Genomic DNA, 576,716 nt, shown 5'->3' on the forward strand with positions numbered 1-576,716 from the left:
TATACATGAAAACAAAATAACCACTGTAGGGCAAACTTCAAACTATATCATGAAATTTCAACATTCCAGCTGCAATGCTAGTTGAGAAAAAATTATTGTGCATTACTTTCCGATCCTCTCTTGTACGATATTTCCAGTCTCAAAAGCTTTTTCTGCATTTTATGCTACATCGCTTGTTATTAACGGCACACACATTTTTTTCCTTTCCTGTTTCCAGAAGACTTTAACTGCAAGAAATGGAAGAAAACTTCATCCAGCGCAACATAGTTGAGTCAACCTCACACACATAGCACTCACATTAAGAGAAATTAAACCTATAATCTCTGTTTGTACGAAATACCTGCTGCATTAAATGTGTGGCTTTTATGTGATTCATGTATTCAACACATAAATTGCTTATAAGAGGAGCAGTAACAACTATTGCCTCTGATGTGCTAAAATGTGTTTCATTACTATCACAAATAATACTGGAAAAACAGGACAATGATCAGCAGACAGTGTTCTTCAGTTTCTGCTTATTTAGGACCAGGGAGCCAAAACACAAAAAAGCCTATAGAAAGTATTCGAACTTATGCAGTTAACATCCAGTAGTCAGACGAAAGGTATTTATTTTAACGGAACCATGTTCTACTAGTCTGGAAAAAATAAGGTTTCCTTGGACTCCCTTGTTCACGAGTATAAATGACTAGTAATAAATAAAAAGCACCAGTTTGCTTTTGTTCTACAGTATTACTTTTATTGCTAACCAGTTTTTGGCTTACAAGACCATCTTCAGGTCTGAAGATGGCCTTGTAAGCCAAAAACCGGTTAGCAATAAAAGTAATATTGTAGAACAAAAGCAAACTGGTGCTTTTCATTTATTATTATAATGTTGTTCTACCAAGAACCGACGGAAAATCCTGTTAATACGATAAATGACTACATTCAAATGTTTTTAAATTTTAAGCCTGTGCATGCAAATTACTGTGACAGAGGTTTACAGTTAGACATTTAATTTTTCTTTGTTGTTAATTGTTGAATAACTAAGGTCTAAGACAAAAATAGTCTGCTTAATCCTATCTGTGACTCAGCATCTCCGCTATACGGTCAGTAGCTACTTTCATTTTCATAATTTTGTAACTGTAAATATTGTTTTACAACACTGCTGCTGAATTTCCATCATTTTCTGCAACTGTAAGTCAAAGAAAAAAATATGATACAAATACTCCACATCTCATCCAAAATATACTTGAGCTGCTAACAGGAAGCAATAAACACAGCTACTGAAACAAACACACACGAACATCAATATATTTGCATTATTAGAATACAAAAGAAAAATACTTTGCTCACTACAAAGACTGTGACAAATTATAGGAAAATAATGTAACAATACAAATATCACAACAAAAAGTACAGCACATAACCAAACTGTAATATGAGATTATTTACAGAAGGAACAATGAGGGTTACTAATTTGTCATTTGCAAGGAACAAAAGAGTCAGTACTCTTATGGATACAATGCTCAGTAACAGAAAATTTTTCTCTTTTTTTTAATATGGTGCACAAGAAACATAGTAGATCTACTGCCAAACACAAGAGAATAAACAAGCATTTAAGACGAGATGTAAAACTACTAAGGCTAACAGTACTCTCTTACATCTCACTGTTTTAAGCAAATATTAATTTTGTGAATTATAAACTGCCGTGGAGCTGCATAAAATAACGTAACAAGGCACTCATAGGATTTCAGAAGATTGAATAGATGAATATCTGTAAAACAGCAACACCTATATCATTCAATGCTTATTTACATCTGACTTAACAGTTGTTTTTACAAGACTATTATACAAGTCCCCACACAACAAATTGGGACTCAACAAATAATAAAATGAGAATTCATTTTAGACACTGATAAACAGATATGCTCTGAAATAAGCATGTACATTAACATATCCTTCAAAAATGAGTTTCTATATGACGATGTGTATTGTGTACTGTTTTTACACACTTTAAAATGGTCAATGACCACAGCAATTTGCCACTGCAAAATCTACAAATCTTTGCTCAACTGGACAGACCAGCCAAGTATCAGTCGATCAAATCCACATGAAAAGAAATTGCATGGCACACTTGTGTTTTCATCAGCCCATGCTACAGAGCATACCATCCGTCTATGTCCCTGGAAGAAAAATAATTAATTAGAGTCAGTATTTACGCTGTTTCAGGTTATATGATGATATAACATGACATATACTAACAACGGACTCTGCTCTCTATGCTGTACACATGATTTATTTTAAAGTTCTATCAGAAGTTAGTCTAATTTACATGCAATGAGAGGTGTTTGGTTATGGTGGCCATTAACATTTAGAAGTAATGAATATATCTGCAATATCACAGAACACAGAAAAAAAATTACTGGTATAAGAAAACTACGTATAAAGCTAAATGGCAAACAAGGAGAATTTAACTATTTGTAATGAACCACATAACAAAATTCACATTACAACATGTACAACACCCTGAGCTACATGTTGTTACAAGACTGAAAAAATTTTGCTGATTTTTTATAAGATATACTTTCATTCAAAAGTGAATAAGGATACAGGCTATAAAGCAATAACATGACCAAAAAGCCTCAGAACCTCTGAGGACAAATACCCCCACACGTCAAAAAAAACATATTAATACCATTTCCAAAGGAGATACGAGTGCTGATGTGTGAATTTTATCCCATTATCCGTTTGGTAAGTTATGCCTGCAAAACACTGACATGAATGATTTACAGATGAATCGAAAAACAGGTAGAACTGGACCTCAAGGGAATGTCTATTTGGGTTCCAGAAAAATTTGGGAAACACTAATGTCAATACTGATCCTATGATTTATCTAAGCAGACAGACTAAAGAAAGGCAGACCTACATCTATTGTATTTGTAGATCTGCAGAAAGCTCTTGAAAATGTTGAATGAAATAGATTCTCTGAGATTGTAAAGGTGGTGTGGATAAGAAACAGGGAGTAAATTTTTATGTACAACTTGTACCTGTGAAGGAAGCAAGGCAGGACTAATGTAATTTCCATAAAAACAATTTTGAAAAAATTACAGTTATTAGAAGAATGATAATATTAAATCATTATTCTAATTAATGCGGGCAAATGTTAAAGGCAAAGAAAGTAAGAAAAAAATGGTAAATTAAAAGAAGCAGAAGTGTTCAGTCACCCAAAAACTTTGCTAGCTTTTGGAAGAGAGCCTATCATATCGAAAATATGATACCAACATTCCTCATGCCCATGGCGTAGTCACTACTGAACACTAGTCACGCCAAAATCCTTCCAACTCCAAACCCATTGCCTCTCTCCTTGTACACCTTACTAACTATAATAATTACTTCTCCTTGAGAGGAAGGTATATAAACTAATCTGTGGCATAGCCATGGGCACTCACATGGAACTGTTGTTTGCCAACTTATCTGTAAGCCATCTACGGGAAACCTTCCTAGCCTCCAAAAACCTTAGCCCCTTTGCTTAGTTCAGATTCTTTGTTGATATCTTCATGACCTGGACCCAGGGCCAGGACGCTTTATCCTCATTCCTCCACAAACTCAAAACCAGCCTTTCCGTCTATTTCACCTGGTCCTCCTCAACCCAACATGGCACCTTACTGGATGCTGACCTCTTCTTCTCTGATGGCTCCAGCCACACCCTTGTCCATGTGTATACCACAATCTGCATTTCAAAAGCTGACACCCCTTCCACACAAAAAAGAATCAGTCCCATACAGCCTGGCCACCAGCGATTGGTGAGCCTGCAGTGACAAGAATTGTTTTGCCCAGTATGCTGAGGATTGCTCAAAGGCCTTTGCAGGAAGACACTACACCCCAAACGTATGCACGAAACAGGTTTCCCATGTCTTATCCTGTCACTCCCTGATCCTGCCCCCCCCCCCCCCAATCCCCAGTAATTAGTTGCAAATGAACATCCCCCTTGTCACCAAATATCATCCCAGACTGGAGCAGCTGAACCATATCATTCACCAGAACTTTGATGAGTATTATCAAGTCTGAAAATGAGAGACATCTTAGCCAAGATCTGTATCATACTCCCAAAATTGCATTCTGTCACCCACCAAATTTAGACAACACCCTAGTCCATCTCTATGCCACTTCCACTCTTAACCCTTTATCACAGGGACCACATTATTCCTGTGGAAGACCCAGGTGCAAGACCTTCCCAATTCACCCACTCAGCACATCCTACCCCAGTCCTGCCATAGGCTTATACTATATTATCAGAAGTAGGGCCACCTGTGAAAGAAGCCATGTTTGTACCAGCTCTGCCGTAATTACTACACAGCATTTTATGTGGGCATAATCACTAACTAGCTGTGTATCAGAATATAAGGCCACTGCCAACTACATAAGAATGCATCCTATTTCCAAAAGAATCACCTCAGAACTTTCTGTGGCAAATGAGAATAAATTACTAGCTTGAGCAACAATAAACACCTCAAATCTAACAAGCTTATTATTAAGACAGCAACAACTTCTTTCCTGCTGCAAAACCTTTTATATCTTTTGCAACAAACTCTGTAAATTAATAAGACAACTGCAATATATTAACTTTAATTTACACCCAATTTACATCTCAGTTGTGAGCAGGAATGTTTCAACTACTTGAAGCCAACAAATAAGTGATTGTATTCTGTCTCATCCTAATCAACATCAGTGCAGCCACTGTTTGAGCTAGCGAAACACCTGACCATAATTCCTAGGCCCTTTTTTGGCAAGTGGCTCCACCACATACAAAATTCAGTGCATTTTGTCCAGCAGGTTCAGGCTTCTGCTAGGCCGGGAGCAGTGGCCGTACTCTCTGGACTCATTCTCACATCAAACTCCTTCTGGTTTAATGGATGTCACTATGAATAGACCAACAGACTAGTGATGAGCTGTACTATCAGCAATGGTAGCCAGCGTGTTCTTGGAGGCATCTGATAAAGGTCGAGTCAGCAGCCCACAAAGCTTCATGTTTTCTCTGATACTTATATGACACATTCATAACCTAGCTAGGTGGGCAAGAGCATCTACAAGGCTTTCTGCAACATCTGAATTTGCTGCACCAAAACATCATATTTACAATAAAGAAAATCAGCTTCCCTTCCCAGACATTCTGGTCAAACAGAGATCACGACACACTAGGACACGATGTTTAGTACAAGCCAAAGCGTGATTCCATCCGTCATGCCTCTTCACAAGAAGACATCCTCAGCACACTACAGGACAGGGCTCGTGAAATCATCCAACAGAGCTTTGCAGCAGAGTTGCAGCACCTACAGACAGTTTTCCAGAAGGACAGTTACATCAGATCAAGCACACCATAAAACTGAAGGAGTCAAGGTCACAACTTGCAAGGGAACCTGTTGCGAAGGCATTTATCCTGTATGTCAGAACACATATTCAAAAATTGGAAGACTACTCCATAAAGAAAGTCAAGAATGTATTTTGTCCACCACCATAAATGCACCTTGTTGGGAATGATCTAGGATTCCAAAAACCAGGAGTCTACTGCATCCCGTATCCCAGAGGGGAAAATGTATAGCGGTCACACCACCTGGATGGTGCAGGAAATATGTATGGTGCAGAAATGTCTGGGAGATAAGGAACAACCAACCATATCAGCTGTGGCAGAGCACTCTCTCTTTAAAGGACATAGCATGAAACATGATGGTCCAAACTGCTGAAACAGGACAACACATTACAGAATTGCATTTTTAAGGAACTTTTAGAGATGCACTACATGATGAGCTGATAAATAAAGACAGTGGTTTCCCAGTAAGTAAAGCTTGATACCAAGTCTCGAGAGTGCACAAAGCACAATAATGGTCTGTGGTAATATCCACTATGGTCATGCTAAATGGAGAGCTGGGGATCACACCACATAAAAGCATTTCCTTTGCACTAGTGGCCTCCAGACCCACCCCCCCCCCCTCCCCCCCAGTGGCAGCAGAGAGAAAGAAGACCCCAACTCATGTCCTGGCAACTCCCTGGTACAGCGAGCCCAAGCTCAGCAGTGGGAGGGAGGGGGTAGTTAAGGTGGCACACAGCAGAAGACTAATCAGTAATCACGACTGCCTGAAGATGGTGACAAGTCAGCTTGCCATAATATCATATCAACTGGACAATGCTGACAGGCTGAATACCCAAGAACGTTTTAAGAAAAGTCAGAAGAAAGCTTCCAAGTACAAAGTGGCTGATCTTACACTGATAAAATGAACACAAATTGAATCGGAAGTAAAGATGAGGGTGAAGAATCTTTATCTCTACCAAGTTCAAAAGTTAAAACAAAGGTTAAACATGACGTGTGCTGAGAAGGTGGTAATCACGAGGGTCCCATGACTACAACAAGCACCAAAACATATGCAAGCCTGTCCAAGTAACTATTCATCATTCGAGTTGGATTATTGTTGGGATGGCCAAACATGGGATTTGGATGGGTAATTTGAAGTTTTTCCTACCAACAAGACAAGTGGGGCATTAGAGGAGCTATGTGATGCACAGCAATTTTATATGTCCATGGGGAAACTATGTTCACAAAGAAGGAATGATTTCCATTGGACTGTTGTTTGGTTTTGTTGATCATTAGAGTTTGTATCTTTGTGAGTAATAAGTAGGTAATGTGCAAATCTTAACAGTTATACATTGTATCTACAAAACAAAAAGAGTGGAGAACATCTTGCCAGCATGTGACATTGTTCAAGGCACATATACTGGAATGACATCTTCAAATTTCTCGCCCCATACTCCCATTCCATACAATCTCATAAGAAGTATAACCTTTAGATTTGGATTCTTTCCACCAAACCAAGGAGAATACAGATTACTCCTGTCTCAAAATCACACTAATTCAGCTTTAGTGAAAAACCACAATGTTACTGCAATTAAACAGTTTTGGTAATAAAGGTGTGCAGTACTATTTTCCTGAGCTCCAAATGTTCAAATGGTTCAAATGGCTCTGAGCACTATGGGACTTAACATCTGAGGTCATCAGTCCCCTAGAACTTAGAACTACTTAAACCTAACTAACGTAAGGACATCACACACATCCATGCCCAAGGCAGGATTCGAACCTGCGACCGTAGCGGTCACGCAGTTCCAGACTGAAGCACCTAGAACCACACGGCCACACCGACCGGCGGGCTCCAAATGTGAAAACTCCTCATTCATCTGCATATAACACACATGAAACTTACTGGAATGACAGGAACAACTGTGCATATGTAAGAGTAGTATATTATCCTCCTAATGTTGAAAACCAGGAACTTTGATAAAGGCTCATATTGAGCCAGTTTAACTTAACATGAGCATGAAATAACAACACCAACCAGAACAATAACAAAACATGGCATTATATGATTCATTGTTCATATACTGCCAAAAATTATTAGTCACAAAATAAAATATGATGAGAGGTACTGATTTCCAATTATGTGGCAAAAATAACCTCACTAAACCAATTTTTAAAAAATTAGTATTTTCAACTTCACCTTTCCTGAAATGGAATTTTGTAATGTCCATTACAGAAAAACAAGCTGCAGCTGAAAGGAAACACTGAATAACATTAACTCTGTCACCACTAATACACTTTCCTAATTGAAATATTAAATGCAATATAAAATAGGTAATTCTCATTCATCTTACCTTGTGACTCGTGCGTGGTAACCTAGCAACTCGCTGACCATTCAAGTCGAATAAACGTACTTGTCGGTTGTCATGTGGTATTGCAACAACACCTCCAGCAGATACTGCCAAACGATTTACAGCTGAATCAGCACGTACAGTTGCAAGGGGTGATCGCATATTTCTTAAGTCCCATACTTTTACACTCCTGTCATCTGAACCAGAAACAACTTTGTCCTCACGTGTAAATACTGCAGAAGTAACAGTCCTGTAGAAAAAGAAAGATCAATATTATATAATCTAGTCGTAATAATTCTACATCAACAATATTCACTCAGTTAAGGGAAGGTACTGGTGAAATTTAAACCCGGTAGTAAAACAATCACAGTGTGCTGAAAATTTATCTCATACCATATCTTGGCATGCTGAATTCAGTGGGTAAACCCAATTTGGTAAACAAAATTTGTTTCATCACTTTTTCTTTTTTTTCTTTTTTGCAGACCTGCAGATTTATGTTCAAGTGAACTCAGTTGTGAACTGGAAAGCAAATATCTATTAAGGTTTCTAATCCAGGATGGATGGCGGCAGGATGTGAGGCTCTTACGTCAAGCAGGACCAACATTTGAACACTATTCAGTTACTTTAGATAACTTTAATCACACACACACACACACACACACACACACAATCTCTCTCTCTCTCTCTCTCTCTCTCTCTCTCTCTCTCTCTAGCGTTAAGGTGATAAATTGTTCAGCAAATTGGTTATACACCCTGAATTCAGCATGCAAAGATATGTTATGAAATAAATTTTCAGCCGCCTGCGATTTTTTGGTGACTAGGATGGAATTTTAACCAACTTTGATTCCATCAGGAACCATGATGCACAGCAACTGTAGAATATAAGGAAGGGGAAGCACGAAGCAGTCAGCTGCAATCCCTTTAGTTTTTATTATTATTATTATTATTATTATTATTATTAATAGGGCATTTCAATTGACTGCTGTGTGCCTCTCCTTCCTTGGGATGAAATTTTATCGATACCTCCCCTTAATCATCTGCACAACTTTTATCCAGAGAAATTGTTTCCACCGGCTTTCTCTGGTGAAACAAATCATAAATATCTGAATGTACATCATCTTTCCCTGTTATTGAGTGATGCAGAGGTATTTGTAGTCATGGATTATATGATACTTAAGAAACACACAAAAGCTGGCGAGTTCCAAAAAGACGGATCAGCTAAATTATTTAGTTTTAATCCATTCCTTTTTCTGTGTTTATAAATTAGTCGCTCAACACACCTAGTATCAATGATGTAATGTATAGAAGAGGTAGTCAAGCAATTTTGGAATAGATGTACGTTACACAGTATAGACAAAATCAAATAATGGAAAATCCAGGATGGAATAATGACAATATCACACAAATGATAGATTGCTACTCACCATATAGTGGAAATATTCAGCCACAGACAGGCATAGCAGAAAGACTGCTACACAAGTAAGCTTTTGGCCGAAAAACCACCTCCTGATTTAGACAACACACACACACACACACACACACACACACACACACAAGACCATGGTCTCTAGCTAGCCAGACTGCAAGAAACTGCACATGATGGGAGAAGCAATCTGAGTGGTGGGGTTAAGGAGGAGGCTGGGAGGGGAGGGATAGTAGCAGTGTAGGGGTGGGGGACAGTAAAGTGCTGCTTGTGAGAACACACACTGATGATTCGGAGAGAGGGTAGGGCGGCTAGGTGCATTTGGGAGGTTAGACATAGGGTGGGGGCAGGAGGAGGGCGAGGGGGGGCAGAAAAGGGAAAAGGAGAGAAGTAAAAAGACTGTGTGTGCGTTGGTGGAATGCGAACAGCGAAAGGGGTAGGTGTTTCATTGTCATTATACTGCATAGAGGTTTATCATGAACAAACTAATATAGCAATCAACTTTATAAGCCTAACAGCAGCAATTACAACAAAGAGTTAGTTTAATTCATTGGCAAAATCCCACTTAAATGTCCTCTTTCGTAGTAAGACATAATCAGAGGTGGAACATCAGTAGCATATGAGGATGCACAGGAAGAAAAGCTCACACATTAGTGACCAACTAGCATGATTTGATTACACCCTGCTTGCAGCACTATTCTATAAAATGTATTAAGTACTGTACTGTACTGTACTGTACTGTACTACCCTATTCATTAATTCCAAAGGGTCCACCTCTGCAAAGGCAGGGACTCCTTCCATCATATCATAATTATTATGTCCATTAGTCAATTTTACCTATCCCAAATATGGCAGTACTCTGAAAAATACAGAGGGGTCCAAAACAATGAAACCACTGTTTAAAAGTCCATAACTGGCAAACTAATTGATGGAGTTGTCTCATTTTTGGTGAAAGTGTAGGTTAAAGTCCAACTTAAAGATATCACTGTAGGTGTTCGAAATGGTCACCATTAACATCCACACACAAACGATGCCGCCAAACTGCAGCACGAACAACTGACTGCAACGTGTTCAGCTGGATATTTGCGCATGAATGTATGGTGGATTCTCAAAGTTCATCCAATGTGCATGATTTTTGTTGATAAACGACGTCCTTTGGTGTCCCCCACAGGTAAAAGTCCAGAGGATTTAGGTCTGCGGAACGTGGTGGATAGTCCACAGCACCTCTATGGCCTATCCATCTTCCACAGGCACGGTTACCGGTGACGTGTACCTTCAGAAGCTTCAGACATCCATTTTACCTGCTATCCGAGACTTGTAATGGAGACGGAAGAGTTTACTTTAAACAACATGGTGCCCCAGCCCACTACCAAAATCGTGTTAGGGCGTATCTCAACGAAAATCTACCAGGAAGATGGACAGGCCATAGAGGTGCTGTGGAGTATCCACTACGTTCCCCAGACCTTGCTCCTCTGGACTTCGAGAATCCATCACACATTCATGAGCAAATATCCAACTGAACACGTTGCAGTCAGTAGTTCGTGCTGCAGTTCGGCGGCATCGTTTGTGTGTGGATGTTAATGGTGACCATTTCGAACACCTAAAGTGATATCTTCAAGTTGGACTTAAGCTACACTTTCACCAAAAATGAGACAACCCCGTCAAATAGTTTGCAAGTTATGGACTTTTGAACAGTGGATACATTTTTTTGGACCCCTCTGTATTACTTACTTCCTAACTATCTATTTGGGGATAAGGTCAGTCCTGGGTATTCCAGACTTTGTTGCTACAGATCCATTAATGCCTGAACTGGTTTCACTGATCATTAGTGAAGCACTACTTTTGAAGTGCTTGTTTCTGTGGCTTCCACTTTTGGTTTGCATGACTGACATGGAGGCAGAAGAAGAATGAGAAGGAGTGATTGATTGCTAAATATGAGACCACTGAGTAGCAAATGCTGTAGGGGAAGGGGGAGCCTGTTATTAGACAAAAGACTTACAGTAAGATAAAACAAGATAAGTTCAAATAATGTTCCTTTTTTAAATTTATTGGTGGCCATATACCATAATACAACATTTGGAGCAGGTAGTTATAAGAAATAAGTAAACCCAATCATTCTTTACCAGGCAAGGCCTTTTTGGTGGCGGCATGACCTTTACTTCCTTCAATTTGGAAACAGTCTTACACAATATCAATACAGGGAACTCTAAAAACAAAACCAGAACCTTGGCACAACTTAGCCTTCTTTTTACACGCCACACATTGTCAAAAAGCAAGTCATATGTAACACCAAAGGCAATATTAAGAAGGAAGTAAAGGATGATGATAAAAAAAAAATGGGGGCACAAAGTTGGGACACAGAGAAAAAGATGATGGGAAACAATGCAAAATACAGCAATTAGTACATGATTTCCAAATCAACCATAAATAGACACTGAAGGGATCAGAAACCAAGAAGATAAACCAGACAGGTTGAAACAAAAAAGTATAATAAATGTAAAAGCAGTAAACAGCTTGCTAGCAGAATCAATGCACATATTCCATAGGTTCAAGTGTGATAGTGCTCTCCTCAGAATTTTATGTAGCATAGTCTGAAGTCTTGGAAACACTGACTTCATATTTCATATAACTCATTATGACACATGAGTCCTGCTTTGCAAATAGATGTGCCATTTACGATTTCATAAAAACACTAAAATTCGTTCCACATTTAACACACTTTTCTTTAGCAAAGAACTAAAATTTTATGAAAAGTTCAAAAATACTGCATTACCTATTGAAGGTATCTGTGATGAGTACTGTCACATTCCGTGCGTGTGTGTGTGTGTATGTCTAAAAACAAAAGATGTGACTTACCAAACGAAAGCGCTGGCATGTTGATAGACACACAAACAAACACAAACATACACACAAAATTCAAGCTTTTGCAACCAACGGTTGCTTCATCAGGAAAGAGGGAAGGAGAGGGAAAGACAAAAGGATGTGGGTTTTAAGGGAGAGGGTAAGGAGCCATTCCAATCCCGGGAGCGGAAAGACTTACCTTAGGAGGGAAAATAGAACAGGTACACACTCACTCACTCACTCACTCTCACACACACACACACACACACACACACACACACACACACACTCACACACACACCCATCCGCACATACACAAGCAGACATTTGTAAAGGCAAAGAGTTTGGGCAGATATGTCAGTTGAGGCGGAAGTACAGAGGCAAAGAAGTTGTTGAATGACAGGTGAGGTATGAGCAGCGGAAACTTGAAATTAGCGGAGGTTGAGGCCTGGTGGGTAACGAGAAGAGAGGATATACTGAAGGGCAAGTTCCCATCTCCGGAGTTCTGACAGGTTGGTGTTAGTGGGAAGTATCCAGATAACCCAGACGGTGTAACACTGTGCCAAGAGAAGCTGGCCGTGCACCAAGGCATGTTTAGCCACAGGGTGATCCTCATTACCAACAAACACTGTCTGCCTGTGTCCATTCATGTGAATGGACAGTTTGTTGCTGGTCATTCCCACATAGGTAGCTTCACAGTGTAGGCAGGTCAGTTGGTAAATCACGTGGCTGCTTTCACACGTGGCTCTGCCTTTGATCGTGTACACCTTCCGGGTTACAGGACTGGAGTAGGTGGTGGTGGGAGGGTGCATGGGACAGGTTTTACACCAGAGGCGGTTACAAGGGTAGGAGCCAGAGGGTAGGGAAGGTGGTTTGGGGATTTCATAGGGATGAACCAAGAGGTTACGAAGGTTAGGTGGATGGCGGAAAGACTCTCTTGGTGGAGTGGGAAGGATTTCATGAAGGATGGATCACATTTCAGGGCAGGATTTGAGTAAGTCGTATCCCTGCTGGAGAGCCACATTCAGAGTCTGATCCAGTCCTGGAAAGTATTCTGTCACAAATGGGGCACTTTTGGGGTTCTTCTGTGGGAGGTTCTGGGTTTGAGGGGATGAGGAAGTGGCTCTGGTAATTTGCCTCTGTACTAGGTCAGGAGGGTAGTTGTGGGATGCGAAAGCTGTTTTCAGTTTGTTGGTGTAATGGTTCAGGGATTCCGGACTGGAGCAGATTCGTTTGCCACGAAGACTTAGGCTGTAGGGAAGGGACCGTTTGATGTGGAATGGGTGGCAGCTGTCATAATGGAGGTACTGTTGCTTGTTGGTGGGTTTGATGTGTATGGTCGTTGAAGCTGGCCATTGGACAGATGGAGGTCAGCATCAAGGAAAGTGGCATGGGATTTGGAGTAGGACCAGGTGAATCTGATGGAACCAAAGGAGTTGAGGTTGGAGAGGAAATTCTGAAGTTGTTCTTCACTGTGAGTCCAGTTCATGAAGATGTCATCAATAAATCTGTACCAAACTTGGGGTTGGCAGGCCTGGGTAACCAAGAAGGCTTCCTCTAAGCGACCCATAAATAGGTTGGCGTACCAGGGGGCCATCCTGGTACCCATGGCTGTTCCCTTTAATTGTTGGTATGTCTGGCCTTCGAAAGTGAAGAAGTTGTGAGTCAGGATGAAGCTGGCTATGGTAATGAGGAAAGAGGTTTTAGGTAGGGTGGCAGGTGATTGACGTGAAAGGATGTGCTCCATCGCAGCGAGGACGTGCGGAATATTTGTGTATACAGGGCCTCGCTGCGAGGGAGCACTTCCTTTCACGCCAATCACCTGCCACCCTACCTAAAACCTCTTTCCACCTCATCCCCTCAAACCCAGAACCTCCCACAGAAGAACCCCAAAAGTGCCCCATTTGTGACAGAATACTTTCCAGGACTGGATCAGACTCTGAATGTGGCTCTCCAGCAGGGATACGACTTACTCAAATCCTGCCCTGAAATGTGATCCATCCTTCATGAAATCCTTCCCACTCCACCAAGAGAGTCTTTCCGCCATCCACCTAACCTTCGTAACCTCTTGGTTCATCCCTATGAAATCCCCAAATCACCTACCCTTGTAACCGCCCCCGGTGTAAAACCTGTCCCATGCACCCTCCCACCACCACCTACTCCAGTCCTGTAACCCGGAAGGTGTACACGATCAAAGGCAGAGCCACGTGTGAAAGCAGCCACGTGATTTACCAACTGACCTGCCTACACTGTGAAGCTACTTATGTGGGAATGACCAGCAACAAACTGTCCATTCACATGAATGGACACAGGCAGACAGTGTTTGTTGGTAATGAGGATCACCCTGTGGCTAAACATGCCTTGGTGCACGGCCAGCTTCTCTTGGCACAGTGTTACACCGTCCGGGTTATCTGGATACTTCCCACTAACACCAACCTGTCAGAACTCCGGAGATGGGAACTTGCCCTTCAGTATATCCTCTCTTCTCGTTACCCACCAGGCCTCAACCTCCGCTAATTTCAAGTTTCCGCTGCTCATACCTCGCCTGTCATTCAACAACTTCTTTGCCTCTGTACTTCCGCCTCAACTGACATATCTGCCCAAACTCTTTGCCTTTTGTGTATGTGCGGATGGGTGTGTGTGTGTGTGTGTGTGTGTGTGTGTGTGTGTGTGTGTGTGTGTGTGTGTGTGTGTGTGTGAGAGTGAGAGAGAGAGAGAGAGAGAGAGAGAGAGAGAGAGAGAGAGAGAGAGAGAGTGAGTGAGTGAGTGAGTGAGTGAGTGAGTGAGCGCGTGCGAGTGTATACCTGTTCTTTTTTTCCCCCCTAAGGTAAGTCTTCCCGCTCCCGGGATTGGAATGACTCCTTACCCTCTCCCTTAAAACCCACATCCTTTCGTCTTTCCCTCTCCTTCCCTCTTTCCTGATGAAGCAACTGTGGGTTGCGAAAGCTTGAATTTTGTGTGTGTGTGTGTGTGTGTGTGTGTGTGTGTGTGTGTGTGTGTGTGTGTGTGTGTTTTAGTGTCTCTATCAACATACCAACTCTTTCGTTTTGTAAGTTACAGAATCTTTGTACAACAACCATGAAATACGAGAGGGCGCTTATGGTAACTCTAACCTATTTTGGGCATAGGGCACAAGTCTGCAACTTCTCTCGACAACATTAGGTCCCCGGAATACCCACTTCAGATGGCATGCACTACTTGAGTATTAAGGCAGTCACAATACCAATTTCCATCATGACTTATTTGCAGACAAAGAAGAAGAATTTTACAAGTATCGCTTACTCTGTGTGTCCTTGAAAAACAGAGACTGAATGAATTGGTTCTCTGAAATCCCACAGTCGAAATGTTGTGTCCCTTGATGATGTGACAACAAGACGATTGGAGTGATGTGATGAAGTATGTGTTAACTCTTGGTCATGACCTAAAATTGAGACAAGGTTACTTAGTACATAACAAACAAAAATTGCTGTAAGCATTAAGTACATAAAGAATTCAAGCTATGCATTTACAAAATTACAAGCAACAACAACAGTGAAGATTCTTCATGAATTTTCAATGGCTGTATATTATACACACAAACAATCAGTTCTACAATCACATACATTATAATAAAAAGAGACAGTTTACTCTACGCAGCAACAGTAAGAAACAAGTAGAAAATCCAAACAGAACAACCTACAAAGGACACATAAAACTGAATTTTAAAATAAAAAATCCAAGTAAAAACTTTAAGATGTGAATGCCAGACACCATTTTAAAGAAGACAATTCTAGGCTTGGTGGTAAAAAACAGGGTTCAGAAAGCAGGATTTGAAAAACGTGGAGTATAAAAAAAAGTTAGAAATGGAAATGTCAGAAATGAGACTAAAGGTGCAGGAAGTGGTGAGGAAGTGCTAACACTTTGAGAAGATAAAAATGATTATGAACCCATAAAATTAAATTATGTATGTAAGGGGAAATAGGAGATGTAAGAGGCAAGTGATCAGAACACAATCCCTTGAAGAAAATAGGGAATAACTGACTAAGCACAAAAGCACAGCGGTTGGAGGGATGCAGGCAGGGGGGGGGGGGGGGGGGGGGGGGCTGTTATTAACTAGTGAATGAAAACCAAAAGTTCTAAAGCGTTGTGTTCTCTTAGTAAATGTGAGAGAGCTGTTTAAAACATATGGAATTCTGACACACGAGAAACAATATTAATACACACAATACTACCTTTTTTGTAGCCATTCTGCACCAGGATAACACAGTTTGTTACTACAGGTTATCTGTCTATACAAATCAGCTTTCTAGTCAACATACCACGTCAGGTTTCCCTATCGTATATTCCCACACAAATACAAGTTGTGTTAAAAATAACTACCACACTCTGAAGAGCAATAAAAATGAAACGAAGAGAGACACCTTTATTTACATCAAGCAACTTACATTCTTCCACCCAATTGTCTGAGCCACATACAATTGTGTGGCACATCACAATACCGATACAAGAACATGCTTGACGCAATATATTCTTCGTCATCAATGTTCTGGTCCTATATGCCAAATCTTGCTGCTGTAAGTCACAATTGTAAATGTAAACAGACTCAACTACACAGTTATTGCTCACTCTCATCTCATGACGTCCGAAGATGTAGGTATGAGCTGCCTTTTTCCTCCTCCTCTCTTTTCGACAGTAACAAAACCATCGTATGTTTTGTACTAGGTACATATATGGGTAACCAGTCAACTAAAATTCAACTGTCGAAAATAGAATAAGGAAAATATGCAACAGTTAAAATCACAACCAGCTGTATGTATTTGGTATCATATGTTCAGAGATAGATATTTTGTCACCTATGGCAGCATCAGGTACGAAGTATGGATTAGGTGATGCCTCGAGGAGAATATCAACAACAAGACTCCCACCCTCCCACCTCCGCCCCCTAGGTTGACCCTCTAAGCTGTCATATAAGTGTTGTCTTTAAACTCTGTAAAATCACCTCTTCATATAAAGCATAGCCCTTGGCTTATAATTTTTTCATTATCCATTAGAATCTCTGACAGGTGGTGTCCTAGGTCCATCCTGGGTGTATATAAGGACAAAATAATAATAAAAAAATCCCCCAGACTTTCCCGGATTTTTGGTTAAAAATACATTTTCCCCAAGTGAAAATGCACTACACTCTGGGTGAAAATACGAGGGCTGTTCAAAAAGTAAGGTGACTTTTCAAACTGCGCAAGGTTACATACATTCGATTATTGATTTTTTTTATGTTGGTACACATGTCCTGAAGATATGTTCGCAGTTTCAAGTGTACAGCACACTTCTTTTGTTTTTGACAGATAGAAAGGTTAGACGTGTTTTAGTGTGCTCGACGATTTTTGATTATTAAAAAAACAGAGCAAAGAATTTGCATCAAATTTTATGTGAAAAATGGAATCAAGTGCTCTAAAACACTTAAAATGTTGGAAGTGGCATATGATGAGTCTACTCTAAGTAAAAAAAATTTTTACAAGTGTTATAAGCTCTTCCAAGATGGCCGAGAAGATGCCAATGACGAACCTTGCTCTGAATGCCCCAGCACATCAACAACAGATGATAACATCAAAGCTGTGAAGAAAATTGCTTTGGAAAATCATCTAATTACTGTAAGAGAAGTTGCTGAGGATGGTCGGCTCGTGTCATGCAATTTTTTCAGATTTTCTGGGCATGAGACACGTGTCAGCGAAGTTTGTTCCAAAACTTCTCAATTGTGATCAGAAGAACCGTCACATGAGCATTGCTCAGGAGCTCTTTAACGATGTCAGTGATAATCCTGATTAGCTCAGAAAGGTCATAAATGGTAACGAAACATGGGTTTATGGTTAAGACATCGAAACTAAAGCCTAATCGTTCCAATGGAGGCACCCCAGAGAACCAAGACCGAAAAAAACATGCCAAGTTCGATCAAATGTCATAGTTTCGCTCACAGTTTTTTTTTTTCTTTTTTTCTTCAATTACCATGGTCTGGTGGATCATGAATTTTTGCCTCAAGGTCATACGGACAATAAGGAGTATTACCTTGACGTTATGCATTGTTTGCAAGAACCAATATGTAAAAAAGTCCGGAATTGTGGAAAAACAATCCATGGCTTTTGCATAATGACAATGCACCTGCTCATTCATTGTTGCTTGCGAGGGATTTTTTGGCCAAACACAACATGAAAATCATGCCTCAGCCACCATATTCACTGGATTTGGCCCACTGCGACTTTTTCCTGTTCCCAAAACTGAAGAGATCTATTAAAGGACGAATATTTTCAATGACTGAAGAAATAAAAACTGCATCAGTGGAAGTACTCAAGGCTGCACCAAAAACTGCTTATGAGAAGTGCTTCGAGGATTGGAAGAAGCGTTGGCACAAGTGTATTTGTATCTGAGGGGGATTACTTTGAAGGGAACAACATGAATACTGATGAATAAATAAATTTTTTTTCATAAAAATATAAAGTCACCTTACTTTCTGAACACACCTCATTAATTTTTTTCTGTGTACAGAGATAATGTACTTTCTCATGGAGCTGAAAAACTTATCAATCCTTTGAATGGTAAAAGTTTTATACACTGGCATAGAACTTCCTGGCACTTTAGGAAATGAAACCTAGTATAAAGCAATGCGTTTTGAAGGACCTTTGATGTGTGGCAATGTGTACATTGGATATTTTCGTATTATGAAAGTGAAAATACAAAAACCAACAAATGCAGCATGGTAGCTTCCAAAGCACTTAAATCAAGATTGCACTGCACTTTTGTCAGCCAAGCATAGCTCATGTTATGTGATCTCGTCAGCCAATGACAGCAGATATTCTGAGCATAGAACACATGATGTAGTCAACTAATAGCAAGATCACTATTAAGTAGTGTGAACACACAAACAAGAAAAGTTAATGGTTTAAATTAATACACATACAGTATAGCTACAAGAAAAGCTAAGCTTTCCATATAATATCGACCTTAAAAATGTTACTGCGTGGGCGGTCTTTTTTTTTTCTCATTCATCTTGCATAGAAGGAAATTTACTTTGAAAGTACCACTTTTCAAACCATCATTCACAATGATTTCCTGCAACCTGCTAGAACTATAAGGCATTTGTGATTAATACACTTATGACATGAGCAAGATGAATATGTGAGCCATAGCACCTCAGACACGAAATGCAACACTTGGAAAGTTTTCTGGGGAGCAACGGGTACTCTATAAGCTATATTAGTAGTACAACAGGACCAAACACTCGACAAAGTGACAAATCAGAAAAAGAAATGTTGGGTATTGCCTTCCTGTCATACATTCTCAGAGTGGTGGACAGAACTGACCATATATTGTACAAACAAGCGTAAAGATATTTACAAACCAACAAAGATGATCAACATGCGGAAAAGCTGGAATGACTGGACAATCAATCAACAACAGGATCACAGAACATAAGTGACATTGCAAGTTGGGGCAGATGGACAAATCGGTCGTGGCAGAGCACGCGCTGTGAAAGACCGCCCACGCAGTAACATTTGCTGACACTGAAGTTCTCGCTGTAGAGAAGAGCTATCAGACCCATCTGTTCAGAGAAGCTATATAAATACACAAACGCAAAAATAGCTGCAACAAGAAAGAAGAAAGCCTCAAGGTAAATCGATAAATGGATCCTGGGTTCCCGTGCTACAGCAAATGACCGTCGCAGGTAGCAAGAGAATTGCAATGGAAATGACCACAGAGAAGCCCTTAGACGTTGGCACTCCAGGTATATACAGTCTGCGGCTGCAAGATTGGCTCCAGTCCACCACTGGCAAAGGAGGGTGAAATTTTACAATGCCAGCCACTCGTGCTGGCGAAACGTCACATAAAAACATCAGACGAACATTGGCTGAAGAACTCCAGACAGAAGCCAACAGGCAGTTTGACAAAGAGAGAGTTGTTTTTTCATGCAGGAAGTCTCGAGTTGTTGTGTATATGGTAACAATGTAAAATCAAACAATGGAAAACCCAGGATGGAATAATGACAATATTATGAAAAGGATAGATTGGTACTCGTCATACATTGGAGACACTGAGTCGCACAAAGCTATTTGGGTGGTGGCATAAGAAGGAGGCTGGGGTGTAGAGGGGAAGGTACAGCAGGGTAGGGGTGGAGAACAGCAAAGGTCTGTTTGTGGAAGCATGAAGAGACGAGGTGGAGAGAGGGTGTAGGGCAGCTAGGTGTAGTCTGGAGGTTATACAGAGAGCAGTTGGCAGGGGGGGGGGGGAGTGAGGAGTGAGGGGGGGGGGGGAGGTGAGGGGGGGGGGGGAGGGAGGGGAGAGGCCGTGGACAAGGAGAGAAGTAAAAAGACTGTGTGCACATTCGTGGAAAGAGGGCTGTGTAGTGCTGGAGTGGGAGCAGTGAAGGGGGTAGGTGGGAGTAGGTCAATGACTAACAACGGGTGACACAGGGAGGGTTAAGGGAACGTAGAATATACTGAAGGAAGTTTCCATTGGCACAATTCAGAAAAGCTGATGTTGGTACGAAGGATCCAGATGGCACAGGCTGCGAAGCAGTCATTGAAGTTAAGCACACTGTGTTGGGCAGCATGTTCAGCAACTGGGTGGTCCAGCTGTTTATGGCCACAGTTTGTCAGTGGCCAGTCATGCGGACAGACAGCTTATTGGTTGTGATGCCCACGTAGAACGCAGCACAGTAGCTGCAGCTTAGCTTGTAGATCACCTGACTGGTTTCACCGGTAGCCCTGCCTTTGACGAGATAGGCGATGTTTGTGACCGGACTGGAGTATGTGGTGGTGGGAGGAAGATGTATGGGACAGGTCTATTACAGGGATATGAGCCGTGAGACAACAGGTTGGTAGAAGAGGTTGTGTAGGGATGGACGAGGATATTGTGTAGGTTCGGTGGGCGGCAGAATACTGTAGTGATGAGCTCTTCCTCTTGAAATATACCAAGGATCTCAATCATGCCGTCACAGACCTTAATTACTCTCCCTGCCTTGTATAGAAAAAGAGCTGAGTCTTACCTCTCAAGCCCTCCAGCCTACCCCCCCCCCCCCACTTCCCAAAGTTCCAACATCCAGCAAGAGGAGAATTTCACTCGTGACTCTGTACCATCCAGGACTGGGGCAACTGAACCACAGACTGTCAGGATTTCAACTACCTCTCATCGTGTTCTGAAATGAGAAATATTCTATCCATTATCATTCCCACCCCTCCCACAATGATACTCTGTCACCCACCGAACCTACACGATATCCTCAGCCATCCCTAGACAACCCCTTCTCCTAATCCACTGCCTCATGGTTCACGTCCCTGTAATATTGTAGTAGAGGCAAGACCTGTCCCAAACATCCTCCCACCACCACCACCACCACCACCACCACCACTGCCTACTCCAGTTCAGCCACAAGCACCACCTATCCCATCAGAGGCAGGGTTACCTGTGAAACCAGTCACGTGATCTACAAGCTAAGCTGTAACCACTGTACTGCATACTGTGTCTGTCTGCACGAATGGTCACTGACAAACTGTGGCCAAGAAACAGCTGAATCACCCACTTGCTGAGCATGTTGCCCAACACAATGTTCTTCAGTTTAATGACTGCTTCACAGCCTGTGCCACATGGATCCTTCCTGCCAACACCAGCTTTTCTGAACCGCGTAGGTGGGAACTCTCCCTGGAGTACATCATATGTCCCCTTAACCCTCGTGGCCTCAATCTTCATCAGTCACTGTCCTACTTGCCCATCCCTTTCCCTGTTCCAACTCTAAAACTACACAGCCCTCTTTCCACCAACACACCCACAGTCTTTGTAACTCCTCTCCTTTTCCACTGCCGCCATTCCCCCCGATCTTTCCCTCCATCTAACTTCCCACCTGCACCTAGCTGCCCTACCCTCTCTCCACCTTGTTCTTGTATGCTCCCGTACGAAGCACTTTACCATCCCCCACTGTAATCCTGCTATCCCTCCCCTGCCCCACCCCAGCCTCCTCCTTACCACCACAATCCAGACTGCTTCTTCCATTATGTGCTGTTGCTCGCAGTCTGGTCTTGGCAGCCAGTGACTATGGGTGCGCACGCATGCATGCGTGTATTATTACAAAGAAATCCTAGAAAATCGTACTGGTCTCCTCTTTCCTGTAACTGCGTTTTGAGGAACAGTTCTGTGTAAGGATGAGCAGACCACATTCTACAAAACTGTAGGACACGTGATTTAGATACAGATTTTTGTGTTTTCTGTATAGCAGTCTGCAGTTGACATTCTGCTGTACAGGACGATATGGAACTATAATATTAACAAAGATCAACAATTGCAAAAAGTTTGGCACTTAAAACGGATCTTTGTGGGGCTCCATTTTCCTGTATGTGTTGGTTACTGCGGGTCAAACCAGCCCTGACTCCAAGAGATAAAGATGCGAGACCACCGCATTGTATTGTGCACCTTGCAGAAATAAAAAAAAAAAAAAAAGACTGTGACCATGTGTAGTGGTACACAAAGGATTCTCAAATCACAAACTCCAATCATATGAAATGATCTGTGGTAGTTCGAGATATTCAGAATATACACTGGAATCAAGAAAGGAGATTTCTAGATTTTAAACAATAAACAAAGTTTCTAACGATTTTTCCAAATTACCTGTTAGGTTGATCAGTCTTTTAGTTATTTGTTTGTCTTGTCCTGCTTTTGGTATATGTGCTGTGATACCCTCTCACTCCATCGTAAGGGAAATTCTCTGTCTTGTCATGTCTTATCAAAAATTTGAAGCCCTGAGAACCGTAAGGACCTAAAGCACAGACTCACAGTTTTGAGAGAGAGAGATGTTTGTGAAAATCAAATCTGTAAACAAAACACCAGTCTCATAGGTCTGAATCACTTCTTAACCATGTCTCAACATCCTGTATTTCCTGTGGAAAAATAATGTACCCACTTTATGTTATAAAATATTAATATTTCAGATTATATTTATTACTAATGTTAATCCATAAAATTTGCATATACCGGTACAGGTTAGTGACAGTAGTGTCCTTTGACAAATGTAAAAGTTTTAATTAATGGGAACTAAAATTAGAAAACACAGAACATATGATAAATGCACCGCACCCACAATTATGACCTATTTCAATACTTCGCGGTCCTCATTATCATTTTCATTAAGAACATTCTGTGACTTAAGGTTCACATAAAACTGCTGATATACCTTCAACTAAGAATTGCTACTACTATGTACATGATGTAGATACTAAAAACCCACCGGTAACAATTGAGTAGTGCAGAGCAATAAATTTATGCTTTGTGTTTTGGGTCCATATGGAAATGGAGAGCCAAGAAATTGGTGACACAGCTTTTCACAAATGTCCACATGTACAGTGTGAACCTAAAGACGTAGATCAAGCTGGTTCAGCATGAGATCATCAGATGTCCGGAGCATGCATATATGCTATATCTCAATATCTATGATGGTGTGTTTTAGGCCCTTATGGTTCTCAGTACCTCATCATTTGTAGAATAGAGTTTTTACTATTTTCAACAGGATGTTGAAGTATTTGATTATGGATTTTGTCTGGCCTTGGGGACTGATCTCTGTATTGTCTTAAAACATTATTTAGTTCACAGGTTGCAAAAAGGAGCACTGTAGATTGACAGATCCATTTACGTAAAATATATGGTATTATGCTCTGTTAAAAATCTATGGTGAGTGGATTTAGGATGGTAATTCTTGGATGCCAACATTTCTACATAATGTATTGCTGAAAGTTCAGAAATGTCAGAGGAACTGGTGTTAATTTCTCCTTCATCAATGATTCCCTTGATTAGTGTCATGGCATCAACTAATCCACCATGATTTGGACCACACTTATGGAACTGGGGAATGTGCTGTCATAAATGAAACAGATTATTCCCAACATTCATTCTTCTTTTGTTTCATGAAGTAACGTGTTTATGCCCTTGATCTTTTAAACAAAATTAAATTTCCAGTATAGGGATGTCGTCTATGTCATCACAGAACCCTTCGATATTCTCCAACTGCATCACAATCTCTTTGCACCAACATGGAGAACACATGTTAGGTACTGGCAGAAATATAACCCAGCTGCTGTGGGAAGGTGAGGGAAGAAAAATACATACCAGGTTTTGTAGATACAGGCTGTGTTGCAGAGCAGGGCACATCAGAAGTACCGCTACTACAAATCTACTATTTACTCCTAAATTAGATTCAGTGTATAGTGCTTTAGATTAAAAGGATTGGTAGCAAATAAAACATTGCTGGTGCTGATTTGTAGCATACTATTTGCACAATACCTAGATGCAATATGGTGATATATCAGATGTGCAACTCAGTCATGTCAGAGAATTTTGGGGAGTGTTACACTGTCCACATAGTCTATAACCTCTCAAGCAGCATCAAGACAGTTATCAACACTAATATCTACATTTTACTGTGGTTCAAACGAAGTGTGAAATGTCCAAATCTGATGAGAGAATACAGAGAGATTTGAGACTGAAACATAGATACTGGTACACAGTCAAGTGATCAGAAACTACACATCACTACTTTCTGGTCAATATCCTGGTGGCGAAAATTTCATCAGAACACTGCTGAGTACCATTGCACGACCATGTGTCAATAGCTTCAGGATCAGAGGCAGTTTGCTGAACACCTTATAAGGACTAAAATCTGTCTCATCAATACACAAAAACTGCAAGGGGAACTTTGCTTTGAACTTCCTTTGTTACATGTTCAGCTAACAATGTTTTCCACTGATACATCTCTAAGCTTCTAGAGTTAATTCTTCTTATATTTTAACTAGAAATTTCTGAAGCAATGGTAAATTTCTTTGTGAAAACTCACTACACTTTTTTTCCCACTAGATATCATACCCAGCTCAACAAGTCTTTCCCCACTGCCAAATGTGTAATTTAATAAGCAGTCAGTGTCCATGTTGAACAAAAAGTCATCCTTTTTGGGGAGAATGCAGCCACATAGCTCCAGGTTGGCAAAGAATTTAAAATGTCTCTCTTCTAGGTATACATGCAACTGTCTACCCTGAGCTAATAGTCATAGTTCCTCCAGATGTGTCCCAAACCCATTCATATTCCACTGAAGTATGGAAACTATCTTAACAGTGAGGTTTCATCTGTCTTTCCTCCATGGTGGGGAGACTGCAGCCGAAAGGGGGGGGGGGGGAGGGGGTATGTACTTGAGGGACACACTGGTTCCCCTGCTATCCTTTCTGACATTACTTTTGACAACCACCAGTATTTCAGTGGTAGGAAGGCTTGGCTATGGTATCACTGGTGCAGGCTTGCAACTGCATTTACAAGTGTATGTTTATGTGCTCTGCTCAGCTGTCAAAGTCTGGGTGCCACCACTAGTCTTTGTACATGCCACTTCAATACTGAGGCAAGCAATTTCACAAAAGTGGACAGCTGTGTGTATTCTTTGCATCAGAATAGGAGATTCAGTTGGTGACCTTAATCACCTGTATTTTCTTCTCTTCCACGAAGGCAGGACATTCCTTGCTCCGAACCAGGTCGGCTTGGAAGCAACTGACACATGAATACCTGGTTTGTGGGCAGTGGAGCTGCACTTTCCACACACTGCCAGACCGTTTCAATCCATAGTTGTGTGATGGAAGCAATGACATTTACATCGCATTGTATTATACATGGGCCTAACTAAGTCATGGAAAGCCTGCTGTAATACACACTAGTAACTTCAGTAGACTGCATGTCAGGATAAGAGATTGACTTCTGGAGCTCATCATCAACTTTTTCATGAAATTCTGAACTTCCCATTCCTTTTCCTGCTGGCAAACAATACAATGTGATGGTGTCACGTTTTTATCTCTTAAGACTGTTTTTGAGTCAGGGCTGGTTTAACCCTTAGTAACCGATACATGCAGGAAAATGGAGACACACAAGGATCACTTTCCCACACCTGCTCGAGTTCTTTTGTATCTATTCTTGTCATGGCACACCACAATATGTTCACAACAATTTAGCCCAGTGAGCAGCTCAATGTTGATAACATATTCTCCAAATAGTTTAGCACTTAACAAATTGTTCACTTGAGTAGCCTTCAGTGTCTCAATCGATAGTAGTATATTACTGCACAGCCTCTTGATAGATTTAAGTTGCCTTTCAAGTCTCTCTAGATCTTTATGTACACAGAAAGGAGACAGTTTTACAAGGTACCTTCTACATGTTTAAGAACAAAAAAATTCATTATCTACTATATGACGTGGTCTGTTACTATTACTGCTTTCTCTCACATTCACAGACACCTTGAGTGGACTAGCCACATGACGTCTCTTTGGAGTTAGGATGTTAATACTGCCCAATGGACCAACTGAACTGTGGAGAGTAGAGAACAGTTATTTAGGCATTATGAAAGTAACACTAGCAGCTAGGGAAGTAAACATCCACCTGGAGGGCTCCGCACACCCTGATAAGCTTATACAACTAAGGTGCGACAGGTTGCCCGCTAATGACTTGTTCTGCCCCAAAAGCCATGCACCTCACCAGGGTACAGTGTACCTCGAGATTCAAGGTTTCTTTTTAAAAGACACTTTGGCAGTTCTGTCAAAGATACTGATTCCCTGAGACACAAAACGTTCCACCACTGTGCTGCACAGTGGTCACTGAAGCACACCCGGAGCTTACAGTTACAGACTACTTTGGCACTCACCAGTCCGCAGCTCAAGAAACCAGAGTTCACCAAATACCTACCACACAAGCAAATGTTGAGCTCCCTGAGCTCCTCGCCATTTCGAATGACCCAGGGGGCACATTTGGCTTTATTAAAAATACCACAGTCATGGTGATCATTACCACCACCTCTGCCCCTACCTCCCACCTCTCCCCCTCCTCGAGGCTAAAAGATAAACCTCGACGAAAGATAAGCAAGGGTAATGGAATTTAGTCAAATTACATCAGACAGTGCTGACATCATTAGATTATGAATGGAGACACTAAAAGTAGTACATATGTTTTGCTATTTGTGCAACAGATAACTGATGATGGCTGCTGCAGAAAGGACATAATATGCAAACTGTCAGTAGCAAGGAAAGCAGTTATAAAAGACAGGATTATGACTTATTTTGTGAAGTTGTTTGTCTGGAGTGTAGTTCAAACTGAAACATGGAAGATAAGCAATTCAGACAAGAGGAGAACAGAAGCTTGCGAAATGTCGTGCTGTAGAAGAATACTGAAGATGGCTAGATCAAAAAGCTAATGTGGAAGTACTGAATCGAATTGCACAACTTGAGTAGAAGAAGGGATTGGCTGATAGGACACATCATGAAGCATCAAGACACAGTCAGTCAGATAATGGAGGGAAGTTTGGAGGGTAAGAAATTTAGAGGGAGGGTTAGGCCTGAATCCAGTGAACATGTTCAAATGAATGTAGCTTGCATTAATTTTTTGGAGATGATGAGGCTTGCACAGAATAGACTAGCACTGACAACTGCATAAACCAAGCTTCAGAATGAAGACCGCAAAAATACGTCAGTTACTCCAATGTTCATTCATCTCAGTATTTGAGATTCGTGTCACTGAAATCTCACCTACATTTTAAATAAATATTTGTAATTATTTATAATTAATTTTAACATTTACATGAGTACAAATGTAATAACTCTTAGTGAGTACCTCCAAGAGACTGCAACAATTCACCCGTTTCAACATCATACAAGTTGGCGGTGCGGGTCCCATGAAGCAGTTATCACCTGTTCACCACCAGGTAACCAATCAGCAGCAACAACCACTCCAGCATGTCCTGTCAATTCACAAACGGGTGTACGGAGGCAAGGTGCTCCACTGCTGGTGTCTTCACAACCAAAATCATCCTTCTCACATGAGTCTGGATCTTCATCAGATGACTGACCTTTCTGTAATTGAGTTGAGGCTGTTTAATACTTGGAAAAAAAGTTGGACATTAGAACTGTTCACTGCACTACAACAAGAGGAGGATAATTTTAGAAGTATTACATTACTAACCACTGGTTGATCCCAGGTGACTGCTGCCTGCCACACATGAGCTGTACAATCTCCACTCGCTGTCAGGACAACATCTTTATTCGGATGGAAACGTATAGAGTTCACAGAACCCTGGTGACCTTGATACTGCAGCAAGCAACGACCTGTTTCCACACTCCAAATGCATGCTGTATGATCTGAAGAGGAGTTTATAACATACTCATAAACATACATCACAATGAACCAACAAATGGCATTCCATTAATTCACTAATTCTTGAGTCATGGTAACCCCCTAAAAATATTACAAAAGTCAGATTTTTTCTTTTTTTTCCATTCCTCTCAAATTAACATTAACGTAGACAAGATGATTTCAAATTACCGGTAATATTTCACATGAAAGTTCACCAGCTAACTATAGAAACAAGTTAACAAATTGATTATGAAAAGGATAGATTGTTACCATATAGAGAATACCATGCAGGCACATTGAAAATACTACTACACATTTAGGTCCTGACAGTCTAGTCACAGCAGCCAGAGACAGTGGTTGTGTGTGAGAGCTGTGCTTGTGTGAATGTGTGTGCTTTTTTCCCCATTTTAGAAGAAGGCTTTTTGGTTGATAACTTAAATGTATAGCAGTCCTTTTGTTGAGTGAGTGTCTCCTCTACATGGTGATGAGCGATCTATCCTTTTCATAACATTATTGTTATTCCATCCTGCACTTCTCATTGTTTAAACTACCAAGTTTCGTGTCACATGAATCCACCATGATGTTCACTAGATGCTCTCTACAACGCAATGCTTTAAATTTGATAGGCTGTAATGACCTATATAGTAAAGATACTATTTATGTACTGACACAAAAGTAGCACAAGACATCACATCATCGTCTGTAGGCTGTCAAATTAGTTGCTTGAAACAATTTTCAGAAAACTGTGTTTAAAAACATTTCGCAAGACTGACTGACCATACCCCATGCAATGAATCCATAGACCTACTCGGTATGTTAAAGTTGTCTCCAACTAATATTGCATGATCTGAGTATTTCCATGCTGCTAACTAAAGACATTCTCTGAATGACTATAAAACTGTCACAACAGAATCGAGTGGCCAGTAAAAACATCCAACAATTAACTTGATTTCACCATGACCTGTTATACGTGTCCAGCAACCAAATTCAGCAATTCAAACAGCCTCCCAATCAGCTGTTTTGCTGATGTAAAAGATATGTTTCCAGTTCTCTTACAACATGTATTGAGCAATGAAATTAATGCTTCAACAGTCTTGCCACCACACTCTTCAAGGTCTTGCACTTAAGTGGCATTAATTCTGTGACTGACAAAATCTGCATCCACCTAAACTTGGCAAGCCACCATATGATTCATGGCAAAGGGTACCCTGAATCACTCCTAGACATTTAATTGTTTCTTGTTCCACTCGCAACTGGAATGGTGGAAAAATAACTGTCTGTATGCTTCTGAACAAGCCCTAATTTATTTTATCTTATCTTGTCTTCACAGTCCTTACGTGATATGTACATTGGTTGCAATAGAATCATTCTGCTATCAGTTGCAAATATTGGTTCTCTAAATTCTCTCTGTGTTTCAAGAAAAGAGTGTTGTCTTCCTTCCATGGATTCACATTTTAGTTCACAAAGCATCTACATAATATCCTCAAGTTGATCAGATCTACTGGTAACAAATCTAGCAGCATGCTTCCGAATAGCTTCAATGTCTTCCTTTAAACTGACCAGCTGGAGATCCCAAAAACTAATACAGTACTCAAGAATTATTTGCACTAGTGTTCTACACGAGGTCTCCTTTTTCTAAAATTCTCCCAATAAACTGAAATTGATCATTCGTCTTCCTTACTACCATCCTTATGTGCTCATTCCATTTCATATATGCTTAGATATTCAATCAATATGATTGTGTCAAGCAGCACACTACTAATATTGTTTTTGAATATTATGGAATTTTTTAATTTATTTATTGCATTAACTTACATTTTTCTACATTTGGAGCTAGCTGTCATCAAATTTTGTGTAAGTCATCTTGTAGTTTCAGCTCTCAGAGACTGCAGGTGTGTGTGTGTGTGTGTGTGTGTGTGTGTGTGTGTGTGTGAGAGAGAGGGCGCGCGCGCGCGCGCGTGCGTGTCATGTATGTCTACTGCTGACAAAGGCCTTAACGGGCGAAAGCTATGATTGTGTGAACTTTTTATTGTGCCTATCACGGCTCAGCATCTTTGCTGTATGGTGAGTAGCAACTTTCCTTCTCTCGTGTTGTTACATTTCATCTTGTACCTTCCTACAGTCAATCAACAATGTGACCTTCCCATACATCACAGCATCACCAGCAAACAGTCACAGATTGCTGCTCAACCTGTGTGTCAGATCTTTTATGTAAACAGACAATAATAGCGGTCCTATTACATTTTCTTGATGTCTCTGATGAACACTCGCCATACCAATACAAATAAATTAATAGCAACTGTGCTGCAGACTGTTAGAATTTACACTTACTCTTACAAAATGTGATATTCCACCCCATACACAGAAAAACACACATCAAATTTAGAATTAAACTACTAAGAACGTAGACGAGATGGGTTACAGGAAGCACAATGATGAAAGGTGCTAGAAATATTTCAACTTTTTCTCCTTAACAAGGTGAAAACACACACACACACACACACACACACACACACACACACACACACACACCTTCACACAACAATGCATAAGCGCATGGACACGACCTCTGAGCCTGAATACAACTGAGTCTGAAGTGAGCAGCAATCTAGCTGGGATACGTAGTGGAGAAGGAGGGGGATGGATAGCAGATAGCAGGGTAGGGATGAGGGAAGGTGCTAGTGCTGCCTGTGGGAACATGCAGGAATGTGCACCATCAGGAGGCTATGCTGGGACAAGGGGTAAGAGGGGAAGGGAGGTGAAAAAGTGAGATGAGGGAGGAGGAGGAGGAGGAGGAGGAGGAGAAGAAATGTGCATTGGCTGGATAGAAGGCACTTGTAGTACTTGAGTGGGAGCAGGGGAGGGGCTGGGCAATGCAAGTCGAAAAGGTTGGTGTTGGTGGGAAGAATCCAGGTGGCACACGATGTGTAGCAGTCATTAAAGTGAATTGCATCATGTTGGGTGACATGTTCAGCAACTGATAGGTCTAGCTGTCTCTTTGGCCACAATTTGGTGGTGGTCATTCATGCAGACAGACAGCTTGTGTGTTGTCATTCCCATGTAGAAAACAGCACATTGGTTGGAGTTAAGTTGGTAGATCACATGGCTGCTTTCACATGTGGGCCTGCCTTTAATGGGCAGTGCCAAGACTGGAGTAAGTGGTTGTGAGAGGACATATGGAACCAGTCTTGCATCTATTCTGTTACAGAGAAATGAGCCATGAGGAAAGGAGTTGGGTGCATAAGTGAGTGAAGCAGGTACAGACAAGGATGTGTAGGCGGGGGAGGGGGGGGGGGGAAGATTACCACTGTGAGAGGGGTGTGGAGTATAGTGGGGAGGATATTTCACGTTTCAGTGCACAATGAGAGATAGTTGGAACTCTGGTGGAGAATGTGATTCAGTTGCTCCAATTCTGGATGGTACTGAGTCATAAGAGGGGTGCTCCTTTGTGGCTTTGCAGTGTATGTGGGGGTATGATGGTGACTATTGAGCAAGGCACAATAGATATGCTTCTCAAGATGACTAAGGGTAATTCTGATCTGTGAAGGCCTCAGTGAGACCATTGGCACATTTGGAGAGGGACTGGTCATCACTACAAATACTACAACGATGGTTATGGTTGGCTGGACTATATGAAAGTGATTTCTTGGTGTAGAAAGAGTGACAGCAGCAAAAGTGGAGGTATTGTTGGTGGGTCTGATGTGATCAGAGGTACAGATGTAGCCATCCTTGAGGTGGAGGTCAACATTGAGGAAGGTCACATGTTGGGCTTAGGAGGACCAGGTGAACTGAATGGGGAGACGATGTTTAGGTTCTGAAGAAATGTGGATAGGTTGTCCATCCCCTTCAACTAGATCATGAAGACATCATCAATGCATCAGAATCAGGTGAGGGATTTGGATTGCAGGTGGTTGGGGAGGATTTCTCCTAATGGCCCACAATAGGTTATTGTACAATTGTGCCATTGGGGTGCCCATGGCTGTACTGCAGATTTGTTTGTAGATGATGCCTTCAAAGGAGAAGTAATTATAGGTGAGGATACAATTGGCCATGGTGACCAGGAAGGACGTTGTATGTTTGGAGCCATCGGACAATAGGAAAGGTAATATTCATTAATGGCCATGGCATAATTGTTGGGTATCACAATAGAGGGAGGTGACATTAACAGTGACAAGCAGGGCTCCAAGTGGTAAAGGAACATGAACTATGGAGAGTTTGTGGAGCAAATGGTAGGTGTCTTATGTAGGAGGGTAGGTAATGCGTACTAGGCTGAAAATGTCGGCCCCAGAACGGCAAAGATTCTCTCTGTGAGACAGAGTTATCAGCAATAATGTGGTATCCTGGGTAGTTGGGTTTATCAGCAATAATGTGGTATCCTGGGTAGTTGGGTTTATGAACACTAGGTAGCATGTAAAAGGTAGCTGTGCAAGCAGTGATGGGATGAGGAAACCTATTGGCTCAGGGAAGAGGTTCTAGGATGGATCTAAGGATTTGAGGAGGGACTGAAGATACTGCTGGATTTCTGGAATGCAGTCACTGTGGCAGGGCTTATAGGACCACAATCTATGCCCCAAAAAATGAACTCAACCTTATAAACCTATCTGCCTAGAATGGCTTCACTATTGTTTTTATGGACCACAGTGATTACCTGCTGGAGGGAATATGCCAACTGTCAAGATATTTCCACCTACGAGCTCTGTCACAGTGACCCCATCCAGAAAGCCATCAAGATCCCAGTGCCACCTCAAATCATTAGGTTCATCCCAGACCCTCTCCCCTGCGACTATTTCTCTCCTCACCCCCAAACAGTCCGCACAATTTTACCTTCTACATGCTTCTAAAGCTCATAAAACCAACCAACCAATGTGGTGGCGGGCTACTGAGCCCTCACAAAAAGAATCTCTGTCTTTGTGGACAAACTCCTTCAATTTAATAATCATTACCTACCCTTCTATATGAAAGACACCTACCATATCTTCCACCAACTCTCCAGTTCATTTCTTGTCACTTTACCACCTGATGTCCTCCCTCTACACTACCATTCCCAATGCCCATGGCCTTGCCACTATTGGACACTACCTTTCCTAACATCTGACTGACTCCAAATGAACGACTTCCTTCCTGGTCACCACAACCGACTATATCCTTACCTACAATTACGAAGGCTTGCTGAAAAGTAATGCATCAGAATTTTTAATTCTGTTCTCAATGTCAACTGAGCTATTATGTGTCAAGCATATTATTCAGTCAACTTTCCTACTTTGCTGAAGCCAGTTGCAATCCTTGCCACCAGACGGCTATGAACTGTAGCCTGTAACATGGCAGTGTTTAACATATGTTGATGCACAAGAAACAGTGTGCTTTAATCAAGTTTCTAACTGCACAATAGCTTGTCCACACTGAAGCACCCTCTCCTACAGCATGACAATGCTAGACCACACTGTGCTGCAACATCTGCAACAATCTAACACCTTGGTTTCATCATTATTGATCATCCTCCATACAGTCCTGACACAGCCCCAGTTGATTTTCATCTGTTTCCAAAACTTAAAGAAGACTTTCAAGAAGGCTCCATCAACAAAGTCAAACATTCTACTGCGACAGTATCAAAAAGCTGGTCTCACATTGGCAGAAATGTGTTCGTCACCTTGGTGGCTATATTGAGAAATATATAAAGTACATAAAGAATAAAGATGTAGAATGTTAATAAAGCTTATTTTATTTACAAAGCTTTAAAAGTTTCCACGTAAAATGCTCCGAGGCATTACTTTTCAGCACACACTCATGCTTTCCCTTCGAGGAAATCACTTACAAACAAATCTATGACACAGCTATGGGCAGCCATATGGTACTATTCTAAGTTACTAACCTATTCATAGGCCATCTAGAGAAATCCTTCCTAACCATGTAGAATCTCAAACCTTCATCACACTCACTGCTGACATCTGTATCTGGACCAAGGAGGGAGGAGGGGGGATATCTTATCCAGATTCCTCCTGAACCTCAACATCTCCTTCCCCTTCGCAATCGGCAACAATACCTCCACTTCAACAGATGTCACTCATTCCATACTAAGAAGTCACTTCCACACAGTCTAGTAACTCGTGGCCATTGCATATCTAGTGATGAATAGTCCCTGAACAGTCCCTCTCCAGATATGAAGGGTCTCTCCAAGCCCTTTACAAACTGAAATTACCCTCTCAGCCTTGTCCAGAAACAGTTCACCTGCTCCTGGTCTAATCAGGCACCTACCATCTCCCACAAAATCCGCTTTCCGGCCACTATGGAGCACTTCTCTCGTAACTCAGTATCACTCAAGACTGGAGCAACTGAATCACAATCTCTGTCAGGGTTTTCAACTTTCTCTCATTGTGCCCTGAAATGATGAATATCCATCCCATAACCTCCCACAGCCATATTCTACACCCACCCAGATTACACAATATTCTTATACATCCATACTCCACCCCTTCTCGCAAGCCCTGCAACAGACCTAGATGCAAGAACAGTCCCATACATCCTCCCACCACCATCTGCTCCTGTCCTGTCACTGGCATCACCTACCCCATAAAAGGCAAGAGCCACCTGTGATAGCACCCATGTGATCTACCAACCACAGTCCCACATCTGGTGTGTTCGTAACAACCAACAAGCTGTGTCTGCATGAACGGCCATCACCAAACTGTGGCCAAGAAACAGTTGGACCAACCAGTTGCTGAACATGCTGGCAAATACCATGTGGTTCACTTTAATTACTACTTCACAGATTGTGGCATCTGGCTTCTTCGCATCAAGATCAACTTTCCTGAACTGCACACATGGCTGCTTTCCCTAAATCATATCAATCATTCCCATAAACCCCTGGCTTCAACCCTCACTAGTACCTGTTCTCCATCTGCCTATCCCTTCCTAAGTCCCACCCCAATACTACATGCCTTCTATCCTGCCAATGCACATACAGTCTTTTCCTCTTCTCTACTATCCTTTCCCACCCTCCCACCCCTTGGCACAGCCTCCCGATGCTGCACCTAGCAGCCCTATCCTATCCCTGCAGCCTCCCACACGCAGCACTCACATCTTCCCCCGCCACTACCTTGCTATCCTTTCCCCTCCCCCACCTCTTCCATACCCAACTATTTACCCCAGCAAGGTTTCTGCTCATGTCAGACACGGCAGCAGTGAGAGCTTGGCAACCAAAGACAGTTGTCATGTATGTGTATGAGTTATTCTTGTGTGAATGTGTGTGTGTTTTCTATTTCTGAAGAAGGAATCTGTACAAAATCTAATATTTCTAGCATTATTTTTCACTGTGAATTTCTGTGACTCAACACCAACTCTGTATGTTGAGTAGCACTTTTTCCTTTCCATATTGTTGTTGATCTGTCAGCAAATGATCTGTATATATGATTACAGAACCACCAGGAGGTTTCTTTATGGATATCTTAGAGAGGGAAGTCAGGCTTATCAAAAGAGTTTGTCATGCTGCACAAACAATTAATACCCGAATACTGTAATTTCTTGTTCCATGTAGACTTTCTGCCCTAGGCCTCTCTTGGTCTCACGCGGGCAAATCTCCACATTCCTGTTGCACACAATTTCCAAATCCTTTCTAGCCCTAAACTGAAAGTGTAATTTTTATCAACAATTTCAGCTGGTGCATTTGCATCGACTAGTCTAATCTTTCTGTATTTATGTGTAACATTCTAACACAACACCAACATATTGCCCACATAACCTTCTACATATGAGGCATGTTCAGAGAGTAAGTACTATGACCATTATGTATTATGTATTGTGTATTTAAACCACCCCACACCGAACCCACGGGTATTGTGCGGTTCAGCCCCCAGTGGACCCCACCTGGGAACGTCTCATACCAGACTAGTGTAACCCCAAATGTTTGCGTGGCAGAGTAATTGCGCGTACGTGGAAATGGGGTTTGCGCAGCAACTGCCGACACAGTGTAACTGAGACAGAATAAGGGGAACCAGCCTACATTTGACGAGGTAGATAGAAAACCGCCTTAAAAACCATCCACAGGCTGGTCAGCACACCAGACCTCAACACTAACTTACTGGGAGGATTCGTGCCGGGGACCATCACGCCTCCCCGCTCAGGAAGCAGCGCTGTAGACTGTGTAGCTAGCTGGGCACGCTGTACTGTGACCATAATGGGCTGTAGTTTTTTTTTTTTAACTCTGTAGCATGTAAACTCACATTGTAGTGTCCACTTGTGTGAAAAATGTCGGTAAAATATCCTGCAAAGTTGAGCCACATGCTGTGATCTGCTTCCTACATGTGGATGGAGTAACATTTACCAAAAATTTTTTGTGAGTGTAAACGGTTTACACGAAAGTGTTATGAACAGAATAAGTGTGTTGTAGGAAGTCTACAGGAACCAGAACCAAAATTCATAATGAACAGAGGAGTGGAAGACCTTTCGCTCTGACTGAGTGACAATCGAGGAAACTGTTCGTGAAGACAGCCGATTGAAAGTGAATGAAATTTTTGTGAAACTTCCACATCTCTTCTGAACATTCTTACACGAGACTCACACAAATGCTGCAATACCTGAAACTATGTACAAGATGGCTCCCAAAACAGCTGGCACAGCAGCACAAGAATAATCAGGCTGATAGTGGCCACGAGATTCTCTAGCGACTTGAATTGGAAAGTCAGGATTTTCTGAGGTCTATTGTGACTGAAGAAGAAATGTGGATGGTTCATTACACTCCTGAGACAAAAAGACATTTGTCACAGAGTTATCACACCAATTCCATACCTGCCAGAAAATTCAAAACCATAATTTTGGGGGGAAAATCATGACCTCAGTGTTTCCGGGCCAAAAAGGCATTATTTTGGTCAATTTTCTGCCTCAGGGGGAGACCATAAAATGCACAATGATAGGAGCACTCAAAACAAAAGGAGTGGAATGCTGAAGAGAGGAGAGCACTTTTTGCATGACAATGCACATTTTCACACTGACTTAGCCACCAAGGTGCTCTTGCATTCATTTGGTTGGGGTGTTTTGAACCATACCCTATAATCCCAATTCATTATCTTCAGATTACCATCTTTTCACCTTTCTGAAGGCATGTATGAGTAGAAATAGATTTACAACCAATGAGCAGATGTAGAAAGAGGTTCTGAAATGGGGGAAGAAGCTGGCAGCAGAGTTCTTCGAGGACAACATAAAGATGCTTGTGCCACGGTTCACCACACACATTTAACGGGATGGCAATTTAATGGGATGGTGATTACGTGGAGGGGGGGGAAGGTTCAGAAGTGTATTGACAATATCCTGTAATTTTTTTTTCAAATACAGTTTTTCTAAAATACTATAAAACTCTAGTACACTTACTTTCTGAATACGCCTCATAGTACAGGTTTGTCATTTCATTCATCCAGCACAAAACATATTAAAAACAGACTGGCTGATTCCAAAGTGATGAATGGCTGATCTATAAATGAACCGCAATTTGTTGTACCCCAGGAAATGTGTGCCTTCCATGTGCAGCAGTTGGGCTAGGACGTGAAGGGATGATTGAGCTACTCATTTGAGCAAACTGTACAAATTTTGAACACTTTCTGTATATGTTATATGTTGCAAATGTAGAAGTTACAAATTTATTGTTCTCATTGTAACCAAGTAAAAGCTGGTCTTATTTTGTGTTTCTATCCTTATAGCCCTTCTTTTTTGTTTACAGAATTTATTTAGTAAAGAAAATGTTTTTGTTGTTTAGTACTTTGTAATAAACCAGCGGATACTATGAGACCAGCAATTAAAATAATAAATCTTACTTAAACCTAAATACATAACAGTATAAAGCAATCGAAAAAAATACTGCCTGCCACATGCAAGACTCAAACCCTGAGGCACTTGCGCTAAAGTTGCATATAAAGGCCCAAATCCCCATCAACATGAAGCCTTTACTGAGGTTGGAATAATCAGGTGTGACAGACTGCACGTTTTGCTGATCACATGTTCAGCACCTGTCACTACTTTTGGGGTGTTTCCCAATACCTGCAACAGAGTTTATCATATTAAATCACTAGTCTCAGTGTCATCTACATCACTTTTGAGATTTTTAAATGTTAATAAGAATCACCCTGTATATAGACTCAAATGCCCCTACCGAGGAAGCACTCAGAGCACCAGGAACACCCTCATATGACAAAAGAAGACTCACCTCCACCAAATAAAGTGGTCCAAAAACTCTCACACACACACACACACACACACACACACACACACACACACACACACACAGTTTACCTGTCAGTTCTAAAACTTGCAATCAAAAAATGAGAAATTAAACACAAAATGATATCTTAATCATGGTGAAGTAGCCAGTATCGGGCATACATAGCTGGACAACTAACTCCACTAACAGCTGGTTATCATCCCTCATCACCAGCCACTCATTCCATAGTTGTATGACTCTGACTCAAACAGATGACCAAATGAAAGGAAATGACAGTGTGTTCCCTACTGGCCTTCTTTCCCACTGTACCTGCTTCTCATTTCCCACTATAATGATATGTACTACATCTGTTGCAGGAGAAGAAGGAACTCCTGTACAATTTTAATCTTCTCTGTTACGTAAACTGATAGCAGCACTTGTGAAATGCTTGAGTAATGATGGTAAATCAGAACGTTCTCTCTATAATGCCTCTGTTCTGATGACCTCCAAGTCACATGCAAGATTTCTATTAGCTAGGTATGTTTTATGGACATGTTACCCTTAAAATAATTTTCATTATAGAAAGGTACTTAGAGTAACGTATACAGAACATACTCAATGATGTTTACACTGTCCTCAGTCTTTCACAATGGCATAACAGAATAAAATCTTGATTTTCATGCCTGGTCATTTCAAATAAAATCCTAAAGCTTTCAACAGCTTTTTCCACCATTGTTATCGGATTTAAAAGTAATGATTTGTCAAAGCTCAAGTATTTTTTTTTCCAAAGTAAGACTATTTAGAGACTGGGAAATTTTTTCATCTACACAGATGTTTCCTACAACAGACTGAAGCACTTGAGCCATTATATACGAGGGTCACTCAATAATTAAAGAGACAAATTGGTCTGGAAAAAAAAGCATTTATTTTTATGAAACAATACTTTTTCAACTTTCCCTCATAATTCCCTTGAACACTTATGCACTTGTTCCAACAGGCTGCAAGCTTTTTTATTCCAGCTGCAAAGAACTCTTTATGTTTGAACCAATTTCCCACAAACTTTTTCATGTCCTCGTTGTCCTGGAACCTCTTCCCACATAATACCTTCTTCAGTGCACTAAACAAATGGAAATCACTAAGTGCTAAATCAGGACTGTAAGGGGAATGAGGCAGTACTTCCCAGGCCATTTTATCGATGGTTTCATGGGTTAGTTGAGCAATATGAGAACGTACATTGTCTTGCTGGAGAATCACACCTCTCCTCTGAGATCCATGACGTCTCTCTTTCATGGTTGGCTTCACCTTATTTAAAAGCAAATCTGAGTGGTATTGGCTTTTCATTGTATGCTGCTCTTCGACATAATCACAAAACTGGACATTCAGCATCCCAAAACACCATCAACATGACTTTTCCTAATGATGCTTGGGTTTTGAATTTTTTCTTGACAAGTGAGTTGATGTGCTTACACTCTATGCTTTGTCTTTTTGATTCTGACTCATAAAAGTGAACCCAAGTTTCATTACAAGTTAAAATTTTGTTGAGAAGGTGCTCATCTTCTCTTTCATAACATTCCTTTAGCTCTGTGCACACTCTCAATCTTGTTTCCTTGTGTAGTCGCGTCAGCTCTTTGGTACCTATCTTGCACGTTTTGCGGTACCTCAGCTTGTTATGAACTGTACCAGTACTAACTTGAACCTTATTAATTATCATTTCCACAGTCACATGTTGGTTGGCACGAATAATGTCATCAATTTGACTTTTAAGTGAGGAAGTTGAAACTGCAACTGGTCGGCCATAACGCTGTTTGTCAGTCACTAAGTTGCGACCATTTTTGAACTGCTCTACCCACTTGTAAAAATTTGCACAATTCATACAACCTTCACCATAAACTTTAGACATCCTACAGTACATATTCACTGGTTTATCGCCTTCAACAAGTAAAAAACAAATAACAGAATGTTGTTCAACTAATGCGGACGTTTCAAGCACACTCGCCATCTTGAAATGTATTTTTGACATTATAAACAAAACAATGTTGATATATCAGGATATAAGGGCTCACCCCAGTGATGCCACCTTAAAGCCATAAGTCTCTTTAATTATTGAACAACTCTCATACATTGTCTGATCTTTGCTCAAGATCCATTTGGCTGTCTGAAGTCTATCATCCTTCCCGTTTTATTATTATTATTATTATTATTATTATTGTTCCAAAAACTGGTATCTTATTTACCTGTTGGTGTCTGTAGGTAGTACTATAAGACATTTCACTACAAAATGTTCTAAATTAATAGCTGCAAATAGCATCTATGATAATATATAATCAGTAGAGCACTTCAAACAGTTACTGTGTAATGCAACTGATGTTGCTCTCAGAGCATCTACTGCAATGTGGACATTTTCATGACTTATTCACAACAGCTGGTTTTGCAGGAATACAACTGTATTTTATACTGTTTGTAGAGTGGTAATGTATAAAATGTTACGAGCTTCTGCCTGATATTTCATTCTCATAATATGTACATTCGTTTTCAGTACACACACACACACACACACACACACACACACACACACACACAACTTATGAAGGTATAAATGACGCTAGTACATTACCTGCAGAAGCTGTGCCAATGAGTGGCTGACCAGGGCGTGCTGTTGCCACATCCCAGATACCATCCTTATGGCCCGAGAATTCACGGACTAAGGAACAACTGACAGTTGGACCTTTGAAACTAGATACAATCTTGCTTGTCTGTGCTTTCAGTTTGTGAGCTGTTTTCAGTTTCTGTGATGAACCAGTCACCGCTGAGAACACACAAAGAACATCACAATTGACCCTTCCTGCTAGTAATAGCTAGTATAAAGTGGCAGTTGTTTTTCTGTGTTCTACTGGAAAATTACAATTATAAAAACTGCTGATGAGATTCAATTTCACCTACAAAATGACTCCAGCTTTTATTCTTGAAGCTTCTTTTAGTTGCACAGCAGTTCGTAACTATTATCTCCACTGCTGTTATTAACAGGAATTGGACAGTAATCAAACTAATATGAAATATTTGGAGGACTGATTGTATGGTTAAATTGAACACAAGGTACAAATAATAAGATTACAGAAGCAAAAACTATAGACTGAAACAATAAAGGTTAGAAATTTCCAAAAAAAAAAGTAGGTAACATGTCTGTCTGTCTGTCTCTCTCTCTCTCTCTCTCTCTCTCTCTCTCTCTCTCACACACACACACACACACACACACACACACACACACACACACACACACGTTTTAATTCTGATCACTTTCTTTCATATACTTTCTACAGAATTAAATATCACTACAGTTCCTTTGATGATCATCATTTCAAAGAAACTGCTCTTTTTTGATAACTAAACACACATTTCATAACATAAAATTTGCACTATTATTATTGCCAATTACGTTCTTTGAGATAAATGCCTCCAGGTAACACTTTTGTTCTCTTTCTCTGCTCAACTCTGCCACTGCAAATTAATTTTGGAGTTTTTAATAGTTTCCTTTCTAGTATCTCAAATCTAGAGGATTTGAAGTTAGTCAAAAAAGTTACGCCATTGTGCTATCAAGCCCAATATCGGCAGTGTCAAGTGTCCAAAGATTTGATTTGGACAAGCTGTTCTTACATTTACTGATGTAACATAGCAGCAACACTGATAATAGGTGTGGAGACTGAAATAAGCTTGAAATTCACTGAAGGCTTTTATGAGAGCATAGTTCAAGGTTGTATGTCAACGTATTTTTTTCGGCTAATTTTGGCTTTGGGATTTTGATTTCATTTGGGAGGGAATGGCTCAGCCAAACACTAAAGGTTATTTCTGAAAGTCAACAGCAAATTAGCAGTTACTTATGCACTGAAATAAACCTGTAGTATAAGCTGAAACTATACTCTGCATAAACACTGATCCTCAATTTTTGCAGTCAGTTCACTAAATAGTAGTGTATTTCAAAGTAGTGTTTTATAAGATGATTCTGAATTTTGCTTGGAGTTCACTTTTAACAAATGAAACAATGTAAACTTCAGACAATGCAAAATCCAGGACTGATTAATCATAGTATTATGAGAGGGAAGAGTGCTGCTCACCATGTACTGGAGATGTTGAGTTGCAGACAGGGGTGGGGGGTGGGGGAAAGCTACTAAACATGTAAGCTTTTATCAGAACACCTTCTTAAAACACACACACACACACACACACACACACACACACACAGCTGAAGGGGGGGGGGGGGTGCCTATTTCAGAAGAAGGCTTACATGTTCAGTAGTCTTTTTGTTGTGCCTGCAATTCAACATCTTGGCTATATGGTGACTAGCAATCTTTCCTTTTCATAAAATGTGAACTTCAGTACTCCAGTAATATTTGCTTCACTGTAATCAAAATTACATGTGTTACAGCTCAGTGTAAGTCATAGAAGTTATATGAAACAGCCATTGACAAATATTGAATGGCAGCCTTGAATTATTGTTTTTGTTGATCACATTATATTGTGAAGTATGATAAAACTGGACATCATTGCAATGCTGAATTACCATGCAACCAAACTAAACTGTACTAAGCACAAGTGGCAATATAATTTTCCTAGTTGTATAGCTCAAAGATAAGACACAAGGAAAGTGGATATGACATACATGGTTAGTATAACTAATTACTAATCCAGCAGTCCTTAGTTCAATCCTAGTTAGTGACACTGCAGTATGTGTAGATGGAAAAGTATGAATGGCGGCACAGATAACTGAGCAATTTTGTGGACATATAAGTACATCATTAACAGGTACTACAGGAAATACTTATGAGACACATACATGAAAACATTGGGAAAAGGACAAACTGATTGGTGGCGTGACATGGGTTACAGGATTTTCTTTACATATTATGACAGGGGTGTACAGATCATGAGACTTACACTGCATATAAGCAGAGGTATTTTTCTTGCAATCTCTCTGTACTCAGAGCGCAGAAAAAAGTTATACTTTATACTGTGAAAAGAAGTTCCTGAGTAAATATTTGCTACACCTGCTGTAGCATATGCTATACAAATCGTAATTAAAGAAAAATATGTGTCTGAAATATAAAAAACCAGTGGAACTGCTGAGAGGAAGCATCCAGTTAATAGCTGGACACGGGTTTTCTTACATGTTCCTAGATCCCTGACAGTAAGATTCCAAAATTAACTGTAGATTAAATTAAATTAAACTCTGAGCTATGATATTAATTTTACATCACATTCACAAATACAGCTTCCCTTTCATGTAGACCATATTAAGCTTATTCCCCCCCTCAAAGCAGAAAGAAGTTCCATTTATCACTTCACCATTGCCCTATAACTGCAGCAGTTCTGAAAACTGTAATGTATAATCAACGAGAAACAACATAATTAATTTAATACCAATTTTTCTTTTGTGCAGATCAGTGATTTGATCAGCTACGTATGGACAGTGAAACCTCGATGCAGTATATCCAATCCAAGCATTTTCCCATGGAGACTTGAGAGCTTCATCAAGTTTCACGTAACACATTTTTACCTCATTTTATCTTCTCCTCTTCTGCCATGCTGATTGTTAGAAAAACTTCTTCCAGCTATTACTCTCAGCATTCGTTCTCAAATTACATGACCCCTGGCAAAGTATGCAAGCATGGTTGTTGCTTTCTTAACAAAGGCAACATGGCATGAGTTATTGCTAGTGTGTGTCCTATCCACAAGTTACAAGCAGAAGTTAAGTTTTTATACTTTAACTTCAGTTTTGTAAATGAATGCATCTGTAGTCCTCATGCTTACAAGTTTTTATTCTTCACTAGTCTTTGAAATTGTAGATCGAGGTTTCACTACTCACACAAGACCAGGAATAATATTTAAAAAAAATACAAAGTATTTTTAAAAGGGATTAAAAATCGAAAAAACATCTTACATTTCTGTTTCGAAAGACTTTTTGAATATGCATTGTCAAAATCAGGAAAATCACAGCTCTGCTTGTCACCAATACAGGATTCCCTCTCTAGTCGTTCATTTAGGCTGTCAATCTTTTCTTGCACTGCAAAAAATAGTGTAAATTCAGTTAATGTACAGAAATTATTTATTGAACAAGGAAGATTCCTTATCTGATGACTTCTACTCTCACATCCCACTATCTATGTAGAATGATTTAACACAGGACCATTATCATAGTAATCATGGTGCTGTCAGAGAAATACATTTTTGACAAAAAAACAAACATGATTCAGGAATTTTTTTCAGTGTGACTGGAAAACAGAAGGAAACCATTACAATAAGAACACACTTTTCTGATTAAATATATTTTCTATCAGACAGTCCAAGGAGAAGCCATATCTGCATCACTGCTAATTTCTAGTCATGCAAGAGTTAATTTAATATATGGGCAGTTTGTTAGTTACATGTTTCACACACCTTAACTGAGACCTCTCATTATGATATGGAATGTTTAGCTTTTACACATTTAGAAATTCTTCAATGTAACAGAAGGAGTTGTCAAGCAGATACAATATTAGTTTTTGTTTCGAGTTAGTTATAGAATGAGTTAAATTCTTAACATCACTGGATAAGTGGTAACAGATTTTTATGGCTGAATACTGCACCCCTTTCTATGCCATACTACGAGTTATGGATATTGTAAATAATTCCTCCTTCTATTGTTATATTAATGAATGTTACTGATGTTTTCAAAATGTGATTGATTGTTGAGAACTTTGTAACTGCATAATTCTGCACAACCAATATCTTTTTCATCAATTGTGAGTTACCCTGTGAAGCCATGAATGAAAATAGGAGAAGTAAGCTAACTTTTTGACATTTCGCAGCTCCAAAATTTGATATTATTGATAAAGCAGAAGTTGCAGAGCTTAGGAGTTTAAGAAGATCTGTAACATGTAACTTCCAGTTTCAGTTATCATCCATAAAAGCACTTCACAATTTTCAAAATTTTTGTTTCATTTCAAGGTTTATCATCGAGCATTATTTCTAATGATGTCTTCATCAGGCCTTGAGCAGTACTGACTTGAATGTGTTGCCTTTTATCTAAGTTCAGTGATTATTTGCAGAGCACCAGTTATTATTTTTCAAGAAAATATTTTTTATATTTTCAAGTATCATGGTTTCTTCAATATCCTTCATTATAACACTTGCACTACCAGCAAAGAGAACTAGTCGTGCTTCTTGGATGTAACACAAAAGCTCATTCACACATAACATAAAAAGAGCACACCAAATAATATTTCCTGTGGTATCTACAGAGATTTCTCCCCATTCTGTACACTGCCCTCGAGTCATATCTCTGATACCATAATACTGGCACTCCTCTAGGAGAATACTGTGACTTGTACAATCAAAGTCTATTGACAAGTAAAAAAAAAAAATGTTCTTGACAGAGGCTGCTTTGAAATCCAAATTGAGACTGACTAAATACGTAATTTTGGGAGAGGTACGTTAAATACATAATCTTTTCCAGTACTTCAAGTAGGAGGTAAGTAGGGTGACAGTTTAGAAATGACAACCATATATTACGGATTATAATATGCACTTCTTTTCTTTGAAAAATTGCCACTAAATTGTGGTGAGCCTTATATTCAAAATAAATATAAAAATGTCCACTGTTTGATTTAAAATTCCCGCCAATCTTAAAAATGGCCATATATTCAATGCTGCAGGAAACCACTTATCTGGCAACATTGGATCCAACTGGCAGCAGCAGTGCACAAACACGATGCACATGAGTTGTGAGGATTCACTAGCGTGCTAACACTGTCTCCCTTCCGCCCCGCCAACACAAACCCAGAACAGTGTCTACCCTATGATGTGTCACTGCAGTCTGTGGTGCCAGTGAATTGAAAGTGGTTCATGTTATCGGTAACAGTACAATATTTTTGTTAGTAGCTGACTAAATGTGCAAATACAGGATTGAATGCAAAATGGCCAAAACCAGAAGACAACGTAATGAAATGGAGTCAAGGACACCATCAAAATGGCATTGGAATTAATACAAAAATGATTCAAATACACTCCTGGAAATGGAAAAAAGAACACATTGACACCGGTGTGTCAGACCCACCATACTTGCTCCGGACACTGCGAGAGGGCTGTACAAGCAATGATCACACGCACGGCACAGCGGACACACCAGGAACCGCGGTGTTGGCCGTCGAATGGCGCTAGCTGCGCAGCATTTGTGCACCGCCGCCGTCAGTGTCAGCCAGTTTGCTGTGGCATACGGAGCTCCATCGCAGTCTTTAACACTGGTAGCATGCCGCGACAGCATGGACGTGAACCGTATGTGCAGTTGACGGACTTTGAGCGAGGGCGTATGGTGGGCATGCGGGAGGCCGGGTGGACGTACCACCGAATTGCTCAACACGTGGGGCGTGAGGTCTCCACAGTACATCGATGTTGTCGCCAGTGGTCGGCGGAAGGTGCACGTGCCCGTCGACCTGGGACCGGACCGCAGCGACGCACGGATGCACGCCAAGACCGTAGGATCCTACGCAGTGCCGTAGGGGACCGCACCGCCACTTCCCAGCAAATTAGGGACACTGTTGCTCCTGGGGTATCGGCGAGGACCATTCGCAACCGTCTCCATGAAGCTGGGCTACGGTCCCGCACACCGTTAGGCCGTCTTCCGCTCACGCCCCAACATCGTGCAGCCTGCCTCCAGTGGTGTCGCGACAGGCGTGAATGGAGGGACGAATGGAGACGTGTCGTCTTCAGGGATGAGAGTCGCTTCTGCCTTGGTGCCAATGATGGTCGTATGCGTGTTTGGCACCGTGCAGGTGAGCGCCACAATCAGGACTGCATACAACCGAGGCACACAGGGCCAACATCCGGCATCATGGTGTGGGGAGCGATCTCCTACACTGGCCGTACACCACTGGTGATCGTCGAGGGGACACTGAATAGTGCACGGTACATCCAAACCGTCATCGAACCCATCGTTCTACCATTCCTAGACCGGCAAGGGAACTTGCTGTTCCAACAGGACAATGCACGTCCGCATGTATCCCGTGCCACCCAACGTGCTCTAGAAGGTGTAAGTCAACTACCCTGGCCAGCAAGATCTCCGGATCTGTCCCCCATTGAGCATGTTTGGGACTGGATGAAGCGTCGTCTCACGCGGTCTGCACGTCCAGCACGAACGCTGGTCCAACTGAGGCGCCAGGTAGAAATGGCATGGCAAGCCGTTCCACAGGACTACATCCAGCATCTCTACGATCGTCTCCATGGGAGAATAGCAGCCTGCATTGCTGCGAAAGGTGGATATACACTGTACTAGTGCCGACATTGTGCATGCTCTGTTGCCTGTGTCTATGTGCCTGTGGTTCTGTCAGTGTGATCATGTGATGTATCTGACCCCAGGAATGTGTCAATAAAGTTTCCCCTTCCTGGGACAATGAATTCACGGTGTTCTTATTTCAATTTCCAGGAGTGTACATACTCATAAGCTATCTCTACAGTGGAACTGAAGAGACTTTAAGGGTAGAGTTTGTTGGTGCTACAGTTTTATGAAGTATCACAGACTTAGCAAGCAAACCAAAACCAAAATATCTCAGAAAATACCACAAGAGTATGAATAGAAAATGTTATCTTTCCATCGCTTTATTATTCAACATCGAAAGAAGGCCGGTGTAGAACTAAGCCAAATAGCAAATAGGGACGAAACTCCTCTGACATCTTATGTGCCAAGTAACAATACTATTGCCATGAAATGTGCTGAAACTGCAACTATAACAAGTGGAAATGAAAAAAAGGCACTACACTGTTGTCCTTTCATGTTGTGCTGATGGAACTTAATCCAATGATCATTTCCAAGCACAAAACAATGCCAAAACCTTATGCAGTACTGGCAGGTGGTGGTGGTGGTGTTCACACACTGATATGAAATTATGGATTAACAGGGTGTGGGAGAGAAGTACAGGTGCATTATTGAAGACGAGTTCTCTTCTTGTGCTAGATCAGTTTAGTAGTCTGCCTGAAAAATTCTGTGGAAGATAAATTGAGACAGGGAAAAACAGAGCATGCTGTTATTACGGGAGGACTTACTTCACAACTGCAACTTCTTTATGTCTTGATAAATAAATCATTAAAAGTTTATACGAGAGAGGAATGGAACAAATGGATGATGCATGAAACACAACATGAATTCACACAGAAGGAAGCCTTAAAACGACCTACAATCACACCAGTGTGTCAGTGGATAAAACATTAGTCATGGCGTAGAGCAAGAGAAGACATTATTGTTAAACCTTTCAAGAAGTGCGGCATAAGTAACGCTCTTGACAGCAGAGAAGACCGTCGTATATATGAAGAGAGCAACGATGATGACGAAAGCGAAGAAGAAGAAGAAGAAGAAGAAGAAGAAGAAGAAGAAGAAAGTTCAGGTGACAATTTTCAGGTATTTTACAGGTCAGTTCGGTTTTATAAACTAAGAACTTTTTTTTTTTTAATTTGACTTTGTTGTCTAATAATCAAAATGCTAAAAATGTGATTTTTTAAAAAAACTGCTTTAAAATTAAAGTGTGTTTTATAGTCCATAGCATCCTACAGATTGTAAAATACAGAAATATGTGTCATGTTAGCTTTACTATAATATTTCAATTTGTATGGAAATAACCCCTGTGAAAGGGATGCATTTTATATGAAAATGAATATACTGCAGACATGTCAAGAATAGGATTTAGTCTTTTAATTGAGATGTTATCAACTCAGAGAAATGTTGGCTTCAATGAAGTAATTGTGAATATTCCGTCCATAAGGAACAGCATTATGTGTGCCGCGACTGTTGATCAATGCAAATAAAACAGTCTCTATGCCAGTCATTTGTTACGATGGAACACACCATCATCTTTAGATGTAGAATTGTTTATTTACATGGCTAGTGTAGGTGAAGAGTACAGACTTCTTTCCACAGTCACAGACCAAGGGCAGTGTAGGTTATTGGGCTCCTCTTGAATGCTGATATGTGCACACTTCAATTAGTACATTAATTTCTCATATATAAAAAAATTACAACAGATCGTACGTATGTAGTGTAGGCTGAACTTATTGAGGGATGAATGGGAGTGATTACATTAATTGCTATGCATTGACATTATAAATTATGAGAATGTCAATACTTTTGAAAAAGTTGATTGAGCCTGTTTCACAATTGTCACTGAGTAGGTGTTCCCAAAGTGGGTTTTTTTCCCCCTCTCTCTATGTACATAGATTTCTAGTCCTTCATATACAGACATTCTGTGTCCTTTCAGTGTATGTAGTATTTCAAGGTTGCTTTCCACATAGTCAAATGGATGTCCTGTACCTTTTATGAGGGAGGCTATTGCAGATGTGTGTGGTGTATTGCATCAGATTGTGTTTATATGTTCTTTGAATCTTGTGTGGAAGTTACGGCCTGTTTGACATATGTACTGAGCCGGGCATTTATTATGTCCCAGAGGATCAAAATTTATTTTGCATGGTTTTTAAGTTATGAGGAAGTCTTTGGCATATCTTATTGTTAGTTTGGAATGCAATTCTTATTTTGTGTCGCTTGACGATATTGGAGATTTTTTGAGATGTTACTGAAGAAGGGGATGTACGTTGTTAGTGTACTTTCTTGGTTCTTGATGGTTATTTTGTTCATTTTATTTTTTTAACTAAACTGTCTATTAGTGTTGGTTTATACCTGTTAGCTATAGCTACTTGTTTGCTGATTTTTATTTCATTCTGGAGGCTGTGATCACCCAGTGGGATTTTTAGAGCGCTATGGATCAGTGGGATTTTTAGAGCGCTATGGATCACTGGGCGATAAGCTGCTAGTTTGAGTTCATTGGGGTGGCAGGAAGAAGCATGTATATTTATGTCTGTGGTGGTTGGTTTTATGTAAATTTGGAAGACATATGTGTTATTGTGTTTGCAGACAGTTAAATCAGTGTGTTCATTGTGTCCTTTATTTCCAGTTAGCGTGCGACTGTAACATTCTTGTGCAACTTCTTGAATGTTTGGAGGATGCCTTGGACATTATCTTCATTTTCCCCATCAATGATCAGAAATGTATCGTCTACATACCTTCTGTAGAACTGAACTTTTTGAATGCATGTTGGCTTTTTTTTGTGAAAAGTTTGTGCTCTAGGTGGTTGAGGAATATTTCATCTGGCACCCACAGCTAGCCCATTTGTTTGTTTGCAGATTTTTCCACTGAAAGAGAAGTAATTATATTTCAATACCCATTCCCAAAGATTGATGAATTCTGAGATTTCTGCTGGGGAAAGCTGCTTCTATTTTATTAGGTTTTGTTTAGTAACAGCTAAAGCACCGTGAATGCGGATGTTAGTATACACATTTGCAAAAACTGCTGAATCTCCTTTGTCTGCCTTTGTGACAATTGCTTGATGGTTTTTCAGTTTAGTATTTAATGAGTGGAGTGCTCTATTTTCTTTAATCGTGGTAGCATTTCTAACAGTTTCTCTTGTGGTTTCTTTCTCGAGCAGGTTTTTAACTTTTTCTGCTACACCAGTTTTAGTGTTGCTATCTAATTTCGTGGCATCTGTTGCATCCTTAGGAATTACTATTAACTCTGATATATCTAACTTAAAGTGATTGTTGTACGTTGTATTTCAGACCATCGTCAAATAGGTCAAGTTCTTTTAACACTGAATTCGATATCGGTGGTGTTTGAACTCTGCTGTGGAATTTATGTTGCTTTCCTGAATCTTGAATCAACTGCATATTTTTGAGTTTGGATAACTTTCTGTTGCTTCTGTTTATGGTAGTGACCTTCTTGTTAACACTGACACTGATTTTGTGCCACACACAGTTTGAGGTAAAATCTTTTGTCTTATTTGTCAGTACTAGATATTGTATAATTGTCTATTTAGTAAGTCTTTCTTTCCCTGGAGTACTCCAATTTCGGTATCTAGCCATATTTTCTCGAACATCTTTCGAACTATGTTACCAGATCATGAATTCTTTGGGCTTTTCACTTTGATGTACTTTGAGATGATTTCATGTCTACTGCATTCCTAGTTAAAATCAATACTAGCAATGGTTTTCATAATTTTGACCTTTTATAATTCCTAACCTTTCATTGCCTCACTTGGCACACAAATGAATATTTCGTCCATAAGGGACAGCATTATGAGGGCTGCAAATGTTGATCAATACAAATAAAACACTTTCTGCATCAGCCACTTGCTTATTTTGCCACTAAGCATTTCGATTAAGAAAATAAAAACAAAAATGAACAAAATAACCACCAAGAACCAAGAAATTACACTAACACCATACATCCCCTTACTCAGTAAAACCTCCCAAAAAATTGCCAATATCTTCAAGTGACACAAAATGAGAATTGCATTCCAAACAAACATACCAAAGACTTGCTCACAACTTAAAAACAGGAAAGATAAATTTTCAGACTCTTGTATAAATAAAATCATATGTAGTAAATGCCCAGCTCAGTGCATACATCAAACAGGCCGTGACTTCCACATCAGATTCAAAAAACACATCAATGCCTTCTGATAAAACCCACCACACAAATCTGCAATATCCTCCAATATAAAAGATACAGGACATACATTTGACAATGTAGAAAGCAACCTTGAAATACTACATACACTGAACGAAGGATACACAATATCTCTATACAAAGAACTAGAGATCTAAACTAGAAATCTAAACTAGAAATCTAAACTAGAAATCTAAACTAGAAATCTAAACTAGAAATCTAAACTAGAAATCTAAACTAGAAATCTAAACTAGAAATCTAAACTAGAAATCTAAACTAGAAATCTAAACTAGAAATCTAAACTAGAAATCTAAACTAGAAATCTAAACTAGAAATCCAAACTAGAAATCTAAACTAGAAATCCAAACTAGAAATCCAAACTAGAAATCCAAACTAGAAATCCAAACTAGAAATCTATATACACAGAAAAAATACCCTGGGAAACACCTACTCAATGATAGTAGTGAAGAGGCTCCTAATTTTTTTCAAAAGCTTTGACAAAGTACTTCAAGCATTCAGGGGATTCCGAATGCACAAACCATTAGCAGAATATTTCAAATGTTACGGGATACATGTTCTCTATCTAGCGTTCATAACCAGAACGAGCACTCCATACGTGAAAACGAATATGACAAAGCAAGCTGGGATATTTTTAATACCCTCTCTTGTTTTGCCATCTGCCTACTTAAATTCGTTTTTTCCTTTTTGAACTAATTACTACCACCATACGTGAGTATAATCTGTATTTTCATAATAGAGGAAAAGGTTGGCCCTCAGTTTTAAAGAATATAACACGAGATCTAATTTTGTGCTTAGTTTTATGTATGTAACTGATTTTCTAATTTATTTTTACATTCCTAGTTAGTATCTTTCACTATAGTGTGAAATAGGTGATTGTTTCGTAACCTAAATTCTACTGCTGACGTATAGACAAATATAAATTCTGTACCAATTATGAACATTTGGAGGAACAACTAATAGCAATCTTTAAGTATTTATTTGGCTCCATTCCAAAAACATGTTAGGAAAGCCAGCCCTTAATTCCAAAGTAATTAACAGTTTTGACAAAAGTATTGTTTGCATAACAATATTTGTTAATTTCATGATTTAAGCAAATAATTTGGCCTAACTGTTGTAGTAGAAGAAACTCTTAAAAAGAATTTTTCGATGTATGCTGTTAATTTAATAATTTAAGTGTCAATTGTTATTTCTGTAAATTAAACATCGAACAACGTGAAGTTTCAGTACCTATTATTGTGATGATATATAAGGGCCTGATTTTTGGTCATGAGACAGTCAGTCCACCGCCGAGTTTCACACAAGGAACCTGTACTGGTTGGAACTATGAAAATGCATCAAATTAACAGTGTAATAAGTGTTACACAATTAGGCCATGTGTAACTGTGGCAGTGTCTGCACCATACATACCTTTCTCTTCTTCAAGAACTGTGAACTTTGTGGTTATGTTTTTACTGCTCATTGATGTTCAACAGGAAACTATTGTAGCAGTATGTGGATGTTCGCCTACTAATTATTAATGAGGCTTATCGAAGGGTGAACAATAGAGCACTGGCCATATAACTGTAATAATGGGGTGTTGTGAACAGTGAAATTAAAGTACAGTGAAATGCAGCTGTGCATCCATCAGCTATATTATTTAAAGTAGTCTGTTGTACTTCCACAACCCATTTTTCAGTCGGTGTGGCAACGCAGTACGTCGACACAGAGGGCAACAAACGAAGAAGCTACATGTGGTGCCCCAGGTGAGGAGTAATGTATTTGGGCACAATATAGTAGAACTCATGAAATTAGACAGTGAAGTGTGAACTTTAGTGGTTTACAGTACAGTTTCAAATGAAAGGAGTGATACAGCCAATCAGCACTGGGGTTTCATAACGAAGAAGGTGCAGCAGCCAATCAGCAAGCAGGTTATATGGAAGCAGCCAGTGCGTACAGGAGCAGCCAATCAGAACGCAGGTGGACACAGCTGACCGGAGGTAAACAAGACTTCTTGCCAAGAGAATTACAACTTGCGCGGACGATGGAACAAGATGACAACCACAACAGCAGCAGCAGCCGAGGAGTGATTAAAAAAACAAGGTAATTCATTGCAAAAGCTGTTTTGTATTAAGTGATACATAATGAGTGGCCTTAATGAACAAGAAAGTGTGACTGAGGACAATGCTGTAGAGGTTAAGTTGGTAAATGAACAGATGGACGTGTGACTGGTGATGTAGACGATGACAATTATAAATCAAACATGAATGTAACTTTGAATGATGGGGACAAAAGTCCTATTGTAGATGAAATGATAAAAGTACCATCTACAGTGAATGGTGAGGTGAGCGGAATGGATGAAAACAGTACTGAAGTACAAGAGATCATTAAGGTTACAGAGGAGGAACCTAGTAACGAAAGTCAGCAAGGGCAAAAGTTTATGACAGACGAAAATTTGGGAGCAATGTTAAGACAAATTACGAGTTGTCTGAGTAGTACGAGTACGAAAGACGACATGAATAGGACGGAAAGTAGTATGAAAGAAGACATTAGTAGCATGAAAAAATACATTAGTAGGGTGGAACAAAACTGATGGTATTAGAACTGACATGGTTAGCTTAAATGATGAACTGAAAAAAGAAATTAAAAAGGAGATTAAGGTAGTTAGCACTAATCTTTCAGAAATAGTGATAATACTAATGAGAAATTAACATTGAGTAATAAATGTGTAGAAGAAAGAGAGAAACTTTGTGATGACAATAATAGGAAGGTGGAGGTTTTCAAGAAACAATGTGCAGAAAATAGAGTTAAACTTCAGAACCAAATCGATCACATTAGAAATGATTTAGAAACAGGTAGAAACCAAGTCTGTGATAGTTGTGGAAGAAAAACTGGAAAAATTAAATGGAAATGTGTATTCAAAATTGACAAACTGAGATAAACATGGAAGAGCCACAAAATCTAAAGCATAGAGAAAGTGACAGTCGGTCTGATAAACATAATGATAAGCAGGATAATAGTTTTTCCAAGGAAAGGGATAAGGAGGATTTGTTGTATGAAGATCACATGGTAAGGAAGTGTGTCAACCAGTAATAACAGCAAGTGTACAGGGTAGACACGTAAAGTGCTTTGAATGACATTTCACACACATTTTTTGAATCTATTCAGAACACAGAGGGTATAGTGGTGATGTATGCGTCTGGAACAAAAATTAGTGGTGCTACTGGAAGCTGTCAAAGAGTGTGAAAAAAGAGATACTATTAAATGTAGAATTGGCACGACAGCTCTAGAAATACAGTTTTTTGGTGATTCAAAATCTCAGCATTGATGTAATATTTGGGACTAATTCCTTGTGCAATTAGCAAGTACAGTGTTCAACATTCTGTGTTGGATTCATTATGTGGTGATAATGCTTACACCAGCTGTCTGTCTCATTTTCCATGTTTCTTGAGGCAGTCAAACTCTTCTCCTATCCTATATGTAGATCATAAGTAAATCAAAGCTATTCTATCTTCGACTTTCATGTAATTTTGCGCAGTAGGATACTTAATTATAGAAATACTGTAGAAAAAGTTTCTCCAGTCTATCTGTGTATATATTATATTATGTTGTATATCTAAAAACAAAGATGATGTAACTTACCAAACGAAAGCGTTGGTATGTTGATAGACACACAAACAAACACAAACACACACACAAAATTCAAGCTTTCACAACCCACGGTTGCTTCATCAGAAAAGAGAGAAGGAGAGGGAAAGACGAAAGGATGTGGGTTTTAAGGGTGAGTGTAAGGAGTCATTCCAATCCCAGGAGCGGAAAGACTTACCTTAGGGGGGAAAAAAAGGACAGGTATACACTCGCACACGCGCACACGCGCACACGCACGCACGCGCCCACACACACACACACACACACACACACACACACACACACACACACAAGCAGACATATGTAAAGGCAAAGAGTTTGGGCATCCGCATGAATGGACACAGGCAGACAGTGTTTGCTGGTAATGAGGATCACCCTGTGGCTAAACATGCCTTGGTGCATGGCCAGCACATCTTGGCACAGTGTTACACCGCCCGGGTTATCTGGATACTTCCCACTAACACCAACCTATCAGAACTCCGGAGATGGGAACGTGCCCTTCAATTTATCCTCTCTTCCTGTTACGCACCAGGCCTCAACCTCCACTAATTTCAAGTTGCCACCGCTCATACCTCACTTGTCATTCAACAACTTGTTTGCCTCTGTACTTCTGCCTCGACTGACATCTCTGCCCAAACTCTTTGCCTTTACAAATGTCTGTGTGTCTGTGCCTGCGGGTGCACAGTTAAATAATTTGTCAAACAAAAAGGTAAGTTAAACAGAAAATGAAAGGTGTCAACATATGTGAAGGATAATTAACATCTAAAGTAATCAGCTCATGTGTGAAGTTAGTATAATTTAGTGCAGCAGCAGGGCAATATGCAGTAAAAATCATCTTAAATATGAGATCTTAATATGAATTGCGGTATAATAGAAGTCTGTGTGTTCAATGCAATCAGTATATGAGATAACTATCTATCTATGTAATGGTACAGCCTTTTCTAACATTAAGGATTTACAAATTTTAAATATAGTTGCCTGGAGTAATGTGTGTGGAATATATTAGCAATACTTGTATGTATACCGCCCTTCAGGCTAGAGTACGGTGAAATAATAATTTTTCTGAGTGATAATTTTGTCTGATCAGTAATGAGAGTTAAGTTTGTTTAGCATAAGGGTCTGTTACTGTGGAGTGTTTTACAGCAGAGTCAGTTTTGCATTACATAAGCAGGGTGGGTGTTTATTGGATAATGAAACAATAATGAAATAAGAAAATAATGAATAATGTTAGGGTCTTAATGGTTATGGAGCCTGTCTCTGCAGTAGGAATATTTCTTGAGAGTGCACTCCACTGGTTAACAAGGTAAGAAACGTAAGTGAAATAATGGAGCTGACAGACATGATTAATGCAAAAGATAACTGTACACACACAAATGTGGTCTAACTGTATTGATGATCTAATAGTGAACTAGGCAACATTGGGTATTGTTTATATCGTGTAATTCGTGACACTGCAGCTGGAGTGAGAGACTAACAGAAAGAGCAATATTTACAAGTCATATAATGCTGCATCATTGGATCTGTATGTTATCTGAAAACTTCTATTTGTGTTCTGAGGAATTATGAGCTTAAAGTGGTACTACTGGAATGGAGAAAAGTAATTTTGCTGATTAACTGATAACTGTGGTGTCCTGATGAGAATATTTCTGACAGGTCAACTATTTGGTAACATTTTGTGAGGATGTAGTTTTCTGGTTGAATTGGAGTGGTGCTCAGAGCTGAGTAGAGAAATACAGCTATGATTTGGTACACCTTCCATCTCCTTAATTTTGATTTGAATAGTAATTAAGTTATGTAATGGTGACTATTCTTTTTTTTCATAATGTAATGATTAGTAAATCTATGCTACTGCACATCTTGAGTTTTTGATATTTTGCACGTGGGAAAGACACAAAAGTCTTTCAAAGTTTAACCAGTTTCAGACAGTTATGACTTACAGTAATGTTTTCTACTGTAATGTGTACTTGATTTTAAAAATTTTTGTAGTCACCACCTTTCATACTATAGTCAATTTTAGCGCTGATTATTGTAATGTTATGAGAACTATGTACATATTTATTCATGATGTAATGACTATCATTTGCCATTAGTGTTAAACATATTTTTTTAGACTTAAATTAGAAGTAAAAGTAAGTGTACTAAAGTAGGGCATTTTGTCTCATTTTTTCCATGTACTGTGGTGGAGGAGAACCACCTCCAAGGAAACTGATAGCAGTGTATTTCCTTACTAACTGCCACTTGGACCTGTTGAAGGTATGGACATCTTGGTTGGAAAATGTGTAAAAGCTCATTGAAAAAGTGAAAGTGTTTGTGAAAAATTAATAAACATTGAGCAAGTGAAATTTTTTGTCTAAACATAAACTGCAATGCGCAGTGTAATTTAACTTCTTTGCTACCCATGAGGATTAATTTTTTGTTGTGCAAGACAGGACTTTTATGAAAAGATATGTATCTTTAAATGTAATCTTCTCTTACCCAGAAAGGACGTCACTTACGATGAAGATGTCTAAATTTTTTGTTAAAAGTATAACTTGTGGATATTTTGTATAATTTTGCAATATACTGTATTTAAATATTTTGTATGGGGATTTTCATATGTCCAGTTAGTATTAAGTATAAATTTGAAAAACTATATGTCCTGTAGTTTTTGATAGGATTTCTTATGTAATTTTTTTGTGTGTATATTTTAAACCCAATTTCTGGCGTCACTTTTGGTCATTGAATCGCCCCGTTAGCTATTTGCAATATCTATCTGGTCAATCCAATGAGGGGGTGATGTGATGAAGTTTGGATATTTTTATTTATAATTTGCCATCTGCCTACTTAAATTAGTATTTCCTTTTTGAACTAATTACTATTAACATAAGTGAGTATAATCTGTATTTTCATACTAGAGAAAGGTTGGCACTCAGTTTTAAAGAATATAACACCAGATCTAATTTTGTGCTTACTTTTATGTATGCACTTGACTTTCTAATTTATTTCGACTATTCCTAGCTAGTATCTTTCATTATAGGGTGAAATCGGTGACTGTTTCTTACCTTAAATTCTACTGCTGATGCATAAATATAAAGTCTGTACTAATTATGAACATTTGGAGGAACAACTAATAGCAATCTTTAAGTATTTATTTGGCTCCATTCAAAAACGTGTTAGGAAAACCAGCCCTTAATTAAATCCTAAGTAATTAACAGTTTTATCAAAAGTATTGTTTGTGTAATCATATTTGTTAATATCATGATTTAAACAAATAATCTGGCCTAAATCTTGTAGTAGGAGAAACTGTTAAAAAGACAGAATTTTTTGATGTATGCAGTTAATTTAATGAGTTACACCTTAATTGTTATTTCAGTAAATTAAACATCAAACAATGGGAAGTTTCAGTACCTATTATTGTGATGATATATAAGGGCCTGATTTTTGGTCACGAGACAGTCAGTCCACAGTCGAGTTTCAGATGAGGCACCTGTGTTGGTTGGAACTACAACAATGCATCAAATTAACAGTGTAATACGTGTTACACAATTAGGCCGTGTGTTAAAACAGTGACAATGTCTGCACCATATATACCTTTCTCTTCTTCAAGAACTGAACTTTGTGGTTATGTTTTTACTGCTCGTTGACGTTCAACAGAAAACTATTGTAGCAGTATTTGGATGCTCACCTAACTATTAACGAGGCTTATCGAAAGTTTAAAAATAGTGCACTGGCCATATAACTGTGTAATATTGGGGGATTGTGAACAGTGAAATTACATTATGGTGAAACGCAACTGTGCACCAGTCGGCTAAATTATTTAAAGTAGTCTGTGTTGTACTTCCAGAACCAATTTTTCAGCCAGTGTAGCAATGCAGTAAGTCGACACCAACGACAACAAACGAAGAAATTAAAAGTAGGCGAACCACTACACGATGATGAGGATGTTATGGATGCTGTTCAACACAGCCCGGGTACCAGTACATGATGTATCTCTCAACAATTAGGCATTTCCCAATCTAAGGTATGGTGTACACTGAAGTACAATAATCTGCATCCTTACTATAAACAAAAAGTGCATCATTTACATCTGTGAGAACCTATCCTTCACTTGGAGTTGTGCAACTGGTTAAATAGTAGTCAGTGGTTACACAAATATATTTTATTTGCTGATGAGGCACAGTTTACTTGAGACGGTATAAACAATATACATAACGATCACATATGGTCTGAAGTGAACTCACATGCAATAGTGCAAGGCAATTTCCAGTGGCGATTTAGCATAAACTGGTAGTGTGGTATAATCAAGACCCACTTTACTGAACCATTCATTTTCCCAGAATGTCTAAGTAGTGAGACGTACTTACAATTCCTTCAAGAAGAAATGCCCCGCTTGATTGAAGATGTTCCACATGCTACGCGATTGCAAATGTATTTTCAACATGACGGTGTGCCTCAACATTTCACCAACACCGTTACTGCACATTTATATGAACATTTTCCCCAGAAATGGATTGGTCGTGGTGCTACAGGTCTGTAGCCACCCAGATCAACCAATTTAACACCAATGGATTTTTGAGTATAGTTTATGAGGACAAAGTCAATACATGTGAGGCATTACTTGCCTTCATTATGAATGCGCTAGACAAAATTAAGAACAACCCTGTGAAACTGAAACAAGCAACAGAATCTGTTAATACATGTTCAGCTAAATGCACTGTACTCGGTGGAGACGTTCTTGAACATTTATTATGAATGTATTGTGAAACTGTATGTACACTGTACAACTCCCGTAACACTGAGCTTTCTTTTTTCCAGTTTAACTTTTACTATGGTATTAATAAAAGCAGATTATCTGACATTCATTCATGCAGTTTCCGTTAACGTTATAACCATGTTTTTTCCAAAATTAAATTCTCTACAACTTCTGTTGAAAACTTTGTGTAATTGTCTCGAATTTAAAAAACAAATTTGGGCCAAGTAGTTAATAAATTAAAAATTTTACGAAATTACGTCTTTGCTTCTCTGGATGTTCTGGAAAACTACTGCAGATACACATAAGGGAAATGTTTTATTGGTTTCACCACCAGATCAACAACAACAAAATAATTGGAAATCGTGCTTTACTTTAGCCTCGTACAGTTTTGCAATGGCTTCACGATAACGAAGTTGCTAAATTCCGGGCAAAACCTTTTATTAGCCGTATCTCCGTAACTAAACATTTGGGACCTATGTTTATATAATCTTTTCTCTTTAGTTTAACTTGTAGAATAACATATTAAAATATTTGCATATCTTCGTGGATCATCCTGTATACAGAACCTAATATACTAGCAGATTTTTTCGCATGTCAGTATTCTGGTGCAGCCATTCATATACTTAAAAAAAGGAAACCATATTTCTGTAGAAACCATTTAATCTTTTAACTATATCTAATGTACAGAAACATACGAGGGCAGTTCAATAAGTAATGCAACACATTTTTTTTCTCGGCCAATTTTGGTTGATAAAACCGGAAATTTGTTGTGGAATATTTTCAAACATTCCCGCTTCGTCTCGTATAGTTTCATTGACTTCCGACATTTGGCAGCGCTGTACGGAGCTGTTAAAATGGCGTCTAACTGATGTGCGTTGCAAACAACGGGCAGTGATCGAGTTTCTTTTGGCGGAAAACCAGGGCATCTCAAATATTCATAGGCGCTTGCAGAATGTCTACCGTGATCTGGCAGTGGACAAAAGCACGGTGAGTCGTTGGGCAAAGCGTGTGTCATCATCGCCGCAAGGTCAAGCGAGACTGACTGATCTCCCGCGTGCGGGCCGGCCATGCACAGCTGTGACTCCTGCAATGGCGTAGCGTGCGAACACACTCGTTCGAGATGATCGACGGATCACCATCAAACAACTCCGTGCTCAACTTGACATCTCTGTTGGTAGTGCTGTCACAATTGTTCACCAGTTGAGATATTCAAAGGTTTGTTCCCGCTGGGTCCCTCGTTGTCTAACCGAACACCATAAAGAGCAAAGGAGAACCATCTGTGCGGAACTGCTTGCTCGTCATGTGGCTGAGGGTGGCAATTTCTTGTCAAAGATTGTTACAGGCGATGAAACATGGGTTCATCACTTCGAACCTGAAACAAAACGGCAATCAATGGAGTGGAGCCACACACACTCCCCTACCAAGAAAAAGTTTAAAGCCATACCCTCAGCCGGTAAAGTCATGGTTACAGTCTTCTGGGACGCTGAAGGGGTTATTCTGTTCGATATCCTTCCCCATGGTCAAACGATCAACTCTGAAGTGTATTGTGCTACTCTTCAGAAATTGAAGAAACGACTTCAGCGTGTTCGTAGGCACAAAAATCTGAACGAACTTCTCCTTCTTCATGACAACGCAAGACCTCACACAAGTCTTCGCACCCGAGGGGAGCTCACAAAACTTCAGTGGACTGTTCTTTCTCATGCACCCTACAGCCCCGATCTCGCACCGTCGGATTTCCACATGTTTGGCCCAATGAAGGACGCAATCCGTGGGAGGCACTACGCGGATGATGATGAAGTTATTGATGCAGTACGACGTTGGCTCCGACATCGACCAGTGGAATGGTACCGTGCAGGCATACAGGCCCTCATTTCAAGGTGGCGTAAGGCCGTAGCATTGAATGGAGATTACGTTGAAAAATAGTGTTGTGTAGCTAAAAGATTGGGGAATAACCTGGTGTATTTCAATGCTGAATAAAACAACCCCTGTTTCAGAAAAAAAATGTGTTGCATTACTTATTGAACTGCCCTCGTACCTATAACAAGTATAACTTCTTTCAAATGACAGTGAAAATTCAGGGTGTTTGAAAAAGAACTCCCTAGTTTTAAGTATAAATTTAATTGCGAAATCAATGAAAAATTACATCAATGAGTACATATCATGAAAGAGAGTTCATTCAAGTTTTGTTTAATGTTAGTAGACTTCAACGTGGGATCCATCTGTTGCCCTGCACATGTCGTGACTATATTCCACTTCTCGCCTCATATTCAAACATTTCAGGTGCAACTGTCCCGACTGCCGCGACGATTCTTTTGCGTAAATGATTGATGTGGCTGGTCTTTTCACTGTACACACAATTTTTTATGCGCCCATAAAAGGAAAAGTCCAGTGGCGTTATGTCTGGGCTTTGTGGTGGGCAAGGCAGTGTGCCAGCCCCGCCTATTCACCTTCAGAAGAAGTTTTGCTGTAGATGTTTCACCACCACACTGACATTTAAAATTGTGGTGCACTGTTATAACTGACTCAGTTTTCACAAGCCAAATAACACACTATGCTTTCTGTTGGGGAGTACACATTGTTGCCGAGTTGCTCTGCACTGCAGGCATGCTTGGACTTTGAGGGAACAGAGGAAAAAACAGCACTGGTGCCATCTCAAGATCAAGCAACGTGACAACTGCAGGGGAGCCAAACTTTGAGAGTTGATGAATCAAACACCACAAACTATAATAGTGTGAGTCACTTTGAAAAGATTCCAGGACACATTAAAATTAGGGAGTTCTTTTTCAAACACCCTGTATAATGCGCAGTGGAGAGGATGTACATCAGGCAACAGTATGCAGACATTTTACAACTTTACTGTCCCTGTGAGTATATTTCACTGTCAGAAATTCATGTTTTTTAACCTCTAAAGTGCCTTTTCTAAATCAACAATTTTTATCATCAGCAAAATATGCACAATAACTTACACTGGCCTCGGTCTGTGACTGAAAAGATGTCTGTACTCTTCACCAACACCAGCCATGTAAATAAACAAATCTCCACCTGGAGATAATGGTGCGAATCATCGAAATGCATAGTGGCAAAATAAAAAAGTGAAACTTCCTGGTAGATTAAAACTGTGTGCCGGACCGAGACTCGATCTCGGGACCTTTGCCATTCACGGGCAAGCGCTCTACCATCTGAGCTACCCAAGCACGACTCACGCCCCGTCCTCACAGCTTTACTTCTGCTAGTACCTCGTCTCCTACCTTCCAAACTTTACAGAAGCTCTCCTGTGAACCTTGCAGAACTAGCACTCCTGAAAGAAAGGACACTGCAGAGACATGTGTTAGCCACAGCCTAGGGGATGTTTCCAGAATGAGATTTTCACTCTGCAGCAGAGTGTACGCTGATATGAAACTTCCCGGCAGATTAAAACTGTGTGCCGGACCGAGACTCGAACTCGGGACCTTTGCCTTTCGCAGGCAAGTCCTCTACCATCTGAGCTGTGAGGACGGGGCGTGAGTCGTGCTTGGGTAGCTCAGATGGTAGAGGACTTGCTGCGAAAGGCAAAGGTCCCGAGTTCGAGTCTCGGTCCGGCACACAGTTTTAATCTGCCAGGAAGTTTCATATCAGTGTACACTCCGCTGCAGAGTGAAAATCTCATTCTGAAAATAAAAAAGTGACTGACGAACAAAATGTTTTATTTGTATTGAAGTAATTGTGAATTTTCTGTATATACTTTGTGTTACATTTTGTATGTATTCTATTATTTTATCCCACAATATCAATGCCAACCATCTGAGCTATTTCAAGGACACAATTATTACATACATTGGCTACCTGCCAGGTAACATTTATTGAATTGACTGTTTTCTTCTATAAAAAAGCCCTCTCATTTCTCAACTATTACCCATTTGTCCTTCAATTATTGCCCACAGATTTCATTTTACTATCTTAATGATTAATTTCAGGCATTATATTCAGGTTGAGTTTCTTAATCACTCTCCTTAGGACAGCCCCTTATTTTTTGCAGCACGTAACCAGTTCTAGGTTTCTGTAAGTTTTTGGTGTGCGTGGGGATTGTGGGAGGAGAAAATGTTGAAGACTGAAAGAAGCTCATCTATAAACACATTTAATTTGGAACTGCCATCCTTCCTTTTAGCTACCTGTATGATTGACATCAAACTTCCTGTTGTTTAGTGATTAATTAGTCAAATTTCTTTCCACACACCCATTTCTTTGCAATCTGCTAGGTTATTTAATGTGAGTAGTTGTGCACTATGATCAGAAAGGTCATTCACTGTTACATAAACATTTGTATCAATAATTAAGTGTTCACCTACAAAGATGTTGTCTATACATGTACCACTTTCCTATGTAATACTGCTGGGAGAATTAACAACACAAGTGTGAAGTAATGTTTCTAAATTGTATCTTTTACTGAATATTTCTAACAAACTGAACGTTGCTGCACTGCTGCTGCCAGTTGACTCCAATGTTGCCAGATAGATATAGATTTCCCACAATACCGAATATATGCCCATATTTAAGACTGGTGGGAACTTTAAATCAAACACTGGATGTTTTTATATTAATTTCGAGTATTAGATGCACCTTAATTTTAGAAGCAATTTTTTGAAAAATAAAGTGAGTCTTACAATTCGTAAAATACGGTATGTTTGCCTGTTACATCTTATAGCCCAAATAATGCAGTTTTGTTACTCTCTTCTTGGCACTTAATGGGCCTTTCCATATTCCCACAATTAAAATAATGATAATTATGTCACATGTGTTCCAAATAGCAGTTGTAACAAAATTATTTCCTACTCAAAGTAGTGTTGTTTATATTGTTTTGAGAATTGTCTACAACCCCTACGTTAACGCAGGATATTCCAGGAGGATCAGCAGTAATTTCAGATGTGGTACCATGGAAACTGAAGTAAAAAATGGTATCGGCATGTGGTTTATACCTAACAGCTGATGTTTTTTGTTAAATTTTAAGGATACAAGAGCAGACGACAGTTACAGCCTAATGGCAAGATATTAGTGTCTGTTCTATTTAATACACATAGTTCAGACTTGAAATGTAGTGCTATAGAAGAATGCTGAAGATGAAATGTGTAGATATCAGGTAACTAATAAGGAGGTACTGAAATCAATTGAGGAGAGAAGAAATGCATGGGACAACTTGACCAAACAAAGCTAACAGGTCACATCTTGAGATCGTGGAATCATCAACTTGGTACTGGAGAACAACATGGGAGGTACAGATTGTAGAAAGAGACAAAAGCTTGACTACAATAACCAGGTTCAAATTAATGTAGGTTGCAGTAGTTATGCAGAGATGAAAAGGCTTATACAGGATAAACTTCCATGGAGAGCTGCATATCATTTTTGAAATAAAGATAACAACAACAAGAACACACTGACAGCAGCCCAATTGGATTCAGAAATGGCTGTAATAGCTTTTGTTGGTAACAGAAAATAATGTATATTGACATGAAGATGGCTCTCGCCCCAACAAGATAATTTCTGTGAAGAACATAGCATCTTATTGATAATTTTTAAAATGTATCAAGCCCAACGGTCCTCCCTCCTGCAAATGCCTAGTTTCTCCATAGGCATCCAAACTCATTAATTACCTGCTGGAATATGGTAATCACTTTACAAGTAAGGCAGCTTGGGGGGACAGGGGGGGTTGTGGGGGAGGGGGGAATTTGGGAAGGGGCAGGGTGGGTGACGATTTGGTTGGCAGACTGTAAGTTTTGTCAGGCAGATGCCAACCTTGATATTTTCTATAGTCAGGTCCACTTCCATCTCATCAGATAATACCAACGGCATGTGCTCTAATGGATATGTTGCCTTTCTTTTGGTTGTTTTCTTCCTCCTCTTTTTTAACATATTAACGAGGAAAGATCAGAAAGTACCGCACAATGATTTTACTACCAAAACGTTTAATATGTACAAAACAAAAAAAAAAAAATAAATAAAAATCACAAATTAACTTACATCTATTACCTACTTTCCTACTTAGTCACCGAAGCTCTCAACACATTTCTCCCATTGTGGTACCAGTTTCAATGAGCCTGTTTGTTGAAGTCCATTTCCTTGGAGTATAGCAATCCGCAGACTGCTGATTTCACTTCTGCATCTATCACAAAGAGTTGGCCAGGCAGCAATTTCTTCATGGGACCAAACAGCTGCCCCAATGGCTCCGACATTCTGCATGGTTGCAGCTGTTACCGGCCACCCAGAGCGTGGTGAATCACTAATGTTCACACTACCCTCTTGGAAGAATGTGCACACCACCTGGAGACATTACTATGGTCCATAAGGTCGCCCCATACACGCCCCAGTGAATTTCACTCAGTTTACATTCGGCTGACAGATATCAAACTACACTTTGGTGCTCTTCACAAGTTGACAACATAACATGTGTGCCATGTTTGTTTCACAGTTCACGCTTCTCTCTCTAGAGCTGCATATGACAACAAAATATACTCTGTAGCACAAACTTCAAACTATATCATTGTGAAATTTCAACATTCAAGCTGCAATACCAGAGGAGAAAAAAATTATCGTGCGTTACATTCCGATCTCCATCTGTCCGTGTGTGTGTGTGTGTGTGTGTGTGTGTGTGTGTGTTTAGAGCTACCTTTTTCAAGTGCCGTAAAAGAAGTTAGTGCTGATTTAAGCTGAGCTTTTCCCCCCAATGCAACACATTAAATTATATACTACAGTTATTTCTGAGCCTGATAGCTTTCTCTGTTTTGGGATTGTGACAGTCACTTGAATGATCTTTATTTTTCAGGATTTTTTCTCCTCAGAAAATAATAGCCTGTCTTCGCTCCAAGCAGCACATTTGTGTTACCAAGATGTCACTGCTGTTTCATGTGGGGTCTTTGGCACCAAAGTTAAATGGTCTTTGGATATATGGTAACACATCCACATCATTGATATTGAAGCCATTTCATTAACTGGAGAGTAAAAGATAAGCTGATGGGAAATTCTAGTAATACTGGGGAACCAAATGTAAGTGTAAAAGTAACCAATTTTTCTAGTTCATCATTGTTACATCAACACAAATCTTCTTCCACCCACTGTTCTTTAAGCTTATGCAGGTTTACTCTCTAATCTCCAAAGCAGACAATTTTGTTACTGAAATTAAACGTCACTTCACTCATTCCAGTATTCCTCTACCACAGAGTAAACTTTTCTGAATATAAAATAGTATAATTGCTTAGCTTCAGAAACACACTGACACACATCCTGTTACAGTTATTACTCTTTGTCCATGATAATTTGATAATTTTACTAGTAATGCCAGAAGTATCACTGTGCACATTGTTAACAGTAATGGTGCCAGGATTGTGGCAAGCAGTCTTCACTGCCTTCCTGTAACCAGTCCTCTCTCCTTTGAAGTTAATTGGGAGGGAGGGGGGAGCGGGTGTAAGGCACACCACCTGCCACTCCTGTGTGTGGGAGGGGAGGGGGGGGGGGTGTGTAAGGCACACCACCTGCCACTCCTGAGACAATCACCACATGAATATTCAACTTATCATGGACAAACAGTAGTTCTTCAAAGAGCTTTTGCTCTAGGAAGTCTATCTAGTATCTTCTTAGTAAAGAGGGTGGAACTGTACACTGATTGGAGTATTTTAAGAAGAAGAAATATAAACCATTTTGTAAACAGCTAAAAACCATTTTGTGCCAAATCAGCTACAAAATTAAAAGTCAACTTGGGCTCAATATGATCCAGGTATGACATGTTCACCACACATTGCACACTATAAACAGGTTTTCATCAAATGTCACTTATACAATTAGAGTACAACAAATCTTGAGGTTTAATCGAAGATCCCAATTCCTTGTAATATACAATATTCCACTCTTGTGCCAAATAATGGGTGCTGATATGCACTCAGAGCTTATGGTTGTATATGATTGGCAGCTAGCTTACTGAACATTACAAATACAGCAAAAATTACCCCCTTCCTCTTATACTGCATCAATACACTTTTTCAGATGGGTTGTACACTCACCATGTAAACTCAGTTGTTGGAGAGATGTGGGGCCTCTTGTCCTCAAAACAATTAAACATATGTAGTCCAGAAATTTACACTATTTTTCTTGCCGGCATCCGTAGCAGTAAGTGACCAATGGTATCAGTCTTCTGAATTTTGCTCATTCACGTCTATACATGCTGTATGCAAATCCATACACTGGTGAGCCAAAACATTATGACCACCTACTTGAAAGTGTGCTGGTCCACTTCTAGAACACAATTCAAGAGAGATTCTGCATGCCATATATTTGACAAGTACTTGATAAGTTTCCAGAGGTTTGTGGCACCAGATGTCTAAGCATAGGTCACACATTTCCGTAATTTATGGTTGGTTGGTTTATGGGCACAAAGATGGCACCCGATAGCATCCCACTTGGGTTTTACTGGATTCAAATAAGTTGAATTTGATGGCCAAGACATCAGCTTGAGTTCACTATCATGCTCCTCAAACCATTGCAGCACGATTCTCGCCTTGGGGGGCAGTTACCCTCCTGGAAGATGCCATCACTGTTGAGGAAGACGTCAAACATAATGGGGTTACAGGTAGTCGCTAATAATGTTCACATAGTACACAGCTGTCATGGTGTCTTCAATTACAACCACAGGTTTCATGGAAGCCCTGGTGAATGTCTCCCACCAACGTGCTGAATGTTTCGAGCAGCTGTTTGCTTACATGAAGCATATTTAGACACGACCATCAACCTTGTTTAACAATAAATGAGAACTGTCTGACTAGGCAACATGATTTCACTGATCCGCAGTCCAATCCCAATGATACTGCGCCCACTGTAATCATAATTAACATATATTGTAGAGTCAATATGGAAATACGTAGGGATCCTCTGAGCCAGAATACCAAGTTCAATACTGTTCGCTGAACGGCGTGTTCCAAAACACTTGTGCCTGTGCCGGTACTGTACTCTGTCATCAGATCTGCAACAGATTGCTGCCTATCCTGCTTTAGAGCATGGGCAAGCTTCCGATCCCTATGTTCTGTGATGAAGTATGGATAACCAACTTCTTGTCGCCTACTCGTGGTTTCAGCATTCTCCCACGACTTTCTGTACATCCTAACAGCAGTAGCACGGAAACAGCCAATCAGCTTGCTGTTTCCAAGTTGCTCACTCCCAGGCAAAGGGATACAACAATCTGGCTTTTGTCAAAGTCATTTCAAATCGGCGGATTTCCACCATTTACAACACTTATAATTGCTAGAATGATTCCTCATTTGTCTCCGTTCTACTCATATACTTCTGTTAACATATCACATGCCCTCAGCGCCACCAGGCAGCCTATAACCTTGTGGTGGGCAGTGGTCATAATATTTGGCTCATCAGTTTACAGTATTCATGAGGAGTTACACGTTTTATTCTAAACTATAGTTCAATTCTTTTATCTTGGCGGCTCGCGCATGCCCGCCCAGACGCTGGAGATTGCTGCGTTGCCAGTTGCACACGACACACGCGCCAATAGAAGCAGCGCCATAGTATAGCATAGTTCGCAAGCTTACATGTAGGGGGGAGCGTGCAGTTCATGAAGTAAAGCCACCACGGCCGCATTAACCCTTTCGCTGCTACAAAGACATGCTCCCTGCATTCCGCGCTGTGGGCGATTTTGTCACTGCACTGCTCGCCTGTGCAGACACATTGTGTTCCGACTGCTTTGACACTCTATCATTCGATTCCACAAAAACTATTTGGCTCAAAAATTAGATTTTTACCTATCTTCTTGACTGATACCTTCCCCCCATAAATGACTTAATTTTGTTTCGATGTTCAACGCAGTTATTATGCAGCATTAAATATAGTAAACCTTTGCACGAAATTTTGAAGAGTTTGCAGAGGTAAAAGTCCATAGCGTATACTTTCCATATGGTAGATTTTAGTTGCCACAATGTTGAGAATGAAATGTGGACAAGATACCAATATATTTCATTTAATTTAAGTACCACATAAGTGTCATATGTAATATTTAGAAATATTCCACCCTTCGCAACTGTAACAAAAGTTTTACTTACACTGGGCACGTTTGGCTTTATTTTAAAGCACTTCAATCAATCAAAAGGAAGTAGACAAAATACATTAAACAAAACTGTGCACTTACAAAAACATTAGGACTGTCAGTGAAGTGAAGTGCTCAGAGCTATGTCAAATATAATTTTGTGTGTGGCACACACAAACAGCATTTATTTGCTAAAACACTGATGAGCCAACACAAACGTTGAATATTGTGCTACCGCAGCACAAAACTACGAAAGGTGACTTGGCAATGGAGGACACAAAATACAGTCCTCTTATGATGCTTCAAAAGAGAGAAACGCGTCTGGTCTAAAGTCGCTTATTACAGTTGCAGAAGAGGGATATATTTCAATACCATTGGTAAAACTGCGACTGTGGAACAAAAACAAGAAATAGAACATGAATACCATTGTGTATGTGCCATACCTTTCACCGATGGAAGTGCTTTAAAATAAAGCCAAACGCGCCATGTGTATATAAAACTTTTATTACAGTCGCGAAAGACTGAATATTTCTCAATATTACATACGACACCTATGTGGAACTTAAATTAAATGAGATATTGTTATACAGTAAATATTATATGAAATTTAGGTATCTTGTCCACATTTCATTCTCAACATTGTGGCAACTAAAATCGACCATACGGAAAGTATACGCTATGGACTTTTACCTCTGCAAACTCTTCAAAATTTCGTGCAATGTTTTACTACATTTAATGCTGCACATCAAAACAAAATTAAGTCATTTATGGGGGGAAGGTATCAGGCAAGAAGACGTGTAAAAATTAAATTTTTTGGCCAAATAGTTTTTGTGAAATCGAATGATAAGTGTGTCAAAGCAGTGGGAACACCATGTGTCTGCACAGGCGAGAAGTGCAGTGATGACAAAATCGCGCACAGCGCGGAATGCGGGGAGCACGTGTCTGCAGCAGCGAAAAAGTAAAGAGGCAAAGCACTAGAAATTTCATTCAAACGAATAAAATTCGTGAAGTAAGGCACTCCAATATTGTTTTTAAATAAAGAAAATATTAAGCACCGCACAACGTTTGAACTCATAACCTTTCACTTGGCAGCCCAACACCTTAACCGTTCCGCTACCTCAGCTCATCGAACAGTGTAGCTCCATAAGGACTAACACCTCACGCAACTACTTATAAACACTGTTGGTATGACTATGAATTGCTCACACTTTGTCGAAGTACAATACGAAATAAACAATTACCGCTGTTCTTTATTGCGAAAAAGCAGTTCGTGAGATTGAAACAAACACCTTTCCTTGCTATCGCCTGAATTAGGAGTCTTATTGCTTGTTTGGTTTAATTAATTAATAGAATATGAAGCAATTGGTATAAAGAATGCTTTTTCCAAACTTTCTGTAAAAGAAAGTCTGCTATCAAGACATTGCTTTTGTTCTATTACTTTATTTATGACTGAACGTTTCTAAAACTGAAGACACTCGTCCGTGCTCTGCACTGATGTCGAGATCTGGCAACGTCGTTCTCTGTTCATTGGCTGACTGTGTTTTGTGACGTCAGATGCGCAGAACGAACCTAAACTCGGCCGCCAAGATATACGACGCGTACTTTAGTTGCCAGTGACTGCAAAGTTTATCTTACACTTTTAAATGTATTATACCAATGTGACATTCATTTTTTCCAATTTTTCCATTCTCAGTACACAATTCATAATATTATTGTATCTGCAGTCACATAACTTCTGTTGTTTTCATAGCTGATTTTCCAGTCAGAGACTGCAATTAATTTTATCTGGTCAATAAAATAAACATTTTCTGTCTTTATCTGTACTAATGCAAACAAGCTAAAATATGATTTGCATGATATTTGGGTGGTAGTCAATAATATTGTTACAGGCAACACATATATTAAATAGTAATATGATATGAGAACAATGTGAAAAAGTGTATACTCACAATTTAAATTCTCTGTGTAAAGTGCTTCAAATTCTTTCTCTATCTGGTTGAACAGATCATGCAGTCTTGATCTGTAAACGTGAAAAAATGCTATGGAGATATGCATTTAGACAACAGAGTAATAGTAAGACAACAGAGTAATAGTATGACAAAAAAAAACCAGCGAACTACAAGAGAAAGTACTGACAGGGCTGTAGGAAAAGCAACAATAGTATGGGTACCAGTAAGAAGACACCATTTACTGGCATTAAATAGTGACAAAAGTTGAATTCTAAAGAGCAGTTTTATAGGTAAGGGTGCTCCATACGCTGGTAAGAGATACAAATATCCAAATTTCCTAAATGGTAAACAAGTTACCATTACCATTCTGCAGAGGCTATTCAGCAAACAAAATACTGTGTCCCCCTCTGCTGTGAAATTATTTCTGGTAATGAAGGAAATTAAGAGTACAGTAAGAGGGATTCCAACCAAATTAAACACAATGGACAAAGTGTATGTAAGGCACTTTTAGTACAGGGAGCAGACGTGATTCAGTTACGGTACAATGATGACATTCAGAAAATATGAACTTTTAAATTCAGTGCAATAATTCTTTGTATAGCCTCCATGGCAAATTGCTTGCATTCATTTATTACCCGGATCAGAATAACAAACTGATTGAGAGCAAAACATAGCTGAGAATGGAAGGGGGCTTTGTTGCCAATTGGCCAATATGTATGCATGAAGTATGGCTGCTCAAGAAACAATTGTTTGGCTCTACAATGATTACCTTCACACACACCCTGTTAATGTGAAATACCGAGTTCACTTTTCATGGTCATAATAAGTTTATCACTTAAGAAACACACTATTATTTGCAAGTCTTAATAAATGTAACAGTATGATTGACAATTAAGTGGCATCACTGATACAAAAGGGGTGCTCAAATTGATGTAAATCCTTTACGTGACTATGACAATAAATGTGTTACATTAACAATAAGTGTTTAAGTACTTACAAATCACTGTAGTGTGCATTTAGTATCTTGTGCTTATGCAGGAGGGCATTTCTCAGTAGTGAGATTAGAATTGTTTTGGAAGGGCAACAGAAGTCAGTCACTCAAAATATGATAACAATTTATGGCAAAGGGTGAATGCCACTCTGTTGGGTGTCACTTATTTCCCCGACCATGTAATTAACCGTTCTATGGATGAGTTACTGTAATTATCTGTAAACATAATTATAACTTTGCTATAATTTCATTTCAGCATTTCAGACTTCTTTAAGACCCTTTTCCATATTATGTACAAAATTATTCCAGTTCTCTGTGCTAAGTTTCCTCTAACAATTTTTGAATATCTGCCACAGTGAAGCTTTGGTTAGTTGGTTGGTTTAAAAGCGGGGGAAGGGATCAAACTGCTAGATCATTGTTCCCTTGTTCCGAATAAAACAATGCCACAAGGGTGAGGATAAAACAAGTGTGACTGACAACACAAAACGGAGGGAAAGGAAAAACCACAAGAACAATGGAAGGGCAACTAACACTTAAATGGACAAAAGGGGACAAGAAAACCACAGAAATGCAAGAAACAGGTAGAAGAGATTAAAACGACAAAACAGACTACCACGGCTGGCTGACGACGAGAATAAAAAGGAGAAGCCAGCCACTCTGCAACACATTAAAACCTCCACCCTAAAAGCACTAGGATGTAGGACACAGAGAGACAAAGGACATGCGCTACTACTTAGATCAAATGATAAAACCCACCCTCACGAATAAAACGTGAATCTAAATCAGCCAATGAGGCGTCAGATAAAATTAGCAGCAACAAGTTCAGTAACCGAAGATTTTGTCGTAGGGCAGTCAAAGTGGGACAGTGCACCAGAATATGGGGCACCGTCAACTGGACGCTGCACCGACACTAGGGCGGGTCTTCACAGTGCAGGAGGTAGGCGTGGCTCGCCCAAGCGTGGCCAATGTGGAGCCAGCAGAGAACCAGAGAGTCCCTGCGAGAGGCCCACAAGGAGGTGTGGCACACATTCATAGTCTCCTTAATGGCACGGACTTTGTTGTGCATACTGAGACTATCCCATCCTGTCTAACAAAGCGGAAAAACCTGGTGGAGTAAAAACGAACATAGGTCAGTTATTGGAATGCCAAACGCCATATGCAGTTAACGTGTAGCCTGTTTGGCCAGCCTGTCAGCAAGTTCATTGCCTGGGATTCCGATGTGTCCTGGAGTCCACACAAACACCACTGAATGACTGGACCATTCCAGGGCATAGATCGACTCCTGGATGGTCACTACCAAAGGATGACGAGGATAGCACTGGTCAATGGCTTGTAGGCTGCTCAAAGAGTCAGCACACAGAAGAAATGACTCCCCAGGGCACGAACAAATGTGCTCAAGAGCACGAGATATAACCAGCAGCTCTGCAGTGAAAACACTGCAGCCATCTGGCAATGAACGCTGTTCAATAAGTCCTCCATGGAAATACGCGAAGCTGACGTGAACATCAGCCTTCGAGCCATCAGTGTAAACCACTTCATGGCCTCAGTACATGTCAAGAATCGAGAGGAAGTGACAGCGGAGAGCCGTAGTGTGAACTGAGTCCTTTGGACCATGTGAAAGGTCTATGCGAAGCCGCGGCCTACGTGTAGACCATGGAGGCATAGAGACGGTAATTTGGATGTGCAGGAGAACTACAAACGTGTGCAATGTAACTGGCGAGCAGTTGGGCACGCCTGACCTCAACGGAGGGACTCCAGCCTCCACCAGGATGCTGGACACCAGACTCTTCCTACAATCTCCCGTCGCTAGTCGAATGCCACAGTGATACAGTGGGTCAAGTAAACGCAACACTGAGGGCACCTGTAGTCAATGCGGGATTGAACAAGGGCACTGTAGAGCTGCAGCAGCATAGAGCGATCTGCACCCCATTCACACCAACAGAAGTGCATAACACATGACTGTGGCTGAAAACTGGAAGCTGTGGGCTAGAGCAAATGACTGCACCTTTTAGATGGCTCCCTGTAGGGGCCGCTCAGCAACGCCAGTACTGGTGGAGCAGTAAAAAATTTAGAAGTCTTTTGCATACAGAAAGGATGAGACGGATGGCCCTACAGCTGCTAGACCATTAATGGCCACTAAAAATAGAGATACACTCAATACAAAGCCCTACGGAACCCCATTCTCCTGGATATGGGGAGAACTAAGGGAGGCACCAACTTGGACATGGAAAGTACGAAGTGACACGAAATTCTAGATAAAATTCGGGAGTGGGCCTCAGAGACACCACTCATTTAATGTGGCAAGGGTACGATGTCGCCAGGTGGTGTCTTACGCTTTTCGTAAATCAAAAAAGACAGCAACAAGGTGTTGGCGTCTGGAAAAGGCTGTTCAGATGGCAGACTCACGGGACACAAGATTATCAGTAGTAGAGCGACCCAGGTGGAAACCGCCCTGGCACGGAGCCAGTAGGCCACGTGACTTCAGGACCCAACCAAGTGCTGACACACCATACATTCCAGCAGCTTACAAAGAACATTGGTCGCATTGCACCAGATCCGGTTGAAGATGACGAGGTGGTGTCGCTTTTCGTCAAATGAGAGATGTTTAATCATCTGACTGTGGATCCGATCTGGCCCAGGAGCTGTGTCGGGGCAATGTGCAGGGGCACTGAGGAGCTCCGACTCTAAATGGAGTGTTATAGGATTCACTGTGGCATATAGTGAACAAGAGGACTTTCCCTTCCATCCACCATTTGACAGTGCGAAAGGCTGGAGGGTAATTCTCCAATGCAGAGGCGCAAGCATAGTGTTCAGAAAAATGCTCGGCAATCACATTTGCGTCAGTAAATAACTTGCCATTTATGTTAACGCCAGGAACACCTGTTGGGGTCTGATACCCAAAACCTCGTTTGATCTTTGCCCAGACTTTGGAAGACTACGTATGGCATGCAACGGTTGAGACGTATCTCTCAACACTCCTGTTTCTGTCTTCTGATAAGCTGGCGAACGCAGGCACGGAACCGTTTAAAGGCTATCGTGTGCTCCAGGGAAGGGTGTCGTTTATGCCGCAGTAGAGCTTGCCGACGCTCCTTAATTGCCTCAGCGACTTCCGGTGACCACCAAGGGACTGTCTTTCACCCAGGACACCCTAAAGAACAAGGGATCACATTTTCCACCACAGAAACGATCATTGTAGTTACCTGCTTAACCACCACATCGATGTTAACATGTGGGGGAAATGCAATGGTGACAGGAGAGGTGAAAGCATCCCAGTCTGCCTAGTTAAAAGCCCATCTGGGCAGGCATCCATGGGCCTGATGCTGGGGCAGTGACAGGTAGACGGGGAAGTGGTCACTGCCACACAGGTCTTCATGTGCTCTCCAGTGGATAGATGGGAGAAGGCCAGGACTGCAAACCGAGACATCAATGGCCGAATGTGTGCCATGTGCCACACTGAAATGTGTGGGAGCACCTGTATTTAAGAGGCGGAGTTCAAGTTGTCACAGTATATTTTCGACATCTCTGCCTCGGCCAGTAAGCATGATGCCACCCCACATGGGGTTATGAGCATTAAAATCTCCCAAGAGCAGGAAAGGTTTAGGGAGTTGATCAATCAGTGCAACCAATGGTTCAGGGGTACTGCAGGGGTACTGCAACATCTGGAGGAAGATATACACTGCACACAGTTATTTCCTGTGTCGTCCTTATCCTGACAGCCACTTCAAGAGGGCTTTGAAGGGGGTTCACTGCATACTGTTCAGGACATAGACACAAACTCCACTTGACACTCTATAATATAGTCACTATGGTTCTTGTAATATCCTCTAAGCCGCAAAAGGCAGGGGTCTGCATTGCCGGGAACAAGGTTTCCTGGAGGGCAATGCAGAAAGCAGGTATAAAGCTTAATAGTTGCCGTAGCTCAGCCAGGTGGTGGAAAAAATTGCAAAATTCCACTGAAGGATGACGTTATCATGAGGCTGGGAAGGCATGAAGTGTGCAAGGAGGCAGGTTATGCCTCAGGGTCACCTGCTGCCACCAATTTAGTATTTGTAGCCATTTCTACACTAGATGAGGCATCAGCGAGTTCCAGGCTCACAGGGGAAGCTAAGATCTCCACTGCATCCTCAAATGCAGAACTGGTAGGGAGTGGTGGTGTTGGGGCCACCGGAGGGTCCTTTTTCTTAGCAGACTTCTTTGTTTGCTTGCCCTCTCACTTCTCTTTAGGGGCTTGATGGAGGACTTCTCTGGAGTAGCTTCAGGTCCGGAAGAAGACCATGAAGCTCTTTGTCCAGCAGCTTTTGGCTCCTTGAGCCACTGACGAGAGTCCGCTGTGGCATTAATGGAGACCTAGGGAGAGAGGGCCTCAAGGGACCACTTCCTCACGAGAGGAGCTGCAGGAGGCTGTTGCTTCTCCAGCAGGGGGGGAGGGGGTGGGGAAGGAGACCGACGACCGACATCCCCTGCATTTGGTGGGGGGGGGGGGGGGGAGGGGGGCAGGGGGTTGCTCCGGAAGTAGGTGCTTTGGGAGCAACGGAGGGAGATTAGTCCCCTACCACCAAGGGGGCGGATGTATTCTGGTGGCCCGTGGGGCCCACTATTCGTGGCACAGAGTGAGGAATCACTGGCACTTGGGAAGATGATGGCGGCGTAGCTGCAGCATATGTCGACATCAACCGAATGGGGGTGTAATCTTTCAGATTTACGCTTAGCCTCTGTGTAAGTCAACCAGTCCAGGGTTTCGTACTCCACGGAGTACTGGGCAGTCCGGCTAGCAGGGGGAGTGGTGCTCTCCACATCTGATGCAAGTAGGAGGAGGTGCACATGGATTATCTGGGTGCAGTGGACGTTCGCAGTCTCGACACGCAACACTGGAAGTGCAGCGGGGAGAAATGTGTCCGAACTTCCAGCACTTAAAGCACCGCATAGGGGGAGGGACATATGGTTTAACGACACAGCGGTAAACCATCTCCTTGACCTTTTCAGGCAATGAATCACCCCTCAAAGGCCAAAATAAAGGCATCTGTAGCAACCCTGTTGTCTTTGGGCCAACTGTAAATGCACTGGATGAAATTAACACCCCGCCGTTCTAAATTGGCGCAGAGCTTGTCGTCAGACTGCTAGAGGGGATCACAATGGAAAATAATGCACTGGACATGTTGAGGCTTTTATGGGGAGTGACTGAAACAAGAACATCACCCAGCTTCTCACAGACGAGTAATACTCGGGATTGGGCTGGGGATGCCGTCTGAATCAAGACTGCACCATTTTGCATCTTTGACAATGCTGTCACTTCTCCAAACTTATCCTCAAGGTGTTCAACGAAAAACTGAGACTTCAAAGGTAGAAAGGAGTCCCCACCAGTTCTGCTACAGACTAAAAAGTGAGGCGAATATGGCTCTCTCTCCGTTCTGTAGCCCTACATTCCTCCCATGTTGTAACAAAGGAGGGAAACGATTTAGGGTCATGCCTGTCGGCATTGTATTCAATCTTGCCCTTCTTAGAGAGTGCTAGTGCCATACGGTCACCAGCAAGAGAAGACTTAGTCCGCTTCATTGTGGGTCATCCGCCCTGATGCCACCCACTCCAATCAAGACCTCTTCCCACAAGTGCCACCCAGTCACAGCAAAGGCCAACTGGCATAATTTCTGTTGCCAGGAGTCCTGATGCCCCAGGAAGACAGGCTTCTACTCCTTGGCATACGTGGGGATTTTACAGCTCAGGCATCAGCAGTGCAATCCCTGTGTTGTCAGGAGGCTACCACCCAATGGGTACATGACGACCCCACCACAACGGACTGGCTACCGTGCTGGATATTGGGTGCAGAGAAATCCAATATTGTCATGGGGGCAAAAGACGACAGGAGACAACGGAAGAAGATGACATACACCAGAAAGTGTCCTCGCCCAAATAGTTCAATTGCAGGTGGAGATGCAAAGCCATGACATGAGATTGAAGAGATCGAATCTAAGGGCACTATGGATAGCTCGTGCACCATGTAAGGCATCCTTTCCCATATGCCCCGCACTTCTGTAAAATTTTGAAAGTGGCACGTCAAACCATAGATTGGGACCTGAACTCATAGGGCTCACTTTTCAGTGAGAGGCTCCTGTTAGTCACCTCTTACGACAGGCAGGAATACCTCGGGCCTATTCTAACCCCCGGACCTGCAGAGGGACGCTGTCCTGTAATGCTTCATCTGCAACCAAAACATTTAAATAGTTTTGAAGTGGCAGTGGTGGGAGCCAAACACCTCTATGGCCATTTTCTCTAGCCAGCTCATCAATGACATACTGCTGAAATCGGCTTGCCCCACCGCCACTTTCTTTTTTTCAAGCATACAATGGGGTCATGTTTTTTCTTCGCCATCAAAGCTTTATCTTTGACAAACGAATGGAATGGGGCATCATCCACAATGATGACAGATGACCTATTTCTATTTTCCAATAATTTCTCCAATGAACCTCTTAATAAAACTCTCACAATTCATCTCCTTGTAGTAGTCACGTATTCTCTAAGCCAGGAGACACTTCAATATGAAACCAGAGGAAGGCAATAATTCTTGTGCCCTTTCCAATGGGAACTGCAGTACTTTCATGAATACTCTTGGAATGAAAGAAGACTGAGTTTAACATCCCGTCGACATTGATGTCATTAGAGATGGAGCACAAGCTGTGTGTCAAGGATGCCCTTTTAAAGGGAACCATCCAGGCTTTTACCTGGAGCAATTTAGGTAAATCATGGAAAACCTGTATCTGAATGGCCGGACGTGGGTTTGAGACACTGTCCTTCCAAATGTGAATATATACTCATCTGTCCACTCTTTTCTGACAATTACTGGATTATCCCAGTCACGTTCTGCCACATACCGCCTTCAAATTGTGCCTAACAGTGCCATGCAGCAGTAACACTTCTTTTCATTAATTTTTTGATACCTGAACCCTAGGGCACACACAAATGTTAACAAAAGTTTTTTATTGTTAGATTTCTTTTCTCTTATAATAACCATATATATGTTGATAAACAGCACCTCACTGAATTGTGTCCAAGTTCATTACTCACTGCTTTGTTTTCCTCTTTACCAGAGACCATAGCTTGGACGAATCTTGTTCTGTACAGTGGTTCCCCTCCATGAACTATGGACCTTGCTGTTGGTGAGGAGGCTTGCGTGCCTCAACGACACAGATAGCCGTACCGTAGGTGCAACGACAACGGAGGGGTATCTGTTGAGAGGCCAGACAAACGTGTGGTTCCTGAAGAGGGGCAGCAGCCTTTTCAGTAGTTGCAGGGGCAACAGTCTGGATGATTGACTGATCTGGTCCTGTAACACTAACCAAAACGGCCTTGCTGTTGTGGTACTGCGAACAGCTGAAAGCAAGGGAAAACTACAGCCGTAATTTTTCCCGAGGGCATGCAGCTTCACTGTATGATTAAATGATGATGGCGTCCTCTTGGGTAAAATATTCTGGAGATAAAATAGCCCCCATTCGGATCTCCAGGTGGAGACTACTCAAGAGGACGTCGTTATCAGAAGAAAGAAAACTGGCGTTCTGCGGATCGGAGATTGGAATGTCAGATCCCTTAATCGGGCAGGTAGGTTAGAAAATTTAGAAAGGGAAATGGATAAGTTAAAGTTAGATATGGTGGGAATTAGTGAAGTTCGGTGGCAGGAGGAACAAGACTTTTGGTCTGGTGAATACAGGGTTATAAATACAAAATCAAATAGAGGTAATGCAGGAGTAGGTTTAATAACGGATTAAAAAATAGGTGTGTGGGTAAGCTACTACAAACAGCATAGTGAATGCATTATTGTGGCCAAGAGAGACATGAAGCCCATGCCTACTACAGTAGTACAAGTTTATAGGCCAACTAGCTCTGCAGATGAAGAAGAAATTGATGAAATTTATGATGAGATAAAAGAAATTATTCAGGTAGTGAAGGGAGATGAAAATTTAATAGTCATGGGTGACTGGAATTCGAGAATAGGGAAAGGGAGAGAAGAAAACAGTAGGTGAATATGAATTGGGGCTAAGAAATGAAAGAAGAAGCCACCAGGTAGAATTTTGCACAGAGCATAACTTAATCATAGCTAACACTTGGTTCAAGAATCATGAAAGAAGGTTGTACACATGGAAGTACCCTGGAGATACTAGAAGGATTCAAATAGATTATATAATGGTAAGACTTAGATTTAGGAACCAGGTTTTAAATTATAAGACATTTCCAGGGGCAGATGTGGACTCTGACCACAATCTGTTGGTTATGAACTGTAGATTAAAACTGAAGAAACTGCAAAAAAGTGGGAATTTAAGGAGATGGGACCTGGATAAACTGACTAAACCAGAGGTTGTACAGAGTTTCAGGGAGAGCATAAGGGAACAATTGACAGGAATGGGGGAAAGAAATACAGTAGAAGAAGAATGGGTAGCTCTGAAGGATGAAGTAGTGAAGGCAGCAGAAGATCAAGTAGGTAAAAAGACGAGGGCTAGTAGAAATTCTGGGGTAACAGAAGAGATACTGAATTTAATTGATGAAAGGATAAAATACGAAAATTCAGTAAGTGAAGCAGGCAAAAAGGAATACAAACGTCTCAAAAATGAGATCAACAGGGAGTGCAAAATGGCTAAGCAGGGATGGCTAGATGACAAATGTAAGGATGTAGAGGCTTATCTCACGAGGGGTAAGGTAGATACTGCTTACAGGAAAATTAAAGAGACCTTTGGAGAAAACAGAACCACTTGCATGAATATCAAGAGCTCAGATGGCAACCCAGTTCTAAGCAAAAAAGGGAAAGCAGAAAGGTGGAAGGAGTATATAGAGGGTCTACACAAGGGCGATGTTCTTGAGGACAATATTATGGAAATGGAAGAGGATGTAGATGAAGACGAAATGGGAGGTATGATACTGCATGAAGAGTTTGACAGAGCACTGAAAGACCTAAGTCAAATCAAGGCCCTGGGAGTAGTCAACATTCCATTAGAACTACTGACAGCCTTGGGAGAGCCAGTCCTGACAAAACTCTACCATCTGGTGAGCAAGATGTATGAGACAGGCAAAATACCCTCAGACTTCTAGAAGAATATAATAATTCCAATCCCAAAGAAAGCAGGTGTTGACAGATGTGAAAATTACCTAACTATCAGTTTAATAAGTCACGGCTGCAAAATACTAACACGAATTATTTACAGACGAATGGAAAAACTCGTAGAAGCTGACCTCGGTGAAGATCAGTTTCGATTCCGTAGAAATGTTGGAACACGTGAGGCAATACTGACCTTACGACTTATCTTAGAAGAAAGATAAAGGAAAGGCAAACCTACATTTCTTGCATTTGTAGACTTAGAGAAAGCTTTTGACAATGTTGAGTGGAATACTCTCTTTCAAATTCTGAAGGTGGCGGGGGTAAAATACAGGGAGCGAAAGGCTATTTACAATTTGTACAGAAACCAGATGGCAGTTATAAGAGTCAAGGGACATGAAAGGGAAGCAGTGATTGGGAAGGGAGTGAGACAGGGTTGTAGCCTCTCCCCAATGCTATTCAATCTGTATATTGAGCAAGCAGTAAAGGAAACAAAAGAAAAGTTCGGAGTAGGTATTAAACTCCATGGAGAAGAAATAAAAACTTTCAGGTTCGCCGATGACATTGTAATTCTGTCAGAGACAGCAAAGGACTTAGAAGAGCAGTTGAATGGAATGGATAGTGTCTTGAAAGGAGGGTGTAAGATGAACATCAACAAAAGCAAAACAAGGATAATGGAATGTAGTCGAATTAAGTCGGGTGATGCTGAGGGAATTAGATTAGGAAATGAAACACTTAAAGTAGTAAAGGGATTTTGCTATTTAGGGAAAAAAATAACTGATGATGGTCGAAGTAGAGAGGATATAAAATGTAGACTGGCAATGACAAGGAAAGCGTTTCTGAAGAGGAGAAATTTGTTATTGATTTAAGCGTCAGGAAGTCGTTTCTGAAAGTATTTGTATGGAGAGTCGCAATGTATGGAAGTGAAACATGGACAATAAATTGTTTAGACAAGAAGAGAATAGAAGCTTTCGAAATGTGGTGCTACAGAAGAATACTGAAGATTAGATGGGTAGATCACGTAACTAATGAGGAAGTATTGAATAGAATTGGGGAGATGGTGGTGGTTAGTGTTTAACGTCCCGTCGACAACGAGGTCATTAGAGACGGAGCGCAAGCTCGGGTTAGGGAAGGATTGGGAAGGAAATCGGCCGTGCCCTTTCAAAGGAACCACCCCGGCATTTGCCTGAAACGATTTAGGGAAATCACGGAAAACCTAAATCAGGATGGCTGGAGACGGGGTTGAACCGTCGTCCTCCCGAATGCAATTGGGGAGAAGAGGAGTTTGTGGCACAACTTGACTAGAAGAAGGGATCTGTTGGTAGGACATGTTCTGAGGCATCAAGGGATCACCAATTTAGTACTGGAGGGCAGCGTGGAGGGTAAAAATCGTAGAGGGAGACCAAGAGATAAATACACTAAACAGATTCAGAAGGATGTAGGCTGCAGTAGGTACTGGGAGATGAAGAAGCTTGCACAGGATAGACTAGCATGGAGAGCTGCATCAGACCAGTCTCAGGACTGAAGACCACAACAACAACAACAACAACAACAACAGTTTTCTGCGTAAATTTTCACAAGTACTTTGGCAAATCAAGAAAACATCTGCAATTCTCTGAAATGCCCTTGTTGAAGGGCACCATTGTCTCCCTTCTCCTCGAAATTCTCTCATGCCAAGCACACACACTCCTGTGTCTGAACTTGCAAAACACGAGAATTTAACTAAACATTCTGTTCAGCAACCACAATTTTCAGTGTGCTTCAGATATCCTATTGCATAAAATACACATACTGGAAAGAGAAACAAACCACACAATAAAAAACAGATCACAAAAGTTATGTTACTAGCCACAAATGTCGTCTGCAAGTGAGTAGCCAAACTACCCAGTGTAGCAGAGTGATCTGATAATCGTGAGCTAAATAGATCAAGCGCATTCTCCAACCGGTTATTGCTATGGTAGCAGCCCTGCAAACAGTCAGATGTTAATCACTGTTATTCTGACCCAAGAATAGATATCAATTTCCATTTCACTAAATGTTATTTGATCTTCTGTGCAAATAAAACTAACCAACACCACATAAAAACTTTAAGGATTTTTTACTGCTGCAACTTGGTAGACTACTATTATGGAGTTCAAACCATCTCTCTCTCTCTCTCTCTCTCTCTCTCTCTCTCTCTCTCTCTCTCTATCTATCTATCTATCTATCTATCTATCTATCAATCACAACTGCTTACAGTCCACGTTGTAAAAAAAACACCTTCACTCTCTTTTGCAAAGAAACATTGAAGAAAACAGTGGAGAGAACTTAAGAACTGATGTGATTTATTCTTGATTAGTATTACAATGTTTGAGATCCTCAATTCAGCCTGAGGTTGAAGGAATCCAGAAAAATGAAGCTAGTGCTGTAATCAAAACAGTGTCATCTGGTTTTATGCAACTAACTTTAACTATGATCTGTGCTAACACGTGTGAATCCAACAGCTTATTATATCACTACATCAAGATTTTTTTATTTGCGAAGAAAGAATATTCTGCTCATATTATTTAACATTACAAACCATTACGTAACTTTTTTAAATTTTATTTCACATTGAAAACTGGCTGAATTTAGCTTCGTTCTGTAGAGTAATGGCACACAACATGAGTCAGAAAAGCATCAACAGTCATTATCAGACAATCCTAATTCCTAAAGATTCCACAAGGCAGCAATTTACACTGCAAATGGAAGCTAAATTTTACAATAACTTTCACTGGTATATGCTACTGCTAAAGGAACTAGTTATTGAAAATTTTAAGGGTTGAAAAATAGCTCATTTTCATAGCATAAAATTAAGCCTTCAAAAATTAACATCAATGGTACTGTGATAGCAGTTTCCAGAAAATTAAATTCGTTATATCACTTTTCAACGAAGATAATAGGGGACAATGCTAAAAATCATCAAAGAATATGAGTGAGTATACTGATGTGTGGCAAGGCATGCACATAGAAAACAAAAACATAAATTATAAATATATGCCAGGATGGAAATGACATACCTAAATGTGGGTGGTACAGGCACTTCAGAGTCAAGATCTGAGCGCCAGCTAGGAAAAAGAGCTGGGTGGTTTTCATTATCTGTGTTGCTCTGGACCCGTGGAATTGTTATTCTCTTGCTTTTAGGGGGTTTACCCATTTGGCTTTGCGCAGCATCCTGTGGCATGTTCCCTCTTCGTTGTGATTCCAATCAATTTTTATTTCACTGGAATGAAAAATATATTCTCTGGTTATTGGTATCGTAAATTAAGTACTGGGCATATTACAAATATGTAGTCCAATGATATTATTTTTGAGCATCCACAAATAAATTATAAAGAGACAAAAAGCAAAATTAACACTTTTAACTTGTATTCTGCAATTGTTACCTATATTTCTCTCACTATTATCATTTTCAGTCCAGAAAAGTTTCTGATATTTACAAAAGAAACTATAAGAATTGCACTAAGATAAACACACACAATCACTACTTGTACAAGAATGGAAAAAAATAGTTATTTAAACATAAGATCACCACACAGAACATGTTAAACAAATGATAAGCAGTTTATAAGTAAAACATTAAATCCATTATAATCAGACAGTCTGAAGTACTTCAATTATCTTCACTCTTATTACAAATCTGCAATCAGCTGATGCTTCAGTTTTTTTTACAAAATTCATCATTTTCTAAGTCTTTATTTAATACTTTCCAGCAAGAGTTAAGAACTCCAGTATTACATCTTTAGGTCATTAATCTCCATTTGTAGGATGTCATTTTTTTTTAATTTGATATCCAAGCAGAATCTACTTTTGGAAATTTTTCATATAACAGAAACCAAAATTGGACTTCCCAAACCCAAGTTATGAATCATTCACTACAGAGGACACTGGTTTAAAGGTCTAACTCTTCTGCTTTCAGAATGTGTTCCTAAACTTATTGTGAGATCTGTTTTTAAAGGAATTGAACATTTAAATGATACTCTTGTAAAAACAGTTACGAAAACGTATCAGGAAAAGCTTTATGAAGATGAAAAAATTCTGGAAACACTGTTTTTTCACGTAAAATTTACTTTCGTATGAAATTGTAGAAAGCAGTTGTAACTGTTGCTATACAAAGAGGGAGCTCACATTTTGCACACTGCATGTGCGTTTTAGCTTTACACTCATGAGTTTTGCTATTATATGCCAACTTCTGCTGATCCAAGCATGGAACGTGGATCACAAAACCATACCTGATACTCTCTATTGGTGCAGTTAGTTTTTACACTTTGCAGGCACATATACCAGGGTAGCTTCATTTGAAAGTCCGCCTCTCTTATTTGCAGTCCATTTCCATACCATAAACCACAATTCTATAAAATATTGATGACAATTGTTTAGATCCAAAGTTTGCTTTTCAGGAAGCCCAAGATGTTTTGCCTCATGCACATACTCCAGCCATAAATTGGTTACAGCCATACCAGTGGCCTGAGTAAACATGTGCTGTGTCCACTTTCATGCTCAAATAAATGTTCTGTAAATTGAAATCAAAAACCATACCTGTCAATATCACTCACAGCAATTTTATAGTTTCAATAACAGCAGGTCTCGAAACATCAATGTACGTTTATTATTCTTTTCCAAACCTCTACAGGTATCCTTGGTTCCAAATGCCTTGTAAGTTTCAACTCACCACTGATCTGTTGTCAAAGCACTTCGAGCATTGCAGCACTGTCATTGTTGATAACTGCCTGCATAAATTCTTGTGGTTCATTTTCCTTTGTGACTGCATTAGTATAGCAAAATCAAGCTTTTATTTACACATCAAGTTCCTTATGACCAAATTGAGGAGCAAATTTCCAAGGTCATAGAACATGTGAGTACATGGAAGTACAACATAAAAGTAATAACAGATAAAAATAAATGTTCATGAACCCGAGAAAAGTCAGTCCATGACGTTAAGTAAATGCAATCAACAAAACAATAAGAATCAGCTTAATTTTTGAAGGAACTCCTCGACAGAATAGGAGTGACCCATGAGGAAACTCTTCAGTTTCAATTTGAAAGTGCGTGGATTACTGCTAAGATTTTTGAATTCAAGTGGTAGCTTACTGAAAATGGATGCAGCAGTATAATGCACACCTTTTTGCACAAGAGTTAAGGAAGTCCGATCCAAATGCAGGTTTGATTTCTGCCGAGTATTAACTGAGTGAAAGCTGCTTATTCTTGGGAATAAGCTAATATTGTTAACAAGAAATGACAGTAAGGAATATACAGGGTGGTCCAAAAGTCCGGAAACACCCTCATAAAATTCAAATGGAGTAGCAAAAGAGGAAACAGAGTCCATACACACAAGGAACGGGAAAACCTTATAGGTTATGCCACCAACATGGAAGCCATTTTGAAAGCCGCCATCTTGGATTCAACTCCAAAATTTCAAATGGGAATGTGGTCATGTGACATATCAAATAGGTAGAGAATTTCACCAGAAAAACAATGCCATTGTTATTTTAAACATAGCTTTATTCATTCTCGGGTTATAGCCAATTACTTACGGCAGCAGCGGGACGCTCGGCAGCGTGAGTATTACATACTGAGAAGTCATAAAATGGAGCCTGAAATGGTGCAAAGTGACCATTCCATGCCTGATATGTTACATGTGTTTAACTGTTAGGTATCGTTTACTCATGCTAACGTTTTAATCATTGTTTCCTTATTTACAGGTTACAAAATGTCCTTAACACATGAAGAACACATTGAAATCAACTTGATGTCAGGAGAAAGAAGCACACGGGTGATTGCTGAGGATTTCAACAGTCGTCACCCAACCAGACAGCCCATCACTCTCAGCGCAGTTGCCAAGCTTTTGGCCAAATTGCGAGCAACAGATTCTGTCGGAGATAAACCTAAGGCTGGAAGACAAAAATCCGCCATCGATGAAGCAACAACAGTGAGCGTGTTGGCATCGTTTAGCAAGAGTCCGCAACGGAATACTCGTCGCCTGTCACAAGAATGTGGGGTTAGCTGTGCCTCCATACTGCGAGTTTTATCGCAGCACAAATGGCACCCGTACAAAATTCAGCTGCTCCAACAACTGAACGAGGAAGACGCAGACTGTCGGGTAAAGTTCGCAGAAACGGTGACACAGCAGCTGCAAATAAACCCACGTTTCCCCTATCAGGTGCAGTTCAGTGATGAAGCCAATTTCTTTATCAATGGTGAAGTGAACAAGCAGAATCACAGATACTGGTCAGACACTAATCCGCACTGGATTGATGCTTGCAAAACGGTCGACTCACAAAAAGTGATGGTCTGGTGTGGTGTGTGGGGTACGAAAGTCGTTGGACCGTTTTTTTATTGATGGTACGTTAACAGCCAAGAGTTATCTGAGGTTATTGGATGAAGAAGAGTTTCCCTCGTTGTTAACGGAGGAGGGGTCATTTCTGGAATTCTTCCAGCATGATAGAGCCCCACCACATTATGGACACAATGTGTGAGCATACCTGGATATGCAGTTCCCTCAAAAGTGGATTGGTCGTAGGGGTGCCGTGGAGTGGCCACCACGTTCATCAGATTTGACTCCTTTGGATTTTTATCTTTGGGGTCATCTCAAAGCACTGGTTTATTCTGTGAAAATACGGGATTTGCATCATCTAAAGCAGCGCATTGTTGATGCGTGTGGTCAAATTCAGACAGATGTGTTGGTCAAAGTTCATCAGGACTGGGTTCAGAGGATAGCATTAACAATCCAACATAATGAACAAAATACCGAGCCATTCCTATGACTGTTGGTGGTCTCTTGGGACTGTGTAACATTGACGTAATGTCTCTTTGGCCACAACACACATGCTGCTGAGCATCCCAACACTGCCACATGTAACTGGGTATAGCCCAAGAATGAATAAAGCTATGTTTAAAATAACAACGGCATTGTTTTTCTGGTGAAATTCTCTATCTGTCTGATATGTCACATGACCACATCCCCATTTGAAATTTTGGAGTTGAATCCAAGATGGTAGCTTTCAAAATGGCCGCCACGTTGGTGGCATAGCCTATAAAGTTTCCCCTTTCCCGTTCCTTGTGCATAGGGACTCTGTTTCCTTGTTTGCTACTCCATTTGGATACAATCACTCACTTCCGATACCGTTCAAATAGTAAAAATGGCAGTATTAAGCCTTTGAACAAGATCCTGAATGTCAGCTTTCCATGACAGCTTACTATCTATCTGACCACCTAGAAATTTGAAATATTCAGTTTCACTAATCATATGCCCGGAAATTAAAACATCAGGTTTTGTTGAATTGTGTGTTATAAACAGTAAAAACTGAATCTTACTGTGATTTAACATTAGTTTATTTTCTACAAGCCATGAACATGGTCATGTACTGCACTATTTGAAACCAAGCCATTGTTGCACACAACATCCTTTACTACCAAGCTACAGTCATCAGCAAAAAAGAAATATTTTAGAGTTACCCGTAATACTGGGGGGCATATATCATTTACATAAATAAGGAACAGAAGTGGCCCCAACACTGATCCCTGGGGCACTCCCCACTTGACAGGACCCCACTCAGACCCCACATCACAGCAGTTAACACTGTGAATAATGACCTTTTGCCAACTGTTGCTGAAGTAAGAGGTGAACCAATTCTGAGCTACTCCCCATATTCTGTAATGGTCCAACTTCTGGAGAAATATTTTGTGATCAACACAATCAAATGCCTTAGTTAAATCAAAAAATATGACAAGCATTTGAAATCTTTTGTTTAGCCCATCCAGTACCTCACAGAAAAAAGAGAATGACTTCTAAAGCCAAACTGTACATTTGATAGCAAATTGTGTGATATAAAATGATCAATTATCCTCACATACATGGCGTTTTCAATAACTTTTGCAAACACTAATGGCATAGAAATAGGTCTAATATTATCTACATTATCCCTTCCTCCCTTTTTATAAAGTGGCTTTACTACTGAGTACTTTAATTTGCTCAGGGAACTGACCATTCCTAAAGGAAAAATTACAAATATGGCTAAATACAGGGCTAACATGTGCAGCACAGTACTTTAATATTCTGACAGTCATCATCATCATCATCATCATCATCATCATCTAAATCTTCCTCCTTGAGATAATCCATTTTTTGGTAAAGTTCATAATTTCTGTCAGCCACTGAAGAAAAATTATACTCAAGTTTTTCAATATCGATATAACACTATTTTCCACAATTTCTAAAATCTCTTCCACAATGTGTTTTTCTTTACAATGCCTGATCACTGTTGAAATAATTCCAAGTAGCTACTAACAACAAACAATTGTAAAAATGAGAGCAAACATTTAGAAGTAGCACATAAGCAAAACCAAAGACACTTTATCCATCATCACTGACAATTTTTTGAAACTTTGCCATGGCAACTGTAATTCTGCTAACTTATGATTGTAGCTGGAAACCTGTTTCAACAGGGGGAAAAAAAAAAATCACAACTTTGCTGAACATTTACAAAAAGCGTATACAATTATAAAAACTAAGTAATCACACTCAGCTACAATCTCTGTACAGCCAAGATTCTGAGCATGCCATGGAAGCTCAAACATCAATCAATAGATGGCACACAGAGAATGTCCACTAAAAAGAATCCTATGCTTAGTGTCTTACACAGTTTTTAGACGGCATATCTAGACTGAAAATACAATCCTCCCCTACAGTGGACAAATACACTGAAAGGTTTAAGAACAAAAATTTTTGCATGATATATTACGCCCAATTAATTTTGCTCCTCAAATATTTTCACAATAAAACTGAACTCTCTGTCTACCGGAACACAATCTCTATGAAACAGAAGAGCCAGCCACAACTTATTTCAAGAAAAATGTCAATACCACCAATAGACATGTGAAAAAACATACTCCTGTATCCTGCCTTATGAAACTAATAGTTCCTTCCTCAGGGAGAAAGAAAGTATAGGCAAATGATGAAGGCAGAACATAATATCTCAGTATTATCTTATATACAGGGAGACAATTATTGAACTATATGAAATTCACATTTCGCGATCAAGAAGTCTCTTCACCCTCAACGGGTGACTCTGTGGAGTGCAATGTCCAGTCACAGGACAATCGGTGTGATATTTCTTGATGGCACAGTGACTACTCAATGATATGTCTGTTTTGGAAGATCATTTCATCACCATTATCCAAAGTGACCCTGATTTCCACAAAATGTGGTCCATGCAACACAGAGATTGACCCCTTAGAAGCAGGAGAGTGATGTCCTGGAGAAGCACTTTGGGGACCGCATTCTGGCTCTGGGGTAACCAGAGGCTGCTGGCATGGGCCTCGATTGGCCACCATATCCTGCAGATCTGAACACACGTAACTCATTTTTATAGGGTTATATTAAATACAAGGTGTACAGCAATAACCCCAAAACCATTGCTTAGCTGAAAACAGCCATTCAGGGGGCCATCGACAGCACTGATGTTCCAACACTTCAGCGAGTCATGCAGAATTTTGCTATTCATCTGCACCACATCATTGCCAATAATGGAAGGCATATCGAACATGTCATAACCTAAATCCGAATATCTGTAGTGACGTTTACATGTTGACTGAAGTGTGTGCACACCATAGTTTGTAAATAATTTACTTTTCCTTAAATATAGTTCAATAATTGTCACCCTGTATCTCACTATTAACTATCTTGCTACAGGTATGTGTTTCTTACTGAAGTGCTGCGTATATTTTAAATATTGATAATGTACCTCCACTTTCTAATACCCATCAAATAAATGTAATTCACTGAAGTGTCTGATACTGCTTTGTCAACTCTCATCAGAACTGTCACCTGATACTGCCTTGTCAACTCTCATCAGAACTGTCACCTAACAATCCAAACCAGACCTTGAGCCATCACAGATCAGTGTGTCACCGCATCTACAGTCTTATAATCAGATTTGTTGTCTTCCCTACCTAACACCTGAACTGTAACATCTTAACCTAAATTACGCCTCAGACTACACTACCAATCAGTGTGCACCATAACCTACATTCCAAATACTTTTAACACCATCTGTTGTGAGCCTTCCCAAGACTGTCACGTGCCGTGAAACACAAAGGGCAATGGTGTGACACCTAAAACAAAGAAGGGATTGACTAAATTTAATATGTAGATATGCAATAAATCAGATTACAAATTCCGGACCCTCTGACAATGAATGACACCCTCCCCCCGTTACATTCACATATTTACGTATCAGTTTTATATCAAGATACTTAAAAAATATATCAGCCACAAATTAACCCTTTATAGAAATTTCAGTGAGAATAGGAGCTTTATGATGACAATTCCAGAAATATTGAGGAACCGAAATCTGGAAATGGATTTTGGCTGCCATCATTCTGAGAGTAGGCCTGCTGTTCCAACGGTTGAGACTGCAAGAGTTTGGAACCCTTGGAGCAAAATGGAAGTTTCTATGCCCCAGCAGGCAAGTTCCAGCTGTTCACCCTAGCACAGCTGGTAACAATGCCATTTGTTGAAAGTGGAGGCTTACCTGAGTGTGGCCTAGTCAGACCGGAAAGGGTCCATTCTGTGTGAGGTCCATGACCAACTGGCACTGCAGCCTTGTCACTGTCCACGACTGCATCTTGCTATGCACATTGAATGCCACAGATTAGTAATAGTCACTGTTTATTACTTTGAACAGAACATACCAATGCAGTTCCATTTCATTTCACTCATAATTTCATTCACTTAGTTATAGTGAATATACAACTGCAGGCCAATGGCACCAGCCGTGCAGTAAGATTCACCGAAGTCCTCCCTTTTGCCATCTAGATCTGCTTCTTTTCACTAACGTGACCAGGGTTTACGAGGGCTGTGCCAGACAGCTAGTACTTGGGGGTACACACTAATCCAGATGCAAAATAAATACTGTCAGTGTTCTGTCTTTTTCTGTTTGTGCATGTATGACTTCAGTCACACACAACATTGTTGTTATGTAACACGACAAAGTCAACAACCAGTATTGGTAACTTCAGCTGACTTAACAAGTGGAAATCTAAAATACCTTAGATATGGAGCAAATATAGTTGTGACATTTTGTAAAACTGATGTTAGTACACTGACCATATCAGCTTTCATTATATAAAAACCATCCACTTTTACGCAATGCTTATTCCTATGTACGAAGTTTTAATTTGCAATTTCATTCATTATAAATGAAGATTCTCTTTCATCTCTGTTGATATACAAATTTATTTATTTCATTTGATGTAATGTTAACAAACCACACACCCTTCCATGCACCTCAATTATGCAGCTAACTGAACAATAGTGGCAAGTACATCAGAGGGATATCTGGAGAGGCCAGACTAATGTGTTTCCTGAAAATAGGTGTCAATATTTACAGTAGTTCCAGGGGCAACAAGATATATGATTAATCTGGCCTTTGAAGATTAGTCATCATGGCCTTGCTGTGTTGATACTGCAACACAACTGAAACCAAGGGAGAGAAACGGACATTATTTTCCCTTCGGACATGCAGCTCTATAGTATGCAAAGCTGCATGAAAACAGTCTTTAGCTTGAAGACAGCAGAAGCAGCAGCAACAACAAAATTTGTGTAGAGTTGAAACCTGTCAAGCACTAGATAATGCTAAATGCCAGTGTGTTGAGTGAACTAAACTGAAAACTTACCAGGGAGAGGAATTTTAAGGTTTGGGGGTTCTGGCTACAGTGAGCTCATTAGTGAAAGAGCACAAGTTCGTTATGTGGGTTGGGTTCTCTGCTGAAGATGGGGAATGTCAACAGCAGCAGAGGCAGATCTGTGTGAGCATACAACACTTCTCTATTGCTTCTTTACTATTTTATACAGCTTGGATTCCACGATGAAACTGGTCAGAAGTGGATGTGGACAGGCACAAGAATGAACACAAAAAGTCTTATTATTCCATCCTGCTAGTACAATCAGTCAAGCATCAGTGGGTGGTGTTGGCCAGCATAGCAGGAGGTCACGGTGATGCCCGGAAATTGACTCTGAACTGCTGATTGGACTCATGATGATGATGATGATGATGATGATGATGATAATGATGATAAATCCTACAGAGGTGATGGCTGAAGCAGTTTTAGCTCCCTTGGCTACGCACAGGACAGGTCCCTCTTTCACAGTCCAATGGTGGCAAAGTTACGATAATGGCGGAGCAAACACTGACTGCACGTTGCTTACTGTCCAGCCAGCCGAACACACTGACAAGCTGGTATGGCCACGATTAAATACAACTCCCCAGCACAGACAGTTGTGGAAGATGCGACATTTTGGGGCCTTCGGAAATATCAAGAAAAGGGCAAATGCTGGGGTGTGGCATAATCAGCACAGCACATCGATGATGCACAAGTCAGTCAAGACGGAGTGGCTCCTCAAAGACTGGTCCCAGGGCACTGACACCTGGAATGCTTTCACAGAAACTTGGCTGCCACTGAGGGGTGTTGATCAAGCATGGGCGATAGCCACCTATGGCCAATGTATGTGGCTTGTGGCCTCATTACAGCACTCGTGGTCTGATAACATAGGTGCTGATCACACAGATCAATGACCAGCATCTGCTGACTGGTTGTGCCCTCTTTGCAGTCCTGGGTTACGACTTCTGCTCCAAGTTCTCGTATTGTTTTACCCATTACAGTGGGGAATTGGAGGGGTAGCAAATAAGTCATCCCTGTATTGGCTTAAGTCAATTACAGAAAACCACAGAAAATCTAAATCTGGAAGGCCAAACAAGAACTTGGTCACAACTTGTCACAAATATCAGTGCTTTAGCCATCAAATATACCTAATACTATCTCCACAGACACTGCTTGCTCATCAGAGGAAATTATTCAGCCTATCACTTGCTTACTTTATTACGAGTGTGATGTAAACTGCAATTCTGCATACTCTGTACAGGCGAGTCAGTGACAAGAGAGCCCAAGGTATTACATCAACCTTCACCCTCACCAAAAAGTCAAATATGCCACTGAAACTAATAAATCACAAGACATAATTGCAGTGCATTACTTACCTTCAGGAGGCAAAATGTGTAGTACTGCTGATGCACATATAAAAACAGAAGTGATATCACAGTCATAGCTTTTGGAACTATTAGTTCCTTCCTTGGGAAGGCTAACGTCCTCAATACAGACAGAGATTCTGATGAGTAGGAAAGACAATCCTCAAATGAGTAGGTAAAACAATCCTATGATCTTCAAGTACAATATTAATGGTATGCTGCTCAACACAGTCATGTTGATTATATACCTGTGCAGAACATTGTCGAGCAATATGAAATGGAGAAAGCATGGAGCACGGGAGGATGATACTAGGGGAAACAATGATTGACTTTGATTTATTATGAGTGTTGTAGGAAAGTGTAGCTCATCTACAAAGAAGACCACCTATAGAACATTTGTGTGACCCATTCTTGAGCATTGTTTGAGTGAATGGCGGCCCCATCACATGGGATTAAAGGAAGACATTGATACCAAAACACTGCGTTGCTAGATTTGTTAACATTGCGTTTCATCAACAAGAAAGTGTTATGGAGATGCTATGTGTGCTGAAATGGGACTCCTTGGGGGGAAAATTATGCTCTTTTTGAAAAAACACCGTTGAGAAGATTTGGAGAACAGGCATTTGTCACTGACTGCAGAACAGCTGACTGCCGCTAATTAAGACCATGAAGACAAGGTAAGACAAATTAGGGCTCATACACATACATATAGACAGTTGTGTTTCCCTCACTGCATTTGTGAGTGGAAAAGGAAAGGAAATGACCAGTAGTGGAACGTGGTACCATCCACAATACACCATAACATAGCTTGCGGAGTACATATGCAGATGTAGATATGTTTGGGTAGGTATCTGAATGAGCTGCCCTTCCTTTTTAACCTTCCCCATCCCATCACTCTCTTCTCAAGCAAAGTACTAAAGTACTGATACGAGGGTCATTCAATAATTAGAGAGACAAATTGTCTGAGGAAAAAACTGTTGGTAGGGCAAGTTTAGTACTTTTATGACAAAGTTGACATCTCTCGAATGAGCCCTGATCAACCGATGTATCAACATTGTTTTGTTTATAACTTCAAAAATACATTTCAAGATGGCAAGCCATTGAAACATCTACATTAGTAGAACAATATTCTGTTATTCGTTTTTTTACTTACTGAAGGTGAGAAACCAGTGAATATATACTATAGAATTTCTAAAGTTTATGGTGAAGGTTGTATGGATCATGCAAATTTTTCCAATTGCGTAGAGCATTTCAAAAATGGTCACAACTCCTCAGTGACTGGCGAACACCGTTCTGGCTGACCAGTTGCAGTTTCAACTCCCTCACTTGAAAGTTGAATTGATGACATTATTCGTGCCGACTGCTGTGTGACTGAGTAAATGATAGTTGATAAGGTTCAAGTTAGTACTGGTATAATTTACAACATTATCTGTAACAAGCTGAAGTACCACAAAATATATGCAAGATGGGTAACAAAGGAGTTGACATGACTACACAAGGAAACAAGATTGAGAGTGAGCACAGAGCTAAAGGAATGTTATAAAAGAGAAGGTGAGCACTTTCTCAACAAAATTTTAACTTGTAATGAAACTTGGGTTCGCTATTATGAGCCAGAACCAAAAACACAAAGCATAGAGTGGAAGCACACCAGATCACCTGTCAAGAAAAAATTCAAAATCCTAGCATCAGCAGGAAAAGTCATGTTGGCAGTGTTTTTGGATGCTGAAGGTCCAGTTTTAGTGCACAATGAACAGCCAATGCTACTCAGATTTGCTTTTAAACATGGTGAAGCCAACCATGACACACACACACACACACACACACACACACACACACACACACACACACAGAGAGAGAGAGAGAGAGAGAGAGAGAGAGAGAGAGAGAGAGAGAGAGAGACGTGGATCTCTGAGGAGAGATGGGATCCTTCAGCAAGACAATGCACGTCCTCACATTGCTCAACTAACCTGTGAAACCATCAACAAAATGGGCTGGGAAGCACTGCCTCATCCTCCTTACAGTCCTCATTTAGAACCTAGTGATTTCTATTTGTTTGGTGCACTGAAGGAGGCAATATGTGGGAAGAGGTTCCAGGACAACAAGGATGTGAAAATGTTTATGAGAAATTGGTTCAAACATAAAGATAAAGAGTTCTTTGCAGCAAGAATAAAAAACTTGTAGCCTGTTGGAACAAGTGCATAAATGTTCAAGGGGATTATGTTGAAAAGAGAAAAAGTATTGTTTTGTAAAAATAAATGTCTTTTTCTCCAGACCAATTTGTCTCTTTAATTATTGTATGACTCTTAGTTTAGGAAGCTTTGCTATGCACCACTTATGTGCTTGTCTACTGGATATACCAAACATTTTGGCTCCTCTCCAGCAAATCTGTCTCAAAATTTATTAGTTTTCCCGATTTAGTTGTACTTTAAAAGAATCACATGCCATTAAAAGCGACATTTAAATGTTGACCAGATCAGCCAAGCAGCAGTTAAGAGCATGGGGTTCAGTTACCTGCAGACTGTTACCCATCTGTTGCGTACAGCCAGGGCTTAATGTTATATTTTGCTCCTCTTAGTAGCCGGGAGAGGTGGTCTTGTTCATGAAGTTCAAAAGTGACTCAGAATAAGTGGAAAAATTGAACCACAGGTTTCAGCAACTTAATGCTTTCTTACATGAGTAGTTCCAAATCCTCCCGAGACCACCCCATCCCAACCTCTTCTCAAAGTTAAGCATCTGACAAACAGTTCAGTTTAATAGAGTTAATATTATGGTTTTTCAACCAACTGTATTCTATACAGTAAACATTCAAAGGAATAAGTGCACTTATTTCCTATTAAATAAAAACATAGTAAGTCAGTGATACAGTTATTACTGCTTACTTATAACAATCTAGTACAGGGTTTTGAATGCTTTTACATTTGTAACCAAGTTGTCATTTTCTATTTCACTACATTTTGACAATTTTTCTAACTGTCTTTTGGAACACGTCGAGCAAATGCTATCTGTGCTAGACTGCTGAAGATGACAGACAAGGAATTTGTTGAAATTCAGTTCAAGAATTTCTGAAGGATGAGATCTAGTTAATATTCAGTTTGCTGTTGAATAATAAACATTGTAAGTCATGCAATAGTTTCATCCAGTTCCTCACTTTCTTATTGCTACCCAATTCTCAACTTTTCTTAACAGTTACATGTTATGGTGAGCAAAACTGGTATTTTTTATGCTTTTTCATTGTAAAATGGATGCACACCATAAACCTTACATCAAAATGTTGCCAGTTTTGCTTAATCACAATCAATTTTCACTACGTTGTCTTTGAAGAATCCCTGAATATTGTTTTACGAACCCAGCATCTAATTGTTGATTTTCCAAAGAAGGGAAACAGCTGCTAATAGATTATTATTAACGATAACACGTGCTGAATACTATGACTGAATGAATAGCAAATGAAATTAACAGAAAAATAAGTACCAAATGCTTTGGGTAAACTAATAGGATTTACAAAATATAGCTTCCGATTGGTTTGAAACTGAAAGTTAACAACCAGTGTGTATTACCAGTTCCGATTTACAACAATAATACATGAACTTTACACCAAGAAGCTGTGCAAAAATTTCGAAATCTGTGGGTTTCTTAGTGAGTAATAGAAGATCAATAAATGGTCTGTAGTAGAAGAAATTACAACTATAATGAAAATTAAGTGGAGATAAACAGGAAAGTTAGCCATCAAAATGGATAGTATAGGGACCAAGGAAGTTCTTTGGGCGATTTCAAGAGATAGGGAAAGCCAAGACAAAGGCATGATGGAAGGCAAGTGAATGACATTAGAAAATCAGCACGAGTCGCATGATGCGTACAACTAAAAACTGCAAGTTTTTGAAAAGTCTAGATGATTTCATAAATCTTAGATTCTAATGAAATAATGCCCCAAGAACCATGGGCATTTCTGATGTAAGGTGGCTTGCGTGCCTTGATGATATAGAAAGCCGTACCGCAGACAAAATCACAACAGATAGGTCTCTATAGGTATCTGAAGAGGTCAGACAAACATTCACTGCCTGAACAGGGGCTGTAGCTTTTTCGGAGTTACAGGAGTGACAATTTGGATGTCTGATCTGACCTTGTAACAATACTGCCTTATTGCACTGGTATTGCAAAAGCCTGATATCAAGAGGAAACTACAGCTCTACTGTATGGTTAAATGATGATAGTGTCCTCTTGGGTAAAATATTCCTGATATAAAATAGTCTTCCATTAGAAACTTTCGGCAGTGACTATTAAGAAGGTAAGAATATAAGAAAGTGAGTACGCTACTACTAACAATATAATGAACGCATCATCACACCTGAGATAAACATGAAGCCAACACCCACCACAGTCTAGAAGTTTACATGCCAACTAGCTCTCCAGATGGAGAGACTGAAACAAAGTTTAATTGTTGTGGGTTGCTCCAATTCAATAGTTGGAAAAGCAAGAGAGACACTGAAGAGCCAAAGAAAGTGGTACACTAATATCATGTAGGGTCCCTGTAAGCACACAGAAGTGCTGCAATACGACACTGCGTGGACTTGACTAATGTCCGAAGTAGTGCTGGAGGAAATTGACACCATGAATCCTGCAAGGATGTCCATAAATCTGTACAAGGACGAAGGGGCAGGGATCTCTTCTGAACAGCATGCTGCAAGGCATCCCAGATACACTCAATAATGTTCAAGTCTGGGGAGTTTGGTGCCCAGCAAAAGTGTTTAACTTGGAAGACTGTTCTGGATCCACTCTGTAGCAATTCTGGACTGTGGGCCGTCGCATTGTCCTGCTGGAATTGACGAAGTCCTGGAATGCACAATGAACATGAATGGATGCAGGGGATCAGACAGGATGCTTATGTACATATGTGTCATATCTAGACATATCAAGGGTCCCATATCACTGCAACTGCACACGCCCCACACCATTACAGAGCCCCCACGAGCTTGAATGGTCCCCTGCTGACATGCAGGGTACATGAGGTTGTCTCCATACCCGTACACATCCATCCGCTCAATACAATTTGAAATCAGACTCAACCGACCAGGCAACATGTTTCCAGTCATCAACAGTCCAATGTTGGTGTTGATGGGCCCAGGCCAGGTGTAAAGCTTTGTGTCATGCAGTCATCAAGGGTACATGAGAGGGGCTTCGGCTCCAAAAGCATATATCAATGATTATTCGTCGAATAGGTTGCACGCTGAGACTTGTTGATGGGCCAGCATTGAAATCCACAGCAATATGCAGATGGGTTGCACTTCTGTCACATTGAATGATTCTCTTCAGTTGTCATTGGTCCCGTTCTTGCACGATCTTTTTTCAACAGATGTTTTACCGGATTTCTGATATTCACATCACACTCATGAAATGGTCATATGGGAAAAGCCCCACTTCATCGCTACCTCGGAGAAGCTGTGTCCCATCGCTCATGCGTTTATTATAACACCACATTCAAACTCACTCACACCATAATCTGCCACTGTAGCAGCAGCAATCGATCTAACTGTGCCACACAATATCTTACACAGGCAATACAGACCACAATGCCATTTTCTGCCTGTCTACATATATCTGTATTTGAATACGGAAGTCTATACCGGTGTCTTTGGCGCTTCGGTGTATTTTGCAAACAGCGTAATTTAATCACTGCTATTTCTAGGGACAGATTCGGACTAAGGCCATAATTTATTGGTTATGAACTGCAGATTAAAACTGGAGGGATGAAACAAAAGTAGGAACTCAAGGAAATTGGACCCAAATAAACTGAAAGAACCAGACATTGTTGAGAGTTTCAGCAGGAGCATCAGACAATGTTGGACTGAAGTAGGGAAAAGGAACAAAAGAGGAGACAAATGGGTAGCGTTGTTAAGGACTACACTCCAGTAACGTTAGAGGTGCCACGGTCCTTGCTTGGTTTCCCGAATGGAACTAATATTGCCTCCTTCCAAGTCGTGGACTACTGTCAAACAAACCAGATCTGATGAAACAAGAGGGGAGCTGTCCTTTCACTTCAGGGCACAAATGACGAAGCATGGTACAATGATCTCATCAAGGCTGGGAGCAGTGTCTCTGGCTGCAGACAGATTATTCCAGTTCCCACATGGAGAACGGAATGTTGTAGACTTCCTCATTATGCGAGAAGAAATTGAGCTTTCTCATCTCCGCAGTCCCATGGAACACATGAAAAGCAGGAGCTTGTCTAGATGGCATACTGACAGTACAAAGGTGTTCAGCTAAAACCTGAGCCACATCTTGTGGCATGTCCACCAAGACCCCATTACCTGACAAGGCCATGAGGGGATTTGTACTGCCCTTGCCGGAAATTTGTCTTATTGAGTCCCGAACTTGTACAGTAGAAGTGGACCGATTAATGGAAGTTGTGAATTCCCTCCCAGAAGCCCTCTTCCGTTCTTTTAACACTTGCCACACATGTGCTCTTGCAGATCTGAAGGCATGAAGATTTTCTATAGTTGGACAATGTTTGAAGTTCTGCAGAGCTGTTCATCTGGCTCTGATTGCCGATCGACAGTCATCATTCCACCAAGGTACAGGCTGTCATCTGACATGGTTATTACTAGACCGGGGGATGGACTCTGCGGCACCCAATTGATCTCACAAGTGATATGGGCCTCCATCTCCTATGCATTATCCTTTTGTTCAAAAATAGCTTGTCGACTGTATTGCAACCAATTTGCCCTTTGTATCAACAATCTGTATTATCTCCCATCAGCCGCAGTCCTATTCGGCAAACTGTTCCACACTGGGAAGTGGTCAGCAGAATTTAAATCTGTAGCCACTTCCCACCGAACTGAGTCTGCAATAGCTGGTGAACAAAAACAAAGGTCAATGGCTGAAAAAGACCCTGTAGCTGTGGAAAAGCATGTCATCTGACCCGCATTCAGAAGGCAGATATTCTCAGAATGGACGAGTTGCTTGATCATCCGACCTCTGGAGCAAGCAGTAGCCAAGCACCACAGTACACTGTGTGCATTGAAGTCTCCCACAAGGAGGCATGCTTGATCATCTGACCTCTGGAGCAAGCAGTAGCCAAGCACCACAGTACACTGTGTGCATTGAAGTCTCCCACAAGGAGGCATGTGCGTGGGAGTACCCGGAAGGATTCTGGCAGTGTCTGCATCCAAAGCACCATTAGGTGGAAAGTACAACAATCACACTGTGATATTAAAGGGTTTGAGAACTTTCACGGCAAATGAGTGCATGGTCATGGTAAGAGGGACAGGAGAGGAGTGGCGTCTGTCTTCAATAAAAACAGCCACTCCACTTTCAGCCCTGCATCCAGTAGTAGTGTCCTTCCTGTATGGGTGGCAACCCTGTAATGCAGGTGTGTTGGTGACTTTAAGATGTGTTTCTTGTAAGCAGATGCAGAACGGTTTCTCCTGGACCAGGAGCTGTAATTCTTCCAAATATGAGCGATATCCTTTAAATTCCGCTGCAGAACATAAGTCCTTGTGCAACCCATTGTTTAGCAACAGCTGTTCTTTTCTTTCTCCCTCATAGAGATGGTTATTTTTCTGAGAGGGCAGGAGGAACATTAGCCGGTTGCCAGTTCTCTGGTTCCTCCAATTGAAAGTCCATATCCTCTAAAGCATAGTATCTATCAGAGAGGGAGAGAGCTTGCCGACCCAAAGATTTAACTACCACTTTCTTCGACTTGCAACTATTTTTCGAAGTATGTTTTTCTTTACTGACGGGAGGAGTGGCTGCTTGGGTTGCAAAGACAGCTTAGTTGGCTTCTGATCATGAGTAGTGGTATGTGGCTTAGGTGGTAAGCCCATTGCTGATGGCTTCCGAACGACTTCAGTTTCATGTGGAGCATTTCCCCCCACAGATACACCAACAAGTGCATGTGCTCGTATTGGAATCTGTGGTCTGAGTGTGTGTGTGGAGGCATCACACTTGGTGACTGGCACCTTAAGGGTGATGCAAAAAAACGTAGCAAAAACTGGAGGTTGCATAGCTTTGGAAGCTTTTTTAGCTTCACCATAGGGTATGCACCTCTTGACTTTCAACGCCTGAATTTTTCTTTCCTTGTCATAAACCTCACACTTTCTGCTCCACACTGGGTGATCCCAGGAGCAGTTTACACATTTCGGAGCCACTCCACTTTCAGCCCTGCATCCAGTAGTAGTGTCCTTCCTGTATGGGTGGCAACCCTGTAATGCAGGAGATAGAGAAGATCCAAAGAAGAGCGGCGCATTTCGTCACAGGGTTATTTGGTAACCGTGATAGCGTTACGGAGATGTTTAATAAACTCAAGTGGCAGACTCTGCAAGAGAGGCGCTCTGCATCGCGGTGTAGCTTGCTCGCCAGGTTTCGAGAGGGTGCGTTTCTGGATGAGGTATCGAATATATTGCTTCCCCCTACTTATACCTCCCGAGGAGATCACGAATGTAAAATTAGAGAGATTAGAGCGCGCACGGAGGCTTTCAGACAGTCGTTCTTCCCGCGAACCATACGCGACTGGAACAGGAAAGGGAGGTAATGACAGTGGCACGTAAAGTGCCCTCCGCCACACACCGTTGGGTGGATTGCGGAGTATCAATGTAGATGTAGATGTACAAGAATCACCTAATTCACGAGCTGAGCCTCCACAATCGCCACATGTAGCCCTCCCATTACATCCCATATGGTATGGCCAAATCTGTGACATTTGTAGCATCGCATGGGGTTAGGAACAAACAGGCGAACCTTCAGATGGATATAGCCTGCAAGGATATGTTCAGGTAATTTCGAGTATTAAATGTTAGAATAAACGTTGCCGATTTTTCCAATTTACCATTGACTCTCCTCATATAGTTCTGCTCTTCCGCGCCCTCCATATTTTTCCATTCTTCACGTAACCCTGCAGGGTCCACCTCCGCTATATCCAAGCAGGTGACCACACCCTTACTAAAGTTAAGGTTATTATGCAACTCAGCCTCAACTGGGTATTCACCTAAGGCCTTACATCCCAGAAGCTTAGATATTTAGTTTGAATTAGCAGTTTCAACTAGAAGTGTTCCATTAAGAAGTCGTTTGACTCTTTTTAGAGACCCAGCAATACCTTCTAATGCTTTGTGAATATAGAAAGGGAAGACCTTCTCAAAGGTTCCCCCTGTTCCCTTGATTACAATGAAAGTGTTATAGCACACTAAAGACCTGTTACTACGATTCTGAGACTCTTTTTAGGGAGCACAGACCAACCAAGCTCTCTTTGATGAGTGAGTATAGGTACTACCTGATGGTACACCCATCCCGTCACGAGTAATAGTCTGACGAGATTGTTCCATAGAGATCACACGAGATGTGAGAGAAACAACCGTCGACCCAGGCAGAGCCCTCCATGTCCGAGCAAGCCTTATACAACTGGGGGGGGCGGCAGGTGCCCAGAGGTTGCCTGCTACAGACTGTTTTACGTCAATAGCCATTCACAGCACTTAGCACACCTTGAGGTTTTTTTAAGGTGTGTACCTTCCTCACAGTCCAAGCTGTGAAGTCAAGACCCCCATTCTCCACAACGCACAACATTCTACCACTGCACTGCACAGTGGTCACTGAAGCATGCCCAGAGCTTACAGTGACAGGGGGTTGGATGCACTGACCAGTCACCAGCTCAGAAACACCGGGGTTGGCAAGCTCGTTCTCAGCAAATGAATGCTGAGCCTGAGGGGAGCACAATGGTGAGGCTAATCAATCTGTAGCTGCTGTTCAAAGATGCATTTCTGTCTGGCTTAAGAACTGGGACAATGACATTGTTTCACCATTGTGATGAGCAGACATCATCGAGCCAAACAGGTCTGAAGATCAGGATTAAACATAGCCTTCGAGTAATAATCAGATGTTGGATCATCTGATTATGAACTGAATCAGGACCTGAGGCCATATTGTGAGAAGACATAAAAGTCAGTAAAAGGTGCATTATAGAATTGGACTTGGCAGGGGGTGAAAAGTAGAAAGATGTACTCAGCTTGTCATTTCTGAGTTAGATAAGTAGATGGGTAAGAAGATGATGCTAACATGCTGTTGCAAAATGAGCTGCAAGGTGTTCAATGACAGTCTGAAGGATGAGACCAGGTACAGATGTTGATCTTTGGCACCCCAAAAGACTACAGAGCTTGGCTCACACTTGGGAGGAAGACGCATACATCCCTACAGAGGAAATGTTAGTGGTCCCAGCATTCCTTTTTACCGTGTTTAAGGAGGTACTCAACCTTAGAGCAGAGTCACTTAGAAGTGAGAAAGGTGGCCTGAGAAGCATGCAGAATGCTACAACAACCCTGATTAGCTGTTTAACTGTCTTCGGTCCACCGTGCAACTGGACAGCTGCAGAGTGTGCCTGTAGAAACACAAAAAGCTGTTACAGTGGCACAGGTGATTGTGTTGAGGTTTGTGTCTGACAACCTCATCGATGGAGTCTGCTGGAGAGAGGGGTGAAGATGTAAGGAGTGGCACATTATTGCCAGATGCCTCTTCAAGAATCCATAATGGTAACTGGTCTGTCAGGCAGTGACAAGGAAGTAACAGGATCATCGGAAAGTGTCACTGTCACAAAGATTATCATGGCGAGATCAATGTAGTGACACTACAAGATTTAGGGAAGAGACCTTCAGGTCAATAGCTGAAAAGGTGCCATAAGCAGCACTAAAGTAGGTAGGAGTACTTTCACTGAGGAGGCACAAATCAAGATCGAAAAGAAGCTGGTGAATTGTGTGCTTCTAAATCTCTCCAAATAGCAGAAAAGGAGGGGAGAACTGTTCAATTGCAGCAGTCTTCTCAAGGGAAATAAGTTCCCTGCCTGTAGATAAACAAATGTTACACATGGTGATCACTGGGGTTGTCCATACTCGCACCACTGCTGCTTCCAACGTGGCACGAAGGTAATCCTTTCGCTGATGACATCTGTGAAAACCAAAATAGACATCCCTCTGGTCACCCCGCTGAGGCCACAATAATGCACGGTAACCATGAATCATTAGAGAATGGTCATCAGTAAAGTGAGTTTCTTGGAGGAGGGCACAAATTGTAGAATAAGAAGAAATTAGTAGTAGTTCTTCCAGCAGGTGGCAGTATTTTCCATTACAGTTCCATTGGATCATCACGTTGATGGAGTCGTGGTTAGACACGAAGGAGCCATGAGGATCTTTCACTTCCTAGAACCACTGAATGACACATGCAGACAGGAAAACATCAGTAAATATTTGCTCACAATCCGATGGCATGGGAAGTGTCTGGCATCTTCAAGGTCACATGATTAACTTTCTCCCATCATCCTCCTTTTTGTCTTTCACAACTTTTAGTGGCCGAGAGTCTTTTGAAGACTTACATGCTGTAGGCATGGGGATGGGTCAACACACAAACATGGTTATTTGCAAGGACAAAATTCATGGATAGATCACCCCGAGTTTCCGTATCTTTGGTCTGCCATGCAACAATCACCTCATGGACACCTTCACATCACATCACACATGTACACCATAACTTTAATATTTTCTGGGAGGACATTCCATTCAAAGACTAAGACCAAAGCATCTGTCTCCATTCAGTTTCTTCTTGGGACTTTTTTTGTAGGCTTCAGGCAAAATGACACCTCATCATTCAAGATTAGCTTGTAGCTCCTTGTCTGTCTGCAGCCTAAAGTCTGTGAAAGGTAGCTCCTTGAACTATATTCCAAGTTTTATGTGGGACAATAGTCACTGGCCTATAACCCAGCCATCCACATGCATGAAGAGTTTGAGACTGTGCAGCACAGGAGACCTTAATCAATAATGACCAATTGAGCATTTTTCCCAATGCTTGTTCAAATTTGTCTTCAGTGTGTTCCACAAAAAAGCTCTGTCATTGTAGAAGTAGGGCACAACAAGTATCGAATAAATTGCTTCACTCGCAACCGTCTGGCCTGTCCCTCTTCCCATGAAGTAGCCAGGATAGGAAAAATGGTAGGATTATAATTATCTAGAACCACCTGTTGAAATCGACAAATCTAAACAGCACTTTGTGTTGGTTCAATTTCATACATTTCACACGTGAAATGTCTGCTGATGCCATCTACTCCGATCAAGGGGTCATCCCACAGGTGCCGCCTAGCCGCAGCAAAGGTCGTTTAACATGACCGTCATTGCCGGGAGTCCTGATGCCCCAGGAAGATCGTCATAGGTGGAGAGCTAGCAGATCAGGATTGTCTACTGTGTTGGCTTTGGAGTGTAGATATGAGTTTGCACAGTTATTGCACACAGAGGGTCATCAACACTGTATGCAGTAGCTGCTATGCTGCCTAGACCATCCATACTACAGAAAAAATTTTGAAAATGGAGGTCACAAACGGAAGGGGATCAAAATTACTTCAGCTGAAAAGTGATATACAGGAAATGAATGTAAATGTCAACGAAAGAAATCAGAACCTTGGTAAGTAGTCAGTTCAATATCATTGGGTTCCTCTATGAGAAAGAAAGAGAAGTAACAGATGGGAGATTGGAGTATAAGATAGGAAATAGCCACAATAGTTTGGTTACCTATATTCCACACGCACAACTTCATAAAAGAATGTTTGGCCCCGTGGAGGATCCAGAAACATGGCATGTTGGGCTGAAAAGACCAGGTGAAACAGATTGATAGATGAGAAAGTATTTGAGAGTGTGGAGGAGTAAATTTCAAGTGACTTGCCTCTGGGTCAAGATCATGAATATCACAAATGCACCTGAACCAAACAATGGGTTTAAGGATCATGGGGAGGGGGGGGGGGGGGGGGGGGGGAACAGGAAGGTTTCTTCTAGAAAGCCCATGAGAGGTTAGAATATGAGGGTCCTATATGGGTGCCTATGCCACAGATTAGTCTGTATATCTTTCCCTCAAAAGAGGGATTGTTGTGAGTAAGAATTTTGCGAGATGTTTCAGAAATAAATTGGCTTCAAGTCAAAAAGAACATTGGGAGATGCAATACCATGGGCAAGGGGGATGTCGGAGTACAGGGAGATGGCATCAAAAGAATTTGCGAGAGATTGTATGACTGGCCCTGTGGTTTGAGTAGAGACTGTACATTATGATGGACTCTTGGGGCAGGATCACTACAGCAGAGCTTCTTTAATCGTTGTGATTCATTGAGACATTATGGAGAGTGCAGACAACCAGTTTCAACACAGACCATAATCCGCTCTTGCTTTCTACATGTCCTCAGTGGATACATTGACAACACTGTTCTGGATTCTGTGGGGTGTTGGGGGTTTGGGCGCTGTGGCAAATGGAACATCTGAACATGACATGGTCTCAATGCTGTAAGGGATTGATGGGAGAACGCACTGAAGGCAGGAGAGGTCTTCGTAAGCAGTGCTTCTCCAAAAGGAAAGGAGGATTAGGTAACTTTTGGAAGTGGTATTTGGAGTGCTCTACCAGTTGTTCAACAGCACGGGCCTCAATTTTGGAGATGAGATGGATCTAAGGGTATTCATCAAAGGAATCTTAACAGGGAGAAAAGGAATTAAAGGATGCCTGTGCTGTGGAAAATTGTTTTTCTGGCACTAGATAATTTGTGAAGGTAAGGAATTTTATGATTACTATATTGTTAAGGAGAGGGGATTAATGCATTGCGTAGCATTTCAGGAATAGGAAATAGGACTGGGTTGTAAATAGGGATAATAATGCTTTTCTGAATTGCTGTAAATAGGTGGAGGAGTGATAAATGGCATGTAGCTCTAAGGAGAGAAAAAGGGAAAGAAAATTACGTTTGGGATGGGTAATTGAGGGTAAACAATATAGGAAAACTTCGATATAAATTTCTCCACGATAACCATCGACAAAGTAGTAGAGATGCCGGCAGATTTAAGCAATGAGGACAGGCTGTGAGTAGAGCATGGGTAGCTCAGTCAGTAAGAGCATTGCTTAAAAAAGCATAGGGTCTGGGTCCCAGCCCTGAACACATCTCAAAAGTTCATGTCAAGCTTACACCACACACACATTGTCACTTTACAGCAACAAATATTTTAGCATAGGAAGTTTCTTCCCACAATGGGGATATCATAACATTAAAGGTCTATCTTATTGTGGTCACTCTGACTGTATGGTTATTAGGCGTACCTACGAATTACAAGTCATAATATACACTGAGGAGAATAAAACAGAATTGCACACAGCCTTTTGGCGGCAATTGTTGGCATGCCATCCTAGGTAGAACTTAACCATCTTCACGACTATCAGTTTTGTCTCTACCAATCAACTACATACAGGAAAACCTCACAAAAAAACTTTCTTCCTAATGTACAACCCTACAGCAAACATCTTTCAGATGGCAACACAAGAGCTTACGGACAGCAATGTGCCAAGGAGGATCCAAGCATTTTACTATGCACGGGATGGAACAATAGATGCAGAATCTTATCCAGTGGTGTATTTTGATTTGTAATATGTGCACTTTCGAACATACTGCCTTTAATTTCAAAGTAAAGTTACTTATTTAATTTTTTCGACGCTTATTCTTCCATGCCACATGTTCCTTGAATATAAGACCACACACAGTTGCTCATATGCCAGAGGTTAAAATTACTTTTGGTTTATGGCATGATTTCAAAATAAAATCGCTCGTCTCCTCTAAGCCAAACGTAACATGCATCGCGAAATTATGTTTCCCTCCATTTGACACCAAAGGAGTAAAAGTTCATTTAAAACCACAAATATGTTTGCTTGTGGTGTTGCAATGTCATGTATCGCGTATTGCATGTATACCTTCAAATTAAATCTTATTTAACTATAAGCTGGCAAATCCCAAATGAGCAGTTTGATGAGGACGCCTGGCGTACGCACATAATTATTAATGTAAACAATGCATTTTGATGTGGTTGTCGAGCTACATTTTCGAACATAAATTGAATTATCCGAATACTCGATATTGGTTATACTACATTTGTTTCCGAATTGTTTCGCATGTTGAAAAGACATTTCACGGAAAACTGAAAAAAATCTTAACGTCTCCACGTTTCAATGAAGAAGCCCAACACATCCTCCGACTGACAATAGTCCTCTTGAGAATTATGGAACAAAGTAGAGTGAAACAACACCACAAATTCGTACAGCAATATACACGAACCTGAGTCGTACAGTTTAGAAGTTTTGTACGACATGAAAATGTAACGTAACAAGCGTTTGGTAAACACAAGAAAAATACAAATTAAACTGTAAAATTAACATAACAGAGCACCGGCAGTCATACATACCGATTACCCACACAGTTATTCAGTATTACACATACCAAACACGCAACACTACGCTGTCAACCATCACGCACAATCAATGACGATTCATCTGCTGCACAACACAAGATATGCGAATGTCAAAAGATGAGAGAGAGAAACCACATAAATTCTGGAAAGAGAAAGGTAAGATTAGTATCGATACCCTGAAAAATATCGAAAAAGTCGCTCAAAAATTGGGCTTTGTTTATGGTAACTGGTTAGGATATTTTTCAAATCGAGTGACTGGTTTTAAGCACAGCGTTGTTCCTCAAACCCGAGTTACTATGGGACGTGTAAAAACGTATGAAGCCACATAAATAATTCGACTTCGGAACATCTTGCTGAAAGGGATCAAGATCGATTACCAATGGACGTCAGCAGTACGTCACGAAAGCACGTGTCTTTATTTGTATATACGTCATAAGAGGTACTGTTAAGGAGGTAAAAAAAGACATGGCACAAAAGATTTACGCTATACGTTGTTTTGAAACCAAACTGGGCGGGACCTGCCGCTACCTTTCGTGTCCATTACGTCTGTCGCGTGCACTCAACAACTGTTTTTAAATATTAAAAATTACTCTGCTTACATGGATAACATAGTGTTAGGAAGGCGAATAAGAACTTTTGTTTTCTTGAATGCGTATTTGCTCTAATAATATGACACTTTTGGCTTCGTCAATGTAACTTGTTTGTTGTTGATCTGTTTCGAATAACCATATAGAGAAGTATTTGATGTGAAAATCAATTATGCATTACAGTAATAGATATTCGTCTGCGGAACATGAGGTGTTTTCAAAGAGAAATGTTTTCATTTCAGTTTCAAAATTTACTTTTCTGCCTGTCAGGCATGCTGTATCGCTGAGTAAGTGATCAAAACTTTTGGTAGCAGCATTGTAAGCCCCTATTTGTGCTACAGACAACCTTACTGTGGCGTGAAGAACGTCATTTTTTCTTCTGTTACTGTAATTATGTAGATCATTGTTCATATTGAAATGCAGTGGCTTATTTAAAACAATCTTCATTAGAAAATAACTATACTATGAAGCGGATGGATTGCACTACTCATATGCCGAGCAGCAGCAGGCAGGCCTGACGAGAGAAGTGTTCACATACGTTTTCGGACAAAGACGTCTTTGGAAAGGAAGCATACACACATTCATAATGTCATACACACAAAACTCATGTGCTTGTGACCACTGTCTCGGCTGTTTTATTAGCAAGAATCTATTTTAAAGAGGGAGGAAATGCGAACAATGAATAATTATCGGCGAGATTACTTTAGGGCATGAGATGCTGTATCAGCAATCACCCCGGGCACGTTGCCATGTGTTGTGTGGAGTAGAGACCATTGATACAGTGTAGCTCAGATGTTGGGGCGTTTGCTGTTTGGTAGGCAATGAGAAACACAAGAAATAATAAAACTAGACAGCGCAGCCATAATTCAAGCATACGAAAGAAAATATTGCTTGAACGGCTCCATTTACTAATGATAGGTGATTCCTTTAAATTTCCGCAGTCACGCGGTATGTGCCTTTATTCGAATATATTTCACGAGAAGTGCTGTGGCTGCACTCTTTTCAAATATATCTTAGGCTTCCTCGGAGGCATCGATAGATTACGATCGGTTAAGGTCAGAACACCTGTAAACGACGCGAGCTAGTGTTCAGGGCTGTACGACAATGTAATAAACTGGGATTTATCAGTGTAATTAAGTAGATAACGTTAACAATATTGGAAAAGTAGAAGAAGATAGTCAAAAGCCTTAACGTGTCATCCTAAATTTACAATCAGATGTTTCGGACATGGATGCATATAGTAGATGGTATTAAGATGTAGACTCTGAAACAAAGAAATGATCTTTCTTGGTTTTAAAGACTCACGGTATAAAAACGTTTTTGTCGACATATCAATTGCAATCACTGTATGTGAGAACTGCCTAGCTTTTATTGCTTAGCAATATGTAGCCTGCGAAGTATTCAGACTGAAATATTCAACTCATTGCCCAAAGAGAAGTTAAGCTTTTCCCAGCCTGTTGTATTACTTGCGAGAATGTGGCTGGGTAAATTCGCCAACAACTCCAGTATTTCGACATGTAAATCCCTATCATTTTCATGGCACAAACTGGAGAATCACTTAAAATGAAAAGGTCAGAGATATCGGTGGTTTTCGACGTTATCGGTCAACATTCCGCTCGATTATTCACAGAAGACGGTTAATTGTTAGCTTGTTCAATGGATCATAAATGCGTTGTCCACTCTAATGTCGAACGAGTTAGTTTAAACTAGTAATGCCTGTTGAGACCGAAAAATATGATAACATACTGAGAGTTTTTACTATAGTATTTGCACTGGTGTTTGCTAGCAGTAATTCTTTTTTATGCTTGGTTGTTTACACTGAACACCACTGAAACATACCTGCATATGCCCATTATGCACATTTAAAAAATTATATGGAATAGAAGCAGATGTCAAACAAATATAATGATTTCGGTTTGAGTTCGAAGTTTATTTTGTTATGTATTACATTTTTACTTATAATACTGTCCAAATCGCAATCAATGGCAATTATTGCAAATATTTTCCATGATCTTGTCATTATACAATCGTTGTTTTGAGAAAAATTGCTTTTGACATCTTCACAAAGTTGTACCAGCTCCCGCCAACGTAACACAGACAATTGCTATGGAGCAGTGGGCACAATCTCATGATCCAAAAGTAAGATTTCTCTCATGTAGGCGAATGACCAAAATTGGATTTAAAATGCAATATTCCGTCATAGATTTTAAGGTATAATACGATATACCGAAGGCAAATGAGCATGATTGTTGTCCACAGCAACACAGTTTGGCAACACAGACTTCTGTTTTCACGCTCTCTGCCACCACGCATAAGCAAACCTAATCCTCTTCACACCTCCCTATCAATCCAGCCCTATGCGCAGAAGTGCCGTCTTACGTGAAGCAGGTTATGGTAAGACACACTCCACAATGATCAGTTTATCTTTGTGAAACATCCGTCAGTTGCTTGTTCTGTCATAGTGAGGTTGAGAGAGTGGATGGACTATGCTCGCTTTTCAGTTTGAAGACGTATGAAGGAGACTAGTTAACGAGGTTTATTGGACCAATCGATAACACATAACTCAATTAGGGCATGGGTTAATCGCTTGGATTCCAACTACAAGAATCACCATAAAAAATCTAAGTTTGCACAGTATTCCCCATCTTGTGAATGATACGAAGTGTGTATCATCTTGAAACAGCAATGCATCAAACCTATAGAACTCAGCTGATAGATAGGAATATTGACATATTCTGTACTAAATACGGAATAATGAAATTTTATAATACAGTGTTTTTTAATTTTTGTCCATTGGTCTAAATACCTGATATAATATATGATTTGCTACAGTCCGTCTGTAAAACGAATGTACATAATGTAAGTTTTTAACTCTCAATATAATTAAACTTGTTAAAAAATAATACAGCCTGGAAGACATAAACTAATTGATAAATGGAACCTCTGTGTAAAAGAACAGAACTACTGCACATACTAATAAAAGTGTCTTATCATATCTAAGAAAAAACACGTCAGGAACATTGCATAGACATTCGTCTTTATGCAGTTAAGAAACCTAGGAAAATGAACGTAAATCAGTGTAATAACATTTCAATGAGGCAAAATTATATATCATAAAACAGAAAAGAGGACCGGAATTTGGAATAATAATGTTCATGAGTCATTTCATTTGTATGTAAATATTTTTATTCTAATACCGAAAATCCTTTTTAGCAATAATGAAAGCACTGTTTGGAATGACATATAAAAGCTCGCTGGTAGGCACAGTTGGCTGCAGATCTTGTTATACACTGCCCATACCAGTGAGTGCGATAAGTCTGCAAGTATAAAGTCATATTTGTCTCTGAGATTTCGTTTATCTACATATAGGAACCAAATTTTCATTTATTAAAAAATTAAAATCTAACAAATTTAACTTTTTTTAAACATGCTCTGTCAAATCTTATCTATCTATATCACCAATTTAAATTTAAATCAAAAAAGTCAAAGACACATTTCAATCACAAGGGTTTCAATTTTTTTTAAACTAAAATTTTCTACATAAATGAAAACAAACCAAAATGTGTTCCAAAGCAGAACTATTTCAATACTTAGAATATTATTGTGAAGAAAAACATGATGTAAATTATAATAATACAGAAAAATATTGTAAACAAAATTATTATTCAAACATAAATGGACAAGATCTGTTGAAAATGATTATTTCAATAAGAAACAAACGAAGATGAGAGAATTAACATATTACCATATAAAACTATGATCAATTTCAAAATGAAAAAGTTTAAAGAATTATTAAACTTAATAAAGAAGAATCAACTAACATTCTTCTAAATCCTATCGACCGTATAAGAACAACGATACGGATAATGAACTGAATAAAAGATCTTTAAAATATCTTCATAAAATCTCTAAAGTAAAAAATTTAAAAAATTCTAAACTTTATAAAAGATAATTAATCGCACTTATCAAAAGATCTGAAGATAAAATCAACAATAACAAGTAAAAAATTAATAAGCAAAAAGAGCAAAAAATCTTTAAATAATAGTCATAAAAACTGTAAACTAGAATATTTAATAATTTATTCTAAGCTTAATAAACAACAATCAATCCATCTTGTGATTGGATCTGTGAACAAAATTAACAATAATGATAATGAGAATTATTTTCAAAAGCTTATAGTAGATAAATATCAAAGAATAAAAAAAAATAGAAAAATTTACCACGTTTCAGTTATCTAGATGATGAGTTATTTAAATTTATAGAAAAGCTTCTGCTTTTAAGTCAAGATAAAAACTTATGAATCAATGATAATAATATTGTTGTGAAACACAAGCATTTCCTAAACAAATTAAAGAATATTTTAATACAAAGGAGAGTGATTAAAGTTATCATGAAATTTTATTGCAATTTTAAAAGATAAGATTAAACACAATATTTGAATTTTAAAGCAACCAATCAAGGTTTACTAACAAAAATTGATTTAGAAGATTATTATCAAAAATCAAGGAATAAACTATTAATTGAAATGGAAGACATGCAAAGGAAAAATTCTGGTTGGTCTTTATTTTATGCAATGATCTAAAATAGTTTCTTTATTCAATAAAATCAGATTTATGTTCAGCAAATGATCATGTAAAAAGAGATAATAATGATGAAAATATTGGCAAAGTATTAGATGTAATTTTCGAAACAGAGAAAATTAAAATTTACATTCTATTAGCAGATATTTCAAAATTAGAAAAGAAATCAAATATTAACGCTTGCATTAACGTTTATGCATACGAAAACAACTATGAAGAAGAAAGATTCATTGTATATCCTCTTTATGATACAAAAACAAGAAAAATGTTAATATTCTTTTAATTAAAGTTCAAAATTATCACATTATTGTTGGATAAATTTATCTAGATTAATTAGTTCACAATCAATCAAAAATAGTCATCAGATTTATACTTGTAATCGCTGTTTAAGATATTTTTATTCATAAGAAAAATTAGACAATCATGAGAACGATTGAAAAGTATGTCGATAAGCAGCAGGATTTTGAAACATATACTGTGTTTGAAAATTATGAATTACCTCGAAGGAAATGATCTACTGGGACACAGTCAAAGACACAATCCGAGCAGCCATCTTATGTTGTTTGCAGATGACGCTGTCAAGATCAAAACAAATTCCAAAACCATTTAGAAAAATTATCTGTATAGTGCGAAAATTGGCAATTGACCCTAAACAACGAAAAGTGTGAGGTCATCCACATCAGTGCTGAAAGGAATCCGTTAAACTTCGATTACATGATAAATCATTCAGATCTAAAGACCATAAATTTAACTAAATAGATAGGAATTACAATTACGAACAACTTAAACTGGAAGGAACACACAGAAAAATGTCGTGGGGAAGCCTAACCAAAGATTGTGTTTCACTGGCAGGACACTTAGAAAATGTAACAAATCTACTAAGAAGATTGCCCACAATGTTTTTGTTCATCCGCTTTCAGAATACTGCTACACGGTGTGGAATCTTTGTCAGATGGGATTGATGGAGTACATCGAAAAAGTTTAAAGAAGGTCAGCATGTCTTGTACTATCGTGAAATAGGGAAAGAGAGTCACTGAAATGATACAGGATTTAGGGTGAACATCATTAAAACAAAGGCTTTTTCGTTGCAGAGGAACAGTGTCACAAAAATCCAATCACCAACTTATTCCTCCAAATGTGAAAATATTTTGTTGACACCGACCTACATACAAAGAAGCGATCACCATGATAAATAAGCGAAATCAGAGCTTGCCTGGAAATATATAGATGTTCGTTTATTCTGTGTATTATACGAGATTGGAATAATAGAGAATTCTGAAGGTGGTTCGATGAACCCTCTTCCAGACACTTAAATGTGATTTGCAGAGTATCCATATAATTGTAGAAAGAAGTAAAAATAGATATGCACTTTAAATGTGAAGAAATTGAATTTGAAAATTATAATAATTTATTAAGGGTACCTTTTGTAATTTATGTCGATTTTGAATGTCTTTTCAAAGATATTAACTCTTGTCAACCAAATTCTGAAAAAACGTATATTAATAAATATCAAAAATATTTATCGATTTCATTCAGTAACTATGTTAAGTACTCTAATGGTAATTATAAATAACTTGTTATGTTTACTGGCAAAAATTCAGCAAAAAAGTAGTTCAAATGTAGAAACAAGAATCTAGAGAAATTACTAAAATATATAAACGAAATGTTCCAGTGATAAAGTCTAAAGAAGATAAATTGAATTTTAAAAGTGCAAAAACTTCTTCTATGTGTGGAAAAAATTTAATAATCGAAGATATAAAGTAAGAGATAATTATCATTTAACAGAAAATATCGAGGAGCTGCTGATGAAAATTGTAAACTTAATTATCAAAATTCTTCTTTTATTCCAGTTTATATTCATAATTTAACAAACTACAATGTTCATTTGTTTATCAAAGAACTAGCAATAGATAATAAAGACTTTGATGCTATTCCAAATAATGAACAAAAATATATTTCTTTTAGTAAATATATTGAAGGTGGATTAACATAAAATTTTTAGATATGTTTAGATTTATGGCTTCAGGTGCTGATAAATTATCTTCTAATTTTAAGAAAGAACAATTTAGAGAAATACCGAAATATTTTAAAGGTGAGCAGCTAGATTTAATAGTTATAACACGAGTTTGTCCTTACTAATATATGGATTCTAAAGAAAAATTACAAGAATCAAAATTACATAAAAAAGAATGTTTTTATTGGAGACTTAATAAAGAAAATATTTTATATCAATATTATAGTTGCGCAAGAACAGTTTGCAAAAAAATTTAGTATTAAAAATTTAGATGAATATACAAGATTATATAATATATCTTACTTTTTAATATTACCAGATATTTTGGATAATTTTAGAAATGCATGTATTAACTCGATCCATTGTGGGAATTTACACCAAACATTAGTTTCAATATATTTTTATGCAGTCAGATGTACAGCTGTTTATATAATGTAATCTGATTTACAACTGAAGTGGATTGTAAATTTCTGCAACACCCAGACAACACTGGAATTATCAAATACTGTGAGCAAGTGTCATCTGGAGAGTTCTCTAGCATCACTACCGTTTGGGATAGGAAAAGTCAGTTTTGGTGCAATATTTTGGAGCACGCAAGTAACAGGCAGGGGCACGCCTATTGACAGTAAGTTACGCTACCAGCAGTTGTGAAGTAGAATAGAGGCCACATGGCCATAGACCCGCCGAAAAGAGTAAACGCAGCGGTTTGCGTGGCACAAGTTACAGGCAGAAGGGGCCCACTGGCCTACCTACGTATGTGACTCGGTGGGCTGCTTTAGCAAAACAGAGACACACAGCCACGTATAAATAGGTGCCGTTTTCTAACAAGGCATTCAAGTGTGGCAGCTCTCCTGGACGGCAGGGTGTGTCTGTTTCAACCTTCTGAGGCCGACGAGGGGTCTGTAGCCAGCCAGTGATTGGTCACTCCACGCCTCACTACCACGGGCAGTCGTCTTGGCTCCCAACACTCGCTGGAGTCATCCAGGGCGAGGGCTGCTGATTCAGACGACGGATCGCGGGCGCTCGTTGTCACTGCATTCTTTGCCACGCCAGTGAGGGAGAGTGCCACGGGTCGTCTTGCATCGGGAGGTGCTGAGGTGGCAGAGGTGGGGCCGCTGCGTCGGCTGCCAGCGTATCCTGGTGACACCACAACTCTGCTGCCATACAAGGCCAACACACAGCAGTGCATGCACAGGTCGCTTAGGCAGCCATTCCATGCCTAGCTATTTTGCAGACAGCAAAGTGGTGTACTCAGCATTGCAGGACCCGGTGATGCAGACCGACAGGATGGGGGCACTGTAGTTGGAAACAATAAGTAACTTGGAAAACTTGAACGAGTCTTAATACAGTGCCTTCTACCTCTTCCCACTACTATTCTATTGCCACTCTTATACAGTAAATACACCGTTCTTTTTCCCTTAAAAATGATGGGGAGCTGTGACGGGCTCCATTGAGCCTTTCTTTATGTAAATTTGCCTTCAAAGGATTTGTTTGAAATAAGAAAGATCTATAATCACTTATTTTTCATTATCACTTATATTTCACTCTGGTTGTGTTCTCAAAATATTATTAGACACTGTTACCTTAGTGCATCATGTACTTTTGTAATCACTTGTGAATTCTCCCTTACACTCTCCTGATCCTGTCCTTCCACTGACAATTAATGTACTTGTTCAAAAATCTTATCACTCCTTACAACCGCTCCAATATCCTGCACTCTCGATATTCATCTCCAGTTTTCGATCCGCCTCTGTCTATCCCTGGCTGCCTTTCACTACCTGTCTTCCTCTGTTGCGACGTCCTCATGGATGTGTATCTTTCGGCTTGCACTACTCAGGTAGCGTCCCGACGTCATCTCTTATGTTTCTGACTTATGGCAACATATCTGTCCATATAATCTAACGATGTATTCATTATTCTTTGCACAGAATTGTTTTTCCTGTGCGGTTCTTTCTTCTAATAAATGTTAGGGGTTTGAGTTCCGCCACACACCGTTGGGTGGCTTGCGGAGTATCAATGTAGATGTAGATGTACCTCAAGTCATAGCTTTCGTGCATAGTTCGATTGTTCTTCAATGAATTCAATGCAATGTTACATTTTGTAGTAGATTCAAAATATGTCTTTATGTGTAAAGTTATTATACACACATTAAAAATTTTTGCATCACCTTGGTTATGAGAGTTCCAGTACTTGTACAAAAATTTGAATAGAGATCAACATCATTTCTGCCCTTTTTATTGGTCATGAAAACCACACATTGCATGCTATATCACCATACAGCGAGACCTTCAGAGATGGTGGTCCAGATTCCTGTACACACAAGTACCTCTAATACCCAGTAGCACGTCCTCGTGCATTGATGCATACCTTTATTCGTCATGACATACTATCCACAAGTTCATCAAGGTACTGTTGGTCCAGATTGTCCCACTCTTCAACGGCGATTCAGCGTAGATCCGTCAGAGTGGTTGGTGGGTCTCGCCATGCATAAACACCCCTATTCAATTTATCCCAGACATGCTCGATAGGGTTCACGTCTGGAGAACATGCTGGTCACTCTAGTCGAGAGATGTCGTTATCCTGAAGGAAGTCATTCACAAGATATGCACGATGGGGTTGCGAATTGTCTTTCATAAAGACGAATGTCTCGAAAATATGCTGCCGATATGGTTGCACTATCAATCGGAGGATGGCATTCACGCATTGTACACTCATTATGGTGCCTTCCATGACCATCTGTTGTGTACGTCGGTCCCACATAATGCCACCTCAAAACAGCAGGGAGCCTCCACCTTTCTGCGCTCGCTGGACATTGTGTCTAATTCGTTCAGCTTGACCGGGTTGCCTCCAGGCACGTCTCCGACGATTGTCTGGTTGAAGACATGTGCGACACTCATCAGTGAAGAGAACATGATGCCAATCCTGAGTGGTCCATTCGGCATGTTGTTGGGCCCATCTGTACCACGCTGCATGTTGTTGTGGTTGCAAATATGGACCTCGCGGTCGACGTCGGGAGTGAAGTAGCGCATGATGCAGGCTATTGTGCACCATTTGATTCGTAACACGATGTCCTGTGGCTGAAAGAAAAGCATTATTCAACATGGTGGCGTTGCTGTCAGGGTTCCTCCGAGCCATAATCCGTAGGTGGCGGTCATCCACTGCAGTAGTAGCCTTTGGGCGGCCTGTGCGAGGCATGTCATCTTCAGTTCCTGTCCCTCTATATCTCCTCCATGTCCGAATAACATCTCTTTGGTTCATTCAGAGATGCCTGGACACTTTCCTTCTTGAGAGCCTTTCTGGCACAAAGTAACATTGCAGACGCGATCGAATCGCGGTATTGGTTGAACTACAGACAACACAAGCCGTGTATGTCTTTCCTGGTGAAATGACTGGAACTAATCTGCTGTCAGACCCTTCTGTCTAATAGACACTGCTCATGAATGGTTGTTTGCATCTTTGGGTGGGTTTAGTGACATCTCTGAACAGTCAAAGGGACTTTATCTGTGATACAATATCCACAGTCAACGTCTGTCTTCAGGAGCTCTGGGAACTGGGGTACTGCAAAACTTTTTTTGATGTGTGTAGTAAAAAACGACAAGCCTAAGGGGGTTTAATTGGGAATATTAATGTGAATTTTTAAAAACTTACAATGCAGATGTATACATAGTTGGATCTGATCAGTCTTGGTGTGCCCTAAATTACAAAAAATAAAAATATATCATCAGTGGTCACAATTCTGGTCATTAGGCCTTCTCCTTCTGCATTGTAACGAAAAAAAATTCCTGAGATGTTATCATTTATTGAGTTTCAGCATTCAGAAAGAAGTTATGAAACTCAACAAAAGCATAGCTTCCTGTAGTGCACTTATTGTTCAATTCCTACCTCAAGCAAAACAGTCCAGCAAAATTGGTATATCGCCCCGCACTGGTTGTCACAAATTTCCCTGTAAATCGTCACTACTAGTTCGCAGCTGCCTACAGATGAATGGCTACTTCCATCACCACCATGAACATTCGTCCTTCCTCTTTCAGACAACCGCTAATCATGGTGCACATATTCACTGATAGCATACGTCTATATACAGCACAATCTCCACCATGGATGTCTACAGGTTTGACATTTTTCGCTGTAAACACGTTATTACAAAACGAATTAAACAGATTTTACTTTTGGGACGATTTTCGATTCGCGTGCTCATTTAGCATGGCTGGTATAGGTGAGCAGGAAGGGGACTATCGTTATGTTCAGCGTCGTTGCCACCATTTATGATAAATGGGTTCATGTCGTCAGCAGAGGCATCTTCTTCTTGCTTTGGAGGGGGTGCAGGGTGCCAATCCATAGCGCCCATATAGAACCAATAGCCTGTGCAATCCTTGCTGCTCCTGCTGAAGAGGAGGCAGTGGTCGAGATTGACCCACTGAAGGCCAGGGGACGCAAGTGGTATGATGTAAAAGATACTGACAGAAGTGGCCTAGCTGCAGCTGATTCCGATGGCGCCGCAACTTGTGGCCATCTGCCTCCATGTCGTAAAGGTACCATACCTGAGTGTTGATGGTAGAGGTGGACGCCTGGCTGCTTGCAAAACGTTTGCACCCGCACTGTGTTTGCTGTGTAAAGCTCCTGGTGAGCTGTCATTCACTAATGCTGTGGGAATGGAGGAGTTGGAGGAGGGCCTAAGGTCGCCTGCCATGCAGAGCTCATCTCAGCAACTGTTGTAGCCCTGTAAATACTCAAGAAAACTGTTAATTCATATTCTGTTTGTGTTGCCTGAACTGCTGCCTTTAATTTTTCTTTAAAGATGTGAACCATCCATTCTGCCTCCCCATTGGATGGAGAGTAAAAACGAACTGTACAGAGCAATGTTATTCAGTTTTAGTCACAAAAATTCACAAAGGCAGATTAAGTAAATTTGGAGCCATTGTCTTTTACTACTGTCAGTTGAAGACCCTCAACGACGAAAATATATTAACCCCTTGATTGTGGTTTCTGCCTTTTTTGTACACATTCGCCTTCCACAGGGGAACTTAACAAAAGTGTTTATGACTGTGAGCCAGATAGTGTTCAAACAAGGTCCTGATCTGATAAGTCATTGTGTACCTGGTTCTGAGGGCTGGATGGCTGAGGCCACAGGGAAAAACCCTTAGAGGAGTAGCCTGGTGCCAAGCACATTTTGAATATGTGTGGGCCAAGTGCTCTATTTTCTTAGCTACTGCCTGCCAACAGACATGATTGCAGGCCATTGTCTTTATAGAGGTGCTACCCAAAGTGCACAGAGCACAACCTATTCATAGCTAACACTTGGTTCAAGAATCATAAAAGAAGATTGTATACATGGAAGAAGCCTGGAGATACTGACAGGTTTCAGATAGATTATATAATGGTAAGACAGAGATTTAGGAACCAGATTTTAAATTGTAAGACATTTCCAGGGGCAGATGTGGACTCTGACCACAGTCTGTTGGTTATGAACTGTAGATTAAAACTGAAGAAACTGCAAAAAAGTGGGAATTTAAGGAGATGGGACCTGGATAAACTGACTAAACCAAAGGTTGTACAGAGTTTCAGGGAGAGCATAAGGGAACAATTGAAAAGAATGGGGGAAAGAAATACAGTAGAAGAAGAATGGGTAGCTTTGAGGGATGAAGTGGTGAAGGCAGCAGAGGATCAAGTAGGTAAAAAGACAAGGGCTAGTAGAAATCCTTGGCTAACAGAAGAAATATTGAATTTAATTGATGAAAGGAGAAAATATAAAAATGCAGAAAATGAAGCACGGAAAAAGGAATACAAACGTCTCAAAAATGAGATCGACAGGAAGTGCAAAATGGCTAAGCAGGGATGGCTAGAGGACAAATATAAGGATGTAGAGGCTTATATCACTAGGGGTAAGATAGATACTGCCTACAGGAAAATTAAAGAGACCTTTGGAGAAAAGAGAGCCAATTGTATGAATATCAAGAGCTCAGATGGAAACCCAGTTCTAAGCAAAGAAGGGAAAGCAGAAAGGTGGAAGGAGTATATAGAGGGTCTATACAAGGGCGATGTCCTTGATGACAATATTATGGAAATGGAAGAGGATGTAGATGAAGATGAAATGTGAGATATGATACTGCTTGAAGAGTTTGACAGAGCACTGAAAGACCTGAGTCACAACAAAGCTCTGGGAGTAGACAACATTCCATTAGAACTACTGACAGCCTTGGGAGAGCCAGTCCTGGTGAGCAAGATGTATGAGACAGGCGAAATACATTCAGACTTCAAGAAGAATATAGTAGTTGGAATACCAAAGAAAGCAGGTGTTGACAGATGTGAAAATTACCGAACTATCAGCTTAATAAGTCACGGCTGCAAAATACTAACATGAATTCTTTACAGACGAATGGAAAAACTAGTAGAAGCCGACCTCTGGGAAGATCAGTTTGGATTCTGTAGAAATATTGGAACACGTGAGTCAATACTGACCCTACGACTTATCTTAGAAGCTAGATTAAGGAAAGGCAAACCTACGTTTCTAGCATTTGTAGACTTAGATAAAGCTTTTGACAATGTTGAGTGGAATACGCTCTTTCAAATTCTGAAGGTGGCAGCGGTAAAATACAGGGAGCGAAAAGCTGTTTACAATGTGTACAGAAACAAGATGGTAGTTATAAGAGTCGAGGGACATGAAAGGGAAGCAGTTGTTGGGAAGGGAGTGAGACAGGGTTGTAGCCTCTCCCTGATGTTGTTCAATCTGTATATTGAACAAGCAGTAAAGGAAACAAAAAAAAATCGTAGTAGGTATTAAAATCCATGGAGAAGAAATAAAAACTTTAAGGTTCGCCGATGACATTGCAATTCTGTCAGGGACAGCAAACGACTTGGAAGAGCAGTTGAACGGAATGGATAGTGTCTTGAAAGGAGGATATAAGATGAACATCAACAAAAGCAAAACAAGGATAATGGAATGTAGTCGAATTAAGTCGGGTGATGCTGAGGGAATTAGATTAGGAAATGAGACACTTAAAGTAGTAAAGGAGTTCTGCTATTTGGGGAGCAAAATAAATGATGATTGTCGAAGTAGAGAGGATATAAAATGTAGACTGGCAATGGCAAGGAAAGCGTTTCTGAAGAAGAGAAATTTGTTAACAGTGAGTATAGGTTTAAGTGTCAGGAAGTCGTTTCTGAAAGTATTTGTATGGAGTGTAGCCATGTAAGGAAGTGAAACATGGATGATAAATAGTTTGGACAAGAAGAGAATAGAAGCTTTCGAAATGTGAGATTAAATGGGTAGATCACATTACTAATGAGGAAGTATTGAATAGGATTGGGGAGAAGAGAAGTTTGTGGCAAAACTTGACTAGAAGAAGGGATCGGTTGGTAGGACATGTTCTGAGGCATCAAGGGATCACCAGTTCAGTATTGGAGGGCAGTGTGGAGGGTAAAAATCGTAGAGGGAGACCAAGAGATGAATACACTAAGCAGATTCAGAAGGATGTAGGTTGCAGTAGGTACTGGGAGATGAAGAAGCTTGCACAGGATAGAGTAACATGGAGCGCTGCATCAAACCAGTCTCAGGACTGATGACCACAACAACAACAACCCAAAGTCTTGCATGAAGTAGCAAAAGCATTTTGCTACATAATGGAGGTGGAACAACTGCCCAATAGGACTTATTTCCCATTTCAAGAAGTAGCCTTCCATCCTGAGTAATTAGATACTACCTCATGGAAAAATTAGTTCTCAATTTTAGGTTAGCTCAGCTGGTAAGTGGACAGGCCAACCTAGTCTCATTGCTGTGATACTTGATGCGATGAAAGGAAATCTTCTACACTGTGGCGTTTCTCATCATCTGTCTTGAAAGAAATGGCCTCCTGTTCACTGAACTCTGGGTGTGGTCCAGCTGGGAACCTGGATAATGCGTTCACTTTAGCACAAAGACTAGACAGTCAGTATACAATGTAATAATTGTAGGCTGTCAGGAACAGGGCCCCCTTACCATAAGTGTTGGGCTGTTTTATTTGATAGTGATGTTCAAGAATCAAACAAAGCTAGCAAGGGTTTATCGTTGGCCACCAGATGTATGGAACTTGTAAACAGCTTAGATAACAGCCAAAGCTCCTATTCTATCTGAGTGTAATTTAGCTGACCTGGGTTCAAAGTCTTTGAGACAAATGCAATGGGTTTTATGGACTCATACTGGAAGAGGAGAAGATTTCAGTTTAACAACAGTTAGGTCATTATAGATGGAGGAGAAACTTAGAGTATGGAAGGATGGGGAAGGAAATCGGCAATGCCCTTTTCAAAAGAAGCATCCCAACATTTACCTGGAGTCATTTAGGGAAATCACAGAAAGCCTAAATCTTGATGGCTGGATGGGGATTTGAACAGTCATCCTCCAAAATACAAGTCCAGTAGGGACCTGTCCTGTTCACACTGGGAAAAAACTGCTCCCCTACCATACTACAAAGCATCTGTATTTAGTATTAATGGTTTCCTGTGGAGTATGGTTGTAGACAAGATGTTGGGTGGAGTGGTTGTTTAAGGATGTCAAATGTCTTATTGTGCTCTGAATGCTAGATAGATTTGGTTTCCTTCTTTAACAGTCCATCTGTAGTCTGCAAAATTTGTGCCATGTTAGCGATAAACCCGTCGTAGTAATTGCTCTTCCCCCTAAACATCAATTGTTCTGTCCACCCGCTTAGCTGAGTGGTAATGTGCTCGCTTCCAACGCAAGCGGGCCCCGGGTCGATTCCTGCCCAGGTTGGAGGTTTTCTCCACTCAGGGACTGGGTGTCTTGTTGTCCTCATCATCATTTCATCCTAATCACTGGCACGCAAGTCGCCCAATGTGGCGTCGAATGTAATGAGACTTGCACTTGACGGCCGAACTTCCCTGAATAGGGGCCTCCTGGCCAACGATGCCATATGCTCATTTCATTTTATCGATGGTTCTTTGACATTGAGATGATGGTGTATGCTGTCAACGGCTTGTATGTAGTGATGAGTAGGCAGAATGCCTTCCTTAGTGATCATAAACTCTATATATTCTACCAATTGCTGAAATAATTGGCACTTCTTAGTATTGCATTTTAAGCCTCTCTCCATCACTCTCGTAAACAGCATTTTAAGATTCTGTAAACATTCATGTCTATTCGCTATTGTAATAATTCTGTCATCCAGATAAATGCAAAGAGCTGAAATTTTGGGGATCAATCAGGATTGAAAAAAAGCAAGAGCATGGGAAATCCCAATCTCCGATGTTGGTACAAGCCAACTGGCAGGTTCATAACTAGAAGCTGTTTCGCCTATGGTGCAGGGATAGTTGCAGATAAAAATTAGACAAATCAGTCTTAGTGAAGCGTTCACTCCCTTATAATCTAGAGAATAAATCATCTGGTTGAGTGATAGGTAAAGTTTCCATGACAACTTGTGCATTCATTTCTTTGAAGTCCGCAAAAAGTCTAAGTGGGCCATTTCCCTTTTTGAAAACCACTGATGGAGACGCCCAGGGTCTAGACGAAATGGACATGACGACATTTAGTTCCTGTGTGTCCAGTTCTGCCTCGACTCCAATGCAGAGAACGTGAGGTATTGGTCGGACTCAGATAAAATGGACAGCTGCAGTTTCCTTGATGTGGAGCTGAGCTTCTGCGTCCTTTGCACAGCCTAGTCCCGCCGAAAAAAGATTGTGAAACTTTATGTACACTTCATCGATGTCTTGGAATGGAATCTCAGCAGAAACTAAGTGAATATCTTCATTAATTGCGAAACCGAATTTGTTAAAAGCGTCTAAGCCCAAGTCACTGTCAGTGTTTAGCGAACTGATAATCAAGAAATATATTCATCTGATTACTCACTTTAAAAAATGGTTCAAATGGCTCTAAGCACTATGGGACTTAACATCTAAGGTAATCAGTCCCCTAGACTTAGAACTACATAAACCTAACTAACCTAAGGACGTCATATACATCCATGTCTGAGGCAGGATTCGATCCTGTCACCGAAGCAGCTGTGTGGTTCCAAAATGAAGTGCCTAGAACTGCTCGCTCACAATGGACAGCACATACTTAAAAAAAATCAGCGTAAGTTAATTATATTTTTGGCTCATGAGCATGATATGTCATCACTATCTTATCAAATGATTGTAATGCGTGTGCTGCAGGCATTTTATATGAATTCCAGTGAATAAGAGATCGCAAAGATGTTCAGTTGATAAACTGCTGATTTAGGTAGTATACGGAAGTCATTTAACAGTTTATCGGTCTTGGAAAAAGACATCCGCATTCAGTGACGCCTGTGGGCTCAGGATGACACAGTGGCCGCCGGTACCGTTGGGCCTTCATGACCTGTTTGGGAGGAGTTTATCTAACAATTTATGTGGCTTGCCCAATTCAGGATTAACTAAGTTTTAATTTTATGAACTGCCAAATTGTTACAGGGCAGGTTTGTCTTCTGAGAACTGCATGAGTTATAAACACTGCTAATGTGGCCTTTTTTTCTACTACAGAAACAAACATCGTCCTGTCTAGAACACTGATGGGATGGGTGTCAAACAAAGAAATCAGAAAGACAAGGTAAAGAATCTCAGAGATTCTGTGACACTAAATTAAAATTAGAGTTACTTGACAAAGATTCTGAATCCAAACTAAGTTGTGAGGGAGTTACGTGTCTCTGTTGCACAATTGCCGTTGACATCTATGAATGTGCTTCATTGACTGCTATGCTGATTGTTTATCTCTATTAGCCATACAGCGACTTCCAGGTAAGATTGTCAATGTTTTCCAGTTTCTTGCATGAATGAAAAATCTGACGACTTTAATGCTTGTTTGTGACCTAGCTTGTCTGTAGCATTATCGAACAATCCAGTCATTAGTTACAGAATCTGCATACTGTTGTTTACACTTTTCATTTGTGGACACAAAAATGCATGGACGACTGCAAGCCTTTACGATCAGTAATCCAGTCTTGGTATGATTCAGTTTGCACTTTTCGATGGCGATATAAAACTAGCATAGCTACACTGTATTCTATTTTTATTTGTAATATTTTGAGAGCAGCTCACAGATCCAAGCAGATGGCAAACTATCAATAGCTTTCTGAGAAGACGCACTTCTTTCTGAGAGGACTGAATTAGAGATAAGAACTTCTGCAGATCAGGATTGTTTGTCTTTAAAACAGTGAAATGATGATGCAGTCACCATTATCGTTAACATGGCAAATCAGTTGTGTTTGGAAAGGTGGGAATGGCGGCACTATCGGTTCTGTCGCAACAGCTGCACTCAAAGCTCCTCTCTGTTGTTGCTACATGGCTATCTGCTGTGATGGCATGCCTTGTGAGCTGCAGTCTATTATTGCAGCATCCATATTGTAGCGATGTGGGTTCATGCAGTCTCGTTGACGCTGCTGAGTCGTGGAACCCCACCTGTTTATTAAGGAAAGCGGTATATTACATTGAACACAAGTACAATACTTGATTTCAAGTCCAGGTGTATTGGGATCTGAGCATGGTGAGAATACGGACATCACAGTAAACATCATAATGCCCAAGTCAATTGCAGTGGTCATTTTATACAGAAAAGCTGTTTACCATAGTCTAACGTAACAGTCGCGACACTCACTGCTGAAAAAGTTGTTACCGTTTGACAGATGGGGCGACACTAGCGCTCCAAGCGGCGAGTAAGGTGAACGTCAGACGCGTCGTAAGCATAATGTTTGTTTTGCATCCATTTCATACGTAATTTACGAAATACTTGAGTTATTTTCTTGCCTCCAAGGGTTTGTGTAGTATCAGAAGGCATATATGTTTCTAAAAATGATTCTAAAATAAGCTCAAGTATGGACAAAAACCGTGACTCGAGTGGCAAGCTACAACACATTCGTGAAGGAACACTTGTGACGTTGGATAGAACTGCAGCTTACCACATTGATATCAAAAGAATATAAACACACAGATTCACACGTAAGAAGGACAAACATATACCTGTACATGCAAAAGCAATCGACAGCTCATTTATCGTTCTGTAGGCCTACTGTGTTTGTCATTGTATTCGCCTGTTGCCACAGGTATGACCTTCATCTTTATACAGTTCTAACAAGGGAACCTCCCCATCGCACCCCCCTCAGATTTAGTTATAAGTTGGCCCAGTGGATAGGCCTTGAAAAACTGAACACAGATCAATCCAGAAAACAGGAAGAAGTTGTGTGGAACTATGAAACAAATAAGCAAAATATACAAACTGAGTAGTCCATGCGCAAGATATGCAACATCAAGGATAGTCTGAGCTCAGTAGCGCCATGGTCCCGTGGTTAACCTGAGGAGCTGCTGAGCGAGAGGTCCTTGGGTCAAGTCTTCCCTCGAGTGAAAAATTTCCTTTTTTTATTTTCGCAAAGTTATGATCTGTCTGTTCCTTCATTGACGTATCTGAGATTAGATTAGATTAATACTTATTCCATAGATCATGAATATGACGCTTCGTAATGATGTGGAACATGTCAGTCTGTACAAGATATTACATTACACAAAATATTGCATGACACTAATGTTTAAGTTAGGTTTTTTTTCTCCTTTCCCTTAATTTATATCTAAAAATTCAGCCAATGAGTAGAAGGAGTTGTCATCTAGAAATTCTTTTAATTTATTTTTAAATGTTGGTTGACTATCTCTCAGGCTTTTGATGCTGATTGGTAGGCGACCAAAGACTTTTGTGGCAGCATAATTTACCCCTTTCTGTGCCAAAGTCAGATTTAACCCTGCATAGTGAAGATCATCCTTTCTCTTGGTGTTATAGCTATGGACACTGCTATTACTTTTGAACTGGGTTGGATTATTAACAACAAATTTCATAAGTGAATATATATACTGTGAGGTTACTGTGAGGATCCCTAGATCCTTAAGTAGATGTCTGCAGGATGACCATGGGGGGGGCTCCAGCAGTTATTCTGATTACACGTTTTTGAGCAATGAATACTTTTCTACTCAACGATGAATTACCCCAGAATATGATGCCATACGAAAGCAGTGAATTGAAGTAGGCATAGTAAGCTAATTTACTGAGATTCTTATCACCAAAATTTCCAATAACCCTAATAGCATACTCAGCTGAGCTCAGACGTTTCAGCAGACCACCAATGTGTTGCTTCCAGTTTAAGCTCTCATCAATGGACACACCTAAAAATTTTGAAAATTCTACCTTAGCTACAGACTTCTGTTCAAAGTCTATATTTATTACTGAAGTTGTGCCATTTAATGTACAGAACTGTATATACTGTGTTTTATCAAAATTTAAAGAGAGTCCGTTTGCTGAGAACCACTTAATAATTTTGTGAAAAACATCATTTACAATTACATCACTTAGTTCTTGGTTTTTGGATGTTATTACTATACTTGTATCATCAGCAAAAAGAACTAATTTTGCATCTTCATCAATGTGGAATGGTAAGTCATTGATGTATGTCAAGAACAGTAAAGGACCTAAGACCGAACCCTGTGGGACCCCATACTTGATAGCCCCCCCAGTTTGAGGAATCAGCTGTTGTTTTAACATTACATGAACCACTTATTTCAACTTTCTGCATTCTTCCAGTTAAGTATGAATTAAACCATTTGTGCACTGCCCCCCTCAAATCATAATGATTTAGCTTATCTAAATGAATTCCATGATTTACACAATCAAAGTACTTTGAGAGACCACAAAAAATACCAATGGGTGATGTCCGGTTATTCAGAGCATTTAATATTTGATCAGTGAAAGCGTATATAGCATTTTCTGTTGAAAAGCCTTTCTGAGAACGAAACTGACATTTTGTTAGTACTTGATTTTTACAAATATGGGAGGCTACTATTGAATACATTAATTTCTCAAAAATTTTTGATATAGCTGTCAGAAGAGAGATTAGGCGATAGTTGTTGACGTCCGACGTATCCCCCTTTTTATGCAATGGTTTTACAATGGCATATTTCAATCTATTGGGGAAAACACCCTGCTCCAAAGAGCTATTACATACATGGCTGAGAATCCTACTTATCTGTGGGGAACAATCTTTAAGTATCTTGCTGGAAATGCCATCGATTCCGTAAGAGCTTTTACTTTTCAGTGAGTTTATTATTTTACTGGTTTCAGAGGGAGGGGTTGGTGGAAATACAGTTGTTTCAAACTGCACAGGTATGGCCTCTTCTATTAGAAGCCTTTCCTCTTCTAGTGAAGATCTAGATCCTATTTTCTCCACAATATTTAAAAAATGATTATTGAAAATATTTTCAATTTCTGATTGTTTGTTAGTACACTTGTCATTCAGTTTTATGGCACTAAAGTCTTCCTGTGCTCTTGGTTGCCCTGTTTCCCTTTCAATAATATTCCAAATTGGTTTAATTTTATTATCAGAGTTACTGATATCAGACATGATACACATGCTTCTGGACTTTTTAATAACTTTTCTTAGTACCACACAATAGTTTTTATAATATTGAACAATTTCGGTGTCAGTACTCCCTCTTGCTGTTAGATACAGTTCTCTTTTACGGTTGCAAGATATTCTTATTCCTTTAGTTAGCCAAGGTTTTTTATATGTTTTCTTGGAATTATGTTTAGCTATTTTCTTGGGAAAACACTGTAATAAGGTTAGTGTCTGTGTTTTGCGACCGCACCGCAAAACCGTGCGATTAGTAGACGAAATCACGTGCCTCTCCAAGGGGAACCGAAAACATTTGATTGCAAGGTCATAGGTCAACTGATTCCTCCACAGGAAAACACGTCTGATATATTCTATATGACACTGGTGACGGCATGTGCGTCACATGACAGGAATATGTTGTCGACCCACTTAACTTGTACGCTTGGCGAATGGGTAAAAAGATTCTTTTACCTTGCCCGATTTACACTCCTGGAAATGGAAAAAAGAACACATTGACACCGGTGTGTCAGACCCACCATACTTGCTCCGGACACTGCGAGAGGGCTGTACAAGCAATGATCACACGCACGGCACAGCGGACACACCAGGAACCGCGGTGTTGGCCGTCGAATGGCGCTAGCTGCGCAGCATTTGTGCACCGCCGCCGTCAGTGTCAGCCAGTTTGCCGTGGCATACGGAGCTCCATCGCAGTCTTTAACACTGGTAGCATGCCGCGACAGCGTGGACGTGAACCGTATGTGCAGTTGACGGACTTTGAGCGAGGGCGTATAGTGGGCATGCGGGAGGCCAGGTGGACGTACCGCCGAATTGCTCAACACGTGGGGCGTGAGGTCTCCACAGTACATCGATGTTGTCGCCAGTGGTCGGCGGAAGGTGCACGTGCCCGTCGACCTGGGACCGGACCGCAGCGACGCACGGATGCACGCCAAGACCGTAGGATCCTACGCAGTGCCGTAGGGGACCGCACCGCCACTTCCCAGCAAATTAGGGATACTGTTGCTCCTGGGGTATCGGCGAGGACCATTCGCAACCGTCTCCATGAAGCTGGGCTACGGTCCCGCACGCCGTTAGGCCGTCTTCCGCTCACGCCCCAACATCATGCAGCCCGCCTCCAGTGGTGTCGCGACAAGCGTGAATGGAGGGACGAATGGAGACGTGTCGTCTTCAGCGATGAGAGTCGCTTCTGCCTTGGTGCCAATGATGGTCGTATGCGTGTTTGGCGCCGTGCAGGTGAGCGCCACAATCAGGACTGCATACGACCGAGGCACACAGGGCCAACACCCGGCATCATGGTGTGGGGAGCGATCTCCTACACTGGCCGTACACCACTGGTGATCGCCGAGGGGACACTGAATAGTGCACGGTACATCCAAACCGTCATCGAACCCATCGTTCTACCATTCCTAGACCGGCAAGGGAACTTGCTGTTCCAAAAGGACAATGCACGTCCGCATGTATCCCGTGCCACCCAACGTGCTCTAGAAGGTGTAAGTCAACTACCCTGGCCAGCAAGATCTCCGGATCTGTCCCCCATTGAGCATGTTTGGGACTGGATGAAGCGTCGTCTCACGCGGTCTGCACGTCCAGCACGAACGCTGGTCCAACTGAGGCGCCAGGTGGAAATGGCATGGCAAGCCGTTCCACAGGACTACATCCAGCATCTCTACGATCGTCTCCATGGGAGAATAGCAGCCTGCATTGCTGCGAGAGGTGGATATACACTGTACTAGTGCCGACATTGTGCATGCTCTGTTGCCTGTGTCTATGTGCCTGTGGTTCTGTCAGTGTGATCATGTGATGTATCTGACCCCAGGAATGTGTCAATAAAGTTTCCCCTTCCTGGGACAATGAATTCACGGTGTTCTTATTTCAATTTCCAGGAGTGTAGGTTTTCTTGTGGATGTGATAATCACTTCCAAAAAAGTGATGAACACAGAAGAGGTTGTCACATAAACTGCAACAAATGAATGCAACAGTATCACAGTCATACAATTTTCCCTGTGCTCTGTCAAAACATATGTTTTTAACGTTTTCATACAACATCCCCATACTACAGCGCTGTTACCTTGCATTGGATGGACAGATAATAATTGTCTGAAAATAAAAAATTAAACTTTTCACTCGAGGGGAGACTTGAACCAAGGACCTCACGTTCTGCAGCTCCTCACACTAACCACGGGACCTGACACTCCTGGGTTCCCTTGTAAGTGGGACAAGCAACTGCCAGATAGTGGGAGAAACATGTTGAAAACATTATAATGAGCCGATTACATTACATTTCACACAAAAACCAAATATTTGAATAATTTTCAAACACTCTCTCAGTGAACAAGGTGCTAACAAAACAGTGTCATCACATGAGGCAAACAAGGAAAATTAAGTGACTAACAACAGAAGTGAATGAAATACATACCAAACATTACGCTTCTGTAAGACACAAATAACTGCACTTAATCTAACCAATTCATCGTTAAAGCAGGTCTATGTTGACGATTCACACGAATCTGGCACTGATACATGGAGAGTTGAACTGACTGCTTCTGTGTCATAGGACTGTTTTACAGCTTAAGAGTAATTGTCGAACTTTTGTGGCAGTTTCCTCTTCATCGTCAGTTGAGGTGGCTTATTTGGGATCTCAAACAGTGTGGGTACTGCATTACACACGAGTTTTGTTATTGTGTGCGTTCATGAACTGGTTTTGTTCGAAATGTAGCGAACAAAACCTAATATTATAATAGAGGTAAACTGGGTCTTTTTTCATAAGGTCTTCTCGTCTGCTATTAACTAGCCATTTTCTACTCCTAAAACGAAACTAATCATTAATACACATGAAGTTTGCAAGTGAATCCTGACGATACAGTTTAGTAACATGATGGTATATACCTCTCAGGATCCTTAGCAAATCTAAAAAAAAGAAAGGTGTGGTGACTTCTTCCTGTTGTTGCTGCAATTTATTGCGCTACAAACGCGCCCGCTTGTAAAAACCATTGTAGAAATCAAAATAAGCAACCACTATTAGCTTTCACGATCGCGCCGAACTCACAGTTTAAGTTACTGGCCGTTTGGGGCGCTGCTTGCGCGGTAGGCAACAAAATCGAGGCAAAGTGTCGCGACTGATATGTTAGACTGTGCTGTTTACAGTGGCTGAGCATCGCTGGAGAACAACACACAAGTGGTTCTTCTCTAGGGGTTTTGTTCAAAATCAGTAGAAGATGTTTGGCGCTACTTGTGCCTACTTCCACAGCTTATGTTAGTTCGTTATCTGATAGAATTGAAATAAACTGTAATGATTTGTCAATTAGATTTCGTAACTTTAATAAATTTGTAATCAGTGTTGTGATATAAAGCTTCTCATTTTTTCATAAAGTAAATACTAAACTTAACCCTTTTGAAGAATCCTGTTGCAAAACATTTTCTCATTGTAGCACATATTGTCTCCTATATATGTTTTTACTATTTCTATTGCTGCTAACACATCAAAATTAAGCAACTGTAACTACAAGATCATATAAAGAATGATTAAAAAAATTAATTCTACGTTTGCACCTACGTCCATAATCTGCAAAACACCACAAAGTGCATGACAGAGGGTACACCCCATTGTACCAGTTATTAGGGTTTCTTCCCATCCATAGACTTATGGAGTGCAGGAAGAATGATGGTTTCAATGCCTCTGTGCATATTATAATTATTCTAATCTTGTCCTCATTATCCTTATGTTAGTGATACATGGGGGGGGGGTTGCAGTTTATTCCTAGTCATTATTTAAAGCTGGTTCCTGAAGTTTTTTTAGCAGACTTCATCAGGATAGTATACATCTATCTTCAGCAGTCTGCAAGTTCATTGTTTTCAGCATCGCTGTAACACTCTTCCATGGGCCAAACAAATCTGTAACTATTCATACTGCCCTTCTCTATATATGTTCAGTATCCCCTATTAGTCCTATTTAGTAAGGATCCCACACACTTGAGCAATATTCTAGAATTGATTGTATGAGTGTTTTGTAGAGTGATTGCATTTTCCCAGTAGTCTACCAATAAGACAAAGTCTACCACCTGCTTTACCCCCATGAGTGAGCGTATCTGATCATTTCATTTCATATTTGTGCAACATGTTATACCCAGGTACTTGTATGAGCTGAACGTTCCAGCTGTGACTCATTGATATTACAGTCATAGGATACTACGTCTGCAAAAAGTCTGATTTTACTATTAATATTGTCTACAAGGTTATTAATATACAACATGAACAGCAAGGGCCCCAACAGACTTCCTTATGACACAACCGAAGTTCCTATATCTGACAATGACTGTCCATCAAAGATAACATGCTATGTCCTCTGTAGTGGTTAATAAAAAAGAAAAATAGAAGAGAAGAAAAGAAAAGGTGGAAAATGTGGGTAGAAATCGTGAATAAAAAGGGGGTTTTAAAATCGTAAATGACTGTGAAAAAAAAGGGAAAGAATGAAAAGCAAATCGGACTTCGTATTACAGAAAAGCTATTGTTGGGGTGGTCCTTGTGGCGTTTTTGAGCAAAAGTTAAACCAATTTCCACTACAAAAAGTATTGAAGAAGAACAGAGAATAACAAAATGTAACTGACAGGGGGAAATGACGTAGATAAGAGTTCATCCTTTACCAGGTAAACTTGTCTTCTTTTGTACGGCGTCCAGGTCTTCAAAAATCTCCTTCAGTTCTGTGTGAAAAGTCTGCTCCGAAATCTTGCAATTAGTTTCATTGTCCAGGAATTTGTAATGTATACAAAACCGTCTTGATCTTAAATACAATTTATTTTAGTTGCTTCTCTCCATCCTCCGAATTTCATAACAACTTCCACAATGTCTACACATTACAATCAGATCAAGACTAGCTATTAAGTTTTTTACGTCAGCATCAGATCACGTCTGCCTTCCGCTTTGGCTATCAAGAGACAATTAAGAAACGAATAGAAAACGAAAAAGGAGTTACAATTTTAGTAGTTTCTCTGCCGTCGAGCGCTCATACCGCTGCGACGGGATATTTTTTATCTGAGGGAACGAGTGTAGCGCGGCGAAATTCAAAGTCCCACTACATCGCCCCCTGGACTGTCACGCTAAAACATTTAGCGTGGCAGGCTAGCAAACCTAAAAGTCAATATATGCATATTTTCGTTGGAAAGGCCACGTGCATCTTTCCCAACACTTACTTTCTAAACCTATATACTAAATTACAGTTTGGATCCTTTGTACACAATTAATATATATATTTACATACAGTTTGTTTGAACAAGCTGCTCGCCAGCGCAGTTAATGTTGTGTGCTCCCAGCGTTGGTTTCCCAATGCATCTCTGGCAGCACATAGTCTTTGTGCACGCGCAGTAGCATCACTGAATTTCGCGTGCGGCAGTTTCAAAATCGCTGTGTTATGACAGTCTTGAACAGTATTCACTCTCACATAGTGTTCGTTACAAGTTGTTATTCCAGCATAAATGGTGTGTTAAGTACGGTAACGCCATAAGATTGAGCGTGTGCGTGATCTGGAGCAATGTCTATGTCTTCTGTTACGACACAACACTCCAGGTCCTTGTGCGTTTTCATGACTATTGTTCCCGGGGCATATATGATCGATGCAGTTTTTAGCCTCCACATCGCCTACGACAGGTGCTGAGTTTATTGTCTCCAAAGCACCTGAAGGCCGGCCAGGAACAACGGCGTCGATGTTCGCAAAGGTAGGTGTTTCACCACGTTGTTTACACTTGCCAACAAACGTTCATTTGCTGTGTGAAAATCCTCATTATCGTCGAAGTAAATTGCAGTTTATATCGATTTACAAACAGTTATTTGGTTTATGCACCATAAGTTTCACAAACAACACAAAATTCGTCGTTTATAATGTTCACAGTTTGCAACACTTTTTTGCACTGTTTACATTTTAACTGTTCACTTTTTCCAAGCATGTTTACATCGTTAATTATGAAAGCTTACATTTCATGGCCACATTTCAAAATATGTTGACAATATGCAAAGTTTTAATACATATACAAATATATATATATAAATTTACAAGAATCTGCATGTGAAATATTTACACTAAAAAATTATGCTAAGTCCCATTGGCTTTCTTTTATAGGGGTATTAATTTTTTTTAAATTCAGGTTTGGGCGTGCCAAGGGATATCAGACTTAATATTGCATGGGCTTTTCTTCATTTATTATTTCTTTCTTTCTTTTGATTCCATATCTTGGCTAGTGGTTGACCAGGCTTGTAATGCCATCAATATTCGTGTCTTTTTATTCGCACCTGAAAGTGAACTGTCACACAACATACTCTTACATTCCACAAACAAACAATACCCAGCTGCAGGAGGTGGTAGGATAATGGAGAAAGAAAGAAAGATAGACTGGAAGAAACTATTCACTACCTAAAAACTACGAAATCCTACAGCTAATACATAAAAAAAGAGAACATAATACATTATAACGTTTGCATCACCTTCAAGGGGTGTGTGAAAGGAGGTGCTTACAATTTACCAAATCATGGGTAAGTGTAAGTGTCCTTACGTCAAGTCTGTGTAGTGTAACCTCATGACAGATTCTCTGTGTGTGTTCTGACTGTTCATATGACTAAGTGTATTATACCTTAACAAATCCTTGCATGAGTAAATCACATATCTGCTCAATACTTCCTTGATATCTCCACTTCTTGTGGATACCGTCTATACAAATGGAAAACACATCTCACAGAGATTCTCTCTCTCATAATGTGTATTATATAATGACATATCAAATTTCCTCTCAAGAGTTCAACCATGAATTTTTTTTTACTTTAATAAAGGTTAAACATCATGTATGTTGTGTATGTATATCATTTCATTCTATAAAACATAAATAAAGAACACAATATTATAATCGACAGTAAAATGTCTCTTTCTCAGTGTCCGTTGATCGACGTTGGTTGCACGAATGGTCACTGCTCCTTTGCACTTACCTTGCATTACCTGAAAGTAAAATGTTGTCTTCAAAGTAGATGTAATTTTGTCATCTGTTCACTAAGTGGAGGTGTTATATGAGTCGCAAAAACGGCCTTAATAACTCTCCTATCTTTTGCTTCCTCAGGGTTTTCTGTCGTGTGTAAGTATAATAAAGGCTAACATGGCACCAAATTTCACTTTCGTAAAAAAAACAATTTCTTTTATACAAATGTATTCACATGAGGGCTGTGTAAAAACTATATTTCTTCCAACTTAAGTTCCTTAAAATATCATTCTCCTGTCTGAACACGAACTATAAATGTTTTCTTCCACACAATGGCTTAACAAAACTTAATGAAAGGTTACTAAGTTGCACTTCTGAAATAAATTAAAGCTAAGGTGTTTCCAAGTTACATTCTTATTACACTTTTTTCAACAGCTGTAATCATCGTTATGTTCACTCTGCTTTTCTTGCATTTGTTCATTTTCAAGGGCACTGTAAATAGATTCACATTTAATGTCTTGTACTCACGTGTTCTAACTCATCACAAATGTTTTCTTTCAAACTGAAATTCTTATGTAATCTTAAAGATGTAGACTGTTTACTCACTTCTCAATGTAGCACAATATTACCAAAACATTCTCACTCATTCTTTACTCACATATTCATCATAATATATATATCCTTATACATTAAGTATATTCCTCATCAAACATTAATATATCACGTACATGGGGCCATTTGGCACTTATATTCTCATAAAACTCCAATAATATTTTCCTCAAATAATCTGTCTCCATCAACTACTTCACAGTAACTTACCTTCTTATATTAACTTAAATATTAACTCATTCATACTGATCATTCATTCTTACATCCTCATTCATTCTCCTACATACCTATGTCGTTACTGATTTCAACAGCTATTATCTCCTGTCATTAGAGTGCCTTGAAATAACTAATTGTTGATTCACCTTATAATTTACAATTAACAACAAATGTAACCTGTGTAGATCTCATTCCTATATGAATATCTTTTCTCATTCAGTAAGTGTACTCACTTGGGTTTACATTCTCTTCATAATTATGTGTACAAGTGTAACTGCAGTATATAATTTCCATAAATGAATGTTTGTGTTCTTAGGCTGTATAACTTAATGTTCGTGTATTCAATACAAATATTTATGATCTCGTTTTCACAGCAACTTGCTCATGTTCAAATTAGTTGTCATTATATTATGTTGTTTTAGTGCACAAAGGGTTTCAAATGTCTGTGGGGATGCAGCCCCCTTGGCTTGTGAGATAACGGGTATTCTAAGGAGTAACAACCTGGATGAGGTATGCTTGCTATTCTGAAAGGACCTCAATATAATAGCTGCCATTTTCTGTTCAGTTGTTTTAACTTTGTAGACTTGGGATGTGAATGCAAAAGAACAAGGTTATCAACCTGATAGGTTTGTGTATGTGTAACATGTTTGTCATACTTCTCTTTCCTGATCTTGGCTGTCTTACTTTCTCTTCCAAAGGTGTATGTGTTGTGGGTGCAGTTAGCTTTGGAATGGGCATAGCCCACTTGTTCTGTTCAGGTTTGTTTAATAATAATTCCTGTGGTGGGTATCCTGTTGAGGCATGAGGCAAATTGTTTACTATATGCTCAAAGGGTGCTAAAAATTCGATCCACTTTGTGTGTTTGTGGGGTGAATGTATTCTCATGAATTGATCAAACTCTCTAAAAATCCTTTCTACGGGGTTCCCTTCCAGGTGAAATGCTGATGTAAGAATATGTTTGATGTTATGTGTGGCAACAAAAGATTTCCGTTTTCTTCCCGTAAAATAGGGTGCGTTATCCGTGATAATGCTGTGGGGTTTGCCAAACCTTGTAAAGTAACTGTTAGTCAAACGTCTTGTAATAGCAGATGCGTTGACAGTGCGGATAGCATACAATTTTAAGTATTTTGAGAAGACATCAAATACATCAACGATGTATTTCACACCTCCACGAGCTCTGGGATAAGCTTCGGCGATATCCAACGATACTAAATCCAAAGGTCGGGTTGGTACAATAGGATGTAATTCATTCAAAGATGATCGGTTGGAAAATTTTGCTTTTTGGCAGATGATACATTTACGAACAATTTGCAACACTCTCCGACGCAGATTGGGAAAATAACAGTACTGTACTATTTTATCAGTGCATTTGGTGACTCCGTAGTGTCCCCAAGTTTTGTGTGTGAACAGAATAAAATCGTCAACATGCCTGTCGGGTAGACAAACACACCAATGGTGCGAGTCTGGGGTACGCCTATGAAAAAGTACATTTTTGTGTATTGTGTAATATTTTTGTAAATGTGAAGAAGGATCTGTACGTAATTTCTTTTTGATATTTGACCACCTGGGGTCGCTGTCCTGAAGTGAAGCAAAGTTCTTGCACGTATTGTGGTAGTATGGGGCGTATGTCCCATCATACATAAGTAAGATGTTAAAGTCTGATGTTTGCTCGGAAAGTTCCGAAAAATGCTGTATGCCTTGGGGCAAACGGGACAGGGCATCAGCTACTACGTTTGATTTACCTTTAATGTAAATAATTTCGAAGCTGTATTCTTGGAGTGAAAGGCACCACCGGGTGAGCCGTGAATGAAGCAATTTGCATGATAGCAAGAAAGAAAGGCCTTGGTGGTCTGTGTATATGCGAGTATGTTTACCCCAAAGAAAATAGCGAAACTTACGGAATGATCAAATAATGTCAAGAGCCTCCTGTTCCGTCACCGAGTACGACCTCTCGCACTCAGTGAGCGTGCGGCTCGCAAAACTTATCGGTTTGATGACAGATTGTCTTGATTCGGATTGAATTTGAAATAGAAAAGCTCCAAGGCCGTATGATCACGTATCCGTGGCTAGGCAAAAATCTGACGTCATGTCAGGGTGGCAGAGGAGGGGTGCGTTCACCAATGCATCTTTAATAGCGTGAAAATCAGCTTGGCGAAACTCTGTCCATCTCCAAATTGCGTTCTTTTTCAGTAGAGTTAGCAGGTGAGAGTTGTTCAGAAGCTGTTTTGAAACAAACTTCCGAAAGAAAGAAGATAATCCTAAGAATGCTTTCAACTGTTTGCGGTTTTGTGGAGGAGGGAAATTACGAATAGCATCAATCTTCTTAGAATCGGGACGAATGCCTTCCGGCGAGACAATATGGCCAAAAACTTGATTTCACGCCTTCCTAGTTTGGACTTCGAAAGATTTACTGTGACTCCAGCTTGTGAAAATTTAAATAAAATTTGCTGTAACAGATCAATATGTTCCTCCCACGTATTTGTCGCCACGACAATGTCATCGACGTACGCCGTGACGCGTGACAGCAAACACGGGCCGAAAACGGCGTCAAGCGCGTCGATGAACACGCCCGCGCTTACGCGCAAACCAAAAGGCAACACACAAAACTGATAACTGTGTCCTTCACAAAGGAAAGCAGTGTATTTACGACTGTCATTGTGAAGGGACATCTGCCAGTACGATAAACGGAGGTCAATATTAGTTAGGTATTGTACATTATAAAATTTTAGCAACTGTTCATCCAAGTTGACGGGTCTTGTGTTAACTGGTATAATAATTTTGTTGATTTCACGTGCGTCTAGCACCAATCTGACATTGCCATCTTGCTCGCCTACCGCCAGTATACGACTGCAATAGGGGGAATGTGATTTTTCTATGACACCCCAGGTCAACATACGCTCGATTTCACGTGAAACTGCACGTTTCTTCGCCCATGGAATATTATAATGTGTCCTACAATAAGTCTTATGTGACTTAACATCCATTTTGTAGCTATAACCTCTGATTACACCAGGCCTCTCACCGAAAACTTGTGCATAATCACATAATAATTTGTACAATTCTTCTTGCTGTTGTTTCGTTAAATAGTCAGATTCGACACATTTCTGATACAATAAATCCCGCTCAGTCTCCTGAAACTTACATACACTAACTATGGTAGGATATACCAATTGAAATTGACTTACTTTGTAATGTTTTTGTCGTGGTTCAATCGTCTTGTTAAGTTCAACATTAATTAGTTGTTCTCCTATGGATAATTGACATATGCCATTACTTAAATCTATGATTGCTTTGTGTTCATTCAAAAAATCCATCCCTAGGATGCAGTGTACGATAAGCCTGTCTACAATCAGAAAATTACACTTGAACTGTGTATTGGAAAATGTGAAGTTAACAAGGGCTTGCATGCGTATGTTCTTAGATTTAGTACCTGTGGCACTAACCACGTGGCAATTCTGTACAGGTAATGTAGGTACGTTTATAATTTGTTTCAATTCATTATAGAATGCGGTTGACATCACACTTGCAGCAGCACCAGTATCGAATAAAATTTGTACATCATAATCGTTAAACTTAACCCATGTCGTAGCTTGTATGAATTCTTTAACACAACTGTCTGATTTAATGTTTATCTCGTCGGTTAATTCCTGTTCTGCTGTCGTTTTGTCATCGTACCTGAGGAAACAAACCGTCTCAGCCATTGCGCTCTTACAACACCTCACGACCGAAGCACGAGCGCTTAGCTCGGTCATCGACTGTTTTCCGTCGTCTGCTGAGTTTGGCCGGGTTCATTGACCAGCTCCACTATGTTTACATTCCGGCCGGTTGGCGTCCACGCGTCAACCGATGGCGCGCCGCAATTGTTATTGCTACTTTGTGGCGGGGAGTGCATAACTGTACTGGGGAACGGAGGTAGATTCGGTGGAGGGTTACGATTTGTCATGTGTGAATTTTGTGTGTTCCACATATTCTGTCGGTGATTGTTGGGATTGTTATTGTTTTGGTGGTAATTATGTCTGTTATATGTCATGTTCCTGTCAAAGTAGCCCGTGTCGTACCGGTTATTCTCATGTCACGTATTGTTTTTGTTGTTGTACTGTCTGTAATTTTCATTTTGCTTGTAGTTACCATTTTGATATGGGTGATAATTATTGTTGTTATTATTATTCCACGAATTTCTGCGGTTGTTACTACTGTCATACACGTTTCCATTTGAATATGTTTCGCGCGCAGGCATCGTATTGTGTCGCGGTGCGGACGGATGGTTCCACCAACCACCGACACTACGGTTCCTTTGGGGTGGGTGCTGATTTTGGTTAGTAATAAGAGTAAAATTTGAATGGCATGAATCGCCTCTGTAAACTACGTCCATTTGATCTAAGAAGTTTAAAAAACTCTTAATGTCATTCTCCGGTACTCCTATTAATCTGTCTCGGTATGGAAAGGGTAAGTGGCTCTTTAAAGTGTCAATTATCGCTGGCAAGTCGGCTGGTTTGGACCAGTACAGTATCTTGTCTAGGTACCTCTCAAAGTATTGTCTTAATGTCTCTTTTTTAGGGTCATAGGTCTCGGGGTTGCACACTTCTCTCCTTAGACTCTGTTGCTCATTCTCGGACCAGAATTCGTCCAAGAAGGCCTGTTCGAACTGTTCAAACGTAAGGCACCGCCGTTTCATAGCGGCACACCACTTAGCTGCTCGTCCTCTCATGAGATTGGTGACGTATCTGATTTTATCGACTTCTGACCAACTACGTGGAAAAAACCGTCAAATGATCTAATAAACACAATAGGGTGGACTTTGTGCTTGTCCTCACTGGAAAATGTCTGGAAATGCCCATGTCTTACAAATGTGTCATCGGCCGTGCCGGTTGGCATAACTGTATTGACGTAGTTTGTGTCACTTGCTACTCTAAGTGTCGTATCGTAATATTGCTCGTTTGGTGGAAAAGAAGACGGCACATTGTAATTTTGATTGGAAATAGGTGATTCCACAATAGGTGTTCTGTCTGTGTCATTAGCCATGGTTTTAGCTGTTTTGTCATTCCCTGACGATGCGTTTGCACCAATCACCAAACATGGCACAACATTGTCTCGTAATTTTGTCACTTCATCTTATATGTGTTTTGTCTCGTCTTTAACATGTGTCTTTGCTTTTGAAAGTATGTCCTGTATAATTGTTTCAAGTTTTTTGTCCAGATAGTCGTCACACAATTTACATTCATGTACAATTCTTTCGGCCATGTTGGTGTCATTGTTTATTGACGCGAGGTCCGCTCGGTCTTCTAATTTTTCTATCTTTTCTTTGAGGTGGGTTTGTTCGAGAACTACCATTGTGAGCTGTTGGGTAATATTACCCACTTCTTCAGTCAGCTTTTCTTGGGTGGAGCTAGCTGAAGTGTGGGCTTGAGCTAACTCTTCCACATGAGTGTTCACTTCCTGCTGCACATTAACTATTTGAGTTAACTGATTCTCACATTGGGTGATATTGTTTTTTGTTTCATGTGTGAATGTAACCAAAGTTTCTTCCTGTTTAGTGACTCGATCGGACAAAGTCTCAAATCGCTGGCTGAGCTGTTGAGTGGTGTTATTTAATTCTGTCATCTGTTTTGTCGTCTGTTCAAAATTTTCAGTCATAGTATGGTTTAATATGTCAATTTTCTGACTAACGTCTCATTTCATGTTTGCAAATAACTCTAATAGTCGGTCCAGTTCGTCAGTTTCCTGTGTCCGATTTGTGTCACATTGCTGAATTTGTCTCATATTTGGTTCTGACATTGATGTTAACAATGGCGCTGACGGTCTAGTCTCGCGTCCATTCCACATTTCGTCATTTAAAGTCGCCATCTGTGTATTATCACAAATGTTGCGAGTTTGAGGCAAAATCATTGCATTGATCTGTGAACTCGTCCATGGAGGGAAACGCGGACTTTCTTGTTGGTTGCACGATGAATCTAGTTCACTTAACTCATCTGCCGAAACTATCTCTACCTTACCACGTTCCATTGTAATAGGATGTATAATCGTAAGTCAAAAGGGAATAATATGAGTCTGATTAATAAAGATTTGACTCAAATTTAGGTTGAAATATTTTCTCGTCAATGTAAATGATTGCTCTATTGCAAACAATGGTTGAGAAAGATGCAGCAGAGTGGACAAAATTTTTCGTAACAAATGACTGATTGGCGGTCAAATTCACGATCTTCATATGCAGCTACAACAATGCTATAATTACCACAAACTACAATAGAGATAGATAATTTTGGAAAAATATAGAAGAAAACTCCAGGATGTGTGGAAAGGGAAAAATGGATTCTGCAGTTGGCTATTGAATGCTTGAATGAAACATAATTGTGTGACTCACCATTAAATTTTCTGTCCTGCTGCGGCTGGTCAATCACTTCTGCGTAAATTGTATTCGTCAAAATATGAATTTTCTTAATACATCTCCATCGGACAATCACCAAAAGGTCTCAAAATAAGTTTTGCATCAATATATGCCCATATAAAGAAAAACAGATTGAATTAGTTACAAAAATTCTTCACAATATTGTTGCATTATCATTTGCTTAGGTACAATAAAGTTGGTGTTTTAGTTACCCTTTAAAGTTCAGGATTTTTGGATATTCTCTGTTGGGAAAAAATACAAATTAAAGTTTCAAATTTGCTCAAAAACGACACATCCGAAAATTGCGTCCTGTCGCGGGAGCCAGTTGTATTTGTTAATAAAAAAAGAAAAAAAGAGAAGAAAAGAAAAAGAAAAAAGTTGAAAATGTGGGAAGAAATCGTAAGTGAAAATGGGTTTTTTAAAATCGTTAATGACCGTGAAAAAAAGGGAAAGAATGAAAAGCAAATCGGACTTCGTATTACAGAAAAGTTATTGTTGGGGTGGTCCTTGTGGTGTTTTTGAGCAAAAGTTAAACCAATTTCCACTACAAAAAGTATTGAAAAAAACAGAGAATAACAAAATGTAACTGACAGGTGGAAATGACGTAGATAAGAGTTTATCCTTTACCAGGTAAACTTGTCTTCTTTCGTACAGCGTCCAGGTCTTCAAAAATCTCCTTCAATTCTGTGTGAAAAGTCTGCTCCGAAATCTTGCAATTAGTTTCATTGTCCAGGAATTTGTAATGTATACAAAACCGTCTTGATCTTAAATACAATTTATTTTAGTTACTTCTCTCCATCCTCCGAATTTCATAACAGCTTCCACAATGTCTGTACATTACAATCAGATCAAGACTAGCTATTAAGTTTTTTACGTCAGCATCAGATCACGTCTGCCTTCCGCTTTGGCTATCAAGAGACAATTAAGGAACGAATAGAAAACAAAAAAAGAGTTACAATTTTAGTAGTTTCTCTGCCGTCGAGCGCTCATACCACTGCGATGGGATATTTTTTATCTGAGGGAATGAGTGTAGCGTGGCGAGATTCAAAGTCCCGCTACACCTCCCTATCAAAAAGTCCTCACTCCAGTCACCAATGTCACTTAATTCCTCATGTGATCATACTTTTGACAAGAAGCGTATGTGCAGTACTGAGTCAAATGCTTTTCGTAAAACAAGAAACACAGAGCCTACCTTGCTGCCTTGGTCGAAAGCTTTCAGTATGTCATGTAAGAAAAGTGCGAGTTGGGTTTCACATGATCGCTGTTTTCTAAAACTATGCTAGTTGGCACTGAGGAGGTCTTTTTGTTCAAGATACCTCCCTATGTTTGAGCTCAGAATATGTTCTAGGATTATACAACAAATCGATAACAAGGATATTATGCGGTAGTTTTGTGGATCTCCTCTACTACTCTTCTTGTAGACTGGTGTGACCTGTGCCTTTTTCCAAGAACTGGGCAAGTTTTTGTGTTCGAGAGATATACAAAAGGCTATGGTTAGGAGAGTGGCTAACTCAGCTGCAAATTCAATATAGAATCTGACAGGAATTCCAGCAGGTCCCAGAGCTCTGTTCAATTTTACTGATTTCAGCTGTTTCTCAACACCACAACAGAGTACTTATTTCGTTCATTTTTTCTATGGTACAAGGATTAAATTGGGGCAATTTTCCTGGGTTTTCCTTAGTAAAGTAACATTTGACAACGGAGAAGCATTCCAGCTTTTGCTTTGCTGGCCTCAATTTCAGTTCCTATCTTCTAACTGGTTCCTCTGATGCCATTAACAGCCTTTATGTATAACCAGAATTTCTTTGGGTTCTGCAAAAGATCACTTGGCAATATTCTGCTACAGTAGTCACTGAAATCTTCACCCATTGCTCTCTTGACAGCCAGATACAGTAGTCATTGAACTATTCACCTATTGCTCTCTTGACAGCCAAATGCGTTTCATTCAGCATCTCTCTATCTATAGCTCTACACTTTGTTTTACACCTATTGTGCACTAATCTCTGTTTCTGTTGAAGTTTCTTTACATTGACTGTGTACCATGGCAGTTCCATCTTATTATCTGCTGTTCTATTGGGACATATCTATCCAGAGTGTGGTCAACTATTTTTTTAAACTTGACCCAGAGTTCCTGTACATGCTCCTAACCTGTACTGAAAGTTTCAAGTTCCTCATTGAGATATGACATTACTGACTTTTTGTCTAGTTTACTGAATATATATATCCTTCTGCTTGTTTTAGTTGCCCTTTGTACTTCGGTAATCATCGTTGTCACAACTGTGTCATGCTCACAGATACCAGCTTCAATATGGACATTCTCAAAGTGATCAGGTCTATTTGTTGCCATTAAATCTAATATATTCCCATCAAGAGTTGGGTTCCTAACTATCTGTTCTAGGTAGTTTTCAGAGAAAGCATTTAGTAAAGTTTCACGGGGTGTCTTATCACGCCAACCACTGACAAAACTGTAATTTTCCCAATTAATTGTTGGATGATTAAAGTTTCCACAGATGATTATAGTGTAATTGGGGACCTTGCAAAGAAATGAATTGAGACTTTCTCTAAAGTTTTCGGTTACATCAGGAGACGAGTGTGGTCGGTGACAGAAGGCTCCAATTATCATCTTATGCCCACACCTGATACTGAGTCTTGCCTAAACAATCTCACATGCAGCTTCAATTTCGATCTTGGTGGATTTGTGTTTTTCGTCTACTGTGATAAATACACCACCCCCATTTCCCACTTGCCTATCCATTCGATATAGCAGCTCACTGATAGATAACTTCTTTATAGGCCAAAATAAGTTTAACCAGATAAATGCTCAACCTGTTGAGAATGGTCTTTCTGATCATGGTGCACAGCTAGTTACAATATATGACATAGCTCCATTCAGCAATACTAAACAGTCCTCCAAAGTAGTACGTTCAGTCAACGATTTAACAATTGCAAATTTCAGGGAAAGCCTACAGCAGTTAGACTGGGATGAGGTGTACTGTGAACATGATGCCAATTTAAAATATAATTTATTTCATGACATTTTTGTAAATGCATTTGAAAACTGCTTCCCCAAGAAAATAGTTAAATATACTCATAAGAAACCTTGTAACAAACCATGGCTTACTAAGGGTATAAAAATATCTTGTAACTGGAAAAGGGAAATGTATCTGACAGCAAGAAAGAGTAGTGACCCAGAAACTATCAAACATTATAAAAACTGCTGTGTTATATTTATAAAAGTTATTAAAAAATCCAGAAGTATGTGTATCATGTATGAAATCAGCAACTCTGATAATAAAATTAAAACAATTTGGAATATTATTAAAAGAGAAACAGGTCAACCAAGAGCACAGGAAAACAGTATTTCCATCAAATTGAATGAAAACTTTACGAACAAAAAGTCAGAAGTTGAAAATATTTTTAATAATCATTTTCTAAATGTTATGGATATAGTAGGATCCAGGTGTTCGTTAGAAGATGCTAGGCTGTTAATGGAAGAGGCCGTACCTACGCAATTTGATACAATTGAAATCTCACCCATTTCTCCCTCTGAAATTAGGAAAATAATAAACTTGCTTAAAAGCAAAAACTCACATGGAATTGCTGGCATTTCCAGCAAAATACTAAAAGCTTGTTCTCAACAGATAACTAAGATTCTCAGCCACCTGTGTAATAGCTCTCGGGAACAGGGCATTTTCCATGGTAGACTGAAATATGCTATTGTTATACCTTTGCATAAAAAGGGGGATAGATCTGATGTCAACAATTACCGTCCAATCTCCCTTCTAACAGCTTTATCCAAAATTTTTGAGAAAGTAATGTATTCAAGAGTAGCTTCACATATCTATAAAAATGAAGTACTAACAAAATGTCAGTTTGGTTTCCAGAGAGGTTTTTCAACAGAAAATGCCATATATGCTTTCACCAATCGAATTTTGAATTATCTGAATAACCGAACACCACCCATTGGGATTTTTTTGTGATCTCTCAAAGGCTTTTGATTGTGTAAATCATGAAATTCTGCTAGACAAGCTCAAGTATTGTGGCATGAGTGGGACAGTGCACAAATGGTTTAATTCCTACCTAACTGGAAGAGTGCAGGAAGTTGAAATAAGTAGTTCTCATAATATGCAAAGATCAGCACATTCCTCAAACTGGGGAACTATCAAGAATGGGGTTCCACAAGGGTCACTCTTGGGTCCTTTGTTGTTCTTAACATATATTAATGACTTGCCATTCTATATTCATGAAGAGGCAAAGTTAATTCTCATTGCTGATGATACAAGTATAGTAATCACACCTGACAAACAAGAATTAACTGATGAAATTGTCAATACTGTCTTTCAGAAAATTACTAAGTGGTTCCTTGTAAATGGACTCTCACTGAATTTTGATAAGACACAGTACATACAGTTCCGTACAGTGAATGGTATGACGCCATTAATAAATATAGACCTTAAACAGAAGCATATAGCTAAGGTAGAATATTCCAAATTTTTAGGTGTGTCCATTGATGAGCGATTAAATTGGAAGAAACACATTGATGATCTACTGAAACGTTTGAGTTCAGCTACTTATGCAATAAGGGTCATTGTATATTTTGGTGATAAACATCTTAGTAAATTAGCTTACTACGGCTATTTTCACTCATTGTTTTCATATGGCATCATATTTTGGGGTAATTCATCACTGAGGAATAAAGTATTTATTGCACAAAAGCATGTAATCAGAATAATAGCTGGAGTCCACCCAAGATCATCCTGCAGACATTTATTTAAGGATCTACGGATATTCACAGTAGCTTCTCAGTATATATACTCTCTTATGAAATTTGTTATTAACAACCAAACCCAATTCAAAAGTAATAGCAGTGTGCATAACTACAGTACTAGGAGAAAGGATGATCTTCACTATTCAAGATTAAATCTAACTTTGGCACAGAAAGAGGTGAATTATACTGGCACTAAAGTCTTTGGTCACTTACCAAATAGTATCAAAAGTCTGACAGATAACCAACAAGTATTTAAGAAGAAATTAAAAGAATTTCTGAATGACAACTCCTTCTACTCCAGAGAGGAATTTTTAGATATAAATTAAGAAAAAAAGAAAAAAAAACAAAAAAAATATTTAAAAAAATAAAATAAGAGTAAAAAAAAAATAAAAACACAAAAAATAAATAAGTTGTTATATTAACTTAAGTATGTTGTTGTCACGTATTGGAAAATTTGACTTGTTCCACATCATTGCGAAATATCGTATTCATGATCCATGGAACTAGTATTAATCTAATCTAACCTAATCTACACTTAAATTTTCCCCAAGGATCTCACTGTGGTCAGTTTCAAGTTTCAACCAGCTTTTTGTACGTAGCATTATGTGAGCTTCACTGCTTTTCATGAGCGCTTTAAAGTCTGGCACTTTGTTACGAATCTTTCGGCAGTTTACTATTAGGATGTTAATACTCTCACCTGTGGGAGACGTTTCTTTCGATCTTACAATGACAGTTCCGAGTTTCCTACTGCTGTCCTTATCTGGATTGGATGGAGAGTCGCATAATCTAAGAAATACTTGTGTGCACCCTACACACAGTCAGCTACCTGACTGGCAGCCTCTGATGTGTAGCGCACACCTGACCTACTTAGGGGGACCCCACATTTCTCGACCCCATGGTCCAAGGCCAGGAAGTTGCAGCCTAGTTTGCCACAGAACTTCCGAAGTATCTTGTTCAGTCTTTCCTTCGAGTCAGAACCAAAGGGCCACGATCAATTCTGGGAACAGTGCTGCAAATTGTCACGGTTACGTGACTGTGACGTTCCGACGAGTGTATATCCACCTTGCTTCGACCATCCAATATGAATGGTCGAAGTTCGTGGATCATTTTGTGTATCCTTGGAGTTTTGCAAGGATGTTATTTTGGTGTGTAGTTTACTTTGCAAAGACAATCATGAGTGTTTTGTTTTCACACGTGTTTACCCGCGAAGTAGTAGAACTTGTGTGAATACAGGAATGTATGAATTTAAGTAAAAAGGAAATATGCTGCTGTAAATCGGTGAAAACTCCGAATGTGTATGTTAGAATATTTTTTACCGAACGCACTTGACATTCAGTATTTGTGAATATATTTCGAAGTTACCGGTAAACTTGTTCGGGCAACAACCCGGCGAGAACCGTTATTCCGTGTGAGTTACAGTTCCTCGCTCGAGTTTCATCGAGTAGTTTTGTTATGGAGCCTTCGGTAGATGTAGCGCAGCTTGTAGGTAGTAATGGTTTCGACAGTGCAGATACAAGTAGCGGTGCAATTGGAAATGAGTGCGTGAAAGTGTTAAACGAAGTACAGGTAGCTGTTGAAACAGAAAACCAGGAAAATCAGTGCCAAACGAAACCTGTTCCTCATGAAATTGCAACTGACAACGAAGGAAAAGTGGAAGTGAGTGATGATATACGTGGAAACGACGGCGAAATTACCAGGTCAGTCAGCTGTTTGCGAAACCATTAAATTTGACGTATTATTATTACGAGTAAAATGTTTATTAGTGCAGACTTTTTAGCAAAGCTCAAAAGTAAAGTTATATGTTGTATTTATGACGTGGCTTTAGCTGCCGGACGGAAGGATAGAGGAATCACCTATAGCGGCTTTAAAAACATAGAGTTGACTGCTGTATTTGGAGTTTTATTTCGTATAATTGGTGGATTTTTATTGGCAACATTAGAGTTAATTTATCAACAACAAAACTAGTTTTTAAGAAAATGCGTTGTAGTCTCCATTATGTTTATTACATTTGAGGAAATATTGATATAAAAGTATGCTGACTGTAATCCTTATAGTGCATGAATGTGTACGCAATAGTGAGAAAGGGTGATAATACCAGATGATACATCTTAGTCATCAACCTGGATTGATTGATTCATTGTGTGTGTAACCCTGGATTATACGTAATGTTACTTTCAAAAGGGAGATATTGGGATGTTATAGCCCTTCATAGTGATTTACTCAAGTAATTTTTGGGGCTGCAGATGTTCATACTAATAAACATTCAAGAGCATGACATACTGTGGTGGTAAATGAAAATAACGAAGTTAATGTAATGTAGTAATTATCTTAATAGGTTTCTTGCCATTATGTTTTGCTTGGATTACCACAAACAGGAGTACACATGTATTGAAGTTAGTTAGTTTCTTGTTCCATGTTAATTTGGGTCTAGTGCAGCAGGGGATACAACCCGTCGGCTTTGGACAAGGACGTCACAAGCCGCCAGAGAGCAGTTTACCATTTTCGCTTTTGCTGTTATGTTTCAGTTTAGTTTTTTTACTGATTGCTTAATAAAGTGGATCTGTTTATTCTATCTCGTGAGATTTTTTTTTAAAAAGTCAAAAAACACTTATCAGCCACTGAAGGGAGCTACAACACTAAGAAGAATCGCTTCTCGATTGGCCACTTGTGACGTCATTGTCCAAAGCCGACGGGTTGTATCCCCTGCTGCACTAGTCCCTTAATTTGGACCATAAATCATAATAATGTGAAGTGAGTCATGTTACATGAGTCACATGACAAATTAATCTGTAAAAATGGCTACATGCCGTTTTTTGTAAGTTTTGTTGGATTAAAAAGAAAGATGCAGATGTGAGTTGGTATTTCCTCCCACCACCTCTTACATATTACAATAATGGAATTCTTCTACAGCATAGAAGAAGTTGCCAAGGAGAAACTTTTTCAGTTTGTTTTCAAACTTTACGTTGCTGTCTGTCAGACATTGTTTGTCACTGGCAAGTTACCAGAAATTTCAGTTGCAGCATTGTGCACCCCTTTCTTTACTAAAGACAACATTAACTTGGAGTAATGATGTAATTTTTTTCTTCTGGCATAGTAATTATTTATGTCATTGTTCCTTGTGAAGTGCAGTGGATTGTTCACAGCAAACTTCATGAGGGTTGTTTGGCGGTAGAGACCAAACAGTGAGGGCATCGGTATGGGGAAGGAAGTCTGCCGTGCCCTTTCGAAGGAACCATCCCAGCATTTGCCTGGAGTTATTTAGGGAAATCACGGAAAACCTAAATCAGGATGGCCGGAAGTGGGTTTGAACCATTGTCCTTCCTAATGCGATTCCAGTGTGTTGAACACTGCGCCACCTCGCTCAGTCAAACTTCATGAGGGCATAAATATACTGTGAAGCAGTAGTCAAAGTGCCCAATAGCTTAAACCGGTGTCTACAAAATAATTGTGGATGAGCACCAAATATTATACTTACAACATTTTTTGAGCAATGAGGACGTTCTTCTTTAAGATTAGAAAATGTATCGACTTACTTATTTGTCCCTCCACAAGATTTACAAGAATGCTAAGTGCAAACATGGCAGAACTAATATTATGAGAGTTCCAAAATGTGTTTTTACCAGTTTCAATTCTCAGCAATACAGACATTTTTTTTCCCCATCCTATTTGTCATTTCCTCAGCATGTGTTACACACACTATTGGTATCATAGGCCTGTCTCTAGATGTGCAGCCTTCAATATGTCATTTCTTTTAAAAACTGACATTGAGACCAGTCACAGAAAACCAATCAGACACTATGGGGTCATTCCATGTCAAGTCACCCAGGCCTTGACACCAACCATGTCAGATTTTGATGAAACTTGGTACAATTACTTCTTTTATCAACCTGAAGCACTTGTAAATTTTTTTTGCTCTATCTCTTATAGTTTTTTTTATAAATTTTAAAGTTTTTAGATTTGGCTTTGTTTCAGCAGTCGGAAATTGTAACTTAAACGTGTCCTCACAACTAAAAAAATTTGTATATTAACGAATACTCAAGATATCAGTATGAAATTTTGGAATAAGTTTGTGTATTATATCTAAATGTTAAAAAAAATTACCATAAAGATATATTAAAGTCTTCCAAATGAAAAAAAAATTTATAAGTTTTTTATTTTTTTAGCTAACGGATGTTTAGTTTTACAAAAACTGCAATATCTAGAGTCTCAGACCTGATAGAAAGCTCAAATTTGTTTTAAAATACTCTTAATTGTATAGGATATTAGATAAAAAAATTATGTTGGCTTTTTAACCTGTTTAATAGTTATCTAATTTTTAAAATAATATTAGTTATATTTTAAAAATAAAAAATGCCAAGTGACTTAGACACCGAAAATAAGTTTTTGTCTTCTTGGAGTAACAATGTACACTTGGATTTTGTATTGTTACTCCTGTGTTTGGAAGTAAAAAATTATTACAGTGTTAAATAGTGCTTAGATAGTATTTTATTAAGTTTATTCGAACTCTCAGTAAGTACTATTGCTTAGTGTACAGAGATTCTTTTCCAATATCCTACAAAAGTAACCAGAACAGTAATCAGACCAAAAGTGAAATCAGTATGTCAGATATTCAAACCTGTAGTGTAGGGTCATTTAAAAAATCTGACTGTTTCCAAACAACCTACACACCTTCAAAAAAGTTACAACCGGTATCAGAATTGAGTGAGGAAGAAAAAGATTTGATCCACTTATGATCTGGAATTAATCTGTGTGAATTTAAGAATGTATGTTCACACCACAGCTACTACTTTTTAAATGTTTTTGAAAAGTATCAAACAACATGTGTAGACCCACTAAAAAAACACAAAAAGCCCATCAAAAAATCGTTGAGAAGTGTAGGCTTGGATCTTTCTAAACAATTACTGACAAAAAATATTAGCATAAAACCTGGACAAAAGCTTTGCTCAACATGCCATAACTTTTGTGAGGAAAAATTAAGAGTTGAAGTCAATGAAAGTGAAACAGATGATGAAGTCATGGTTGAATTAGAATCATTGGAATCCAGAAATGAATCCCTCGTACAAACAAACATTGCTCTTTATTATTTAGGTTTAACACCGATAAAGCTTCATGGCTTGTCAGAACAAAGTAAAGGGTCTTATTTTAAAAGGAAGGTTAGCAGTATTGAAAAGACTGCAAAAAAGGCGGTTTCAAAAGCATTAAAATATGATGCACCAAGTTCTGATGATGATGAAGAAGATAAAAGTGTGGTTGAGAAAGCAAAGGATTTTGATGTAATGATTTCTCTTATGAAAGAGAAGATTTCATCTGTTGGGAGGTCTAGAAAAGTCCAGATTCTGACCTTGGCTCCAGATTCTTGGACTCGAAATAAAGTGATGAAAGAATTTAATGTGAGTGAGTACATGGTGCGACAAGCTAGAAAGCTAAAATCTGAAAAGGGTATTTTGGAAACTCCTGGTCCAAAAAAGGTAAAACTCTTTCTGAAAATACAGTAAGACTTGTAACAGATTTTTATGAAAAGTAAGTGTTCAAAAAAATGTGTACATGCAAAAAAGACTCATTTTGTGTAACTTGAGAGAACTCTATTATTCTTTCAAATGGGAGAATCCCGAGGTAGAAGTAGGATTTTCAAAATTTTGTTTCTTGAGACCTAAATGGTGTATCCTTGCTGGTGCTGCAGGCACACACACTGTATGGGTATGCAGTATCCACCAGAATGTTAAACTATTACTGGATGCTGTGAAAATTGAAGAATCTTATAAAGACCTAATTAAGATGCTTATGTGCAACACAGAAAACCAAAACTGCGTGCTAAATCATTGCAACAGCTGTCCTGCAAATACTGCACTGACAGAGTGCTTAACTGAAAAACTAATTGAAGATTATGATTTAGAAGAAGAAATTGTAATCAGTCAGTGGGTTAACACAGACAGGGCAGAAATGATCAAACAGTCTATCAGTGTTGAAGACTACATTTCTTTATTGGTTAGGTCACTGGAAAAGCTCACCCAACACTCGTTTATAGCAAAATCCCAATCAGCAGCCTTTAAAAGATTGAAAGAAGACCCACCACCGAAAACAGCAATTATTGTGATGGATTTCAGTGAAAATTATTCCTTTGTTATACAAAATGAGATCCAAAGTTACCACTGGAATAGAGGTGGTTGTACTCTACACCCAGTTGGAGTTTTTCTAAGAAATGAGGAAAACAATGTTTTTGTTTCCAACCACTGTTTTATTAGTGATGACCAAGAACATGACACTGGTTTTGTTAACTTTGTACAAAAAGAAATTACAAAGTGGCTGTCATTACATCATACTGACATTGACTCAGTTCACTACTTTACAGATGGTTGTGCTGGGCAGTACAAAAATAGAAACAGTTTTAAAAATTTGACTGAACACTTGAGAGACTTTAATTTGAAGGCCCAACACTCTTTTTTTGCAACAAGTCATGGGAAGTCAATTTGTGATGGCCTAGGAGGAACTATTAAAAGAATTTTAAGGAAAACCAGTCTACAGCTTTCAGACAAAGAACAAATAATGACAGCAATCGATGTGTATAAGTTTTGTGAAAAAAATATTGAAAACATTCATTTTCACTTTATTGACAAAAAAGAAGCTGATTTGCTACGGTTAAAACTAGAAAAACGTTTTTCAGCAACCCGAACCATTCCTGGAACTAGAAGTTTTCATAACTTCAAACCACTTCCAACAAACAACCTTGAAATTAGAAGGACTACAGATAGTGTAAAACCCTCCTTAGTCTTTTCTTTCCATTCTTCTTCTGATTGGGTTCGTGTTGAACCATCCATAAATTGCTATGTGGCTGCAAATTATGATGGTAACTGGTACTTTGGACTGGTAAAAACAATATTCAATGATGAAGAAGATGCAGAAATTCTATTTCTACATCCTTCAGGACCCGCTGCATCATTTTATTGGTCTGAAAGAGAAGATTCCTGCATAGTGCCTTTGGAGCACATAGTCTGTGTAGTAGACGCACCTCAATCAAGCGGCACTGGGAGAATGTATTACTTCAAAAAAGACTGTATCAAAAGAACTGAAAGCTCTTGGCTGAAGTGGAAAAACAGTTTGAATCAGCATTAATGTTTATTAAAAAGACAAAATTACTCAAAAAATTCAATATTTCAAGCAATCAGTTGGGTTATACATAAGTGCCATAAGTAAACTATCTTTGTACGTAATTCTGATGTAATCTACTATAATTAATAAACATGTTAAAAAGCCATCATTATTTTTGTTTTATCAAGTAGCCTATATGTTTAAGAGTAAATTAAAACAAATTTGAGCATTCGATCGGGTCTGAGACTCGAGATATTGCAATTCTTATAAAACAAAACATCTGTTAAAAAAAAGAAAAAAATACATATGTATATTTTTTTTCATAGAAAATATTAATATATTTTAATAGCATCATTTTTATCTTCAAATATGTATAATAAATAAACTTACTGCAAAAATTCATGATGTTATCTAAAAGAGTTTTTAAGATAAGCAAATTTAAAGTTTTGAATACAAATTAAACTGACCATTTCCGAAGGTTCAGAAAACGCAAAACATAAAAACTTTAAAAATTTATAAAAAAAAACTGTAAGCGATACAGCAAAAAAAAATTGCAGGTGTTGTCAGGATGGTATTAGAACCATTTGAGCCAAATTTCATGAAAATCTAAGGAGGTGGGTGTAAAATTTATTTTTTATTGGGTGATTTGATATGGAATGACCCCTAGCCTTATTTGACATAATTTTAGTTTTGAAAGATGAATAAGAGACTCATTTTTCAAGCATTTTAAATGATTCCAAAATATATGTGAAAGGTCCAAAACTTATAGGTTTTAATTTATACAATTTATGTCCACTCTGTTTCATACTGGAATTAGCCAGGTCAATGAACTAAAAATGTGTTCCACTGCTTCAGTATCTTCCTTTGATATAGAGTAATACCTTCCTGTTGAACCAATAGGAACTGGAGCACTTACTATCATCAAAACATTGTGAACAAGAAGTGAGCACTGATGGAGTTGTTGCTGTCCTTCAGCTGGAAACCTATATCCAGCAGCTGGTCCGTATGGTAGCATAAAGTTCACTACAGTTTTGTTTAACCCATAACCGCTGTCTATAATCTCTGGAATCCACCAGTCACTGCCATACACACATGCCACAAACATCCCCCTTCTCAGGTTGTGAATTTGAATATTATCCTGCTGTTTCTGAGGTGTTGGTTGAACGAACGAAATTTCTTCTTTCTTGCTCTTTAAAGTGCTTGCAATATGAGTTTGCTCATCACTGTGAGTCCAGAAATGTGTCTTCTGAATTCCTTTCACAGGAGTACTTTGTTGGACCATTCTTCTTTTTTCTGCTCATGGAATTCTTCGATTTCCTCTTTGGACGAAAGAATGAGGGCTGTGGATGTGTAAGATTTCACGACTTTTGTAAAATCCTCAGCATTCTGAATTGCAGCTGTATTTGGCCTGGAAAGATTATATTTTGTAGCATGGTGCTTCAGCAGGCTGCCTACACCATCACAAGGCCCCTTCCCATGACCAGTAGCGCACTGTATACTCAGTCAGTTGGCACAAGCGACACAAAAAGCTGGTAACAATTTTTAAAATGACCAGGAGCACCATCAGAAATAATAATGATCTTCTCTGCCTCTGTTTGCAGTTTTGCGCATTGCTAGCAAAGCATGTGCTGAGTCATGTCCTGTGTCATCACTTATAACTGCAACATATGGCATCTTGTTTTGAAAATATGTCACTTTTGTAAAAATTGAGACATGGTCATTACTCAGATAATACCCTTGTACTTCTTGTGGGAGAATTACAGACCATTTTTCAGAAAAATCGCAGTGAAGCACTAAACATAGTTCTTCAGCCTGTACACACCCTTTTACTTATGCAATCTGTTGTTGTTGCAATTTCTTCAGCTGCTGGTGTGTTACTGCTTTCACTGACCATGTACCAAGTTCATCAATGAAACTGTCAAAGGCAACAGTTTTCTTAATTAGTTTATTTTCCTCCCATGTTGCATATGTAATTTCTGCAGAGTTATCTACTATGTCTTCCAGGCCAAGTGTCTGTAAAGACAGCCCTCCCTTTCTAAAGCAGTTACCACATTCTTGAAACAAACAAATCTCTCGCTTTATATCACAGGCTACTAATGACTTCACATAGCCAGCCAAGGTGTCTTATGTCATGTGCTCCAGTAAGTTCTTCAAAATTACCACACAAAGTTGAAAATTCGCACAGTACACACATAAACAGACATCTCTAGGTGGGTGTGGAACTACCCACTTAGGTCGTAGTGCATAAAATTTTGATCTTCCAATGTGGAGTTGTATAATTGCTCATATGAATTGCAAAATTTTCTTCAATACTATGGGTTATGTACCTCTTCACTTTGTTGGCATTCTGGCAAGAACAGTCCTATTTGTCTTCCAGATAAAATGACTCTACTATTTGAACTTGAGCTGCTTCTACAGGATGACCATAATAGGGATCTGGTCTTCCAAAGACTCCTTTTACTGACATCACATTTCTTGATTTGTCCACCACATACTTTCATACTGATAGAATGTGGTTCAAAATTGTTTTCTTTGAAAATATAGGATGCACAATATTCAACAGCTGAATTGATATTTGTGAGAAATTCCTGGCAAGAGGTGCAAGAGTGCTTTGGTTCATTTTCTTCTGAAGATGGAATTTCTAGTTTGAACAGTGTGGTCAGTTTTGTTGTAGTGTATTCATCCATAGTTTATTAATTTTTCTGTGCTTTCTTGATGCATAGAGCTTATGACTTGACTCCATTGACCACAGTTCCTTAACAGGACTAACACCTACCTCTGTAGTTGACTGATTCAGGGTAGGATTTAATTCTTCCTCTATTGATGCAAAATCTGCATCATCTGCACCATGGGAGGCTTCACGTTGTTCAGATACTATCATTGTTGTTGTTCTGTCAAAACGTTTAGAAGACAAAAAGTCATCACTGGAAAAATCTTCACTTTGAAACAGAGTCTTCAAATGAGAACAGTGACTCCCAACCTGAACGAAGTATATTTTTTGTCTGTCTTATATGTCACTCTTTTATGGATATGCAAGTAGCACACTTGACTCTACTGTGGCCCCAGTCAGAAGACATTTCAAACAGTCCTTTTCACAAAACACACTGCGGCTGTGTCAACTGGCAAATTCCTCACAAAAACACAAAACTCACTGGATGGTCTCAGATTTCTTAGAAGCCTCTTCAGTAAACAAATAGCACTGAACAACTACAATACAGAAACCTGCAATGAACAACCATGACAAAGAAACTGGCAGAAAGTACAACAAAGTGTTAGAGATATCTGGAAAAATGAAAATGAAAAGAAATAACTCCAATAAAGAAAGTGATAAGACATAACTGCAACAAAAACAATAGAAATAAACATTGTAACAAAGAAATTAGTAAGAAACAACTCCAGTGAAGACTTACATTACCCTTGAAAGTTAAAAAAAAGTTTATTATTATTATTATTATTATTATTAATATTAATAAACCCTGCCCAATGTAAAAGTGGGAGCTCTCCTTTACACAGAATATAGTGCTACAAGGTAATAATCAACAGAAAAAAATCTAACTTTTCTGGATTGGCATTTTTGAAAAAAATATTTTTTTCTGTAAATTATAAAAACTTTCAAAAGGCAACAGAAGAACTTTGACAGATATGTCCAAACAGAGAATACCATTTGTAATCATAAGGCAATTATCTTTCAAATAAAAAAATTCGAATAAAATATCTAGAACTGTTACAGAGTTAAAAATTTTTCTGTCATTCCCTTCTTCAAAATGGTGCTTACAGTGTCATCTTTGGAGACCTGTAGCTTGGGGCAGGAATTTTTTCAGAGAAAACAAAAAAATATGTGTTTCTCACTTACTCCTGCCCCCCATGAACCATGGACCTTGCCGTTGGTGGGGAGGCTTGCGTGCCTCAGCGATACAGATGGCCGTACCGTAGGTGCAACGACAGCGGAGGGGTATCTGTTGAGAGGCCAGACAAACATGTGGTTCCTGAAGAGGGGCAGCAGCCTTTTCAGTAGTTGCAGGGGCAACAGTCTGGATGATTGACTGATCTGGCCTTGTAACATTAACCAAAACAACCTTGGTGTGCTGGTACTGCGAACGGCTGAAAGCAAGGGGAAACTACAGCCGTAATTTTTCCCGAGGACATGCAACTTTACTGTATGATTAAACGATGATGGCGTCCTCTTGGGTAAAATATTCCGGAGGTAAAATAGTCCCCCATTCGGATCTCCGGGCGGGGACTACTCAAGAGAACGTCATTATCAGGAGAAAGAAAACTGGCATTCTACGGATCGGAGCGTGGAATGTCAGATCCCTTAATCGGGCAGGTAGGTTAGAAAATTTAAAAAGGGAAATGGATAGGTTAAAGTTAGATATAGTGGGAATTAGTGAAGTTCGGTGGCAGGAGGATCAGGTGATTACAGGGTTATAAATACAAAATCAAATAGGGGTAATGCAGGAGTAGGTTTAATAATGAATAAAAAAATAGGAGTGCGGGTTAGCTACTACAAACAGCATAGTGAACGCATTATTGTGGCCAAGATAGACACAAAGCCCATGCCTACTACAGTAGTACAAGTTTATATGCCAACTAGCTCTGCAGATGATGAAGAAATTGATGAAATGTATGACGAGATAAAAGAAATTATTCAGATAGCGAAGGGAGACGAAAATTTAATAGTCATGGGTGACTGAAATTCGTCAGTAGGAAAAGGGAGAGAAGGAAACATAGTAGGTGAATATGGATTGGGCGGAAGAAATGAAAGAGGAAGCTGCCTTGTAGAATTTTGCACAGAGCATAACTTAATCATAGCTAACACTTGGTTCAAGAATCATGAAAGAAGGTTGTATACCTGGAAGAATCCTGGAGATACTAAAAGGTATCAGATAGATTACATAATGGTAAGACAGAGATTTAGGAACCAGGTTTTAAATTGTAAGACATTTCCAGGGGCAGATGTGGATTCTGACCACAATCTATTGGTTATGAACTGCAGATTGAAACTGAAGAAACTGCAAAAAGGCGGGAATTTAAGGAAATGGGACCTGGATAAACTGACTAAACCAGAGGTTGTACAGAGTTTCAGGGAGAGCATAAGGGAACAATTGACAGGAGTGGGGGAAAGAAATACAGTAGAAGAAGAATGGGTAGCTCTGAGGGATGAAGTAGTGAAGGCAGCAGAGGATCAAGTAGGTAAAAAGACGAGGGCTAATAGAAATCCTTGGGTAACAGAAGAAATATTGAATTTAATTGATGAAAGGAGAAAATATAAAAATGCAGTAAATGAAGCAGGCAAAAAGGAATACAAACGTCTCAAAAATGAGATCGAGAGGAAGTGCAAAATGGCTAAGCAGGGATGGCTAGAGGACAAATGTAAGGATGTAGAGGCTTGTCTCACTAGGGGTAAGATAGATACTGCCTACAGGAAAATTAAAGAGACCTTTGGAGAGAAGAGAACCACTTGTATGAATATCAAGAGCTCAGATGGCAACCCAGTTCTAAGCAAAGAAGGGAAGGCAGAAAGGTGGAAGGAGTATATAGAGGGTTTATACAAGGGCAATGTACTTGAGGACAATATTATGGAAATGAAAGAGGATGTAGATGAAATGGGAGATAAGATACTGCGTGAAGAGTTTGACAGAGCACTGAAAGACATGAGTCGAAACAAGGCCCCGGGAGTAGACAACATGCCATTAGAACTACTGATCGCCTTGGGAGAGCCAGTCATGACAAAACTCTACCATCTGGTGAGCAAGATGTATGAGACAGGCAAAATACCCTCAGACTTCTAGAAGAATATAATAATTCCAATCCCAAAGAAAGCAGGTGTTGACAGATGTGAAAATTACTGAACTATCAGTTTAATAAGTCACAGCTGCAAAATACTAACGCGAATTCTTTACAGACGAATGGAAAAACTGGTAGAAGCGGACCTCGGGGAAGATCAGTTTGGATTCCGTAGAAATGTTGGAACACGTGAGGCAATACTAAACTTACGACTTATCTTAGAAGAAAGATTAAGAAAAGGCAAACCTACGTTTCTAGCATTTGTAGACTTAGAGAAAGCTTTTGACAACGTTAACTGGAATACTCTCTTTCAAATTCTGAAGGTGGCAGGCGTAAAATACAGGGAGCGAAAGGCTATTTACAATTTGTACAGAAACCAGATGGCAGTTACAAGTGTCGAGGTTCATGAAAGGGAAGCAGTGGTTGGGAAAGGAGTGAGACAGGGTTGTAGCCTCTCCCCGATGTTATTCAATCTGTATATTGAGCAAGCAGTAAAGGAAACAAAAGAAAAATTCGGAGTAGGTATTAAAATTCATGGAGAAGAAGTAAAAACTTTTAGGTTCGCCGATGACATTGTAATTCTGTCAGAGACAGCAAAGGACTTGGAAGAGCAGTTGAACGTAATGGATAGTGTCTTGAAAGGAGGATATAAGATGAACATCAACAAAAGCAAAACGAGGATAATGGAATGTAGTCAAAATAAATCGGGTGATGCTGAGGGGATTAGATTAGGAAATGAGACACTTAAAGTAGTAAAGGAGTTTTGCTATTTAGGGAGTAAAATAACTGATGATGGTCGAAGTAGAGAGGATATAAAATGTAGAATGGCAGTGGCAAGGAAATCGTTTCTGAAGAAAAGAAATTTGTTAACATCGAGTATAGATTTAAGTGTCAGGAAGTCATTTCTGAAAGTATTTGTATGGAGTGTAGCCATGTATGGAAGTGAAAAATGGACGATAACCAGTTTGGACAAGAAGAGAATAGAAGCTTTTGAAATGTGGTGCTACAGAAGAATGCTGAAGATAAGGTGGGTAGATTACGTAACTAATGAGGAGGTATTGAATAGGATTGGGGAGAAGAGAAGTTTGTGGAACAACTTGACTAGAAGAAGGGATCAGTTGGTAGGACATGTTTTGAGGCATCAAGGGATCACAAATTTAGCATTGGAGGGCAGCGTGGAGGGTAAAAACCGTAGAGGGAGACCAAGAGATGAATACACTAAGCAGATTCAGAAGGATGTAGGTTGCAGTAGGTACTGGTAGATGAAGCAGCTTGCACAGGATAGAGTAGCATGGAAAGCTGCATCAAACCAGTCTCAGGACTGAAGACCACAACAACAACAACAACTTACTCCTGAATTTTAACATACGCTAAATTCGATAAGAACCAAGACTGTGAAGGTAACCCCCGTGCCTGAAATGATATGTATTACCATTACGTATTACGTATGTTACCATTTGGTTCATTATAAATTTCATCCCCAGTCATCTCTTGTAAACTGTTCTTATAAACGTTTGTTCTGGAGTGAATTATTTTGACTGATTTCCAGTTAGAAATATGAATACTGTAAGATCCTATTGTAGTTTTCCGAACTGTGTATTATTATGAGATGGATTATTTCTTACTGTGTGTATACAGTTATTTTCTTGCTTTTGAGTTTCATCAAAGAAAACATTATCCACTGGCTTTGCTAAGTTAATTACTGCAATTAAATTGTAGGATCTAAATAGGGTTTCCAAATTGTTTTTCCTATCAGGATGCTTTAGAAAACTTCAACAGATAAATTGTAATTGGATAGATAAAAAATCTATGCACCAAGTGGTGACAGAACACCCACCTAAAGGAAGGGTTTTAATTATGCAAGCTTATGGAACCACTGCCTTCTTCTTCCGGCAGAATGGTTGAAGGTTAAGGAGGAGGTTTGAAGAAAAAGGACTGGAGAGCTCTAGGAAAAGGGTCAGATTTCAGAAAAGTCATACAAAACTGCGGGTCAGGGGAGACTTACCAGTTAGAATGAGAAGGAAAGACTTGAGCACCTTTTCATCTTCTCTATTTTGAAACACAGCTCTTCTAATGAACAAGTGGTCATAACTTTTAAGGTATGCATTTTAGAGTACATGTTTACTGGACATTTTTTCTTTTTTTGGTCCATACTACCACTTACCAAAATATGGAAAGCAATGAGCTTGCAGTAAAAGGTTTCACAGTATCTAAGATCAAGGGTTGCTCATAGCTCTTAAGAGGTGAGTTTTAGAGCACATTTTTACTTGACGTTTTTGTTTCGAATGGTCATTCCTGTCATATCCCTGAATATTGACCATCACTTCTGAAACACCCTGTAGAAGTAGGAAAATTTCTAGTGAGAGGGTATATATTGGTGATGGGTGTTACGAACCTCTTACCAATGGAAACAGCTAATTACAGTGTATAAAAGCAAAGATGAAGAAATTATTGCAATTGTTTTATGGGAGAGAGGAGAAGAACTAGCATGTCCATGTGGAGCTGCCTCAGTTTTCAAGTTGGATTGCTCAATTATGTGGTATACTACACAGAGTACTTCCTGTCTTCTACAAATAAGACACCACAAACTCACCTTGGGCCTAACGACTCTTCAGTGAGTAATGTTTGGCGAACATCGGTCCCCAAGCCATTGCAGTGCTTCTTCCTGTCTTATGGTGTAATTCTACTCTCTGACTACATTTTTTCTCAGGCTTATTCTCTAGTACAGGTTTGCTGCTGACAACATAGCTTGCTTACTTACTTTTTCCACTTTTGATCCATTTATTTTACATTACTGTAACTTATTATTGGTTCTCGTATCTGCGTTTGAGTGCCACATTTTCAAAGTTCTTTTAATTTAGTATGTGTGGGCCATGTGGGGAAGGTAGCCCAAATGAGCATGATAGCCATTCCATGTGGAGTGGAGAGGGGAGGGGGTTGTGAGGTACCAATGAGATCATAGCCTCCCTGACTGCACAAGGATTGCACTATTGATCAAGGTTGAGAAAAACGTAGGTATTTTTAAGAAACTCAAACCAGTAGGTTAAATTGGGTTTTGTTGTTTTTTAAATTTATTTTACAAAATGTTTTCTTGTTGGCAGTTGAATAGTTCAATTTAAATTCTTATGAATAATTAATTCAAAACACTAACCCATTCTTACAGATAAGTGAAAACATTGAGAAATTAAACAGCATGGTTTGTTATACGAGGGTTATTCAGAAAGTAGGGAATGTTTTTGTCTGCCGCCGTTAGGTGCAAGTCGATTGCGTATATTTTGGTATGTGTGTGCTCGGCAGCTCAGTTGACATCCATCGATGACAGTGGGAACATCTCTGCGTGTCTGATTTTTTCGACATTCGAATTTGAAATGTGTGCTGCAATCGAAAATCCCGCCAGTTGTGAGGTGCGGTCTGTGATAGAGTTTTTATTGGCAAAAAACCTAAAACCTATAGAAATTTATCCTGAACTGGGCGAAGTGTATAGAAACAATGTAATGAGTGAATGTTCCATCCGGACATGGTGCATTCGGTTTCAAAATGTCCAAACCAATGTTAATGATGAAGAGAAGAGTGGACGTCTGAGCATTGTGACTCTCGAACGTGGAGCGACCATAAATTCTGCCTGGTGCCGTCAAACTCTGCACAGCCTTAGAAGAGCAGTTCAAAACAAACGCTGAGGAAAGCTGACATCCAGACTTTTGTTTTTGCACGACAATGCCCAACCTCACACGGCAAAACACACTAAAGAACTCCTTAATTCATTCAAATGGGAAATTTTCTCTCATCCGCTCTGCAGCCCCGATCTTGCACCAAGGGACTTCCTCTTGTTTCACAAGATGAAGAACTGGCTTGTAATGCAGCGCTTTGATGATGACGTGGAACTCCAGACGGGTGTGACTCACAGGCAAAAGGCAGAATTTTACGACGAAGGCCTTTTAAAGCTTGTCCACCGCTATGATAAGTGCCTCAATGTGTTTGGTGACTATGTGGAAAAGTAGTATGTCAGTTGCTCTTTCAGACGTATATAATAAAATGTATTTATTGTAATTAGTTTTTTTAATGTCAAAACATTCCCTACTTTCTGAATAGCCCTTGTATTAAATTTTCTTACATCAGCAGTCAGAGCCTTGCACCATCAACCACACGGCTGGTTAAAGGAAAAGAATTGTTTTATGCCGCAACTCGCAATTTCTGCTATGACGAGATTCTCAGCATCATTGCCCATGCACTTTTATCGGTAATTGTTCTAAATATGTAGAAATCATAGCAGAGCACTCTGAGGAAGTTCCTACTACAATCAGCAAGATCTTAAGTACCATTATAATATAGAAAGATGCCACTTATCTTCTCCAGCAATTATCAGAGGTTTGTAGAATCCAGGACTTTCTTCAACCAGACAGCACAAATACTGCACAACCTGTCAAACCAAAGACCTTCCAGAAAATCTTGATATGGAACACTATAAGAATGTATTTAAGAAATGAAAGGAACAAGTATTAGAGTCTTTCATTATCTTGCTTATACACTCCTGGAAATGGAAAAAAGAACACATTGACACCGGTGTGTCAGACCCACCATACTTGCTCTGGACACTGCGAGAGGGCTGTACAAGCAATGATCACACGCACGGCACAGCGGACACACCAGGAGCCGCGGTGTTGGCCGTCGAATGGCGCCAGCTGCGCAGCATTTGTGCACCGCCGCCGTCAGTGTCAGCCAGTTTGCCGTGGCATACGGAGCTCCATCGCAGTCTTTAACACTGGTAGCATGCCGCGACAGCGTGGACGTGAACCGTATGTGCAGTTGACGGACTTTGAGCGAGGGCGTATGGTGGGCATGCGGGAGGCCCGGTGGACGTACCGCCGAATTGCTCAACACGTGGGGCGTGAGGTCTCCACAGTACATTGATGTTGTCGCCAGTGGTCGGCGGAAGGTGCACGTGCCCGTCGACCTGGGACCGGACCGCAGCGACGCACGGATGCACGCCAAGACCGTAGGATCCTACGCAGTGCCGTAGGGGACCGCACCGCCACTTCCCAGCAAATTAGAGACACTGTTGCTCCTGGGGTATCGGCGAGGACCATTCGCAACCGTCTCCATAAAGCTGGGCTACGGTCCCGCACACCGTTAGGCCGTCTTCCGCTCACGCCCCAACATCGTGCAGCCCGCCTCCAGTGGTGTCGCGACAGGCGTGAATGGAGGGACGAATGGAGACGTGTCGTCTTCAGCGATGAGAGTCGCTTCTGCCTTGGTGCCAATGATGGTCGTATGCGTGTTTGGCGCCGTGCAGGTGAGCGCCACAATCAGGACTGCATACGACCGAGGCACACAGGGCCAACATCCGGCATCATGGTGTGGGGAGCGATCTCCTACACTGGCTGTACACCACTGGTGATCGTCGAGGGGACACTGAATAGTGCACGGTACATCCAAACCGTCATCTAACCCATCGTTCTACCATTCCTAGACCGGCAAGGGAACTTGCTGTTCCAACAGGACAATGCACGTCCGCATGTATCCCATGCCACCCAACGTGCTCTAGAAGGTGTAAGTCAACTACCCTGGCCAGCAAGATCTCCGGATCTGTCCCCCATTGAGCATGTTTGGGACTGGATGAAGCGTCGTCTCACGCAGTCTGCACGTCCAGCACGAACGCTGGTCCAACTGAGGCGCCAGGTGGAAATGGCATGGCAAGCCGTTCCACAGGACTACATCCAGCATCTCTACGATCGTCTCCATGGGAGAATAGCAGCCTGCATTGCTGCGAAAGGTGGATATACACTGTACTAGTGCCGACATTGTGCATGCTCTGTTGCCTGTGTCTATGTGCCTGTGGTTCTGTCAGTGTGATCATGTGATGTATCTGACCCCAGGAATGTGTCAATAAAGTTTCCCCTTCCTGGGACAATGAATTCACGGTGTTCTTATTTCAATTTCCAGGAGTGTATATTAGACCCATGATACGGAGGGACAAAATTGACTCCTGAGTAAGAAGAAAGTACAGAAAGCTGGCTCATGGAGACGCATGTAGAGTAGATTCCAAGTGCCACATCATCCAGGATTACTCATTCTGATTCTTTTCCTGCAACCACAGTATGTCTCTGATGTAATTGTAACAGTTCCATCCAAACAAATCGTGGAAGCCATGGAGCATTAGCAAAATATAATTTTCAATGCGATAGGGTCTGCAGCTGCAATGAATTTTTTGAATGATTTCTTGAAGCCTTCAGCTGCCATTTTCTTTATTTCCTGTCCGATTGTACAATTTTGGCTTTAGGCCATTTTCAAGTTGTTTATGGATGATTTTTTTGGTAACAGATTATGTCATGTATATCGTTGCTCCTAAAATAGCATAAACACCTTGAACTAATTTATGAGCATAAGATGATGTCATAGGAGCCGATGTATATGATATAATCTGTTACCAAAAAAAAAGACCTAAGGCCAAAATTGTACTCCTTGCGAGCCTCCCGCAAGGACTGTTGTTCTCTGCCGGCTACGCATTGGCCACATCTGGCTGACGCACGGTCATCTCTTGCACCGTGATGACCCACCTCTGTGTTGCTGTGAATCGGTGTTGACAGTGGTCCACATCTGGTTGGCCTGTCCGCTTTTAACTGTGCTCCGGCAGACGTGTGCACTGCTGATACGCTCCCTGCACTTTTAATAGATGGCGCTGCAATGGCAGGCCTAGTTTTGCATTTTATTTGTGCAGGGGGCTTTTACTGCAAAATCCACATAATTATGTTATGTTCAGCAGCACAAAACTTCCAGAGCATGTTGAGCCAGGTTTCTTTCGCCTAAACGTATGGCGCTATGTCCCCAACCCAGTGCACTGTTTCAAATGCCAGAATATTGGGCTCACCACTCTAGGATGCAAAGGAGAATCCACTTCGGGCTAATGTGGTAAGACCCTCCACAAAGGAGTTCATTGTTCATCTCCTCTAAAGTGTGTAAATTGCACTGGGGATCACCTTGTCTGGAGTAGGAACTATAGTCTCTTCTTTGAGGAAGGGAATATACAGGAGATTAAACCAATAAAGCACATCCTGTAAGATGAGGCCAAAAAAATCTATAAATCTGTGCAACACCCCATATTCATTACCTCCTTTGCTGCAGTTCTTAAACAGCCATGTCAGAAAACTGGTGATGCTACACAAGCAGAGATTGCTCTTGTCAGCACTAGTACCAGCATTTGGCAATCCACTTGTGCTGCTGCAGTTTCTTTGCAGCCAATACCTCCCCCCAGAATGTCAGAAAATGCTGTGGTTGCCGATAATGTGGCGTTCTCTTCCCTACCAAAGGTTCAGTCTGGTGCACCTTCCAGCACCACCACTATTACTGTAGTGGTTGTGACTCCAAAGCCTCCTCAGGCCGAAAAATCAGAGGCAAAGCATCAGTGACTGATGGCAATGGGTAGTAAGCAGTCTGACGATGTGTCTCACATTCATCTTCAGACACGATGGACCTCGGTGCTGGCCTGGGGCACTCATCTTGCCCCACAACTGAGCTTTCACCTATTGTGGGTTACTCTCCCTGGCAGTGAGACAGGTTGACAGTGCTACCCCCATGGTAAATGGCTCCCGTACTAAGTGGAACATTAATGAGTTCAGGACACATGTGGAAGAACTGAAACTTCTAACACAGGAGCAACTCTTGTGCTTTAGTTTGCGGGAACCACATTGTAAAGTATCTGATGCCCCAGTATTACAGGGCTATAGCATCCATCGCAAGGACTGTGGAAAGGGCCAAGGGAGGAGTGGTTCTGTTTGTCACCATTCCTCTGCTCTCTTCTTTGCTACTAACCTTCAAGCTGTTGCAGTTGAAATTCACTTGTGTCAGAGAAGCACTGTTTGCTTGCTGTGTTTACCTGCACAAGATGCGATAGACTCTGAGGCTCTCAAATACCTTACAGAGCAACTCCCCCAACCATTTCTCCTACTTGGAGACTTCAATACCCATTATGTATTGTGGGGCTTGATCTCTACTTGCCCTTGGGGTCAGATTGTGGAGAGCGTCATGACATCTTATGAGCTGTGTGTCCACAACACTGGCACTCCCTCTCATTTCTGAGCTGCTGCTGAGTCATCCTCAGGCAGTGATCTCTCTTCCTGCTCTCCAGACCTTGCGGACTCTGTTCATTGGGAAATCACTGATGATCTTCATTCCAATGACCATTTCCCACTCTGGATTCATCTACTGGGTGGAGCTCTCTTTGAAAGGACCCAGCCATGGGGGTTGATTAGCAGAGCTGTGTTTGAACACTGTGACAGCATCCAGAAATTGGTGACTGTGTCACACAAGTAATACACTATGCTGCTGTATTTTCCATTCCAAAGTCCTCAGGTCATCTTAGGAGACAACCTGTCCTGGGTCGACTGATAAGTACTGTTCAGTAACCTAAGTCAGGTGTGCAGCTCTGTGACAGTTTTAAGTGCCACGCATTGGAAAATTTCGCTTTTTGAATGGCAAGGACCAAGGCTTGGTACATCATTAAGAAGAACAAGAAAAGCTTGTGGCAAGTGTTCCTGGACTCTATCAACCATTCTACCTGCTCTACAACTATATGGGAAACCAACTGGAGAATTTCCAATAAAGGCAGTTGGTTACCTATAGTGGCATTGTTGAAATAGTACAACAGTAACAAATCGTCAGTTTCAGCTTACAGTGAAGAGGTTGGGGGAGTGGGCTGCATTTGTGCAAGGTGTGTGTGTGTGTGTGTGTTTTCATTCATTGTCATCATTCCTGTTGTGTATGTGAGACGCCATTCTCATTTTTAAAGACACTGTGAGATGTTTTACTCCAAAAACCATTGTGGTAACCACCCCTAAAGGATCTGAAGGCAAGAGCCCAGAAGGCACTGAATATCTTGAAGTGTCTTGAGGAGTGGAGAAGGCACATCTGCTCTAGTTTTATAGGGCCTATGATCGATTGTAACTGGACTGTCGATGCACACTCTATTGCTCAGCAAGGCCTTCTTACCTGAAGATCATTGAGACTATACACCATGATGGGATCAGGGTGGCCATGGACACTTGCAGAACCATCTTCATACCTAGCCTCTTTGCAGAGGTTGGTAAACCGCGACTTGGCGTTTGGTGGCAACTCCTCATAGTGTGTCAGACATGTACATTGCTCGCTACTCCCATTTCCCCAGCGTACCATACCGTTGCTCATTCAGCTATGGAACACCTGTTTACCAATCTTCCACTGGCAGTGAGGCCGTTTGGGATCAATGCAAAATGTGCATTGGAGTCACTTGGTGTAGGACACATACAGGTTCAAATTTGGGGGTTTCCCTGACTGCCACATTGGTTACTGCAGAGGCCCAAAGTAATTTTAGATTTAGTTCAGTACAGGAAAGACTGCACTTCTGTTTATGGTTTTAACATGATATTTTTGGACATTTTAAATGAGCACCATGACTGTGTAGCCTTATTCACTGATGGTCAGAACTTGGATTTCGTTGGCTGCTCTGCTAGTTTCTCTGATTGTGTACTCAAGATTTGGTTGCCTCCAGACTTCTCTGTATCCGATGTCAAATTATCTGCTATCTTGAGTGTGCTGGAACAGGTGAGTTGTGTCTTGTCCGCTCAGTTCCCCATCTGTTACGATTCTCTGAGTCCCCTTCAGTCTGTGCAACACTTGTATCCTGTTGATAAAGTATTCCAGGACACTCTACAAGGACATATGTCTTGATCATCAATTACTTCAGTGTGCCATCCCCCTGCATATTATATCTCTGTTGTTGAGGTTGAGAGTCGTGCACTGATGGAAGAAGAGTGGCTGCAAGTGACAGACATTAAGCTGCGCATAGTCAAGTCCTCAGTGTCACTGTGGTGTACCTCCTTTCACCTGTGCATACAGGATGTGGTTCTCCTTATTTGTCTTCATAGACCACAGACTTTTGACCCATGGTTTCTTGCTCTGGTGAGAGGACCCTCCAGTGTGTAGTGCTTGTGGTGTACAGATAACTGTGCACCACACTTTACTAGTCTGCATTTTTTTTTTTAGACCAGAGGGCAGTGGCAGATTTACTGACAGATCTGCACTATGTGATATGCCTGACTTGTTTCCCAAAATTTTAGGGATATGTTCTTAATGTTTTTTGTAAGTCGTCAGCCAGTCCTATTTCCCTTTGCTGTTATTTTAGCTGTTTTCTCATATTTCTTGTTTTTCTTACACTTTTAACGCCTGTAAGATATTTCACAGATTGGCCCACCCTGGTTTTTGTAAGTGGTCAGCTAGTCACATTTCTCTGTGCTGTTATTTTAGCTTCTTTGTAGTGTCTTTGCGTTTAAATCCCATGTATAGCACCTTCCACCCATTCTCCATTGTCTTACGGTGTCTGAGATGAAGTTATTTTGTGGGTCAGTGTGAGTAAGGTGGGAGTGAGTGTTGGAACATCATTTTGTAGGCTTATTCCTCATGCTGTCAAAACATTGTTAGTCCTTTTATCCACATTCATTTCTTTTCGTATTTGTAAGGGTGCTGATAACCTCTCTGTTGAATACCATTAAACACTTAAGCACACACAAACACAATCTTGGGGTGTCACCTATTCTCCTGGCCCCTTCATGCCTAACCAGGACACCCTCAATATGATGATCCAATGGAACTGCAATGTATATTACTTTCACTTGCCAGAACTACAACAATTAATTTCCCATTGTTCTGTGATTTGTATTGCTGCCCAAGAACCCCATTTCATTGATGACCATTCCACAACTCTTTGAGGTTCTGCACATTTGTTGGAACTATACTATTCCTGTGATAGCAGATGCAGGTGTCTGTGTATTGGTTCACATAGAGGTCATCAGTGATTGTATTTCCCTCTGTGCTGTGTTGGGAGCAATAGGAGTGCAAATGCAAACTGCCCCAGTTATCACCATTTGTAATGTTTATTTGCCTTCTGACAGGGCACTTACTTAGCTTGAGATGAGCACCTTAATCTGAAATTGACATTTGTATTGTGGTTTGCATTTTTCATACACATTCTCATACTTATTTTATAATTTGTATTTATTATCATGAATAATAATTAGATTTTGTTGTTTGAGTTGTGACTATGCATACCTACACACAACCTGCCAATTTTTGATTGGCAATGAGAATTACACACAGTTGTTAGTGTTCTGATGGCTTCAAATGGTGACAAACATTTTATTATGTTTTACATTTTTAATACTGACGAGTTACAATTCGTGATGAGGATGTGAAGCTTTGTGCTATGGTACACTTCTTAATAAGTATGTTTTCTTATATTTTACTTTTCTCATGTCCAGTTGTTTTTAAATTAATTTATGTTTGTAACCTGTTCTAGTGCCTTCATTTTCATCAAAAGAATATGTTTTGTTTGTCTCCATAGGTTCAGAATTGCTCTCTGTAACTTCGTTGGTATAATGAACATTGCATTAAAACCTGGCTTATTAGTTACAGTGGTGTGTTTTTGTTACTTCTATTTGACTACTTCTATAATGTCGTAAAATTGTTTATTGTTCACATTGACCAGATAACTTTTTTCCACCTATTTACATAGCTCCGAGATACACTATCAGACAATGACACACTAGCCTGCAGTATATACAGAGACTGATTCTTTATCATGAATGGCATGTTATCACCATTCCATTTACAGATTTGGAGATGGCTATTTACTAACTGAATCTTGTAATCAGTTGTAATGTAATGTATTTCTGCACCCAGCACAGTTGAAAGATTTTATAAAAAAAATTTTAAAATATTTTAGAACCTTTCATTGACTGGGAACTCCTTCAGGCTCTTGTCATACGAGACAGCCTGAGGCACTGATTCAATTCACAATAAAATGATCTAACATCTGTATCTTACTCAAAAACTTCATTTACCCAGAGTCTCAAACATATTTGGCCAGAAGGTGTTATCCCTTCTCAGTGCCAAGGTAGTATTAGTGTCCCAATCCTTAAACAAGGGAAAATCCCTGCTGCCAACCGATTAGCCTCACCAATGTATTCTGCAAACTGATTGAAAGTATCTACATCCATACTCCGCAAGCCACCTGACGGTGTGTGGCGTAGGTTACCTTGAGTACCTCTATCGGTACTCCCTTCTATTCTTCTGTGTATGTAGCCTAATGATTATACTTGGTTCTTGAATCACAGAGCCTTTTGTCTTCTGCTGTCATAATGCGGTGTACGGGTGGGTCGATCCACAGCTGACCATCCAGTTAGTTTTACACAGCAATCTGACAGGCTTTTTCTAAGCAAGAACTCCTCATTGCAGTCAAACTCCTCATTGCAGTCAAACTGCTCATTGCAGATCATTTTTTCCTATATAGTCACACAATATTGCTTGGCACCATCACACTTCATTGGGGCATTCAAGGCTCCTTACGGATTTTTATTCCACCAGTTGTTTTGGATTAGTGTTGTTACATCACTCAGCTCCTCACAGGGCTTTGTGCTCAGTGCTACACCCTTCTTCATCTAGTGACCTCTGTGGGGCCAATGGTCACCTTCGCAATTCATGTTGACGACTTTTCCATTTGGTATACCTTCCACTCTGTTGGCTTTGCTGAATGCCAACTCAAAAGTGCCATTCTAAGTGCCTCCACTTAGTTCCAAGATGCCATCCAAAGGGCCTCTGCTTGCACCTTTTGTCATGGCTTCCAATTCTCTCCTGCGAAAACATGAATTGTGCATTTCTATCATACTGTGGATCATCCTGACCCAGAATTCTACACTTGAGTGCCCATTGTTTGGACATTGTTGCACAGTTCTGAATTTTGGGCTGCTTCTTTGGTAAGATGCTGACATGAATGCCACGTATTTGTCAACTAAAAACTAGCTGTATGGAAAACCTTAATACTTCCTGCATAGTTGCCCACTAGGTCGGAAGAGGAGTTGGAGCAAATGACCAAAGCACTAAAGGAGGCTGTCAGCAAATTTGGGCTAAACATAAACGAAGCCAAGACAGAGTACCTCGTTATGACGCGTGGTCATTGTCAAACTGCTGGTCATCTACAATCACTGCAGGTTGGGGACCAGCCCTACAAGAGAGTGCACGAATTCAAATACCTAGGGGCACTTTTCACTGAGAACTTGTCATGTGAAGCAGAGATCAATGCCAGAATACTAGCAGGAAACTGATCTTACCACAGCCTAGCACAACTGCTTGGGTCCAGATATCTCTCCAGACAGTTCAAGATTCGACTGTACAAAATCCTGATCCAGCCTGTTGTTCTATATGGCTGTGAGGCGTGAAGTATCCAGAAACAGGACTTCCATAAGCTCCTCGTTTTTTAGAGAAAAGTGCTTTGGAAGATCTTCGTTCTGGTTCTGGATGCGGATACAGGGGAATGGAGGATCAGATACAACCAAGAGCTTGAGGAACTATACCAGCAGCCCAACATAGCAGGAAATGTGAAAGCCAAACAAATGCAGTGGGCCGGCCATGTGGCCCAGATGGAGGATCACAGATGGCCTTGGAAGCTCCTGGATTTCACACCTACAGGAAAGAGACCCCCAGGGAGACCCAAGAAGCGTTGGAGGGATGGCCTACATGAAGATTTAAACAGAGTGTCAATAGATGTGGACGGATGGCAGATAGCAGCAATCGACAGAATACAGTGGAGGAGGAAACTTGTAGAAGCGTGCGGTCCACAGGGCCTGATCACGTAGTAGTAGTAGTAGTAGTAGTAGTAGTAGTAGTATACTTGCCCACACCTTTTGGACTGTGTATCGTGGTACTTTCCTTCATATTTACTCAGCCTTGGTCTTGTCATGATTGGCTCTTAGCTCCCACATTTGTGATTCAGCGGCATCTTCAGCTAGGAAATTGTAGGGCCCAGTCCATCATCATGGAGAAAGACTGGCCTCTGGCGCCCTCTGGACTAGTCCTGTCGACAGCTTCCTTGCCGAAATGGGGTCCTTCCCTCTTCAGTTCTGATATTACCAATTCTTGCTCACTTATGCGGTCATCATCCACCATCTTATTAAATTCTTTTTGCATACTAGGGATGTTGGCGTTTTGGCATATGCCCACCAGTTAGAATATACCTCAAGCCCCCCTGCTGGGAATGTGCTTCCAGTGTTTTTCTGCGCGGTCTCCCTTGGTTAGTACCCAGAGCCTGAATGAGATCTGTATGTTTCAAGGACCTAAAGTTTCCATTACCCAGGACTTTTCACCATCTGTTCGTCATAGTTCTTCAGGAATATTTATACTGATGTGGCTCTAAAACAATTTATAGTACAGGGTATGCTTTTACATCTGCCACTGGTCAGGAAGAACATTTATCGCCAGGAAAATGTAGTGTTTTTATGTTAGAGCTGATAGTTATTAACAGAGGTTTTATTAAACAGACCTCTCTCGACTGCATTTTATTTTGTAGCGACTCAATGAGCAGTCTCCAGGCTATTGATCAATGTTATGCATGTCACCCTGTGATGTTTGCTATTCGTGACTTAAGTCATACTGTCTGCTCAGTTGCCTTTCTCTGGATCTTAAGTTAAATGGATATACCAGGGAATGAACTGGCTGACCTTTTGGCTAGAGGACTGATTACTTGCCCTCCATTTGCTTTGACAGTCCCAGGTGCAGATTGGCCGATGCAAATATGATCTCTCTTCACTCACAGATAGAACAACATTTGGTGGGCTACTGCGCTGCCTAATAGAATCTGCACTGTTGAGGAGACTACTACTTCCTGGTGCTCCTACTTCCATTCCTCCTGGAAGAAATCCACACACACATTGTGGTTGTGGAGCCTTAGAGACAATAGCTCACATGCTGGTGGAATGCCCCTACTTCTGGCTCTCTTTGCTAAGTGTGGTCTTCTGGATTCTTTGCCTCTAATATTGGTGGATGACTCACGCACAATCAAACTATTTCTCCCTTTTCTCTGTGAAAGTTGTTTTTATTCTCAGGTCTAACATTTTAGACTATTTTTGGGACAAGGACATGGTGGTTGTGATTGGGACATCTCCTGCCGCATACTGGGCTAGGTGGAACCCTACATCCTACCTCCTTTGTGAGCTGTCTTGCTCATCCCTCTTTTACTTGATGACTATAGTCCAGTTAAAATTACTTGATAGTTGACACTTGAGAGCATTGGAGCTGGTTTCCTCCAATCGGAGCTCCCAACGTCACACGTGAACCGTTCACCACTGTCAAACTGCCACAACAATTGGTCAGTTCACTTCCAGTTTCTTGTCTGGCACTCTTTCTTGATGTGTTTGGATCCCAAATCATGGGTCTGGCACTTACACATTTCATGCACAGCACTAACCAAATGGTACTGGATACTTCTGTACAACATGTAATTCAGCGTCACATGTACAAGTATCAAAATCATAGAGCTCGGCTTACATAAGATAATCTTCGCATGCTATTGTGTGAAACCAAATTTTTTATTGGTGTGATTCATTGTTGCAACTGGAGCACAACCGTAATAATTATAACCACATAGGCTACAGTTCTGGCATAGCACAGTGGTTAGCATATTAATGTGAATGCAGAAGGTCATGTGTTCGAATCTCGTCAGATGTGATGAATTTTTTTATTTATGGATCTAATCAGAAGTGTTTTTATTTTTATACAGTTAAATGGTTTAAATGTATTTTTTTTAATTTCTAATTCCTTAACACATCATTTTCATCACCATATTGACTTTTTTTATTGACTATTTTTCTTCCCATCATTCTTTTTTCGTTTAGAATCTGCGTGTGCCACCTATCTGCAACCAAGTGCCATTGGGCACTGCTCATTGGTTGGTAATGCAGCAGCATGTGTAGCTAGTGTGAAAAGAGTTTCAGGAAACCAATGACAATGAGAAATTCAATTTACTTTTAGCTATGAAATTGAATTTTTTTTGTCTTGAGTTTGCTCGTAGAGGTTAGCTTTAATCACCATGAACACAATAATTGTAATTTTAGTTCTGTCGCAGATTGTTGATTGCCATTTTTGTGGATACATTACACATCACAAGGTTGTGGTTAGCTTAGGATATGAGTGTAAATTTGGGACTGCAAAACGTGCCGTCTGCCACAGTTCTGTCATTGGTCACTAAAAATCAGCTGTTGACTCAACATCTCGCATGTCCAACATTCTTTGCTGAAGCCACTTCCAACATTGCTCTGCATCACATGTTTAACAGTATTTGTCAAGTGACCCACCTGTTTGTGTCATATAACCAAATGGTAGCTGGCAGCCCATGTTGCAACACTTTAGTGGCAAGTGACAGGCTATCTAGTAATTTCAATCAGACAGATGCTGTTGCCCTCTTTACGACTTTGACTGGATTGGTAGAAGGATGACCTGTGGGAGGGTCGGCACCCGCCAAATACAGAGTTCTGGGATACATTTGACTGGCCCCAACCACCCATCTATTGACGTGATTATTTATCTCATCTTAGTTTATTGCTATTGATCCAGTTACTATCCATTACGTTTTTAGCCTTTTCATGTGTACTGTTACAAATCTCCAGGCTAGAAGTCATACCTTACACTACAACTAACTCTTAATCAGGTTAGCAGGTGGAAGCTTAGATGCAGGTAGGATCTCTTATGTTCTTTACAGTCACGTGACCAGTATGGTGTGGCGGCAGTAGAAGATAGTAAAAGTAAAGCTGACGTTTTAAATTTCACATTTAAGAAATTGTTCCAGCAGGAGAATCGTACAAATATACTGGCTCCCATATGGAGGACATAGTAATAAGAATTGCTGATGTAGAGAAACATTTGAGAGAGTTGAAAGCAAATAAGTCATCAAGATCTGATGGAATTCCAATTCAGTTTTACAAAGAAAACTCTACATTATTGGCCCCTTACTTTAGCTTGCATTTATAATGAATCTCTTGCCCAGTGCAAAATGCCAGGCAGCCCAAAAAAAGTGCAAGTGACTCCTGTGTACTGTAAAGAGAGTAATAGAATGTATCTGCAAAATTACAGTCCAAAATCTTTAACATCGATTTTCTGCAGAATCCTTGAACATATTCGCAGTTGGAATAAAATTTTCTTGAGAAGGAAAAGCTTCTGTCCACTAATCAGCATGGTTTTAGAAAGCATCACTCAGCTTGCCCTTTTTGCACATGAGGTCTGGCGAACCATGGATGAATGGCAACTGTAGGATTCCACATTCCTAATTTCTGTAAAATATTTGACATGGTGCCACAATGCTGAGTGTTAATGAAGGTACAAGCATAAGGAATAGGATCCCAGGTTAGTGAGTGGCATGAAGTCGTCTTAAATAACAGAACCCAGTATGTTGTTCTGATGATGAGTGTTTATCAGAGACAAGGATGTCATCAGGAGTCCCCAGTGAAGTGTGATGTGTGATAAGCAGTGGCGACTCCTGTGTAGGAGCACAAGGCATGAAGGCAGTGGCGGCTCCTGTGTAAAAGCACATGAGATGTAAACACCCATACTTTTGACACCTTGTGGATTTATTGGCTATTTGTTGTTGAATGCTGTGAAACCACAGATGTGATGATCTGAAATATATGGTACTAAATGTGCAGCGCTGCGCCACATTGCTACTTCTGTAGACTCCATGAAACCTGCATTATGGTCACAAGCACAGCTTTAGTTGTGCACATTTGAAGGTGGTTTTGCACATGCACAACTGGAGTGACATACCCCACTGCCTTATGGATTAAATGCATGCGGATTTGTTGAACATTGCGTACGGTTCACAGTGTGCGCAGCTAGCCCCTACCACTCAACCATAACTTTACGTCAGTGCCAACAGATGGGAGCACATTGCAGCAGACATCCCGGTTTGCTTGGCCCAAATTCCACTAGGCTGTAGCACGTTCCACAGATACGCCAATTCATTCGCCATATACAAAAATTAGATCTGATGTTAGAATATGTTACAGTTATACTGATAGCAAATCCTATTTTGTGAGTTTCTGAATGTGTTATAATACCAATTGGCTGTAATTCAGCTTCCCTATTTAACACGTTATAACACTGAAACTAATTAGTGTACGAGTACCAAACTTGGGAGCATTAATGTCAAGGACATGGGGAGGAGAAATAATGCAGAATCAATTCAGTTGAAACACGTTTAATGTGCAGCTGTGGTACATCATACCATTATTTACTGATACTATAACTGCTACAAAAGGGGCTCAATGTGGCGCCCATCAGTGTCCAGAAGAGTTTGAAAGCACAGAATTGCATTCTGCACAGCAGAACGAAGCACATCCTTAGGTCTGCTGGCCACCTCTCTTTATATGCTGCACTTCAGATCAGCATATGTGTGAATGTTCCCCTCATAAACCCTGTCCTACAGGTAGCTCCACAGCCAGAAATCAGAGGGAGTGAGATCTAGTGTTAGTGCTGGCCAACCATTTGGAAACGATCGGCTGATAATTCAATCGTTTCCAGATGTGTTTTGGAGGAGCATACAAACTTCACAAGCAATGTGTGATGGGGCTCCATCTTGCATGAAAACTGTAGAGTTCAATGCATCTCTCTCCTGTAGGGCAGATATGACATGCTGGCGAAGCATATTGCAGTAAGGCTGACCAGTCACACTGCACGTCTTTGGTCCTTGAGCTCCACCCTGTTCAAAAAAGAATGGGCCAATGATGAACGTAGCTGTGAAGCCACACCATATGGTGACACGTTCACCATACAGAGGAACTTCATCCACAGTGACTGGAAGTGAAGGTACCCACACACGCCAATTCTGTGTGTTCACCTCACCCGTCGGAGAAAAATGAGCTTTCCCTGTCCAGAGGATGGTCCAGGGCCAGCCCTCGTCAAATTCATTCCTTGGGAGAAATTGGAGAGTGAAGTCAACAAGTCGTTATGCGTCCTGAAGGGCAAGTTGCTGTACGATATGGATACCATTTGAGAATGGTTCGAAGCACCTTGCGTACAGTGGACCACGGGATGTTCAACGTCGTGACACAGCATGCGCACTGCTTGATAATCGGGAATTGCACGCAGCGTTGTCTGCCATAGCAACAGTGATTTCATCAACCACCTGTGGTGCAACCAGTCGTCGGTCTTTTCCCGGAGCGACGCCAAGTTCTCTATTTGATTCGAATTTCTTCGTCATGCTTTGCACAGCAGGTGGAGAAAGAGGACCCTTTCGTAATCCTTTTAGCCGGCGATAATCTCGAAGTGCTGCTGCAGCATTACTGTTGTTTAGATAATAGAGCATCACCAGTAATGCCCTGCTCCTTTGGTCCACGCTCATGTCGACACGTCAACAAGAGTCTTGCAACTAATCAGGTGTGAGAGACTGTGAATCACGGTGACTGATCACGGCACATGGTGGCCACATTTGGAACTAGTCGGTGGCGCTTTTCGCATGGAAATCATACATCGCATACTCTAGACTCTAATGCTACCATGTTTGGTACTCGTACGGTAATTATTTCCGTGTTATAACGTGTAGCATTTATTCATGCTTCTGACCTCTATTGATCCTACGGTGAGGCAGATTTATGTGTGCTGCAGGCCCACATTGTATATACGAGTATGACCATTCACGAAAAGCTGTCCCAGTTTCTTTGGGATTGATGATGACGGCTAACATTGGGTCCTTATGGTTCTCAGAGCCTCATTTACATTCAAGTCAAGTGACCATGTAGGTAGGCATTAGGATTTGAATGTAATCATTATCACAAACGGCAGTTTGTGTTTGGAGTTGGTTGTTTACTGTACGGGAATCGGCACTCCGTTAAATCTATTTTAAGTGCTATTAGAATAGTAAATTACCAAGTAAAGTTAGCTGCAAAGGAACTAAGGCTTCACAGGCCAGATGCGTTGATAGAGAATGTGGCAAAACCAAATAAACTAGACTACAAGCGAACATTTAACTAAGAAGTGTACAGTAAGCGTAATTGTTGTGTGGATGCAACTAAGAATGTCCGATTTGCAGCGTGGAAGTTAATTCATGGTCCAATACAGGTGTTACGGACATTGTACATTTGCCCCAAAAAATAAAAACTACTACTACTACTACTACTATTATTATTATTATTTCGGCAATGACTGTAGATGCATAAATTTGTTATACAGGAGATGCTATTAATTTCACATTCTCAGATTTATTGGACCCAAAAAATTTTTTGTGATTACCCAGAATAGTTAATCGCGAGCCGCCACTGGTGATAGGACCGCTGTTATTTTCGGTACACACAAATGATGCAGCGGATAGTAGAACCCGGCAACCGCGTGGCGTGTCTGCGTGCATAGCACGCGCCTGCGGTGTGCAAGTGGGAGCGCGAATGCACTTCGCGAACATTGGCTGAAGTAGGCGAAGATTACCGATGCTAACAGCAGCCACGTGAATGCATGTACACCGCCCGCGGACCTGGAGCAGCCGTGTGAGGGCTTGTCCGCAGTCATGCGGATTTCAGGCGCGTACGCATACTTGCTCGATTATGAATTTGTGGTGTGCGCATGCCTAATGCACTTCGCTTAGCAACAGACTTGGACGAAATTTATGCGAATGACTTAACGAATACAGGTATAAATTACTATTCGTCATTGGTGAATAAAAAACATTATTCGAAACTTTCTTCGCTCACATGAATGGTCTGTGAATTAAAAGTGTTAAGAGTAAGAGATAAATTTGGAACCCGGCTGTGTTTATTGCCCCAGTTCTTTGTCATTTATTAAACGAAAGTACTTTTCGTTTCTTTTAAATCGGTTTTCAGAACAGCTCTTTGTTTGAAGTGCATCATCAGAAACTTTATTTGATTTACGGAGATTACTGTTATGACACTAAAGAAAATAAATTCTACACATGCCATGCACTCCTGAATTCATGTTTAATCATGACTTCAATGTATGACTTTCAGCTCACAATCTTCTTCATCAAAAATTGAGAAAACATCGATTCCGCCTTTGTTTTTAGCAAGTAATTCATTGTGATTCCACCTTGACTTCACTTATCAAATCACATTCCAAATCAAATCTTCTTTTTTATGTCATAATGCCATTCGAAACTCGTGAGCCGATTTCTTTGACATTTCTTTGGCTATTGTATATCTGAAGTTTGTTATAAGCCTTCCTTGCTCAAGGACAGCAATAGAGGTGAACTACTTGTCTTTAATCATACATAAGTCTTTGCTGCAATAATTGCAGTTGGTACAGTGAGGCGAGAAAGTCTTTCACTCATCTTTTGACACTTTCACGATTCACAGGTGGCATGTGTGCTGCAAGGTTACAAACTCTTTTATATACTCGAACCCAGTGTCTCTTCCAAAATTTATGAATCTCAAAGCTGTACATAAGCTTGATTGCATAGATTAAAAAACTATTCCATATTCTAATTGCAAGCTTACTCAGAGTTAACCCTAAAACATTTTAGATAACCCGAGACGTCCAGCAGCATTCCATAAACATTTTAGGAGACTTAAGATTAAAAGTCTGGTGATGTTAGTCACTAGGAACCACAGAGTCCTTGCTTGGCTGGTTCACTCATTTTGTAGCACTACAAACACAAATGAATTGTGTAATTGTATCAAGGAGATTTGATAGTGTTAGCAATCAAAGAAAGGTGTTGAAGGCTGAGAGTTTTTGTCAGTTGTATACTCATTGTAGACTGCTAACTTAGAGTTCTTGTGCCATTTTAGCAGTGGGAGCAGGAGATGTAGTGGCAGTGGTGAAACAAGTTGAAGGGGGCCGAGACCGTAGTGTAAGGGCTGTAAATTGCCATAGTCCAATTAAAATTACTTGATAGATGACTTCTGTCAGTTGCCGCCACTGTGTTGTCACATCCGGTGCTGGCTATAGCTCAGCTACAGGTGACACACAAACACAGTGGGTCATTTCACGAATGTTGTTAATGTGTAATGTGGAGCAATGTTGGAAGTGACTGCCACAAGGTACAACTTGAAATGGGAAATGCTCTGTTGACAGCTGATTTTAAGTGACCAATGACTGAATTGTGGCAGATGATGGATTTTATAGTCCTGAATTTGACCTCATGTCATAACCTAACCATGACCTCGTGATGAGCATTTTATCCAAGCAAATGATGATCAGCAACTTGTGACACGACTAAAATCACAATCTCTTTGTCACAGCATTTAAGGCTATTGTCTAGAAGCAATCTCAAGACAGAAAAAATTATAACGCATTTGTTTGCATAGCCAAGTTCCGCAGCAAAATTTCAGCAAACTGTAAATTCTCGCCTTCACTGGCTACCTGAAATCATTCTCTCTCTGCATATATTGATTGACACTTGACCAACTGATGAATAGGCCTTTTTGGCTCTTCGTTGCAGATTATACTTGACACAAGCAGTTTCCAGACAAAAAATTATGAATGGCAGAAAAATAAAGGCAAAACAGCAAATAACAAAGTCAATACGACAATGAAAATGGTGTGGCAAGATATTACACACAAAAATTACATTTGAACCAAGTAAAAGTGTGTGTGTGTGTGTGTGTGTGTGTGTGTGTGTGTGTGTGTGTGTGCGCGTGTGCGTGTGTGTGTGTGTGTTGTTTTTGGTGTGGTCCTCATGTGTGATGAAATAAAAAATATAAGGGCCAGACCAGGGATTCAGAATCCAAATATGACAAGACAGAAAGCCGGACAGGGAATTCGAAATGAAGTAATTGTTGTGGCAGTTTGGCAACAGCAAACGGTTCGGAAGTGACGTTGAGTGCTCTAATTGGAGGAAACCAGCTACAGTGCATGAAGTGTCGACTATCAAGCAATTTTAATCGTTCTACATGCTTACCATCTGCGGCAGCCAGTAAAAAAAAATAACTTACATTGTAGCCCGTGTGCTGAGCCGATGTGATTTTGTGGCTCTGCACTGCCAGTTATAAGCAGGATGTCTCAAGAAGAATGTATGTGGTTGCATTTGGTCTCCATGCATTTCTTGAAGCAGCCAGACCTTGCGTGCATCTTGAAATAAATTTCATGATGAGTTTTGACAGCTTGTAGGACCCGGAGGAATTTCCAGTTCTGGAAGGGATGTACAATATGTCTTCAGATTATAGCCTTCCCTTACCGGCACATTACTTTGTAAAACACAGCACACATTTATTATGGCAATTCTAAATTCTTCTCAAACATCCATTAGGTGATGTGAAAAATTCTCTGTTCTCCATTTATTTGCCAAAGTGCCAAAAGTGCATTCTATTAAACCACCTAGTCCAAGACAGTTGATTTTTAACAGTTCTTTTATTGTTTGTTAAACTCCTTCCTCAATAAGGACACATTAAATTTTCAGATATACCAAATGCCTCATCGCTGACAATGATGCACATCAGTACTCCCTTGTTTGGTATGGGTCTTTTCTCTGATATTCATAGATTTCTAATAACGAGTTTTTCGTGCAAAACTGATTGCATAAAAATAGATGTGTCACTATATTTTCTGTATGCTCCAACAACTATGTAAGTGATCTTATAATCTGCAGTGCATAAAGCAAGTAAAATGATGGAAAAATATATTTTTTATAATTGTAGTAAAGCATGTTTGTTATGATAAAAAGGCATAAAATATTCTACATCTACCTTGCTCAGCTGATCGGTCACAACTGACCATCAGCTGTCTGACTAAACTGGCTGCTCAATATTGCAGCTGCCTAGTGTGTTATAGAAGAAACCTGCTGTGGCCATTCGTCTCTAAGTGTTTTTATGTTTCATTTGTTACATTGTAAATCAGGTTAGGCTGTGCTCAGCACTGCAGTGCTTTACTAGGCATGGTGGTATGCCCTTGACTTCCTCCCACTTCTTAATGGACTTATACAACCATTGTAGTTGTCATAGATGAAAGAAGGTATAAGAACAGAGAAAATAATAGGACTAACGAGGAATCGAACTAGAGCCACTGAGCCACAAAGGCACATTTCTCGATGAACCCAAACTGCATGGAGCAAAGAGAACAAATACTAATTCTGTACAAGAAGTAAACAAAGAAACTTTGGTGTCATTGTATGTTATTCGCTATTTAAATTACAGATAATATGTTGGCAAAGAAATTTATTTGAATGCTATACCTATTGGAATAATTATCCGGATAGAAATCTATTCCAATAATACCCATCTCTTTTTCACCACTAACTGTACACTTCCTTTCTCATTCTGTTGATATTATCAATGTAATGAGTCCTATTAGTTCATTTGCTTGATTTACTCACGAAAGCCTGTGGCATAGTTGGATTGAAGTTTTTTTTGTTAATTACATGCAACGTTGACAATTATAGTCTGCTGTCACACTCCTCAACATGAATCTTTCTAATTTGTCCTGTTTGAAATATGTCCAAATGTGTTAATTTAGCAGCCAAATGAAAGCGAACATTAATTCAACAACTATTATTTCATGGAAATACACAATTTCACAACAGGAAAATGACTTTCAGTAACATTCAGTATTTGGTTATTACTTTAATTTTTGTTATATTGTCGTTACACTTGGTGAATCTCAGGTATACAGTACACACCTTCTCCATAGAAAACATGGAAAATTGACAGCTAAAGAGAAATTCTAACTACAAATGCATTTGGCCACTTGCTGGGCCCATTAGTGCCTCTATGTTGTGTCGAAGTTGTATGGGTAGAGCATGGGTTTCCTTATCTGCATGGCAAGGCCACACGACTGTTGCCCGTTACTCCATGAGTGAGTGCTGTGTGATACCGAGTGAGTGAACTGCCGGCCATGTGCTTCCGCATGCATGTGCACAATGAGTATTGTAGACAAAGATTACTCATGTGGATTCGCCACATGGATGCAGTGTTGTAGTGGACAGGGTAAGCAGCAGTTTGTGGCTATTTGGTGATGGTGTTGTGGGATATGGGAAGGTGTCGTCGTTGAGTGACTGTAGGAGGGTACAAGATGACTTGGACAAAATTTCCCATTGGCATGATGAATGGCAAATAGCTCTAAATGTAGAAAAATTAAGTTAATGCAGATGAGTAGTGGAAGAACCATAATGTTCAAATATAGTATTAGTAGCATGCTGCTTGACACAGCCAAATCGATTTAATATTTAGGCGTAACATTGCATAGCAATATGAAATGGAAGGAGCACATAAGGACTGTAGTAGGGAAGGCTAATGGGTGACTTCGGTTTGTTGGGAGAATTTTATGAAAGAATGGTTCCATCTGTAAAGGAGACTGCATACAGGACACAGTGTCACCAATTATTTAGTACTGTTTGAGTGTTTGGGACCCACACCAGGTTGGATTAAAGGAAAATATCAAAGCAATTCAGAGATGGGCCGCTAGATTTGTTACCGGTTGATTTGAACAACAAGCAAGTATTACTGACATGCTTTGGGAACGCAAGTAGGGATCACTGGATAAAAGACGATGTTCTTTTTGAGGAATATTATTGAGATAATTTAGAGAACTGACATTTGAGGCTGACTGCAGAATGATTGTACTGTCACTAATGTATATATTTTGCAATAGGTCCATGAAGATAAGATTAGGGCTCATATGGAGACAAGTAGATAGTTGTTTTTCCCTTGCTCAATTTGTGAGTGGAACAGAAAAGGAAACGACTAGAAGTTGTACAAGTTACCCTCAGCCATGCACCATATGTTGCTTGTGGAGTATGTATGTAGATGTAGGTAATAATAGTTATGCTCATTGTAGACTTGGTTATCAGTGCAAACATAACACGTTAATTCATAAACAGCCGGGGGAACAGGTTCTGAATTTGCTACTTCTTATAATTTGTATTGGTAATTTGTTTTTGGGTGTGCTGGTAATGAAAATGTGAATGAAAACGAAAGATTAGCTCTTGTTTTGAAGTCATGATAGTTTAATTGCCTATATAAGTTTAAGCATGTGTTTACCTTGGTGTTATCCCTCGGACGAGGACCACTGAAGGCACAACTGCTTTGCCTGATGTTTGTAGTTTTTTTACTGGTGATTCCATGACTAGTGTCCAGCAGTAATTGGGTAACATTGATGCACTCCACTTTGCCTGGAGTCTCATTTCCATGTTCGAAATTTGTTGGTGGAAGCATCCTCCATTCTTGGGAATCTAGAAAATGTAACTTTAAAGACATGTTCCACCCCAGCCTGCAGTAGCAGTGCAGAAGTTTTGTTTTGTATTATCATATGTTTCTTTCTTGTAAGGTGTGTACCCAATCAGAATCAGTGGTGGTACATTGCCATTGTGCATTAGCACACACTTGAGAATTACTTTGGAGGGGTTGACAAATGATTTCCGCTGATCACTTTTGTAGTCATTGCCCATAGCTGTCATTAGTCCCTGCATATAACTAAAAAATATCAAGTTCTTTCCATTTTCGAAAAATGGAAGGCACGAGATATGGCGGTTGCGGAGTGCAGTCACATTTACCATATTATCAACACAATTCCACTGTTGTAATCTTGACGCCAACAGTTCATCTTTACCTTTCAGCAATTACAGATCTCTCACTAGGTCATTAAGTTCATACTGTCATTTTTGGAACATCTGTACAGTCGTTGTTACACACAAAATCAGGATCTTTTGAAAAACTGGGTTTTGAAGGTCATTGTTCAGCACTAGTTTCAGTACCGCCCATCGTGATCACAACGAGGTGGGACAGGAACAGGCAATCCGTCTCTATGAGGCATTGATCACATAGCCGATGGTATGTTAGGATATGTCAAGGAAGACTTTTTCTTCTTGGAAATACCACGTGTTGATGGAGTTGTCATAGAAGAGTAAAAGTCATTCACACGGTTTGACAGTTCTCGCCAGATCATGGGTATAGCAAAGCCCATAGAAGAATTTTTTTGTGATTCAGCCATGAACAAAGACCCAAGACACAAATATGCAATATACATGAGAAGCCCAGGGCTTATCCTGGTCCCTGAATTTTCAGCCGAAGTATGATGTGTTTGCCTCCTCTTTTGCAATTTCAGTATAGCCTGTCCTCAAATGTAGCATAAATTGTCAACACTGTTTACGCATTTGCGAGCTGTGTTGAATCACAGGAATTGCAATGACGACACACACTAACTACACTTCAGTAACATGTTCTTCCAACACACGAACAGAACACAGCTTGTAACAGGCTGAAACTACACTTAAATGAAACATGCTCTGCTCTTCCCTTTCCCCTAGTTGCTACAAGCCTGGGCTAAAAATAGTGACAAAATATATACTGCTACTGCTGACTAAAGCTCCACAACTCTGTCATCAGTGGGATTTCGAAGCCTGTCTGGGAAGGGACTGACAATAAGTGCTAATAAAATATAATTAAATGAACCCTTTTTAACTTGGAAACAAGAGCTAAATCGAGGTTTTCATCGCCATTTTCGTTGTCAACATGCTCAAAATAGTTAACAGTCATTTATTTCATTCCAGTTACATATTCACTGTTGACAAGTGTTATGTATTCCAAGTCCAACATTAATTAATGAGCATGGTTCTTAACCCAGTGAATGCCCACCACCTTAGCAGAATATAAACACAATGTGCTCCTCACCAGAAACTGTTAGAACATTGAGATGCTCAAGTAATGAAAGGGAGACCAATAAAAAGAGTAGGAGTCCACCCTCATAGATTGTAAATAGAGTGAAAGGACCTTCAATGTAGTTATGGCGTACAAAGGCCGAAAGAGAACTGAAATCCAAGCTACGTTAATGACACCTGGATGCAGTCTGAACTTATGCTGACTGAAATGTCGTAACAAGCTAACCCAAGAAAGCAAGCAGGGTATTTCTGAGCCATTTTGGCAAATGGGAGATCATAGCAGGCAGCCCAAATGTATCTGTCACCATGTGAAAAATGTTAGCAGAAAACAGGCCCAAAATGTGACTGAATCAAGAAGAAAAATTTAAAAACTGTTTTCTCTAAAAGTTGATTGGGATAACATTAAGATGCATCATAAAATGTTTCTGAGTACCATCTCTGTTTCAGACATGTGGGTAGAGACTGCTATGAATAACCTGGAAGCATGTGTAATTTTGTCACCTGATGTGAGAGGAAACCATTCCAAAAGAGGGAATACAATACAACAGAAATAAACGAGTCAGTCCAAGAGCATTCAAACAGCTTTCCTTGTGTGGATTCATATTTACACAAGGAAAGAAGCAAGCAGAGAGTACCTTGATACTAAATTGAGCATTGCAAAGATTTACAGAATGTAATAGGAATAGATCAGTGAAAGTATGTCTCCTTGAATCCTGTCACATTAAGGCAACCTAAAAAGGGTAAGTGTGAACTATGTGATCATTATACTAGTTCCTCTGAAGGGGAGAAACAGAGATGGCAGATAAATATGTCTAATAAGTCCATTATCAGTGCATGTTTCAAACTGCAGAAATGGTTGGCTAGTCCTCTGTCTGATGAGTCTTTATTACTACAAACATAAATATTCCACCTTCAGTTTCACAGTATATATGAGAAACAAAGCAGGACAGTGCTATGCTTGGCGTAAGGCAATTTCCCGTCGCGTGGTCCTAATGAAGCAGCCAGCTGCCAGTTCTCTTTGCCATTTCTACAGATGCAAGGGGAGGGGGGGGGGGGTGTTGTTGTGGTCTTCAGTCCTGAGACTCGTTTGATGCAGCTCTCCATGCTACTCTTATCCTGTGCAAACTTCTTCATTTCCCAGTACCTATTGCAGCCTACATCCTTCTGAATCTGTAAAGGTGCCAAAACATTCAAACTCTACTTTGATAGCTGTGTGGGGGGCAGGGGGGGTGGGGGAATAGGAACAAATTCATATTTTTCTGTGTTTGTCGTTTTTCCATTAAGTTTAATGTAATTGAATAGTTAAAAAGCTATTCTGTGAGCAATGGCAGGAGAAAACACATGTAACGGCATTGAACTTTGCAAGCTTTCGGAGCCAGTGACACCATCTTGTGGCAGAAAGGTTGAAGGGGGAGAAAAATGGGTCAAAGGAAATAACTGGTGATATTTAGGAAATGGGGAGAGTTTGGAAAAGTCGCACAGAACCCTGGATCAGGAGAGACTTACCAGACTGGGTGAGAAGGAAAGACTGGTTATTGTGAGGCACTGCGCTGGATGAGATTTAAAAATCTGAGAGCTTAGTGAAAGATTGGGTAATAAGCAAGACAGAGATTGCTGACAAAACATTGTGTATGAGTTAATAAGAACTGGAAAGCTACGTGCATTGTATATGGTAGCGATTAGGAGTGGGGAAAAATAGACAGGTCAGAAAGTGAATTACATAGAAAACTAGAAGGAAGTGAAAAAAGGAATATTTACTGAGAAAAAATGTTGTTACTGAAGATATTAATGTAAATTGCAGCCAGGTTGGTGGCGACAACCAAGGTCATGGTGTAATGCCAATTTCCAACTGTGGAGTTTTGAGAAACTGGTGTCTGGGGGAAGAAACCACATGGCATGTGTGCTGAAACGAACACCTAGGCTGCAATTGTCTTGTTGTAGAGGATACTCTGTAGTTGTAGAGGATACTCTGTAGTATGGTATTGTGTATTGGCAGTATACACCCTCTTTCTATGCCCATAACTGATAACTTGGTGGTAGTCATGCCATGGTGAAAGGCTGATAAGTGTTTACATAACAGCTGGTACATGACATGTGTTGTTTCACAGATGACGCTTTCTTTGATGTTATATGTTTTGCCAGCTACAGGGCTGATGTAGGTGGTGGAGGAAGGTCTTACATCGGGGATGGTCACAGGAATAGGAGCCATATAGTAGGAAAAATGGGTGCAGAAAGAGCATAGGGTCTGACAATAATATTTCAGAGTTTGGGAGGGCCGTGAAAAGCTATTCTAGTTGTGGGCAAAATTTTGGAGAGAGTGGACCTCATTTCAGGGCATTGATTGTAGGAAGTCATAAACTTGTCAAAGTAGCTGATTAATACTCATACATTCAAGACTAGGATATTACTGAGTGACAAGAGGTTGTACTCCTAAATTGTTTTGTGGAGGAATCAGCCGGAGCAGAACTGTATGTAATGACCTGGGAAATCTGCTTTTGAACTATGCTGGTTGGGTAATTACATCCAGAGAAGGCTGAGGTGAGAACAGCAGAATATTGCTGTAAAGGGTCTGTGTGTGAACAAATAGATTTGCCTTGAATGCCAAGGCTGTATGGAGGGGAGCATCTGATATGGAAAGGAGGGAAACTGTCAAAATATAAGTTCTGTTTGTTAAGAAGGTTTAATGTCCTGTGCCTCTCAAAGGGGACATTGATGCCATCTCCCTCTGTACCATCATCTCCCATGTACATGGTTTGTCTGCTGCTGAACATTCCCTCAGTCAGCACCCACCTGATTCCAAACCTGTGACGTCCTTTCTGCTCACCATAAACAACTTTATATTTACCGGCAACCACTTTACCTTTGAGGGACAGATATGCAAAGAGATAAAGTGCACAGCCATGAAAACCAGCCTATGCTAACCTTTACATGAGTGTGTTGGAAAGGGCTTCCCTAGGATCCATATCCCATCATCCCTGGGTTTGATTTGGGTACGTTGATGACGTCTTTGCCATATGGACACATGGTGAGGCTGACCTGTTAAAATTCTTAGAGTCTCTAAATACATTCTCCCAATTAAGTTTCATATGGCCCTATTCCCAATCCCATGCCACTTTATGTGAGGTTGACATTCTCACAGAGGGTCAGCTACATCTTCCATTCACATTAAACCTACTAACAAACAATAGTACTTATGTTTAATCAAACTATTGAAAATCCATGATAAAATGTAACAATATTATTAAAAGGATAGTTGCTACTCACCATATAGTGGAGATGCTCAGTCACAGATAGGAACAACAAAAAGACTCTCAAAAAATAAGCTTTTGGTCAACAAGGACTTTGTCAAAAATAGATGACATACACACACGTACAAGCATGCGTGCACATGCACACACGAAAATGCAACTCACACACACATGACTCCAGTCTCTGCCAGCTGAAGCTACATTGCGAGCAGCAGTAGTGCATAATGGGAGAGGCAACTGAGTGGGGGTAATGAGGTGGCTGGGGTGGTGAGGGGGAGGGATAGCGGGATGGGGTTGGGGAATGTTGAAGTGCTGCTGGGAAGCAAGCAGGGACAAGGTGGAGAGAGGGTAGGCTAGCTAGGTGCAGTCGGAAGGTTAGATGGAGGGCAAGGGAGAGGTGGGGATAGCAGAAAAGGAGAGAAGTTAGAAGACTGGGTGTGTTGGTGGATTAGAAGGCTGTGTAGTGCTGGAATGGGAACAGAGAAGGGGCTGGATTATTGAGGACAATAACTAATGGAGGTTGAGGCCAGGAGGGTTATGGGAACGTAGGATATATTGCAGGGAGAGTTCCCACCTGTGCAGTTCAGAAAAGCTGGTGTTGGTGGGAAGGATTCATATGGCACAGGCTGTGGAGCAGTCATTGAAATGAAGAATGTAGTGTTGGGCAGCATGTTCAGCAACAGGATGGTCCAGTTGTTTCGTGACCACAGTTTGTCAGTCGCCATTCATGTGGACAGACAGCTTGTTGGTCGTCATGCTCACATAGAATTCAGCACAATGGTTGCAGTGTAGCTTGTGGATCACATGACTGGTTTCACAGGTAGCTCTACCTCTGATGGGATAGGTGACATTTGTGATTGGACTGGAGGAGGTGGTGATAGGAGGATGTACGGGACAGGTCTTACATCTGTGTTTATTACAGAGGTATGAGACATGAGGTAAGGGGTTAGGAGCAGGGATTGTGTAGGGATGGACAAGTATATTGGGTAGGTTTGGTGGACCGCAGAATACCACTGTGGCAGGGTTGGGAAGGATAGTGGGCGGGACATTTCTTATTTCAGAGCCCTACAAGAGGTAGTCGAAAACTTGGCGGAAAATGTAATTTAGTTGCTCCAGTCCTGGGTGGTACTGAGTTACGAGGGGAATGCTTATATGTGGCTGGATGGTGGAAAGAGACTGATATTGAGGAGGATCAATAATGATCTGTGTAGGGAATATGTTGACCACTCGAACACCTCTTCATGAAATTGTGCAGGTGAATCAGCAAGATTTAACTGCTGTCAGGTACTGTGAGGAGATCGTGGGATCTCATGCTGTGAACCCAAATTTTGTACCTTTGGTTGATAGTGATCGACCTCATATAGCAAGGGTAGTTGATGCCTTTTTGGAAATGGAAGATATTACAAGCATGGTGTGATCTGCTCACTCTTTCGATTTGAATCTCATAGAACATGCCTGGGATCCACAAGGGAGATGGGTCGCATCACATTGGCATCCACCACTCTCTCTCCAATACTTGTGAGCAGCTTTGCAGGAAGAATGGGCGTTATTGCCTCAACATGAAATTATGACATCATCCACAGAATTCCCATCGTTCTCCCGCCTTAATGGGTGCCAGAGGTGGCCACACCCCATACTGAGTACATTAACTAGTTGTCATAAATGTGTGTGCAAATCCATTAAGTTGGAAAAAAAGGAAGAACATTTTTGTCTACCATTGTGCATGTTGCAGTTGATTACATTCTGTATTCTTTACATTGTTTCTGCTTTACTATCACCTGTTTATACTATTTTGTGGTGAAATAAATAAAACTTCACAAAATTTCTCTTTGGCTTTAATTTTGTATGCCAGTGTATATGCGGTGAGCAGAACTAACTGGCCCTTCCTGTGTGTTTTTCCAGTGTGCCCTTCACATCAGTATATTGTATCTTGTTAAGTGGGGATTTATGGGAGTTTGTTTTCCATTGTAGTTGAGTGCTTCATGAATAAAACCATGTTTGAGTTACTTTGAGCCAAGTCTCGTGTACTATGTAGTTACAACAAAATTGGCATTGAGTTTGGAACGGTTTCCGCATGTGCAATCTTTATGTGTGGTTTCATCAGGTTTATTCATTATAGATGCTGTGCTACCAGCCTTAAGTGAATAGCTTACTTCGGCTGTAACCACCTTGACGGCTTCCATTAACAGAAAGGGTACCATTCCACCAGACCCTCCATCCACATTCCCTCCATATGGTGATTCAGCCGAGGAATGGGACACTTATGGAAAAAGACTCGGAGTTAAGGAGTATCACTTACTGTGTCAACTTGCTCCTTTACAGGAACTGACAGCTCTACTTTTGACCATTTGCAGTTTATTGTTCAAATACTATCGCAAAATGAATGCATGTTATAGCAGCATGAGTTCAATTCTACCGATGTTGCAAGAAACTAAACAAGCCTGAGCACCCGAACTCCATGGCCTTAGCCATAAGTGTCAATTCGTTACTGATGCCCATCATGATTCCTACGCATATTCTGTGGTGTGTGATGCAATTGTCTGCTTAGCTCCGGACAAGGAAGTGCACCCATAAGGCCTTACTCTGTGAAAACTCCCCGTTGGCTGAAGTTTTGCAAATAGCGCAATCTTTTGAGGTTTCTCGGGTAGCGAGTGACCAAATTGAAGAGTGATGTGACGTGGCAGTAGTGTCACACCATGTACCCACTAGAACAACAGATAACTTGCATGAGGAAGTGGTAGTGGTGGCAGTAAACATGCGAGCCGAGCGTGGAGCTGACCAAGGACAGATCAAGTAACCACAACCGCCACAGCACCAGCGTTCTCTGTTTCTGTCTTGCCCTTTGTTTTGTCCAGCACGAATGTTCCGTGTTCTCTAAGTGCTGGGCTACTTTTAATGGTTGCTAGAAGAAAGACCACATTACCTTTATGTGTCATTCACTGACGGTTGCCTAGGATATGGATGTGGATGTAAAGTGTGTGATTCCAATGGTTGTGACTCCTTCAAGTTGTTTATCGAGTTAAGTGTTTTTCACCAAGCGACCCAGCTACAGATCAACACAGGTGATGCAGTGACAATATTCAGTTCTCAGACCTACGTGAATTTAGGCTCTCTGCCGTTTACACTAGTGATGCGGAAGCTGGTCAGTTAGAACAAACATAACATTGTGCTATTGGGATAATTTATTGCATCTGTCTCTTACAAATCAGCAAATTGCCCACTTACATGTTTGAAGATTGCTGATGCCAGTGTTGAAAACTTGTTTGGGATGGGCAACATTTCAGATATTTGGATTTTCTGTCACCATTGCAGTTCACGTTGCGCCCGATCGGGTACTTTATTCTCAGCAGGAAACACTGTGTAAAGAGTTTTCGGACTTGTTTTTGGAAGGTATTGGGTGTGCTGAAAAATTTTCTTCTCATATGTCTTTGAAATCCACGACTCGGCATCATTTTTGTCGTGCACGTCGTATTCCTGTCACCCTGTAAAATTAAGTGAAAGCAGAATTTGACAGATTCCAGTCTCGAGGGATGGTGCAACCTATTATGGCTAGTCAATGGTTGTCTTTGCTCGTTGTAGTTCAGAAACCATAAGAAAAACCTCACCTTAGTGCCAACTCCAGTACCACTGCAATGTGCATTTGATTATGGATATGTATCTACCAGGCCAGGAGGGACTGTTGACGAAATTATCAGGTGGCCAGTACTTTTCTAAAATTGATTTGTCTGAAGCACATCTGCAGGTTCTTGTGGATGAAGAAAGTGTCAGCAAGTTCTGATTTTGAATACTCATTTTAGTCTTTATCAATATTTGTGCCTTTCTTTTGGTGTGGCTGTGCCCCTGCTGTTTTCCAAAGATTTTTAGAGCAATAGACTATGCCTGTACTTTGCTTTAATTATCTGGATGATATTGTTGTCACAGGCTCTTCTGCAGCCGGTAACTTGCAAAATTTATGCGCTTGGTTTTCTGTCTTACAGTCCACAGGCTTATGATCTAACCTTGTGTAATATCAGTCTTTTTCCGCATTCTGTTGTTTATCTGGGGTTTGAAGTCTCACGGGATAGGGTTCACCCTCTGCTGGAGCCCAAATTGCGTGTGTGCTTTTCAAATGTTAAATCCAAACTACTCTTGGCCCCTTGTTTAGCTACGTTTCCTCTGCGCCAGCATATAGTTTTGGCGATTGACGACTCACAATACCGCCTTGGTGTGCTCCTCAAGCACCTGTATGCCAGCAGCTCTGAATGGCTTGTTGCTTTCACCTTTAAATCTCTAACTCCAGCCCAGCAGCATTACTTTTGGGTTGAAAAAAGGCTCTTGTCACCATCAGTGCTCTCAAGAAATTTTACATTTCTTTTGTATGACTCCAAGTTTCATCTTATTACTGACCATAAACCTTTGGTTTTCTTGTTTAACTTCTTTGCCTGACAAGGCAGCACATCGCCTACAATGCTGCACACTGTTCTTGTCTTGCTACAATTACGTAATTCATTTTTGACCCACGTCTAAACATGTTAATGCCGATGTCTTGGCTCATCTTCCTGTAGGTCCTGATCCCATCTTTGTTCGTGAAGAATTGCTTTGCTTCCATTTTGATACTGAAATGCAGGCAACGGTCAAGGTTTACCCAGTTACAAACTCGCTCATAGTAGCTGCTCTTGCCACTGCCTAAGTTCTTAGCCAGGTGATTTGATTTTGGTGTTTTGCATCAGTCCACAGAAGACCTCTCTCGCAGAGTAGTCATTCCTGCCGTGTTAAGGTGCAAGATTCTATGCCCGGACCATTGGGACATTCACACACTGAACTGATACCTAGGAGACATGTTCTTGGTCCCGGGATTGATGGTGACATTGTCCATATTGTGGCAGTTTGTGTGCAGTGTGCCTGACATCAAGCAGCTCCCAGCCATCTCTGTCACCTTGGCCTGCTTCACACCAGCCATGGGAACGCGTTCATGTAGACTTCGGGTCTCCCTTCATGGATTCCTATTTGCTCTTGGTTGTCAATGCATTTTATCGGTTTCCTTATATTCTCCGGTGTGTGTTGACATCAGCCGAGGTCACAATTCTTACAGTTTTGGTGTTTTTTTTTCTGTTGAGGGGTTGTCGTGTACCTTCGTTTCTGATAATGATCCCCAGTGTGTTTCTCACATCTTTTAGTTGTTTTGTTCCCATCACGGCACTCGTCAGGTTATGGCTCTGCCTTCCCACCCACAGTCAAATGGCGAGGCAGAACAACTAGTGCGTACGTTCAAGTCCCAAATGAAAAACAATATTAGAGACGGAAGGTTACTACTCACCATACAGCGGAGATGCTGAGTCACAATAGGCACAACAAAACGATTCTCCTCTCCCATCATGCACTGGTGCTGCTGCTCGCAGTGTGGTTTCAGTTATACGAGACTGCAGACGTGAGTGCAAGCTGCGTGTGTGTGTGTGTGTGTCCGTTATATGGTGAGTAGCAACTTTCCTTCTCTAATATTGTTACATTCCTTCCTGGATTTTCCATTGTCCCAAATGAAAAAGTTTTTTATGCATTTCTTCCGGACGATGCCCTTCTCCATTTTCTGAGCAACTATCACTTTACGCCTATGGGGTAGCAGAGCCTGGCTCAGTTGCTTTATGGCCAGCAGCCACACATGTGCGTCCATTTTCTGTGGCCTGCTCTATGGCTGCCATAGTCTAGTTCATCTGGCCGTTTCACGCCGTGGTCACTGGTTTGGACACAAGGGTTTAGTTGCTGGCCCAAGTGGATACTGGCAATTGTTGTCTGTTAGTGGGGATGCCATCTGTGTGGTGTCCATATGGCTGATGGACTGATGGTGTGCCACCTTGATTAGTGGTGCTCACGCTTCCTTCAGGAAGCTATTGGTTTGCTGATGCAACGACCATCGCTGCAGCCTGCCCTACCACCCTCCGCCTCAAGCCCCTCGTTGCCTGCTGTTGAGCTACCCCCACCCTATTGGCTGCCTCTTCCATGTGTGGGACCATCGGGTTCCAGCTTCCTGATGCTGAGTGCTGGTCTGTCTTAGGCCTCGTGTCCATTGCCGCAGCCTGTTGCTCTAGTTGGGCCACCCCTACCAACCCCATCTTCATCATCAAATCAGTCATCGTCACCAGTGGGTCCAGTCCTGCTGCTCCGGCACCGGGACCTGTCTGCTGATGACGAGATTGGGACTGTGATGGCCCTTCCACTCTGTTGCTGTCGTTGGGTGCAACCCTTGGGCAAGCTCACATTTGTGCGTGTCCCGGCCCTATGCTCTGGTGCCCGTCAGACTCATCATCCCGCCCCCTCTGTTGGCACTGGCTGCCGCTGCTCTGGTTTGAGTTGGCCATCAACTGTATCAGCACAGACCGGCCACTGGAGGGTGCATGTAGGAGGCGTGAGCGTGGCAACATGCCACTGTACCATCTACAGGCGACTCGAGCATATATATGTGCAAAGTAGCACTGACTGGCCCTTCGTGTGTATATTTCCAGTGTGCTGTTCATGTCAGTGTACTATATTTTATTATGTGGGTATTCACAGGACTCTGTCTTCTGTTGTAGTTTAGTGATTCATTATTAAAGCTATATTTGAGTTACTTTGGGTCAGTCTAGTGTACTGCGTAGTTACAACAATTACAATAGAGAAATATGTAGGAAACATCACATGTATGGGATGAACCTCACAGTTCACTTCTTCAATTTGTAATTAGTTGTTGTGATTTATGAATTTTTGCTGCCTTATAAGAGTCCCTAGTCCATTGAAATAATGAAAGAAAGTTCCTTTGGCTTGTCTCGCCCATTCTGTATAATTTCAGTTTGTGTTTCACAAGGCAAGCAATTTAATCACAATACTTGCAAGTTCCATGTCATCAATTGCTGGCATGTTAACTATAAAGGCAGTATTGTAAATGATGCTTCAGGTGTAAATATTGAGCAGTAATATTGTGCCATTTTTGACTTCTCACTTTCGCAATATTATATTGTTGTGTCAATAACAATGTGTACTTTAGAGCTGCTTTAATGGTTGTGCTCATATGCAATCAACTGCATTAATTACTTTAGTGAAAACCTTCCTCCCCCCATGATGATGATATTTTCCACACCCTTCATCAAAATTTAAATTTTGTAATGAATGTAGTTCCTTGATCAAATTCAAAGGGATTTTCTTTGCCCTGACAATACGCCATATCAACGAATGTATGAAGACCTACAAGGAGTTTTGTTTAACATCCCTGACAATGACAGATCAGTTTTGTAAGATGACTTCTTTATTTTTGCATTACTAAGTCGTTCTTTAGATTGTCAAATATAAAACAGCTTGTTTGCGAACTAACTCTATAAACACTGGTAACTGCTGGATTGTGTAATTGTGCACATGAGGTATACTAGAAATGGTGTAATAATTAAGGCTTTGCATGGAGCTAAAGGTTGGGCTGATCATCATATCATTAGATCTAGAATGAAGTTACCATGTAAACTTCTGCACAGAGCAGAAAACAATTTTCCACTGGGCTTGTCAGTAAACAAAACTGTCAACTGTAAAAGAACAACAGCTGTCAGCTTGATGCTGAGTTTGGTGCTATGAAAAGTCATCCATAATGTATGTTAACTAGTCTGCTGAATGAAATTCATAATGCTAAAAATACTCAGGTAGAAACGCTCTAATAAAAAGAAGTCTCCTATAAGAGTTTTAAGGGTGGGGTGCCTACTCTGTTATGAGCTGGCCTCTTTCTACAGTGAAAGAACAATCAAATTTGCGCCGTTTATTGCATAGCAGTAAATTGGTGCTTGTTGTGCACTAAAATTTAATCAATCACATTTCATATACTGGTGATAGCATTTCAAAGGTTAAAGGGACCATATTATCTATTTTAGATGATGATTGTATTAACAAAAATAATCAGTTTCCAGTTTTTGGTAATATAACTGGTTACATAAGAAATATACTCACCAAGCGGCAGCAGGAGAACACACAATTTAAGGAATATTGCAAGCTTTCAGAGCCAGTGGTTTCTTCTTCTGGCAGAAATGTTGAAGGACAAGAAAGAGGGATGAAGAAAAAGGACTGGTGGGGTTCAGGAACTGGGGAGAATTTGGAAAAGTCACCCCGAACCCTTGGTCAGGGGAGAGTTACCAGATGGGATAAGAACGAAAGACTGATTATTTGGGATTGCACTGGTTGAGATTAGTACTCCTGAGAGCTTAGAGGTGGAAGATGGGCACTGAACAAAAATAGATTACTGACAAAACATTGTGGAAGAGTTTGTAATAGTGGAAAGTTAGGTGCCTTGCAAGCGGTAGAGGTGTCGGGCGTGTATCAAGTTACCAGTCAGGATGAATGGACTTAAGCAGGGGATGTACACTGGCAACACACAGTATCCTGTTACAGAGCATGCTCTACAGCATGGCAGTTTTGATATTGGTGATTATTTCACCACACATGCCATCTTGATTCTTCCTTCAGACACTAACTTATCAGAACTGTGCAGATAGGAACTGACATTACAGCTTGTCCTTAGTTTTTGCCACCCACATGGCTTTAATTTACATTAATTTCTTCAGTCTCAACTTTTGTTCTCAATAACTATACCTTTACCCATTCCCTTTTAGTTTCCTGTATCTTTTTATTTTCTGACATCTCTATCCTCACCGCTACCATATACAGTTTACTTAGCTTTCTGCTCTTATTAACACTTGCACAGTTTTGTCTGTAATCTGTTGTCTTGCTTGTCACCCTGTCTTCCACCATTAAGACTATGGATTTCAACTCTTCTTCTGTGCAGTCCCCAACAGTCAGTCTTTCCTTCTCATCATGTCTATTAAGTGTTCCCTGATTCGGAGTTCTGGGCGACCTTTCCAAACACTCCCTGTCACCTAAACCTTGACAGGCCTTTTTCTTCATCCGCCTTCCTTCAATACCTTTGTGTGCGTGTGTTCTCCTGCAGCCACTTGGTGAGTAAATTTTTCATGTATCCAGCTGCATTAGGTGACAATTAGGGAGCTGTAGTGTAGACTTTAAATTTCTGAGTTGTCAAAGATCATTCTCAAAGCAACCAAACGAGGTGGCACAGTGGTTCGCATACTGGACTCGCATTTGGGAGGATGATGGTTCAAACCCATGCCTGGCCATCCTGATTTTGGTTTTCTGTGATTTCTTGCCTCAGGAAAATGCTGAGATGGTTCCTTTGAAAGGGCACGGCCGACTTTCTTCACCATCCTACCCTAATCCGATGGGACCAGTGACCTCGCTGTTTGGTCCCCTCCCTCAAATCAACCAACCAACCATTCCAGAAGTAACTGGATTTCAGTGTGTTTTGTAGTATCTGTATTTTTCATTTGAGAAGCTGTACATGGTACTCCTCCATGTTTTAGGCACATGTTTTGCTTGAGTGCATATGTATGTTTAACATTTTACTTTACCAAAGTTTAAATAGCACACTAATCTGTGACTATTTTTTGCAAAGATGCTGAAGATCAGACTGTTGCATAGACAGAAACAATAACTCAACCAACCAGTTACTTTGAATATCTTTTGTTTAGTTTGTGAAATGTTGTAAAATGGATGTAATCTTGTTCATGGTTACCTTAGAAATGATTTGGTTGTTGGAAAAATTATCTACAGTTGTATCAATGTACTGCTGTCTGTATTTTCAGTTTTCCCACCAAAGATACAAATGAGGTGAAAACACAGAATGCAGAAAAGTCTACTATCGAAGTTCTTATGAAGGAAGATGAAGTGTCCACTGTTAGAGAAGAGGCGGGGAAAAATGAGATGATAAGTGCTGCACTGAAAAAAGAGGAGACATCCACTGTTGAAGATGTAGCTGAAAGAAACGAGACATCCAGTGTTAAAGATGTAGTGGAAAAAAATGAAGCATCCACAACTGGAGTTGTAGTGGAAGAAAACAAAGCACCAACTGTTGATGATGGGCTCAGTACAAATGAGACAGCGACTGCTAAAGATTTTGGTGGAAAAGAGGAGGCAGCAAATATTGAAGGTGTGCTGGGAAAGGATGAAGGAGAAGGTAAGCAACTGGTCCTGTTAAGTCTCATCCATATATTTATTGCATTTTCTCAGTGTAGTATCAAGCAACAGAAGTTTACCACCTGCTTTTTGTGTGATTGACTCATTTTGAACATTCCATTTAATATCCAACCAAATTGTTACACACAGGTTGTTGTACAAGGTGACTGATTATAGTTGTGTATCATTGTTGTTGTCATAGGGTACTATGGTGTTTTTTGCTGAGGACAGCTTCATCGCCATCATTTGACACGTATCTATAACTTGCTGAATGGTCTGGACTCGGCCACTATTACATCACAGCTCCCTCATTATCACTGCACCCAGAATATTGCATCCACTCACAACCTCATCTGAGGATGCCAATGCTTCCATCTCACAGGCTGACCCCATGCTCTCCACTTTGCTATGGCTGAACTTGAAGACCTCAGTACATCTTCAGAACTATCAACTCTTTGCGATGACATGACAACTACTTCAATTTATGGACATTCCAGCCGGCATGCTGTTATCGTATGTGCATTAAGGGCCCTGTAGTCTGCACTTAAATTACGGTACTGTCTTTTAGGGGCATTAGCTTGCTGGGTGAAGCCCACAAGCTGTCCAAAGGTCTCTCAACTCCGGCTTTTGAGAGGTCATCGACTGCTGCTTGTCCGTTGATACTCTGTGCAGTCTGTGACAGACAATAGTGCACTGTGTAAGTGACCGAGCAGTGTAACAGATTTAACACCATCACTAGTTACGTTAAGTTTGGTGAAGATTATTGTGAAGCAGACAGTGGGTTGGTCCAGGTGAATTGGTGGAATTTTGAATGTGCGCGACAGCAGGTGGAGGTGATGTTGAAGGGTAGTCGTGCTGATTGCCAGGGCGACATCCGTAGAGGTACAATAGACGAATGTTCCATATCTGTTCAAAGCAGTGGAGAATGCAATAGGAATGTTCAAAGACAGTGCAGCTGGCTGCACGAGCACCAGGTCAAACGATTCCACATACGCTGCGAAAGACACATTGGTCTGAGCGAAGGATTGCAAATCTGGCCGTTTGTGGTTCAGTATGTGCCAATGGCAATAAAGTTGCAAAGCAAATTGATTGTGGTATGCCACTGTTCGACATTGTTGTCTGCTGTTGGAACAGTAAGCTGATGAGTGTACCTTTCATGTTTCATGAATGTGAGTTTCTGAAAAGTTGATTGCGAAGCACTGTATGCTCTGACACTGAAATCATTGTCTTGTCTTGTGAATTGGGCCACACAACTGTTAAACAGTAAGCAATCATTGTGTGGTCACCACTCTAATGTCCTGCCCCAGGATAGGATCAGGGTGACAGATAATGTGTCCCAGTATGAGATAGCATCTCTTTATTACAGAAATAACCACAATACAATACAATATCCAAGCAAGGAACAGCCATAGAACAACTGAAGCACACTTACAATTCCAAAGATCATCTGTGCAAGACAGTAGTCGAAAGTCATCGTTATTAATATGTTGCAGTGTTCCTAGACACAACTTACTGGTCATTTGTAAAAACATAAAAGATGGTCCTAATATTTTACTACATCAGTGGTTCCTGTGTGATGAATTAAGATGCACGAGAAGATCTTAGTAAATTAAGTGATAGGTGCAAAGCTTTATTTAAATCACAAGCTATGCCTTTATTGATGTGTCTTTATGTTTCTTGAGATCCTTATTCCAGTAGACTTCTTAATTATGTTACCCCATAAACAAGGAGCTTACAACACAGTCCTGATCTTTTTTTTTATGTCTTGATCTTTACAAGTTTATAAGGACAGCACATAATTGTCAGTCCACAGGTTACAGTGAAAGAACACTTTTATTGGTAACTCAGGAATGAACAGTCCCCAGTTTGATGTGAAATAGAAAATAAAAGCTACTTCTGGTAGAATGGTAGAGTTCTCACTGGAGCCCAAATTGGTGCCCAAGGTCAGTGTCTGGTCATTGCCCTGTTGATGTCCTAGACCGTGATCAGGCTAGTGTCTGGATAGGTGTCCAGATCGATCAGCTGCAGGCAGCTCCGTATGTGTTGGTCAAAGTCCTAGGCCACCCTTGGTCGATGTCCAGTTGGAGATCGGGACAGCAATGAATATTGCTGTTGAAGATGACTACTGATGGCTGGATTGCAAGGAGCAGCTGGTGTTGAGTCTGGGGTGAGAGTGAGTGCTGAGGCTAGTGGTGGAGCAGCATCTTAGGTACTCTCTACTCTAACAGAAGGATTTCTGTGGTGGTCACCTTCTTCATCTTGGACAGTTTCCAGCCTCTGTGGTGGTCACCTGAGATGTGGATTTTTCACATGGTGCGTGGGTGAAAATGTAATGCCACGTTTACAGCTCTGCAATTGGTTTTGCACACTGTTGGTGGGCGATGCAGATGCCTCTTGCAGAGCCCACTGGAGTCTGGAATGCACATGTTGTCCTCGGTCGTGTTCACAGCATGACTGGCTATTGTTGCCTGGTGGTATGCACAACCAGAATGGTGATTGCTGTGTGTGTGTCTGGCTTCCATGGAGGATGCCGAGGGGTATGGCAACCTGCCAGCCGCAGATATGTTCCGCGGTGGTATTTGGCCAAGCAAGTGGCCGGATACTACACTTTCACTGACTCATTTCAAAAAATGGGAACTATCTCTTAATAAATCAAAATCTTGCTGTCTTTCTCATTCATTGGAGCCATAAAATTGCAGATGGTTTGCACTTCATGAAATAACAACAATTGTGGGAGAAAAGTATGTTAATGGGATGTCAGATGTAACCATAAATAGGGGGCTCGATACCGACACAGCAATTGGATCCCAGGAATAGGTATGCACCACTCACAATGCCATAAAAAGGCTGCCATGTCAGTTGTTAAGATACTGTGTATAAAAATAGAATTGTAATTTCTGTGAAAAATGTGCATCAATGTAAATTTGTACCCTTCTGATAACATTTTCTCAAAAGCTGTCACCTTCAAGATTTTTATGTCAGGCCATAGTTCTTAACTACCTAGTGAATATATCTCACTGAATGTGTTAAGTACATTCATTTTTTACATCCAACATGCTGTGATGTAGTGATGTTTCTGTTTCAGAATAACTGCACTGATATTGTCAGGTGTTTGTTAAAATACACTGACCTTAAGCTGCTTGTTCATTCTACGCATTCTCTTTCAGCTGCTTTGGGAAGGACCTGGGACATACATAACAGTGCATTAGCTATTTCCGACCTGAATAATTTAGCCAGCTGTTTGTGCACGCACAAGCCGTGCGTGCGTGCACGCGCGTCCACACACACACACACACACACACACACACACACACACACACACACACAGGCACTTGCATTTAACTTAGGTGAGTTCCATTAGGAATGCTACTTTGTACATTCCTCTGTCACCTCTTGGCGTTGTTGGTAGACTCATCCCTCAGCCACAGATGCCTGCCACAAGCACATCCCAAATAGTAGCACGATCACCCACACTAATACGCCTAACCTCCAAAGAGAGAGAGAGAGAGAGAGAGAGAGAGAGAGAGAGAGAGAGAGAGAGAGAGAGAGAGAGAGAGATTCCTCTAAGCCTAGCAGGGGCGAGGATCATGCTCTGTCAGATCTGCACAGAGTAGTGTATTTCTTACTCATATGGGCTTTTCCATTCTCCATGCACTCATTGCACAGCAACCCAATGTGTGAGATAGTCGAGCAGGGTTGCAAACCATCTATAATTGCCTTATATGATGAAGTGTTCATAATAAATAGCTAAGCAGCTGCAACCTCAGATTTCCTATCCACGATTTTGGCAGTTTCTACAAAACATCATTCAAGATGATATTATTGATGATGATGATGATGATTGGTTTGAGGGGTGCTCAACTGCGCGGTCATCAGCACCCATACAAAGTCTCAATTTTTACACAGACCATTTTTTTTCACAGTCTAATCTAGTCACTGTCACGAATGATGGCGGTGGTGATGATGACGATGATGATGATGACAACGCAAACACCCAGTCTCTAGGCCGAGAAAATTGCCAACTTGGGTGGGAATCGAACGCGGAACCCCCATGATCATTCAAGAGTGACTGATGATAAGGTGTAGTGCATTCTGATAAGAGTGACATCAATATAGAGCACAGAAATCCGTAAGGCACTTCTGGACTCAAACGGAGAGGTGGTATCAGAAATGTGATGAGTTCCTATCTCCCACTCTCCCTTTTTTAGTACTGGTTTGTTACTGAAGCATTTATAATTAAGTCATCAGTTTCATGGCAGTGCAGCTATATGATGACACCTGTTATTACTGAACTGACCATTGTTATGAAAACACTCCTATTCTGGCAATAAATTGTCAGTGTACATGTCTTACTTTCACATTGAGGAGGTTGTAACAAATGCAGAGCAGGAATTGGATTTTATGCATTCAACCAGTAAAGACATTAACACATTAATGGCTTCAATGCAGAGAGGAATGTGGAACTCAACAATATGGTCATTGTTGGTTTCTGTCTATCTGTTGTTGTGCTATTATCAAAGTAAAACGTACTATGTAGTGGTGTTACAGATACACTGCTGAATATGATATTACAGTATTTAGTAATCTAAATAAATAATGACCAGCATATCTTAGTTTGAACATTGCTGTTGCCATATGGCAATGCTAGGCATTTGAACTAACCTATATTATTTTTGATATTCCTTTTATATCTTCTGGAAGTCTTTCACTTGCTGAAGCCTTAAACATATTACTAGATAAGGATATGACTGCAGGTATTTTCATGGAGCCTCAAGATTGATTATTCTAAATATAAAAGTATGTCTGCTTTGGAGATTTCTGAAAAGTTTATTAACAACGAGATAATGGAGCATTTAGCTGATGAAACAAGACATTATGCATTATTTATTAACTGCCCAAATCCAAATATACCAGCTGATGTGCACTCGGGAGGACGACGGTTCAATCCCGCGTCCGGCCATCCTGATTGAGGTTTTCCGTGATTTCCCTAAATCGCTTCAGGCAAATGCTGGGATGGTTCCTTTCAAAGGGCACGGCCGACTTCCTTCCCCATCCTTCCCTAATCCGATGAGACCGATGACCTCGATGTCTGGTCTCCTTCCCCAAAACAACCAACCAACCAGCTGATGAAATCAAAAGTTTCATCAGGATTCTGTTTGTTAGTGGGTACAATATTCTGCCATCTAAAAGACATTACTGGGAAAGTGATGATGACATGAAGGATGGTTCTGTGTGTAGCTCCATGCTCAGGTGGCATAGATTTCTACAAATCTATCGATTTTTGCACTGTGCCAATAACACCAAGATTGACTACAATAATAAGGCTTGGAAAATCAATACATTTATGGAAATGCTAACGAAGCAGTGTATAGACAATTTTGTATCTGAAGAGCATCTGTCAAATGACGAATACATGGTTAAACATTTTGTCCACCATGGTTGCAAGCAATTTATTGGGGGTAAACCAGTATGAATTGGGGACAAAATATATAGCCTCAACACTAAGAATGGCTATTTAGTCAATTTTAAACTTTATCGGGAAAAGGTCCAAAACCAAACACAGAGATGGGAAAGTATTGGGCAAGACAGCAAGCTCCTTACTGGCATTACATGACGAAATTCCAGCAGAGAATAGCAAGTCACATTATACATTTTTCATGGATAATCTATTTTCTGGTTCTGCACTTTTCTCATTTTAAAAGTCTCCGGGTATTCAGCCACTGGAACTATAAGAGAAAGTAGTCACAATGATCTCCTCCTCATGTGGCAGCCAACCTGCACAGTTAAGAGGTTTTCTCAGAAAACAAAGAGGAACGTGACACTCCTGAGGCCTCAAGTAATTGGGAAGTATAACATGTACATGGGAAGAACATACCAAATGGACCAAAATCTGGAATGCTACCAAATTGGAATTCATAGCAAGAAATGATATTGAACACTGTTAACAAGGACACTTGATGTAGCTATGCAGCAGCACAGTTGGCTTCTGTATAATAAATCGGGCATACCAAAAATTTCTCAAATTAATGGAAGAAATGTTCTTTTTCTGCAGTTTTTTTGTTTCATCATATTCCAGATTAGCTCTATAGGTTTCAAATCACAGTAGTATAGTGGAAGCCTGAGAACAGTGTATCCCTTACACTTTAAAACTGTGTACGCTTTGGCTTATTATAATGCACAGTTCGTGAAAGCTCATTTCTTGTTAACCTCTGTTCAAACTTGTTTTGTCCTGAACAAGTCGTTCAGTTATGTTCTTTTTATGAGCTGTAGAGTGGGGGCTTTATTTATCTGAACAATATGATATGGTGCATTATCGAGAACAACAGTACTACCAGTGCAGAAGTTAGGAATCAGTTTCTTTCCTTACCATTTGTGGTAATTATCCCCATTCATATCATCATGATAATCTTGGGATTTAGATTTCTAATCCTAAATTAACTGTACTCTGTCTATGAAACCCATCGCTCCTTCAGTGTGGACAACAATAGCTCTTGGCCTACACTGATATTGTTCATTACACCTGGAACCTTTTCATGCTGCCAGTAGTTCTTCATGGGTGGTGTATTGCATATGCACCCATGTTTCATCTATGAATACCACTAGTTTATTTGGCCCCTTTTCATTGTTTTTGATTTCTCTTAAGTATTCTGCACACTTTGCAACAATGTCAGGATCTTCTGTTACGCTGGTACCTATTTTTATGTTCCTTAAAACTGAATCCCATCTCTTTCAGAATTTTCTGCCTTTGAAAATTTATCTCCATTTTTGAAACTATAAGTAGCTTTGCCAATGTTGGGATTCTGTTCTTCTGCTCATAATATTCCAATTTTGTTTTTCTTCAAGTAACTGCTTTAGAAAAGTTATCCATAGGAAATATTTTTCTGGAATTCCTTTGTTTTCCAGGAGATTTAAGTTCTTTTCCTGTTTTTTCCTCTGTCTGAAAGTCTTTTGAAATGTACTTTACTGTACTTTCTGACTTCCCTCCCATTTTTGCTGCCTGCAAGATTGCTTTCTGTTGAGGTATTATTACCTGATTCTCCTTTTTCTCTTCATGACAAAACTGTAAATCTTTGAATATAAGCTGTTTTTCATCAGAATGTTTCCACTTTCGTATCATCTTCCTCTGTTTTCCACTCTCATGCGTATCATAATTATGGATAACATGGCACTGCTTTACTGATGATATTTCATGAGGAAATGCTGAACCACTTGATATTGTTTGCACATATGACATGAAAGCCATGACAGTGCAATGTGTTTTCCTTAGCCATCACTGTACCTGTTTACTGTAAAATCACCACGTTTCCGATAATGGCTACTGGAAGGCCAAGTGCAGTAACGCTGTTGTTGGATAGTAATTTAGTTTTGCCCAGTAGAGCATTTCGACCCATCAATGGTTCTCAGTCTTTTCCACCTCATGTGCCCATGCTGCCTTCAGAAAGTGCTCAGTACGCTCCCTCCACCCCCCCCCCCCCCTCCCACCCCCAACCCCCTCCTACACTGCTGCCACAATAGGCGAAGCTTAGCTTATATACAAATAAAATAAAACTTTTTAAAATTCATACATTTCACAACAAAAATCATATTTTTATAAAATTTGGTATTTTAGCAGGTTAGCATCGATTGTGAAAATGACTTGAATGAAATGGTTAAACTATGTTTACAGCAATTATTTATCTGTAATGGGGAGGACTGACTTAAAAAAATGAATAATTCAAACATTAATTGCTATTTGATATACATGTGGAGGCATGACTGAAGTTCATATAAGCTTCTTATTTGTAAGTTTGTTTCCATCCTTGCAAGCAGTCTGCTGAAGATTTGGAAAGTGATGTTCGTGTCATGTTATTGGTATGATGACACAGTTTCCCAATGAATGAAGCTATTACACCTTTAGTCTTAGGTGAGGGGATGAATCTATGTTATAAGTATAGATTCAAGACTATGCCCATGACTGTAAAAGTTGTTATGGACAAATAAACTAATGTTATGTAGGTACACACATTTTTCTCACCCATTTGTAGAAAATATGCTTTGAAAATAGTTCATCAGCCTCAATACTGATGCCTCTTTGCTGCTAAAAGGCTGGTCAGTGCTGAGTCAGTTTGTGGTATTCCCTTGCTGAAGCTTTACCTGCGTCTGAGCTCATACACTTCGAGCACTCATACCTACTCAAAGACAGAACAAATACCAACATTACAGTGGCTTGTGAAAGGTAAAGTATTAACCGCTTATCATCAGTTTTATGCTATATTAGCAGGTCCTGTGCATCTCCATTTCATGCGATTCATTGCTCCTTTTTTAATGTTGCTATATGTGCTGCCGGCCATCACATCATCCAGGATTGAAATCTCTTCCTCCCTTGCCTCCTCTCTTCCTCCATGTACCCTTCTAATACTTTTTATTAATACCCGTTCAATCGAGTCTGTTTCCATGTATTAATATATGTTCAATCCAGTTTGGTTCCCTTTTTATTACATTGCAGGCTTTCCAATAACTACGCACCCTCTGACTCAGCATTGTAATATTAAAAGTTTTGGCTGGTTTCGTTGTCCAGGGGCTGGGATATGCAGTTGCCGCATTACAGGCCAAATATTGCTGAGTATACAATAAGAATACACACATGAATCGAATGGACAAAGGTTTCTATCACTCAACAATTGCGAATTATGAAAGTAACATTTAAATGTATAAATGAAAGATTGCAATTAGATAAAATCTGCAGGTGCTATCTTAAGGACTTGAAATGATGAGCACGACAGTAGAAGTACTTTTGAGAATGCGATATATTTCTGCAAAACGCTTATTGGTGTCGATGGCCCAGCAATTAAATAAAATATAAGTTGAATAATGGGGAAACAATGGATTCCTACAGCACATAATTAGTTATGAACAACAACACAGCTAGCGAGATATTCCCTTCTAAACGCACACTACGTCTTCACTGTAGAAGCCACAGAAATCTCACAAATGCACAAGTCGGCACTCCAAAGTATTTCTATCTGCCGCGACCACACACAAACCGCTCCACACTCTCCAAGTCTCTCACGCGACCGCGTGTCTGCTGCGCTGTCCGGCACTTTTCGTGTCCTGTCCTGAACTGTCCAGAACATACCTGGTGTCCTCTGTGGAAACCATGCTCTCCTCCCACTTCCATCCAGTTTCCCATTTACGAGCGCTGTGATTGGCTAGAGCGCTCCTGCCATATCTTCAAGCGAACACAAATTCACAAACATAATGAAACACTTTCTAATTACTGGATTTACATTTAAATAAGTTGAAATTAAGTAAATATTCCTATGGCTGGACCATAAATACACTCTAACACACATTATTAGATTCATAAACAAATTATATAAACATATATCAAAGGAATAGAACACAAGGTAGGCCAGTAGCCTAATGTCTCTGTGCTTTCTAAAACACAGTAAATATATAACCAATTTCTTCATGAATAGTATATTGGATATAAACAGAGACATAGATGAATAAATATATTTATAAGCATGCTGCTACTGTTTTTTCGTGTAATTGTTGAGTACTTATGGCCTGACGTGATCGATAGTAATCGGCCACATTGACCTCGAATAACACATGTACTATTCACGTTACATGCCTGTAATTCATACCAATTTAGGTTTACACTAATAGCTTTCTAAAGACATGTAGATCGACGAAATCGGATGAACCGTTTAGATTTTGGAAATTCGTTGCTGGATGTTACTTGTATAATTTAGCGTCAGACACTGAACTTTAAACTAATAAAGATATTGGAAATCTGATTACACCATCAGAATTGTCATGCAAATAATGGTAATATACATTTTCTTTTTGAGGTATCATGATTCATCTACGGTAGTTACTATTAATTTCTATACGAACTGTGAAATGTCTGCCATTAAGGTTTCACAAAGTCCACCATCTTCGGCACTCCCCGGCATAGACATCTCCTCCATCGACACAAAGCACCGTATTCATCACAGCAGAATTCTCAGCCACGCGCTGGACCATGCGCTGGGGCTACCCCTCTCGTCCGGCTCACATTCGGTACCACGTGTTTGCTGCCGGGCCCCAGCTGGCCGACCCCCCATGCAGCCGCACCAACTCCGAACTTATATTTTCAGGGCGTGACGACTCACCCGTTACCTCACAACATCATGTAATTTGTCTCTGCTCACCCTATTTTTTTACTACCTCTTCATTTTTCACCCTATCCATCCAGCTTATTTTTTTTCATCCTCCACCATGTCCATATTTCAAAACCTCTAGCCTTACTGTATCTTTCTTCCTGTGTCCATGCTTTAGCACCTGTTGCTAGTTCTGTTCAGTTGGTACTTCCTCATCTCATTTCCACTGATGATGCTTTTTATTTTATCGGCCTTTTCCTTGAATCTTTGTCCATATTGCTGCAGAAAATTCTCCTCGCCCCCCTCCCCCCGTGCTTCTCTTCTAGTTGGTTTCTGTCCACCTACTGAGGTAATTAAAGCTTTGCACGTGTTCTAATACTTCTCCATTCAGCATTATCTTTACTTTTTTATTTCCTCCCAGTGCCATTATTTTTGTTTTCTTTGTATTTATTTTCATTCCATAAATCTTTCTTTTAGCTTCAGTAGTATCCACTGTATCTTGTAATTCTTTCTGATCTGTTGCTAGGAGGACCACATTGTCTGCAAGTCTCAAACACTGTATTCTTTTTCCTCCAACTTTAACCCCCTTGTCATCTAGTAGGCAGTGATCAATCATATTTTGTAAATATAGATTGTAAAGGGTAGGAGACAGACAGCAGCCTTGTCTTACACCTGTTGCTAGTTCTGTTCAGTTGGTACTTCCTCCTCTTATTTCCGCTGAAGACGCTTTTTGATTTAATGATCGGTATATTGATTTTATAAGTTGTCTGGTTTTCCAGTTTATACTCGTTTTCCCTAATTATATTTTGCAAGTCACATTATCGAAGGTTGTTACCAGGTCTATAAAACACATATATAGATCTCTTACCTTATCAATGAACCTCTCTCCCAAAATTCACAAGAGTCCTGTTGCATCTCTTGTATCTGTATTCCAACTAAAACCAAATTTCTCTTCAGCCAGATTCCTCTCCATTACCTTTTCCAGTCTTTTATTAATGATTCTTAACATAATTTTGGCTGCATATGAAATGAGACTAATTGTCCTATTGTTTCTTTGTTCCTTCTTTCTTTGGTACTGGAGTGATTACAGTTGCCAGAAAGTCCTCTGGCCTTTGAGCACTGTCATATATTTTCTTCTTACGAAACCTCAATTTTTCTCTTACACTTCCTTGGTTCAAATGCTTTAGTATTTCTCCTTGTATTGTATCTGCTACTTCTGCTTTCCCATTTTTCATTGCACTCTTTACTTCTTCCATTATGATTGTTGGCCCTTTCTCATTGTCATTTACACTAATAACAGGTTCAGAAAGTCTTCCCATCTTTGTAGGATGTCTTCATGATCTTTGTACACTACATTTTTGTCTTTATGGAGAATTTCCATTGTAGCACTTCGTGGTTGTTTTGATTCACTATTGTAGTCTTTACTCTGTTGTACAGTAAATCATATCTTCCCTTCCTCTCCAGTTTTTCAACGGAGTCTCAATTGAGACTCCTATTTCAGCCATTTTTTCACAGCCTACTCCACTACTCTACACAGTTCGTTATTCAGCGTGCTGTATATCTTTCTTCCATCTTTATTGTTTTTATTTTTGAATTTTCTTCTCTTCTCCATCTTTGAAATCATTTCCTCTATAAGCCAGGCTTTTTTGCCCTTCCCCATTTGTATAACATGTACTTTCTGCCCTGTTTCTGTGATTCCTTCTTTCAACATGTTCCAATATGCTCTGACATTTCAGGGGGTTCTTTGTGTCGTAATGTGTATGTTCAAGTGATAGAATTTCTGTAATTCTTTCTCTTCCAGATCTTATCTTCCCTAGGTCTCACTTCTTCACCATGATCGTCTTCTTCAGTTTCATTTCTATATATGCCATAAGTAAATTATGGTTGCTTTTAATGTTTGCACACAGTAATATGTGCACCTTCTTGATTCCATTTCTGTAACTTACTTCCACCAGTAAATCAGTTAGTTTCTCTATTTATTTACTGGTGATTTCCAAATGTAGTGCCTCCTGCTGTGATTCTTGAATAGTGCATGTGCCACTAACAGCCGTGTTTCCCTGTAGAACTCGTAAAACCATTCACCTCTGTCGTTACACCTTCCAAGACCATGACAGTCTCCTGTGGTTCTCTACTTCTCTTCTCTCACAATGGCATTCGAGTCACCTATTACTGTTTTCCAGCATCATTATTTATCATTCATTATTTCCTTTATGATGATGTATTTTTCCTTTGTGAGTTGGTTATCATGTTTTGAAGTTGGCGTATACACCTGGATAATCAGTATGTCTTTCTGTACTCCTTCCGGCCTTATGCCTGTAAACTTATTACTTGCATAGCTTACATTTTCTATAAACTTAGCCAGTTCCTTTGTCATGATCAACCCAATTCCATTCCTTCCTTTCATTTGCCCTCCAGAGTAGTTTATTATGTATTTGTCTGACTAATTCTCAATGTCCATCCCATCTTACCTCGGCAACTCCTGTCAGGTTCATATTATTATTTTCTGTTTCTCTTTTAAGGTTCTCTAGTTTTCCTGCTTGTGAGAGTGTTCTGACATTCCATTACCAATCCTTGTTTTGCTATTGTGCCCCCTCTCCTAGGGGATCTGAGTGGGAGACTGTGTGACTGTTTTACCTCCAGATATTAATTTAACATGAGAGGAAGCTATATTTTTTAATACAAAATGGAGACTGCTTTATACACGAAAAATAATCTGTAGTAGTATTCTGTTGCCCTCTGCATTTCTTGAGGCCACTCCTAAAATGAGATAATGTTTTTTTGCAGCCACTTAGTGCAGATTAGACACTGAATTGCCTATCATCAGTGGGAGGTATTTTACTGTACTTCCCTCCCACCACTCATATCTGAGCAGCATTCTCATATCTGCCAACTGGGGACATGTTCTCGACAGGTTGCAGGCTCCCCTGAGGGTGTTAGTTTTTAGGAAACTGAACTTAAAAGCAATTTTGTATTTATATTTCATTTTAAGTTACTTTACTTTCATTTTAAAGCTAAGTTGTAATAGAAATTCATTTTAAACTGTGGTTTTGGTTTCAGCCGTTACATATTATTGAACCAATACTTCAGAGATTGAATTCACATACATTTTTGTCGCTTTAAGAAATTAAATGTAGATCTCCTGCCTCGTGTCCCCTTTTCATTACAACACCTCTCTAGTGCCCTTATTCATTCTGCTACCCTGCTAATCGGGCAGGTAGGTTAGAAAATTAAAAAAGGGAAATGGATAGGTTAAAGTTAGATATAGTGGGAATTAGTGAAGTTCGGTGGCAGGAGGAACAAGACTTATGGTTAGGTGACTACAGGGTTATAAACACAAAATCAAATAGTGGTGATGCAGGAGTAGGTTTAATAATGAATAGGAAAATAGGAATGCGGGTAAGCTACTACAAACAGCATAGTGAACGCATTATTGTGGCCAAGATAGATACGAAGCCCACACCTACTACAGTAGTACAAGTTTATATGCCAACTAGCTCTGCAGATGACGAAGAAATTGAAGAAATGTATGATGAAATTAAAGAAATTATTCAGATTGTGAAGGGAGACGAAAATTTAATAGTCATGGGTGACTGGAATTCGAGAATAGGGAAAGGGAGAGAAGGAAACATAGAAGGTGAATATGGATTGGGGGTAAGAAATGAAAGAGGAAGCCGCCTGGTAGAATTTTGCACAGAACACAACTTAATCATAGCTAACACTTGGTTCAAGAATCATGAAAGAAGGTTGTATACATGGAAGAAGCCTAGAGATACTGACAGGTTTCAGATAGATTATATAATGGTAAGACAGAAATTTAGGAACCATGTTTTAAATTGTAAGACATTTCCAGGGATAGATGTGGATTCTGCCCACAATCTATTGGTTATGACCTATAGATTAAAACTGAAGAACTGCAAAAAGGTGGGAATTTAAGGAAATGGGACCTGGATAAACTGACTAAACCAGAGGTTGTATAGCGTTTCAGGGAGAGCATAAGGGAACAATTGAGAGGAATGGGGGAAAGAAATACAGTAGAAGAAGAATGGGTAGCTTTGAGGGATGAAGTAGTGAAGGCAGCAGAGGATAAAGTAGGTAAAAAGACGAAGGCTAGTAGAAGTCCTTGGGTGACAGAAGAAATATTGAATTTAACTGATGAAAGGAGAAAATATAAAAATGCAGTAAATGAAGCAGGCAAAAAGGAATACAAACGTCTCAAAAATGAGATCGAGAGGAAGTGCAAAATGGCTAAGCAGGCATGGCTAGAGGACAAATGTAAGGATGTAGAGGCTTATCTCACTAGGGGTAAGATAGATACTGCCTACAGGAAAATTGAAGAGACCTTTGGAGAAAAGAGAGCCACTTGCATGAATATCAAGAGCTCAGATGGAAACCCAGTTCTAAGCAAAGAAGGGAAAGCAGAAAGGTGGAAGGAGTATATAGAGGGTCTATACAAGAGCGATGCACTTCAGGACAATATTATGGAAATGGAAGAGGATGTAGATGAAGATGAAATGGGAGATATGATACTGCGTGAAGAGTTTGACAGAGCACTGAAAGACATGAGTCGAAACAAGGCCCCGGGAGTAGACAACATTCCATTAGAACTACTGACAGCCTTGGGAGAGCCAGTCCTTACAAAACTCTACCATCTGGTGAGCAAGATGTATGAAACAGGTGAAATACCCTCAGACTTCAAGAGGAATATAATAATTCCAATCCCAAAGAATGCAGCTGTTGACAATGTAAAAATTACCTAACTATCAGTTTAATAAGTCACAGCTGCAAAATACTGATGCGAATTCTTTACAGACAAATGGAAAAACTAGTAGAAGCTGACCTCGGGGAAGATCAGTTTGGATTCCGTAGAAATGTTGGGACATGTGAGGCAATACTGACCCTACGACTTATCTTAGAAGCTAGATTAAGGAAAGGCAAACCTACGTTTCTAGCATTTGTAGACTTAGAGAAAGCTTTTGACAATGTTGAGTGGAATACGCTCTTTCAAATTCTGAAGGTGACAGGGTTAAATACAGGGAGCAAAAGGCTATTTACAATTTGTGCGGAAACCAGATGGCAGTTATAAGAGTCGAGGGACATGAAAGAGAAGCAGTGGTTGGGAAGGGAGTGAGACAAGGTTGTAGTCTCTCCCCGATGTTATTCAATCTGTATATTGAGCAAGCAGTGAAGGAAACAAAAGAAAAATTTGGAGTAGGTATTAAAATCCATGGAGAAGAAATAATAACTTTGAGGTTCGCCGATGACATTGTAATTCTGTCAGAGACAGCAAAGGACTTGGAAGAGCAGTTGAATGGTATGGATAGTGTCTTGAAAGGAGGGTATAAGATGAACATCAACAAAAGCAAAATGAGGATAATGGAATGTAGTCGAATTAAGTCGGGTGATGCTGAGGGAATTAGATTAGGAAATTAGACACTTAAAGTAGTAAAGGAATTTTGCTATTTGGGGAGCAAAATAACTGATGATGGTCGAAGTAGAGAGGATATAAAATGTAGACTGGCAATGACAAGGAAAGCGTTTCTGAAGAAGAGAAATTTGTTAACATCAAGTATAGATTTAAGTGTCAGGAAGTCATTTCTGAAAGTATTTGTATGGAGTGTAGCCATGTATGGAAGTGAAACATGGACGATAAATAGTTTGGACTAGAAGAGAATAGAAGCTTTTGAAATGTGGTGCTACAGAAGAATGCTGAAGATTAGATGGGTAGATCACATAACTAATGAGGAAGTATTGAATAGGATTGGGGAGAAGAGATGTTTGTGGCACAACTTGACTAGAAGAAGGGATCGGTTGGTAGGATATGTGTTGAGGCATCAAGGGATCACCAATTTAGTATTGGAGGGCAGCGTGGAGGGTAAAAATCATAGAGGGAGACCAAGAGATGAATACACTAAGCAGATTCAGAAGGATGTAGGTTGCAGTAGGTACTGGGAGATGAACAAGCTAGCACAGGATATAGTAGCATGGAGAGCTGCATCAAACCAGTCTCAGGACTGAAGACCACAACAACAACAACAACAACAACAGCCACCTATGCAAGAAGTTATAACGTCCAGATTGAGAACTCCTGCACCACGGGGCTGCCACGACTAGTGGACCTTTTAAGAGAATTTTCGTCAGTTACACATACCGATGGTGCTTCAGATCCTCAGTATCATGTAACAGTGCACCATATAAGGACTACTTTTGTATTGTTTCCACTGTGGTTTATTTCCCATGAACAACTTTGCATTGGGGAAACAGAGTTTGAAACTATGGTACTGGCAGCATATTTGTTGGAAAGCACATGGACATCACCATTGTACCTGGTTGGCAGCAGTGTAATGGTTGTAGAGCATTGACAGCCTGGGTAAAGCTACTTAGTGTAACATATTGGAGATATCCTGTGCTATTTTTCCAGTTGTACGAGGACGTGCTGAAAAATATTGCCTCCAAATTATATATGTACATACTCTTACAGCTTTTTACATAAGACAAATGTCATTAACATTCTACATCTTTATTCTTCGGGTCTACATATTCATACCCTGGTGGTGAACATGTTTCTCACAGTGAGAGACCAATTTGTTGATACTGTCACTGAGAAGTTTGACTTTGTTGACAGAGTCACATCATCACCTCTGCTTGCAGTGGCTCATTCACTATCAAAGCGATGTATTTGAAAGTGTTCTTTCAGTTTTGAAAACATATGAAAATCGGATGGGACCAAGTGTTGATTGTGTGGAGGGTGATTGATGACAGCAAACTCAAGGCGTCGGATTATTGCAGGTGTTGCAGAGATCATGTGTGGTCCAGCGCTGTAATGCTGAAGGAGAGGGTGCTCCATGTGTGGACAAACTCTTAAAATTTGAAACTCGATTACAACATGCTGTTTTTCATGCACTGACATAGCTACACTACACACTCTGCTGTGTTACACATTATTATTTGGAGCCCCTTACTGTTAGAGGGCTACAAATATGTAGTTGTGAAGAATAAAGATGTAGAATGTTAATAACATATATTTTATTTGAAAAGCTGTAAAACTTCTCACATATAAAATTCAGAGAGATTACTTTTCAGCACTCCCTTGTACATTTTCTCAACCTCGACCTCATCATTTTCTACAATTACAAATACAAAGTAGTGACCTATGTGGATATAAACCAGGCATATTACAGTACCGTTTGGACTGTTGGAATTTGCTGCATGTCGAATGGATTGTGCAGTGCTGCACAGACTTTCCAAAAGTTTATTGATGAGTGCCAGTAGATGTTACATACGTTTTGTGTATGTTGATGAGTTTTGGTGCACCATCTTTGCCAGAAGATCATGGAAGTAAACTTTGAGAAATAACTACCCTTTAATTGACTATGAAAGAGGTGGTATGAGATGGCGTATGTATGGGGAGAGATGCTGACATGAAATTTAATATATTCCATAGTAAATTTGTGTCAATATTTGAAAGTAGAATCTCCAGAAAGTTCATTTGAAAAAAAAGGTAATTCATGGATAACTAAAGGAATTAAAATATCGTGTAAGACGAAAGGGGAAATCCATACAGAGTGCCCCATGAAGAAAGGTCAATATTCAAGGGTATGATGGGAGCAATCATTCAAAGCAAAAAAACTAGTAAAAGTGGAAGATTAAAACTGCAAAGGATATTGTCAAACCAGAGACAGGACAGCCAGTTAGTGCACAGGGTAGGCCTACTATCACAATCAAACTGAATGACAATGTTGTGCATGATAATTCACAAGATGTGAGTATTTTTATAACCAATTTCTAAAAGTAGCAGCAAAAATAGGATTAAATGGTTCATTTGAAGATGCAAGAAAATATATTTAAAATGTCATTCAATATAACTTCAAGCAATTAAATTAATAGTATTATAAAAGTTCTCAAAAGTAAAAGCTCCTATTGTGTTGATGCAACATCAAGCAGAATTCTGAAGAGTTATTGTATCTTAACAAGTAATGCTCTTAGTTATCTATGTAAATTCTTCACTGGCACAGAGAATGTTTCTGGACAGATTAAAATATTCCATTGTTAAACACCTTTATACAAAAGGCGACAAGGACTAAAATAATTATTTTCCAATTTCCACACCATTCTCTTTTTCCAAAATATTCGTTGAAGTGATGTACTTAAGAGTAGTCTCACATTTAAGCAGAAACAATTTGCTTAGCACATCACTGCTTGAATTCCAAAAGGGTTGGGTCTGAGAATATTATTTATATGTTCCCTTACCAAATATTATGAGCCTTAAATAATAACATATTGACAGTTGATATTTTTTGTGATGCAGTAAAATCTTCGCAGGTTTCTTGCCGCATAATGTAACAGTGTGAGAGCAAAGATTTGGAAAGCCTACTTTCCCTTTTCTTCTTCTGGAAAGAGAGAGTAGCCTTTCTGAAGCATTGCACTCACAGTGTGATATTATGCGACAAGAAATCCATGGTGATTTTATTTTACTGACATGCTGGGAAAACATTTATAGAAACCTTTTTTGTTATCTTTCAGGGCGTTTGATTGTTTAGATCATGGTATTCTTAATATTTATGTTTTATCGAATTGGTGGCCTTACAAACAGCTGAGTGAATCGTGCTTGACAAACAGAATGCAAAAATCACATTCAACTTTATAACAAGGGCAGCCACAACCATTTAAATTCTTGGTAATCTGAACGTGAATAGAACTTCAGACTGATGTTAATTGCTGATTTATTCATACAACAGGTTCTGCTGCATTAAAGCATCATCTTCAGCTGATACTACATGGAAAGGAAAGGATCCTTGTAATCTATATAATTAAAAGTAGAGGACAACCAATAATATTACATAGAAAGAAAAGCATCCTTGTAATCTACATAATGAAAAATAAAGGACAGCCAATACAAAGAAACCTAAATAAGAAGTACTGACAGTAGTGTCAAACAAAAGCGTTGGTATGTTGATAGACACACAAACACACACACACAAAATTCAAGCTTTCACAACCCACAGTTGCTTCATCAGGAAAGAGGGAAGGAGAAGGAAAGACAAAAGGATGTGGGTTTTAAGGGAGAGTGTAAGGAGTCATTCCAATCTCGGGAGTGGAAAGACTTACCTTAGGGGGGGAAAAAGGACAGGTATACACGCGCGCGCGCGCACACACACACACACACACACACACACACACACACACACACACACGCACACACACGCACACACACACACACACACATATATCCATCCGCACATATACAGACACAAGCAGACATATATATCATATATACATGGTTGACATTATGAATGTGGTCTTTTACTGTCAGATATGTTCAGTCTTGGTTTGGACTAATTTGAATTGTGCCTCTCCCCCAGCACTGTTCGCCCCAATGCTGTGCTGGTTATGATTTGTTGTCTTCTTCCTCTCTACATGGGGCTGAATTCTGTGATGTGAACTATGGGGCTGTGTGATGTGAACTATGGGGCTGTCTTCGTGTGGTGAGCAATGTGACATTACTGGAAATACTTTCCATTTAGGTTTATTGTTACTGGCTGTCCTTTAATTTTTAGTTATAAATAGTGTAAGGATGCTTTCTTTTCTATATACAAGGTGTACAACTTTGCTTCTGCTGTTTTTTCCACAACATTTGAGCCTTTAATGAAACAAATTGATTACACATGTATCATTCAAAGTATTTTCCATCGCTGGCCACTACTTTCTCCCATCTTTCGGGCAGTGTACAAATCCTGCGTCGAAAAAATTGTTCATCTTTTGAAGCGATCTACGAATCAATCCAATTTGTGGCTTCTTCATGAGATTGGAAGTGTTGGTCAGCCAGGCCATGCGCCACTGATCTAAACAGGTGACAGTCAGAGGGAGCAATGTCTGGAGAATACGGCGGATGGAGTAGGACATCCCATTTTAAAGCTTCCAAGTATGTTTTGACCTCTTTTGCAACGTGGGGTCGAGCGTTGTCGTGCTGCAAAATCACTTTATCGTGCCTCTTGCTGTATTGCGGCTGTTTGTCTTTTAATGCTCTGCTCAAACACATTAATTGCATTCGATAATGAGCACCCGTGGTTGTTTCACTTGGTTTTAACACCTCATAGTACACGACGCCGAGCTGGTCCCACCAAATGCAGAGCATAATCTTGGAGCCGTGAATATTCGGTTTGGTCCTCGACGTGGAAGCATGGCCGGGCTAGCCCCATGATTTTTTGCATTTAGGGTTATGGTAATGAACCCATTTTTCGTCCCCTGTCACAGTGCGAAATCCCTTCCGTTTTTGCCTCTGAAGCAACTGTTCTCAAACACACAAACACCATTCGACATCTCTTGGTTTCAGCTCATACAGGACCCAAGTTCCTTCTTTCTGAATCATGCCCACAGCCTTGAGACATTTTGAAATGGCTTGCTGTGTCACTCCCACTAATCATGCCAATTCTTCTTGAGTTTGACATGAGTTTTCACTCATCAGTGTCTCCAATTCTGCATCTTCGAAAACATTCTCTCTTCCACCACTATGCTGGTCTACGATGTTAAAATCACCGTTCTTGAAGCATTGAAACCACTCACGACACGTTCTTTCACTAATAGCATCCTAACCATATGTACTTGAGAGCATTCTATGGGACTCAGCTGCTGTTTTCTTCATATTGAAACAAAACAGTAACACCTCCCACAAATGATGAGAATTGGGCTCGTAAACTGACACTTTCAATCAAGAACAACTTTATGATGTAGACACAAATCGACTAATGTTTGAATGAGGTTATGTTGACCGAGGTCCGAGCTAATTGCCTGGCATCTGCGATCTGTTTCTTTCGACCACTACTTACCGTTGTCGCCACCTATCGGCAAACGGCGGAAGGAAATTTGTACACTTTGTAGTATCACCTGGAGGTGCTGCTTTAGTGCAGCAAAAGAGGTTGTGTGAATAAATCAGCAGTTAACAATACTTCGCAATTTTATGCAAGTTCAATTTACCAGAATGCAGAAAGCAGTACTGAATAATACAAAGTTGGAAGTTAGAGAAAATTTTAGTGACTTTGGAGAAATCATGGAGGCTCGCAAGATTCTATTTTTGATCTAGTCTATTCTTTAAATATATGAGTGCTTTTCCACTTCACATTCATCAAGCAGAATTGGTACTTTTTTGCAGATGATACTCATAATGTAACAAATATCATTAGAGAGAAAGCAACATAAGAAATCGTTAATGATGCTCATCAAAGAATTGTTTGTGGTTCTCTGAAAATGGACTCTCCCTAAATTTTGAAGAAACACACTAGATTCAGTTCTGTATGACAAATAGTCATACTAACAATTGATGTAGGAGTCTGTAATTTTTGGGTGAACATATTGATGAAAACTTGAGTAGTTTCTCAGACAGTTAAGTTCAACTACTTTTGCTCCTCATATAATTGCTAGTCTTGGAAACAAACATAAAACCTCCTGGGATGGATATTGTACTTCCCCTTCAGAATATCTTATGGAATAATTTGCTGGGATAAATCGTCACTTATGAGGAAAGTATTTAGAGCACAAAATTGGGCAGTAAGAATAAAATGTGGTACTCATCCACAGTCATCTTGTAGATACCTCTTCATGCAGTTAAGCATTTAACTGCACCATCCCAATAGACATATTTGCTAATGAAATTCGTCATAAATAATCCATCACAGTTTGAGGGCGATGGCGTTGTCCGTACTACAACACAAGAGGAAAAAGTTAACTTCATTATCCGTTATTAAAGCTGTTAGTGGCTCAGAAAGGAGTTTAATATGTAGCAACAAAATTGTTTGAAAATTTGCCCAATAATATAAAATGCATGACAGGCAGCTAAGCAAATTTTAAATTTAATCTAAGAGTCATTTCTTTGGGATAAATCCTTTTGTTCTCTGGACAAATTTTTGTATAAAAACTGGTAACATAAAAAACTAATTTTTGTCCAAGTAGGACTGAAAAATATGTACTTCCATTACTGTTAAGACAACCATGTATAAAGACAGTGTAAATTGTCTTTTTCCATATCAGTTTGATAAAAAAAAAAAGTAAATGATCTGTTGAACATGCAACTAATTAGTTAAGGAATTATGGCAACTGCAGTATCATCTCTACAGAAGTGACCTATATCGTATTCATGTTATTACCTCTGGCACATGCATCGCCTGCCCCCCTTCCACTCCACTATTCCCCAACTCCCACACAAAATGAAGGGAGGAGGAGTACATGTTGCATCCCTGAAGGTGTTCGCAGTCCAGTATCTGTGAAAATTGCACTAATAACACATAGGTATTATAAACTTTTCTAACCACTTTATAACTCAGCTTGCTCAAGTTTTGGTGCCAGTCTGCAGAGTCCTCACTGGCTCCACTTTCAGAAACGACTTCCTGACACTTAAATCTATACTCGACGTTAACAAATTCCTCTTCTTCAGAAACGCTTTCCTTGCCATTGCCAGTCTACATTTTATATTCTCTCTACTTCGACCATCATCAGTTATTTTGCCCCCCAAATAGCAAAACTCCTTTACTACTTTTAAGTGCTTCATTTCCTAATCTAATTCCCTCAGCATCACCTGAGTTAATTTGACTACATTCCATTATCCTCGTTTTCCTTTTGTTGATGTTCATCTTATATCCTCCTTTCAAGACACTATCCATTCCATTCAACTGCTCTTCCAAGTCCTTTGCTGTCTCTGACAGAATTACAATGTTATCGGCGAACCTCAAAGTTATTATTTCTTCTCCATGGATTTTAATACCTACTCCAAATTTTTCTTTTGTTTCCTTCACTGCTTGCTCAATATACAGATTGAATAACATCGGGGAGAGGCTACACCCCTGTCTCACTCCCTTCCCAACCACTGCTTCTCTTTCATGTCCCTCGACTCTTATAACTGCCATCTTGTTTCTGTACAAATTGTAAATAGCCTTTCGCTCCCTGTATTTTACCCCCGCCACCTTCAGAATTTGAAAGAGAGTATTCCAGTCAACATTGTCAAAAGCTTTCTCTAAGTCTGCAAATGCGAGAAACGTAGGTTTGCCTTTTCTTAATCTAGCTTCTAAGATAAGCCGTAGGGTCAGTATTGTCTCACGTGTTCCAACATTTCTATGGAATCCAAACTGATCTTCCACGAGGTTGGCTTCTACTATTTTTTCCATTCCTCTGTAAAGAATTCATGTTAGTATTTTGGAGCTGTGACTTATTAAACTGATAGTTTGGTAATTTTCACATCTGTCAACACCTGCTTTCTTTGGGATTGGAATTATTATATTCTTCTTGAAGTCTGAGGGTATTTTGCCTGTCTCATACATTTTGATCACCAGATGGTAGAGATTTGTCAGGACTAGCTCTCCCAAGGCTGTCAGTAGTTCTAATGGAATGTTGTATACTCCCGGGACCTTGTTTCGACTTAGATCTTTCAGTGCTCTGTCAAACTCTTTACGCAGTATCATATCTCCCATTTCATCTTCATCTACATCCTCTTCCATTTCCATAATATTGCCCTCTATTTTATATCATACATACTCGGAGGCCGACATTGGCAGCTGTTGGCTACACCATACAAGGTCAGGTACAATTGTTTGTAATTGAGATTTGTAATGTTTTATAGTTTTTATTCTGGCAATTTTGGTTAAAAGTCAAAACACAGGGAAGTTCTAAGTAATGCTACAGTAATCATTGTGTACTGAATGTACAGGTGAAGTTTCTCCATGCTCCCAGGAGGATATGTTTGCTTCAGAACCACCAAGCCCTGGCATCATTCCGTGCAGCATAGGGAATACTGTACCTACAGAAGTTACTGAAGAATGTACTAAAGATGAAAAGTGAGTATTCAGCAGATGCTTAGGAGCAGAAATGTTTGTATTGCTTTATTACGTTTCTAGGAATGAATTTTTTTGATCACAGTTATAATAAATCAATACATAGTTACCGAATAACAAATTAGAACCTGAAAGAAAAATTACATACACACATTTATTCCATAATTTTGTATGCTTTCTTTTTGTGCTTGTACTTGTGCTTGTAACTGTTGAGGTGATACATTTACCCTGGTTCACATTTTAGAGATAATATTTTGTTGGATAACATGTTTGTATCGTTTATTTTTTATTTTTAACAGAATGGAAGTGGATAACACGGCAGATTTGGTAGGAGAGGGACGTGCATCTAAGCGACAGCATATGGAATCAGATGATGACTGCACAGAAATGAAGAAAAGTTCAGGTGAGATAATTCATGTTCCGCTCTTGAGTGTCTCAGATTTCCAGTAATCTTACAATAAGTATGCAGTATATATATTTGGTATTGTTTTAACCTATCTCCATTAAAACATTATAACAACAGATGATCTGGGATAGAGTAACAACTATATAAAATGGATGGATTGTTTCTTGTCTGAGGGTTTGTTATTTTTTCCTCCCTTTTTTCCCCCCTACATCTGACAAAATACTTAGTCCGATAGCTGAGAAAAGACTTAGTCCGGTGGCTGATATTATCTAGCATTCTTTTTTTCATTGTGCCTGCCTGCCACTCAGTGCCTCCTGAGAAGCAGAATATTTATTTCATGTTGTTAAAACATTATAAAGTACTTAAACTGCCAGAGTGTTGTAGTTATGAAACAATAAATTGTACCAAATCTTGAGATTCGTCAGGTGTAAGTCTAAGATGCGCCAGCGGCCTTGCTGCTGTGGTAACACTGGTTCCCGTCAGATTACTGAAGTTAAGTGCTGCTGGGCTGTGCCAGCACTTGGATGGGTGACCATCCAGTCTGCTGAGTGCTGTTGGCACGTGAGGTGCACTCAGCCCTTGTGAGGCAAACTGAGGAGCTACTTGACTGAGAAGTAGTGGCTCCGGTCTCGTAAACTGACATACAGCTGGGAGAGCGGTGTTCTAACTACATGCCCCTCGATATCCGCATCCGGTGACACCTGTGGGCTGTGTGTGGCAGAGTTGAAAGAAGTGTAGGGACAGCTACTCAAAAAGCAGACATTGAATTTGAAAGTGATGTACGAGGGTTACTCCAAAAGAAATGCACACTATTTTTTTTTAAATCCATCTTTTATCATACATGTTTGAAAGTTTTACAGTGTGTAGATACATCCTTTAGGAACAATATTTTCATTTCTCCACATAATTTCCATCCCTCTCAACTGCTTTACGCCCTCTTGGAACCAGCGCCTGTATACCCGCATGGTAAAATTCTGGACCAACTTGTAGGAGTCACTGTTTGGCAGCATGCACAAGGGAGTCATCATCTACAAACCTTGTCCCACGAAGAGACTCTTTCAGTTTCCCAAAGAGATGATAGTCACATGGAGCCAGGTCAGAAATGTAAGGCGGGTGTTTCACTGTTGTCCATCCGAGTTTTGTGATCGCTTCCATGGTTTTTTGACTGATATGTGGCCGTGCATTTTCGTGCAACAGCAAAATATCCTGCTTTTGCCGATGTGGTCGGACATGACTCAGTTGAGCTTGAAGTTTCTTCAGTGTTGTCACATATGCATCAGAATTTATGGTGGTTCCACTTGGCATGATGTCCACAAGCAAGAGTCCTTTGGAATCGAAAAACACCGTAGCCATAACTTTTCCAGCAGAAGGTGTGATTTTGAATTTGTTTTTCTTGGGTGAATTTGCATGATGCCACTCCATTGATTGCCTCTTCGCCTCTGGTGAAAAATGATGGAGCCATGTTTCATCAACTGTCACAATTCTTCCAAGAAATTCATCTCCACCATTCTCGTACTGTTCCAAAAGTTCGCTGCATACCGTTTTTCTTGTTTCTTTGTAAGCCACTGTTAACATCCTGGGAACCCACCGGGCACAAACCTTTTTTAACACCAACACTTTCAGTATTCTGCAAACACTTCCTTCCCCTATCCCAATGTAGCGTGACAATTCGTTCACTGTGATGTGTCTGTCAGCAGTCACCAGTTCGTTAACTCTCTGCACATTGTCTGGAGTGTGTGCAGTACGAGGCTTGCCGCTGCGAGGACAATCCTCAATATTGCTGTGCCCGCTTTCATCACATAACCTGCTTGCCCACCAACTAACTGTACTGTGATCGACAGCAGCATCTCCATCTTTTTCAACCTCTTGTGGATGTTTCCCAGTGTCTCATTTTCACAGCACAGGAATTCTATGACAGCACGTTGTTTCTGACTAATGTCAAGTGTAGCAGCCATCTTGAAGACATGCTGTGACAGCGCCACTCACAGGAACAGGTTGAACTAAGTTTGAAAACAAGCGGGAAGGATGTATCTACACACTGTAAAACTTTCACACATGCAGAATGAAAACTGTATTTTTACAAAAATAGTGTGCATTTCTTTCGGAGTGACCCTTGTATTACATCCTACATTGTCCAGAAACGTTAAGGACTTGTGGCCAATTATAAATTCAGTCTACATATCAAAGTTTTCAGATCAGGCACACGTCAGGTATTATGGCCATGGAGATGAGGAAGAATCCTGACATATTTATTTATTGTGTTCAATCTTTCAAAATTACTTTACTGATGGACATCACTGCATTGGTCCTGCTTCTGATCATTGTGCAGATGCAGTGGTGAGAGATATAGAAACAACTGATTGCGTAATCAAAAAACAACAGAAATCAGTTGATAGCATGAAAGGCCACACAACATGATAGGTCATTCTTTACATTCCAGTTCATCTTTGTGGAAGAATTTGCACTAATTTTAGCTATAGTTTATTGTTGGAACAATGGAGTATTTCTTATAATTTGGAAAAGGCCCTTCTGGTCCCTCTGAACTAAAGATCTTTCTTACTGATGTCAGTTTCTTGTAAAATTAAGGAAGATTTTATTGAGACTGAAGAACATGTACTAGCATTCAGTATGGATTTCTCAAGCATTAATTTTTGAAAACTCAACTTTCTGTATTCATCCATGATTGTTTACTGAGAAAAGTAATTGGCAGTGGTGAATATTTGCTTAAAATATTTGTAAGCTATTGCAGAAATTGGGCTATACTTTGGCATAAAAGATAGTCAGCTGATCTTGGACAAATAGTTCCAATATTATTTGGTTTGAGAAGTTACATGTTTACTGGTGCCTTCATTAAATTGCAGCTAAAGTTTGGTGCTGACAGTTCATTAAAAAAAAGGTTATTGCAGCCCAAAACAAGTGAAATGTATCTCCAGGAATAGTGTCAACATTTATATTTTTAAATGTCATCTAAACAATGTTACATTAAATATTTCCGTGTTAGAGACTCCTTATATCAAAATTACTGATGTTGTGTAATGAATTTTTCCAGTCTATTTTGCTTGCTGAGTTTTATTTCTCTCTTTTTAACATTTTAGTGAGACGTTAAACGACACTTCCAAAGACATTAAATGGCAGTTTTGAAATGAGCCTTTTCAATATGCTGTAAGTGTGACAGTGAGCCAACATGTTTTTGTGCACATTACAAGTAGCAAAGATATTGTGAGATTCTGAAATAACAGCACAAGCAGCAGTTAGCATGTGATGCAAACTGTGTCACTTGATTCATTCTTGCCTTAGGTACAACATTGTAATGTAATATAATTTCTCACTGGAGAGTACAGATTCAAGGTATGCTTCAGATTAGAGGTAACAATACTCTCTCCATTCTACAAATGAAATACATATTGCAATAAATCATGTACATGTGCATACCTGTATAGATTAGTAATTTTCAATTGTAGTATTAGAAAGGCAGACATATTTGTGTGAAGTTATTTTTATTTTCTGTTAGGGCCATTACATTTACATACTTTTGTTTTCTACCGGTGTTATTTCATAGTTTGAAATGAATGATGCTGAAAGGATGCTTTTTCAGATGCTGACGGAAATCTCCCAAAGAGGGCACGACACAGTATAGAGATTGTATTTGAATGCCCAAAATCACAGGAGGCACAAGATCTACCAGTGTCATCCTCTATGAACCGTTCAGAAGAACTTGATCTTACTGGGGGAACAGAAGAATCAATTCATTTACATTACTCACCATCTCCTGTAAGTCATGAAAAAACAAGTCTTCAGTTGATGTAGTACACGTTAATATAGAAATTTGTACCCATTGGCACGCTAAAATAAAGAAATCCTTGATTTGTTTTCTGTGTATACATATAGGGTGATAAATACAAATTCAAATAAGGGTAATGCAGAAGTAGGTTTAATAATGAATAAAAATATAGGAATGCAGATAAGCTACTACAAACAGCATAGTGAACACATTATTGTAGCGAAGATAGACACAAAGCTCACACCTACCACAGTTGTACTAGCTCCGCAGATGATGAAGAGATTGAAGAAATGTGTGATGAGATAAAAGGAATTATTTGAATAGTTACGGAAGACGAAAATTTAATAGGCATGCGGGACTGGAATTTGATAGTAGAAAAAGGAAGAGAAAGAAAAGTAGAAGGTGAATATGGACAGGGCGTAAGGAATGGAAGAGGAAGCTGCCTGGTAGAGTTTTGCGCAGAGTGTAACTTATCACTAAAACTTGGTTTAAGAATCATGAAAAAAGGTTGTATGCATGGAAGAGACCTGGAGGCACCTGAAGGATTCAGATTGATTATATAATGGTAAGACAGAGATTTGGGAACAACGTTTTAAATTGTAAGATATTTCAATGGCCGGGTTTGGACTATGACCACAATTTATTTGTTATGAACTGTAGATTAAAATGGAAGAAACTGCAGAAAGGTAGGAATTTAAGGAGATGGGACCTGAATGAACTGAGAGAACCAGGGAGGTTGGATAGAGTTTGAGGGAGCATTAGGGAACAATTGACAAGAACAGGGGAAAGGAATACACTAAAAGAAGAGCTGGTAGCTTTGAGAGATGAAATAGTGAAGGCAGCAGACGAAAAAGCGAGAGTGAAAGGAAGTGCAAAATGGCTAAACAGGAATGGCCAGAGGACAAAACTAAGGATTTAGAAGTATATTTCATTAGGGGAAAGCTAGATACTGCCTACAGGAAATTTAAAGAGGCCTTTTTGGAAAAGAGAAGCAGCATTATTAATGTCAAGAACTCATATGGGAAACCAGTCCTAAACAAAGAAGGGAAAGCTGGAAGTTGGAAGCAGTATTAGAGAGGCTCTAAACAAGGGAGATAAACTTGAATGCAGTATTATAGAAAGGGAAGCGGACGTAGATGAAGACAAGATGGGAGGTAAGATACTGACAGAAGCATTTGACAGAGCTCTGAAAGATCTAAGTCGAAACAAGTCTACAGGAGTAGACGCTATTCCGTCAGAACTTCTGATGACCTTGGGAGAGCCATTCATGACAAAACTCTTCCATCTGGTGTGCAAGATGTATGAGATAGGTGAAACGCCTTCAGAGTTTAAGAAGAATGTAATAATTCCAATTACAAAGAAAGCAGTTGCTGGCAGGTGTGAAAATTACTGAACTATTAGTTTAATAAGTCATGGTTGCAAAATACTAATAAGAATTTGTCACAGAGGAATGGAAAAAATGGTAGAAACTGACCATGGGGTAGATCAGTGTGGATTCCGGAGAAAGGTAGGAACACCCTAGCCAATGCTAACCTTACAAAATATTTTAGAAGATAGGTTAAGGAAAGGCAAACCTATGTTTATAGCATATGTAGACTTAGAGAAAGCTTTTGACAGTGTTAACTTGAATACTCTCTTTGAAATCATGAGATAGCGGGGGTAAAATACAGGAGTGAAAGGCTCTTTACAACTTGTACAGAAACCAGATGACAGTAATAAAGGTCGAGGGGCATGAATGGGAAGTAGTGGTTGAGAAGGGAGTGAGATAGGGCTGTAGTCTATCCCCAATATTATTCAATTGAAGAAGCTGTAAAGGAAACAAAAGAAAAATTTGGAGTAGGATTTAAAGTTCAAGAAAAGAAATTAAAACTTTGAGATTTGCTGATGACATTGTTCTTCTGTCAGAAACAATGAAGGACTGGGAAGAGCAGTTGAACGGAATTGACAGGCTCTTGAAAGGATGATATAAGATGAACATCAATGAAAGCAAAACAAGGATAATGGAGTGTAGTCAAATTAAATCAGGCAATGCTAAGGTAATTAGATTGGGAAACAAGACACTTGAAGTAGTAGATGGGTTTTGCTATTTGGGCAGCAAAACAATTGATGATGGGTGAAGTAAAGAGGATATAAAATGTAGACTGGCAGGGGCAAGAAAAGCATTTCTGAAGAAGAGAAATTTGTTACCACTGAGCATAGATTTAAGTGTCAGAAAGTCTTTTCTGGAAGTTTTTGAGTGTAGCCATGTATGGAAGTGAAACATGGATGATAAACAGCTTAGACAAAAAGGGACTGTAATCTTTTGAAGTGCAGCACAACTTGACCAAAAGAAGGGGTCTTTTGATAAGACATATTCTGAGACATCAAGGGATCACCAGTTTAGTATTGGAGGGAAGTGCGGAGTGGGGGGGGGGGGGGATTTTTGATGGAGACCAAGGGATGAACACAGTAAGCAGATTCAGTAGGGTGCAGGTTGCAGTAGTTACCCGAAGATGAAGAGCTCACACGGGGTAGAGTAGCATGGAGAGCTGCCTCAAACCATTCTTCAGACTGAAGACCACAGCAACAACAACAACAACATATATATGGACATGCAGTTGATATATGTCTTTTACACTTGCAACCCTTCTCCACAATCTAATGTTTTCCCAAGACATCTGGTCTGATACTGACTCCCTAGGTAAGCACATCTACATCAACACTTCACAATGCACATTACATTGGGTGGTGAAGGGTACTTCGTGTACTATCATTACTTCCTCTTCCTGATACATTTGCAAACGGTGCACGAAAAGTATTAGTGTCGATAATTGCCTATATGACATTAAATTTCTTTGGTTTTATGGTCATGGCCATTTTACAAGATATGTACTTCACTCTGTATGAAGTGTATGTGGTCAGAATTTTTTCACAGTAAATCTTTCAGTGAACCATATTGCCTTGTATGTAAATTCTGCCACTACATGGTGTAACATTATCTGTATTATTCTGTCCCTGTTTATGGGATGCCATGTTTAATGTTCCTAGTACTTAGCAAATATAAACACGACTACTCTTATTCCTTAATACCTGTCCCTTGATGACACTGATTTATGTGTATCTGTTGACACTTTCCACTGAAGCTGCATTGCACTGTTTCTTGTCATCTACTGCACAGTGTCTGTCTTCTGGTTCCTTGACCTGTTGTAACTTTCAAACTGTGTACAAGCATGACTTTTTTTTGCGTAAGTTGGTATTCTACCAAACTTAATGGAGTTCATTTTTCTGTATACACCACACTTTAATTTAGCCTTGGTTCTAATGCTGAAAACAGTTCGAAATTATTAAACAATCACAAACTGCACATAATCGGTGTCATCAAATCACTAAAACAACATATATATTTCTACACACGAAGTTACTCATAAATATATTACAAACTGAACTGTCCAAAATTGAATAATTTAATTAATGCTTTCACTGCTTGTGGAGATCCCGATGTGACTACGTTGCATCTGTGTCTGATACCACTGAATGCCACCTCTCCACTGCCTTAAGATTGATACCATTGTAACTTTGAATAGAACTTCATGCATCTCCATAAACTCTTATTGGATGACTGGTTTCAGAATATGATCCCCTATTATTATTACTAAATTGTATTTATTGTGGATTTATGTATCACCGTGGTGTATTTTTATGATTTCTAGGACATTCCCTGTACCCTCATTTTCTAAATTGTTGGCATTTTTAATATAATTATATTCATATTGTTAAATGTTGGAGGCTGAGGTTATGAATACATTACAGTCAGCTTCTTTCAATTTACATTACCACATGGTCCCATCTGTCACGATAGCCACTGCTGCCTACATCTACACTACCAGTGGTATCTCGTTGTGTGTGCAGCTTTTAAATGAGTAGCTCACTTGTCGTGCTGAAAGTACTTTGACCCAGCGCAATAATATTCAATAAAAATGTTTGAAAAGGAATATGTTATTTTTGATGGGAAGTATCGTGAAATTGAGGAGGATTTCCAGTAAACCCTCATTAAAAAAAAAAAAAAAAAAAAATAGCATATAGAACGTGTATTACTTGGTAATTATCTGAGTACATTAAAATCTCTTAAAATGTCCATGATTTTTTCCAAGTTCAGCATTTTCTGACCAAATAATAGTTTTGACGTAAGTTGGAAATTACCGTTTCACTTTACGTAGTCTTGTGCACAAAGTTATTTATTGTTCATTGTACTGTTCGTATGTAAAAATATACACTAGTGTCCAAAATTAAAGCAGCAAACAGAAATTTTGCAAGGTTGTGTTTATTTTGTCACAAAGCAGTGTAAACAGGTGATAGTAAAGTATAAACTATGTAAAGAATACAGAACGTAAACAACTGCAATAAGCGTCATTGAAGACAAAATTGTTCTTGGTTTTTTTCTGAGTTAACGGATATGCACACACATTCTGACAACTGGCTAATGTTCTCAGTAAGTACTGTGTCCACCTCTGGCAGAATACAGGCCCAACAATTATGGGGCATGCTGTGAATGATGTCATCAAGCTCATGTTGAGGCAATGATGCCCATTTTTCCTGCAGAGCTGCTTGTAAGTCTTGGAGAGTGGTTGATGGATGCTGACATGATGCAACCTTAAACTTCCTGGCAGATTAAAACTGTGTGCCGGACCGAGACTCGAACTCGGGACCTTTGCCTTTCGCGGGCAAGTGCTCTCCCAACTGAGCTACCCAAGCACGACTCACGCCCCGTCCTCACAGCTTTAGTTCTGCCAGTACCTCATCTCCTACCTTCCAAACTTAACAGAAGCTCTCCTGCGAACCTTGCAGAACTACCATTCCTAAAAGAAAGGATATTGTGGAGACATCGTTTAGCCACAACCTGGGGGAAGTTTCCAGAATGAGACTTTCACTCTGCAGTGGAGAGCTTCTGTTAAGTTTAGAAGGTAGGAGACGAGGTACTGGCAGAAGTAAAGCTGTGAGGATGGGGCGTTAGTTGTGCTTGGGTAGCTCAGTTGGTAGAGCACTTGCCTGCGAAAGGCAAAGGTCTCGAGTTCGAGTCTCGGTCCGGCACACAGTTTTAATCTGCCAGTAAGTTTCATATCAGCGCACACTCTGCTGCAGAGCGAAAGTCTCATTCATGATGCAACCTCTCTGCCTAGTGCACCTCAGACATGCTCCATGGGATTCAGATCGGGAGAATGAGCAGGCCACGCCACACATAAAGTGCCCTCCATTTTGAAGAAACATCAACTGCTCTTGCTGTATGAGGTCAGTCATTATTGTCCATCAGTAGGAAGTCTGGGCTACACCACCTCGCAACAACCGCACGAGGTCCCAAGATCTTGTCACAATACCTGACAGCAACTAAACTTGCTGACTCACCCATACAATTTCATTGAAGAGTGCTACTTGTGGTCAACATAATCCCTGCCCACAATCCTCCTTGATATTAGTCTCTTTCCATAAGGTTTGTGTCCCAGAATAGTGTTCCACATTCCTCCAGATGTGAATTTGTCGAGAATCAATACTCGTCTGTGAAAAGAACATTGGCCCACTGTTTGACTGCCCATGTGGCCTGTTGACAATTCCACTATAGATGTTCCCTGCTGTGAAGATGTATCAGAAGTACACATACATGCTGTCTCCGACAGTGAAGCCCACTCTGCCAATGCCTTCTGGACATTGTTTGTCGTGATACAACTCGCCCTCTGGTTGCTGTGATGTCAGATGCCAGGTGCTGTGCAGTACTAAGGCGGTACTATTGTGTCCTTATCCAAATAACGGACCTATCTGATATCACATGTGGTCGGACCTGCCCTGGTCTTTGGGATACTGTTTGAGTCTCTACAAATTGTTGCCACGTCCGAGAAACAACATAACGATTTACATTAAGCCAACGGGCCTCATCAGTTTGCGACTGTCCTCCTTTCGTTCTTCCTGCGGCCCTCCACCACAGAGTGTGTGGTAGGCATTTTCTTTGTGCCATACTGAATTGTCGGCAATTGTGGATGTGTGACTACCCGGCAAACACTACCCCATTTGATAGCTGCCCTGATGTTATTGTTGACGTGCTCGTCAGTTGACCGGAATGCCATTTTTCATGCAGAACATGATTGTCCGGACATCTGTTGACAGTTCCTATGATTATACAATGAATTAGACATAAGATGGAGAAATAGTGGTTGGTTGTTTTAATTTTGGACACCAGTGTATCAGTTAAATCACGTTCTGACATTGAGTAACATGAGCAGGTTGTGCAGTCTCTAACCCCTACACTGTGGATGTGACTGGGGAAGCTTCCATAATAGAAAAACATCCTTCTCATAGAGTTTAGGTATTATCTGTTACATGTGCAATCAATAAACCATGAGCGAGCTAACAGGTTGCACATTATAATACTGAAAGCCTCTTTGCCGTCATTTTTCTTCCCATTATTCTTTACACGCATTGTATGCCTTTGCTTAAATCTCTGGTCATATGCGTTGAAATTGGGGAGTAGTAAATATCCATTAGGTGTTGCTTCTATTGTGGGGAGGTCCATGTACTTGTTTTGTAGGAGACCTCAGAACAGTTATCTCCATATTTGTATTTCAATGATCGTACGAAGAAAAGAGAGGAAAATGTGGCAAGGTTGCCCTCAGTGAATCAATTTTGGGAAATGGAATTCAGTATTTCAGTCTTTTCTTTATCACACACTATTTCAGAACTAACATGGTCACGGAGTGAATGGATAGATTGAAAGTGATTCATTTACAGACTTTAATTAAGATGATAAGTTCTTGGATGATTCATCACATAAACACATATATGAGGGCCGTTCAGAAAGTAACCTCTGGTTGATTTACAAAAATACACCAAGTTAAATAAAAATATTTTAATATATACATCTTACAACTACATCTTTGCACTATTTTTCTACATAGTCTCCATAGCGATTGAGGCATTTATCGTATCTCTTCACAAGCTTTGAAATTCCTTCTGCACAAAAATCACCCGCTTGTGCCTGGAGCCAGCCTGTGACCGTGTCTTTAAGCTCTTCGTCGTCATCAAACCGCTGTGACCCGAGCCATTTCTTCAAATGCATGAAGAGGTGATAATCACTTGGCGCCAGGTCTGGGCTGTAAGGTGGATGGTTGATAACGTCCCACTTGAAGGACTCAAGAAGGGCCGTTGTTCTGCGAGCAGAGTGAGGACGGGCGTTATCGTGCAAAAAAACGATACCGGAAGTCAGCATACCACGGCGTTTGTTCTGTATAGCCCGTCGTAACTTTTTTATTGTTTCACAGTACACGTCTTGATTAATGGTCGTACCGCGTTCCATGAATTCAACCAACAACACCCCTTTGGCATTCCAAAACACCGTTGCCATCAGTTTTCTGGCAGAAAAATCTTGCGAGGCTTTTCTTGGTTTGGTAGGCGAATTTGAATGTGCCCACATCTTTGATTGTTCTTTTGTCTCAGGATTCACGTACTTAATCCAGGTTTCGTCACCGGTCACGATTCTGTTTAACAATGGTTCTCCTTCGTCCTCATAACGTGACAGAAAGTCTAATGCAGAGGCCATTTGAGTTTTGTGGTGGTCGGTAAGAATTTTGGGCACCCATCGTGCACAGAACTTACGGTAACCCAATCTTGCTGTCACTATCTCGTACAAGAGAGTCTTAGAAATCTGTGGAAAACCAGTAGACATCTCCGACATTGAGAAACGTCGATTTTCACGAACTTTTGCATCAACTGTCTGAACGAGTTCGTCAGTCACCAATGATGGTCTACCACTCCTCTCTTCATCATGAACGTTTTCTCGTCCACTTTTAAATAAACGTACCCATTCACGGACAACTCCTTCACTCATAACTCTTGGTCCGTACACGGCACAAAGCTCACGATGAATAGCTGCTGCAGAATATCCTTTGGCTGTAAAAAACCTTATGACAGCACGCACTTCACATTTGGTGGGGTTTTCTATTGCAGCACACATTTCAAACTGCCACAAAAACTAAACTAGTGCAGGTACGACGTTCACTCGACCACGGCTTGATGCCGACTGACCTGTTGAGTGCGTGAACGCACAGATGGCGTCGCTACTCCCCCCACAACCTGCACTGTGACCAATCGGAGGTTACTTTCTGAACCGCCCTCGTAATTTTACATTTTAATTAAAGGAACACTTTTCTCTCAAATTAATGTCTTTCTCACTGATCTGAACTTCATTCAGCTTTTGCTTGTCAACAAGACTTTGGCGTTATTTAAATCTGTGATGTTATCATGGCAAATTTTCATCGTGGCTGCTGAGTGAAGTGGTGCTGTGCTTAGAACTCTGGACTCATTGATTTAAGTTTTTCCATTATATCCTTAAATCAATTATGGCAAATGATGGGACAGTTGTTCTGGTAAGAAAACTGCTGGTTCCCTTCCCTATTTTTGTCGTATCCAAGCTTTTGCTCCAACTCTGATAACATTGTCATCACCAAGATGTTAAAATCTAGTTTGCCATCCTTCCCGTCTCCCTTTCTCCCTTCTTACATCCTTCCTTCAAACTCGGCTGTTGAACTATGTCGAGTCTTTCCCATCCAATACAACCTTGCTTAGCAACCATATGCCTGAAGCATATTGTACAATATTAATGAGATTTTTCATTGGTACTCCACATTTGGAGCCCAAAATCAGTGTTTGGAATAGAAAACCAGTAATCTTTTATCTAATTGTATTGCAAATCCTAAACAAATATGTCTTTTATCTTTTTTTACGTAATCTGTAATGTGTACAATCATTTGTTCTACAACATCCTTACAGGTATTGTTTTCCTCTTCTGTATTAACTTGAGATGAAGCCCTTACCAGCAACTTTCTCCCTAAACTAACACATTTGTTGCTATCAGCATCACATCCTCCACACCACCGTGGAAATATTTTGTTTCTCTCACAAAGTATATCATTGTCTTAATGCTACTGCCCCTGAGATCACCTCTTAATCGCCGCCGCCACTATCCCCCCCCACTTACTTTCAATAAAACTTGTCTTGCCAATGCCTATGACAGTTCAGTCCATCTCACCTCTATAGAGAGGGTTCCTCTTGAAATAACAAAAGATGTTTGCCAGTTGACACAGAATTAGTGTTAGGTCACTGTGTCAACATGGAGGGCGCTTAAGTGCCACCCAAGATGATTGGGTGCTGATGGAGGTTCTATACCGGTAAATTTTAATGGTCTGCTACTGAGTGAGGTGGCACAGTGGTTGGCACACTGGACACACATTCAGGAGGACAGCAGTTAAAATCTGTGTCCAGCCACTGTAAATTAAATTTTCCCCAGTTTCTGTAAATTGATCCGAACAAATGCCCAGATGGTTCCTTTGAAAAGGGCATGGCTGACTTTCTTAACTATCCTTCTGAAATCTGAGCTTCTGCTCTGCCTCTAATGACCTTGCTGTTAACAGGATGTTATACTCGATTCTTCCTCCCTTCCTTTAATGGCCTACTGCAGAGAACATTCTTGGTGGGTTTTCCATCATGTAAGAGACTTAATGTTCTGTGTGTCATCATCAGTTTGTAGTATGTGGAAACTTGTTTCAGAGTATCGTCTAGCTTGATGCCATCCTTATGACCGTAATGATATCTGTTCTGTTGTTAAGTATTTCTTTCCCATTTCCTCTCCTCAAAACTTATGGATACCCCAGCTGCCTGCATCTGCCATCTGCCGTGGGGTGTACATCTCTCTCCAGTACTTGTCTTCCTCCTCCCCCCCCCCACCCCTCCACCCCCCACCCCCAGGTAATTTATTCTCACTTTATTTTTTTGTGTCACAGTATTTTTTAATTTCTGGTGACATTGTTGCTTTCCTTTGGTTGTGTTATTTACTCTAGCACCAGCTTTCTCACCTTTTTCTTATTCTCTTTACAGTTTTGTCTCTCTGTACCCAGTTGATATTGAACCTAATTTGCCATGCACCCTATTCCTCTTCAGGTGTGTCTCCCTTGACCAAATGTCCTCAGTAGTGAGCGCTTTGCTTTCCAACACTTTCTTCTCTTTTGCTGAATGTTTGGCTCTGATAAATAATGCTGTGATGTCTGCTTTCTCGTAGTAAATTGTTTTCTTCTTTTTTTTCTTTTTTTTGTTCAACAATTTGATATTCCAGAATGAACTTTTCGCTCTGCAGCGAAGTGTGTACTGACATGAAACTTCGTGGTGGATGGAAACTCTGTGCCAGACCTGGACTCAAAACCGGAACTTTGTCTTTCATGGGTTACCAACTGAGCTACTTGAGATGGCTCGTGACCCTTTCCTAACAACTTTACTTTCATCGTGTTCTGGGTTTGAGTGCCAGTCTGGCACACAGTTTTAATTTGCCAGGGAGTTTCACTTTGAAACGGTTTGTCACTGCCTTACTACATCATTCCATACTTTGAAGCAACTCCTCTTTTTTCTTTATCTTCATGTACTTACTACACTTCCTAAGCAGTTCATATGGCGTGCTAAATATAATGACGATAGTGACTTTTCATTAATCCTTTTACTTTCTTGTTTGTAGGAATATGATATTCCAGAAACTCAGTTCGAGCCAGATCTAAATCCACGAGCACCGTCTTTAACAACTGTAGTTATAGGATCCGATGATGAGGATGCAGAAACTACTGACAAACCAGTTGCCACTGCACCCGTTACAGAAGTAAGTTAAAGAAAGAACCAATATTTTCAAAGAAATATTTATGCTTGTATTTTGTTAATACTAACTTACGCAGTGTTCTGTTTTAAGGTTGATGTGTAAGTCCTCTACATAAGAACTGTAAAATGTTGATGGATAACTTGTCCTCTTCAAAAGCTTATGGACAAGCAGTTGTTAGTCTAGCCTGCATAAAAATATGTCTCTTCTCGTCCCTAGAATTTATCCCATCCAGTATGGCATCTGCTTTTTCAGTATTTGGCAAATGTATGGAAGTCCAGATGGTAGGAAATATTTTAAATCCATGATTTATATTGAGTCATTGATACTTAATGGGTGATACATTTTTAACAAGCATTTTATTCTTGACTCACACTTAGTAATTGTTCCATTTTGATTAATGTGTTGAATATAAAGACTGTTTCGTAGTCAACTCAGTTTCAAATTATGCAGGTCACTGAATAGTGATGACCTGGGTCTAGAGGCTCATAGGACAGAAGGATGTGTTGGATGGAGAGTTTCCACCTATACAGTTTAAGCTCACTGGGTTTCAGGGGAAGGATTCAGATCACCTCGACTGTGAAACAACAATAGAAGTGAATCACATTGTTGTAAGTAGTACTCAGCTGTCCCACTATGGGATTTCCCCTTGACCTTAGTTACAGGGCTACTTATGGACAATCATAAAAATGTGTCTTTTGTTTTCATCAGCATGATCCTATCTAGTGCAGGGCCACCTTTTCAGGATTTGACAAATTTTGTTTTGTTATTTAACTTTATGGTCAGAAGCCCTTCCTGATACCACAGTTGTCAAGGTAACCTAAGGGGAGGAAGCAGTGTGTGCCACCAGTCTGTGAATTTTGTAAACTTTATTCGTTGTGTGGTTGTATTTTAACTTGGATAAAATAATTTTGGGTATTGGGCTGCATCATTGTAAACTACTAAAACAACTAAATTGTCAGGGTTTCACCTGCATTGAACAGTTTGAAGAGGTTATCGTGGAGGGTGTGGCTGTATGGAACACTGTTGCCTGTGCTACCACTATGGTGGGTGATTGGAAGGCAACTCTTAGTGGGTGACTGGTAGAAGGTAACATATCAGCTGGCCATTGTCTGTGCCATTCTGGTTAATGATTGGTTGGCAATCTCTCATTGGTGATTGGAAGGCAGTAGCAAATCAACAACTTGTGTCCAGGAGGTAGTGTTTTCCTGCAGTGAGGCAGTAGGTTGCATGACTGTTCTCCCATTGCCACTGTTTATACCGTTAAACCTCGGTCAAGAGCTGCTGCTGGCTGATGAACACATGTGGCCCCTGGGCTGGAATGCTGGCAGCCAGGCTGTAGGTAACTTGCAGCTATCCTACCTGTTCATGTTGTTTGGGAGATTCATTACTTCAGTGGCTCTCTTGTGGTGGCTGATGTATCCGTGGCAGCCTTTGAACAAACTGTGCAGATTCTGGGCCATTGCACCCACACTGCTGGCTGAGGTATGTGGAAGACATATTCATCATATGGCCGTATGTGCAAGCAGGACTACACAGATTTCATGAGTACCTCAACAGCTTACATAAGAACATAAAGTTCATGCTAGAATTGGAAAAAAATGAGCGATTCCGTTTGTGGATGTGGGGGGTCTACAGAACATTTAGGGGCAAACTAGGGCATAAAGTCTATGGGAAACTGACCTTCACGAACAGATTTGCACCATCATCCAGCACAAAACAATGCTGTGCTACGTATGCCGACAGCCCAAGCTCGCTAGATTAGTGATGCCAACAGCATACAGTATTAACTGAACAAACTCAAAACAATATTCTGTATGAATGGATACATCAGCAGAGACATATAATGGACTATGAGATATAGCAAATGCAAAACAGACAAATGTACAGAAGATACCCCTCCTGTTGCTTGCATAACTTATGTGAGAGGCGTTAGCGACTGTGTAGGCAAGGCACTGCATCACACAGTAATCAAAGCTGTATTTCAGAGTGGCTGTAAGATCCGAGACTTGTTGAGGTCTACTAAGGGTCTTGTGAATGCTCTCTACACTGTAGATGTGTACGAACTTCGGTGTGAATGCAGCAAGTCTTTGTTGGTGAAACCTGGAGACCCATTAGCACTGACATTTCGGAGCATGAACATTACATATGACTGGGACAGAACAACAAGTCAGTTGTAGCAGAAAACCACCAGGAACTTAGCTGTCCTATAAATTTTCAAGGACCTCACAAGCTCTTGGTTGGCGGCTGTGAGTGAAGCAACAGAAAATAAGAGAGGTTCTTGAAATAATTAAACGCTCTAACAACGTGAACAAAGAGGATGGGTACAAGTTACCTACGTCCTGGCTGTCAGCGATTCGGGCCCAGCGGACCAGTGTTCACCATCCAGCAGCACCACTTGACCCAAGGTTTAACAGTATGAACAGCGGCCGTGGGGGAATTGCCATGTAGACTTAGCAGGAAAACACTACCCCCTGGATGCAAGCTGATGATTTGCTACTGCCTTCCACTCACTGACAAGAGATTGCCTACTAGTCACTTAATAAATTGGCACAGGAAACAGCCTACCAATGTGCTACCTTCTACCAACCACCCACTAGAAGTGCTTTCCAATCAGCCATCAGGGTAGAACAGGCAATAGTGTTCCATAAGGCTGCTCCCTCCGTAACAGCCTCTTCAAATTGTCCAGTGATATCTCAGATATATGACATTGGCAGTCACCAGATAATGGAATGACAGTATGTAAAGGGATGGGCACTCCAGGTAGGAATATCAACAATGTAGGAAAAGATGACTGCTACTTACTGTAGAGATAACACACTAAGTTGCAGACAGGCACAATAAAATACACTTACACACAAGCTTTTGGCCACAGCCTTGTCAGAAAAAGAGAAATATACACCATTCATTCACCCAAGCAAGAACACCTCACACACACACACACACACACACACACAACCACCAACTCTGGCTTTCTGGCCCAAGCTGCCAGGGTTGGCGGTCATGCGTTTATGAGGTGTGTTTGCTTGTGTGAATGAATGGTGCATGCTTCTCTTTTTCTGCTGAGGCTGTATCCAAAAGCTTGTGTGTTATCTTTACAGTAAGTAGCAATCTATCTTTTCCTGCTTTGTTAGTGTATGAAATAAGACATTTACCAGTACACAGTAGTGAACCACCCTGAGGAGACCTGCAGCAAGTTGGTTGAAATGTCAGCAATTTAGGTGTTTTAGTAGTTTACGACGACGACGCTGCCCAATACCCGAAATTATTTTATCCAAAATGACACCAGCTGTGGAAGCCTAAGAACTCATGTCATATTTTGACTGGTTGTTATCTTAGTCTCTGAGGCGGAATTTGGAGTCCAGCCTGCATGTGCTGTTACAAGTGTGGGAAACTGCATGAAAACCTGCCAACCCCTGGTTGCTAATGTGCTGTGTAGATGTGATATGAGTCTGGTTCAGCTCCCTGTCTCACAAGCTAGCTTGCTGCGTGTTAGTCTATATGAGCAGGTGCCTGTATAAATTGGTATATTGGATGAATATGAAGTAAAGGACCAAACTTATGGAGATGACAAGAAAAAAACAAAAATGTTCATATCAACATATCTGGAAATGGAGAATTAATGCAATAAAACAATAGTGCTTACACATTGCTTTAGACATTACATAGTATTAATTTCTTACATTTCACAAAAGATGTTCGGAGTAGCCAACATGGGATGCTGTGCAGGCATTCACATGTCACATTGGGGATTGCTTCACTCTTTCAAATGTTCCAGCCTGTAGCCAAATAGTGTCATAGGTCGTATTTGAGGGTCTGCACATCTACAACTGGTTCAGCAGACATCCTCACCAGTTAAAATCAAAGGGGTTTCAATCTAGTGATCAAGATGATTGCGATGATGTGAGGTGTTGATAAATGATGTGGAAGTGGATTGGTGCTTCATTACACATGAATTACATTACTTGTCATATTCATAAAAGCACATCCTCCAGCAAAAGTGGCAGAGTATTCAGCAGGGATTCTACTTATATGTGTTCATTAAGGCTTTGTGAATTAACAGTTGGCTATGTTGGTGGTCACCAATAATCCTTTCCCAAGCATTTCTACTACATGTACATCTACATTTATATTCTGCAAGTCACTGTTTCACCTCCTAATTGAATCTCTGATAAAATACCCTGTTCTTCTTTTTGATCTTCTCAGTATCCTCCATCAATCCTATCTTGTACCGATGAACAATATTTAAGTATCAGTCTAACAAGGGTTTTGTTAGCTACTTCGGCTGTGGTGCGACTAAGCTTCTTGAGATTTCTTCCAATGAATCTCAGTCTACCATTTGCCGTACATGTGATTAGTTTTATGTGGCTGCTCCACTTTAAAGCACTCCGTTAAGATTACTCCTACATATTTGATCGAGATGGCAGCTTTTAGTGATCATTCTGCAGTTATGTACATCACATAACAGTGGGTCTTTGCATGTATTTATGAACAATCATTTACATTTTTATAATATTTAGGGCCAACTAACAATCCCTGCACCAAGGGTTGACCGTCTGCAGATCTTTCTGCATTTCATTACAGCTTTCTAAAGTTACAGCTTTTCTGTGTATGGTTATAGTTAAACTTTCGCTACTTGAGCCTGTGTAGAGGAAAACTGTTTACCATATGGATACCCAACTTAATAGGAGTGATGTTCAGACTGTATGCTGCAGGCTTTGCATTGTTAGCAGTGTTAGTGTCATCACTTGCTATTAGGCACCAGTACTTGTATGTTAATGTAGGGTTGACACACAAGTAGTGCATTATAGTGCAAAGGTTGGTCTGGACAAAGTGAGCAGGGCTTTACTGGTAAAGCTGTTTTATCAAAACAACAGTATTAGTGGTGCTGCTGACTACAAGTTTTGATGCATTAAAGAAATGAGGAGAGGTTGTCTTTCCACATCAGGGTTGAAGAACGTGATTCAGAAGTTTGAATTAACTAGTGATTTGGAATTGCTCCTGGGAGAGGCCAATGGCCAGATGTGTCCCAAATTGTTGAAGAAATTACTGTTGCCATGGCAGAGAGTGCTGGAAGCAATGTGCGATCTTCAAGCAGCGCATGAACTGCATCATGACAGCTGAACATTTCACAGTCCACTGTTGTTTTGGGCAGCAGTAGAGCAATCTCCTGCACTGTACCATGTTGTCATGGATGCAGATGATCATCACATTGAGCAATATTTATAACCTGGAACATGAACATGATACGCAATTAATAAATGTTAGCCTCTCATGTGGACATTAAAATGTGTTTCTTTCAATGATTTATCCATTATTTCTTTTCCACATGTTCTTAAAAATGTTTCCATGAAATTTCAGTGTCACACAATCGATTGTTTTTCCATACAGTCGATTGTTTTTCCTGGGACTCCTCTCAAGTAGAAAAATTTAAATTATAACCACTCTATGTTATGAAAATTGTTAATTTAATGACACTCCTTTGATATAAATCCAATGTTACTTATACAACTGAAGGTTTCTTTCCGTTAAGAATGATGTTCTGTGTCCTGTTTGTCAGGAATTCTTCAGTTCAGTGACAAAGCTCGTCTGAATTACATATGCATGTATTTTGTTCATCGAGTGACAGTGTGGAACTGTTCTGATCACCATCTGGAAATCAAAGAACACGATATCAACATGGGTGCTAGTGCTACTTCCTTCTGTATATCTTCGACAGAAAGAACAAGCTGCGTTTCACACAGTCATTGTTTGCAGAACCCATGCTGATTCTCTCATAGAAGATTTTTGATCTCCAGAGACCTCATAATACATGAGTGTAAAACATGCTTCAGATTTCTACAATAGAATGGCATCAACAATATAAGCGTATAATTTTGTGTTCGACGACCCTTCTTGAAAACAAAAAATTGTATTCACACATTTCCAGTGACTAGGAATGCTTTGCTCATCCAGTGACTGTTGGTAGGCTGCTGCTGGAAGAGTGGCCAGTACTTTTGTGTACTCTACATAGAACCATACAGGCATTCCAGCTTGCCTTTCCTCTGTTGAGCAGTTTCAGTTGATTTTCTGTCCTGCAGACAATTATTTTGTTATCTGTAATTGTAACATGCATGTGACATTTTAGAGGAGGAACCACAGTACGATCTGCCTCAATTAAAAAAGTTACAAAATATGAATTTAGTATTTTGGCTTCTCTGTGTCATCCACCATTTTTATGCCATTAAGGTCACAGTTTGACTGGACACGTGGCTTTTATTAATTTACTGATTTAGCATAAGACTAAAGCTTTATAGGAATTTCTGTCATATCGGTAGATAGAATTTCATTGATTGTTTTATGCATGACTATCCTTGCACTAATCAGCTATGTTTGAATCTGTGGTCAAGCTGTCTTTGCTGTTGGAACAACTTTGTTATGTGGCTGTTGAACCACAGCAGGTCTTTAACATCCATCACAACTTTGCTTATTACATACCTTGTAACATATCGGCCTGTTCCGTATGCCGCTTAAGTCTCGTCTATTTTTTTCTTTTGCCTTACTTCTTGATGTTTAGGATTTTGAATTATTATAAAATGTTTGTACACGACTCATATGATAACTTTCACTTTTTTCATATTTATTGTTCGTAAGTGCTTTAGATGACTAGTTTGCTTGTAATATATTATACTTGTTTCTTGACACAGATCGGCAAGCCATGCGGGCTAGAAATGGCCCAAACAAAATTAACAGGTGGCAATAATCAACATAGTAACTATAATTCGGGTGATTTATAAAAAGGTATTAGTGTATTGAAGGTGAGCCATGAGTGACTGCCACTGAAAATTACATGATGATTATCAAACTTCATTTGAATGGTGAAATAGTAACTGTATTGATTGAAAGCTTGTCCACAACTGACAGTGTCCTTGCGCATGATGACTATTTATAGACGCATGTATTACAGAAACTACAAAATATGGAACTATTGTTCGTTTATTAGCAGCAAAATACAGAAAAAGTAAAAAATACATTATACAGAAACATACTTTAGTTTAACTGTGGTATGGACATCCTTAAACTGGTATAAATAATGGTTCAGTTTTATGTGGCACAAGTTTTTATGGGCATGGTGATATCCAAATCCCACAAAGAATTTTCTAGAAAGTTAAAAGTTATAATTTGAATAATTAACAGACTAACATTTTATTTTAGAGGAAGTATAGGCCTATACTTTTGGAAATAGAAAAATAATAGGCTACAAAATTGTAACAGTGGATTTTGGAAAGAATTACATCTTAAGACTGGAAGATTCTAGGACATGATAATTCTGAATAGACATAACTTTTAAAATATTAGGTTTTGCTTGAAAGAGAAAAAGATGCTTTCAAATAAGGTATTTAAATCTTTAAATAACTAATTTTTAGCAGGGTTGAATTTTGATGTTAGGATATTTCTTTGCATTTCAGCATGAACATTTTTCATTTTTGTCATCAGCAGTTGGTAAACTACACTGTGAATAAGAAAATTCAGCAAGATACAGTGGAAATGAGGTACTCATTGTTTTATATGATGATGGTATATATGTTATGAATGAAAAGATGTCATAAAAAGTAAAAAAAAAGTAATATTGGCTTCAGGAGTGGTGTAAAAGCAAGTAGGTAATCCCATCTGTTACAACCTATCTTAGGCGTATTGGTACTAAATCTTTGCTGATGCAATGATTGTCATGCCCTGGGGATTTTTTGTAGCCCACAGGTAATGATTCTGTAGATTTATATTGCCATCTCTACCAAATTATCATTTCATTGATGATGATACTGCTGACTGAACTCCCATATTGATGATGGCCTTAGCAACATCCAGTAACAAAACCTTTCTCATGCGGAAGAATGTGCTACCAATAATTGCTGCACATGTGTGATAAGAGTAGTATCGGTTTAGTAATGCAGGGTACACAGTACATTTCTTTGGCTTGCTTCATTCAGTGGGCCATGTGCTTGGAACTGGGATTGATCTCAAAAACGTGTAGAATGTGTTGTTCAAGAAGTGGTGTGTGGACATCACAAGGGCACTCAGGTTGTTTATCTCTGTGAAAGGACCCATACAGACATAAATGGAGAAAAAATGCATGTAAATCGTTGTTGTGTGTTGGTTGGTACTGTGTATCTTGGTAAGTGGCTCAGTAATTTTGTGCGACCTCTCAACTGTTTCTGCATGCTTGACTGTAGACCAAAAGTATCTTGGCTTGTTCTTGGAATGAATAACTAACCATTGTGCTTCATCTTACCTGAAATTGCACAAACTGCAACACTGAGAACAGTGTTGTTCATCAGTGCCATCTGTGTTGGCAAATATGTGTTAGTTAAATAATAAAGTAATACCGTGTAATGTATAATGGAATGCATGCTACTAAATGCGTTATTGTAGGATTACTGTCTCTTTTTAGATATATGTAATGTGAACTTTTTGTTCCCTTTTCTGTCAGAAGTCATCTGGAGAAGTTCGTTCCTTTACTTAATATTCACCCTGTAGGTCGATTATGACTAAGCTGATGTATAACATGGCTGCTTTCACAGCCTCTGATGTGATATGATCTACCTGTGACAAAACTGGCATAGTATGTGCTGCTTTGTGGATGTATGAGTCATATAGTTATTTTTTCACCCAAGTACTTCCTATGTTGAAGGTGTTGTGAGCAGGAAGGACATGAGAACAGACCAGTATGTTTTGTAAGTCGTGCACAATGTATAATACTACTTTGGCAGGTACGGGAAGGATTTTGTGGAGGATATTTTTCATTTCAGGGCATAATGGAAGTCCTGACAGAGGATGTGATTTAGCTGTCCCATTCCATAGTAGTAGTCTGTGATGAGGAGTTGCTCCTTTGATTACCAAATGTGATTGGTGTATGCTAAGGTATGACATAGGAGATCTGCTTGTGGATCAGCTATTTGTGATATTGCTCATGAAGGTATTGGTAACCTTGTCAGTATTGGGTAGGAGGTAGCTCATCCTCATCATAGCAGATGTGACAACACCTGTGACAAGAATACATGTCAGGGAACTTTTGGAGTGAGATGTGCTACAGCTATCAACATATATGATGTTATTGAAGGCTGTGACAAGCATACATGTCAGGGAATTCTTGGAGTGAGATGGGCTACAGCTATCAAAATATATGATGTTATTGTAGGCTAGTGAACTTACTATAATCAGAGGTTTTTATGGGGTTCTCAGAGAGGTGGAAGCTGAAATGTGCACTGACCTGAAGGGAATCAAGGTAGAAGTGTTGAAGTTGTGAAGGATCTTGGCAGGTACGGGAAGGATTTTGTGGAGAATATTTTTCATTTCAGGGCATAATTGAAGTCCTGACAGAGGATGTGATTTAGCTGTCCCATTCCACAGTAGTAGTCTGTGATGAGGAGTTGCTCCTTTGATTACCAAATGTGATTGGTGTATGCTAAGGTGTGACATAGGAGATCTGCTTGTGGATCAGCTATTTGTTTTTAAGTGTTTTAATTGTGAAACAGCATTTCACCTCTTTTTGACTTTTGGTAAGAGTGCAGAACTGCTGTTAGAAATTGTGTTGTAGTGTGTTGTTTGTGCCCTGAAATATTATTTTCTTATTTTTGTCAGGGACTGACTTACTCTATTTCTTATCGTATAAGATGCACTCACTATTCATATAATTCCATGTTCAAAGAGTTCTTTGTTTATTACCTTAAGTATTAAAAAAATTCTATTGGCATTTGTGTCTCACATAATGTTCAGCTTCTCCTCCTATCATGCTTCATGTGCCCTTGTCTACTTTATTTGCTCCAGTGTGTAATACTCAAGGTAATTTGTTAAAATCTGTGAACGATTAACAAATATATTGCAGTCCATTGTTTTATGAGTTTTTTAAGCTTTTTTCTCTGCTTTTCACACTGATATTTCAATGGGAATTAAGTTGTGAAGCTAAGGAAAAGAAGAAAATGAAAATGGAAAAACTTAAAGTCAATGTGATTTTCAAGTAACTGACTTAGTTAATTGCCCACTATAGATGAAATAGATGTCTGTATTTACATTATGTTATTATAGCTTCAAAGTGTTTGTAGTCAGTTTGAGACTGTTAGGTTAACAAAACAGAGAAATAAAATCCGTAACAAGCAGCATTATTCATCAAGACTTTATTTAGTTAGTATGTGAACATAATAGAAGTGTTTAGCAAACTACACTGAGAGAAGTGACAGGAAAGACATGTGTTACATAAAGATTAATCATAAAATATGGACAGTATATTTTCCATGACAAGTCAGTAGACTTATTAATTTCCCCCACGTACCTACTGTGTTATGAATGTGGTAGTGAAATCAAAGAATAAAGTTTTACATTCAGGCATACCCACACCATTTGGTGTATAACTATAAGACCAAAGTATAGGCAACACACCAGAGAATGCTGGAGTACATTATCTTGATATACTTGTTGTGGTATATCACATTGATCACAGAGCTAGAGTACCTGCAGATGAAACTGTAGACACTTCAAAATTAATGGCTAATAAACAAACAGTATAGATGAATAGAAACAAAATACTGTGAGAATAGTCTTTGTTGTCCACAATAAAAAGGCACATGTTAGTTAATGTTGCATCATATGGTAATTTATTACTTAAACAATTGTTCCTACTGATGAGAAGTCTCCTTTTAAATCAAAGTACACTTAGGAACCCAATCCCGTTCAAGAATTACATTATCTATAGAAAGTTTATTCTTACAGACAGAGATGAAATTTTCTTTAGGTATTAACATTGGTGGCATTTGGAGATGTGACAGTGATTTGTTAATATTCTTTCATCTACCACAGTGTGCAACATCATGTTTGGCTGGGAATACTGGAAATGAAGACACTCTGGATGCATCAGTTCACAAATCCCAAGGACCTGATAATAATGACAACTCTCTTACTGAAACATGCGCAGTTGTTGACCCTAAAGCACCTTCAGACGTAGAGGTAGGTGAGCAAAAGTGCTTGAATCCAACTTCAATTAGGGCTCACATATATAACTGACTAACAGATACCACAGCACATGAGTTTAACTATTTCATTGGCACACAAACTAATTGGTTTAGGGAAACACAAACATACAGAACAAAACAAAATTTTGTGAAATGTTAGGTAAGAAAGAAGATCAGGCTGTGTTAGGAGCAGTTGGATAAAAATCGGTTTTAAGAAGTGTTATCTTCAAAATCTGAAAGGGATCTCTTTAATTGCAAACACTGGGGGACAGGACAGTCAGTTCCCACCACCACCACCATTACCATAATCATAATTATCATCACCATTACTATCATTACCATTATGACTGCCTCCAGTCTTCCACCACCACCACCACCCCCACCACCACCACCACCACCAGATGTGTGCTGCCTCAGATCACAGGGTCCCAGGTTCGATTCCCGACCGGGTTGGGGATTTTCTCTGCCTAGGACAGGGTGTTTGTGTGTCTTCATCATTTCATCATCATTCATGAAAGTGTTGAGAAGGTACAATATATGTGTGTAAACACTAGTTCCCAGGGAGAGCATTTTGATTTTGCTTCACCACAGCAATTTTCAGATTCCGCTAAAAACTTGCTTTAGTATAAAAGCTGAAACTGGTCACAGTGTAAAATACAAGAGCTTTTCTTGCACCCAGAGTAGTTATTCATCAGTAGTGGATGAGAACAGTGCTGAATTTTCATCCACTATTATAGACTTCCTTAAGAAATTTTAACCACTCATTTACAGTACAAAAATTTGTCATAAGGAATCCATCATAAGATTTGGTACATAGGACATCAGCAGCTGAGAGGCATAATAATTAATTTAAGGAGATCCGCTTTAGTTGTACTAATATTTATTAAATCCTTGACTGGTTTGGAGATTTTAAAATAGCGTCTTCAGGTGTGTGAATATATAACATTCAAAGGAGAGGAAGGAAGAAATATAATACAAAATACGGGTAAAAACCAAAAGAGCAAATTGCTGAAACATGGCGACTTACTTATAGTATTTGGTAATACATAACTTGGGGTTGGGTCTGTCGAAGCAAGAGTTCCAACCATTGCATGTTGGTAGAACTACAAAAAAGAAAAAGGGGGACCCAATAATGAAAGAGACCTAAAATATAATGTCTGGGCAGGTGGGATGAAGTAAACAGTGTGAATACTGTATTTGTTCTGTTCTTCTGTTTTCGCCGCCCCCCCCCCCCCCCCCCCCCCCCCCCCCTCACCACTGGATGTTACATTTTTTCGGTCAGTTTCATTATTGTAAACACCCCCCTCCCCTACCACCACCACCACCACCACCAACAACAACAACAACAAGAAGCAATGATTGGGACTCTTGCACTGACTGGCCCGACTGCATGTTACGTATTACAAAATACTATAAGTAAGTTGTCGTGTTTCAGCAGTTTGCCCTTTTGGTTTTTACGCATATTTTGCATTATATTTCATCCTTTCTCTTCTCTGTATGTTACAGTTTCATGCACCTGAATATGGAACTTTAAAATCTCGAAACCGGTTGAGCTTTAAACAAGTATTTGTACAATTGAAGCGAATCCATCGTGATTTGAGAAGAATGATTATGTCCCCAGCTACAACTCAAGAAGAAAATGTCGTCTATGTTATTCATTGTGGTAGTTGTTACTGGCTCAGAAATGAGTAAATGATGAAGTCTATAGTTATTTCTTCTGGATAACACCTTCTGTTCTGTAGATGAATTTTCAATAAAAAATTGGTAAAATATATATCCTACAATGGAAGCTCCAGGTAGGAATATTAACAATGTAGGAAAAGACAGATTGCTGCTTACCATAAGAAGACACTTTTAAGTTGCAGAAAGGCACAAGGGTCTTTTCGATGAAGGCCGTGGTTGAAAGCTTTCTGTAAGTGTCTTTTAATTGTGCATGTCTGCAAGTCAACTTGTCGTCTTTACGGTAAGTAGCAATCTGTCTTTTCCTACATTGTTAAAATATATATTCTACTCATTTGTTCTCATTCCATAGATTTGTCAGCAGCAATTCTTCTTCTCCATTTCCCCTTATCTTCTGCAAGTCCCGTCATTTCTGAGTACGTCATCAGTGCCAAGTCTTGTTTTAGCTGTCTGATGTACTGAAGTCTTGGTCCTTTCATTCCTTGATGGTCCTCCACGACATTCTTTTCTTTTGTGTGTGTTTGAAGGCTTGTCATTGGTCATTCCCTCTGTTCATGAAATCTTTAAGATTATTCTTGAACAATATGCTTCAAAAACATATAGTCATTTCTGTTCTGGTTCCCCTATTGTTCATGTCTCTCAGCTGTATTGGGCAATACTCCATTTAAAGGGTTTTACATATTTTTTCCTGGTGTCTGAACTAAAATATTTTCATGTTAGTACCTTCTTCCTCTTGTTGAATTTTGTATTAGCTTGTGCAGTTCTACATTTAATCTCTTGACATGGTCTACAATCCTCTGTTATTCTGTTATCGAGGTTCTTATAACTGGTGACTAGCTTCATATGCTCTCCATCCAGATGGTGATTGTGGGAGCTTTACCACCTACAAGGATTTCAGCTTTCTTTTTAGTTATTATTGTATTATATACTTCACAAAACATGTTCGTGTCTTCTATGCCCTTAGAAATTGTGTGTGTGTGTGTGTGTGTGTGTGTGTGTGTGTGTGTGTGTGTGTGTGTGTGCTGCCTTTTTTTCCATTATTTAACTGCCCTGTGACTGATATTCATGGGCATTATTCAACAACAAAGGAATATATTTGCAATTGAGTTCAGTTACAGTTGTCAGTGGCATAAAGGTACGTAGGAGAAGGGAATGACTGTCTTGTCCTCCATTGTGGTATATATTTAGTAACTACATATATAATAAATCTTCGGAAAACCATTTGTTGTCATATAATTTATTTTCATGTGATTTACACAACTTATAAACTGGAGCCTGTAGTGTATTTTACTTTGTTCATATACCACTCTCATCTTGATGTATCATTTCATTTCCTCCTCTGTGTCCTAGTTCCTAGAGAAACCAACTCTGATTTTTGTTTCTCGAGGCTTTTTTATTTTAAGTCGAGGTTCGTGCAACCTAGTATTCATTCAGTCTGACCATTTAAACTTGACTTTTATTTGTTCCTGTTATTCACTGGGTTGCATATATCAGCACCTAGTATTTTCACCTGTTTTCATGTTCGACAGCATGTCTGCTCTGAATTCTATTTTATTCATTTTTGTCATAAAGTGAGTTAACCATCCTTCATGTTAAAACTTCCTGGCAGATTAAAACTGTGTGCCCAGCCGAGACTCGAACTCGGGACCTTTGCCTTTCGCGGGCAAAAGTAAAGCTGTGAGTACCGGGCGTGAGTCGTGCTTCGGTAGCTCAGTTGGTAGAGCACTTGCCCGCGAAAGGCAAAGGTCCCGAGTTCGAGTCTCGGTCGGGCACACAGTTTTAATCTGCCAGGAAGTTTCATATCAGCGCACACTCCGCTGCAGAGTGAAAATCTCATCCTTCATGCTGTTTAACAGCCTAAGCCAAATGTTACCAAATAACTTTTGTGTGCTTTCTTGTAAAAGTTTTTGAGATTTATATTTTTAATATTTTTTATGTACATTGCTTTTCATAAGTAAATTATTGTTGGCCTTCTGTCTTCCTTGCATAAAAATAATTTTCAGATCATCTTAAGTTCATTTTTAACAGTGTCGTAATTTTACCTCATTGTGTGTCAGGCACCTGTACGCAGATGTCCATCTCCACCAAAGGAGACGACCCTGCTGGCAAAAGATGATGGACGTACTTCTTTGCCTCACCGTAGTTCATCACCAAGCCAGCAGAAGTCAACACAGTGCTTTCGAGCACCTACACAAGAAATATCATCTGTAAGTATTTTGGATTTTTGAATCCTCAGTTGGAGTGTTATACACTGAAATTGAACCTTCATTTCTAGCCATGATAAAGTGAAAAAGACAACCTTTCTGATATGACAATTTCTTTCAAGCAATGTAAGTCATAAAATGTAAATGACTTGTATTAAAATTACGTAGCTTTATTGGAGGAAAAAAGAAGAATATTTACTTACCAGTCATTGTATTTATTTATGTATTTATGGAATGTAGCATTCACAAAGAACAAAATGGGCTACAAAATGTAAAACTCGAGGTACTATAAATATGCGAACACACAACAAAAAACAAAATTTCAAAGTAGGAATTTTTTCGTCACTGAGAATTCATCAAACAGCAATGTTGAGAACTATACAATGTAATGAAATTTCATCAGAATGGTACAGTGTGTGCAGACTGCTGGCACATTTTCTTGTTGGGCATTTGTCCACAATGAATTTGGCGATTTGATGGTGGCTGGAGTCTCACTGATTTAATGTCACCTTTACTAGTCCAGGATATTTTCAGAAGCTATTCGCTGAGTCCTCAACTTCCATAGTACAAAGATGTATCATCCATTGAGCTTATAACAATTTCATTTTTTTTTTGCACCCCCTCCCAAGCATAGTTAGTTGGATTTGTCAGCAGAAACTGCAGACTATTGTATTTGATTCATTCCTGCCTCCTAGAAAAACTATTCATGTTGTGGATGAAGTGTTTTCCTGCATTATTGTCTTAAAAGAGGAACCCATTGCTGAAATATTGACTTTGGGCTGGACTGTAAGTTGGAGAATCCTGTATTGATACTTCACAGTCCTCATATCACCCTCGATAGCAATGAGCAGCATATCCAAAAATCAATACATGGTACCAGCTCAGAACATGACTGATCCAACTCCCTCATAAACTCATGGGACTAAATGCTTGAGACGTGCATTGGTATCTGTACGCTCCCAGTTTTCTACGATGATCATCAGGGTCAGACAAACCCTGCTTCACCATTGAAGAGGTTCTGATGTAGGTTCCATTCCACATGTTTCCCTGGCCACCTTCTTCACACTTCATAGTGCTAGGAGGTCTGTCTGTTGCTTGCAATGAATGCCTGGAGTCCAAATTAAACATTATATTCTTTCTGGATCAGCACTGTGCTCTCAGTTGTCTCCAAAAAGGTAGTGCTCAGTCCTGTTACATTCTGTGTGCCGCAATTTGTAGGTAGTGGTCTTCAGCTGGTGTTATTGACAATGAGAGACTGCTATGAGACATATGTTCATTGTTTTGTGTCTTGCAATGACAGTTGAATGTTCAAATGACATCGCTGTGGTGTACACTGATTCAGCATATACATACAGACCTCACATGCCACAGTGCATTGCACATTGGATAGTACCATGTACACTGCTAGTTATATCCTTTCCTGTTCCACTCACAGATAGAGCAAGGGAAAAATGGCTGTCTATAAGTCTCCATATGTACATCTTATTGTTGTGGTCCGTATGTGATATATATGTTGATGGCAATAGACTCATTCTGCAGTTGGCCTCAAAAGCCAGTTCCCTAAATTTCCGCAATAGTGCCTCGCAAAAACAGCATCATTTTCTCTCTAGGGATTCCCATTTGAGTTCACAAAGCATCTCCACAATACTTGGTACTGATCAAACCTACCGGTAACAAATCTAGCTGTACACCTCTGAATTGCTTCAGTGTGTTCCTTTAATTTAAGAGAATTGGTGAGAATCCCAAACACTTGACAGCAGTTGAGAATGAGTCACACTAGCATTATGTATTCTATCTGCTTTGTAGATGATCTACACTTTTCCAAAATTCTTTCAATAAAATGATGATCATTCACCTTCCTTGCTACCATCCTGATATGCTCATTCCATTTCATATTGCTTTGCCAAGTTATGCCTAGATATTTAATTGATGTGAAAGTGCCGAGCAGCAGACTACTGCACTGCACAAAAAAACAATTTAACAATGTGTGTAGTTTGGATGTCTGATATGTAACTGAAGAAAAAAAGAACATAGCATTACCAACATAGCTGGTGTCGACATGTGTTTATTGTTGTTTGTGAATGCTGGAAGAGGTGTACTAAGTATCATTTGTTGAAGAGTGGTTTCGGTAATTTACTCAGTATTAATGCTGTGACAGTGACTCCAGATGTGCTGGATACACAAATGATGCATTGAACATTTTGAAAGGCCACACAGCATTGTAGCTGGTGCCCACTTGCTAAAGCTTTGGAAAAGCATAGTACATACAATAAACTAATCCTCATTTTACCAGGAAGAAGTACTATTATGATATCAATTAATTAAGCTGGATAGTAACGAGCTGCATAGAAAAGTCTACTGTGAGGACAGTTACTCATAGAAAAGTCTACTGCGAGGACAGTTACTCTAACAACTTAAGGTTTTGGCTTTAAAACTCCTCTAGAAATGAATCACTGCATAGGCAAACACATATGTATGACAATATTGTTTTGCACATGGGAACTACATCTTTCCTGAAGTTTTTAGTGGGATAGTAGAAGCCTATGATGAAAGCGAAGTGTCATTTTTGGTTCAGCTCAGTAACCTGTGTTCTTTCATAGTTACTCGTCCATATATCTGCTGCCTGCTCAAGGAAAGGACAAATCCATCAGTGTTATTGCTCTAATACAGCAGCAGTTGTTGGGAATCACAGTAATAACTTTTTCCCTCCAGATTCGTTCATTCTGTTCATGAATTGTCAGCGAAGTGGTTGAGAGGACGTGGGGGCCACTTATGAAATACATATCATCTGATTTTAAGAAAACTATTTTGCAAAGAAGGAAAAAAACAGGTTCTTTCATGTCTTGCAGCACGATATTTTCATTCAATAAGTGATTGAATTTCCTTTCATTATTCATCTTAGTTACTATGTTGCATCCAATGAAATATAGCATTGCACAGTATTTTAAAATTTTTGCAGAGGTAAAAACACACTGCATAGATTTTTTGTATGGCTCATTTTATGGAACTTATTGGAGTGTAGCTAACATATCAAAATTTTATTTAAAGCTCGAGAGCAGAGCAATATCACTGTTCTCAAGATATTGGTTCTGATATCCATGGGAGGGTTGCGCAAATTGTGCTCAGTGTTCTTTCCATGCAAAACCTGAATCATATGGTTGTAACATGTCATATTCCATTAACATTTAAGATACCGAAATGAGATGTTTTGCAAATGTTAGCATGCAAAGCATTGCCATATGATTAATATTTGAAACATTTTTATCTCTCAAGATATACACATAACTATAATTTTATTCAGTGGAAAGGTATACTTCTTTCAACAGTATTTAGTATTTAATCAAAAGAGAATATTGTGATATATTAATATTTGCGATGTTGTAAGTGAGATACTCAGCTACAATTGAAACCAGTTTGTTGTTATGTCACAGGATGTAATCGCTAAATAACTAAATGTTTTAATTATTTCAGTTTCCATCAAAATCTTTTGTGTACTTACAATCTTTAGAATGCTTTATAACTAGACATAATGATATCAGCTTGCCAATTAGTCTCTCTAGCATCACTGTTGCAGTAGTTTTTATACATAGGCTTCTGATTTTCTGCTTCAGTTTCTTTTACCCTGTTTGCCAAGTACTTGGCGTACTTGCCTGTCACTGTCACTGTCTTCATGATTTCTTTGTTTCTACATCCACAACGGCATGCCATTTTCTCAGTCAAAAACAAAGTTGAAAGTAACATCACAAATAAGATCACAGCAGCAAATGCACAAGCCAAATGATGAAAAGCTGCTGAGCACTCTGGGCAGAAATGCAGCTACTAGGCCGCTCTTCCTGGCCTCTAAATGCCTCGCATGTTAATGCATTCAGAACACACAGAGACCCAAGTGGCTGGCTGCGTTAACATGTTGGGAACACAAAGGTGGCAGCAATTGTGCTGAACACAGTGTCTGAAAATTATTCCGATCAGTTAGTTCATGAGCCCATGTGAATATTAAATGGTTGTGAAAACACACTTTACCTCTTAGCAACAAATAATCCTGAGTTAATAACGAGCATCAATGGATAAAGGAATTAGCGAACGCAGGGCTGTCGTAGTGAGATTGAGTATTGCAACCCCTAAATCCTACAAAAATAAATGAAAAATATATGTATTCAAAAAACAGATAAAAGTTCATTTGGTGCCTTCCTGAGAGACAATTTCCACACCTTCCAAATGAATAATGTAAGTGTAGAGCAGATGTGGCTTGAATTCAAAGAAATAATACCAGAGATTTATACCAAATAAATTAACAAATGACAGAGCTGATCCTCCTTGGTACACAAAACTGGTCAGAGTGCATTGCAAGGAGGAGGGGGAGAAGAAAAAAAAAAAGAGCCAAATTTAAACAGTCGCAAAATCCCCAAGATTGGCGATCTTTTACAGAAGTTCGAAATTTAGCACAGACTTCAATACGAGACACTTATAATAGTTTCCACAATGAAACTTTGTCCTGAAACCTGGCAGAAAATCCAAAGAGATTCTGGTCATATGTGAAGAATGCTAGCGGCAAGACACAGGCAGTGTCTTTCCTGCGCAATAGGAATGGAGTACTATCGAAGACAGGCCGCCAAAGCAGAGTTACTAAACACAACCTTCCGAAATGCCTTCAAAAAAGAAGATGAAGTAAATATTCCAGAATTTGAATTGAGAACAGCTGCCAACATCAACAACATAGAAGTGAATATCCTCAGAGTAGTGAAGCAGCTTAAATCACTTAATAAAAGCAAGTCTTCTGGTCCAGACTGTATACCAATTAGGTTCCTTTCAGAGTATGCTGATGCAATAGCTCCATACTTAACAATCATATACAAAATTAGCTCGACGAAAGATCCATACCCAAAGATTGGAAAGTTGCAGAGGTCACACCAATATTCAAGAAAGGTGGTAGGAGTAATCCACTAAATTACAGGCCCATATCATTAATGTCGATATGCAGCGTATGAAACATATATTGTGTTTGAACATCATGAATTACCTCGAAGAAAATACTCTATTGACACAGTTAACATGGATTTAGAAAACATCATTCTTTTGAAACACAACTAACTCTTTACTCGCACAAAGTGTTGAGTGCTATTGACAAGGGATATCAAATGGATTCTGTATTTCTGTATTTTTGGAAGGCGTTTGACGCTGTATTACACAAGTGGCTTGTAGTGAAATTGCGTGTGTATAGAATATCGTCTCTGTTATGTGATTGGATTCGTGATTTCCTGTCAGAGAGGTCACAGTTCGTAGTAATTAACAGAAAGTCATTGAGAAAAACAGAAGTGATTTCTGGCGTTCCCCAATGTACCGTTATATGCCCTTTGATATTCCGTATCTATATAAATGATTTGGGAGACAATCTGAGCAGCCATCTTAGATTGTTTGCATATGATGCTGTCATTTATCAAGTAGTAAAGTCATCAGAAGATCAAAACAGATTGCAAAACAATTTAGAAAAGATATCTGTTTGGTATGAAAATTGACTCTAAATAATGAAAAGTGTGAGGTCATCCACATGAGTGCTAAAAGGAATCAGTTGAACTTTGGTTACACGATAAACCAGTCAAATCTAAAGGCCATAAATTCAACTAAATACATTGGAATTACAGTTATGAACAACTTAAATTTGAAGGAAGACACTGAAAATGTGAGAAAGGCATTTTATTGGCTGGAACTTAGAAAATGTAACAGGTCTACAAAGGTGACTGCATACATTGTGCTTGTCCATCCTCTTTTAGAATACTGCTGTGCAGTGTGGGATCCTTACCAAATAGGATTGACAGAGTACATCAAAAAAGTTCAAAGAAGGACAGCACATTTTGTATTATCGTGGAATAGGGGAGAAAGTGTCACTGAAATGGTACAGGATTTGGGGTGGACATCATTAAAACAAGGGCGTTTTTCGTTGTGGAGGAAACTTCTCGTGAAATTCCAATCACCAACGTTCTCCTCCGAATGCAAAAATATTTTGTTGATGTTGACCTACATAGGGAGAAATAATCACCATGATAAAATAAAGAAAATCAGAGCTCATACATGAAGATATAGGTGTTCATTCTTTCCACATGCTACACGAGATTGGATAATAGACAATTGTGGAGATGGTTTGATGAACCCTCTGCCAGGCACTTAAATGTGATTTGCAGAGTATCGCTGTAGGTGTAGATATAGATGTAGAAGTGTGTTTGTGTATACACGTCTAGAGCACCTGATAGAAGAATCAAAGCAGTAAGAATTAAAGTTGTATGTAAATGTGTCCAGAGCACCCATGGACAGTGCAGCGGCACACATGAACATGTCCAGGCAGTCAAAAGGTTAACTACGCTGTCTCAGACCCTTGATGTTTACACCACAGAACTGTTCTCATATTTCATCTCGTGAACATTCTTGAGGCAAGTGCTCAGCAGCAGCTGATTTGCTTATTTGTTTTAGTTGAGTGTGTTTTGATGTTCCTTCTGGCTCTCCACTACACTACTCCACTACAAGTTTTTGTGACAGTCTAATTAAGGGGTCTTTTGAAAGAAATATGTTGAATAACCTAATAAAATTGAATGAAAGTGTCAATTTAAGGAAGGCTTGCGGTCTGTCACTCGATTTATCAGTCTCTCACCAACTATCTCATCTGTCAGAACTGAAAATAACTGAGATAATGTGTGTTTCACAGAATAACAGTGCAGGTTTCTAAAAGCAAACGAGCCTTAAGGGGTCTTGCAGGTGCCAGGAGTCAGATTTAGCTACAAATAGCGGTGAGACATCAACAATACTTCACAGTGTGTTTGGAGTCCAGCCAGTGAGCATGTATAACAACACATCATGCTGCACCTGAAGAAGCTGACTGTGTTGGTTGTCAAAATATTGCACAGAAAAGTGTAATCAACAACTGGCATAACACTCAAAAGCATGTCATTGGCCCAGCAACTGTCTCTTTTCCATGTGACAACTGGACAGAATCTGTAACTTGTGATGCGACAAGTGGTCATAACAGAAATTATTTACAACATGTCATTGCATGTCTGAGGAGAAGCTGAAGAAATCCCCCTCACACTAGTCAGCCATTTTTGAGACACACGAGACATCACTATATCTATAAGGGATTCAGTCTTAATACCTCCTGATACCAATGAAGGAGCGTATGTCACTGAGTGGTTATTGTAGCTCCTCACTTGTTTCCGATATTGGGTCAGAAGACAATGTTTCATTATTAGTAACCTAACTTTAGAAGATACAGCTATCCAGCAGATCTCCCTAGCTAACAGCTAGTACATTCATTTCTCTTCTTTTGAAGACATACGATACCAATTTGAAGTGTAATATCATTGTGTGCTTTACGTGTCGGTCTTTGGAAATGTGTTTACGTCTTTGTATAGTTATTTCTGTCCCATTGATATCTCTGATATTGAGTCTCAGTTACAGTGCTCCTTATTCGCCGATGATTAAGTTACGTTAACTGAATCTTCCATCGGTTCTCAGTAGAATAACATTATAATAAATGAAAAGCGCTAGTTTGCTTTTGTTCTACAATATTACTCTTATTGTTGTCGGCTTACAAGGCCATCTTCATACAAAAGATTAAGCTAAGGATACCACACAGTTACTTCACATGTTTGGCAGTGGAAACAGTGTCCATTCACTTTCTGCATTTGCCTTCCACCTATGTTGAAAACGAGGGATATTGGGAGAAGTTTGAGTGAGATTTCTGAGCCTTGATTTTGACACTAAGTGTTCCTGTTTTCTGCACCTGAAGAATGTGAAAGCAAAGTTTCTCAAAACTCTTAACATTGTAAAGTGCTTTAACCATGTCTTGAGGAGTCAATATAGTGGATACATACATACATACTCTGCAAGCCACTGTACAGTGCATGACGGAAAGTTGCCTATATCACTGCAAGTCATTTCCTTTCCTGTTCCATTCACAAATAGAGCGAGGGAAAAATGACCATCTATATGCCTCTGTATGAGCTCTAATTTCTCGTATCTTATCTTCATGGTCCTTATGCAGAATGTATGTTGGCCGCTGTAGAATCGTTCAGCAGTCAGCTTCAGATGCCAGTTCTCTAAATTTTCTCAGTAGTGTTCCTCAAAAATCCCTATGGTGATTCACATTTGAGTTCTTGAAGTATCTTCATAGTAATATTCCATAATAATATTTCTTCAAATACTACAGACTGCAGATTGCCTCCAATCGGAATGTCTGTAATATATCTCCATAATACTTGCATATTGTTCGGACCTACCGGTAACAAATGTGGCAACCTGTCTCTGAACTAGTTTGATGTTTTCTTTTAATCTGACCTGTTTTGGATCGCAAACACTCCAGCAGTACTCAAGAATAGCTCATACTACTGTCGTACATGCAATCTCTTTTACAGATGAACCATACTTTTTCCAAAATTCTCCCAGTAAACAAAAGTTGCACAGTCATAGTTCCTCCCACAATCCTCACATGCTTGTTCCGTTTCATGTCGCTTTCCTACATACTCACAGATATCTGAACGACATGGCTCTGTCAAGCATATTAACTAATATTTTTCTACATTTAGACACATTCTCTAAGCCGTCTTGTATCCCCCTACAGTCACTCAACTTCGACACCATCCTGTACACCATGGCATAATCAGCAGACAACCACAGATTCCTGCCCACCCTGTCTTCCAGATCATGAACATATATAGAAAATAATGGTGGTCCTATGACACTTCCCTGGCACACTGCTACTGTTTTTAGGATTCTTGTGTGGCCCAGCCCGGTTGTAGGGTTCCAGACTAGTTCATCAACTGTGCCTACAGATTATATCAACACTATACACCATTAAGTGCTTTGTCTGCTTTGTGTGCATGGGTAGGATAGGGAGAGTGGGGGGAGTGGTGCTGCAGCAATAAAGTATTAGACTTGCATTCAGGAGGATAATGGTTCAAGTCCCCCTCATACCACTGTAGTGATTCGAGAATTTCTGTGTAAATTCTAGAACCACTCAGCCTTCTACTGTCGACGATATTCTAGATACGAGTGTGGGATGGTAAAATCCTACCTACTGCACATCACATGTTTGTGTGTGCAGGTTTAAAATCAGTCGCAGGAAGAAAGTAGACAAGGCGGTCGAACGGCACCGACAAGTACCTGTCGGGCAATCCATATATGTGTTAGTGAGTTTATTTGGAAGAACCATGGAATCTATATGCAGCTTTGTGCTTATTGTGTCACTGACTGTTGTTATGTGAAACAAGAACAGTTCAAAAAGTACTCAGATAGACTCTTGACTCAGCCTTGTTAGAGGCAAGACATTTTTTCAATCTCCTTTTCTGAAAGTCATGGTGTCTAAGCAGACTTTCCTTTGAATGTAAATCAATTTGTTTCTAACATATGACTGTATGAGAGACTTACTGAAGTTACATATTACGTTGAAAGTGAGAATTTTTATTGTGCTTGAAAGTCGAACACATTGTTGATTGACAAAATGTAAAGTTTTTATGGCTACTTATTTCGCTAGTAGAATGGGACTTGAAAGTTCCTGTACCTAGCGTTATTCGACGGAGAAGAAGTCAAGAGAGTTTCCAGCAGCCAGCTATCCAGTAAAGAAGAGTGGCTGCAAACCCCAAGTAAGCCATCTCGTAAAGAAGTGGAATGTGGTTTGGGGAAATAAATCAGTATAAACCACACCCATACTCACACTTTTAAGTCATCAAAACATTAGAACATGGTGACCTGCAGGAAAGGACCAAAAAACAGGAATTTTCAGTCAAAAATGAGAAAAGAAGCTGTTGTCTGTTGCCATAGCAACCAAACATTATACAACAAGGGATTTACTCTTAGACATTCAATTATGTTCAAGAATGGACCAAAATTTCAACATATTTGTCTATGAAGAAATACGCATAGAACGCTTCAACCAAGAAGATCCAATGCGGGGAGTATACAGCTCTCACACATGTTGCCGGGACGCAAACACGGAAACCAACGTACATCTGACGCTGCCACACCAGCTACTGTTCACCAATGCTGACCTGCCTCCACATCTGCTCACCTCCGCAACGAGAATTCTACGCCGGGTGAGCGTGAAACAAAACTACATTACTTTAGTACGAAGTGGTACAAGAGTATGGAGAATATACAACAGGTTGGGGAAACTCAAGACTGAGCTATGGCCATGAAAATTAGCAAAGAAGTGCCTGACTGGGCTGGATTTGGCAAATTTGATCAAAGTTCAAATTGCGGCTCTAAGTAAAGAACTAGGCTTAGTAAATTCTCAGTTAAATACCTAGAGTGAAACCTTAAATGCTCAGAGGGAAACTAAATATTCAAACAACAAATTTAGGTCTGTTAAGTGCCGAGGTCGACTCTCAAAGTAAAGAATTTAGTAATCTGTGCAAAGGCATGGGTGTTTTGAAGACTGAGTTCGACGCTATAAGTACTGAAGTAAAGAATTTAGAAGTAGATCTAAAGAATGAGTTGACAAACTCTTTGACTACTCACATAAATCATATGTTTACTGACTGTAGTCAGGAACAGAATGATACCTTTCAGGATTTGTCATAGAGGTTAGAACTTAACTCTGAGAACAAATGTATAATGATGTAATGCATGGGTTGTATACTTTGCAAGAGAGTGTAGATAGGCAGAATGAGTTAATGCCAGTCATTCAATTGCAAATTACAGATGTCAATACACGGTTAGGTAATGTAGAAAGAAATTTCAAAGAGAAAATAGCTAACTCTGATATTATAAACGTGATTAGTTAGTAGGAACAATTTGGGGAAATCATAGATTGTAAAGTTACCAAGAGAATAACATCCGGGAATGTATCACCTATTCCTTCTTCCGAACTTAATGATACCAGGATGGGTAGGGACGACCTGTGGAAAGAGATTAAGCGTATCCAAGATAAAATAGAAAAAAAGGTATCTTCACCTAATGTTGTATTAATTAGTGAAGCTGTGACTGATTTACAATGGGGAGCTAATTCAGGGTTATCTAGACAATTTCCTAAATTTAAAAGGGACGAAGATGTACATCCGACCCATTTCCTACTAAGGTTTACTCAAGTATTACCCAAAAACTGGGAAGATTCTAAGAAGATAAAATTTGCTGTGGGGTACCTTCTAGGGGAAGCCTCAGAATGGAGTACAGTAAATATTGAGAATTTTTCCTCTTAGGAGGACTTTCAAAAGAAATTTAAAGAGAAATAATGGTCTGCCAGTGCTCAAGAAAAGTTGATGTCAGATCTATGGGACCCAAAACATTACAAAAATACTTGGGGTACTATGAGGAAATATTTCGATTGGCATTTAACACGAGTAAAGTATTTAGATAAGCCAATGGAATTAGAGGGATTGGTACGTATTTTAATTAGACGATTTCCCATCTATGCGAGAAGAGACATCTTATGCAGGGGTTGGAAAACGGTAGAAGAGTTGTCTTTTGTTGATGCACTTGATGCAATAAATAAGGACCACAACGAAACTTTATGCCAAAGTGAAAGTTCCAACAATAAAAAAAGTAGTGGAAATAATTTTAAAAGGCATGAGGCAATCTTAGCAAAAGTACACCAGTGCAGTAAGAAAAGTTGTCACAGTAATTATCAAATGAAGCATTCACATTCAAATTTAGATCCAGTAACTTCTCAAGAATTTATACCGAGTAACCAAAAAACACAAAATAGGAATGTGGTACCTCGTTACGGTAACCAACCCACAATTAGTAGTAATGTGGAAAAAGTTGTTCAACCTGGATCCAGGGCTGGGGTCCAGATCGTGGAAATACATTAGGAGGCCGTATTCCATATAAGTATGTTAACTTTACGCACAAAATACCCACAAAGGAATGGTTGTTGCTTGAAGAACCAAGCTTAGCTACTAATAACCCACAACCTATAATAGCAGGGACAGTGGAAAATTCTGAGGTTAACATATTTATAGATTTGGGAAGTGAGGTATCACTCATCTCAAACGCAATTTTTAACTCTATACAGAATAAACAGCACTTACCACTATTGTCAGTGACTGGAATATACACAATAGGGATAATGGGAACAAAAAGTAAACTTGTAAAATATGAAACTCCGGTGAACTGCAGTATTGGAAATATGTTATTTCGTCAAATGCTGTTGATAGTAGAGAATATTAATAGAGACGTACTGTTTGGTTTAGATTGATTGTTAGAGTTTAAAGTCATCTTAAACTTTGACGAACATCTTTTATGTTTTGGTGTAGAGGACAGTAGATGCTGGACACCTTTTGTGACAAATAGTCACTTTGAGGAACAAACAACGGAGTGCCAGTCTCTGCGATTAACCATTACAGCACAGTTATCACCAGAAATCAATAATTTTGATCAGGGAACACATCGAACTGATATACAAGACACAGTTAATGAATCCCTAATATTAACAGATCAATGAAGACAAGATTTGTATATTTGTAAGTTCAAAATCAAAGATTACACTCCATTCTTTTACAAACCTTATCCAATACCAGTGAGTTTGAAGGAAGCAATTCGGGATGAGATTAACAAAATGATTGATAGTATTATTATAGAATGAAGTTCCAGTGTAATGACTAATCCTCTGGTAGTGGTGAAGAAAGGTACAGGCGGGGTAGGATTAGTCTTAGACGCTCGTACATTGAATTGACATATAGAGATGGGGAGGGACCGGCTGATTAATATCTACGAATTGTTATCCAAATTTGAAAAGGCAAGATTCTTTAGCATGAGGGATTTGACCACGGGATATTGGCAGATAAAATTACATCCAGAATCCGAAAAGTATACAGCCACTTTTTTTAAATGGAAAATCTTATCATTTTGATGTATTGCCATTTGGACTTAATCTCTCTGTGTCCATTTTTATACGTGCGTTAGCTGAAGCACTAGGGAGAGACTTATTGAAGGATTTGATAACACACTACTGGCCATTAAAATTGCTACACCAAGAAGACGACATGCTACAGACGTGAAATTTAACCGACAGGAAGAAGCTGCTGTGATATGCAAATGATTAGTTTTTCAGAGCATTCACACAAGGTTGCTGCTGGTGGCGTCACCTACAACGGGTTGACATGAGGAAAGTTTCCAACTGATGTTTCCAACTGATTTCTCATACACAAACAGCAGTTGACCAGCATTGCCTGGTGAAACGTCGTTGTGATTCCTCGTGTAAGGAGGAGAAATGCGTACCATCACGTTTCTGACTTTGATCAAGGTCGGATTGTAGCCTATTGCGATTGCAGTTTATTGCATCGCGACATTGCTGCCTGTGTTGGTTGAGATCCAATGACTGTTAGCAGAATATGGAATCGTATCACTAGCAGTCAAGATGACAGGCATCTTATCAGCATGGCTGTAACGGATCGTGTAGCCACATTCCGATCCCTGAGTCAACAGTTGGGGACGTTTGCAAGAAAACAACCATCTGCACGAACAGTTCGATGACGTTTGCAGGAGCATGGACTATCAGCTCAGAGACCATGGCTGCAGTTACCCTTGACGCTGCATCACAGACAGGAGCACCTGCGATGGTGTACTCAACGACGAACCTGGGTGCATGAATGGCAAAACGTCCTTTTTTCGGATGAATCCAGGTTCTGTTTACAGGATCATGATGGTCGCATCCGTATTGACAACATCGCGGTGAACTCACATTGGAAGTGTGTATTCGTCATCGCCATACTGTCTTATCACCCAGTGTGATGGTATGGGGTGCCATTGGTTACACATCTCGGTCACCTCTTGTTCACATTGACGGCACTTTGAACAGTGGACATTATATTTCAGATGTGTTATGACCCATGGCTCTACTCTTCATTCGATCTCTGCGAAACCCTACATTTCAGCAGGACAATGCACGACTGCATGTTGCAGGTCCTGTACGGGCCTTTCTGGATACAGAAAATGTTTGGCTGCTGCCCTGGCCAGCACATTCTCCAGATCTCTCACCAATTGAAAACATCTGGTCAATGGTGGCCAAGCAACTGGCTCGTCACAAGACGCCAGTCACTACTCTTAATGAACTGTGGTATCGTGTTGAAGCTGCATGGGTAGCTGTACCTGTACACGCCATCCAAGCTCTGTTTGACTCAATGTCCAGGCGTATCAAGGCCGTTATTACGGCCAGAGGTGGTTGTTCTGGGTACTGGTTTCTCAGGATCTATGCACCCAAATTGCGTGAAAATGTAATCCCATGTCAGCTCTAGTATAACATATTTGTCCAATGAATACCCGTTAATCATCTGCATTTCTTCTTGGTGTAGCAATTTTAATGGCCAGTAGTGTATATGTAGATGATATCCTAATAATATTGGCTACTTGGGAGAAACATTGTCTAACTTTGTGCAAGGCTCTGAAAAAATTTAAAGAGAAAGGTACGACGGTGAAGCTGTCAAAATCGTTTTTTGTGTGCCAAGAACTTAAGTTCTTAGGGCAAATTGTAGGGGTAGAGGGAATTAGACCAGACTCTAAACGCATAAAAACTATCAAAGAATGTCCGCCCCCCAGAAATGTAAGAGAATTAGATGGATTTATAGGTATGGCCAGATACTATCAACAGTACGTACGAGGACAGGAGTTAAATGACCCAAGAATTTTACATTTATTAAGAAAGGAAGTACCGTGAACTTGGGCTCAAGGTGCAAATGATACATTTGAAAACGTTAAAAGAGCACTTGTTGAGGTGCCCATATTACATCATCCAGTTATGGGCGAACCGTGTAAAATTTCGACAGATGTATCTGATTACGGTATTGCTGCTGAAATTTTCCAAGGAGAATGGGATCTGAGTAATATAGAACACAGAACCATAGCTTTTGCTAGCCGTAGCCTAAATAAGCACGAACTAAATTACACAGCTACCGAAAAGGAACTATTGGCGATTGTGTGTAGTATTCAAGAGTTTCAAACACCAGTATGGGGATCAGAAATCCATATTTATACAGATCATCAAGCTTTATCCTTTCTGATGAGTAGTCGATTACTACACATTAGGTTGATGCGCTGGATGCTTTTCCTACAGGAATACGATATCAAGATACGATATGTAAAAGGTTCCGAAAATATAGTACCTGATGCAATATTGAGGCTACCCATAGGAATGGAAGACTTGAAATGTACGGAAGAGCCCGGCGTTATTATTGCCATTAATTTAATGTCAGCAGAATATCCGAACATGAGGATAAAAGAGATAGTTCAAAGAATAACAGAGAATATACATCATGATCCTTTTTTCACAGAAATATTTTCTATTTGTATACAGAACTTGTTACCTCCTAATCAAGTGGCAGAATTAAAAATTGTTGATCATAACTTGCTTTGGAGAGACAGTGTAACATCACAGTGTTGGCATTTATATATTCCGAAGGTAACGGAAGACGAACTTGTATGGTATGTTCGCACAGGGTAAGGACACTTCAGAAGCATATCTCGTATGAATAAATTTTATTATTTCAAGAAACTAGGGCATAAAATAGCATCTTTGATTAGGACCTGTGAAACTTACCAGAAAGTAAACGAGAGTAATACTCCAGTGAAATACAGAATTTATCCTATTATCCATAAGTCATTACACGACCTTACAGCAGCAGATTTCTTTGGACCAATTCCACAAGGAAAGGGAGGAGTATCATATATTTTGGTTATCATAGAATGCTGGTCAAAATATGTTAAACTATATCCTATTAAGGGAGCAAAAATAAGTGATTGGTGTGCAAAGCCTCGACTGGAAACCATGGAAAAACCAGGAGTGAGGTCAGCGAACCTGGCTTCCAAATCCCATTTCGCATCCTGGCACCTTTGCGTGAAATTTATAAATTTAAATTACAATCTTGTTGTTCAGCTTTTTCACAATTAGTTATTGCAGAGAAATTGGGTGATACGCAGACAGCTATACACTGCTTACAACAATACTTTCTGGAAGTAGGTAAACCAAAGTGGTTTCTTACAGATAACAAACCACAATTTGTGAGCAACGAATTTAGAGAATTCCTAGCATGAGAAAGTATTTGACAAGTGTTAATATCCAATTATAACCCATAATCAAATCTGTGTGAACGGGTAATGAAGGAAATTGGGAAATTATGTTGTAAACACTGCCATGAAAAACATATTTCGTGGACAACGAAAATTAAGGACTTTGAACTTATCCTAAATGAATTAGCCCATTTATTGACTGGGTTGACACCTTTAGATGTTATAGGCAAACCGTTTGTAGGAGAAACCTTAATTAAGTATTTTAATTGGTATGAATAATGTAGTGTCAATTATGAAGTAAATCAGGAAATAATTTTTAAAAATTTGATTGAAAATTTGCAACAAAGAGTAAGCAAGCATAATGAAAAGGCTGTGGAACCTCAGTACCAAGTCTGGGACTTGGTTCTTATAAAACATTATCTTCCCAGCTTGACTCTGAAGAAAGAGACTCATAAGTTTTTCCAAAAATATGAAGACCATACTGGGTACAAACGGTAATCCATCCTAAGACGTTATTTTTAGTAGATCCCACAACTGGATTAGAAAAGGGGAAATACAATGTAAAGGATGTAAAATTGTATATCCCCCAGGGATGTTAACATTCCGAGTTAACGGGCGGAGTGACAACCATTGGATCTTGAGTTGTTTTTGGTGTTACTTCCAAAATAGTTTTCCTGCACTGAATTTCTTTAAAACCTAAAACTAACCTATAATCGTATTGCTTAACAAACAAAAAAAAAAAAAAAAAAAAAAAAAAAAAAGTGATTTCTAGACGAAATAAAATGATTAAAGTATCATGTTTGTGGAAAAATATAATATGATGTGACTAACTGAACAATTGTTTTACCGAGGTGTTTAGTTCTTCTGCTTTGTATAGAGTATTTGATACCTTGTATGAGATGTGATATAGATAGGAGGGATTGAATAAATTTTGAAAGGGGTGGGTATTGTAGCTAAAAGCTTGATTTACAAGAACAGATAAATCATGACTAACACAAAACACACATCACACCTTTCAATCAACCCTCACAAACAAGTGTGCCTGATTCTTCTTCATTTGCCATTTCCATAGGATTGCTAGGTTTTCCTTCGGGGACCTCAAAGGGTGAAGGTGGGACAAGTCCGTTCTGTAGGAGACGATTTAACACCAAACCTCCTCTGGTGTCTCACTCAAGTATCTGAGAGGTAGGGAACCTGGGGAAGGGGGGTGGGGGGGGGGGTGGGAAGGGTTTCCTGTCTTTGGGGCTATCTTCTTTCTCTTCTTTGATCCTAGAAACATGATCTATTTTTTCCTTTCTTACTTCTCATCTTGAGGACCTGTCTATCTTTTCCCTCTTTCCATATTCATAAACTTCTCTCACTGAAGTCCTTCCTTATTTCCGTGGTTACTAATAACCTACACCTTATCTTTAGATAAGAAGGCCAAAGAATCAGACTACACGAACACACATCCACATATACACAAATATACACTTCTACGCAAATGTTGAGTTATATAAGACAAACCCTGTCACAATGTGAGAACCGTCAGGTGTTGTAGGGTAAAAGGTGTGTACATAAGAAATTATGCGCACATATATGGGGAGTTATGATGGTTCTACATCGAATATACATGAGAAGACGTGACATGCATAACGAGCAACTATAAAGTAGTAGTGAGTAATGGATAAATGAGAGAGAAACGTGAGCAAAGAAAGAAAACGAAAGTAGGAGTAGAATTAGTCAGGTTGATCATCAAACAATGTCAGTGCAATAAAAACTCTGATGAATTGAAGGGTAGTGGAACCGTTCTAACGTTTTGATGACTTTGAGTGTGGGTCTGGGTTATACTGATTTATTTCCCCAAACCACATTCCACTTCTTTACGAGAAGACTTACTTGGGGTTTGCAGCCACTCCTTTTTACTGGATAGCTGGCTGCTGGAAACTCTCTTGACTTCTTCTCCATCGAATAACGCTAGGTACAGGAGCTTTCAAGTCCCTTTCTACTAGTGAAATAAGTGGCTATACAAACTTTACGTTTCTTCAATCAATGATGTATTTGACTTTCAAGCACAATAAAAATTCTCACTTTAAACATAATATGTAACTTCAGTAAGTCTCTCGTACAGTTGTATGTTAGAAACAAATTGATTTACATTCAAAAGAAAGTCTGCTTAGACACCATGACTTTCAGAAAAGGAGATCGAAAAAAAAAAAAAAAAAAAAAAGAAAAAAAAAATCTTGCCTCTAACAAGGCTGAGTCAAGAGTATATATGAGTACTTTTTGAACTGTTCTTGTTTCAGATAACAAGTCAGTGATACAATCAGCACAAAGCTGCATATAGATTCCATGGTTCTTCTAAACACACTCACTAACACATCTATGGATTGCCCGACAGGTACTTGTCGGTGCCGTTCAACCGCCGTGTCTACTTTCTTGCCGCGACTGATTTTAAACCTGCACACACAAGCATGTGATGTGCAGTAGGTAGGATTTTACCATCCCACACTCGTATGTAGAATATCATGTGTTTGAGATGGTAGTAGGCTGAGTGGTTCTAGAATTTACACAGAAATTCTCAAAATCACTACACCATCTAGTTGTAGGTTACTCATGGTTTCCCTGAACCACTTAATGTAAATGCAGGGATGTTTTTGTTGAAAAGAACATGGCCAGTTTTCTTCTTGATCATTTCCCATACCAAACTTGTCCTCTGTCTTTGATCAGCTCCTGGTGGCACATTAGGTAAATGTTTTCATGCCTCTTGACAATTACCAGTATCTGATATCCCCCCTCCCGTCCTATCGAAATGACATATCCATACCTTTCATGAGAGACAGTGTCATTTGTAATGCATGCAAAAGTGTGCCTTGTACCACCTGATGCAGACCAAATGTGAATCTTGTCTAGAACCAGAGTCATCTTCTGCACTGATTGCTAATAAGGTGCAGAATTGTATTTGATCTAAACGAGTGTAGGAGGAATATTATTTCAGAATATATTTTTAAAATTTTGTTTTACAACACTTTAAATTGGCACTGCAATTAGCCAACCATGGTGCTCATGGTGCTGAGGTACACACAGTATTAAGGGCACTGGAGCATGTCACCTTATTCAGCCTTCAAAATCCCTGTTTTTCTTGTGGATGTACACAACAGAAAAACTAATCCACCCCATCTAGGGTATCCCCCTTTGTCCACATCAACAGAAATTTGTCTGTAGAAATTTTAGCAGTTGTTACTCTACTGTGCCTTCTCACAAGCAAATATTGTGTCCTTTAAATATTGTAGTGGCACCTGAGAGATTTTGTGATTATGGTAAATGCAAAATAGATATCATAGTGTACTGCATGTGGTTTTGTGTGATTGTTTTTGCAACATATCCTTAAAATTGTTATCAAGCTTTAGAATGTTGTCTTTGATTTTATAGTGCATTTCATATGTCTAAGTGCAGTAAGAAAAAGGTACTCCGTGATGAGCCCAAAGAGCCCTGCAATGGCTATTGGCTGTTGCTTATTCCTCTGTCATATGGCATCATTTGGGTGTGGTATGGAGGGGTATGCAGTTGGCACACTGCTCTCCCATGCAGTGTCAGCTTTCCAGAGCTTGAAGCCACTGTCTCTCATTCAAGTATCTCCTCTTGGCTTCAAGAGGCTGAGTGCACCTCATACCAGTCCTTTAACCAAGCAACAATTGCTGGCAGTACTGGGAATTGAACCTGGTTCTTCTGCTTGGGAAGCAGAGAAGTAGACTGCTTAGCTAACAAGACAGATGTGCTTCTCAATTTTCGTTATTCTCAATGAGTTTTCCAGGATAAAGTGTGTATAATATTGGCAAGGCACCAGAATTTTTACATACTATTCATTTTCTCTCTCATTTCCACTGTGGAAGCAAAAACCACCCTTTCTGTAAGACTTCACTTTGTCAACATCTTGACACTTTGTTTCTTTTACATTTTGACATCTTTAAATAACAAATTATATCCCTTTCTGTGATATTTCTGTAAGAGTTTAGTAAGCAAAGTTTATTTGGGAGCATTTCCATTGACTTTCTTGTTGGAAAACAACAAAGAGTGCTTGTTCTTTTGTAATTACTTTCGTTTTTGTTTACCCATAAATAAAATGCATATGTTATTTTAGCATTTAAAGCTAAAAGCAATGTTGCACAAAAAGGACCAATATAGGCATAGATTTGTGTGTGGAATCCGGAGAGGTGCAAATAAATTTCCCCTTCAACATAATTCTGTTATGTAAGTGCTATAGTAATGGGCTATGTGTCTGAGATAAGGGTATTGATATCATTCGCTTTTAAGTGTTGGCAGCCCACAAATATTTTAGAAGTACTTCATAACAAAATGAAGCTGGCCTATGACAAGAATTCTGGCGTTCCTGAAGGGATGCTTCTGTGAAAGAAATTTTGAAAACTTTTGTTTCTGAAGTTGTTGGTGAAACTTAATTTGTACTACTGTACATAGTTTGATGTTGTAGAGGTTTAGCATTTGACTGCAAAATGTTGAGTGAAAAGTGATAAATATAGGCTACTTTGAACAAATTTTTATGTAGGCATAGACAAATGTGGCAGATAAGCTTATCATAGTTCGCTGTAATTATTCTGTTAGATTACATAATGATCCATCCATTGTTGATATTAAAAGGACGGATAGAATAATAAAAACAAACATGATATAATTATTAAAGTTTTTTGGTGGGCTAGGAAGAGGGAGAAATTTGAGAATGCCGTTTTAGATGTCTAATTTTTATAGTTATTTAAGTGGGCCTTCCGGGAAGAGTTTCATATTTTTCAACAAAAAGTAGGTATGGTTGATAGCAAGTTTCATCGTCTTGTGTGTTTCCATTTGTGTTCTTTTCCTTAAAAATTTGCTTAACACAGATCTTTGCAATCTGTCAGAATATGGTTAAATATGAGAAAGCCGGGCTGCAAATACTTTCTTCTGTGACATTGTTCATGGCTGCTAAGCAAGATTCTTTTAATGCTTTGCTGTATTTTCAGCAGCACTAACAATAATTTTTTCTTCATAATTTTGGATTTGGATCATGCCTTTTTTATGCAGTTATCATCAACACACTGGAGACCAAGGCATTATGGAGCACTTGACTTGCTTTGAAGCTATTTTCTGGTCACTTGTAAGTCCCAAATTCCCAATTACATATCGTGCAGTTCCTTAAAAATCAGTCTGGACAGGGTCTGGAATGTATTTGTTTGGGACATGCATACTTCACTATTCTTGTTGAGTTACATCATTCATATCAATATGTATGCATTGAAATTGGATTAATGGCTCCTAAAACATTGACAGTTAATGCAGACTTTCATGGTAGCAGTCATTGTTGTTCCAGAGCTTGAGGCTGGCCTGCAGTGCTAGTCCTCCATTAATCCTTAAAGATTAGCACACAATTTGTTTTTGTGTAGTATTTAATAATAGTGAAAGTTGGTTTTATATTCTGTCGTTTCGTATGTTTCATTCTGTTCCCTTGCTTTCTTCTTTGTCTCTCTCTGTCTGTTTTTCTTCATCTCTCTTCCACCATCTCACACTTAATATTCATACAGGCTCGGGTACTAGTTACCTCTTCACCATACGCAGATATTATACCAGTGCCTCATTATGAAAGCTTGTGCAGCTCAGTGGAACGTCAAACTCCAACTCCATCTCCATCTCCAAGTTCTTGCAGCCAGCACAATACATCATCATCCAAGTGCCCCACTTCCAAAACTGAGGTAATGCTGATGAGTAATTGCTCATTTTAGTTGAACCTAACTGTAACCATAGAAGTACTGTTTGAAGGATGAGAAGATTTCCCATTTTTGTGTTTATTTTGTACATTTGTGTTCATTCGTACATTACATTTACATTTGAAAGTGAAACAAAAAATTTTGAAATTAGTAGCTAAAAGAAGTGGAATTTAGTAAATAGAAAAGTTGTTCTCAGTAAAAAGTAGAAAAATTGTCAAAAGTAGTGGGTAGAAAAAGATGTTCACAGCAGTAGATAGAAAACTCGTTCAAATTACTAGACAGAAAAACTTGGTGATGTATAGTAGTTGGGAGTATTCATTGTAGACTAGCTCTTGAAAAGTCATCCCTGAAGAGGACCAATAGCTCAATTGTGAACGTGACCATGGACCTCTGAGCATCTGTGATATAAATTTTTCATTCTGTGCTTCAACTCTAACATTTTACTGTCTTATTGCTCCCTGCATGGTCTTAGTCAGAAATGGCTGGGTATGGGCCCAGGTCTAATGATACTGGGCTTCCAGAGCTTGAGGCTGGCTTGCAGTGCCAGTCCTCCATTAACATAATACCTGAACATGCTCTAGTAACAGTCATTTGGTGCTAAGGTAGAATGTTGTATGTCACAGTGAGGGAAGGATCTTGGCTTAACTGCCTTGATTTTGAGAAAGGTACAAAGCTATGCAAGAAACTATCAACCTAAAGATATGCTGTGTGCTGATGGGGCTTGGTGGCTGTTGAGGCAAAACAGCCATTAGTAAACAATGTCTGGGGAATGTATTGCACCTAGCTTGTATGAGACTTACACAGACATTCATGGTAACATTATGGTCCTTGATCTCTTAACTGTAAACATTGTCCGTGAAATGAATGTACTATAAGGGCTAAAAGAACTCAAACAACCATTACCCATTTGGGCAAGCTTTTCTTAGATATTGTAACAGAATGTGTCCCATAATTGAGAATGTGTTTATAATAATAAAATGTGAAGAATGATTGTTTCATAAAATTTCACGATTCTTGATATACAAAGGTTTAGAGGCTTTGGCTGGTACACTACAGCTCAGAAATTAACAAATTTAATGAAAAGTAAGAACTTGGAAGGTAGTCAGTCAGAGGGATGCAAGCTACAGTAAAGTACTGCACTGAAGTAAAAGTGTTGTTAAGTGGAAAGTTGTAAGTCACAGCAGAACTGCAGAAAGAATGGGAACCAAAAGGCATCACAGATGTATCTAAGATAATGAAAAGGGTTTACAGCATGCAGAGAAGCTGCTATGTAGGTACTAATGTGTTATTTTGTAAGGTGATTAGAAGTGCTCAAATATGATGAAAATCAGTACATGTGTCTTATTGCTGAAGACAAACTAGTTATGATGTTAAGGTGTAGACACAACTGTAAACATGAAAATAAAAAACAGTATTATAGATACTGAAGTAATTACTCACCGGGTTGCAAGACTTCTTTAAGAAATAAACAAAAGTTACTCACTGGAAGTATGATAGAATTCCTATAAGATGGTAGAAGACTTCCTTGAAGAGTAACAAAAAGTAATAAATGACAACAAATCCTAAACTAGATGATACTGGGTGATAACAGTATGACAAAAACCAAAGAATATTTCTTCATTGGAGACTTATGATGTGATCCCAGAAATAATAGATAACATATTGTAATCTGGTTACATAGCAGTACCCACATTCCCAAAGTGCTCATCTGTAACAAGTGACTTGTGTAATTAATAATCCCACTATGTTTCGCCTCAGTCTTGAATGTTAACTCCTATGTGATAATACAAGTCAGGTCAATCTGTGTTCCTAAATTTAAGCAGTGTTATCGTTATGTTAATGACCAGATTAGGGCACTCTGTTACACCATGCCTACTAACCATAAAAATTCTCATTTTGTAGTACATGCAAACTAAATGCGAATTCTGCTTCAAAATATGAAAACGCAAAATTACTTAGTAGCTGCTGTTTCATAGTGAATTGTTTTCACATGAACCATTTTATCAGAGAGAGTTTGAAATAGCTTTAGCTTAAAAGACAGTAATAATGTGGACACTTTTAATATGGTGAATGTTTTGAACTGTAGTTGCATCGAATACTGCTAGGGGTCAGGTCTGAACTATGTCGTTAACAATACTCTGCTGAAATGCTAACCTCAACAAGCAGTTGCACGATAGCTGCCTCCAAATGCTTTGTGTTCTGTGTTGCTTGTTGTTTTCTTTTCTTTTCTTGTCTTGAAATAAGCAAAGCGACTGATCCTGGTACATCACAGATTTTGATTACAATACAAGAAGAAATTGGCAATCCCTGTGTTAATATTTCAGTTTTGCTGTATGCTGCTGCCCTGTGAAAGGGAGGTGGGGCAGTCTTTGCTGCACCGCTCCTCTCCACCCTGGCAGCCAAAATTCTGAATTGTTCATGCTCACCGCCACCTGTCACTATAGCATACAGTGCCTGCACTCTGCGCTATAGCAATTTGAAAACAAAATCTGTAATGTTTATCGGCCATGGCTAAGTTCTTTCCCTGACTTTAAAATTGAGTTACCGTACATTGGGTTCTACTTCTGCGCTAAGTGCCTTGTTAGTTCTATCCATAACATTGTCAATTATGGGTCACATGGATGTAAATGGCCACAGAAGGTCAAAATTAATAGTCTGCAGATTTTGTAATCATTAAATTTTGGGAGAAAAGACAAATAATGCCCAGCAACAGCTTAAATTGGAGATGCATTTAGCTCACCAGTGGGATAATGCTGCTTCTTTTCAATGAGACAGTCATTTTTAAAACATTAAATGCAGCCAAATGAACAAAACAAAGGCCATTTCAGAAGGAAAAAAGTGTTAAAGTTTTTGCAGAAGCAAACATTCCAGTCAAAAAGCTGCCAATCAGCACTTTTTTTAATAGTAAGTCCACCGGCTTAGCTGAGTAGTAATGTGCTTGTCTCCCATGCAGCAGGCCCTGATTCGATTCCCAGCCCAGTTGGAAATTTTCTCCGTTCGTGGACTGTGTGTTGTGTTGTCCTCATCATCATTTCATCCTAATCACTGGCACGCAAGTCGTTCAATGTGGCGCCAACTGAAATAAGACTTGTACCCGGCGGCCGAACTTCTCCGGATGGGGCTTCCCGGCCAACAGTGTCACACGCTCACTACACAATCAGTTTCAAAGAACGAAGGATTTGTTTGTTGTCACTCACATATCGTGACAACCTTTTAAACTCATGTGTCAAGTCATTTACAAGCAAAAAAAAAGGATGTGGGTTTTAAGGGAGAGGGTAAGGAGTCATTCCAATCCCGGGAGCGGAAAGACTTGTAAAGGCCTTTACAAATGTCTGCTTGTGTCTGTGTATATGCGGATGGATATGTGTGTGTGTGTGCGAGTGTATACCTGTCCTTTTTTCCCCCTAAAGTAAGTCTTTCCGCTCCCAGGATTGGAATGGCTCCTTACCCTCTCCCTTAAAACCCACATCCTTTGGTCTTTCCCTCTCCCTGATGAAGCAACCGTTGGTTGCGAAAGCTTGAATTTTGTGTGTGTGTTTGTGTTTGTTTGTGTGTCTATCAACCTGCTAGCACTTTCGTTTGGTAAGTCACACCAGATGCAAATTTTGCCAAAAGTAGATGCTACATTTTCTGGTCCCTAAGTCCATGCCAGTGAAATTTACTTATAACGCCAGAGGAAAGGATGTGTAATTTCACTGGTCAGTTTTATAGCATGTTAATTCATTATAAATTGTATGTACTGTATTGAAGAAATGTTTCACAACATTTAATAGCACAAGGTGCTAAGCAAGACAGTTTAGAATAATGTGGTACAATGAAGTAAGCTCCTAGAATGCTGTTGTGGAGGGATACTACTTCTAACACAAAGCCTCCACATATAAAGTTTTTTAGGGAACACTTCTCTTAGAAGAATGGACTCAACAAAAAGTGGCAGTTGAGGAGTGACAAGAAAATATGCATGATTTTAAAATTGATTTTAAATAATTTTTCCATTAGAAGCACTCCTAGAAATATTGTATTGCTTTTCCCATCAACATAAATGGAAAAGAAAGCAGCGAATCAAAAAGTAAACAAGGAAAATCTACATCTTTGAAAAAAGAACAAGGCAATCCTGAAATAGGAGTACTATCCCAGCCTCTGGGCTTCTGTTGGGGAAGCAGCTGTATAGTGTGTCAGTGTTATGCCATTACTGTGCAGCAGAACTGTGCCAACTGTAACAAGTGTCTTTTGGTTGCTGTGTGCACATTCTTGGCTAACGTACTGGCTCAACCATGCATTTAGGTAAGCCGCAGATATGCTATATTTCCATCTAGCAACTTGTGTCAATGAAAAAAGTTACTGAGGGTCAACCTGCTGCGATGAGTGAACCCAGTGCTTGTAATTAATAACTTAGAAAATGTTCAAGGCGCACACCAGTTTAATACTGCATCTGTGTAAGTCCAATGTGGCAGCAGTAATAATACAAGTTGTTTATATTGTGCTAAGAGAAACTGAGGTCATTGATGTCATATTCACTGACATGACATATTCTGTGCCTGCATTGACATTAAGAGGAGTGAATCAAATGAAGCTATTACTCTGATGATGTCGCAGCAACATGATGTGGCATGGACTTGACAAGTCGTCGGAAGTCCCTGCAGACGCATTGAGCCATGCTGCCTCCATAGCCATCCATAACTGTGAAAGTGTTCAGGGTTGCCACAAGTTCTGGAAATCAGGGAATTTCAAACATGTCAAGAAAACTAGGGAAATTTGAAAAAAAAATCCTGGAAAAAATCTTGTTTTTGCCTCAGTAGATGAAATGGTTTGTTTACTGAGATGTCATATGCTATCGCTGGCTGGGCACAGCTGAGTATGTGCGCCACTTTCTACTCCTGCATTCTTATTGCTTCTCTGCTTCCTATCACTTCTCTCAGCTTGCAGTCAGTGCTGCAACAACTTCCTGCCGCTAGCCTAGCAGCTATCGATGAAAGGCAGGGAGGCAGGAGGAGTGGTTTTTTTGTATCTGATTCTCAGAGATTGTTGATGCAGTGGCCAGAGATGGTGGTAGTATGCATGAGTTGTGTCTGAGTGACTGTGTGAATATGTGTATGCTCTTGTTTTCTGACAAAGGCTGTGGCCGAAAATTTATTTATGAGAAGGTGATTGTCTTTTCTACATGCCTGTCTGCGGCTCAATGATCATCTTTACGGAGAGTTGCCTCATTAGTATTGGTTCTCAGAGTATTTGTGCAAATTATCTGGCGCATGGACTGCTCAACGTGGTCTCGTTTCATCAACATGGCATCTGTGACACGTGAATAACTGGCCACAGGAGTGGACTTTCACGACGGGGTAAAACCACAGGCCATTTCTGTGGGTACCTTTAATGGATTGGGCCTGCTAATCTAAAGCCAATCATTTCCCACTAATGTACAAGCCCTGCCCATTGGATCTAGTCTGACCGATCCGCCTGCAGCCTGGGTCTGTTTGTGTGTGGCATAATGCAGAGTGTTTTCATGGTTTATCCAAGGACCCAGGACTGCGGTGCCACTCGCCAGGCCAGAGGCCATGGACGATGGATTTCAGGAATTGCCACTGTCTCATCAAAAGTACATTGTACAGTGCAGCATTTTATAGACATTTTATTTATTCTAGTACTTCAAAAATAATTTATATATTATACACATTTTTCAAGAGGCCTACTTTTTTCTGGGGATATTTCTGAAATGAGTGAAGGTATTTTAAATCCATCTTGTGACTCCAAGGAAATTAAAACAGGGTCTTAATGAAACACATATACCATTTGCCTTGCTTTCTCTATCTAAAAACAATTCGTTACAAAAGATGATGTTGGTACTTAAAATTTTTGCTCACATGGGGGAGAAATCTACTAGGGGCCCCAGCCGTTGCAGCATCTTTTCCCTTCTGTGCTGCATGTCTATCCTCTTGCTATTCTTTTTCCCCTCCTTTGTGGAACATGTGGTGTGGGGTGTTTTTGGGAATGTTCCTCACTGTCCTTAGCTGACATAAGAACAGTCTCACCAGTGTTTTTCATTCCTTTTTTCTTTCTTTGTTCTTCTTCTCCTACCCTCCCTCCATTTTGGCATTTGAACCTCCTCTTTTGTCTTCTTCCTTCCTGTGTGTTCCTGAATTCCGGCCCATGCGTCTGACGCATAACAGGTGACTGGGTAGCTCCAGGTCGACAGGTAGAGTTCGCACATACCCCCTGGTACAGGCCAGGCCCAGGGAGGGGTGATTGCCTGAGCTGCTATCTTCCCAAATTGCTGATTGGTCCCTCTGTCAGACGTTCAGGAGGTGTGATCTGACGTGTGAACAATCACCTAAGGCAGGTGCACCCACTTGTGAAGGGGGCCCCCAGTTGGAAGGAGCATGCCATCAGAGACATTGACAATCGTGGGGGATTTTTTTGCAATGAACCAATCATCTTCGCAATCAGCGTCTACAAAATGTAAATGGAATGAGGTTAATGATTCAAAGACCCTCCCAGCTGCACCACGGTTCCTCGTGGTTTCATGTAGGCCTACTGAAGTTGGTCAGTCCTTCACAAAGGTAAATCCGTTTACTATCCAGAAAGGTGTTGATGCAACTGCTGGCCCTGTGAAATCCTCCTCTGATTTATAGAATTGCATTTTGCTTTTGGAGACTACTTGTGATTCTCAAGCACAACTGCTTGCCACTTCACTCCTTCACAGCTATCCTGTTCATGTTGAGGTCCATAGAACTCTGAATACTTCCCATCGTGTTATTTACTCCAGGCTCTCTACGGTCTGACCGAGGCCGAAATCCGAACATACCTCTCCAATCAGGGTGTCATTGCCATCCATCAGGTGATGAAAAAGGTAGATGCCTCCATAGTGCCCACATGCACTCTTTTTCTCACCGTTGATAAAGTGGTGCTTCCGTCCAAGATCAAAGCAGGCTATGAGGTTCTCACAGTCTGACCATACATTCCGAACCCGATGTGCTGCTACCAGAGTCATCGTTTCAACCACACTCAAATGTCCTGTCAACACCTAGCCAAATGTGTAACCTGTGGTGAAGATGCACACCAGGGCAATTGTCTGTCTCCTTGTCCCTGCTGTATCAACTGCAGTGGTGACAGTGCCACCTCCTCTCGAGATTGTCCATGTATCTTGATGAGCAGGCTGTCCGGGAGATCCGGATAAAGGAAAAAGTTCCTTGCCTGGTCACTCGCAAGTTATTGGCTAGCCGCAAATGTTGTGTTCTACCATCTGGCACTATAGTACTGTTCTTGCTGCATCTCGCACCATGAAGGACATTGCCACGCAGACATAGAACCTCAAATTCAGTTCTGAGGTTGTAAAATTGCCTGTTGTCATGGTAGCACCACAGTCCCCTCGTTCAGCTGTGCAACAAGCCATCAGACTCTTGCCTCGTGGGGCAAAGTCACCAACTACACAACTGGCAGGCTGGAAAGGACAGAAGGAATCCAACCAACACCTGAGTCTTCCTGTGCTAACTGGAAAGGATTGAAGAAGTCCAGTGAAGGCAAACGGTCTTCTCCGTCACCGATTCAAAGATCCTCTTCTCCCGCCCGGCCTCTGTGTCGCCAGTGCATGCCACTAACCATTTTTCTGCATTAGACTCTGCAGGCCGACAGCAGAAGAAAGCCAAACCTCTGTGGACCTAATGAGGCAGGATCCTCCTGCCTCTGTGCCCTGTAGCAGCAGAGTCTTCGCAGGCCGGCACTTGGCAGCCGCCAGCGTGACACCCCTTCATCGTGGCTCTCCTCCAGTGGAACGTTCACAGCCTTCAGTCCAGTAAAGAGGATTTACAGCTGCATTTAGAATCACAGCGTCTACTTTTCCTCTGCCTTTAGGAAACAAAGTTGTGTCCTCACAACCGATTTGAGCTGTTGGCATTCTATGTCATGGGGGAGTCTTGCTGCTCATACGGGATGACATTCATAGTCAACTCATTTCCCTGACTCCTGTCTTCAAGCTGTTGCAGTTTGCTGTTTCTGTCCTTGCTTGACCTTTTCCCTTTGTATCATTTACATACCTCCGTCATTCAGTATCACCAGGGCCGACTTCCTCCAGCTTATTGGGCAGCTACCTCACCCATTTCTGCTGCTTGGTGACTTTAATGTGCTCCATCCCATATGGGGTTCTTCCCGAACCTGTCCGAGAGGCGTGCTCTTGGCAGACTTCTTAATCAACGTAACCTTTTCTGCCTTAACACAGGAGCACCAACATTTCTTTCAGACTCCTCACACACCTATTCCCATTTGGACCTATCCTTCTGCACCGCCCATCACCTCACATGGTCCATTCTTTCTGACGCCTAATCGAGTGACCATTTCCTGTGTGCTGTTCATTTGCTGGCTCATGCCCCACCTCCCATGCACACCCAAATGGCAGCTTACTGGTGACCTTTGACAAACACGATTTCTCCAGTTGTGATGAGCAGGTGGAATAGCTTACGAATGTTCCATTCCTCACACTTCCTCCTTATCATGCCATGTCCGGGTCCCTTGGTGCACTGAGTCTTGCCGTGACTCAATTTGCACATGGAGATGGGCTCTCTGCATTTTTAACCATCATCCCATGATGGCAAACTGCATTTGTTATAAACAGATGCATGCACAGTGTCATTGCATTCTTCAGGATAACCAAAAAGCTAGCCGGTTTTCATAAGCTATTTCTTTTTAACAGTTCCACCCCCTCTTCCATTGCTTGGACCAACCTCCGACGTCTCTCTGGGACCAAGATCCATTCCTCAATTTTTGGCCTGACAGTAGCAGACGATGTCATCATGAACCCTATTGGTATCGCCAACACCTTGGGCCACCATTTTGGGGAAATTTTAAGCTCCTCCCACTATCACCGTGCCTTTCTCCATTGGAAACGAATGGAGGAGGCTCGGGTGATACCTTTCTCTTCTCAGAATTGTGAGTGTTACAATGCCACCTTTACTACGAGGGAGCTAGATTATGCTCTCACTTCATCCCCATTCTCCATCCCAGGGCCAGATGCTGTTCACATTCCGCTGTTGCAGCACCTTTCTTTTGCAGGCAAGCTCTTTCTGCTTAATACACACGACTGTCATACCCATACCTAAGCCCAGTAAGGACAAACACCTCAGTTCTAGCTACTGCCCCATTTCTCTCAGCAGCTGTGTTTGCAAGGTGATGGAATGTATGATTAATGCCCGGCTGGTATGGTGACCCGAGTCTCGCAATTTACTGACCACTCACAGTGTGGATTTTGAGCGCGCCATTATGCAGTTGACCATCTTATCACTTTGTCCATCTGTGTCATGAACGGTTTTCTACAGAAATCACAGACTGCAGCTGTGTTTTTCTATTTGGAGAAAGCCTATGACACCTGCTGGAGGACTGGTATCATCCGTACTCTCTACACATTGTAACACACCTGGGGATACAAATGGTGGGGATGGTTCCTTAAACTGGTTGTCGCTCACTTGCCGCTTCTTGACCATGTGCCCTGTCCACACCACGTACCTGATACTCCCACGGCAGTTGTATTGTTCTGACCATAATGCTGCTGGCTTGCCTGAAATTATGTATCTAAATACGCAAGTGGATTTAAGGGAGCCACTCAACATTAAGCACAACACTGTCCTACGTCTGGTATGATCATCTATATTCTGAGACGATAAGAAAATAGCAGGTTGCACTGTTCACGCTCGAAGCCATAAGTGTTTATGCCCATTAACATATTGATGATTATCTGTCCACAGTATCACTTGGATGAGCGTACGCGTAACTGACACGACGCGGGTGATTGTTGAAGATGCAGAGGCTGAATGATCGAACAAATGTTCTTAGGCTCGTCACGCATACACAGATATCTGGCACCAGTCCTCCTTGTCACTAGTAATAATATAACACTGTTCAAAAAGTTAAATTTTCTGTTCTCAATTCTCACTTGTATGAGCATGCACATAACTGTCACAGCGCGTCGGATTGTTGATGGCGCGATGACCGAACGCACGTTCTCACACTCGCTACAAGACACTGGCACTTGATTGCACTCCTTTGTGGTAACTATTTTTACTGATTCACATTAGTTCATTCCAGGAGGCCAAACACAGCATGGGTGGTTGATGTACGGTACAACACACAACGAGCAGATACACTAAATAAGTTACCGGCAGCAGTGCTCATTTTTAATTACATCTTTATACACATTCCTCTGAATCCACTTCCATATTTCATCACTTCATGTAGCAACACTTGAACTTCCATAATAATAATAATAATAATAATAATAATAATAATAATAATAATGCATCTCACATGCGGACCTACCCACAACACAACATAACAGCTCTGTGTTCCGTGCTCGACTCTGCAAACGCGCTGTCCACAAAGATACTCCGCATCCAAGCCAGCGATAAGACAATCCGCTTACAACATGAGGCTTCCATGGTCGCCTGCCCCATTTCCATGAGGAATTTTTAAAAGATAGAATGTTCAAGGTACGTCTGGGTTCAGCCTTGTTGGACACCTTTAACTAGGAAAATGGTGTGTGTCAGGATTCCATTTTGATTGTCATCCTCTTTGCTATTGCCATTAACCCTATAAAGGTGTGTCTCCTGCCGGGCATCTCTGGCTGTCTTTTTGTTGACACTTTTGCCATCTATTGCAGTTCTTCACAGACCTGTCTCATTGAACGGCATTTTCAGCGATATCTAGAAGGTCTTTACTCATAGAGCATCAACAGTGGTTTTCCTTTTTCCACTGACAGAACCGTTTGTATGAATTTCTGGCAGTGCAGTTGGTTTCTTCCACCATCTTTACATCTTGGGCCTTTTGCTCTTCCATTCATTGAAACTATTAAATTTCTGAGGCTCCTGCTCAATAGGAAACACTCTTGGTCCTCTCACATGCCTTACCTAGCAGCCACTGTACAGGGTCCCTCAATGTCCTACGTGTGGTCAATGGTGCTTCCTGGGGTGCAGATTGACCCACCCACCTCCGTTTGTACCAGTTCCTTGTCCGTTCGAAACTAGAGTGCTTTTTTTATGCATCTGCACATCTGTCCCTCTTGCGTTGCCTCAATACTATCCACCATCGCGGCATGCATTTGGCCACTGGCGCCTTTTATACTGACCCAGTTGAGTGTCTGTATGCAGAAGCTGCCGAACTACCGCTGTCCTTTTGCCGTGACTTTCTCCTCAGCAGATGCGCGTGCCTTTTGTCAGCCATGCGTGGCCATCCATCCTATGCCTCCTCCTTCGATGACTCCTTTCGTCGCCAGTACAGGGCGCCTCCTTCTTCTTTGTTACCTGGTAGAGTTTGCTTTCAGCCTTTGCTCCAGCAGATCAACTTTACACTGCCTGCAGCTTTCCTGGTGGGTGTGAAGCTGTGAACCCTTCACCACCGTAGCTTTGTGTGACGGCCTGTGTTCACCTTGGCCTTCATTCGCTTCCTAGCTTCCTAAGGACACTTACACCAGCCTTGAGTTTCACGACCTTTGCATGGAATTTCGTGATAGTGCCTTTAATGTACACTGATGGCTCTTGGACTGACCGTGGTGTCGGGTGTGCCTTCGTCGTCGGTGCCAACATTTTTTGGTATTGGCTTCCAGCACACTGCTCAGTGTTTGCAGCAGAGCTCTTCGCCCTGTATCATACCACAGAGTACATGCGGCGACACAGTCTTTTCAGTTGTGACATCTGCTCAGACTCTCTCTGTGCCTTTCAAAGCCTCTGTGTAGTGTACACTAACCATCCCTTAGTACAATGGTCCAGGAAAGCTTTCAATTGTTCACTCTTTGTGGAGTCACTGTGAAGTTTATGTGGGTTCCTGATAATGTTGGTCTGACAGGAAATGAGGCTGCTGACACTGCTGCCAAGGCTGCAGTCATCATGCCTCAGCCCACTAGTTCTTACATTCCCTCTGATAATCTCTGTGTTGCTGTCTGTCAGGAGGTGGTGTCATTTTGGCATCGCGACTGGCCCTCCATTCAGGAGAATAAGCTCCCATTTATTAAGCCTCTCCCAGCATCTTGGATAACCACCTCTCGGCCCTCCCACTATGAGGAGGTCATTTTAAGTAGGTTGCGTATTGGGCACTGCCTTTTTTGCCATCGCCATTTGTTAAGTGGCGCTCCCCCACCACTTTGTGCACATTGCGCCCAACTTTTAACTGTCTGCCATTTCATGACAGATGCCCTTTTTTTGACTGTTTAAGTTCCCTTTTGGGTTTGCCGTCTGAGTTATTGCCTGTTTTAGCGAACGACATGCTGGCTGTCGACCGCATTTTACTTTTTATCTGTCATAGCAATATGGCGAAGGCTATTTAATTTTTAGTCCTGGACCTCAATTTCTCTGTTGCGAATTTCAAAGACATTTCTCCATGTCCCAGCTATTAACTGTCTTTTCTTCTGTCATTGGGGATTGACATGTAGTCATTTTTAACTTCTCTTTTTGTCTTTGTGTTTCACAGTTTTTACATGGGCTTCTATGACCCTAGTTGTTTTTGTGCCCTAAAACAAAACAAAACAAAACAGGGAGAGAGATGGAAGTCCTTACATTTTTTTGTCGACTTATGTCTTTACTTACCCTTGAGATCTCAAAATTTGTCAGGGAAAAATGCTAAAACTTATCTGGAAATCAGCGAAATATCAGGGAATTTCACTTGAAGAAACTTATGGCAGCCCAGTTAGTGATTGGTTCAGTCAGACCAGAGGAGCCAGTCCATTCCGTGTAAACACCACCCACACCATTATGGAGCCACGACCAACCAACTTGCATAGTGCCTTGTTGACAATTTGGTTCCATGGCTTTATGGGGTCTGCACCACTCTCAAACCCTACCATTAGCTCTTACGAACTGAAATCGGGGCTCGCCTGACAAGGCCACAGTTTTCCACTCATCTAGGGTCCAACGAATATAGTCATGAGTCCAGGAGAGGCATTGCAGGCGATGTGGTACTGTTAGCAAAGACATTCACATTGGTTCTCTGCTGCCATCTTCCATTAATGCCAAATCTTGTCACACAGTCCTGACGGATACATTCGTTGTATGTCCTACATTGATTTCTATGTTTATTTCACACAGTGTTGCTTGTCTGTTAGCACTGACAATTCTACACAAACGCCACTGCTCCTGGTTGTTAAGAGAAGGCCTTAACCACTGCATTGTCTGTGGTGAGAGATAATGCCTGAAATTTGGTATTCTTCCCATACTCTTGTTACTGTGAGTCGTAGAGTATTGAATTCCCTAACGATTTCCAAAATGGAATCTAGCTCTAACTATTGTTCCGTGTTCAGAGTATGTTAGTCCCTGTTGTGTGGTCATAATCATGTCAGAAACCTTTCCACACGAATCACTTGAGTACAAATGACAGCTCTGTCATTGCACTGCTCTTTTATACCTGGTGTACATGATACTACCACCATCTGTATATGTGCATATTGCTATCCCATGACTTTTGTGACCTCAGGACATAAAAGAATTGTCAGTTCATTGGGAATAAGGAAAAATAAATAAATAAGCTATTGCTGTAATTCTGGGCGTGAAACATTACCGTACTTTTTTGCTTAATACAATTCTTTTGAATGTATTCTGGTAAAAGTACAGGGGTGGTTTGATACAAGCCTGGTAAAAAAAAGCAAGGAAAAAATGTTTTGTGCGCACTTCCTCTTTCTTCCTGACATAGTCCCCTTTGAGGGATATACAATTGGTCCAGCTGTCCTCCAGATTTTTCATCCTATCAGAAAAATAGGTTTTGTCAGACTCTGCAAAATACTAATTGACTGTAACTATCATTTCCTAATTTGATGAAATTTTTTCCCAGCAAGCCAAAGTTTCAAGTTAGAGAACAGATTCAGCTGAGGCTATATCTGGTGAACAGGGCCTGTGAGGAATCAGTTCATGGACTTTCATCATTGTTATCACTGATGTGTGGGATGGTGCATTATCCCAGTGAAAGAGCACTATTTTGTGTGCCAATTATGCTCTTTTTTCAGCCAACACAAGTTTCAAACAATCCAACAGTGAAGCATAAGAGAGTCTAGGTAGGGTTCTCCCTTTTCCCAAGTAATCTATGATGAATATTCCTTGGGAACCCCCAAAAACAATGGCCATCACCTTATAAGGTGACAAAATGGTCTTTGCCTTCTTCGGTGCTCTTTCACCAGCCTTTGTCCAGTGTTTTCACTATTGTTTTCACTTGGTTGTGTAATGATGGATCCAGGTTTCATTAACAGTCACAAATCTGCCCAAAAAGTCCTATGGATTGTAATTAAACATTGTCATAAATTGTGCTGAAACATTGCCATAAATTGTGCTGAAATGTTGTGCCAGATGCACTGTTGGTTGATTGTGAACTATCACGGCACACAACTTGCACACAGTTTATTCATAGCCAGTTCTCAGTGCAGAGCATTATACGTACACTCAGTTGAGATGCCTACAGTCTCAGCAATCTCATTAATTTTTATTTGTTTGGCGGTCTTGTATTATCATATCATGGATTACGTCAATGCTTTCCTTTGTGATGACTTCAGTTTGACGGCCAGAGTGCACTTAGACATCAGTGCTTGTCCGACTACGTTTAAATTCATTGATCCAAAAGTAAATGGTCTTTAGTGATAGTGTGGAGTCCGTGTGAAGTTAATCCAATTCTGTTTTGATTTTGCAGCAGTTCAACCCTTCAGATGAATTTGTTTAATAGCAGCACAAAACCTTTATTTTCTCCATTTTCAGTGATGCTTGACACAGTGACCATTTTAGAAGCTGTATGTTGCTGAAATTCTTTATACGATCGTTGGAGTAATCAGTCTTACTAACCTTGGATGTACAACAGAAATGTTACATTCTTTCATAGAAACTTACCAGACTTAGCAAACCTTCCTTATAGGCACTTATCAAAGGTATCTCCAAACTGGTAGCGGAAAAGGTAGGTGAAATGGATCAGCTGTCAGCTGATCTTCAGGGTAGCACTGTAAGTCAGGGTAAGTGCCCATGTATGTCTGTATTTGGTGTGCTCTTCCCTGCTGTTTAGGCATCAGGAGTGTTGAATGGGTTTCCTTTGATATGGTGCACATGTTGATAGAATTTGCCAAAAACAACACCATGTTTGTCCATAAAACAGTCTTCCAGGAAAAAATACATAGAAAATGGATTAATTCATTCAAGAAAACTGTGAAATTAACAGGAAACAGAATGACTTACCAGTCATTACCTTCAGGAGATTTTTCAGTATTGCCAATAGAATCATTTAGAAGTAAAGGCAAACTATTCGTAGTTTCCAGAACTGTTAATTCCTTCCTCAGGGGGGAAAGGAGGATAGGTTTTGGATGGTTACTCAGAGCCCAGTTTGGGAGGGACTTACACTATGTGATCAAAAGTATCCGAACAGCCCCACAAACATACGTTTTTCATATTAGGTGCATTGTGCTGCCACCTACTGCCAGGTACTACATATCAGCGACCTCAGTAGTCATTAGACATCGTGAGAGAGCAGAATGGGGTGCTTCGCAAATCTCATGGGCTTCTAACGTGGTCAGGTGATTGAGTGTCACGTGTGCCATATGTCTGTATGCAAGATCTCCACACTCCTAAACATCCCTAAGTCCACTGTTTCTGATGTGATAGTGAAGTGGAAACATCAAGGGACACATACAGCACAAAAGCTTTCAGGCCAACCTCGTCTGTTGATGGACAGATACTGCCAACAGTTGAGGAGGCAGACATCTATCCAGACCATCACACAGGAATTCCAAACTGCATCAGGATCCACTGCAAGTACTATGACAGTTAGGCAGGAGGTGAGAAAACCTTGATTTCATGATGGAGCGGCTGCTTATAAGCCACACATCACGCCAGACAACTCCCCACTTGGTGTAAGGAGCATAAACGTTGGATGATTGAACAATGGAAAAATGTTGTGTGGAGTGGTGAATGATGGTACACATTGTGGCGATCTGATGACAGGGTGTGGGTATGGCGAATGCCCAGTGAACGTGATCTGCCAGCGTGTGTAGTGCCAACAGTGAGTAAAATTCAGAGGTGGTGGTGTTACGGTGTGGTCATGTTTTTTATGTAGGGGCTTGCACCCCTTGTTTTGTGTGGCATTATCACAACACAGGCCTACATTGATGTTTTAAGCATCTCTTACTTTCCACTGTTGAAGAGCAATTCAGGGATGGCGATTGCATCTTTCAACACGATCGAGCACCATACATAATGCACGTCCTGTGGTGAAATGGTTACATGACAATAACATCCCTGTAATGCACTGACCTGCACGGAGTCCTTACCTGAATCCTATAGAACACCTTTGGGATGTTTCGGAACACAGACTTCATGCCGGGCCTCACCAACCGATATTGATACCTCTACTTAGCGCAGCACACCATGAAGAATGGCCTGCGATTCCCCAAGAAACCTTCCAGCACCTGATTTAACGTATGCCTGTGAGAGCGGAAGCTGTCATCAAGGCTAAGGGTGGACCAACACCGTAATGAATTGCAGCATTACCAATGGAGGGCACCACAAACTTGTAAGTCATTTTCATCCAGGTGTCCGGCTACTTTTGATCATATAGTGTATCTGTGTGAGAGCAAGGAGGAACTATGTCACAAACTGTGGGTCCCTCTCAACTTGCGGTCTGGATGATCTGCCCCTCCACCCTTCTACTTAAAAATGTGTTGGCTGTACTGAAATTCACCTCTTTAAAGCAAGTACTAGCCAGCCATTCAGTCTCCTTTTAATTTTATTATCTGTGTTTTATTGAACAATAAAGAAATTATAGAAAATATGTTCGCCTTAACCACTTTCCAAATAATTGTAGACTCTAAAGACACAGATTGAATATAGAAAATCCAGAATGCAGTAATGACAATATTATGAAAAGGATAGTTGCCACTCACCACACTCTCTCTCTCTCTCTCTCTCTCTCTCTCTCTCTATATATATATATATATATATATATATATATATATATATATATATATAGTGACTGGTAATACTAAAATTATTGTTTCATTAAATATCAATAACAGTCAAGGTAAAGCCTAACCTAAAATGTTTACATTTAAAGCTAAATCATAGTCGTTGTCCTTGGCTCAAACTGCTCCAGCCACTGGTCTAGAATGTCGACATTTTCCAGCCACTCAATCAACGCAGCCATCTACAATGAATATAAATGTGAAATTTTGAGATCATTGGGAATAAAAAGTATCATAGACTGTTATACTTCATGCTCTTTGGGTAAAGTGAGCCTTCAGACTCCATAATGATTAGAAGAACGAAACCCCTCATCTGTAGGAGTGCCAAGATACAGGAGATATTGATGGAAGACCTCACTATTCCCAGTATTCCAGGTCTGACATTTTTCGTCTCAAGTTTTGTTCTATCAGACGTTTGGAGATATTAACGGTCAAGCGTAGGGGAATGGCAATCGCTTGACATATCAAGAAATTCATCAATGGAGTGAAGAAGGACTAACTGCTACCCAAATTCAAGAACTACAAAATAGTCATAAAGTTTGACTATGACCCACTGGTGTGTGCTACTCTTGCATCTCTGTTTCACACTTGTGACACTGCAATTCTGGAGAATGTAGTGGAACAATTTATAAAGCATGGAGTGTTGAAGAATGCATCATTAGTAATGCTTTAAGACATTCAAAATGATGGCAATTTATTCCCAGAAAATATAATGTATTTGGAATTTGAACACTGATTTCTTCTCACACAGTATCCCTTCCTCTAGCCATCTTGTTTCCTGTAATGCAGTAATGTCCATTTTATACTCTTCTAGTTCAGAGACTACTGTCTGAACAGCTCCAGGTCCCAGCTGTTTTCGTCTTATGGTGTTCCATCCTATTCCGAGGCACATTTGTGAGTTTTTTTTGTGGGTGTAAATATGTCCCCTGGCCACGTTACAAGTGCTGTGCAGGGTTAACCCAGTAGTGGGACTGCCACTTTTCTGCCCTGAGTGGGCAGGATTTCGTTTCAGGGTTTATGCCCATAGGAAAGCTGGCTTCACCACGCCTCTAGAGCCTTCCCTGCCCTCTTCATTGGAGATAGAAAAGAAAAATGAATGACACCCTAGGGCTTCAAAAACTAATACCGTTGGGGTCAAAAATGTAAGTAGGAAAGAAAACAGAAGCAGCCTGAAACAAGTCAGTGGAAGTTATGTCAGACTTAGCTAAGGGCCCATTTGGTTGCCACCCACATACTCCCTAGGCGGGAGCCCCCTTAGGGGACTACTCTTTGTCTGGAGTCTCACCAACTGACCTGTCTGGCATGGGTGACCCAACCAGGGGCACAGTTCCCACCAGTGTAGCTCAGTGGATCACTGAGACATGCAAACCTCCCCACCAACATTAAGGTGGTAGTCCTTGAGGAGCTAGGAGACCAGACACCTCTTGGGCAAAAGCCATGCTTTTGGGAAGACCTCATGGTAACTGTTCAATTGGAAGACCCAGGAAGTGATGGAAGGATGAGCTACAGAAAGACCTCTGCCAACTAGGAGTCCGTGACAACTGGATCCAAAGTGTACAAGATCGCTGTCTATGGAGGAGCACTGTGAGGTCGGCTCATGATCTACAGGGTCCTCGATTGCCGATTTGATTGATTGATTGGAATTTGATAGTCTTAAGGAACTAAAGAAAAGTAAAAACTTTATGTTAACAGAAGTGCTTCGACATCAGGGAGAGTGTAAAACATGTCTTCTAAATTTTGGCAAAATTTCTTTTGACACCTTTATTTTTTATTTTTATTTTTAAATCATCAGTCTTCTGACCGGTTTGATATGGTCCACCACGTATTACTCATTTGTGCCAACCTCAGAATAGCACTTGCATTCAGTATCCTTCTGTATCACATCGTCTCAAATGCTTTGATTCTATTATGTCCTGCTTTTACCACAATTCATGATTCATCATCATAAAATGCTGTGCCACAAACATATGTTCTCAGAAATTTTTCCTCAAATGTTTGATACTAGTAGATTTCTCATGATCAGGAATGCTAGCTTTAATTGAGCTAGTCTGCTGTGAATGTCCTACTTCCTTTGTCCATCATATGTTATTTTGCTTCCAAGGTAGCATAACTCGTCCAATTTGTCTACATCGTAATCAACAATTTTGGTGTATCTAACTTCTGCTCCTCATTACTTTTGTCTTTTTTCAGTTTACTATCGATTCATAGTATGTGCTCATTAGACCGTTCATTCCATTCAACAGGTCCTGCAGTTCTTCCTCACATTTGTCAAGAATAGCAATGTCATCAGGAAATGTTAGCATAGTCAACATGTGCTATGAACATAGCTTGGTTTTTCTTGAGTCTAACTTTCATTACCAAGCAGGATGTCAGAACTGCCTCTCACGTGCCTCTATACTTCCTAAAGTGAACCTAATTGTCATTTATGAAATCCTTAGTTTACTATTTCATTCTTCTGTATATTATTTTGTATGCAACCTGAATGCATGAGCTTTTTAGCTGATTGGATAATAATTCTCATACTTATCTGCCTTTTGTTGTTTTAGGATTGTGTGCAAGATATTTTTCTGACAGTCTGTCTCCAGTCTCATAAGTTCTACACGTAAAATTGAATAGTCATTTGGTTGCCTCTCCATCCAAAGATTTTAAAAGTTGCAGATGAATATTATCTTCCTCTTTTGCCTTATTTGATCAGAAATCTTTCATTTCTTTTTGTGTCACATCATCAGACGAGTCCTCCACATTGTAGAGGCTTTCATTGTATCCTGCTCTCCACTTCCTCCTTTCTATTTAACACTAGAGGTCTCATTGCACTCTTAATGTTGTTGCACCTGATTTTAATTTCGTTGAAGTTTGTTTTGACATTTCTGTACGCTGAATCAGTTTTTCCAGTGACCATTACTTTTTTGCTTTCTTCATATTTTTCCTGGAGCTGTTTTCCTTTTGTTTCATGCACTTCCTATTTCTTTCATTTCTAAGTGACATACATTGCTGTGTTCCTGTCATTCCCAGAACATATTTTTACTTCCTTCTTTCATTAATCAGTTGAAGTATTCTTTCTGTTACCGTAAGTTTCTTGACCATTGCCTTCTTTGTACCTGTGTTTGTCTGTCCAGCTTCTGCAATTGCCCTTTTTAGAAATGTCCATTGCTCTTTGGTTCTGAAGATAACAATTCTATCACTGAATTGTTCACATTAACTCACTCTCTGCCCTACTTTACTATTCCTCCATTGACTTATCTGTTGATAAAACCTACAAGTAGTCTTGTTCCCAGTCCCATAATCCTGATTTAAGCCAGAACAGTCAGGAAAGTGCCTTTTAATGCACGAGGAAAAGGCTCAATTCTGTGAGTCTGTAGTTGAGGCTGTAATGCCAAATTGAATTCCATCAATTTGTGAGATCTTTATGATGGAAACTCCAGGTAGGATTATCAGCACTGTAAGAAAGACAGATTGCTACTTAACATAAAGAACACCTGGACAGTCATTTCAGAGCAAACATTTTCAAGCTTTACAATAACAATTAAATTGATCTTTTGCCTCGCCAAGAGCAGTGCAAATGTAGGACAGGGTTTCTCTATGAGCATAGTATAAGCATGTCACCAAGTGTATGACTCTGCCATTCAACAGGATTGGGGAGAAAATTTAGCTCAACAAAATCTTCTCTGTTTTGTGTTAGAAATGCACGTTATTTATACGTTCAAGATACGGTGTGTCATAATCCAAAACAGGGTTCTCTAACAAACGAGACATGTAAGAAGAGGAGAGTACTATTTGATCGAAGAGCTGTAGATAAAATATATCAAAGCTTTAGAAAATACCAGAAAAAAACAGAATTGAAAGACTGAAGACAGTAGAAAATTACTGTTTTGGTGATTAAGATTGTAAATAATCCCTCTGTATAAACCTGATATCTTAAATAAGAATCATGTAAAATTGTTCTAAATGACTTATTTGAAAGTTCCTTGAGAAGCTAATCAGAGAACCAAGTTTTTAAAATAACATATATCATCTTGTCACCAACAGACCCAAATTTTTTGACTCATTCAGCATGGATCAGGGAATAAATGATAAAAGGCTGTTACAGCTTCTATGAATATGGCTGTAAACAGGAATATAAAGAGAGACAGGAAGATTATTGTGGTTAGCAAGAGCGACAAGGAACAAACTTCAAATTACCTGAGCAGTCAACATGAAACTTTCATTTCCAGCACTAATAGTGTTGAGCTTAAATGGACAAAGTTCAGGAGTATTGTACATTATGACTTAAACAAGCATGTGCTGAGCAATATTGTGTGGGGACAGGGAAGACCCATTGTGGTACAACAGTCATGTTAGAAAGCAGCTATGAAAACAAAGAGGTTTTCATTGCAAGTTTAGACATAACCAAAGCTTCACAAATAAACAAAAACAAAACGAAGCCAAAATTAGTTCAAAGTGTTCAGCAAATTTGAAAGTAAAATTCTATCCATCAACTTGACAGAAATCCTTAAAAAAAAAAAAAAAAAAAAAAAAAAAAAAAAAAAAAAAAAAAAAAAAGGTCTTAGGTGCAATCAGTAAACAGATAGAAGCCATCTATACAATCACTCTGTCAACATAATTGCATTGAAGTGGAGGATGACAGAGAAAAGCCAAAACCTGAATTTTTTTTTCCCTCTCCAAACGTGTGTCACTCAGAAAAATTGTACTTTAGCTCCTCCTCTAAATTGTTGTACATGTATCAGAATGACTGGTTTCTAAATAAGTGACCATGGAATAGAAAAACAACTGAAATCATTCAACAGAGGAAAGGCCATAGACCTGACACTTAGGAATACAGTTCTACACAGAGCAAGCAAAAGAAATGCTCATTTTCTAGAAGCTCTGTACTGTAGGTTGTTGTAGTACTGAAGCATTCCTGGTGATTGATTGGAAGAAAAAGCAATTCATTCCCTGTTTCTTGAAGGGTAATTGAATCCCCTCCACCCCTGCACCCCCTCATACACACACACATGCTATGATACATTTACAGTTATCTGTAATACTTTTTCACAATTTAGGTATGAATTAATTCAGTGTGATTTGTGTCTATTCATAGTTTGTCGCTGTAGAAACTGTGTGTGTTATGGAAAGGTGATGCTGCCTCATAGTCTTGGTTGTAGAGAGTTTTAAAGAATTATAATCCTTGGTTTTAGTAACATTTAAAAATAATATGAGCTCATAAAAGTAAAGGTTCTTATTTGAAATAATGGAAAATACAGGATGGACTAATGACAGTATTGTGAAAAGGAAGGAGTGCTACTTAATGTACATGGGAGATGTTGATTTGCAGACAGACATGACAAAAGACTACTAAACATATAAGCTTTCAGCCAGAAGGCTTTCAAAATAAACACCGCACACACACACACACACACACACACACACACACACACACACACACACACACACAAACACGACCACTGTCTCTGGCTGCTGGGGCCAGACTGCAAGCAACTGTGCTTGATTAAGAAGCAATCTTGGTGGTGGGGATAGCTGGAGTGAGGATGGGGATGAAGAGCAAGGTACAGGTTGGGGACTGTAAAGTGATGTTTATGGGAGCATACAGGGACTAGATGGAGAGTGGGTAAGGCAGCTAGGTGCAGTTGGAAGATTAGATGATGTGGGTGGAAAAGGAGGGAAGTGGAAAGACTGTGTGTGAGTGTGCTTGTGGAATAGAAGGAAGTGGAGTGGGAACAGGGACTTCTTATTCTCCTCCTCCTCCTCATCCTCCAGCTCCTCCTCCTCATCCTTCTCCGCCTTCCTTATGTTTTAAGCTCAAAAGTTTCCATTTTTGTAATATTTGCGACATCTCCATCTTATGAACTGAATAATATTCAGCTCCCCTGTGAGTACACATTGAAACAACACAGTTTGGGCTATGTAAAAGTAGACAGTTGGTAATAAGACAACTGCAGTTCTTGTAGCCGATGCTTTAAAATTTGTCAGAAATCTTGAATAAAATAAATTTGAGTATTAGACCATGTCATTATAAAACACTAAAGCAAGTAAATTGCTGACATTTTGACAATCTTTGCAGCAGCCCCCTTCAAAGCAATTAACTACTGGCTACCGGTGAATGTCTTCCCCCTATATGTATGACAGGGACATATCTGAAGAGGAACACTGCAGAGTCGATCGATATGCCAGCAGTTTAGTTGGTTAAGTGTTTTATAATGACCTGGTGTGATACCCAAAATTGTTTTTTTTTTTTTTTCTTTTCAAAATGACGATGGCTGTGGAAGCCTATGGACTTATATTTTATAAATCTGCTTACTACAGGCAGGCACCTTTAATGTATCAGCTGAAGTCTGTCACTTCTCACTTCATTTGGAAAACTTTCAGCTGAAGCAGTTAGCAGTATTTCCTCTTCTTGCCCCTCCCTACCTATCCCTTCTGTCTTTCATTAAAAGCAACCCTGAATGATCTTTTCTTCTCTGTGAAAGGTTTTACTAGTGTAGCAGATCAAAAAACTGTTCATTAATATCCGTAATCTTGGTGTCAAAAAGTTTGATTCAGTGTATGTTCTTTCATTTTATGCCTCTGTTTACATTTGTTTTAAGTTGTATATTTAATAATGCAATGTCCTTTGTCTCTAACTGGACACACTGATTTCATTTCAGAATACTGACCGTGTGGTGGAGGTGACTAAAGATGTACTGCTTCATGCACAAGTAGTTCTGCATTACAGAGAAGCATCCAAAGAAGTCATCTTTTATGAACTCACACAGGTAATCTAAGGACACGATTGCTAATTCACTGAATTAAACATATACCACCTAGACATTTCTTTTTGCTTCTTTCAGAGAAGGATAACAAGAAATGAATGGTGGAAGTTTCACCCTGCATGAGGAGAATTGTTAGAGCATGTTTACCTTCTTTGATTAGTGCTGCATATAAGAGAGATGGGTCTGAGTTTTGTTTTTCATGTTAAATATTCATTGGGGTTGAAACTGATATGTAGAGCCAACCAATGCATTCATGTTTCATGAAATCGTAACTGGAATTACATTTCATTGTGCCTATGACAGATCAGGTTATTTTTCCACAAGTCACAGCAGCACAGTGCTGTAGTGTTGTTTGATTGTAAAGACATGCAGGAACTGAAGCAATAGGCTGTTCAGATTTCCACCAATTAGAAGTAGTGAGTTGAAAGGCAAATAAAAAATGTAGAAATATACTTTTGCTATACATAAATGCTGAGAGAGTGTCATAATAATGTGATACATTTTTAAATTGTATGTCTAAGTAATGTAATATTAATAACCAGATACTTCTTTGAATTCTGTTGTTCTGAGATTTTCTTTGTGTGGACAACTTTAGTACCTCATAAACAGTTTCAGGTGTGTTCGTTCTCTCACACACACACACACACACACACACACACACACACACACAAATACCAGGCACCCTCCTAAAGCTTCAGCCATAAATCATAGACCTGACAACGTCAAAACTTGAGTGTATAATATAGGGTTGCTGTGATGACGTACAGTTTCTAGAGTCACACTGTGTGTCAATAGCAGTAGCAATGAGCGTAACATACATGTGTATTTCACTCCTGTTCCACTTGTAAGAATATTATTAATGAAATCGAAGTCCCTAAACTTTGACTTCAAATACACTTAGATACAAAAATAAAGAAAAATACCCTATTAGACTGATCTTTACTAGCATACATCATCTTGTTAGGTTCAAGAACTTCATAATATGTGAATAAATCACAGTAAGGCTGAATCTATTTTCAGCCATTGTCAGGCAACTTTTAGTTATGCCATGTACATTTCAGAGTACCACAGCTGCTCAAAGCTAACAATATGTTGTTTTATTGAAATGCACAATGTTTAGATGCTAAGTGCCCCACACTGTCTTCCTTCCACAAAGAAACCTTCACATTGTTGTATATCAGAGTCCTATGGTGCAATAAGGACTCTAAAAAATCTCTGTATTCATTCTAAAAGCTTGTATTCATCACATAAAATAGTATTAATTGAATTTGGTAATGCATATGCTTGCAGTTGTTTGCATTTGCAGCAATGTTCTTAATACAAATTGCATTACTAAAAGAACGTTAAAATGAGATAAAATAAAACAAATAGGAATGGATCTGACTTTTCACTTCGTTATATTTGACCTTGGCATGTTAGATTTAAATGGAGCTAAGCCATTTGAGTGTCCCAGTTTTCATAAAATTTCTGGGGTATAATCCCATAAATAAAACCAAAAATGAGTTTTGTCTAATAAAGCAACATAACCTATATCTTTAAATGATTATTGTGTCGGAACATCTGCCCTGATTATTTTCTACAGCTTTGTACTATTAATGGCAATTGAAACTGAAGATCACTTAAAATGGTTTCTCTCTGCACCAACTGCTATTTTCTGACAAAATTGACAATTAATATTAAAATGGTTGTGAAAGATTAGGCAAGGGTACATGTTAAATAATGTTTGAATTGAGACAAGTATTCAATCCTAATCATTCATTGACTACCTTCAGAACAGATATGAAATGACAGTATGTTTGCTTGCCTAAATCAGTTAAAGCAAAGCTTTGTTCAGTGACCACATTTACATTTAAACATAATTACAATAAATCGCACAAAACACGTATTCCAAAATTATCTTCCTAGTATGAAAATTACGAATATTACAAAAACTGCTGGGTTCTGAGGTATTAAAGCCACTACATTTGCACATCATTCTTTTACAAAATGGCTACTAGCAGCACACGCTGTTCAGGACTACACTGGGAAGTGGACAAAATAAAGGGAGAAAAAACTAGGCTTCCTGTAGCACACAAATTAATTCTTGCCTTATGTAACAATACATGACATCTACAGTAAATAAATTTTATGTCTTCTTTCATTACTTGGAGACAAAGATAACTTCGCTGAAAGATCTTCAGCACGAACTCATACAATGATAATTCTATCTCATAGCAGCTCTTGGAACCAAGTTTAACCTTGTGGCTGTTATATGTCTCTAATGCCACTTACAAAATTGGCAGCACGTAAAGGTTTTTTCTTGAGATGAATATAGACCACAGTACTGAGAAAAACGGAGAACAAAGTATAAATATTTCTTCGTATCAGCTAAAATACACACCGTAACATTATATTGTACTGAGAATAAATGACTAAAATCGCTGTTAAGTATTCATTCAAATATAGTCTTCAACATTCAAAACAACAAAGAAATGACAATGTTATGAACCATGGTAAGTGGATTATTACACAGCAATTTTGTAAAGAGAACTTGATGTGGGCTCTTTTATTCCACCTGGGTTTTGATGCTATTTAGATTTTTGGAAGTCTACAGATTTGGTTATCTCTCTGTATGGTTCACTACAAAAAGGCATTGTGATTGAACTTTTTGCAATTTTTTGTTCTCCAGCCATAAGAAATTTGGAACACAATGTCTTCTTTCCATCCGTCCATCCGGGGGGGGGGGGGGGGGGGGGGGGGGGGGGGATGACTTGTAAGTTGGAGGATCACTGTGGTCAGCTACAGTGGGACATTTTTGCAGAATCAGTGACAACAAACGGGAATGTGTGTCACACTGGGATTCAAATCTAGGATCTCTTGCTTACTATTCAAGTGCGGTAACCACTGTGCCATCGTTGACATTGCATTATCACAACTGCACAGACTATCTCGGTATGCCTCACTTCTGATCCACACTCCCATCGAGCACCACCTATACCGAGTCCCTGTCAGACAGGTGGTGCTCGATGGGAGCGTGGATCAGCCATAAGGTGTACCGAGACAGTCTACGCAGTTGTGATAACACTGTGCCCTGGATGGCGCAGCGGTTACTGCACCTGCGTAGTAAGCAGTAGATGCTGGGTTCAAATTCTAGTCTGGTACACATTTTCGCTCTATGCCGCTGATTCCTCAAAAATGTCCCACTGCAGCTGACCACCAATGAGCCCACTCAATGTACATATGGCTGCTGGATTTACGTGGTGTCTGTTCTTTCAGAGGAACAGGCACTGCGCATTCAAACAAAAAAAAGAAAAATATTTCTCTTAAGTTTTCCCTCAGTATGACCTTTACTACTGTGCTTATTACTCTTTTATAAATCATTGATAAATTACGTAGAAGGAGAAATTGCTCCCAAAATATTAAATTTAAAAAAATGCCGCAGTAGATAATAGGCTGTCATACAGATCACAAACTGCGAAACAACATTGTTGAAAGTGACTTAGCAAAAACAGTATTGCCCCCCCTGTGGAGCTGGGGATTAGAATAGGCCTGAGATATTCCTGCCTGTTGTAAGAGGCGACTAGAAGGAGTCTCTCACGTTTCGGCCTTTATGTGATGGTCCCCTGTAGGGTTTGACCTCCATTTTTCAAAATTTACATGAAGAGCAAGCCAATTGGGGAAGGGTGCCTTACATGGTGCATCGTGTCCATCATGCCTTGAGATCTTTTGCCCACTTTCTCGTTGTTGCACTGCAGTCCAGCTCATTCTCCATCTCTTGGGCTAGGACACCTTCCTGGGTACATTTTCCACCATGCACTATGCGTGCCGCTTCTTGACGATGACCATGGATTTCTTTGCACCTCATATCCAGCATGGTAGCCAGTTTGTTGTGGTGGGGCCACCATGTACCCTGTTGGTTGTAGCCCCCTGACAACACAGGGACCACTCTGCTGATACCTGTGCCATTAACGCCCCACATATGCCAAGGAGTAGATGCTCGTCACGCTGGGGCTTCGCGACTCTCGGCAAAGGCCTTCCTGCCAAGTGGCTTTTGCTGCGGCTGGGTGACGCCCGTGTTGAGGGTTCCTGGTCAGAGTGGGTGGCATCAGGGCGGATGACGCACAGTGAAGCGTGCCACACCATCACTTGCTAGTGATCAAACACCAGAAGTCTCTAAGTGTTCCAAGTATCAGTACAATGCAAGAAATTAGGACCCTAAATCATTCCCCTCCCTGGCCACACCATGGGAGGAACACCAGGCTAAGGATGGCAGCGAACCTTATTCACCCCATTCCTTGTATGTACGAGAACTGATGGGGACTCCTTGTTTCAATGAAGCCACGGTTTTTTGTAGAGCATTTAGAGGACAAGTTTGGGGAGGTGGAGGGCTTTTCAAAAATGCGATCTGGGTCGTTCTTGGTAAAAACAGCATCCTCTGCCCAGTCACGGACTTTACTCGTTTGTAACAAGTTGGGGGATGTTTCTGTTACCATCACACCACATAAGAGCTTAAATATGGTCCAGGGTATTATATTCCACAGGGACCTTTTGCAGTGTGACGATGAGCTGCACGCCAATTTAGAGCGGTGAGGTGTTTAATCCAGCACATCCATCAGGGTCCGAGGGATAATCAGGTTGCCACCAGTGCCTTCATCTTTGCCTTTGAGGGTGACACCCGAGAAGGCCAAGGTGATGGTCTATTGCTGTGATGTCAAGCCATATATCCCTCCCCCAATGTGGTGCTTTAAATGCTGGAAGTTCGACCATATGTCTTCTTGCTGTACTTCCAGCGTCACATGTTGGGATTGCGGACGTCCATCACATCCCAATACTCCATGTGCCCCGCCTCCCATCTGTGTCAACCGTGGAGAGCATCATTCACCTTGCTCGCCAGACTGCAGGATTTTACAGTAAGAGGAACATCATGGAATTCAAGACACTAGACCAACTGACCTACACTGAGGCTAAGAGAAAATGTCTTGTGGCTATGACCACCTCATAACGCCGCCGCTACGAGAACAATTGTGGCCCCATCAGTTCCGCGAATTCCAGTCGGCTCTCAGAGCCAGAAGGCTAAACCTGCCCCCTTTATGGTGGGGGGGCACTTCCCCCACTGTTGCTCCCGCACCACCTATCTTGGGTGCACTGCCGCCCCCCCCCCCCCCCCCCCCCCCCCCCCCCCCCCCCCGCCCGCCCGCCAACCACCGGGGACTCCAGTCGCCACTTCTCAGCTGGAGTAAGTCTTCTTTGGCTCCTCTCACCAGGAAGGGGTCCCTTCCCAGGTTTCTGCTAATGGGAAAGATGACACCCACCAGTGGCTGAAGTGCCCAAAAGCTGCTGGTTGTAGCGCTTCACGTTCATCCTCAGTTCCGGAGACTGAGTCAGTGAAGACCTCCCAGCCAGAGAAACCCAAGGAACAGCGAGAAAATTGCAAAAAGAAGACCCCGAAGACCAAGGAAGTTGCGGTGGCACCCATACCACCGCTACCTACAAGTTCTGCGTCTGGGGATAAGGTGGAGATCCTGGCGTCCGCTGAGGACCTAGATCTTGGCGGATCCTCAGACACAATGGATATAGATTGCTCAAGCAATAAGTCGGTGGCAGCAGGTGACCTTGAGGCGAAAAATACCTCATTGAATGTTCCATGCCTTACCAGTCTCATGATGACATCCTCCTCCAGTGGAACATAGCAGTTTTTTCCATCTCCTGGCTGGAATACAGCAACTGTTAAGCTTTACACCTGCTTTCTGCATTGTCCTCCAGGAAACCTCCCGGCAATGGGGACCCCTGCCCTCCACGGCTATAAGGGATATTACAGGAACTGTAGCGACTATAATTGAGTGTCAGGTGGAGTTTGCGTTATGTCCTAAACTCAGTCTGTAGTGAAACTGTGGCCTTCTTGAAGCTGTGGCTCTCAGAATAAGGATGACACAGGAGATAACTGTCTGCAATGTCTATCTTCCTCCAGACGTTGCACTATCCCTGAATGTATTAGCTGCACTGATTGATCAACTCCCTAAACCTTTCCTGCTTTGGGAGATTTTAACACCCATAACCCCTTGTGGGGTGGCACCATGCTTACTGGCCGAGGCAGAGATGTTGAAACTTTACTGTCTCAGTTTGACCTCTGCCTCTTAAATACTGGGGCCGCCACACATTTTAGTGTGGCTCGTAGTACTTTCCCGGCCATTGATTTATCAATTTGCACTCCGGGACTTCTCCCATCTATCCACTGGAGAGCACGTGACGACCTTGACCACTTCCCCATCTTCCTGTCACTGCCCCGGTATCAGGCCCACGGACGCCTGTCCAGATGGGCTTTGAACAAGACAGACTGGGAAATTTTCACCTCTGGAGTTACCGTTGACTCTCCCTCACCTGGTAACATTGATGTGATGGTTGAGTAGGTGACTACAGCAATCGTTACTGTGGCGGAAAATGCGATCCCTCGCTTTTTATGGTGCCCCCATTGAATGGTGGTCTCGTGATGGTCGCCAGGAGACGCTGAGGCAATTAACGAGTGTTGGCGAGCTCTACAAGTGGCATAAGCGGCACCCTTCCCTGGAGCACCTAATAGCCTTTAAGCAGCTCCGTGCCTGCGTTCACCAGCTTATCAAAAGACGGAACCAGGAGTGTTGGGAGAGAGAAGTCTTGACCATTGGGTGCCATACTTCACCTACACAAGTCTGGACGAAGATCAGACATCTGTTTGGGTACCAGACCCCAACAGGTGTCCCTTGCATTAACATCAAAGGCATGTTATCTACCAATGTGAATGCGATTGCTGAGCACTTTTCTGAGCACTATGCTCGAGCCTATGCATCGTAGAACTACCTCCCATCATTTCGCACCCTCAAATGGTGGACGGAAAGGAAAGTCCTCTCATTCGTGACACGCCACAGTGAATCCTATAATGTCCCATTTACAGAGTGGGAGCTCCTCAGTGCCCTTGCACATTGCCCTGACGCAGCTCCTGGGCCAGATCAGATCCACAGTCAGATGATTAAACATCTTTCATCTGAGTACAAGCGACATCTCCTCATCCTCTTCAACCGGATCTGGTGCAATGACGTCTTTCCATCGCAATGCAGGAGAGCACTATGATTCCAGTGCTTAAACCAGTAAAAACTTGATTGATGTGGATAGCTATAGGCTCATCATCCTCACCAATGTTCTTTGTAAGCTGCTGGAACGTATGGTATGTCGGTGGTTGGGTTGGGTCCTGGAGTCATGTAGCCTACTGGCTCCATGTCAGGACGGCTTCTGCCAGGGTCGCCCTACCACTGATAATTTTGTGTCCCTCGAGTCTATCATCCGAACAGCCTTTTCATGCCAACACCTGGTCGCAGTCTTTTGTGATTAATGAAAAGCGTGTGACACGACCTGGTGACATCATATCCTTCCCACATTATACGAGTGGGGTCTCCAAGGTCCACTCCAGATTTTTAGCCAAATTGAGTGTATCTGTATTTTTAGTGGCCATTAATGGTCTAGCAGCAGCTGTAGGGCCGTCTGTCTCACCTTCTCTGTATGCAGACGACTTCTGCATTTCGTACTGCTCCAACAGTACTGGTGTTGCTGGGCAGCGCCTACAGGGAGCCATCCACAAGGTGCAGTCATGGGCTCTAGATCACGGTTTCCAGTTCTCTCCCAATATTAGCATAAATCATTTGGAAAGTACTTCAGATATATTGTGATGTAACAAGAAACGTAATGAACAGTTTGAATGCACGTGACACTGTAATTAAGAGACAATATTTCAAGCCAAACTATGTTACACTGCAGTGTAACATCGTTTTAACGCTATTGTGGAAAAGGAAAGTTGTTACTCACCATATAGCGGAGACGCTAAGTCGCAGATAGGCACAACTAAAAGACTGTCACAAATAATAGCTTTTGGCCAGTAAGACCTCCTTCAGAATTAGATGCCAAACACACACGTATGCAACTCACACACACACACACACACACACACGACTGCAGTCTCAGGCAATTGAGGCTACACTGCGAGCAGCAGACCAGTGTATGATGTTAGTGGCGACTGGCTGGTGGTAAAGGAGGAGGCTGGAGCGGGGAGGGGGAGGGCTAGTAAGGTAGGCGTGGCGGACAGTGATGTGCTGATGGGGAGCGCGGAGGGACGAGGTGGAGAGAGGGTAGGGCAGCTGTGTGCAGTCCCACCACCACCTACTCCAGTCTGGTCACTAACGTCACCTATCCCATCAAAGGTGGGGCTAACTGTGACACCAGTCATATGATCTACAAGCTAAGCTGCAACCACCGTGCTGCATTCTATGTGGGCATGACAATCAACAAGCTGTCTGCCCGCATGAATGGCCACTGACAAACTGTGGCCAAGAAACAAGTGAACCACCCTGTTGCTGAGCATGCTGCCAAACATGACATCCTTCATTTCAATGACTGCTTCACAGCCTGTGCCATATGAATCCTTCCCACAAACACCAGCTTTTCTGAATTGCGCATGTGGGTACTTACCCTACAATATATCCTTGTTCCTGTAACCCTCCTGGCCTCAAACTTCATTAGTCATTGTCCTCTCCCATCCAGCCCCTTCTCTGTTCCCATTCCAAAACTACACATCCCTCATTCCTCCATCACACACAGTCTTTTTACTTCTCTCCTTTTCTGCTATAATTCTTGTCCTCTCACTGCTGTCCAGTGTAGATCATGTCAGTAACCCATCACAGATGCTTCTCACAGTATACCTGCTGGTGTGCTGCTCCGGTCATACACTTCCCTGTTGGAAAGCATGCTCTATTGCACAGTAATTATGACCTTGGCACCTCATTTTAGTGATAGGACAATCAACTGGCCAACTGATATTTTTTTTCATTCAGTCGGTTATTTTGTAGTCAAATGAAACTAGTCTCAGCGGTCATGTCAGCTGTATGATAGTTTTTGCTCACTCACCACGTTTGACTGGTTTCACTTAAAATGACAGCTGACTTGACACAAGCTTATGACAGCTGTTGCTGTTATACAAGGGTTGGAACTTTAAATAGTGGCAACTATTTATTCACAACTGATACAAAAGAGTTACGTGTTTGCACCTGTTACTGTCCTTCAAAGTAGTCACCAGGGTTCTGTAGAACCTGTTGTCAGCAATGTGGATTGCGTGGTATACCATTAGCAGAGCCTGTTCTGTTGATGGTGCGAATGGAGCAGTCTATTGCCTGTCAAATCCCTGGAACAGTTCTGAAGCGAATGGCACGAAGCCAAAACTGAAACACCAGTCCAACAAATGGCATCATTATGGGTTGCCACGAAAGTCGAAAGTGCATCAGAGCCCCAGTATGGTGAAAGTTATGGTGATTTTTACGTACGACTGTGATGGTGTTACCCTAACGCATTACTTTCCTCCATGGCAGACCGTGAATGCACAGTATTACTGTTTGTTTTTGGGGCATCACCTGCGACCAGCTTTGTGAAAGAAGCGGCGACACTTTCTGCACAACCCACCCATCATTTTGCACAAAAATGTGCGGTCGCATACAGTACAAGCTGTGGCTGCTCTGTTCATTTGATGGGACTGGAAAGTACTGTATGATCCACCATACTCCCCGGACTTACGTCCTTGTGACTTTGATTTGATTTCGAAGATGAAGGAACCACTTTGTGGCATTCGCTTCAGAAGTGTTCCAGAGATTCGACAGGCAGTAGACCGTTCCATTCACACCATCAACAGAACAGGCTCTGCTAACGATATACTACACCTTCCACATCATTGGCAATGAGTTCTACACAAAATGGCTGACTACTTTGAAGGACAGTAACAGGTGCAAACATGTAACTCTTTTGTATTGGTTGTGAATAAATAGTTGCCACTATTTAAGTTACAACCCTCGTATAACTGTTTTCACTCAGTCTTTGGGTTTGAGTGATTTCATTTAAATATCTTTTAGCCTTTTCGGTTATACATGATCAAAAACTAGGGTTGCCAACATTTTAGTGACAAATAACATATTTTAGGAGAGGTGAATAATAAGTATATTTTCTAAAAAATGATATGTTTTCAAAATATTTCTATTTATTTCCTTAAATGTGCATTTTTTGCTCTAAAGGCATGAATATGATTTTTTGGTTAGTTTTAAAAGATTAATACCTGGTACTAAATAATAAATTTAAGTTTAAATAAATAAACAATTACTTTTATTTAAATTTATTGAAATCTTTTCCCACTGGATGGCACCCATCACCAACAATTCTATTTCATTAAAAGCTGAGGTGACATAAACATAAAGCATATAAGAAACAATTTTTTAAATCATTTGATGACCTAATCACTTGGTTTTTAATCATATGCTGTCATTTATCGGAAGTGTTTTAGTGAGAAATTTTTATTATAATATATTAATTTTCTTTGAATTTCTGTAATTAATTTATTTTCATGGTATGAATCATTCTTGCAGATTCAGTATATAACATTGAATTTATCTTGAGGATTGCTTTTTATCCACTAGTATAATTTCTTCCATTCCCACACCACTGAGTGTTTCAGCTTTACATAAATTTCACTGTTAAGAAAACTTAACTAAAAGCTACCTAATGGTACTCATTTAAAACAAAACATCAGAATGGCAATAACAGTCATGACGTGCTATAACACAGTGCAGTCAACAGTAATGCAGGGTGGTGATTCTTATGGAAAACCTGGAATTCCCAACAAATTACATTTTACCAGGAAAAATCAGGGAAGTTTCAGGTAATTTCATAAAATCTCAGGGAATTCTGTGTTTTAGCTTGGCACTGATATTTAATTTTATTGGCAGTGTAAGGAAAAGATTCTGGTCCGAACTCTTGGAGATGACGGTTATGTGTGTGTTAGGTGAGCTTGCTTGTGAATGAATGTGTGTGTGTTTATCTTTCTTTTTCTGATGAAGGCTGTGGTGAGAAGCTAACGTGTAAGTGTCTTTTAATTGTGCCTGTCGGCAACTTAACGTGTAATCTTTATGGTAAGTAGCCGTCTACCGTAATTGTTGATATTCCTACCTAGTGTTTCAGTTGTTTAATTTTACTTAGTTTTATAAATAACAAACTTTAAAATGCTTAATATTTCAAAGTGTGTTAATTATATGAGTATTATTCCTTTTTAATTATCAATGTTTAAAAACTACACTTAAACTACTACTTGTGTCCAGCATGTCTCAGCTAGGAGGAAATGAAAATCGTTGTTGTGGTATCCTCCTCCTGCTCACTGTTAATTTACCAGGAGCTTCTTATGACACCATCTTCCAGCCAGTACCTGGAATTGACAGGGATTTTTTCAAGTTTGAGTAGCCATCCTGTAATGATTTAACTGTGACAAAACAATTGAATGTTTCTGCTCAGCACTGAATGCACCAGGTGCTGTTGACCGTTTTCATTTGGTTGCTCCCATAGACTCGTTTCACTCAAAAGAAATGATTGAATAATTCAACCAATACATAAAACTACAACCGAGTGAGTTGATTGTTTCTATTCAGTTGTTCTTGTCGTCAGCCTGATTTACTGCATGACAGGATTAAACTTCTTATCCCAAGACCAGTGCCTCAGATGACAGCACAGTTCTTATTGCCACCCTGATATGATCATTCCTACCTTTGCCTGAGTTAGTATTATGAATAAAAAGAAGTGGACCAGTAAAAGATGACATGAGGGATATTGATGATTTATAGAGTGTACAAGTTTGGAATGAAGGATATGAAAGGCAAGCAAACGAGACAGGAGCAAAAAGTAGAAAAATAGGAAACTGATAACTGACAACATTTTCCTCAATTATGACTGTTATTCTTAGCGCTTCAGTTGTGAGATAGGTAATTGTCTGTTACTGCTGCTGTGTATTTACAGTTATAGATATTTTATCATCATCATAAAATGTTTATGAGTCAGTAGGAAATACATAATGTATGAGCATTAATTAGCAGGTAAAACGGTTACTTATCTCTAGGAGAAACAATGTTCATGGCCAAGGACGTGAAGTATTGGTGCTTGTTTTGGGATGCATGTACTGTTACTGATGCAACATCATTTTTTATTTAGAAGTGTGCTCTTGTTGTGTTTCAGTGTGATGTTGCTGAGGGAATGACTCATTCGACAACAACAGAAACCTCTTCAGGCACACCAATGCTTGATTCTAAAAATACTTCTCCAGGAAGTGTTACAAGGTATGCATGGTAAATGTGTTCTCCTAAATTTAATTTTTGGATTTTATAACTAGTTTCCTGCTGTGAATTAATCACTAGGAATTTTTAGTGCTTGCCTAAATCAAGTGCATTAAACAATTGTTGAATGTTGCTGAGTTCTTTTCATCAATAAAAGAAAAAGTTGAAGTTGTACTCTTAAATGTTAAACATAACATTTTTATTAAAAAACGCATTTGCAGCCAGTACAGTGTTTCTTTCCACAAATACTCATAAATATTCTGATAACTTGATTCCTTTGTGGTTTCATGCAGAATTCGTTGTTGCGGTTTAGTGTTCGGTTTGAGGGTTGTCAGCAGTGTGTGACAGTGCCCTTTATAACTGAAAAGTCACAGGGTTTTAGACTAATGAACTTAGTGTAAGAATGCAGTGTCCACCTGAAACAATCCTATCCTTATTTTCTTTGTTAAAAATTACTGTATAATATCCTTTCAATATGAAATGTTGTTTCTCAGAAAATGTTTTTTATGCAGCAACTGAATTAGCTTATTTCTTAGACACTGGTCTCAAATTTAAGAAAAGCTGGTTGATGTTATCAACAGCTGTCTCAATCTATGATCTTCATGTGTTTTTCCCCAAAATTGTGAGTTGTAGTCAGAAATTATTTTAGTCTTGGAATACTTACAGTTCAGTTAGTCTTCTCCATTGCATCACTACAAGTGTTATTGTTTTACTGACGCCAAAAATCTATTTGAAAAAGATTCACTAGAATGACTGGTTGATGAACCCAAACACGTGATAATTGCTTAGTGCTAAGAAGGCAAGTATTCAGGATCTGGTAGTCTACAGGGTGATTCAAAAAGAATACCACAACTTTAGGAATTTAAAACTCTGCAACGACAAAAGGCAGAGCTAAGCACTATCTGTCGGCGAATTAAGGGAGCTATAAAGTTTCATTTAGTTGTACATTTGTTCGCTTGAGGCGCTGTTGAGTAGGCGTCAGCGTCAGTTGATGCTAAGATGGCGGCCGCTCAACAGAAAGCTTTTTGTGTTATTGAGTACGGCAGAAGTGAATCGACGACAGTTGTTCAGCGTGCATTTCGAACGAAGTATGGTGTTAAACCTCCTGATAGGTGGTGTATTAAACGTTGGTGTAAACAGTTTACGGAGAATGGGTGTTTGTGCAGAGGGAAAAGTTCTGGACGGCCGAGAACGAGTGATGAAAATGTAGCACGCATCCAGCAAGCATTTGTTCGCAGCCCAGGAAAATCGACTCGCAGAGCTAGCAGAGAGCTGCAAATTCCACAATCAACTGTATGGAGAGTCCTACGAAAAAGGTTAGTTATGAAACCTTATCGTCTGAAATTGGTTCAAGCACTGTCTGCAGCTGATAAGATTAAAAGAATCGATTTCTGTGATTTTATCCTTTCTCAAATGGAAACAGATGAATCTTTCGTTTCAAAGATTGTGTTTAGTGATGAAGCAACTTTCCACACTAACGGGAAAGTCAACCGTCACAATGTCTGTATATGGGGCACTGAGAATCCGCGGGAAACAACTCAGTATGAACGTGACTCGCCTAAGGTGAACGTTTTCTGTGCCATTTCAGCCAATAAAGTTTTTGGTCCCTTTTTCTTCGAAGGTGCTACTGTAACTGGACTACAGTATCTGGAGATGTTAGAGAATTGGCTGTTCCCTCGGCTCGTTCAAGAAGCACAACAATTCATATTTCAGCAGGATGGAGCGCCACCACATTGGCACTTATCTGTCCGTAACTACCTGAACGTCAACTACCCGAGGCGATGGATCAGCCGCCAGGCAGCCCATGACAGAGCACTTCATCACTGGCCTCCAAGAAGCCCTGATCTTACCCCCTGCGATTTTTTCTTATGGGGGTATGTTAAGGATATGGTGTTTCGGCCACCTCTCCCAGCCACCATTGATGATTTGAAACGAGAAATAACAGCAGCGATCCAAACTGTTACACCTGATATGCTACAGAGAGTGTGGAACGAGTTGGAGAATCGGGTTGATATTGCTCGTGTGTCTGGAAGGGGCCATATTGAACATCTCTGAACTTGTTTTTGAGTGAAAAAAAAAACCTTTTTAAATACTCTTTGTAATGATGTATGACACAAGGTTATATTATGTCTCTTTCATTAAATACACATTTTTAAAGTTGAGGTTTTCTTTTTGAATCACCCTGTACATCGACATGACTATTCTTGCAATTCACTCTTAAGTGCCTGGCAAAAGGTTAATTGAACCACTTTCACACTATTTTCTACTGTTCCATTCTCAAACAGTGCATTGGAAAACCAAACTTTTAAATTTGTTCTATTTTATTACGATGATTTCTCCTATTTTATTTTGATGTTCCTTTTGTAAGTGGGCATCAACAAGATATTTACACATTTGAAGAAAAAAGTTGTAGATTGAAATTTTGTGAAAGATCTCACTGCAACAAAAAACAGCTTCGTTTTAATGGTTGCCACTCCAATTTGTATATCATTTCCATGATGCTCTCTACCCTGTTTTATGATAATACAAAACAAGCCATCCTTTTTTGAACTTCTTCAGTGCTGTCCATCAATCCGGTCTGGTCAGGATCCCCTACCGCACAGTAATACGGTAGCAGTCCCTTTAGTGGATTTGTTGCATCTTGGAAGTGTTCTACGAATAAAATACAGTCTTTGGTTCCTCTTCTCCGCAATACTATCTACATGATCGTTCCAATTTAAGTTGTTTGTTATTGTTATTACTAGATATTTCGTTGAATTGATAGCCCTTAGATTTGTATGATTTATCACATATCTGAAATTTTTAGATCCCTTTTAGTATTCATGTGGATAACCTCTGTACGGAATGGCTAAGCTAGGGGTGCAGACGACAGGATGGGCTGTGTATTTGAGGCTAATAAGATGAAGGTATAAATGATGCAGAAGTGATTTATTGGAAAGAAGTGATGTAGAGGTCCTATATATGGGAAGGCATTGCAGAAAACTTAAGTCTCTCCAAGGTCAATTTGACTATTACCAAGGCCAGTAGCGGAGAGAGCGAGTTGCCTCCCAGGCCAACTAGAGGTAAAACTCGCCCTGTCGGATTGGTGAAAGCTCATTGGTCATTTCAGAACCCTGCAACATCAGGATTGACACTGCAGCATCAGCACTGGTGGTATGGTGCGTGGGCCCTAGCCTCCCTCCCACAGCCTCAGAAGAAAGATCGAAAATACTGAGGCTGTTACAATACTTAATAATAATTACATGCTGTGCGTTCTTCGCTCTTCACAAAGATTCATGTGACATGGTGATTTTGCTATGACTGGAGGTTTATAACTAAGGGAGGGATTATTAAAGAAGAAGAAACATTTAAAGAGATTACATTACATTATGCAATTTTCGAAGACCACAAACGTAACAATAGCAGTAACGTTTATGTGATCGACCTTCTGATAAGCGATGGCTGTGGCACGATGCGCGAAAGAGGCAATAGACAGGACAGAGTAACCGCCAAGCTGGTACTGGCTGGTAGGCACATGAAGCTGAGCTGAAGCTCGTGTGACTAGTGTGAGCACAGTAACTAGGAAGGTCTACATTCTCATCCCACAGGTGAGTGGGAGCTATGGAACATTATAACTTAAAATTTTTAGTTGATACTGTGTAGTTATAAATTAAGATTAATTGCAGTGGTTTGCTCTGGTTTGCTTTGAGGATGAAGTGACAACATATTGTTGCTTTAAGAATAGCAATAACAAAATTAAACTTACGTGCTTTATATATCTTCTTGGGCAATGTGAGAAATTGGCATAAACTAAATTTACTTAATTCAAACTAAATTTACTTAATTCATTACATTGTCAAATGCTAAAGTGTCTAAATAGCTATATACTTACAGTACTTTATTAGGTACTAAATTAACTACTTCAAATTAGATTATGAAAACAAGTGAGCATTAGACTGATATCTATCTTTTATGTCTAGGAAAGTGTAGCAAAATGATCAATCTTATCTTTAGAACTTAACTGATAAAAGGGGAGACATTTTCTACTGCCGATTTCATAATAGCGACGATAAACTCCTCTAGTTACTCATATTCACAAGCACCAATCCTGAATAAGAATTACGTAGAACTGATCTCTTCAGCAATGGGACATTGTAGGAAGCACATTTATGGAGAAATAAAAGTCGTCAGCTAGACTAAAGTTAATATAAATATGAAATTAGTAGAACATATCTAGGTACCTGTGTATATGCATTGTGTGCAGTCAAGGACACAGAAGGTAAACATAACATACAGAAAAAATCATAACTCCCATTACTGTGGGAGGATGGGGATAAGTAGATCAGATAATGCTAGCTTGGAGTTCTTCCTTACCGTGTATGTTGTTTTAAGCATACCTATTTCTCAAATTGATACACAAGTGAAATGGCGCTTGTTCATGAAGGTAATGCAGCACAGTCTGGTCCTTAACAGAGATAAACATATGTTAGAGAGTAAGGTCCCAAAATAAACTATTCAATGAAAATATATTTTTCAAATACAACTGCTGACATACTTGGAAAAATTGAAATTTGGTGCCACATTTTACAAATCTTTTACATTTGTTCCAGTAACATATATAATATATAGAGTGAATCACTTAAATCTTGCATCGCAAATATTGCAGAAATGGAAATTGCCATTAATGTGCTGTTTTCACAGGGTGGATTGGTATTCAGGGGCTTGTATTGTTAGCCAATGAACAGATTGTAATAATACATAGAAAGTGTGTTTTTATGCAAAAACAATTTTTAAATGGAACAATGCCTAGTGAGATAAACAAACTGAAAGTACAACAAATTAAAATGTCAGTGGTGTTTGTGCAGGATTTGAATGTGAGTTGTTTAAAAAATATCATGTTTGTGCCACTCAAACTGTATAGTTGCTAGGTAGAGTATTTTTACATTTGCTTATAGTGTTCTTGTGTGTTCCTTGAGTACACGGTGACTTGATAGTCAATTAATGTGCAACAATCCAAGCAATAGATCGGGAGTGGACCATGGGATTTACCAATGCAGGAAAAGCTGACAAGCTGATGGTATATGGAGAGTGTAGGAAGAATGCAATTTGTTCTTATTTGGTGTATGCAGGAAGGTATTCCAATAGATGTCACCAATCGTGGCAGTTATTTATCAACCTTTTCAACCTGTTATGTAAAAGTGGTAGAGTAACAACTAGACAACTTAACTGAAGGGAATAAGTGAAGACAGAAGAAGGGGAAATTAAAGTTGTTGCTGCTGTTGCAGTTAAACTGAACATTAGATCTCACACAATCATATAAGGAAGTGGCATGAGTCAGGCAAGTGTCCTGTGCATTCTTCATTGACATTGTTTATATACCTATCATATCTCTCTCTATCGAGAACTGCATGGAACTGAGTAGGAGAATTGTGTTAGCTTCTGCACATGGGTATTAAGAAGGGATACTCCAGATGCATCATGTATCTTACTTAGTGATGAAGCCACATTTACGTATCATGGTCTGGTAAACCATTGACACATGCTCTATTCGTCTGTTGACAATCCACATTGCTTCGTCAGGTGAAACGTAAGACTCCATGGAGTGCAAATGTGTGGCGTGGGATAGTGCTTCATCAGCTCATAGGCCCATTTTTCATAGATGAAACACTGAACGTGCTTAAGTATTTCAGCTTCCTTATAAGTATTTCAGCTTTCTAATGCACCATCTTCCACAGATGCTAAATGAAGTTCCTCTGCAGACTAGGATGAATCTATGGTGTCAACATGATGGATGATCAGCCCATAGTACATGAAGTACTACAGCACGTCTTCATAAATTGTTTCCAAATCATTGGATTGGACATAGAGGATCTGTACCGTGGCGGGCCCTTTCCTGTAGACTTTTATCTGTGAGGAAAACTGAAAGATGCTATCTACAAAGACATACCAATTACCTCTGATGATAATTTTTTCATAATGTGGAGCCACAGTCATAATATATTTCTTTAAAGTCAGTACCGCCATTATACTGTTTTTTATTTGCAGTGTTACATTTATTTTAAAAACTTATTTAATATTTATTTTAAATGTGACAGTATGCCATCTTAGGCACTGTATAACATTACACTTGATAATGGCACTAATGACAGTACTGACTTTAACGAAATACCTCTGATGATGTGCAACAATGCATTACTGCAGGTTGCTTGGACATCTCCACTGAAATGCTTGCATGTGTGCAGCGGTCGTTCCATGCCAGACTGGAAGTGTGTATTTCCACTGCCAATGGTCATTTTGAACACAACTTGTGATGATCAGTTGTGGTTTTTGGTCAGAATCCACATAACTAGTGTATGCACTTGTGTTGTTCTTTAGCGTGTGCTACCACAGGTATTGTATAAGTGTTAGTGTGGGAACTTTTCGAAATTCGGTATCTCATAAACGATTCCCACTAGAATCCTGCAACAAACATCACTGACATTCTAATTTACCGTACTAGTCTGTAAATATCAATAGATATTGTTCCATTTAAAAAGTGTATGTTCACATAAAAATACACTTTTGAAGTATTTTTACAGTATGTTAATTGGCTAACGGTACGAGCCCCTGACTACCAATCTATTCTGTGAAAACCACACGTCAATAGCACTTTCCACTTACACAGTATTTGCAGTGCAAGTTTTAGGTGAGTCATCCTGTGTATAAGCAGTTTGCACATATGTAAGCACAACCAATATTGGGTTAATCATACACAGTTACACATCAGGGTCTGTGTACCCTTGGGGGCTATAGTTTCCTTCAGTACAGAGATTAGGCAGGGCAACTCTGTGGTGTAGGGACTTGCTTCTTCCAGCGAGAGTTGCCCTTTGTATTATGACTGTTCTAAACAAGCGATTAATTCACCATTGGTAGAATTTGCTAGTTTTCGCAGCAGGTCAGGTTGCTCTCAGAGATGTTAACTTCATAAATAGAAAACATGTGACATTAAATAAGAGTTGATGGTTGCTGGTGACGGCAGAAGAGTGCGTAAGAACAGCAGAAGAGCTGAGCTGGGACAAGATGCAGAAGTGCGGCAGTGATGAGTGACACTTGGGTGTGTCAGTGCGGGCATTCTGTCAGATAATTTAAGGGGCACGTTGTGTGGGAACTGCCTGTCAAATCAACCATTCTCTGCAGGAGCAAGAAGAGGTTTTCTGGGCCCCACAGGTGTGTTGTGGGAGTAGTATTGGTCTGCTTTATTGAACTGTATTGCAGGGGCTACATGTACTGATGAGCATGGCGGGAACAGGTTGAGATGGATAAAGGCAGGGATGGACAGAGCCGTTGAGGGGGGGGGGGGGGGGGGGGGGGATGGAGGTGTGAGGTTGAAATGGCAGACAGAGGGAGGAAGAGGTGCACACAGAGGGGGCAGGGGGAGGTAAGGTGTATTCAGTATGTGTGTCGAATGCGTATGTGGGCAAAGCCACGGGTAAAAGGTTGATTAATATCGGAGGTGCTCAGAAACAGTCTGAAAAGCTTGTAAGAGTGTTGTGTGTTGCAGGGTAGGTTATGCTGAGAAATAATTGTTAAGAAAAAAATTGATATATTGTGCCATTTCTGAGTTAACTAGCATTGAAGGAGCATTCAAATTAAACCCAGTCACTAGTGTAAAGTAACACTAATGATTTTGTTAACTCAAAAATGCAGTTATACACAGTACACATACTCAAAAATAGTGGCCAAAACTGTTGGCACATTTATCCCATTGTGACACTAGCTGGTCAGTTCCATCCTTGAAGAAGCTAGTAGGCTGCTGACGGATCCAGGCCTGGACTCAGTCACACACTTCATCGTGCGTTGCGAATCGATGTCCGCGAATAGCTTGTTTTAGAGGTCCAAGCTAAGAAAGTCACACGATGGATGTTCCAGCACTTTCCCACTGAAACTTCTGCAATGTTGTCTTCATGGCATTGGCCATGTGTGGGCGGACATTATCATGCAGGAGGATGACACTATTGGACAACTTGCCTTGGCGTTTCGACTTGGTGGTTCATCTAAGATTCTGTAAAGTGGCTTGATAACACTGGGCATTGATGGTGGTACCCTGTTCCAGGAACTCGACAAGCAATGGGCCCTTATGGTAAAAAAAGGAGGACATCATGACCTTACCAGAACCGGTGTGCATGGCCTTTGATTTCTTTGGAGGCGGTGAAGTTGCATATTTCCACTGCTTGCTCTGATGCTTGCTTTCCAGTTCAAGATGGTGACACCATGTTTCACCTGTGACAATACACAAGAGAAAGCTGTATTCCTCCTCATGATAATGTAGCAGATGACTCAAAGAAAGCGCCATTCGAGTATTGCGCTGTTCGGCAGTCAGTTGGTGGGGAACCCACTGTGCACAGATTTTTCAAAAGTTCAAGTGTTCATGGATTATGGTGTGTGGCCATGCTAATACCCAGTAACCAATGGATCTCGTCTACAGTGATTCTGCCGTTATCCAAGACTAAAGCATTCACTTCCACAACTGATGAGCCTGACCAGGACGAGCATCATCTTCCAGTGACTCGCGTCCCTCAAGGAATCGTTTGCGCCATTCCACAACACTTGAATGACTGAGACTGTACTCATCGTACACAGCCTTCACCCGTTGATACATTTGACGGCCTAACTCCCTCCACTGCCAAAAATCAAATCACTCCTCGTTATTCCTGCTTACTCGCCTGTATGTTCGGTATTGGTCGATAACTTGTGTGGTCATCTCCTCTTTGGCGTGAAACCACACTGTTGCTACGCAACATCAAATGGTACGCACGCATCAGTCTCTCTACCAATAGATGGCACCACCATACCCGCAGTTACATGGTGCCACCTTTTACGTGTAAGGCAAAGGTAGACGCACTGACCAGGTTTTGTTTGAATGAAGCTTGTACATGTACTGCTCAACCTTTGTCTTGCGTAAGAGCCTTACTACCGACCCATGTCCAGTTTTTGTATCACTCTCTTTTTTGGTTTTAGGAATCCAGACAGAGAACACATTTGATGACATAGTCTGAAATGGGCTGCTTGAATCTGAGCGTGCAGTGGGTGCAATGATGTGATTGGCTAACTTCAGTGTTAATTAACTTGAAAATGGTGCAGGGTATTGATTTTTTTTTAACAATTACTTCTCAACACAACATTTCTTGCAACACCGTTACAAGCTTTTCGGACTGTTTTTGACCACTCTCTATAAAGCAGAAGTGATCGACAGAATCTAAATATAGGAACTATTGGTTGTGGCTTAGTGAGAAACATATTTTTAAAAAGAGAATAGGTATACTATAATCAGGTTGCTGCTAGGATGTGGACGGTATCCAATGTGTATGTGAAATTGCACCAGAATAGGAAAATTGTGTCACTAAGCAGTCATGCGATTTCCCTTTTGAAACTTCTTGACAGATTAAAACTGTGTGCCGGACCGAGACTCAAACTCCTGTCAAGATCATACTGCAGCGGGGAAATTAGCTTGTTATAATGGATGATGATGATGAGTCAAGAGTTTGACTCCAAGTAGCTCATGATTCTAGATCACCATGAAGTCACATGGAAATGTATGTACTTTCCTGAGGGAAAGGAAAGTAATGGATACCCAGAAGATATTGTATTACACAAGTCTTTGTCTCAGAAGATACGAAGAAATCACAAGAACACAAAAAGCTGCCGTATCGTCGTCCTCCTCATGACAGGTTACTTCTGTTAACACATCATAACTTAACTTTATCATTGAGATGGCTGTCCACCATTTGTAATTTTTTATTCAGTGCACATGAAAACTATGGTCAGAGTGAACAACACATCATTTTAATCATGTATATATTAATCATTAATTTAAAAATAATATATTAATCATTAATTAAATACAGTGAAACCTCACTTTTACACTTTTCAAGTAACTTCAGAAACATGGTGTAAAATACAGGAAAATGTAAAATGTGGGAAATAACGTTATAATCTGTAAAATTACGTATAGGATACCCCTTTGCATTTTCGCACTTTACGTATGATATAGGTACATAACAGACATCAATAGATTGTCAGGAACTTGTTTATTATCTAATAGAGGTTTATTATCTAATAAAAAACGCTGATGTAACTGGAACTGAAAACTGTATGGGAAGTAGGAACATTTGACTCAATTTCGTACGTCATAATCGATGTTTTTGAAAGCCTGCAGCTGTCATTCATTATTTAAATAATGAAATACTGTACTACCTACATATTTTTTCATGCTTAGCACTACGTGTTTCAAGAAATTTTTTCTCATTGTCAAGTTCAAATATGTACATACGTGTTTTGTGTGGTGTTTGAATATGTGTTATTCTGTGTCCCTTGCACTGTAGTCGTCTTTTTGAGGTTATCGCGTACTGTTCCTTCTCAGTTATGTGGAAAACCACACGCACACACACGCACACACACACACACACACACACACACACACACACACACACACACACACACACACACACAAAACTATCAGTCACATTGTTTGTTTATGTAACGTCACAAAAAATACATACATAAATACACTCGACAACGAGAATAAATTCTCAAAACACTTTTAGCTCAGCAGGAAAAAAATACATAACGTGTGCTCTGTTTAAACGAAAAATATTTGACCAACGCAAGTCGCAGAGTGAATGATGGTGTCAACTAGCGCCACAAGTGGCCAAATGCTGAAACATGCTAAATATTCTTCAACAAATACGTCATGATGACCACAACAATCACGAAACTGCATTTGCACATTAGAGAAAGTTTGGAAATGGTTGTGATTGGATATGTATTCGAATGTACCTGTTTACTCCCACCAGCCAAGTAGTGCTTGGAGCAGCGGGAGATAAGCCACGAATTGTTCCACCTTTTACATGTTTACCGGATCAGATCAGTCGAGTAGTGTGCCCTTGTGTCAAGAAACTTAACCACGTAATATTTGTAAACACTACTGGACAGTCAGCATCCTGCAAGGGTCATTTTTACCTCTAGAAACATTTCTTCGTAATGCGTAAAACACAGGAAAATTATAAATATGTTGACAAAAATCGGGTGCAAATTAACATTGTGGGAATTATAAAAAAATGTCGTAAACGGTGTGAAAACGTTAATTCTGGGAACATAAAATCGGGGTTATACTATAAATTAGATATGGTAGCACTTCTGGCAGCTATCGATAACTATCTTAATCTGTTTACTGAACACTTGGTAGCCATTCAGTCCTTACTATGAACCTGATTGGAAGTTCTCAACTGTAGGCTGTACTGATGCTTAACAGTACACTGCCTACTAGGATGCTGGTTTGGTATGCGTGGCTGGCCCGACGGATCTGAAGCGCTGTGTTGGCCAATTTCTGTCCATGACTGCCGTGTCATCTCTGGCAAAGTTGCAGCCAGTTAAAGTGCACCACGACTACTCAGTCTGGCAGCGGTAATCCCAGAGAGGTGTGAACTTTTTAGACCTTCCCCAGTTTGCTCAGGCTGATAAAATAATCGGGAACTGTCACATTCTTTTGACGTGGTACTTTGCCTAAAGACAACAATTGCATTGATTTTTCTCTACCTGTTTCCAAACAGCTCTCAACCATTGGAACAGCTGTTTTACCACTGGAGCATAAATATATGGTGACAATTTGTCTAGTTTGAATGGTGAATGGATTTTTGCATCTGTATACCACCTCGAATTGAGTGCAGCTGATTGATTTATGCTCTTTCGCATTATACGAAGACAAGATGAACTGGAAAAATCTGTCTCAGTCTGTACAACTTTGACGCACATAATACGACAGCAAATAGACTTATGGATTTGCTGTACACAGCCATTACTTTTTGGCTGGAAGAGGGTAGTTTGCCATTTCTTGATTTTTAATAATTTGTAAACGTACGTGAAAAGAGATGATGATAAGTTACTGCTGTGATCTGTTATAATTGCTTTAGGGCTTCAGTGCAGTAAAATAAGATGTCATGAAAGCTTTGGCGACCGTTTACGCAGTCGTGTCTGCCAGAGGCACCATAATTAAGAAATGAGGATAAGTGATCAGTAAATGATAAAACATTTGATATTTTGAGGTGAAATCGGGAATGGTCTCATGACATCAAGGGCAATAATTTCAAATGTGTAGTGATGTCTAAGAGTCTGAAATATAATTTTTAGTTTTACATATCGTGTCCTTTGTGCACACCGGAAGCAAGACCTTACATAACTTTTGGTGTTCGTTTTACAAGTAGGCCACCAGAACTGTGAGGCCAATTGTAAGTTATTGCCTTCTTATGAATATAGCGTGCTTTGTATACTGTCATGTGTCGTGTGACTTTCTCTAATGGATTTCAGAATAATCAGCCAACTGCCTTGGGGTGTTTTATGATTAAGGATTTTATCAACAACCTTGAAGTCTGAGGATGCTGCAGATTTCTTGCATTCTTCATCCTCATTCTATTCTTTCTCTGGTTCAACAATCAGGACTTTGTCAGCAAGTATACACTGAATTTTTCGATTTAATGAAGGTGTCAGCATTTTGATGGAACTTTCCTGGCTGTACCTTACTGATTAATAATTACTCACTCAACTAAGGGACTACTTATACAGTCTGCTACTAGAACAGGTTCAACAGGCACATTAAGCTCGCATGATCAGTCACAACAGTAAATGTTCTCTCATATAATATTTAAAGTAGTTCATGCCAAGCACCAGAGCTAATAGATCCTTCTCTGTTGTTCTGTGGTTGAGGTCGGCTTGATTTAATTGCCTGGACTCATACCCAGTGGTTCGTTCAAATTCTTCATGTACTTGACGAAGAAGACACCCAATTGCAAAATCACTGGCATCACACGAGAGTATGATGGGCTTCTCAAAATCAGGGTAGGCCAAAATAGGTGTTTATGTTAGGATTCCTTTTAACATAACCATTGCTGTTTCACACTCAGTAGTCCATATAAATAGTACTCCTTTCTTTAACAATTTGGTAAGAGTTTTGGCAATAGTGATGTGTTCTGCACAAAATAATAGAAATAGTTTGCTGGTCTTTTGTTGCATCAGTTAATCGTGGATCAGGTTGAACCCCATCACTCAAATTTATGTGGCCCAAGTAATTAACCTGTGGCTCTGAATATTTGCAGCTCTCCCATTTCAGGCGGAGCTAAGCATTTCGTGTATGTGAAAGTAGGTCTCTTAATCATTGTGCATGTTCCTGTAGGGAATTGGATAACCCAATAATGTCATGTGGTTACACTAGGCACACTGAAGGTTTCAGTCTCCTCAGCAATAAATCCACAAACTGTTTGGAATGCCACAGGTGCATTTTGTAATCCAAAAAGCATCCTCAGGTATGGATAGTGCGCTGATGGTATGACAGATGCAGTTTTCTCACAATCTGAAGGGGTGAGGGGTATTTGGTGATAGCCAGAATGCATGTCTAGCATCGTGAAATATTGACAATTGCCTAAATGGTCCAATATATCGTCTATTCTTGGGAAGTGATATGAGAATTGTTACCTTATTCAAAGCTTGCATGTAAGCTCATTTCAGTAAGCTTTTTCTCCATCTTGGTGTCCATTTTGGGATGATGACAACAGGCGAAGACCAGGAACTGCACAACTGTTTTATTATCCCTGCTTCCATCTGTTTTTAATGCTTTGCTCAACCACAGGTTGCTAATAATGTGGAATTCTATATGGTTTTTGACTGATTGGTCTAGCGCATCTGGTGGGACTCTCATGGAGTGTCAGACTGGTAGCAAGCAGATCCCTCTGTTATTCAAAAACTGTCCTAAACTCCTCAAGTACCGAATACAACAAACTTCCATCCTTCTCAGGCAGATGCATCAACCTATCCCACATTTCATTTCCAGTAACTCTTGTGTACTTGCTAAAATTGTTCCCTTGAGTATCATGACGTCTGTCCTGCCAAAATTGTCAGTACTAACCAAGAAAAATATTTCTTCTTTCAGTACAACTGGTTGATCTATACTTCTTTTCACATATACTTGAAACTCACCAATGACTGGTTCTTGGAGGTCGGATGTACCAGAATAACTGAGTGCATGGGGAATTAAGATTCAAACTTTGCCCAGAGACTCCTTCCCATTCCACCACGTAATGTTTTGCATTCAGTTGACTTAAGCACTGAAGTGAATCAGTCTTCTGAGAATAGTAGGACGGACCCTTTCCTATCTTCTCAGACGCATTTACAGTGCTGTCACTGCCAAATAGGAATTCTTGGTCAACAGTACGCAAACTAAAGCCAGCAGCATCACGAATACAGCACAGGAAATCACTCCCTAGGTGCTAATCAGATTCTGGATTTTTCCCATGACTTCCACTTTAAGTGCAAATTTTCCTCATCAGTCAGCATTTAATCTCCCACAAGGCTACAGAGAGTATTATTTCCCTTTGGATTCCACACGGACGTCAGCAAGGCCACCGCAAGGTATGCTCATTGCTAAGCGGGGTGAATAATAAACCCACCTGCACTCTGGTATCAAAAAGTATCTTCGCTTTTTTATCATCAAATTTTCTAATCGATTTCACATTTCCTACCTTTTCTAATCCTTGGCTCCTCACCAGATTAACCAAACTCAATGAGAGCCTGGGGCGGAAAATACTCCGTCACCTGACTAGTTTCTCAAATTTTGGCCTATGTTATTTCCTCTTTGGCTATCTCTAATACTCACCAAGTTCCTATTTCACTGGTATTGTAGCTTAGAGCATGCCTGATGAATATGTCCTATTTCTCTGAAATGCACAAAATGCGGCACTTGGCGTTTGTGTGGACAGTATCTTGATCATAGGCAATGATTACACGAGATGCTGGTTTTGAAAACATGGCACGCTTCAGTCCCATTTCTTGCAGTTGTTAAAAATTGGTTTGCTTCCTTCCGTAATAGAGCGAGCTGTAATGCTTCTTGTAAGGCAAAGGACTTGAACTAGGTTTCGTCCTCTATTCTGGTATCAATCTCTCTTCACAAAAGACATCAGTTGAGTAGGCCACTGCCTCACGAAGTAAGATATCATTAACGTTCTTGGCATTCTGTTGACATATATGCCTGGCAAGAAACCACATGGAATCTGTCTGCAAGTGATTCAAAGTCTTCAGCAGGATTTTGTTCAATGTGGGTAACTTATCCTGATAAAAACTAACGCTTTTTATGTCTGTGAAATGTTCTACTAATCCGCACACAAATGTTGCAAAAGAGAAAGCCTTTCAAAGTGAATCTACTGACTCTATCCTGGCAATTTAAGTTGAATAATATTCAGTTGACAGTATTTTGAAAAGGATAGATTGCTGCTCACCATATAGTGGAGATGTTGAGTTTTTGCTGCTCTCCATGTAGTGGAGATATTGAGTTTTAGACAGGCATAATGAAATGAAAAGGCTGCTAGCAGTTCTTTTATTGTGTCTGTCTGTGACTCAACATCACCACTGTATGGTGAGTAGCAGTATACCATTTTCATAATATTGTAATTATTCTGTCCTGGATTTTCCATTGTTTAATATTCAGTTGAAACACGTGCGATCATGCACATGTATGTCCTGTACCTCTAATATTTTGAAGAAATGTGTGCACATTTTCATTTCATTTTCCTGAAAAAGATCATATAAAATCACTCAAGGAAACGCCTACTACTGGATTAACTGCCATTGCCACAGGTGATGGATTTGAATCAATTGCTACAGAGAGATGGGATTGCATTTTTCCTTCCCCATGAGATACTGCTGCTCCTGCAACTGCCTGTATTAAACTTTCCTTCAGTTGTTGCTTTTCTAATATGAGCACAGCAATTTGCTAGTGCTGTTGATCTAATTGATCCATATTTGCCTTATTCACAACAGAATTACTGTTAATAATTCTGTAGGCAACTGAAGTACTTCAGCTACATACATATTTACTGTGAACTCTAGTCCTAACTGTCTTTAGTACATCTCACCCAAGCTCCTACGCCCACCAGCCATCTGCAAAACTGCTCTGTCAGGCAGGTCCTTGACCAAGAAGGGGCCAGCCTGTTGGCGGTTACAATGAACTCTAAATAATCTCGGCCATTGTGGACCTTGACTATCAGTGATTGGTGTTTAACTCCAGAACAGTAATTGACCTACTTGTCATTATTTGGGGTTATGTTGACACCTGACAGCCTAGTTTCTGTTCGTTTCAGTAGTTTTCAATACTAGCCTTTCACCAGAACTAATCAGTCAATGTAATAACTATTGTTGTTAATAGAATTGGCCTTCTGCAAAGAGTTATTTTGTTGTCTGGGCATTTGACCAGAAGACACAAAAAAGGGCAGGCATTGGCTGCAAATGGTCATTGATTGAAATCATTGGGAAAGTTGAAAATTTGTGTTGGACCAGGAGTTGAACCCCGGGTCTCCTCCTAACTAGGCAGATGCTCTGACCACTGAGCCATCCAGACATAGTGCTCGTTGCAACTGCACCGACTCCCCTAGCATGTCTCCTGTTGGATCCAAACTGTCAGCTTATCCACGCACTACTAGTCCAGTGCCCTTTGCCCATTATCCACATTACTCGCTTCATTTCACCCACTCCCATAAGAGTTTGAGTGTGGTGTGCATCTGTTCTTTTGGACATGCAGATGCTCACCACAGTCGAACTCTTAAAGGAATCAGCAAAATGCCGAAAGTAATGAGGATAATAGGCAAGGCCACTACATTAGTAGTGTGTAAGTAAGTTGAGAATGTGGGTCTGTCGAGAAATGTGCTATGTTGGTCCATGCAGTTGCAGTGACCACTGTGTCTGGATGGCTCAGTTTTCAGAGTATGTGCCTAGTAAGCAGGAGATCTGGGTTTGACTCCCAGTTTGGCACAAATTTTCAACTTTCCCCAGTGATTTCAGTGTCCGCGTGCAGCCAGTGTCTATTACTCTGTGTGTCTTAATTCATAATAATTGCTGTATCAAAAATTGTTTCTGTTCTTTTGGACATTTCTGAAAAAACACACACCACATATATATAAAGAGTGTTTCAAGAGGACTTAACATGTTTGACAATTCATATAAATTAATTCATAGTACCTACAGTGGTGATTGTAGTGTCAGTTTGTAGGGAAATACATCAAGTTTTGTCATGCGTAGTTCACTAGTGCCGAATCACACCATAAGGAACACTAGCGGCAGTTGCGTTAAAGATAGCTGTCTTCACTGGATCCGAGCGTGCTAGCTGTATGTTTTGGTTTAGAGAATTGAAGTCGGTGACAATTGTTCAGTGTAATTTCCATACCAAGTATGCTAAAGATTTTTCTAGTATGCCTACAATTTATGAGTGGCATAAATATTTTGTAAAAACAGGGTGCTCATTAAGACATGGGAAATCATCAGGTTGTTCAAGCACATCTGATGACTGTATTGAGCGTGTGAGACCACACACAGTCAACAGCCCTCGAAATCAACCCATCAAGTATCTCATGAACTGCAAATCCCACATATGACTGTTTGCGTGTGTTGAGAAACCTTTTGCATTTGAAACCATACAAATTGATGATCGTAAAAGCAATAAAAGACATTTATAAAATTGCTCCCAAGAAGTTCTGTGTGGATATGTTAAATCGATTAAATGAGGATGAACAATTCTTGGACAAAATGATCTTTTCGGATGAGTTGACTTTTCACTTAAATGGCAAGGTTACACAAATAACTATAGGTTTTGGGGCAGTCAAAATCCACATCAAACATTGCAATCTGTTCATGATAGCCATAAACTGAACATTTTTTGTGCATTGAACAAGAACAAAGTGTATGGCTCCTTTTTTTTCTGCGAGAGAACCATCAACAGGATAATATACTGGATAGGTTACAGCAATTTTTGATACCACAGATGAGGATGACCAAGAACGAAATGTTTACTTCATGCAAGATGGTGCATCATCCTACTACCTGGCTGACAGCCGGGATTTTCTCATTGACCGCTTTCCAGGTCAATGGATTGGCTGTGATGTGCCAGTTGCATGGCCCCCACATTCCCCAGACCTGACACCACTCGATATTTTTTTTTATAGAGATTCATCAAGGATATCATGTTTGTACCTCCTGTGCCTGCTTCTCTACCTGAACTTAGAGCCAGAATTTACGCTGCTACTGATCAAGTTTACCAGCAATGCTACAGCGAGTTTAGAAAGAAACTGGCTTCCAATGGGATATGTGCAGTATACCCAATGGAATTGCTTCCATTGGTAAAAAAAACTGAGGTGTTTCCCTGCAAAATAACACTAAACACTGTTCTATATCTTCTTTCAATAAATTTATATGGATTTTTAATGTTGTAAAGTCCTTTTTGAAACACCCTGTATTTAACCAGAAAATATTTAATCCAACCTTCAGCACAGTTATTGTTTCTTAATTAGGCCTTCAGCCTGCAGGTCACCACTGCTGGAAAGGGTCTTGTGTTTACTTGCAGGAAATAAACTTTGTTTCTTTTACATCTTGATAATCATACTTGTCTGCTGGCTGCAGATATGGCAGTCTTAACTTTCATTCTGAAAATTCCCCCAACTTTTACACATAGAATAAAGTAGTAAAATAAACCATAAAGTGCCACACTTCAGTTAACTAAATCAACAAATCAATAATGATAAACAATTATTGTTGGCCAAAGGTTGCTTCATTGAAAGTGAGTTGAGCCAGGCTGCATCTAGTGATGCTATTAAGCTCTAAATGAAGCTACATTTTGAACATATTTGTGGGTATTCTTATTCCGTTTTCTGGCTTATCAATCATCGAGGAGGCACAGAATAATAACAGTTCAACATTCACCATCAACATCTTCAGCCATCGATGATGATGATGATGATGATGATGATGATGATGATGATGATGTTGTCGTCCTTACTACAGAGCACAGCTAGCTAACAAAGTATGATCAAAATGTGGCGAGAGCAGGAACCAACCCATGACCGTGTCCTACAACAAACAGGCAGGCACACATCTATCCAGGTGGTCAGATACCCCATCTGCTAAGTGCATGGGCATGGGCACCCCTGTATGCAGTGTTATAGCTGGCCAATTTGAATCGATAGCAGTAGATTACCATGTCGAATGACAGCCAGCTGCGCAAAAATGAGAACTACTTACTCCTCGCATTGCATTCCCTGGTGTGTGTGACATAGTGAAATCAGAGGATGTTGAAAGCATAGAGCCACAGCACCATGTCTTTTAGTAGCTGTGAACAGGCTAAGAAGTTACTTGTTGGATCCCACTTCTGCACACCAGTATACAAAATGGGCAAGCTAGGAGTGTGAGCAACAGGATAGGCTGGAATTTAGGGTAATAAAATGAAGGTATAAGTGATTTATTGAAAAGAAGTGATACAGAGGTCCTTCATAGGGGGATAGACTACAGAAAACTACAGTCTCTCCAAGATTGATGTGACGTGCCAAGGCCAGTAACAGAGCAAGGCGCCACCCAAGTCCGCTGTAGATAAAACTCACCCAATCTGATTGGAAAAAGCTAATTAGTCATCTGGCAAACACCACATCATCAGTACTGACACCACATCAGCACTGGCGGTACAGCACATTAGCCCTCACCTCCATGCCTCTGCCTCGGAAGAAGAACTGTGGCTGTTACAATACTTAATAATAACTATACGTTGTACACCCCACGCTTTTCATTATATAGGATGAGTTGCTACTTTTTGCACCATACAGATATTTTGTCCAAATCATTTTCCAATTGGTTTTGATCTTCTGATGACTTCACTAGATTCTAAATGACAGCGTCATCTGTCAACAAACCAAGATGGCTGCTCAGATTGTCTCCTAAATCATTTTTATATATTGGAGCAACTTAGGGCCTATGACATTTTCTTGGGGAATGACAGATATCGCTGATGTTTTACCCAATGAGTTTATGTCAGTTACTACAAACTGTTACTTTTCTGGCAGAAAATTGTGAATGCAATTGCAAACTGAGATGATAGTTCATAGGAATATGGAGTGATTAGGAGCTGTTCGTGAGGAGCTGTGTCAAAATCTGTCTGAAAATGTAGAAACATGGGTCAATTTCAGATTCCTGTTGATAGCACTCATTACTTTATGAGAATTAAGAACTGGTTGTTTTGCACAAGAATGATATTTTCTGAGCCTGTGCTGACTGTGTGTCAATAGACACTTTTCTGCAAGGTAATTCATAATATTTGAACACATGTTCCAAAATCCTACTGCTAATCGATGTCTGTGATATGGACCTGTTATTCAGCGGATTACTTCTATTTCCTTTCTTGAGTATTGGTATGACCTGCACACCTTTTCCTGTCTTTAAGTATGGATTCTGTCGAATGAGGGGTTGTGTATGATTGCCAAGTATGGAGCTGTTATATCAGCATGCTCTGAAAGGAGTATAACTGGTATATAGTCTATACTGGAAGACTTGGCTGTATTATGTCATTTAAGCTGTTTCGCAACACCACAAAACTTCTTTGTCACTCACATTGGCAGATGTTTTTGACTCGAATTATAGAAGTGCCCTTCTGTTGCATGCTATTGTGGCAGCTTTTTATGAACAGCTTAGTAATTTAAGAAAGATTCTCATTTCTCAAAGTAATTCTACATATATGATGGAAATAACTGTATTCTACAGTCTTATGTTTTATGTTTGTAAGCGTACAGTAAGGAGCTAGTGCTCCTGTTTTGTTTAATGTTTCAGTATATGTAATTATTCGCAATAATGACTTGTTCATTCTATTCCATTTTCTTCTGTTTGTATTTACGATTACCATTGTGATTGCTGTCTTCGTTCTGATAAATGTTAAGTGTCTATTTCTAATTGAAATACAGTAATAATTGTTGAAAATATTCGTTCAATCTTTTTTATGTAATTTCCTATAATTTACTATATTAAAATATTAAAGTTGAATATGGCCACTGTAATTGTACTAGTGTAAGCTTTTGTGGGCTTGCTCAATGGCGTTAACTTTTTTCATTCTTAACAGCCATTGCTTGTATCCACTATTCTACAAAATGCATGCATAGTTTATTTACTTCGAAGTCCAACACTTTATTTCGTGATGTAGATAAATTTGTAATAGATATGTGTATGAAATGCAGCCACACAAGCTGAAGCTCTCTCTCTCTCTCTCTCTCTCTCTCTCTCTCTCTCTCTCTCTCTCTTAAGAAAGAAAGTAATTAGATACAAATATGAGTAGAAGAGAAAATATTACATGCGGTCTTTGCTGATAATTCAATGCGGAACTCAGAGATATTGTCTAATTTAGGTGACCATTCCTCTCAATTGCGATGAGTTTATTCCTGGTCCTCTTGATGTATTTTTGCAACTTATAAAAGAAAGATTTCATGATCTTCTTGTTGTGAGATAAATTTAAATAATAATAGATGTCAGCCATCATAATTTCTGCACATTCCTGAATTTATGCTAGAACTGTACCAATCCCAAAATCGTTAGTGCCGGTGTAAGTTCTGTCTTGGTATTCTTGTCGTACAGTACTAGCAATGGAGAAGACCTTCGTGTCTCCTTAAAAACAAAGATCTTTTTTGCATATCCTACCTGGAAAATTTGGCATTTCACTGCAGTAGTTCTTGGAAGGGATGTGCGTTGGTTACAGAATCGCTTTTTCATCGCCAGTAGTATGAGCACATTTTGAGAAAACATTGTACATCACAGATGTGCCAAGGAATCGGAAAATGTGTGACTGCTCTTATTTTCTCTGGATTGAGACAGACTCCACTGCCATTCACTAGAGGTCCCAAGATTTTTATTTCTTGAGCATTAGAGGCTTTTTTTCCCCCAGTCAGGCAGAGGCCTGCAACCTGAATACACTTTAACTTGGCTGTCAGGTGGCTTTGATGCTCTTCAAATGTATTTTAAAATGACAGTGTCAAAACAGATTCTCCATCATACATTTGAAGGTGGCTGAAGCATTACATAGTCCAAATCTACATCTACATGATTACTCTGTAATTCACATTTAAGTGCTTGGCAGAGGGTTCATCGTACCACAATCATACTATCTCCCTGCAATTCCACTCCCGAACAGCGCGTGGGAAAAACGAACACCTAAATCTTTCTGTTCGAGCTCTGATTTCTCTTATTTTATTTTGATGATCATTCCTACCTATGTAGGTTGGGCTCAACAAAATATTTTCGCATTCGGAAGAGAAAGTTTTTGACTGAAATTTCGTAAATAGATCTCGCCGCGACAAAAAATATCTTTGCATTAATGACTTCCATCCCAACTCGCGTATCATATCTGCCACACTCTCTCCCCTATTACGTGATAATACAAAACGAGCTGCCCTTTTTTGCACCTTTTCGATGTCCTCCGTCAATCCCACCTGGTAAGGATCCCACACCGCGCAGCAATATTCTAACAGAGGACAAACGAGTGTAATGTAAGCTGTCTCTTTAGTGGACTTGTTGCATCTTCTAAGTGTCCTGCCAATGAAACGCAACCTTTGGCTCATCTTCGCCACGATATTATCTATGTGGTCTTTCCAACTGAAGTTGTTCGTAATTTTTACACCCTGGTACTTAGTTGAATTAACAGCCCTGAGAATTGTACTATTTATCGAGTAATCGAATTCCAACGGATTTCTTTTGGAACTCATGTGGATCACCTCACACTTTTCGTTATTTAGTTTCAACTGCCACCTGCCACACCATACAGCAATCTTCTCTAAATCACTTTGCAACTGATACTGGTCTTCGGATGACCTTACTAGATGGTAAATTACAGCATCATCTGCGAACAACGTAAGAGAACTGCTCAGATTGTCACCCATGTCATTTACATAGATCAGGAACAGCAGAAGTCCCAGGACGCTTCCCTGGGGAACACCTAATATCACTTCAGTTTTACTCGATGATTTGCCGTATTACTACGAACTGCGACCTTCCTGACAGGAAATCACGAATCAAGTCGCACAACTGAGACGATACCCCATAGGCCCGCAGCTTGATTAGAAGTCGCTTGTGAGGAACGGTGTCAAAAGCTTTCCGGAAATCTAGAAATACGGAATCAACTTGAGATTGCCTGTTGATAGCGGCCATTACTTCATGCGAATAAAGAGCTAGCTGCGTTGCACAAGGACGATGTTTTCTGATCCATGGTGATTATGTATCAATACATCTTTCCCGTCGAGATGATTCGTAATGTTTGAATACAGTATATGCTCCAAAACCCTACTGCAAACCGACGTCAATGATATAGGTCTGTAGTTCGATGGATTACTCCTACTAACCTTCTTAAACACTGGTGCGACCTGCGCAATTTTCCAATCTGTAGGTACAGATCTATCGGTGAGCGAGCGGTTGTATATGATTGCTAAGTAGGGAGCTATTGCATCAGCGTAATCTGAAAGGAACCTAATCAGTATACAATCTGGACCTGAAGACTTGCCCATATCAAGCGATTTGAGTTGCTTCGCAACCCCTAAGGTATCTACTTCTAAGAAACTCATGCTAGCAGCTGTTCGTGTTTCAAATTCTGGAATATTCCATTTGTCTTCCCTGGGGGGGGGGGGGGGGGGGGGGGTCATTGGGAACATGGCACTTGCATTAAGAAGCTTTCAGTTCCCATGGGCTTCGCTCTGAAATTTAAAGTTACTGTGCTCTTGACTGACTAGGGGTCCGCTATGGATTTTCGACTGAAGAAGGGGTCCACCAGTTGAAAAGGTTGGGAAGCCCTGGTTTAATAAATAATCTTGATTGTTGACTACAGCTTGCCTCACTGATGACAGTGGGATATCAACATCTTCAACTGCAACCAGCCACCAGAGCAGTGGGTGTTATATATACTCATTGGAATAGCTCTGTCAATGTGGATCTCTGGTCTTCCACAGTCTGTGACTGCTTATGATGCCTGCAAGAAGTTCCATCAAAGAATAACATTATGACTACATTCTGTTAAAACAACAAATTCAGAAGGACGTGTTCTGTCAGTGGTAGCCATTCTTAGAGTACATATTTCTGTCATATGGACACATTTCATATTTGAAACTTTCAGCACAATCACTTTCATATCAGAGAGCATAATCATTATTAGCTGTTGGTGATAATAATTCGAAATTATGGAAAAGGAAGCCCCTGAGTAAACTAGCACTTGGACAGATTGGACATTGGTGGTGATGTCAGTGAGATTTCCTGACACCTTGGTGACTGTCATCCTTTCAGGATTTTCATCTATGGTGGCCTGGCCTCACTTTTATAGGAGGTTGCTTTACTTAGTTCTTCTGAATTCAATGGCTAGGCAAGCAGCTGCTAAATCTTTACAGTAATGGGGAATGGCTACAGTGTGTTGGAAAGTGACGCTTTCTAGGGTACTGCCATGGGCTTTGTCCTACAGTTCAACTATAGTAGTCTGCAGTTGTCTGGCACGAATATAACTGTTGTGATGATTGATATCTGTTGGTGTAGTAACGGTTAAAAACTCCTTTCCTCTCTCTGGAGGGGTGTACAATGTGTCTAGGGTGCTCCAGTGGAAACGTGCCAGTATTTTATCCCCTGTCCTCAAATGTTTGTTCTTCTTTGAGGCATTATACTTGGCAGAGGAGCTGGTTGTACCTGCATTGATCAGATTCTGGGTTGTTGTTTGACATTAACAGTTTAAGTCCAAGTTGCCTGAGTCCATTCATCCAGGTGTGTTTGGTTGGTGGCAGAGACTGGTGCTAAAAATTGATACACTTCTTCATCAAGATTCTGTATTACCTCCTGACATTTGGGGTCGACATTCATGGCTGCTGTATCTTGCCTACTCGGTCTGATAGTTCTGGCTGCCATGAAACACTGTACCTGTTCTCGTACTACCTGGTATATGAGAGAGGCAGGGTTGTGGTTCGTGTTCCCCAACTGCCATAGGGACCACTTTTGGAACTTAAGTCATATTACTTTCATCAATATCTTTTCTGTTGAATTTCCTTGATGCATTGCCACCACGTAAAGACTTTGTCAGTTGTGATGTCCTTTATGAGAAGAGCTTGGTACATGTTATCTGGAACTGATTTCAGCAAGTGTGAGATTTTGTTAACTTGTGTCGTATTCAGATTCACAATGTGGCTTAGGGCCAAAACATTCCGCATGTTTTTGCATTTTCACCTGTCATTGAGCCCTGTTCTTCAGGTATAATGCTTCCACTAAGCTGCTGATTGCCACCAAATGTTTTCTTCTGTTCAACCTGGAACGTATCTCAGCTATTGCGCTTCTCTTCATCATCATCATCTTGGACAGTTTCCAGCCACTGGCTGGGTCTGTCGGGAACACAAGCCTCTCCATCATGTTCTGTCTTTCTACCATTCCCCCTCTTCCACCTTCGTCCAGTTATCTCCTCTTCTCGTCACACATTCCTTCACTCCCTTCACCCATCTATCTCTTGGTCTTCCCCTGGGCCTCTTCCCCTCCAGTTGCAGATCAAACATCCTCTTAGGAATTCTTCCCTCATCCATTCTCTTCATGTGTCCATACCACTGCAGTCTTGATTTTTCTATCCTGTCCTGTACTGGTTCCTCCTTTAGTTTTTCCCTCACATACACATTTCGCAATCTGTCTCGTCTTGTTACACTCAACCTGCTCCTCTGGAACTTCATTTCACTAGCTTGTATTCTACTTTTGTCGCTTTTGTGCATTACCCATGTCTCACTTCCGTATGCCAATATGGGGACAAAGTAGGTTCGGTATATAATTCCCTTGGATTTCTGTGGCACCTCCTTGCTCCAAATAAGCCCCCTAATGCATTTGAAGAACTGCCCTGCTTTTCTGCACCTTTCATTTATTTCCATTGCGTTTCCCCCCTTACTTTCAATCATGCTTCCCAGGTGCTTGAAGTTCTCTACCACTTGTAGTTTTTCCCCTCCACAAGTTATATCCACATTTGGCCTATTCTTCTTCCTTGTTGTGACAATTATTTCACTTTTCTTTGCAGAGAAATGCATTCCATATTGTGTTGCCGTTGCCTCCCATACATCTAAACTGCTCTTGCACCTCCTTCTCGCAATTTCCCCATAATATCAGGTCATCGGCAAAAAGCACTGCTTTCATTTTATGATCTCCAATTGCATCTGATACTTGCTGTAGGATTTCATCCATAACAATAATAAACAATAAAGGCGAAAGTGCACTTCCCTGTCGCAGCCCATTTTCCAGCTTGAACCATGCAGTACGTTCCCTCCCCACTTTCACACAACTCTCACTTCCCTCATACATTTTTCTGACTTTTCGTGTTATCTCTTCATCGATCCCTTTTGCGTTCAGCACATCCCAGAGCTTGTCCCTATAGATACTGTCATACGCCTTCTCAATATCTAAAAAGGCCATGATTAAGTCCTTCCCGTACTCATAGTGCCTTTCCTGCAGTTGCCTTACCGCAAATATGAGGTCCGTTGTTGATCTTCCCGGTCTGAAACCATACTGCTCCTCTTGCAGTCTACTTTCAATACTGCTGCTTATTCTCTTCTCCAGGATCTTTTCATAGATTTTTCCACAGTGGCATAGCAGGGTGATTCCTCTGTAGTTCTCACATCTCCTTTTATCCCCTTTCTTGAAGATCGGGACTATAATTCCTTTCTTCCAATCCTCAGGAATTCTGTTCTCCTTCCACACCACCCTCAGCACTCTGTATAGCCACTGGGTTCCTACTTCTCCTGCTGCTCGTATCATATCCACTGTTACTTCGTCCCAACCTGGTGCCTTGCCCCCTTTCATCCTCTTTATGGCTTCTTCCACTTCATTCCAAGTTAGATCATCAATTTCCCCACTATTATAATCGTCTGCTGCCTTAGGCTCTCCATCGCTGTTAGTTACCCGCTTGACGGCATTCAACAGATCTTCAAAGTACTCCTTCCAAATCTTTTTGAGCTCATGCATTTCCTCCACAACTCTTCCATTATTATCCATGATCCTCAGGCACTCGCTTCTGTCGTTCCTGTTATTTCTTACCATGGTGTAAAGTACTTTTTTGTTCCCTTCACTGTCCTCTTCTAACATTCTTGTCCATTTTTCCATCCACTTCTTCTTCTCCGCCCTTACTATGGTCTGTGCCGCTTTCTTGCTTCCCTTATATTTTACCCTAGCTTCCTCTGTTCGGGTCTGGAACCATTCTCTGAAGGCTGTGTTCTTTCGAAGTACTGCCTCTTTACATATGTTGTTCCACCATGGGGTTTCCTTACTTCTCCTCTTTGTGCTAGTTCTTCCGCACATAGTCTCAGCTGCCTCAACTAGAGCCCTCTTAAAATCTCCCCATTCTTCTTCCACTGTTCTCTGATCTTCCTTTGGCAGCTTCTTCCTGATCAGTGTCTGGTACTGGGTCCTCCGTTCATCCTCTTTCAGCATCCATGTCTTCAACCTTTTCTCCTGTATGTCTGTTGCCCTCCTATCTTTTTTCTCTCTCAGGGTGGCTACCCACAGCCGATGGTCACTGTCTAAGGCCTCAGATGGAATGACCTTAACATCTGTGAGGCTGCTCATCATCTGCCTATCCACTAGTACATAGTCTACTACTGAAGTTTGGGACCAGTCTCCACTGTACCAAGTTATTTTGTGGCTACTTCTCTTCTTGTACCAGGAATTTGCGATCGCCAGCCCATTCCTCTTGCAGAATTCCAGCAACAATTTTCCTTCTCTATTTTGGTTCCCCCAGCCCTCTGGTCCCATTATCTCCTCGAATCCTTTCCTGTCTGTGCCAACATGTGCGTTGAGGTCCCCTATTATAATCTGATTACCTCCATTTAGCTGCTTTTGCATGTCATCTTCAAATTCCTCCTCCTCCTTTTTTGTACACCCAACCTGTGGGGCATATGCTTGGATGATTTCAATGCTTTTTCCTTTCACTCGTACTCTGGCTTTTATCATTCGATCATTGATACCTTCCACCTCCTCCTGCAGGAGGAGGTGCGCTTCTCTTCATTGTTCTCAAACCATTCCTGGGCTTTGCTATCCACGTAAAAGCACGCATTTGCCACTTCATTGAGTCTTGACCAGCATCTGTGGAAAACACTGAATGATGACTGTTGTGTAGCTGATTTGTTGCTGTTTTGGAATCCATTGGTATCCTGTATATATGGACATTGAGGACAATGTACTGCTTATATTCTGATTCCTGTCCATGTAGGCAACGGCTTTTACCACTCTAGGTTGTCAAAGATTAGGTTTTCTTTCAAAAGATAGCAAAGTTTTCATTATTTTTTTGTGTGGACCTGTCAACAACCTAATGCTTTTGCTATTTGGTGACTGGTCTCCTTTACTCTTAAATTATTTTCATTCTTCCAAACTTTCCTTACTATTTTTTCCTTTAGTATTTCATTTTGATATGCTCTCATCGGCATAATTATCATCAACAACAACAGCATTTAATTAATTTCTAGATTGCATTGTGTTTCTTTGTACTGGGTATTTTAAATATCATAATTTGATTTCTATCTGAAACATGAAGGATATATATTGGAAATTAACTGTATGTTGTCATAATTGCCTTTTCATGTTGTATAGTGCAAACATGTGTAACGGTATTGTGATCACCAAGTTACATAGCTAAAAGAAAAGGGTAGGGAAGACTACATAATTTGATGTCAAATTTGGACCACCATGTGTGAAAAGTCTCAGCATTGACTGTTTCAGCTATAGAAATTAATCCCACTTCTTTGCCTGTTTTGTAGTTATGCAGCTAAACTACAGATAGAGACTGTGTATTACATTTATAGAAAGGTGCTTTGTGTCTTCTTGTAATAGGTCTCGAAAATTGTTTGGACCTTTTTTTGTGTTGTATTCAAGTACTAGCTCTCCTGGGTGTAATAATTGTGTAAACTGAAAAGCTGATGTGTTGCGCATTGATCACTTCAGTAAAGAAATGAATTTCAACTGTGATATTACTAAGATGACCATGTTTTGGGCAGCTAAAGTGTATTGTGTATCTGAGCCCTGAATCAGAAGGGACATTGGATGCAGGAGAGGAGCTGGAAGCAGTAATGGACCATAACAGTGCAGATTCACAATCAGTATTTGGCTGGACACGTGCGAGGACAAATCTGTTACAAATTGAAGATCATGAGGAAAAGAAAAAGTATGACAGAAATACAGTTACATACAGGGAGGATTAAAAAGGGCATAAAAGTAAGATAGACTTTCGCCCCTGCTGTTTCATCTATACATTGTAGAAGCAATGATGTAAATAAAAAAAAGTTTCAAGAGTGGAATCAAAATTCAAGGTGGAATGATATCATTGATAAGATTTACAGAGGACATTGCTACTCTTAGTGAAAGTGAAAAAGAATTACAGAATCTGCTGAATGGAATGAACAGAGTATGGATTGAGAGCAAATTGAAGTAAGATGAAAGTAATGAGTAGTAGTAGAAATGAGAACAGCGAGAAACTTAGCAACAGGATTGATGATCACAAATTAGATAAGTTTTTCTGCTGCCCAGGCAGCAAAATTACCCATGACGGATGGACCAAGGGGGTGTAAAAAGCAGACTAGCACTGGCAAGAAGGGCAGTCCTGGGCAAGAAAAGTCTACTAGTATCAAACATAGGCCTTAATTTCAGCAAGGAATTTCTGAGAATGTTTGTTTGGAGCGTAACACAGGCTGTGGGAAAACTGGAACAGAAGAGAATCAAAGTGTTTGAGATGTGGTGCTAGAGAAGAATGTTAAAAATTAGTGGGCTGATAAGGGGAGGAGTGAGGAGATCCTCCACAAAATCAGTGAAGAAAGGTATATATGCAAAACACTGATAAGAAAAAGGGACAGGGTGGTAGGACATGTGTTACAACATCATGGAATAACTTCCGTGATATTAGAAGGAGCTATAGAGGGTAAAAACTATGGAGGAACACAGAGACTGGAATATGTCCAGTAAGTAACTGAGAATGTAGGGTGCGAGTGCTACTTGAATGAGATGAAGAGGTTGGCACAGGAGAGATGACTAAAAGGTGGGGGGGGGGGGGGGGGGGGGGAGGATGGGCAGAGTGTAAAGAATACTTAATAGTCTAAGAATACTTAATAGTCTATGGAAGTATGCATTTGAGGCTAAGTGCCCATCTCTGCAGTGTGGAATCACTGGCAGTGGAAGAAAGACTTCAAACGCATCTTTCCTTTTTGCTTTGGATTGTATGTAGTGATAGTACGTTGTTTCCAGGACTTAGACTGCAGCCTTTCACTGTCATCAAGAGCTTTTATAGTGGTTGTGTCAATATGGATGAATGTAAACAAACTTCCAGGATAGTGCACAAGAAAGCCATCATGCCCCTTATTGTGGTGTTTATGATCTTCATATAAGTTTGTAAATAATTAAAGCGTAAAGGTAACAGTTCCCTGAATATGCATCGTGTCTGTGTTGAATACACTGTTCCAAGTCCCTCCTTAGGCTCATAGGGTGATAATTGTATGAAATTGTCCACCACTTCTTCCATACAGTACAAAACAAAAAGAATGGAATTTTTTGTACTTAAATGAGTCAGTGTAAGCATATTGAATTCTCCCAACACATCTTATTTCTCATAGTGTTAAATTTTCCTTCTAACATAAATATATTTAAAGAAGAATTTTCAATCAGATTCTGTAACATCAAATAATTTTGATTTTTATGGTTGATTTTCTGTGTTTTTTTAGTGTCGGTCCTTTTCCACTGGCATTGCGTGCATCAACAACATCGAGCAGTTCATCCTCCTCATTGACCAGTGCTGCTCATTTGGCACTATCAAATGCAAGTAAGCAGCATTCCTAATGTTTGTTTCTTAGTTATAAATCCAACCAGACTGTAAATACAGTTCATCTACTTGTGTATGACATGTTGTACTGTTTTATAGTCTTTTGTTAATGCGGATGTACACATGTGCTTGGGCCTAATATGCATGATATACATAGAAACAGAATTGATGAATGGTTCTTATCTTTACTTAAATGCAGGTTATTATAGAGTACTTGTGAAAATGTTGACCTTTTGTTAGCTTATGGGAACTGTGGTTAAAAAAGTTCATCTTGTTTTCTATTACTGGTACTTGTTTTAAATGTTGTATTGTTTGTAATAGCTTCATACTTTTTTAGTTTAAGTGTTTAGACACAGAATTAAGAAATAATAATTCTTGTACATTTTCACACATAGGCAAACGACTGCGCACTGGTGTGGAAGTATTGAACCTAGACTTAGTGGCTTCTGCTATTCGGAAAATTGGTCCTGAACAGTTACCAGTTCCATCGGCAGTGTTTGCTGGCCATAGATTGCGAACAACTGCACCACCTTCCACTTCAAATAAAACAACTGACACTGCAGATGATCTCAAGAAAGAGGACGTAGATACCAAAGAGACTGTTGGCACTGATCGCACTGTCACCACACCTCTCACTTCAGGTTAGTATATTTACTGTATTACAACATGTATGTGCTTGTAGTTGAACTAGCTAACAATAAAAGTTGATGAACACTGACAAAGAGAATAATTTACCTAACATTTATAGTGGGGGAGGGGAAGTGTGCCCTTCCTTGAAGTGTTCCATTTTATTTGCCCTAATTATGATCAATCTGCCCCATTACCTTCAAGTGTAATGCTTCATAAAATTATTGTTATAAGTATTTTTTTTTTTTTTTCTTGTGGCAATGTAGAATGGGCATTCAAAAAGAAATGAGCCGGAGGCATAGTTACCAAAACCAGTACCTGTATGTATTCTTGTGGCAATGTATAAGGGATGTTCAAAAAGAAACGAGCCGGACGCTTAGTTACCGAAACCAGTACCTGTATGTTAGAAGTATTGACCCTGGCTGTTGAGACACTTGTCTCACTGTGACACAAGGTGGTGAATGGCTGTCTCATAAAATTCCCGGGGCTGCCCCTTTTTAAGGGGATGAAAAATTCATTCCTTCTGATTCACTTCCTGCAGCATGGGACAACAGTGAATGCCCGGTGTTACTCGCAAACCTTGAACACCCTTCGAAAGCGATCAAATCAAAATGACCAGGCAATCTCACCTGTAGGGTCATTCTGCTCAATATAAAGCTTCATACGGCCAAAACAGTTGTGCCACTCCTGCAGAATTTCAAGTGGTGGTTTCTCGGCTACCCTCCAGTCCAGACCTCTCTCCTTGTGATTACACCATTTTTGGTCCCCTTAAAAAGGCTCCGAGGGGCAAATGACTCACCTCAGACGATGACATCCAGCTTTATGTGCGGAACTGGTTAACATTGCAACCCCGAGAATTTTATGAGACATCCATTCACCACCTTGTGTTACAGTGGGACAAGTGTCTCAATAGCCAGGGTCAATACTTCTGACATACAAGTACTGGTTTCTATAATTATGCCTCTGGCTCATTTCTTTTCGAATGCCCTTTATAAATATTACCATTCGTTATTTGTACTTGCGTCAGATTGTTTTTTAACTTCTGCTGGCTGTTGCTGGATGCAGATATGTTGGTCTTAGATTAGGTTAGACTATATTTGATTCAGTTTTCATTCCATAGGCCCGAAAATGAGATGATTCTCGTGGGTGCAGAACAAGTCAGTAGGTGCAGTGTACCCATTAACTTATAACACATTGCACAGTTAGATGTTGCAGTGATCAGACAACTGTTTATCAGCTCTGTGCACTCACTGACTTCAGCATAAAGTTGGAGAAGTGTTATATTAATTTATGGTGACGTATACTGTGTTTCAGAGTAAGAGCAAGTAAATGGAAGTGTTGGAAGTATGTCCCCAATAAGAATTACTTCATTTATTTATTGTTGGTCTAGTATTGGGTATGTACTTGTTAGAGGTATTAAGCACATCAACAAAGACAATTGCATAATGTCCAAAATTTGTATACTGATTAAAACTGTAATGTTCATGACTGTTACTGGCAAAATCTTTGGAATATGCTGAGAGACCAGTATATATGATGGCAATAAATGAGTAAATAAATATATGTGTGTGTAAGTGTAGTCTAGTTTGAGAAAGAATTGCCCTGAAAACTAGCAAGTTCTCTTTGCCCCCTCTTTTTTTTTGTGCCTGTTGATGACTCAGCCAGGGTGTATATGCCCCAGGAAATTTTGAAAAAACCCGAAAATTTTTCGTCCGGGAAAAACTTGGGAATTTTTTAGGAGGGAAAGGCAGAGAGAGAGAGAGAGAGAGAGAGAGAGAGAGAGAGAGAGAGAGAGAGAGTGGGAGGGAGGGAGGGAGGGAGGGAGGGCGGAGTTCTTGAGCTGTTTCACATGTAACTGGCTTTTCTGTGGAAAAGTCAAAGTGCTTGACGGAACATGTATTCAGCCAGGTAACCCACAAAATGTTCACAGTGCAACAGTGAAATTTATAATTGTGCTTGTTAGCAATATTTAGTTCTGCAATTTAATTTGCGCTGCTAGGATCGTGCTTAACCACACCATCCAAGGGGGGCGGGACAGCAAAAACTTTTTAACAACCAGTATTATACATGAAAGCTTAGCTTTTCCTTTAGCTGTACTGTATGTATATTAATTTAAACCATTAACTTTTCAAATTTGCGGGATCATACTGCATAACAGTTATGTTGCTATTGCCTAGTGAGATCACGTTGACATAAACTATGATAGGCTGACAAAATGTGCATCATGCAATGCAATCTTGGTTTCAGTGTTTTGGAAGCTAATGTGCTGTATTTAATGGAATCCATGTTTACATTGTCATAATATGAAAATACACAGTGTACATGTTGCCACACATGAAAGATCTTTCCAAAACGAATTGTTTTTGCTTGTTTTCACTTCCCAGAGTGCCAGTAAGCTATATACCAGTGAATAAAACCTTTACAATTCAAAGGATTGAAAAGTTTTACATCTTTGATGAAAAGTATATTGTCACTTATCACAGAAAAAAAAGTTCTTTCACCCAGAGGGTAGTATATTTTCCCCTGGGGAGAAAAGTATTTTTTTAACCAGAAAAGAATCCGGTGGATTACCCCCCCCTCCCCTCTTCGCTTATCTACCCTGCTCAGCACTTTGCTTCCCAGTGAGAGGTCTTGTTTACTTATAAAGTGACATTTCCAATATTTGCAAGCTGCATGGCACCATTTGTTCAAAAGAACCCACAGCATATTTCCAATTTGCTTTTGTGTTCTAAATCATTTCCATGTGGTGATGGTGGTGGTGATACAAAGGGTGGCTGATGGGGTGATGGTGCTATAATACAAATCAAACAGTAGTCTGTAGAATAAAGAGCTTGTAATGGCTGTAGTCAATGCAAAATCAGTTAAAACCTCAATATATTGGCAAACCAATAAAAGCTGATGTGAGGGGTTTGAAGTTAAGTGCAGTGCTGAAAACCGTAAATGATGGTAATGAAATCAGTATCTGCTCACATCTTAGAGAGGTGAATAGACCATTATAAAACCATCCACAGCCACAAAGTAACTGCTATCGGGAGGTGGACATGTACTCTGAACATGACAGCATCTTTCTGAGACTGAGTACAAATTCAGATTTGGAAAGTATCTGGGAGAAAATTGCTCATCTCCCTGTGAAGGAATCATCCTGTCATTTGTCGTAAACATTTTTGTGAAATCAAATATATATTGTGAATTTTCCTGAAACAACTCCTGTAATTAACCTCTTGATAAAGATTACCCCTCCCCGACAGAGGAAAGCATTTTTTAAGAAATTGTTGGGTAATATAGTTTCCAATAGCTTTTTGTCATTTTAGGTTTGCCAATGGAACAGTACAACTACAGTCATTTTTGCATTATTAGTTTGAATTGCCCGGTGTTTTGAACTTTATCAAATATGTCTTGTACAGTACACAGTGTGCAGAGAAACAGTCGGGACCATTCCTTACTTCATCGCAGTTTTGTGTGAATAAAACTGGTAATTCTTGTGAAATGCCTGCATGCATGAACTTAAACATGCTAGTGTAAGAAAAATGTCCCCCCCCCCCCCATGACTTGATGCATAAATCACGTTTTTGTGACAGTCATAAGGAATTACATCGAGAGTAATTACATTGTGAGTGATCATAAGAACTGTGCTCCAAGAATTGCTATAAAATGACATATGTTTGTATACAGAGTAAATTTATGATTGATGAAATGAAAGATGACTGTAATGTGATTTCCAAAACGTTTTGTGATTTTTTTTTCTGTCTGCTGCTTACTTATATAAGAATTACATCTGCAACAGATTACCAGTCAGTATGAATTGTATGAATTGGAATTTGTCCAAAAAATTACTGGTACATAAAAATTTTTGTTGTAACATAGGTGCTTAAAATTCCCTTGGCTACCAAATATATTGAGATTTTAATTGAATCTGCATAGACTGTAGCTGTTACTAGCTCTATTCTACAGACTACGGTTTGTGTGCCAAGTTCGGAAACAAAATTGATGTATGGAAAAGAATTTTCATGATATCTCACCATTTGAGAGTAACAGTTCAAAGCATGTGCCTGGGGATTGTGGAATTGACACAAGTTTTTGCAGTGCAATTTAGACTGCCCAAAATTAGTATACTTTTATGCTTGAATCCTGACTGTAAATGTGTATCTAGATACACTACATCAGTCGATCTTTACTCAAGTGCAAGACTAAATTAAGAACTTTATTTGGTAATGAAATGGTACAATTTGTTGCTCCCTTATTCTGTTTAAGATTAGTTTATTGGGGGTTTCCCCAATCACTGATTTAGTCTCAAGTAATTATATGACATAGCTGGTTTCCCTTGATCACCTCATTTCTTTAGTTTTTATAAGGGATCAGCATGTGCCTGCTTCAGGGGGAAGAACATGCGATCAGCACTTCCTTGATAGACATAGGTAAAAGTAGAAAAAAATCTGTTGTGACTTTCAGAGCTATTATGTTCTGGAACTTATGATAATTATTTCTTCTTTTATATGTGTCTTTTAGCAGTTAAAAAAATTCTTTCGTAATTTTTGGAGACTAACAGTTCGAAAGGTTATGGTTGGTTTTTCTACTCGTGTGTGTGTATTGGCTGTACTTTGTGGTCTGCCTACTAAGGAAAAATACTGGCCAGCCATTTTGTCTCCTTGCAGTTTTTCTCATGCGAATTTTCTTCTCAGTACAGCATTCAGACCTGGATATACAGGGCTATTACAAATGATTGAAGCGATTTCATAAATTCACTGTAGCTCCATTCATTGACATATGGACACGACACACTACAGATACGTAGAAAAACTCAAAGTTTTGTTCGGCTGAAGCCGCACTTCAGGTTTCTGCCGCCAGAGCGCTCGAGAGCGCAGTGAGACAAAATGGCGACAGGAGCCGAGAAAGCGTATGTCGTGCTTGAAATGCACTCACATCAGTCAATCATAACAGTGCAACGACACTTCAGGACGAAGTTCAACAAAGATCCACCAACTGCTAACTCCATTCGGTGATGGTATACGCAGTTTAAAGCTTCTGGATGCCTCTGTAAGGGGAAATAAACGGGTCGGCCTGCAGTGAACGAAGAAACGGTTGAACGCATGTGGGCAAGTTTCATGTGTAGCCTGCAGAAGTCGACGAATAAAGCAAGCAGGGAGCTAAACGTACCACAGCCGACGGTTTGGAAAATCTCACGGAAAAGGCTAAAGCAGAAGCATTTCTTAAACAGGAGATTGTAAAACCGATGGATTTGTCGTGGTGGAGATCATGATCAACAATTCATGTCATGGCCTCCACGCTCTCCCGATTTAACCCCATGTGATTTCTTTCTGTGGGGTTATGTGAAAGATTCAGTGTTTAAACCTCCTCTACCAAGAAACGTGCCAGAAATGCGAGATCGAATCAACGATGCTTTCGAACTCGTTGATGGGGACATGCTGCACCGAGTGTGGGAGGAACTTGATTATCGGCTTGATGTCTGCCGAATCACTAAAGTGGCACATATCGAACATTTGTGAATGCCTAAAAAAACTTTTTGAGTTTTTGTATGTGTGTGCAAAGCATTGTGAAAATATCTCAAATAATAAAGTTATTGTAGAGCTGTGAAATCGCTTCAATCATTTGTAATAACCCTGTATTTTTTGAAATGATGGGTCATTGTGTATTAAATTAAATTATGAGATAATTGAAATCCTTTTTGTAATTCTGTACCTATTGTAAATCCTTAAATGAGAAAGCGCTCTTTTCTTGTTGCTGAAACAGAAAAAAATCAACGAAATACAACACGAAAACGAGGCAGAGCTCGTGGAGGAAGCAGCCGGGGCCGTTCGAGTGCTCGGGGTCAGGCTCGCACTCAGCCATCTCCTCTACCATCAGAACCTTTAACATGGGGTACAGAAGATGCCTCTCGCTTTAAGGGCATGCTTCATCCAGGTAACAGATGGATAATGTTCTCTTTCTGTGTGGCAAGCAGACATTTGTTCTAAACACACATACTTGGTACCATACATCATATAAATAACTTTTATTATAACATCTTCCATTGTAGTGTAATGTACCTGGCTTCCAAACTTCGTATCTCACGAAAGGTGTTTTTTTTTCCCCCCACTTGAAATTACTTTTGTGCAAAGAGCTTTCATTGTTAAACTGGCTTTGGGGATTACTTACAAGTTATATACACTCACTCACAACCTTAAGTTGAGAGATCTAGAAAACACACGATACAGTTTGAGACATCGCAATAATGTGTACACAAAGAGGTGCGCTACCAACAGACAACAGGGTGATACAGATACAAGATACCCCAAGAAACTTACTAGGGTGTGTAATGTCTCTATGAGTGGCATACAGAAAGGGAATTGTGGTATGACACCTTTGCATAACAGTACAAAAGCTACATTGGCTCCCCGCATTGTGAATAAAGTCACTGTGCTGTGTCTAGCTTCACAGCTGGTAAAAACCTTCTAACTCAGCTGTAGCATGTGGCTGATATTGCCCATACTGCAGTGTCCTTTCACCCGCAATATTCTTCACAAATTTATTGCCTACCTGTAATCCGTCAGTGACATGGCACACACAATTTATTCCTTTCAAGTCCCACCTTCCTACAACATGAATACTGTGTGTCACACACATGCAAACTGTGCAGCCTGAACCACGCTGCCAACTTCGGAAGTCACACTAAGTGGAGTACTAGCTGTATCACATGTTTCTGTAGCATCCCACACTGTTTAGTATGCACAACGTTGGATGACACAATGTTATTTTACAGGTCTCAAAGATCAGTTGACTTATGGATATTAGTGTACTACAAATCTAAAGATTAGGTTATATGCCTTGTTGGTCATGGGATTTTTTCCAAGCACTTTGTATGATTTTCACCATTAGCAGTATTTTGTGTACATGAAAAATCTGTAACTTCATTGTGGTTTTATTCCAGCCTGTTGTTAGTTCAGAGGAAGGCAAGGACGTATTGTAGCAGATTTCCCATTTATTTATTTTTAATTCAATATTGAACTGACACTGTTGAAAGTAAGCTGACACTGTCGAAAGTAGCCCGTCCAGATGTTTTAAACAGTAACTGGTTGGTTGTTATTGCAGGTGTTAAAGCTTTGACATAGGAACTCTTAAGAAAAAAGAAAGAAAATCAAATTACAGGTTGTGCAGAATAAATAGCCCATTTTGGGTGAGAAATGCCATTAATTGAATGAGAAAACTCATGATAATCAGGTAAATTTATGAGAAGTTGTGGATGAGGCTCTGTCTCTCAAAGTTTATGCATGCAGTTCCAAGTGTGATACAGAAGACACATTCCTTCAATGTAACTCACATTAAAAGTGTTCTATTGAATTTTTAGCATACAGCATTGCCACACAGAATCAATACATATGGTTATGACTCCTAACGGCATTAGCATTGGAAAGCAGTTGCCCTTGACAGTTATTAAGTTTTAGAATAAATTTGTTAATAGAAGTCGTTGGTGGAATGTAAATACTGGAAGAAGTAAAAGTGACAGCGTACTGTTTAGTTTAGGTGTTGATTGGCCGACAGGCACAAAAATGAGACTGAAAACTTGAGAGCCAACTAATACAGGATACACTTACATATTCACACATACACATACACTGTTACATTATTCAAGCCTTATACGTTGTACTGTCAGTGCAGCTCAGCTGAGGTAGGGAGTTGTTGGGTTAGTGAGGGGAGAGGGGAAGGTTGGGAGGGGAAAGCAGGAAGGAAGAAGGTAAGGTGACCAACAGCTGGGAGGGAGTCACAGCAAGTGCAGTGGATAGGAATGCGGCTCTGGTGAGCTTGCTTAATGCAGGCAGTGAGAGTTGTTTGTTGTGCACAGGGGTGTGAAGACATTGACTTGGAGGGGAGATTGAATGAAGGAAGAGGAAGACTGTGAATATAATATGAGTGAAAAGGGGGGGAGGTGGGGAGAGCAGAGTTGCATATGAGTGTTGGGGCCGAGGCTTGTGGAGATTGATCCCACAATCCTCCAAGCCTCAATCTGGCCCTTGTGCCGCAGCTATGGCCACTTCCCCCTTCCTCACCTCCACATAGTGTAGACTCACATCCTCCCCTCTGCAGTCTTCCTCATCCTGCTTCCCCACCCCCCCTCCCCCCTTTCCATGTCCATTACTCCACAATACTATGTACCACACACACATTTCCTCCTGCCTGCACCAGAGGAAGTTCACTGGTGTCACAGTCCTTCCTGTGTGGCTGTTTCCTTTCTCTCCCACAGTTGTCATTCACCCTCATTGCCAATTTAAATCACTGTCCAGCCACTGATATATAGGTTTCCAGTGGTATCTTTAAATCACTTACATTGAATTCAGGGATTGTTCCTTTGAAAAGGACGTGTCTGATTTTGTTCCCCATTATTCCCCAACCTGAGTTGGTGCCTTATCCCTTACTAACACTCACAATGCTTCAGAATTGCTAAATAAGTATAGGTATTGGATATGTGTACTAACTCCTTCTCTGTGCTCCGCCCCCTTCTCTCCTGCACTACCTCTGGCGATCTTCTCCTCTCCTCTCTCATTGTCCATTTTCTCCTCTCCCAACACCACCCCTCCTGTCCATCTCCTCCTTTTTCTTCACTGTGTCTATTTCCTCCTTCCCTCTTGCTGACCTACAGCCTTCATTATTATTATTATTATTATTATTATTATTATTGCCAATGAAACCTTGATTGAGTGCTGAAGTCACTTACAATAACTGGATTAGGATCATTGGTATATGGGGTGAGAGACCTCTGCTAGTGTTAGCACTGAAGTCTCTTACAATAACTCGATTAGGATCATTGGTATATGGGGTGAGAGACCTCTCCAAGTGCTGGGTCTGTGCAGACAGTAGCTTAAATGACAGCATTTTGCATAGTTTTAATTTGCGAACCTACAACATTTCAAAGTTTCGGACTCTTCAGATTCCATAGCAGTATTCTAATCATAAGCGGATAAGTTGTAAATACAACTTCCAGTTTTATGTTAAAACCAATTGAGAGGGTAAAAAAAAGCTCATATTTGTTTATACAATTTTTGTTTAAAATTATATATAAGGAGAAGAATATATATGGGAGAAACAACTTGTCCGATGCTTTAAGTGCTCTGCTGTCATAGGTAAACCTCATATTTTTACAGCTTAGTATTTTCTTTCTTGTTGTTGGTTTTAAAAGGAAACATGTTCATTATTGTTTTTAAGAAAAATATAGCCTATGTCTGTCCGAATGTTTATTAGAATATCGTGTAAAAATTTGAAGTAAATTGGCCAAGTACTCTTTGAGATTTATGGTAAGAACATTACACGACGACTTGTCTTTGTATAGTAATATACACTCACGTTCAGAAAAAGACACCTTGGATGACTGGAGACAGGATATTCAAAGGACATGTACATTAGTATTTTCTGCAGAAATGTTTAGCATTTGAACCATGTTGGCCCATGGATTCAAGGTCAACATCGCTAACACGATTCAACACCACCTATCGATAAAGTGTAGCTGCAGCTCTCATTGTCACTCTACACCAAAGGTAATGGATCAGTGTGACTTGAGCAGACATGCAGGATGCCTCGCAGATATATGCGCGAACCGTACTATCAGATCAGTGGTTGAAAAGAGGAGGACCTGATACAGCAGTGTGGGAAATTGCTGTTCATGTGGGACGAAGTGTTTCGACAGTGCAACAGGTGTGTGCATAATGGTTTACAGAACGCCATAGAATACGATGAGATGTGTCAGATTGCACCACCCAGACCACCCCTCAAGAAGGCTGACATCTCATCCACATGGCATTGCAGGACAGATCTGCATCCTCCTTGGCTCTGGCACAATAGTGTAACAGATCATACACTATCAGGGGTGTCAGTCTGTTGCCATTTAATATGACATGGGTTATGTGTGCACCATCCATTTCTCTGTCCACCTTTGATGAATGTGCAGAAACATGCTAGACGGCAGTGGTATATGGAATGATGTCACTGGGGACAACAAGAAAGGCATGAAATAGTGTTTTCTGATGAATCCAGATTCTATTTGCTTGACAATGATAGCTGCATTTTAGTTTGCCACAGACTGGTATCAGCATTGCAGTGATTGCATTCTCACAAAACATATAGCACCAACTAGAGGCCTTATGGTGTGGGGTGCTGTTGAGTACAACTAGTGTTCGTCACATCTGTAGTGACAAGCAGACCCTCTCCAAATATGCCAAGAGTTCTGAAATTGACGTCTCGTGTCCTGTCTCTCCAGTCACCTACCACTTCTTACATACTCACTGTTCAACCACAAAAGGATGGTTCATGACTCAATGCCACCCAGGACTGGAGCAACTGAATAACGAATCTCCACCAGGATTTCAACTGTCTCTCATTGTGCCATGAAATGAGAAATATTGTACCCACTATCCTCCTCACCCTTCCTGCAGTGGTATTGTGCCACCCATCGAACCTGCACAATATCCTTGTTATTCTCTACTCCATGCGTGCTCCCAACCCATTGCCTCGTGGCTCATGTCACTGCAATAGACTAGATGCAAGACCTCTCCCATACATCGTCCCACCATCACCTACTCAGTTATGCACAGGCATCTTTTATCCCACCAAAAGCAGGCAGTCTGTAAAAGCTGCCATATGATCTACAAACTAACCTGCAGCGACTGTGCTGCTTTCTGCATGGACATGACATTGAACAAGCTGCATGTCCGTATGTGTGGCAACCGACAAATTGGGGCCAAGAGGCAGCTGGACCACCCAGTTGCTGAACACGCTGCCCAACATGATGTGCTTCATTTCACTGACTGCTACACAACCTGCACCATCTGAATCCTTCCTACCATCATCTGCTTTTCTGAACTGCACAGATGGGAACTCTTCCTACAACATATCCTTCATTCCCCTGCCTCAACCTTTGCTAGTTCCTGTCCTCCACCTACTTATTCCCTTTCCTGTCCCCACTCCAGCAACACACCTGTTCTGCTAATGTGACTGCTAGTTTTTTCCCCTTCTCTCCCTTGCCCCCTACCTTTTGCATCCTCCCCCCCCCCCCTCCCCCCAAACAGTCTCCTGTCTCTGGGCCTATTAGCCTTATCTCCTTATTCCACCCCCACCACGCCCGTGCACTTTCTCTCAGGCAGCACATCATCTTCCTCCCACTTCTAACCTGCTATCCCTTCTCCTTCTCACCCTGTGACTCCTCCTTACCCCTTCCACCCACAACAGATCGTATCTCATGACAGAGACAGTTGCCTTTCCAGTCGTGGTCCATACCAGTCGAAGACAGTGGCCGTGTGTGTGTATCCATGTGTGTGTATGTGTGCGTCTGCACATGCGTGCATGTTGTGCTTGTATGAATCTGTGCACGTCTTCTATTTCCGATGAAGAACTTTTTGTCCAAAGCTTATATATTTAGCAGTCCTTTCATTGTACCTGTCCGTGATTCAACGCCCACTCTGTGTGTTGAGTCGCAACCTGTCCTCCTCATAATGTTGCTGTATTCCATTCTGGACTTTCCACTGGGGGATAACATAGCTTTTCAGTGACATTCAGCCCCCTCTTACACATAACCACCACTTATTTTATGCTACAATAATTTTATTTTTTAACTCCTCAAGCTTTTTCTATAATTTAATGGTTGTTTGGTATTATTATTACTTATAGAAAGGCATAAAATTCTTTTACACAATTAAGTGTTATTTGATTTAAGTACATATGTAGTACATTTCACGTCTTTTTTTCCCCACAAGAATTTATAGAGTGCCCAACATCCATACATTCTCTTATAGTTTTCCCTGCAGTTGGCTGGAAATATTTTTTCTGATTATTTAGGAAAATATTTGTCCGCTTTTGTGCTGTTCTCATTGTAACAATCAAAAGTAGATATTTGTGCATCATGAACTATTCACTAAGTCCTCTTACTATTTAAGAAAACAGTGATTTATGCTTCATGGAATGTTGTATTAGGTTTATTTTATGATCTTTATGCAATTTCAGGTGTTAGTGCCTTCGCTCGATGGACTGATAAAAGGTACTACTCTGCAAAGTTGTCAGAGAAACAACGAGATGGCCGGTGGCTAGTAGCGTTTGATGATGGTTCAGTCAAAACAGTTAAAGAGGATTTTGTGATTCCTGTAGAAACACTAACCAAGGGAACACTTGTTTATGCTACACTACCTGATGGGTCATGTGCAGATGGGATTGTTTCAGCCTTGTTTGTGTAAGTCGTCATTATCTTCATATTATTATTATTATTATTATTATTATTATTATTATTATTGTTAGCATCACTTGGAAATATTTTTCAAATTATTTACTGTGAGAAGAATTTGATAAAGCACTACAAAATCTAAGTCATAACAAATGCCCTGGAGTAGATAATATTCACTCATATTTACTGAAATCCTCAGAAGAGCCGGCCATGACAAAGCTAGTATACAAGTTTCTCATAGGTGAGACAGGTTAAATACCCCCAGACGTCAAGAAGAATGAAATAATTCCAATTCCAATGATGGTAGGTGCTGACAGGAGTGAATATTACTGAGTTGTCAGTTTAATAACTCGTGTTTGCAAAATACTGACCCAAATTATTTGTGAAAGGATGGGGGGAAAATGATAAAATCTGACATTGGGGAAGGTCAGTTGAGGTTCTGGAGAAGTTTAGGAACATTTTAGGCTATACTAATCCTATGACTTACGTTAGTAGATCAGGTAAAGAAAGGCAAACCTAAGTTTATAGCATTTTCAGCTTTGGTGATAGCTTTTGACAATGTTGACTGGAATACACTGGAATTCTGAAGGTAGCAAGGATAAAATGTAGGGAGCAAAGAGTTATCTCTAAAAACCAGACTGCAGTTACAAGAGCCAAGGATATGAAAGGGAGACAGTAGTTGAGAAGGGGATGAGACCAGATTGTAATCTATCCCTAATGTTAGTCAGTACACTGAACAAGCTGTATTGGAAACCAGTGAGAAATTTGGAAAAAGTATTAAGTTCAGGGAGGTTTAACAGAATTATAATGTTATTGGCAGAGACTGCAAAGGACTTCAAGAGTAAAAATATGTAGTACATTAATATAAACCAAAATACAGTAATAGCAAGAAATTTATTTTTTAATTAATAATCCAATTAATGAACACTAAAAAGAGTTGGGCAGTAGGGAAGATAGAAAATGTTGATATAGACTGTCCCAATATTGGCTTAATGAGAAGTCCTGTCTATTAGTTACCTCAGGTAACTCCAGTATTAACCTGGGCTATATTACAAAATGTTCCAGCACATTATAGTGAAAAATTGTGTACTGACTGGGAGACAGACCTTTCATTGTGTTAATATTAAATTTGACATGTACTTCGAAGGTCACAGACATAAATCCAAGTGCTGTATTTGAGATGCTGTGGCAGAAGATTGAAAGCCCTGCTGCTTAATTGCATAACCACTCAGCTGAGCTTCATTTGAACTCCATAGCAAAGAGATTTGTTTGAAAAAGATAGAAGAAGACATGAAATAGTAGCTTGACAAAAGTCCAAACTACAGCAAATGAAATCACCTTTCTCACCTTAGGTGAAAAATATATAACACATGTTTTATGTATAGCTTGGTCTTATAAGTCTCCAGTGTAACTACATAAACAATTTTCATAAAAAAACTTCGCAAGAGAATCATATAATCGGACTCGACTGACAACCAATAATGGCCTTGCTTAATACAAAGTAGTTATTTGATTGTTTGTATTTTTGCTAGAGGAAGTCATTTTCAGTTCCTTAAATGATTCTGTTTGAATTGCGTTTAGAGTTTGGGAGGATGTGTACATTAATTTAGTCTTCACAGAAATAATGTACTTGCCTCTTGTCACTTTATTAATAGCAAATTCTTTCCCATCTCCCTTTAAATGTTTTTTTTGTTATTTTGTTTTGATGAATATACACTGTATTTTACAGACTAAAGATGCTCTTTCTTTCTTCAGAAAATTGCCTCTGAAATTCAGGTGCCTCTTATACTCATAATTAATATAAAATTGTCCGGGGTTTGATTTAAAATTCCTACCAGTCGTAAAAATGGTCATATATTCAATGCTGTGGGAAACCTATCTCTATCTAGCAACATTGTATTCAGCAGTCAGCAGCAGTGCACCAGTGCTATGAAGATGAGTTGCGGGTATCCATAAGCTTGCTAACACTGTCTCCTTCCTGCCCCACCATCACAAACTCGGAACACTGTCTAACCTATGATGCATCATTGCAGTCTACGGTCCCAGTAAAATTGAACCAAAGTGATTTGTGTTATCCGTAACAGTATAGTAATTTTGTTAGTAGCTAGTTGCCGTAATGGAAAAAAATAAAATGTATTCATATGATGCAGACTGTAAATTGAAAGTAATAGCATATACAGAAGAAGAACATGGAAACAGAGTAGCTGAGTGGCATTTCGGCCCTACACCAACAGAAAAAACCAATTGCGTTTGTCGGGATAGTAAAGTAGAACTGAAAAAATGATGAAGACTAAATGTGTAAATAGAGCATTGAATGCAAAACGGCCAAAGCTAGAAATGGCATTGGAATTAATATAGAAATGATTCAAATGCATGCTCATAAGCTAGTGCTACAGTGAAACGTAACAGACTTAAACAGTGGAGTTGGTTGGTGCTACAGGCTTGTTTAAGCGTCGTGGACTTAACATGGGAACCAAAATCAAAATATCTCAGAAAATGCCACAAGAAGTGTGTGGGAAAAAAAAATATTTCCATCACTTTATTATTCAACATCAGTAGAAAGCCAGTGTGGAACTAAGCCAAATAGCAAAGGTGGACGAAATTCCTCTGACATTTGATGTACCAAGTAACAGATCTGTAGCCTTAAACAAGTGAAAACAAGTGAACATGAAAAAATGCACTACACCATTGTTCTTTCATGTTGTGCTAATGGTACTAAATTTAATCCAATGATCATTTCCAAGTGCAAAACAATGCCAAAACCTTCTGTTGTTGTTTGCATATATGACCAGTTTTTGACGGATGAAGCTTGTGTGAAATTATGGATTAACATGGTGTGGGAGAGAAAGGGAATGTACTTTATTGAAGAAGCGTTCTCTTCTTGTGCTAGATCAGTTTAGTAGTCATACAAAAATTCTGTAAAAGAGAAATTGTGACAGGGGAAAACACAGCTTGCTGCTATTCTGGGAGGACTTACCAGTATGTCACAATTGCAACCTCTTGATGTCTTGATAAATAAACCATTAAAAGTGTATATGCGAGAGGAATGGAACAAATGGATGGTAGATGAAACCCATCATAAATTCACACTAAGGGGAGCCTTAAATAACCTACAATCAAACAAGTGTGTCAGTAGATAAAACAGTCACGGTACAGAGTGAGAGAAGACGTTATTGTTAAATCTTTCAAGAAGTTTGACATAAGTAATGCTTTTGATGGCAGTGTAAACCAGTTTATATATGGAGAGGACAATGATGATGACGAAGAGGAAGAGGAAGAAGAAGAATGTTCAGATGATGATTTCAGGGATTTTGAAGATAAATTTGGTTTTATAAACTAAGAATTTTTTTAGCCTGGCTTTGCAGTGCAATAATAAAAATGGGAAAAATGTAATTTTAAAAAAAAGTTAAGTTGTATCCTATTGTTCGTAAAATACAGTACTCTTTGTGTGTGTGTGTGTGTGTGTGTGTGTGTGTGTGTGTGTGTGTGTGTGTGTGTGTGTGTGTGCGCACGCGCATGTGTGCGCGTGTGTGTTTGTCTGTATTTAGTGAGTTAGGAAAAGTCATTTGGATCTAAATTAGTTACATATTGCTGGTCATATATGATGTGTTTTTATTTACTTACTGCTGTTTAAGGACTCAGTTATGGTACATAATTTGTCAAGTAAAAATCACATTAATTTGTATGTAAATACATTTCATGAAATTGTTTGGGAGTTTTATGGTTGTGCACTTCATTCTTCCCTGAGCTAAAATATTTTACGGTATGTGTCATGTAACTATATGTTAATCAGATGTTCTGTCAGAGAGGCAGTAAAATTAATAAGTGAATTCCTGCTTCAGTCAGGATAATGAAGAACAGTATGGCGTCGAGTTAGATGATAGGGAAGTAATTGTGCCACGACGTGACATTTTTCTTACTGAGGATCAAGCACGATTGTTGCTTGAAGGAGCCACTGTGACGTTGCCTGCACCGAGCACACCGGGTCGTTTGGCTGATGTTGATTTGAGTGAGTAATAAAAAAATATCTCTCTGTGTTAGTTATATTCAAGTAAAATTCAGGAAATGACAAGTTGTCTTGCTCCAGGAGAGATTTATAGTAAGAGTTATTTCCTGCTGACAGGAGGACAGCAGTGACAGATTTTCCTGCTAGATGTTTGGACTACATGCTATTCTGAATCAACTGACCAATTGTAATTTTTAAGAAAGTGTTAGTTAAGACCACCATGTTTAGTTTTGCAGATGTTGCTTTTGTGTTGTCTTTTTTTTTTTTTTTTTTTTTAAGTTATTTGTGTCATAAAAAGGATTTTGGATCCCTTTTCATTTTTGGAAACAGAGGGATAATCTGGTGAGTAGGAAGCATATGAAACTGTGGTCATTTTTGTTTTGTCTATAAACGGCTTCATTTCAGTGCTGTGAGACTGGGAGGATTGTGGTGGAGATGAACTCATCCTGTGTATTTCATAATATGAACTGTTTTTACTGCCTTGTTTCACACAGTTGTTTTAGTTCTTAATTCTGGTTATCTGTGATACCTTGTGATACAAATTCAAGGTGGGCAAATGCACTCTATATGACTGAAAAAGGTTATCATGCGTTTGATTTTTTTCACTGTATTTTGAATTTGTTTGTATCATTTCACAGATACTTTGCACTTTCTTGAAGGAAACAGTTTTTATAAAATCAGGACTCACAAGGAGGCTCATAAGCAGTCATTTTCCCTTGCTCTTTTTGCAAGTGGAACAGGAAAGGAAATGACTAGTAGTGGTACAGGCTACCCTCTGACAAACACTATACGCTGACTTGCGGAGTATGTATGTAGATGTAGAAGTTAGCATATTGTTGTTTCGTATCTTCTACTGCAAAATTTCTAGCTATTTAAAAATGTTGGATATGTTACCAATTAGGTTGAGACACATCTTCAATGGGATAAGCGCAATTACAGGAAGAGGCAGTGTTTTCTATTGAAATGCCACAAAAGTGTTTTTAACTGATCTTTTGGTTTCAAGAGGGGATGTATGTGAAAGAAGTCTTCCCATAGGTAGATGTTGTTAAACTAATTGGCAGAGGTCTGGTTGGTATATTAGATTAAAAATAAAGCGATTTCTGAAAATTAAGACACAAAGGGATTACAGACATTGGCTGTGAGTGGCCATTGATTTAAATCAATGGGGGCCATTGATTTAAATCAATGGGGAAAGTTGAAAATATGTGCTAGACCAGGATTCACACTTGGGTCTCCTGCGTATTAGACTGATGCTGTGACCACTAAGCCATCCGGGCACAGTGATCATTGTAGTTGCTTGAACTACCCTAGCATGACTCCCATCAAATCCAAATTCTCAGCTTATACACACATTACTAATGTAGTGCTCCTTGCCCACATAACTGTTGTAGGAGTTGGAAAAGAATTAGTAGTAGGGGGGAAAAAAAGGATGAACCAAATCTCTGTGAGAGAATGAATTAAATACATTAAATAAAAGTCTATTAAAACAAATTGTAGTCAAATTGGACATTTTCCACGATTGAACCAGCATCACGAGTACGAACACTAGTGTGAGTGATTTTGTGACAGACCCATATATGAGTCTGTTACACAGTGTAAAAGTTTGACTTCAGCAGCAGTAGTTTAGTTCACAACTGTAAGATAACACTGTATTTTGCGAATGACGGATTTGAGGAAAGACTCGGTCTTATAATCAGGTAAATACCATATATCTCATCTAGGATTGTATCACTGGTTCTGATATCCAAGTAACTACAGTTATCAAAGGTAAAGCAATTCTAAGGGAAGAACATATTTTCTTGGTATAGGAATTTGATCATTACTTCAAGGGTCTTTGACGGACATCATGTCTAATGACCTAAATATGAGTAAAGAGTGGAGGGTGAATAGACATCAGAGTAATATTGTGTCCAAAATGATAGCACATGGATGCTGGAGCACTGCGGGAGCTACATTTGTGTGCAGGGTGAATAGAGGATGGTGTGAGATACTATATGTGACAGAGATTGCAGAAAGAGAATTTCATTAGTGTCATTATGGACAATGTCAATGGGTTTGTCTAGCTATTAATCACAAGTGAATTAGTTCAGAAAGCTTGTTTACAACTCAACTTTGTTGTCACTGTTCATATCTCACAAGTAGACCTCCATGTTACCATATAAACAGATTTCTTGAGCTTTTCCAGGTGATATAACTTAAATGTTGCCAAAAGAACATTCCTCTTATATTCCAGTACAACTTTACATTCAAGTCTGTAATTGTCTAAAGTTAAATGTCACTCATGGTTTACAGACTAGTTTTCGTAATGCAACAAATCTTTTATGTCTGTTTCTGTGTTTTGGATATATCTCCTTGTGCCACAGCAGCAGCACACAACAGATGGTAACTGACTGTCCAGACGCACTTCGCAATTGCCATCCAGCTATGCTTAATCAACTGCAGTTTCTTTCCTCTCTCTTCCTATGCTACGTATCTCTTCTCTTATCCTGACATCTCGTCTCATCTTTCATTCTGTCTCATGTTGGCTTTTGTAAATGTATACAAGGTTTGGGAAAGGGTGGAGGCAATTGTTACATATACTTCGTGACGACAGGGTGCAGGTGGTCGAGCTGTCAGGATTAGAGAGTGGGCATCCAGGGCTGCCGTTAAATGACAAAACAGCAAATTAGGCACAATGAAGAGGATGTATTTCAATGTACGGTGTACAAGGGGCGCGCCTAGGGTTGGAAGTTACCAGGTTTAGGCCAGTGTAGGAGGTCGAACAATTAATTGAAATGGGCAGTGGAAGGGGAAGCGGTTCATGTTAAATTACGTTGGTGGCCGGGTGTGAAAAGCAGAGCCAGAGGCTCTGCCTTCCAAAAAAACGTTTGTTCTGCTCGAAGTCTGGATTACAAGAGAGAGAAGCAACTGTGTTCTGCACCGCAGACCACTCCAGTGTCCACACACGTGATCAGTATCTCACACACGCTATTGGCTAAAACCAGTGGCGTGAATTCACTAGCAGTTTCAGCAGAGGACTCAAGACATCTCTTGTCAGCAGCTGTAACTGGACAGAACTGCCTTTTAAATAAATTTTTTAAACCAATTCCCTAAAATATTCCTTGACTGGCTGCCACCATGTACACTTAGTCCCAAACTCATTCTTTCTGCAGTTTCTCAATAGCTGATAGTTATTTGATGTTGAAATTGGATCTTGAACTTTCTTTCTCAAAGCTGCGATGTGCCTATAACCTTAAATAACAATTCATTTCCCTTGTTAAGAATTTTTTGCGCTAGATGTTGTATCAGATGGAAATACACTACTTCCAACAAAACTCTATCCCAATATCAGTTTTATTATTTGCTGTTATTACGTTTTCTGATTCTTCTTCACAACAAATTGTACCAAGAATGATGCATTGTGGAGCGATCTTTAGTGTGATGCACTAATTAAATTGGACATTTCCATAGCAAATAGGTATAAATATGAGAACCTGTACATATAGCACTTGATAATTGCAAAAATGTAGATTAACATGGTACCTGCTGCTATTAGTTAATCACAGCATGGGATACATGACATCATACAAACATCACTGTTGTCACATATGATAGACAGAAAAATTTAAATCTACATCTATACTTGCAAACATCTGTGATGTGTGTGGCTGAGGGTATATTCCACAATTCCTCACATTGCATATTGTTTTTACCCAAGTATAAGATGACCCTTTTTTTTGAAGAGGCTTCTGAGAAAAATTTATTTGTAGCATATTCTGAGTAACCAAAATTACAAACTGTTTTACTGACATAAAGTATCTGCCTAAAAAGTTAACGTTGTACCTATTCTAAATTTATGCCGTTTATTGATTGTCTGCATTTTGATAATATAAGGAGAACTAAAATAAACAAAAATAAATCTACATTTTTCACTCCTGTCATCTGTGATACCACTATTTTTAATCATCAATATCATCGTTGTCGCCATAGCACAGCTGTGAAATTTCTATCTTTGTTGTTGCAAGTATTTGGCTGTTTCTACTTAATATGACATGATTTCTGAGGTTGTGGCTGCTGTGGGACACGAGAACACAACTGTTTTTGGGTTAGATAGAAGACCAATCAGTCGTAGAATTAGGTTGCTTTAATATGACATTTATAGTCAAATATATGTCGGATTTCGCTACTGTGCTGATGTGAGAATGTTCCAATATTTTTTTCTTCCAAACATATTGTCTGCCCACTGCTTTTTCATTGCCTGCATAGAACCAGCAATTGACACACCCCCTTTCATTCCTGTCATACATCATGGTGAGCATTGACAACATTGCATCACAAGCACATAAGTACACCACTGTTGAGTTGAGCATTTGTCCAATTTTAAAGTCAGTTCAATTTGGGCTACAAATGGATTAAGGCAAACTGTGATTTAAATGTGGTAGATGTTCCTAAAAAACGAAAGTTGTTGTTGTTGTTGTCTTCAGTCCTGAGACTGGTTTGATGCAGCTCTCCATGCTACTCTATCCTGTGCAAGCTTCTTCATCTCCCAGTACTTACTGCAACCTACATCCTTCTGAATCTGCTTAGTGTATTCATCTCTTGGTCTCCGTCTACGATTTTTACCCTTCATGCTGCCCTCCAATGCTAAATTTGTGATCCCTTGATGCCTCAGAACATGTCCTACCAACCGGTCCCTTCTTCTTGTCAAGTTGTGCCACAAACCCTATTCAATACGTCCTCATTAGTTATGTGATCTACCCATCTAATCTTCAGCATTCTTCTGTAGCACCACATTTCGAAAGCTTCTATTCTCTTCTTGTCCAAACTATTTATCGTCCATGTTTCACTTCCATACATGGCTACACTCCATACAAATACTTTCAGAAATGACTTCCTGACACTTAAATCTATACTTGATGTTAACAAATCTCTCTTCTTCAGAAACGCTTTCCTTGCCATTGCCAGTCTACATTTTATATACTCTCTACTTCGACCATCATCAGTTATTTTGCTCCCCAAATAGTAAAACTCCTTTAAGCGTCTCATTTCCTAATCTAATTCCCTCAGCATCACCCGACTTAATTCGACTACATTCCATTATCCTCGTTTTGCTTTTGTCGATGTTCATCTTATATCCTCCTTTCAAGACACTGTCCATTCCGTTCAACTGCTCTTCCAAGTCCTTTGCTGTGTCTGACAGAATTACAATGTCATCGGCGAACCTCAAAGTTTTTATTTCTTCTCCATGGATTTTAATACCTGCTCCGAATTTTTCTTTTGTTTCCTTTACTGCTTGCTCAATATACAGATTGAATAACATCGGGGACGGCTACAACCCTGTCTCACTTCCTTCCCAACCGCTGCTTCCCTTTCATGCACCTCGACTCTTTACAACTGCCATCTGGTTTCTGTACAAATTGTAAATAGCCTTTCGCTCCCTGTATTTTACCCTTGCCACCTTTAGAATTTGAAAGAGAGTATTCCAATCAACATTGTCAAAAGCTTTCTCTAAGTCTACATATGCTAGAAATGTAGGTTTGTCTTTCCTTAATCTAGCTTCTAAGATAAGTCGTAGGGTCAGTATTGCCTCTCGTGTTCCAACATTTCTGCGGAATCCAAACTGATCTTCGCCGAGGTCGGCTTCTACCAGTTTTTTCATTCGTCTGTAAAGAATTCACGTTAGTATTTTGAAGCTGTGACTTATTAAACTGATAGTTTGTGATAGTTTGGTAATTTTCACATCTGTCAAAACCTGCTTTCTTTGGGATTGGAATTATTATATTCTTCTTGAAGTCTGAGGGTATTTCGCCTGTCTCATACATCTTGCTCACCAGATGGTAGGGTTTTGTTAGGACTGGCTCTCCTAAGGCCATCAGTAGTTCCAATGGAATGTTGTCTACTCCCGGGACCTTGTTTCGACTCAGGTCTTTCAGTGCTCTGTCAAACTCTTCACGCAGTAGCGTATCTCCCATTTCATCTTCATCTACATCCTCTTCTATTTCCATAATATTCTCCTCAAGTACATCGCTCTTGTATAGACCCTCTATATACTCCTTCCACCTTTCTGCTTTCCCTTCTTTGCTTAGAACTGGGTTTCCATCTGAGCTCTTGATATTCATACAAGTGGCTCTCTTTTCTCCAAAGGTCTCTTCAGTATTCCTGTAGGCAGTATCTATCTTACCCCTAGTGAGATAAGCCTCTACATCCTTACATTTGTCCTGTAGCCATCCCTGCTTAGCCATTTTGCACTTCCTATCGATCTCGTTTTTGAGACATTTGTATTCCCTTTTGCCTACTTCATTTACTGTGTTTTTATATTTTCTCCTTTCATCAATTAAATTCAATATTTCTTCTGTTACCCAAGGATTTCTACCAGCCCTCATCTTTTTACCTACTTTATCCTCTGCTGCCTTCACTGCTTCATCCCTCAGAGCTACCCATTCTTCTTCTACTGTATTTCTTTCCCCCATTCCTGTCAGTTGTTCCCTTATGCTCTCCCTGAAACTCTGTACAACCTCTGGTTCTTTCAGTTTATCCAGGTCCCATCTCCTTAAATTCCCACCTTTTTGCAGTTCTTCAGTTTTAATCTACTGTTCATAACCAATAGATTGTGGTCAGAGTCCACATCTGCCCCTGGAAATGTCTTACAGTTTAAAACGTGGTTCCTAAATCTCTGTCTTACCATTATATAAGCTATCTGAAACCTTCTAGTATCTCCAGGGTTCTTCCATGTGTACAACCTTCTTTCATGATTCTTGAGCCAAGTGTTAGCTATGATTAAGTTATGCTCTGTGCAAAATTCTACCAGGCGGCTTCCTCTTTCATTTCTTAGCCCCAATTCATATTCACCTACTGTTTTCTTCTCTCCCTTACCCTATTCTCGAATTCCAGTCACCCATGACTATTAAATTTTCGTCTCCCTTCACTACCTGAATAATTTCTTTTATCTCATCATACATTTCATCAATTTCTTCATCACCTGCAGAGCTAGTTGGCATATAAACTTGTACTACTGTAGTAGGCATGGGCTTCGTGTCGATCTTGGCAACAATAATGCGTTCAGTATGCTGTTGGTAGTAGCTTACCCGCACTCCTATTTTTTTTATTCATTATTAAACCTACTCCTGCATTACCCCTATTTGATTTTGTATTTATAACCCTGTATTCACCTGACCAAAAGTCTTGTTCCTCCTGCCATCGAACTTCACTAATTCCCACTATATCTAACTTCAACCTATCCATTTCCCTTTTTAAATTTTCTAACCTACCTGCCCAATTAAGGGATCTGACATTCCACACTCCGATCCGTAGAACGTCCTCTTGAGTAGTCCCCGACCGGAGATCGGAATGGGGGACTATTTTACCTCCGGAATATTTTACCCAAGACAACGCCATCATCATTTAACCATACAGTAAAGCTGCATGCCCTCGGGAAAAATTACAGCTGTAGTTTCCCCTTGCTTTCAGCCGTTCGCAGTACCAGCACAGCAAGGCCGTTTTGGTTAGTTTTGCAAGGCCAGATCAGTCAGTCAACCAGACTGTTGCCCCTGCAACTACTGGAAAGGCTGCTGCCCCTCTTCAGGAACCACACGTTTTTCTGGCCTCTCAAAAGATACCCCCCCATTGTGGTTGCACCTACGGTACGGCCATCTGTATCGCTGAGGCACACAAGCCTCCCCACCAACGGCAAGGTCCATGGTTCATGGGGGTAGGAAAACAAAGTACGTGGTATAAATTCCCACGGTTGGCGACATGGCATAATTTGCTGCCTGCTCACTACTTCACTTCTGCATTCATCTAGTTCTCAGACAAGCTGGTGTCACTGTTCGCCCTTCAACCCTTTCATAGTGCCGTGTGCTATGCTTGAACAACTGTGGGACACAGACTGCAATATTTTCTTGCTGCAAGTCATATGTAACAGCAGCTGCTGAATATAAATAAAAGGCCGTAGTCATGATTCAGTCCAATTCTCAAACTTGCGCTTGTGCTGCCATCTACTGGTGTGTGTTGGTGCTATCTCCACAATGGGTGTTGCTGCTGTAATTTATTTTCGCGACAACCATTACAGTCAATTTAATATGATTTATTTCATTTGTTAGACAATTCATTCATGATAAATTTTCCTTCTTGTTTCATCCGAATGTCAGCATCATGCTCTAAATCTGATTAAAAGCTGGTAACATTTTTACATGGTAATCTATTATTTCAACAGCAACCAGACTTCTCATTTGCAATCCACACAGTAAATCATTACAGCCTCTTCTAATCAAAGTATTGATCTACGTTCAGAATCAAGTAATGTTTTTTCGAGGACATTACGTTTACTTAAAAAGCAGCAAAATGTTTTTACACGATATCAGTGCATGTAGGAGAACTTATAGTGCAAACTTGTTTAAATACAACAAGAGTTTGTAATATGACAGAATTTGGTCCTGTTTCGTCCCATGTTTCATAAGATTGTCAAATTTTAAGCAGAGCAATAGATTGTTATGGTGCCTAGTTCATTGTTTATCGCTTACTCCTTGGACTAGTGCTGCACGAGTCAAATGTCACATGATTGTTCAAGCAATGTAAAAAACTGTTCCTAGCACGTTGGCATGTCATGAAATTTTGAGCCTATTCGAAGGTGACTATCACTTGCCCAGCCTGCCTTTCTGAATTCTTCAAAATAAATCTGCACGAGACCTCAGTAGCCAACGTTTCATGTCTAAAAGTAAGGCGACTCCTGCATACTCAATGAAACAATGTAAAAATGTTAATCTCAGCAGCAGCAGTTTAATCTATGACTATAAGATGACCACCCTGTGTGTTCCGAATGATAGATTGGGATAAAGCCTGGCCTTATAACTGGGTAGGTATGTTACTTTCTCTGATACATTCCCATGTGGAGTGCAGGAAGGATGATGGTTTTAATGCCTTTATGTGCACTGTAATTAGTATATACTTGTCCACAGAGTAACTACAGCAGCAAACAGCAACATATAGGGAATTGTAGCATATTATTAAATTCCTCACTGAATGCTCATTACTGAAACTTTGTAAGAAACGTTCAAGGGATAGTTGGTGTCTATATTCCAAAATTTGCCAGTGACACACCTCTCTGCATCAGACAAGTTCAAGACCATATGTGCTGACCTTCTGTATATTCCACATGGATGAACAGTAGTCCAGAATGGTTTGCTCGAGTGTTTTGTAAGCAATTTGTAGACTGATTCAGTTTTTCCATGCATCCCACCAGTAAACCAAAGCCTGCTGTTTGCTTTACCTACAATTCAGCAAATGTTATCATTCCATTTCATCTCCCTACAAATTCAGGCTGCCAGGGTTTTTTATGAGTTGGCTGATTCCACTTGTGACCCATGATAATGCAGTCATAGGGCAGCATGTTTTTTCCATTTTGTGAAATGCATAATTTTACATTTCTGAAGGTTTAAAGCCAGTTATCAGTCTTTGCATCCATTTGAAATTTTAGCAAGGTGTGATTGAATGTGTGTGCAGCTTTTTCAGACAGTGCATCATTATAGATAACTGCAAAGTCTGAGCTTACTATTTATATTGTCTGCGAGATCATTAATATGCAACAGGAACAGCAAGGGTCACAGCACACTTCCCTGCGGCATGTCTGAAGTTACTTCTATAGATTATGTGGGTATTCAACCAAGATAGCATCTGTGCTGTCCCTGCAAAAAAATCCTCAATCTAGTCACAAATTTCTTTTGACAAGTTTACAGAAGCCATACTGTTTGGCATGCAGGACGTCATTCTGTTTGTTCTATCTCATTTTGTGGGAGCTCAGAATGTATTCCAAGATTTGACATCAAATAAATGTCAAAGATGTTGGCTGATAATTTTGTGAATCACTTCCGCTACCCTTCTTACAGATGGGTGTAAGCTGTGTTTTCATCAAAGTACTTGGAGCAGTTTTTTTGTTCAGGGTATCTATAGTATCTTATGGATCAAAGAGCAGCTAATTAAACCACAAATTCTGCATAGAATCTGATAGGAATTTTTATTTGGCCCTGGAGCTTTGTTTAAATTCAGTGATTTCAGCTGTTTCTCAATATCACTGACACTAAATGTTATGTCACTCAACTTTGCAGTGGTGTGAGAATTAAGCTTTAACAATACTCCTGTATCTACCTTTGTAAAGGAATTTGAAAACAGGGTTCATCACTTTTGCTGTTTCAGTTCTTGTGTCATCCAAGGGCACCTGGGTGTTAACTTAGGTGCTGCTGACAACATTTATACATTACCAGAATGTTTTGCATTTTGTGAGACATTTTCAATCAGATTCTGATGCAGAAGTCTTTAAAAGCTTCACCCGTTGTCTTTTGATAGTGTTTAACGTTTCATTTATCATCTATTGATACTCTTATGCTTTCTTTTAATCTGTTGTGCACTACTTGCTGCTCCTTTAGGTACTTATTTACAGAAACTGTATATCATGGAGGATACCACCCATCATCAACTGTTCTATTTGGTACACATATTTACAGTGCTTGGTCAACTATTGTTCTAAACTTCAGCTACAGTTGTCTGCATTTTCCTGCCTTGAGTTTAAACATTCCTAGAACGTTACTGCTATATGACACACTACTGCCTCTTTTGGAATTGTGTTCATTAGCTTTGTCAACACTCAATCAAATTATTGCCTTTCAGTCTAACCAAGACCTCAAGCTGTTCTGGAGATCAGGCTATCACTACATTCACAAAAGTAGAAATCATATTGAATAAAATATGACAACAGTGATGTTTGCGTGATATCATGTATTGTGTGCTGTTATTGCCGATAGAAGCAGACATGGTAGATGACATGTTGATTTACATGTTTGTGAAACTAAAGTTTCATATTTCATACTTGCATTTATAGTCCCATTCTAAGAAAGTAGGCCAATTAATTACTGCATAGCATTATGGATATTTCCAAAACATTGGTATGGTTTGTTGGGCAAAAGTATCAAGGACTATGACATCAGTGAATAAAAATATTACTTTGAGTTCAAGTTAAGAATTTGAAGATGTCAGTATCAATGTGGCAGAATGAGTTTTCGTTGATGAAACCAGCAAGGTTTTGAGGGGGGAATAGTAGAAAAGCAACTTTCCATCCCAGCAGTAAACACAGACATTATCAACTGCCTGCAGTTATGCTGAAGCCAACTTGACTCCAGATTGCTGTTTTCACACTATAATGAAATATTGATGGATTAGTGACACGTCTCAGAAGATAACTTTATTTTGTTTTATAAAACTCTTAAATGTATGATTACAAAGCTATTTTTCTGTAACTGGGTAAATTTAATGGGATTAACATAGTTCAAACGATATGCCAGACTAGGACTAAAGCCTGGGATCTTTACTTTTCAAGGGCAAGTGCTCGATGGACAGTGCTGGATAGACTGAGCTATCCAAGCACGACTCACGACCTACCCTTACAGCATTACATCCTTCAGTAACAATACTTCACAGTAGTTTGGAAGGTAGGAGATGAGATACTGACAGAAGTAAAGCTGTGTGGGGGAGGGGAGTCAGGTGTGAGTACTTGTTGATTTTCAGTAGAGAAATATTTTTCTGTTTTAAGAGCTTGCTGTCTCAGGCTATAGGGAGAACTCTGCAGACCAGATTTTACTCTTTGTTTATTCTTCTCTATGTATTTTGCGTACATTCCAACCTCAGTAACATCGTAGGCAGGTAATTTTCTCTTTTGCAGGGATCTGTTAGTACTTTCTAAGTTACCCTTGATCACTTGGCTTGTATTTTTTGAGACCTTATTCAGGTTCTTTACACAGTATGAATGGCTAGAGACTGTGCTTGCTGTAAGCAGACACAAGGAAAATTGACTGCTGTCCATAAACAGTTGTAAGCTGCATTGGCCACAGTTGATATTCTTCAGGCTACTGCTCAAAGCTGCAGCTGCATTGGGACACCAGTGTCGAGACCTGTGACACCTGTGGTGTCGTTGGAATCCCTGGGTGACATGGTTGTCACTGCATCTTCCGATACACAATGTCTGACCAGTCTGTCCTCGTTCGAGAGTAAGTGGTAGCCAGTAATGGGTTCTTGTGTCACAAGACAAAAGAGGGAAAGGGCTGCCCAGCTGGCTTCTACTGCCTCCCCAACAGGTCTGAGGTGCTACCCAGTACTGGTAATACTTCCGAGCCAGCATGGGATGCCTCTCCTGTTGGGCCAGCAGCCTCTTTTCCTGCCTAGTCTTGAGCACATCGGGTGCACCTGTCTGCAAATAGTGGCACCTGTCAGCATGAGTGATCCTGCCACTTGGGTTCTGACATCATCCCTGGTTTCTCTTGGTGGATGCCTGATTTGGTGGAGGTAACTAGCATCACAGTGTGTGGGTTAACTTAACTATTTGTAGCATCGTACCTAGGGTCGATCGCAGAAATCTGGTTTGGAGCAGACAATGTCTTCTATCAAATGTAAAATTGTAGGTTTCCCCTTAATGTGTGCACTACACACAGAACACAGCTATTAGGGTAGCAGAGTACATGTGGCATGCACATGTGGGTTTTGAAGACAGAACATCCTCCCTCTCCGTTGGATCAGAGATGAGTTGCCTGCAAAAATCAAAGTCCCATCAGCCACAGTGTTCCCAGGGAATGCTCATCCTTGCAGATCAGATATAGATTAGATTAACATGATATTACTAATGTGCAGGAACATCCAAGGAAAGGTTAAAGAATTAGTATGGCTTATTGAAAATAATAATTCCCAAATAGTAGTAGAAACAGAAAGTTGTTTGAAACTGGAAGTTAATAGCAATGAAATCCTAAGTTCAGATTGGAATATTTATCATGAGGATAGGTCAGTGACCAATGCTGATGGTGTATTTATTGCAGCAAGGAATTAGATAATATCTAACCAAATTTTCCGGATTCCTAGTGTGAATTAATCTGGGTGAAGACAAGCATCAAAGGCTGCTCGAAAATGGTACTCAGATGCTTTTATAGACCTCCTGATTCAGGAGCTGTAGTGGTAGAGCGCTTCAGAGTGAACTTGCAGAATATTGTTAATAATTTTCCTGATGATGCTGTTGTGATAGGGGGTGACTTTAACTTGCCAGGCATGGATTGTGAGAGTCATGATATTCAAATTGGTACCAGAGACAAAGATTTGTGTGACATTATTCTGAATATCTTGTCTGAAAATTACTTCAAGCAGATAATCAGGGAACCACCTCTTGAAATAATGTTTTAGACATCCTAGCAATAAACAGACTCAATCTTAATGAATCAGTTAACACAGAAGAAGGTATCAGTGATAATAAGGCTGTGATTGCAATTATTACTACAGGTTTTAGAAGGAATGTTAAGAAATTTGGAAATGCGACAGGAGTGTCAGCATACATATTGCAGAGTATTTAAGTAGTCAGCATCTAATATTCACTACTGAGGATGAAAATGTAGAGCCCAAATGGAAAAAATTAAAAAGCATTGTTCAATGCACCTTAGACAAACGTGTTCTGCACAAGATATTAAGAAATGGGAAAGACCCACCATGGTTTAATAGCCATGTTAGAAAATTGCTGTGTAAACAAACAGAGTTTCATCACAGGCTAAAGAGGAGTCAAAACCTAGTTGACAAAACGAAAGCTAAACAAAGTGAAAATGAGCATAAGGAGAACAGTGAGAGAAGCATTCAGTGACTGAAAATAAACTTTTGTTGACCAATCTTAGTAAAAATCATCATATTTTGGTCTTGCATAAAATCAGTAAGCGGTTCAAATTCATCTGTTCATTCATTCAGTGACCTTACTGACACCAAAATGGAGGATAACAGAGAAAAGGCCGAAATATTGAAATCATTTATCCAAAATTGTTTCACAGCAGAAGATTATAACACAGTCCCTCCTTTCAATCACTGTATGACTGTCAAAAGGGCAGATAATGGAAAAACAACTATAATCACTTAATAGTGGAATGGCATCAGGACCAGATGAGATGCCTGTAAGATTTTACAAAAGGTTATGAGAAAGAACTTGCTCCCCTTCCAGCACCAGTTTATTGTATATGGCTGGAGCAACAAATGGTACCTAGTGACTGGAAAAAGCACCAGTCATTCCCGTTTTGAAGAAGTGTTGTGCGAAAGATGCACATACGGAATTATAGGCCTATATCATTGATATCACTCTGTTGTGGAATTATGGAACATATTTTTTGCCCTAGAATTGTGAAGTTTTTGGAGAATGAAAATTTCCATTATAAAAATCAACATGTGTTTCACAAGCAAAGATCTTGCAAAACTCAGTTTGCTCTGTTCCTCCATTAGATCCATAGCAATGTAGACAATAGCACTCATGCTGATGCACCGAGCGAGGTGGCGCAGTGGTTAGCACACTGGACTCGCATTCGGGAGGACGACGGTTCAATCCCGTCTCCAGCCATCCTGATTTAGGTTTTCCGTGATTTCCCTGAATCGTTTCAGGCAAATGCCGGGATGGTTCCTTTGAAAGGGGACGGCCGATTTCCTTCCCAATCCTTCCCTAACCCGAGCATGCGCTCCATCTCTAATGACCTCGTTGTCGACGGGACGTTAAACACTAACCACCACCACCACCACCACATGCTGATGCCATGTTCCTTGACTTCAGGAAGACATTTGACACTGTCCTGCACTTTTCAGTGAAAATTATATGAGTGTAATGAGTTTCAGGCCAGATTTGCTGCAGCATTTGATACAGATAGAACTCGACAAGTCGCTTGTAATGGAACAAAATCAACAGATGTAAAAATAATATCCCAAGGAAGTGATAGGTCCATTGCTGTTAACAATGTACATAAATGTTCGATTAGAAAGCGTCAGGAGTTCTTTAAGGCTTTTTGCAGATGATGCCGTTATTTATAAGAAAGTAGCAATGCTAGAAGACAATTTCAATGTGCAGAATGATCTGCAGAGGATCAATGAGTAGTGCAGGCTCTGGCAGTTGATCCTGAATGTAAATGTAACATATTCCACATGCACAGGAAAAGAAGTCCACTAGTGCACAATAACAACTGATGACAACTTACTGGAAACAATATCCACCATAAAATATCTAGAAGTAACTATCAAGAGCATCCTGAAGTGGAATGAGCACGTAAAACAAATAGTAGGAAAAGCATATGCGTGGCTGAGGTTCACCAGAAGAATCTTAAGGAAATGTAACTCATTCACAAGGGAAGTGGCTTACAAGGTGCTTTTTCAACCACTTTGTGGGACCTCTTCATCAGTATTGGTCACATAACAGGTAGGACTGATGGAGGAGATTGAGAAGATCTGACGAAGAGTGTCATGTTTCATCACAGGTTTGTTTAGTCAGCATGAGAACGTAACAGAGGAGATGCTCGACAAACTCCAGTGGCAGACATTACAAGAGAGACGTTACGCATCACTGACTGAGCACTTCCTGGGAACAGATGGACAGCATATTATTTCCTCCCACATACATCTGACGAAATGACCATGAAGAGAAAATTCAAGAAATTAGATCTAATTCAGAGGCTTACCAACAATCATTTGTTTATGGTGTGAATGAGTTTTGCCTGGGATTGAGCGACAGGGGTTTGTGCTTCAAGGAATTCAGTCAGCCAACAGAGTCAAAAGGGAGGCTTGACAATCTGATGTAAATTGCATGGTGTGGATGTAGGAGATGGAGCATATTGAGGAGATTAAGCACTCAAAAAGAATAGTTAACCTTGAAGTCTATTCTGAATCTTCCTAGCTGAGTTGCCTCCTTGCTGAAGCCAAGTTCTTTCACAGAAGAGACAGTAACTATCTATCTCTGTTCCATCTGCCCAGTCCTGCCATTTGGTTCCCCTTTGTCTTTTGATTCCGCGAGTCCCTGAAATGTCATAGCATCTAAGGCATCACATTGTGGCTCTATTAATTTGTTATTTTAAGTGATCTTTCAGAGACTGTCTGGAGCGGTTAAGAAGTCTTTCCATATAAGGCCACTGAATTTGCCCTAAGGCTTCCATTGGCTTCTCGTGACGTATTGTAGCCTCCACAGCAAGGCCCTCTCTCCTCTCGGTCTTGTAATTAATGCCTAAGCACCTTGCTTCATTAATTCTGTCACATATTTTATCTTAACTGTCTAAGGTCTACACATAATTAATTCTGTCGAGTAAGCTATCCGTTATCTCTGTAGGCCACCCGAATCGCTCTCCTGAGCTCCTGTAGTCCAAGTGCATGACTTTTCCGTAATAGGCCACCCAAGTCGGCAGCAGTAGCCTAGCACGTGTAGCCCTTGTGGCTTCTTCTGCCACACCCAAAGTTCCGTCTTTACTCTAACTAATTCTCGGTATTGTTCACAAGACCTGTCTTTTTAGCTAAGGATGTAACGGTTCTTCTCATGCATGATTCACAAGTGGAATGGGGAAGGGAGCATCAGTTATTGGTATCAGAAGTACCCTCTGCCACATACCATTATATGGCTTGTGAAGTATAGATCTAGATGTAGAGTCATACCTGGATAACTCAATCATTACAGCATTTGTTCGCAAAGGCAAAGGTCCCAGGTCTGAGGCCCCGGCCCACACATTGTTTTAAGTTGCCAGCACACACTCTGCTGCAGACTGAAAATTAATTTTTCAGATTTAACATAAATGTTTATTTTTTCTCCCAATAATGTAAATGAATGTGGTGTGTGATGTCAGCAGAACGATATATGTATTTTAGTTTTGGCGTAACACTGGTGGGGGGGGGGGGGAAATCTTTTTCATCTCCACAGTTACGTTGTATAATTATACACTGAAGGCTTTCACAGCTTGTGTTTACCTGAGTTAAAATTTATAGGCTGGAAGGGCATGAGTGATGTACAGAGCTATGAACTGACATTTTGTCCAAAAATGCAGGAGATCTCATCAGAAGTCAATCACCAGCTAGTAAAAGGGGGCCCAGAATTTACAGTCATGTTTTTGAGCTGTGAGTGGGAGGCACAACCATTCATCATGTAATGCCTTTTCCAAATATAGAAACACTTTTACCAGGCAAATAACATTATAGGTTGGGCAACTGCAGCCAAAGAACTTGTATATAAAAGTGAAGGACAACCAATTAGAGATGATAAAATAATCTACATTAAACTGAGCAACAGTCCAGATCTGCAACAGCTGTTTGTTGCATTTTAACTGTATGATGACTAGTTTCATACCTTGGAGGTATATCTTCAGGTCATATAAAATTGATTTCATGTGCCACGACTTGGCAGATGCAAGTGCGCATAAAAACGTCACTCCTTGGTAAAACCATGTATGAAATGGCAGATGGGCATCTGATCAGAACCATGCATGATCAGTAAAATACCCCCAAAACTCTGTCAAAAGTCAAGCCCAGACGGCACGTGACAGTCCACCTACGATAGCATGAAACCATCATCAAAATCCATGGGGAACAAAGAATTAAGAGACACACACTTCTTGGGAGTCATCAACATTCTTAAATATATTGACAAGCATCAAATAGAATGACAAGTTAGAGCACTGTGTGGCTAATGTTATAATGTGCAGTTCTGTTTTATGACTGCCAATATATTTTAGTATGCTGAGAACTCCCAAGGATTGTGTGTCTTTTAATTCTTTGTTTCCCCCGCGGATTTTGACGATGGTTTCTTCTTATCATACATGGATTGTTGTGTGCTGTCCTGGCTCGTCTTTCGACAGACTTTTGGAGGTGTTGTACTGATCATGCATGGTTCTGATCGGTTGCCCTTCTACCATTTCATCCTTCATCCAAGGTTTTACCAAGGAGTGGCATCTTTTTATGTACACTTGCACACTGGAAGTCGTGGCAGATTAAGTATTAGTTTTATGTGACCTGAAGATATACTTCCAAGGTATGAAACCAGTCATCATACAGTGAAAATACAATAAACAGCTGTTGCGGATTTGGACTGTCACTCAGTTTAACATAGACTATTCAACCATCTCTGATTTTAAGTTGTTTGATTGTCCTTCGCATTTGTACTATTACGAGGTCTTTTACTTTCTCACAATATTTTTTTAATTATTTGTCTGAGTATAAGGTTCTGATAATCCTAAATCCATGCTGGAGGTTCCGTAATACCTCTCAACTTTTTCCAGTATCTTTAGGCTGTGTGACAGTAAAGCAATCGTTCAATAGTTGATACACAATTCCTTTTTTCCAGCCACTGGGTACCCCATTCTCTCCATATTATTCTCAGAATTCCATGCAGTTCTCATATTCCGTTGATCCTGACTGCTTTTTAACATCTGCAATTAACTGATCCTCTGCGGGAGGCTTCCCTTCTTTCATTTAATTTAGAGCATTTTCTGTTTCTGTCCACGTAATCGGCATTTTTCCTTTCATAAGTAAACCAATGATTCTTCCTCAGTTAATGTCCATCCCATTTTCTTATTCTTTTAATGTCTCTGATAGTGATAGGTTTAAAGTAGTCTTTGGTATCCTCTAACATCAGTTTCAAGTGTCTGAATGAAAGTATGCCAACTTTTTTACTTTTTCTTTGCTCATGCTCTTTTTACATGCAGTTTCTTGTTCTGTATTTTTGGTCAAGTCAGGCTTTTTTTGTAATTTATTCTGTGACACTAGACCACACAAGACCATTCATTTGCTTTTGTTTTTCTATGCCTTTGTTTTACTTGATCATAGTTTGGTCCTTAATAGTATTTCATAATCTTTATTTACTGGATGCTTTAAAATACTGCGACATGCTCTCCCCAGGGGTCATAAATATGGAGGACTAGCTCAGACTTCAGGCTAAACATCACAGTGACATACACAGTGGAGATGGAGACTATTGGTATGGCTCAGGTGGCAGGTGAGATACTCTTATATTTCTAGTAGCTAATGCAAAAAGCATTGTGCCAAAGGCATGTCTTCAATACACAGTGGAGATGGAGACTATTGGTATGGCACAGGTGGCAGGTGAGATACTCTTATATTTCTAGTAGCTAATGCAAAAAGCATTGTGCCAAAGGCATGTCTCCAAAGGCTGAGGAAGTCATCCTTAATAGAGAAACATGAGGTGTTTTAGGCTTAGCAATCCAGCTGAGGAGTTTCTATTAATATTTCTTTCAACCAGAGACTGAACCTCATGGAATCCTTGTTATATGATATGCCAAAGTGTTTCACTTGCTGGGGGGATTGTACAGTGTTTCTGGGGTCTGGAGAGTGTTTCCACACATCTGTTTCCACAACATGGTAATTATTTCTGATTTATTTTCTCGAGGTAGTCTACAGATATGCATCGTGTCATATTTTCTACAGTTAGCATAATTAGTGAAATGTCAGTTTAATTTAAATGATAATACACTAAATTTGAGAGTAGCAGTTTTAATGATGCAACACAAAAGTAGAAATTTTTAACAAAATTACTGCAAAATTAGGCATTTGTCTTTTTCTTGAATGAAAATATCGGGAAACTCTGGACAACAATTAACTAATATTGGCCTACCCTTTGTGATTTTGCCATTCACTGCTTCTCATGATATGCAATAAAATAAATTAAATTTACTTATTTTTTTTTATGGACTTCCTTACACAAGACACTGTCATTGCTGCAGCTTTGATAGGGCATTAGTAAAGTTTTGTCTTGGCCTTGATGATAAGAACACTGCAAATATCAGGCTGTTCCATACCAGTTCTAATCCTCATGTGATACTAATCTTTTACAGTTTAGATGAATACTCTGTGTATTGTATGTAAATAAAATTCACCTTATGAGGTGATGCAATAGTTTGCAGGATACACCAAATGCTAAGTAAGTTATACTTCTTTAACTCTGTGAAGTTCATATTCAGAGTGGTATCTTCTATTATTAGGAAAGTTCAGGCTAATCCATCACTAATTGACCATTTTCTTTCATCTCAGTAAGTGGACTAATGCAGTTGTTGAGACATTTAGGTAATTTTGAAATTTTGTGAGCCATTTTATTTGGATTATCTTCTAATATCCTAAATCTCTTCAGGAGAAAGCAGTGAAAACTGTTTTGATAGGATGATTGCCCATTTCTTCTTTTGTATGAAGTTTATTCAGGTGGTAAAAAGTGTCTAAAGTAGGAATCTTAAAACTCTGCATATGATTATCCTAATTTAAGTTTTCTCAGGTTTCCCAAAATTAGTCAAGACAAATGCGATAATTCCTTCAGTGAGGTTGCATTTGATATTCTTCCCTATTTTATCCAGCTGAGGTAGTAAAGCAGTGACCAGAACATTAAACTTGGAACTTACTACTTTTATATTACGCACAATTGTTAAACTGAGTTACACTGTCATTTCTAACGATCTTTCCATTTACACTCTATAGATTGTGACACTTACCACTCTGTGGATTCATTCTAGTGATAGTATAGTATTTGCAACAAATTATTTTGTGTGTTCTACAAGACAGACAGATGAGATTTGTCAAGCAGTAAGTTGTTGGCAGTGGAGCATGGGGACACTAATAGTAAATTATTGTCAGTAATTGAGAGGCAGCTGACAATTCAGGCAATTTTTCAAATAGCGACTTAATGTGATCTTCAAGATCTATTGTAGTAAAAGTATGTTGAGCTATGTGAGCATGGTGAAACTGTGGGGAGTGTGAACAAAAAGAAAATGTGGGTATCATTTTCATCAGTTCAGTCAGAGCAACAGATGTAAAATTGTGAAATACCTGAAAACACAATACGATTGTGGTATACTTGAAAACATATTCCTAGTTGATAAAGACTATATAATGGCACTAATTCCAGCAAGTGGTCTTTGCTCCAAGCAAGTTCATAAGTGAAAATGATTTACCCAATACTTTGACTGATGTATGACTAAAACAAAGTCACAGGTTTTTTCTGGATGTGGTTACTTAACAAATGGTAGATTCACTTTAAGATAATGACATTTTGTTATTCAGTGCAACAAGAAGTTACACAACTGATATCACATGTACTATTATAGTTCCACTTGTTATCGCTATGTAACACTCATCAGGTAACAGCTCGCACACCGATTCTCATGCCTTGACGGATGGAGGTATACAGACTGCTGGAGAGGGCAATCTTCCCTACGTAGGTTGTTTGCAATGTTGTCAACAGATACCTGTGAATTGGCCTATAGGCTGAAGTCACCTCACCACACCCCTACAAGGAAAAGAAAAAAAATACTGACTTGAAGTATGAATGTCAGCTGGATCGAAACGGAACTGCACTTTCCTTCCGCAATGCGTTTCTGTTGGATGATGCTGGATCGGCTGGTGTTTCAAGGTGACTGCTGCATCAGGATGGGTGGTAGCTTGCCAGCATCCAGACAGACAGCATTGTTCAGGAGATGTTGCAGTGTTGGCGTCTGCAGTGTGGTGACATTCTGCATCCAGTGGTGGCCTGCATTTTGGTGGTGTCCACTGCACTTTGATAGGCTGACTCTCACTGTTCAATGGACAGTACTGTGTCCACTCCTTTAATCTGGAGAGTGAGAGCTGTATCATTTCAATCCTATAAGAGGGTATGGACCTTGATAGGACCCTTCCAGTGCCCTGCGCAGTGGGCCACGTTGGTGGAAAACATATCTGTTGTTACCAGGTGTTTGACAGTGAAGGTAGCTTGTTTTCTGTGCCATGTTGTTCCATTTGGTCACATGGCCTCTATTTGCTTTTGGAGTTCCATAAGGAAATCTTGAATAGAATGCAGGGGGCCAGGTGGTTGTTTGGACAACTCTCTTGGTAGACTCAGAAGTCACCATACACTACCTCCACTGGGGAGGCATGCACGTCTTCTTTAAGTGCACTGCACAATCCCAGCAGCTCTACCGGTAGAGCATCAGTCCATGAATCCGTCTGTGGCTCATTATAGCTGGCTTCCAGGAACAGCATAGGTACTCCACAATGCCGTTTGCAGCTGTGTGGTATAGTGAAGTCCTTTTCAGGTGTGTCCTTTAAGATTGGGCCATTGCGCAACAGACATCTGCCTCCCACTGCCTATGCTGGTTAGAAATCACTTGCTGGGGGACAGCCAAAACCTGAATCCAACCGCCGGTGAAGGTGTGCGCCACATTCTCAGGGGTTTGCATGTCGAGTGGGAATACCTGACGTACTTGTCAATTGCTGCGAGACAGAATAGATAATTACATGTAACTGGTAATGGTCCTACCAAGTCCAGGTAAACGCGTGAGAATCATGCAACTGGGATGTCAAATCTTCCGAGTGGAGCTCTTAGAGGCATGTTACTTTGAACTTTCGATAGGCATTGCAGGTCTGAGTTCATGTACAGCAGGCCTTCTGTATACTGGGACAGTACTAGTGCCTTTATAGCGCGAATTTTCGTATGGCTGGGTCCCTGTAGAGAATTGATAAACATGTGTCATAGGAGAGCAGGTACATATGGCCACTTTCGGGCTGCTGATTCGTCGGATTATCTCGGTTCCTCAGCGCCTGGGAGATGTTAGTGCAGAACCATCTTTCCTTTCGGCAGGTCCTTTAACTCTTCACCATCATTTTGTGCTGCTGTCAGTTAGGCCAGGTTCACAGGTGAAGAAATGCTTTCCGGTCTAGACAAAGTGTCTGCACCCATGTTTTTCGGACCACTAACATACCAAATGACAATTATAAACTGTTGAAATAAAGCTAAGGTAGTTGATTTACTTTCAGGGTAGTTATTTCCTGGCTATGAAAATGCGAAAGTTGTTGGTTGATGGTCTGTGCATATAATGAGGGCACGCTGTTCCACCATGAATTTGAAGTACCAAATTGCTTCATAGGCTCCTAACACTTATGTGGAAAATGGTGGCCAAGAGTACTGCTTCTCTGTGAACTTCTTAGAGAAGAAACCAAAAGGCTGCCAGTGCCCATTTATGTTCTGTTGTAGCACGGCACCTACAGCATGGGATGAGACATCTGAGAAAAGTGCTAACGGGACATTGGGGCTTGGATGCAGAAAGGAGGTTAGCTTGCTTGAGGCTCATCTGGCAGGCTTCAAGTGCTGCCTGCAGTTCATCAGTCCAAGTGACAGGTGGGAAATAACTCACATTAGGGCCAGTGAGGATGGTATGTGGGTCGTCTGGCCTTCAGCAGCTCGACATAAAAAATGAACGTAAAAGTTGTATCGTTCCTGGGTAGTGACTCACTTTGCACACTGTTTTTGGGGTCAGGTAACTTGTAGCTGTGTTGATGTGCTCAGCTGGTAGATACATGCTGGTAGCAGAAACCCGAAATCCAAGGTATGTCACTTCATTAGCACTAGGTATGTTTAGCTGGATTTATAAGTATTCTGTAGTCATCAAATCTCTGGAAAACTATGTGTAACTATCTTCTATTTTCTCCTGGGTATGATGATGATAGTAGTAGAAGCCAGCCTCAGGGAAGATCAGTCTGGATTCCGTAGAAATATTGAAACACGTGAGGCAATACTGACCCTACGACTTATCTTAGAAGCTAGATTAAGGAAAGACAAACCTACATTTCTAGCATTTGTAGACTTAGAGAAAGCTTTTGACAATGTTGATTGGAATACTCTCTTTCAAATTCTAAAGGTGGCAAGGGTAAAATACAGGGAGCGAAAGGCTATTTACAATTTGTACAGAAACCAAACGGCAGTTGTAAGAGTCGAGGGGAATGAAAGGGAAGCAGTGATTGGGAAGGGAGTGAGACAGGGTTGTAGCCTCTCCCCGATGTTGTTCAATCTGTATATTGAGCAAGCAGTGAAGGAAACAAAAGAAAAATTCGTAGTAGGTGTTAAAATCCGTGGAGAAGAAATAAAAACTTTGAGGTTCGCCGATGACATTGTAATTCTGTCAGACACAGCAAAGGACTTGGAAGAGCAGTTGAACGGAATGGACAGTGTCTTGAAAGGAGGATATAAGATGAACATCGACAAAAGCAAAACGAGGATAATGGAATGTAGTCGAATTAAGTCGGGTGATGCTGAGGGAATTAGATTAGGAAATGAGACGCTTAAAGGAGTTTTGCTATTTCGGGAGCAAAATAACTGATGATGGTCGAAGTAGAGAGTATATAAAATGTAGACTGGCAATGGCAAGGAAAGCGTTTCTGAAGAAGAGAGATTTGTTAACATCAAGTATTGATTTAAGTGTCAGGAAGTCGTTTCTGAAAGTATTTGTATGGAGTGTAGCCATGTATGGAAGTGAAACATGGACGATAAATAGTTTGGACAAGAAGAGAATAGAAGCTTTCGAAATGTGGTGCTACAGAAGAATGCTGAAGATTAGATGGGTAGATCACATAACTAATTAGGACGTATTGAATAGGGTTTGTGGCACAACTTGACGAGAAGAAGGGACCGGTTGGTAGGACATGTTCTGAGGCATGAAGGGATCACAAATTTAGCATTGGGGGGGCAGCGTGGAGGATAAAAATCGTAGAGGAAGACCAGGAGATGAATACACTAAGCAGATTCAGAAGGATGTAGGTTGCAGTAGTTACTGGGAGATGATGAAGCTTGCACAGAATACACTAGCATGGAGAGCTGCATCAAACCAGTCTCAGGACTGAAGACCACAACAACAACAACAACAACATGATGATGCCAACAACATGTCAGTGATGTGTGCAAAACAAAAGTCCAATCCCCCCCAAAATCTTCATTGGTAAAGCCATGAAAATTCTGTCCTGCATTCTGCAAGCCATATGATATTTATGGGAATCTAAACAATCCAAAGAGCACGATTATTGCAGTTTTATGGATGTCGTTTGTTGCAACGTGAGTCTGGTTGTAGGCACTCAGTAGATCGAAAATCGAGAAAGCTGTATACCCTGCCAGTTGGCGTGCAAAATTTCCGATGTGACGCACAAAGTACCATTCGGCAGTTGTCTGGAAGTTGAGTTCTCTATAATCACCACACTCCAGCTGCCTGGTTTCTTTGGTACCAGGCGAAAGGGGGAGGCTCAGTTGCTTTCTGATGGGTGTGCCATGTCTGCTTGGATCATTGTGTGGAATTCTGATTTTGCAATACTCATTTTATAGGGGGGCAGCCATTTGGGCTTTGAGAAAACAGGAGGACTGGGTGCGTGGTCCCAATGTGATGCACTGTTGAGTGGGTTACATGATCAAGGGGATCTAATTTAGCAGGTGCGCCAGTGGCAGTGGAGCGATGAGGAAGTGTACCAACAGGTTGCTGGAATTTGTAGAGTGGCATGCAACGTTCAGTGATGTAACCTGATCCGAAATGGAATCATTCTTTACATCTACTATGAGATCATAGAAGGACAAGAAGTGCAGTCAGATTATAGTGTGGGTTGCGTCTGAGACTATAAAACGCCACTTGAATGACCGTCGTATACTGATATTCAAATTGAAAGTCGCAAGTCCACATGTAGCTCTTCATGAACCCTTTGCAGCTGCTAAGTTGTGAAATCATATGCAGTTGCAGTTGCCACAAAAGGCACTTTGGAAGCAGACATATATCTGAGCTGGTATCCACAAGAAACTGCACCTTAGTGGTCGTTTTTGTTATGACTAAACATTGCAAAAGCTGTTCAGGCTGTTGCTGTTGGCAGACTTGCCTGCCTGATGTGAGAGGCTGCTGTTTGCATTTCCCACACAAGAACACAGCAGTCTGCACTTACATGACCTGTTGTCGAAATGACAGTGATAAAACTCTGGTTCCAGTCCGATGAGGATGAGGAACGCACGCTACACCATTCACGTGAGGACATGTAGTCTCTTTGTTTATATACGCAGAGGGCTGTGGCCTGCCTCATCAAGACGCAAGGCAATGTTGTCCAATCTGTCTCTGGTGGGCATTCTATGCAGAGCGGAGGCCTCGGTTACTGTGTCTGTGATGCTCAAATTTGCCTCTTGTGTTAGTGAGAGCAGGTTGCAATATATCTCTGACAAGTGAGATATCTGTATGGATTGTAGGAGTGGGTCCAGGACGTCCAATTCGGCTAACGTACAGAGGTATTGCAGGAACTTGGTAACTTCCTTCGCCAATTTTCTCCCTGTGCAACAATTGTCTTAAATGTTTATTGTTAGAGATGGGAAGCCACTGAATGAGGTCATCTTTTTGTAACTCCTACTAACTGGAGACAGTTGAGTTTGTGATTATGTCGCTGGCTAGCAGCTGTCTTTGTTGCCATCACATGTGGATATTTGGTGGAGACTTGCATTATCCTGGCGTTGACAGAATGGGTTTCAGTGTGTTTAAACCAAAGTGATGGACCATCTGTCCAGAGAGTTGGTGCTTTGAATGCCACGGAGTTCACTTGCACTGCTGGGACAGTCCCAGGGGGTGGGGCAGGTGATACGACCGTCGGCCTTGCGGTTGCAAGCAGGTGCAGGCTGGGCCAAACTCAGGACATAGATAGAACTGGTGTTAGTCGCTGGAAGGGAGGTGGCAGGTGGTGCCAAGGTGATACTGTTTGTTGGGTCGCACCACATTTTTTTGAAGAATCGTATAATAAACTGATCAATACTACTTTCTACAGTAATAGAAATTCTTCCGTTTGCTAAAGTGACTATCTCCAACTCCCACCTCCATGTGCACTACATGCTTTACTATGGCACCAGTTGCCATACCAAATGTTATTAAGATCTGTTTGTCTCTGTTCACATGTGACCAGACAACGTAGTGGCAGGAAAGCGCCTTCGTACACCAACTCATGCTGCTTCGGGACCTGCGACACCTCGTACCCCAGGGCCAAGTGGGAATGCATGTCCCAATAAGGTATCTCGGTGAGTAGTTTTCTATTTATGGCATGTGGGAGGCAAATTGTACTAAGTGGCAAAAGAATTTACTTAAACACCTATTCAGCTACTGTATAGGTTTCCATCCTGAAAGAGAAAATGGTATTAACTTTATACCATAATATCTCTATTATCATTACTACTACTACTACTACTACTACTACTACTACTACTACCACCACCACCACCACCACCACCACCACTACTAATATTACTATTATCAGAACATTTTCGCTCACCCATTTATGCATGATATTGATATAATAACGATAGTTAAAACAACAAATTGTTCCCAAGTTAACTATGTTTTCAAGAACCCAGCAAACCATTCTGCAATTGCCAACAGGGTGAAGGATGCAGTTTTAGGTCCTGTAGGCTCTTCACAGTCTGTTGTGGGCTAACACTGGTGTCCCAGTATTACCACAACAATAATGCGCACAGACTTCTATATCCAGATGGCTTTTACCTCATCCATCAGATCCCTGCATTTGGCCAGCTTCTTCTTGCAGATGATTTGCAATTTGTGGGTGTTCAGTACTTTGAAGTCTATGAGGAAGGTGACTTGTTCAGATTTATAAATCATTGTTATATCAAATTGATTAGCATGAATAGTTTTTTGGCTGTTAGCTGCAGTTCTAGAAACCAGCTTGGATAGCTGACCATGTTAAAGCACTCACTTCCGGGGACAAGGGGAGGCATGCTATCTCTAGACTGTATTCGCATGGCAGATTGAAAGTGGGGCCTGGGTGTGGGTTTTAGGCTGTTTTCGATATCCATCTTTGTGACTTCTGGGCTGGTACCTAAGTCGTGCCCCAGTTACATGATTTGAAGACTTTTGGAAAATTTACACAGTGTTTTCACAATTGCACATGAGATAACACTAAATTCGGACAGACAGGGTACACAAATTCCATTCTGGGGGAAGTATTTGCGTCAGTAAAGTCTTCTAGCCAGCCAGTACTGGTACAATGCGAAATGTAAAAATGGCAAGTTGATTTGTTTTTCAGTTTCTACAACACTAAAGAGGATCATATCTGTAGTCATCATATCATCATCATCAGCAGCAGCAGCAGCAGTAGTAGCACCAGCAGCACCACCACCACCACCACCACCACCACCACCACCATCTTCATTTTCTTCACTTCAAGCATTAGGACTCTTCTTTGTTTTGCCTGTTACAGTACCCATCTCCTAACTTCTTCTCCCAACTGGCTTAAATCCTCTTATCTGGAGGCGTAATCTTTCTTCACTTATTCTTTTGGGGTGATCGTTCCAGTTTCTCTGATTTTCTTGTATTTTATCTGCAGTATAGAGGAAAAACTCTCATTAATTGATACTGCTGTTCTAACTTCCTGATGGATTATTTTGGTGACTTCATGAAGCGTTTTTCAGATGAGCTGTGGGTGCCAGAGTTTTACGCCCAGATGTAGTGTGTGATATGGTCTTCTTCTGCAAATACAAACCTATGTTGGAACCAGTTACTCCCATCAGCCACCAAGCTGGGTAGAGCTTGGCAGCAGTGGGAGATGCGGCACGAGTTGTTCCAACTTTACACATTTATCGATTTAAATTTGCTTAGTAGACTGCAGAAAACCATGGTGTCAAGGAACTTAACAAGTAATATTGTGCAAATACTACTTGACGGCCAACATCATGTCGCATTATTTTATGTCAGTTTTTTCTCCACAAACATATTTTCATAAAGCGTAAATCATGGGAAAATTATAAATATGTTGACACAAAATCGGGTGCAAATTAACATTGTGAATGTAGGAAATTTGATGGGAGCGGTAAAAAATGTTGTAAATGGTGGGAAAACGGTAATGCTGGGAATGTAAAAGTGGAGATATACTGTATAATCTTATGCTAAACATTTAATACAGTATCAAAGTTAGAAACTGTCTTTGCGGCTTGAGGCAGCATAAGATTCGGTGCACAAATTACCCAGACTATTTTCATCCAGTATGTGAGGAAGAGAGCACTTAATGTATTCCAACAAAGTTTATACATGATTTCAAACCTTTGTAAACTTTTTCTCGCATACTTGCGTAATGTCAGATATTTAACCATTCATTCACTTGAAAAGTAATCAGACTCTTGAAGCTGTAGTACATGTGGGAGGTTGATTCTGTGAAAAGTCAGGAGGATGGAACTTTACTGGCATTTGTAGAAAACACCTATTGCTTTTGTGAGGGGGAGTCATCTGTGTTTTGGTTTAGGCATGTAGCATGCCATCCATATATGTCAGTTGATTTAACATGTGTGCATGAAAGTGGATAAATGCAAAACAGAACCATAAGGGGCTTTTAGTTGTTACCTTTGAAATATACCTCTCTCAATCCTTATTTGCTCTGTTGTTATTTTGTTGCTGCCTTTCAGGTGTAGATGTAACTTCCTGTGCTTATCATGAATGAGTGTGTGTTGATTAAACTTTTATCTTGTAAATCTGCAGAATTTTAATAAGCACCATTCATAGAAAAGGATTAAACATATTTTTGTGACCAATGTAGGCCTTAAATGTGATCAATTTCTTCTGTTCTTTGTTCTAGTGTGGTCAATCTGCAATGGGTTGTTCTTAACAGAATTTGTCTTTACACTGGCTTTCTGTTCTTTCATTCATACTTCAATTTGCATCAAGTGTCTGTATATAATTTGGCTAATACATGATGTGGACACGTCATGTACTGTGCAAATGCATGTGATGGTCTTCTTTTCTTTATGCCTTTGTCCCACATCAGTGCAGCTTCGGTGTGATTATTAATGTATTTGGCACAGTTAGTTTAGTGGGTGGCGGGATGCCCTTCCTGTTACCATCTCTTTACTCCCCAGGGATGGAAAATGTGTACCCCAACTGTCTGCCTGTAGTTACACATATGGAAATGAATGAAAGTTTTTGTAGTGTTTGTGAATCATGTAACTGAGACAGGGCTTGGGTACCAGCTCAGTATTCACTTAGTGGGTTGTGGGAAACTGCCTAAAAACCACATCTAGGCTGGCCGGAAAACTGCCCCTCAACATTAATCTCCCAGGCAGATTCAATCTGGGCTCGGCATACCTCCCCGTCCTGGAAGCAGTGCTTTAACACACAGAGCTATCTAGGCAGATGTGCAAAAGATGTGATGATGACTATTATTGTTATTGTTAGCATCAAGAAATTAATTCACAGGTGTACAGTTACATCTCAATGGTGAGCAGGTAAAATATTTCATTGTGACCATCACGTGCAGTGATGAAGTGGCTGCTATAGGGCAAGACTGGAACTTGCATTTACATGCTTATACCCAATGGATCATTTGCCTGTAGTCAACAGTGATGTAGTAACTGTCCTATAGGCCCAATTACCACTTGCTAGAAGCAGTGCAGTTATAACCATTTCCTATCCTGGAAATGGTGGTGTCACATATATACCAGCCATACTTCAATTACTGTCATGTGGGAATTACAACTAACCACATGTCTCTATTCACATGAATGGCTACTGCCAAACTGTAGCTAAATGCAAAATCATTCACTTAGTTGCAGAACATGCTCTGTATCATAATACCAGTTACCTCAACAGCTGATTCTCTGCCATTTGGATCCTCCACCTCCTCCTCCCCCCCCCCCCCCCCCCAACCCCCCAACCTTTCAGCATCCATATCTTGTAAACTACTTGTGTGGGAACCATCCATCCACCATATCCTCCAATATACTGAGACAAAACACTTTTCAGATCACCATATTTATTTTTTGTTTCCTAGTTTTGATTTGAATAGTAAATCTTCATCTGAAACTGGAAAAATTAGTGATAATACAAAAAGTGCAAGGAGTGTACATTAAAAATGTACAGTCAGTGATACGAAGACTAAACAAAACATGGTATCGAGGTCATAAATAATGCTCCAAAGTGCGGTTTATCCAAAAGTGTGTCAAATAGTATGATGTATCATTCAGCTACATAAAATTTACAAATGATACTGTGAGGAAACTTTTGTGGCAAGGTATGTGACAGCACACCCACATTTAATTGCCCTTGTGTAATTGATTTCATGTTGTTGTACTTGGCATCATTGGATGTATGCTTTTTGGTGTTACACTCCTATAACTTTTGTATAGTCATATTCTCTTCTTACTCATTTTGAGATCTGAAGATGATTTGTTCATCAGATCAAAAACAGTAATCAAAAATTACTTTAGTTATTTAGATCATGTCTATTTGATTATATCAACAGTACAACCCCCCCCCCTCCCCCCCACTCAACATGTCTTCAGTTGTGATATTCTCCAAAACTTTTCCTACATTTCTTCTCCCTCATCCCATTCCCACAGTTCTGTGATTGCTTTGGCCCTAAGTTTGCTACATTTTCTCCCCTCTCCCACCCATGTCAGACTGCGCTATCATTCATAAACAGCTAGTATTGTTGTGGCCACAGGCTCATGTGCGCATGTTTGTTTAAGTGTGTGTGTGTGTGTGTGTGTGTGTGTGTGTGTGTGTGTGTGTGTGTGTGTGTGCGCGTGTGTGTGTGTGTGTGTGTGTGTGTGTGTGTGCGCGCGCGTGTGTGTGTGGTGGTGGGGGGGTTACGGAAACATGTCACGCGCATGCACACAAGTCAGTGGGGCAGTATTATGCTGCGGGTGACATTCATCTGGGCTTTCATCGGACCTGCAATAGTGATTGAAGGCACTGTGACAGCTGTGGACTATGTTGAATAATATTGCAGACTTCCTACATCTTAATGCTTAATGTCTTCTCTTATGGCAGTGACGTCTTCCAGGACGTTAATTGCCCATGACTCAAGTTCAGAATCATGCTAAAATGGGTTGAGGATCATGATAATGAACTCACATTTTATTTTGACCACTAAATCTCCTGATCTCAACCTGATGAAACTAATCTGAGATGCTGCTATGCACCAGCACCATACCCACAAACTACCCATATGTAATTTAGTTTTCTGGACCTGCCTATAGACACCTAGAGCCACATACCTGTGGAAACTTACCAAGAACTTGTTGAATCTATTCCATGCTTTATCACTGCAGTATTCCTTTCCAAAAGTTAGCCAATATACTATTAAGCAAGTGGTCAAAATTTTTTAGCTCATCAGTGCAAATATCCATGGGCCATACATCAATCAGTTATAGGTTAATGGTGGCGTTTCCCTACTTTTGTAGATAGTGACAGTCCTGTTCTATTTGTAATTAACTGTCCTTGAAGTTTTTTTTCTAGTCTCCTGTATGCAACTGTGATGATTCTCTGTAATTGTTTCAGATCATCATCACCTAGTGACCGTGGATCGGTGTCAGGTGCAACAACGGATGATGCAGTTTCAGTTGTTGGTGTGGAACCTGAAGGTGAAGGATGCAAGCTTGTGCCTGTAGCCACAAGTAGCTCCCGTGGGAAGGGGAAAGTTTCTGCCAAAGGCAAAGGAAAGGCGTTATTTGCTACCACTAACATTTTAAAAGGTATGTGCTTTGATGGAAAGAAAGTATTCATATGATTAAATGTTACATGAAAAATATTAGAACAATGGCTATACTGATTTACATAAATGATTTCTAACATGTGCAAGGATGAGGGCCTACACAAGGTCAAATGTGAGAAGAGTTGTAGGTAATCAAGTGCTTCATGTAGTTATTGATAGCTAAATAAGCACACTGTAAAATAATAGTGCAACCACAGCATTCGTTTATAATACAGTAGCCATCTTGTCTTGTCAAACATTTGTGAATGACATATGAAGAGATACGAGGGCGTCTTTGAAAGTTGTAGAAAATTGAGCCAAATTTCTGGTCTTCCCAGAAAATTAACTCAAAATCCTCTGAGATTATTACTCCCCAAGTTGTTTGCATCTGAACATCCTCTAATACTGTTTGCTGAGCACTTCCATAGCTAGAAACAGCTGTGTTTGCAAATCAAAATGATAGTCATATTAGAAAACAGTTACTGTCTTGTGTTCACCTTGATTTTTCCCAAGAGGCTTAAGCCACTCTCATACAGGACATGAAAGCTAACATGGACATTGATTTGGACATGGTTTTCAGTGTGGTTGGTAAGCATTCAGAATAATCACATGAAAAAATGCTCAGTAATGTGACATGTGATCAAATCATTCTCTAGCAGCAGTTGTTGGCTGCTTCTTGTGTGGCGACAACACTGACTTTGTTTCTGAAAAAGTCTGATAATTAATTTCATTACGTATTCTCAGAAATGCACAAAGACACTCCCAAAGAACATAGTGTCAGTGGATTCAAAATGCTGAACACAAAGAAGGGATTTATAAAAATATTCCATTTCTTCTAGACAAAATGTCATTGATTATTGATAATACACTTGATAAAGCAAAAAATGTTTAGAGCATGTGTGAAGAGTTAGAATTTTAGATTCTTACAAGACTGGAACATAGATCCCTTGTTGAGAGAGTCTGCCTTAGTAGTTCCCAAGTTCTAATGTAAAAAACCACAACATTTTGTCCTTAAGCTTTGTAATTTGTATTCGTAAAAGCCATCTGCTCAGTTCAGCCTATGATATAGAAAATAGTTGCATTAGTTTATACTTTATGTAAAAGGACATCATATTCGCTGTTGACTGCAGAAATCATTTATTTCATAGTTGCAATGTCGGTCTTTGGACAATTTTCAAGTAGTACTGCAAAAGCTAAAAAACGCACAAATGAAGCACAGAGTGTATATACAGAACTGCACAAACATGTTATGTAGACAGAAATATCAAATTGTGAAATGATGTAAATTACATGAAATGTTGCCAATGTTAACATCCTTCACATAAATCGCTACCGGGGTTCTAACACACTATTTACATGTGAACTAAGGGCGCTGGCACAAAAATACATTTGCAAGTCAGACTGTCTGTGCATTAATCATAGATAGTACATTCCAGCAATAACAATTGCAATCATTTTCAGGCGGAAGTGTTGAAGATGAAAGAAGAAGGGTGAAGGGAAAGGACTGGAGAGGTCTAGGAAAAGGAGTAGATTTCAGGAAGTCACCCAGAACCGCAGGTCAGGGGAGACTTACTGTACGGGTCAAGAGGAAAAGACTGATTTTGGGGACTGCCTCAGACGAGATTTGAAAACATGAGAGCTTAAAGTTGGAAAACAGGGTAATATGCATACAAAGATTACTGCTTAAACATCATGCATGAGTTAATAAGAGTGAAAAGCTAAGTGCATCATACGTAACAGACGTGGGCAGTGAAAAATAGATGGGAAAGACAATGAAAGAAGTGAAAAACTAAAATGGAATTAGGCAAAGAGTAGTTACAGTGAAGAAATGCTGAGGTGGAAGAAATTAATGTAAATTAAGACCAGGTGGGTGGCGAGAACCAAGGACATGTTACAGTGCTAGTTCCCACCTGCGGAGTTCCTAGAAATTGGTGTCTGGGGGAGAATCCAGATAGTGTGTGTGGTGAAACAGGCGCCAAGGTCACGAATGTCATGTTACAGAGCATGCTCTGCAACAGTATATTGCAAGTTGCCAGTGTACACCCTCTGCCTATGTCCATTCAACCTAATTGATAATTTGGTGGTAGTCACGCTGATGGTGGTAGTCATGCTGATGTAGAAGGCCGAACAGTGTTTACATAATAGCTGTCATTGTTGTTTTGCAGATGGCTCTCCCTTTGATAGTATATGTTTTACCAGTCACAGGGTTATTATTGGTGGTGGTAGGAGGATGCGTAGGGCAAGTCTTGCCAACAGGGACAGTCGCAGGGGTTGGAGCCATAGGATAGGGAGGTGGGTGCAGAAGGAGCGTAGGGTCTGACAAGAATATTGCGGAGATTAGGAGGACGATGGAAAGCTATTCTAGGTGTGTTGGGCAAAATTTCAGACAGAATGGATCTCATTTCAGGGCATGATTTTAGGAAGTCATGATCCTGTCAGAGTAGCTGATTAACACATTCCAGACCAGGATCAATAGTACTAAGATTGAATTTGAAGACCTGGGAAATCTACTTTTTAACTAGGCTGGTGGAGTAATTACGCGCAGTGAAGGCTGAGGTGAGAACGGTGGTGTATTGCTGTAAAGAGTCTGCATTTGAACAAACACGTTTGCTTCGGATGCCAAGGCTGTGTGGGAGGGAATGGAAAGGATGGAAACTGTCAAAATCTAAGTACTGTTGTTTATTGGTAGGTTTAATGTGTGGACAGAAGTGTGTAGCTGGTCTTCAGTGAGGACGAGATCAATGTCAAGGAAAGTGGCACAGGGCTAGGGATAAGATCATGTAATGTTTAATTGGGAGAATGTATTCAGAGGTTCCAGGAATTTTAACAAATCAACCTCACCATGAGTCCACATGGCAAAGATGTCATCAGTGTATCTAAACCAAACCAGGGGCTGAAGACTTATGGAGCCCAGGTAAGTCCCCTCCAAGTGACCCATGAAAAGGTTGGCATAGGAAGGAGCCATCCTAGTTCCCATGGCCATACCCCTGATCTGTTTGTATGCCTGCCCCTCAAAGATGAAGTAGTTGTTGGTAAGTATACAGTTGATTTAAGGTGAGTAGGAAGGATTTCATAGGTTTGGAATCAGGTGGGCTCTGACTGAAGAAATGTTCAGCAGCAGATACATACATGGTGTACTTTCCTTCACCCTTCTTCCTCCCCCCTCAACACATCTGCCTGAAGAAGGAGCCACAGGCTCCAAAAGCTTGCCAGTTACAACAATCTTTTTATGTATGCGTTCTGCCACCACTTGGTGAGTAGGTTTTTTTATCTATCCAATTAAATAATTTTATGTAATAATATGACACACTGCTAAAATAAATCAGATATGAAAAGACACACTCTAAAGATAAAACAAAGTGAACAGGATAAAATTAATTTACAAAAATAAACTGTGTGGAACTGCACCTGATCGGGAGCACTGATAAAACTTGTTACATAGAATTTGTGGAGCTGGTAAAATATATCATATAAGATAAGAATTTCTAAAAATAAAGATGAAAATTTTCATCTGTTACTCACCTCTGTAGTTCTTAAAACCTTCCAGTTGCATAACATTCTTGGTTTTTGTGTTCCTCATCTTCTCTCTTCCTTTTCTTGCTCCTCTGTACTATTCTGGCCTCTTTAGTTGTCTCAAGAACCCATTGAAAAAGACTTCCCTTAAATCTATACTCGAAAGCATGGAAAGCTCTAAGCTGGAAGGATTTTACAGTAGATAGATATGTGCAATTTATCAGATTATTTGCTGCAAGAAGAACTTGACAGAACACGGAGAGACAAAGCTATGACCTACAGTATACAACATCCCTACAGAATTATTTACATCTTAGGGAGAACATACCATGACAAAACTATTCCACTAGGTATGTAAGATATATGAGACAGGGGAAATACCCTCAGACTTCAAGAAGAATGTAATAATTCCAATTCCAAAAAGGCACTTCCAGACTGATTGGAGTATTACAGAGCTATCAGTGCAATAAATCATTTCAAAACACTGACATAAATTATTTACGTAAGAATGGAGAGACTAGTAGATGCAGACCTCGTGTAAGATCGGGTTGGGTTCTGGGGTTATGTAGGAATATGTGAGGCAATACTAGTCTTACACTTATGTTAGAATATAGATTGAAGAAAGGCAAACATACATTTGTAGCAGTTGTAGAATTAGAGAAAGCTATTGACAGTTTGTCTGGAATACCAGAGGACATATTGATGAAGGGAATGTTGTGTGCAATGTTTCTTATCTGCAGTTCATAATATTCTCCTCTCAGGTCAGCCCAGATCTATCACATAGGGGGACCGATGATCTAGCTGTTCAGTCCCTTTCCCCAAATCAACCAACCAACACTTAGGGCACAGTATGAATGACCTTTTGCAAGGAAAAGTGAACAAAGCAATCTTTGGAAAAAAGTGTGTGACCTCGTCAACAATAGTATCTTTGAGTACCATATTCCTGCCAAATAAACCTTTATGAAGCCTAATTTCAATTGGCAGAGTCTGATACCACAGTACCTCTCCTTATTCATTGCATTCCTTTATGTTGTAATGTATGTGATATTCACATTTGTGATTGTTTCATGAGTTAGTTGTATCTCCAGTATTGCATAAATTTCTGCTGTTTTCTAGTGTGTAAACCCACATATCTCATTGTATTATTTTGGTATAATTTATCAATTGCAGATTCCATAAAATTATATCGAAAAGAGAGAATCGACTACTTTGTACAATCATGGATATTTGGTTTATTAGTTTCTTGTCTGCTTCCAGGAACAGTACCAAATATATTTAAGGAAAAGATGTTCCGATTTCAAATTACATCTTTTCCTAGTCTATAATAACAATATGTATATTTGTTTCTCAAAAATATATGCACTGTATTTCATTTGTATTTTATCCATCTGGGAAAACTAATCTGACTTCTTTTTCAGAGTCTACTGAGCTTGATGAAACCCTGGGTCCAATTCCACCCAAAGATAGCAAAATTTTTGAAGGGATGATTTTTTTGCTGACATCAGTAGATTTTGAGCCCAACAAAAGCTACGAAAAGGTGCATGAAATCTGTTCCGATTCAGAAGGTACTGCTTTACTAATACTACCAATACCATTATTATTATGTTTATTATTATTATTATTATTATTATAGTATTGATTCACTGAAATAACTTTGAAGATATTCTTTGTAATTTACAGAAAAATCTCATGAGACATATTTAGTACACAGTGAATAAAGACCACCTGACATCTGACTGTGTGTACCCAGTTCATGTTTCAGCTCCTTATTATTAGACTCTACTGTGAAAAATTGATTTATTAGGATGTAGGGCTGTTGATATCATTATCTGTACTGCAAAAAAGGTATAAAGTGCCAATAACAAATAATAATAAAAGTTTTAATAAAATAAAGAGGTACTGAGAGAGAGGGGGAGGGGGGGGGGGGAGGAGGGAGAAGGGCAGTGGGGGATGAAAAGGTTCCACCTCGAGCAGGAGTATGTCAAGAAAGGTTATGAATCGATGATGAGGTGAAGTACTTCATTAGCATGCAGCTACCAGACCACCTTCAGCACACCAGTTGTATTGCATGTAGCCCAATATGCAGGAATCTTGATATTGTGTTGATATTTTCCTACTGTCTGTGACTTTATAACACAACACTACCAATTCAGAAACAATTGGATGAAATGTGTACTCAAGTACTGTAAATTGGTGAATAATCCAGAGAAGAGTCACAATTACAAAATTTAGTTCACCTGTATTGTAAAATATAACTGTGATGTTCTAACACAAAATTTAAAATATTACAGAATAGTAGGCACATTTTTTATCTCATCTGAATGGCAGAAAACAATGTGTATCAGTTCCATGTCAGTCATTTAAATGATAGACACTCAGAATTTAAAGCAGTTGGACTCTGTGTACCACAGGGTTTAATTTTGTTTCTGACATGCATAAATGATCTTCCATTTGCAGTTTCATAAGGCACAGTTTTTTATTTGTATTTTTTGGTGATGATACAAGTATATGAACAAAAATAGTACCAGTCTCCTTATTGAAAATAGAGCTAATTAAATATTTGAGAACATCAGTAGATGCTTCAAGACTCAAGGATTATCCTTGAATCTTGGCAAGACTCAGCGCCTACAGTTCAGTACTTGTCACAGAACTGTGTTCAAATTTTTTAGTAAGGAAATAGCTGGTAACTGTATTTACGAGTATAAAACTGTATGTCCGGGATTTACAAATTACAAAGGAGAATACATGGATCCGTAAAAATAAACAGTAAAATTTACTTGCAAATAAAGTCACTAAGGACATGCATCATCCCCTGTAGAATAAGACTGTGGCAAATTCATAATGCTTTTGATATTTAGACTACCATGGCTGTGTGTGTGGGGGGGATAAATAAATAAGAAAAAATATATATATTCTATAACTTACCACATGAGAAAGCGCAGGTAGATAGAAACAATAAAAAAGCCCACAAACACACACACAAAATTTCAAGCTTTCGCAACCAACGGTTGCTTCGTCAGGAAAGAGGGAAGGAGAGGGAAAGACGAAAGGATGTGGGTTTTAAGAGAGAGGGTAAGGAGTCATTCCAATCCCGGGAGCAGAAAGACTTACCTTAGGGGGAAAAAAGGACAGGTATACACTCGCGCACGCACACACACACATATCCATCCACACATATACAGACGCAAGCAGACACACACACACACAAACGCACACGCACGCACACACACACACGCACACGCACACACACACACACACACACACACACACACACACACACACATATATATATATATATATATATATATATATATATATATATATATAATGGAAGGAAACATTCCACGTGGGAAAAATTATATATAAATACAAAGATGAGGTGACTTACCGAACAAAAACGCTGGCAGGTCGATAGACACACAAACAAACACAAACATACACACAAAATTCAAGCTTTCGCAACAAATTGTTGCCTCATCAGGAAAGAGGGAAGGAGAGGGGAAGACGAAAGGAAGTGGGTTTTAAAGGAGAGGGTAAGGAGTCATTCCAATCCCGGGAGCGGAAAGACTTACCTTAGGGGGAAAAAAGGACAGGTATACACTCGCACACACGCACATATCCATCCACACATACAGACACAAGCAGACATATTTAAAGACAAAGAGTTTGGGCAGAGATGTCAGTCGAGGCAGAAGTGCAGGGGCAAAGATGTTGTTGAATGACAGGTGAGGTATGAGTGGCGGCAACTTGAAATTAGCGGAGATTGAGGCCTGGTGGATAACGGGATGAGAGGATATATTGAAGAGCAAGTTCCCATCTCCGGAGTTCGGATAGGTTGGTGTTAGTGGGAAGTATCCAGATAACCCGGACGGTGTAACACTGTGCCAAGATGTGCTGGCCGTGCACCAAGGCATGTTTAGCCACAGGGTGATCCTCATTACCAACAAACACTGTCTGCCTGTGTCCATTCATGCGAATGGACAGTTTGTTGCTGGTCATTCCCACATAGAATGCATCACAGTGTAGGCAGGTTAGTTGGTAGATCACGTGGGTGCTTTCACACGTGGCTCTCCCTTTGATCGTGTACACTTTCCGGGTTACAGGACTGGAGTAGGTGGTGGTGGGAGGGTGCATGGGACAGGTTTTACACCGGGGGCGGTTACAAGGGTAGGAGCCAGAGGGTAGGGAAGGTGGTTTGGGGATTTCATAGGGATGAACTAAGAGGTTACGAAGGTTAGGTGGACGGCGGAAAGACACTCTTGGCGGAGTGGGGAAGATTTCATGAAGGATGGATCTCATTTCAGGGCAGGATTTGAGGAAGTCAAGACATATTTAAATACCAGTCTTTGGTCTTTAAATATGTCTGCTTGTGTCTGTGTATGTGTGGATGGATATGTGTGTGTGTGCGAGTGTATACCCGTCCTTTTTTCCCCCTAAGGTAAGTCTTTCTGCTCCCGGGATTGGAATGACTCCTTACCCTCTCCCTTAAAACCCACATCCTTTCGTCTTTCCCTCTCCTTCCCTCTTTCCTGATGAGGCAACAGTTCGTTGCGAAAGCTTGAATTTTGTGTGTATGTTTGTGTTTGTTTGTGTGTCATATATATATATATATATATATATATATATAATGGAAGGAAACATTCCACGTGGGAAAAATTATATATAAATACAAAGATGAGGTGACTTACCGAACAAAAACGCTGGCAGGTCGATAGACACACAAACAAACACAAACATACACACAAAATTCAAGCTTTCGCAACAAATTGTTGCCTCATCAGGAAAGAGGGAAGGAGAGGGGAAGACGAAAGGAAGTGGGTTTTAAAGGAGAGGGTAAGGAGTCATTCCAATCCCGGGAGTGGAAAGACTTACCTTAGGGGGAAAAAAGGACAGGTATACACTCGCACACACGCACATATCCATCCACACATACAGACACAAGCAGACATATTTAAAGACAAAGAGTTTGGGCAGAGATGTCAGTCGAGGCAGAAGTGTAGAGGCAAAGAAGTTGTTGAAAGACAGGTGAGGTATGAGTGGCGGCAACTTGAAATTAGCGGAGATTGAGGCCTGGCGGATGACGAGAAGAGAGGATATACTGAAGGGCAAGTTCCCATCTCCGGAGTTCGGATAGGTTGGTGTTGGTGGGAAGTATCCAGATAACCCGGACGGTGTAACACTGTGCCAAGATGTGCTGGCCGTGCACCAAGGCATGTTTAGCCACAGGGTGATCCTCATTACCAACAAACACTGTCTGCCTGTGTCCATTCATGCGAATGGACAGTTTGTTGCTGGTCATTCCCACATAGAATGCGTCACAGTGTAGACAGGTCAGTTGGTAAATCACGTGGGTGCTTTCACACGTGGCTCTGCCTTTGATCGTGTACACCTTCCGGGTTACAGGACTGGAGTAGGTAGTGGTGGGAGGGTGCATGGGACAGGTTTTGCATCGGGGGCGGTTACAAGGATAGGAGCCAGAGGGTAGGGAAGGTGGCTTGGGGATTTCATAGGGATGAACTAACAGGTTACGAAGGTTAGGTGGACGGCGGAAAGACACTCTTGGCGGAGTGGGGAGGATTTCATGAAGGATGGATCTCATTTCAGGGCAGGATTTGAGGAAGTCGTATCCCTGCTGGAGAGCCACATTCAGAGTCTGGTCCAGTCCCGGAAAGTATCCTGTCACAAGTGGGGCACTTTTGTGGTTCTTCTGTGGGGGATTCTGGGTTTGAGGGGACGAGGAAGTGGCTCTGGTTATTTGCTTCTGTACCAGGTCGGGAGGGTAGTTGCGGGATGCGAAAGCTGTTTTCAGGTTGTTGGTGTAATGATTCAGGGATTCCGGACTGGAGCAGATTCGTTTGCCACGAAGACCTAGGCTGTAGGGAAGGGACCGTTTGATGTGGAATGGGTGGCAGCTGTCATAATGGAGGTACTGTTGCTTGTTGGTGGGTTTGATGTGGACAGACGTGTGAAGTTGGCCATTGGACAGGTGGAGGTCAACGTCAAGGAAAGTGGCATGGGATTTGGAGTAGGACCAGGTGAAACTGATGGAACCAAAGGAGTTGAGGTTGGAGAGGAAATTCTGGAGTTCTTCTTCACTGTGAGTCCAGATCATGAAGATGTCATCAATAAATCTGTACCAAACTTTGGGTTGGCAGACTTGGGTAACCAAGAAGGCTTCCTCTAAGCGACCCATGAATAGGTTGGCGTACGAGGGGGCCATCCTGGTACCCATGGCTGTTCCCTTTAATTGTTGGTATGTCTGGCCTTCAAAAGTGAAGAAGTTGTGGGTCAGGATGAAGCTGGCTAAGGTGATGAGGAAAGAGGTTTTAGGTAGGGTGGCAGGTGATCGTCGTGAAAGGAAATGCTCCATCGCAGCGAGGCCCTGGACGTGCGGAATATTTGTGTATAAGGACGTGGCATCAATGGTTACAAGGATGGTTTCCGGGGGTAACAGATTGGGTAAGGATTCCAGGCGTTCAAGGAAGTGGTTGGTGTCCTTGATGAAGGATGGGAGACTGCATGTTCGGTAAGTCACCTCATCTTTGTATTTTTATATATATATATATATATATATATATATATATATAATGGAAGGAAACATTCCACGTGGGAAAAATTATATATAAAAACAAAGATGAGGTGACTTACCGAACAAAAGCGCTGGCAGGTCGATAGACACACAAACAAACACAAACATACACACAAAATTCAAGCTTTCGCAACAAACTGTTGCCTCATCAGGAAAGAGGGAAGGAGAGGGGAAGACGAAAGGAAGTGGGTTTTAAAGGAGAGGGTAAGGAGTCATTCCAATCCCGGGAGCGGAAAGACTTACCTTAGGGGGAAAAAAGGACAGGTATACACTCGCACACACGCACATATCCATCCACACATACAGACACAAGCAGACATATTTTCACATATATATATATATATATATATATATATATATATATAAAAATACAAAGATGAGGTGACTTACCGAACGAAAACGCTGGCAGGTCGATAGACACACAAACAAACACAAACATACACACAAAATTCAAGCTTTCGCAACAAATTGTTGCCTCATCAGGAAAGAGGGAAGGAGAGGGGAAGACGAAAGGAAGTGGGTTTTAAAGGAGAGGGTAAGGAGTCATTCCAATCCCGGGAGCGGAAAGACTTGCCTTAGGGGGAAAAAAGGACAGGTATACACTCGCACACACGCACATATCCATCCACACATACAGACACAAGCAGACATATTTAAAGACAAAGAGTTTGCTCAAAAGTAGTCCCTGCTATAGTATCAGATGTGCACGAGCATCCAAGGAAACTGATCAGAACACTTCCCACGTTAACTAGCAGATACCCATCTGAATGCATGAGGCTCTGCATATGCAAACTACTTTGTATCAGTAATAAATCAAGATCTTTCTGAAAAAAATATTTCTTCTATACATCACTATTATTCATATATGAGTTTCTCCTGATGAAACGAGCAGTTTGTGGTCACTAAAGGTGTCCCCAGCCTAAACTTCCTTCCTTCTAGAGGATCCCTAAATTTCCAAAGTAGTTGAATTTTGTTCGTTTACCACATCATAAATTAACTGAATATACCAATCACTTGAACAGCTTTAAATTTATAATCACATGTTCTTCCATGACCTGATGTGATGTCTTCCCTATTATGACTTTAAGTAACACTACAAAATTGACTCACCCACCCGATACTCAAATATCCAATATGCTTGGGACCAAAATCTGTACATAAGTGCCACAAGCCCATACTAAACACTTAGGAACCATTAAATGTCGACAAATGAACTGTGTTATTAGTACTTTTTAACAGTGGTTAAATTGTAGCCAATGGCTGTTGGAGAATCGTTTAATTGCCTGCTTCATTGCTGCAGTTGTCCCTTTACCACTGTAGAGCTTCTGCACTGCTGACTACAATTAGCATCGGCATCTTACAACTTCTCCCCCCTTTTCTTATATCTACAACACATTTTATACAAAAGATTTGCATAAAAAAACAGAAAAGTGTAAATAAATGATGATATTTATGTCATTAGCCACTTACTGTTGATTTATAACCAAGGTTTTGTGACTATTTCCTTGTAACAGCAACCACTCGACTTTGGCATGTCATGTACAACAGTTACAGTCTTGAATTCTTTGCTGGATGACTTTGGCTCCGACTCTAAAACTGGTGGTGGTTTTCAAACCAGATTTAGTTTTTTCCAATAGGTTGCAGTCTGTCGTATGGTTTACTGTTCATGCAGTTTCCTTATGCTACTTGCATAAGCTATCACTTTATAAATGGAAGTTCAGAATTATGAAAGTGTACCAATCTGTTTTCTTCTGTCTGATTGAATTATTTACATTGTCAAACAGGTGAGCGAGAATTCAGCAGTTATCGTTTCGTCAAAGACCGCTTGAGAATGCAGTTGGAAGCTGGAGGTGGCACTGTGCTGGAGTCCTTGGATGATGTTCCTGAGGACCGCTTGCGTGATACTATTCTTATTGCTAATCGACCTTGCCTAACTGCAAAGTATATATGTTGCCTAGCCAAAGCAGTGAAGATTATTAATCATGAATTTGTCATCCAAAGAACAAAGGTAATGATAGGAAGCGTACCGAAATTTTGCCTCTTTTATGTAGTAAATGTGTGTACTTTCATTACAGATACTCATAAGAATGTAGAAGCTTTTGTGTGAATACTTTTTCTGTGTGTGGTAGCCTGTTAGTCATATCTTCTGGTTCACTAAGATTTATGAAAATAGCACTGAGAAACAATAACCCTAACTACACTGAAATTAGACAAAGTGTTGGACACTATATTAGCAGTAAGTGATGCTCCACAAATACTGTTTATCCTGTAGAAAGAATAGGTATCACAAAATTTTTTGCAACTGATTTATTTACAAGCACATTGCTGTTTATTGTTTCCTTAACAATATATATTTTGTTTTGTGATCCATAGTGTGTAGTACAAGCAATTTGAAGTTAACTTAATATTCATGAAACTTACAAGTAAATGATGCACTTCTTTTTATGTCACCTATGTCCATTTATTTGTAGCCAATGTGAGTATTAATACAGTTGAAACTTCCTGGCAGATTAAAACTGTGTGCCTGACCGAGACTCGAACTCGGGACCTTTGCTTTTCGCGGGCAAGTGCTGTACCATCTGAGCTACCGAAGCACGACTCACGCCCGGTACTCACAGCTTTACTTCTGCCAGTATCTCATCTCCTACCTTCCAAACTTTACAGAAGCTCTCCTGCGAACCTTGCAGAACTAGCACTCCTGAAAGAAAGGATATTGCGGCAGAAGTAAAGCTGTGAGTACCGGGCGTGAGTCGTGCTTCGGTAGCTCAGATGGTAGAGCACTTGCCCGCGAAAGGCAAAGGTCCCGAGTTCGAGTCTCAGTCGGGCACACAGTTTTAATCTGCCAGGAAGTTTCATATCAGCACACACTCCGCTGCAGAGTGAAAATCTCATTCTCATTAATACAGTTATGCGAACAACTATTTCTTTTATTTTTCTTGTAGAGCACTGAAGATTTGGTTGAAAACAAAAATAAATTTTATTTCTCAAAGATGAATTTATTCTTATGTAAGAGATTATCAGCATTGAAATAACGACTGAGTTGGGATACCAACATTTCATCACTTGATAGTTTGGCAGAAAACCTTTCAGCCATTGTGCTGGTCACTGATTCCTGAGTGTAATTTAATACCTGTTGAAATCTTTTGACGCAATGGCTCCCCTTTCCACCCATTCTGTAACAGTGTGAGAGGTAGACCATGACCCAGAACCATATGTAAAAGTAGGAATTGATGCCATCTCAACACGATGGTAATGATTGTGATGATAGTAATCTTCAGTGATATGTTGCCCTTTGCAATGAGCTCACTTGAATGTTTGCTGTACATTCTAGACCATGCAGCAGCAGTCATTGTTGGTTTGGTGACGGACCACTGGAGCAAGTGTAAGCCTTTGTGTCTCAGTGGTTCATTGTCTGCTGCACACTGTACTGGCAGCACTGCCTGCTGTTGTGTTGGCTTCCAGTGCGTTGAAATCAGGAATAAGCAAATAAACACTGATGCCAGGGTGAGGGACAATAGGAAGCATTTTCTGATTAATCAAACTGATTCAGAGAACAGAGATGGACACTTGTTACATGCTGCCAGAGTGGGACAAAACTGAGTACAACATGTGATCTCATCTCCAAATTATTTATGGTAATCTGTAAGTAACGCAATCACTGCAGGTCTTAAAAAGTTAGGATGAAGACAAATTCATTAGATAGAATTAAAGGAGAAAACTGAACAGTAAGGTGCAAATATACAATATTTTTGCACTGTCATCAATAAGGAAGTCGTCTATTGCAATGAGATGCACAGAAAAATTGAAATACTATGTAGTATGCAAACAAAGGACTCACAGAAAACAAAATTGGTAGGCACTGAATTGAACAAAGAAGTTGTGAAATTAATAAGATAAATATAATAGATAAGAAACAACAATGAAATAACAGTAATACAGTCATATATGTACGTTGCTATTTCCTATGTGCTATTCTGCCCTCTATTCTTAAACTTACTTTCAAATTTCTCACACTCATTGTTTTTCTATTATCATACAGCAAGTAACATTATACAAGTCTTAAATTTTGGATTGAATTTGAGAAATGCTAGACTCAAATCTAAATTCCTGCCCTGACGCAAAAATCTGTAAATGTGGGTTCTGGAGCTGTTCCAGAATTACTGCATCTCATTCAATGTTCATTCCTCTGTCTCTGGCGAGCTTACTGACACATTGACGTAACGCACGTGTGGCATCACTTTTGTCTCGTTATTGTCAACCTTCCTTGTACTATTGTTTTATTATGATTAATTTCACATTAGAGTAGTACTTGCAATTACAAGTCACTAAAACACTGCCACAAATTCTAAGTTGGTTTGGAGACTGATATTTAGATAGCTTTTTGCGCAATATCCTTAAAATGTTAAAAAAAATGAATAAACAGTGTTTTTTATAATGTAAGTTTTTTTTCATTTCATAAGACTTTAGTTTCAATCTCCCAGTTGCAGAAAACTGAGTTGTTTGCAATTTCCCTGTAAAATGCATTTAAAGCGTAGTAAGATATTCTTGTGTTTCAGGGTGATATGTGTTCACCAAATGCTTATGGCCTACCACTGGGCTGGTCACTTTTAGATGAACGCTATGTAGGAAATGGTATTGATCTTGGTGCAGTTCAGAGGACACGTAAAGGTGGTTCCCGACAGTTATTGAGCCGGAAAAAGCTAGTCTTAGTTCATGAAACTCCACAATTTCTTGCCTTTTGGCAAAAAGTTCTTAATGATCTAGGGGCCAAGACAACCACTTACTCACCTAATGATGGTAAGTAGATCATAATAAATTTAATGTCATTATGTGAACCAAGATTTTTGTAAGTAGAAATCTGCTTTTAGTTTTTGGGATGTCTTTTTGGCATACTGCACTAATTACACTGTTCAACAAGGGTTCTATTTCGGATATTAAAGTGTGTGCTTCTAAACCATTTTACCATGGGAAATTCAAATATGTAAACAAAATATCGTTGTCAGGGATATATATCATGGAATGTTTCCCTCTATTATTTATATATATATATATATATATAAAAAAAACAAAGATGAGGTGACTTACCGAACGAAAGCGCTGGCAGGTCGATAGACACACAAACATACACACAAAATTCAAGCTTTCGCAACAAACTGTTGCCTCATCAGGAAAGATGATGAGGCAACAGTTTGTTGCGAAAGCTTGAATTTTGTGTGTTTGTTTGTGTGTCTATCGACCTGCCAGCGCTTTCGTTCGGTAAGTCACCTCATCTTTGTTTTTATATATAATTTTTCCAACGTGGAATGTTTCCTTCTATATATATATATATATATATATATATATATATATATATATATATACAAAGATGAGGTGACTTACCGAACAAAAACTCTTTGTCTTTAAATATGTCTGCTTGTGTCTGTATGTGTGGATGGATATGTGCGTGTGTGCGAGTGTATACCTGTCCTTTTTTCCCCCTAAGGTAAGTCTTTCCGCTCCCGGGATTGGAATGACTCCTTACCCTCTCCTTTAAAACCCACTTCCTTTCGTCTTCCCCTCTCCTTCCCTCTTTCCTGATGAGGCAACAATTTGTTGCGAAAGCTTGAATTTTGTGTGTATGTTTGTGTTTGTTTGTGTGTCTATCGACCTGCCAGCGTTTTTGTTCGGTAAGTCACCTCATCTTTGTATGTATTTATTTATATATAATTTTTCCCACGTGGAATGTTTCCTTCCATTATATATATATATATATATATATATATATATATATATATATATATATATATATATATATATATATATATAGTTATAATAGAGGGAAACATTCCACGTAGGAAATATATATCTAAAAACAAAGATGATGTGACTTACCAAATGAAAGTGCTGGCAGGTCGACAGACACACAAACAAACACAAACATACACACAAAATTCAAGCTTTCGCAACAAACTGTTGCCTCATCAGGAAAGAGGGAAGGAGAGGGGAAGACTTCCTTTCGTCTTCCCCTCTCCTTCCCTCTTTCCTGATGAGGCAACAGTTTGTTGCGAAAGCTTGAATTTTGTGTGTATGTTTGTGTTTGTTTGTGTGTCTGTCGACCTGCCAGCACTTTCATTTGGTAAGTCACATCATCTTTGTTTTTAGATATATATATATATATATATATATATATACAAAGATGAGGTGACTTACCGAACAAAAACGCTGGCAGGTCGATAGACCACAAACAAACACAAACATACACACAAAATTCAAGCTTTCGCAACAAATTGTTGCCTCATCAGGAAAGAGGGAAGGAGAGGGGAAGACGAAAGGAAGTGGGTTTTAAAGGAGAGGGTAAGGAGTCATTCCAATCCCGGGAGTGTGTGTGTGTGTCCATAATTTTCATGGCAAATACAGGGATGTTATAGAGAATTACAGGTGTGTTGCCGCATCCAGTAGTGATGGAACAGGACAATTTCTTGTTCAACAGTTTGAAGAATCAGACATCATTGGGTTATGCCTCACCACACCTATGTCATTAAGTAAATTGACTGCTTGTTTTTACATATCAGCATTTTCTAGTTCTCTAGTATTAATGTAGTACAGTTGTATTAGTGAAGAGGTATCTTTAAATTTTCAGAAATGCCACTTCTGGATGTTGATATAAGCCAGACAACTTCTCCTATATCTGTGGGAAGTTCACCTTTGTCAGAAATAGGAAGAAAATTTCAACAGTCATAAAGAAAGAATATAAGCATTACTTTGGAGTAGAGATAGGAGACCAAGATAAAAAAAGGGCACCACATATCTGTTGTTCTACGTGTTACTGCAAACTAATTCAGTTGTGGAAGGGTAAAGAGAATGTGGCATTGTTTGCTGTGCATATGGTATGGAGAGAGCCCAAGGACCACATCACTGATTATTATTTCCGTCTAACAAAAATTCAGTGTTATACAAACAAAAAATCAAAGAGGCACATTGTTTACCCAGATCTGCCTTCAGCAAGAATGCTAGTACAGCATTCTGACAGCCTTCCAGTACCTTCAAGAGCTCCAGATCAAATTCGGAGTGACAGTGAAGTAAGTAATACTGAAGAAATCACAGATGATGATCCTTTATATCACTGCACAAGTGAGTCATTGCCACATTTCTTAACACAAGCAGGTTTAAATGATTTAGTATGTGATCTAGGACTAAGTAAACAAAAAATGCAGTTGCTTGGTTCAAGATTATAATCTATAAGAGTATAATCTACTCCACAAAAATCCTAAAAATCAATGTTTTCAGGCACAGAGAACATGCCTTTATTTCCTATTTTGGAACTGACATAGCATTGAAGTTTTGCAATGACATTGCTGGCCTAATGAAAGTGCTGAACCTTCACCCTTATTTCACAGGAATGGAGACTTTCCATAGATTCGTCGAAAACAAGTCTCAAGGGTGTTTTGCTCAATAACGGAAATAAAATACCCTCTGTTACAGTAGCTTATGCCAGCTTGACCAAAGAGAATTACGAATTCATACAAAGAACTCATTACAATACAATGAATACATTACAACACAATACAATGAATACAAATGGAAAATATGTGCAGATTTCAAAGTAATTGCAATGGTACTGGGAATGCAACAAGACTACACAAAGTATGCCTGTTTTCTTTGCGAGTGGGACAGTCTAGACAGGAATTCTCAATGCATAAAAAAGAAATGGCCTAATCAGAGATGGAAAGTGGCCGAAAAGAATGTACGGCGTGAACGTCTGATAGCTCCTGAAGATATACTACTTCCACCGCTTCACATCATACTTGGCCTAATGAAACAGTTCGTAAAGGCCATGGACCCAACAGGCAGTGGGTTTGCACCCCTAACTACCAGATTCCCTTGTCTTTCAGCTACAAAAATAAAGGAAGGTGTATGTGTGGGCCCACAAATCAAAGAGCTGCAGAAACGTGCAAATTTTGAAGCACGTTTAATTGACAAAGAAAAGACAGCATGGGACTGTTTCAAGATGGTGTCAGAAAACTTGCTCAGAAGAAGGAAGAGCTACTAACTACAAAGCCATGGTGAATGACATGATCAAAGCATATCAAGATCTGGGGCGCAATATGTCTTTGAATGTACATATGATGGACTCTCATCTAGACTACTTCACAGAGATTTGTAATGATGTATCGGATGAACATGGCAAAAGATTCCATAAAGACATTTCTACCATAGAAAGGCATTATGAAGGGAAGTGGGTACCTTCTGTGTCAGCAGATTATTGCTGGAATATCATTTGAGAGAAGAAAGATTCACAATACAAGAGAAAAAAGTGATCTGCATTACAATACAGTGGCTCATTTTTTTTCAATTTTCTGTAATTTCTCATGTCAGATAAGTACTACAAAGTGTATACACAAAGATTACTGTGATGTGTGTTAGATCTCACCCTCTATTAATGTGATGAACTTATAAGATCATAAAAACGTGAATTTGTTTATCGAATTTCACCTCATGTTTGCTGCACTATATCAGAAATAGAAAAGCGAAATAAAATTGTGATTACTCATAAACTGTCCCTGACAGAAAAAAACTAAAAACAGTTTTGAATTGAGCACTCGAAGTACAACTAGGATCACAACGTATTTTTTCAGAAATAGAAACAGTGTGTGTCATATCATAATTAAATTATTTGAAGAAGAGTTAGTAGTAAGATGCTTCAGTGCTGCACTGGTAATAGCATTGACACCTTTCATGTACCATTGAGGTCCTCACTTCTCCCCAGTGATAAAGTCATTGTTTCTAAAATTCTTAAGTAATCCTCTCCTCACATCCTCGTGAAAGGAAATGAAAATAAAAGTGACCAAGGACATTTCTTCGCTTTTAGAAACATGAGATTAGATTGGAATCCTTTTGTTCCCACTGACGCATAGTGAGGAGAGGATGTAGGAAAAACAAGAATCGATATGTATCGTAAAAATAAAACAGTGGGGAATCCAGGATGGAATGTAACTATGTTATGAAAAGAATAGTTGCTACTCACCATATAGCTGAGATGCTGAGTGACAGATAGCCACAACAAAAAGGCTGTCACAAAATAAGCTTTTGGCCATCAAGGCCTTTGTCGATAATAGGTAACAAACACACACACACACACACACACACACACACACACAAATGAAACTCACACACACATGACTATAGTCTGACAGCTGAAACCACACTTTGAGCAGCAGCAGCAGCAGCAGTAGTTCATGATGGGAGAGGCAACTTGGTGGGGATAGGAGGAGGCTGGAGTGGGGGGGGGGGGGGGTAGCAGGGTAGAGGTGGGAGATGGTGAACTGCTGCTGGCAAGCATGCAGGGACGAGATGGAGAGGGGGTCGGGCAGCTAGGTGCAGTCGGGAGGTTAGACGGAGGGCAGGGGAGAGGTGCGAGGGGTGATTGTGGAAAAGGAGAAAAGTAAAAAGATTGGATGCATTGGTTAAATAGAGGACTGTGTAGTGTGGGAAAGGAAACAGGAAAGGGGTTGGATGGGTGAGGACAATGGCTAACAAAAGTTGAGGTCGGGATCGCAGTATATATTGCAAGGAGAGTTCCCACCTGTGCAAATCAGAAACGCTGGTGTTGGTGGGAAGGATCCACATGGCACAGGCTGTGAAGCAGTCATTGAAATGAAGAATGTCGTGTTGGGCAGCGTGCTCAGTTGTTTCTTGGCCACAGTTTGTCGGTGGCCATTCATGCAGACAGACAGCTTGGTGGTTGTCATGCCCACACAGAATGCAGCACAGTGGTTGCAGCTTACCTTGTAGACCACATGACTGGTTTCACAGGTTTTATTTTATCGTATGGCAAGCCCCCCCCCCCCCCCCCCATCGGGCAGACCGTTCACCAGGTGCCAGTCTTTCAATTTAATGCCACTTCGGCGACCTGCAGTCGATGAGGATGAATGGATGATGATGATGACAGAACCCAGTCCCTGGGCAGAGAAAATTCCCCGACACAGCTGGGCCCATGGGATTGACAATCCGTCCCGCTGACCATTCAGCTACCGGAGGTGGAAGTTTCACAGGCAGCCCTGCCTTTGATGGTATAGGTGATGATTGTGACCGGAATGGAGTTGTGGTGGTGGGAGGATGTATGAGACAGGTCTTGCTTCTAGCTCAGTTACAAGAATATGAGCCATGAAGTAAGGGGTTTGGAGCAGGGGTTGTTTAGGGATGGACAAGTATACTGTGTAGGTTCAGTGGACAGCGTAATACCACCTTGGGAGGGGTGGGAAGGATAGCGGTCAGGACATTTCTCATTTCAGGGTATGACAAGAGGTAGTCAGAAGCCTGACGGAGAATGCAATTCAGTTGCTCAGTCCTGGGTGGTACTGAGTTACAAGAGGAATGCTCCTCTCTGACCAGATGGTGAGACTTTGGGAGGTGGTGGGAGACTGGAAAGATAAGGCACGGGAGGTTTGTTTTTGTACACATTTGGGAGGACAATTACAGTCTGTGAAGGCCTCACTGAGACCCACAATATATTTTGAGAGAGACCGCTCATCACTGCAGATGCGATGACCATGGGTGGCTAGGCTGTATGGTTGGGACTCCTTGGTAAGGACCGGTTGGCAGCTGTTGAAGTGGAGATATTGCTGGTGGTTAATAGGTTGGTGCGTTTTGACAGCTGCCAGCCCTCCTTTTCCACTGTCCTCCTGTCTCTGCTACATATCCTACAAAACCACTGAAGATTCTCATTGACTTCCCCAGTTCCCATGTTGTTGTTGTGGTCTTCAGTCCTGAGACTGGTTTGATGCAGCTCTCCATGCTACTCTATCCTGTGCAAGCTTCTTCATCTCCCAGTACCTACTGCAACCTACATCCTTCTGAATCTGCTTAGTGTATTCATCTCTTGGTCTCCCTCTACGATTTTTACCCTCCACGCTGCCCTTCAATGCTAAATTTGTGATCCCTTGATGCCTCAAAACATGTCCTACCAACCGATCCCTTCTTCTAGTCAAGTTGTGCCACAAACTTCTCTTCTCCCCAATCCTATTCAATACCTCCTCATTAGTTACGTGATCTACCCACCTTATCTTCAGCATTCTTCTGTAGCACCACATTTCGAAAGCTTCTATTCTCTTCTTGTCCAAACTGGTTATCGTCCATGTTTCACTTCCATACATGGCTACACTCCATACAAATACTTTCAGAAACGACTTCCTGACACTTAAATCTATACTCGATGTTAACAAATTTCTCTTCTTCGGAAACGATTTCCTTGCCATTGCCAGTCTACATTTTATATACTCTCTACTTCGACCATCATCAGTTATTTTACTCCCTAAATAGCAAAACTCCTTCACTACTTTAGGTGTCTCATTTCCTAATCTAATCCCCTCAGCATCACCCGATTTAATTTGACTACATTCCATTATCCTCGTTTTGCTTTTGTTGATGTTCGTCTTATATCCTCCTTTCAGGACACTGTCCATTCTGTTCAACTGCTCTTCCAAGTCCTTTGCTGTCTCTGACAGAATTACAATGTCATCGGCGAACCTCAAAGTTTTTATTTCTTCTCCATGAATTTTAATACCTACTCCGAATTTTTCTTTTGTTTCCTTTACTGCTTGCTCAATATGCAGATTGAATAACATCGGGGAGAGGCTACAACCCTGTCTCACTCCTTTCCCAACCACTGCTTCCCTTTCATGCCCCTCAACTCTTATAACTACCATCTGGTTTCTGTACAAATTGTAAATAGCCTTTCGCTCCCTGTATTTTACCCCTGCCACCTTCAGAATTTGAAAGAGAGTATTCCAGTTAACATTGTCAAAAGCTTTCTCTAAGTCTACAAATGCTAGAAACGTAGGTTTGCCTTTTCTTAATCTTTCTTCTAAGATAAGGCGTAAGGTTAGTATTGCCTCACGTGTTCCAACATTTCTATGGAATCCAAACTGATCTTCCCCGAGGTCAGCTTCTACCAGTTTTTCCATTCGTCTGTAAAGAATTCGCATTAGTATTTTGCAGCTGTGACTTATTAAACTGATAGTTCGGTAATTTTCACATCTGTCAACACCTACTTTCTTTGGGATTGGAATTATATTCTTCTTGAAGTCTGGGGGTATTTCGCCTGTCTCATACATCTTGCTCACCAGATGGTAGAGTTTTGTCATGACTGGCTCTCCCAAGGCGATCAGTAGTTCTAATGGCATGTTGTCTACTCCCGGGGCCTTGTTTCTACATCTACATCTACATTGATACTCCGCAAGCCACCCAACGGTGTGTGGCGGAGGGCACTTTACGTGCCACTGTCATTACCTCCCTTTCCTGTTCCAGTCGCGTATGGTTCGCGGGAAGATCGCGTATGGTTCGCGCCACTGCAGTAAATCACAGCACTCATCACATCAAAGCCCAGACCTAACGATTCTACATCTTGTCAGGAACTTTTCACTCATGATAAATATAATACTTGAGAAAGAATAAGTCGATTAAATTATCGATAAACAAGAAAACACATTTACAAATGGCCATCATGAAAATCCCATACTGCATGTACACAGAAGAGCCAAAGAAACTGGTACAGCTGCCTTATATCATGCAGGGCCCCTGTGAGCATGCAGATGTGCTTCGACATGACATGGATTCGACAACAGCATGTTGCAAGACATCCCAGATATGCTCAACAATGTTCATGTCTGGGGAGTTCGGTAGCCAGAAAAGTGTTTAAACTCAGAAGAGTGTGTCTGAAGCTACTCTGTAGCCATTCTGGATGTGTGGGGTGTCAAATTGTCTTGCGGGAAAGGAAGGCAGATTGGTCTGATGAAGAATGTATGAAAAGAATTGAGGAGCTTAACATAGCACATGTAATTATTTCAGAGAAGAACTAGAGCAAATCTGAATGAATATAATGAGAAGTGCAGTGTAGCTAAGAGGGTTTGCAGAAAGAAGAAAAGAGCACTAGAAAAGAAGTAATAAAATACTTGACAGATGGGCAGTATTTTCCCAAGAGTTACTGAACCCAGAAGTAGAAGGATTAGAACAAGACGAACTCGTGGAAATAACTTATGATGGGCCAGAGGTCTTAACACCAGAACCCACACTGGAGGAAGTGATACAAGCCATTAAGACCTTAAAAACTAATAGGGCACCTGGAGAAGATCAGATCCAGGTGGGACTTCTCAAATATGGTGGGAATGCATTGTGGAAAGCAATACATAAAGCAATACTGAACATCTGGCGGGGGAAGAGCATGCCAGTGGAGTGGAAAACGGCTATTATGTGCCCCATACATAAAAAAGGAGATAAATTTAACTGCCAGAATTACTGAGATATATCCTTGCCAAATACTACATGTGAAGTGTTCTCCAAGGTCCTAACTAGGAGGCTTAGGAGTCTTACTCCCTATGTGAAAGAGAGAATTGGAGACTATCAGAGTGGCTTTAGAAGAAATAGGTCAACAGCTGACCAAATATTCACATTACGCATACTACTAGAAAAATGTTATGAACATCAAATAAACATACATCAGTTTTACATTGATTTCAAACAAGCCTATGGTAGCATCTCAAGAGTGACATTGTGTAATGTGAGGGAAGAGATTGGAATATATAAGAAGCTCATTCAACTTACTATGATGACCCTCAGTGAAATGAATCGTAAAAAAAAAAAAAAATGGGGCAAAATCACCAGAGAAGTGGAAGTGAAGAAGGGATTGAGACAGGGTGACTGCTGTTCAACCTTTGCCTAAAAAAAAGTCATGTCAGATAGAGGTAAATAGAGAAAGAACCATTTTTAATTGTTCACTGCAGTACCTAGTCTACACTCGCACTCACACGAAACACTGCTGTGCTGGCTGATGCCCATCTACAACTGCAGAGAGGTGCAAGTGAACTTGGCCTGGTAGTCAGTGTCAAAAAGATTGAATATATGGCAATGATCAACCAGCGAAACCCATCAAATCTCAGGATTGCCGATAAGGAGTTGGAAAGTGTGAGAGACTTCAAGTACCTTTGATCAACTATCACAGAGACAAATGACATCAGCAGTGAGGTGAAAGCTAGAATGGCAACAGGCAACAAATGCTACTTTGCCACAGTACCCATGCTTAGGGGCTCACTTCTACCACAAAAATCTAAAATCCTCATTTACAAAACAATTATAAGACCAGTTGTTATGTATGTATGGTGCTGAGACATGGACATGACTGCAAGTGAGAAAAGGATCCTTAGCATTTGTGAGAGAAAGGTTCTGCATAAACTATACGACCCAATATACAATCAAGAAGGTTGGCGCACCTGTACAAATGCAGAATTAGAACAGCTTTTTGAAGAACTTAACATTGTCACTACCATTATAATAAGAAAACTGCGATGGGCAGGATATGTGGTCAGAATGGAGGAAGATAGACACATTAGAAGATTTTTGATGGCAAGGCTGGAGGCAGTTGGCGGAAGGGACATCCCAGAAAGAGCTGGGTGGGCAGAATTGAAGAAGACATGAAAAAGCTAGGTGTCAGAGGATGGAGACAGAAAGCCATGGACCGGAGGGAATGGCAGGATATTGTGATGCAGGCCAAGGCACTTCAAGGGCTGTAGAGCCGAGGAGTAGTAGTAAATAAAATATTTTAGAAGGAATAAGTCGATTAAATTATCGATAAACGAGGAAGCATGTTTAAAAATGGCCATCATGAAAATCCCACACTGCATGTACACTGAAGAGCCAAAGAAACTGGTACAGCAGCCTTATATCGTGTAAGGCCCCTGCAGGCATGCAGAAGTACCGCAACATGATGTAACATGGATTCGACTAATGTCTGAAGTAGTGCTGGAGGGAATTGACACGGGAATCCTGCAGGGCTGTCCATAAATCTGTAAGAGTACAAGGGGCTGGAGATGTCTGCTGAACAGCATGTTGCAAGGCATCCCAGATATGCTCAATAATGTTCGTGTTTGGGAATTTCGGTAGCCAGCGGAAGTGTTTAAACTCAGAAGAGTGTTTCTGGAGCCACTCTGTTGCAGTTCTGGACATGTAAGGTGTCGAATTGCCTTGCTGGAATTGCCCAAGGCCGTCAGAATGCACAATGGACATGAATGGAAGCAAATGATCAAACAGGATGCTTACGTATGTGTCACCTGTTGGAATTGTATCTAGAGGTATCAGGGGTCCATATCACTCCAGCTGCACATGTCCCACACCATTACAGAACCTCCACCAGCTTGAACAGTCCCCTGCTGACATGCAGGTCCATATGGATTCATGAGGTTGTCTGCATACCCGTACATGTCCATCTGCTCGATACAATTTGAAATGATACTCGTCCAACCAGGCAACATGTTTCCAGTCGTCAACAGTCCAATGTGGGTGTTGATGGGCCCATGTGAGGCGTAAAGCTTTGTGTTGTGCAGTCATCGAGGGTAGACAAGTGAGCCTTCAGCTCCAAAAGCCAATATCAATGATGTTTCATTGAATGATTCGCACACTGACACTTGTTGATGGCCCAGCATTGAAATCTGCAGCAGTTTGCGGAAGGGTTGCACTTCTGTCATGTTGAATGATTCTCTTCAGTTGTCGTTGGTTCCATTCATGCAGAATCTTTTGCCAGCCACAGCAGTGTCGGAGATTTGATGTTTTACAGAACTTTCCTGATATTCTCAGTACACTTGTGAAATAGTCGTATGGGAAAATCACCACTTCATCGCGACCTTGGAGATGCTGTGTCCCATTGCTCATGTGCCGACTACAACACCATGTTCAAACGTACTTAAATCTTGATGACCTGCCATTGTAGCAGCAATAACCAATCTAACAACTGTGCCAGACACTTGTTGTCTTATATAGGTCGTCGACAGTCGCAGTGGAGTATTCTACCTGTTTACTTATCTCTGTATTTGAATATGCATGCCTATACCAGTTTCTTTGGCACTTCAATGTATATTCAAATGACACAGACATAATAAACAACGTAGGAAAAGACTGATTGCTACTTACCGTAAAGAAGACGTGTTAAGTTACAGAGAGGCACAATTAAAAGACACTTGTGTGCAACTTAATGTGTTCTTTCGGTAAGTAGCGATCTGTCTTTTCCAACATTGTTGATATTCTTGCCTGGCGTTTTCATTATTTGGCAGACAAATATAAAATTTTTTTGTCATGATTAAAGCAGAGGAGTTTTAATTACACAGTTTGCGTTTGTACTACATGTAATGAATTAATCACTGTGATGTGATTTTAATGATCTGAAGATTATTGCTTGGACAGTCATACCCAGTTATCATTTTATAAACGTACACTCAACACAAATTTTATATTGAAAATTAAGATCATGTACTAGACAAAATTCACCATGTCGAGTCTTATAAAAAGACACAGACGTGTTATATTACTGGTATGCTATGTATGCTATGATGTAGAGAACAGCAGCGTGGTCACATTGACAACATATGAGTTATCATTTTTATTCCTTTCTGGAGTGTGATATCTATGAGGTGTGAGAGAAACTATACACTGGTGGAGTTGTTGCTAGTCTTGATAAAAGTTTCAACTGGTAGAGCATGTAACATGTCAGTCACATTCTTTTGAATGTTCTCCAGAGTCCCAAAATGATGTCTTTTTAAGGCATTTTTCAGTTTCAGTAAAGGGAAAGAAAAAGGACTTAGTTCAGGTGAATGGGGGCGGCGGGGGGCAGGGGGCTGTGGAACAACCAGGAATGCCTTTTGAGGTTAAAATTTCCATGATGGAGGTGGCCGTGTGAGGTGAGGCATTGTCACGATGTAGCATCCACTTCTCTACAATTCTGGTATCACTTGATTTACCCTTTTCTTATGCCTTTCAGGGACATCTTCATGGTTGACAGTTTGTCCTGGAGGAACAAATTCTTTATGCACGATACCCCTACTGTCAAAAAAGCAGATCAGCAGTGTTTTAATCTTTGATTTGCTCATTTGAGCTTTTTTTGGTTGAGTGTGCTACTTTTCACTTTGCCACTTTGTCCTGTGATAGTACTCAAAAATCCAGGATTCATCACCTGTTACCACACTTGAATTAACCATTCACGGTCGTTGGTAATACTCTGAAGGAGATCAGTGCACACGTTTTTTCAATAGTCCCATTCGATTGTGGGGTTTTTCGGCATGATTTTTGCACAAACCTCTGGTAGGCACAAAACTTCAGTCAAAATGTGATATATGGTAAAAGTGTTTTAAGTTTAACAGTCACTCATCATCCTTATTGTTAAACGTTGGACTGATCTCACAGGAGCACTCACATGTTTGACATTTTTGTCATTTTTTTAAGTTGAAGGGCTCCCTGCGGAAGGTTCACCTTCAACGTGTTGTCAACCTTCCAAAACTGATTTGTGCCAGCAAAAAACTTATGCTATTGATAAAGAATGTTTCCCATAGTCATGTTTAAACTTTTTGAAGGTCACACTTGTGGAGTCCCCAAATTTAACACAAAACTTGAGGATGTAACGTTGCTCTGAATCTAGCTGTTTCATTTTCGTAACACACAACAGAAACACAACTTCCCCAGTGGCGCTCTCAAAAATCAAGTGGTGTATGTATGGAGCTGATCTTTGACTGAGCATCTGGAAGAGATGAGCACATCGCTTTGTACAAGTAGAGTAACACAGCACTGCCAAGTCAGTCACAGTGTTGTCAGTCTCATTACTTTTCTCACACACTTCGTGCACTGTCATACTACATCATCCCTGATCCAGTGATTGAAAACTTTTTCAGTCATCAGTCTTCTGAAAAATTCCTCTCCTGTGCATACTTTTTCATTCTCTCTGTAGCAGATGCAATCTGTGTCCTCAGTTATTTGTTGGATACATTCCGGTCTGTGTTTTCCTCTACAGTTTTTACCCTCTACATAGCACTATCAAAATAATTCATGTTTCATTGTTCACATAATGCAAAAACCAAATTTCTTTTCTCACTCTTTACACAGCATACACAAATTGAGGTAAACACCTTGTCATTTTTCTCTCTCTCTCTCTCTCTCTCTCTCTCTCTCTCTCTCTCTCTCTCTCTCTCTCTCTCTCTCTCCCTCTCCCTCTCCCTCTCCCTCTCTATTCTCTCTTCTAAATTCTATACCCAATGAGTTTACATAATAATATTAAATCCATACAAATATTTTTCAAGCTGCCTCTAATGATTCATTGATTAATGAATTAAATAATTCATGCATTCACAAAGCTTGTTCTATGAAGCTGACTATGAACTGTCTAAACACTATCATATTGAAATGCACTGGTAAAAAAAGTCAGTAATCCCTTTGAAAATTTGTTGTAGAAACAGTGGAGTACATGAAATGATTATATATCAGTAGCTCAAATGGTTGAGAGGTACCAGATGTGGTCCGATACTAAAACACCCATATTTACGCAGTGTAGCACTGCATCCACTGATTGTGGTATGTGTTTAATCATACATGTGGTGAATACTGTGTTCAGGCACATTAATCTACCACACTTGACCTGTTTGTTTAGCACTGTAAGAATTGGGATTGAATGAGTTGTGTGAGTTGCTTGTCCTATCGCCTCCCACATATGCATGCTGGCCAGAGAAGTTATGCACATCATGCAGACCACATTGAGTTTTTGGGGCAGAAATGGATACGCATGAGCTGTTGGAACAGCATATCAACCTCCTGTTACAATAACAACAGAACTCAAATACAATCAGTTGACTGTAGGGAGATCAAGTGCATCTCTGTGGCAAGGTGTATGCTTGTTCGACATGTTTGCAAAACACTGATCCTTATGGCCACAGGCATTTCTTCTTCAAGAATAGACACAGCACTTTGCTAGCTATACAGCCACGCCATGTACTGGCAGGCTATATTGAAACCATTAACTGTGCATCTAATCTCCCCCAGGGTTCATATACTGTCATTGGTTCAAAGTTGACACTGTCTTTATGGATGTTTAGGTATGTTTTTTAGCAGTGTAGTTAAAAATATAAATAATATTAAAAACAATAATTTATAGCATGATAGGATTATGTTATAAGTTGCTATAAGCAATGAAATACCTTTGTGGATGTTCTTTTATGTCAAATACATATTAAATTAAATGATGTTACTAATATAAGCTACATTTTTAACTGTGAATTGAAAACAAACATGTCAGACATTTCAAGAATAATGTGTAAAAAAGAAAGAAATAAACTGTGCAGAAGCACAGTTTCAGCAATAAGGAGCTTGGAAACATTATTTTGAGCTTTCAGAAAATACGACCGATATTAAATGTTTCAAATTTTTACAGTGAATCTTTTGTAGCTTTAATAAAACTTACACTTAAACAGAAACATACAAGTTCACTACGGGTTCGCCCTTTCTGGAACAGATAAAGGAAAGAATTTGTACATGTATGCAATTGACTGTAGCCTTATGTGATTGCCCCATATTTCTCAGGCTCATTGTGGGTGCCAAAAAGCTAAATGTGAGTTTTTCTCTTTTCTGTTTCTGTATTAAAGTGTACTAAATATTTATTATATGGCAGAAAAATTGCTGTAATAAATGCTTTCCTTAAAAATGAATTGAAAAAATAAAAGAAGGATAAATGTTTATGTGGGAAGTTGATCATACTAATCACAGTACACACATGCATTATTACACTCATTGCCCTGAAATATTGCAACAGTGCAGGGGCAAGACATTAGAGAAAATACTTTGACACAAAAACGAAAACTCGTAATAAATTATAGACAAGGTGTGCCCACATATTAGATTAACTGTACACTGTAGATCCCACAGACATACGTTTCCATGTGTAAAAAGAAATTTAAGGTGTAAATTTTATTTAAGCACAATACAATAGAATCGTATAACACTACAATATGTTAAAAAAATGCTCTTTGCCAATGACCAAACAATTATACGGAAGGCAGAAAATGACCTCCAATCTGCAATACATCACCTAAATCAAATATGTAAGAATTGTAGTATCTTCTAAAAAGTGTAGTGAACACAACTAAAGTAATGGCCTTCAGAAGAAAGTTTACAGTACACCCCAAAATAGTAGAATAATCAATGGTACAATCGTTCTGTTGATAAGCGGCACATTTGCAGCCATTAGGCTGCGGTACTATGTATGATTATGAAAAATATGTTACAAATAAATTAAATAATCTTCAAAATATGTTGTTGTCAGTCTTCAGTCTAAAGACTGAAGTGATGCAGCTCTCCATGCTACTCTATGCTCTTCAAGCCTCTTCATCTCAAGTAGCTTCTGCAGCCTACATCCTTCTTAATCTGCTTTAGTGTATTCATCTCTTGGTCTCCCTCTACGGTTTTTACCCTCCACGCTTCCCCTAAATTAGTGATCCCTTGATGCCTCGGAATGTGCCCCACCAACCAGTCCCTTCTTCTAGTCAAATTGTGCCACAATTTCCTCTTTCCCCCAATTCTATTCAGTACCTCCTCATTACTTACATGATCTACCCATCTAGTCTTCAGCAGTCTTCTGTATCACCATATTTCGAAAGCTTCTTTTCTTTTCTTGTCTAAATTATTCATTCTCCATGTTTCACTGCCATACATTGGAACACTCCATACAAATACTTTCAGAAAAGACTTTCTGACACTTTATTCTGTATTCAGTGTTAACAAATTTCTCTTCCTCAGAAACGCTTTCCTTGCCATAGCGAGTCTACATTTTACATCCACTCTACTTCGACCATCATCAATTATTTTTCTTCCCAAAGAGCAAAACTCATCTGCTACTTTAATTGTCTCATTTTCTAATCTAATCTAATTCCCTCACCTTCACCTGATTTAATTTGACTACATTCCATTAGTGTCATTTTGCTTTTGTTGAGGTTCATCTTATATCCTACTTTCAAGACAATGTCCATTCTGTTCAACCGAACTTCCAAATCCTGTAATATCTCTGGCAGAATTACAGAGTCAATAACAAACCTCAAAGTTCTTATTTCTTCTCCTTGGATTTCAATTCCTACTCCAAATTTTTCATTTGTTTCCTTTACAGCTTGCTCAATATACAGATTGAAAACATCAGGGACAGGCTAAAACCCTTCCTCACTCCCTTCCCAACCACTGCTTCCCTTTCATGTCCCTTGACTCTTATAACTGCCATCTGGTCTCTATACAAATTGTAAATAGCCTTTCGCTCCTTGAATTTACCCCTTCCACCTTCAGAATTTGAAAGAGAATATGTCAGTCAACATTGTCAAAAACTTTCTCTAAGTCTACAAACACTAGAAATGTAGGTTTGCCTTTCCTCAATTTATCTTCCAAGATAAGTCGTAGTGTCAGTATAGCATCGCGTGTTCCAACATTCCTATAGAATCCAAACTTATCTTCCCTGAGAACAGCTTCTACCAGTTTTTCCATTCATCTGTAAGGAACTTGTGTTAGTATTTTGCAACTGTAACTTATTAAACTGATAGTTAAGTAATTTTCACAATTGTCGACACCTGCTTTATTTGGGATTGCAATTATTATTCTTCAAGACTGAAGGTATTCGCCTGTCTCGTATGCCTTGCTCACTAGATGCAAGAGTTTTGTCATGGCTGGCTCTCCCAAAGCTATCAGTAGTTCCAAAGGAATGTTGTCTGCTCCCGGGGCTTGTTTCAACTTAGGTCTTTCAGTGCTCTGTCAAATTCTTTACGCAATACCATATCTCCTATTTTGTCTTCATCTGTGTCCTCTTCCATTTCCATAATATTGCCCTCAAGTACATCACTCTTGTAGAGACCCTCTATATACTCCTTCCACCTTCCTGCTTTCCCTTCTTTGCTTGGGACTGGTGTTCCATCAGAGCTTTTCTTATTCATACTGGTGGTTCTCTTTTCTCCAAAGGTCTCTTTAATTTTCCTGTAGGCAGTATCTGTCTTATCCCTGTTCTCCAGCCATTACTGCTTAGCCATTTTGCACTTCCTGTTGATTTCATTTTTGAGACATTTATATTCCTTTTTCCCTCTTCATTCACTGAACTTTTATATTTTCTCCTTTCATCAATTAAATTCAATATCTCTTCTGTTACCCAAGGATTTCTACTAGCCCTCATCATTTTACCTCCTGGATCCTCTGCTGCCTTCACTATTTCATCTCACAGAGTTACCTATTCGTCTTCAACTGTATTTCTTTCCCCTGTTCTTGTTAATCCTTCCTTAATGCTCTTTCTGAAACTCTCCACAACCTCTGCTTCTTTCAATTTATCCAGGTCCCATCTCCTTAAATTCCTCCCCTTTTGCAGTTTCTTCCATTTTAACTACAGTTCATAAGCAATAAATTGTGGTCAGAGTACACATCTGCCCACAATTTAAAACCTGGTTCCTAAATTTCTGTCTTACTATTATATAATCTATCTGAAACCTTCCAGTGTCTCCAGGCCTCTTCCACTTATACAACCTTCTTTCATGATTCTTAAACCAAGTGTTAGCTATGATTAAGTTATGCTCTGGGCAAAATTGTACCAGACGGCTTCCTATTTCATTCCTTACACGCAATCCATGTTCACCTACTACTCTGCCTTCTCTTCCTTTTCCTACCATTGAATTCCAGTCCCCCATGGGACATATATGTGGCACAATATATTCAACGCAGGATGACAGTATAAAGAAGTATACAGATCTAAAATTTCGCAATGTAATGACTACTTCAGTTCTAAAATATGGGAGCATATCTTGGACATTAATTAAGAAAGTCAGAAAGAGAATATAGTCAGCCAGAATGAAATTTTTAAGGAAAGTGTAAGAGACTAAATATAAAATAATATTACAACAGAAAGACCTTTTTACTGAATAAATGCAAAAATAGAGTAAGGATATATAAAATGGAAACAACAGAATTAGGGGAAACTGATCGGTTAAAGAAGTAATCAATTGGGAAAGAGAGATGTAGGACAACTGAGAAACTGATGGCTACAGTGAGGACGACAGGCTGTGAAACGGAGAAGAAGAAGATAAATTACAGTAAGAAGTTATAATAAAAGTGTATCTTATTTGACCTAATTTTTAAGAAACTCTTTACATATTCTCTTCATTGGAGGAGAAAAAGTTGCTCAAATGAAAATTCTCTAACTAATTCTTAATTCAGTTTCCCATAAGTCTTCAATATACTCTAGCAAATTGTTGAAAATGTGTATTCAGAAATATATGACTTTGTTCAGAACAAATGTTATACACTTGAAATAATATTCAGAATGTTTTTACTCGTGGTATTGTGTGGCTCTTTGTAGTATTTATTCAGTGATGAGGAAAGTGAATTACTTATAATCACACATGATGTTATTGAGTAGGGTAAGGTGGGGTAAATCCGACCGGGTGGGTAAACCCAACTGCCCTCTATTTGTGAGAAACAGCAAAGCGGAGCGATTTCGCATTAGTGTAACCATGTAGAGTGTTCAAAATAACGAAAATGTCACCTTGACAGCTTAGCCGCATTTGACATTTAGACACTGAAAGAATAAGTGTGTTTTCGATTGTTTCAATTTAATTTTTGTGCGAATTGCATCACTTGATTTACCTTATTAAATAAAATGATTGCAAAACAAACGGTAAGTGATTTTGTAGTGCATTTAGTGACCTATTCAGTGTATGTATAATTTTTGTTGGAAATTTCATGTATATTCTTTTCTATGTGTGTTAAATGAGAAATGGCATGACGGGGTAAATCCGACCACATATTTTTTATCGTTTATGTGTATGGAATTATTTATTTATTTATGGAAACAAGGTGAATTTTTGTTTATTTTTAGGAAAATGGTATGAAATTACAAACAAAACATAACAAAACCCAATCAAAACGATATTCGCCGAGCAGTTGCTGCAATGCAAATGGGAATGTCTTTATGAGCTGACGCTCGTGATTTTAACATTCAGAGACCAACATTGCTGTTGCACTCCCGTGCAGTGAAAAGTGGAATTTATTTTTTTTTATTTTTTTTTTTTTTTATTTATTTCCCCCCCCCCCCAATTAAAATTTACATTCATTTAACTATCAGTACATTTAGCACTCAAAACATTGTTATTTTTTGAACACATTTTGTTTATTTATGTAAAAAAAACATGATTTCTTATTATTTCCCAAAAAACCATTCATTTAGAACTATTTCTTCGCAAAAGCAGCCAAACAAATAGGGGGTTGGATTTACCCCACCATTTTTGCAAATAGCAAAAATGGACGTTTCTTAAAATACGGATATCTCAAAAACTATTCATGGAATAACCAGAATATTTTGCAAACAGTTGCTCCTTTATATTACCTATAATTTAACATATATAATGTTAAGATTCAACCTCAGATAAGCGTTTTATAGCCACAAGAAATTACTAGGTCAGATTTACCACACCTTACGCTATATGTGTTGCGGAACAATAGTCTGAAACTGATGGCTTTGTATCCCATTTCTCAAAAATCTGTAACTCATTAGGTATTGTAAATAACCATCTGTTTTGATTTCTTTTAAACTTTTGTGGCTGTAACCATGTGCACCAAAAACGGTAAAGTAAGCCACTTCATTAACTATAGGATGTGAGTTTTGAAAGTGGGTTATCAATCTGCCTGAAATCCCAAAAAAATTATCATCATCTACTCTGTGGATTTAAATGAATTATCATTATGGTGATATTCTGTAAAAAGTACTGAATTTATTCTATCAAACATAGTCAGAATGTAATGTCAATTAATTTGTTGATATTTTTGAATATTTCAGTAGGTCTTATTTCAGTAAGAGAACAACTACCCTCTTTTCCTCTTATTTCAGTAAGAGAACAACTACCTTCTTTTTCTCAATATGTGCCGAGTCTGTGATGGAATTTGCATTTTTACTCGAAACATGGGAATCAGGATAGAAGCCACTGGTACCTCAAGCTTGATTTCCTCAAATTGGTAATCCTAAACATCATCAAAATAAAAGTCTCATCTTGTCAGAGATACTCTTTACATTTAGTGTGTATCATACCTCCAATTCCTGTAAGGGATAATTCATGCAATTTAATCCCTCATATCTGCAGGACTTCCAGAATGCCTATACTCACCAAGGGACAGTAGCAACATGCATATAGTCATTTGCTCAAATGACATGACTTGTTGTCTGCACACTGAGCAAGGAAGAGACATTCTGAGTTTGTTCTGTGGTTTACAAATCTCTAAAAGCAGACAAGCGGGTTACATTAGGCTGTGAACGTCAAAAAAATTCCAAATGTAGTAATAAAAGTTAAGACTATTTCCATATTTTGTGCGCCACAAATTGATATTCTTGGAGTTTTTAAAGGTGTTTCAGAGTTACTCCCATCTTGGAAAAACACCTCATAATACTGTTTCAGATGCATTTGGGACTTTTCCCCCCACCTACATTGCCCTGCCTGAAAATTTTTTCTACATCTACATCTTTATGGATACTCTACAAATCATACCTAAATGCCTGGCAGAGGGTTCATTAAACCACCTTCACAATAATTCTCTATTATTCTACTCTCGGACAGTGCATGGAAAAAGAAACATCTACATCTTTTCAAGTGAGCTCTGATTTCCCTTATTTTTTATGATGATCCTTCCTTCGTATGTAGGTCAGCATCGACAAAATATTTTTGCATTCGAAGGAGAAAGTTAGTGATTGAAATTTTGTGAGAAGATCCTGCCGCAATGAGAAATGCCTTTGATTTAATGATGTCGACCACAAATCCTGTATCATATCCATAACACTCTCTCCTCTATTTCTTGATAATACAAAATGTGCTGCTCTTCTTTGAACTGTCTCAATGTATCCCACTAATACTATCTGGTAGGCATCCCACACCACACAGCAGTATTCCAAAAGAGGACGGTCAAGTGTAGCATAGACAGTCTCTTTAACAGATTTGTTTTATCTTGTAAATGTTTTGCCAATAAAACACAGTCTTTGGTTCGCCTTCCCCACAACATTTTCTGTGTGTTCTCCCCCCAAATAAGTTTTTTGTAATGTAATTCCTAGGTATTTAGTTGAATTTAGGACCTTTAGATTTGATTGATTTATTGTGTAACTGAGGTTTAACAGATTCCTTTTAGCACTCATGTGGATGACCTCACATTTTTCATTATTTAGGGTTCATTGCCAATTTTTGCACAATACAGGTAACTTTTCTAAATCATTTTTCAATTTCTTTTGATGACTTCACTAGACGATAAACAACAGCATCATCTGCGAACAACCTAAAATGGCTGCTACTAAATCATCTATATAGATGAGGAACAGCAGAGGGCCTTATAACACTACCTTGGGGAACACTAGAAATCACTTCTGTTTCACTCAATGACTATCTGTCAATTACTACAATCAATGCTCCCTCTGATAGGAAATCACAAATCCAGTCTCATAACTGAGGCAATGCTCCATAAGCATATAATTTGATTAGAACCAGCTCGTGAGGTACAGTGTCAAAAGCCTTCTGGAAGTCTAGAAATAAGGAGTCAATCTGAAATCCTTTGTTGATAGCACTCAACACTTTGTGCGAGTAAAGAGCTAGTTGTGTTTCACAAGTGCAAAGTTTTCTAAATCCGTGTTGATTGTTTGTGAATAGACTGCTTCTAGGTATTTAATAATGTTCGAACACAATAACATATTATGTTCCAAAATCCTGCCACATATCGATGCTAATGATATGGACCTGTAATGTAGTGGATTATTCCTATTGACTTTCTTGAATATTGATGTGACCTGTGCAACTTTCCAGTCTTTGGGTACAGATCTTTCATTGAGCCTTGTATATGATTGCCAAGTAAGGAGCTAATGCATCAGCATACTCCAAAATGAAACTATTTGGTATAAAGTTTGGACTGGAAGCTTTTGTTAAGTGATTTAAGTTGCTTCACTACTCAGAGGATATCTACTCCTAAGTTATTCATGTTGGCAGCTTTTCTTGATTTGAATTCTGGAATATTTACTTTATCTTCTTTGGTGAAGAAATTTCAGAAGGCTGTGTTTAGTAACCCTACTTTAGCAGCATTGTCATTGCTATCACATAGAAAAGGCATTGGTTGTGTCTTGCCGCTAACATACTTCACATATGACCAGAATCTCTCTGGGCTTTTTCAAGATTTTGAGACAATGTTTTGTTGTGGACACTATTATAAGCATCTTGCACTGAAGTCTGTGCTAAATTTCAAGCTTCTGTAAAAGATCACCAATATTGGGGATTTTGCGTTCGTTTAAATTTGGCTTGCTTTTCTCGTTGTTTCTGCGACAGTGTTTGGACCTGTTTGGTTTACCAAGGGGGATCGTTTGTTAATTTATTCCATCATTTGTTAATTTATTTGGTATAAATCTCTCAATTGCTGTTGATACTATTTCTTTGAATTCAAGCCATGTCTGTTCTACACTCTCGTTGTTAATATGGTAGGAGTGAAGAATCTCTCTCAGGAAGGTGTCAAGCGAATTTTTACCTGTCTCCCCCCCCCCCCCCCTTTTTATTTTTATCTTTTTTTAAATAGGTAAATTGTTCACTTAACTATCAGAAGTTATGATTTGGTGTAAAGAGATTTGTCCAGTAATTAATGTTATAGTAATGACATGCCACAACCCGGTTCCACATCAGACAGAGGCTCTTAATCTAACTAATGAAGATTTTTAGAACTCTAACATTAATTGTTCTGCAAGTTCAAGCACCTCAATAAATGCAAACATGCTACACCAGAAGAAAGAACATTTCAGGATCAACCTCTCCATCATGCTTCAGCTGCAATAGCCTTGTAAGATGTCGATTTGTGTTTGTGCAAAGTTATGTGAACAGATGCTACTGACACACACATCTGAAGTTCTAAATGGTGCAGTGACTTTTTCTGACTTATTCCCAGGGGCATTCCGAACTCAACTAGTTTATTCTCCGCTCAAACCAATATATCAACTGCCACATTCTTATCAATGGGCAGAATATTCATAGAGCACTTGCATTATGTATGAAACATTTTTTATTCCCAATGCCTACAACAGCTCTGACAGTTTGGTGGCATTCACCATAAACAAAAATAATATCCACCTTTTTGACTGTTGTATACATTGTATAAGTCCGAATAGCTTATCGAGCAAGTTGTCTGATCACTAAAACAGCATAGTACAGACTCAAGGTCTCCTAGCCTCCAGGTGAAATTACAAAACATACTTGACTGAATTGTTTGGATATACTTTTAGAGTAGTGGAGACATCTGCAGGATCTCTTCTGCTTCATGAAATTCCATGATAATGGAGGACAGAACCAGGAACATGGATATGAAATATTTTTATTTTTTCCAATATCCATCATAGTCGCAATAATAATCATCTTTTTGTGGTGACTAGTTTCAGACCATCACATCCATTTCCAAACCATAGCCCACAAAACATTTTATAGCACTAACAATGGTAAAATTACAATGTACTTCCACAATTGCACATATAATTTGAATGTTACATAAATCATTACAAAACATTTCATCTATGCAATACGTTTTATATATGTTAAAACATAACGTCGCTAGGCAATGAGAACCTCGTAACTCCATCTGACAATGAAATCCATGTAACTCCATTACCAAATGTAGACAATTATGCCACGTAGCCTGTAGAAACCTTCGTTCTTCGAGTTGTACGGTGTTGCCCTGTAGCGGCAATAATGAAAAACTCACATCTCCAGCGATATGTAGTTTGTGCTGTAAACCTCGCATCTCCGGTAACCGCCATTGTTAGTGTCCAGGGCGAACACATGCTCTGAGATTAAAGCATTTTTTTGATGTGACAGTAACCTTTTTGACTGACAGAACCAACACTACTTTATTGCTACAGGCACTTGTTAGTATTTCTAGGTACTTACGTATTGTATTTTAATATACAGAATTAATAATGACCTCGCTAAACACAATGTTGATTTACGAGTTTTTCATCGCACGTAAAGCAGACTGCACTCGGTACATACGAGGTTTTAATTTTAGAACTTTACAGAATCCTATACATTCTACAGTAACTACTTTGTTTTCAGCTATGGGTAAAAAGAGTAAATTCACTCTTCACCTTGTGAAACAAGCCGACAACAGGTCATATCGTATGAAATCACCGGAAGAAGATTCTAGTCAGGTTCCTCCTTGTCATGCACCAAAAGAAAGAGTAAGCCTGCAAAATGAAGCTAAAAAGTTGTTTATGTTGTTCTAACTTCAATTAAGATCCTTGTTTGAAAGTTGAGGTGATTAAATTATTTGAATATTATTGATGACATTATTGTGTACACTACAGATAATGCGGAAAAAGAAGCCAATACAGAGGCGGATTCCACTTCCGGGTTTGAAAGTCTTTTCGAACACAGCAGCGAGGATGATATCTCCAGTGACAGTAGTGATGTGTATGATCCAGATAAAAACAAAACAAAAATGACCATAGAAGTAACAACAGCATGGAAGACGACGATGACAAAGTTGATGTGGGAGTAAAAAGTACTAAGCAGCGCCATAAAAGGAAAAACAATCAATCACTTCAAAGTTTGCAGAAAGAAAAACGTATGAGGGGACAGGAGTATTTAGGAATGCAAAAAGATAAGTTTGGCAAAATGAGACCAACAATGAGCAGAAGTAGGAGAAAAATGAAACCACGATGTACTTGTAAACATTCTTCTTTAAATCAGAACAGGAATTGCAAGGACATTACAGAAAAGCAGAGACAGCTAATATTTAATCATTTCTGGCAGGATATGTCTTGGGGTGAAAGAAAAATTTTTGTGAGAAGCCATGTCTATTCCAGTTAAAAGACGCAGAAATAATTCAGAATCTAATAAATCTCACTGTTCTAACACACTATATTACAGTTTCGTAATAGGACAGAGAAAAACTGTCTGCAAGACTATGTTTCTGAATACTTTGTGCACAGGCGAATGGAGTGTCAGAACATGAGCATCTAGTGCATCAGGAAGAACGCTTGCAGAAGGGCTTCAAATGCAGGGGAGACCAACGAAAGTTTCAGGTGGACGACAATCAGCATCAGATTTTTTTGCATAGTTGCCGAAACTGGAATCGCGTTACTGCCGTCGTCCTTTCACAAAACTCTACTTGGAACCTAACTGGCAGAGTAAATCAGAACTACATTGAATTTTGCAAGAAAAGAGGACAAATCCCAGCTGCTTACAAACAGTTCTGCGAGGTATTCGATGAAAATAATCATAACTTATTTTTGCCTAAACAGGACCAGTGCAATCTTTGTTGTTCTCACCAGACAGGCAATCTCTCAGACAATGAATACCCTTTGCATATGGCCTGAAAAACTGAGGCAAGGGAAGCGAAAAATAGTGGTAAGTTAGGGCCAGCTAGAGTGTTTACTATGGACCTTCAAGCACTTCCACTTTCTCCCAGACTAAAAGCATCTGCACTCTACTGTCCACTACTTTACCATCTATGATTTAAAAAGTAACAATGGTTATTGTTACCTTTGGCACGAGAGTGAAGGTGGACTAACAGCTTCGGAATTTGCCAGTATACTCATGCATTTTATAGAAACGTACGTCCAAAATGATTCAGAAGCTATTTTCTATAGCGATGGATGCACATACCGGAATCGAAATTCAGTCATGAGTAATGCACTGGCGCATCTCACCAATCAGAAAGGCATTACAATAGTGCAAAAATTTCTGGAGAAAGGTCACACTCAAATGGAGTGTGATTCTATGCACTCCACCATAGAAAGGAAGTTAAAGAACAGACACATTTATACTTCTGCTGGCTATGTAGAAGTTTGTACTACTGCAAGACAAAGTCCTAGACCTTATGTTGTCAGTTATTCGGACCACACGTTTTTCAAGTCCTATGATAAACTCTCGTTGTATTCGTCTATTCGGCCAGGATCCAAAATTGGGGATCCAACAGTGACTGATATCCGGTGTCCCAAGTATGACCCGTCCGGAAAAATGGAATATAAATTGAAATTCAGCCATACATGGGAACCACTTCCAAGAAGGATGTCAAACATACCAAGCTCATTTACAGTGCCCCCTCTCTACAGTTCACCACTAAAGATCAGTGCAGAAAAAGTTTATGCATTTGCAACAACTAAAGCTGGTCCTTCCTAAAGATGTGCATTCACTTTATGACACACTGTCTAACATTTGTAAAGAGAGAACATGTCCGTGCCTAAAAAAATGTAGCCAAAAATAAACTTGTTTACAGCCACCTATGACTGTGATTGTGATAGTAGCAGTAATAGTATCAACAATAAATGTTAATAAACTGCACAAATGTTTACAGTAATAAAAGTTTAATTAAAGCTAACAACATTGTTTCTATGTTTTTCAAACACTGTAATTTATTAACATCCAGATTCCAATATTTTGATCAATGTGAAATTAATTTCACTTTATATCTGTAACAATGAATCCTTACAGATGTTTCATAATACACAAATAATGCAAAGTTTAAGTATTTTTTTAAAACCAATTAAACATTCATTCATTTCAATTCTTAACCGTGCACTCGTTACATGCCTCTTATCTCCATCAATACCAAAAAAATTACTGTGAAAACCTCGGAACTCCAAAAACCGGCAGACAATTTGAAGTGCATAATAAAGTCTTATGTACCAACGACCTGATCCATATTGTGTAGCAGAAACCACTACATTTGACTAATCAGGTCCCCATGTGATTTCTATAATTAGTTTTTTGTTTCTCCTGTAAATTTTGACCAGTTTGAGTTACGAGGTTTTCATTGCCTAGCGACGATAAGTGTAATTGTATAGTCCACCATTGTATGTGTGAGTAACAAATGTTCATATTCATCATTAGAAACCATTACTTGAATACCAAATGTTAGACTGCATATGAATATGTAATATAATTTCCTTCCAATCGGACGCAGCGAACTGAAATGCTCTGCTACCTTAGTCACCATGTAACCTCTGAAGAGGTCACTAGTAGTGATATGCAACAGCCTCATATGTAATTGAAACATTAGTTACATTTTTAGTCAGTGGTATCAGATCACTTTTAACAGAACAAACCTTCATCACAACTAACAGTATTATAAATATGAGGAAGTTGCCTATTCCGGTGAACATGTTATAAAAGTTGTAATGTTATACGGTGTGACCAAAACGTAGCAGATGACAAGGTCTGAATGTTTCAAAATTTTAAAATTTACGATGGGAGCTGGCCATAGCACGATATGATGCAGGGATAAAAAATGGTGCTATTGAATGTAATAAAATAAATAAAAAATAAAATATAAAAAGGAGAAAAAAACTGATTGGGTTTGGGCACATCATATTGTGGTATTGCTTTGGTTTTATTATAATGTGTGATGCACTGTAATTATGTATGTAAAAATTGGTAAACGATTTATATTAATTGTAACAGTTGTCACAAACGTTTGTGCTGTTAAAATGATCTGATACTACTGACTAAAAATGTAATTAACATTTCAATCACATATGAGGCTGCCGCATATCAGTACTAGTGACCTCTACAGTGGTTATGTTGCGACTGGGGTGGCGCAGCATTTCAGCTCACTTCATTTGACTGGAAAGAAACAATGTTATATACTCATGTGAAGTCTAACATATATATTCATATAGTGGTTTCCTATGATGAATATGAACATTTGTGACTGATATGCACATTGATGAGTTGTATGATTGCACTTACATTTGAAGTGCATAAAACATGTGTTGCACAGATGAAATATTTTGTAACACTTTATGTAACATTCAACTTATATGTACAATTGTGGAAGTAAGTACAGTGTAATTATACCTTTGTTAACACCTTAAAATCTTTTATAGACTATGGTCCGAAACTAGTCACCACAAAGAGATGACTATTATCACAGCTGTGAAGGGTACTGGAAAAAATAAAAATATCTTCTCCTGATGTTGGGAAAGTAGTCTGCAGCACTATTTACCTCATTGTCATCTGGTAAAATTCCACAATTTGGGTGTCACTGAAGTCCTCTTCAAATGTAGCAAAAATCACAGCTCGATACATTTGTGTGTTCTCAATATATTTTGGGTGGCCTGTCCTAGCTGACCCTCAGCCTATATAGATTATCCTATATTTTGCACCCATAGCAAATTGTAATGCAGTTTCAAATTTCCTATCAAGTGAAGTTATTTAATGTGAAAAGCCAGAAATGATAAGTTTTATATTCCTGCTTAGAATGAAGATACAACATAGTTGCAGAACAGTCCACACTTTATTACAGGAAATTTTTGTCAAACTGCATAGAACACAAAATTTCTCCATTCACTCTTGAGCCAATTAATTTTAGGTTTGATATTTTTTGTTTTCATCATTTATAATGAATGAGAAAAATCTGTGTGTGTTTTAGACAATCCTCCATTTGTATTTGGTATATGGCACCTCTTATCTGTCTTTTGAATTTAAAATATTGATAGTAGCGTTAATTATGTTATCTTAAGTTCATACGTATGCTGAGTTATGTATTCCATTTCATTTTTGTCTTTGCCATTGTAACTTCCTGGTTTTGTGAAAGGAGAGAATTGAAGGTCATTATTTTTGTTCATTACATAGCAAATACATACATTTAGGAAGAACATTAATGTTCACTGAAGTCAGAGAATACTGTAAACATGAAGCAACATTGTGTTCTTTCTATTTGTTGGACTCGGCAATAAAATAAGTATGTTCTCAGGCCAGATTCAATTTGCTTCAAATTTCTGTCAAATTTGCAACACGTTATTGATAAAAGTCTCGAAACTTTAATTTAAAAAAAAGTTATTGTCTGGAAGCGAATTTAAGATGCAGATGTGTATGTATGATTTATTGTAATTGATTTGATTATTATTTTATGATTTATTTAGTGCTGAATATTGTGTTCTAATTCATCTCTGATTTATCTATAGCTACAAAAGCAGATGCAGAACTGAAAAGTTCAGATGCTATTATCTCAGATGCGTCATGTCCACCACAGATCCAGGAAAGAGCACGTGAATGGCATAAACCTCTTATTTCTACAACGTGGATCACACAGTGCCTCATCAATAGGGAAGTTTTAGCATTTGATGCCCTTCCTAACTTCAAATATGATTTTTCTGATTGAGTTGTATCATTAATTTGAATTGATTCATTTTTACACGAACATTAGTGCAGTTTTGTTTGTTTTCAGTGTACCTGTATTTGTATACATGACAGCTTGTTACTATGAAAGCAAGAGGCCCATTTTTTGTACATTTGTTGTATGTGTGTTTCTTTTGATATGTGTAATCCAAGACTGATTTGAGATCTGAACTTATTGCAGACCATAAATTCATTTCAGGACTTGTTTTTGTCTTTTTAGTTTATTTATAGAATCGTAGTACTATTCGTTCACTGTGAGTATGTAAATGAATGTATATTCATTGTGTTACTGTTGTGGGCTTTTGCTGTAAAGTCTTATCAGTGTTCTTTTATACTAATTTTATGCTTATATTGCATGGAAGATGAGCAATGAAAATAATGTTCATATTCGTATGAACTTTTATATATTGACTGTTATATTTTGTAAGTGTATGTCATGAAAAAGATGAGGATTCAGATCACAGTATTAGTTGTTTTAAGTTACCAGTGTTTGCTGTGAATAGTCATGGAAAAAATATACTTCTTTTGAAAGTGAGCAATTGTACTGTATGTTTTATTGTTATTGTGTCCTATAAATAGGTGTGCCACAGTGAGTATGTTTAATGCAGGATTAAACACTAGAAAGTCCTGGATGGAATAACAACAATATGGAAAGCATAGATTGCTACTCACTATGTACAGGAGCTGTTGGTTTGCAAACAAGCACAATGAAAAAGCAGGCTTTTTTCCATTGTGCCTGTTTCAACTCAAATTCTCCTCTGTGTGGTGAGTAGCAATCTGTCCTTTCCAAATTGTTGTTGAACACAAGATTAATATCTTGCACATTATTTTCGCAATACAGTCTCTTGACAGAAAATTGTATTTGAAAATTACGTATATATCGGGAAAGATATGAACTGCACATACTGCAGAAAAGTAATAATTTTTAATGGTATTGTTACTCTACTTGTGTATAGATATAAATGAGCACTTCTAGTTGCTTGTCTGGAATAACTGTGAAGAAGATGAATGTGGACCAACACAATTCTTAAAACTAAAATAGTACAAATTTTCAGGGATGTTGATGTTTTTTGTGAAAAGTCTATGGTTGTCGGTTTAAAAGCCTGAAAGAAAAATGATGCTGCTCTATCTGCATTGATATATAAGGACACATGAAAATTCTCGATTTAAATGTGTCTTGCATTTCTGTTTTTTGTTTTAATAATATTGTTATAATAAAGTAGTAATAAATACATTTATTAGTATTTTATTTGTAGAAATTGCAACCTCTCTGATGGAAATTTGGTATTAAGAATTTGGTCTCATTAACAATGATTATGCCCTATCCTAATAAATTTTTTTAGAAACTGAAATACGCAGTACTGATGTTTCACAATAATAATTATTTTATTGTTGTGAAAATAAATATTATTGCGGAAACTAGTACTGTTTAATTCAGTTTCTGTGTGAATGTCATCTAGTGTACATATAAAATTTTACAAAGTTACCATGATCCCAATCACTTAATCAGCCACTTGTTTACATTACATATTCCATAACAGAATAAGCTAAAATTCTGATTATAAAATAACTTTCAAATTTTAAAAGAAATTCTTTCCTTTCAGTTGTAGATGCAGTATTTTCAAGATGAAAAACTTTTACTTCTTGAAATCATTAATTTTATGTTGAATTTTATTCAACATAAATAATGTGAAGTTCTGTAACTGTTTTATTTAAGCCACTCTCCATATAGATGAGTTATTGCATACTCAGAGATTCCATAGACGAGGCTAAAAAGTTGCTAATATACAATGAAGTGACAAAAGTCAGGGGATAGCGATGTGCACATGTACAGATGGCGGTACTATCCCTTACACAAGGTATAAAAGGACAGTGCATCGGTGCAGCTGCCATTTGTACTCAGGTGATTCAAGTGGAAAGGTTTCTGACTAGATAATGGCTGCATGACAGGAAGTAACACATTTTTAAAGCAGAATGGTAGTTGGAACGAGATTGCAAGGGACATTCCATTATGAAAGTTGTTATGGAATTCAGTATTCCAAAAGCTACAGTGTCAAGAGTGTGCCGAGAATGCCAAATTTCAGACAATTCCTCTCACCATGGACAATGCAGTGACCAACGAACGGCCTTCACGTAATGACCAAGAGCAGCAGCATTTCAATGCATCTGTGCTAACAGACAAGCAATATTGCATGAAATAACTGCAGAAATCGACATGGGATGTACAGCAAACATATCCATTGGGACTGTGAAATGAAATCTGGTATTAATGGGCTATGGCATCAGATGACCAATGCAAGTACCTAGCTAACAGCATGACATAGTCTGCAGTGCCCCTCCTGGATTCATGACCATATTGGTTGGACCCTAGATGAAATGGAAAATCATTTCCTGATGAGATGAGTTGCAATTACAGCTGTTATGAGCTGATGGTAGGGTTCAAGTGTGGGTGCAGACCCCACGAAGCCATGGACCCAAGTTGCCAACAAGGCATGGTGTAAGCTGGTGGTGGCTCCATAATGGTATGGGCTATGTTTGCATGGAATGGTGCAAGTGAACTGATCGTTGACTGGAAATGGTTATGTTCGGCTGCTTGGTGACCATTTGCAGCCTTTCATGGACTTCATGTTCCCAAACATTGATGGAATTTTCATGGATGACAATGCACAAAGTCATCAGGCCACAATTGTCCACAATTAGCTTGTAGAACATTCAGGACAATACAAACAAATAATTTGGCTACCCAGATTGTCCATCATGAATCCCACTGAACGTTTATGAGACATAATCGAGACATCAGTCCGTGAAAAAAAAACCCTGCACCAGCATCACATTCACAATTATGGGCAGCTATAGAGGTAGCATGGCTCAGTATATCTGGAAGGGACTTCCAACGACTTGTTGAGTACATGCCACATTGACTTGCTGCACTACATTGGGCGAAAGGAGATCTCAAACAGTATTGGGAGGTATCACATGGCTTTTATCACCCCAGTGTAAATTAGAACTTTATTGACAGTATTGCTATGGGTTCACCTTTGTCGCCATTACCTGCTAATATTTGAACAACAAGCGTTGAGTAATATGCCACTACAGCTTTCTTGTTTGCTTTGCTGTGTGGATGACGCATTTTTTATGTACCAGAAAGTAAGGGACAGATTCATAGTTTCCATGATTTCTTAAGTGAGACTCGTCCCAAAATCAACTTCACTTTGGAGGCAGAGAGTGAGATTGGTCTCACGTTACTAGATGTGTTTATCTATAGAAGCTCTGACAAAACTCAAGGACACTGTGTGTACAGAAACCCTACAAAGCAAAAATAGGCATTTAGATGCCACTTCGCACCACCACGCAGACTAGAAGCAAGCAGTGCTCAACTCTGTCGCCTCCTGTATCAGTGACAATAACAACTTAGACTCCGAGTTGGATGTCTTACAGAAGACAGTGAAGACCAACAGTTATGGTTTGTCCATCAACAAGGCCTTCAAGCAAAATATTATGATAATCAGAAAGATCAGGTACTGCCTTACTATTAGCTTACCTTTAACAGAAAAGTGGTGTACACATCTTATTTTCCAGGTAGAACAACACAAAAGACTTTTCTGATGCAAAACACACACACACACACGATTACCTCCACATTGCAGGAGCCTATGAAGTGACATGTGGCTGTAGTGAAATATATGTGAGATGGGAAGGCCAGTAAGGGAAGGTATTAAAAAGCATGAACACCCTACATGATTAACAAAAGTGTGAATTCTGAGGAAGAGGAATATCAGGAGAACTGCAGCCAACACATTGATTTCTACAATATTTATACGTTGGCCAAAGAAACCAACAGGAAGACAAGTCTGAAAAGTAGTTGAGATTTCAATAGAGAAGATGGCTATAGGCTTCCAGCTTTTTAGCTTCATGCCACCAAGTAATTAAACATATAGTCATGCTGTATGTATGAGAAGTGCAAACAACTACCAAAACTTCACCTCTTCAGCATGGCAATAATAGTTTGATAAACTTTCCTGTGCACTTGCTCTACCTATTTCACTTCCTATCCAGTGAGGATTTTACTCAATAATGCCACTTCTTCAGAATAAGCATAAAATTTCCTTTTGTGAATCAATGTGACGTGCATCTTTGGCTGTTTTCAGCTAACTATTACTTCAGTGTAGGGGTCAAAATGTTAGTCGTATAGGAGAAAATGAAGATGTGGCCTAACAACCGAGAAGATTTTATCTTTAACACGGTGTATACGACCCGGGACAACCGGGAGATCCTTGAAAATCCGGGAATTTTTTCATCCGGAAAAAACCTGGGAATTGTTTAGAATTCCGGGAATTTTTCATTGTTTTAGTTTTCAGTTAAATTTTTGTGATTTTGACTGGTAAGAACCAATACTCTAACAAAGGATATTACTGTATCCCGCTACTGCAGACTAATACTGCAGCAACAAAACAAGAACGACAGAAAAAAAAAAACGAAAATAAAACTTAAGTTGCAAAGGAAATGCGCCATATACAACAACAAAACAGTGCTCATACAAGCGTCTGCCAACAGCAAAGTGTGTCAAGGGCTTTAGGAAGACTGCAATGTTTCATAACAACAAATTGCCTTTGATGAGCGTGATGTGACAACTGTTTAAATTTAGTGGTGGGCAGGAAATCGCTATCTGTTAGAAATCACAGTGACTGAGAAGTCACAGATATCACAGTAGCAACTTTACAGAATCTAACTGCGATTTCAGTCACAGTTAGCAGTCGCAAGAAGTATTTCATATTCAAAGATGTGAGCCATCTATTGGTCGAATTTAGCACTGCTTTCTGCGATTTCAGTGACAAGTCGCAAGTAGCAACTAAAAAGCGCGGTTAACAGTGGCATCTGTTGGCCAAAGTTCGTACTACGTCCATCTCTGCGATACGGTATCGAGTCTAACTGCGATTTCCGTGACAAGTCGCAACTAAGAGTCGCAAGTAGCAACTAGAAAGCGCGGTTAACAGTGCCATCTGTGGGTCAAAGTTCGTACTACGCCCATCTCTGCGATACACTATTGAGTCCAACTGCGATTTCCGTGACAAGTCGCAACTAAGAGTCGCAAGTAGCAACTAAAAAGCGCAGTTAGCACTCCCATCTGTTGAGCAAAGTTCATACTACGCTATTCGCTACCGAGTCAAACTGCGATTTCTGTGACAAATCGCAACTAAGAGTCGCAAGTAGCAACTAAAAAGCGCAGTTAACATACTTTTCCTAGTGTCATCTGTTGACCGACGTACGTACTTCGTTATGAGAGCCTTGTGCCTCACGAGATCGATGTGCCGTGTGTGCATATGAAGGGCTTATTTCAATAGTGGTACAAGTCCATTTTTGTTCATTTTGAGATACAGAGTCGTAAAGTTAAATGAGCGCTGACAAATCTGCATTTGAGATACCAGAAATATTTAAGCATATGGCTTCTTGCTAGAGATGAACCTTTATGTTTGTTTGGATCACTAATTTCAGAAGCATTATAGACAGAAAAGTGGAGGTAATGGACTTGTACCACTATTGAAATAAGCCCTTCATATTATATGACGACATGCACATTCAGCATCAGTTATGGTTGGTCAAATACTGCTGTGACTGTGAGTGTATTATATTAATAAGAAGCAACATTGCCTTTTTCTCCTGAAAATATCAAGTAACGTAACAAATGTGTTTGATTCTGCTTCCAATATGACAGTTTTGGTTAATACTCCACATGCCTACAGGACTTTGCAATGTTAACACAGCAGAACTCAGACATCTGTATAAGTGTAGAGAAATGAAAACAGTCATATGAATGCCTCACTTTTGTTCCGACACAGTTCAAGACTCGGGAGAAAAGTTTTACACCTGGTGTACTACATGGCAACTTCACACACAAGAAATTTTTGCCGACACTACTACCACCTACATAAGTAAGCTTTTCCTGTGTTACTCTCAAGTAATGCACTTAAGCTATTCCTGATTTAACTGGAAGATCTGTACTTCCCAGCCGGCCGAAGTGGCCGTGCGGTTAAAGGCGCTGCAGTCTGGAACCGCAAGACCGCTACGGTCGCAGGTTCGAATCCTGCCTCGGGCATGGATGTTTGTGATGTCCTTAGGTTAGTTAGGTTTAACTAGTTCTAAGTTCTAGGGGACTAATGACCTCATCAGTAGAGTCCCATAGTGCTCAGAGCCATTTGAACCATTTTTTTGTACTTCCCACTTTCATATCAACAGCCTCAAAATGCATATTCTAGACTTCGGGATATGTTACAGGTCAGTGTCACACCAAGATTGTGGAGAAAGGGGGGGGGGGGGGCGGCAAGTCACTCTCCAACAAGTGTTTACCAATAAATAAGTGGCGGAAAATTATGGGTATAGGACGGCTTAAACATGTGGAAAATGAGATTTTTATTATTCACTCACTGTATTTGACATTTATTATTCCTTTAAAATCGCACAACAACTTCAATAAAACACAGTTTAATCATTCACACACTTATTTCACAATTATTTCACTTTTAAACTGCAAATCCTCTAAGAGCTGTCTTGAATCTTCACGAGTCTCTCTCAAAAACAGCCTTGATGTGGATAGATACGTACAGCAACCAGTAATCAGAGTCAGAACTGTGTCTGCAAAAACACAAGGATTATTAAACAATTTTTGCTGTCATTAATTACTAGCAATGTAATTGACAGAGTAGATTGCTAATATTTGCTATAATAAATATCACATTTGCAAGAACGATCTCACTGAAGTAATTAAGTCCATCGAAACGCTTAGAAACTAACCTCTCATCTGACGAAAACGGTCTAAAGATGCAGTGGCAATTTCTTCAGATCTGTTGACAATGATATTTTGAGTTATCACTTTACTGAGTGAATGAAATGTAGTTCAGGTACCTGTGAACATAACAATATGTTAGAATTCATTTTTCAAATACGAACTATTACGGTACTGTACGGCTACTTACATATTAATTACACTATTAATATTTTCACAGTTGTTTCTTTAATACAAAATTAAAGCCAACGGAAGAAAAAACGTAAAACATACTTGCCAATGACAGGTTTGTTGAGATGCAATTTTCTGTGTTGACAGATGTAACTTTTTCATACGGTGGTAAGTCGCAGAAATCGCAGGAATCACAGAAATCGCAGAAGTCACAGAAATCGCAGAAGTAGCAGAAATCGCGGAAGTAGCAGAAATAGCAGTGGCGGAGGGATACACGACCTATGTTCCTTAACTGCGACAAATTAAATTAGATTCGTTTGAGCAGTTGCGCGCGGGCTCTTGCGCATGCGCAGTTGAGTCACGTATGGGGGGGGGGGGGCAAACCGCCTGCGCAGATCGGCGAATATTTCCTCGTTCTGCGCATGACGTCAGCATAGGAGCACGTTGTGTCGAGGCGCCAAAAGTGCTTTAGTTTTTGGTGTTGTTGCGGTGCTTTGTAAAAGTTTTGCGTTAAAATGCCTGGGTGTGCTGTAACAGGGTGTCTGTCGTACAGCCGAAAGGCACGGATATAGTCAAAACACGTTAAAGTGCAGAAGGCCTGGATAAAGAACCGAAAAGATCGCTTCAATGTTGCGGCGTCGACTGTTTGTTCGTTGCATGTCACATCAGATGATTATCTACGTGCTTTGCGAGCAGAACTCAATCTACCGCTGAAGAAAACACTTAAACCAGACGCAGTGCTGAGAGTAAATATACCCAGTGTTAGTGGAAGTTCCGGGCCTGATGACAGTTTCTCCGAATAGGGCAGACAGGTTGCAGGCAAGAAACACAATGAAAAATGCAATTGAGCACCTGGCTTGTGCGACTCCGAAAAAAAGAAAAATAGACCAGTCAACAGCGACAGACGACTGTGACACTGATAGTAAACAGATCAGCGAACACTGTAATGGTATAGAAGAATTAGAATACAGGAACCGCAGACTGACAGCTATGTGTGCAAACTGCAGGTGTAATGCGAAGTGTTTGAGACTCAAAGTGAAAGCTTGTGGTGAGAAAATAAAATATCAACAAAAGCGTCAAAAGAAGCAAGTGCAGGAGAAAGTGACTCAAATATTAGGCAAATTGTTTTCAAAAACACAAATAAACTGTTTGTTGATTGGAAAGAAACGAGCAAAATGGCAAAGGCAAGATATTTGTAAATCGGTTACACTTCATGCTGTGTCTAGGAAGTGTTATTTGTTTTTAAGAAATCAGGTCGGTTTCCCACTTCCAGGACTGTCTACACTTAAGAGATGGACGTCACGCTCTTTCAGATGCTTTCTTGGTGTGCTGACAGATGTTTTGCAACTAATGAAAGCCCACTCATCTGTGTTGACAAAAACTGAACGTGTGTGTGTGCTATCATTCGACGAAATGAATGTAGATAGCAATATTTTATGACCCTGTTGAAGATCGTGTTGTAGGGCCACACAGTAATGTGCTATTTGTTATGGTACTTGGTTTGTTTTCTGGATGGAAGCAACCCATTTACAATGATTTTGACACACAAATAACAACTGATCAGTTAAACAGTATTATCTGCTCTGTACAAGATGTTGCTTAAGATGTTGTTGCGACACTATGTGACCTTGGAACAAAAAATCGATCTGTGTGGAAAGATTTTAATGTGACAGAAACAAATTCCTGCTTTTCCAATCCGCAGTATGAAAAGAAACGAATCTGGGTGTTTTCAGTCGTTCTGCATTTGTTTAAATTAATGAGGAACCACTTTCTGGATGACGGACTAAAGCTTCCAAGTGGGAAAAATTGTTAATAAATCTATTGTAGAAAGAAATTAGATAGGAGTGAAATGAAGTTGTGTCCTAAACTGTCACAGCTTCATCTCAGTGTCAAGGGGAGAGAGCGTCAATGCAACTTTTTTCGAGTACCACAGCTAAAGCCATAAAGTACCTAATGCCTGAAGAAGAGGAAGCAGCAAATTTTTTTCAGTTAGCAAACAACGCATTTGACATTCTGAATGCTCGGAGGTACAATAAGAATGCGTTATCATGTGGTTATGGGATACATAAGGATGTTCAAGAAAGAATATTGAGAGAACTGTATACTTGTGCCGAAAAAATGCGTGTAGGCAATTCAAATCACTTGCTCCCATTCCAGAAAGGCATTATGACAACTGTTCGGTCATTATTTGGACTGTTTTCAGACCTTTAGCCACTACAAATGACATATATTTTAACTGCAAGATTGAACCAGGATGCACTGGAAAAATTTTTCTCACAGATCAGAGGAATTGGTCATTTCCATTTGAAACAGAAGTAAAATATTGATTACAGCTGTTACTGCTGGGACACAATGCTCATGACATTCCTCTGTCAAGTGACACATCAGTAGAGGCAGATGAATGTGACGATTTTTAACGTCACATCTGTTCACAGGAATTTTGCCCGACATGAGCGAAGCACTGCAAATGATAGATGGTGAAAAAGATCTACGAGATATTAACTTTCCTCTTCAACCTGCACCAGAAGAATATGCTGTCAACGAGGGATGTGACTGCTCTGCAGAAGGATTCCGTTACCTGGCTGGCTACATTGCATATCGTGCAGAGAACTGTGACAAGACACTGGGAACGCCATCTGCTGATATTTTAAGTCCTACAACAAATGAAAATTATGGTTGGATTGAATTTCTATCTCGCGGTGGGCTTACAGTTCCAACAGATGAGTGGCTACATAAGGTGTCTCAGTTTGAACTAATTTTTAATGAATTTAATGGATTGGGTAGTATTTCCAAGGAAAAAATATAGTGAAAACAATATGCACTGCTGTCCAAACTAAATATCCGGAATTTTCGTCACACGTTATAAAACTGTATGTCAGGACACGACTTTTCATTCGTATGCGGTTCCTCAATACGAAGCATAAAATACAGAAAGCAGCACAGAAGTGGAAATCAAGACAGTGGCACTCTTCTTCCACTGCAAACATCTAAACAGGTAAATCAACTGTTTAAATAATTTCCTGAGAACTTATTGCCGTTATAAGTACCTAGTTGCTTGTCCTTACAAGGGAACCTCCCCATCGCACCCCTCTCAGACTTAGTTATATGTTGGCACAGTGAGTAGGTCTTGAAAAACTGAACACAGATCAATCGAGAAAGCAGGAAAAAGTTGGGTGGAACTATGAAAAAAATAAACAAAATATACAAACTGAGTAGTCCATGTGCAAGATTGGCAACATCAAGGACGGTGTGAGCTCAGAAGTGCCGTGGTTAGCGTGAGCAGCTGCAGAACGAGAGGTCCTTGTATCAAAACTTTAATTTTTTATTTTCAGACAATTATTATCTGTCCCGATGCGAGGTAACTGCGCCGTAGTATGGGGACGCTACACCGAAACAAGCATCGAAACACACGACGTCAGTCGACTACAGCACATGGAAGAGAGAGTATTTCTGCTAATGAGGCTACCTGGCTGACAGTTGACTGTTCGCTACTTTGGACGAGAGTGCGTTAAATATGTGAGATGTAGTCCGTGGGCAATATGAATCCAGCAAATATAGCTCACGACTTCAATAAGAAGGTCAATGAATATTTTCCGAACTGTAAGGAATCGGAAAGTTCCTTGAGGGATCGAATGTATAGAATATATCAGACGTGTTTTCCTGTGGAGGAATCGGTTAACCTATGACCTTGCGATCAAATGTTTTCGGTTCCCATTGGAGAGGCACGTCCTTTCGTCTACTAATCGCACGGTTTTGCGGTGCAGTCGCAAAACGCAGACACTAAACTTATTACAGTGAACAGAGACGTCAATGAACGAACGGACAGACTTTGCAAAAATAAAGAAAGTAAACTTTTCACCCGAGGGAAGACTTGAACCAAGGACCTCTCGTTTCGCAGCTGCTCACGCTAATCATGGAACCACGGTGCTCCTGAGCTCACACTATACTTGATGTTGCCTATCTTGCACATAGACTACTCAGTTTGTATATTTTGCATAATTTTTTATAGTTCCATACAACTTCTTCCTGTGTTCTCAATTGATCTGTGTTCAGTTTTTCAAGGCCTATCCACCGTGCCAACTTATAACTAAATCTGAGGGGAGGGGGGGCGGGGTGTGATGGCGAGGTTCCCTTGTTAGTAAGAGTCGCTTGTTGCACTAGCCGCTACCTCGCTTTGCTCCTACAGTGACGTCACTGCGCCAGCTAATCACAGCCGATTTAGCTTGGGGCCAAATCTCCCTTTTAAATAACCGTGAGTAGCACCTTCTCTCCGCTTCTGGTTACAGAAGTGTGGCTGGATGCCACTACTTAATATTGCTCCGGTTGGGAAATAATAGTAAATCTGGGGCTGATGCACAGAGCAGTCTGAGTTATGGTGGGGAGGTGGGTCGTCTCCACGTGACCTGTGTTTACGTTCAGTGATTTTGTTGTTTCCTCTTCGTTTGTTGCTCTCACATTAAATGATAACAAAACAGATTTTTGTGGCCGGGAGCTATCAAATGAATTAAAATACATCGCATAATTACGGAAGGCCAAAATGTGTTATTAGTTTCAGATATTATTTCCACCTTTCTGACAGTCAAGCTTAATCGCCTTGCAGAACAATGAAGTTGTTTTTGCCGGTTTGCTTAAGAGATTTGGCTTTCATTAATCTTTTCTGCTGACGCAGTCAATTTATTTGAAACGAAGTATTTAATTTCACACTTTTGGCTAGTTTCAACTGTTCGCTGCATTTCAAGTGCATGTATGGCATTATGCCATAATAAAGAACCAGACATGAGATAATACAGTACCGGTACTCCAAGAAAATTTACATACGAGTGTGCATTTTAAGCCGAATTACGCCTATTCATTTTAGTATGGTTCACGAAATTCCGACACTCTTGAAGTATCCTTTGATGTCTTGTTTCTTTTATGACATAATGTAAGAGGTTTTAATGTTTTACATGTACGAACATATACATGGGCTTTCTGCGTCATCGTAGTAGCGCAAGCGTGGTGACACCTGTTATCTGGCGCTCTCTTGCGACTGCTGAAACGAACCTATTTCTAACAGGTTGCGGGAAAATATTGGAATGGTGGTTTCAAAAGTGTTAGGCCTACATTCAAAGCAAATTTCCTTTTACCCAATGTGAACTATGTGCAAGAATGTACGATGAATTTCTTAAATCACAAAGTGTTTGACTCTGATTTAAAAATCAACTCTTTTAGGGTGACTATTTAGAAGAATTTTGAGCCCAGAAGATCAGACATTTACGTCGTAATTAAAAATATTACTGGCACATTTGTGTGATGTATCTGAAAGTATATCACGCCCAAAAAAACATCAACATTATATGCGGAAGCTTAACTTCTCTTCCAGTTTATTAATCTTCGAGACCAATATTATATGAGAATGCTATGTATATTAATTTAAAACATTAACTTTTCTTACTTGTGTGTTCGTGCTACTTAAGAGTAATCTTTCTATTGGCTGACTATATCACGTGTCCTATGCTGTCATCAGCTGGCGAGATCACGTGACATTAGCTATGACTGGTCTACAAAAGTGCATCATAATCTCGATTTCAATGCTTCAGAAAGTGACATGTGTTGTTTAGCGGAATTCAAATTTATACCCTCGTAATACGAAAATATGTAGCGTACATGTTGCTGCACATCAAAGGTCTTAAAAAACTTGTCTCCCCCCCTCCCGAGTTTCGTTTTCTAAAGCGCCGGGAAATTCTATGTCGGTATATAAAACCATAAACGTTCAAAGGATTGATGAGTTTTACAGTGCCGAGGAATAACGTAACATGGAAAAAGTGTATTTTCACCCAGGAGAAAGTGTATCTTTAACCAGGAAATCTGAGAATTTTTTTTCCTTGTCCACGTATACACCCTGTTCAACCACAATAATTATGAAAGCCTGCAGACTCGCATATTTTCAAAGAAGTTGCAATATATATATATTGTACAGAAGACACCAATAGTAACCACAGTGAATATTTGGGGTGGGGTCCATTAGAAAGGAGAGATCACCTACTAAAGTCCAATAGAAGACTTCCAAAACAATATGGTCACTAATAGATAATTAGCAGACCCCAACACTACTTCACCATAAATAATACCATAATTTAATGTCTGTGGAACTGTAATATAGTTATTTGGACAATGAACTCTCTCTGTTTTTCAGAAACCAATTACATTTTACAGTACATTAACACACATATGGATCTTACAGAGCTCTTTAGGTAAAATATAATGCCCATTTCAACACATTACTCTCTTATGTCTTCTTCTCTTGAAAGAGAGGTGTTTTAAGGCTCTTCTTTTGAATAGACAAATTAATCTGGTTGCTCATTATTCATAACACTACTCTTTGTATGGCGTCTTCACAACCTTAACACAACAGAACTAAGCCCAACTGAAGTAGCTAATAAGAGTAAATAGGGGAGTCTCATTTGTGTCACAGAGATATTTGTTTATTAACTCATTAGGCCTATTAATTTACGTATGCATACATTACAGTAGTTATGATGCATTTATTTCTATCTACCTGTCTTGTATTCTGCTGTGCACTCTCTTTTTTTCTGTATCTGTGAACAAAGAGGAACACTTACTTTAGGTCAAAACTCACTTTATATAAAAAGTGAAAAGTTTTATGATTACAGTACATTCTTAATTGTAAATTGGTTGTATGTAATAAACACAATTGTTGGTAGATATAGGTTCCATTGTAAAAATGATTATATGCTGTCTGATAAAAAATGTGAAGCACCAAGAAGAAGTGGTCAGATGTCAGTGAAATTTCGTATGTGTACACACCCTTGTCGGGTATGTAAATGATCTGCAATTCTCTGTGGCAGGTACGGTGGCCACCAGAGTTCATTAGTGTTGTTGCCAGGCCTAGTAGGATATATGAGAGGTGTGAACAGCATCAGATGATGAATGATCACTGTGGAAGACATGGAGATGCTGCATAATCATGAGAGACTGTATTCTCAACAGCTATGTGTGATAAGAGTTTGAAAGGGGCCTCATTATGTGTCAATTTGGCAGGCTGTTCGAACTGTGCAATATCAAGATTTGTAAGGCATTCAGTTGGACAGAAACCCAATGTTGGGCTGCTTGCGAGCATGAGAGCAGGTGTATTTGTTGTCAAGTTTCTGGGTGATCAGGTCTGAGTACCACAATGGAGGATTGCTGTATTGTGCCCCAGGCTTATAATATCCTCTTCATATCTGCACTGACCATGTGACAACAAGTAATGGACTCCCTGCAACATTCTATGTCATCTCGCACCATTGGTTTGAGACTAGCACAGACAGACTTGGGAATTACTGTTCCATGAATAGGCTTCTGTTACCACCACAACACATGGCTGCATGTGGATTGATGTTGTGACAGGGAGGTGTGTATTACTGATGAATGACAGTGCATTGTGCCCAATAAAGTGTATAGGACCAGCTTGGAAGTCAACTCCATTTCAATCCAGTATCCCTGGTATCAAGGACCAGCAACAACAGCTGTGGGCCAGCTTGCCTCAGTAAATCTCCTTGCTTTTGATTGGTTTGGTATTTTCAAAAATAAATGATGAATTTTCACACTTTGATTCTCATCAAATACCAAATTTATTACAACCGCCATGATATATTTCTTTCAGCCAGTTCACTTCAGTTGAGACAATTTCAGAACTGCGTCTTCCATCAGACTCCTATGGTATCTAGTTCACAACTGCAACAGTTTAATGAAAAAAAATTATATATATAAGAAAATATTAACTATGTAAAATTGAATGGATGAAAATGGGGAAGAAATGGCTTTAAATATTTTTGTTATTTACTCTTTCAGTACGAACTTTGTTGTAGAACCCCTTTTTTTATGTGTGGTAATAAAAATTCATTTAGACAGAATTAAGCACATTTAAAATTACGTGAACTTTAGCAACCCTCTCATGCTGATAAATTCAAACTAACTGATTAATAACATTTACGACTTTGAAAATTATTTAAATTAATTTTTTTACGTATTTCGGCCTTGGCACACATTTTCTAGGTGCAGTGGGTTTTTAAATATTTACTAAATTCTTTCCTGGCGTTAGCTATGGAACACAAGACTGTCTCTGTTAGCATAAAATGGTTAAATATTGCCAAGCCGACCTGAACGTTTAATTATCATTGACAAAACTCACTTCACGATACGTTTAAGTTATTTGCTTTAGAAATTGAAAGAACCAACAGATCAACAACTTCAACGTTAATTATCCGCCTATGAATGCACAAATGTAAAACCAGTAATAAATTCAGTCAGCCTCAGGATCGCTGTAAAAGAAAAATATTTCGTAATTCACTGCTAATTTTACCTGCTCCCCATTTACGGGTTTGGTTAATTTTATAGCGGAACAATTTTTTAAATGTGCCGCCGCTGCAAATCGTTCGGTCGCGGCACAGCCCAGCAACACCAACGATAATCGCTAAAAGTGCTGAAAATTCTTTAAAGAAATATTATAGATGACATGGGCAAGCTAATTTACATTAGTAATACACAATTTTGATAAAGTATAATGTATTTAGACCACAACAATAATTAAAATTACACACCTTTATAATTTCTCCTCTAATGGCGGCTAAAGATAGATACAGACAAAAGAAGTCTACTCATTCATATAATGCTACGTCACCGGTTGCTCTCTCTCTCAGCTCTCGAGGAAGACGACAAAGAATGCACATTATGTATTCCTATTTATACTATTGCTGATTGTGAATGTCTCTTTGTAATCTTACAACATTATTTTCCTCTGTGGCTGTATTTTACATTTTTTATCGCAGATATTAACATATTTCGTAATTACATTATGAGTATAGAAATATTACAATCATAAATCCATCGAGAATATTATTACAGAAAATATTACAATAAAAACCAACGTCCTTTATACAAAATTAAATAAAATTTTTTGTTAAACAATTATAGTATATACGAATTGCTTCATAGCGGCGTATATAGTACAGTTAAATTTTAGTTTATTAATAGTGTGTGTGGTGCCAGGGAACGTTACATTGCCCCCTGGCAGCATTTGGCGAAGAGTTTCTATACTTTGACACAATGGTGCCAGTAACGTTTTTTACAATTCTGTTTTTTTTTTTTTTTTTTTTTTTAATGGAATGGCTCTTTTAATTAGTCCCAGGGTTATATATGTTCATGGCTCCCCCATTTGGGCGAAGGCAGACAGGAAACCTGGGCAAAACTGTGCCGGAGCCCAGCCATCCCAGTTGGTTCATGATTAATCTTGTCTCTTTGACAGTAATTCTTTTGAAATGATTTAGCAGTTTGTCATCAACGGTTACATAATATCACAGTCACATACAGTTCAATTATCATTTTGCGACATACTGCAAGGTCACTTGTCCTAGGATATATCACTTAGTTTTTTGAAATCATTTAGTACAACGCCACTTTTCATAATGTTCTCACTACCTACGTGTTACAAACCCATCTCCTACACTTGTTAGTGTTCATTTTCTCTCGTCAATTTACGGGTAAACATAATAAGTGTTCAATGTCTGTCAAAAACCGAGTTCATTGACATGTTATGCAGTTTATGTAAATATTTTGCAATATGTCAATAATGCTGTAGTTGGCGAGCGGTGCGGAGTGATTGTTGAGCGGCGCTCGGCGCGGCGCGTCTGCTCCGTGTAGGTCACCGCCCCCGGTGTTGACAGCTACGGCGTGGAGAGGCGTGTGGCTGTCTGGTCTGCTACGGGTTGCTGCGGCCGCTGCATGGCTGAAGTAGCCGGATGCGCGTTGTATATCAGCTCGCCCGTGTGACATCATCTTGCAGTGCTCCAGCAAACATGCAACAACTTCACAAACAGTGTACCATCCTTATGGGCATTTTTCCTGCTGTTGGAAAGAACGCACACAGTTGTTGGCAGTTATTATTCAGTAGGCCTTCACTAGTCTGGTTTGCACAATGCTTCGTTGTCAAAGTAACGCGTTTTATGGGCTTTTTTTTTTTTTTTACACACGCACAGTACAAGTTATAGTTTGACACTAGCTTGGTCCACCGTCTATTATCGGCTCACTGTTCGTGTCGTGCTAGTTCCTTGTCCATCTGCACACACGGTGATGATACAGTTTCTTATTGCTTGTTCGAAACAACCTCGTGACGTATTGCTGCAGTTTTAACAGTCACTGTCTGTCTCTGCCACACAAAACTGCACTTTTGTTTAAATTTTTTCAGTTACAATGTCCGTTGTGCAATTTTTTGTAACAGCACATTCGTAACTTCTTTGTTCGCTCTTTACCAAGGTGTGTGATAATTTCGTTCATGGTAACAAATATTAAAATTTCGTATTAGTTTGCCCAAAAATCATCTATATTTATGTTCGAGTAGATTTTATTTGTGCATTCCAGCTGGATTCAGGCATATTGTTCAATAACTCCTTTGAAACTATGTCTCACTTTACTTGCAAGGTCCTACGTAACTACAGTGTAGTCTCTGTAGGCTAATATTGACTTGGACTGTATCAGGCTAGCTCTTTTTACTGATTCGATCTGCACATGCTTCAATTGAAGCTTCTTTGTGGGTAACTTTGTGTTACTTAAATTTGCAATAAGTTTGCCTCCCGTGGTGCCCTCGGGTCACTACTGGGTGCATTACTCTCTTTGATAATACTGGTTTGAAAATAAAGTTCTCAGGGTCTCATATTATTAATATTATTCTGGGTTCGAACCTGTCAATCTGACAGCTACACATATATATAATAGAAAAGACTGTATCAAGAAATATTTCAAGTTTGACACACATATAGAATATCATGCAGTACACAAACTAATCACTACTAAAATGTTCCTCCTGACTGATCTCTGTCTTAGTTTAACACTACAAATAATTGCACTAATCAGGTTATCTGTGCAGACATTTAGAGCATGTTTAAGCTAACACTAATCAAAAAGAAGACATAACACAAATAATCATAAACAAAAGAGAAAGTCAATCATATTCTTACAACTAAATACTTCTACACTAGTACATTATCTCTACAGATAACACATCATTAATGTTCATTCATCTCCAAAAGAATGGTGTACCTTTTTACACATAACACATAGGACTATTAGTCATTTACTGTAGGAATATTTTCACATCCTTATGCGGATACAGTCCCCGTACTCTCCCTGATTGGTGATCTGCTAAGAGATAGCTACACTCATGTGGCACACTTACTATTCTAAAAAGTCCATTGTACACCAATTGCCACTTGCTATTCTGTTTTAAGGATGCCGAGGACTTATGATGATTGCATAAGAGCACCAAGTCCCCAACACTAAGTTTTTGATTATTCGTCACATGTCGATTATATTTTTCTTTCCTTTTCTGAGCGCACCTGGTAAGGTTGCACCCTGCTTTCCTTATCCTCTCTTCCTTAGGCTCAGGAATGACTGAGACCTTAGACAAAGGTGCCAGCCACTCATTCAGTACTCTATTATTATTCATTATATTCTCCGTTGGTGGATACCCCGTAGAGGCATGCGGGGTTGCGTTGTGAATTTCCAAACATTTAGGTATCAGATCTGGCCATCTTGTGTGCTTATATGCGATGTATAACCTGAAAAATTTATTTAACTCTCCAAATGTTCTTTCTACTAAACTTGATTGTGGATGAAAACAGGATATTAGTATGTGCTTTATACCTTGCTCATGTAAATAGTTCTTCCAGGTATGACCTGTAAAATAGGAAGCATTATCTGATATTATCGCTTCAGGCTTACCCACCTGTGTAAAATATTCTTTCCCTAACCATTTAACTATTCCACGAGCGGTGGCTGATTTAAGGCAGAATATTTTTAAGTATTTGGAGAAAAGGTCATATACCGCTAAAATGTACTTTAATCCTCCCCTGGCTCGAGGGTAGGGTCCTGCTACGTCTATAGATACTAACTGAAGTGGCCGCTGAGGCACTATAGGATGCAGCTCAAACCTTGTGGACTTATTTTGAAACTTAGCTTTTTGGCACAGGGGACAAGTCCTGATAATGGTGCGAGTCTGCTGGCTTATTCCTTTAAAGTAACAGAATCTGGATTAAATCCTTATTGTTTTGGCTATCCCAGCGTGACCCCATGCTAAATGCGTGTGCCACACTACAGCTGGGATAGCCTGTTGCGGTATACACACGACTCCATGGTCATTTGACACACCTGTTTTATAATACAGAATATTATCTACTATTTTGAAATTCTGAACACTTTTAAGATTGGTTCCTTCTTTAATTTTGCTAATGATATCTCGCCAAATCGGATCAGTTTCCTGCAATATAGACATATTCTTACACATATGTAAAAAGTCCCTCCTATGTACCTTATCTTGTACTAGGAGTATTCGATATTCCTCCGATTGTTCAAAAATCTTTGACACTGAGGATTGCCGTAATGGGAGCCTCGACAAGGCGTCAGCTACAACATTATCTTGCCCTTTTATGTACATAATCTTAATTTTATATTCCTGCAATGCTAACCTCCAGCTTAGCAAGCGGGTGTGGTATAATTTGGAAGACATTAAATAGCTCAGAGCCTGGTGGTCGCTGAACACTTTGATTTCTTTGCCATGGGTGTAATAGTTGAATTTCTTTACCGCCCAAACCACTGCAAGAGCCTCTAACTCTGTAGCGGAATATGCTCTCTCACAGCTGTTTAGTGTCCGGCTGGCAAAACCGATTACATTGATTGTTGTGGGGTCGTTGCTTCTGTCCCACTGAAACAAACAAGTGCCCAGACTGTATGAACACGAATCTGTCGCTACGCAAAAATCTTTTGTCATGTCTGGGTGTCGCAATATGTTTACATTCACTAAGGCGTTTTTGATAGCGTCAAATGTGCGTTGACATTATTTTGTCCACGCCCAGTGCGCATTTTTACGCAACAGGCTCAATAACGACTCGTTATACATTAATTGTTTTTTTTTTCTTTATTGTATTTCAATTCCCCATCGGGGCGGGCTGGCAGCAGCATATGCGCTGCTCTTCAGCCGAAAGACATAGAACAAAACAATAGAAGACATTTAAAAACAGCAAAGGAGAGAATAAGGTGAACATAGATACAACAAAGGGGGAACATCATGGAAGGCAATAGACAAAAAACGGGGTGACTGTAAAATGGAGATAAAAAACTGTTTAAAAGTAGCACACACAAAAAGCCACACACTGCGACGATTAAAAGAACACAAGGTACAGTATGACTGGAGCATAAGGTATCGACGGATGGCGTAGCACATAACGTAACACTGACGGCGGACCTCAAGGCAGTACACAATTAAAATCACACCTCTTGACGCACAGGGGAAACAGCACTAAACACAACACTGATGAGGCACACTGATGATGATCAATACAGAGGAGCTGCCAGGCGCTAGGAGATGAGGGAGACCTGAAGAAGGGAGGGAGGGGAAGAGATGGCGGAGATGAGCGGGGGGTGCGCTAAAGAGGGCCAGGTAGGGAGAGATGTGGGAAGGAAAGAGGCAAGTATGGGGTGCAGGGCCTCAGGGGAGGGGGAAATGGAGGAAAATCCGCTCTGGGAGAAGGAAGGAAGAGGAAAAAAGGGGGCCCTGGGGAGGGGGGGGGACAAGGCCAGGTTACAGTTGGAAGGAAGGGTAGATGTCACGGCGAAGTTCGTCATCCGGGAGGGGGAGGTGTTGGAAATTGCCCTGATGAAGGAGATGGAGGGTGTGGAGGTGGAGAGAAGGAGGGATACAGCGATAGAGGCGCGGCAACGGGCGGGGGGTGGAGAGGAAGGAGGAAACCAGAGGGTGGGGGGGGATCAAGCCTGCGAACAATGTAAAAGATGCGGAGATGTTGGAGGAACAGGAGGAGGTGGGGGAAGGGGATCAGTTCATACAGGAGCCGTGTGGGGGAAGGAAGGTGGATACGGAAGGCAAGGCGGAGCGCATGGCGTTCAAGGATTTGGAGGGCCTTGTAAAAGCGGGTGGGGGCGGAGATCCAGGCAACGCTGGCATAACAGAGGATAGGACGGATGAGGGATTTGTAGGTGTGGAGGATGGTAGAAGGAGGCAATCCCCATGTCCGGCCAGGCAGGAGTTTCAGAAGGCGGAGGCGGGAATGGGCTTTCTGCTGGATGGTCTGGAGATGAGGGGTCCAGGTGAGGTGTCGGTCGAGGGTGAGGCCAAGGTATTTCAGGGTGGGGGTGAGCTGGATAGGACGACCATAAAGGGTGAGGTAGAAATCATGGAGGCGAAAGGAGTGAGTGGTGCGGCCTATGATGATTGCCTGGGTTTTGGAGGGGTTGAGACGGAGGAACCACTGGTTACACCAAGTGGTGAGCTGGTTAAGGTGGGTTTGGAGGGTACGTTGAGACCGTTGAAGGGTAGGATAGAGAGCCAGGAAGGTGGTGACATCAGCATACTGGAGAAGGTGGACTGGTCGGGGTGGCTTGGGCATATCAGCTGTATACAAGAGGTAAAGGAGAGGGGAAAGGACAGAACCCTGGGGGACACCAGCCGTGGGATAAAAGATACCGGAGTTGGTGTTGTGGAGGGTGACATAGGAAGGACGGTGCGAGAGGAAGGAAGCGACCAGACGGACAAAATTGATAGGCAGGGTGTAAGTTTGGATTTAAAGAGGAGACCGGGATGCCATACACGGTCATAGGCATTTTGGAGGTCAAGGGAAACAAAAATGGCGGAGCGACGGGAGTTGAGCTGGAGGGACAGAAGGTGAACAAGGTTGAGGAGTTGGTCTTCAGCAGAGAAGGAGGGTCGGAAGCCACACTGGGTAAGGGGGAGGAGTTGGTGTTGAGCAAGGTGCTGATGGAGACGGTGGGAGAGGATGGATTCAAAGACCTTACTGAAGATGGAGGTGAGGCAGATGGGACGATAGGAAGAGGCGGCAGAAGGGGGTTTGTTGAGTTTGAGGAATAAGAGGACGCGGGAGGTCTTCCACAGATCAGGGTAGAAGCCAGTAGAGAGGACGACATTATAGAGATGAGCGAGGACAGTCAGGAAGGAATAGGGGCTTTCTCGAAGGTGACGGTAGGTGACACAGTCGTGACCAGGGGCCGTGTTGCGTTTGGATTGGAGGGTAAGTTTAATGTCTTGTGCTGTGATGGGAATGTTGACGTCGGAGGGGGGCAACTGCCCCAAGTACTGGAGACTAGAAGCAAGTGGAGCGACTGAGGTATCGGCACGTTCCATGACGGTGGGGAAAAGAGAATAATCAAAGTGGGGATCATCGAGGATGGAGAAGACCTCGGAAAGGTGGGAAGCGAAGTGGTTGGCCTTACTGAGGTTGTTAGGAAGGGGGCGATCGTTATGGAGAAGGGGGTAGTGGGGAGCGGAAAGGGAACCAGTAAGACGATGGAAGGCTGACCAGTACTTGGAGGAGTTGATAGGGAGGGTGGCATTGAGTCGTGTGCAGGTCTGGCGCCAGTCTCGGCGTTTCGTTGCTGTAATAAGGTTCCGTACGTGTTGCTGTATTTGCTGGTGGCGTTGGAGTGTATCCCTGTCACGAGTGTGCAGGAAGGAGCGATAGAGGCGGCGGGTTTCATGGAGGAGGAGAACAGCCCACAGAGGGAGAGTGGGACGGTGTGAGTGGACGGTTTTAGTACGAACATGGGCCTTCACAGCGTCAGTAATTACCTTCTGAAGGAAGGACGAGGCGTGGATGATGTCGTCAGGATGGCGATAGGTAAGAGGGTGGCTTTCGACCTGGGTGGAGATGGAGTCCCGGTAGGCATCCCAGTTGGCACGGCGATAGTCATGGACGACCTTGGGAGGGGGTGCAGGGTGCGGAGCCGGAGGGGGGCGGTGAGCAGACGTTATGATGAGAAGGACAGGGAGGTGATCGCTACCTGTGGGGTCAAGGACGGCGACAGTGATATGCCCAAGGAGGTTGGTGGAGGCAATGACAACATCGGGGGTGGTGTTACTTTCGGGTCTGGTGTGCTGGGGAAGGGGAACAGGGTCACCTTGGATTGTGGAGAGGAACTGATGCCACCGCCGAAGGGCAGCAGGAGTGCGGCTATGGATGTTGAGGTCGGCGGCAATTACATAGGTGGAGAAGGTGTGGTCAATGTGTGAGATGAAGTCATAAGGAAGAGGAGCAGTGGAGCGACATAGATGGTGGCACAGGTAATGGTGAGGGAAGGGAAGAAGACACTAAGGATAAGGTGTTCAGTGGGGTCATTGAGGAGAGGTTGTGGCCAGACGGGGATATGCTTAAGGTGGCCAATCGTGACTCCACCCTGCGCACGAGGACCAGGAGCGTCAGTGCGGTGGAAGATATAGGGGGAGGTGCGGATAGAATGGTGGGGCTGGAGAAAGGTTTCGTTCAAGAGGAAGGTGTCGACCCGGTGGTGGGAGAGGGTGTGCATGAGGAGGTATTTGTTGGAGCGGAAGGAGCGAATGTTCTGGAAGAGACTCGTGCCGCGCCATGACGGGAAGGAGGGGGGGAAGAGAGGGAAGGGAAGAGACTTATACTAGGGTGTCGAGGCGGGTGAAGGTGAAGTGTGCTCGGTTGTGGGAGTAAGTGGCGAAGGTGTTCAGGTGGAAAACAGAGTGAGCAGCAAGGGATATTTGTTGGAAGGTGTGGGGGCGCTGAAAAGGGTGAATGTTTTGGAGTACAACGGTAATGAACCGGATGACGTCCTCGGCCGTGGGGGGTGGATGGAGGGAATTGTTGGGTTGGACAGGGGGATCGACGGGACGAACTGGGACTGTAAGTTCAGGGGTGGCTGGAGGGGGTTTAGTTTTACACTTGTGGGAGTATGTGGGGGGGGGGCAATTGCAGGTATTACAGGAAGGAGGAGCAGCGAGGTTGGGGCAGTTCTTAAGAAAGTGGGAGGCCTTGCAATGGGGACAGGTTGGGGGGGGGGGTTTGCAGTTGGGAGTCAGGTGGTCATTGTACATCAGGCACTGCTGGCAACGGTAGGATTGGGGAGGGGATTTGGAGGATTCAACAGGGTGGCGACGGTGGTATATCAGGGCACCCTGGGTGAGGAGATGGTCTATGGATGGGGCGGACTCAGAGAATACCCGCATGAGGTAGGTGGGACCAGAGGCATTGTGGATACGGCGGGCAGAGCGGATTTCCAAGTCCAAGTGGGAGTTCAGTTCTACCAACACTTCATCCTCTGTGATCACCGGGCTGAGCTTGGTGATCACAGCGGTGTAGGTGGGGGGGCGACGGGGAGGCTGGGGCTGACGAGGAGTGGAAGCGGAAAGGAAGGGTGTCAGAGAGGCGTGGGGGCCAAACATAACTCGTGGGAGTTTTCGCAGGAGGTCTGTGTGAAAGGATGGGGACGGGGACTTGATAAGCACTGAGTCCCTGTGGGGAATGAGTTGGGAGATGGGAGCACCAGGTAAGTACTTTCGTATTTCCTTGGTGAGGGTACGAGCGTCGAGGAACTTAGGATCGGGAGTTGACAGGACAAAGGTGTGGAGGGTGGGGGCCAAGGTATGGGTGGCAGGAGGAGGGGTGGTGTCCATGGTGACGGCAGGGGGAGGGGGAGGTGGTGTTGATTTTTTGTGGGAAGTGGCGGGAGCAGAGTCGGTAAGGACGCGTTTTTGGGATTTTTTGGAGACTGGAGGCTGGGAGGAGGGGAGAGGGACGGGGAGAAGGTGGCAGATCCCTGTGGCGTAGTGGAGGCACCGGGAGAAGCAGCTGGTTCAGTGGTGGCGATGGTGGCTCGGCGCGACGTGATGCGTGTGGGAGATGCAGAAGACGAAGCGACGGGGTCGGTGAGAGAGGGGAAGCCAACCACCTGAGGGGCGGCAGCAGAGGCGGCAACAGAGGCGTACGTGAGGGCGGGGGTAGTAGTGGGAGCTGTTGAGGGTGTAGAGGCTGGAGGAAGGGTGTAGAGGTGTGGGTATACAGCAGGTGAGGAGATAGGGGGATGGGTAAGTGGGGGAAGGGAAGGGGAGGTGTAAGGAGGGAGGCCAGGGGCGGCACTCCAGGAAGTGACTGTGGGAGAGGGGGAGGGGGAGGTGTAGATGACGGTGGAGGTGGGAGTACTCATTGCAGACGAACGGCGACGGACAGACGGACGTGCAGCAGGCGGCGGCGCGGCGATAGTCGGCGGCGAACAGACGGACGAACAGCAGGCGGCGGCGGCAGCGGTTACGACGACACCGATGGACAGCGAGCAGGCAGGCAGGTGGACGGACGAACGAACGAGCAAACAGCGATAGCAGCAAGCGGCGGGCAGACAGACAGACAGACAGACAAACAAACACAATCTTCGAAGACGGAGATTCCACCCTGAGAGTAGCCCAGGCTTTGCAATCTGACGCTTTCGAAGGAGGGGATCCAACCCTCTAGATCATTTAATTGGTTTGGAACAAACCGTCTAAAAAAGGATGCAAGACCTATAAACGCTTTGAGTTGTCTCTTAGTTCTCGGGCTTGGAAACCCACGAATTGCGTCAAGTTTTTTGCTGTCAGGTTTGATGCCTTGTGGTGTTATTATGTGACCTAGAAATTTAATCTGATTACGTCCAAATTTGGATTTCTCAAGATTCGCTGTTACTCCCGCTTGCTTAAACCTTTCTAAGACTCTAACCAGTAGTTCTACGTGCTCCTCCCAGGTGGCAGTAGCAATCACCAGATCGTCTACATACACTGTTACCCTTTGCAGCAAATCCGGACCCAAAACCGCGTCGAGGGCTGTTATGAAAACTCCTGCACTTACATTTAGGCCAAAAGGTAGTACCCTAAATTGGTAGCTCCTTCCCCCGAATATAAATGCAGTATATTTCCTCGATTCGGGTGTGAGCAGGATTTGCCAGAATGAACTTTTCATATCAACAGACGTCAAATATTGCACTCCATGAAATTTTTGAATTTGCTCATCTAAGTTTTCCGGAAGAGTCCGGACAGGTACAATAATTTCGTTTATGTCTCTTGCATCTAATACTAACCGTACCTGTCCGTCCCCTTTTGCCACCGCCACCAAAGGACTACTATAAGGGGACAAAGACGGTTTTATTAGTCTCCACTCGATCAGCTTTCTAATTTCTTTAGCTACTATTTCCTTCTTGGACCAAGGAATGGAGTATGAGGCTCGACAGTAGGTTTTGTGAGGCTTCACCTTGATATTGTATTGATATCCCTTAACAATTACTGGTCGTTCTGTAAATACATCTGCATAGTTAAATAATAACTATACCAAATCCTGCTGTTGCATTGAGTTCAAATTTTCGGACTGTGATACTTTGTTCACAAGTGTGTCCACATTTGCTTTTAATTGATCACCTTGTACGTCTGGATAATAGAGATTTTGTCCTAGAGAATGATTGTCTAAATGTAGTATCCACTGATTCCTACATTTTATATGAATAGCATTACAATTAGGCACAGGTACCTCTTCAGATCTGAACATGGACAATTCTATCCTCCTACCCGTGTTCATCAAACTTAATTTTCCCCGAGAAAGGTCGATTACTGCGTCCCTTTCTCTCAAAAGATCTACCCCCAAAATGCAGGCTACCTTTAAACCCTTTGCTACCAGGAACGAGCACGCTATGGCTTCTCCCCCTATATACATCTCTACCTGCACTTGGAGTTTAATTATTTGACGCTGTGCACTGATGGCTCCAGTGACTTTGCAATTGTTCGCAGGAAAAGTCAGCATACGCTTTTCTTTCCCCAGTGCTCTGAATAAGTCCATACTCATGACACTGACAGTAGCACCTGTATCTACGATTGCTTGCACATCAATATTATTAATTTTGATCTCTATTATCGCCTGTACTTTGTCTTTGTGCTCCTTTATGCACGTGGGTGGTTCAGTTATTAATTCATGTCCCATCTGTACCCCGTCATTATACCTGAGGATACAGATTTCCGATGTTTTGTTCTGTGTCGGGCTGCTCTCACTCCAAACCTCAGCCGACGATGGAGAGCGTATCTCGGCTGAATCTAGTTTGTTGGATTATTACTGGTGGATGGGTGTGGCTGCTCTGTGTCGCTGACCTCCACTATATGTAAGTTGTGTTGCGTCGGCCGCCACGGTTGCGCAATTGGCGCATTTTGTGTTGTTGTTGTTGTTGTGGTCTTCGTCCTGAGACATGTTTGATGCAGCTCTCCATGCTAATCTATCCTGTGCAAGCTCCTTCATCTTCCAGTACCTACTGCAACCTACATCCTTCTGAATCTGCTTAGTGTATTCATCTCTTGGTCTCCCTCTACGATTTTTACCCTCCACGCTGCCCTCCAGTGCTAAATTTGTGATCCCTTGATGCCTCAGGACATGTCCTACCAACCGATCCCTTCTTCTAGTCAAGTTGTGCCACAAACTTCTCTTCTCCCCAATCCTATTCAATACCTCCTCATTAGTTACATGATCTACCCATCTAATCTTCAGCATTCTTCTGTAGCACCACATTTCGAAAGCGTCTATTCTCTTCTTGTCTAAACTATTTATCGTTCATGTTTCACATCCATACATGGCTACACTCCATACAAATACTTTCAGAAACGACTTCCTGACACTTAAATCTATACTCGATGTTAACAAATTTCTATTCTTCAGAAACGCTTTCCTTGCCATTGCCAGCCTGCATTTTATATCATCGCTACTTCGACCATCATCAGTTACTTTGCTCCCCAAATACCAAAACTCCTTTACTACTTTGTCTCATTTTCTAATCTAATTCCCTCAGCATCACCCGACTTAATTCGACTACATTCCATTATCCTCGTTTTGCTTTTGTTGATGTTCATCTTATATCCTCCTTTCGAGACACTGTCCATTCCGTTCAACTGCTCTTCTAAGTCCTTTGCTGTCTGAATTACAATGTCATCGGCGAACCTCAAAGTTTTTATTTCTTCTCCATGGACTTTAATACCTACTCCGAATTTTTCTTTTGTTTCCTTTACTGCTTGCTCAATATACAGATTGAATAACATCGGGGACGGCTACAACCCTGTCTCACTCCCTTCCCAACCACTGATTCCCTTTCATGTCCCTCGACTCTTATAACTGCCATCCGGTTTCTGTACAAATTGTAAATAGCCTTTCGCTCCCTGTATTTTACCCCTGCCACCTTTAGAATTTGAAAGAGAGTATTCTAGTCAACATTGTCAAAAGCTTTCTCTAAGTCTACAAATGCTAGAAATGTAGGTTTGCCTTTCCATAATCTATTTTCTAAGATACGTCGTAGGGTCAGTATTGCCTCACGTGTTTCAGTATTGCTACAGAATCCAAACTGATCTGCACCGAGGTCGGCTTCTACCAGTTTTTCCATTCGATTGTAAAGAATTCGTGTCAGTATTTTGCAGCTGTGATTTATTAAACTGATAGTTCGGTAATTTTCACATCTGTCAACACCTGCTTTCTTTGGGATTGGAATTATTATATTCTTCTTGAAGTCTGAGGGTATTTCGCCTGTCTCATACATCTTGCTCACCAGATGGTAGAGTTTTGTCAGGACTGGCTGTCCCAAGGCCGTCAGTAGTTCGAACAGAATGGTGTCTACTCCCGGGGCCTTGTTTCGACTCAGGTCTTTCAGTGCTCTGTCAAACTCTTCACACAGTATCATATCTCCCATTTCATCTTCATCTACATCCTCTTCCATTTCCATAATATTGTCTTCAAGTACATCGCCCTTGTATAGACCCTCTATATACTCCTTCCACCTTTCTGCTTTCCCCTCTTTCCTTAGAACTGGGTTTACATCTGAGCTCTTGATATTCATACAAGTGGCTCCCTTTTCTCCAAAGGTCTCTTTAATTTTCCTGTAAGCAGTATCTACCTTACCCCTCGTGACATAAGCCTCTACATCCTTAAATTTGTCATCTAGCCATCCCTGCTTAGCCATTTTGCACTTCCTGTCGATCTCATTTTTGAGACGTTTGTATTCCTTTTTGCCTGCTTCACTTACTGCATTTTTATATTTACTCCTTTCTTCAATTAAATTCAATATTTCAACTGTTACCCAAGGATTTCTAATAGCCCTCGTCTTTTTGCCTACATGATCCTCTGCTGCCTTCACTTCTTCATCCCTCAGAGCTACCCATTGGTCTTCTACTGTATTTCTTTCCCCCATTCCTGTCAATTGTTCCCTTATGCTGCCCCTGAAACTCTGTACAAGCTCTGGTTTAGTCAGTTTATCCAGGTCCCATCTCCTTAATTTCCCACCTTTTTGCAGTTTCTTCAGTTTTAGTCTACAGTTCATAACCAATAGATTGTGGTCAGAATCCACATCTGCCCCTGGAAATGTCTTACAATTTAAAACCTGGTTCCTAAATCTTTGTCTTACCACTATATAATCTATCTGATACCTTTTAGTATCTCCAGGATTCTTCCATGTATACAACCTTCTTTTATGATTCTTGAACCAAGTGTTAGCTAGGATTAAGTTATACTCTGTGCAAAATTCTACAAGACGGCTTCCTCTTTCATTTCTTAGCCACAATCCATATTCACCTACTACGTTTCCTTCTCTCCCTTTTCCTACTGTTGAATTCCAGTCACCCATGACTATTAAATTTTCGTCTCCCTTCACTACCTGAATAATTTCTTTTATCTCATCATACATTTCTTCAATTTCTTCGTCATCTGCAGAGCTAGTTGGCATATAAACTTGTACTACTGTAGTAGGCATGGGCTTCGTGTCTACCTTGGCCACTATAATACGTTCACTATGCTGTTTGTAGTAGCTTACCCGCACTCCTATTTTCCTATTCATTATTAAACCTACTCCCGCATCACCCCTATTTGATTTTGTATTTATAACCCTGTATTCACCTGACCAGAAGTCTTGTTCCTCGTGCCACCGAACTTCACTAATTCCCACTACGTCTAACTTTAACCTACTCATTTCCCTTTTTAAATTTTCTAACCTACCTGCCCGAATAAGGGATCTGACATTCCACGCTCCGATCAGTAGAATGCCAGTTTTCTTCCTCTTGATAACGACATCCTCTTGAGTAGTCCCCACGCGGAGATCCGAATGGGGGACTATTTAACCTCCGGAATATTTTATCCAAGAGGACGCCATCATCATTTAACCATACAGTAAAGCTGCATGCTCTCGGGTAAAATTACGGCTGTAGTTTCCCCTTGCTTTCAGCCGTTCTCAGTACCACAACAGCAAGGCCGTTTAGGTTAATGTTACAAGGCCAGATCAGTCAATCATCCAGACTGTTGCCCCTGCAACTACTGAAAAGGCTGCTGCCCCTCTTCAGGAACCACACGTTTGTCTGGCCTCTCAACAGTTACCCCGCCGTTGTGGTTGCACCTACGGTACGGCTATCTGTATCATTGAGGCACGCAACCCTCCCCACCAACGGCAAGGTCCATGGTTCATGGCGGGAGGCATTTTGTGATGGCGGTCGGTTATTGTCATATCTTTCACTGTTCTGCCGGTCCGGACTGGGCCTCTGGTTCTGTGGCCAAGTTCGGTTTTCATCCTTATAGGTATTGGTGTTCCATGGCCCCCTGGCATTTTTCCATCTACTATTGCTTGGTGGGCCTGTTTCATATCGGTCATCAACCTCCTTTTCCGGTCATTGTTCACCGGCGGGCTATTGCCGTTACGGTCTCTACCTCTATTCCCGTTTTGTACATAATCTTGTCTCCTATTACGTGTATCAGCAAGTGTGATTTCAAAAGTCTGATCAAATGCCGGGATGAAATCGGCTCGTCCCAGTAACAGGTCTTATTAATGTATTTCTCAAAATATTTTCGCAAATTGCCTAATCGTGGAGAATACGGCTCTGGATTATATACCTCCTTCCGTAATCTCTCCTGAATACATGTTGACCAATATTTGGCCAAGAATGAATTTTCAAATTGCTCATATGTGCCGCAACTGTCAGCTGCTTCGGTTGCCCATAATGCAGCATCTCCTTGTATATAAGACATAACGTACTGTATTTTCTGTGTATGACTCCAAACACTAGGCAAAATGTTTCTAAATCCCTTGATAAATACTACAGGGTGAACGGATTTCTTCTCCGTTGTAAAGATCTGGAACTGTCTGTTTTTAATCAGGCTTTCTTCAATCACTATTTTGGAGTGACATTTGTTTGTTTCGCTAACATTGGTTGCCTGTTCTGTCTCGCAGTCGCAATTTTTCACTGCCATATTTATATGTCTATCATTGTTGGACCTGGCTGGCGTCACACACGCCTGTGCGTCGCCGTGCAACAAGCTGTTTTCCAGCTGTGCAAGACGACGGTTGACATTCCGTTGCCACAGCGGAATGCCGCTGACCTGGCTGGCGTCACACATGCCTGTGCGTCACCGCGCAACAAGCTGTTTTCCAGCTGTGCAAGACGACGGTTGACATTCCGCTGCCACAGCGGAATGCCGCTGTCACAGCGGAATGTCAGTGTGCACCGCCCTTCTTAGGTCCTGCACTTCCGCACTCGAGCCCAAGTCTTTGGCCTCAATCGCGGCGTGCACCTTCTCGTCTATTGTTTGATTAAGGTCGGTGTCTTTTGCCTCTAACCAGTTCGTAAATTCCTTTTCAATTTTGTTCGCATGTTCGGATATTTTCTGCTCTATTGCTTGATTTGTGTCAATTTCTAATTATTCCATCCTGTTAGCCAGTACGCTGATTTTATCTACGATACTGGCGTTATCCACCTGGATATTATCTACTCTTTCTCTCAGTTCTCAGTTCTTTGGGTATGGTTTCATAGTTTTGTCTCAAACTAACAATCTCACTTTGCGTAGCTTCCAAAGATTGCATTAACTGCAAGTCTCTCTCATGCTGGCATCGATCACGCTCTGCTTGTTTAGCATCACGTTCAGTTTCTCGTTCTGCATGTATAGCATCACGTTCTCTATCGCGTTCTGCTTGCATATGTGCAAATTCAGCTACCAATCTCTGGTCACGCTTTGCTTGTTCATGCACAAACGTAGCTTGGAAATTGAGCGTGCGTTCGAACATAACTCTTTATGATTACACTTCTGACACCTCACCACTCGCTGGTCCGTGTCTAGTGCTTGTGGGTGGCACAGTATTTCTACTTCCAACTGAATCACTGGCTGGCAGTGGCAACATTTCTTGCCCTTCTGCCCCCAGATTCTCACATTGTACTTCCTGAACTACGCCACTAACATTACTTTGTGCCCCACTTTCTAACTCGGTATCACTGCTTGCTAACTGTTGTTCATTATCCATGTTTATATTTTTCTGACCACGCAATCTAACCATAGTCAACAAAAGAAACAAAATCTGAACTAAATATCCTAACACTCAGGTTTCACTGACATAATCAAACAAGAAATGGTCATTTGTTGAAACACACTTATTATATACTACGATGACTAACTACTCAAATGTCCTGTTATTTAAAAAAAACACCGCACTGAGGCTACTTTACTATCCACAGGACAACTGGACTGTAGCTTTACCTTTTGGCGATCTATCTTGGGTGCAGCTGCCCCCTGGTATTGTTCTAGGTAATTAATTTTTTGATATAAAGAGCTCTCTTCTTCAGCTTGCCTCTGGGTATATAGTGTCCTCATGCAAAAAAATCATATACAGGTATTACCACACAATATTGGTTAGGCAATACATACAATACATAAAAAATGATTAATTGTTCTCCAACAAAGTTCGACTATAATAGTTCCCTAATTATCTCATGGGTATTTTGTGGCCACTGCTTATTCGGGCCCCACGTTGGGCGCCAGTTTAATAAAAAAAAATATATATTTATTATGTAAAATTGAATGGATGAAAATGGGGAAGAAATGGCTTTAAATACTTTTGTTATTTACTCTTTCAGTACGAACTTTATTGTAGAACCCCTTTTTTTTTACGTGTGGTAATAAAAATTCATTTAGACAGAATTAAGCACATTTAAAATTACGTGAACTTTAGCAACCCTCTCATGCTGATAAATTCAAACTAACTGATTAATAACATTTATGACTTTGAAAATTATTTAAATTAATTTTTTTACGTATTTCGGCCTTGGCACACATTTTCTAGGTGCAGTGGGTTTTTAAATATTTACTAAATTCTTTCCCGGCGTTAGCTATGGAACACAAGACTGTCTCTGTTAGCATAAAATGGTTAAATATTGCCAAGCCGACCTGAACGTTTAATTATCATTGACAAAACTCACTTCACGATACATTTAAGTTATTTGCTTTAGAAATTGAAAGAACCAACAGATCAACAACTTCAACGTTAATTATCCGCCTATGAATGCACAAATGTAAAACCAGTAATAAATTCAGTCAGCCTCAGGATCGCTGTAAAAGAAAAATATTTCGTAATTCACTGCTAATTTTACCTGCTCCCCATTTACGGGTTTGGTTAATTTTATAGCGGAACAATTTTTTAAATGTGCCGCCGCTGCAAATCGTTCGGTCGCGGCACAGCCCAGCAACACCAACGATAATCGCTAAAAGTGCTGAAAATTCTTTAAAGAAATGTTATAGATGACATGGGCAAGCTAATTTACATTAGTAATACACAATTTTGATAAAGTATAATGTATTTAGACCACAACAATAATTAAAATTACACACCTTTATAATTTCTCCTCTAATGGCGGCTAAAGATAGATACAGACAAAAGAAGTCTACTCATTCATATAATGCTACGTCACCGGTTCCTCTCTCTCTCAGCTCTCGAGGAAGACGACAAAGAATGCACATTATGTATTCCTATTTATACTATTGCTGATTGTGAATGTCTCTTTGTAATTTTACAACATTATTTTCCTCTGTGGCTGTATTTTACATTTTTTTATCGCAGATATTAACATATTTCGTAATTACATTATGAGCATAGAAATATTACAATCATAAATCCAACGAGAATATTATTACAGAAAATATTACAATAAAAACCAACGTCCTTTATACAAAATTAAATAAAATTTTTTGTTAAACAATTATAGTATATACGAATTGCTTCATAGCGGCGTATATAGTACAGTTAAATTTTAGTTTATTAATAGTGTGTGTGCTGCCAGGGAACGTTACAACAGTATAGTTATAGATACTGTGAACAATTAGATATTTGTCTTTAACTCAATCAGTTTGTCATTACAGTTTGAACTGTAATGTAATTACTCAAAAATGTTACATAAAAAACAGAACATAAATTCTTCTTTTATTTACTGAGTAAAATTTTAAAATAGAAAAACTTGGATGTGACAGAAACACACATAAATATAAATGATCCAAAATCTCCCCTGTCTGATAGGCAAACAACTTGAAAATCACAAAATGGTCAGACTACGGCTGTGTTGTGAAAATAAGTCAACAGACCATACCAGCAAAATGAACCCCGACACTCCTTAAAACTACAGCTACAATCCAGCCTGTCATGTTGTATGACTGAAAAAGTGTTATAAATCTCATCTTAGTTGCTTCACATGGATTTCATAATCATCAATGTATTCCAACATAGAGAAGATTGTATTGACAGAAGAAGATAATTGTGACAGATGCATTGCAAAATTGAAGAATTAGTGCAGCTCAACAGAATGAAAAATGGAAAGTAGGACTATGTAGATTGGGGCTCTTCCCTCACTAAGCACATCATTCATAAAAAGTGCATCGTGACAACAATACAAAAAAATTTATACCAATACCATGAACTAGTGTCTGAAAAATGTAAATAGTCATATGCTAGGTTGGAGAATTAAATGTATTGAAAGTTTTCCTTCACTAAAGTAGAAATAATTATTTAAGCAAAGACAAAATTAAAACATAGTGACCAAATTCAAACAGTAACTGATTATAGTTTATGAATATAAGTTGTCAACTGTATGATGTTCCTAGTCCTCCATCAACCATGGACCTTGTCATCTGTGGGACGGCTTGCATGCCTCAGTGATACAGATAGCTGGGTGGGGTATCTGTTGAGTGGCCAGTGTGCTGATATTCTTGAATGAAATCACACATTTCTTGTCGATCAGCAATGCCATCCTTCAAGAATGCTGTTTGATGTATGATCTGGTGGTAAGAATACTATAATAGATGAAATACCATGTAGTTGATGAGTTTCATGGTTATTGCTCATAAATGTAACCAGTTAAAATTATGTAAAAGATATACTCTGTGTAGTGTTTTTTGTGTTCTTATGTTCCATGGGTTCATGGAAGCTGAAACGATGGCGGCGGACTGGCAGCAGCAGGGTAATTGCAGCTTCAAAAGTTGGTCACTGTATGCACGAGCCGACAGCCATGCCATACCTGAGGATGACATCGTTGGGCCAGCAGATTTGACACAGAATAAATTATAATATTGTTAATACGAAAAAGAGCTTGTTACAATTGAAATTTTGTCCAGTTCATATCTGTATTCCATTGAAGTCAGTCGTTGGACAGAAATGTATACAATACTATGTGATTTGTGAAGAATTATAAATAAACCAGCGAAGAAGATAATTATTGTGAAAAGAGAAAAAAAACAGCTGTTGAAGATTTTTATTTTGGAAGTGTGCATGCTTGAAGTTGGTTATCAAAATTGAATCAAGATCCTAATTGGCTAAAAAGGAGAGATAAAAGGTTAAATAATACGCAACCAAAAAACTTTGAAAAATTATATGACTGCTCAGTCTTTTTGCTTAAAGACATGATTAATTTATTCTCATGATTATGAGTGAGTTTAAAAAAAATTCTTAAAAGATTGTAAAGTTTATTGAAAGTTTAATAGTGAAAAGTGAAATATTTTGACAGTTATATTACACGAATCATAGCTATGCTTATCTCTATTGCGCACTTCACTTGTAACACGCGCGAACATCTCTCTGTCTTGGCAACAGAAACTAACTGAAGTATATTCAAATACAAAAAGAAGCATGAAATTTATATTTCGAACATGAATCTTTACAAGAATAAAAGCTATTAGTGCTTGTTTGTCCTTTTTCAAAATATGAACTTGCAAAATATAGAGAATAATTCCTCAGAAGAGATGAGGCTAAATATTGGCCCATTCAATATAATTGATAGCATGATCGGGGTGATCTGTGGATACATTTCTGTGGCCAGTAGGTGTCCAGATGTCTGGATGTCATACCAGAAAAACATGTGATTCCTGAGGCAGCAGCCTTTTCACTAACTGCAGGGGCAACAGTCTGGATGACTGTCTGATCTGGATTTGTAACATTAAACAAATCAGCCTTGCTGTCCTGGCACTGAATAGTTTTGAAAGCAAGGGGAAACTGCAGCCATAATTTTTCCCCAGGGTGTGCTGCTTTACTGTATTGATCAATGATGATGGCCTCCTCTTGGAGGGAAATCAAAACACATATTCTACAGATCGGAGGATGGAATTTTAGATCTGTTAATTGGGCAGGTAGACTAGAAAATTTAAAAAGGTAAATGGATATACATTGAAGCTAGGTATGGTGGGAATTAATGAAGTTCAGTGGCGGGAGGAACAGGACTTCTAGTCAGGTGATTAGAGGGTTATAAATACAAAATCCAGCCTGCGGAAGTGGCCGTGCGGTTCTGTGCGCTGCAGTCTGGAGCCGAGCGACCGCTCCGGCCGCATGTTCGAATCCTGCCTCGGGCATGGATGTGTGTGATGTCCTTAGGTTAGTTAGGTTTAAGTCGTTCTAAGTTCTAGGCGACTGATGACCTAAGAAGTTAAGTCACATAGTGCTCAGAGCCATTTTTACAAAATCCAATAGAGGTAATGCAGAAGTAGGTCTAATAATGAATAAGGATGTAAAATGTACAGAAACCAGACAGCAATTTTACGAATCGAGGGACAGGAAAGGGAAGCAGTAATTTGAGAAGCGATTGAAACAGGGTTGTAGCCTATCCCCAATAATGTTCTAGTCCATACATTAAGCAAGTAGTAAAGGAAACCAAAGATAAATTTGGAACAGGAATTAAACTCCAGGGAAAAGAAATAAAAACTCTTGAGTTTTGCCAATGACATTGTAATTATGTCAGAGACAGCAAAGGACTTGGAATAGCAGTTGAACAATATGAACATTGTCTTGAAAGGAGGATATGGGATGCACACGAAAAAAACAAGACCAGGATAATGGAATGTAGTTGAATGAAATCAGACACTTAAAGTAATAGATGAGTTTTGCAGTTTGGGCAGAAAAATAACTGATGATGGGTGAAGTAGAGAAAATATGAAATGTAGACTGCAGATGGCAAGAAGATCCATTTCCAAAGAAGAGAAATTTGGTAACAGTTTGTTTCTGAAAGTATTTGTATGAAGTTTAACCATGTATGGAAATGAAACATGGTTGATAAACAGTTGAGACAAGAAGAGAATGGAAGCTTTCGAAATGTGGTGCTACAGAAGAATGTTGAAGATTAGATGGGTAAATCGCGTAACTAATGATGAAGTACTGAATAGAACTGGGGAGACATGAAATTTGTGGCACAGACTGACTAAAAGAAAGGATCACTCGATAGGATGCATTCTGAGACATTAATGGATCACCAATTTAGTATTGGAGGGAAGTGGGGGGGGCAGAGTGGTAAAAATCATAAAGGGAGACCAAGACATGAATACAGTAAGCAGATTCAGAAGGACGTTGGTTGCAGTAGTCTTTCAGCAATAAAGAGGCTTGCACAGGATAGAGTAGCATGGAGAGCTGCATCAAACCAGTCTTCTGACTTAAGACAAACATCAGTCCAAATAAGTGTTGAGGTGAGATAAATTAACCTATAAATATTTGGATGTGCATTTTTAAGGATTTAAAATTTCTTCAACTTAACAGTCATTACTTTAGATTTTTTTTGCCTGTGTTTTGATGAAAACTAAAGGTTACTTGTCACTTATCTTACTTTACACTATATAATGCCTCTTTCACTAATGATCACATGTGTGTAAATAAATAGGTTTACATTCTGGAAATTAAATGAGTTCTGTGATCTGGTTGATGGTTTCATATCAAATATAACTTCATATGGTTAAAATCCAGGGAAGTAATGTTGTTAACTGTGCATGACAACTTCAAACCTCAAACTAAGAAGATATTTATGGCTACAAGCTTGGTACAGCTTACTAGTTTCTTTCATTTTTCTCGGGAAGGTGACTATGTGGCTGGTATACTGGAATCAAAATACATTTTATGGTTATTGTCTCAACAAATGATTTGCACATTGAGACCATTTGTGAAATGTTATCTGACATGATTACATTAGCTGTTTCTACTTGTATAAAGTAGTTACTCTCTATCTTGGATATAATTGTTTTAGTTGTGGCTTTCTTAGTGGAGTAACAAATTTTCAAAGAATCTACTCTTATTAATCTGACTGTGTATCATCCTTATGACTATGGTTTTGGATCGTAATATCCTACATGAAGTCCTGACAAGCTGTATAAATTACCTTCATCCTTCATTTTTCCAAAGATCAGATGAGTTCCCTCAATCTATTTGTCAAATTTTAAAAATAAACATTTTCTTGTAATTTATGCAAATCTTTCTGTGTATCAACATAACCATAATTTTCATGAGTGTAGGTAATCACAACTTTTGTGAGCATAGGTAATAAGTTTGTCAAACTGTTCACACCAAGACAGCTTCCAATTGTCTGAGTCTAAATTTGCTCTTATAAATAAAATTCCTTTGTTAATTTTATGGTATCTGTCTACTTTCTCAAGTCACTTTTTTTCCTAAATAACTTTGCACAAATGTGTAATTTGTGTCAGACTTGATCATAAGTTTTTTCATGACCATTTGTATGCTAAGTGAATAGGATGTTCATGTGTTGTAACCATAGCTAAGCAATCGCTTAACATTTAAGTCTCAAAAAATTTTTAGACCTAGTCATAATAATGACGCGCATCTTAAGTGCGATAGACAATTACTCCAAAATTTCAGGTATTTTCTTTGATCTAGCAAAAGTTTTTGATGTTATAGATCATTCAATTCTCTTTAAAAATCTGGATTGTTATGGTGTGTGAGGGGTGCCAAATAAGTGGCGGAAATCCTACTAATTTAATCAATCTCAGGTTACCCAAGTCCAGCCCAGACACCTTAACACCACACTAAACTACCTTTCAGTTCCATCCTAACTGATACATTGTGTACCACAGGCTCTATCATTGGACCATTTCTTTTTCTAGTATACATTAATAATCTGCCATCGCATGTTAATGACCCTCCCTCATGTGTAAATACAGCAGAAGCAGTCGTAATATTTGCAGATCTTATCACTGCTGTGCAGGTGTCATCATAGATGAAGTTTCACAATGGCTTTATAGGAACAGGTTTCTCTTAAAGCCACAATAAACAATTACTCAACACTTTCAGCCACAGCAAAACAAATACACTGAAATGTCAATAATTCACATGAACAACTATGAAATTCAGAATGTCACTATGACAAAGTTTCTAGGCCTTTGCCTGCAATAAAATCTAAAATGGAACTTTCACATAATATCCTTAAACTCCCAACTGTCTACACTAACGTATGTGATCAGAGTACTATCCAGGAATGCAACTCCTGAAACTGTAAAACTGCGTATTTTCTTGGATACACTTGACAGTACCACATGGTGTTATATTTTGAGGAATCTCCCGTCCTACAATAACAACATTCAGGAAACAAAACAATAAAATAAAATAATTAAAAAACAAACAATAGAAGTTTGTGTACTCTTCCCTGCATTTATATCCTAGAAACTGCGCTCTTTGGAAAAAAAAATTTATGATGAAGAAGGAGAATCTCTTTATCCAAAACACTGCTTTGTATAAGCACCATACTAGATTAAGGGAAAATATTCAAGTATATTATTCCTTCATATGTCTATCTCAAAAGGATGCTTATCACTCTGGTGTAACGATGTACAATATGCTGCCAGAAATTATTAAGAAAATCAAACATATAAATGCATTCAAAAAAGCTGCTAAATCTCTTTCATGAAAGAATTGTTTTTACAGTCCATCAGATTATATGAGTAACAAAACTAGATTAGGTGCCAAATACTGTTATACTGTAAAATATGTCCAGCATCTGTAATATGTTGTATGCATATAAGTTTTATTGAACCAGTAAATAAACATCTAAAAACTTAGGAGATGAAGTATCAAGAGTGCATATCATTTCTTTCTGAACTGGCTAGATTGAGCAGTTATCAAAATATAAAATATTTAAATTTTGTTGTAATTCAGAATTTCAAAGCACACATGGTTTGTAATGTTATTAACACCAGAATTATGTTTGGTTTTATTCACTGTTAATTTAATACACCACACTTATAAACAAATGTTCTGAGGAGGAAAACTAAATTTAAAGTGTACATTTGTGGCTAAGCAGGGATGGCTAGAGGACAAATGTAAGGATGTAGAGGCTTATCTCATGAGGGGTACGTTAGATACTGCCCACAGCAAAATTAAAGAGACCTTTGGAGAAAAGAGAACCACTTGCATGAATATCAAGAGTTCAAATGGAAACCCAGTTCTAAGCAAAGAAGGGAAAGCAGAAAGGTGGAAGGAGTATATAGAGGGTCTATACAGGGGCGATGCTCTTGAGGACAATATTATGGAAATGGAATAGGAGGAAGATGAAGATGAAATGGGAGATATGATACCGCGTGAAGATTTTGACAGAGCACTGAAAGACCTAAGTCGAAACAAGGCCCCGGGAGTAGATAACTTTCCATTAGAACTACTGGCGGCCTTGGGAGAGCCAGTTCTGCCAAAACTCTACCATCTGGTGAGCAAGATGTATGAGACAGGCGAAATTCCCTCAGACTTCAAGAAGAATATAATAATTCCAATCCCTAAGAAAGCAGGTGTTGACAGATGTGAAAATTACCAAACTATCAGTTTAATAAGTCACAGCTGCAAAATACTAACACGAATTCTTTGCAGATGAATGGAAAAACTGGTAGAAGCCAACCTCAGGGAAGATCAGTTTGGATTCTGCAGAAATGTTGGAACACGTGAGGCAATACTGACCCTATGACTTATCTTAGAAGAAAGATTAAGGAAAGGCAAACCTACGTTTCTAGCATTTGTAGACTTAGAGAAAGCTGTTGACAATGTTGACTGGAATACTCTCTTTCAAATTCTAAAGGTGGCAGGGGTAAAATACAGGTAGCGAAAGGCTATTTACAATTTGTACAGAAACCAGATGGAAGTTATAAGAGTCGAGGGACATGAAAGGGAAGCAGTGGTTGGGAAGGGAGTGAGACAGGGTTGTAGCCTCTCCCCGATGTTATTCAATCTGTATATTGAGCAAGCAATAAAAGAAATGAAAGTAAAGTTCAGAGTAGGTATTAAAATCCATAGAGTAGAAATAAAAACTTTGACATTCGCCGATGACATTGTAATTCTGTCAGAGACAGCGAAAGATTTGGAAGAGCAGTTGAATGCAATGGACAGTGTCTTGAAAGGAGGGTATAAGATGAGCATCAACAAAAGCAAAACGAGGATAATGGAATGTAGTCGAGTTAAGTCGGGTGATGCGGAGGGAATTAGATTAGGAAATGAGACACTTAAAGTAGTAAAGGAGTTGTGCTATTTGGGGAGCAAAATAACTGATGGTTGAAGTAGAGAGTATACAAAATATAGACTGGCAATGGCAAGGAAAGCGTTTCTGAAGAAGAGAAATTTGTTAACATCGAGTATTGATTTAAGTGTCAGGAAGTCGTTTCTGAAAGTATTTGTATGGAGTGTAGCCATGTGTGGAAGTGAAACATGGACGATAAATAGTTTGGACAAGAAAAGAATAGAAGCTTTCGAAATGTGGTGCTACAGAATAATGCTGAAGATTAGATGGATAGATCACATAACTAATGAGGAGGTATTGAATAGAATTGGGGAGAAGAGGAGTTTGTGGCACAACTTGACTAGAAGAAGGGATCGGTTGGTAGGACATGTTCTAAGGCGTCAAGGGATCACCAATTTAATACTGGAGGGCAGCGTGGAGGGTAAAATTGTAGAGGGAGACCAAGAGATGAATACGCTAAGCAGATTCAGAAGGATGTAGGCTGCAGTAGGTACTGGGAGATGAAGAGGCTTGCACAGGATAGAGTAGCATGGAGAGCTGCATCAAACCAGTCTCAGGACTGAAGACCACAACAACAAACATTTGTGGAGCAAGTTTCAAAACAACTATCTGTTCAGATTATCTTTACTGTTAAATGCAGAAACTATGACTAACATCTGGTTTGTTTCTATCACAAATACTGCTTACTGTGTACCATCTGCATAAATACCGTACAGTAATGTGGTAGCACGAGTAAGTCAGCGATGTTGGATGCAAAAGTAGTGTGTGTTTTCTGCTGTAGTGCTGAGCAGAAGTGTTTTTGATCTACTCTTCTGTGTCAAGTGTTATGCAGTTATGGGAGCCACTGTGAAATGTTCTGCTTCTACCAACTGGTGTTAATCTCCCAAAAAATAAGTGGAAATGATTAACTGAATAATACTGCCGCCATTTTTATTTGAAATTTCACAAGAATGTATTATAGAATGTCTCCTTGAAACAGAACTGGATCCAGGAGCAATAAACAATGCATTTGCCTCACCTATGAAACCAATGTGATGAAAGCTAAATATGTTCTTCATTGGAGTCTCTATATTTTCTTCACAAATTTGTTGTTTGTCATGCTAACATCACATAAGGTTGATTCTTCGCTGTGTGCCAAGATTCATCAATTGTAGTGGCTGGAGAGTGGTGGTATGTCAGTCTCTCTGCAGCCCATGACAATATGTTTACAACAAGTGAGATATTTGGAGAATGTTCTGGCCAGGGTTGATATAACATGAATATGAAGTTCTTTGTAACACACACAAACAATCTTCTCCAGTGGGAGTTAGTATGGAATTCAGTTATTAAAAAGAAGTCACTTCTTGACTATTGGAAGAACAATAATATTGGAAGGCTGAAAGTCTGAATATGTCACAGTAAAATGAAAGTTACAGAATCTAACGTTCTTAATTACGCTTGCCACAAAGAGTGGAAGGATGCAAAAGTTAGTCCTGAGAGGACGAGCAGAAGTTAAATTCCAAAGGGACATAAAACATTTGAAGTCCAGCATATTGCCAAAGAAAACAAAAAGTGAAATTTACAAAGTCCAGTTGCTGCTCAAGGCCCCAAAGGCCAAGTCTCTTCTTCGATGCAGAGGCAATGAATGACGTAGGTCTGTAGTTAGCAGCTCCTGGATGCAAAGGTCGACACAGACGGCATTGCCAGCATAGCAGTGACTCCAGAGTAGTGATGTGGGCCAGACAAATTGCCAGTGGGCAGGGCATTTATAACTGTGTAATTGCCTGGTAATTTGCCTAAAGCAGTTTTAAACGACTAAAATCTGGGCACTTGTAAAAAAAATGTACTTTTTGAAGTTTTTACTTCTAGAATGTATAGCTTACCAATTAAAATAATCGATGGTACAATACTCCTAATATTAAAAATTTGTAAATTTTTACAAATAGGCCCTAAACCTACATATGTCATTCATTGCCTTTATTTTTATTTTATTTATTTTGCACTAGCATTCCAACTTGCTGTACCAAGGAAGGACGCATGTTCCTGACAGCTGCTTATCATTTATAGTGCCCTTTTTCGTTTTACCAGTTCTACTCTTCTCGCCCTCGCGAGCATGTGCATGCACTCACACAAACGGCATTGATCAGCTGCGTGGTCATGAGCCAATATAAAATAACTTTGTCCTTAAGTCATAGCTTTGTATTGTAACACACTTTATAATCTGTATCAAATCTCTGAATATAAGCGAAGAATATTGACAGCAAAATTATTGCTGGCTGTATCAAACAGTTGGCACGCGTTTCTTGATGATAAATGTAATCTTAAGTGTTAAAATGTTTTCAGTGAAAAACAAAATGTTTTATTGTCAGAGGTTGCTACATCTGTGACACACTAAAGTTCCTGTTCTGCCCCATTCTTAGTCTACTTTCTTATGACTGCGCTGCTTTGAAGGTAAATTGAGAACACTAAAATAAAAAAGATTCAATAACAAAGAATCGATGCACAAGATGCTGGAATAGTTCGATTCCGATACTAGTCGATTCCTAGAGAATCGGCAGTTTTTAAATTTGTACTTGACATCACACATCCATAATTAAAATCATTATGGATAAACTTTTTTAACTCTAATTCCAGTTATTCTAAGTAAATATTAGTCCTATTGCTACTACTGAAAATAGTAATGAAATTTTGTGTGATTGGTTGGTAATTTCACGTAATTCATGCAATTCTGTGAGTTCTTTAGTTAACTGGGATTGGCAACAGTGATCTGACTGTCTGATTGGCATTCTAGTCTTTGTGGTTGAGTGAGAAGCAATGTAACTTCATCTTTGTGTTGTAGACAGTAGACTATTGAACAATTGCAGTATTGTTAAGAAAAAAGGCCCCTATTCAAACTTTTTCGATTTAAAGGGGAAAGGAGTAAGTATTATCGTATCGTTTCAAGGGAGACAAACAGTCACTCTCAAACAAAATGGGAAAGCATATCAAAAAGAGTTTCAGGGGTCCTCAGAATTTGAAAAAAGTGTGTGCATCACAGTGCTTGAGAAACCTACTCAGAGGAAAATTCCTTATAAGCCCTAGTTGGCTGAAGTGGAAGATTTCAACAAGCCAGGATCAGGAGCGAGTTCAGTAGGATCATTTAAATCAAGCTCATCTAGTGATCTTCCACACCCTGTTTCATCCTCAATAACAAAGAGAATCTCGTCCTATGTTGACCCAGGGTGACTATGTTGAGAAATAAATATACAGACTTGAAGGATAAAGGTGTAGAATATTGTATTTCAAAAACCTTTAAGAGTTTTCACGTAAAAATTCGAAGGCATTACTTTTCAGCATGCCCTCATGACATCGCCAACTTCGGTGGCCACCCAGCCATGTCGTCTCCAAGAGCAAAGGGATTATAGTCGCCCCCTTTCTGTACTATTTTCATGCGAAGAACTGATGAAAGGCATTGAAAAGTCTGCAAATTCCTCATCCAGAATGCGCTGATGTAACACTCCGAAATCTTCTACAAACATTTAACCAAATATGAATGAACTACTAATTAACTAAATAGAAGACTGAACGACTCAAATAGTGATACCTGTATTAAATTCACATAATAATGAAGAGTAACCACATCTTTCAGACCTATTTCTCCTTTTTCATGCACTGGCAAAAGAATCTTGTCAGAAATCGTTTGGAGTCAAATAAGATCCTGTAATGTGCCATTTAGAGTTTTAAAAGGCAAGAGAAGAACTGGTAACATAAATATCCTAAACTCTAACATCCATGACGCAGCAACAAGAAAAAACGTTACAGCTACGTCTCTCGTCATTGTTGAAGCCTGTACAGCGATGTCCTCTTACCTAAGTTGAGAAAGAGGTTGGAAACCGTTGAAATTCCGACACAACTGACTTGCGGTATTTTCAAACGAGGCATATGGTTTCGCTTCCGGGATAAATTAATTAGACTGTGTAGTCTTACAACAGGTCTTCCACAGGGAGCAATGCTTAGCCCAATGATCTTCCAGTCTACTCTTACTACTTGCGAGAATTATTTCTTTCCCTGTGAAGATTCTCTAGTATGTGGAAGATTTTTTATTTATGTGTGAACTAACAGTCTGGACAAAGCAATCTGTAAGCTACCAAAGGCAGTAATAACATTCGCTGATAAAATTGTTATCCTCAGAGAAAGTGAAGAAGAATAACAGGATGTGTCGTACTCTGTAAGGTATCAAAGGCAACAGACGTATCAGATAGCTGCCAGTCAAACAAATTTTAATATGCGGTTTGAGGCAATGAACAATAAATTAGAATCCAATAATGCGGAATTAAAGTATGAGATTATGGCCAGCCAGACTAATTTTAATAAACGATTGGAGGTAATGGACGATACCTTCAAGTTACAGGTTCAAGGTTTCTCCAGAAAATCGGCAACCGCTCCTTTCATAAAACGATCCAGGCTCTTGGAATGGTGTAAGACTCTCCATACATAACATATCAATAAAACCACATTCTAGATTACCGAAGTTATATTTGATTCAAGAATGAGTCGTGCCTTCGTATAATGAATGTCGTTAGTTCGTGCGAAAAAGCATTGAAACTTATGGTATCAGTGACAAGAATATGGTTGGAAGCTTACCTGACGTGTGACCATACGTCCCGCTCAGTGCGGGACAGTCGCGCTTACAGGTTGCCTGTCCCGTTTCGCCTGCCACGGCAAAGTTGTCTCGCTTTCGCATACAGACTAAACGATAATTAATTAGACCTACCCCCTACCTGCCTGTATTTAATCGCGCGGGTGACGGCGGCAGCGCGGGCGGCTTGGAGAAGAGAGAGCGAGTAACCTGTGGGAACGAGAGAGATGTTGCCGCTTAACTCACCCAACTATCACATCGCATGAGTGCGAACTTGACGTACGGTAACAAATGTTTAGTTTTAGTTTGTAGGGGCGCACTTGCACAACCAAACAACTCACTCAACGTTTTGATGTTGGGCAACACTAGAAAAATGCCTAAACGCAAGTGTGCCTTTAATATTACTTTGAAAGATAGGTATCCATTTATGAAACAAAGGACTGGTGCATCAGATGTTACGTGTGAAAAATGTCGTACTGATTTTAGTGTTGGTCATTGTGGTGCCAGCGATATTGAGATACATTTAAAATCGGAAAAACACAGGCTTTCGGGTCAAGCTGCTGCTTTCACCTCGTGGATGTTTGCTTTTTTGATTGGTTGGTTGTTTCGGGGAAGGAGACCAGACAGCGAGGTCATCGGTCTCATCGGATTAGGGAAGGACGGGGAAGGAAGTCGGCCGTGCCCTTTGAAAGGAACCATCCCGGCATTTGCCTGGAGCGATTTAGTGAAATCACGGAAAACCTAAATCAGGATGGCCGGACGCGGGATTGAACCGTCGTCCTCCCGAATACGAGTCCAGTGTCTAACCACTGCGCCACCTCGCTCGGTCTTTGCTTTTTTCAAAAGAACGGATTTGATGATTTCGAAGGATTTGGATGTAGCTTCAGCAGAAGGTGCGTGGACGGTTCAAGAAAACCACAGCTTCCGCTCAAATGAATTTAATTCAAAGATGTTTTGAGAAAACATTTAGACGTGCTCGTACAAAATCTTAGGCTGTTGTTGTAAATGTGCTGGCACCTATGGGGATGGCCGGCCGAAGTGGCCGTGCGGTTAAAGGCGCTGCAGTCTGAAACCGCAGGACCGCTACGGTCGCAGGTTCGAATCCTGCCTCGGGCATGGATGTTTGTGATGTCCTTAGGTTAGTTAGGTTTAACTAGTTCTAAGTTCTAGGGGACTAATGACCTCAGCAGTTGAGTCCCATAGTGCTCAGAGCCATTTTGAACCTATGGGGATGGATGAATTAAAAGAGCATTTTTGTGATGCCCACTGCATATCTTTATTAACGGATGCTTCAAATCACGGCTCGATAAAAATATTCCCTACTTTTATTCGATATTTTTACCTTATGAAGGTGTGAAAGTCAAGATTTTAGAATTTCGAGAACAGCCTCGTGAAACATGAGTTATTGTTGTCGATTATTTGAAGGCGGTATTATCGTACAATGATTTAAACAAGAAAATTGTGACATTTTCTCAAGATAATGCGAATTGCAATTTTGGAGGAAAGTATAGAAAAGGGAGTAAATGATGTTTACGCCAAACTGAACCTATCACTCAGAAGGCAACTGATTGGGTTTTGATGTGGAGCCATTATAGTTCACTAAGCGATCCAGACAACTTCAGATTGTCTCCCTGTGAACTTCAAATGTATCATTGCGAAAATTTGCAGCGTTTGAGTGGAAGCTCTCTCAGAGTTCTGTGATTCTAATGACAGAGTATCAAAAACTGTTGGGCTACAGCAAAACCAGGTGGTTCTCGTCAGTGCCGGCACTTGAAAGAATTTTAAAAATAATTCAGCCCTTAAAAAGCTGTTTCCTGAGCATCGATAAATGCCCCAATATTTTAAAAACGTTTTACGAAAATTCCACCTCTGAATTATGGTTATACTTTTTACTCGCACAGTCAGCGACTGTCCATCAAAGGGCGATAAAAGTTGAAGCACAGTGCGCGTCTGCTGTAGAATCTACAAAGGAAATCAAGCGTTTCCGAGATAACTTGGCATGTAACGAGAATTCGCTTTTACTTTCTCACTCCGTCTGTAATCTAATAACAAAATTATAAGAAACTGACGCTGTTGTTTGGTGTGTAGAAACTGCGGTGGCTGAATTTTGAAAGACAAACAAAGAATACTTGGATCAGTGGTGTCAATTGAATGCAAACTTAGAAATGTTTGCATGGGCAACTATGACAAAAATACCTACGTGGAAAGAAAAACAGAATGTGACGTATTTTCTGATTACACAAGGATTTCTTAGCAATGACCAAGATATGTACTTCTTCGATGTGTTTTCGCTTATTTCCAACTTTGTCACAAATGAAAAAAATATCAAGCTGGAACGCTAAAAATGTTACTACTGAAGACTAAGACATTTTTAATTTTTGAAGTTTTACTGATTTAGTTACGTTTTTTTATTGAGGTACCTAAAGTTTAATTGGGTATTTCTGCTTCCATTAAAAATATAATTTTGTTAAACTAATTACATCTATAAAGTGAAAAACGCGTATATAGCAATGTCTACTGGATGTCGGTATTTCCCCGGTCGCCTGGGCAATTTCGACACCACTTTGGGGTAATGCCGACATTAGTGAGAAATAATAACATGAATGTATATCAATAAAATGTATATTGTTACAAAGTTATATATGATACTTATAATAGTATGTCATGACTATATATAAAGAAATATGACAAATAAGCCTGAAAAAAAAACAAATCATTTTAAGAAATAGAGCAAAAGTCACAAATGTAATTTTCAGGAGAATCATAGCCACTACAGTCTGCGTGTGCCCACTTCCCACAAAATACACACCAATACCACAGTTCAGTTTTAGTGCCATATTCCCCACAGACTAAACACATTTCATTGTCCTTGGAAAATAAATCTATTCTGTTATTCATTTCATCGTTGTCGCATAATGTTGACTTATCTATTTCTGCTTCAGAAGATGTTTCTGCAAAAGAAATCTGTCTGCTGCACCTTTTCTTCTTTTTTTGCCTTTGGATGTGGCCTTGCATTTGGTAGTGCTTGATTTTATTTTAGGTTTACCCTCGACTTGACCTGACTTCTTCAGAAGCTTAAGTTTAAGTTTTGGAACAATCTTTGGGTCATCAATTACCCTTTCTATCTATGCTTGGCTTTCATATCTTCAATGATTTTTCTTCTGTGCTTCCTCCAATACAGTTTCATGGGTGTGGACGTCATAATAATGGAACGTTGCTTCCTGTCAACTTTTTGTTTGATACCATCATGAGGTTGTTGTTGCTGTTGTTGCATATGCGATAAAGCTTCTAAGGCGTCTCTGAAGTGAGTTGTATCCTGAGAGGTTTCTGGAGAAGATGTTGTTCCAGGATCTGATCTTGAGAAACAAGCTACTGGATTAGCATAAGGTCGAGTCAAATTCAAGTTGGTGGTTTTCCAGGAACGCTGTGGATTTTCAGCCCTTGACTGATTTGTGTTTGCAGACTCCTCAGTGACTGCATTATTCCCATCGTCAACACCATCGCCATTCGCTGGTTCGTCAACATTTTCTGGGTCAATGATGCCCGGAGTTTGGATTCTGTTCTCAGAGATAAAATCCAAATCACTGAACTTTTCTGGCTTGTACGGGAAGATCCCTGCTGCACCAAATCCTGATATGCCCTTCTCCATGGTTGCAATGTTCATGTGAGCTTCATTGAAGACCAAAGCAATATCATAAACTGTTATCTTCTTAAAGCGATTAGCCCTTAAGAACCTGTCACACTGAATGTTGAATGCCTTCTTGAGAGGACCATAAAAAGGCAAAAATCTAAAGGCTGCAATAATTAGCTCTACAAAACTCATAGCTATCTAGAGAGATGTGACTTCTGTGGTTGTCCATAATTAACTACACGGGGTCTTCCTTGGTTGGTTTGACGTTCTCTTTGAAGTGCTTAAGCCAATCATTGAAAAGATCTTCGTTTTACCATCCGCTATGTGAACATCTAAATATGGCCCCAGCTGGCCCTCCTTTTTCCAACTGAGAAGACATCCACTTCTGGGGATAGATGAACATGCGTGGGATGTAAATTCCAAAAGCACTTACAGTGCAGACCACCGTAATATTCCTCCCTCGTTCCCAAATCGTCGCAGAGCCTACCTGATGTTGATCTTTAGGGGCTAAAACCTTTCCTGGCTTTTGAACTGTTGATATCCCCAGTTTCATCCATATTGAATACTCTTGTTGCCTTAAATTGATGTTTTTGATATACTTTATCCAAGTTTGAAAAGAACAAATCAACTTCTTCTTCTTCTTCAGTAGCTCTACAGCCCTTGGTGAGCCTTGGCTTCTTCAACAATCTCCCTCCACACTTCTCGGTTATTTGCTGCTTTTTTCCACCCCCGGACTCCCATATTGCTGATATCCATTATTACCTCATCGATCCATCTTCTTCTAGGTCTCCCTTTTCGTCTAACTGAATGGATCATACCTTTCATCATTTTCTTTGGAATTCTATCCTCTGCCATTCTCTGCAAGTGTCCTAGCCATCGTATTCGCTGAGATTTCACAAATTTTACTATGTCCCTGCCTTGTATTAACTCTTGTAATTCGGCATTGTAGCGTATTCTCCAGCCTTCTTCCTCCCTTATTGGCCCGTAGATTTTGGTAGTATTTTCCGCTCAATGCTTCTTAGAGCATTTTTATCGTGTTCTGTCAACGTCCATACCTCTGAGCCGTATGTGATAACTGGGCGGACTAGGGAATTATATATTAGCAGTTTAGTTTTTCTTGTAACAAGGCTATTTTTGAAAAGCTGCATATTTGCAAAGTAAGCTCTGTTTCCTGCTTGTATTCTTTCCCTTATAGCCTTTCCAATACTGTTATCATTTGTTATTAGGGCTCCCAAGTAGTTAAAAGAGGACACTCCATTGAAGCATTTCCCATTGATGTTTAGGTTTTTAGGGGTTCTTCTGGCCTCAGATTGTGACATTACGATATATTTTGTTTTGTTTTCATTTACTATGAGGCCAATTTTTAAGGCTTCTGTTTCCATTGCCCGGTATGTTTCTAGGAGTGTATTGGTATTTCTTCCTACTATAGCAATGTCATCAGCGTATGCACATATCTGGCTAGTTTTCATAAATATGGTGCCTCTTTTGTTGATTTTATTTACTGCACTATGCAGGGCTATGTTGAATAGGACAGTGGAGAGACTATCCCCTTGTTTCACACCTTTATTAAAGTCAAAGCTATCACTTGTTCTGCTAAGAACCTTTACTTTTGCTCTTGTCTCTGTCATCGCAAAATAAACTTTAGTTATGCAATTCAGTAGGAGATTGCGTTGCGCAGTTATGAAATGTAGATGTATAAATCAGGAGCAAATGGATGCATTCATCGACAAAATAGTTCTGAGTATTTCTCGGCAGAAAACGAATCGATCAAGTATCGTAAAAATAATCTCGTATGGAGTCATCGATACATAGTATGAACTACAAAAAATTAAAAGTAATTATTGAAAAGAAATCGTATCTAGTATCACAAAATTAACTTATGTCACATGGCTCAAATGCAGACTGCAATAAACAGTTACGAACGTTTGTACGAACGAGGAATAAATAGAGGAGGTTACTGCTAAAATGGCCGGTGCTTGATTTGGGACAGTACTTCCGACGAAAAAAAATTAAAACCACAAGTTTTGAGACGTGTTACGATGGAACTTAATTTTTCACTAGTACAAATGTATTCGCCCTTTTAAAATGCGCAGAAAAGCGTTAAGACAATGTTTTAAGATGTCTACATTTCTAACCACCCACCGGTAGGTCACAGTACCGGAACCTCTTTTCTTTTTGCAAGTCAAGCACTGAAAATAACTATTCAAAGAACAGAAAGACGAATCGACTATCGTAAAAGAATTCTACAACTATAGTGGAGGCAACTGTAAACAGCACTAGCATTGCCAACTTTTAAGTGGGCTATGGTAGTAGCAAACATACCGTAGGGCTATAACTGCGAACAACGCTATAGCGAAATATTGTTCAAAGTGAGCACCATAACTTGACGTCAGCACGTCACAACAGTCGTTACCATCACCCCGCTTGTCGACGGCGACGGATAATATCTCAAATTCCTCTTGATCTTTTGTGCTTTGTTCTGCGTTTTCCGAACTTCAGATGTACAAAACTGGGCTTGGAGATGAATAAGCATGTAGGGAGAGCAGTGATCTTTGTCAGATAAATAATAATTACATCTTTGAGTTATGCTGATTTCTGTATCGCTGAAACGTTTAAGTGATTTGATTTCCCTGGCAAACATTTTCAGGTGTTCCGAGAGACACATGTAATAAATAACTGAATGGGCTGTGCCAGGTCTCCGGAGCACAGCAATTTTGGAAAAACAAGGTATGCCGCAAACTATATTGCTTTTATTATGCAGTAGACATTACTGTGACATCACAGCCCAACCATAGTTTTGGTGCCGTGCGAGGGAAGACGTTTATTTGGAAATTCGCACTGCTAAATGTCGCACATACATCTAATCTTGCGCATCTGCCAGCAGGTCATTATAAAGCGTATGAATATCGCCTTCGGTTGGATGCATGTTGAGCATAAAAATGAATGCTGATTTCAACGCCATTGCTCGAATTTTTATGGTACTTTTTTCAAGAGCCTTAGCTCAGTCAACTAGTCTTCTGATTCCAAAAACGCTAAATTTCTATATTTATTTTTCTGTACGTGGAGCAGTATTTACTGGTAATAGTAAAATCTTTTGTGACTCGCATATACAAGATTTGATTAGAGTTGTAGCATAATTTTCTTTTGGAGATCAATTACAGATAGAACTTGGATTCTCATTAATTTTTCAAAGAAGAAACCGAGAGAATTCTACGAATTGAAGTTGATAATGAAATTATGAATTCCATGGTGCGAGATCTACATTTAATGAAAATACTTCAGAATATCCAGGATGAAGATTGCAATTTTACTCTTAATAGATAATTTTGTAAGTAATATTAGTATCTTAAACAGTTTAAAAATTTTCGATGTTTTTGTTCGTTTCCACGTACTTGTAAATTACTTCCGACATATTGAAGAAAACACCCTTCAACATAAACCGTGACGGCCAAACACGACGGGTAAACGTCAGCGTGCCGTGCGCTACCATTGGCGGGGCCAATGAACCACCCGTTTTAAGTTCCGTCGTGTCTTAAGGTTCGCCAAATTCCTTCCCTACTTTCTTGAAGCTGTCCCGCTGTGTTACAAGATTAGTGCTTCCGGCAAATTCTAGTTCGTTATCAAATAACTTTCCAACGTAATCTAGACTTCAAGCTACGCTACAAATCGGTCTGCCACTACAGCCAAATCGTTGGGAACGTGGCGTGGCAAATGGGAGAGGCATTATCACATTGGAACCGCCTTTAAAACGTTGGTGCTTTTGAGTTAGCACTTAAGCTACACACAGTTTACTGCCCGTGAATGGCAGAAATCCAGCTTCCAATTGCGGTACGACTACAGTTTTAACTTGTCAGGTACGATCGGTATTATTTGTGTGGACTGTTGACTGAGTCTAGAAGATACCATCTTTTTTTACGGAAAGCGTTAATCGCTCTCCGTCAAGTGGTATAATAGCATTAGTATGTCAACACTGGTGTATAAATCGCTAAAGTTCCTCTTAAAATAGAAGGATAGAATGTACGTACACACTGTATAGTGGGTTACTTCCGTAATGGAGTATTATCAAACAAGACCAAATATTTATTTGCTCAAAGTTTGCTGATGGGTATCATTACTTTATAACTAAGGTGCGATGGTAAAATAAGAGGGTTGGAACATTAGTAAACGTTCCAACGTTCTGCAACTATGAATGCACCTGGCGTGTATAGGTATCGCAGTTCATATCACGACAATGTGACACACATCAATACCGCCTCACAACCCACACACACCCTTTTCCAACGTACACTATCATAAATGCAGTTTTGGCTACTAACTGTAATACACACTATACGAGTATACAAATGCTGCATTTGGACGCCGATGGCGCCCCTCTCAGTTCATCGCTCCAAGCAGCCACTATAACTTGTTTCTAGAATGAAATATTTAAAAATGACCATGTCAATAAATTTCTGCAACGAGAAGACCTTATAACTGATAATGATACTCGATATATTCAAGGCCCTCTCAGCTTTATTAAAGTTTCTAGAGGCTCCTGTAACTGAGAAGCTAATTGTAAGGCTAAAGTCTTAGCAGAAAATAATGTTATATCAATGGAATTCTCAGAAAAAGGGCTACGGGAAAGGGAAAAAATGTAGATGAGCTTTCTGAGGATGAAGTATGCGAACATTCTCAGGAATATTTGTTCAGAATGTCACTGTTACAAATAACAGACAGAGTGGCAATGGGGCTGAGTACCTGGTTTAAGGCACTGGAGAAAATTAGGGCAAAGTTTAGTTTTCTGTTTGGTGCCCAAATTTAAGAAATGGAAGTGGAAGACTTAAAGGCCAAAATAGTGGATGTGACAGATTCATATGTAGAAGACCTTAACAAGGAAGAATCTATTTTTTAAACTGAAGGTGCAAACACGTTGTGTTGGCAGTAGAGAAATTCTTGCAAGATGCCTCTGCACCATCCACATTAGCTTTAATTTATAAAAATAAATTAGTAGTGGGGTATATCAATGTCACTACAGTCTTAAAAATATTCCACACCATCCCAGTCACTGTTTCATCTGTAGAAAGGAGTTTCAGCAAGCTAAAACTATTTACATATTATTTGAGGAGCACGACTGTTCAACAAAAGGTAACAAATCTGAGTATGATCTCCATAGAGCGCAAACGAACTGCTTCCATAAATAGTGATGAGATGATAAACATTTTTGCCGCAAAAAAGCTAGAAAAAGCGAAATTTTAAATTTATTATTTGTACAACGAGTAATAATGTTTAATTTTTTATACTTCTTTAAATTATCGTTTCGTCTATTTCACTTTGAACCTAATTCAGTCAAAATATTAAGTTAGTGTTATAAGACAGTGATATTGATTTCGAAATATATTACCTAATATCAATTATAAAACTGTTGATAACTACGGAAGGCTGAAAGAAGAGGCGGAAAATTTAAGCTTGCTCCCCTTGGCTTAATCCCAGTTCCTGACACGCTATGTACACACAGTTGCTAACTGTAATACTTGCCTTAATCTGCTAAATTTTTAACGTAAGATTATACCTATTAATAAGTAGATTATGAGGGCATTTTAAATTATTGAATTCGATCAATAATTACGCGAATTATTGAAAATAAAATTTTTGTTGCCCCTGGAAACCGCTATGTGTGCGTAGGCAGTGCCGGATTAAGCAAACGCGGGGTTCGCAGTAAATGTTCAGAAATAATTTTTTGCTTCAGACATCAAAGTTTATGGTATAAAATAAAGCAGCACTTTATTTGGTCGCAGAACGATATGTATATTTTCTTACGTGGTTATCGTCATACAAACATTTAAAACGTAACTTCTTTTCGCGCCATGGGAAAATATAAACGCTGCCTTACTGCGATTATATTATTTATACAAATTCGCTTCAAGAAATTAGTGCAAAATAGTGAAATTAATACAGTAAATGATATGAGGCATTCAAGAATCAGAAATTAAATTTAAGAACAGAATTATGATTGAACCAAATTAAACGAATAAAAATAAAGACCACAATCTCTTTGATAACGATTTTAAAAGTAATAGCGTTCTGTAAGTATTGAACAGGCGACCATTAGCTTACGAGCCGAGATGCTTCTCATTATGCCACAGACCTACTAAGTAAACTAATATAATTTTTAATGGTTTACTGTCTCACGAGAAAAGATTTTCGTCACATTTTTACTAACGAGGCTCCGCCAGGGTGAATTGGTTGCACGGTGCGAAACTTGGCATCCAATACTAAACTAATGTACGGGTTGTTTCGTAAGGTCGATCTACCACCTGGTATCTCAGTGGCAATATGTTTACTATATTCGGTAGCAAATGAATTATGGCGATAACATTTTCTTTTCAGTTCTAACACCGATAATTGATACCTACTTTATTATATTCCATGTACATAGAAACTATTTTTTATTTTAAACTGGTAGCGTATATAAGCAAAATAAATAGGCTCACATTAGTCTTCACAGGTTCTCGTTTTCCTGGCGGCAAATTTCGCCATCACTAGATGGGATTATATTTCACTCTCTTGGTGAATGCCTTCTACTGTTGTTTAATAGTAACATTGTATGTTGTTAGTCCACAGTGTCCGGCAAAAAAACAAAGAGACAAAAGAAACAGAGCGACCTCGACACAACATGTTCCACATCTACATCTACATAGACACTTCGCAAGCCACCGAACGGTGCGGTGCGGATGGAACCCTGAACCACCATTAGTTATTTCTTCCCTGTTTCACTCGCAAATAGAGCGAGGGAGAAACGACAATCTACGTGCCTACTTCGAGCCCTGATTTTTCGTTTATTATCTTCGTAGTCCTTACGCGCAATGTATGATGGCAGCAGTAGAATCGTTTGGCAGTCAGCTTCATACGCTGGTTCTCTAAATTTCCTCAATAATGCTTCTCGAAAGGAACGTCGCCTTCCCTCCAGGGATTCCCATTCGTGTTCCTCAAGCATTTCCGTAACACGTGTTGTTCGAAAATACTGGTAACAAATCTAGCAGCCCGTCTCTGAACTGCTTCGATGTCTTCCTTCAATCCGACCTGGCACGGATCTCTAACACTCGAGCAGTATTCCAGAATAGGTCGCACCAGCATCCTATATATATGCGGTCTCCTTTACAGATGAACCACTCTTTCCCAAAATTCTCCCAATAAACCGAAGTCGACCATTCGCCTTCCCTAGCACAGTTCCCACATGCTCGTTCCATTTCATATCTCTTTGCAATTTTACGCCCAGATATTTAAACGACTTGACTGTGTCATGCAGCACACTAGTAACACTGTATCCGAACATTACAGGTTTGTTTTTCCTAATGATCCGCGTTAACTTACGTTTTTCCACATTTAAAGCTAGCTGCCATTCATCACAACAACTAGAAATTTTGTATAAGTCGCCTTGTATCTTTCTATAGTCACTCAACTCCGACACCTTACTGAAATACCACAGTATCATCAGCAACTAATAAGAGATTACTGCCCACCCTGTCTGCCAAATTATTTGTGTATATAGAGAACAACAGCGGCCCTATCACACGTCCCTGGAGCTTTTCCCAACGATACTCTTGTCTCTGATGATCACTCGCCGTCACCTCGCCTGGTTCCATCATCTCTTCTCTATGCAATCCAAAGCCCACAACTGCCTGTGTCTCCTTAAACTATTCTCAGGCCAGACAAGGGCGATGAACCCCTCTACCATCCTCGACACCTACAAATCCTTGATCTGTCCCATCCTCTGTTACTCCAGTTCTGCCTGGCTATCCTCCCCGCCCCCCCCCCCCCCCCCAAATTCTGTAAGTTCCTCCAGATCCTCGAGTGCCACGCACTCTGCCTTGACTTCCGTATTTGCCTCCCGTCCCCCACGTGGATCCTCTATGACCTGATTCCATTCCCCCATCTGCTCCTTTTCCTCGAACATATCCGAGTCCTCTATACCTTCCACAGACTTGATACCCCCTATCCCCTAGTTGCTCCACTCTTCTACCACCCCACCCACTGCTGGGGCTTCACCATTGTGTCCCCCTTACCCTCCTCCTCTACACCCTTCATCTACTTTCCCAAGGTGGCTTCCATCAACTCCCCCTCCCAGATGATGCCCTTTCTCCCTCCATTTATCCCTCCTATCAACTCTGATCCTCACCTCCCCCTCCCTACCTCATTCCTTTTCCCAGGCTCCCTCTTCCCCCCCTTTTCTTCTGTTTTTCCCCGCCTACCCTCTCTTTGACTCAATTCTCTCTACCCCTTTGCTTCCCCCTCCTCTGCCTTCCCCACTCCTTCTCACATCCGCTCTGCCCCCCTCCATCTCTCCCTCCATCGGCTCCTCCATTTTTGCTTTTCCTCTCCCTGCCTTATTTTTCCCTCATCTGTCTGGGTCCTCCCCTCCCCACATCTGTCTTAGGTATGGTGTGTTATCTTTGTGTCTAATCTACAGGGTGTCCCACTCAAACTTTCCTGATTTCAAGGTCCCAGGAGGGAAAAACCACAATAGATACGACAATGAAAAATGCACCACATTGTAGAGCATCTCAAAGAATTTATATTCCCGCATCAGCAGTGACAAGTATCGTCGCCAGAGTGCAGCATGGTCGCATGAAGTGAAAATGGCGACTCCACAGCAGTTCGTGCAAGCAGTAGTGTGGTTTGCAGAAACAAAATCGCCGATTACTGTGCAAAGAAATTATCGTCATGTGTATGAATGTGATCGACCTGATGTGAAAACAATTGAGGAATGGTACAGGAAGTTTCTGGCAACAGGAAGTGTTCTGAAACATTCTGGCAGTGCACATTACAGAGTTTCAGAAGAGACAGTGGAAGACATCACACAAACTTTTCTCAGAAGCCCAAGTAAGTCACTTCGTCAAGCATCTAGGCAACTTGATGTACCTTGATCAACATTGCATCATGTAGTTCACCAGCGTCTTTGTATGTGTGCTTACAAAGTGCAAATTCTGCAACACCTGATGCCAAACGACAAACCACGCTGACAAAAATTTGCTGCGGATATGCTGCAGCGTATTGATGTAGATGCCAGGATGTTTATTCTCAGATGAGGCAACTTTTCATCTATCAGGAATGGTTAATAGGCATAATGTTCGGATTGGGGTTCACAAAATCCGCATGCCGTCATTGAACGTGTTTGTGATAGCCCTAAACTAAATGTCTGTTGCAGGCTAATGCATGACAGGATTGTTGGACCATTCTTCTTGGTGGAACAAACAGTGAATGAATCAGTGTTTATGGACATGTTGGAGCAGTTTGTGTACCCTGAGATACAAGACTTGCAACCCAACATCATTTTTCAACAAGATGGAGCTCTGCCGCATTGGTCAATGGCTGTTCGCAAGTTCCTGGATAGGAAATTTCCCAGTCGTTGGATTGTCACAGAGGTCCCATTGCCTGGCCACCATGTTCACCCGACATTATGCCGCTTGATTTCTTCATGTGAGGATTCATAAAGGACCACATGTATGTGACGGAAGTGGACGATATTCCTACGTTGCGACATCATATCACTAATATGATTACAACAATAACAGAGGAAATGTTACAAAGAACTTGGCAAGAAATTGAATACAGACTCGATATTCTTCGTGCTACAAATGTTTCAAATGTAGAGGTGTATTGATGATAAATTCTTTGAGATGCTCTACAATGTGGTGCATTTTTGATTGTTGTATCTACTGTGTCTTTTTTTCCTGGGTCTTTGAAATCAGGGAGGTTTTAGTGGGTCACACTGTCTAGTGCAGTGTTTAAGTGAGAGTTCAGTGTTTTGCGTCCCCTTTTTTAAGTGTTGGGAACAAAAGCCATACTATCACCAAGTGTTTTTTATCTCTTGCGAAGAGAAATGAGACTGTCACCATGTATTTTATTTTGTGCTTGTCTCCTTACTATGTCTCTTCATTAGCATCGTCAACCCCATGTTTTTCTATTTTAACTTCCACAATTTTCCGCCATTTTACAGTTTTTAAAAAAGTCACAATTTTATTGCCTGTTTCTTCTTGTTTGTTATCTTCTCATTATGTTTTTTAACTCTTCTGTAGGCTGTAGAGCGGCATATTAAACTTCTGCCAACCTGCCTCGCTCTCTTTGGGTGGGGGGGGGGGAATCGAAATTCAATAAATAAAAAAAAAATACAGGCTCAGTTGGACAGTGAGTCGCTGTTGTAATGTAATTATTACCCATCCTTATTCTCTTTCCAGCAGTAACTGTTGACTTGTAGATCAGTAGGAAGCTACTCCCCTATAGTTCAATGATAGCTTGTTGTCCTATTATTATTATTATTATTACCACCAACCATCCTTCCCATATAGGGCTATTGGCTAGAATGACTGTAGCAACTCTCGAGTGCTAGACTAATAGGGAAAATATCCACTCCAAATCTAGTAGTTATTGGAGAAACTGGATGGAGCTGCTGAACTCCTTGAACAACACAGACATCTCGTCCATTGAACACACAGTGCAGAGTAAATACTTATGTCAGTCCTGTCTGATGTCTCAGCACAGACTGAAACTCCTTCACAAGAGGATGGGGGAGGGGAGGGGATGTGGTAGTGGTGGTGATGGGTGTGGCAGATGCTGGATGGTATTTAAGTGCCCTGTGATGGTGTTGTTGTAAACTAGGTCAGTTGGTATTCGGACCTCAAGGTGAACAAACAAAATGTGATATTCCTGCAAATAAATATGAATTTCCAACCATTTTTGAATTTCCCACCAAAATGTTAATTTCCTGCCAGTTTTGAGGGTGTGTGGGGGGATCATTTAGTCCTCTCAGTCCAGCAGCTCGACACAGCTGATCGAATTTCCCGCCATTTTTTCCCAGGCTGCCATCTTGGATTACATCACAGAAGGGAGGTGTGTGGAGGGGAGGGGCAGGATCAGGGGAGGGCAGGATGAGGGGAGGGACATGGGGAGGGGAGGGAAGGGGCTAGGAGTTCCCTGAAGTCACCCATGTGCCAGCTGTGGAAAGCCCATAATGTGGGTGAGTGATAATTAATTGATCAATTAATTTGCATAATTAATTCGATATCAATTTGATATCAAAAGTGGGCTAGAACTGTATTTTTCCCACTACTGTTGGGCCCCCACTTATCTGTCAGAGCGTTTTAAACAGGAAATTTTCACCTTTTTTGTGCGCGAACAGGAGTATTTTCTCACTGGTTTCCTTCTTTTCCCTGCGACAGCAGCGAATGTAGATTATGTAAAACGAAGCCTGTACATCAGTAAAGTTTTGCAGTTTATTTACGCACTTCAACACATAACAAACTTGAGTCATATAGGCAACAAGTAAGTACGCATAATATAAAGTTAAAACAAAATGGTATACTTTATGCTTTTTCTCAGTATCTTGCAAAGTGATGGTAATTCATCGAAACCATGCAGCTTATGATTTGTGTCATAATTATTTTACTGAATTTGAAGTCTTTCCAGTTTTACATAATTTTTGCTAGTTCTTTAGAGTTCTTTTCAGGCATGTTATGACCCTTTCAGCCCATTTTTTCTGCAGAACCACTTTGGGCATATTTTTATAGGCGCGAAGTGCCCATTATACAGAGACAATGTGCCATAAAATATTACTGGTGAAAAAATATTAACTAAAAACATTGTTTGGCGACCTTAGAGCCCTTGTGATGACCATATAACCCTTTGGTGCGATTTCACAACGTCAGTGAAAACTACATTTATGCCTCAGGCTCGATCAGAGAAAGACAGTTTACTTGTAGCGCCTACTTCATTGTAATTGGACTATCAAACTCTGTGTGCCGACGGTAGACGTCACAATAATCGAGGAGCCTGCGAATGCACTGTCCCTTCCCTCCACATCCGTCAACACCAACCACGTCGTTGAATCTCTGCGGAGGGTCGAGTCCTCCCTCGGGCATGGGTGTGTGTGTTTGTCCTTAGGATAATTTAGGTTAAGTAGTGTGTAAGCTTAGGGGACTGATGCCCTTAGCAGTTAAGTCCCATAAGATTTCACACACATTTGAACATTTTTGAATCTCTGCCCCTCTCTCTTGTAAGCTATAGGCTATGGTGTACACAGTTCAGTTAGTCAGGAAACTTCTGAGTTGATCATAATGAAATGAGCGTAGGGCATTGTTGGCCGGGAGGCCCCATCCGGGGAAGTACGGCCGCCAAGTGCAAGTCTTATTTCAGTCGACGCCACATTGGGTGACTTGCGTGCCGGTGATGAGGGTGAAATGATGTGTGAGGATCACACAACACCCAGTCCACGAGCGGAGAAAATCTCCAACCCGGCCGGGAATCGAATCCAGGTCCGCTTGCACGGGAGGCAAGCACGGTACCACCCAGCTAAGAAGGCGGACAGTGGATCACAATGATTTAACATTATATAGAAAGTATCGTAACTACGCCACTCTTGTTATTGGTGCGAAAGAAAGACCGCATAATTGATATAACTTGGCCTTTTTGCGATGCATACTGGAATCTTATACGCGACATTTCTGCCACGTTAAATTGCTGCTGAGACGTAAGAAGTGTATGGTAAACAAACCCTAGCTCCTTCTCGCATGGCTGGCAGCCCACTGGAGTCAACAGTGCCTACTAAAATGTCATGGCATTTTGTACTTTTGTTTAGTGCTAACAAGGGAACCTCCCCATCGCACCCCCCTCAGATTTAGTTATAAGTTGGCACAGTGAATAGGCCTTGAAAAACTGAACACAGATCAATCGAGAAAACAGGAAGAAGTTGTGTAGAACTATGAAAAAAATAAGCAAAATGTACAAACTGAGTAGTCCATGCGCAAGATAGGCAACATCAAGGAGAATGTGAGCTCAGGAACGCCGTGGTCCCGTGGTTAGCGTGAGCAGCTGCGAAACGAGAGGTCCTTGATTCAAGCCTTCCCTCGAGTGAAAAGTTTACTTTCCTTATTTTCGCAAAGTTATGATCTGTCCGTTCGTTCATTGACGTCTCTGTTCACTGTAATAAGTTTAGTGTCTGTGATTTGCGACCGCACCGCAAAACCGTGCGATTAGTAGACGAAAGGACGTGCCTCTCCAATGGGAACCGAAAACATTTGATCGCAAGGTCATAGGTCAACCGATTCCTCCACAGGAATACACATGACAGGAATATGTTGTCGACCCACCTAACTTGTACACTTGGCGAATGGGTATAAAGACTCTTCTACCTTGCCCGATTTAGCTTCTTGTGGATGTAATAATCACTCCCAAAAAAATGATGAAAACAGAGTTTGTTACATAAACTGCAACAAATGACTGCAACAGTTTCACAGTCGCACAGTTTTCCCTGTGCTCTGTCAAAACATATGTTTTTAACGTTTTCAAATTTTTCCGTGTGTAGACCGACGAATCCTGCATATGTCCAAACAAATCTGAACATGTCCTGGAATTTTGGAGAGCGAAGTCGGTTATATAAAAAATTAAACTTTTCACTCGAAGGAAGATTCGAACCAAGGACCTCTCGTTCCGCAGCTGCTCATGCTAACCACGGGACCACAACGTTGCAGTGCTCATCGTGTCCTTGTTGTTGCCTATTTTCCCCATGGACTACTCAGTTTGTATATTTTGCTTATTTTTTTTATAGTTCCACACAACTTCTCCCTGTTTTCTCGATTGATCTGTGTTCGGTTTTTCAAGGCCTATCCACTGTGCCATCTTATAACTAAATCTGAGGGGGGTGCGATGGGGAGGTTCCCATGTAAGGTTAAGGACAGCGGAATTATTCTATACCGGCCCGAAGTCGTCTTGACTTTCACCGATTTCTTCGCTTCCAGAAAAGGGAAAAGTTATATAGTATGTATACTAGGTGTAAATTACTGAAAAATTAGGCTATGGAAAACTGTTTGATCAACTTACTAAATCGATACAACTTACTAAATCGATACATTCAAGCCACTTCTCTCTGTCACATCATCTGGTGAACTACAAAGGTAATCTAATGCATGGATAACTTAATGTATGCACACGAATGACTAACATTCGAGTCCATCACTCAACAACTTCGCTAGAAACACACTTCCACATAATCAATATTCCGTATTTCTTAACTGAATAGTCTGATGTAGCATTCTCCTAATTCTTGGACGATCTTAGTGTGGTATCAATATGTATTCTCCCTTATATATTTTATCCAAAAAAAGATCGCATTCCATTCACCTTAGCTACTTGCCGTTGTGATTGAAGAGTGGTACTGGGGTACTTATAAGCCTACTCTTGGTTTTATAGCTATCTTAGTTCTTGTGCGCTTAAATCTAGGTGTATATATATATATATATATATATATATATATATATATATATGTGTGTGTGTGTGTGTGTGTATGAGAGAGAGAGAGAGAGAGAGAGAGAGAGTGTGTCAGAGAGAGAGAGATTCGGTTCTATTGTGTGTGTTTCCTCTTTGTGATATATATATATATTTGTGGCAATGTGTTTTTAGTCGTTCTGTTTTTCATCTAGATTTTTTTGGGGGGTGGGAGTATTGGCTCTTGTCTACGTTCCATTGTAGGGGCGAGGTCAGGACATTGTTCGCTGGTATTATGGGCTGCTGCGCGCACTGAATTTAGGTCGCCCAGTTAGTCGTGGTCCTGTTGTCAGGATTTCTTCCACTGTCTGCTCAGTTAATGAGAGTGTGTCTTCTGTACTACGCTCTTAGTTTAGTGAGTTGGGTCTGCGGATGGTCCACTCCAGTGATGATGTTGTGTACCCCTTTACTGGGTGTAAGTCTCAGGAGTGTGGTGATGCTCCTCTGTAGAAGTTGTCTTTCAGTCGAGTACAGTAGTTTTGCAACTTATTTTTGTATTCCTTGTAAGGGCAGCATATTCTGTTACAGGTCTTACGTACATTTTGTATACGTGTATGGCTGTTTGGTCGCCACATCCATATAGTCGTCCTTGAACCTATGTTATTAAGAGTTGTCTTTTCCTGTTCTTGTAGAGCAAGTATGTTAAGTACGTTTCCCGGGTTTTTGTGCAGAATCATTCCAAGGTACTAATGGTGTGTCCCGCAGTGTCAGCTGTATGTCGTCGTTGTTCTATTGTCGTTTTCTCGTCAGATGTCTGTGTCTGAACAGGATTATTTGGGTCTTGGATGGGGTTGACTGTATTCTCCACCTAGCCATCCAGTCTCCAAGTCGTTGTAGGTAGATCGCTGGAATAGTATAGCGGATGTTTTAAGCTTGTGCGCCAATATGCCGTACCGTCAACGTAAAGTACTACTGTCTCTGAGGAAGTTGTCACAGTTGGTATGTCGGCAAAATACAGGGCTTATAGTAGCGGGGACAGAATGCCTTCTTGTAGTACTCCTGCCTGTATTATGAATTATTGAGATGTTCACGCCACAGGCAGGAGTACCAGAAGGGGGCTTCGTGTCTCCGCTACTGTGCGCCCTGTATACAGCCGACACGCCAACTGTAAAGCTACCACTTCGAAGATTGCGTTCAGCAACGATCGGGCGCTTCAGCTTGATGTCACTGTCAACTATCGTCAGCAGAGCGAGACATACTCATACGTTCGCGAATGGCGCTATTCCGCTTAAAGTAACATTAATATTTACGCAAACTGAAAGGCAATATAGTGAGTTATGGGTTCGACAGAAGCTTACGTGTACAGGGACTCAATGTTACTACTTACCACTACCACTTCGAAACTCTCATAGTCTCTTTCTGGTAAAGCCAAAAAGAAGAACTGTAGATTTGTGGCTCCCTCGAATGTATATTCTATTATTCGGTGTTGCCTATTAGGTAACTCACAAGCTGGCATCCTTCAGTCCGTTTTTATATATCTTGACAATGTACAACAGTACTGGAAACGCAACAGTCATAAGAGGTTTCAGTTTACTAAACACGTTTTGTGCGTCACAGTTGGCAATAGTGTGAAACATCTTTTTCATGTAGATATTAAATAGCAGGGAAACACTGTTATGTCCAGTTTCTTCATACATTACTACGCATGATGTTACAGAAGCTAGGGGGTTAATCGCCTCACCTTAAACAATTTTAAGAAGAATTTAAATACCATAATACGATCTGGAGTGAACTGAAGAAGCTCTTCATCTGCGTACTGCTTTCTGCTACTACTGTTTGCTTGTTCTAGCGAACATTGTGATGACCTCTTGAGAAATAGTTGGAAACATCCAGTCCAGAATTTTCATCAGGTTTGTAATCACACTGGCGTCTTCATACAGGTTGCTGCCATGAAAATGTAAAACTAGGACCTCTAATTGCTTAAAAATTTCAAACCACTCATCTGAATGGATAATTAAGCCGCCACGAGATAGTTTCTCAATCCACCCAGAACTTGTGGGATCTTTTGATACTTCTATTATCTTGCCACTAGGACGGCCAAGTGATTTGTCCACGGAGCAGCTCCTGGAAGCAATATTTCCAGTGATGTAGCGGAGACCTTCTCGAGAACTTCCGAAGTCTCTATCGAAGGTGAAACAAATCATCTAACGTAATGTTTCTTCATTTGTTGCTCACCTTCTATCACTGATAACGCCGGCACAAGTTCGGGGCGCGAAATTACGTAATTGAATGTCAGTAATACCTTTGTTCATAACTAAGATAGCAAACGGCTTCTAAATCCCACTGTTGAGAATTGATCATAGACATTGCCAACTGCTCCTATCTAGAGAAGTAAGTTTTCAAGGCAGTCTTGGTTGAACCTTTTGTACATCAAATCGTAGTCATGTTCTAAATCAGAGAAACAACCCAGTAGTGACTGTATCGAGATGAGTAATCTCTTTTGGAACGAAAGTGAAGTTTTATGAGTTCTTACCTATTTTTTCACTGATGGAGTAAAATCTGCGAAGAACTTTTCTAGTGTCTCCATACACAATCCAAAAACACTTGAAATTGATCGTTTGTCACCAAATACCGTCGAATTCATAGTATCCGAAGTATCGTTTACCAATTTGAAGAATTCTGCAGTGCATTTTTCTTCAGGCACTACAAAAGAAATTGCCTCTTATACAGTGTTGGAAAAGAGTTCGCAAACAAGATGAACGTGCTGACTATCACTTCTGCAAACTTTCAGATAATTAGGATTAGGTTTAGGACACAGTTTTAGTTCTCCATTGTCTTGTGGCAATAGCTGCTCGATTGGGAGATTCGTTATTGCGTTCCGTCGCTTAATGAGAACCATCCCAAAAAAGTGGTTTCTCAAAAGTTTCATCGTATATGATGCATCAGCAAATATCCAAATACGTTTCGTTTCATCACTTGGTTTGGTGTAGCACGTGTATGTATAGTCAATGTGGAATTCCTTCCACACTTTCCCATTTTTAGCCCCCCCCCCCCCACCCCCCAAAAAAAAATCACTACAACAAACCCCACTTTCTGCATCTCTTTGATGAAGCTGGTCAGCAAATACCGGTTCGTCGTATTATCAAAATTATAATACCCAGGCTGTTTTCATGTCCCACATGAACCACGTGTGTCGGTTTCTCGGTCGTAGCATATTTGACTCTCCACATTTACTTCCTGAAAACTTAACACACACAGCCTCTCTGCTTTAAATAAGCTTGTTGCTTGCTGTCTCTAGTACAACACATCAGTAAAAATGCCAGGAACAGAACGAAAGAATTAGATATCCATTTTTTAAAGCAGAAAATCCCAATAATGGTATACTCATTATGTTTCTCCAATAAATATAAGTTTTTCTGGACAGAGAACGTAGAAGTGAGGTTTTGCTTATATGTTCCTGACTAATGGGTGCTTTTCTTGGATTTTAAGAGACATTTAATTTTTGTATCCGTAAATACTTTTTCTAAAACTTGGTGTTCTTTAGTTTTCACTTTAGCCCTTTGTCGATACTGAAGACGTTGGCATTGCTTCCTCTGTCTGCTCAATACACGAGCCAGTAATATGCTTTTCGTTCTCAGCGTATTGTTTTCAGCTACTAAACGCTGATTTTTTTCTCTCAATAGCGATAATTCTCTATCAATTTTCTTCATTTCATCAACGATACGACCTTTTTTCGTTTCTGTCCTTTGAGCCATTTTTTTTTCTTCCATCAGAATGAAGCTTGTGTGTTAAGTGCACGTTTACATGTTTCATAATCTTTTCTGCTCTCATATATTTGTTGGATATAAAATGAAACAGCAGCAGCAAATGTGACTTTAATTGGGGTCGCCATAGCTGACTGGATCCTCGTCGGAACACTCTGAGATGAGGGTGTAGAAATGAAGTAAAAAAATTATTTAATATACTTACTTTTTATTTAGAACACCATTACATGAACTTGTTGCGGCAGAAGTAGTTGGTACACCATATTTCTCGTACGATTTCACCTTTTTCACCAAGTCTTTTTTCACTTTTACGTATTTATAAAGCTTCATGTAAGTTAGCTTGTGGCTAAACTGGCACTGTAAGATTTATTCCACAGTACATGACAGCAGTCGATTTTTTCCATCAGTCCACTAGGACGACATATGCGAAAATACTCTTTCCACAGTGGCATTGTATTCGGGAATAGAAAAAAATACTCGCATATTTGCAACAGTTGCATTTGCTCGGAATTTTCGGTTTCCTAAAGCAAGTAAATCCCCCTTTCTTTCACGGAGACTTTAGACTTCCATACTTCCGAGTCACGCTTAGTTTCTAAAAAGCTGTTCAGCTGTATATATTCCTGAAAACAGTTGTCACCTGAAATCTTCGCGCCGTTTGCAGTCAGGTATATAATAGCGTTTTCAGTCATCACCCAGTCTGAGATTTCAGATAGCATGCTCCCATCAAATTCTTTAAGTAATAAGAGAAGTAACACATTTCTCCAAGTAATCAAATGCCATGGTGTAGAAAGCCATTGTCTCTTCCTCAAATTTCGAAATCAAATTAGTTATTTCTTGGTGAGGGTACCGATTCTATAATTCGTTCAAGTACGTCTTGGTTCACATGCCAATAACATTGGCAGTCTTCCTTTCATTCAGACATCTTTTGGTGTCGATTAATATATTTCTTGAAACTTACTGGCAGATTAAAACTGTGTGCCGGACCGAGACTCGAAGTCGTAACCTATGCCTTCCGTGGGCAAGTGCTCTACCAACTGAGCTACCCAAGCACGACTCACGCCGGTCCTCACAGCTTTACTTGCGCCAGTACCTCGTCTCCTACCTTTCAAACTTTACAGAAGCTCTCCTGCGAACCTTGCAGAACTAGCACTCCTGAATCAAAGGATATTGCGGAGACATGGCTTAGCCACAGCCTGGGGGATGTTTCCAAAATGAGATTTTCACTCTGCAGCGGAGTGTGCGATCAGTTGGTAGAGCACTTGCCCGCGAAAGGCAAAGGTCCCGAGTTCGAGGCTTGGTCCGGCACACAGTTTTAATCTGCCAGTAAGTTCCATATCAGCGCACTCTCCGCTGCAGAATGAAAATCTCATTCTGGAAATATACTTCTTATTTAAGTTATCGAGACTTCATTCTTCTCTATGCATTTTACATTTTTTTTTTCAGGTACAGCCAAGTTAGACTGCAGAAACATGAAGTAAATTTCACTGATAGGACTACTGAAAACATCTGAAATTATTTTAGGTGGTCTGTCTCCAGCAATAAAAAATTGTTTTAGTGGAATCCAAAGCTTAAGAATTATCTTAACTGCGACATTAACGACAGCCATCTTGTATTTGAATGAGAAAGAAGAGTCTGACGACTGACATCAACGTATAAACAGAGCTCTTTCAGCTTCTCTGATTTTACCGAGTATATTGAAAAATAACTAAATATTTTCATGGCGATTATTTCAATGTCTACAGTTAAGACTCCAGTAGCGCTTGATATAGTATTGCGGAGAATATGAGCAGAGCATCCAATTCCTTCTACATTTTTTTCTTAGTTCTTCAGTTTGGTGAAACACAATCGACTGGCCACATCGATGAAGCCCTATTGCTCCACAAAGAGCGACTAATTTATATAATTGAACTTGTAGTTGTCTTAAAGTGGCTAGACAAAACTTTGCAGTTGTCTCCGGTGTTTCGTTATTCAGCGAATCAAACTTCCCAAGCTTCTGTTGGATTGCGTCAATTTCAGTAAAACATTGAACAACTAGAGGAAACATCTTTTCAGCCTTGTGGCTCGATGCGTCGGTACCTACAGCGTAAAGCGAAACTTCTTGCAATTGTTTTATGTATTCGGACACGGAGTGTGGTGCAAGAACATTTTTAACAAACGCTATAGCTTTGGTTCTGGTTGTAGACTGCTTTGCGGCGACTTTGGCATTAGGATACTTTGCGGCATTCAGTTTTACGGTACAATCACAAGAGAACTGAAGTATTGACGGTGCTCGACAACTTTATAAGCTGTTGTTAGTTACGCAGCAGCAGCGAGCAATTCTCCCTGGGTATCTTCTTTAATTATGAATGTAGAAGTAGTCTGGAAGTAGTCGTCGCACACAGGTCCCTGGGACGACGCTCTTTCATTGTAGTTAGGTTGGGCTGACTCCACGGTTATTTCCTAATTTAGGTTTAATTTTTTGAAGTCGGGACTGAGTTCACACAGACCCGGTCTCTTTATAATTTAAACAAAGTTCTTGATATGATAGTTAAATTTCATTCTTAATAAGTTTGATAATGATATATAAATGTGTACAACAATGATGTCTGTTCCCGTGTAATCATTCGCCAGAATTGTTTCAGGGGAGACTCCTGCATACTCCATTTCATTTTGGGTGTTGGCGTGCATCAGATCTCTTGCTGAGTGTCTGTATGCGAGGGGAGGAGCTCTAACACATGACAGGTCGAAAACTGCGTTAAACACACCTAACATACCTCATTTCACCCAGCTCCAGTACTCGCTTTGCTCTTTCCAGAATGGAAATTGTTCTCATCCTTCATGTCTCTTCATTGCATAAGACGGGGATCAATATCAGTGAAGGCATATTTTCACCAAAAACATTTACTCAATGTACTCTGTCACCAATTGTACACTTGATCAAGATTTCAATTGTGTCATTGAAATAGATTACGCCGAATGTTTCAAAATTTCACTTACGGAGGTGATTGCTTCCTTGTTCGATAAAAACTATTCCTACTAAACAAATTTTTCAACTTATGAATTAAAATTATTTTAGGCTAAATCAGGAGAAGAAGGTGGACAAGAAAAGTTCGAATCCAAATGGAAACTATATTGCAGTTCTGACTTCTTACTTGGTTGAAGCTTCGTCTAGGTCAAAAAGAACTAACATATCATCCGTTGTTGTTCTTTTCTCATCTTCCTTTTGAATGTATCTTACAGTAGAGCACAGTAAGGTATACTGATGAGTTAGCTTTTTCCGAGGAATCTTATCAACATTACGGTTTAGGAACCCCAAGTAAACCAGCCATCATGTTTCCACCTGACGAAACTTGTACTGCCCCTCTCTATGAAATAACCCCGAAACAATACATTAAAGCAGAAGGCTACAGAGAACATTCAGTCCAAAAGAATTGTCACATACATGACGTTATGTTGACGTCAGGCGCTGTATTAGAGATGAAAAAAGATTTCTGACACCGCACACTGTATCGTAGATAGAAAGACCTGTCTATCGACTTTCGTGACCATTCGGCTCACAGCAGTTGTAGTGAATATGACGTTCAAAACAATAACAACGGTCTCGTTTGGAGAAAATCGGAGGTGACACTGTTTCTTTACTGCAGGGTGCGGTAACCTCGAAGATAAGTTGATTGTAAATTTGTAAAGTTCTTCTCGTAGACTGGGCTGTGGACGTTTGCAAGAATTAATTCCGAAACTTACTGAAAAAACTGTACTAACTACACTGAAGAGCTAAAGAAACTGGTGCACCTGCCTGATATCGTGGAGGTCCCCCACGAGCACGCAGAAGTGCCTCAACACGACGTGGCATGGACTCGACTAATGTCTAAAGTAGTGCTGGGGGGAATTGACATCATAAATCCTGCAGCGCTGTCCATAAATCTGTAAGAGTACGAGGGGGTGGAGATCTCTTCTGAACAGCACGTTGCAAGGCATCCCAGGTATGCTCAGTAATGGGCCAGAGGAAGTGTTGAAACTCAGAAGAGTGTTCCTAGAGTCGCTCTGTAGCAATTCTGGACGTGTGGGGTATTGTAATGTCCTGCTGTAATTGCCCAAGTCCGTCGGAATGCACAACGGACATGAATGGTTCAGATGGCTCTGAGCACTATGGGACTTAACATCTATGGTCATCAGTCCCCTATAACTTAGAACTACTTAAACCTAACTAACCTAAGGACATCACACAACACCCAGTCATCACGAGGCAGAGAAAATCCCTGACCCCGCCGGGAATCGAACCCGGGACCCCGTGCTCGGGAAGCGAGAACGCTACCGCGAGACCACGAGCTGCGGACGTGGATATGAATGGTTGCAGGTGATCAAATAGAATGATTACATACATGTCACCTGTCAGAGTCGCATCTAGACATATCAGGAGTCCCATATCATTCCAACTGCACACACCCCCACACCATTACAGAGCATCCACCAGCTTGAACAGTCCGCTGCTGAGATGCAGGGTCCCTGGATTCATGAAGGTTGTCTCCATATCCTTACACGTTCACCCACTCGATACAATTTGAAACGTGACTCATCCGACCAGGCAGCATGTTTCCAGCCATCAACAGTCGAATGTCGGTCTTGACGGGCCCAAGCGAGGCGTAATGCTTTGTGTCGTGTAGTCAGTAAGAGTATACGAGTGGGTCTTCGGCTCCGAAAGCCCATATTGATGACGTTTCGTTGAATGGTTCGCGCGCAGACACTTGTTGATGGCCCAGCATTTAAACCTGCAGCGTTCTGCCGAAGGGTTGCACTTCTGGCACGTTGAACGATTCTCTTCAATCGTCGTTGGTCCCGTTCTTGCAGCATCTTTTTCGGGCCGCAGCGATGCCGGAGATTTGGTGTTCTACCGGATCCCCGATATTCACAGTCCACTCGTGAAATGGTCGGACGGGAAAATCCCCACTTCATCGCTACCTCGGTGATGCTGTGTCCCATCTCTCGTGCGCCGACTATAACACCACGTTCAAAGTCACTTAAATCTTGATAATCATCTTGGGGTTAAAGCTCTTTTTTCCCGTGTTTGCTTTAACAATACATATGTTTCTGGGTAGGGTCCGCCTTTAGCAAAACACAATTTTGTTTATTTAAGCCAAACATGTTTCACTGCAGTTGCAGCATCTTCAGTGGCTTTTTACCACATAGTGTCGTTTTCCTGATGTATTATGTTTCTACAGTGACTGTTTTGTTTCACAGTTTTTGATCTACAGCCACTTACACGTTTTTTTTGCCTCATCTTCATCACTGTCAAACACTATATATTGAGCTGTCACTATCTCTGTCACTGTCACTGTTTCAATGTTTGTTTTTACAGCTGGTATACAGTGAAACAGTGACAGTGACAGTTCAATATATAGTGTTCGACAGTGATGAAAATGAGGAAAAAGAAAACGTGTAAGTGGTTGCAGATGACAAACTGTGAAACAAAACAGTCACTGTAGAAACATAATACATCAGGAAAACGACACTATGTGGTAAAAAGCCATAAAATAAAAGCCCACTGAAGATGCTACAACTGCAGTGAAATATGTTTGGGTTAAAAAACAAAATTGTGTTTTGCTAAAGGCGGACCCTATCGAAAAACATATGTAAATCTTGATAATCTGCCATTGTACCAGCAGTAAAATGGTTCAAATGGCTCTGAGCACTATGGGACTCAACTGCTGTGGTCATCAGTCCCCTAGAACTTAGAACTACTTAAACCTAACTAACCTAAGGACATCACACACATCCATGCCCGAGGCAGGATTCGAACCTGCGACCGTAGCAGTCGCACGGTTCCGGAATGCGCGCCTAGAGACCACCGCGGCCGGCGTGTACCAACAGTAACCGATCTAACAACAGCGCCAGACACTTGTCTTATATTGGCACTGCCGACCGCAGCGTCGTATTCTGCCTGTTTACATATCTCTCTATTTCAATGCGCATGTAGATGAATTGCTGATTTACAAGCATGAAACAAGCTGAAGCTTTCAGCATTGAATCCAATAATGTATATCTTCAACAGAGTTCATTAAAGTAACTCAACAATATAAGTTTATTATGTAAATTGAAGTTTGTCTGTGTGTGTGTGTGGGGGGGGGGGGGGGGGGGGAGGGGGAGGATAAAGGGAAGGAACTAAATATATTAAATGCATCGAGACTTTATGCGGAGTCAGCGGTAATGAGCGAAAATGTGTGCTGGGACTAGAACACGGGATTCATGTAATATATTCGCCTTGATGAGCAATGAATCCACAGCCATCAGTGTGGATGACCGTTTATACTCGATGTCCAGCCAGAATATAAAGTTAGCGATCATGGAGGACATGGACAGGAACTCGGAGTACGTGACGCTATGTGGAAGTGTGGGTCAGCTGGGGAGCGTGTCAACAGAGTCCATCCATTTGGGATAAACACTGTGGCCCGACGGTGCAGTGGTTAACGTAACTGCCTAGTAAGCAGGAGGTTCCGGGTTCGAGATCCGGTCCGGCAGGCATTTTCACTCGTTGCCGCTGATAGCGCCTAAACTCGTGATGCTCCTGATATCATTAGTTCCCTCCCTTTCCTTACCTTTCCCTCCCCTCCAACTTCAGTTTACATAACATGGCCACAGCTGCGCATTCCGTGTGGTGTCTGTTCTTTTCACATGTTTTTTTATTTATTAATCCATCTGTAGACACATCTATACGATGTGTTCATGTTATACACAATTTAGTAAAATGTAAATTATTACTCTGTGATAAATAACCCAATCAGTAAAAAAGAAGATGTCTCTAACATAACCTGAAAGAGCTAGAAACATGAATATTAACATTTTCATGACAACATAATCACACGCTAATTTTCACATTTTTACAGTATTACGTTTTCACCATCAAATTTCAGTAATGTACGTACACCACGCACTTAGTAATCTCTACCATCTTACTGTCTATCAGCCTCACTTCATAGCAGCATATCGGATTTGCAATGCATCTAACAACCTTCTTTTGAAGATCCAGTAACCTATAGATATGCATATGTGCAGCATTCCCCCAGACTAAAATACGGTATGATAAGAGGGAGTAGATTAGACCATAGTACATTGTTAATAGCGTGTCTGTGTTTACTGTCCTAGACATCTTCCTCATTAAGGGGCTCCAAAAAGTCCTATCTTTCCGATGATAAAATAGCGCTTATAAGTTTGATATTTTCTTGGAAAGTATTTGTGTTAGGAAGTTGAAATTTTTACACGTTATTTATTAGAGCAGAGGCAACAATTTAATACGGGGATTTTTTTTAAAAAAATTGTTAGAGACAAATTTTTTCTATTGTATTGAAAATTCGCTAATTTTTGTGCAGTTATTTGTTTATAAATTCAACAATATACAGGTTTTTCGAAAAAGGCTGTGTTAAGTTACGCAGGAGGAACTGTGTAACATTTTCTGAAAATTTGAAGCAAATGTTTGGTAGATCCTGAAAAAAATGTAGTTTTTATGAAATTATAAAACTTTTGGGATTCGAGCTACAAAGTCTGGATTACCTTTTTAGTGCTTTCCAGGTTCATAGGATTACCTTCATCTTCTGCGAACTCCTCATCCAGCTTCCTCTTTGCCCTCCTCTTATTTACTCTGGCTTGTATTTCTAGGCTGTTTACAGCCCTGTCAGCGGCTCAAAGACGTTCCTTGTCTAAGGCAAGCATCGTTTGTACTATATTGAAACCTATCTTCATTCCCATATTTTGAAATACTTTGCACCTTACAACTGTGCCATCATTCAAAGTAGTAACAGCATCACACACACCAAAATGAAGTGTTTCTATTCCAGCAGACAGTCTTGGGGGTTCTTGACCGTATAACACTATTTATACTTGCACTGGGGTTTTGAGTTTTTCCATGAACATAATTTTTCAGCAATTCAGGTGTTGCTAAGTCTCTGAAAATAGATTTTATCACCTTCATTACCGCAAAAGGCAGACTATGTTTCTGAGTGTACACTTCTCCAGTTCGCAATCCCTTGTTGTACTTACACCAACTGTTTTCTCCTTTGGGACCAAGTAATGATGGGGACTTTCATCCGTTCACAAAGTATTAAAAAAAAAAAGATCCCAAACAGCCTTCTTCATTTCATCGGCACTGTGTGTGTTTTGCCTAGTAGCCATTCCATAATAGTTCTGTATTTTGTTAATTACACTGTCAGTTAACCTTCAATTCCCATCCGAGCCTTTACATCACTGAGTTTTTTTTTTTGTACAAAGCTTTTAGTCGCCAAAGTCTCCATCCCATTCGTTTCTGTATGTGTGCCATACACTCAAATTTCTGCACTACAACATCATCACCATAGGGCTTCAGTTATTGAATATGTTTGAAACTTTTAGAATCACTATCACCAAAGTAATTCACATATCGCACTTTACCACATGGAATAGAATATTGAAATGTAATAGCAACAACTGCTACTTCCATTCCTCCACTGCTGCCATTATAGTTAGCTGTGCAATTATTTTAATGTGTACCTTTATTTGTTTGGACACCTAGAATATTTAGATATTGCTGCTACATCTAAAACTTTCCCTGTGTACATACTGGTGGCAGGTACTACACCATGAAGAGATGTGTGTCCCGCTTTATACCAGGTACCATGAATTCTACAGTGAAGTCTCTGTTACCACTGTTTTCTATTACTGCCTCTTCCACAGCTTTCTTCAGACATCTTCTATTTTAGACCCTGTAAATCTATTATTGTTCGTAAACTTGATTGGGGGAGTTTGAAGCTTCAGCATGCCACAGAAAACTGCACCTGCAATAGCACACTTACCTGTTATACGCAAGGGCTAAACAAATCTAATGTTGTGTTATAGATTTTGCTACCATTTTCTTCATTTGGAGTTCCTGTTTGGAATTGACAGTTACAAAAGGTGGTCATTTATGAACACTTATCACACCTCAGTTCCATTTCACTGGCAAGTCCTACGTGATTTTTTATAGAGAGTTCTAGACCGACTTCACTTACACAGTTTGCAAAAATTTCCGTTGAGAACTAAGATATCAAATATTTCATTCACATCTGATCAGCCCATAAAACATTCATAGTTTTCACTAGCTGAACTAAGCTTCCTCTGCAAAGTACTTTCTTTCAAACTGTCATTGCAATGGGCTGGTGTACCAGCAAGTTTGGGTTCTCAGACTTGGTTATCGTCTTTATTGCTTATGGTAATAACACCTACCTGTGGCTTTCCAACATTTCTCCTTTCCTTAAAAGCCTTCGGAGGACTTCTAGTCACTTTACGCTTACCCATGATTATCATTCAATAAAACAGAATATTTTCAGGATTATAAAAAGAGTAAATAAACATGAAACACACGACAATCGAACGAGCGATAATATATCGAACTATCACAGATTAGCCACAACACTTACTTAGTAACACATATTTTCCCTCATAACAGTAAAATGTACATGTTGAGCACGTAGATTCATGAGTACAACACTTGACAGCAGTTTAAAAGAGCCATAGTGGGTCACACCCATGCAGAACATATTTCAAAAAATATTTTAAAAATACTTGTGGTATTATGAACTGAATCAATTACATTTCAATTGAAAGGGGAAAGTCTGTAGATTTTTAAAATGCAAAACAGTAAAAATTGAAAATTACGTGATTTTGAATCTTTCCAGAGCACCTTAAGATGTTGGTGCTTACTTTTCAGTATATTTTACTGCTATGGTCCTTTTGATGTCAATTACTACACTGTCACCTACTGGTGATATCATATCATTTACGTTCAGAATGAAAGAAGTGGACTCTAAACTGATCCCTGAAGTGTACCATATATAAGTGCCTGCAAATTAGAATGTATATTCACAATAGCGCCACTCATTTTATGTTTCACTTCTACACACTGATCAGTGTTTCCCACAAGTGATTTTATGGCAGCTGCCTTACTCCTGATACCATAATAGTTCAGCAGTGACACACACAATCAGATGCCTTTGAGAAGTTGAGGAAAATCCCACAGACTTTTCTTTCTCCATTTAATGGTCCGATAACATTGGCTACAAAGTTATCTGTAGTTGTGGTGGTAGATCTACATTTCTTAAACTATGCTGTGCCTCATTTAGTATGTTATTCATCTCTATAAAGGTTAATGTTCTATGTTACAAGACTGTTTCCACTATTTTAGGTAAGAGGGCGTGATAATAATTGGCCTATAGTTTGCAGGATTTTTCTTATCACCACCCTTATAAATGGGCACAACCTTACTCTTTTTCAGACATTTAGGAAATATCCCATTTCTCATGCTTGAGTTTATTAAATCATCAGAGGTCTCACTAACCAATGAAAACAATACTTTAGAGTGTGTACTATGTTTGCAATCTCTTATTCATTTGTTGGAATCAGAAAAATATTGAATATATTATAAGTAACACTTGGCTTCTGGGACCTATTGTTATTATTTATAAGTTTTTCCACTACTTTGACAAACTGTAGATTATAAATATTGCTGACATCATTTGGAACCCTACATTCTTTACCATCTGTCTCTAAAATTATGTTGCTGCTATCTTGCCTAACAGGTCCTTTCCTACACCCATTTACATGTGATCATATCGTCTTGGAAATGTTTTTAGAAGTCGAAATTTCACTCTGGTAAAATTTGGATTTAGTTTCTCTTGTAATTCTACTACAGGTTCTCTTATTGTCTTTACGTGTCAATGATAGCCATTTATCCAGCAATTTTCATTTGCCGTTTTTAGATCCTCCCTTGATTTTAAAGGATGTACACTCTAAGACAAAAAAAAGACACAACACGAAAGAATTATCTGAATGGGTTGGAAATCGGCAGATGTGATGTACATATGCACAGACAAACAAACGGTTACACTTTCAGAAAAACTGGATGATTTATTCAAGAGAAAGAGCTTCACAAATTCAGCAATTCAATAACACATTGGTCCACCTCTCGCCCTTACGCAAGTAGTTATTCGTCTTGACATTGACTGCCAGCATTGCTGGATGTCCTAAGGCGTAACGTGCTTAATTGTGTCCAATCGGCACGTTAGATAGTCAGAATCCCGAGATGGTTGGAGAGCCCTGCCCATAATGCTCCAAATGATCTCAATTGAGGAGAGACCCTGCAACCTTGCTGGCTAGGGTAGGGTTTGGTAACCACGAAGACAAGCAGCAGAAATTCTCGCCGTGTGCAGGCGGGCATTATCTTGTTGAAATGTAAGTCTAGGATGGCTTGCCATGAAGAGCATCAAAACAGGGAGTAGTATATTGTCGACGTAGTAGCTGTAAGGAAGCCAAAGATGACAGCCGAAGTGGATCCCCAGACCATCACTCGTCGTTGCCGGGCAGTATGGCAGGCGACAGTCTGGTTGGCATGCCATCACTGTCTGGAGCGTCACCAGACACGTCTTCGATCTGGAATCTCATTGACCAGAGCAGAATTGTCTTCAGTGATGAGTCCCACTTCGAACTGAAACCCGATGACCAGCGAGAGGGACTCCTGAGAGATAGAGCATTCTTGTTCGTATACCATCGAAATTACACCACATACTTCTATTAAATTAATAACGAAGTCCCAAAAGCTTTTAGAAATACGCTGATAAAAAAACTGGAAATGGCAGGACGTGAACCAAGCACCTCTTAGCTTCCTAACTCCATGCTCACAAGGAGACCACCGTACCTCTTAACCACGCTTTTTGGTGAGTACCGGGGATGTTGTAGAGGGGGACTTATCCTGAGTACCTTGATAACGGCTTTCATGCGACAGCCCCTAGCTCCTAGAAAGTAGATGTTTAAGTTTTATGCCTACCTTCTGTATTCGTAACGTTAATCATGTGTCGACCAAGCGAGTGGCGTAGGTTCACGGAAATGTCTCCTGCCATTAAAACGCCTGACTGTGTTGACGTTTCGGAACGCTGCCGGCATCACGTGACTAGCTGCTATACACACCTGGATGCGTCAGGGGCAACCTACAGTTCATAATAGTTGGTGCATAAGTGACGTCATTTTGACGTCATACGACGGTTATAGAAGATCGCAATAACTACTGTTGACTTTCGTTAGCGTTCGCTATAGGCTGCATCAGAGACATCGTATAGGCTTCCGAAATTGATGTTTTTGCATTGTACACTGAAGAGCAAAAAAAAAAAAAAAAAAAAAAAAAAACTGGTATTCCTGCCGAATATCGTATAGGGATCCCGTGACCACGCAGAGGTGCCGCAACACGACGGCGTGGTATGGACTCCACTAATGTCAGCACCATGAATCCTGTAAGGCAGGCCATAAATCCGTAAGAGTGCGATGGGGTGGAGATCTCTTCTCAACAGCACGTTGCAAGACACCCCAGATATTCTCAATAATGTTCATGTCTGTGGAATTTGGTAGCCAGCGGAAGTGTTTAAACTCAGAAGAGTGTTTCTGAAGCCACTCCGTGGCAGTTCTGGAGGTGCGGGGCGTCGCATAGTCCTGCTGGAATTGCCCAAGTCCGTCGGAATGCACACTGAACGTGAATGGATGCAGGTGATCAGACAGGACGATAAAATACGTGTCACCTGTCAGAGTGGTATCTAGACGTATCAGGGGTCTCGTATCACACCAACTGCACACGCCCCACACCAGCTTGAACAGTCCGCTGCTGAGATGCAGAGTCCATGGATTCATTACGTTGTCTGTATACCCTTATGCGTCCATCTTCTCAATACAATTTGGAACGAGAATCGTCCGGCCAAACAACATTTTTCCACTCATTAACAGTCCAATGTCGATGTGAGAGGCCAAGGCGAGGTGTAAAGCTCGGTGTCGTGCAGTCATCAAGGACACACGAGTGAGCCTTCAGCTCCGAAAGTCCATATCGATGACGTTTCCTTGGATGGTTAGCACGCTGACACTTGTGGATGGCCCAGCACCGAAATCTGCAGCAATTTGCCTAAGGGTTGCACTTTGTCACGTTGAACGATTCTCTTCAGTCGTCGTTGGTCCCGTTCTTGCAGGATCTTTTTTCGGCCGCAGCGGTGTCGGAGATTTGATGTTTTACTGGATTCCTGATACGCACGATACACTCGTGCACTGGTCGTACGTGAAAATCCACACTTCATCGTTACCTCGGTGATGCTGTGCACCATCTCTCGTGCGCCGACTATAATACCGCTTTCTCTCTTGACAACCTGTCATTGTAGCAGCAGTAACCGGTCTGACTGCGCCAGACACCTGTTGTGTTATATAGGCGCTGCCGATAGCAGCGCCGTATTCTGCCTGTTTAGAGGTCTCTGTATTTGAATACGCATGCCTGTACCAGTTTCTTTAGAACTTCACTGTAGTACTTAGCTACACTTCAAATCGAAAAAAAACATATAAACGAACTTAAAGGCAACAAGAAGCGCAGGATTAATTTCCATTAAGGGCAGTACATCTTCCACAAAGAGAATCAAACTAAGAAACGTGAACGCACTTTTCTTTGCAATTTATGAAAGGTATAGATATGATAGTTCATTTGGCATAGGTACGCAACAGGGTATAATGATTTGAGGCCGCACACAGAATCGTTGATAAAAACTAAACTCCAGTACCCATTTGAAATCTAGTTTGCACTTATGATCAAATTCACTGCTTTCTTGGCAAGACTGTTATTTATTCTAGTTTTTTTTTTGCAGCTGATTGTGGTTATTAATTATCAGAGACATATATATTTAATGGATAATGGTCACAGACATCATGTATGCCTCCATTGATGCTTTTGTTGTCTATATTTTTTCATTATTATTACAAGACATGAAATATTAGAGTAGACAGGTTGTTTGTAAACTATTGCACTATTTATGAAAATGAAGCTCATAACTAAGATAGGAGGGAGTGAAAGTGTAACAGTTGTCTCTATTATTATAAACTGGATTCTGACAAATAATGTGAATAAACTGCTCTCATCTCATTTGTCATTTCTCATAAAAGTTTTAAATTCCGTTGTTCTATAGTCTGATCTTGCAAATTACGCTATGTTGCTGTGCAAGTGATAGATAAATTCACAAATACTATATCAAAAACGAAACTGAATACTATATAACACAGAGCAAATATAGCAGTTATTGTTGTAAATTAGCTCATTATACTGCAGCTGACTTTTAAAAATCATAATGAACAATAACTGTTTTCAGATCTGGTCTAAATCTCAATATGTTCCGTGAGCAACACGTTGTGCTCACCTATGCCACCCTTGCTATCTCAGGGACAGCTGCATTAATATGGTAAGTGCAATATCCCCACACTTACTTAGAGATATGGCCACACTATCTCAGAAATCTCTACCTTTCAGAGGCAAGGATAACTTGCAAGCGTAATTCCGAAAATATGATTTCCTCTCTTCTGTAATTAAAGAAGTTTGTTAAGAAAGATATCATAAATAAGTGTCTTAACAGATGTTCAAAGAAAATTCTCATGTTACGTGGTAACAGCATAGTTTTGTGAGGCATTTATAAGATTATTACAGCAGTACTATTTAATTAAGGAATCTGTGACGAATATCAACAGAAAAAACAAGAAGTAGGGAATATTGTTACTTACAGCAGTCATCTAGCTGTTGGAGACTTCTAATGTTTTAGAACTATTATAGTATGCTGTTCTTCATAACATACAAGATATTTATTTTGATATGTGGTGTGTGACTGTACTAAGTACACATGTAGTTTATTTACATAAAATGAACAATTGTTTAGAAATTAGGAAATTTGTTACTTTGTAATGCCTAGAAGTGTATCTTGTTGCTGCTTGTAAGACTGCAGTCGCAAGTGTAATTTGACAGTGAGGAAATGATGTGAAATGTGATTTTGGAATGCAATTCCGTATTATAACACTTTTTATTCTTCATGAGTTATGTATACTGTATGGAATTTGAACCAATGGCATTTATATTGGAGACAACAGCCTTTGAACCATCTAACTGAAGATTGGTTACTATCAATACAAATTTGTAATACCAGTTCTTCCTGCTGCAGGGATGATGTTAAAATTAAGTGCAATCCTGATGATAAAGTTTATGTTCTTCAGTTATTTCTTTATTTTTGATACAGCATCTGCACAAATGCCATTTCATAGAATTCTAACACTAATCAAAGTGTAATATCAGTCTGTCCATACAAACAGAACATTCCTATAAATGATCCCAAAGTTACAAACTACAGGGTATTTTATCTATGCTCTCAATATAATCAAATTTTCTTTATAGCAAAGCTTAAGTTCACACTTGAAACATTCACGTTCTTCTACTTGTCAGATTTCACTGTGACAATTTTAGTCATATCCATGTAGTTTATGTCTGCATCTTGGTAAAACAACTTTTCTTCCAAAACTGGAAATCAGTTAATAAATCAGCTGCCTTTCTTATTTACAATTATGATTACAGTATGATTAATTTATTTGATGAATTCTTTGGATAAACTCTCTTTGAGTGAAATTAAATAAACATTACAGCGAAACTTTTAAATCCATTTTCATAGGTTCAAAATTATATGCATAATTGTTTTGGAAATACCGTGTAGAGATACCATGTTTATTACCTACACAAAACACCCTAAAAGTATATACAGTAGGTTCAGCGAGTTTGCAGACTATAATAGAATAAAATACAAAACGGTGTTAAAAATTATTACAATTAAGTAATTAATTCTACTACGTAATTACATTTGGTTATGCGAAATTTTTATGAACAAATGAACAACTAGAAACTTAATGATTGTTACTGAAATTGACCAGTCTCCGACCTAGGCCTCATTAGGGCTGCTAATTGTTTATGTTGCTGCAGAGTTGTTCAATTCGAAATGGTCGGAGGTTGATATGGTGTTCACCAAAGGTCAATGCAGATAGAGACGTTGCATTTTTTGTGAAATTAACTATGTGTAGCAAAGGTTGTGTGTTGTAGCCCCTACACTAATAAACAACCGTAAAAATTAGACTATTTCTTGATAATATTACTATTTCTGAGCAAGAACACTGTATAATAATAAATACAGAGACACGTTATTTTAGCATGCTTATGAACAGGTCTAATTCGAGTGTCAGGGCACACTGAACTGTGCCAGTCGCTCTAGTATACACATTTTTACGAGGGCAGTCATAAAGTTTTCATTAAAACTGCGAAAAAATATTCTAGCTGAGGCTGTGAAACTTGATGTTGATGATAGTCTTTCTGTACATATTCACTCTTTCAGATAATCTATACTATTACCACCGACTACCATCAGCGTTCTCATGATAGTGACCCGCGCTGCCGAAGCGCTTGGTAGGATCTCCTCCGCGCAACATAAAACATCAACATTTCAGCACACAAATCATAGAAATAAAATTATATATTTAAAGCGTATACTATTGTGCCTTATCTAATGTCGCTCAAATGGAAAAACGGACAGTGCTGCTTACATCGAACACTACACCTTCAACGCGACACATTTTTCTCAACAATGGATGACTTAGTGGAAACTTTGGTTGTAGACCTGCATTTTGGCTGTTCAGGAACGTTCACCAAAAATATCACTGCGTCGTTAGTCAGGAAATTCCCGTCATGCAGTTGTTTTTTCATCCAAGGAAAGAAGTCACTGACAGCCATGTCAGGAGAATACAGGGGGTCAGGTAAAATTCGATAGCCCAAAGAAGCAGTATGTCTGACTGCCCTGTGCAGAATGACCTGGGCGCGTTATCGTGGGGTAAAAACATTTCTGTACACAGCTTCCTGCTACGCTTCGTCTTGATGGCCTCCCGTAACATCGTCAGATTTTGCCAGTAGGCTCCTGTGATGGTTTGCCTCTTACTAGGATATTCTGTTAACACTACACCATTTCAGTCCCAAAACTCACTCAGTATCACTTTGTCTGATTGTGGTTGGGTCTTCGCCTTTTTCTGCGGCGATTGAACCAAATGTATCCACTGCTTGCTTCGCTTAGTTGTGTCTGACAAGGAACTCCTTGAGTGCGAGGTCGCGAGTTCAATCTTTAGCAAAGCTCATTTGAAAATGTTGTGCTAACAGTTATGACAGGAAAATATTAGCTGCAGGAGGGGTACAGAAAATGGGTGTCCGGGAGATGCAGAGATCAGTCTTCTATAGGATGTATGTGTTACACTTCGCAAAATGGACATCAACGACGTTTAAGAGACGATCTCAACAAACCATTAACTTGCGCCATGAACGCGGAAAGGAAAATGGTGGACCACAGTGATCACAAAGGTACGCACCATCAATATCGAAGGTGAACTGCTTGCGAGCTACAAACCGAGCAGGACGTTCAGCTAGGTATTCAGTCTTAAAGAAAACATATTGAAACATATTAAACAGCATGATCAGAGATGATGCAATATGATGGCATGCAACCGATTACGAAACAGACTCTAGTGGAGTTTTATCATGAAACTGGCTATCCTTTAAGGCATAGCTGCGGATAGTACGATAATATGTTTTAGGCCGGCCGGAGTGGCCGTGCGGTTCTAGGCGCTTCAGTCTGGAACCGCGCGACCGCTACGGTCGCAGGTTCGAATCCTGCCTCGGTCATGGATGTGTGTGTCCTCCTTAGGTTAGTTAGGTTTAAGTAGTTCTAAGTTCTAGGGGACTGGTGACCTCAGATGTTAAGTCCCATAGTGCTCAGAGCCATTTGAACCATTTTTTGAATATGTTTTATATGCACGAAAAAAACCAACATCCAGAGGTTGAATTTGTCCAGTATTTCCAGGTAGTACGAACTGCAATGTCACGCACTTTACATGAAGAATAATTTGCTTTAGAGGCGTATGATTTTTACACGCAGATCAGGAATCAAGCTAAAGCAACTTATTTTGACAAGCTATTGGCCAAAAACAGTATTGATACCATAGTTGTAGTTCTCTTACGTCCATTTTCCCACTCGTGCTTTCTGTGACGCAAGTATTCCCTACTGCCACTGCAACATCACGCACACGAGAAAGAATCGTAGGGGCAGAGCACCTCCAACTTGTCGCAGCACAGTAAATGACTGTACACCCAATTTACCACCCAAGAGTCTGCCCCTGGTAGCTGAATGGCCAGCGTGACGGATTGTCAGTACTCTGGGTCCGGGTTCGATTCCCGCCTGGGTCGGGGAATTTTCTCCTCCCAGGGTCTGCGTGTTGTGCTGTCCTCATCATCATCCTATCATCCTCATCGACTGCAGGTCGCCGAAGTGGCGTCATATTGAAAGACCGGCACCCGGCGAACGGTCTGGCCGACGGGGGCCCTAACCTTACGATTAAATAAAAAACCCAGGTTAACTGTCGGCGTAATTGTATATAGATGCGTTAAGGCACTGACCTTAGCTGATCTTCATACAACTCACTTGGTACATCTAAATTCCAGTGTTGCTTTGATGTGCATTTCCTCTTCAAATCCCGACTAGTCGCAGCTGAAAACAAATACCTTACTGAACGATGGGATGTTTACTTATCCCATTTACAAATTTTCTGGATGATTCCGCAGTTTGCTGCGTATCAAGTTGACGCTTGGTTTGAAATTTCATTGTAGCACTGTTTGAAGTTATTCTTCCCCTGAAATCACTGTAATCTATGTCAAGCGCAGTTTGATGTGATAGTACATCACTATCATGTACGGGTGGCCGAGCGGTTCTAGGCGCTACAGTCTGGCACCGTGAGACCGTTACGGTCGCAGGTTCGAATCCTGCCACTGGCATGGATGTGTGATGTCCTTAGGGTTAGTTAGGTTTAAGTAGTTCTAAGTTCTAGGGGACTGATGACCTCAAGTAGTTCTAAGTTCTAGGGGACTGATGACCTCAGAAGTTAAGTCCCATAGTGCTCAGAGCCATTTGAACCAACTGTCATGTACATCCCGTAAATTATATCGAACATCTTTGAAACGCGCTGGCACCTATTTGTATAACATGTGCACCTTGTGCTTCCATGAGTATCCGTAGTTTTTCTTGTGCTCTATTTGGTCATGTTGCGGCGGACTTATTCGAAATCTATTCATAATTGTTTTTTTTACTATGCTGCGGACGATCTTCCATGTGCGTAACTGTGTTTAGTACCCTCTACTTGGACAACAACTGTCCTTTACTATGTTTTACTGGAGACGGGATTTGTGGCTCCCTGTCCAACAAGGATGATTCACATTGCTCGACACCTGTTTCAGTATTACTTTCACTTGTTAGGCATTTATCGGCATCATTGTACTCCTTATTTACATTGTCGGCACAGTCGAGCGTGTATGCTACCACACATTCCAGTGACTCATTTAGCAGAAACGCTAATATTTCATCTGCCACTACTTTCTCACTCTGTGAAGTTCCTTGCGTTCCTTTCTGACGAAATGTCAACTTCGACAACTTTTACTGTAGATGCACTGATGGGCCAAAACATTATGACCACCTGCTTAACACCTTGTTTGCCCGTCTTTGGTACGAAATACGTCACCGATTCTCCGTATCAGGGATCCGACAGTTTGTTGGTAGGTTTGTGGAGGTATGTGGTATTAGATGTCTACTTAGAGATCATGTAATTCGTGTAAATAATGGGCCGCTGATTTTCGTACGCGGTGATGGCGCCCGATAGCGTCCCATATGGGTTCCATAGGGTTTACATCAGGCGAATTTGGTCGCAGCGGCATCAATGAGTTCACTATAAATCTCCTCAAACGATTGTAGCACGGTTCTGGCCGCGAGACACGGACAGTTAATACTGCTGAAAGATGATATCGCCGTCGGGGAAGACATCAAGCACGAAGGAATGCAGGTGTTTCGTAGCTGTCAGTGTGTCTTCGATTACCACCATAGGTGCCATGCAAGAGCAGGAGAATGTCTCCCACAGCATAATACTGCTCCCACCAGCCTGCATCCGTGGCGTGCTGCATGTTTCGAGCCGCCGTTCGTCTCGATGACGGCGTTTGCGGAGACGCCACATTGAAAAATGTGATTCACCCGAAGAGCGACACATTTCCATTGATCGACGGTCGAATCCCAATGTCCCGTGCCCACTGCAATCGTAACTGACGATGTCGTTGTGTCTACATGTGAACATGCAAGGGTGGTCTGCTGCGGAGCTCCATATTCAACAATGTACGGTGAATGATGTGCTCCGAAACATTTTGCTCTTTCGGCAGAAATGTCACAGATCACCATCTATCCTACTTTGCAGAGCAGACAAGCCTCACGTTCTGTGAAGAGTCATGGACGTCCAGCAATGTAGCGAATAGTGGTAGTTTCACTGTTCTTCTACGTCTTTCCGTAGATGCGCACGACGGTAGCGCATGAACATTCGATCAGCTTCGCCGTTTTCGAGAAATCGTCCTTTTCGAGATACTCGTTCAGAGGCTTTGCATAATAATAATCTGCTCTTTGTCAAAGTCGGTTATGTCAATGGATTTCGCCGGCCGGAGTGGCCGTGCGGTTCTAGGCGCTACAGTCTGGAACCGCGCGACCGCTACGGTCGCAGGTTCGAATCTTGCCTCGGGCATGGATGTGTGTGATGTCCTTAGGTTAGTTAGGTTTAAGTAGTTCTACGTTCTAGGGAACTGATGACCTCAGAAGTTGAGTCCCATAGTGCTCAGAGCCATTTGAACTATTTGAACCATCAATGGATTTCCCCATTTGCAGCCCATATCGTCTATAGGGCGATCCCCCGTCCGCGCCTGCTTCGCTTACATACTAATGTTACAGCGTCACGTGCCCGTAACGCCGTCGGGCGGCATCCAACGTTGCGGTGGAGAGCAGTCATAAGGTTTTGGCTTTATCAGTGTGTAATGCAATGTTTGCTTTGCTTATCGTTGCCATTGTTCCGCTTTGTGTCAACACCATTAGCATTGTAGCACTGATGTGAGTTACTTGTCGGCTAGGCAGTTCAACTATGCTCTGTATAGCCTTATGCTGTGCTCACCATTGGATACACCTAGTCCTGCCCCTATTACCATTAGCAGCCAATATTGTGGCTGCTTGGTAGGCAACACGTGGAGCGGCGAATGCCGTAAACGTCATTGGCCTTTTGCGACCTCGCACTCGGGGAGTTCCTTGTGACTCCTTGTGATGCACCCAGAACTCGATGCTGTTTAGGCGGAAACATTTCCGCTGCAGTCTAGATTCGGTGGGCTTTCTCAATGGATGTGATCAGTAAAGGTTCCCAGCAGGTGACGACTGTTGTCCTATTGAAATTTTCGTGCTAGAGGTTGATAACTGATCCATGACTGACTTTCGCTTTTACTATTATCGCCACGATTGTGATACGGCTGTTTTCGAGTTACCAGACCCCCAAGTTTCTTGTGATTCCCGGTTTCCCCAAGAGATGGTCTGCACTTTGTTCATCATCATTGCATGACCACACTGGAAGCGTCTGCACCTCCTAATCCCTGTGTCATATGATGACGAATTCTTGCCGTAAACTTCACTCAACTAAGCATGCTTTGTTGCTGCGTTTTTCTACTTCAAATACAGAAAGCGAATTACGGCACGACACCCCGCATTATCAAGGGTTGCGCCAATTTATTTTAGCTCGTGGATAGAAAGGGCACCTTGACGGCAGTCATGTAACTACATTTAATAAAACATTAGAGGTTGTTATGTCGTGCTCGAACGGATTTTGTATTAAAACCCAACGTTTCATCCCATTTGCGGAAGACATTCTCTTGGGGGATCGTAGCTTCTTTGAGTGTCCGACTCACACTCTGACTTGCTATTGACTGCAGCAAAATTTCCATTTACTTGTGCTCTTGCGCAGTGGCATGACGTCACATGCTTTGATTCCTATAAATACCTCCTTTCTCCAACAGTTCGAGAGCATATTTGGCCAATTTTAGGTGGTTCTGTATCTTCCGCTATGAGAGCATCCTTGACCAATTTTAGGTGATCCTGTATCTTCCGCGTTGTTTTGTAGATTACCACTATGTTCAGTTTTTTCAAAATTTTCCTATGCTTTCAGTAACGTCCTTAATGAAAAGCAGGAAAACTTTCGATTCCACAAACGCCTGTGCATCGGTACGAATTTTGCGTGGCAGTCTTAAGCTCTTTTTCTACCACAGGGGAGAGAATAACCATTCTTCAGCAGTGCATTGATAAGGTGTTTTTAATTCCGCGTCAAGCAGCTCTGGTTCGCAAATGTTCGTTGCTCTATTCGCCAACTTTTTTTTATGTTTCGCTTTTGTTGTTGGTGGTGATTCGAATCCCGGTGTAGGTAATGGACTGTGTGCGTGGGTTTTCGGTAAACTTGTGGCCTAAGCTAACACTTGTTTCTTCCACCTGCCCCCTCCTCCATGATAAACTGGATCTTCGAATTAATCCCATCGAGATGCGTTTCAAAACGACGTAGTTCCTCTCTGCTACGCCTCCACAAAACAAATGTATCATCTACTTAGCGGAACCAAATAGTTGGTTTTTTGTGGCGGTTTCCAACGCTTTCTCCTCGAATTTTTCCATAAAGGAAGTGCTATAACTAGGCTTAAGGAGCTTCCCATGACTAGGCCCACCGTCTGTTCATACGACTCATCATTCCATTTGAAATACGTGGTCATGAGACAATATTTAAACAGATCTACAGTACCGGCAGGAAATATCCAATTCAGCTGTTGCAACACCTTATTGAGTGGAAATATCTAATTCAGCTGTTGCAACAGCTTATTGAGTGGAACCATAGTAAATAACGATACGACATCGAAACTGACTGATCCGATCGGCCCACATACGGTCGTAATAACGTTGTCAAGAATTTGGCAATTGGATGACTGGGCGAATTAAAACTGTATGACTACCCAACGTATGAAGAACTGCCCTAACACGAATGAATCTCTGAATGGTAAAACGATGATTATTTATCGTGGTGATTCAGCTGTAAATACAGTTTTATTGTCATTAAAATATTTTTAAATGCTTCTTAATTTCCATATTTATTGAAGATATTTTTATTAGACGGCAATCATATGGTGTGCTGAATATTTTCCGTTTCAGGTGGTGGCGCTACCAACTAAAAAAACGCAGGTAAGAAGTTATAACGGTTATATAATAGAACATAATAAAACATATAAAACTTACTGTTGTGTATTCTTGCTTCGGCTTAGGTGTATATGGCAACATGCGAGGGCTGTACAGAAAGTAACAGACATTCAGGTCTGTCGCGGCGGTGGGCGAGATTACAGCCGGCTTCTTGGAGACATAAAGTTCCTATGCTCAGCACGCATCCAGTGGTAGAAGCTTATGGTCTATGTCTCTGCTACTTTGCTTCCTGAGATGTTTTAAAATGTGCGCTACATTAGAACATCCCGCCACTTGTGAGGTTCATTCTGTGATTAGATTTTTGTTGGCAAAAAATGCAGACTATTTGAAATTTATCGCGACGTTTGTGATGAATACGGAAGATGAATAATGAGTGAAATCCGAGTGAGTCAATGGTGTATTGATTTTAAAAATGGCCGTACCAGTGTTCACAATGAGGGCCGCAGTGGTAGGCCTAGTCTTGAGACTGATGAACTGGTGATGAAAATCAACGACAAAGTTCGTGAAAATAGTCGTTTTACGATTACGAAACTTTCGAAACATTTTCCCAATTTTTACAGAGTTTGATGCATGAAACTGTGGTGGAGAAGTTTGGTTAACACAAATTTCGTGCTGGGTGAGTTACAAAAATCTTAAATGAAGATCACTAGCTGTGGCTGTAGCACTGACCTTCCCGAAATTTACGAGAGAGTTAGTAACAAAGTTACCGATCGTATCGTAACTGGGAACGAGACTTGGGTGAAGCATGTAAATCGTGAAATAAAAAGGCAGTCGATGGAATGGGGACACAAAAATTTCTTCAAGAAACCAAGGAAGAGTTTGCAAACACTGTCAGCAGGACAGATCATGGCTACGGTGTTTTGGGATTCTAAGGCAGTGATTCTCGTCGATGTTCTTGAACGTGGCACAACAGTTAACTCGGAGAGGTATTCTCAGACACTGACAAAAGTCAAGGTGGACGACACAAAATAAGCGCCGGGAAAACTTAGCGCAAAATTTTGTCTTTTCACGACAATGCGTGTCCACAAATGGCAAATCGTACCCGAAAGCTACAACAGGGTTTTGGAGGGGATGTGTTTGATCATCCACCGTATAATCCGGATATGGCGCCGAGCGACTACCACCTCTTCCCAGCAATGAAGACACGGCTCGCTGCACAATGCTTTGACACTCACGCCGAACTGCATGCCAGCATAAACCAGTGGTTGAAATCGCAGGCGGCAGATTTCTACAGAGAAGGTACTGAAAAATTTGGGCCACGGTATAATAAGCGCCTCAGTTTGAATGGCGATCATGTAGAATAATAGTTTCAAAGCGTACTTTTGAAGTGTATATAATAAAATTGGGTTTTCCTTTATTGTTAATTTTTTATTTCAAAACGTCTGTTACTTTCTGGACAGCCCTTACATAAATCTGCTGCAGACATAATTCCATTGCCGGCCATTAACGTAGCATTACCAGGAAGAGTAGCAAATAACGTAATTTTTTTATAGTAGATATTTCGGTATGAGTACAGTGTGATAGGAAGGATAGGTGATTAAATTTGTAGGTGATTTGAGACGTAGAGAGTGAGAGACTTAATATGCAGAGCTGCCGTCTCTGGCAGTAGCATTGACTCTTATCTGACTGGGAATTGAGCTGAACTGAACTTGAAAGAGACATCATTCTACTCTGCTTCAGCTCTACGCCAGAGTTTTTCAGTAGCAATCGCTAGTGACTGATGACACGTTAGTATTTCACCAAGCCAAGACCAGATGCTTTCAGTGGGTGAGAGATCTGGAAAATGCGATGGTCATGGCAAAATTCGCCACCTCTGTATCGAGGAAGGCCATTACAGCTTCGGCAGTGTGTGGTCTTGTATTATACTGGTTATGTACAACTTTGTACACAACGGTGAAGAGAAGTGGGCTACAAAGTGGTGCAGCAGCTGTGATCATAGGAAAGTTCGACAAGAGCAGAAATGATTAGTGAACAAGTTAAAGTAGTAAACAGAAGATTTACTTAACTTTATTTCTCCAGCATACAAAGACTCATTTCAAATAAGGCAGCCAGAAGCAAAGTCCAGCTATCACAATGTTAACAATGAAGAGGCTCCTTTTACAAGGCACAAACGATGATGATGTAGTGATGAAGCTCCAAGTGCAAGAAGGTTGAATGGCTACTGTTGGCTGTCCTATATTACAGTGCGAGAGGGCATTCACTATACCGAGACATGGGAGGCATGGCTCAGTGGGCATGCACCATTGGGTCCACCAGATCTAGTGTGATCTCTATCAGCATCAGACAGAAACTTGCAATTCCATTACCAACATCGACACCTGTGGAATGTACTGGTATGTATACCACAATGTAATTGAAGGATCGCTCTATGTAAACATTGTAGCCGCGCGGGATTAGCCGAGCGGTCTAAGGGCGCTCCAGTAATGGACTGTGCGGCTGGTCACGGCAAAGGTTTGAGTCCTCCCTCGGGCATGGGTGTGTGTGTTTGTCCTTAGGATAGTTTAGGTTAAATAGTGTGTAGGCTTAGGGACTGATGACCTTAGCAGTTAAGTCCCATAAGATTTCACACACATTTGAACATTTTTGTGAAACATTGAAGCTAGAGCACAGCTGCCAGCCTCAAGACGTCATAAATGTAATGGTTTCTGTCCAAATTAGCAGCTGTGCAAACCAGAGGTGATGGTCTTGAGAACCCTAAGGCACCCTGTACCATTTGGCCCCTAGGACGATGACAAAAGCAGTTTGTCAACTTTCGTTCTCCCTGTAGCGCCCATTTCTGCGCTCTGCATCGCGGTGTAGCTTGCTGTCCAGGTTTCAAGAGGGTGCGTTTCTGGATGAGGTATCGAATATATTGCTCCCCCCTACTTATACCACCCGAGGAGATCACGAATGTAATATTAGAGAGATTCGAGCGCGCACGGAGGCTTCCCGGCAGTCGTTCTTCCCGCGAACCATACGCGACTGGAACAGGAAAGGGAGGTAATGACAGTGGCACGTAAAGTGCCCCCCGCCACACATCGTTGGGTGGCTTGCGGAGTGTAAATGTAGATGTAGATGTAGATATCCATCTTGACACAGTACAGCAACGTCTATAAAGACACTGCGGTGTACTCCAGTGTCTACTGTTATCATTGGGCACACCACTGGTCGCACACTTCTGTCTGCTGCCATGCCAAAGGAAGCCACAACAATGGTTGATTTCTGACAGTTCATGGTACTCCAGACGCAGTCATGCTCTCTATGTGAGTGCTCGTCTTGTTGCAAAAAAGCCCATTACCTGTCTCGAGGTAAATGACATCGTTTTGCAGTCCTGGACGACCACACGAACAGTACAGCGAGTTGACAAAACTCATTGGCTAGCGATATGCACATATACAGATGGAAGTAGTATTTCGTACACGAGGTATAAAAGAGCAGTGCATTAACAGAGCTGTCATTTGTACGGAGTCGATCTATGTGAAAAGGTATCCGACGGGAAAATGAGCGTAATACTGGAGTTAACATACTTTGACTGTAGAATGGTAGTCGGAGCTGGACGTGTGGTACACTCCATTTCTGAAATCGTTGGGGAATTCAGTATTCCACGTTCCACAGTGTCAAGAGTGTGCTGAGAATATCAAATTTCAGACATTACCTCTCATCACAGACAACACAGTGGCCGACAGCCTTCACTTAAAGACCGAGAGCAGCGCCGTTTTCAAAGAGTTGTCAGTGCTAACAGAGAAGGAACAGTGCGTGAAGTAACTGCAGAAATCAATGTAGGATATACGACCGAACGTCTCTGTTAGGACAATGAGGCGAAATTTGGGGTTAATGGGCTATGGCAGCAGATGACCGACTGAGTGCCTTTGCTAAGGGCACAAGATCGCCTACAACACCTCTCCTGGACTTGTAACCATATCGGATGGACCTTAGACGACAGGTCAGATGAGTCCCGATTTCAGTTGGTAAGAGCTGATGGTAGGGTTTGAGTGTGGTGCAGACACCACAAAGCCATGGATCAAGTTGTCAAGAAGGCACTGTGCAAGCTGGTAGTGGCTCTGAGGTGTTTACATGGAATGTACTGGATGCTCTTCTCCAACTGAACCGACCATCTACTGGAAAATGGTTATGTTCACCTTCTTGGAGGTCATTTGCAGCCATTGGTGGAAGTCATGTTCCCAAACAACGATGAAATTTTTATGGATGACAATGCACCATGTAACCAGTTAAAGTTGTTCGTGAATGGTTTGAAGAATATTTTGGACAGTTCGAGTGAATGGTTTGGCCACACAGATCACCCGACATTAATCGCATCGAACATTTGTGGGACGTAATTGAGAGGTCAGTTCATCCACAAAATCCTGCACCGGCAACTCTCTCGTAATTATGCATGCCCATAGATGCAGCATGGCTCAACATTTCTGCTGGGGTCTCCCAAATGCCACGTCGAGTTGCTGCATTACACCAGGCAAAAGAGGTGCCACCCGAAATTAGAGGGTATGCCATGACTTATGTCACCTCAGTGTATGTCTGTCCTCTTGGGCGCTGGTCACGTTGTGTTGATTATGCCCTTCCTGAATCTATTGATACCATAATTACATGACATTCGTGAGATCCTGTCAGTGCGTCTGAACGGGTCACAATCCTGCTGCTGTCGAATTCCGACGTGGGCTGGTACTCTCGTTCCTCCCTCTTACATGTGGGATAACATGATTGTCCCACACACAATCAACATTAAAAAGCGATTTCTGATTGACAAACCCATTGCACAATATTTCGCTATGTTCAGAACATAGACGAAATGAAAGGTCGTATGACGTTATAGGCTGGGAGACCCCATTTGGGGCTTTTCGGCCACCTGCTCCAAGTCTTTCTATTTGACATCACTTTGGCGACTTCCACGTCGATGAAAACGAGATGAAATAGGTAGAACAACACAAATACTCACTCCCAGAGCGAAGATAATCTCAGACCTGTCCAAGAACTGAATTCGAGACCCCACGTCTAGAGGCAGTGACGCTTAACCACTATTTTTTTTTTATTATCAGGTTGACTTATTACTTCCATAAACATTCAGACGCCCATAGTCAAAACCATCATATCATATGAGGTGCAAATTGAGAAAGCAAATAAGTATTAGTAACAAAACAAGAAAAAAATATTTTAAGTATCCAAGAAACTAACTGACAACCTATTTTAACCTATTTTTAATTGGATTTATTTTTTATTTTTTTAATTTGTGTATAAGGAAGAAAAGTGAACAAAACAAAGTTTCATTTAACTGGTCACCAGAAACAGTGAGGAACGAAGACCACAGGAGAACTTAAACAACACCCTGTCGCCTAAAAAGAAGAAAAAGCAAATTTGCAAGAAACCACTTCCAATGCGCGGTCTCTAGATACTGGTAAAAGACACGGGGATCGGGGTCGTTATCTCCTTCAACAGCATAGTGAACGTAGTGACCCAGGAACCAGACGATCGTATTCGTTTTCGTCTGAGGAAAAAAGTGTACATATGGATGATTAAGAAATTCATTTGAAAAGCAGATTTAGGCCTACGAGAAAGGAAAGCCAATTGTCGACGAATCCAGAGCCACTGACACCGTCTGCAAGAGAACAGCCTGTGAAGTAAGGTATCATTTGGTGACATTCGTCACATTGATTAGTTGGGCGAAGAACTAGGCGAAAAAGAGGGCCGCCAAACGGTGAATGACCCTATACCACAATGAAGCGATCTCCATCAGTAATGCAGCTAGACTGACAAGAAGAGGTCCCCTAGTGGTGGGATCGACTTTTTGAAATTATCTATACTGTCATATAGGTTACGGTCACAGGTATTACACCTGCAGCCATTCACCTTAGTGGGCTATCGTTTTGAGAGTAATCGACGAACAAAAAATTTCGGAATTTTCGTGATGCTCTACATCTTGAAAATAGGAGAGTTTTCTTTTACAAACCGGCTTCGTAGCATAATGGTTATAGTACTAGTCTCATATGCGAAATATTCTGTGTTCGAATCTTTAGTTGTATTGAAATTTTCTATTTTTAAATATTTATCAAAATGGTTGTGATAATTATTTTTATTCAGTTAATTGGTTTAAATGTTTTTTTTTATTTCTATTCCTTTGTCACGTCGTTTTAATCACCGTATTAACTTTTTCAGTTGCTCGCATTTTTAATTCCCATCATTCGTTTAGCAGGAGGGGGGGGGGATATTTGCCCTTGCGCGTGTGGTTTTAATGACTGCCATGTATTAACATCGATTTGTTGTCTTATGTTTCATCATCCTATATTTTCGTCCATGTTATTGCATTCATCATTTACAATGAAGAGCAAAGAAACTGGTATACCTGCTTAATATCGTGTAGGGCTCTCGCGAGCACACAGAAATCCCGCAACACGACGTGGGATGGACTCGACTAATGTGAAGTAGTGCTGGAGAGAATTGACACCTTGAATCCTGCAGGGCTGTTCATAAATCCTTAGGAGTATGAGAGGGTGGAGATATCTTCTGAGCAGCACGTTGCAAGGCACCCCAGATATGCTTAATAACGTTCATGTCTGGGGAGTTTGGTGTCCAGCGGAAGTGTTCAAACTCAGAAGGTGTTTCTGGAGCCACTCCATAGCAATTCTGGACGTGTGGGTTGTCGCATTGTCCTGCTGGAATTTCCCAAGTCCGTCGGAATGCACAATGGACAAGAATGGATGCAAGTGATCAGACAGGAAGTTTACCTACATGTCACTGTCAAGAGTCGTATCTAGACGTATCAGGGGTCCCATATAATTCCAATTGCGCACGCCCCACACCATTACAGAGCATCCACCAGCTTGAACAGTCCCCTGATGACATGCAGGGTCCTTGGACTCATGAGTTTATCTCCGTACCCGTACACGTATGTCCGCTCGATACAATTTGAAATGAGACTCGTCCGACCAGGCAACATGTTTCCAGTCATCAACAGTCCAATGTCGGTGTTGACGGGCTCAGGCAAGGCGTAGAGCTTTGTGTCGTGCCGTCATCAAGGGTACACGAATGGGCCTTTGGCTCCGAAAGCTCACATTGAGGACATTTCGTTGAATGTTTCGCACACTGACACTTGCTGATGGCCCAGCATTGAAATCTGCAGCAGTTTGCGGAAGGGTTGCACTTCTGTCACGTTGAACGATGCTCTTCAGTCGTCGTTGGCCCCGTTCTTGCAGGATCTTTTTTCTGCCGCAGCAGTGTCGGAGATCTGATGTTTTACGGGATTCCTGATACTCACGGTACACTCTTGAAATGGTCGTACGGGAAAATCCCCACTTCATCGGTACTTCGGGGTTGCTGTGTCCCATCGCCCATGCGCCGACTATAACACCACGTTCAAACTCATTTAAATCCTGATAACCTTCCATTGTAGCAGCAGTAATCGATCTAACAACTGCGCCAGACACTTGTTGTCTTATATAGGCGTTGCTGACTGCAGCGCCGTATTCAGCCTGTTTACATATCTCCGTATTTGAATCGCATGCCTATACCAGTTTCTTTGGTGCTTCAGTGCATATTCCTCGTGTTGCTTGAATTTCGCTGTACTTATAATCCTTTTTTACATTTAGTTCTTCATCTGCGCTATTTTTTCCCTTGTACAATAAACATTTATGTTTAGATGTTTGTATGATGATTACCATCCAAGAAAATGTATGTCTTGTAATGAAACTTTCATTTTTGACAGCATAAATAGATCATTTCGTCTTTTGTTTTTTAACTGATAAATTGGTATTTTCAAATGTTTAAATATTGTGATTGATAAATAAAAGTATTTAAATAATTAAATTCACGTGCTCAAAGATCCCAACTGGAAAACGCATGACGAGAAGTAAAAATGAGAGCAATTGAAAAAGTTAATATGGTGATTAAAATTATGTGACAACGGAATAAAAATAAAAAATATATATTTAAGACGATTAACTGAATGAAAGTAAATATTAAAATCATTTAATAAAGAATTAAAAATAAATTATTTCAAAGAGCATAACAAGATTCTAACCCACAACTTCTTGCATATGAGGTTCGTACTATGCCCATGCTACGCAACCAGTTCGTAAAGTACTCCTATTTTAAAGCAGTAGTGAATCACACAAAATTCCTAATTTTTTTTGTCAGTTACTCGCAAACGGTGGCCAGCAGGGTGAATGGTAGCAGGGTATAATACCTGGAACCTTAACCTGCATCACCAAATAGAAGGAGTTCAAAAAGTCGATCGCACTGCTGAGGCACCTCTCCTTGTAAGAGGAGACCGAACAGTTTTCCAGGTTGTTGACGTTGAACCCAATCTTCCACGTTCAACAATAATCTTCGTTGCTGTTCGGGTAATCTGCGAAAAATTTCAGACTGGCCTTAGTGTAGAGCAGATTGTCAAAGCCGTAGGTACACTACTGGCCATTAAAATTGATACACCAAGAAGAAATGCAGATGATAAACGGGTATTCATTGGACAGATATATTATACTAGAACTGACATGTGATTACATTTTCACGTAGTTTGGGTGCATAGATCCTGAGAAATCAGTACCCAGAACAACCACCTCTGGCCGTAATAACGGCCTTGATACGCCTGGGCATTGAATCGAACAGAGCTTGGATGGCGTGTACAGGTACAGCTGTCCATGCAGCTTCAACACGATACCACAATTCATCAAGAGTAGTGACTGGCGTATTGTGACGAGCCAGTTGCTCGGCCACCATTGACCAGATGTTTTCAATTGGTGAGAGATCTGGAGAATGTGCTGGCCAGGGCAGCAGTCGAACATTTTCTGTATCCAGGAAGGCCCGTACAGGACTTGCAACATGCGGTCGTGCATTATCCTGCTGAAATGTAGGGTTTCGCAGGGATCGAATGAAGGGTAGAGCACGGGTCTTAACACATCTCAAGTGTAACGTCCACTGTTCAAAGTGTCGTCAATGCGAACAAGAGGTGACCGAGACGTGTAACCAATGGCACCCCATGGCATCACGCCGGGTGATACGCCAGTATGGCGATGATGAATACACACTTCCAATGTGCGTCCACCGCGATATCGCCAGACACGGATGCGACCATCGTGATGCTGTACACCTGGATTCATCCGAAAAAATGACGTTTTGCCATTCGTGCACCCAGGTTCGTCGTTGAGTACACCATCACAGGCGCTCCTGTCTGTGATGCAGCGTCAAGGGTAACCGCAGTCATGGTTTCCGAGCTGATAGTCCATGCTGCTGCAAATGCCGTCGAACTGTTCGTGTAGATAGTTGTTGTCTTGCAAACGTCCCCATCTGTTGACTCAGGGATCGAGACGTGGCTGCACGACCCGTTACAGCCATGCGGATAAGATGCCTGTCATCTCGACTGCTAGTGATACGAGGCCGTTGGGATCCAGCACGGCGTTCCGTATTACCCTCCTGAACCCACCGATTCCATATTCTGCTAACAGTCATTGGATCTCGACCAACGCGAGCAGCAATGTCGCGATACGATAAACCGCAATCCCGATAGGCTACAATCCGACCTTTATCAAAGTCGGAAACGTGATGGTACGCATTTCTCCTCCTTATACGAGGCATCACAACAACGTTTCACCAGGCAACGCCGGTCAACTGCTGTTAGTGTATGGGAAATCGGTTGGGAACTTTCCTCTTGTCAGCACGTTGTAGGTGTCGCCACCGGCGCCAACCTTTTGTGAATGCTCTGAAAAGCTAATCATTTGCATATCACAGCATCTTCTTCCCGTCGGTTAAATTTCGCGTATGTAGCACGACATCTTTGTGGTGTAGCAATTTTAATGGCCAGTAGTGTACCTGTCGTGAAGGAACGGAAGAAAAGGCGAAGAAGTCTTCTTGGAAAACCTTGAGATGCACCTCACAACGGAAGTTTAAGCAGAAGAAGTGTAACACAGGCAAACGACGAGTATCTCATACTGGAAAAACAGTAGATAAAAAGGATATAGGACCTAACTGCCAGTGTCCTCTTGAATGTTTTGAGAAAGTAGGTGAAAGAAATGTGATTGAAATGTTCGAAACATTGTGGGAAATTGGTGACTTTGATCTTCAGAATCATCTGGCTGTAATTCTTGGGAACATGTGCAGGTGGAAGGTGATTTCTGAATACACACCACCTTCATTCGTCAGCGAGACATTATATCAAAATCTGCCACAATGTAAGTTTCAGGAAACGTGGGAGGCAAAATCCAGTTCTTATTCTTTGTTTAAAATACAACGGACCCAGAGTCATTGAAAGCATAAAGTTGCTGATGTTCTGTCCCTCTTGGATTACATTCCTCCTGTCGTCATGGATTTTTATTGTCGCTAATATTAAAGCAATGAATACATCTGTGATGATAATGATGAGTGATAAGTACTTTCAAGCAACGAGATATACAGTGAAGTCTTCCAGCAAGTCTTTGTAAATGTTCTGGTATCTCCACAACAGTAATGTATTTATTTTTATATAATCCATGTATTATTGTCTGTTCCTTGTACTTTTTACGTCTCTACGTAAGAATATCGATGTCAAAAACTATCTAGAATAAAACAGATTCTTGAATCAAATTATTCGTGTTTGTGGATCAATTACAGACTTTAATCCTCTCTATCTCCAAACTCCCGTTTTGGGACTTGCCATGTTGTTCCTCCGAACAGCTCAGTTATGGGCAGAAGATTCGTCGTATTAAAACCACTTGAGTGGCCGTGCGGTTAGAGGCGCCATGTCACGGACTTCGCGGTCCCGGATGTTCGAGTCCTCCCTCGGGTATGTGTATGTGTGTTGTTCTTAATGAAAGTTAGTTAAGTTCGTTTAAGTAGCGTGTAAGTCTAGGGACCGATGACCTCAGCAGTTTGGTCCCTTAGGAATTCACACACATTTGAACATTGTGTTGGAACCACTTCTCCTGATCAGTTCTCAAGGGCACATTTTCTAATAACAAAGTAAAGTATTTACCAAAAAGACTGTATTTTGCCCCGTTCAACGTACCTTCAACGATATAAAGGACCGTTCACGGGCAGTCCAAGTATGCCACATGAAACATTCAGACTCCGCTGTTGTTGGCTGAACACCTGATGAAGCCAACGTGGGTTTTCTGTTGATCAGGAGCATATGTTCCTCAAATTCAGATTCTCGTGATTTGAGAACGCGACCTCATCAGTAAACAATGCTTTCTCCACAAAATTATTGCCTTCCTGGACAACCCACTGACAGTGTTCAAAACGATGTCAAAAATAACCGCCATGTAGCCCTTTATGTAGAGAAATATGGATCGAGTGATATTTATATCTATGAAGAATTGTTAGAGCACTTCTCCGACTGACGCCGAACTGTCTTTGTATTGCAAGAGAATTGGCATGCGCATTTATTGCAGTAATTGTAAGAACCGCTGTTTCTGCAGCTTGGTTGGTAGCAGTCTTCCTCCCTACATGTTATCTTGTGTGAAAAATTACAGTCTCGCGAAGTCTTTTGATGGTGTTAACAAACGTAGGACGAACTGAACGACATCTACAAGGGAAACGTTCTGCATGCATTTGTGGTGCTTTTGATGCATTTTGATGGCATCTGTCATAAATTACGAGCATTCCTCATTAGAAAATGGCATTGCACTCCTCGAAACGGTTTAAGAATTGCTAAGGATTCCACTAGTTGGCGAGCCACTACAGAATACAAACAATGTTGTTTGGTCGTCTACTGGGAATCAGATGGGTAGAATCTGGAGCGGCGCTCGTAGAGCTGCACAGCGCCGGCTAGAGGGCGCTGTCGTCGGTGTCTGTGTCGTAGTGCCAACCTAAAAACTTGCACCTACGCCGTGGCATCGTAGCTATCGATACCACAGGGCAGGTGGAGTAAAACTAACATATGATAAGCGTAACATTGTTTCCACAACGTCAGATCTTAAAAAGGTATGAAAAGTGGCAAATATTGCAAGGAAAGAACACACATTCAGCAGACCTCCTGCCTCATAGCAGAGCGGCGACAGCAGCAGCAGCTTATGGTTGTACACAGTTTGTTTACATCGTTTAGTTTAGTGCTATTCTAATTTGCTTCTGAGCAGAGGTGAACAGTAGATGATTATTTAGCTGTTTTTAGTAGTGACATATATTTTTGTTGCAAAAATTTGTGTATTTTTCGGTCTTTTGTCTTGAGTGAGTTTACTTTCTAGTGCAATTTTTCGCTGCAGAAGTCACTAGTGTCACTTTATTTATTTACTTCCACGACCTTTGCAAAAAGTAAATATTCAGTAGACCTCCAGTCTCAATTTTCGAAGTTTAATCTCGCGTTTTGTAAATGTATATTCAATTAGTAGCGCAGTAGTTACTCAGCTGTCCGTTTTGAGAGTCGTGACCGTTCTAATCAGCGTCGTTAGTTGCTCAGTTCGGTGCCAGCTTTCACCTGTGACACGTCTCCGGTGCATCAAGTTACGTTTTTAGCTTCTCTGTGTTTTCTTAACAGTATATATTTATTTACTTGCTTGCATTTTCTGGTATTTAATAAGTTTAGTCTCCCTTTTTTGTTAGCTGTAAGTGTAAATTCAGGCAGTCTGTAGTTCACTCGTCATTTCTTCTGAACAGCCAGCTACATAGTTCATTGCGGCATCAGCGTCCCTTGCTTACACGTCAGGAGGGTAAGAATTTGCTATCTAGGTTTCTACATCTGCATCCACAGCTATGCTTTGCAAATCACCGTGAGGTGCATGGCAGAGGGCACATCCCATTGTACCACTTATTAGGGGTCCTTCCTCTTCCATTCACGTATGGAGCGCGGGAAGAATGATTGTTTGAAGCCTCCGTGCGTGCAGTAATTATTCTAATCTTATCCTCACGAACTCTATGTGAGCGATACATAGGGTGTTCACCTTTTAATCATTTAATCATTTAAGGTTGGTTCTTGAAACTTTGTTAATAGACTTTCTCGGGATTGTTTACACCTGTCTCCAAGAATCTGCTATTTCAGTTCCTCCAGTGTCTCTGTGACACTCTCCCCTGGATTAAACAACTCCATGACCATTTGTGCTGCCCTTCTCTGCGTATGTTCAATAGCCCCTGTTAGTAAACTGGAAATTTGTGGTACGTTACTGTCGGACTAAACTGCTGAGGTCATCAGTCCCTAGACTTACACACTGCTTAATCTAACTTAAACTAACCTTACGCTTAGGACAACGCACACGCTCATGCCCGAGGGAGGACTCGAACCTCCGACGGGGGGAGACGCGCGAACCATCTCCCTGTTAGTCCTTCCTTGCACGGGTTCCACACACTAGAGAAATATTCTATGATGGGTTGCATGAGTGATTTGTAGGCAATCTCTTTAGTAGACTGATGGCACTTCCCCAGTATTCTACCAATAAACCTAAGTCTGTCACCTGCTTTACTCACGACTGAACGTATGTGATCATTCCATTTCATATCACAACAGTGTGTTACACCCAGGTACTTGCATGAGTTGGCCGTTTCCAGCAGTGACTATTGATATTATAGTCATGGGATACTATGTTTTTTTCGTTTTGTGAAGTGCAAAATTTTACATTTCTGAACATTTAGAGCAAGTTGTCAATTTCTGTACCATGTTGAAATCTTATCAAGATCTGATTGAATATTTATGCAGGTCCTCTCAGATAGTACTTCATTATAGAGAATTACATCATCTGCAAAAAAACCTGATTTTGCTATTAATATTGTCTGCAAGGTCATTAATATACAACATGAACAGCAAGGGTCCCAACACGCTTCCTTGGGACACACCCGATGTTACTTCTACATCTGACGATGACTCTCCATCCAAGATAAGATGCTGTGTCCTCCCTACCAAAAAGTCCTCAATCCAGACACAAATTTCACTTGATCCCCCATATGATCGTACTTTTGACAATAGGCGCAGGTGCTGTACTAAGTCAAATGCTTTTCGGAAATCAAGAAACACTGCATCTATCTGGATACCTTGATCCAAAGCTTTCAATATGCCATGCGAGGAAAGCGCGAATTGGGTTTCACTTGATCGATGTTTTCGAATACCAAGCTGTTAGCAGTGAGGAGGTCATTCTGTTCAAGATACCACATCGTGTTTGAGCTCAGAATATGTTCTAAGATTCTACAACAGATCGATGTCAAGGATATTCGACGGTAGTTTTGTGAATCACTTCTGTTACCCTTCTTGTAGACGGGTGTAACCTGTGCTTTTTCCGAGAGCTGGGCACGGTTTTTTGTTCGAGGGATCTATGACAGATTATAGTGAGAGGAGATGCTTACTCAGCCGTAAATTCAGTACAGAATCTGACAAGGGTTCCATCGGGCATTGGAGCTTTATTATGTTCTAACGATTTCAGCTGTTTCTCAACATCATTGGCACTAACGCAATCCTCCTAGGTTTTCGTTTGTGAAGGAACATTTCAAAATGGAGTAAGCATTTCAGCTTTTGCTTTGCTACCCTCAACTTCAGTTCCTGTCTCATTCGATAGGGACCGGACACTAACTTTGGTGCCACTAATAGCCCTTACATACGACCAGAATTTCTTTGGATTCTGTGAAAGATCACTTGACAATATTCTGCTACTGTAGTCATTGAAGGCATCACGCATTGCTCGCTTGACAGCCAACTGAATTTCATTTAGCATCACTCTATCTGTAGCCCTATGCTTTGTTTTACACCTATTATCCAGCAATCTCTGTTTCTTTAAAAGTTTCTTTACAGTGACTGTATATCATAGAGGTTCCCTGAATACTGAATACACATCTATCCATTGCGTAGTCAGTCATTCTTTTAAACTTGAGCCAGAGTTCTGCTACATGCTACTGACCTGTGTTGTAAGTTTCAAGTTCATCACTGAGATAAGACATTATTCATTTTTTATTTAGTTTACTAAACATATATATATATGTCTTTCTCCTTGATTTAGTTGTCCTTAGGTAATCATTGTTGCCACAGCTGCGCCGTGGCCTGCTTTTACTGTTTACTCTTCAACTAGTCTTGATAGTATGGGGACGACGTGTGTCTACCGTGTGCGGACGCAGGAGGAGCTGGCCGCAGTTTGCGAACAGTTGAATGTGGTTCTGGCTGCGACCAGTCACCTTCAGGGAGTGTGGAGGTGACGAATATTCTGGAGCGTCGCATGGGACACAGTTGTCGCTTGTTTCGTCCAAGGGCTCTACTGCCGAGGCACCTTCAAGTGTACACAACGCGGTGAATCCGCAGGGTGAGAGACCAGTGGTAACGTGTTCGCGTCGCTCGAGATGGAGGGCTAATGTGGAGGCTGCCCGGTGGCCTCGCCTGTTCACCCTGTAAGAGAACAGGTGGCCGTTCCTTCAGCAGGGTCCGAGCAGGAATACGTGAGCAGGGGATTGCTGTTTATAGCGAGCTCCGACGTTAGGAGCGGTATGGAGACCTTTAGGAAGAGCAGGCAAGAAAGCCAGTGTGCAATCGGTATGTCTGCCGTGTGAGGGCGGCTCATCCGAGATGTGGAGGCGGCCTGGCTTTCGAACGTTTAGGGTGTAGTCGTCTGCAAGTTGTGACTCACGTTGGCACCAACAGTGCCTGTCTCACGGGTTTTCGGTCCATCCTCAGTTTGTAAAGGCGGCTGTCACAGGTGGTGAAGACTGCTGGCTTCGCACACGTGCTGCAAGCAGTGCTCGTAATTTCGTTCCCAGAGTTGATCGGGGTCCTTTGGTTTGGAGCTGACTGGTGGGTCTCAACCAAAGGCTTCCTCATCTCTGTGACAGTATTGGCTGAATATTTCTGGATCTGCATTGTCGGGTGCGGATTTGTATGACTCTCCTTGATAGGTTAGGGGTGCACTACACAAAGGAAGCAAACTCGGGTAGCAGAGTACTTGTGGAGTGCACATGGGTTTTTTTAGGCTAGGCGGTACTCTTATGAACACTCGCCAGTTGATACGCATATGGGGAAATCAGACTGCATTCAAAGTAAAGACAGTTCGACTGCAAAAATTTTGACAGTAAATTTTCGAACTATTCGTACCAAGGTTAACGCATTTGCTGCCCTCCAGGGAAGTTCTCAACCTCAAATTATTCTTCAGACTGAGAGCTGGCTAAAATCCAAAGCAAAAAGCTCTGAGATATTGAGCGAGTCTTGGAATGTTTATTGGAAAAACAGATTACACGCCTTAGGAGATGGAGTGTTCATTGCAGTGTACAAAAATATTGTCTCTGCAGAGTTTGGAATTGAGTCTGATAGTGAAGTTATCTGGCGCTTGGATGTTTTTACCGACCACCCAACTCCATTGTGGCAGTTATAGAGTCATTCAAAGAAAGTCTATGGTCAGTTGTGCATAAAAACCCGGATGATGTAATAGTAGTTGGTGGTGACTTTCATCTATCGAGTACAGACTGGGACGTGTACGGATTCATTGGAGGAGTTTCAACAGACAATCTTCTGAAGTGCTTTTCAACACGTTTTCCTAAAACTGCCTTGAGCAGCTAGTTCGGCAGCCCACTAGCAATGGAAGTATCTTGGACCTTGTAGCTACGAACAGGCTGAAGACCTTATCGATGATGTCAGTATAAAGACAGGGATTAGTGATCATGATGCCATCATAGCGACTATAGTTACGAAAGTGAATAAATCAGCCAAGAGGGCTAGGAGAGAGTTTCTGCTAGAAAGTACAGATAATCAATTGTCAACATCTCATTTAGACAATGAACTGCAATTATTTAGTTCCAGGATGGCGGACACAGAGGAATTATGAGCAAAGTTTAAACAGATTGTAAATCGTGCTCTGGACAAGCTTGCGCCTAGTAAGTGCAATAAGGACGGGACAGACCCACTGTGGTTAAACAACAAAATTCGGAAAATGCTGAGGAAGCAAAGCCTGTTGCACTCTCGGTTCAAAAGAGGACGCGGAAATGGCGGCAGGCAAAGAATAATAGAGATTCGTGCGGTTGTGAAAAGATCAGTACGCGAAGCATACAATAGTTACGACCGCCATACCTTGGCTAATGACTTGGCGGAGAACCCGAAAAAATTCTGATCCTATGTAAAATCGCTGAGCTGGTCGAAGGCTAGCATCCAGTCACTAGTTGACCAGTCTGTTTTGGCAGTAGAAGATAGGAAAAGGGTGGCCGAAGTTTTAAATTCCACGTTTAAAAAAATCATTCACGCAGGAGAATCGTACAAACGTACGATCATTTGACCATCGCACTGAGTCTCGTATGGGTGGCAATGTAAGAAGCACCACTGGCGTAGAATAACAATTGAAAGAGTTGAAAACAAATAAGTCACCAGATCCAAATAGAATCCCATTTCGGTTTCACAAAGAGTACTCTACGTCATTGGCTTCTTACTTAGTTTTCATTTATCACGAATCCCTCGACCAGCACAAAGTGTCAAGGGACTGGAAAAAAGCGCAGGTGACTCCTATATTTGAGAAGGCTAAAAGAACGGACCCAAAAAATTACAGACTGATATCCTTAATATCGGTTTGCTGCAGACTTCTAGAGCATGTTCTGAATTCGAATACAATAAATTTCCTAAATACCGAAAAGCTCATGTCCTCGAATCAGCACAGTTTTAGAAAGCATCGATCGTGCGAAATCCAGCTTTCTCTCTTCTCACATGATATACTGCAAACTATGGATGAAGGGCTACAGGCAGATTCCATATTTATAGATTTCCGAAAAGCATTTGACACGGTACCCCACTGTAGATAGTTAACGAAGGTACACGCATACAAAATAAGCTCTCATATATGTGAGTGGCTCTAAGACTTCTTAACTAATAAACCCAGTATGTTGTCCTCGATGGCGAGTGTTCATCAGAAACAGGAGTAACATCAGTAGCGCCCCAGGGTAGTGCGATAGTACCGTTGCTATTTTGTATATACATAAATGATCTGGCGCAGGATGGACAGCAGTCTGCGGTTGTTCGTTGATGATGCTGTGGTGCACAGGGAGGTGTCGAAGATAAGTGACTGTAGGTTAACACGAGGGTGAGTCAAATGAAAACTTTAAATATTTTTCTAAATATTATTTATTGTGCAGAAGTGGTACAAAGCTGTATCACTTTTCAACATAATCTCCCCCACACTCAATGCAAGTCCTCCAGCGCTTAAAAAGTGCATAAATTTCTTTAGATAAAAATTCTTTTGGTAGTCTGTGCAACCACTCATGCACCGCGTGGCGTACCTCTTCATCAGAGCGGAACTTCTTTCCTCCCATTGTGTCTTTGAGTGGTCCAAACAATTGGAAATCACTTGCGGCAAGGTCTCGGTTGCTCGCTCTCTTCGTTTCCGGTTGGTGGAAGTGAACCCAGGTTTCGTCCCCAGTAACGATTCTTGCAAGGAAGCCATCACCTTCTCGTTCAAAGCGCCGAAGAAGTTCTTCACGAGCATCAACACGTCGTTTTCTCATTTCAGGAGTCAGCTGCCGTGGCACCCATCTTGCAGACACTTTGTGAAACTGGAGCACATCATGCACAATGTGGTTTGCTGACCCATGTCTAATCTGTACAGTCTGGAACCGCGCGACCGCTACGGTCGCAAGTTCGAATCCTGCCTCGGGCATGGATGTGTGTGATGTCCTTAATTTAGTTAGGTTTAAGTAGTTCTAAGTTCTAGGGGACTGATGACCTCAGCAGTTAAGTCCCATAGTGCTCAGAGCCATTGGAACCATTTTTGAACTAATCTGTAAACATGCTGCAGTGTCAATCAGTGTCACTCGGCGGTTTTCCTTCACAATGGCTTCAACTGCTGCAATGTTCTCTGGAGTCCCAACTCGTTGTGCCTGACCTGGACGAGGAGCATCTTCCACTGAAATTACGCCATTGCCAACTTCCTACTCCATTCGTAGACTTGCTGCTGTGACAAACATGCATCACCGTACTAAACCTTCATTCGTCGATGTATTTCAATAGGTTTCACACCTTCACTATGCAAAAACCGAATAACAGAACGCTGATCTTCTCTGGTGCAAGTCGCAAGTGGGTCGGCCATCTTTATGCTGATACTGCGACGGTATGTGTGCATCTGCACTATGCTGCCATCTACAGGCCATTCTGCACGCTGTTTGTAGCACGCTTACCACCTACAGGATAACGTCGCGAAATTTCAATTTGTTATTACAAATTTAAGGTTTTCATTTGACTCACCCTCATACAAGGTGACCTAGACAAAATTTCTGGTTGGTATGATGAATGGCAGCGGGCTCTTAATGTAGAAAAAGATAAGTTAATGAGGATGATTAGGAAAAAGCCGGTAATGTTTGGATACAGCATTAGTAGTGCCCTGCTCGAATCAGTCACGTAGTTTAAATATCTGGGCGTAACGGTGCGAAGCGATATGACATGGAACGAGCATGTGAGGATAGTTGTAGGGAAGGCGAATGGTCTACTTCGGTTTACTGAGAGAATTTTAGGAAAGTGTAGTTTATCTGTAAAGGAGTTCGCATATCGGACGCTAGTGCGATCTATTCTTGAGTGGAGCTCGAGTGTTTGGGATCCGCACTCTGTCGGACTAGAAGAAGACATCGAAGCAATTCAGAGGGAAGATGCTGGATTTGTTACCGGTAGGTTCGATTAGCACGCAGGTGTTACAGATCTGCTTCTGGAACTCAAGTGGGAATTCCTGGAGGGAGGTAGATATTCATTTCGGAGTATACTACTGAGTATCTTTAGAGAATCGGCATTTGAAGCTGACTGCAGAATGATCCAACTGCCGCCAACATTTCATTTCTTGTAGGGACCGCTAGGGCTCATACGGGGAGGCGTCTAGATAGTAGTTTTTGCCTTGCTCTATCTGGGTGTGGAACTGGAAAGGTAACGTCTATTTGTGGTACAGGTTACCCTCCGCCACGCAACGTACGGTGGCTTGCGGAGTATGTGTGTAGATGTACATGTATGTAGATGTTGATGTAAATATGCAAAAGTGTTGATTCCACATGCAATCATACAGCAATGCTAGCAAAAGGAAGCCAATACAAAATGTTATAACAACAGAATACCATAACACCGTGAAGCTATCTGGGGAAATAAGTCACAGAGATAATATTATCGAGCATGAAATTAAAAGGCGCAAATCAAATCGAAGAAGCAGTGACTTGAACGCACCTGCAACCCCCTCCCCCTGTCTAGTCGGCTTTTCAAATGACAGTGTTCACTCGAGCGTAATAGATCAGAAAATTAAGCAAATATTTACCTAAGTGTTCAACAAATATATGAGAAAAAGTACCACCACAGCTGTATCTTGTGATTGTCTTTATTGTCTCACACAACTCGTTTCGGTGGCACATAACCGCAATCCTCAGGTCCCACCACGACCAAAGAGTATTAGATTTCCTTGGTGCATTGATTGTGGACTCCTTGTTACTACCACATACGGGCTAGCTGTCATCAGGAGTCTCTACTCGACACCGTGTTGTCTCCAACGCATTTGCCATTACGACGACACTCTGATTAACATTGCGGAGGATCTCGGGGCATGTTTTTGGTGTTATTTGGAGCTTAAATTATTTGTCGATCTTAATTATTCTCACCGTCTCTTGCAAAATATGGCGAACTCACATTTGCCATCTTCTCGTCTTGTATGAGCAACATATCGACTCTACATCGTGGCTGGTGTCGAGCACTTGTACTCTGATGCCACATGGTAATGTCCAGAAATGTTGGTACCACTATAACACTCCTGTCTGCTACTGCTATACCATAACCTTAAAGTTGAAGGCAGGTCGTGAAATAAAACTATCTTGTTAAAGCAATTATGGTATAAAGCAACAGAGCAGTGTTACCCTCTGAGAGGAATTTTGTTATGTTGACCGTGTTGTACCTAATGGAGGTGGCTTATCGGAAATGAAAGTCAGAATTACGTAAATATTTGAACAGTAACAAACAAAATTTTGCCTATCTGTACTGTTTAATGCATAAAGAAAACGGTCGCCAGCCTAACTAGGCAAGAGAATGATTAACATTCTCGTTCAAGAAAATAGTTATTAGTAACTTTAACGGATAAACACAACCTATACTTTGTCACACGCGAGTGCAATGAACTCTGACACATTCATATGTTTACGGTAAGATTGAAACTAACAATTAGAGCAGCACAAACTATTTGCAAAATTATAACAGATACCGAAACACACTATTACTTTCAGGGCTTGTTCAAACTGAATGGTCTTTATAACATTACTATTAATATTCACTGCAGGATCATAAATTGGACATAGGTAAAGTCTCCCTTAGTTAAGTACTTTACTATTTAAAATGAAAGTTAATTGGAATCCACTAACAGGTTGCTTCTCACTATCTTTTGAATAAAGAAACTATGGTTTTCATAAATAGTGGTCTTCCCGTTACTTGTTACCTAGCATTAGCACAATAGACAAACGGTGGAGCCTGTTATACTATTAATATGCACTTTCAATACACAAGAGAGACAAACACTTAGCAATCATGAACATATAATTTTCTACTATTGCAGTTTTCCACTTTCAAGTAAATGATTAAATACGTAACTTTGAAACTCCACTAAACTTTAAATTAGACTGTTTCCATCCCTGGGAGGCTTTCACAAGACTACATTTACTACCTCCCACAATTTCATTAAATCCACAGTAAATCTAAACACTCCCTTCTTACCAAAGATCAAACAACATTATTTAATGTTCTGAGGCTTTCATTTTTTCCACAAACTAGGACACTCGGTAATCATAATTTAAATGGAGAGGAACCTGAAAGATGTTGTGATAGGGAAAAATCAATGTAGGTACATGAATTCAATTATTAGTTACCTTATATTTGAGCACACTAACACATCCAGTAAGCTGACCCTTCACTGTACATTATTATAGCATTTCGTTACAGTGATTGCACAGTGTGGTGGCAACTGCATGTTGGTAAGTGGCTTCGCAGGCAAAATTGCTGGACTCTGTCCCTTCTTGGTGGCGATGATGGATACCAATTCCAGAATCGTTCCAGCTATTTATCCATCCATCCGAGGCATTGGAAAGTACCAGAAAAAGCCTCTCTCGGAACCAGCACAATATGCAACATTTACATGGCAGTGCACAGTTTGGTAACTCGTCCCCGACTGACTCTTGATTCCACCTTTTCTACCTAGGCCAACCACAATTTGCGCGCGCTACATAGTTCCGTTCCCTAGGGGAACCACTACACCTTTTACACACAGAATAACTAAGAATCCTAAGTGAAGGTCAGCAGTTTACATAACAGCAAACAAATACAATAAATAAAATAGAACATTTGCACATATTCACATTTCTACCAAAAATTATTCACACGTTACAATTATATACAGTAAGTTTTGTTCCCTCCATATGGGACAAAGAATTTAAATGACAGGTGCACTACTTTGCATAGAACCAAACCATGTCATCAAAGTCTGTACAAAGAAAGGAGTATACAATTTTGTGTTATCTATTCAATCAAACACATTTACAAAAGCTTAACGATGTAATATTAAATGAAACAAAAGCAAAATAAATAAGTAGAGCACTAGAGTTATGGTGTCACACCACCACAGTTTACTCTCTGCCAAATATAAAAACACCTAACTTTGCCTAACTGTTCCCTGCTGACATAATCCAGCTCCACAATAATTTACATAAAATTACAAACATCGTTTTACAGAATGCACAACAAATACAATAAAATTTTTACTCGTAGATGAAATTTTGAAGTAATAGAAAAACAAATATTTTTGCTTGTACATAAGCAGTCAATACTTAAGAAAAATGTTGTTGTTATAGCGTTACAGACGTATTAATTGAGCCTTTCATTCATCAATACAGTGATGCAGTTTTCTAATTACGATGGTTGCTCTTACATCTATAGCATTGAAATACGATGACGAAATCATTACGACCAGAGATCAATAATGGACAGAAAACGTACCACTAGGTATCATATTATGTAAACTACTGTTATGATGAAAGTTTGACTGTATCCAGCATTCACCTTTACTGGTATTAACCCATTTTCCATGGCCCAAATTGGATGAACCTTCTCTCCTCATGCATATAGCACTCGTTTCTACATCGACATGGCCATCCTAATAGTTCAGATTTGTAGAGGGGAGGGTTAGTGTGAATTTAATCTACTTGCAAATCTGTAAACAGTTTGTATGTTGGGTTTCTGGAGTTAAAATGAGGAGAAAGCGATGTTTATGTGCCAACAAATGTGTAAAACTGCCGAAAAGCACAGCGAGCCTGGCTCGCATTCGGGAGGACGACGGTTCAATCCCGCGTCCGGCTATCCTGATTCAGGTTTTCCATAATTTCCCTAAAATCGCTCCAGGCAAATGGCGGGATGGTTCCTCTGAACGGGTACGGCCGACTTCCTTCCCCAACCTTCGCTAATCCTGTGAGAACAATGACCTCGCTGTCTGGTCTCCTCCACCAAACAACCCAACCCAACCCTCTAGCATGTACATTCAATTTGTTTTGGGTTACCCTCTTAGCTGCGTTAGTTATTAATAATTATGTTTATTGAACAAAAAGGACAGTTAATAAACATATACTTCAAAAATTCGTAACTGAGAACCCTAAAAACCACTCAGATCAATACAGACCATATTCACAATAATTAGGCTCCCCTAAATATTTATCCATTTCCTTAAAACAAGGTGGATAGTAATTTTTGTACTACGAATTTTTCAGGTGGATCATGTTTAAAATAATACCAGATACTTCGTAAACCACTTCATTTACAATTTTCTTCTGCAGATGAATCCATAATTTTAATGACAGAAGCAATGGAATAGGAAAATGTAGACGTAATTGGAGAGTAATGTAAAAGGGAATATTATAAATCAAGAACGTAATTGATGACCGTGTAGATTCCTGTCACCTTAGGAAAAAAGTATTTACTTAGTATTTCAAACAACAGTTCGTAATAAATACGAAATATGCATATACTTAAGTCAACAATCATCCAACACTCAGTAATAATGGCGTGAATGTTGATTTTTGGTGTAGAAGCTAGGCCTATGTTGGAAATAAGTAGAAAGATTTAGACAGTTGTATTATTTTCTATTAATGATGGGTTTTTATTGCAAATTGACAACTATTTATTATGTGTCAGCTTCTAGAGGCTTTACACTGTAGCCATACACCTACCTGATCAGGAGCAGACTGGTATTCGTTGAAAATAACTCATTCATGTCACTACATGTGTTCTCTAATTTTACATCTCTTACTGAGTGATTAAAAAGCAAAATATTCTACGTTTCACTGCATTATAAATTGCACTACATGTGACACAAAATATTATTATCAGATTTTTGTTTTACTTTAATTTGATTTTGAACTTAACTGTATTTTTCAGAGCCAAGAAAGAAGCTTTGATGGCTTTAGCTGTTCATGAAGAGAACCAGAGTAAAAAATCCCAATCGAAAGAGAAGGACAAGGAGGTAAATACTGACTAGTGCGCCTTAGTCTTAGAAGCATTTGGTTTATGACATTTTAATAATTTACAAAATAGGTAATGAATACATAAAGTGTATGTATTACAGATTATGAATAATTAAAGGTATGCTGGTAGAGGAAAACAGTACCACATATTACTGTCAACAAATTGAGTCAAATATGCCAAACAATCTCATGAAAAAGCGATAAGTCTTTTGCAAACTGATTAATATATTTTGTGCACTTGGATACTAAGTTCAAGACTTTGATTTTCCAAATAAATGTTGAGGTTTCTCAATTATCATCAGCTTTTTTATAGCCTTTGTAACAGGAAAGATATCATTGTCTGAAAAGAAATAGAATGTAGGACATGGCATAATCATAATAATAAACAACTGATAGGATGCAGGTGATAGAGATGTAATGTGATTTATGTACCTCATGGTGTAATTTTCAATTAATTTGATTTGTTGTAGGTACAACATATTGTAAAAACTAAAGTTAATATTAAAGAAACAAAAAATAAATCTTTTGCAGTTTTTTACATCCCCACTGAAATACAGCTTTATACTTTAAAAATCACAGGTAATTATATTGCTCAAAATATTTCCTCTGTGAGTTATTTGATGAAGTAGTAGATCTCCACTCAAATATTATGGATTAATATTTTCAGAAAAGGTATCTTCATGTTCAGTCTACTGCTGAAATTTAGTTTATTATAATTTTCAGCCTCATACACTGTAGTATGTGGAATACAGTTTTAAAGAACTTTTTCTTGATGCTGACTGTTACATTTGGGCTTAAAAAAGAAGTTTGGAGTTTATGGTTATTTTGTACAAGAAAATCGATATTTCAAAAAGAACAAAGACGAAATTATCACCATTTAGAATTAGTAGACAACGTGAATCTCAGGGTTGTACTGCATATATGTTTCTGATGATATTTACTACAGTATTAGTAGCGTTGAGATGTATTCTGATAACAATAATCACCATGTTAAATGTACATTGGAAAAGCTAGGTTACTCAATTTATTTGCTAAACAGCTTACGCATTTCTCCGTTTTTGTAGGGATTTATGCCTAACAACTTCGCATGGCTTGCTTCAATAATCTCCTGATAGTACAAACAACCAAAGAAAATAACAGAAAAATGTGATATAGAAAGGCATTGCTTTCTTGTTGTTGCCATACCTGTCTCTTCTTTTGTAACATCATCAGATGAGATATCGTCACATGAGACTTGCACCTAATACTGATGCATTTCTAATTTTAGATACAGGGGGACTTTTTTTTAAGTGTCTCACATTCTTAAACTAGTTAGTATTAGAAAATGAAAAAAGTACTATAACCATGTCTCTGCAGACAAAAAATGTTGAGATATGCGCCATTCTGTCTTATGACAGTCGTGTCTGATTCGAACGTGTGTGATTCATTGTGACATTCTTATACACAGCTTTTCTTATAAAATAATGTCAAACTATTGTGAACAAACCTAGTTTCCCTCACATTTGGTCAGATATCTGAGATGTGCTCCTGTGACAGCTGCACCTTGTAGATGTGAATGCCATCTAGAAATATGTTTACATATCCACATAATCAGAAACCTGAAGGGCTTAGTTCTGGTGAATTTTGAGATCACGTTTCAAAGCCTATTGACCTACCCATTGTTCATTGAATCTTGGGGCTACGTACTATGTGAAGAAAACAGCGTACAAGATGAAGAAAATAAGATGGAGCCCCTTTATGAACAATCTGCATCGATTATCTTCCTGCAAAAGTAAAGTGCTCCAGTATCGTGGGTAAACTGTCGCTCATAAGTTGTCGGTAAGCAACACCTGTTAATGTTTCCTGTAAAATGTATGGTCCTAAGAGTCCATCATTCACAATCTCCGACAACACGTTTATGCTAATTCTAATAAGATGTCTTGTAACAATGATCGATCGAGGATCTGAGTCTGCTCACACATGGCTGTTGTAGATTTTTGCTATTTCACTTTGACAGATCGCCGTCAATAAACTGTGGATCTTCAGCACTCTTCCTTGGTAGCACTTCGCAAAAATTTGACGTGAGATGGTTAATTGAATCTTGGGGCTACGTACTATGTGAAGAAAACAGCGTACAAGATGAAGAAAATAAGATGGAGCCCCTTTATGAACAATCTGCATCGATTATCTTCCTGCAAAAGTAAAGTGCTCCAGTATCGTGGGTAAACTGTCGCTCATAAGTTGTCGGTAAGCAACACCTGTTAATGTTTCCTGTAAAATGTATGGTCCTAAGAGTCCATCATTCACAATCTCCGACAACACGTTTATGCTAATTCTAATAAGATGTCTTGTAACAATGATCGATCGAGGATCTGAGTCTGCTCACACATGGCTGTTGTAGATTTTTGCTATTTCACTTTGACAGATCGCCGTCAATAAACTGTGGATCTTCAGCACTCTTCCTTGGTAGCACTTCGCAAAAATTTGACGTGAGATGGTGGTCTTATGGCCGTAGAGCTTGTGCATGCTATAAATGATGTGTAGATTGACCAAGCAAGAGCATGGTTGAAGTCTCAGGCAACTGCAATTCTTTGTTCGCTTATTTCAAAATCATCTTTTAGTTTCTGCAAAATTTACCACTCCATATTGCAGGAGAATCTGTTGTCCTTTTTGAGAAAGATCTCGTCTTGTAGTCGTCGAAATAACGAACTGAACATTTTTTTCGGATGAAACGCAGAGCTGAAGGTGCCAAATGGCGTACATATCTATTAATCTAATTATTAAAATACACTGATGGGCTAAAACATTATTATCACCAGCTTAATATCGTGTTGGCCCACCTTTGGAACGTAATATTGCAGTGATTCTGCATGGGGTGAATTCAACAAGTCCTTGTTATTTTTCCGGAGGTATATGAGACCAGATGCCTATACACAGTTAACGCAGTTTCATGAATTATGGGCCGATAGTAATTGAGAGAGGAGCAGACAGCCGATACCGCCCAAATGTGTTCCTTCGGGTTCAGATTAGCTGAATTTGGGGCCAAGACAAAACGTGAGTTCACTGTTATGCTCCTCAGACCAATGTAGCACCATTCTGGCTTTGCGACATCGACATTTATCCTGCTGGAAGATGCAATCACTGTTAGGGAAGACATCAACATGAAGGGATGCAGGTGGTCCGCAACAATATAAACGTACCCCACAGCTGCGAGACCCCTTTGTTTACTATTGCAGGTCCCATGGACAGCCACATGAGTGTCCCTCATAGGACAATACTTCCCCCACCGACTTGCGTCCTTGGTGCAGTGCATGTTTTGTGCATCCGTTCACCTGGATGACGACGTATCTAGCCAAGACCATCAACTTGATGTGATAGGAAATGTGATTCATCTGATCAGGTGACACGGTCCAATCTTGATGACTGCACGCCACTGCAAACGTAACAGTCGATGTTGTTGGGTCATCATAGGAACAAATGGGATTCATCCACTGTGCAGCCTCATCTTCGGGTATGTTCACTGAACACTGTACTCCAAATCACTTGCGCCTGCACCATGGTTGTGGTGTGCCGTCAGATCTGCCACAGATTGTCATCTATCCTGCTTTACAGAGCGGACAAGCCTCCATGTTCTATGGTGAGACATGGACGTCCAACACCTTCGTCGCCTACTGCTGGTTTCACCATTCTTCAACCACTTTCCATAGATGCTCACGTGAGGAAACAACCAGCTTTGCCGTTTCGCTGATGCTCGTTCCTAGGCAATGGGCACTAATATCTCACCTTTGTCAAAGTCGCTTATGTCAGTGGATTTCTCCATTTGCAGCCCGTATCGTTGGTGGAATGATTCCCCACTCTTCTCTGCTCCACTTATATAATTCCTTACCGTGTCACATGTCCGCATCACGTGGCATTCAGTCTCGCCATGGGCGGAGGTCATAATGTTTTGGCTCATCAAAATAAAAAAAGTTCCATTTCGAAATCTACTCTGTCGCATTACACAGTATCATCAGTTTTGTTTTGATGCCAGCACAACCTCAACGCTACTAATACAAATAGGCTGACTGACGTCAACATACCATTCAGTTAACATATAACAGTGCTATTAGAGGCCCAGAATCCTAAAGATTTAAATGTTTTGCACATTTAAAGAGGATTGATCAAACAAGAAATGGAACTTGTATGTTAGCGACCCAGAGGCAGGTCCAGAAAATGGAGGGTCATTCACATGAAACAGGACCAAGAGGGAAGAGAAGTGGAATGATTCCAAGTTGGGAGGGAAGAAGTGTGCTTGGGCAGACAAAAGTAGTTGGCGTTCTTATGCCGCATCCATGCAACTGGAGACGGCTAATGGATGATCGTGAATAAGAAATGAGCAGCCAGCCACGATAGACAGACATTTTATACCAATGAGCAATGAGCTTTTTGGCACAAGTAAAATGGCCGTATTTCAATAGGTATTTGTTCCCAGACATATGTAAGTGGTTATAATCATATTTTCGCTACTTGAGAGAGCCTCCATGAAAATCGATTGATCGTTGGACAACTAAACTCTGTGGAAACATTTGTATGGACATGCGGAAGAGAAATAACGAATAAAACTACGAAAACAAATTTCAGTTTCCGCATGAGAGGGTAACATTTTTAACTGCTTACCATATTTACGTTCCAGGTTACAAATTCTCTCAATGTGACGACCATATACGTTCTCGACAGCCTGGAACTGTGCTAGGGATACCACGTCACAACCGTTTCCAGCACTTTTAGAACGGTGGACCACGGAATGTTCAGCTGTCGTGACACTGTTCTTGCTCTGTTTGAAGAACGCTCATTGTGGCCAGCATTCTCAGTGATGACAACAGTAACTTCTTCAACAATTTGTGGCACACTTCGCCATCGGGCTCTCCCAGGAACAATTCCCAAATCACCAGTTAATTCGAACTTTCGAGTCACGTTTCTCCACCCTAGTGCGGAGAGAGCATCTCTCCATATTCCATTAATGTGTCGATACTTGCGAAGAGCAGCAGCACTATTGCTGCTGTTTTGATTAAAAAAAAGCTTTACTAGTAAAGCCCTGCTCAACTTGTCCAGACTCATGTAGACTGTCTACAGCCCTAAAGCACATTGACGCTTGTGTTAACAACACTTCGTCGCCATTACCAGTACCCGCGCCTAATGACAAGTCATGACACATTACCAACAACGCAAATCTTGCAGCGCACAGTCTGAATATCATTGCTGTAACGTTGAGTATCAATAACACTGGCTCAAGTGCTGAAAGTTTGAGGCGCTGAAAACTCACCGTCATCAATTTTGATACTATAGCATGTATGCATTCTCTTGAAGTCTGTTGATCGTATGGTGAATCAACTTTATCTGTATCTGTAGCCTCACATTGTACGAGGGGCGTTTGAAAAGTCCGTGCAAAGTCCGAGAGACGACATACACCGTCAGGTGGCTCGCGGAGTATGGATGTAGATGTAGATATGTCGAGGTCATGTTTAGTTAGTAGAATCTTTGGAAAGAACGCATACCAAGTTTCAGCCATATTGGTCTATTTCTTTGTGTTTGGCATTCGTGTGAATCAAGGAAATCGAGTAATTGTCAAAAAATGGACGAAGAAGAATTTCGTGTGGTGATTAAATATTACATTATGAAAGGCAAAACGCCTCAGGAGACTAAAGAGAAGCTTGATAAACATTACGGTGACTCTGTACCTTAGATTAGAACAGTTTATAAGTGGTTTCAAAATTTTTGGAGTGGCCATGTGGGCACAAGTGATACTGAACGTTCTGGACGCCCTTTAGAGGTTACGACTCCAGAAATCATTGATAAAATCCATGATATGGTGATAGATGACAGAAGAGTTAAGGTGCGTGAGATTGCTAGTGCTGTGGGCAACTCGAATGAACGGGTACATAATATTTTGTATAAACATTTGGACATGAGAAAGCTATCCGCAAGACGGGTTCCGCGATTGCTCACGCTTGACCACAAACGGAATCGTGTGAAGTGTTGCAAGGACGGTTTACAGCTGTTCAGGAGGAATCCGCAGGACTTTAAGCGTTGTTTCGTCACTGTGGATGAAACATGGATACATTTCTATGGTCCTGAGACCAAACAACAGTCTAAACATTGGGTTACCAACAGAGAATCTGCACCAAAAAAGGGGAAGACCAGTTCTTCGGCTGGAAAGGTTATGGCGACTGTCTTTTGGGATTCGCAAGGGATAATCCTCAACGGCTATCTGGAAAAGGGTAACACTATTACAGGTGCATATTATTCATCGTTATTGGACCGTTTGACAACCGAGCAGCAAGAAAAACGTCGGCGATTGGACCGCAGAAAAATCCTTTTCCATCACGACACTGCACCAGCACACACCTCAGCAGTTGTGGTCGTAAAATTAATGGAAATAGGATTCGTTTCACATCCCCTCTATTCTCCAGACTTGGCTCCCTCAGATTACTATTTGTTCCCCAATTTGAAGAAATGGCTGGCAGGACAAAGATGTTATTCAAACGAGGAGGTGATTGCAGCAATTAATAGCTATTTTGCAGACTTGGAAAATTCCTATTATTCGGAAGGGATCAACAAATTAGAAAACCGTTGGACGAAGTGTATAAGTCTAAAAGGAAAGTATGCCGAAAAAAAAAGGTTTACCCCAAACACGTAAGTAGTTTTTATTTTTGCACGGACTTTTCATTCAAACGCCCCTCGTACATATACTCGTGTTCAGAAAAAAAAGACCTTGAAAGACTAGAGGTAGACCGTTCATATACACAGGACACGTATGTTAGCATGTTCTGTAGAAATGATTAGCATTTGAATCACGTCTGCCAGCGCGTTCACGTTCAACATTGATATCGCGGCGCGGCAAAATGTGCCTGTGACTTTCGTTGTCACTGTAAATCGAAGGTAATGAATCAGCGTTACTTGAGCAGACATGCATAATGCCTCGCAGTCGGGTATTCGCGAACTGTACCGTCAAATCAGTGAGTTTGAAAGAGGGCACATTATTGGCATGAGAGGATATGATGGATCTGTCTGGGAAATTGCCGCTTATGTGGGACGAAGCGTCTCCGCAGTGCAACGTGTGTGTGGGGAACACTTCACAGAAGGCCGTAGAACACGACGATATGGACGAGCTCGCACCACCGAGGCCACCCCCTCCCCCTTCCCTCCACCGAGAAGATCGACACCTCACCTGAACGCCATTGCAGAACAGATCTGCGTCCTCCTCGGCTCTGACATAACAGTGGAACAGTGTAAATCATCGTACGTTATCAGGGGTGACAGTCCGTCGCCGTTTATTACGGCGTGGATTACGTGCTCGTCGTCCACTTCCCCTCCACCTACCTATGACGAATGTGCAGAAGCATGCTAGACGGCAATGGTGTACGGGCTACGTGAAACGATGGGTGCAGCACTGTGACTCTATGTCAACCACCACTGATGAACATGCTAATGTACATGTCCTGTGAATATGAATGTCCTATTTCTAGTGGTTGAAGGTGTTCGGTTTTTTTTTTTTTTCTAAAAATGGATGTATTAACATTCCCGAAAAGCAGTCTCAGATTTCTCGCATATCATTTCCATAAGAGCCTAAAGCACAAAACACAATATTGTTGCTCTGCGCTGGTCAGTTGTTGTCTAGGGTTCAGAACTTAATTTAGTGTGTACATCATGTACGTAGAAGTAATACTTCGTAACGAAGGTATATTGACAGTTTTATCTGAATCACAAGCCACAGACGTACTTAATGCAAATGATGATAATGAGGATTATGAAGTGTTGGAATGTCATAATCGTGTCTGTGGTGCATTTAACATCTGAGCTTTATTAGTATTCTTTGAGACTATTTCTTATGGAGAATGTTCTGATTCTAATTTCACATTATTTATAAACTTTACAGCAGTCAAAAGACGCTGTTGTCACTAGCCTACATATGGAAATTTTGCGAATTAACATTAATAATAAATAGAGTATTAAATTTTAATTAATATTTCATAACCAAGTGGGTACATTATTTTTTCTTAGAAACTATAGGACTTGGATAAAAAACGATTTGGATCTATGTTACTGGTGGCTTCTCTATAAATTTCATTTTCACAAATATCTATTTTCCTCAAATCTTTGTTTCTGTGTTTTGAGCCCTTGTGCTTCTCAGTGCCTCAATTATAACAACCCTATATTTGTAGGACCCTTTTTTCTAGTTTTCACCGACACTAAGAATATGAAACATTTTTAAAACACGTTGTACAGTATATGGTAAACGAGACACTTATCGCTGACAGCGATCATTTGTTTGTTCCTTCATGTCTTAAGCTTCTTCACCAACTACACAAAACTTAGATGAAAGATACAAAACAATTGACATTTTGTTATTGAGTATCACTACATTTATTACATCAAACTATATTGAACAGTGTCATCCCTTCCTTGCTGTTTGCTATTTTTAGTCTACATAGTATTACCTCGAGCCTCTTGTACAGATTTATGTCAATAACCTCTGAATCAGAGATACTATGCAGATACGGTGACAGGAACTTTTTTCCTGCACTGACAGACAGTTCCCAATGACAGCACCAGGGACGGGATGGCGTCACAAGACATCTACAGCAAGACGAGCACGGGCGGCTACCGATCGGTCCATTTCAGAACTGTCAAATCAGTTTCTGAAGTTCAAGAAGTCATCGCACATTCCTGGTAATAGATTTTAGTTTTTTATATTGTTTCAAAAAGTAAACGCAGTGATTATCTACAAAATTATCCATTTTTATAAAAAGATTCATATTATTCCTGAGAAATATTTGTACTTGTTAGTTATTTGGCAATGACTACTACAAAAAAATCTTTCTCTAGCTCTATTGACACTATTATAGAATGTAGATAACTCAAAAATACCTCTAACAACCAGAAATGATGTTGATGGTAGCACAGCCTTTTCCATCCACATAAGACTGGGACGTATGTGCTCCCCGCGTAAAAGGTCTAAAATTTCTACTAATAAGCGTACCACGTCACAAGCATATTACATCATTACCCTTCAGTGCAATTGCTCAATTTCTTTCTCTGTTTGCTTAAACCAGGAATTCATTCTGTTTTTAAGATATGCAAAAACGGAGACGGGGTACATAAATATAGACAACTAAAAATATTATAGCAGGTAAATTTGGATAACAGATCCCAAGTCTGCTAATAAATTACCCAACCACGCTAAAATCGCAGACTGAAGCTCAGCAGCGGTTAAAGATTCATGGTGTGTTGTACAGGTACCATCTTGTCACTGTGGCAAAATGGAATAGTTCAGATATGGGTTGTTTACACTGCTACCAGCATGACAGACGACTGCAGTAAGACAAGACTGGTCATATCTGTGCATTTGTTCGTAGGTTGGGTTACGTATGGAACGCTCCAATTTTGAGATCGTGTAGGCGCTGGGCTCTTCACCTAGAGCTGAACAATGTATCCGGTTACCCAGCGAGTTTAAGAGTAGTGTACTTCTACTATTATCTCCAGTACTAACGTATGAGACAATGAGTAAGTCAGAGGTAGGCTGGAGTAAACCAAACAGGCAGTCATCTGATCGGAACAGAGTCAGTCAGCCAATGTGTAGTCACAGATTAGATTGTTCCAAACGGATGTCAATAATTTGAAGTTAAAATAGTCTTTGGTATTCTGTATTGTGGCAAATCTTACGTGTAGCATTTCCTCTCAGAATATTATTGCTTGCTGTGATCCCCATTTGGTATGGGCTTTTTTTAACTTTTTTATGTCACTTACCGCTTCTGGCAATATTTGTTAGCGTGAAAATGCCGTATCGCTCTGTGGAATGACAGTAACATGTAAGATGACGACATTTTGTATCGGCTATGTGGTTCTTCATTGACGTATAATTTCTAAATTTGTTTAAAGCCCAGTGTATAGTTAACAGTTTTTTGACAGTTACAGTGAGAGTTCTGCCATGTTTTCAGCATCACACCACTAGCAAATGTAAGCGAATGATGTTTATTTTCCCCATCCACAGTTTTTATTTGAAATATATATGCATCAAGTCCATAATCACTGGATCCACAAGATAAATAAAATGGTAATAATAAATTTGGTTTATGCAAAATATTGTAATTACATAGTGCATTCTTTATAGAATTAAAGGCCTCCTGGTAGTTTTGATCTCATAACCAAACAGAATTCTTTTTCGACAGATTGCACAAACAGGGTGCATTAATACTGTGGCTAATGATACACTTTCTATATAACCCACACACACTAAAAAGGATTCAAGTTGTTTATTATTTTTAGGTACTGAAAATTAGGCAATTTCTTTCATTTTTTCAAAGTCTGCCAATATACCCTTCTCTGTAATGAAGTGCCCCAAAATATCTTCATACAAAAATCTGATGTAATACTCTTACTATGATGTAAGAAATAAACAGAGTTCGAATTTCAATGACGTATCTTCAGTCCGCCCCCGGTAGCTGATTGGTCAGCGCAACAGAATGTCAATCCTAAGGGCCCAGGTTCGATTCCTGGCCGGGTCGGAGATTTTCTCCTCTCAGGGATTGGGTGTTGTATTGTCCTAATTATCATCATTTCATCCCCATCGACGCGCAAGTCGCCGAAGTGGCGTCAAATCGAAAGACTTGCACCTGGCGAGCAGTCTACCCGACAGGACGCCCTGATCACACGACGACAACGACAGTATCTATATTTACGTCATTTCAGTACAGATCATAACGAGAAAATGTTTGTGTTCATAATTTCCTAATGTAATACTTCTCCACCCACCTCCCCTAACTTTCCCCATGAACCATGGAACTAGCCATGGTGACATGGCTTGTATGTCTCAATGATACAGACAGCCATACCGTAGGTGCAAGCATAATAAAGACCAGGCAAATGTGTGGTGCATGAAGAAGGTCAGTTGCAGAGGCTACAGTCTGAATGATTAACTGATCTGGTCTTGCAACATCATACTTGCTGTGCAGGTACTGCGAATAGCTAAAGGCAAGGGAAAACTACAGCATTTGTTTTCCACGAGGGCATGGAGCTCTACTGTGCAGTTAAAGGACGGTAATGTTCCCTTGGGTAAAATATTAAGGAGATAAAATAGGTACCCATTTCGATCTTTGGCTGCTGACTACACAGGAGCATGTCGTCATCAGTAGAAGCAGAACTGGCATTCAATGGGTCAAAACGTCAAATGTTACATCCCTTAATTGAGCAGGTAGGTCAGAAAATTTAAAAAAGGGAAATTGATAGGTTCAAGTTAGATATAACGTGAAGTTGTGCAGTTCCCACCTCCAGCTCTGCGAAGCTCTCCTGTAGGTTTGGAACAACATTCAGAAGTCTTCAGCTACCCATTCATCGAGATATTGCATAAATAGAACACAGCACTTGCAATCAAGGAAACTGTCATAGTGCTCAGCAAACAACGTTGTTGGATTCTCTTTCTTTGTGGATCATTGGAAAATCCAATGGAAGCAGGCATCTGTATTAAACAAACATCTAGACAAGAACCTTCCATGTGGATATAAGGATTCTGTCTCCCCAGACATCAATGGAGGACCGTGACCTAGATTCTAACCGAGCAAGGGAGATAAGTTATGTAATGCACAAATTGGGATGGAATAGCTCTACAAACTGTGACTGAAGTGCCTCTTTACAGTCAACTCATTATTTTGTTGCAAACTGTTTTCTTTGAGCATGCAAAGAAATGATAATGCACATTCACCATGCATCAGATTAAGTGATCGAAAGGGTCAGGGAACTAGATCTGGAGATGTAAGATTGTACGACCTTGCGATTGTGCATATTTGCCCACAAATGTTGTACATATGTACTTGTTTTCATAATAACATAAACAAATAGTGACGTTCGGTGGCAGGAGCAACAGGTCTTCTGGTCAGGGCTATAAATACAAAATCAAATATGGATAACGCAGGGGTAGGTCTAATACTGAATAAGGAAATAGGAACCCAGTTAAGCTACTATGGACAACATAGTGAATGCCAAGATAGACACAAGGCCATCACCCACCACAGTAGTAAAAGTTTAAGTGCCATCTAGCTCCACATATGATAAAGAAATTGAAAAATGTATAATGAGATGAAAGAAATTGTTCATATAGTTAAGGGAGAGGAAAGTTTAATAGCGATGGGGGCTGGAGTTCGATAATAGGAAAACGAAAGAGTAGGAGAAATACTAAGTGATTTTGGAATAGGGGAAGGAATGAAAGTGGAAGCTGCCTCATAGAATTTTGTACACAGTATAATTTAATCATCGCTAACCCTTACCGAGCGAGGTGGCGCAGTGGCTAGCTCACTGAACTTGCATTCGGGAGGATGACGGTTCAATCCCATCTCTGGCCATACTGATTTAGGTTTTCCGTGATTTCCCTAAATCTCTCCAGGCAAATACTGGGATGGTTCCTTTGAAAGGGCACGGCCTATTTCCTTCCCCATCCTTTCCTAATCCGATGAGACCGATGACCTCATTGTCTGGTCTCCTCCCCCAGAACAGCTCAACCCATAATATCCTCTTTGCCACCATCCTATGCACGTCCTATGCTAACCCTTGGTTGAAGAATGATGAAAGAAGGTTGTATATGCGGAAGGCATCTAGAGGTACTGGAAGTTTTCAGATTGATTATATAATGGTAACAAAGAGATTCGGAATCAGATTTTAAACTGGGAGACATTTCTCAAGGCAGATGTGGACTCTGACCACAATTTACTGGTTAGTGACTGTTGTTTAAAACTGAAGAACTTGCAAAAAGGTATGAAATTAAGGAAATGCGACCTTGACAAGTTAAAAGTTCATCTGAGTCAGCACAGGACGTTTCGCTTTTTGGGACTGTGGCTGATCTTCCTGAGAGGTCTGGACAAGTGCAGGTAGGACTCCTTGTCATTGGGAGCTCCATTGTTAAAAGAGTGGAGCACCTCATAAAAATAGCGGACAGTTGGGGAAAATGGGCCAGCATCCACTCGGCCTACCAGGGGCTCTAGTTCAAGATATGGAGGAGGCCCTGCCGGCAACGATTGAGCGGACTGAGTGCAACCGGGTGCAAATTGTGGCTCGTATAGGCACGAATGACACCTGCCGCCTGGGTTTAGGAGCCATCCTCAGTTCCTGTTGGCGGCTGCCTGATTTAGTTAAGACAGCCAGCCGCGCGCGGAGGGTGGGAGCAGAAATGCAGTTTCGCATCATCGCTCCCAGAACTGGTTGTGGTCCTGTGGTTTGGAGCCGAGTGGAATATCTAAGTCAGAGGCTCAGAACGATTCTGCGACGGTATGGGATGCAAATTTCTCGACCACCGCTATCGGGTGGAAAATTGTAGGGTTCTCTTAATAGGTCAGGTGTGCACAACATTCAGGAATCGGCTACCAGGGCATCGGAGTACGTGTGGCGTACACATGTGTTTTTTTTGCGACAGAGAAATTCCTCGATAAGCGCGATAGGTGCCTTCTGAGTCCAGGCAGAGTGGCATTCGTCTTAGCAGTTCGGAGAAAGGAAATGTTAATGTACTATTAGTTAATTGCATGAGCATATGAGTGGAAAGATACCAGAGCTAATCTCACTCATAAGCGCTAACAGTGCCCAGAGGGTACTAGGTAGAGAAACCTGGCTGAAACCAATTGTCAGTAGCAAAAAAATGCTAGACACCGATTCGGATGTGTACCACAAAGATAGTTACAGCGCTGGTGGTGGAGACGTATTTATAACCATAAAAATATGACAATATCTAGTGAGATAATTACAGATTCCGAATGCGAAATAATTTGGACGAGGACAAGCATTCAAGGTGGGTCACACATGGTCATCGGATGCTTTTGTAGACCACCTGCCGCATTAGCAGTAGTGACAGAAAAGTTGAAGGGAAACTTGGATAATGTTTCACGTAAATTCCCTGCCCTTGTTTTTATGTGTAGATTTTAACTTACTAGCTAGTGATCAGGACGGGTAGTAGGGACAATCAATTATGTGAAATTGTTCGAAGCGCTTTATTCGAAAATTACCTTGAGCAGTTGATCAGAGAACTGACTTGTGAAGATAACATCTTAGACCTGCTGGTGACAAACACCCCTGAACTTTTCGATTCAGCTATCTTAAGGCTGTTACAGCATCACTGAATGCGGCAGTAAATAGGAATACAAAGAAAGGCAGGAATATCTTTCTGTTTAGGAAGAGAGACAAGAAACAGATTTCAGATTACCTGAGCGCCAGAACGAAAATTTCATATCCAGCACTAACAACGTTGACTATCAATGGACAAAGTCCAAGGGCATTTTACAATACGCTTTAGATAGGTATGTGCCGAGCGAAGTTGTGAGTTAAGCAAAATATCTGCCATTGTCAGACAGCCACCTCAGTAAACAACTACGAAAGAAAATGGAGATCCACTGCAAATTTAAACCTATGCAAGGGCTCGCAGACAAACAACAGTTAAACTAAACCAAAATTATTGTAAGGAGACCCACGCGTAAAGCTTTCAACAAGTATGAAAGTGAAATTCTGTCTATGACTTGACGGAAAACCCTAAGATGTTTTGGTCTTATATTAATCACCATTTACTCTGTGATCATAATGGCATCGAGACGGAGGGCGACAAAGGAAAGGCCAAAGTACCATATGTCTTTTTCCAAAACTGTTTAACAAGCCAGTGCCTCCTGTAAAGCGTCACACGAACAACAAAAAGGCTCTTATCGCGATAAGTTACCTTGGGACAGAAAAGCTACTGAACTCATTCAACAGAGGAAAGGCCTCTGGACCTGACGGGATAGCAATACGTTTCTACATAGAGTATGTGAGACACTCGGCCTCTCTTCTAGCAGCAATGTACCATAGGCTTTTGAGAGAGCGAAGTGTTCCTAATGATTGGAAAAAAAGCACAGGTCATTTCCGTTTTCAAGAAGAGTCATCGAACAGACACACAAAACTATAGGTCTATTTCTCTGATGTCGGTCGCTGTAGAAATTTGGAACACGTACTATGTTCGCATATTATGATATTCCTGTTGGCCGAAAATCTCCTTTGTACGAATCAACATGGGTTCCAAGAACAACAATCGTGTGAAACCGAGATCTTTGTGTTCCTCCATGAGACTCAGAAAGCAGTAGATACAGGCACTGAGGTAATTGCCGTTTTCCTTAACTTCCAGAAGGCTTTCGATATAGTTCTGCACTGCCACTTGATGAACAAAATTTCGAGCATACGGAATATCAGATCAACTGTGTGATTGGATTGAAGAGTTTCTGGCAAACAGAACACAGCATGTCAATCTGAACGGGGAAAGATCTTCAGAGTAATTTCAGGCTTGCCCCAGGGGAGTGTTACAGGATCATTACTTTCAAAATATGTGTAAATGACTTGGTCCACTGACCCTCGACATAAACAAACGTAACACATTGTGAATACATGGAAAGACTTGTATGACTAAACAATTGGAAAACGATCACTGGAAGCAGTTAATTCCATAAAATATCTAGGTATATGCGTATCGGGTGATTTGAAATAACAACCGCATAAAATTAATCACGGGTAAGGCAGATGCCAGAATGAAATTCAGTAGAAGAATCCTCAGGAAATGTTTTCCATCAACAAAGGAAGAAGCTTACAAAACACTCGTTCAACCAATACTTGAATATTGCTCGTCAGTGTGGGATCCGTATGAACAGGAAAGGGGTAAGTATTCTCAGCCACACTCCGAAAGGTGGCTTGCGGAGCGTAGGTGCAGATGTAGGTGTAGAAAGAACCAAAGGTTCTTGAGAGTTTCAGAGGGAGCATTAGGCGATGTTGATTGAAACAGGGCAAAGGAATACAGTAGAAGATTAATGGGTAGCTTTGAGAGATGAGAAAGTGAAGAGAACAGAAGTTCACAGAGGTAAAAAGACAAGGCGTAGTAGAAATCATTGGATTTCACAGGAGACATTGAGTTTAATTGATGAAAGGAGAAAATAAAAAAATGCTGAAAATGAAGTAGACAAAAGGGAATATAAACGTCTAGAAAATGTGATTGACAAAATTCAAAAATTGAGATCGACAACGTGTAAAATTACTAAGCTGGAAGAACTCGAGACCAAATGCAAGGTTATAGAAGCATTTATAAGTGGAGTAAAATTACATACTGCCTACACGAAAATTTAAAGAGGCCCTGTATGAGGCAGATGTATCAACATCAAGAGCTTAGGTGAGAAACCAATTCCAAGTAAAGCAGGGAAAACTGTAGGATGGAAGGAGGATACAGAGGGGCTATACAATAAAAATGAATTGGTTTGTGAATTTTTGGTATACAAGGCAGTTTCGGTGGCAACGCTTCTGATTTGTTGAGACTCTTCTTGTCAGTGGGAGAAATCGAAGATGCTACTCTTATCTCGGTGATTACCCTGAACTTATAAGTTGTGGGACCTTCCTTCATCTCTCTGTATCTTCCTAGTTCTAATAGATCCCAGATTTTACTGTGACGGTCGTCCTTCTCATTACCACTACATCAATACTCTAATTCTCTAGATGAACAGGAATATCTTTATCAGAACTGAAATCTCGGAGAGCAGTTTCAGACCATTACTTGACTCACTGCTAGCTGCTTTGTTCCTAAGCAACATCCTCGCTGATCATGCCTATTTCATCCGCTACTGACTTAGGTGCAAGATGGATCCCAACTTCGATATTACTCATGGTGAGCTCATCCTAATACAAAATTGCGCAGTGACTGGAAGAAGTACTTTGGTTTTAATGCGTGAACTGATCGAGCTGGAACTGTTGTCACTATCTACAGTAAGTCGTATTTTTATTTGTTTTTATTTATTTATCCTGGAACAATTAGGCAACGGCCTTGCCGCAGTGGCTACACCGGTTCCCGAGGCAAAGCGCTGTTGGGCATGGTCGGCACTTGGATGGGCGACCATCCAGGCTGCCATGCGCTGTTGCCATTTTTCGGGGTGCACTCAGCCTCGTGATGCCAATTGAGGAGCTACTCTACCAAATAGTAGCGGCTTCGGTCGAGAATACCATCATAACGACCGGGAGAGCGTCGTGCTGACCCCATGCCCTTCTTATCGGCATCCTCCTTTGAGGATGACCTGGCGGTCGGATGGTCCTGAAGGTCACTTGTGGCCTGTAAACGGAGTGGTTTTGGAACAATTAGGGTCATCAGGCCCTCTCTAGATCTGATCAGGTTTTCCACATAGTTTGCCTTATGATCACATATCGAAACATGTGCTTAAGAAAGGGACAAGTGCAAGTAGGATTCGCGCTCTGAGCATTTGTTCAAACTTGGTAATGTATATACCATGTGTAGATAGTACATCTGTAAGGTTTCCTGAGCGAATATGCGAGTCTCAAAATATGTGACCTAAATGGCCGTACCTTCTGATTGTATTGGCTTAGAAATTTAAACTTTTTACACCACTAAGGGACCATAGAGTTTAGTATTAGACATAACAGATAATTTTAAAACTGGGGCAACCACAGCTAAACTAATTATACATGATTGCTTGACGCTTCATACAGTGAACAGTTTTTTTTAATACATGTGTAAAAACTAGTAAAATGAAACTGAATGAAATGTCCAATGGTTCGCTGTAGCTATATTAGCTGAATGCCCTTATAAACCCACTCCACCTGTTTTGCAACTTTTGAGTTGCATGTTCTGTTGTAAATATAAATGCTATATCATGTGTTACAGAATGCTGCAGTGTAACGATTGGCGTGGCTAGGTAAAGATTTCAGCTCTCCTCAACTGATAAAAAAACCATCATCAAATGATAAAAAGACCATCGCCGATGATGAAAGTCATGTCTGTGTTAAGTCGCGAACTGTACACATTCAGATTAAAATATGCTCTAGTCGGCCTATGTCAAGCAACAAAATGCCCTTCATAGATGTTATTCAGGGAAGTACTGGGCCCCGTAGTGACAAAAGCCGACTCTCCCATGTGTACTTGGCACCAACATAGCAGTTGACAACACAAGCTACTTGCGTCCCGTGTGTTGTTCAAGCGTGTGCAGTGGCTGCCGTCCGGGTACTGGGTATGTGGTCCGCAGCTCGTGGTCCTGCGGTAGCGTTCTCGCTTCCCGCGCCCGGGTTCCCGGGTTCGATTCCCGGCGGGGTCAGGGATTTTCTTTGCCTCGTGATGACTGGGTGTTGTGTGATGTCCTTAGGTTAGTTAGGTTTAAGTAGTTCCATGACCATAGCTGTTAAGTCCCATAGTGCTCAGAGACATTTGAACCATTTTGAACTGAGTCTGTGACGGAAATTGAACTATTTAGCTATGCCAGTTGTTACACTGCGGCATTCTGTAACAAATGACATAGCATTTATGTCTGCACCAGAAGATGCAACTCAAAACTTGCGAAACTGGTTGTGCGGGTTTATAAGTGACATGAACAAACACAGCTACAGAGGACCATTGAACATTTCATTCATTTTCTTGTATCAATTTTAACATCTGTATTTTAAAAAACTGCTCACTGTATGAAGTTCCAAGCAATCATGTATATTTGACATAAATTTCAACTTTGTACCCATATCTTATACTGAGAAAAAGGGGTCTTAACAACCGGACAGATATCCAGGCGGATAAGAAACTGATGCTATGAAGTTTCTACTTTTACCGATAAAGGTACGGAAGCCTAAAGAGACTAATATTTAATATGGGATACGGTACTTAGATTAAAATGAGGGCAATGGCAGAAATGGTCGTGAAAGAAGGGTACGGAAGGGAAGAGAAAAAGTAACATGATAGAAATACAGATAATGAAGGAAGGTGAGAGAAAATGACGTGACTGACTGAGAAACGAAAAGAGAAAGAACCTGAACTGATGGCAAATGATGGCATTTGCTGTTCTATTTGACAGAGAGTAAACTGACCGTATATGTCAGATTTTAGGAAGAAATTATGACGCGACAGAAGGAAGTACTTCAACTTCTTCTTAACTGCAGCAGGGCAGATTCCATATTCCCAGATTTCTGGAAACCGTTCGACATAGTGCCCCACTGCAGATTGTTAACGAAGGCCCGAGCATACAGAATAATTTCCCAGATATGTGACAACTCGAAGACCCAATTCGTTGGCCTGGATGGCGACAAGAATATCGTCAGGAATGTCCAGGTAAGTCCTTCTCTATGCGCATAAATGATCTTGATGGGATAGGGTGAGCAGCAATCTGCGACTCTTTGCTGATGCCGCTGTACAATACGGGAAAGTGTGGTCACTGAGTCACTGTGGGAGGACAGAACAGCTTTGTGGTGTGATGAGTGACAGCTTGCTCTAAATACAGAAAAAATGTGAATCAGCGTAGATGAATAGCAACAAAATCCACAATACTCGAATACGACATTAGCAGTGGGCTACTTGACTCAATCAGTTTGATTAAATATCTAGATGCAAAGTTGCAAAGCGATATGAAGTGGAACGAGCTTGTAAGGACTGTAGTGGTGAAGGCGAATAGTCAACTTCGTTTTATCTGGAGAATTTTAGGAAAGTGTAGCTCATCTATAAAGGAGGACACATATCGAACAATAGTGCGATCCTCCTGCATACTGCTCAAGTGTTTGGGATCTGCACCAGTTAGGATGAAAGGAAGACAATGAAACAATTCAAAGGCAAGCTGCTGGATTTATTGCTCGTAGGTTCGATCGACACGCGGGTATTACGAAGACGCTTCGTGAACTCAAATGGAAATCTCTGGAGGGAAGACGATTTTCTTTTCGCGAAACACTATTGAGAAAATTTAGAGAACCGCCATTTGCGGCTGACAATAGAACGATTCTACTGCCATCTAAATACATTTCGAGTAAGAAAAATTACAGTTCGTACGGAGGCATCCAGACAGTAGTTTTTTCCCCTCACTCCATTTGCGAGTGGAACGGGTAAGGGAATGATTATAGTCCGATACACGAACGACGGCAGTCCACGCAGGTCAAGGCATGGACAGGTATTTCAGTGTTGCCAGTTTTAAGTGACAACACGCTTTGCTCTTGAGGAAAGCGTGCCTCCTGCAAATTATGTCTCTCGCTTGCTTATGTAGAATTTGTCGCTTACCAGAATCAGCCATGACAACTCGCATCAAATTGAATAAAAAGTCTCTAAATAACTCGCTACTATAGCCTTTAATGCTTGCACTGACTATGATGTTTACAGCAGTGTTCAGACCACCAGTGAGCGCTCATTGGCTATCGGAGATGTGTGACGTCAAGCACAGAGGACAAGTCTAAACTCGACCGCCGTCGTTCGTGAATCCAACTACAGCAGTGGTACAAGATACCCAGCGGCATTCACTGTATAGTGGCTTGGGGAGAATGTATGTAGATGTGGTAGTTTGTTCCAGAAGCGGACAACAGCATCGGGGGAATTTACGAATGTTTTTGTTTTATGGATGGGCCCAACTAGGGTACTAGATAAGTGAGACCTAATATTTGGATTATGATGAGATGACAGGTACGAAAGTTACAATAGATGTATGGGAAACTGTGAGGTGGTTTGAGGAAGTGATTCATGGTTGTGTACTGGAGTGCTCAATTACGGCTGTTACTGTGAAAGGGGAGTTTTAGAAAACCAGGTAGACACAGGCCGGACAAAGGCAAAACAATTCGTCAGAATTGCCACCGTCGTCAGTTGTATCTAGTGCTTTTGCTGAATACAGCGTTCAAGACATTTTAAACTACAACAATGATGAAGTTACCACTGGTCAGTTTCCTGTATTTGTCTCGTAACAAAAGACTTTGGCTAGACATAATTCTTTATAAAAGGTCACTGCAGAAGTAGAAGTAAAGAAATCGTGGTCGTTTTTAATTTTATTAGGTCTACAGGACAATTTTTCGACTCGTGGAGAACTGCTAATTCAATCGCCCATCTTAAACCTAGGAAAGATTATAACCGCCTAAATAGATAACATACTGTTCTTCTCGATGGATCCTTAAAGATTGCAGAGCGGAAAATCAACTGTCACTTTGATAGAAACATAATATTATATTACCTCGTTAATTGCTTCCAGCGCTTGATCAGGACTATCTCACTACAGTAATCTCACTGTTCAAGAGTTTTACTTATGCAGCCAGCATATAACACAGGTATATTTCATTCTTTTGAAGTTTTGAAAGACGTGGTACCCTCAGCTCTACGGTTGGGCATATGTGGACATCTACCCTTCTTTGTAAGGTCTGCAGAATGAGTGTCTTTGAAATTACTATTAATTGCATAGTGCCCACCGTATGGAATACATTTTAGTCCTCTCTATTCACATATGTCGTTTTCCCTTTCATGTTCTCCCTGAGCATCACAGTTCCGAAAGGCCATCTCTGGATGAAGTTTCAGAGCTTTAGGAGTGAGCGAAAAATTGATTTTAACTTTCAGTCGATAATAAAGAACTACTTTTATTACCGAGATCGTTGCAGTAGAATAACTCATCAAATAACGGTACCAATGGTACTATACACAAAAGGGAACATTTCACAAAGTGTCGACTGCAGTCTATGCGATCTGGGCGCGGGTGTGTCAGAAATTAAAGCAAATATTAAATCATGATAAGCCATATTATTCGTAGATTCAACACAGGATAGAATTAGACAATGTTTCCGTACAATATATACTTTTCGTCTAATTGACAACTGTCTCACAAAATTATTCAATATGATGTAAATGTGAAATGTCCCTTAGAAAAACTAATGAATAATTGTGCTGATAAACATCTTACGTTATTTGATTTTCAAACAGCTGAGCAAAACTGAACGTACTCAGACATTCACTAAACTGACACACAACATTTTTAGTGCAACACAGTCTGACTTTGAATAATCCCTACAAAAGAATGGCCCTGACTATCAATAACCTATACCTTTCATGAATCACTTACCTCACAAAAATCTTCGTTACTCGAACTACTGCAATACAGCGAGCGCCACTACTGCCAGCTAAATAGAAGATTCAAACTACTGAAGGCACTAACTACTGATGGGCATAGTTAGCAAATGAAAGATTTTGATAGGGAACAAACAATGTATTTACCTTAATAGTGTTCAAAAGTCGTAATATATATATAGCAGTTCATGGTATCCAGTCTTAACAAATTTACTATCTCTGATGGACATACGTCCAGATCATCTGCTCTCAAAACTCCGCCATTTCTCTCCCTACATCCACCACTGCTGGCGGCTCACCTCCAACTGCACAACGCTACGCGCTGTTAACAGCCAACTGCCCAACACTACAATGGCAAATATTGTAACAATACCGACCAGCCTCAGACTGCACATAGCACAGTCAGTGATTTTCATATAGAGCGCTACGTGGCGTTACCAACATAAAAACCTAAACAGCCTACTTACGTAGCCCCCATGCTCCTCTCAAAAAGTTTTACAAATTGTTTTAGTCAGTGGCCAATACAGATTTGAAAAAAATTTTCATAATTACAATAACAAAGAAATCAAATGCACATACTTATTGATACAATGTTGGGCAAAAGCTAAAATTTTCTCACAGTCCATAAAGACAGTCTTGATCATTCATCACAGTAAAATTGCAGTGTTTTT

General features: G+C 40.2%; 2 protein-coding genes across 5 annotated transcripts; one reads left to right on the forward strand and one right to left on the reverse strand.

Annotated features, from left to right (window-relative positions):
- Nucleotides 1-1,509: 1,509 nt before the first annotated feature.
- LOC124795515 (WD repeat-containing protein 37-like) lies at nt 1,510-110,668 on the reverse strand. Its single transcript, XM_047259578.1, is given in 11 exon segments — nt 1,510-2,162; nt 7,678-7,924; nt 15,221-15,359; nt 27,581-27,635; nt 27,637-27,819; nt 27,929-28,104; nt 40,897-41,088; nt 44,215-44,337; nt 72,170-72,240; nt 85,275-85,477; nt 110,539-110,668. Coding segments are annotated over 10 exon segments (1,479 nt in total). The 5' UTR covers nt 85,439-85,477; nt 110,539-110,668; the 3' UTR covers nt 1,510-2,033.
- A 41,526-nt stretch (nt 110,669-152,194) lies between these two features.
- Nucleotides 152,195-440,463, forward strand: LOC124795211 (TP53-binding protein 1-like). 4 transcript variants are annotated; one of them, XM_047259124.1, is made up of 22 exons: nt 152,195-152,702; nt 204,144-204,514; nt 228,331-228,457; nt 228,754-228,857; nt 232,456-232,631; nt 243,164-243,301; nt 254,126-254,272; nt 258,015-258,164; nt 279,695-279,862; nt 303,467-303,574; nt 315,611-315,711; nt 346,251-346,348; nt 346,744-346,989; nt 352,724-352,894; nt 358,958-359,180; nt 363,014-363,180; nt 389,671-389,782; nt 395,046-395,239; nt 400,170-400,316; nt 407,125-407,348; nt 409,897-410,137; nt 439,101-440,463. In XM_047259124.1, exons 1-22 carry the CDS (start codon nt 152,458-152,460, stop codon nt 439,295-439,297), a joined length of 3,855 nt encoding a protein of 1,284 aa, XP_047115080.1. In that variant the 5' UTR covers nt 152,195-152,457; the 3' UTR covers nt 439,298-440,463. The 4 variants fall into 4 exon arrangements, with proteins under 4 accessions (XP_047115080.1, XP_047115082.1, XP_047115081.1 ...); XM_047259126.1 differs by lacking the exon at nt 279,695-279,862; XM_047259125.1 differs by lacking the exon at nt 254,126-254,272.
- The last annotated feature ends 136,253 nt before the right edge of the window (nt 440,464-576,716 follow it).

The sequence above is a fragment of the Schistocerca piceifrons genome, chromosome 4 (genome assembly GCF_021461385.2).
Source record: "Schistocerca piceifrons isolate TAMUIC-IGC-003096 chromosome 4, iqSchPice1.1, whole genome shotgun sequence".
Classification (NCBI taxonomy): domain Eukaryota; kingdom Metazoa; phylum Arthropoda; class Insecta; order Orthoptera; family Acrididae; genus Schistocerca; species Schistocerca piceifrons.

Coding starts and splice junctions, on each gene's coding strand:
- LOC124795211 (XM_047259124.1), top strand. CDS start 152,458: ATGGAGCCTTCGGTAGATGTAGCGCAGCTTGTAGGTAGTAATGGTTTC. Junction 204,515..228,330: donor GGGAAAGGATGAAGGAGAAG/GTAAGCAACTGG, acceptor CTGAATGTACAG/GTGAAGTTTCTCCATGCTCC. Junction 346,990..352,723: donor CACCACACCTCTCACTTCAG/GTTAGTATATTT, acceptor TTGCTGAAACAG/AAAAAAATCAACGAAATACA.